This window comes from Cupressus sempervirens, chromosome 5 (assembly GCF_028749045.1).
Source record: "Cupressus sempervirens isolate cs-2001-9-10 chromosome 5, ASM2874904v1, whole genome shotgun sequence".
NCBI lineage: Eukaryota > Viridiplantae > Streptophyta > Pinopsida > Cupressales > Cupressaceae > Cupressus > Cupressus sempervirens.
The window spans coordinates 842,168,258-842,744,973 of NC_143122.1; the positions used below are offsets into that span (position 1 = coordinate 842,168,258).

At 34.4% G+C, this 576,716-nt stretch overlaps 2 protein-coding genes and 1 long non-coding RNA gene across 6 annotated transcripts; 2 read left to right on the forward strand and 1 right to left on the reverse strand.

The window, feature by feature from the left end:
- The first annotated feature begins 16,269 nt into the window (after nt 1-16,269).
- On the forward strand, nt 16,270-20,790 carry LOC149558499 (uncharacterized). The gene is made up of 3 exons (XM_089832731.1): nt 16,270-16,595; nt 19,670-19,733; nt 20,127-20,790. The coding sequence occupies exons 1-3, from the start codon at nt 16,480-16,482 to the stop codon at nt 20,376-20,378; spliced, it is 432 nt and encodes a 143-aa protein (XP_089688857.1). The 5' UTR covers nt 16,270-16,479; the 3' UTR covers nt 20,379-20,790.
- LOC149558500 (uncharacterized) lies at nt 16,602-19,523 on the forward strand. The gene is made up of 2 exons (XR_016365045.1): nt 16,602-17,237; nt 17,412-19,523. It is a non-coding gene; the product is annotated as an uncharacterized LOC149558500 (long non-coding RNA).
- A 353,695-nt stretch (nt 20,791-374,485) lies between the features above and the next one.
- LOC149558501 (cyclin-dependent kinase F-3-like) lies at nt 374,486-396,056 on the reverse strand. Of its 4 annotated transcripts, none has more exons than XM_089832734.1 (18): nt 395,658-396,056; nt 393,903-394,303; nt 393,732-393,810; nt 392,234-392,302; nt 392,021-392,110; nt 377,927-378,065; nt 377,678-377,780; nt 377,519-377,571; nt 377,086-377,152; nt 376,864-376,972; nt 376,677-376,742; nt 376,389-376,457; nt 376,205-376,265; nt 375,660-375,782; nt 375,506-375,540; nt 375,373-375,400; nt 375,202-375,286; nt 374,486-375,097 (listed from the first exon to the last, which is right to left on the reverse strand). In XM_089832734.1, the coding sequence occupies exons 2-18, from the start codon at nt 393,908-393,910 to the stop codon at nt 374,935-374,937; spliced, it is 1,347 nt and encodes a 448-aa protein (XP_089688860.1). In that variant the 5' UTR covers nt 393,911-394,303; nt 395,658-396,056; the 3' UTR covers nt 374,486-374,934. The 4 variants fall into 4 exon arrangements, with proteins under 4 accessions (XP_089688860.1, XP_089688861.1, XP_089688859.1 ...); XM_089832735.1 differs by having other exon boundaries at nt 375,660-375,776; nt 395,658-395,974; XM_089832733.1 differs by having other exon boundaries at nt 375,660-375,776; nt 376,677-376,754; nt 395,658-395,948.
- Nucleotides 396,057-576,716: the final 180,660 nt, after the last annotated feature.

Genomic DNA, 576,716 nt, shown 5'->3' on the forward strand with positions numbered 1-576,716 from the left:
AGTGGTATCAGAGCCATGATCTTGCCAGCCTGAGGGTTTTTAGAAGTTGCAGGTCAGTTTTGACAACTACCCAGATCTTGCATGTCAGTTTTGACAGCTACCCAGATTTTGCATGTCATAATTTATGGTTGCATGTTTCTTCTAATCAGATTCATGTTAAAATTTATGGTTACATTCTACTTCTAATCATTTTCATGTTAGTTCTTGGTGAATTTGGTGGTTGTAGAAGTTTGCATGTCAGTTTTGACAACTACCCAGATCTTGCATGTCATAATTTGGTGGTTGCATGTTGCTTCTAATCAGTTGCATGTCCAAATCTATGGTTGCATGCTACTTCTAATCATTTGCATGTTAGTTCTTGGTGTTTGAAGAAGTTATATCCTATTGGGGTTACACTCTACTTATCCAGAATGGACAGGTATAGTACGGAGTCTCAGAGGACACGATCTTGGACAATTGATATCAAGAGTCAAAATAGTAGAAAGGATGGTTATTTAGACATTCGAGATAAACTTATGAAAATAAGCCATGACATGTCTAAACAGTTGGTTGAGCACCACCGTATAATGAATGACATGTTATCTGACCCAGCTAAGGTGGATAAGTTGACTGGATTTCTATTTGGCATATTTTCTCACAGGACAGATGACACAATTCCCAAGAAGTTGCATGAGGAGTTTGAGAAACTAGCTGATAGCCAGGTAGAGGTCTCAGATTTTACTCTGCCACAGGAGGTGGTGGGAAAGGATATTACACAGATTGATAGTAATGGTCAACTTGATACTCAGATTGAGACAATTGTTTATAGGTCGTCAAAGGGTGATGCCACAGGTATTCAGGATGGTATAGTTACAATAGGCAGTGACTACAGTGTAGTGGGTTCAGATGATGATTATGAGGATGTTGTTGTGCAGGATGGTGAGATACTTGGTAGAGATGAGCAGACATTGAGCATTCATGACTTTGCTGAGAAAGAGTACCAGGCACAGTTAGATGCTTCATCACATGAGGTTGAGGCTGGTAGTACTTCACATGATTTGTCCAGCCAGCTGAAGGTGAACAAAGATAGTATTGTGACTTCATTATCTCATCATGACAAGTATGGGGAGTTAGTTGGTATTGGTCATATTACTCAGGTGAGGAGTTTGCTTGAGTTACCAGTTGATTCTAGTTTACGGATATGGACTCGAGATTGTTATATTGGTGTTTGGGATTCAGTTGACTGGAGATCTTTAACACTTTTTGGTAGCAGTGTTTGTTTGGGTGCTATCATGGATTTGATTAGCAGATTACATGGTGTTGTCTTTTCTTGTGCCAGTATCTTGTCTAATGTTGGTATTAGTTTTTATACACCGATGTTGGGCTTTGTTCATATATCTGGTCGACCATACTTGCTGGAATGTGTTGATGATCTTTCATATTTGGCAGTTTGTACAGATGAGTCCTAGGATCATTTTGGCATTGATGACATACAGGAGGATGCAGTGGGCAGTTTTGAAGACTTAGTTTCCTTGGGTATAGAGGAGTTGGACAGCAATGCTAATGTTTTTGATACTCCATATATGAGCTTTAGATTTGATTCACAAGATATGGATGGTAATACTCTAGAGACTAGTAACTTTGAGGATACTCCTTTAGACAGTGCATCAGAGGAGGTTTGTAGGAGACAGTCAAGACAGTGCCATCATGTGTCTAATCAGTTAGGAGTTAGTGACCAAGACATTGCTATCACTTGCCAGCATTTCGATGCTGCTCGTCAGTTGTTAGCAGTTTATGGATGGGGTTCTCCTACTAGTGATGAGCAGGGAGGCAGTTATCTTTCCTTGACAGAGTTCCACTCTTTATGGGAGGCTATCCAGATTCTGAGACAGGATTATATGCAGTTGGTAGCCAACAGAGATTATCTTATGAAGTGGGGCAGTACAACATATGATGCATTGTTGGCCAAGGAAGATGAGGTGAGTGAGCTTACTGAGTAGCTTGTGTTGACTTCTGAGATTCTTGAGAGTACACAATTGGCTTTCAAGGAGTCACAGTTTCATTTGGCTAAGGTGACCATGGAGTTAGAGCGACTACAGTCTTCACCTGATTCTATACAGTCACAAGCAGTGGTGTTTGGTGATCCGAGGATGTCCATGGCTGAGATTGTCAGAGACAGTGGAGATGGGGATGCATCCATTCTTGATACTAACATTGGAATATCAGGTTCATTCCCACTAGAGTTAGGTTCAATTGAGTTGGGTGCTATAGCAGATTTTTGTGGTGTGCCTGACATGGTGGTGACCTCTAGTACTAATGGCACGAAGACTAGAGATGTTGTATCAAAGACCATGTGTGACATTGGTGAGCTGATAGTTGGCATGGTTCCTACTAGTAATACTACTCCCTTCGCAATGTCTTCAGATGTAGTAGTCAGTTCCAACTTGGTTAATGATCGATTGCAGTTAGTTACATCCGGATTGCAGTCTGAGCCACTGACTGAGATTGGTGCATTCTATCGGCATTACACTGTGAGGTATGCTCATCTATCTACCTTTGATGACCATGTTGATGAGATGATGATACAGAGATGTACTTTGGTTCCTAGTGCTTATCATCAGTTATGGGATAGTTTGATGCCTCGAGATGAGAGTTGTGATGGGCATGACATGGTGATAGGTTCTGCAATTGACAGGTTGATAATACATGACTTAGAGCAGGAGTTTTGGAGTGATGCTTTAGCAGGGTATGTACATCAGTTAGCATTTGATCCTTGTGCTGAGGAGTTGATGGCAAAAAAATTTGGAGTTGTACAGTGTGTGGATTCTCCATACTTGGTACAGTTTCATTCGAGAGGGTTCACCATTGTTGCAGAGTTGGATTGTACATTCCATATAGGCCAGTGGGATGCATTGATGAGGATATTGCAGGAGCCTGTGTTAATTGGTAGTAGTATAGTTCATGACTACATTTGGGATCCAAATGGATTGATTGGTTTATTGTTCAGCCATTGCTTGAGGACAAGCAATGATTGGGAGGGGAGGACTTGTCATGTCCCCTTTTCAAATAATTAAAAAAGAAAATCTTTGCTAAGGCAGGCAGGCCCAAGAAAGTGAAGTTTTGGAAAAAGGGGGTTAATCTTTGGAAATTGTTGGACTAATAAATGAAAATTATTATTAAAATAAGTTTCATTAACCTCTCTTGGACGTGAGTTACAGTTATGCCCTCTTTTAAGGGGTTTGGAGGCATTTTGGGCTGATTGCAGACTTGATTTTCGCTCATTCTTTGTTATTCTTCAGAGGCTGCCAAACCTGTGGAGAAGGAGACCCAAGAACGGGAGTTTGCAGGTTTCCAGGGAGACCCAAGAATGGGAGTTTGTAGGTTTCCAGGAAGGCTAAGGATGGGAGTTTGAAGCCATTCCATGTGCATGCTCATACAAAGTTTGCCTTTGTGCTGAACAGTGTAGATTTGTGAGTTTTTGGGTGTGTTTTTTGCATGAGTTTGGTGTTTTCAGTTGAGCATTTCATATCAGTTTTGGTTGCTGTTGTATTTCAGAATTTAAGCTGTTAAAATAGAGCTGAATATATGTATTGGGACATGATTAAACTTCTAAGATATTTTATTAGTGTTTTTGTGGTGTTTCCGGGCATTTTTGTGTTAATTTCGGGAGCCCGATGAGCATAGTTTTTGTCCTACATTTGTGAGCTGTTTTGTAAAGGCTATATAGATCTGGAAATGACATTTTATAGGCTGTTATGCTGCTCAAATTTCTATAAAAATGTCTACTTTCAGATTTATTAATAACAGGTGAAGCTGTGAAGCTTTTTGGCACTATTTTCGACATACCCGATTTGGGGTTTCTTGAGAAATTTGGTGGATCTTTGTGATATCAGTTGTTTGATCTTAAAGATCTGATTAAAGGTTGGAAATACCATATAAAATCAGAAAAGGGGACATTTCAATTGGTTTCTAGTTTGAGCTGACCTTTGCATTTAATTTTGTGATAGGTATTTAATATTTGTTGTGAGTTGACTTGTTGCTTATAGATATGCATTTAATGTAAGGATTTATTTAGTTAGTAATTTGTAACAGGCTAACTTGTGGCCATGCAAGTATTTAAGGGGGTCTTGGGTAGAGCCTTAGGCATCATTATTCATGATGGAGAAGTCGTTTAGTTGAGGAGTCTTAGCATGGAGTTCAAATTTGACTCTAGAGATTTGTTCTTCTTTGAAGATGTATTCTTCTTTGTAATGGTTGTAACCTAGAATGCCTTACAACTGGGCATGTTGGATGTAAAATTCTTGATTTGAATATATGGAATATTATCTCTCTAGATCTAAATCTTGTTCCTCTTGTTTATTTTTCCACTACGTGTTTGTGTTTTGAAACTAGATCACCTTATTTAGAGGTATATGTGGATTTATCTTTCATCAGATGGTATCAGAGCTTTGTGTTCCTAAGTTTACAAATATATCACTAAAGTATGAGCCAGTTTGTACTAGGACCTTAGATTGAGAAAAGTTTGTTAGAGAAGAGTTTGGTTTTAGAAGTCCTAGTTGGAAAGTTTGGTGTAGGGGGTAGATTTGTAGATTTTTCTTGCACTTGTAGAGGGCTCGCCATTTGATCATTTGTTTGTATGTGTAAAGATGGTTCATGGAAGGATAGATGCTGATCCAAATTTATTTGACTTGTTGAGACAAATTAAAGTCGGAGTAGAAGCTATTGAGTTAGCACAAGACCATGGAAGACATCTTGATGATGTTGAGAGTAATCTGAAGGATGATTGTGATTCCTTTCGGGATGAATTTCATGAGAAGATTGATGATTTGGAAAAGTATAATTTTAGTTGGCATTTGAGGATTAGAAAGAAGGTTGTTTGGCTGATAAAAAAGATTGTGCAGAGAAGGAGACAAGTTGAAGTTCACGATGATGATGTTAATGTTATTATGGATGTTACCAATCTAGGTGATGCTCATGATAATAAGATGAATTTACTTGATGGTAATATGATTGAGGGTTTCAGAGATGTTATTGATGCGGATTTACATGTTTTTGTTGTTGTTGATATGGATATGAACTTATATGTTGCTGTTGAGATGCTAAAGGATACAGATGTTGCTACTAATGTGAATTTTGATGTTCCTAGTCTGGATTCATTTAGTATTATTTTGGTGGAGGATCTACATGCTTTGGATGTTTCTACTATTACAGATTTGAAGTCACATGATGTTTCTGATTAGCTTTGTGATCTAGATATTGTTGCTGATTTGGTTTTCATGTATAAAGATGCTTTTATAGATGATTATGATGATAAGTTGCAAAGATTACTTGTGGAGCATTATGATTTTCAGTTTATTCTTATGAGTATGTTGATTGGTTGGATGAGATTATGACTTTTTAATGGATGAAGCACAAATGGTTGGTTTTCAGACTTGTTCTCTTTTCTTTGATGGAGTGGAAGCCTTGTGCAAAGATAAAGATTAGAGAAGAATTTTCTTTCAAAATCAAAGTGAGGGGAACACTTTTCTCTTTACCTAGGGGTCTAATGCAAGAGCATCTGAGGTCTTTTCTATTTACCCTGGTAGTTTGATGCATGGGAATCCTTGGTTTCTTAACTTTCCTTTTCTTTTCAGACAATGGTTATTGAGTAGTAGTGCTTACCAAGTTACAATACTTATCGAGTGGTTATGTTGGCCGAGTGAAAGTCTTGACCGAGTTCATGTGTTGACCAATTTGATGTAGATGCCAAGTTCTATGTTAACTGAGTTTCTTTGACAACAAGCTCTTTCATATGTCGAGTAGGCTGGCGATTCTTTTGATGGTTGGTCATGTCTTGGTCCTTCTTTGACCAATTTGTATATGCTTGATTTCTATTTTGAGTTTACCTTTGCATTTAATTTTGTGATAGGTATTTAATATTTGTTGTGAGCTAACTTATGGCTTATATATTTGCATTTAATGTAAGGGTTTATTTAGTTAGTAATTTTTAATAGGCTGACTTGTGGCTATGCAAGTATTTAAGGGAGTCTTGGGTAGAGTCTTACGCATAATTATTCATGATGGAGAAGTCATTCAATTGAGGAGTCTTGGCATGGAGTAGCTTGGAGTTGGAGTTCACATTTGAGTTTAGAGATTTGTTCTTAATTGTAATGGCCATACCTAGAAGGCCTTACAACCAAGCATGTTGGATGTAAACTTCTTGATTGGAATATATGTAATATTGTCTCTTTGGATTTAAATCTCATTCCTCTTGTTCATTTTTTTTGTGTGTTTGTTTGTTGGAAACTAGATCACCTCATTTAGGGGTATATGTGGATTTATCTTTCATCAATTATTCATTATGATAATACAAGTACAATTAGCATGTCAAAGAATCTAGTGTTACATTCAATGACTAAGCATATTGTAATAAAGTATGTTGTTTAGTGTGGAGCCTGATTAGTCCCCAAGTGGGAGATTGTTAGATTGTGGTGATTGATCAGGAAAGTACTGTACATACTTCATAAATTCTTTGGGGTAAAAAAATTTTGGGTCATGGGCAGACATGTTGTAACCCTAAAATGGCATAAAATACTTTTATAAAAGGGTTTAGGGTTAGGTATTTTTCATTATGTTGTGATGCGAAATTGCTTCTTGCAACGGTATTGAGTTGTAAGGGATTACAGATTGTAATTAGGTTGTAATAACTGGATTGTAATAATATTGGATTTGGAATTTGGTGGACATAGCCCAAGGATTGTGTGAACCACGTTAAATCTTGGTGCCTTGTGTTCATTTTTGTGTGATCTATTATTTTCTGTTATTGGTTATATTTGCATGTACTTTTTTATTTTTGTTTGTGGTTTTATCCTAACAACTGGTATCAGAGCGAGGTTGTTTTTCAGTTATCCTCTGCAAGAAAGTCTCACGATTAAGTGGGAGTCTCACGATTGAGTGGGAGTGATGGTAGATGAGGGTAAGCTGAGGGTTGATAGGTTTATAGTTATGGAAGATGCAAATGGAAGACTATCTTTATCAGAAGGATTTATGGAAGCTGTTGGAAGGCAAAGCCAAGAATCAGGGATCTATGTCAAATGATGAATGAGATCTTTTGAACAGAAAGGCACTTGGAAGCATTCAATTATGCCTGGCACCATCAGTGGCATTTAATATTACAAAAGCAAAGATGACAAAAGAGTTGATGAAAACCCTAGTGACATTGTATGAAAAGCCCTCTGCTTCAAACAAGGTATTTCTCATGAAGCATTTATTTAATATGAAAATGGAAGAAGGTGAATCTATTGTAGATCATTTAAATGAGTTTAATACCATTACTAGTCAGTTATCTTCTGTGGGTATCAATTTTGATGAAGAAATTAGGGCTCTCTTGATTTTGTGTTCTTTTCCTGAAAGCTAGAATGGCTTGGTAATTGTGGTGAGTAATTATGTTCCTGGATGTAGTACCCTAAAATATGATGATGTGATCGGTGTTGTTTTGAGTGAGGAAACTCGTAGGAAATCCTTAGGTGGATCTACATTAGGAAGTGTTTTGAATGCACAGAGTAGGGGCAGAACAACTGAGAGAGGAAGTAACTCTGGAAATCGTGGGAAATCAAGAGGAAAGTCAAAGGGGAAGAGGTCTCAATCAAGAGGACCGAATGACTGTTGGTACTGTGGGAAACCAAGTCATAAAAAGAAAGATTGCTAGAATTGAAAGAAAAATGAAGGAGATAAATCAGATGGAGACAAGGAGGCAAATGTGGTAAGTAACAAATCTGAAGAGGATGCTTTGCTTTTGTCTTTAGAAAGTGTTGATGCTTCATGGGTTTTAGATTCAAGTGCTTCATTTCATGCTACACCTCATAGAGGTTATTTCATTGATTATGTCCAAGGGGATTTTGGGCTTGTTTATTTGGGGGATAATGAACCCTGTCAGATTGTTGGAAAGGGAAAAATTAAGATTAAGTTGCAGAATGGGAATCATTGGCTACTACATGACGTAAGACATGTTCCAAGGCTGAGTAGGAATTTAATTTCAGCAAGGCAACTTAGTGATGAGGGTTGTGTAGTTACTTTTAATGATAAAAATTGGAAGGTTTCAAAAGGTTCCCTTGTAGTAGCAAAAGGTGTGAAAGTAGGAACCTTATATTTTTGTATAGGTCATATTGTTCCTTCTACTTTGATTGTTTCAGAGAAAAATGAATGTTCAGGAACAATTGCTACAGTTGAGCATGGAGAACAAATAGCTACTATAGATTCTCATACATCATTGTGGCACAATAGACTTGGGCATTGAGTGAGAAAGGTATGAAAGTACTTCATTCAAAGAAAGTTTTACCAGGTCTGAAATGTGTTAATATGGATTTATGTGGAAGTTGTGTGTATGGAAAACAAAAGAGAGTGAGTTTTGTAAAGACTGGGAAGGAAAACAAAAAGGAGAAATTAGAGCTTGTGCATATAGATGTATGGGGACCGGCTTAGGTATCTTCCCTTGGTGGCTCTCATTATTATGTTACATTTATTGATGACACAACTAGAAAAGTATGGGTTTATTTCCTTAGACATAAGTCTGATGTATTTCAAACTTTTAAGAAATGGAAATGCTTGGTTGAAAATGAGACTATTAAGAAATTAAAATGTCTAAGATCTGATAATGGTGGTGAGTATTGCAGTCATGAATTTGAAGATTATTGCTCCACTAATGGTATTCGTAGACAGAAAATTGTTCCAAGGACTCCACAGGAAAATGGAGTCGCTAAACGCATGAACATGACTATAATGGAGCGCGCAAGGAGCATTAGGTTGCATACTGGGTTGCCCTTACACATGTGGGGGGAGGTTGTCAATACTATTGCATATTTGATTAATAGAGGTCCCTCTACTCTTTTGGGCTGTGGTATTCTAGAGGAGGCATGGATTGGTAAGAAGGTGAGTTATTCTTTTCTCAAGACCTTCGGTTGTGAAGCTTTTGCTCATATAGACTCTAAAAATAGAACCAAGCTAGAAGCTAAATCAAAGAAATGTGTCTTTGTTGGATATGGCATTAATGAATTTGGTTATAGGCTTTGGGATTTTGAAAATCATAAAATTGTAAGAAGTCAGGATGCCATATTCAATGAGAAAGTGTTGTACAAAGATCTGTTGTAGCAACATGAGAAGAAATAAGATGATTATGTAGTGCTAGATGATACTCCAAAATTTGATGTTCCAGCCATTCCTCATGATGTGCAACAACCGCAACAACAAATACCACACACATTGATGAATGTTAGATGGTCAACGAGGCAAATTAGACCTCCACAAAGATTTTCTCCCTCATTGATGTTGGGGAACCTTAAAGTTATGATGAAGTTGTGCAAGTGGATACTAAGATTTAGTGGGAGTCTGCAATGAAAAATGAAATGGACTCTTTGCTAAAGAATAAGACATGGGATTTGTGCAAGTTGTTTGCACGTAAAAAGGCTTTACATAATAAGTGGGTTTATAGGTTGAAAGAAGAGGAAGGAGGTAAGAAAAGATTTGAGGCCAGGTTAGTTGTAAAAGGATTTGCATAGAAAAAGGGAATTGATTTTGATGAGATATTTTCTCTTGTTGTTAAAATGACTTCTATCTGTACTATTTTAAGTCTTGTGGCTATTGACAATTTGCATTTAGAGCAGCTAGATGTTAAAATAACCTTCCTTCATGGTGATTTGGATGAAGAAATATATATGGCTCAGCCACGGGGATTTGAGGTCAAAGTTAAGGAGAACTTAGTGTGCAAATTGAAGAAAAGTTTATATGGCTTGAAGCAAGCACCTCGGCAATGGTGTCTAAAATTTGACAGGTTTATGAATGAGCATGGTTATAGCAGGTGTCATTCAGATTATTGTGTTTATTTTAAGAGGTTGGATGATGATAGCTACATTATTTTATGTTTATATGTTGATGATATGCTTGTAGCTGGGTCTAACATGGATCATATTAAGGGGCTTAAAAGCCAGTTAGCACATGCATTTTCTATGAAGGATTTGGGGGCAGGAAAACAAATCCTTGGTATGAAGATTTGCAAAGATAGGAAGTACAGAACATTGATGCTATCTCAAGCTGATTATGTTGAGAAGGTGTTGCAACGTTTCTCTATGGAGAATGCTAAAGCTGTCAACACACCTTTACCTAGTCATTTGACATTGACTAAGGAGATGTGTCCCAAGACACAAGAAGAGGAGGATAAGATGTCCAAGGTACCCTATGCTTCAGCTATAGGAAGCTTGATGTATGCTATGGTATGCACTAGGCCAAATATTGCACATACAGTGGGAGTCATTAGCAGGTATATGAGTCATCCAGGATTTGAGCATTGGAATGTTGTCAAGTGGATTCTCATATATTTGAGAGGAACATCCAATAAGTGTTTATACCGTGGGGGCTCTACTACTGATTTACAGGGATATGTTGACTCAGATTTGGCAGGGGATATTGATACCAGGCGGAGTACTACAGGTTATGTCTTTACTGTTGGTGGGGCAGTTGTGAGTTGGGTTTCTAGGTTACAAAAGATTAATTCTCTATCCACTAGAGAGGCAGAGTATGTTGCTGCTATAGAGGCAACCAAGGAGATGATATGGCTTCAATTCTTCTTGGAAGAATTGGGACATCCTCAGAAGGATAATTATTTGTTCACAGATAGTGAGAGTGCCATTCATCTTGCAAAGAATTCAGCTCTGCATTCTAAGACCAAACACATACAGTTGCGGTACCATTTCATTCGGTCAGTTTTGGAGGATGGACAGTTAAAGCTGGAGAAGATACATACGAATGACAATCTAGCAGATATGTTGACAAAGGTTGTAACAAGGGAGAAGTTGAACTCCTCTTCAGCTTCAATTGGTCTTCTAGATTAAACATGAATAAAATAACAACAGAGTCCAGGGTGGTTTGATCCAGTGGGAACCCCATGTGGTAGTGATATTGCTACAGAATCAGTCTCCAAGTGGGAGATTGTTGTTTAGTGTGGAGCCTGATCAGTCCCCAAGTGGGAGATTGTTAGATTGTGTTGATTGATCAGGAAAGTATTGTACATCATAAATTCTTTGGAAAAATTTTTTTGGGCCGTGGCCGACGTTGTAACCAACATATGGCTGATATATGGCCGACATTTTGTAACCCTAAAATGACATAAAATACTTGTATAAAAGAGTTTAGGGTTAGGTATTTTTCATTATGTTGTGATGCGAAATTGTTTCTTGCGTCAGTATTGAGCTGTAAGGGATTACAGATTGTAATTAGGTTGTAATCACTGGAATGTAATAATATTGGACTTGCAGTTTGGTGGACGTAGCCCAGGGATTGGGTGAACCATGTTAAATCTTGGTGACTTGTGTTCATTTCTATGTGATCTATTATTTTATGTTATTGGTTATATTTGCATGTAGTTTTTTATTTCTGTCCGTGGTTTTATCCTAACAATGTACCACTTTTTGAGAGAGAAGATAACAAGATTGGAGTAGGTTAGCTCAAAGGAATATATAGAAAACATGTTTACTAAACCTTTGGATAAGGATACTTTTGAGTACCTTAGAGGTATGCTTGGGGTTATTCCCCAACCTTCTTCAGAGTAATTGATGTAGGATTGGATCAGTCCAATATATTCAGAGCCTATTCTTACACTTGAGTTGTATATTTGGTGAACCTTTCCTTTGGGGAAGTAGTCACTTTTTGAGTAGAGTTATTAAGAATTCTTTGGTAATATATTGTTTATTAATGTCTTTTGGTACTTGGTGTTTTTACCCTTTTCAGATTATTTTGGAGATGATTGAACTTTGTGAATTAGCATAATGCCACCTTTATCATTGATATCAATGAGAGAGACTAATACATGAAAAACCTCACATTGTTGCATGGGGGAAGTAATTGAGGGAGAGTAATATCTTTGGGGGAGGATTTTTAGTATCTGATTAATGCCAATTTGTTGATATTAATGGAGGGAGTATTTCAGTAACTTCATTACATTATCATTCTAGTAAGGAAGGTTTTGGCATTTATGGGTTTTCATCATATGTTGCCATCAATTTCAAAGGGGGAGATTGTTAGCATGAATGTTGATGGTATTCCTTTGGTGGAGTCTATTAGCATGTTTGGAGAGATGATTGAGTGATGTGTGTTGCATTCATGACTTGGTTTGTCATTGAAGTCAACATATATGCTTTCTGGTTATAAAAGTCAGAGTTGTAGAGACATTTTTGGTAAATGCAATTAAAGGTTGTGGAAATAAGTTCTCTAGGCTTATATTCATGTTGGTGAATATGTCTTTATGATGTATTTGGGTTTGCATAAAGTAATTTGGAGGGTTATGTGAGTTGCAAAAGGTTATGTAGAGATAGGTCACATGGAAGTATGTAGGAAACTGCTAACTGGTAAATCTATTGTATCTATTAAGAAATATGGAATTTGGTTGGAAAACTTAAGAGTATGTTTTAAGATATGTTTGTGTTGATATGTTTGAGGTAGGATATGCTAGTGACGATTCTATGACAGTTGCTAAAGTGTAATGTGTCATATTTTCACTATTAGTTCGACTATGTATTGGATTTTGTTCTGGGATGAGTAATTGTAATGTTGTATCTGAGGTCCTATGTTACTCATTATACATTGAGAAGCCTCCATGCCAACTCAATTAATTTATTAGGACTTGGTATAAAGGAAATACGTTTTCCTTGGATTGTAAGTGTCATGTGGGTATGCTACTTATAATTGAAGTATTTATGCAAATTTGACGAGATTAAAACAAAGGAAGATGTTGAGAATGTATTGAGAACTTCAAAGGAACTATATTGTCAAAGAGGTTGTTGTATCAATTAGTTTACCCTTGGATATGTTATCTTAGAATTATTTTGTGAAGACAGTTTTGAAGCAATTTGGACAGTGGGTTCAGTTAGCTTCCTATCAACTACTAACAAGGTAGAAGCAACTCCTAACATGGTTGGAATCTTCTAGTAGGGAATCGAAGTCTCCTAATAGGGACTACATGCATTGATTATATTTAATTGGCTCATAACAGAGTCTTACCCTTTCACAAGGAACATTTATATTAGTACACAATCTTGTGGGCATCATTCCCACTAGGGTTTCCCTTTTGATCAAGGGTTTCCCTACTTAACAAATCTTGTGTCATTGTGTATATTTGTTATTGTTTTGGTTGTTGCATATATTGGTTATAAGTTTTGGAATTCATAAGATTAATTTAAGTTGTTGAAGCACATAATTTATTCAACTCCCCCACCTCCCCTCTCATCTCAATTGTGTTGGTGGACTTCTCTAACAAATGGTATAGTAAAATCAGGGTGGGGAATAAATTTATAATCATGACAAATAATAATGTGCATTATAAACATTAGACATGTATACATGTGTGTGCATGTGCGTGCATGCGCAATGTAAGGTCAAGTGCACTACATTTTATATAACTAATGATAGGTGAAGGATTATGGAACAAGTCTAACTTTATATTGAATTTTAGAATTTATTGATGTGTAATTATATTAGAGCATTCCTCAAATAGGCCTAAAATACAACTAAAAATAGCATTTAATATGTGATTTTTTCGATTATATTGTGTCCCCACTTTAAGGTGCATATGAATCTTCAAAATGATCATGTATCTCAGAGTAAATTAGTACTAAAAAATATTCATAAGGGAAAACATTCATACACGATGAGGATACAAATTCCATATAAAGTAATCTACCTTAATATATTTATCCTTGTGCATCCATCCTTCAACATGCATTATACATGGGAATCTTAAAAATAGTAAAAATACATGTAATACGTGTCTTATTTTATAAAAGTAAAGATAAGAATTATTACAAATTAACTTTGAATTTTAATTATCATATAAAAATGAGAAAGTAGGAATATAAGAAATTTGATTATACAAATAGTGATATAGTTATGCTCTACCTTGTGGAAAGGCCATACAATGGTATGTCGAGTTGGGCACTACCATGTTGAGCAATCAAGATCTATTTTGAACATGACAATAAACATATCTATATAGACATATGTAATTGATGTCAATCTTAACATAGGAGAATCAATATTTCTTTAGTTTATTTCATTCAAAGGATGAAAGTAATTAGACAAGAGGGAAAATATTACATGAAGGGTTAATGTTGTTAGGAGAATGGTGTCTCAACCTTACAATTATAGAAGAAGTTTACATTCGAGGGTGAAGAAGTAAATCCCTACAAGGTTTCAATGAGTCATCCTCTCGATGAGGGGTTTAAATGCCTGCCCCCCCCCCCCCCCCCCGACAATAACATTATATGTGCACATATGTATAACACAAATACACATGTATAGACATAAGAATACACATATTTGTGCAAAATATATAGACACCTACATGTGCATATATACATGCATTCACATATATGTATATTTGTATGTATATACACATGCATACATGCATACTTATGTAAGTAAAATAAGAACTATTGCAAATCAATTTTGAATTTTAATTATTGTAAAAAATTAAGAAAGTAGGATTAGAAGAACTTCTACTATACAAAAACAACATTGTAATTCTTTGACTTGTGAAAAGACTCTATAAGATGGCATCTAATGTTGGACACCATGTTGTGCAATCGAGATCTATTTTCAACAAGACAATGTGCATGTCTATGGAGACATATGCAACTAATGTCTTAACATAGGAGTATGTTTCTCTAGTTTGTTTCATTCACATTATGAAAGTAACTACAAGAGGAAAATGTTACATGAAATGTTAATATTGTTAGGAAATTGATGTCCCAACCTTGTAATTATATTAGTTTACATTTGAGTGGGAGTAACCCTCCTACAAGATTTGGAGGGATCATCCTCTCAATAAGGGGTTCAAAGGCAATACTATCAAAAATAGCATTACATACATGTGTATGTATGATAGACACACACATGTATGTATGTATATATGTATTTATGCATGTGTGTGTGCACAAACATATATGTATATACACAAATATTTATGTATACACACAAACATACATATTTGTATATATGTAGATGCATATTTATATTTATATGTATATATATTGTGTTATAAATATAAAACATACATACATAATTTATAAATTAGATAGTTTTGTTTTGAAGACAACCTTAGTCCATGAGCAAGTTGTCTAAAATAACTCTTGGGTTAAAAAATTATGTATACATGAGAGAGAGAACAAATATATTTAATTTTTTAAAAAAAATCCATCATTCCTAAAAATAATTTCTATTCAATCACTTTAAAAAATGAATCATTTTGTACATTATATTAAGTTAAATAATATAAATCTCTACTTTACTAAATCAAATTAAATTAAGTAAATGCGTGTATATATATATAATTTGACTTTCTCCAAAATTATCATATTTATATCCCAATAAAATATCCCTCACATCTTTGAAATTTGAATATATTGAAAACAACACGAGTAGATTTATTATTATTTATTTATACTCATTTCCTAGACCATGGATTTCATTCACATTCTCTTAGATTTTTCTCTAAATTTTTATCTTTTATAGTGTACTTAAATTGAAAACGACATGAACGAATTTAATTCCAAACCCCTTTCGTGAGAGAATGGATTTCTTCCATGTTCTCTTTTAAGTTTTCGTTGCAACTTAAATTGAATTTCTTCAAATCTTAATTAAAAAGAACCCAACAAAGTTCTAGCATCTCGACCATCTAGAACATGGGTTTCATTCGTATAATTTTAGATCTTTCCAACTCAACTCGTTGATTTTCAAAAGTTTGCTCAAAAAATACACAAGAACCGAGCACATCAAGTCGGCCATGATGGGACAACCAGTCTTTCCCCCCTCCCCCCCTACAAAGGGCAAAATCAATCAGTAAGCGACACATTTCACCCATACTTTCCTTGAACCCAAGAACACAAAACCTTTGAAAGCCAACCAAATTTGACCCAAAAATCTCCTAAACCCATTTAAAAAGTAAATAATTTTGACCAAATCCATGCCCTAATCCACGAGAGCTTCCAATTCTGTGAGATGATCAGTTCACACTGAATGAAAACCCCTAAAAACCGTAGTCCAGCCCCCAACAAACTCCTCATAGCGCTTGACAGAAGTCCTTCCGCACAGACCAAATCCAAATCCCTTGTAATGGTACCCACTCTGATTATCATATCTATGATTCAAAGCAACCAACCAATCACCGCCATTCCTTTTTGTTGATCCTCTCGCCCTCCAACTGCCGTGAGATATCATGTAAACCATCTACTCCCCTCTATAAAGGCATGGCTCCGATTTTTCTTTGGTAGACCATGTCATAACTATTGGCACGTCTCCAGATTTTTGTCCATCGATTTTCTTTTGGGTGTTCTTGCCCTTCTATTTTTTTCCATTTGGCTTACTACCCAATGCGTAGATTTGGATCTACGTGCATTTTTCCCTCTTGTTGATAGTTGTAGCTTTGGCGATTCAATTAGGAGGTATTTTCTGCAATTTTGTAAAGAGAAAAACAGCAGAATGTATCAACTGACTGAAATCAATCAGAGATTGGAAAAGGGCCAACTGGTCTGCCCCATACCTCATAGGATGGCCATGGGATCTTGGGCTGTCAGAGATGTACAATTAAATCACAGGTATTTGAGTATTTAATTTCTTCTTTTTGCCTTTCCAATATTTTTGAACTTCCTTCTTGCGTGTATTTTAGATCTGAAATAAGGCCACGAGGTGACATATAAGAGATTTTGACCCCATTAAACTACTAGAGGAGAGAAAAAAGAAAACACTAGAGGATCCCGTCTCTTAACGTTCCGTATGTGGGTATTTTATGAGGGCATAATAATGAAAGTAATTTCAAATTTCCCTTCTGGGTATTTTCAGATCAGAAAAGAAACCATAAAGTGACGAGCATTAGAAGATTAAATAACCCCATTAAGGTTTACGCGAAGTCTCAAAGTTATAGGGGTTTGATCATCCTTCCGATTTTTGTCTTTTAAGGATGTGCGTTTAAACCCTTACTTGAGTTCTCCAAGACCAGTAATTAGGTCACAGGGTCCCGAATCACATTTAAGATTGATCTCTTTAGGGAATTTTGGAAAAAGTAACAATTAATGATGGGTTGTATTTCTTTCTGGCTGTTTCGCATGCGCAATATGTGGTATTAAACCGCGTGAGAGGGGTTTGCCGCCTCACTTCGCATGGGAAAAATCAGAATAATGGTGCTGTGAACTTCCTTTTGGTTTTCTTGAATCTGTCTTCTTCATTTAAGGATTTATAGGGTAAGGGTTTCTTTCAAGCATCTTTGTCTAGTATAATAAGGCTATAAATGAGTCTATAACGTATGGAGCCTGGTTAGTGGGAACATTTGTGTGAACAAATCTTACAATAACTTCAGATGTTTTGGGCTCAAAAAATTCGCACTATATATAATTCTGATCTGTCATGGTGTCTAGCTCATCAAAGATCGGCCGAAGCGGAAATCATATGGCTTATCTTTGTTGTCACTCAGTGCATCTTTCCGCCAGATATCTCAGTACCATGAATATATATGCTAGAGGTCAGCTCCAGTTGGTAATTGGGAATTATTCCTTGATCTTTGGTGAGAGGGTTATTGAATTTAAAGTTTATCCGTGATTATCTGTTGCAGATCAAGTTGTCAATCTAGTAACAAGTACTGATGGTTTGGGTATGCTTCGGTACTCACTACATACTAGATCTGAATTTTCCAAACAAGTGCTAAGATGATATTACTTAATCGGCTTTGGACTTTTTAAGTATTTTAAGGTTTGGGTCCCTTTTTTATATATCAATAATTAAACATCTGTTGGTGTTCTGGAGTAATTGGGTTATATTCAATAATTTTATGTTATTCTCATCAACATATAAATTATATATTTGTTTCAAAACTTGAATTATGAGTTCATCTGTGTTTGTCCAAACTAGTGATGAGATGCTTTTACATTTGTTATTAATTGGCTCTCGTTTTTAGTCTTTTACAGTGTTTTTACCTTTTATATCAAGTTCATCTACGTGTGAATCTTGTATACGTTCAAATGTAAATTTGAGTTATGTGATATAGTTTTTAATGACTTTTTGGTTGATATCAGGTTTTATAATCTTGACATTCAAGTATAGGTACTCATTTTTATGTGTGATTGATCATGTCATCATTATAATTTCTTGGTGATACAGTTTTTAATCTTCACAGTTTATGGACCATGGTTGTTAGATTCTCCATTGCTTCTAATGCTTGATAATACAATCCACCCTCCTTTGAACAGTCATAAATGAACATTTCATTGTGATCACCTTCATGTTTTATCTTGCTCCTCGATTTGATTGCAACTATCAATGAATTTTGTTTGAAATTATCTTTTGTCAACTTTAAATAAATCTCAGATGGCTGATATTATAATTTATATGTTACATTTATTTATTGAAAAAAAAGACTTTAGGTCATATTTTATACACACTGTTGACTGGTGTCATCGATATCCCTCTTAGTAAAACTAAGAGGGTTTTGAAATCTTGAAATTTTTTTTTTTGTCTTAGACTTTAGGTGATGCAAAGAGTATAGAGTCTTATACCTTAATTCATTCGGCAAGATCACTTTTGTTTTTTTAAATTTTATTGGGACATGCAAAGAATAATGTCTTATACCACTTTAGTTCTCTCGCGATATAACATTTGCTAACATTTGCTTCTAAAGACTCTTAAGTATTTTATAATAGATGTCTGTTGTAGTGTCTTAGGAGCTGAAAGCTGTCTCTTGATTTCATTATCCTCGCAAAAATGTGAAATTGATTTGATCTAAATTGTCCTCTTGTATCTGATCTTAAGCATTTAATTTTTAATTCTGATTCATTCTCAACTTTAGCATTAAAATTTTTGATCTTTTCAAATATTTCAGATTTCTCTCTAAAAAATACTATCCTCACCATTCTTATAAAGTCATCAATGAAATATGTAGTACATAACTCACTAGATCAATAAATTAGAGATTGTTCATACAGATCTATGTGATCCTACCAGAACTAGAACATTTTATGGTAATACCTCTCAATCATGAAAAGTCCAATTTGCAACCAGCTCAGTGCAAAATATTCATCTCTCTTGAATTGGAATGAACAGCGTGCCTTAATTTTAGCCGCATATATTATGCAATATGATTTTGTTTCTAGTTTGGTCTGGTATTCAATATCCATCCCTGGCCGTCCTTGCTTGTTGTAGAATAATTGACTTTAGAGATTAGAGACTGCTCACAATGTTTTTACCCTGGGTCAAATAGAATATCACATGTATCATTAATTATAAAAATTAAAAGAGAGGCAAACATTAATTTGACACTTCTAAACAACATATTTTAGGCTATTACTTCTTCCTCTCTAAAATAAATGGCCTAGGATCTTTCTAACTTGTTTGGGCGTTCCTAGGAGAACGAGTTATTTCAGATTATGAGCTCACGAGCAATTGTATATATACTGAAAAGTAGTGCATGTTTTTTTAAATTTGAACAACGAATCTAGTGCTCCAGAAATGTATTTACTTCTCAAGATTGTTTTAAATTTTTTTTAAATTTCCAATGGCCTAAATTTTTGTTTGTGTTTGCAAGTGTTTCTTAATTTTTGCATGTAATCCTGTAATTATTTTTTTCATTCTTCATCATCAGTCTTTCATGCTTTTTTCCTGATCATGGAATTATTTTCTGCAGCTACACAACAGCTGGAAATGAAGAAGAGCCAAGTTTCGAAATTTTAGGCATATTTTTGAGCAAGGTAATTGCTCTTCTACTAGAATTTCTCTCCTTCTTTTGCCTGCCATTTTTCCAGTTGTAATATTTATTGTTCTGCATTAGCTTAATCCAGGATCCTGAGGAAGATTAAATTTATTGAATGCAGTGAGTACATTAAAACTATTAGATTTCCACAATCCATAAGAATGCTGTGTAGATTCTGGTTTTGATTGTTTAAGATTTTTTTATATCAATTTGTGATCCATCATGAGAATATGAGAAAATAACAGAGAAGTGTTATCCTAAACATTAATATAAAAAAATCTTACACAATCAAATCAGAAACTACACGGCAGAGAATACATGTTTATTGTCCTTTTGAGTTGGATTTTCATCCTCGGGTCATCTAATGTTCTTATTTCCTTATACAATGCAGGGTCCGTGTGTAAATCAAACAACTGTAAATAACTCCATCCCATATTTTTATGGGTCACCTCCCATTCGGTCAGACAATCCTCTTGTTCATGATGCTGAGTTCATAAGAAAAGGAGAACCATCATCATCGCCTGTCAATATATCACAGAAGACATCTTGTGGAGCCATATATGCAACAAAACCTTCTGTCCGCATAGAAGGGTTTGCTTTAAAAGGGCAAAAGCCTCATTGTAATTTATCAGCCCTCGCATAAGCCTCTACATATTGATCCAAAAATGAGCTGTGAATGATCGTTAGTTTTGTACAATGTTTAGGAGTGTAAGCTCTCTATAATTTGGTCCCTGCAAGGAGCCAATCAGAGTAGTGTTTTCCACAACTCTGGCAAAGGAAATCTTCCCTAGGAGAACCTTTGGTGATCTTGCTGGCATAGTGTATAGTTGTATTACGTATACAAGGCTGTAATTTTCCTAAAAGGATGTGTGTCCAGAGAAAGCTGGTAGCAGTCCCTTATTGAGAGTGTTAATTTTATCCGTTGTTAATATAGTTTAGTGCAGAGAATCATTTGTGTTCTTTAAGTTTCTGAAACACATGAGAAATATTTCTCACGGGCATCCATGTACAGGAGCAAGATTTGTAATATAGTGTATTGATACCATTTACTAAAATGATTTGTCAGTGTGTTCTGTTTCCAAATTTATTTAGATAGTATTTGATCATAGTTAGCAAACTCTCTGAGTACTCTCTGAGTTGTTGAGCCGGGTGAGTACTCTCAAGTTTAACTATCGTTTTTATAGCCAAAAAATCATGGGCAGAAATGTCGATGCAGGTTAAATGATGATTGAAATGTGCTTTTCACATTCTATTTTTGCTATAAAACCATGCATTTTCTCTTCTAAGACATAAATTTTAAAATTAATACTCTTTATAATTGATTTGTATAGAAAAATATGTTTGTTTAAGGATCATATTTGCTGATTATTTGTGGAGTTTTTCGTGGAACTGAAGATTTTTGGACTTGCTGAATACTCTCCCATCCGGAAAACTATGCTTTCCATACCACATAGTCATTCTCATGTTTATTTTGACCAAGAATCTTCTGGCTGATCTCCTTGTCATTTTACTAGCTGCACCCAAGGAGGTTGGTATGGTCATCATTTTACTTACCGTATCTATTTTTCTCACAGAACCTAAAATAGCTGGTCTGGTATTAATTTTGCCAAATGAACCCATGATTGGTCTCGTCATTATAATGTATTATTAAATACAAATTCTGATTGGAAGCAGATAACAGTCTACTTAAGCATTTGACAGAGGGCCCTCTTCAAATTAGTGTGTAGTGGGATTGGCGTGACTGAATTGTTCTATTTCTCATTGTAAAAACACCTCATAAAACGTATTCTTGATAATGAGTGATCTTTCCTCCTCACGAAGGAGAACCTTATAAGCCATATGGATGTGCTGTATGCGCTTGGTCCAAAAGATACAGTTGACTTCATACGATGATACCCCTTATGCTGTCGAATTTAAATTTAGTGGGTCGGGGAGTTGATTATGGTTTAAACAGTCATTCAAAACGGATTATTATTAAAATACGGCTTATTCTTATTTCAGAAGTTGTACAAGCTTGCAGAGAATTGGACATACTAAGCAAAGTTCTGCTTTCCCAACCTGCAATAGAAAATGAATTGGCATATCATTCTATTTTCAGTTCTGCTTCTAATTTGCCATCATTGGCACCTAAATCATAGGTTGGTATTCATTTTACCAAATCAAGTCATGATTAGATGAAATAGAATCCTTAAAGAAAACTAGCATCATCAGTGTTAAGAGATTTCTACGATCCATCAAATAGAGATAATGTTTGTGGATTTGATTGTGTGCAAATATTTTACATTAGAGTTTCATTTTTGATTCTTAAAATTCTTCTCAACTTCATGATGGATTAGAGAGTTTGGCTTGTGATCCAAAATGTCTATGTAAAAAACTTGTACACGAACAAATTTAGGAATGGCGTTATCAACTAGCATCATATCAAATATGGATGTGTGTTTGCTCAAGGTTTACCATGTTGCTATTGTCAACTTCCCCCATCTCAAAATAAGAAGAGTAGAATGAAAACATGTCCATGCACAACAAATGTCTCAATCCAACAAAAATATGTGTATATTGATAAGTAGGAGATATTTTCCACCACAAGCCCACTTAGATCACCACCTCGTTTGCGAAACCTTCAACAAGTGCTGCGCCTTACAATCTTTTCATTATAGAGTCCTTTAAGCTCATCAATTGGTAATTAGGAAATATTGTCTACAAGTCAAATTGTGATATTGCTATTAAGATTAATGTAGGTTTTTTAGTCAAACTTGTTAACACGTGTTTCACGAGTAGTGGCTATGACAATTAATAAAACACTTATTGCATGTAGTTGATGCTCATATAGGTGAAACACCAGTCTTTCTTGAGAGGTCACCTATTCTAGTACGACTCCTCCAAGTAATGCTCACAAGGGTGAAGCATCAAGCATTTCTTGGAAGGTCATCCACTCTAGTATGGCTCTAACTCTAGGTGTTGCTGACTGGGGTGAAGCATCGAGCCTTCTAAGTAGGTCATGCATTCTATTGCAACTCTAGTTCAAGCACACTTAAACATGGAGTTACCTCCACAATTAAGCCCACTTAGCTTTCTATCCCATTTGTAAAAGCTTTAGCAAATGTGATGGGCCATTCATTATAGAGCCACTTCAACTCATCAATTGATTTGTAGGATATATTTGTAGACGTGTAATATTGTTACCATTATTCAACTATGTAGCTTTCCAATCAAATTAAATGACCCATGTTTCATGTGTAGTGGTTCACAAGTACCCATTGCATGTATCGAGATTCCTAATAGGTCACTCATCATAGTATAAATTTGGCTCAAGCTTAACCATGGAGTTTCCTCCAAAGTTAACTCCACTTAACTTGCTATCCCAGTTGCAAACACTTTCGCAAGTGTTGTGCCTTATGAACCATTCATTATAGAGCCCCTTTAGTCAATTGATAAGGAGGAGATATTTTTGACAACCCAATTTGTGATATTGTTATCAAAATTCAATTGTGTAGTTTTTTTATTCAAATTCACCGGCCCATGTTTCATGAGTAGTGGATCACAATAACCTTTCTATCATGAGAACAAATGGTACAATAAGCACCCATTGCATCTAGGTGATGCTCAGAAGGTTGACCATTGGGCCTTGCCAAGAGGTCACCCATCCTAGTATGAGTCCACCTCAAGTAGGCTTAACAACAAAGTTTCCTCCAAGGTTAAGCCAACTTAGCTTGCTATCCTATTTGCAAACCTTTTGAACCACTCATTATAGCACCCCTTTAGGCTATCAATTGATAATGAGGTATTTTCCATGGTAAGTCAAATTGTGATATTGCTATAAGGATTCAATTGTGTAGTTTTTGAGTAACACTCATTAACCCATGTTTCATGAGTTGTAGTTCATAAGAACTCATCTCTCATGAGAATGAATGGAACACTTAATGCTCATCGCATCTAGGTGATGTTACAAGGGTGAATCATTGGGCCTTTTCAATAGGTCACCCATCCTAGTATGACTCCAACTCAAGTGTGTTTAACCATATAGTTTCTTTCAAGACTTAGCCCACTTAGCTTGTTACCCCATTTGCAAAATCTTCAAATGTTGGGCCTTATGAACCATTCATTTTAGAGCCCTTGTATATCATCAATTGATAAGTAAAAGATATATTCCATAGCAAGTCAAATTGTGATATTGCTATTAGGATTCAACTATATCAATCTCATTGACCAATGTTTCACGAGTAATGATAAAAAAAAGAACTCAACTTTCATGAGAATGTATGGAAAACTTGTCACTCATTGCATCTAGGTGATGCTCATAGGGGTGAAGCATCAAAGGTTACTGACAAGTTATCTATCCCAACATGGCTTTAGCTCTAATTGATGCTTAAAAGGGTGAACCATTGTGCCTTCCTAGGAGATCACTCATATAGGATGAGTCCAATTTGAATGCACTTAAGAATGTAGTTTCCTCCAAGGTTAAGCCCACTTATCTTGCTACCCTATTTCAAAAACCTACACCAAGTGTCATGTCTTACAAATCATTCGTTATAATTTTCAAATAAAACTCATTGACCCATGTTTCATGATTAATGGTTCACAAGAACACATCTCTCATTAGAGTGAATGAAACACTTGGCACTTAATGGATTTAGATGATGCTTACACGAGTAGTAGTTCACAAGAACCCATCTCTCATTAGAATGGATGGAACACTTGACACTAATTTCTAAGTGATGCTTACACGGGTAAAGCGATTAGAAATTAAAGTCCACCAATACAACTGAGAGGGGTAGGAGGGGGGAGGGGGGGGGGGGGGGGGGGGGTGGGGTGGGGGTGTGTGAATCAGTTGTGTGCATATCAAACTTATTCAACTTATCAAATCCAAGTTCAATAATCAAAATAATGAAACATAACAAGAAGTAAACCATACACAATGATTTGCTAACTAGAGAAACCTTTGATCAGAGGGAAAACCCAGGTGAGAATGACACCCATAAGATGATGTATTAATATAAATGTTCCTTGTGAAAGGATGTGAACCTATTAGGAGTCAATTACGAAACAATCAATACATTAGTCCCTATTAGGAGACTTTGAACCTTTGTCAGAAGGTTCTAACCATGTTGAAGGCTGATAGGAAGACAAATGAACCCATTGTCCAAATTACTTTAGTCAACAATGAAGAGTAGATCTTCATGATTAAAAATTCAAAAGATGAACTGACCAAAACTGCAATTGAATTGCCAATACAGTTCCTATGATGTTCCCAATCCAACATCAACTCTATCTTTTCTCTACTTTGATCAAATTCGCATTTCTCTCACCATTCATTACATAAATGATACCCTCTACATCCAAGGAAAACATCTTTCCTTTATACCTCATTCTAATAACTCATTAGGTCGACTTGTTAAGGCTTTCCCAATATACAATGCTCACATAGGACCTCATTAATGCCTACATGCCTTCTCAAGCATTATTACAGTTATTACAATAATGTTCCCACACACTACAACATGATTAACATTTTATCCAATAAAGATCAACACGTTTCACTAGCGAAATATATTGCCAGTAAATCACATCGCACTATTGAAAACAATTGAGTAATTGTGTATTGTCTTTGATGTTACACAAAATGTTGTATCATTGCTAGTCAGTGTATGTCGAGCTCACTCAAGCGTTGCAAACAATTTCCTGTGTCTGCCGAGCATTCAAGAGTTTGCCAAGTTCATAAGACACTGTCTACTAAGTTCACTCAGGTGACAAAGAGAAGTTTATATAAGTTGAGTGGTAACCAAGCTCACTTGATTAATGAAGGAAATACTAAATGGAACCAGTGTTAACCAAGCTCACGTGGTTACAAAAGGAACTTCATGAATATGTAGTATTAACTGAGTTCACTTGGTTAACACAGGAAAATCGTTTCTAAGCTAGTGTCTACCAAGTAGGGTCGACTAACGAAGGATTTTCTTGTTTTGGCATATTGAGTTCAATTGAATTATTTGTTGGTTCTAGCTGACCAAGGAGATGAATATTAATTATTCTAGCTTGTATTCAAGCCGAATTGACAATGTGTAACATATTTATGTGTGTGTGTGTGTGGTGAAAACATAATAGAAGATTTGATGATGCTTAGAGGAAACGAATTGGTAGGGTAAGCAAAATATCTTTTTTGAGCTGCAAAGATACATTCAATCAAGAAGGATCAAGTATATAAGCCAGAATTGAGATCTGTAATCAACAATTCAGTTGCGTCATCATCTCATTGTTACTTTCTAACCATTGTAGCAGTGATCTAAATCTCTTAATAGAGTTGGCTTAACAACTATTTGTAAATCCTCTAACAAGGTGGCATTTCTAGATTGAATTTTCTAAAGACCTCTAACAAGGCCACTCCTAATAGGGTGATTAAATCCTCTAACAGGGTCACACCTTACAGTGTGTTTTGTAACCTTTAACAAGGTTGGCTCCTAACAGAGCTCACTTCAGAAGAGTGAAAATCAATAACTAGTTGCAATTGGTGGTTTTTCTCAAATTGGGTTTCCATGTTAAATTTTGGTGTCAATTGTGTTCATGCTATTTCTTTTATATATTTATGCACCTAAGTTAAATAATCATAGATAATATTTTAAAGATTTTCATGTTAAACAGTTACCGAGTTATTTTAGTGTCTACCAAGTTACAACATTTTCTAGTGTAAACCAAGTGCATGTATGTTTACCGAGTTACAACAGAACAAAGTTTAATCAGAGTTTTGATTTGTATTGATATCTAAGGGATTTGAGATTTATTTTAGTGGTAACTAATTTACCCCTCCCCTCTCAGTTACTCCTCTTATATTTCCAATAATTGGTATCAAAGCTTCTTGGTGCTTGTAGAAAAGGTTTCAAGGACCTAAGCTAAAGATCAGGATGTCTTACAGAAGGGAGATCCCAAAGTTGAACAAAGACAACTTTGTAGTATGAAAAGAACTTATGGAGTTGCATCTGGCAACCATTAATGATTCAGGTTTGAAATACTTAAACACTGCTTATAAGGCTCCTACTGGTACAATGTCTGTAGAAGAAATTTCTAAAAAGAAAAATTGTAATATCATGATGATTGACATAGCAGCAACTCTTAACTATGCTAAATTTGATGAAGTCAAAGGATGTGCTACTACTCATGAAATGTGAAGCAAACTAAAGGATATCTATGGAGGTGATGATAATGTAAAAAGAGCCAAGGCAGAAAGCTTGAGAGGGCAGTTTGATTAGATGAAAATGAGAGAGGATGAAAACATTGCAAAATATGTTGAAAGAATCAAAGCTAGTGATAGTGCTATCAAGGCCTCTGGAGGAACAATTGATGATGGAACAGTGGTAACAAAGGTACTTAGAACCCTTCTTCCTATCTATGCAATCAAAGTGTTTGCTATTCAAGAAATGAGATGTGATTCAAATAATAAGATAACTTTGGATGCACTAGTTGGAAGGTTGATAGCATTTGAACTAGACAACTACAAGAATTATATTCATAGTTCTAGCAATCTTGAGTTCGCATTTGAAGCCAAGGTATCACTCAAGAAGAAAGCTAAAAAGTCTAAAAGAAAACAGTCTAAAAGTGAAGAGGAAGATAGTTTTGACAATGATCTTGAAGCCATTGAAGCATTACTTGCAAAAAGGTATCCCAAAGGCAAAGGAAAGTATAAAGGTAAAATTCCTTTAATCTGTTTCTCTTGTAAAGAAGTTGGACACATTGCTGCTAGGTGCCCAAACATTGAAGACAAAGATGAAAAGAAATACAACAAGTTCAAAGGCAAGAAGGATTTCAAAAACTACAAAGACAAAGGTAAGAAATCTTATTTCATAGCTAAAGATTCCGATAGTAGTGAAGATGATGAAATGATAGATATTGCCGTAAAAGATGAATTTGATGATGAAGGAGATAAAATGACACTTATCTAATGTTTATAAAAATAATACATGGATTATTGATAGTGAATGCTCACATCATATGACTGATGATAAATCAAAATTTGAAACACATGGAACATTATGATGGTAGTAGTGTAAGATTTGGAAAAAATGAACCTTGTTGCATAAAAGGGAAATGTTGTATCTCACTAACCAATGAACTTAGGTGTGACAATGCTTACTGGGTTGAAGAACTAAAGCATAATCTACTGAGTCTAGCATAGTTGAATAACATTGGATTCAAGGTGGAATTCATGAATGGGGAAGGCCAAATTGCTGAATGGAAAGGAAATCTGGTTGGGTCTAGAAAACAAAAAAAAGGCAATCTATTCTACCTAGATCTTAGTGAAAGTTCATGTTTTATTGCTCAAGTAGAAGAAAGATGGTTATGGCACAAAAGATTATGTCATGTGAACTTTAATAATCTAGTCAAGATAAGCAAAAACAAAAGAGTAAGAGATATTCCTAGCCCGAGGAAACTTGATATGGGTCTATGCAAAAATTGTCAAATTTGAAAGATGGGAAAGACTAGTTTTAAAAGCAAGAACTATCATTCAGAGGAAGTCTTAAGTTGGTTCATACATACCTATGTGGACCTATTGGAATCAAGAGTTATAGTGGAGATAAGTATTTTATTCTATTTGTTAATAATTATTCTAGAATGATGGTTGCAATGTATCTAAAAGAAAAATCTGAAGCTTTTCAAAAATTTAAGTGGTATCTGACAAGAGTAGAAAAAGAAACTAGAAAGAAACTGAAATGTTTAAGATTAGACATTGGGGTCAATTCATTTCTAATGAGCTCAATAAATTTTTCATTGAAAAAGGAATTAAGAGACAAGTATCAACCCTTGGTACACCTCAGTAGAATGGTATAGTTGAAAGAAGGAATAGATCCATCATGGATTCTACAAAAACCTTAATGATAGAAAAGAGTGTTGCAATCAAATATTAGAAGGAAGCAATCAATAGTGCAGTGGATACCTTGAATAGATTACAGTTGAAAAAAGACTCAAATCAAACTCCTTATGAAATATGGTATGGCTACAAACCCAATGTAAGTTACTTGAAAGTATTTGGTAGAAAATGTTATATCTTGAAGGAATCTAGGAAAGGTAAATTTGATGTTAATGGCGATGAAGGCATATTCCTACGATACTCCTGCAAAAGTAAAGCATACAAGTATTCGAGTCTAACTACTCATAAGATCATAGAAAGTGCACATGTAAGAATTGATGAATTTATAGAAAATAGCGAAGAAGAAAGTAGCAAAGAACCTAGGGATTACAGAAGGTTTGTTTACTACAAACCTGATATATTTCCAAATCTATTTGGAAGTCAGGAGGCCTCACCTCATGAGTCCTCAAAATCTCCAAAAGCTACCGAGTTGCAACTAGTGCAACCCAAGTCACAATCTAAAGGACCTGAGTCACAGTTAGAAGCTACTGAGCTAGTGCTAGAGTAAACCGAGTCTGATGGACCCGAGTCATAGGCAGTGGGACCTGAGCTTGATATAGAGGATCATGAAGAGATTAGTGGAACAAATTCGAAATCCAAAGTACCTGTGTTAGCAAGATATGTCAAAAGGCACCATGCACCTAATTAGATCATTGGAGACAAATCAGATGGAACAATGACAAGAAATAAATTGAAAGGTACATCTTTGCTTGCCTAATTTGAACTTAGAAAAGTTAAAGATGCTTTGGATAATGAATGTTGGATTGAAGCTATGAATGAAGAAATAGAACAAATAGAGAAGAATAATACTTGGACTCTTTTTCTAAGACCCAAGGATAAAAATCTAATTGGCTCAAAGTGGGTATTCAGAAATAAGCTAAATGAAGATGGAAATTTTTCAAGAAACAAAACAAGGTTAGTATGTAAAGGTTATTTTCAAGAAGAAGGTGTTGAATATGGTGAAACTTTTTCTCTTGTTGCAAGATTAGAAGGTGTTAGAACTTTACTAGCATATGCATCACAGAGGATTTAAAGTATATCAAATGGATGTAAAATTTGTATTCTTGAATGGAATTCTTGATGAGGAAGCCTACATAGAACAACCTAAAGGTTTTGTAGATCCTAGCAAAAGAGACATGGTCTATAAATTACAAAAAACATTGCATGGTCTCAAGCAAGCTCCTATAGCTTGGTATAAAAGATTTCATAACTACTTGATAAAGATTGGTTTTCAAAGAATAAATGACAACATCAGTTTGTACATTAAAGGACCAGACAAGAAAATTGTATTGATAGAAATATTTTTGGATGACACTTTATTTATAGGAAATGATGACTTATGCAAGACATTTTCAAAAGAGATGAGTAAAGAATTTGAGACGTCTATGTTTGGAGAGATAAAATTATTTGTTGGATTGCAGATCTAGCAGGAGAAAGATGGTATCTACATTACTCAATCTAGATATATCAAGGAGATACTAAAGAAGTTTGGAATAGAAGATGTTGAAAATTGGCTAATGAGGATATGTAATTATTGTCATTTATGACAACACATGATGTACATGCTTACAAGAATCCTCAAAAATAAAGATACTTAGTTTTTGGTACTCAAAAAATTGTCTAAGTATAAATTTGGTATACAACAGTGTATTGTTTTGTTTGTAACTTGTTGCTGACGTTACATTATGACTAGTGAAGTTAGATGGAGATAGTATACATATTGATGATGATGTGTATAACCTCAAAAGTTAGTACATAATGTATAGAAAAGAGATATTCGTGTTTTAATGAAACATGACAACAAAATTAAGGGAAATGAATTACTTATCTAATTAGGGTTGACATCCTACATATTTACTCTAAATTGGAAAAGTGTATTATGGTCTTAGCTAGCCTAGCAACAATTTGTGTAAAGGCATGGTATTTATGCAAAGGACATCTTGCGATAAGAAGTGTAATTGTGATGTAAGTTGTGTGAGTATTGTGATATGTGAATTTATTGTGAAAGCAATATATGAAAAGTTTGTGAAGCTATTTCGAAATTCGAGATCAAACTAAGAAAGAATCTATATTCTAGAAGTTTGATTACTTATTTGGGCAATAAGCTCTTTTTGTAATTGGAAGTGCATATTTGGACACTGGGCTCATCTTGTATCTATTGTACCACAACTCCTAACAGGGTTGGAATCTCCTAATAGGGACTCTTTATACTGAATTTTCTCATTGAATCCTAATAGGAATTGCATATTTGGATAGTGGGGTCATCTTTTATATATTGTACAACTCCTAACAGGGTTGGAATCTCCTAACATGGACTCAAAGTCTCCTAATAGGGACTCTCTATATTGAATTTTCTCATTGACTCCTAATAGAGTCCATCCTCTAACAAGAAACTTGTATATTAATATTTTATCTAGTAGGTATCATCCTCATTGAGGTTTTCCCTTGGCCAGGGTTTCCCTAGTTAACAAAATATGGTGTTATGAGTTATTTTTGTGTATGGTTACTATTACTATTTAACATTACTTTATTAGTTGGTTACGCATGGTTTAAAGTAAGTAATAATATCTAGTTGACAACTAAAGTTTGTAAATTACTGATTCCCCTTTCTCAGTAATCCCTATTTCTAATAATTGGTATTAGAGCTCAGTTACTCAGAAGATGCTTAGCAACTTGAGTAAGATCCCTATGGATATGGAATAGTTGATGAAGAACCTTGAAGAGGCACTTGAACAAATTGATCTCCTTATTGAAGAAAGAGATAAGTTAAAGGACTAATATGAAGACTCCAAAGTATACATTGGAAAACTAAGGAAAAGATTGAACACCTCAAATCCAAGCCTGAATCTTCTGAATCTGAAACTAGTGATGATGATTATTCAAAGCTGAAGACAAAATACAAGATCTTGAAGCATGAATTGAAGATTATGAATCTTAAGTTGACTTTGAGGAATAATCTTAGCAAAGTTAAAACTGATTTGAAGACTGAGAATGCAGATCTTAGAGCAAGTCTAGCAAAGAAGACATATGAGTTTGAAACATTGAAAGAAGATTATGAAGAATTTCATAACTACAATACTATTGTGAAAGGTGAATTAACTTAGTGCAAGCAACAACTTGAGAAGCTTTATTCTAGTAGAGAAAAGCTTGATGATTTAATGTCAATACAGAGACCTACTTATGATAAGACTATTCTTGGTTATCTATATAACATGTCTGCAAAGAAACCTGAAATTAGATCAGAGCCAAAGGAAAAGGATAAATTTGATAATAAGATTGAATCTAGTCAATCTTCTGATAAATCTAAAGAAGACAAGGAAGTTGAAATATTGTATGAACCAAAGCAAGTGGAATCTCCTAAGGAAACTAGGTATGGATTTAGAAGTAAGTTTTTTTCATGTAGTGAAATAGGTTATACGAAAAGAGATTGTACAAATAAGTTATTTAATGATGTTATAGATTTTTATTGTCATAATTGTCATGGTATGGGTCATAGAGAAAATGATTGTAGGAAACCTAAGTATGACAATGATAGAAGGAATAGTATAATGTCTACGAATACTAACCTTGCAAATAGAATAAGATATAATGAAAGGAAATCAAGAGAACAAAGACCTTATGAGGAAAGAAGATAGATCATGTGTTATATGTGTAACAACTTTAGACACATAGCTCAGAATTGTCATGCACCTAATGATCAACAAAATCCTAGAAGTAGAACTCTAGTATGTCAGTTATGCAACAACTTCATACATACAACAAAGTATTGTAGAATGGATAAAAACTTTGGAGATAGAAGGAACAATGGAAGAAACTTTGGAGACAAAAGGAATGATGGAAAGAACATCAAAAATGATAGAAGGAACCATGAGGGGAACTCTAGAACTAAGAAGGATAATGGGAACAAAGAATTGTAGTCAGTGAACTTCAAGAAGAACTCAATGAGGCATTTGTAAAAGGATTAGACATCTCAAAAGAAAAGCTAGAAGATGATGAGATAGGAAGATCAAAGTCAATTATTGAGTTTGATTCAACTAAGTTGAATTAAGCTTGTTTGCAGCACCAGAATTCGAAACTTCATCTAGAGATCGAGGTATGGGTAGTGAAGTTGGGAAAATGTGTATCAAGATAAGTTTAGACAATATCTAAGCTTGCTTGTAATTTGGATCTTATCTAAACTAGTTGTGAAGGAATTAAGAGTTACTGATATTATTAAAGAAAGTCAATTTTGTAGTAGAAGATGAAAACTATGTTCTTATTGAGAATTTCATAGAGAAATTTTTTTGGGAGCTTTGTTATGATGAAAGGAAGCTATGGAAAACCTCAGGTAGCATCTGAAGATCAGATAGAAGATCTTGAGTAGATATTTAATTATAGAATGTAATTGACAACTTCTTCATGTTTGTAAAGTACATAATTAATGCAAGTTCAAGTTGAAGGAATTAAATGGAGTACAAACTTTATGACTACTTAATTGCAAATACATCAAAAGTAGAGAGCACTCAATAGCAACTTGCTAAGGCGATTCGAAGAAAACCCTATTTTTAGAAAAGGTATTTTATCATTCATCTACAAATTTATTTGGTAAAAGTTCATATTTGATAGAATCATGGATATGTCAGTAGTTCACAATGTTCAGAATGAGGAAAGGCCAAAATTGAGATTTTTTCCATGAAATCCATAGAAGGAAACCCTAACTCAACATTATCCATTACTCTCAACAATATAGTTTATTTGGAAGACATAAGAAGTTATCTTAACATCAGGTTTGAATCTATTGGGAGTGAATATATGAAAAAGGATATGGAATTAGTCTTTAACCATGATATGACTGTAAAACCCATATTTGAACATTTGAAGGAACTAGACCTGTTTAAATATCATTTCTATCGAGAATTATACATAGATGAGTGGACAAAAATAATATTAAGTAGAATACATGATGGGAGATTATGGATGCAAGATAGTGTAGTTGATATTTCAGCCAACCTTATTCATGAGGTAACTAGTCTTAGTAAACAAGGCATTGTACCCATAGGTGAGAAATTGGTTAAGAAGAAAGTTGAGAATTATACCAAAGTAGTGTATAATGGCAGGGCCATGGTGATCAACACCATCAAAGTGATCAACACCATCAAATAAGATGATGTAAGATTCTTGAGTAGAATCATTGCCTACTCCTTATGTGAAAGTTCAAAGATTGATGAATTGTCATCCAGATTCATCTATGCAGCCTACAAGATATGTGTAGAGAAGGAACAAGTTAACCTCAGTGAAATTTTGAGAATGCAACTTCTTGAAAACCTAGAAAAGATTAAGAGGACTAAGAATGGTGTGTTTAGATTTCAGTCACTGATTAATCACAAATTATTTTATGTGCTTAAAAGATTTCCATATTTATCAGTCATAGAGATTATGAGTAGTGATATATGTCCAATGGAAAAGATCACAAAAGTATGTAGAAGACATTCAGTAGATAAGATATTGGATATTGGGAACTTGATAATGAAGACATTTCAAAATGAAATGAGACAGAGATTCAGAATTCCACTGCAATTGTAGAAAAAATTAAGGAAGATATTTGTGTTATGGTTGATACAAATTTTACTTATATTCAAGTAGTAGAACCTCAGGAAATATTTCTTGATCCCTTAGGTTATGAATTAAGTGATGATACAATAGTTGGATATATTGATTTACTGTTGAAATCTAAGGACCAAGCTGAATACAGATTTGGAACCTATGATGAGATTACCCAATCATCTCATTAGGTATTCTTAGAGAAGGCATCTCACAAGAAGATAGAAACTATAATGAAGAAAGCTTTATCAAAGGCCAGTAAGATTGAGAGTGAATCACAAGTAGTCAGGAAAACTATGAAGCAAGGTATACTGAATGTGGAACCTTTGTCAATATCTATTGCAAATATATCTTTGGAACAAAGTATTCCCTATACAATAGTATTAGATGTGCAACAAAGTGAGCCAAATAGAAAATCTGAGAGATTAGTGAAAGTTGTGACCACAAAGACTAAAAGTGTCAAGCAACAAGCCACTATTGTTGAGTCTAGCAAAGAACAAGAAGAATAATAAGAAGTTAAACAAGCAGAGAATGTAACCACTTTTAAGCAATCCGCAGGGAAAGCTCATCAACCTTGGAAGCCGAAGATAGAGAAGATAAACTCAACCATTACTAATGAAGGAAACTTTGTGTAGATGAACACATTTTATGATTTGTATAATAACTTTGAGAAAGATCATATTGATATCTCCACTGTAAGATACATTATATCCAACAATCTGAAACTGAAGGATATTGAAGGCACAGTGAACTAGAAGGTTTATGATAGACTTATTGAGAAGAAGGCACCAACAAGAGAAGAAGATTTAGAACTTTAGAATTCTATGCTAAGGACTATTTGCAAGAATTATGACAAAGAAGAAATCAAGAGATTGTTGAACAATCTAGCATTGTACTTGAGGAACAAGATAAGACCATTTTTGTTTATGGTGGGTGAGAAAGACAAGTTAAGAAGTGAGACTGTGCCCGCTATACGTCAGATGATGACAAAGTCTAAGACAACATCTTCACCATCACCCAAAACCTCGAAAGTGTTAGTGGGCAATGACATAATGTAGATAGATCAGACCAATGTTACCATTAACATTGAGGATACTAACCTGTTTGAGAGTTCAAAACCACCTGAATATGATTTTGAAGATATAGAAGAAAAAATGAGGGAAATTGAAGATGAGAAGAGGAAAGTAGAAGAGGCCAAGAAAAAATTACTTGAAGATGAAAAGAAAAGATTAATTGAAGATGAAATGAAAAGGAAAATAGAGGAAGATAAGAAGAAGAAAAGAGAGAAAAAGAAAGAAAGGAAAAAGAAGAAAGAGATGAAGAAGAGAGAAGAGTCAAAGAGGAAACCAAGAAGCAAAGGGAAGATGACATTAAACCTTCTATTTCATCTACCCCACTTTCAATTGCCATCCTGACAACTGATGATGATGATCAAATTGATTTGATCTCATCCTTATCAAAACTCATTCAAAATAATAGAACAATGAAGAGCATATAGAAAACCTTGATGGAGGTTAGTGACAGACTACATAGTACTCTAGTAGTGCAACACACAAAGGCAGATCTAGAACAAAGGGCATAGGTAGTGCTAAAGTCATTTGATGAGGAATTTATTAATTTTTTGAGTGTTGCAGAGACAAAGGCATAGATCTCATATGATGCTAACTTGTTTAGCACAAGTTTCCAGAATATAAGAATGATTTTATAAGTCTTGATACTTGTATCAAGGAACTTTAGAAGTTTCAACAGGATGTTAAGATACTATACATTAAGCATACTCTATCTCACAAACTAACTAAGGATATTGATAGCTAGATTGAAGGAAAGATGAGTGAGCTAGAAGCTCTATCTAGCCAATTACAATATCCTACTAGTAAAGTTGATGATTTTAAAGGACAAGTGGCTAGTATTTAGAGTGATATTAGGAAATTGAAACTTTGGAAGGAACACATTTTGAAGAGAGCATTGGATTTTAGAGAGTCTATTGCTTTGAAAATGTCTTTTGTTAAGAAACAATTGGAGGAATGTGTCAAGGCCAAGGACACTTATTCTAACTTTTTATACTCCAACCTTAATGCAATTGAGATTGCATAATATGCCTTAACTAAAATTCTCACCTCTGTTGAAGCAACCAAAGATACATGGACTAAAGGTATGGATAGTTTGAAAGAAAATTTTGATGATTGCATGAAGATTCTATCAGCTTAAGGAAGATGTTTATAGAAATTTTGACAGCAGATGGACAATTTTTGACATTCTAACCTTTGTCATTGATGTCAAAGGGGGAGAGAATGCATGAGAAAATTGTAAATTTGGTAAAGAAAAGATAGTATTTTAATGTATGAAATCATATTGTAAGGGGAAGCATATGTAAAATGAACAAGTTGTAATAGATGTACAATGTTACTATATTAATTTTGTTACTTTGCCAATTTTCCCTATTTTGTTTCCATCAATGCCAAAAGTGGAGATTGTTGACAACTGGCTAATGAGGATATGTATTTGTTGTCATTTATGGCAACACATGATGCACATGCTACAAGAAACCTTAGAAATAAAGACTTAGCTTTTGGTACTCAAAAAATTAAGTATGAATTTGGTATACAATAGTGTATTATTTTATTTGTAACTTGTTTCTGACATCACATTATAACTAGAAAAATTAGATGGAGATAGTATACATGGTGATGATAATGTGTATAACCTTGGAATTTAGTACAAAATGTACAAAAAAGAGATATTCATGTTTTAATGAAATATGACAGAGGAATTAAAGGAAAGGAATTATTTTGTTTACAAAATAATTTCTTGTCCAATCAGGGCTGACATCTTAGATGTTTACTCTAAGTTGGAAAAATTTATTATGGTCTTAGCTAACATAGCAACAATTTGTGTAAAGGCATGGTTTTTATGCAAAGGACATCTTGCAATAAGAAGTGTAACTATGATGTAAGCAGTGAGAATATTCTGATATGTGACACTATGAAAGTGATATATGCAAAGTTTGTGAAGCTATTTTGAGATCTGAGATCGAACTAAGAAAGAATATATATTCCAGAAGTCTAATTACTTGTTTGGGTAGTGAGCTTTACTTGTAATTGGAAGTGCATGTTTGGGCAGTGGGCTAATCTTGCATCTACTATACCACAACTCCTAACAGGGTTGGCACAACTCTTACCAGGGTTGCAATCTCCTAACAAGGATTCAAAGTCTCCTAACAGGGACTCTCTATACTGAATTTTCTCATTGACTCCTAACAAGGTCCATCCTCTAACAAGGAAGCTAGTGGGTATCATCCCTACCAGGGTTTTCTGTTGGCCAAGATTTCCCTAGTTAACAAAATATGGTGTTATGAGTTATATTTGTGCATGTTTAATATTATTGTTCAACAATACTTTATTACTTGGTTATGTATGGTTTAAAGTAACTAATAATATCTAGTTGGCTACTAAAGTTTTTAGATTATTGACTCACCCCCCTCTCAGTAATCCCTATTTCTAACAAAAGATTCAAGACTAGTTGGAACACCTATGTCTACTAGACATAAGCTTTCCAAAAATGATGATTTCAAAGATGTAGATTAGACCACATATAGATCAATGATTGGAAAATTGCAATATGTAGTGTAGACGAGGTCTGATATTGCATTAGCAGTTGGTATGGTGGCAAGATTCTCAACAAATCACAAAGAAAATCACATGATGGCAATAAAGAGAATGATGAGGTATCTGAAAGATACTGAAGAATATGGTTTATGGTACAAAAAAGGAGACAATTTGGATTTGAAAGCATTTACAAATGCTGATTAGGTAGGAAGTATTGATGACAGAAAACACATAAGTGGTGGAGCTTTTGTTCTTGGTAAAAGGCTAGCGTCTTGGAGAAGCAAGAAGAAAAACTATATATCTTAGTCCATAGCAGAGTCAGAATATGTGGCAGTAGAATTTAATTATTCAAATGTTGTTTGGTTCAAGCAACTATTGGCAAATATGTAGATAGAGCTCAAGGATCTAGTGGTTATCTTCTATGATAACACCAGTGCAATTAATATACCCAAGAATCCTGTGGTGCATATCAAAACCAAGCACATTGCTATAAAATGTCATTTTTTGAGAGAATTGATACAAGATAAAGAGGTAATATTGGAATATGTGAATACTAAAGAAAAAATTGAAGATATATTCACTAAACCAATACCTAAGGATGAATTTTTTTATCTAAGAGGTAAGTTAGGGGTCATTCCCCTATTTGAAGCTCACTAAAAGAAGTTTAGTGATGCATCAACTAGAGCATGTTGAAGATCAGTCAATTGATGCAGAATTGACAAAGGCATATTACAAATGAACTAGTACATGATGTACATTGATATTCAATGGATATTATCTTTGGCATGAGATTTCAAAGAGGGAGAAGTTTGCTATCATACATATCTCACAGAAATTTTATCACTTCAAGAGATGACAAAGATGGAGATATCAAAGAAGGAAATTTTGCTATCAGAAGAAGATGTTGAAGACAGAGTTTTGCAGAAAGAGGGAGAAACTAAAGGTAGAGGGAGTTCACACTGATAGAGGCAATTCTCATGGGTGAGAATCAGAATGAAACTAAGGATATGTCCCTTACATTATTCAAGCTCTAAAATTTCATTGTATTATGACATGTTGTGTTGCCATCAATGCCAAAGAGGGAGATTGTTGAAAATAATTGAGTAATTGTGTATTGTCTTTGATGTTACATAAAATGTCATATTATTTCCAGATAGTATATGCCAAGCTCACTTGGGCATTGTAGATAGTTTCCTGTGTCTGCTAAGCATTCCAAAGTTTTCCAAGTTCAAAAGACAGTGTCTACCAAGCTCACTCGGGTGACAAAGGGAAGTTTACAGAAGTTGAGTATTAATCAAAATCACTTAGTTAATGAAGGTAATGTTGGATGGAACCAATGTTAACCAAGCTCACTTAGTTACCAAAGGAACTTTGTGAATATGTAGTGTTAATTGAGTTCACTTGTTTAACATAGGAAAATCATTTCTGAGTTGATGTCTACTATGTAGGGTTGGCCAATGAAGGATTTTCTTGTTTTGGCATATTGAGTTCAATTGAATTATTTGTTGATTCTAGCCAACTAAGGAGATGAATATTAATTATTCTAAGTTGTATTCAAGCCAACTTGATAATGTGTAAGATATATATAAAAGGTCAAGTTGAAGATTGAATGTGGTGAAAACATAATAGAAGATTTTATGATGCTTAGAGGAAGTAATTTGGAAGGATAAACATAATTGCCTTGTTGAGCTTTAAAGATACATTCAATTAGGAAAGATCAAGTATACAAGACATAACTAAGATCAGTAATCAACAATTCAATTGCATCAAAAATTAGGTAATCTCATTGTTACTTTCTAACCATTGCAGCAGTGATCTAAATCTCTTAATAGAGTTGGCTTAACAACTATTTGTAAATCCTCTAACAAAGTGGCATTTTTAGATTGAATTGTCTAAAGACCTCTAACAAGGCCACCTCTACTAGGGTCACACCTAACATTGTGTTTTGTAACCTTTAATAAGGTTGGCTCCTAATAGGGCTCACTTCAGAAGAGTGAAAATTAGTAACTAGTTGTAATTCGTGGTTTTTTCCAAATTGGGTTTCTACATTAAATCTTGGAGTCAATTGTGTTCATGCTATTTCTTTTATATGTATACAACTAAGTAAAATTAATCATAGACAATATTTTAAAGATTTTTCATGTTAAGAAGTTATCAAGTTAATTTAGTGTTTACCAAGTTACAACATTTGCTAGTGTAAACTGAGTGCATGTATGTTTATCGAGTTACAACAAAATACAATTTAATCAGAGTTTTGATTTGTATTGATATCTAAGGGATCTAGGATTTATTTTAGTGGTAACTAATTCACCCCTCCCCTCTTAGTTACTCCTCTTATATTTTCAACACACACATTTTTTTTCTACGACATCTTTTGAATAATCTCTAAGATATGCTATCACGAATATGTCTTCAACCATGATCAAAGATCGATAACCTTAATTTCATCTTTGTAATAAGATACAACCAAAATTCCTACAACCAAATGAATTGTAACTCATCCAATACTAAATATGAATGTAAGTGAACATAGATGTATCATCTACACTCATTCATGAACATAACCCTAAGCTCCCATCAATCCAAAAATATAATCTGAACTTTCACAATATTTACAACTTCTCTATCAATCTCTCATCTAAATACAATTTTATAAATATCCTAAACATATTAAACCTATAAGTACTTTGTTACTCACCCTTTGACCTTAATCTTTGATCTTCCCCTTTGTGCACCTTCTCCCTTTAGGATATAATACAAGGTTTTTTATTGCATCTCTCTCCCTTTGACATCAACGACAATGGTGTCAATGTGATAAATGAGGAATATGAAGTGATCTCATTTGTTGGAATGTTCAAATTGGGAAGAGTACTTCTGAGGGGACGAGGGGGGGGTGTGTGAATTAGAAGTATCACACTTTTAACCTTTTCTAATCCTTTAAATCAAATAACTAAAAAGTAAACTGCATGCATGTAAAAATAAAAATGAATATAAAGTAAACACATGCAATAACACATAACACCAGATTTGATAACCCAAAAACCCTCTAGGAATAAGAAGGTAAAACTAGGGTAGGGATGATACGCACAAAAATCACTGCAACAATAAATGTTTGACCACTTATGATGGTCTGCCCTGTGAAAGGCTTGCCTTGTGAAAGGCTTTACATTGTGTCAATAGTGACCTGGTTAGAGGATTTACAAACACTTTACATGAAGTGTCACCCTGTTAAAGGATTTAATCACCTCTTATAAAGATCTACAAAGTAGTTGTTAAGCTAACCTATAAACATAGGATTTTCGCTTATCTAATACAATGACTAGAAAGTATTAGGAATCTTTAACCTGATTGCTTACAATCTTCAATTGTTGATTTTAGGCACTTGATCTGCTCCTTTTGATCTTGATCCCCTAAGATCTAATATTTGATCGTGTCCCTTGTATTGTTCTGATCAACTAGATATGCAATTGTTGTTCTGTTCCTCTAAGTCTTTCTCTCTTCTCATTAAATTTCACTATAGTTTACCCATACATTGCTCTCTTCCACACATGCAATGGGGTTTTCAACCTCCTTTTAAATATTATGAAGACTTAGGGTTAGATATGGATCTACAATCCATATTGAATCTTAAGTTCCTGATCATTCCTTGCATTTTCCTCATTGGTTGCATGCCTTTTCAATTTTTCTAATTGGCTACATGCTGATTGCATAAGAAATGTAAAAGATTCATCCTTATCCTTTTTCTCCTTCGAAATCCTTCTATGTCAGCTCCAAAAATGATTTACATATGAGTTTGTGAGGGCACAAACTCATATGCTAATTTTGTGTTACTTGGCACATACTAGACTACTGGTGCTTGACACATATATTATCCTAGCTTGCTTGGCACCTATTACATTCTATCTTGCTTGGCACATGCAAGATCCTACATTGCTCGGCACATGTATAGTTCTGGATTGCTCGACATTAACTTTGACTCAACACCTATATATTACTTGACACTTATATACTGCTTAGCACCTGAAGTCACTTGGCACCTATTGGAAATCTAACTTGGCACACATACTGTGGCTCAACATAAATAGTGTACTCAGCTTCAATGTAGAAAGTGGTTAAGTGTATTGACACTCAAATGTCAAAACCATCTAAGACCAACAATCTCCCCCTTTGACATGAGTTTCAAAAACACTTAACTAATCATTATCATCTATCCTTACGAGTACCCTATCCAATCTATTCTGTATATGTACAAAAATTTCAAAAATTTGTTTAAAATTTGTTCAAAATATGTTATAACTCCCCCTGAGCTGATTGTGCCTTGTCATTCTTGCAACCAAAATTTTGTGTTGAATATGCCTAATACACTTTTGCCTTTACCTTGTACTTGTGTTCTATATTTGTGTTCTATATCTGTGTTCTGTATCTGATCTATCAAAGCTATGGAATACCTTCATTTTGTATCAGATCTTATATGGAATAGAGCTATCTTCCATCTGATTACCAAAAAATTTGTATTTCCCCCTTTTTTGTCTTATTACCTATCTCCCCCTTTTGGCTATCTACAAATGTTCCTTTTTATTCAAAATGAAAGAATGTAATCAAAATGTATACTCCCCTTATCTTATTATTTCTCCCTTATATCTTCCCCTAACACATATATCTCCCCCTTTTTTGACACTAATGTCAAAGAGTTCTAAGGAGTAATACCATACTTAGCCAAAAAATTACTATTTACCTCCATTATTGTTTTCAAAGCTGCATCCAAATTCTCCAAAGCAATGTCAAGTGACTTGTGTTGGATGGTAGTCTTTGCAACAAGGTGTACAAGTCCATCAAGTGTAGAAAGATTAGGATCTTTCTTTAGAACTGTTTCAACATATACTTGCTCCTTGTGGAGGACTTCCAAATGTGGGGTGATAGAGGATTGAATTTGCATCAATTTAGCCTTAATATTGGCCTTCTCTACTGTAAGTATAACTAACTCCCTTTGAGTGTGAAGTGATTGTGCAAAATGCTTCTCACTTTGAGCAGGATCCTTTGGCCGTTGCATGCTAGAAATTTTTAAAATTCTTTCCAAGCTCATTATTCTCTTATTCATTTCTTGTGTGAAATTGGAAAAATCACACAACTTTTTGTACAATGAGAAAATGTTCTCAAGTACAATTTTGACCTTATCTATTTTCTTGGCCAACTCTACCCGTTCAAGTGCTATTCCACTTGATATCTTCTCATTCACTTTTTCTTGAAATTTTCTCTCTGACCATTCCATGAGTTTAACATTAGTATCCTGGTCTTCATTGGTTAGCTGGTCAACTATATCCGATAGTTGCTCAATTATTGGCTTTGCTTCATTTGGTGACTGCAAGCTGAAGGCATCCATAAAGATGTCCTTAATCTCATGTAGTGCTTGCTTATGTTTGAACTCTTTCCTGAGTATTTCCTACCTCATCCTTCTATCTAATGCAATTTTCATTTCATTGATTTGTGCCACTGTGATGGTCTTGGAATCATAGGAGGGTATTACAATATCTTCATCTAATTCAAGGTCTCCATAGTGAAGTACCCTAGCTACTCTGGTTGAGCTCGAGCCTGGAGTTGAGAATTGCAAAGGAATGGCTTCAGTGCTTGGCTTCTAAAGGGTCTTTGTAGGAGTGTCAGTCTTTGGTAGTTCTACTAATGTTTGAATGGCGGCTTGCTCCTTTTTTTTTGAGGTATCTTCCTTCTCATCTGATTTTCCTTCTTCTATGCTTGGCTTCTGTGTGTTTTCACCTGCTATTGTGGGTGGTGGAAGCATCAAAACTTTAGTATAAGTAGCTGTATAAGTGAAAGGTGGTTCTTGTGGTTTCACCTTTTCTCTTTGTGGTTCTACTACTGCCTTTTGTAGCTCATCTACACCCACCAATATAGGGCTTGTGTATAACTGTGCCTGTAAAGTAGACTGGTGAAGGATCTTGGAGAGATCCTCTGCAGTAAGGGGATTGATAATCTGAGCTAACTGGAACATCCTTAATGATTATTATTTCTATAGGTGTAATGGTTGTATGAGGTGGACTAGGAGGTGGCATTTGTGTGTCTTGCACATTTTGTTCCTCTTGCTGCTCTTGTTGTTCGGCTGTTGCCATGTCTTCTCCCTTAGTTGATTCCTCCTCCTATTTCTTCTCTTCCTCCTCTTTCTTCTTTTCTTCATCAACTTTTTCTATTACTTCCTCTTGCTTCTCTTCCTCTCCTTTCTGCTCTTCTATTTTCTTTTCCTCTATCTTTTCTTTGGCACTAGTTTCTGCCTTATTTGTTTCCTCTACCTTGTTGTCTATTATCTTATAAATTATTTTCCACAATTGTGTGGATTTATTCACTACATCCTCAATTTTATTTTCTAGGATGCTAAGGGCTCTATACTTAGGTGCAAATTTGCCACCATGTTTCTTATTTTCCTTTGTTATTTGACCCTTTTTCATGTCAGGCTTTACTTGAGCCAAGGTAGATTCTCTAATCTCCTTTTCCATTTTTAGATAGTAATGCCATTTATTCCCAATTATCTCATATAGTTCCTTGGGCATAGTATTGTCAAGTTCCAGAGGTGTGCTTTTAAATTCTACCATCATGGCATACACAAATTCCTCTACTTTATTCTGCTCTTCTCTATTGAGCTTATTAAAATCAAGAGTCTTTAAATCATTTAAATCTGCACTTCTAATCTTTTCACAAATTTTGTCTATGGTAAATTTAGGAGGATGACTTAACACTCTAAATTGGATGATATCCTTTGATTCTATTCTTGCTTCATAATTAGTATCTAGCTGAGCCACATACTTTTTTCTCTTCTTTGGCTCTTTATCAGACTAATCAGTGGCTTTCTTTTTCTCTTTTGTTGCCTCTTTAGCCTTTTGACTGGCCACACACTTTTTTCTCTTCTTTGGCTCTTTAGCAGGCTATTCAATGGCTTTCTTTTTCTCTTTTGTTGCCCTTGTCGTGTCCCTTGTTGCTGGAGCTAGCTTAGTTTGAGCTGGCTTAGTGACCTTCTTAGGCTTGGGCTAGGTTGTAGGCTATGTCTTAGCCTTTCTTTTCTTTTTTTTGGCAGGTGTGGGTACTTCCTTGGCTTCTTCTTCCTCAACACCTTCCTCCTTGTCTTCTCCTAAGCCTTGGGTCAACTCTATTGGACCTTGCCCTTGCTCTTCTTCTTCTTCTTCACTTTCTCCTTCTACTTCTTCTTGTTCTTCTTCTTCACTTGCTTCACCTTCAATGCTTGCTCCAAATTGCTTTTTTATCTTCTTTACCAACTTATCTTTCTTCTTGATAACTGTGGCTATCTTCAATTCAATTTCAACTTTGGACTTGACAACATCATATGTGCCAAAGTGAGGAGATGCCTTATCAATTTCTTCTACAAGCAGTGTTATGATTGTTGTTGAGGCTTCATCTATGTCAAGTTCATATCCAAATGGCCTTAACCATCTTACTCTTGGTCTTGTTGCCTAGATGTAGGTGTTGTCAATATCAACCAAGAAGCATATGTCATTTATGTGTTTTTCCACTAGGGAAACTAGTATTCTAACCCTTTGCTTCATGGAATTCTTAAAATCTTCAAAGTAACTTGTCATTTGTGCCTCAAAATTGTCACCCATTTGATCAATGAACTCATTAATCTGTGTAATTGTAGTTTTGTTGGGGTTTCAATTCACCTTTCCTATAGAAGGAAACTCTTCCATAACTTAAAATAATATACACACAAGAATCAAACCAAATTTGCATTGAGCACCTTTTGATATCCTTATTGCTCCTAGGTTTTCATTAATTTGCTGCAACATAAGTTTTGACAGGTCATATGTGCGATCTTTCTTTACTAGTTTATATGCCACATCAACTACTATACATGGCACACTGTTCAATCTGTTGGATTGATAGAATTTGTGGGATATTATTCTCACAGAAAAATCTAGAAGAGGATTAGTGATAGTGTCAATAGTCATACCCCTCTTATTCCATTTGGCACCAGTATTCTTTTCAATGATTTCTTTGGAATCACTGCGCAAGGTCTTAGGTTGATTTAGGGTTGGGAAACCTGTAACCCTATGCACTATCCTTTTAGTGATCTTTACTAGTCTTGTTTCTAGCCATAAAAATCCATTGTGAATTCTACTCAAAACAATTCATATCCATTCAGTCTTAAACACAGTGGGAAAAACTAGGGCATTTGTCAAACCCTTTTTCTCAACTATCTCAAATTCATTTTTTAGAATCTTATTTTCACACAGTTTGTCATAAGCTTGGAAGATTTCAAGATCACTTATGTTGCCAATTTTTCAATTATAGCATTTTCTTACATCTTGCACCATGACAACTTTATGTGGGATAATGGATAATGCGCTAGCTAGGTCATTTCTGTAGGCAACTTTAGGGATTAGCCTAAATTCGGGTTGCTTTACCTCATTGCTAATTAACTAGACCTCATGACTCTCTTTTCCTTTGGGGTTTCTTGAACTAGAGGCCATTTTACCGAACTAGGGTTTAAATGTATTAAAAGTTTAATTTTTGCGTAGCTTGACACTTGATAAATACCTTTGAATCGATGAATTTGTGCTAAATTACTGTTGAAATTCATGTAAATTTCTATTAGGTTGCTGCTTGATTGCTTCTTTTCTCTTCTCATCTTTTCTTTGTGTTTGAATGGTGTGAAAATGAGCAAAATTCAACCTTATACTTGTCAAAACCTAGCATTAAATGCTTAGTGCTTACAACTGTAAACTTGGCACTTGAAGGTTTCACCATGACTTAGCTCCTATTGTATTTCATTTAATTGACTTCCACTAGTTCACCACCTCACTCAGCTTCTATTGTCAACTCGACATTCATTGGAGCTTTACTTGACATCTGAGGACAATTCGACAGTATTTGCAAAAACTTTAAATTTTGACTTGGTATCTTTGCTCATGCAGATTTCTTCCTTGTACTGCTTCTTTTGTTCTTTGGGGCTAATGTATGATATAACTTTGTATATTAGTCCAATACACCTTTCTTTTGCTTAGTTGGATGAAGGGTGATCACTTGACCTCTTGGGTGAAGTGATCTCTCCATTTGATGTGCTGCACGCATCTTTCTTCTTCCAAGTTTTGTTCATTTGCCCTCTGATTTGTTCAACATCAACCTTCTCTTTTCCTTTGTTGAATTTTGTCTTGGGTGCTTTTGATTTTTTTGGGTGATTCCTACTGATATGACCAATTTTCAAGCAACTAAAACACATAGTTTGACTTAGCCATTTGCTGTAATTCCCTCTAAAATGTGTTCTTATGCAATTTTTAGGAATGTCTCCATACTCCTAACAATAATGACAACTATACCTGGTGTTGTAATCCCAGTTGTAGTGATGTGCATGGTTGGTTCCTCTTGTAGGCTGATTAGGTGTCCACATAGGCTTTGATCTACACTCAAATGCTCTATGTCCATATTTTTTGCAGTTGTAGCAATGACCTTCAAATCTTGGTGTCCTCATGGTCTTGGTTCTGCATTCATGTGCTTGATGTCATTGCTTTTTGCACTTGTGACAAAAGCTTGCATTTGTAGGCTTATCATGCTAATGACTATTCTTGCTCCTGCATACATTAGAGGTATGTCCCTTTTTACCCCAAAAATGACAAGTAGGTTTAATGTTCTTACCTTTGTTACTCCTTTCTTCTATAGTCTTGGATGATTCTCCTTGTTTAGTATTGGTGTAACCAAGTCCTAAAGTATCATTACTAGCCCTTGGTGATTTTAGTAGTTGCTCAAAGTACTTAATAGACTCATTGGGTTTGTTAACAATTTTTGCTATCTCCTTTTCTCTGTTCAATTCATTCTACAATTGTTCATTCTACATTTTCAGTGGAAATCTCAATGTCCTTCATGTTTAGCTCATAATGAACATTATTCATCTAACTTAAGGTGTCTAACTGAATGTTTGAGATCCTTTCAAACTCAATTGTCTTCTCCTCCAGTCTATTAGTAAGATTTCTCTTGTCATCTTCTATCATCGCCTTGTCTTCAATGGCTCTCTTCTTTTGTTCATCACTTCACAAATCATTATGGCTTATGATTCTTGTTCAAGCTTGAGTAATCTGATTTCTTCAGCTTGTGCTCTATTTTTCTCCATCAATTCTGCTATTGCTGCATCAAATTTCTTGGAATCTCCATTGGAAAACACTTGTGTGGTATCAATCTCCTTGTAGTGTATGTCATTTTCAGCTATGGCTATATCCTTCCTTCTTTTTAGAGACTTTCTCAATTCTTCTCTGGCTTCTTTCAATTTGTGTAGAGCAAGGTGCACATCAATCACCTGGTTGTCTATAATCTTCCCAAGTTTAAAGATTTCCATCTTCAAACCTTTTCTTTAAGCTATTATGCTTTTTCCTTGTAAGAACTAGCACTCTGATACCAATTGTTGGAATGTTCAAAATGGAAAGAGTACTTTTTTTTTGGGGGGGGGCATGTGAATCAGAAGTATCACACTTTTAACCTTTTCTAATCCTTTAAATCAAATAACTAAAAAGTAAACTGCATGCATGTAAACATATAAATGAACATATAGTAAACACATGCAATAACACATAACACCAAATTTGGTAACCTAGAAACCTTCTAGGAATAAGAAGGCAAAATTGGGGTGGGGATGATACCCACAAAAATCATTGCAACAATAAATGTTTGACCACTTCTGATGGTCTGCCCTATTAAAGGCTTTACATTGTGTCAATAGTGACCTAGTTAGAGGATTTGCAAACAATTTACATGAAGTGTCACCCTGTTAAAGGATTTAATCACCTCTTCAAAGGATATACAAAGTAGCTATTAAGCCAACCTATCAACATATGATTTTCACTTATCTAATACAATGACTAGAAAGTATTAGGAATCTTTGACCTGATTGCTTACAATCTTCAATTTCTGACTTCAGGCACTTGATCTGCTCCTTCTTCTCTTGATCCTCTAAGATATGATATTGATTGTGTCCCTTGTACTATTCTGATCAACTGGATATGTAATTTCTATTCTATTCTTCTAAGTCTTTCTCTCTTCTCACTAAATTTTACTATAGTTTACCCATACACTACTCTCTTCCACACATGCAATGGGGTTTTCAACCTCCTTTTAAAGATTTTGAGGACTTAAGGTTAGATATGGATCTACGATCCATATTGAATCTTAAGTTTCCACTCATTCCTTGCATTTTCCTCATTGGTTGCATGCCTTCTCCATTTTTTTGATTGGTTGCATGCTGATTGCATAGGAAATGTAAAAGATTCATCCTTATCCTTTTTCTCCTTTGAAATCCTTCTATGTTGGTTCCAAAAATGGTTTACATCTGAGTTTGTGAGGGCATAAACTCATATGTTGATTCTGTGTTACTCGACACACATTGGACTATTGGTGCTCGACACATATACTATCCTAGCTTTCTTGGCACATGTAAGATCCTAGATTTCTTGGCACATGGATAGTTTTGGATTGTTTGACATTAACTATGAATTAACACCTATATATTACTCGGAACTTATATACTATTTGATACCTAAAATCACTTGGCACCTATTGGAAATTTGACTTGGCACACACACTGTGGCTTGACATACATAGTGTACTCGGCTTCAATGTAGAAATAGTGTACTCAAATGTCAAAAGCATCTAAGACCAACATCATTATGGGATCAATCCAATTTGTGATACTAAGTGCCAATAGACACTATTATACCAAAAAAAATTCATAAGAGTTCTTTAGTTAACTCTGTTCACTGCGAGCACTCCCCCATAAGAGTAGCACCAATCATCATGTCTAGATGTAAGAATAGTGCCATAATTGAGCTAGACTAATGCAATTCTACATCAATTACTCTGAAATATGTGGGGAAATTACTCAAAGCATTCCTCTAATGTACTCAAAAGTCTCTTTAGCCAATTTTGTAAATATATCTTTTGTTTGTTCCTTTGTACTCACTATTCCAGCACAATCCCCTTTTCTACAACCTTTTCTCTCAGAATATGATAGTCAATAGAAATATGTTTCGTCTTTTAATATAATACTAGATTATTTGACATACTTACAATACTTGTGTTATCACAATATATAGGTATAGGTGCTGAAAATTCAATGTCAATGTCTTTCAACATCTGTTTTCATCCACATAATCTAATTCTAGTTGTTTTCTCCTACAACATATTCTACATCTATTGTGGATTGTGATATACAATTTTATTTCTTACTTAGCCAAGAAACCAATCTACCTCCTAGAAAGAATGCACCATCAATTATCATCAACATAACTTGCCAAATCAATATTAATATATGCACAAAATGTAAAACCATTAGAATTAAATCATACCATAAGCCAAAATCCAATGTTCCCTTCAAATAATATCCTTTTCAATGCCACCAAATGTGTCTCTTTAGGATCTACCTAAAATCTTGCAACTATTCCAACTGCACTAGCTATATCTAGTCTTGTATGAGTCAAGTATTGTAATCCTTCAATAATATATTTGTACTTTGTTTGAATAGTACTAGGGACACATCTTTGTTAGAAACTTTGCATCCAATCACCATAAGTGTTCCAATTGGTTTACAATTTTTGAAACCAAATCTTGCTAACAAATCATTAAGATAATTAGCTAGAGATATAAAAATGTCATCTTTACTTTTTGTTATTTGCAATCCCAAGAAATATTTCATCTCTCTAATCATAGACATCTCAAATTAATTATTCATTTCATTAGAAAATATTTTAATGTCATCAACAAATACAACAATAATTATTAAGCCATATGAATTTTTCCTAAAGTACAAGTTACAATTTGCATTACCTTTTTTGAAGCCCAAACTTAGTAAATGATTGTCCAACCTCACATACCATGCTCTTGGTGCTTTCTTTAATCTATACAATGCTTTCTCTAGTTTTTGCACCATGTCTTTATCTTTAGTAAGTGAGAAACCATCATGCCATTTATTGTTTACCTCTTCTTCAAGTTTTCCATTCAAGAAAGTTGACTTCGCATCCATCTAATATATCTTAACATTCTTGTTAGATACATAAGACAAAAAAATTCTTACTGCATCTAATCTTTGCCATAGGGGAAAAGGTTTCCTCAAAATCTATACCTTCTTCTTGAGATTATCCTTTGCATACTAACCTTGCTTTGTTTCTTACGACTTCTCCTTGTTCATTCATCTTGTTTCCTGAATAGCCATTTTGTACCAATAAGATTCTTATCTTTAGGTCTAGGGACTAGTTCCCAAGTCTTGTTCTATTCTATCTAATCAAGTTCTTCTTTTAGACCATTTATCCAAATTCATCTTTACATGCTTCATCAATAGTCTTAGGTTCAACTTGTTAAAGAAAACAAATCTCTTCCCTTATTTTGTTCCATGTCATTACTACTTTGTTTGTACTACTAATTATTTTTTCTCCAAGACAATTCCTTGCAACATACTTTGGTGTTCTTTTCTCTTCTCTAGGTTCCCATCTAGGTTGTTCTTCAATCTGTATTTGTGGCTCATTATCCAACTCAAAGAATTGATCTTGATATACATTTTGATTAATTATAGGTATTTGACTTGTGCTAGATATATTATCATCTGAATCATAACAACTATCCTTTGTTTCCCCAAAAAAATTTCCATTGACCTTCACATTTACACTTTCAACTATTGTTCCCATTCTCTTTTTATTACATCTATATGCTTTTCTCTTAGTAGAATAACTAAGAAATATGCTTTTATCACTTCTAGGATCAAACTTCCCAATATCATATTCTCTCTTGATATAGAATTTACTTCCAAAAATTCTAAAGCATTGCACAGTAGGTGTTGTAATCACCCAAAAATGGTTATCTAGACCATTAGCCCCCTTCTCAGCAATTTTGGTAAAATTGTTAAATTACTTATTTTGATTAAATCTTCAAAATTAATCTATTTGAGATTATCGTATAATATGACCACTTTATCCTAAGTTCTTGTTTAATTAAAAGGAACATGTGCCCCTTCAATTAAATAAAAGACCCCATTCACCTCTTATCCTAAGTTGCACATATAAAACCATTTTTTCCATTTAAAAAATAAAATAAAAGTCTTTTGTCTAACATGGAGTTACAAAAGTCAACTCTTTGTGATGGGTGGAAATTATTGTGCACATGGATGAATGAAAACTCAACTCCCCACCCTTGATTAGATCCTTTTGTCTCATGATCTCCATCATCCATACTTCTTTAAAAGGGAGAGTTCTCTCCTCATCTAAGGATCCACTCTTTTTGCACTATTATTATGCTGCAAAATTTTTTAGGCACTATTGGAGCTTTAGAAGATCTTGTGGCTTCGTACTCACATATTTTCATATCATAGTAGCTTAATATCATGTTGCATTAGTATAGTTTCCTTTTATGCACTAGAATAAAACATCTAGTTTAATTAGAAGGCTTGTAACACTCATTTTCTTGCTAGTTAGTTTACATTTCTTGCATTTCATGTAGCTTAGTTGCATTTTGCATATAATCTCATATTGGTTCTTAGATACTAGCATCCTTTTTCTTGTCTTAGAATCTCCCATTTCATGGTGTACTTGCAAGGGGTCGCATTCTTATGCTCATTTGAGAGCCATTTTGTTCATGTTTGCACTCTTTGCATGTCATGACTAGGAATCTCTAGGTCAACATTTGATGTTAGATATGTTTAGAATAAATGAGAGGGTAGAGAGGAGGGGTGAATTAGTTACTCAAGGTCATAAGTACCATTTAAACAATTAAACTTAAAACTCTTAGTGTTTTGTTTATGCTGCTATTGCTCAGTCTCTACTGTATTCATAAACCAAAATTACTATTCCAATCATAACATACTTTGCTAAATATAAAATGTAAAACATATAAAGCATTCAAGACAAGTTTGACACTAGGATTTTATGTGAAAACCCAATTTGGGAAAAATTACCTACAACATGTCACCACTTTTTCACTCTTTCAAAGTGAGCTCTGTTGGGAGCCAACCTTGTTAAAGGTTACAATACACACTATTAGATGTAACTTGGTTAGAGGATTTAATCACCCTATTAGGAGTGACCTTGTCAAAGGACTTTGATCATTTCATTTAGAATGTCTCCCTATTAAAATATTTACATAGATTGTTAAGTCCTTCAAATGATAATTAGGTCAACCTTTGTTAAAAGTATTTCAATACAAATTATTTAGAATGATTATAATGAAAAAAATAGGGTTTTGATCTATGTGATTACATCTCACTTTATAAGTTCATATCTATGTTCAATTCATGTGCTGATTCACTGATAAGCTCTCCACTGTCATCTATATTCTTGATTTTCTCAATAACCCTTTAAGTAACTAATATTCCCCCTTCAAAAAAACTTAAGCCTTCTTTCTCAAATTCCACTTATCAATATCAGTAGCATTCGCATAAGAAATATCCTTTAGCTTCACATTAACTCTCACACTTATGTGTCTTTGATCAAACTTCTTCTATACTCACCTCACACACACTTGTATATGCATTGGCACTCACACTCACACTCTTTTCATTCAAGTCTATACCTCTTTATATAGGCAATTCTTACTTTACCATTTTCCACAACTACTATTGATCTTAGGGTTTATGATCATGTTCAACATGATTCATTGTATCTATCCATGTTCTTGATCTTCCTCTAAAAAATTCTCTAGAATCTGTCTATTAGGTCTTTACCTAATCTTTTCCTTGAATTTAGTGATCCCACTCATCAATCTTATCTTCAATACAATTTACATCTCCTAAGAAATCAATTAAGTTAGTTGGGAACCATGATTTCCTCAAATTCATTCTCAACAACATTACTCAATAGTCACTAAGTTCTGACACTTAGTTATCACTTAACACTCAGTTGCTATAAATATTTCTAGCTCAGCATCAACTATCTTGCTTAGTCGATATTGATGCTTGGTCAACACTTGATTTACTTAACACTTACTATGGCTTAGTTGACACTAGCATCACTCAACATTCCTTAACTATTTACTCTATTACTTGACTTAGCTTAACTTTCTTGATATAAATAATCACCTTGTCTCATTAAAGTCTAACTAATCAAATGTCCATTATCCTTTCATAACTCAACCTTTCCTCTAGGTGCTATTGTTATGAGAAATTTCTCAAATCCTCTTCATCAATCAAAGAGATATGACATTGATATTGGGTAGCAATATGTCTTATCAATAGATTTGACATCAATGAAAAAACAACAATTATTTCAATTGTAAGTTTCCAACAATCTCCCTCTTTGGCATTGATGGCAACATCTCTACATCTCAATATTAACAATATCTTAATTTATCAAATGTATCACACTTTGTTAGCATACAATCCAAAAATATTTTCTCCCTCTGAGATAATAGATCTCCCTTTGTGTTCATATTCTCCCTTTTGGGTTTATCGCCCCCTCTTAAACTATTTCTTTGTATATTCTCTCTCTTTAGCATATCTCTCCATCTTTGAAAAAAATGCCAAAGACACTAAGCTTTCTTAGCTTCAATCTCTTCATACATATGAATTATGTATATGTTGCATGTCTAGTTGATTTCTATCATTTTTCTATGATAGATTTGTTATGATGTACTAGACTATCTACCTTAGGTATTTCCCAAAGTAGAGCCATGTTGCACCAATGTGTATGATATTCTGATTAACACATTTGATGCAAAACACCTTACCTCCTTAAGTAGCTTTGTTTAGGGGAATCACCCCTAATTTACCTCTAAGATATTCATGAGCATCTTTATGTAGGGCTTTTGTGAATATGTCAGCAATTTCTTCTTTAGTGTGCACATATTCTAGCTTCACTTCTTTGTCTTGCACTAGTTCCCTCAAGTAGTAATACTTGATAGCAATGTGATTTGTCTTAGTATGCATCACTGGATTCTTTGAAATGTGAATAGCACTTGTGTTATGACAATAAATAACTACTTGATCTATAATTTATTCTTTCATACCTTTCAGTAATTACTTTATCCACATAATGTTTGAATAGTTCATTGGAGCTGCACATACTCAGCTTCAACTATTGATTGGGAAACACAATTCTGTTTACTTGTCCATGACACCAATCTCTTTTCTAGAAAGAATGCACCATCACTAGTTCTTTTTCTGTCATCAATATTTCCTACCCAATCTAAGTTAGTGAATACCTTCAGTTCAAATCTATCACTTCTCTTGTAATACAATCCATAGTCTTCTATACCTTTCAGATATCTCATTATCCTTTTCACTGCCATCATGAATCTCCTTAGGATTTGCTAACAATATAGCAACTATCCCATTTTCTAATGCAATATCAGGTTTACTATGAACAACATATTGCAATTTTCCAATCATGGATATGTATAAGGTTACGTTCACATTAGCATATTCATAATTCTTAGATAGCTTATGTCCTATTGAAATAAGTGTGCTCACTGGTCTTGAATCTTCCATTCTAAAATTCTTTAGTATCTCCTTGATGTATTTGGATTGTGTAATGAAAATACAAACTTCATTTGAAATATTTTAATCCAAAAAAGAATTTGATTTCACCAAACATAAACATTTCAATTCCTTCTTTATTTCATCAACAAATGATTTGCATAATACTTCTCTTCCTCCAAATATGATGTCATCACCAAATATTTTAGATAGTAATAATTCATCATTCTTACCATTTTCAAATATAGATTGCTTGTATCATTTGTTCTTTCAAAACCAATCTTCACCAAATAATTATGCAATCTTTCAAACCATGCTCTTAGGGCTTGTTTCAATCCATAAAGGGCTTTGTTCAATTTACATACCATATTCTTCTTGTCTGGATCTATGAATCCTTCAGGTTGATCAATTTACACTTCTTCCTCAAGTGTACCATTCAAAAATACAAATTGACATCCTTTTGATACACCTTGAAATTCTTGTAGGCTGAATATGCAAGCAGAGTTCTAACTCCTTCAAGTCTTTCCATAGTAGCAAAAGTCTCTCCATAATCAACTCCTTCTTGAGCATATCTTTTGCATACAGTCTTGATTTATTTATAGTTACTTCACCATTCTCATTGATTTTGTTTCTAAAAACCTACTTTGTCCCATTGACATTTTTGTCATTAGGTCTCGGCACTCAAGTCCAAGTATTGTTCTTCTCAATCTGTTCAATTTCCTCATTCATTTCCTGAATCCAATCTTCATTTTCTAGAGCATCTTTCACTTTTTTGGGCTCAAATTCACATAGTAAGCATGTGTCATCCTTGAGTTTCTTTCTTGTCATAACACTTGATTCAACATCACCAATAATTTATTCAGGTTTGTGATGTCTTCTTACAAAATTTGCTAGCACATGTGGTTTCCTTCTTTGTTCTTCTATAGGTTCATCTTGGAAAATAATCTTAGGCTTATTTTCTCTTCCTTGTTCAGGTTTCAGTTCATGTTCTACATGTTCAAATTTTTTTGTCTAATGATTAACATTTCCTATTTGTGGTTCAACATCTTTAGTTTGTTGCTTAACAACCACTTGCCATTGCTTGACAATTTGTTGCACTACATCATTTCCTGTTTGCTGAGAGACTACAATTTAATTTTCTTGTTCATTAGGAGTTCTTAGAGCATCATCATCCATATAGATGAATGCACTATAGTCTTCAAGTTATTCTTTGTAGGTAGTGTCACTTCTTTCTGCAAACTCATCAATTTTCACATTTGTACTTTCCACAACTTTGTTAGTGTTAGAGTTCAAACACTTGTAAGATTTACTCTTGGTGGAATATCCTAGGGATATACCTTCTTCACTCTTTGCATCATTTTTTCCAATCCTATTATCTTTGAGTATATAGAGTCTACTTCCAAATATTTTAATATATTTCACATTAGGAACGTATCCATACCATAGTTCAAAATGGGTAGCATTTGAACCTTTCGTGAGTTGTACTCTATTTAGGGTATAGAAAATAGTTCTAACAACTTCTCTCCAATATTTTTTTGATATAATTTTCTCCATCATTAATGTTCTTGTACAATCCATTATTGATATGTTTCTCCTTTCAGCTATCTCATTCTAAGAAGGGGTCCTTGATACTGACATCTATCTCTTAATTCCTCTGTCATTGAAGAATGTATTAAACTCATTTGAAATGAACTCACCACCTCTATCAAATCTCAAGCACTTTAGAATCTTCCATATTTATTTTGAAACTCTAGCTAAGTACTACTTGAATAATTGAAAAGCATCATATTTAGCTTTAAGAAACATCAGAGTCATCATCCTAGAGTAATCATCAACAAATAGAATGGAATACTTATCTCCATAGTAGCTTTGAACATCAATGGGTCCACATAGGTTAGTATGAACCAGTTCTAAAATATCATTAGAAGCATATGTTTTACTCTTAAAACTAGGCTTGGTCATTTTTTGCAATTGGCATTGTTTACACATAGCATTTTTAGGCTTCTTTAGTTTAGGCAATCCTCTTACTTTTTTCTTTTTACTAATATCCACCAATTGTCAAAGTTTACATGATATAACCTCTTGTGCCATAACCAAATATGTTCTTGTTGTGTAAACAAGCATGTCTCATTACATATATCTAGATAGAACAAGTTGCCTCTTGTCTAATCACCACTTCCAACTAGCTTACAATCAAAATCATTTATCTTGGCCTTCCCATTGTGAAATTCAACTCTGTATAGCTGCAAAACAACAAAAAATTATAGTTAAGTCCTCTAGCCCAGTAAACATTGTCACATTTTACCTTGTCACCTAGTTGAATAGATCCTTTACCTTTTACAACACATGGAATATCATTACCAAATTTAACACATCCACCTTTTTATGGATCAATATCCTCAATTTTATCTTTATCACCAGTCATATGATTTGACATCCACTGGCAATTATCCATCTATCACTTTTGTTTATATATGAGAACAATGTAGTTTTCTTATCTTGATTATAATATTGTTCCATAGCAACATAGACAACTTCATCATCCTTACTTTTAGATTCATTATCAATTTCTTCTTCAGCAATATAACAAGAATTCTTACCTTTTTCATCCTTGTTTTTCTTGAAGTCTTGGTCATCTCTTCTTCCTTTGTACTTTCCTTCCTTCCTCTCATTCTTATCCTCTTTGTCAAGACATCTAGTAGTAATATGATGAAATTTATTGCATGAAAAATAAATAATAGGTAGTTTACCTTTGTATTTAGCTTTTCCTCTTTTAAATTGTTTTGCAATGATGGCTTCAAGTTCATCAATCTCATCATTAGAACTATCACAATCACTCTTCACATATTTTACTTTTCTTTTTCTAAGAACCAATTGTGACTTGAAGGCAGATTCAATAGTAGGAGGTGTGCAATAATCAAAGTTAGACATTTCAAAAGCAACAATTCTAGCAATTACACCTTCCAAGGTCAAAGTGTTACCTGGTGTGCATCTACATTCTTGAATTGTAGACACTCTAATGAAATAAATAAGGAGTAGGTTCCTCAATACCTTTCTTATCACAATATCATCTTTGATTTCTCCATTTTCACCATGAATAACATTAACAACTTCTTTAACTCTTGTATAGTATTGCACTATATTCTCACCTTCTGTCATTCTCATGTCATCAAATTTACCTCTTAGGCTCTTTGATTTGGCTCTCAAGACATTTTCATCACATCCATCTATGGTTTTCAATTTATCCCACATTTTATTTGCACTATCACAATCTTTTAAGTCATCAAACTCCAAATAGCTTAGGGCTGAGGCAATCTCAAACATTTCTTGATTATGTTCTTGCTTTTTCTTTAGTTGTTTAGTTATCAGAGGAGTGGTTGCTACCTTCACATATTCATTGTCCAAAAATTTTATAGCAACATCATTGATACTAGATATATGAAACCTCATCAAGGTTTTCCATGCAGAAAGGTTCTCCTTGTTAAGCTTTGGTACATCTCTCTTCTGAGTCATGATCTTTGGCTTTGATCTTTGGCTTTAAGTACCTTCAAACTTTTCTCTGTAGGAATTGAGCCTTGATACCAATTTTTATAAATGTTTAGAATAATTGAGAGAGGGGGGGGAGTTGAATAAGTTGCTCAAGGTCACAAGTACCATTTGAAAAATTAAACTTAAAACTCTTACTATTCTTCTTCTCTTGCTATTGCTCAGTCTCTACTATATTGATAAACCAAAATTATTGTTCCAATCATAACATACTTTTCTAAATATAAAATGTAAAATATATAAAGTGTTCAACACAAGTTTGACACTAGGATTTTACGTGGAAACCCAATTTCAGAAAAACCACCATTAATATGTTAGCACTTTTTCACTCTTTTGAAGTGAGCTATGTTAGGATCCAATCGTGTTAAAAGTTACAATACACATTGTTAAATATTACCTAGTTAGAGGATTTAATCATCCTATTAGGAGTGGACTTGTTAGAGAACTTTGATCCTTCCATTTAGAATGTCAACCTATTAAAGGATTTATATAGATGGTTAAGTCCTTCAAATGACTGTTAGGTCAACCTATATTAAAAGGATTTCAATACAAACTATTTACAATGATTAGAAAGAAAATAGTAGAGTTTTGATCTATGTGATTACAACTCACTTTGTAAGTTTAGATCTCTATTTGGTTCATGTGTTGATTCACTGATAAGCTCTCCACTATCATCTCTGTTCTTGATTTTCTCGACAACCTTTCAAGTAATTAGTCTTCCCCCTTCAAAAAAACTTATGCCTTTTTTCTCATATTCCACTTATCAATATCAACAACATCTACATAAGAAATCTCCTTTAGCTTTGCATTCACTCTCACACTTGTGTGTCTTTGATCAACCTTCTTATGTACTTGCCTCATACACACTAGCACTCACACTCACACTCTTTTCATTTGGCTCTATATCTCCTTATGTAGAAAATTCTTTCTTTACTGTTTTCCATGATTACAATAGATCTTAGGGTTTACAATCAGGTTCAAAATGGTTCATTGTATCTGTCCATCTTCTTGATCTTCCTCTCAAAACTTCTCTAGAATCTATCTATTATGTATTTACCTAATCCTTTCCCTAAATTTAATGATCCAACTCACTAATCTTATCTTCAACATGGTTTACATGTCCCCAAAATTCAACTGAGTCAAATGGGAATCATGATTGCCTAAAATTCATCCTCAAAAATGTTACTCAACAATCACTAAGTTCTGACACTTAGTCATCACTAAACAATCACCTTTCATTGAGTCTCAAAAGTGAGTGGTATATTCCACTTTTTAGTGGTCTTAATTAATCTTCTTGGCATATTTGCAAGAAGCACTAACAATAGGAGAGTATTCTCTCCACCCTTCGGGTGAATCGTAAATATTGTCCTCTTTGGTGTGGATCCATTTTGTCTATCTCCTAGTGATAAATCTCCTTTAAAGGCTTGCTATTAGTGGAAATATACTAATAAGAATGACCTAAAGTGGGAATGAGCACAACCCAACTAACCCAACCCACTATAATCACAAACCCTTTGACAAAGGCCAAAACCTTTGGGGGCATAACACTTGCCTTCATTTATTGGAAGTACTTGTGGGATTGTGACCATGAGAAAAATACTAAGAAAAAATTCTTAAGGTACTTTTGTGTCCATGAGGTCTATTACTTGTCTCTAACAAGGTGTCTTGTTATCAGGTGCAAGTGGGGTGTTGCAAATGGGACTATTTCTAAACACCTTAGGATTAGAATCTATTTTTATTACCCACTCAAAATCTTGCTGGAAGGATCGATCCTAGTGGACTATTAAGATCACCCCAAGATTTTTACACTCACCATTTGTGTCCCTTTGGTTGTGCTGATGATACCTCCATGGAAAACCCAACATCTATTATGGGAAACCACTTTGTGTGAGGCAAGGGGGCATTAAGCATGGGTGAAGTTGTTGAGTAATGACTATGAATTTTAGGTAGTTCTTCTCAATGTGTTTTTGAATATGATAGACCCATGAAAACATTTTGAATATTCACATGGCATTAGCATTCATAGGGTTTAATTTTTGACATTTCACAAGTGCTTGTATTGACAAGGTTGCTTTGTACCTTGTTCAACTATTTGAAGATATATGCTTGTAACCCTAATTATTTTCAAAAATTTGTATCTAATGTTGTAAATTGAAACATTCCTTTATCATAACTATATTTTTCCCTAAAACACCTGAAAACTAAATTGAAATCTAGATGTTTTAGGCACCAAGTCACATGTTACAGAATCTACTAAAATTTCATTACACAACTATTCAGAGAAATATTGTGCAATACTTCTAGATTGCTAGAAGTATCACATTTCTTAACAATGTTTTTCACCCTCCTATGTTATAGTCTATCGTACGACCTACTAGAAAGTATCACATGTCTAAAAAGTATCGCTTGCCTAGTATGAAAGTTATCATATGATAAACTATGCTAATACACTATTGTTTGGCTTGCTATGAACTATCACCTGATCTCTACTACTTGCATAGTTGAGTTTAGTTTGAATTTTAGCTAAAGTAAGGGTATTTTTACTTGGTCTTACCATGATCTTGTCTAAAACCTCCATGTCTAGTATTGCCTTAATCTAAAAAGATGAGTTTGGTCTCTCGGATATGAACTTAATGCTTCTATTTCTCACTTGTCAAAAACTCAGTTACTCCATTCTCTTGGCTATTTTTTATTAAGCTTCCTACCCAAATCTTGGCTAGAATCACTAGTGCCATAAATTATTTGGCACTTTTGACAAGCTACTTTCTTTGCGTTATCTTTTGACAAGTGAACATTTTAGGTATAAAAGTTTAGATACCAAAATACTAAATTGTGTTGTCTTCTTATGCTAAAGGCTTATTGTTACATGTCGATTGTGACTAGACTCCAAGTTGTTCAAGGAAGCTTTCCTTCTTTTACCTTTGCATAATTTTCTACTCCTACTAGAAATCCTCATAAGCAAGTCTATGAGGAAGAGTCACCTTGATAGGAAAGAAGAGGCTAAATATACTACTTGGAACAAATCAATTTTAACACTTCAATAGTTTCTTTGATACTCCCTTCGACACGCCTAGGGATATATATAATCATTCACTTAGCATGAACCCTGAGGAGAGGAACCACCACCTAGAAGAATTCATTACACTTAGGGAAGAACAAGCTAGGCTAGATAGAGAAATATTAGAAGAAGCTAGACATATGGCTACTAGGTAAAAGTATCAGCTACATGTTGAAACTAGTGCTCACACACATGACTTTGAAAATAGACATGCTCATGCCAACTATAGAAATATTTTTAGAATATATAGTCCACTGATATAACTGAGAGAGGGAGGGGGTGAATTAGTTACACAACTATCATCAAAAACATTAACCTTAAAAAAACTTAACCATGTGAGTAATATAATCTGAAGCCACAACAAGGTACTCATACATAATTAAAACTAGATATGTTAACTAGGGAAACCCTTGATCAAAGGGAAAACCATAATGGGGATGGTACCTACAAGATGATGTACTAATATAAATATTATTTATTAGAGGATAGACCCTATTAGGACTCTATTAAAGAATTCAGTACATATGAGTCCCTGTTAGGAGACTTTGAATCCCTATTAGGAGTTGTTCCAACCCTATTAGGACTTGTGCCAACCCTATTAGGATTTGTGGAAGATAACTAGACCCACTGTCCTGTTAGAAACAATAGTCCACCAATATAACTTATAGGTGGGGGGGGTGTGTGGTCAATCAATTATCAAATAATTATATACCTTAAATAGTCTTAACCATTCAATCAAAGTAAACAAAAACCATACTAAAATTTACATACACAATTACACAAGATTTTTTAACTAGTAAAACCATTGATTAGAGGGAAAACCTGGGTGGGAATGATGCCCACAAGGTGATCTACTAATATAAATATTCCTTGTTAGAGGATGGAGCCTGTTAGGAGTCTATTACAAAATTTAGTACATATGAGTCCCTATTAGGAGACTTTGAATCCTTGTTAGGAGTTGCAGGAGGTAGAAGGACCCACTAACCAAATAGCTTCTAGGGCAAGACCACCAAACTCATTTTACAATTGATCTCTCAGCTATTCCTTGCAGAGTAATTGTCTATACTATTCTTTAACTCCTTTCCTCTATCCTTTCAACCAGACCAATCATTGTCAAACCTTGTAGACTAGGTCATGAACCTTGGATCCAAATATCAAATTTCAAATCACACAATAAAACCTTGAGAATGAATTTTCTTTCACCTTCACTCTACTTTGCTTATCTTTGTATTCTGCTCTTTGTGCTTCTTGCATTTATAAATCTATTCTATACATGATAAAGGGAATTTTCCTTCCTTTATACCAAATCCATAAAATAATTCCCTTGGTTGGCTGTTAAACCTTCTTAATTAACTATTATAGGACCTCATTAAGAACATGTTACACTTAGCTACAACATTAATCTTTCACCTTGTAACTTGAAATTTTTTTTTGTATGTGTAACATTATGATGAGTGAGCTTAGCTACATCATCTCCAGAATATCTTCTTCACATCTTTAACTTTAGTTTCATAGAATAACAAATCTACTAAGAGATATAACAAGTTTACCAAAACATACTTTTGTAAACTCTATCTCAGGACAGTCTTCACCAAAACTTGCATAACTTCTTCTAGAATTAATATCTTATGCTTTTGAGATTAGCTACATACATTAGGTACTTAGTGTTATCTCTCTTTAACCTCACTTAGTGAAAATGCTTAGCTGTCTACTTGTACCAACTTGTTCTTTACCACTGTTCTTTTGTTAGATACCAAAGAAAACTACTATGTTGACAACAAGACAAACAAAATCATGAATGTAACATATCATAATTATAATGATCTAATTTTTTTTCTACAATACTCCCCCATAGAAGTGCCATCAATATTCATGCTTCCAACAATCTCCCCCTTTGGCATTGATGGCAACATTGATGACAAAATCTAGTTCCAAAAATACCAACTGTAAAAGATAGTTAATCTTTATTTTCAAATCCTCTTCATCAATCATTCTCCCTCAAACTATTTTTCATGCTATAATCTCTCCCCCATCAACATCAATGTCAAAGGTTTCGACAACTATCAATCTCTGAAACAACTATCTTGGACTTGCTCAAGTGTCTAAAGACACCATTCAAAACAATATTTATCAAGAGTCCTAGATGACTTTTTCCATCATAGATACTCCCCCATATAGGAAGAATCAAAATTCAATCTAGACAATTAATAGTGCTCTGCTACACTGGACTAATGCACTCTTGCATCATCTACTCTGATGTAGGAAGGGGCATAACTCCTAGCATTCCTCACAAATAGTCAAAAGTCTCTTTGGGAAGAGGCTTGGTAAAAATATCTACAATCTACTCTTTGGTGCTTACATACTCCACTCTAATTTCCTTTTTTGAAAATTTCTCTCTCAACATGTGATATTTGATAGAAATGTGGTTAGTCTTAGAATGAAACACTAGATTCTTAGACATATTCACTATGCTTGTGTTATCACAATGTTTGATAAGAGGTTCACTTAACTCTATCCTTATATCCTTTAGTATATGCTTCATCCAAATGACTCGATTACAATTGTTTGCTACTGCAACATATTCTACTTCTGCTATACTTTGTGAGGTATAATCCTACTTGTTTCCTATCTAGGAAACCAATCTTTCTTCAAGAAAGAAGGCTCTACCACCAGTGCTCTTTCTGTCATCCATATTGCCTACCCAATCAGCATCAATATTAGCATATAAAGTGAAATCATAAGATCTATCATACCATATTCTAAATGCTAGTGTTCCTTTTAGGTATCTAAATATCCTTTTGACTACTACATAATGTGCTTCTCTAGAATCAGCTTGAAATCTTGCAACAATTCCAACTGCATTTTCTATATTTGGCCTTGTGTGAGTCAAATATTGTAATATTCCAATCATAGATCTGTACTTCTTCTACTCAACAGTAGGTGTCTCATACTTTGTAGATAACTTGTGCCCTATTACCATAGGTGTTCCAATGTATTTATATGTTTTCAAACTAAATCTTTTTAGTAAATCTTTCAAATACTTAGTTTGAGAAATAAAGATTCCTTCTTTGTCCTACACTATCTATAATCCTAGGAAATATTTCGTTTCTCCTATCATGCTCATTTCAAATTCCTTCTTCATTTCTTTTGAAAACTTATCACCTTTATCATCATTTCCTCCAAATATGACATCCTCAAAAAATATTACCAAAATCATCAATCCATCATCAATTTTTTTCTAGTATAGATTACTATCTCCCATACCTTTACTAAATCCAAGTTTTGTTAAATGCCTGTCCAACCTTGCATACCAAGTTCTGTGTGCTTACTTTAAGTTGTACAATGCATTCTTAAATCTTCATACTATGTCCTTGTCATCTATTATAGGAAAACCTTTAGGCTATTCTATGTATACCTCTTCTTCAAGGTCTCCATTAAGAAATGTTGACTTGACATCCATCTGATACACTTTGAATTTCTTATATGTTGCATATGTTAAGAATAACCTTATTGGTTCTATTCTTTCCACAAGAGCACAAGTTTCATCATAGTCTATTCCTTCTTGCTATGAGTAACCTTTACATACTAATCTTGCTTTGTTCCTTACAACTTCACCTTGTTCATTCATCTTGTTCATGAATACCCATTTTTTTCCTATCACATTCTTGTCTGCTGGTCTAGAGACCAATTCCAATGTCTCATTCCTCACTATCTAATCCAATTCTTCTTTCACAACTTGCTTCCAATAGTCATCTTTACATGCTTCATCTGTATTCTTTGGTTCAACTTGAGATATCAAACATAGTTCCTCATTGATTCTACTTCTTGTCATCACACCTTTTTCTCTACTTCCAATGATTTGCCCAGGTTGATGATTCTTTGTCATATTCTTACCAGAAGTAGGAGTTGTTAACTCAACTCTTATCTCTGTTGAATATTCAAAGCTTTGTTCCTACCTTAACTTTCCTTCATTTTGAAAATCATTGTTAGTTTCAAATAATAATTCATCATTCCTTGGTTTACTAATAACATTTTCATCATCTAATTTTAGTCAACTATGCTTTCTTCTATCTTGAATCTCTCATCAACTCTTACATTTTTACTTTCAACAATAGTCTTAGTTCTTAGATTATAACATCTATAAGCCTTTATTTTCAATGAATAACCAAGAGATGTACCTTCATCACTTCTAGCATCAAACTTACCAATATCATAATCTCTTTTGATATAACATTTACTACCAAAAAGTTTTGAAACACTTAACTGTAGGTGAGTGACCAAACCATAGTTCATAAGGGGTCTTGTTTGTGTCTTTCCTAGCTTGAACTTTGTTCATAGTGTATACTATTGTATTCACAAATTCTCTCCAAAAAATCTTGGAGACACCATTCTCATCCAACATGGCTCTTGCTACTTTTGTTACTTACCTATTTCTTTTCTCTGCAATGCCATTTTGCTCAGGGGTTCTCGGAGCTGAAAATTGCCTTTTGATTCCATTAGCTTCAAAAAAAATGTTAAACTCATTTGAAGTAAATTATCCTCCTCTATCTAATATTAAATATTTAATATTCATACCTGATTCATTCTCAACTCTATTCTTGAATATCTTGAACTTATCAAATGCCTTAGATTTTTCTTTAAGAAATGTAACCCACATCATTCTAGAAAAGTTATCAACTAAAATCATGAAATACCTTTTACCATAGGATCATTTAGTCTTCATAGGACCAATAAGATCAGTATGTACAATATCCAAATTTTTTGTAGCAGTAAACTTGTTGTTGGTAAATGAAGTTCTATTATGATTTGCCAATACACACTCCTGGCAAATTGTGTTAGTAGGCTTTACAATTTTAGGAAAATCTCTAACTACAAATTTTTGACAATTGGCTAATAGTGATATGTATTTTTTGTCATTAATGGAAACACATGATGTACATGTTGACAAGAAACCTCAAAAATAAAGATACTTAGTATTTGGTAATCAAGAAATTGTCTAAGTATAGAATTTGGTTTACAATAGTGTATTGTTTTGTTTATAACATGTTGTAGATGTCATATTATGACCAATGAAGTTACATGGAGATAGTATACATGTTGATGATGAAATGTATAACCTCAAAAGTTTATATAGAATGTACAGAGTAGAGTTAATCATGTTTTGATGAAGCAGGACAATGAAATTGAAGGAAAGATTTATTTTGGTTGCAAAACAATTACTTGTCCAATTAGGGTCAACATCCTAGATGTTTACTCTAACTTGAAAAAGTAAATTGTGGTCTTAGCCAATCCAATAGAATTTTATGTAAAGGCATGATATTTATGCAAAAGGACTTCTTGTGATAAGAGGTGTGTAATTTCAGTGTATTGTGTAAGCAAAGTACTATCTTGTAAGATTGCAAAATGAGCAAACTTTTGTGAAAGTGATATATGTGAAGTTTTCTCTGGTGAGCCGAGATTGAGTTGAAGATCAAAGATTAGACAAGGAAGGAAAAAAATAGTAAATTACTTATTTGAGTAGTAAGCTCTTCTTGTAGTTGAAATTACATATTCGGGCAATGGGTTCTTCTTACATACATTATGCTACAACTCCTAACAGGGTTGGAATCTCCTAATAGAGATTCAAGGTCTCCTAATAGGGATTTGTTATATTGAATTTTCTCATTGACTCCTAATAGGCTCCATCCTCTAACAAGAAACATATATATCAATATATTATCTAGTGGGTATCATCCCCACCGAGGTTTTCCCTTGGCTAGGGTTTCTCTAGTTAACAAATTATGGTGTTATGAGTTATCTTTGTGCATTGCTACTATTATTGTTCAAAATTACTTTATTTCTTTGTTATGCATGGTTTAAAGTAAGTAATAATATCCAGTTGGCAACTAAAGTTTATAGATTATTGATTCACCCCCCCTTAATAATGCCAATTTCTAACAATTGGTATCAGAGCACAATTACTTTGAAGAGGCTTAATAGCTTAAGTAAGATCCTTATGGATATGGAATGGTTGATGACGAACCTTGAAGAAGGTCTTGAACAAATTGATCTCCTTACCAAAGAAAGAGATAAGCTAAAGGATATATATGAAGACTCCAAAGTATACATTGGTCAATTGAAGGAAAATATTGAACATTTGAAATTAAAGCCTAAATCTACTAAATTTGGAACTATTAATGATGAATATTCAAAGTTGAAGATAGAGTACAAGATCTTGAAGCATGAATTGAAGATTACAAATTGAAGTTGACTTTGAGAAATGATCCTAGCAAAGTTGTATCTAATTTGAAGACTAAAAATGTAGATCTAAGACCAAGTCTAGCAAAGAAAACATATGAGTTTGAAACATTGAAAGAAGATCATCAAGAAATCCATAAGTATAATACTATTGTGAAAGGTGAATTGATACAGTGCAAATAGTAGCTTGAGAAGCTTTATTCTAATAGAGAAAAATTTGATGATTTAATGTCTATACAGAGACCTTCTTGTGACAAGATTGGTCTTGGCTATCTAATTAACATGTCTTCAAAGAAACTTGAGATTAGATCATATTCGAAAGAAAAAGACAAATATGATGATAAGATTGAATCTAGTCAATCTTCTGAGAAACCTAAACAAATTGAGCAAAACAAAGAAGTTGAAATCTTGGATGAACCAAAGCAAGTGGAAACTCCTAAGGAAACTAGGTATGAATTTAGAAGTAAGTGCTCTTTATGTAATGAAATAGGTTGTATGAAATGAGATTCTACTAATAAGCCATTTAATCATGTTAAGAACTTTTACTATTATAATTGTCATGGCATGGCTCATAATGAAATTGATTGTAGGAAACGTAAGTATGATAATGATAGAATAAATAGTAGAATGTTTAGAAATACCAACCTTGCAGATAGAAGAAGATCTAATAAATCGACATCAAGAGAAAGAAGATCTTATGATGATAGAAGATATATCATGTGTTATAAGTATAACAACTTAGGATGCATTGCTCAAAATTGTCATGCACCTGATGATCATTAGAATCCTAGAAGTAGAGGACCCGTATGTTAGTTGTGTAATAACTTTAGACACATAGCAAAGTACTATAGAATGTATAGAAACTTTAGAGACAAAAGAAACAATGGAAGAAACTTCGAGAATAGAAGGAATGATAAAGGAACCATGAAAGGAAATCTGGATCTAACAATGAAGAAAAAAGAAACATTATGAGTGAACTTTGAGAACTTAATGAAGAATTCATGAAAGGAATAGATATCTCAAAAGAAAATTTAAATGATGATGAGATAGAAAGAACAAAGTTAGTTGTTGAGTTTGATTCAACCAAGTTGAATTAAGCTTGTTCATAGCTTCAAAATTTGAGAACTTCAGTCAGAGATCAAATTAGAGGTAGTGAATTTGGGAAAAAGGTGTATCTAGTTATGTTTAGATGGTACCTAAGATTGCTTGTGATTTGGAGCTCATCTAAACAAGTTATGATGAAATTTAGAGTTACTAGTATTGTAGTAAAGGCTAATTCTATAACAGAAGATGAAAATAAGGTTTTATATATAATTTTGTGATGCAAAGTTTTAAGGATGATTGTCATGATGGAAGGATGCCATAGCAAACCTCAGATGACATCTAAAGATTAGATATATGATCTTGTGCAGTTATCCAATTGTAGAATGTAATTGACAACTTTTTCATGTTTGTGAAGTATGCAATAAATGCAAGTTAAAGTTGAGGGACAAATATAGTACAAAATTGATTTTACTTCATTGAAAACACATTCAAAGTGAAGATCATTCTAAAGTGACTTGTAAAAGTGATTTTGTAGAAAACCCTATTTTTGAAAAGAGGCATTTTATCATTTTTTTGCAAATTTTTTTGGTAAAAGATATTGTTTGATAAAGATCATGGATATGTTAGTTGTTCATAGTGTTGAGAATGAGGATAGACCTAATTTTAAGATAGTTTCCAGAAAACCTAATGAAGGAAACCCTAATTCAATGTTGTCTATCACTTTGAACAATGTAGTTTACCTTGAAGAAAATTGTGAATACAAGATGATGTAGTAGACATTTTTGCCAACCTTATACATGAGGTAACTAGTCTTAGCAAACAAGGCAATATACCCATAAGAAAGAAGATGGTTAAGAAGAAAGTAGAAAGTTATACTAAGACAATGTACAATGGGAAAGCTATGGTAATCAACTCCATCAAGCAAGATGATGTGAGATTTCTTAGTAGAATTATTACTTATTCAATTTGTGCAAATTCTAAGATAGATGAAGTTTAAATAGGATTTATTTATGTAGCTTATACAATATGTGTTGAGAAAAATAAATTTAATTTGAGTGAAATACTGAGAATGCAACTCTTTGAAAACCTTGAAAAGTTTAAGAGGATAAAGAATGGTGTATTTAGATTCCAATCATTGATAAATCACATATTCTTTCATGCGTTAAAGAGATTCCCTTACTTATAAGTAACATATATAATAAGTAGTGACATATGTACTATGGAAAAAATTACAAAGGTATATAGAAGGCACCTTGCAGACAAAGTGTTGGATAGTGGAAATCTAATTATGAGGACTTTTTAGAATGAGATGAAATAGAGATTTAAGATTTCACCTATAATTGTGGATAGATTCAAGGAGGATATATGTATTCTAGTTGATATAGATCATACTTACATTCAAATAGTGGAACCTAAAGAAACATTTTTGGATTCCTTAAGCTATGAGTTGAGTGATGATGTTGCAATTGGATAAATTGAGTTGTTGTTAAATTTAGAAAGAGATAGATAAGAATATAGATTTTGCACATTTGATGAGATTATACAACATGTTCATCAAGCAACCTTGGAGAAAGCATCTCAAAAGAAAGTTGAGTCAATCATGAAGGCACTATCTAAGGCTGGAATGAAAGAGAGTGAATTTGAGGCCATGAGATAGACAATGGAACAAGGTGTACTAAACATACAACCTTTGTCAGTTTTAGTTGCTGAAACAACTTCGGAATAAAACATTCCATATGCAGCAGTGTCCAATGTTTAGCCCAGTGAATATAAGAGAAAATCAGAAAGATTAGTTGAAGTAGTGAATACAAAGGAGAAAAGAGTCAAATAGATGCCCACAGGACCTAGCAAGAGGTAGAAAACATTGTTGACAATTGAATCTAGTAATGATGAAGAGATTGAGGAATAGGAAACCAAACAAGTAGTAGGCAAAGCTCGACAACCTTGGAAGCCAACAATTGAGAAGATTAACATAGCTATTACAAATGAGGGAAACTTTGTTCAAATGAACAAATTTTATGAACCATATAATAATTTTGAGAAGGATCAAATTGATATATCTACTATGAGACATATCATTGTAAATGATCTTAGTATGAAGGATATCAAAGTAGTAGTGAACCAAAAATTCTATGAGAGACTCATAAAGAAGAAGACTCCTGCAAGGGAAGAAGACCTTGAACTTTGAAAGTCTATACTAAGGACCATTTGTAAGACTGATGATGAAGATGAAATTAAGAGATTGTTGAATAACCTCACACCATACTTGAGGAATAAGTTGAGACCATTCTTATTTATGGTTGGTGAGAAATATAAGTTGAGAAAGGAGACTACAAAAACTATTAGTAAGATGTTGTCAGAGTCACAGGAAACATCTCCTCCAGCTCCTAAAGTGTTGGAATTATTAGTAAGTGGTGATACCATGAATATTGATCAAACCAATGTTACTCTTAACATTGATGATACCAATCCATTTGGTGGTTTTGAACCAATTGTACCAAACACTGAGGATGTTGAGGAAAATTTGAAACAAATTGAGGAAAAAAAGAGTCTACTAGAAGTTGAAAAGTAGAAGAAAAAGGAAGCCAAGCAACAATTGCGTGAGGAAGAAAGGAAAAGAAAGGAAGATGAAGATAAGAGAAGGATTGCAAAAGAAGAAAAGAAAAATAAAATAGAGGAGGAAGAAAGGAAAATATCAGAAGAGAAGAAAGAAAGAGAGGAAAAGGAAATGAAAGAAGAGGAAGAGAGGAAAACTAAAGAAGCAAAAAATAGAGGGAGGATGAGACTAAACCATCTAGCTCATCTAATCTTCTCTCTCTTGAAAGATTGGCTATTTATGATTGATGAGAATAGATTGAAGAAGCTAATCAAAGAGGGAAATTGTTCATAACATACAAGTATGACTAAAATGATTCAATCATTATTTTGTTATTGATGTCAAACCTACTATTTTCTAGTAAGACAACTACTTATAAGATTTAAGTACTATCACTTGTTTGATCGATGAAGAGGATTTGATCCAAAGATGTAATAATAGCACCTAGAAGAAGGTTGAGTTATGATTATGCAAAGTAGTACAAGAATTAGGTAAGATAATGATAACATGATGTATTGATAATTTACTTAAGGTTACAAAGGCTATTTATACTAAGAAGATTTAGAAGAACAAGTTACACAAAGTTTGTCTGCCAAGCTTGACTGAGTGGATAGTAGGTGCCGAGAAAAGATAGTGCAAGCTAAGCAGAAAATTGGCTGGAGCTAAGTAAATGTTCATTCTAGTGCATGTCAAGTAGAATAGTGGATGTTGAGTAAAGTTAAGTTGATGTTGAGCACCAATAAAATTTAGTTTATGCTAAGTGATTTTTCAAATGATCTCGAGAAACTTAGTATGTGCTAAGCATTATAAGCTAGATAATGATGAGCTGCTACTTTATTTAAAATATCAAGAATTTAATGGATCTAAACTGACAAGTTTTTTTTCTTGGATTTTGCAAACCAGGTGGAAAAAAAAGGTTGATAAGTTGGAGGCACATAATTGAAGGTAAATTATTTTTAGGCAAATTCAAAGAGGATTTTAGGATAAGTTTATAGAAGATATATGGAATATGGGGTAGATTCATTGTATCCTACCTAATCCATCCAAACTCTAAATTGGACGATGGAGAATGAGTGACAAAAGATCTTAATTTCATATTTATAGGAATGGTTGGTCATGAAGCAAGGTTGTTATGTGAAAGAACACAAGGAAGAGAAGGAGTCAAGGGTTTTGCTTCATCAAGTGACCTAAGAGAAGAGTTTGCAATGACATTCTAAGCAAGAAGGCTTAAGGATATGAATGCTTGAAGGGTGAACAAGCTATTAGAGCTACAATATATGATGGCCAAGAAGAATGGAGGACTGAACAATGATTTGTAATCTGTAAATGAATTTTTTAGTTGTTATAAGATAAAAGCCTTATTGTTACTCTCTAACAATTGTATCAGTTTGGGGTAAATCTTTTGGATTAAGGTTGACTTAACAGTCATTTGTAAATCCTTTAACCAGGTGACATTCCAAGTGAATGGTCTAAAGCCCTCTAACAAGGCTCACTCCTAATAGGGTGATTGAAATCCTTTAACATGGTCACATTTACAGTGTGTATTGTAACCTTTAATAGGGTTGGCCTTTCAGAGGACATCGTTTTAGAAGAGTGAAAAAGAGTAGCATGTTACTGGTGGTTTTTCCCAAATTGGGTTTCCACATAAATCATTTTGTCAAGTGTGTTGATGAATCTATTATGTTTCATGTTTACATTTTTGGAAATTGATTTGATGGTAACCTACAAGTTTTAAGTGATTGCGTAATCTTATGGATGCATGCATGATGAATAATGTTTTATGGGTTCACTAATATGTGAAAAGTTTTAGTTATACATCTAGACCTTGGATAACTAATTCACCCTCCCATCAGTTATTCTAAAGTATTCCAAAAATTCATATCAGAGCCATCTACTTAAGAGAACTAGTTTGAAGGCACTAGAAGCACAAAGATCAAGATGTCAAAAAGGGAAGTACTCAAGCTCAATAGAGATAACTTTCCTGCATGGAAGAGTTTGATAAAGCTACACCTTGGAGGACTTTGAGATCATGGACAATCTACCATTACCACTAAGCATGCTAATTCTACTAGTTCCCAAACTACTGAGGATATGAGAAAAAATATAGAACACAACTAGGCAATGCTAGAGATTGCCTCTACCATAAGCTATACTAAATTTGATGATATCAAAGGTCTTAATAGTGCAAAGAAAATGTGGGATGCCCTAATCACTATCTATGGAGGAGATACAAATATTCTAAGAGCCAAAGCTAAAAGTCTCAGAGGTAAGTTTGATTATATGGGAATGGAAGAAGGTGAAAATATTTCTCAATATGTTGCAAGGATAAAATAAGTTGTTAATGAAATAAGAGGAGCTATTGGTAAATTAGATGATGACACTATGCTATTTAAAGTCTTAAGAACACTACTACCTATATATGCTACAAGAGTTTTTGCAATTCAAGAACTCAGATGTATACTAGGGAATGATCTATCACTTAAAGGTTTGGTAGGTAGACTAACTACTTTTGAACTATCTAGCTTTATAAATTTCAAACCTAAAACTATTGTATCTACTTTCAAAGCCAAGGTATCATTAAAGAATCCTAAAGAGAAGAAAAAGAAGTATGTATCTAGTGACAGTGATATAGATGAGGAGGATGTAGAACAACTTGAAGAACTATTGGCAAGAAGATTCCATAAATGTAAAGGTAAGTTCAAAGGTAATTTACCTATCATTTGTATTAATTGCAATGAGATTGGTCATATTGCTACTAGATGTCTAGAAAAGAAGAATTATAGAGGTAGTGACAAATACAAGAGAATGAGAGATGAAGAAAACAAGGAATACAAAGACAAAGGCAAAAAGTCATGCTATATTGCTGAGGAGGAAATAAAGGATAATTCTAATGAACATGATGATGAAGTGGTGTATGTTGTAATAAAGGATGAATCTGATGAAGATGAGGCAATTAAACTTGTGACTTGTGTGAACATGAATGATAGATGGATCATTGACAATGGATGCTCACATCATACGATTGGAAAAAAGGGTAAGTTCATTACCTTGAATTTTTATGATGGAAATAATGTAAGATTTGGTAATGATGCACTATGTTTGATAAAAGGAAAAGGTTCTGTCAAACTCATAGATAAAATTTTGTGACAATTCTTACTATGTTGAAGGACTTAACTATAATATTTTGAGTGTGTCACAACTAAATAATTAAGATGTAAGGTTGAGTTTGAAAACAAGATTGCCAAGATATATGACATTGATGGAAATTGATTGGAAAGGGTGATCAAACTAGGAGTAATCTATTCTATCTTGATATAAAGGATGTTATTTGTCTAGTTGTAATATTTTATGATGCGTGGCTATGGCACAAAAGTTATGTCATGTCAATTTTGATAACCTGGTCAGTATTAGTAAAATGAGAAAAGTTGGAGGTTTGCCTAAGTTGAAGAAGCCTAATAATATAATGTGCAAACAATGTCATTTAAGAAAAATGACAAAGTTAAGTTAGAAGAGTAAAGCTTATACCTCTAAAGTAACACTAGAGATTGTTCATACTAAATTGTGTGGTCTAATTGATGTGTAAAGCTACAAAGGAGATAACTACATTATGCTACTTGTTGATGATTATTCTAGAATGATGATAGTTATATTTCTGAAATAAAAATTTGATGCTTTCCAAATGTTTAAGTGGTACTTAGCAAGAGTTGAGAAGGAAATACCTAAAATTCTGAAGTGGTTGAGATCTGACAGAGGAGGAGAATTCACATCAAATGAGTTTGAAATGTTCTGTAATGATAGAGGAATCAAAAGACAGACATTTTCACCTAAAACACCTCCAAAAAATGGAATAGCTGAAAGAAGGAACATATCTATAATGGTATGTTCTAGGCCACTCATGATGGAGAAGAATGTTGCTTTGAAATACTGGAGAGAAGCTTTAAGTACAATTTTCTATACCTTGAACGTGTACTAGTCAAGAAAGGTACTCATTCAACACCTTTTGAACTATGGTATCGATACTCACCCAATGTGAAATATTTTAAGGTATTTGGAAGCAAGTGTTATATTCTTAAAGACTTTAAGAATGGTAAACTAGATGAAAAAAGTGATGAAGTTAGATTCCTAGAATATTCCACAAGAAGTAAAGCTTATAAGTGTTTGAATACTAACACTAACAAAGTTGTGGAAAGTGCAAATGTGAACTTTGATGAATATATAGAAGTACATGACATTGGACCTATGAAAGAACTAGAAGAATAGAAATCATTTGTATACTTTTATGAAGGCATGCCTACTAAAGAAGATGCTACAAATTAAGCTATAAACCAACAAGTTTCAGTAACTACAGACTCACAGACTATGAATGTCGAGTTGCATTGAAGAACTGAGCGACATTTAGATGCTAAGTTACAAAATGAAGTTGAAGCACATTCTAATTCTGAGATTAGTATACATGAAAGAGATGCTGAATTACCTGATAGAGATGTACAAAGTGACTCTGAAGCTGAGACACAAATTGAAGAAACTAGAACTGAATCAAGATTGTCCAAATATGTGAAGAAGCATCATCTTGCTACACAAATCATTGGAGATAAAGATGCTCGACCAATGACAAGAAACATATTGAGAGATGATACATGTTTGCTAAGTAGGAAGGAACCCAAATTAGTAAGAGATGCATTAAAAGATGTGAAATGGAGTAAAGCCATGGAAGAAGAGATTCAAAAAATAGAGAAAAATAAAACATGGAGTCTAGTTCCTAGACTAGAAGAGAAAAATGTGATTGGCACTAAATGGGTATTCAGAAACAAGCTAGATAAAAATGGTGAAGTCACAAGAAAAAAAGCAAGATTAGTTTATAAAGGATATGCACAAGAGGAAGGAATTGAATATGGAGAGACATCTGCTCCTATTGCTAGCTTGGAATGAGTAAGAACCCTACTTTCTTATTCTGCATACAAAAGGTTTTAAAGTTGATCAGATGGATGTTAAATTTTAATTTCTAAATCATATATTAGAGGAAGAACCTTATGTAGAATAGCTAGAAGGATTTGTTGATGTTAACAACAAGAACATGGTAAGTAGACTACACAAAGCTCTATATGATTTGAAACAAGCACCAAGAGCATGGTATAAGAGACTTCATAACTATCTTGTGAAGATTGGATTTGAAAGGACTGATGATAACAATAACCTATATATGGAGATAGAGAAAGGAAAAGGTATTTTGTTATCTGAAATTTTTGTTGATGATATCATATTTGGAGGTCAAGATGCTTTATGTAAGGATTTTTCAAATCAAATGAAGCAAGAATTTGAAATGTATGTTTGGAGAGATCAATTTTTTTGTGGGTTTGCAAGTATATCACATAAAATATGGTATATACATCACTCAGTCAAAATATGTCAAAGAAATATTGATTTTTTTTGGATTGGAGGATTCTAAACCAGTAAGTACACCTATGGTGATAGGACAAAAGTTGTGAAAGAATGATGATTCAGCTGAGGCGAATCAAACATTTTACTAGTCTATGATTGACAAATTGCAATATGTAGTACATAGAAGACTTGACATTGCATTATCTATAGGGATAGTTGCAAGATTCTCTTCTAATCCCATGGACAATCACTTGATGACTATAGAGAGAATAATGAGATGTCTGAAAGGAATAGAAGAGTTTGGTTTATACTACAAGAAAAATACAAAATTTGAATTAAAAGCCTATACTAATGCTGATTGGGCTTGAAAAATTGATGACAAAAAAAATAGTAGTGGAGGAGCATTTTTCTTAGGCAAAAGGCTGGTTACATGGACTAGCAAAAAATAAAATTGCACTTCATAATCTATTGCTAAAGCTAAATATGTTATTGCTGCTGTAAATTGTACAAACATTGTATGGATCAAATAGCTACTCAAAGGTATGATGGAAGAAATCATAGAACTAGTGACATTTTATTGTGATAATACAAGTGCTATCAATCTATCAAAGAATCTTGTGATGCACACAAAAAGTAAGCACATTGCAATCAAGTATCATTATTTGAGAGAATTAGCTCAAGATAAAGAGGTGAAGATGGAATATGTCAACATAAAAGAGAAAATAGTTGATATCTTCACAAAAGCATTACCTAAGGATGCTCATGAGTATTTAAGAGGTAAGCTAAGGGTGATACCCCTATCAAAGGCTATCTAAGTAACAAGAGGAGTGCCTTGCATCAAGCAAGTTGAATTTTATATGTTACAAATTGGTGTAGTGGATCTTAATTTAGGAGCTGCCTAAAGTAATCAAAGAGCTGAAACTTCAAATCAGTCACAAGAAAGGTGACAGATGTAGAAAACTAAAGAGATTAAAAAAATTATATTTTCATGTTAAGATGACAAGTTTTTGGCATAAGTCTTTGGCATTGTTGTCAAAGAGGGAGATATTTACTGATCAAGAAGAAGGGAGATAATTACTAATCAAGCTAGTATAATTGTTGAGAGATTTACTGATCTTAGAGAGAGAGAATTGCTAAAGGAAATAGTTATTGATCAGGACAAATCCTAGAGGGAGAAATCCTAACATCTATGTAGTAAGAGGGAGTTACAAGAAGAAAATCAAAGGGAGTTATAAGAAATAGTTTTTTAACCTAATCAGAAGATGGAAGTTGTTGATAGAAGGAGAGATTTCAATAGAAGGAATCATTTTCTTTTTAGTATTTTTTTGGTCTTACTATTTTAACCTAGTTAGTTTGGTTGAACAAGATGTTTTCCATTTGGGTGATTTGGTTGATTAGTTTGGTTTGCTATCAATGCCAAAGAGGAAGATTGTTGAGAATAGATTGAAGAAGCTAATCAAAGAGGGAGATTATTGAGAACATACAAGTAAGACTAAAATACTTCAATCATTATTTTGTCACTGATGTCAAACCTGCTATTTTTTCTTAAGACAAATACTTAAAAGATTTAAGTACTATCAATTATTTGATTGATGAAGAGGATTTGATCAAAAGATGTAACAATAGCACCTAGAGGACAGGTTGAGTTATGATTATGTAAAGCAGTACAAGAATCAATTAAGATAGTGATAACATGATGTATTGATAATATACTTAAGGTTACAAAGGTTGGTTACACTAAGAAGATTTAGAAGAACAAGTTACACAAAGTTTTTCTACCAAGCTTGATCGAGTGGATAGTAGGTGCTGAGCAAAGATAGTGCAAGCTTAGCAGAAAATCAATTGGAGCTAAGTAAATATTCATTCTAGTGCATACTAAGCAAAATAGTGGATGCTAAGTAAAGTTTAGTTGATGTTGAGCACCAATAAACTTTAGTTCATGCCATGTGATTTTTCAAAGGATGTCGAGAAACGTAGTATGTGCCGAGCATCAGAAGCTAGATAATGCCAAGCTATTGTATTATTTAAAGGATTGTGAATTCAATGGATCCAAGTTGATAAGTTTGTTTTCTTGGATTTTGAAAACTAAGTGGAAGATTAGGTTGATAAGTTGGAGGCACAATATTCAAGGTAAACTATTTTTAGGTGAATTCATAGAGGATTATAGGAGAAGTTTCTAGAAGAGATATGGAATGTGGGGTAGATTCATTATATCCTAACTAATCCATCCAAACCCTAAATTGGATGATGGAGAATGAGTGGTAAAAGATCTAAATTTCCTCTTTATAGGAATGGCTAGTCATGAAGCAAGGTTGTCATGTGCAAGAACATAAGGAAGATAAGGAGTCAAGGGTTTTAATTCATCAAGTGACCTAACAAAAGAGTCTACAATGGTATGTTAAGCAAGCATGCTTAAGGATATGAATGCTTGAAGGGTAAACAAGCTATCATAGCTATAATGTATGAAGGCCAAGCATAATGGAGGATTGAACAATGATTTGTGATCTACAAATGAAGTTGTAAGTTGTTAACAGATCAAAGCCTTAATATTACTCTCTAGCAAGTGTACCAATCTACGGTAAATCCTTTGGATTAAGTGTAATGTAACAATCATTTGTAAATCCTTTAACTAGGTGAGATTCCAAGTGAATGGTCTAAATTTCTCTAACAAGGCTCACTCCTAATAGAGTGATTGAAATCCTTTAATAAGGCCACATTTAAAAGTGTGAATTGTAACCTTTAGTAGGGTTGACCTTACCTCTAACAAGGCATCACTTCAAAAGAGTGAAAAAGAGTAGCATGTTATTGGTGGTTTTTTCCAAATTGAGTTTCCTTGTAAATCATTGTGTCAAGTGTGTTGATGAATCTATTATATTTCATGTTTACATTTTTGCAAGTTGATTTGATAGTAACCTACAAGTTTTAAGTGATTGCATAATCTTATGGATGCATGCATGATGAATAATGTTTTATGGGTTCACTAATCTATTAAAAGTTTTAGTTATGCATCTAGACCTTGGATAACTGATTCACCCCTCTTAGTTATTCTAAAGTATTTCAACAATGATGATCAAATTGATTTGATCTCATCCTCATGAAAAATTTCATAGAAGAATAAGAACGTTAAGAGTTTGCAAAGACCATTAATGGAAGTGACTGATAGATTGCACAATACTTTGATAGTACAAATCTCAAAAAGAGAGCACAAGTAGTGCTAAAGTCTTTCAATGAAGAGTTTGTTGATATTTTAGTCATGTTTGTTATTAGTGGCATACACTTATTCAGATTGTAAGTATCTACTAAGCATATTGTATAGTTAACAGTGTTAATTAAGTATTTCAGTTGCTATTGAGTCCCTTGGACAAATTTCAACTTGTGCCAAGTAATTACTACAAATTTGTTGATCAGTAGTATAAATCGAGCATCTCAGTGCATGCCAAGTTTATTAGTGCAAATTGAGTTATGCAATTCTTATCAAGTTCACAGTTTTTGTGATGTGAGTCTAGTGTTAATTGAGCTACTCAGTGTTAACCAAGTGACTTAGTTTATACTGAGCTCATAGTAATAGCATTGACTGAGCTATGCATTGTGAATTGAGTGATTTAGTTTATATGTTGAGTTTCACATTATTCACTGAGTCACTAGTGCATATTGAGTTTAAAACTACTTGGAAGTGATCAGTATGGATCAAGATTTTATGCCTACCAATTGCATGATGATGCCAAACATTGATAGTGGATATCGAGTATCAAAACCTCACTGAGTTAGTCTTCAGAACTTGAGTTTCTACACTTTGGATGACTTTGTAATTCTTGTGTAAACTTGTATGATGGCTGACTTTGTAATTTTTAAATTGGATTGTTATATATGTAATATATTGTATCACATCCAAAAGATGATAAATGGAACTAATGTAATAATCAGAGAAGAGAGAAGAGCAAAATTACAAAGGCTACAACAATATAAAGATTTATCTATCACAGCAAGGTGATTTGTACACTCAGAGAATCTCATTTAGAAAATTGAGTTGGAGATCAGAGATTAGCTACTGCATCATCCTAATAGGTGGATTAGTTAAATCCTTTAACAAGGTAGACCTAATAGTCTTGTGTAAGTCTCTTTACTGAGTGCATACTTCATTGTATGCTTGTAAATGCTTTTGCAAGGTGGAAGTAGTAGTCCTTATTGCTCCTAATAGGGAAAATCTTTAGAAGAGATCATTGTAAGCCTTAAGAGGCCAAATTTATACTACAGTACTAAAGCTTGTGGATATCATCCCCACCCTAATTTTACTTTCTATTTGGAAGGTTTCTAGGTCACCAAATTGTGTGTCATAGGTATTATGCTTTAATTTTTTCAGTTTCTTATGCATGCAATTAGATCAAAATTCACATGAAGGATTAATTACTAATTAAGGATCAAATTTTTAAGTTATTGATTCACCCCTTCCCTCTCAATAACTTAGCCTATCATAATATTTCTAGCAATTGGTATCAAAGTAGCCTATCATAATATTTCTAGCAATTGGTATCAAAGCTTTGTGGTTCTCAAAGAAAAGTTTAACAACTTGATCAAAGATCAAAAGCAATGGATGTATTTAGAATTTACAAGGCTATTGACAATGAGAAGCTAGATTTGGAATTGGCTATTGGAAAACTCAAGAAAGAAAAAGAGAAACTCTCTCAATCCCTAAAAAGAAGAAAAGAGCTTGCAATCTAGATGAATGATCAACTCTACATTGAAGAAAGAATTGAAGACATCCATTCAAGAAATTTAGATGAAGCTAATGAACCAATCAAAGAACTATATGAAAAGAATAGTACTCTTTAAGAAGAAGTAAGAAAACTAAGAAGAGAGAAGGAACTTTAGTCAATTAGATTGAATGAATTCATGAAAGAGAAAAATAAGATAAAAGAAGAGATAGAAGGAAAGAACAATGAAATTCAGCACCTATCCCTTCAGCACGAAAACTTCATTGATCAGCTCACCAATGCCAATGAAGAAATCATGAATCTAAGATTAGAGAATGGAAAATTGCAGAATGATCTAAACAATAAAAGGTAAATTAATAGAAGGATGATGAAATCTCAAGTAGACATGAATCAGTTAGATGAAAAAAGCCATTACAAACAAAAGGGAAAAGTAAGAAGAAAGTGAATCATCTAAGCAAGGAGTTCAAAAGAATCAAAGACCTACTTGCAGTCACTATAGTAAGATAGGTCATACATCAAACAAATGTTGGAGCAATGGGAAAGAAAAATTCAATGAAAAATGCTACAATTGTAATTAGCATGGACATAAGGCAAATGAATGAAAAGAGAAACCAAAGTTTGAAGGCAAATGTCACAAATGTAAGAAGTATGGGCACAAATCATTAGAATGCAAAACTAAGATATTGAATCCAATAGAACATATTGTAAAAGCTATAATTGGTTGGGACTATAACACTTGGTGTAGATGTCATTACTATGGAGAATTTGGACACGTTGGAATGAATTGTGAAAAACATTACATAAGGAAAAGAGATACTACTAGAAGATGTTTCATTTGTACAAAATTTGGTCATCTTACCAAAAATTATATGAATACTACGTACAAGAATTGAAGATGAAAAGAAGGCAAAAGTTGATAACATCAAAAAGAAAATGAGACATCAATGGGTTCCAAAGTCTTCTAGGAATGCAAGTCTAAGCAATGATGATCAAATCACTCAAGAATTGGGTGACTCCAACATTTCCACTTGATTTCTCAAAGGAGAACTAGAACTAGGATACTAAAGAAGACATATAATATTAGTTCCAGTTGACAAGATGAAGAATCCATATCAACATTCAAGATACAAAGAATTCACCAAGTAAGAAATGGCAGTCACTATCGATTTACTATCCTTACCGAGTGAGTTCAGGTTGCAGACCTTATTGAGCAAGGTTGGGAGTAACTAAATTTTGTGTGGTTACCGAGTCATGAAGGACTACTGAGTATTAAATACAAGTGAAGTGGATGACAGTCTATCATTTGAGCAAACAATCATGCTAGGCATTTATGGAAAAATTTGATGAAAAAGGGTGAAATTGAAGTCATTTCTCACCACGAATTTTTGAGAGCTATTCATGTAGAGCAATCTTTAGAGTATTCAAGTGATTTGAGCAAATTGTTACTAATTCAAGTTTTCATATTCTATCAAACCCTACCAAGTGAATATAGTATCCACTAGCAAAAAAAAAAAGAGAGGCTCAAACATGTTGGTTCAAGTTGTGGAATGGAAGGCGCCAGATTTCAAGTTGACTCTTGCCATTGTGAAAAGCCTAGATCTGAGTGGAGCTAAGTCACAAATTCCTCCAAAGGTAGTGTTAGTCAATGATATTTGTCACATGTCAGATGTGTTATTCAAGATATTAGAACACTAGAGATGGATGAATCATTGAAGGAGTTATGCATTAATGGTGTGTTGCAACTCGAACATCAACATCTTGAAACAAAGGTTTAACTTACATTCTGCATATGCCACAAGATTTCCAAGTAAAATGGATAAGATTTATCCTTAGTCATGTGCATAATGGTCAGCTATTGTTGGAACAACTAGTTTTGATAACTAAGAAGATGATCCATAGGATTATTGGTCTTCCCATGTTGACAAGGGCAAAAATGACTAAAACCCTAGGTTAGGTTGAACTAGAGAGGAAAAACCTTGCCGAGTGGGATGGAAGGGGAATGGAGATTAGCTATGTCATTGACATGGAATTGAAGTTCAACATACATGTTAGTGCTCACAAAATCTATAGCTTGAGTAGGTTGAATAGCATATCTTGTGAAGTAGTTGAGTTAGCATACAAGGTGGTCAAGAATAACTTGTCACTTGACCTTGCTGAGTTACTGCTGAACTAGTTTAACAAGAACATGGAAAGCATCTAAACTTCCAAGAATAATCCATGTAAGTTCAATTCACTATTGACTTGTTTATTTTTCTATGTTCAAAAGTTCTTCCCATCAAAAGGTACAATAGTTTGGAGGAAAGATATACCCATTCTTTATTAGATTAATGAGTACATTGCTGAAATGGGAGAGAACTATGCAAGTATTATGGATAACTACTTTGATGCATTCAAAGAAAAGATGAATAATAGATTCAAGATTCCAAGGAAGCTAGTTGAGGATTACAAAGATGATTTTTGTTTCATGGTTGATAGTGATAAATTATACATTCAAGTAGTTAGGCCAAGGATAGTATGGGTAAAACCTCTAGGATATGAGGTGAACATAGATGAAACCAAAGACATAATTGAGGCATTGATAAATGAGCTTGTTGATCCTGAAGCTGTCTACTTTGGGAACTATGATGAGGCAAAGGCTAGAGTAGAATTGGAAATCAAACTCCCTCAGGTAGTCAACAAGGGAAAGAAAAGAATTGCTAAACTGAAAGCCAATTCCACTATTCTATTGATTGGAGTCAAAGGAGAGGATGAAGAAGTAGAAGATGAAAAAAAAGTTAGAGGAAGAAGAGCCATTGAAGAAGAAAGGTAAGGTAATTATTACCAAGCCTACGAAGACATATACTACTATGTTCAATATAAGATCATCTAGGAAGAAAGAAGATAAAGAAAGAGGAGATATAATCTTCAAGAGTTCTCCACCCACCTTTGAGGAAAGGATGAAAGAATTAGAATTAGGATCTGGCATAACAAACTTAGAGGCACTAAAATATAAGTCTAGGACTATAGATGAGAAAAAAAAAATAGAAGAAGGGTTAATAACTAAAATGGGTAAGTGGAAATACTCCCTAGACCAACTTTCTCAGCACATTCCTAATGTTTTAATGGAGAAAGTCAATCCAAGATGAGAGCATGCCATGAAAACTACAGAAGATATATATGAGAAAACCTTGAGGAAACTCATGCCAAATTTGGATGAAAAGGAGGTGAAGGAATCTCTAAAGAAAAATAAGGAAAAGATAACTTTGAGATTCAACACTTGTCTTGTATTACTGAAAGACATTGAGCATATTGTGAAGACTACTACAAACAAATGGAAGAATGTTTATCTTCTTCACAAGTGAAGTGATTTTGTAGTTAGTATAAGTGAAAAAGATGATGATGATGCACAAGAGGCAGAAAAAGAGATTGATAATGAAGAAGTCACTCATTTTGATAATGTAGATGATGAAGAAGAATAGGGGTAGGAAGCTACTGAGGAAGATTTACCAAATGTACAAGATATTGAGGAGACCAACCTTGTAAAGATTGCTATAGTGGTCATAGCCTCACTTCCTCATTCTCCACACAAAAAATTGAAAACACCAAGCCCAAAGACAACTTTACTAGGAATTATTGTGACCAGCATTGAAAGCACAAGCACTCAATCAATCTTTGCGCATATCTAGCTTAGTACTTCATTGATAGAAGTGGAAAGAACTTCATCTAATGAGTAGCAAGCTCTTCCCTCTACATCAATTTTGGTTACTCAATGTATTTCTTCTATAGTTATTTCAACAATGAGTGTAGTATCCATGTTTTCAGTGAGTTCTACCATTTCTACAATTGTTTCCATTCCTACCATGCAAGTAATAAGTGCAAGGAAAATTTAGACCAAGCCTCAATTGAGCACAAAATTTTTGGGAAAAGGAAAAGAGAAGGAAGAAGATATAGATCTTGATGAGTAGATTGTCATTCCTAATTGGGACATCTCTAATCTCAATCTTGATTAGATACATGTTTTTGGAGAAATTCTTCAAAAGAAAGCTACATACCAGAGGCCTAGAGAAGAAAGGAATAAATAATTCTAGATAATTAAGGATGCTAAGAATATCCTAGTAGAGGTTCTAGGCATTGAGGTTGATACTTATCAACTAATTTTGAATCAGTTAGCAGAGGTAGTCTAGAGATATAATGAAGATTTTAATGGACAAGATAAATTATTGTAGAGAGCTAAGAAGAAATTTGAGAATAAATTTTTAGAACTTATTGATTAGCAAATTGCTATTCATCAAGTAGAATTATCTACTATTCTGAGCTCACTAGAGATCTCTTGCAACAATGTATCTTTACTTTTTGGTAAACTTTGTGATACATCAATCTTCACTAAGGAAATAAGAGAAAAAATTTCAAATATTGATGAGGATCTAAATGAAAGTGCACAATAGTTGCAACTTGACCTGAGTTCAAGCCCTACCTACTTCAACAAGATCAAATTCCTGATAGATAAGCAAGCCAAATTGATGAGAGAAGAGGAAAGAATAAGAACAACATTGATAGATATTTAGAACATGATTTTTACAAACATGGATGCATTGCAGAAACACATTGCACATGCAAAAATTCTCATCCATGACAACAACTTCTCCATTGTAGACTATATGATCAAATTGTCAGTAGAAGTGCAGATTGCATTGCATACATGCAAGATGTTGAAAGAGAATTAGGACAAGACTTTGGAACTTATCCTGAAGGTACATTCAAATTTATTGTCAGATTTTGGCATTAATATGTAAGTATATATAGCATAAATCTTTGGCATTAATGGCAAAAAGGGGGAGAAGATGTAAGGAGAAAGGGGGAGAAGATTGAAGATTGTAGAGAAAATGTATATTCTATAAAGGAGAAAATGTATATATTAGATGTATAGTATATTGTATATTATGTATGGGGGAGCATTACCATATTATTCATGTATAGAAATACATCTCTTAGAAAATAAATTTTTAAAAAATCTCAAAAATAGTATACTCTACTGAGTTAAAGACATAAGGTGATTGATAAAGGTGTTCTTAAACATTCTTTTTTTGAATTCAATTGTGAATGATAAGTGTTTTTGTCACTAATGCCAAAGATGGAGATTGTTGACATTTTAGTCATGTTTTTTATTAGTGACATACACTTATTCAAATTCTAAGTATCTACCAAGCAATATGTATAGTTAATAGTATTAACCAAGAATTTTAGTTGCTACCGAGTTCTACAGTTGCTACCAAATCCCTTGGATAGATTTCAATTTGCATTGAGTAGTTACTACAAAGTTATTGATTAGTAGTATAAACTGAGCATCTTAGTGTATGTTGAGTTTATCAATACAAACCAAGTTGTGTAGTGTTTACTAAGTTTGCAGTTGATGTGATGTGAGTCTAGTGTTAATTGACCTACTTGGTGTTAACCAAGTGATTCAATTTATACCAAGCTCATAGTGATAGCATTGATCAAGCTATGTACTGTGAATTGGGTGATTCGATTTATATGCCAAGTTTCATAGTATTCACTGAGTCACCAGTATAGACCAAGTTCAAAACTACTTGGAAGTGATTAGTATGGATCAAGCTTCTACGTCTACTGAGTGCATGACAATGTTGAGCATTGACAGTGGATGCCAAGTATCAGAACCTCACCAAGTTAGTCTTTAAAACCAGAGTTTCTACACTTTGGCTAACTTTGAAATTGTTGTGTAAACTTTTATTGTGGCCAACTTTGTAATTTATAAATTGGATTGGTATATATGTAATATATTGTATCACATCCAAAAGATGATATATGGAAGTAATGTAATAATCAGAGAAGAGAGATGAGAAAAATTACAAAGGCTATAATAGTATAAGGAGCAAAAAAGATTTATCTATCACAGCAAGGTGATTTGTACACTTAGAGGAATCTCATTTAGCAAACTAATTAAGTTGTAGATCAAAGATCAGCTATTGCTTCATCCTAACAAGTGGATCAGCCAAATCCTTTAACAAGGTAGACCTAACAGTCTTGTGTAAATCTCTTTATCAAGTGCATCTTCATTGTATGTTTGTAAATCCTTTTGCAAGGTGGACCCAACAGTCCTTATTGCTCCTAATAAGGTAGATCATCAGAAGTGATTATTGTAAGCCTTAATAGGCCAACCTTATACTATAGTACTAAAGCTTATGAGTATCATCCCCACTCGAGTTCTACTTTTTATTTGGAAGGTTTCTAGTTATCAAATTGTGTGTCATAAGTGTTATGCTTTAATGTTTTCAATTTCTTATGCATGTAGTTAGATCAGAATTTACATGAAGGATTAATTGCTAATTAAGGATTAAATTTTATAAGTTAATGATTCACCCCTCCCCTCTCAGTAACTTAGCCTATAATAATATTTCCAACAAAGTCTAGTGAATTTCTAAATGTTGCAGAGGTGAAGGCTCAAATTTCCCATGATGTTAATCTATTTAGCACCATCTACTAGAATATCAAGAATAACTTAGTCAATCTTGATACATACATAAAATAACTTTAAAAATGTCAGTAGGAAGGGAAATATTTGTATGTTAAGTATACCTTATCATACAAATTGACTAAAGATTTGGATAGTTAGATAGAGACAAAGATAAATGAGCTAGAGGCTTTATCCAGCCTAATCTAGCACCCATCTATCAAAGTTGATATTGAGAGTCAAGTTGCCAGTGTTCATAGTAATATCAAGAAACTAGAACTTTAGAAAGAGAAAATACTAAAGAGAACATCTAATTTTAGAGAGTTCACTGCTATAAAATTGTCATTTGTTGAAAAGCAGCTAGAGGAATGTGTCAAGGCCAAGGACACGTATACAAACTTTTTGTATTCAGATATCAATGCAGTTGAGATTGCATCATATACATTATGTGCAATTCTCACATCAATAGAATCTACCAAGGAGACATCAAACAAAGGTATGGACAATATTAAGACCATTTTTGATGATTTTATGAAGATAATTCCAACATAAAGAGAAGACAATAGTTTCAACAGTTTTGACAATTTTGGATTGAATCTTGATATTTTGACCTTTGTCATTGATGTCAAAGGGAGAGAGATTTATATAAAAATTGTATACATCTCAATTGTTGGGAAAGATATAAAGGGGAGAGATACATGTGGAGATTGTAAAAGTGTAAAGTATATTATAAGGGGGAGCATATATGTAAAGTTGAATGAGTTGTAATAGATGTAATGGTTATGTGTTATTTAGTTAAGTTTTTGTCACTTAGCCAATTTTCCCTATTTTGTTGCCATCAATGCCAAAGGGGGAGATTGTTTATAATTGGCTAGCAATGATATTTATTTTTTTTTCATTAATGTCAACACATGATTTACATGTTGACAAGAAACCTTAGAAATAAAGATACTTAGTATTTGGTAATTAGAAAATTGTTTAGGCATAGAATTCAGTTTACAATAGTATATTGTTTTGTTTATAACATGTTGCAGACATCATATTATGATAAGAGAAGTTACATGGAGATAGTATACATGTTGATGATGATGTGTATAACCTTGGAAGTTTGTACAAATTGTATGGAATAGAGTTAATCATGTTTTGATGAAGCATGACAATGGAATTTAAGGAAATAAATATTTTGGTTAAAACACAATTACTTGTCCAATTAGGGCCAACATCCTCAACATTTACTCTCACTTGGAAAAGTGAACTGTGGTCTTAGCCAACCCAACAATATTTTATGTAAAGGCATGGTATTTATGCAAAGGATTTCTTGCAATAAGAGGTGTGGAATCTTGGTGTATTGTGTAAGCAAAGTACTATCTTGTAAGATTGTGAAGTGAGACAACTTTTGTGAAAGTGATATATGAAAAATTTTACTTGGTGATCTGAGATCAAGTTGAAGATCAAAGATTAGAAAAGAAAGGAAAATAATAGTGAGCTACTTGTTTGAGTAGTGAGCTCTTCTTATAGCCTAAATTACATGTTTGGGCAGTGAGCTCTTCTTGCATACATTATACTACAACTCTTAATAGGGTTGGAATCTCGTAATAGAGATTTAAGGTCTCCGAACATGGACTTCTTATATGAAATTTCATCATTGACTCCTAACAAGGTCCATCCTCTAACAAGAAACATATATATCAGTATATTATCTAGTCGGTATCATCCCCACTGGGGTTTTCCTTGGCCAGGGTTTTCCCTTGGCCAGGGTTTCCCTACTTAACAAAATATGGTGTTGTGAGTTGTCTTTGTAAATTGTCACTATTACTATTCAACATTACATTATTACTTTGTTATGCATGTTTTAAAGCAAGTAATAATTATTATTTGGTGACTAATGTTTGTAGATTACTAATTCAACCCCCCTAGTAATCCCTATTTCTAACACAAACATACTACTAGTCTTCATAATATTGTCAAAGTTTATATGAAAAAATCTCTTATGCTATAACCAACTGCTATTTACCTTTGCAACCAAACATGTCATTTCATTGGCATTCAACTAAAATAAATTACCTCTAGATCTAGTTCTTGTTCCAATTACCTTTCCCTCTTTGTCTCTAATCATGCATGTTTTCTTTGTGAACTATAACTGATAAACTTTATCCACTAGTTCAACACTCAAAAGATTATGTTTCAAACCATCAACAAAATATATATCCTCAGTGTTTGTCTTACCATCAAGAGTTATAGATCCAATACCTTTAACATGGCATGCTACATTTTTTTCAACTCTAATAATGGCTCCATCATGACTTTTGAAGTCAACAAATTTGCTCATATCACCAATCATATGATTTGAATAACCACTATCAATTATCCAATCATATTTATTCTCAACTTGTGATACCAAAGCCATTTTCACTAGACTTTCTTCTTTAATAGCTACAAATCCTATTTCATCATCACTAGAACTTACTATTTCTTCATCAGAATCATTTTCTTTATTTGCATACAAACATTCTCTATCTCTTCTAGGTTTGAAACTTCCTCTATAATTTTTCTCTCTTTTAGGACACTTAGATGCATAATGACCAAACTCATTCCAAGTCCAACATTTAATGTTTTTCTTACCTTCCTTTTCTCTTCTTACCAAAAGGAATACTCATTCTTCTATCTTTATGTCCTCATGAGATCTGCTATTGCTAGCAATGTCTCCTCTAGCACTTGTGCTCCTTGATAAACTAGGTCAAATATTTAGGGCACTGAAAGATGTTTTAGTTTTGGTCACTTCTTCAAACTGTCTAAGCTCATTCTCAATTGCTTTAAGTCTCCAAAGTAATGTTTCCTTTGTCAAATCTTTGGTACAAGAGATCAGCAACTGTATCATTTGAACTTCTTGCTTAAATAGTGGTGTTAATCTCTTTAACATCTTCCATATCACCTCATCATCTTTGTTGGTTCCTTCTTGAGATCTGATACCTGTAGTAATTTCTAATATTAGGTGCCTACATATGTTGTTACAGATTCATCTTCCATCATTTTAGCGTCTTGATTTCTTAGAATGTTAGTTTCCTTCAAAACTATTTTCCAAATCTTTCCAAATCACATGAGAATTATTAAGTGATTTTACCTTGTTGTACTCAATTTTAGGAAGTATAGATAATAGTGATTCTCTAGATCTCATGTTGCACATGAAAAGTTCCCTTTCTTCCTTGGTATAAGTTTCCAAAGCACTTTCAACAATAATCATCTTTTCTAATTTTGTAAAGATCCAATATTTGGGACCCATACACAATAGATGTGTTGGACTAACCACCAATGTTCCCCTTCAAGATTTGTGATATGGCTTAACCACCTCCTATGTTCTATTAGTCTAGTGGTTGTATTAGACATTAAAATGTCAATCTTGTAACAAGTGGTATCAGAGCTTGGTGACGGGTTTGAATCTCCTTGGATAAAACTGAGGGGGGATTGTTGGTCTAACCACCAATGTTCACCTTCAAGATTTGTGATATGGCTTAACTGCTTCCTATGTTCTATAAGTCTAGTGGTTGTATTAGGCATTAATAGGTTGATCTTTTGGTGTAATGAAAACTCTATCTTGTAACAAGAAGTGTCTTCATATTTTCCTTCTAGTCTTCATAATTTGTTCCATCAAACTTTAGAATTTTTTTTTGAATATGTTTTCCATGGATCTCCCAAAGTTGTTAAACTTTATCTCCAAGGACCTGATGCTTTGATACCAATTGTTAGAAACAATAGACCACTAGTATAACTGGAGGGGGGAGGGGTGAATCAATTATCCAATAATTATCAACCTTAAATAATCTTAACCATTCAATCAAAGTAAAAAAAACCATACTAAAATGCACATACACAATTACACTAGATTTGTTAACTAGGGAGACCCTTGATCATAGGGAAAACTCTAGTGGGAATGATGCCCACAAGATGATGTACTAATATAAATATTCCTTGTTAGAGGATGGACCTTGTTAGGAGTCTATTACAACATTTAGTATATATGAGTCCTTGTTAGGAGACTTTGAATCCTTGTTTGAAGATTCCAACTGTTAGGAGTTGTGCCAACCTTTTTAGGAGTTGTAGAAGGTAGAAGGACCCACTATCCAAATAGTGTGAGGCCTCACCTCAACTCGTCATAGCATGGATATTTATTTACATTTTGATATTTGAGACCTTGATATTTTGATAGTTATTTGAGATTTAGATGGATAGTGGATTGCTTTATCTATTGATTTTGATACTTCAGTATTGTTTTACATTGTTATATGCACTAAGAACCTATTATTGTGTAAGAAATGTTCGAACACATATGGATGTAGCTTTATGACATGATACTATCAGATTATGATGTAATGTGAAAAGTTAATTTGATTCTAATGATTTTTGATTTATAGATTAATGTTAATTTGAATTATGATGCTTTATGACAAGCAGATGAATGGTTATGACATGTAGATAGATGTTAATTTGATAATGATGACTTATGACATGCAAATTTGATATCCTAACAATTTGAATAGAATAATTGAAAAAGACTAGGAAAGGAACAATAATTTGAATTATATTAATATGGGTATTATTAGTATATGCACTTATGTTGTATATGTTGTACATGTTTATTTGACCCCCTTGGACTATTGATGCTTGAGTTTAATGTGTAGGAAGAGGAACCATGGGAAATCTTGGGAAAAATAAATTCCAAACCTTGTGAACATAGTTTAACTAAGGAAAATCTTTGGAAGATTCAAAAGCCTCATTGTGAAAGTATTTTTCTTCGTAATTGTATGGTTTCTTGCTTGTGAATATGTTTAATCATAATTTAGATGCATTAAAGACATGTCAAGGTGAAGTGTAATGTATTTTTATGTGTCACTTGACACTTGTATTTTTCTATGTGTTGATGACATGTCACCTAGAGTGTTGGTCACAAGGTCACTTAACCTTGGTCCTTTCCTTTTCTTCCAATTAATGTTTAAGTACACCCACTTGGAGAGAGTGTTAGGTGGGTCACCATAATGTTGATTTTAAAATTAAAACTTGTTAAGGACTTTAGGGGGCCTAAATGGGATCCTAAAGTGTCATTTTATTGATAAAAAGCCACCCAAATGGTAGTATAATGTGTTAGGGGCCTAAATTCAACTATTGTAGTGATTTCCTAACTTAGGGAACCCCTTAAACAAAGCCATCTTGAACAAATTCGAAATTTTGAGTTTTCCCATGAGAGTACCCTTACAATCCCACTTGGTCAACTTTCTTATTTTGGAGGAACAAAAATGTAAGAAAGGGGAGGCTTGATGTTCCTACTAAAAAGGGTTAGTGGAGAGTCTTTTTAGGGGAGGGGTGACAAATTAGTGGGTTGTTCACCCACTCTCTAATTGTAGAGATAGTTAGGTTTGGAAGGAGATTAAGGGAGCTCTAATAAAACTATCTCTACCCTAACTTGGACTAAGGTTGGTGTCTCAAAACATGCTTCTTTTTCATTTCTTTCTTTTAGCATAGAGAAGTAGATCTGCAAGTGTGAATGATTATCAATGGAGTATGCATTGCATTGTAAATCTTGTGTTATGGATTTTGGCATTGTGTTGTGGAGGTGTGAATGTGTCATGTGTTCTTGGATATTTTCCTTTGGTTTTGTTCTTTGCTTGATTTATTTTTCTTTTTTCTTGTTGAATGTGCTCATTGGTGTGAAGGCTTCACTCATCCTTGGGAGGGAAGAGAAGCCTTAGGTGAAGGGCATAGTTGGGCTCATCATTGTAGTTGAGAAAGTTAGCTCATGATGAGAATTTGTTTTGTTCATGGAGTATGGGCTCCATTGAAGCCATATATCATTGTTATTTTGGAAGATACAAGGGGTTTTGTGTGAATAAGGAGGAGATGTTTATAATAGCCTTGAGAGGTAGAATGAAATGGAAATATGTTATTTATGTTTGGTTATGGCATCTCCTCTTTTAAGAGCCCACCTTCACCCAATGTGAGATGATTCCAATGGTGAATCATTGTGCAAGCCATGGGAAGGAGTTGATTGTGTTTTGTGTAATATTCATGCAATGGAAAGTGAAGTTTGTGTGTAACCCATTTGGTTCTTGTTTTCCCTACTTGGTGGGTGGCTTCATAGAAGCCTAGGTTGGGAGGTGAGCTTCCATAGTCCCATGTGTGGGTGCGTTATGTGTAGGTCTTGAGAAGATGCAACCTTGAAAAGTATTAGGGCATCCCCCTTGATAAATTGGAAAAGATCCAATTATGGGTAGAAAGATCAATGTTCATGTCATCTTAATTGGGTTGTGATTGTAAATCTCTTTTGTTATTCATTGTTATGTAAGGGATTGTATCATTGTATATTACCTGATAAATTGTTGTAGGAAAGATTAGGAAGTTGTATATATATATTTGTATTTTACTTGTAAGAAAATGGTTATTAGAAAATTGATGTGTTATGGAAAAGTTCATTATGAGTTGTAAAAGAGATTGCATCATTGTTATCATTTGAAATTGTGGAAGGAAGGGTTGAAAGGTTGTATACATATACTATACTTTTAATGAAATCTTCTATGCTAAATTTGATGTGTTGAAGAAAGATTTTATGAGATTTTTCTCCTTGATGTATTTATAGATATGTATTTCTTAAATGATATGTAGGAGAATGTTATGATTAGAGTTGAGAAGATCCAAAATATATAAGTTGCATTGAAAGTGATATGCTGTGCATTTCATAACTTGGAATAAAATTACCATGTCTGATAGTTCACTGAACATGTATAAACTGTATATGAGCAATGTTAGTATGCTAATAGAAACCAAATTTAAATAAAGCTTCTACAAACTAAACAAAATTCATAAACTTCAAGATAGACTAAGATGAGCTCTCAATTGAGAATATGAGCCATTAATGGACTCTCTCAACAAGAAGCTCTCTTGTTGAGTAGCTTTATCTAAATGGATAGGATGTATGCTCAATATGCTTCCAAAGGCTTCAATGGATGATTGTGGATTTTTGGTGTGGATAAATGGCTTTAGTATGGATTTGGCTCTCAAAATAGCATTATAACTTTACTTCATGGATTGTGTTATTTTGCAAAGGGGAAGGATCCAATTTATAGGCAAGAGGCTTGAGGGTTTGAGGGCTAAGATGCAAGGATGGGAAAAAGCTTATGGAGGGCTCAGATTGCATGAGAGGAGAGCACATGGATTGTGCTTCCTTACAACCAATCAAAGAGTGACACATGTCACATGGTGAGAGGATGAAGGAAAGGGCAAGGATGAGTCAACAAAGGAGGCTCAAGAGATAAAATCTTCATAAAGACCCTCATAATGACTTGTAAGAGCCATAAAAGGGTTTGTAAGAGTCATTTATGACTTAGTGGACTTCATAAAGTTTTATGGTTGAGATATTTTGAGGGTGATGAGAGCAAATTCGACTTGGACTTGATTAGGAAAGTTTTAAGCTTGCTTAGGCTTGTGAAAATGATTAGAGGATGAATTAGGATGGTTTAGGATTAGCTTAGGGATAGGCAAGTGGATGGCATTTAATGAGGGTGGGTGAAGGAGGAGATATTTGTTAACTTTGGCTTGGGTTAGTAAGTTTTAACCCATGTTTAGGGAATGTGACAAGGTTAGGAGGGGATTAGGATTAGGTTTAAAGACATCTTCTAGAAGAGTCTAGATTTTGGATGAGGATAAAGACTTTCTAGAAGAGTCTAGAACTTCTTAGGGTGAGGATAAATTAGATTTTTAGGAAATAAATAAAGTTTTATTTATTTCAAGGGTTTGGGTTGAGGAGATATTTATTAAAACTTTTTTAATAAACATGAGGATTAATATTTAATTTTAATTAAATATTTTGAGTTGGGGTTAGGGGTAGGAAATGATGAGATTAGCCTTTAATCGAAATTAAAGAAGGATTAGAAGATTTTGGAAGAGGTTATTGGTCTCAAGAAGATTGGCCAAGTTTTGGGCAAAAAATAATTTTTTTATTTATTTTAGGATTTTTGGTCAATTTATTAATTAAATAATTAATAAATAAGGAAATAATGTTTAAATAAGATTTAAACATTTTTGGGAGGGATTCCTTAATTAAATATTTTTAATTAAGATAAAGGGATTTAATGGGATAAAAATTAATTAATTAATTAAATAATTAATTAATTAATAAATGATGATGTCATCAGGACTTTTTCAGAAAATAAAAATACTTTATTTTCTAAAGGTTTTTAGGTGTCTACATAAACATTTATGTATTTGGCTCTCAAGTTCAATTAAGTTACTAAGAAGATAAAACTACCCTATCAACAAATATATTCACTTACCATTTCATGAATGGGGTAAACAAACACAGAAGAGTTAGTTTAAGAGAAGTAAACACTTAGATCAAATCTTGATAGGCTTGTTGTAGGTGAGCATTTCACCTCTCTAGAAAATGTATGGGAGAAGGAAATAATTCCTCCCCAAAAATACAAAGCAATAAAATAATGAAAAGGAATTTTCTTAGTATCCTATGCACAAAATAATAATAGAAGAAACCTCTTGACTTGAAAAAATGAAACCCATTCTCTAATGAAATATCCAATCCTAAATCATGTAAAGAAGGACTCATTTCTTTTAAAAAAACCTGTGACCCTTGTTTCACTAAACAAGAAAAAGAAGAAAAAATATACAACTAGGTCTATAACTACCCTATAAAAATAGGAAGTAAGAAACACCCCACATAATGATGAAATAAGTTTCAAATAAAAAAATCAACACAAAATTAAAACATAATAGTATGCGCATAATTTCCATCTTTTTCCATCCCCCTCTTGGTGCTTGAAACAAGGTAATGATGGGCTATTTGGGCTGACAAAAGTTAGCAAGGTACCCCCCAGCTTTTAGGCACCATCCCATAGGAAGAAGGGGTATAGTTGTAAAAAGAAAAAAACATTAAAAAAATTTGTTTTAAAGACAATGGTCCCCTCTTCACGCTTGGAAAATATGGCCCTACCTCAGCCTTAATTTGACTAGGCCTTGGCTAGAGGTAGCTTTTGGTAAAAGTCTTGTATTAGTCCTGCTCTATACTAATCCCAAGCACCTAGGGGAATGCATTTATAGCAAATTAACTTCCTTGGAATTTTCTCCACATCATGTGAATCTAGAGGAAGGTGGGTAAGTGTATTGGAGGATGGGAGACTAGGCAATGGGAGGTGAGAATAACTTTTTAAAACATTGCAGATTTCCTCCACATTTTTTTGTTTGAAAATGCAATTATGAACTCCCTTAGGAATTCAGCCATCCCCTCCCCCTATATCACATGGGTAAGGGTGGGCCCTTGTGTTTGTGTAGAGTTATGGCTTAAGGAAAGGTTAAAGGGGGCATATTTTAAAATGCTTAAAATGGACTAAAGGTGTTAGGGGGAAAATGGGTGTTAGGAAAGTAAAGTAAACTTGTTGAATTGTTATGTTTAATTTGTGTCAAGTGTTAGCAGTACATACTTTGGGTTAGAATTTTAATTTAGCTAGTAGCATATTAAAGTAAGAGACTTTGTTTTATGTGTTTTGTTAATATTATGTTATTTGTGGTTCATGTTAGGGAAAATGTGCACATAGTGGTAGTTAGATAACAAATAGTGAGTTATAGTTAATAAATGGTTATACATACATACATACATACATACATACATACATACATACATACATACATACATACATACATACATACATACATACATACATACATACATACATACATACATACATACATACATACATACATACATACATATATATATATATATATATATATATATATATATATATATATATATATATATATATAATGTTTTGTGTTATTCATTGAGAAAATTGTTATTACAAGAGGTTAGTGAAATTGTTGGGAATGATTAAGTTAGTATGGGGAATATTAGAGAAAATATAGTTTAATGGGCTTGTAGTAGATAGATTGGTAGAATTTATTAAAATAAATATAAAGGAATAATATTAATAAGTAAATAAATGAACAAGTAAGAATAAAAGAATAATAAGATAAGTGAATATAGTGAACCAAATAAATAATTAACAGTTGCGATCCAATTAGTAGCACCTAATTTAGCACATCACCAAGGGGTGGGTGAAGTAAAATAAAATAAAGGATGTTAAAAAAAAAATTCATCAAGGGGATATATTTATATATATATATATTTAGGTAATGGAAATGAAAGATGAAAGGGAAGGTTATGTACCATGTTAGGACAAATTGAACTCAAAGCAAATAGGGCTTTTAACAAGAGATCAAACTTGACCTAGGTGTAATAAACTCTCAGGATGTAACCATCCTGTATTCAACATTATGTCAATTAAATTTGTCATATCAATGTATTATTCATTATAGTTTTAAAAAAAAAATTAAAGAAAAAAAAGGTTGTATTTTGTATTGTAAAATTTGGGCATGACAAATAGCTTTTGAGGCAAGACCACTAAACTCATTGTCTAATTGATCTCTCAGCTAGACCTTGTAGACTAGGTCACAAACATTGGATCCAAATATCAAAGTTTGGATCACACAATAAAACCTTGAAAATGAAGTTTCCTTCACGTTCGCTCTGCTCTGCTTATCTTCACATTCTACTCTTTGTGCTTCTTGCAATCATTAATACATTCCATGCATGATAAAGGAAAATATCCTTCCTTTATACTAAATCCATAAAATAATTCCTTGAGTTGGCTATTAAACTTTCTCAATTAATTATTCTAAGACCTCATTAAGAACACATTGCACTTAGTGATAAGATTAATCTTTCACCTTGTAACTTGAATAACTTTCTATATGTGTAACATTATGATGAGTGAGTTTAGATATACCATCTCTAGAATGTCTTCTTCACATCTTTAACTTTGGCTTGTTAGAATAAAAAATATGCTAAGAGATATAACAAGTTTACCAGAACATGCTTCTATAAACTCTATCTCAAAATAGTCTTCATCGAAACTTGCATAACTTCTTCCAAAATTAATATCTTATGCTTCCAAGGGTAGCTACATATACTAAAAACTTAGTATTATCTCCCTTTAACCTCGCTTAGTGAGAATGCTCAACTGTCAGTCTATAGCAACTTATTCTTTACTGCTATTCTTCTTTTTGATACTACAAAAAATTGCTATGTTAACATCAATGAAAAACACATTTATAAATGTAACATATCATCATGATAATGATCTAATCATGTTTCTACAATACTCCTTGATAGAAGTTTCATCAACATTCATGCTTCCAACGTGCCCAAACAACTTCATGTTGGAAATATTCAAGATATAACAGGTTACTGAGAGGGGAGGGGTGAATCAGTAACAATACACCTTTTAATCAATTCAACATAAACTAGTAAAGTATTCATTCACCTAATCTGCAACATGTAAGAGATAAATAAACATCCAAAACATATATACACAAAGATTTTGGTGACCCAGAAACCTTCCAAAATAGAAAGTAAAACTGGGGTGGGGATGAAACCCACAAATCTTCTTTACTGCAGTAGGAAGTTAGCTGGTTAAGGCATACAATGATCACTTCTAGTGATCTGCCCTGTTAAGAGCATGAAGGATTGCTAGATCCACCTTGTTAAATGATTTGAAACACACTTTATAAGTATGCACTCTGTTAGGAGATTTTATACAAAGACTGTTAAGTCTACCTGGTTAGAGGATTTACAAGATGATTCACATGTTAGGATGAACCAATCAGATCTATATATGACTTGATTAGATCTTTTACAATTGATCACCTCTTGTGATTGATGAAGTCTTTGCTGCACCTTGTAGACCTTGCTAATATACTGTTCTGCTGCTATATTCGCATCACACATCCTTTCATTGTTATTATTATTATTGTTGTTCCCTTTTTACAAAATGTAAAGCATTATTTATACCATTCTAGTAATAATAGATGCAAGGTCGGCTGAACACAAGTAAACAAAATACAACTGAGTTGGCCAAATGGTAAAATAAACTCGAGTTCTTAAGATAGACATGATGACCTTCTGATACACGAAAACCACCACGTTACACGACGTCATCATGCACTAGGTAGAGGTAGGGGCGTGGTTCATACTAGTCATACAACGTTGCCTGGAACTCGATAACCATTGGTGACTCGATAGATATAGTGTCACTCGACAGAAACTAACTTCTTTGCTTACCAACTGAGCTCGGTTAATGTTGAGTCCTTCTTTACTCAGTTAATACTGCTTCCGTCTTCACTTGATTAATACTACACTCGGTTAACACTGCTTCTGTCTTCACTCAGTTAATACTACACTCGGTTAACACTGCTTCTGTCTTCACTCAGTTAATACTACACTCGGTTAACACTAAGTGCATTTTCACTCGGTTAACACTAAGTGCAACTTTACTCGGTTAACACTGCTTCCATCTTCACTCGGTTAACACTAAGTTCTTAATTAATCGACTACACTCAGTTAATACTGAGTTCTATGTTAACCGACTGAACTCGGTTAATACTGAGTCCATCTGCTCGGTTTGAACTATTGTCACCGACGCTCGGTTTGAACTGAGTCTTCAACACTTGGTTTGAACTGTGTCTTCGATGCTTGGTTTGGACTGTGAGAAAAGTGTTGTCACTAATGGCAAATAACTTTATGCCAACAATCTCCCCCTTTGGCATTAGTGACAAAAAAAATTATGAATCAAAGTTTATGTATAGAAATTGACATACAGTTCAAAAGTTTTCAAAAATGCAAATCTTATTAGATGTGTCTACATATATGTCTCGCCCATACAATATGCATAGTATTTACAAGTCAATACATATGTCTTTGCACAATTAGCTCTTGAAGTTCTATCTCCCCCTTTTTGACTATAATGCCAAAAAATTTACATAGAGATTCCAAAATGAGAGATAAATCCTGAATGTACCTTGAGAATAAGAGCCAAAGTCTTATCCCAATTTTCTTGCAAAATTTTGCTGGTGGAGAGTGCTATTTGAATTTTTGCAGAAAGTTCAATCATATGATCTGCAATTGAGAAGTTGTTGTCATGGATCAATGTTTTGGAATGGGCAATATGCTTCTACATTGTATCCATGATAGGAAGAATCATATTCTGGATATCAATCAGAGTAGACCTGATTCTTGCTTCCTCTCTCAGCAATTCTGCCTGTTTCTCTGACAAAAATCTTATTTTATGATGATGGGATGAACTTGCACTGTGGTCAGATTGCAGCATTTGGGCATTGACCTTCATGTCCTCATCAATTTTATTCAAATTTTCTTTGATTTCTTTGGTATACTTAGTAACATCACAAAGTTTTCCAAAAAGTGAAGTTACATTATTAAAAGAATTCTCAAAATTACTCAGAATTGTAGACAATTCTACCTGTTTTAATGCAATATGCTGAGCAATGTGCTCAAGCACCTTATTGTCAAATTTCTTCTTTGCCTTTTCAATCAATTTTTCTTGGCTGAAGGTATCCTCATTGAATTTATATACAGCCTCTTCCAACTGAATCAAAATGTGTTGAGTAGAATCTACTTCAACACCTATAGCCTCTGTTATTATATTTTTAGCACTTTCAATAATTCTATATTCCTGGTCTCTTTCATGCCTGAGCTGTTTTTGCCTAGCCTTCTGCTCTAATAGCTAACTGAGCATTCTCATTTCATCAACAGATGCTATATCTAGATCTATTTTAGGAATGACAATGTCCTTATCCAAGTCAATTTCCTCATCCATTGTCTTGCTGGAAAACATGTATTTTTTTGCTTTTCCTACAAAGACTTCACCTTGACCCTTGGAAACTGAGATTATAGTTGATGAGACAGGGCTGGCTAACAAAACTGGAATAGGACTAAGTAGAGGAAGACTGAGAGATGTGCTAATAGTATCAAAAATTGATGTTACTCCAAAAAATTTTGTACAGGATGGAGTGGGAGAACTAACAGTTGCCAAAATTGGAGCAAGAGAGGTCAAAATTGTAGTACTTGTAGGTACACTTACTATACACTCTGTAGTAGAAGTTGATGTGCTTGATGATCTTACTACTATGACTGAGGAAGACTCGGTCAATGAAGGTGGCTGCAGCTCGGTTGATGAAGTGGTTGACACTTGCATAGATGGTACCCGGAGCTGAGAGGAGACAGGTGAAGATTGATCAATTGATGAGGTCAATGAGCTCACAATCTCACCAGTAGAAGCTATAACTATTTTAGGTGGAGAGTGTGGAAGAGATGCAATGACTTCAGCTGCAATTTTTACTAGATCTTCTTCCTCTTTGTCTTGTTCATCTTCTTCTTCCTCCATTTCTTTTTCAGCTTCTTCTTCCTCAATTTCTTTTCTAGCTTCTTCTTCAACTTCTAACATTATTGAATGGAGATCCCCTGGAATATCTTCAATATCATCATCATCATCATCATCACTATTTTCAATGTCCTTGATTTCAACAATATCATCACTGGATTTGTGTAGATGATAGATGTTTTTCCACATGTTTGTTGCACCATTTACCACATGCTCAATATCTTTGACAAGTATCAAACAGGTGTGGAATCTAATCATCATGTTACCTTCGTGGTCTTTCAGTGATGTCTTCACTTCAGCATCAGTGAGACTCGGTAGGAGATTCCTCAGGGTCTGCTCATAGATGTCTTTGACAGTCTTAGTTGCAGCTTCCCATCTTGATTGCAACCTCTCCAATAGTTCTTTGGAGATCTGAGAGGCTATCTGATCCGATGAGTATTTCCATTTACCCATCTTGTTCAGTACCAGTTCCTCAATCTGCATCTTTTTCTGTTCTGTTCTGGTTTCAAACTTCAATGCTTTGAAGTTTGTGAAGCTAGCACCTACTTCTAATTGCTTCAATATTGCCTCAAATGTGAGTTGAGGCTTAACGAGTATAGGTTCCTTCTTCCCCTATCTTGTTCTCCTGGAGAAAACTACAGAAGTTTCCCTTTTAGGTTTGGTGATGATCACCTTACCTTTCTTTCGTTGAGGCTCTTTTTCTTTTTCTGACTTGGTTTCCTCTTCTTCTTCATCATCTTCTCCTTTGCCTTCTGTTATCATAAGAGAACCAACTTCTATTTTTAGTTGGGCTACCCTTCTCTTTCCTTTGCTAATGGCCTGAGGGATTTTAATTTGAAGCTCAATTCTAGCCTTAGCTTGATCATATGTTCCAAAAATTGGTTGCCTTGGGTCTACTGGTTCATTCACCAGTGCTTCTATGATGTCCCTGGTTTCATCAATATTTACCTCATAGGGAAGAGGTTTCACCCATGCTACCCGAGGCTTGACTGCCTATATGTATACCTTGTCGTAGTCTACCATGAAGCATACTTCTTCCTTGTATTCTTCAACAAATCTGGGTGGAATTCAGAACCTATGGTTCATTCTTTCCTTAAAGTCTTCAAAATAGTTATCCAAAACACTGTCAAAATTTTTGCCTAATTCTACAATGAACTCATTTATCTGATAAAGAATTGGAATATCTTTACTCCATACTACTGACCCCTTTGATGGAAAAGACTTTTGAATATAGAAAAATAAACAAATCAAAAGTGAACCAAATTTGCAGGGATTGTTTTTGGAGGTTCTTATGCTTTCCATATTCTTATTGAATTGGGACAAAAGCAATTCTGATAAATCAAATTCTACATTCTTCTTTACTATTTTGTATGCCAAATCCACAACTTCACAGGATACACTGTTTGGACGACTTGAACTATAGATTTTGTGAGCAATGATGTGAATACCAAATCTCAATTCAACGTCAGCTACTGTACTGAGCTTAAGTCCCCTACCATCCCATTCTGCTTGGGTCAGTCTCTGCAATTCTTCCCGACCTAGGGTTTTGGTAGTCTTGGCTTTGCTCAACATAGGGAGTCCAGTAATTTTGCTAATCATTTTCTTTGTGATGGGCACTGGTTGCTCTAACCACAATTGGCCATTATGAACCCGACTGAGTACATACCTAACCCATTTTACATGAAATTTCCTTGGCAAGTGCGAAATGTGGGTTAACCCTTTTGTTTCAAGATGTTTATGTTCGGGTTTCAGGTTTCCATTTATGCTCATTTCACCTAGGGCATTATCAATGTCTAGGTTTCCAAGTTCTTGAATGGAGCATTTGAAATGAGAGCGGATATCATTAATAAGAAGTACCTTTGTAGGGATTTGAGATTGAGCACTGTTAGGGTCCAGTGATTCTGCAATAGCTGGTGCCAATTTGAAGTTTGGCACCTTCCATTCTTCTCCTTCAACTAACATTTCTGAACCTTTCTTGGTCTTGGAGCTGCCACTTTCAGATGCCATTGCTACTCAATAGGTGTAGAAGAATTCTGAACTGATTCTTTCTCCCTTTTGAAAAATTCGCTCAAGAATATTTTAAGATCGCTCTGAAATCGCAGAAGATAACTTAGCTCTTTGTTCGTAGTAAAAATTAAGATCAAATTTTGCCCCTTTTGATAAAAAATTTTCCATAAATATTTTGGTACAATGGTAGATGAAATGACAGGTTGTCATCCACTAGCTCAGTAGATATTATCAACTCGGTGATCGAATGAAAATATTGAAGTACCGACCTAACTTGGTTAGGTCACGAACTGACCTCGCTCAGTTGACACAACTTGGTTAATGAAACTTTGTTGTGTCTGACTAAACTCGGTAAAGTGTTGAACAGACCTGGAATCAAAGTGTATCTAAAATACTGATTTAATCATTCTTCTTCCTTTGGAGCTGCTTAGGATAAATCTTGGAGGATGCAGTTCCAATATTTCTTATATGAATATTAATTGGAAATGGTGGAGTCACCCATTTCTTGAGTGACATTTCTATCTGACTTATCTTGCTTGGTAGATTTTGGAATCCATTGCTGTTTCATTTGCTTTCGAATGTTGTCTTCTTTGATTTTCTTCTCATCTTCAATTCTTTTGATATTCATGCAATTTTTAGCTATATGACCAAGTTCTGTACATGTATAACACCTTACAGTAGTGTCTTTCTTCCTTAGTTGATGTCTAGCACAATTTATGCCAGTATGTCCATATTCTCCACAATAGTGACATCTGCACTAGGTGTTGTAGTCCCATCCGAATATAGCTTTGACAAGTTGTTCAGCTGGATTGAATGATTTGGATTTGCACTGGAATGCCTTATGACCATGCTTTTTGCATTTGTGATAATTGCCCTCAAATTTTGGTTTTTCTTTACACTCATTTGCCTTGTGACCATGTTGATTGCAGTTGAAGCATTTACCATTGAATTTTGTTTTCCCATTGCTCCAGCATTTGTTTGATGTATGACCTAACTTGCCACAGTGATTACAAGTGAGTCTTTTATTCCTTTGTTCACCTTGTTTGGAGGATTCACCAGCTTCCTTGTATCCAAGACCAACTTTGCCTGTTTGTCTGTGAAGATTCTGCTCATTTAATTGATTCACATCTGCCTGAGATTTCATCATCCTTTCATTGACTTGCCTTTCAGAGATTAGGTCATTTTCCAAGCTTTCATTGATTTGTCTCTCAGATCTTAAGTCACTCTGTAGAATTTCATTGATTTTCTTTTCAGTGTTTAAATCATTCCTTATTCTTTCATTTTGTGCTCTAAGAATCCTGATTTATTCATTTGCATTGGCAAGTTGGTCTATAAGATCATCATGCTGATGAGATTGATTGTAGATTTCATGACTTCTATCTTTCAGTTCTTCTTGTGCTTTTCTTCTTTGATCCAAAACTTCACATAGCCTGATTGACTGTATTTCTTGTTCTCTCTTAAGCTTTCTTACCTCTTCTTGCAGAGATCCATTCTTTCCTAGAAGTTCTTTGATTGCTTTGTCAGTTTCTTTTGAATTGCTTGATGGTAACAGATCTTCAATCCTTTCTTCAACATAAAGATGGTCATTCATTTGTTTTGCAAGTTCCTTTCTTCTTTTTAGGGATTGAGAAAGATGTTCCTTTTCTTCTTTGAGTTGAACCATGGCCATTTCTAGATCTAACTTTTCATTTTCTATAACTTTCTCCAGTCTAAATATCTCCATTGACTTTGATCTTTGCTCAAGCTGTCAAGCTTTGTCTTGAGAACCAAAAAAGCTCTGATACCAATTGTTGGAAATATTCAAGATATAATAGGTAACTGAGAGGGGAGGGGTGAATCAGTAACAATACACCTTTTAATCGATTCAACATAAACTAGTAAAGTATTCATTCACCTAATCTGCAGCATGTAAGAGATAAATAAACATCCAAAACATATATACACAAAGATTTTGGTAACCCAGAAACCTTCCAAAATAGAAAGTAAAACTGGGGTGGGGATGAAACCCACAAATCTTCTTTACTGCAGTAGGAAGTTAGCTGGTTAAGGCATACAATGATCACTTTTGGTGATCTGCCCTGTTAAGAGCATGAAGGATTGCTAGATCCACCTTGTTAAAGGATTTGAAACACACTTTATAAGTATGCACTCTGTTAGGAGATTTTATACAAAGACTGTTAAGTTTATCTGGTTAGAGGATTTACAAGATGATTCACCTGTTAGGATGAACCAATCAGATCTATATATGACTTGATTAGATCTTTTACAATTGATCACCTCTTGTGATTGATGAAGTCTTTGCTGCACCTTGTAGACCTTGCTAATATACTGTTCTGCTGCTTTATTCGCATCACACATCCTTTCATTGTTATTATTATTATTGTTGTTCCCTTTTTACAAAATGTAAAGCATTATTTATACCATTCCAGTAATAATAGATGCAAGGTCGACTGAACACAAGTAAACAAAATACAACTGAGTCGGCCAAATGGTAAAATAAACTCAGGTTCTTCAGATAGACATGATGACCTTTTGATACACGACAACCACCATGTTACACGGCATCATCATGCACTAGGTAGAGGTAGGGGCGCGGTTCATACTAGTCATACAACATTGCCTGGAACTTGGTAACCATTGGTGACTCGGTAGATATAGTGTCACTTGGCAGAAACTAACTTCTTTCCTTACCGACTGAGCTCGGTTAACGTTGAGTCCTTCTTTACTCAGTTAATACTACTTCCGTCTTCACTCGGTTAATACTACACTTGGTTAACACTGCTTCTGTCTTCACTCAGTTAATACTACACTCAGTTAACACTGCTTCCGTCTTCACTCGGTTAATACTACACTCAGTTAACACTAAGTGCATTTTCACTCGGTTAACACTAAGTGAAACTTTACTCAGTTAACACTGCTTCCATCTTCAATCGGTTAACACTAAGTTCTTAATTAACTAACTGAACTCGGTTAATACTGAGTCCATCTGCTCGGTTTGAACTGTTGTCACCGATACTCAGTTTGAACTGAGTCTTCAACACTCGGTTTGAACTGTGTCTTCGATGCTCGGTTTGGACTATGAGAAAAGTGTTGTCACTAATGGCAAATAACTTTATGCCAACACTTCAAGGTTAAGATCAAAGAACCCACTATCCAAATGATCTCTATATTATTCCTTGTAGAATAATAGAACTAGAATGTATTTCCTTCCTCTATCTCTGTCCTATCAACCAGACTTATTCTCTTTTGGATCTTGTAACCAGATTACATACTGTGCATCCAATGATCCCTTGGATCACTTATACACATTCAATAAGTAGTCTGCTCCTTCTCGAGCTGCACATTAATACTTTACATTTTTCTTGATTCTCGCAATCCAAGTATTTTTACAAACAATGAAAATAACTTTCCTTTACACCATATCTTCATAATAATTCCTTGAGTTAACCTCGAGGCTTTCAAAATGAATTAAAATAAGATAATTAATTAATTCACAATTACAACAACACTATTGGCTCATAGTCTATACCAAACTTTACACATGTGAAACGACATCTTGTGCACACACTAGCATCACCATACAATCACCCTCTATTACTTTTATTAGTGCATCAACTTCATTACATCTCAAATGAAAGATAACAATAGATTATCATAACTCTATTTTCCAATGCTCTATTTTTGCATTACTTCTTGTAAAACATGTGTAACTTCCACAAAACATTGAATCAAACTTAGTCCTTTGAATCATGTCATTAGGACAATCTAAGGAACATGTCCTCCACTGTGCATAATCTAAAACTTCCTTAGCTCCTTTGCAAACTAAGGTTACTAACTTCTATACTTCTAGTCTTAACATAATTACTCCTATGTAGACATGAATGACAAATACAGTCATGAATACAACATATCAATACTATTTAATGCTTTGGATACTCCCCCAATGTAGTATCATCATCATTCATGCTAACAATCTCCCCCTTTGGAATTGATGACAATATAGATGAAAAACATCTAAGTTCCAAGAATACCAAATTGTACTCTTCTTTTATCTTCTTCTCAAATCCTTTTCATCAATTTGAGATCTTCTAGAATACTATACTATTCTTCTTCTTCTTTTAGGATTGAAAATAGTTGTTCATAGTAGACAACTTTCAATACTCGCTAGCTATATCTACACACTTACGCATCCTTTTGCAAACTTACATGAATCTTTCTAAATCTCCCTAAAGAGATAACTCTCCCCCATTGCAATCTTAATAGATGCTTCTCTTATTATTGCTTATATACATTCTCTCAAAACATTTTTCATGTACATTCTCTCCCCCATTGACATCAATGTCAAAGGTTTCAATGTCAAAGGTGTCAATCACAATACCAATTGCTAATTAGCTGCTTAAACCATCAACCAACTTGAGTTTCCAAAGACATTGTTCAATACCAAATACCTAGAGTCCTTCATGACTCAGTACATATTAATTACTCCCCCATATAGGAAGTATCAACATTCAGTCCAGTCTAACCATAGTGCTTTGTACCACTGGACTAATGCACTCCTTGCATACACTACTCTGAAGTAGGCAAGGGCATAACCCCTAGCATACCTCTTAGTTCCTTAAAAGTATCTTTAGGTGAAGGCTTTGTAAAGATATTTGCAATCTGATCTTTAGTGCATACATACTCCAACTTTATTTCTTTCTCTATTGCCTTTTGTCTCAAAACATGATACTTTATAGATATGTGCTTAGTATTAGAATAAAATAATGGATTCCTAGATATACTTAATGTACTTGTGTTATCAATTTAAATGATAATAGGTTCTATAAACTTAATTCCAATATCCTTCAACATTTGTTTCATCCACATAACTTGATTATAGTTATTTGTTGACATAACATACTCTGCCTCAATTGTACTATGAGCTATACAATTCTACTTCTTGTTCAACCAAGAAACCAATCTCTCTCCAAGAAAGAATGCTCCACCACTGGTACTCTTTCTGTCATCTATACTGCCTACCCAATCTGCATCAGTATATGCACACAAGGAGAAATTACTTGATCTATCATACCATATTCCATAATTAGATGTACCTTTCAAATGTCTGAATATCCTCTTTACTACTACATAATGATACTCTTTTGGATCAGCTTGGAATCTTGTGACAATCCCAATTGTATTTGCTATATCTAGTCTAGTGTGAGTGAAATATTGCAATCCTCCAATCATAGATCTATTCTTCTTTTGCTCAACTATAGGTGTTTTAACTTTATTGGATAACTTGTGACTAGCTATCATGGGTGTATAGGGCCCATTTGCTGTTGCACCAAAAGCCATGACTGTTAGTGAACATGGAACACCACATAATTAACCACCTGTGGGCAGGGGAGCGCGTCGCATCACCCAACAATCTCCCCCTCGACGCGCATACCAGGTGCTTATGCGGGTTGGGAAGGCACCGGAGAGATTTGAACCCATGACCGGGCCAAAACCAGGCTCTGATACCAATTGTAGGGCCCATTTTCCATTGCACCAAAAGCCATGACTGTTAGTGAAGATGGAACACCACATAATTAACCACCTGTGGGCAGGGGAGTGCGTCGCATCACCCAACAGGGTGTACCAATAGGCCAACAATTCTCCAAACCAAATCTTTTAAAAAAATCTTTCAAATGCTTCATTTGTGAAATAAATATCCCATCTTTATTCTACACAATTTTTAATCCTAGGAAAAACTTCATTTTTCCTATCATGGTCATTTTAAATTCATTTTTTATTTCTTTAGCAAACTTGTCACTTTCCTCATTATTTCCTCCAAATATTATTGTTGGAAATATAAGAGGAGTAACTGAGAGGGAGAGGGGCAAATTAGTTACCACTAAAATAAATCCTAGATCCCTTAGATGTCAATACAAATCATAACTCTAAATAAAATGTATTCTATTGTAACTTGGAAAACACATATGCACTCGACTTACACTAGTAAATGTTGTAACTCGATAAACACAAAAATAAATTGGTAACTTATTAACATGAAAATATTTAAGATATTATCTATGATTAACCTTATTTAACTTAGTTGCATACACATAAAATAAATAGCATGACCACAATTGACACCAAGATTTAACGTGGAAACCCAATTTGGGAAAAACCATCAATTGCAACTATTTACTAATTTTCATTCTTCTAAAGTAAACCTTGTTAAAGTTTATTAAAAAAATTGTTAGGTGTGACCCTATTAGAGGATTTAATCACCTTTTTAGGAGTGGCCTTGTTAGAGGTCTTTAAACAATTCAATCTAGAAATGTCACCTTGTTAGAGGATTTACAAATAGTTGTTAAGCCAACTCTATTAAGAGATTTAGATCACTACTACAATGGCTAGAAAGTAACAATGAGATGACATGATTTCTAATGCATCTTAATTTTTGATTACAGATGTCAATTATATCTTGTATACTTGATCCTTCTTGATTGAATGTATCTTTGTAGCTCAACACAGATATTTTTCTTATCTTTCCAATTTTCTCCCTCTAAGCATCATCAAATCTTCTATTCTATTCCACACATTAAATTCTCGAATTGACCTTATATTTATATCTTACACATTGTCAATTCAACCTGAATACAACTTATAATAATTAATATTCATCTTCTCAGTCAGCTAGAACCAAGAAATAATTTAATTGAACTCAATATGCCAAAGCAAGAAAATACTTTGTTAGCCAATCATGCTTGGTAGATAGTAACTTAGAAATAATTTTCCTATGTTAACCAAGTGAACTTAGGTAACACTACATATTCAAAAAGTTCCTTTAGTAACCAAGTGAGCTTGATTAACGCTGGTTTTATCCAACATTTCTTGCATTAACTGAGTGAGCTCGATTAACACTCAACCTCTATAAACTTTCCTTTGAAAATCAAGTGAACTCAGTAGATACTGTCTTTTGAACTTGGTAGACTTTGGAATGCTCAAAATACACAAGAAACTATCTTCAACACCCAAGTGAGCTCAACATACACTAACTAACAATGATGGGATATTTTGTGTAATATCAAAGACAATACACAAGTAATTAATTATTTTCAACAATCTCCCTCTTTGTCATTAATGGCAGCACAACATATCATAATACAATGAAATTGTAGAGCAAGAATAAAGTAAAGAACATATCCTTAGTTTCATTTGAATTGTCATCGATGAGAACTCCCTCTATCAGTGTGGACTCTCACTGCCTTTAATTTATCCCTCTATCAACAAAACTTTGTCTTCAACATCTTCTTCTGATAGAAAAATTTCCTTCTTTGATATCAGACCAAGTTTGCATTTTTTGATATCTCCCTCTTTGTCATTTCTTCAATTAATAAAATTTCTAAGAGATATGATAGAAAAATTCTCCCTCTTTGACATCTCATGCTAAAGATAATATTCAATAAATATTGATGTACCTCATATACTGATTCATTTACAATGTACCTTTGTGAATACTACATCACTTGTTTGATCTTCAATATGCTCTGGTTGATGTATTAGTAAACTATATTTAGTGAGCTTTGGATAGGGGAATGCTGCCTAACTTACCTCTTAGATACAAAAATGCATCCTTAGGTAATGGCTTGGTGAATATATTTGCAATTTTCTCTTTGGTATTAACATATTCCAATCTTACCTCTTTATCTTGTACCAATTCTCTCAAAAAATGATATTTAATAACAATGTTCTTGGTTTTGGTATGCATCACCGGATTCTTTGATATGTTAATTGCACAAGCTTTATCACAGAATATAACCACTGGATCCTTCATCTCTATCTTCATGTATGTCAACAGTTGCTTGGACCAAACAATGTTTGAACAAATAACTATTGTTGCCACATATCCTAGTTTTGTTGTGGACTAAGAAATACAATTTTGCTTCTTGCTTGTCCAAGAAACTAATCTTTTACCAAGAAAGAATGCTCCACCACTTGTGCTCTTGTTGTCATCAACACTTCCTACCCAATCAACATCTGTGAATGCTTTCAAATCCAAATTGCCTCATTTTTTGTACCATAAACCATATTATTTAGTAGCTTTTAGATACATCATGATTCTCTTGATTTACATCATGTAATTTTGTTTGGTATTTGCTAAGAATCTTGCCACCATACTGACTACTAATGCAATATCAGGCCTTGTATGCACTACATACTTCAATTTTCCAATCCTTGATCTATATATGGTCCAATCTACTTTTTTGGAATCATCATTTTTGGAAAGTTAATGTCTAGTAGACATAGGTGTTTCAATAGGTTCTAAATATTCCATTCCAAAATTCTTTAGTATCTCCTTGATATATTTGGATTGAGTAATGTAAATACCATCTTTCTTCTACTGGATTTGCAATCTAGTAAAGAATTTTATCTCTCCAAACATAGACATCTCAAATTATTTTCCCATCTCTTTTGAAAATGCTTTACATTAGTCATCATTTCCTATAAAAAAGTGTCATCCACAAATATTTATGTGGACACAATATTCTTGTCTGGTCCTTCTTTGATATACAGACTACTGTTATCATTTGTTCTTTGAAAATCAATCTTTATCAAGTAGTTATGAAGTCTTTCATACCAAGCTCTAGGAGGTTGCTTGAGACTATAAAATGCTTTGTGTAATTTTTAGACCATATCTCTTTTGCTAGGAGCTAAAAAACTATAGGTTATTCAATGTAGACTTCCTCATTAAGAATTTCATTCAAGAATGCAAATTTTACATCCATTTGATAAAATTTAAATCCTCTATGTACTGCATATGTTAGTAAAGTTCTAACACCTTCTAATCTTGAACCAAGATCAAAAGTTTCACCAAGTTTCACCATAGTCAATACCTTCTTGAGAATAACCTTTACATACTAACCTTGCTTTGTTTCTTGAAACTTCTCCATCTTCATTTAGCTTATTTCTGAATACCCACTTTGTGCCAATTACATTTTTATCTTTGGGTCATGGAACAAGAGTCCAAGTCTTATTCTTCTCTATCTGTTCTTATTTTTTATTCATAACTTCAATCCAAGTTTCATTATCCAAAGCATCTTTAACATTTATAGGTTCAAATTTAGCAAGCAAACATGTACCTTTCAATTTGTTTTTTTTTCATTTTTCCATCTAACTTGTCTCAAACAATCTAGTCAGGTGCATGGTGCTTTTTGACATATCTTGCTAATATAGGTAATTTTGATTTATAAGTCTTTCCACTAACCTCTTCATGATCTTCTATATCAATCTTAGGTCCCACTATCTGTGACTTAGGTCCATTAGACTTAGTTTGTTTTGGCACTAGCTTGGTAGCTTCTGACTATGACTTAGGTCCTTCAGATAATGACTCAGGTTGCATTGGTTGCAACTCAATAGCTTTTGAAAATTTTGGGGACTCATGAGGTGAGGCCTCCTAGCTTCCAAATAGTTCTAGAGTTGTATCAAGTTCATAGTAAATAAATCTTCTGTAATCCGTAGGTTCTCTGAAGTTTTCTCCTTCACTCTTTTCTACAAATTCATCAATTCTCACATGTGCACTGTGTATAATCTTATGAGTAGTTAGATTCAAACACTTGCATGCTTTACTTTTGCATCCTAGGAATATTCTTTCATCACCTTTGACATCAAAATTAAATTTCCTAATTTCCTTCAAGATATACCATTTTCTACCAAATACTTTCAAGTAACTTACATTGGGTTTTTAGCCATACCATAGTTCATAAGGAGTTTGATTTTAGTCTTTATTAAACTATACCCTATTCAAGGTATGCACTAACATACTGATTGCTTCATTCCATTATTTGATTGCAGCACTATTTTCTATCATTAAAGTTCTTGCACAATCCATGATGAATCTGTTCCTTCTTTTAGCTATACCATTTTGTTGAGGTGTACTAGGGGATGATACTTGTCTCTAAATTCCTTTTTCAATGTAAAATTAATTGAACTCATTGGAAATGAATTCGCCACATTTATTTGATCTCAAACATTCAAGTTTCTTTTTCTACTCTTTCCAAATACAACTTAAAATTTTGAAAAGCTTCAGATTTTTATTTTAGTTATATTACAGTCATCATTATAGAATAATCATCAAAAAAAATAATAAAGTACTTATCTCCACTATAACTTTCTATTCCAATAGGTCCACATAGGTTTTTATGAACCAAATCTAGGACTTCTTCTGGATGATAATTCTTGCTTTTGATACTAGTCATTCCCATCGTTTCAATTTGACAATTTTTGCATAGACCCATATCGGATTTCCTCAAGCTGGAATACTTCTCAATCTTCTATTTTTTCTTATCTTCACTAGATTATCAAAGTTCACATTACATAACCTTTTATGCCATAATAAAATTTCTTCTAGTTGAGCAATAAAACATGAACTTTCATTGAGATCTAGGTAGAATAGATTACCTTTTGTTTGTTTTCCAAATCCAACTAGATTTCCTTTTCTATCCAGTAGTTTGGCCTTCCCATTCATGAATTCTACCTTAAATCCAATCTTATTCAACTATGCCACACTCTATAAATTATGTTTTAGTTTTTCAACTTAGTGAGCATTGTCACATCTAAGTTCATTGGTTAGTAAGATACAACCTTTTCCCTTTATGCAACAAGGTTCATTGTTTCCAAATCTCACACTACCACCATCATAATGTTCCATGTTTTCAAATTTTGATTTATCACTAGTCATATGATGTGAATAGCCACTATCAATAATCCATGTATTAGTTTTGCTAACATGAGAGATAAGTGCCATTTTATCTCCTTCATCATCAGATTCATCTTTTATAGCAATATATACCATTTCATCATCTTTACTACTATCTGAATATTTAGCTATGAAATAAGATTTCTTACCTTTGTCATTATAGTATTTTAAGTTTTTGAAATCCTTCTTTCCTTTGAACTTGCTATGTTTCTTTTCATCTTTGTCTTCTCTATTTGGGCACCTAGTAACAATGTGTCCAAGTTCTACTCTAGCAAAACATATTAAGGGAATTTTTCCTTTATACTTTCCTTGTCCTTTGGGATACCTTCTGGCAAGTAATGCTTCAATGGCTTCAAGATCACTGTCAGAACTATCTTCCTCTTCACTTTTAGATTGTTTGTTATTAGAATTTTTGGCTTGCTTTTTGAGTGATACCTTGGCTTCAAATGCAAACTTAAGATTGCTAGAACTAGGAATGTAATTATCATAATTATCTAGTTTAAATGTTGTCAAACTTGCAACTAGTACATCCAATGTTATCTTTTTATTTGGATCACATCTCATTTCTTTAATAACAAAAACTTTGATTGCATAAATAGGAAGAAGGGTTCTAAGTACCTTTCTTACCATTGTTACATCATCAATTGTTCCTCTAGAGGCTTTTATAGCACTGACAATGGCTTTGATTCTATCAACATATTTTGTGATGTTTTCATCCCCTCACATTTTGATTTGGTCAAATTGGCCTCTTAAGCTTTCTACCTTGGCTCTTTTTACATTATTATCACCTCCATAGATATCCTTTAGTTTGGTCCACATTTCTTGACTAGTAGCACATCCTTTTACTTCATCAAATTCAACATAGTTAAGAGCTGATGCTATGTCAATCATCATGATACTATGATTTTTCTTTTCTAAAATTTCTTCTATAGTCATTGTACCAGTAGGAGCCTTATAAGTAGTGTTTAAGTACTTCAAACTAAATCACTGATGGTTGCCAAATGAAACTTCATAAGTTCTTGCCATATTGCAAAGTTTTCTTTGTTCAACTTTGTGATCTCCCTTCTGTAAGACATCCTAATCTTTAGCTTAGATCCTTGAAATCATATTTGCAAGCACCAAGAAGCTCTGGTACCAATTTTTGGATATATAAGAGGATTAATTAATAGGGGAGGGGTGAATTAATTACTACTAACATAAATCATAGACCCCTTAGATGTCAACAAATAGAAACTTTGATTAAACTATGTTCTGCTGTAACTTGGCAAACACATATACACTCATCTTACACTAGTAAATGTTGTAGCTCGATAAACACTAAAATAACTCAGTAAAAACTTAACATGAATATCTTTAAGATATTTTATATGATTAACCTTACTTAACTTAGTTTAATTTACATAAAAGAAATAGCATGAACACAATTGACACCAAGATTTAACGTGGAAACCCAATTTGGGAAAAAACACCAATTGCAACTAGTTAATGGTCTTCACTCTTCTAAAGTGAGCCCTATTAGGAGCCAACCTTGTTAAAGGTTACAAAACACACTATTAGGTGTGACCTTGTTATAGGGCTTAATCATTATGTTAGGAGTGGCCTTGTGAGAGGTCTTTAGACAATTCAATCTAGAAATATCAGCTTCTTAGAGGATTTACAAATAGTTGTTAAGCCAACTGAGTTAAGAGATTAGATCATTGCTATAATGGATAGAAAGTAACAATAAGATGACCTAATTTATGATCCAATCAAATTCTTGATTATAAATCTCAATTCTAGCTTGTGTACTTGATCCATTTTGATCGAATATATCTCTACAACTCAACAAATATATTCTTGTTATCCTTCCAAATCGCTTCCTCTAAGCATCATCCAATATTTTATTCTATTGCACACATTCAATCCTCAACTTGACCTTATATTTATATCTTACACATTGTCAAGTTAGCCTGAATACAACTTATAACAATTAATATTCATCTTCTCATTTGGCTAGAACCAACAAATAATTCAACTGAACTCAATATACCAAAATAAGGAAATCCTTTGTTAGACGACCATGCTTGGTAGACACTAACTTAGAGATAATTTGGTTGTGTTTACCAAGTGAACTCATTTAATAGTACATATTCACAAAGTTCATTTGGTAACCAAGTGAGCTCGGTTACCGCTGGTTCCATCCAACATTTCCTTCATTTGAGCTTGGTTAACTCTCAACTTTTGTAAACTTTCCTTTGACGAATGATTGAACTTGGTAGATACTTTCTTCTAAACTTGGTAGATTCTAGAATGCTTAGCAAATATAGGAAATTATCTTCAATACTTGAGTGAGCTTAACATACACTGATTGATAATGATATGAAATTTTGTGTAACATCAAAGACAATACACAATTAATCAATTGTTTTAAACAATTATGTCATCCAAAAATATTATAATGATAAATAGGCCATCATCTATTTACCTCAAATACAAGTTACCATCTATTTTACCATTGATAAATCCAAGCTTTGATAAATACCTATCCAACCTTGCATACTAGGTTCTAGGTGCTTGCTTTAGACAATATAGTGCTTTCTTTAATTTTCATACAAAATCTTTATCTTCTATCAGAGGGAATCCATCAAGTTTTTTAATGCAGACTTCTTCAAGTTCTCCATTAAGAAAAGCTAACTTGACATCCATCTATGAAACCTTAAAATTCTTGCTTGTTGCATAAGCCAAGAACATCCTTAGTACTTCCATTCTTGTCACAAGTGCATAGGTTTCTTCATAATATATGCCTTCTTGCTATGAGTAACCTTTAAAAACAAGTCTAGGCTTCTTTCTCACAAATTCTCCTTGCTTATTCATCTTATTTTTGACTACCCATTTGGTTCCTATCACATTCTTGTCTTTAGGTCTAGGAACTAATCCCCATGTCTAGTTTTTCACAATTTGAAATAGTTCTTCTTTCATAGCTTGCATCCAGTAATCATCCTTACATTCCTCATCTATGCTCTTAAATTCCACTTGAGAAATTTGACACAATTCCTAATTTACTCTATTCCTTGTCATCACACCTTTATTCTATTGGAAGTAGGAGTTGACATCTCAACTCATATCTCTTCCCTAGGTTCAAATCTTTGTTCTTCTCTATGTTCAATAGATACTTCACTCTACAAATAATTATTAGTATTAAAAAGAACTTCAACATTTTCTCTAAAAAATCTAGAATTATCCTCTTCTTCATTAGAATTATAATCTACCATCTTTTCTTTAGTACCAAACTTTTCATCAATCCTTATATTTGCACACTCAACTATTGTCTTAGTCCTATAATTAAAACATCTATATGGTTTTATTTTCAATGAGTAATTAAGAAACATACCTTCATCACTTCTAGGATCAAAATTACCTATATCATCATCTCTCTTTATGTAACACTTACTTCCAAATATTCTAAAATGCTTGACTAATGGTGAGTGACCAAACCATAACTCATAGGATGTCTTGCTCATATCTTTTCTGATCTGTACTCTGATTAGAGTATATATTGTAGTGTTAACTACTTCTCTCCAAAATTTCTTTGAGACATCATTCTCAAATAGCATCACTCTTGATACTTCTGCTATTGACTTGTTCCTTCTTTCAACAATCCCATTTTGTTTAGGTGTTCTAGGTGAAGATAACTATCTTTTGATTCCATTCTGTTCACAAAACATGTTGAACTCTCTAGAAGTTAACTCTCCTCCTCTATCTAATCTTAACACCAAATTCATTTTCAACTCTATTCTTGAATATCTTAAATTTCTTAAAGGCTTTTGATTTCTCTTTAAGAAATGCTATCCACATCATCCTAATGAAATCATCAACAAAAATCATAAAGTACCTTTCGCCATAGAATCCTCTTGTTCTTGTAGGACCACTCATATCTATGTGAACAATCTCCAATTTTTTTGTAGTAGAGAACTTGCTAGAAAAAGATACTTTCCTCTATTTAGCCAAAATACATTCCTTGCAAACAACATTAGTAGGCTTAATAATCTTAGGCATGTCTCTTACTACAAATGTACTACTATATTTCACAATATTATCAAATTTTATATGATATAACCAATTGTTATCAACCTTTGCAACCAAACATGTTATTTTAGTAGGATTCAACTGAAATACATTACCTCTGGATCTAGTTCTAGTACCAATCAGCTTACCATCTTTGTCTTTGATAATGCAAGTCTTCTATGTGATCTACAATAGATATCCCTTGTCTACCAACTATCCAACACTTAAAAAATTATGTTTCAAACCATCAACAAAATAAACATCATTAGCGTTATTTTTACCATCAAGAGTAATAGATCCAATCCCCATAATATGAGAGGCTACATTGTTACCAACTCTAATAATACCTCCATTTTTCTAAACTTAACAATTTTTTCATATCACCAGTCATGTGATGTGAACATTCACCATCAATTATCCAATATTATTTCTTCTTAACTTGGGTAACTAGAGCTCCCCCTTCTCTATCAAGGTTATCTTCCATAATAGCAACAATTCCTAATTCATCATCACTTTCACGATGATCCTTTTCATCAAATTCTTCATCCTCATTAGCATATAAACAATTTCTATCCTTATATCTTCTAGGCTTAAATATTCCTCTAAAAAATTTCTCTCTTTGAGGACATTTAGATGCAACATGAACGTATTCATCAAAAGTCCAACACTTAAAGATTTTCTTAACATCTTTTTCTCTTCTTACTAGAAGGTTTATTCCTTCTTCAATCGTCTTATCTTCTTCAGATCTTCTATTGCTAGAAAAATCTCCTCTTGAACTTTTACTTCTTGACATATTAGGCAAAATGTGCACAACACTGAAGGTTGTCTCAACTCTAGGTAATTCTCTAGTCTATCTCATTTTTGCTTCTACAAATTCTAATCTTCCAAGAAAAGTTTACTTTGTGAAATATTTGGTGAAGGGCATTACTAGCTGAATCATCTAAGTTTTTTGCTTGAATGGTAGTGATAGATTTTTTAAGATCTTCCATATAACCTCATCATTATGTTTAGTTCCACCAAGAGATTGAATACCTGCAATAATTTCTGATATTCTTCCTACATAATTTATGATGGACTCATCTTCCATCATCTTAGCATCTTGGAATACACAAATCCAACTTTCTAATTTTGTTCTTTTTGCATGATCATCACCTTCAAAATTAACTTCTAATTCTTTCTGAATTTCATGAGAAGTTTGAAAGGTCTTTATCTAATTGTATTCATTCTCTAGAAGAGCTGATAGTATGTCTTCTCTGGCTCTCATGTTACACACAAACAAATCTCTTTCTCCCTCACTGCATTCCTCTAACTTTGATTCTTCAACAATTTCCTTCTTAGCTTTCATCAAAAGCCAATATCTTAGATCCATGCACAAAAAATGATTCTTCATCTTTTCCTTCCAACTATCATAGTTGGCCCCATCAAATCTTGGATTCTGTTTCTTGAACATATTCACCATTGACCTCCCAAAGATGTTAAGCCTTATCTTCAAGGACCTAAGGCTCTAATACCAATTGTTAGAATATATAATCCACTGATATAACTGGGGGGAAGGGGGGTGAATCAGTTATACATCTATCATCACAAACATTAACCTTAAAAAAACTTAACCATGTGAGTAATATAAAGTAAAACCACAACAAGATACTCATGCACAATTAACACCAGATATGTTAACTAGGGAAAGCCTTGATCAGAGGGAAAACCCCTATGGAGATGGTACCCACAAGATGATGTACTAATATAAATATTCCTTCGTAGAGGATATACCTTGTTAGGAGTTTGTTACAACATTTAGTACATATGAGTCGCTATTAGGAGAATTTGAATCCCTATTAGGAGATTTCAACCCTATTAGGAGTTGTGGAAGATAGTTGGACCCATTAACCAAACAACTTCAAGGTTAACATCAAAGAACCCACTATCCAAATGATCTCTATATTATTCCATGTAGAATAATTGACCTGAAATGTATTTCATTCCTCTGTTTCTGTCCTATCAATAGACTTCTTCTCCTTTAGATTTTGTAATAGATCTCATACTACACATCAAATGATCCCTTGGATCACTTAGACACATTTAGTAAGCATTCTTCTCCTTCTCAAGTTGCACACTAATACTTTGCAATTTACTTGATTCTCTTAATCCAAGTCTCTTTACAAAGAAGGAAAACAACTTTTTTTTTATACCATATCTTCATAATAATTGATTGAGTCAGCCTTGAGGCTTTCCCAATTAATTAAAATAAGATAATTAATTAATTCACAATTATAAAAACTCTGTTGACTCATAGTTTATACCAAACTTTACATATGTCAAACCACATCTTGCGCACATGCTAGAATCACCATAAAATTTTCCTCTATCATTGTTATCTATGCATCACCTTCATTACATTTTAGATGAAAGATAGTGATAGATTATCATAACTCTATTTTCCAATGCTCTGTTTCTGCATTACTTCTCATAAAATAGGTGTAACTTTTGTACAACATTGAATCAAACTTATTCCTTTGAATCACATCATCAAGACAATCTTAGGAACATTTCCTCCACTATGCATAATTTGAAACTTCCTCAACTCTTATGCATACTAAGATTGCTGACTACTATACTTCCAATCTTAATAGAATTACTATTGTGTTGATATCAATGACAAATATAGTCCTAAAGACAACATACCAATACTCTTCAATGCTTAGGATACTCCCCTAGTGTAGTGAGAGGTAGAAAATGAGGTTACTAGTGAGGATCTCATAAAATTCCAGCAAGATGAGATTCTCCAAAAACTTATGCTTAAAGCTTTAGAACAAAACTAAGATCAATAATTTCAATACATGATTTCTCAGGGATGGAAACCCCCTCATGATTGTGACATCTAAAGGATAATTTAGAGAAGATAGTTAACCAAAGCTAAGATTCTAAAGAGAGAAATGCAAGAGTTGCAAAGGCAACTTTCCCAAATGTAAACTGCAAGAGAGCCACCAAAAAGCTCCTTTGTAGAAACCATATGTTCTCTCCTATTTGATGTAAGTCTCTACATGGTGCCATTTCCTTAGGATATGGAGGTTTCCAAGTATGAAAAATATGATGGAAATAGTGACCCACATGACCATGTATGAAACTTCTATGCTCTTAGCATGGATTTCATGCAAGAGGACATGAAACTCTTTCCTATAAGTTTAAGGGGACAAGCCATGGAATGGTTTACCAAGTTTTCACCTGCTCTTAAAAAATTGGATGAACTTACACAATAGTTTATCCAACAATATTCATACAATATAAAACAACCTATCACTATGTTGGATCTATGCAACATAAAACAAAGACAAGGAGATCCATTTGCCACATACCTATAATGATGGATATCGATACATTCTAAGTATCCTTGAAATTTTTTTGAGACTAAAAATATTGACATCTTTGTCAACACACTTGTGCAAGAATTATACTTTGATCTTAGAAAACAACTATTTACCTCTTTCAATGACATGGTTGAAAGTGCCTATTGCATCAAGGATGTTGTCAAGAATGCTGACATTATTATCAACAAGGATAAAAATGACAATGGAAATGGGAAAGATAAGGGTAAGCCATGGAACACAAACAAGTATGTTGTCAATAATGGAGTTTTAGATGCTCTTAAGACTAAGGAGGCAACACTTCACTTAACCAAAACTATATATTCTGCTAAGAAATAAGAGACCACAAAGAAACAATCTATTAACAAAGCTAAGAAAACTTCTAGACCTAGATGCACTTACATAAAAAGGGTTAAGTTGTATGAAGAAATCTTGAAAAATTTGATCACAAATAATATTATCACATTGTCTGACAATTCTTGACCTTATGACCCACCCATAAAACTTGATTAGTGGAGGGATAACCAATTTTGCAATTATCATAGAAATAAGGGTCATAATGATGATAATTGCTACAAACTCAAAGATGTTATTCAAGATCTTGTTGATGGAGGAAAAGTTATCATTGATGGATTAGTTAAGAATTCTGATCATAAAGCTTTTAAACAACCATTGCCTAAATACATAAAAGTAGAGACATCTAAGACTAACAAAAATGGTAATGACACCAAGATTAGGTACACGTATTCCAACACAAACAAAATTATTGATGAAGAGTTCTCCCCTTAATACAGCAAACACATAAGAAAAACAAAGAAATAACAACAATTTGTGAGAACAAAATATGGGCTTCTAATTATCAGTGTAAATGCAAAATTACAATATGCTAACACACATGGGTGCCTTCATTACCATTATCTATAAGATGAAGCTATGAACTATCACCTAAAGCTATCTTAGACAATGTGGGCATTTCTTAAATAGGTAATTTTATGCCATCTAGGAGGGTTCTAGGCACTAAAACTTAATACCTGGGGCTAATAGACCCCAACAATACATATAGAGTTGGCTAAATATAGCTTATTTTGGAAGTTTTGGTTGGCCCAACTTTTGAAGGGCATAACTGTTAAATTGTTGCTCTGATTTTCTATTATAACCCTTTTTTAGAATCCTCACCTTTTGAACTATAGGATTAAGTCTATGCAACCACCCATCTGTTGAGGTTTCAAGCCTCATCCAAGTACATATAGGCCTTCAAAATTGAGCCCAAAGTTTTGGTACCAAAAATTTATACAGAAAATCCACAATAACTTCTCTGATACTTAGGATATGGCATTGAGCCTCAACTTGTAGGCTGATATGATAGAGATGAACCTCCACCTCTAACATTAGGACATTTTGACCTTGTATGACTGAAGTAGATGAAGAGAAATCCTCCATAGACATCAACTTTGCATTAAGACAACCCTTATTCAAACAAAAAAAAAATGAAATATTTTTTGGGTGATGCAAGATTGGTCTTACACCCAGGATGCTCCTATGTTAGACAACTAAGATAATTTGAGAAGTGACCTCATCACATCTCAGGTGTTCAGAGGAAAACCAAGATGCTTAACCTACTTTCTTGCTAGCCATGATGAATCTTCTACTAGAATGTTCTTCTGGCCTCCCTTTCTATTTGACTTAGTATTCTTCATAAGTTTTATTCCTTATATTTTTTCCAACATGACTATCTAGTATCTCCTCAATCTCCTTTGTAGCTGAACTAGCTATTAGAATACTCTGTTGTACTTCTACAATTTCATCTCCATCACCACCTTCATGATACATTATCAAATATTAAATGTTAAATACTAGTAAAATATTTAATTCAGAACACAACTCCATTTCACATGCCTCTTCAAAATCATGCCTTTTCACTATCTTGCATGGGGCAAACTGCTTCATTTTAAGCTTATTATATGCACCCACTAGAAAATACTCCTTTCTCAAATGAACCATGACTTCATCTCCAATATGAAATTCCTTATACCTCCTTTTCACATCTTCCTTAGCTTTATAGTGCATATTCATCTTTATAATGTTCTTCTTCACTTCGTCATGAATATTCTTTAAATTTTCAACAAATTCTTTTTCTTTAGCACTACTTACTTATCCTTTATCTAATTACCTCAATTTAGAAGCATTTCTAGGACTATTCCAATACACAATATAGAATGGTGATTTACCAGTGTTCCTATTGATAGAATTATTGTATACAAATTTTTCCTATGGTAAAATTAGATCCCAGCCCTTTGGTTTATCTCCAACCAAGCATCTCAACAAATTAACAAAACTCTGGTTCACAACTTTTGTTTGTCCATTAGTCTATGGATGATGTGATGAATTGAACTTCAAACCTATCTTTAATATCTTGCACAATGTTTGCCAAAAATACCCAACAAACTTGGTATCTCAATTTGAAACTATACTCTTTGGTAGACCAAGTAGTCTCACTAGTTCTCTAAAAAAAACTCTGCCACATGAACAACATAACTAGTCTTCTTACAAGGAATTAAATATGTCATCTTTAAAAATCTATCAACCACCACAAATATCAAATCATACCCTCACCATGTCCTTGGTAAACCAAGAACAAAATCCATGTTGACATCTTCCCATAACTTATTTGGTACATGTAATGCTTGATATAATCCAATATTCTACTTCACTCATTTTTCCATTTGACATACTCTATAACTCTACACAAAATTCTTCATATCTTGTTGCAACTGTGGCTAGCAATAATTGTCAACAACCAAAGTAATGGTCTTATCTCTCCTAAAATGTTTGGCCAATCCTCCACTATGGTTCTCCTTGATGATATTCTCTCTCATAGAACTTGTAGGAATGCACAAATGACTTCCTTTGAACAACATACAATCTTGGATTATGAAATCCATGTTAGAAATAATAGTTCACCAAGATAACTAAGAGGCGGGGGGAGGGTGCTAAATCATTTATCAAATAACTAAAATATTTATCCACCTTAAATAATCTTAACCATTCAACCAATGTAACAACAACCATACAAAGATGCACATTCACAATTAAACGAGATATGTTAACTAGGGAAACCCTTGATTAGAGGGAAAAACCCTAGTGGGAATGATGCCTAGAAGATGATGTACTAAATATTCCTTATTAGAGGATGGACTCTGTTAGGAGTCTATTACAACATTTGGTACATATGAGTCCTTGTTAGGAGGCTTTGAATCCTTGTTAGAAGATTCCAACCTTGTTAGAAGTTGTGCCAACCCTGTTAGGAGTTGTAGAAGGCAGAAGTACCCACTATCCAAATAGGTTATAGGGAAAGATAAATGAACTCACTATCCAACTAATCTCTCAACTATTCCTTACAGAATAATTGTATGTACTAAACTTTAACTTCTTTCCTCTATCCTATCAATCAAACCAATCACTATCTAACTTTGTAGACTCTGCTCTGATTATCTTTGCATTCTACTTTCTACAATCTCTTTAAGTATCATACACACCTCATCATGATAAAGGAAAATTTTACTTTGTTTATACTAAAACCATAAAACAATTCATTGATTTAGCTATTACACCTTTTCAATTAATTATTATAGGACCTCATTAAGAACATGTTACACTTAGCAATAACATTAATATTCCTCCTTGTAACTTGAATTTCCATGTATGTAATATTATGATGAGTGAGATTAGCTATGTCATCTCTAGAATGTATTCTTTACATCTTTAACTTTGGCTTCATAGAATAAAAAATCTGCTAAGAGATATAAAAAGTTTGCTAGAACATGCCTCTGTAAACTCTATCTCAAAATAATCTTCACTAAAACTTGCATAAATTCTTCCATACTCAATATCTTGTGCTTCTAAGGTTTTCTACATATAATAGAAACTTAGTAGTATCTCCCGTTAACCTCACTTAGTGAAAATTCTCAACTGTTTATCCATACCAACTTGATATTTCCACAATTCTTTAGTTAGATACCATAGAAAACTGCTATGTTGACATCAATGACTATCACACTCATGAATGTAACATATCATCATGATAATGATTGAATCATGTTTCTATATTACTCTCCCACATGAACATCATTAGAATTCATGCTTCCAATGATCTCCCCCTTTGGCATTGATGGCAACGTAGATGAAAAACATCTAGTTCCAAAAATACCAACAGAAAAAGATTGTTAACCTTTCTTTTCAAATCCTATGCATCAATCATTCTTCCATGCTATACTTCTCCAAAATTCTTACTTCTCTCAAACTATTTTTATTCTCCAAATTTTTTTTCATGTTGTACTTCTCCCCCATTGACATCAATATCAAAGGTTTCAACAACCAACAATCTCTATATAAACTATCTCTGACATGCTCAAGTGTCGAAAGACACTATTAAAAACAACATCTAACAAGAGTCCTAGATGAATTTGTCCATCACAAATACTCCCCCACATAGGAAGCATCAACATTCAATCTAAACAAAAAATAGTGCTCTATTAAACTAGACTGATGCACTCTTGCATCATCTACTCTGATGTAGGAAGGGGCATAACCCCTAGCATACCTTGCAAATACTCAAAAGTATCTTTGGGAAGAGGCTTAGTGAAAATTTCTTCAATCTACTCTTCAGTGCTTACATTTTCTCTCTCAAAATGTGATACTTGATAGAAATGTGCTTAGTCTTAGAATGCAATACTGGATTCTTAAACATATTCACTATGCTTGTGTTATGAAAATGTATGATAACATGTTTACTGAATTCTATCCTTATATCCTTCAACATCTGCTTCATACAAACAACTTGATTATAATTGTTTACTGGTACAACATATTATTCTTTTGTTTTACTTTGTGAGGTATAGTCTTGCTTCTTACTTAACCAAGAAACCAATCTTCCTCCAAGAAAGAAGGCTCCACAACTAGTGCTCTTTCTACCATCCATACTACTTGCCCAATCAACATCAATATAAGCATATAAAGTGAAATCATTAGATCTATCATACCACAACCCAAACTCTGGTGTTCCTTTGAAGCATCTAAATATCCTTTTGACTTCTACATAATGTGCTTCTTTGGTGTTAACTTGAAATCTTGCAGTAATTCCAATTGCATTTTCTATATCTAGCCTTGTGTGAGTCAGATATTGCAATCCATCAATCATAGATCAATACTTCCTCTACTCAACTATAAGTGTCTCATCCTTTATAGATAACTTGTGTCTAGTTACCATAGGTGTTCCAATGGGTTTACATGTTTCCAAACTAAATGTTTTTAGTAGATCTTTCAAATATTTAGTCTCTAAAATAAAGATTCCTTCCCTGTCCTCCACAATCTATAATCCTAGAAAATATTTCATTTCTCCTATCATGCCCATTTCAAATTCCTTCTTCATTTCTTTTGCAAACTTGTCACTTTTATCATCATGTCTTCCAAATATGATATCATAATTTTTTTTACCAAAGTCATCAATCCATCATCAATTTCTTTTCAATATAGATTACTATCTACCATACCTTTGCTATATCCAAGCTTAGTCAAATGTTTGTCCAACCTTGCATACCAAGTTCTGGGTGCTTGCTTCAAGCTATACAATGCTTTCTTAAATTTTCATATTATGTCCTTGTATCTATTAAAGGAAAACCTCCATGTTGTTCTATGTATACCTCTTTTTCAAGTTCTCCATTCAAAAATGCTAACTTGACATCAATTTGATATACCTTGAATTTCTTATATGTTGCATATGCTAAGAATAAACTTACTACTTCTATTCTTGCCATAGGAACATAGATTTCATTATAGTCTATTCCTTCTTGTTGTGATTAACCTTTACATACCAATATTTCTTTGTTCCTTATAACTTCACCTTATTCATTCATCTTGTTCTTGAATACACATTTTTTTCCTATCACATTCTTGTTTACTAGTTTGGGGACCAATTCCTATGTCTCATCGTTCACTATTTGATCTGATTCCTCTTTCATAGCTTGATTCCAATAGCCATCTTTACATGCTTTATCTACATTGTTTGGTTCAACTTGAGATATCAAACATAGTTCTTCATTGATTTTGGTTCTTGTCATCATGCATTCATCTCTATTTTCAATGAACTACTTAGGTGGATGATTCTTTGTCATATTCTTACCCAAAGTAGGAGTTGTTATCTCAACTCTTAACTCTATTGAAGGTTCTGAGCTTTGTTCCTACTTTAACTCTCCTTCATTATACAAATTACTGGTAGTCTCAAAGAATACTTCATCATTCCTTGATTTCATAACAACATTCTCATCATCTAAATTTTAGTCAAGCATTCTTTCTTGTATCCTGAATTTCTCATCAACTCTTACATTTGCACTTTCCCTAATAGTCTTAGTTCTTAGATTATAACATCAACATGTCTTTCTTTTCAATCAATAACCAAGAAAAATACCTTCACCACTTCTAGAATCAAACTTAAAAATATCATCTCTTTTGATATGACATTTACTACCAAAAATTCTAAAATACTTAACCATAGTGAGTGACCAAACCATAGATCATAAGGGGTCTTGTTTGGTGCTTTCTTGAATTTCACTTAAATCATAGTGTAGACTTCTATATTCATAGCTTCTCTCGAAATAATCTTTGATACATCATTCTTAGCTAATGTAGCTCTTGATAAGTAGGAGATAATTTCCATAGTAAGTCAAATTGTAATATTTCTATTAGGATTTAACTATGCGATTTTGAGTCAAACTCATTGACCCATGTTTCATGAGTATTGATTCAACATGAATTCATCTTTCACGAGAATAAATAGAACACTTAGCACTCATTGGATCTAGGTGCTGATCACAGGGGCACAGCACCAAGACTTCCCAAGAGGTCACCCATCCCAGTATTACTCCATGCTGAGTGTGCTTAACTATGGAGTTTCCTCCATGGTTAAACCAAAAGTTTGCAACCCCATTTGCAAAACCTTCACCAAGTGTTGTACATTATGAATTATTCATTAGAAATAGTGTCACTCAGTAGAAACATCCCATAGATGAGATAATGAGTAGTACATGCCTATACACATTTTAATCATACAAATTGACTAAGGATTTGGACAGTCAGATAGATGCAAAGATGAATGAGCTAGAGGCTTTATCCAATCTAATCTAGCACCCATCTAGCAAAGTTGATATATTGAGAGTCAAGTTGCTAGTGTTCACAACAATATTAGGAAACTAGAACTTTGGAAAGAGTAGATATTGAAGAGAACATTTGATTTTAGAGAATCCATTGCTCTGAAGTTATCATTTGTTGAGAAGCAGTAAGAAGAATGTGTCAAGGCCAAGGACATGCATACAAAACTTTTGTATTCGGATATCAATGTAGTTGAGATTTCATCATATGCACTATGTGCAATTCTCACATCACTAGAGTCTACCAAAGAGACATGGAAAAAAGTTATGAATAGCCTAAAGATTATTTTTGATGATTGTATGAAGATAATATCAACATAAGGAAAGATAATAGTTTCAGCAATCTTTGATAGGTTTGGATTGAATCTTGACATGTTAACCTTTATCATTAATGTCAAAGGGGAAGTGATTCATGTGAAAATTATATACATGCCATTATTGGAAAAGATACAAAGGGGAGAGATACATGTGTACTATGAAGCATATTGTAAGGGGAAGCATATATGCAAAGTTGTAATAGATGCAATATTTATTTTGATAGTTAAGCTTTTGTCACTTAGCCAAATTTCCCTATTTTGTTGCCATCAATGCCAAAGGTGGAGATTGTTGAAAATTGGCTCATAGTGATATGTAATTTTTTTCATTATTGGCAACATATGATGCACATGTTGACAAGAAACCTTGACAATAAAGATACTTAGTATTTGGCTATCAGAAAATTATCTAAGTATAGAATTTGGTTTACAACAGTGTATTGTTTTGTTTATAACATGTTGTAGACATTAGATTATGTCAAGAAAAGTTGCATAGAGATAGTATACATGATGATGATGATGTGTATAACCTTGGAATTTTTTACAAATTGTACAAAATATATTTAATCATGTTTTGATAAAGCAGGACAACAAAATTGAAGGAAAGAATTGTTTTGATTGCAAAACAATTACTTGTCCAATTAGGGCAAACATCCTAGATGTTTACTCTAACTTGGAAAATTGAATTTTGGTCTTAGATGACCTAGAAATATTTTATGTAAAGGCATGGTATTAATGCAAAGCATTTCTTGTGATAAAAAGCATGCAATCTTGGTGTATTAGTGCTATCTTGTAATATTGTGAAGTGAGTGAACTTTTGTGAAAACAATATATGAAAAGTTTTATCTGGTGGTTTGAGATCAAGCTGAAGATTAGATATTAGACAAGGAAGTCATATAATAGTAAATTACTTGTTTGAGCAAATAGGGATTGGTTATACTAATTTTTCCCATTGACTCTTAATAGGGTCCATCCTCTAACAAGGAACATATATATTAGTATATTATCTAGTGGGTATCATCCCCACTGTGGTTTTTCCTTGGCCAAGATTTTTTTGGTTAACAAAATATGATGTCATGAGTTATCTTAGTGTATTGTTACTATTTAGTTCAAATTTACTTTATTGGTTTTTTATTTATGATTTAAAGTAAGTAATATTATCTAGTTGGTGACCAAAGTTTGTAGATTATTGATTCAACCCCCCCTAGGAATCCCTATTTCTAACAGTAATACTATGCAAGATATCAACACCTTGGTCACTATCACAAAGGACTTTCTTAAGAGCCTCTATAGCTTGAATAAAATCTTGACTATGGTTTTCTTGAATAAGAAAATTACCCATTTTATCAAGTTTAATTGAAAGTTTTTGGAATTGTTGAGGAGGAACTCTTAAAGCATCATCCTCGTCATGAGATGAATGAGAAGTGTTTTGCTCCATAATAACATTAAAAATAGGAAGAAGAAAATTCTCATCCAGGATCCTAAGGAAAGGAGAAGAAGACTCATGATCAAAGGTACCCATAAGTCTATGACTATGTCTAACCAAAAGATTAGAAGTAGGACTAGAAATAATAAAGCTCATAAACTAATACAATGCGAATGAAATAAACTAAGAAGACATAAAGCATGAATATTTTTGTATTATGAAAGAAAAAAATAAAATTGTATTTTTGAAATAAGAAATCTAATTAGCATGTAAGATTCAACATATAAGAAAAATCTGACAACAAAAAGATAAGATAAAAGGAAATCTAACACCACAAAACTCAATAGGGCATCTAGTTCCATAAATGAAAAGGGGGTAAGTGTATCAGGTTCACCAAAATGAACAGAGGTAAAAATGTATAGGGGAAATATGATATGAGGGGGAGTATAGGATCTATCCTTAATCAAAATTCCTAAAAGGGATGATCCAAATGTTGGCATTAAGTCAAGTTTGTTATTAGTGACAACACTTATTCAGATTATGTATGGTTACCGAGCTCTTTGATCAGTCTCCAGTGTTTTTCATGTAATTCGGTGGTTACCAAGCTTCATAGTTCCTACTGATCATTCCAGTGGTTACCAAAAAATTCAAGTAGTGTGAAGTCTAGCAGTTCTTACCAAGTAGTTTAATAGTTACCAAGCTTCATAGTGTCTATTGAGTCATCAGTTCTTATGAAGCGAAGTTAGTGTTAACCGAGTGATGAGATTATTAGTGGTTACTAAGTGCAGGCATGGTAAACGTGGAATTTAGTTTCTACCAAGTAACATTGTATCTACCAAGTCACCAATGTATACCGAGTTTGAAACTACATTGAAGTGATCAATATGGACCGAACCTCTACTTCTACTAAGTGCATGACAATGCCAAGTAATGATAGTGGACGCCATGTATTGGAAATTCACCAAGTCAGTTTTCAAAATTGAGTATCTACATCTGAGCTAACTCTATAATATTGGTGTTAACTTGTGTATTGGTTGACCTTGTAATTATGTGAATTGGGTTGGTATATATGTAATGTATTGTATCATACCCAAGTGTAATAATTTGATAAAAGAGAATGTGAATGAAATGAAAAGTATGCAAATGTGAATCAATAGTAGAACAAAGCATATTGAAAAGTCATATCAGGAGTAGCCAAGTTATATCTATCACATAGAGGTGATCAGTACTTCAAGGATCTCAATCAGTAATTCAAATGCAAATTAGATCTACTATTTCATCCTAATAGGTGAATCAACTTCAAATCCTTTAACAGGGTAGACTTAATAGTCTTTTCTTAAATCTCTTTACCAAGTGCATACTTCATTGAATATTTTTAAAACCTCTAATAAGGTGGACCTAGCAGTCCTAATTTCTCCTAACATGATAGATCATCAAAAGTGATCATTGTAAGCCTTAACAGGCCAACTTTATGCTGCAGTATTGAAGTTTTGTGGGTATCATCCCCACCTCAGTTTTACTTTCTATTTGGAAGGTTTCTAGGTCACCAAATATTGTGTTCAAATTGTTTTATACTTTTAGTTTCTCATGCATGTAGTAGATTAGATCTATTAATGGTAATTTGATTATTCTATTAAGTTCTGAATTTGTTAAAAGTTTTGAGGTTACTGATTCACCCCTCCCCTCTTAGTAAACTAGCCAGTCTTAAATATTTCCAACATTTAGTATTAGAGCTTTGTGGTTCTTAGGGTAAAGTTTGATAGCTTGAGAAAAGATCAAGGACAATGGAGATATTCAGACTTGACAAAGCTATTGACAATGAAAAGTTAGATCTAGAGATGGCCATAGCTCAACTCAAGAAAGAAAAAGAGCTTCTGAATCCCTAAAAAGAAAGAAGGAACTTGCAAATCAAATGAATGACCACCAGTATGTTGAAGAGAATATTGAAGATCTTTACCCCTCAAGCAGTTTAGATGAAGTAAATGATGCAATCAAAGAACTCCTATAAAAGAATGGCTCCCTACAAGAAGAAATAAGAAAATTGAAAAGAGAACAAGAAATTCAGTCAATAAGATTGTGTGAAATCTCAGAATAGAGAAATAAGGCAAAAGAAGACTTGGAGGTAAGGAACAATGAAATTCAAAATCAATCCCTTTAGCAAGAAAATCTTATTAGTCAGCTCTCTAATGCAAATGAAGAAATCATGAGTCTAAGATCTGAAAATGAAAGGTTAAAGAATGACTTAAACTTTAAAAGGCAAATCAATGCAAGGATGAAAGTTGATCTAAATTTTGAAAAGCAACTCAATGAAAGAATAATAAAATCATAAGTAGACATAGATCAATTGAATCAACAAATTTAGTAGAATCTTTATAGGCAAAAGGGTAAGGTAGGACTTGGATATAAAGAAGAAGGTGAATCTTCCAAATAAGGTACTCAAAGGAATCAAAGACCTACTTGCAATTATTGTGTTAAGATAGGTCATACATCAAATAAATGTTGGAGTAATGGAAAGGAAAAGTTCAATGGAAAAGGCTACAATTGCAGTTAGCATGATCATAAAGCTAATGAATGCAAGGAGAAACCAAAGTTTTAGGGCAAGTTTCACAAATTCAAGAAACAAGGTCACAAGGCATCTGAATGAAAATCTAACTTATTCAATCTAGCTAAACAATTTGTAAAGGAAATATTTTTTTGGGATTACAACACTTGGTGTAGATGTCATTACTATGGAGAATACAAACACATTGGCATAAATTGTGTTAGACATCACATGAGAAAAAAGTATACTACCATAAGATGATACACATGTACTAAACTTGGTCATATAGCTAAGAATTGCATGAATATAGGTAGAATTGAAGATGAAAAGAAAGAAAAAGCTGATAGCATTAGGAAGCAGATGAGACAGTAGTGGATTCCTAAATTTACTAAGCAAACTAGTTCAAGCGATGATAGTCGTGTCACTAAAGAAGTGGGTGACTCCACCATTTCCAATTAAGTTCTTAAGGAAGAACTAGAACTATGTTTTCAAGGTCACATCTTAAATAGTTCCAATTAAAAGACAGTAAAGATTCATATTGTTATTCAAGATATAAAAGAATCATTGGCAATAGTTATCACCAAATTGACTTCTCTATAGAGCAAGGTTGGGTCATGGACTCTACCAAGAAAAGTTAAGAGTAACATGGTTATGTTTGGTTGTTGAGTTACAAGCTTTTATTGAGCAGTATGTATAGATAATGGATGACAGGCTGTCACACACTATGTCATTATGGCTCTCATCATACCAAGCATTAATGGGAAATTTTTATCAAAAGGTAGGAAATCAACTTCATTTTCACCATGAATTCAGTATATTGTGAACAAAGCAATTTGTAGAGCATCCCAATGATCTTGAGAAAAATTTGTAGCAAAATTTTTTTAAAGAATTTTCTTAGCTTACCGAGTTATCATGGTATCTAGTAGTAACAACAAGATGAAGAAAGGATCTGAAATGTTGGTGCAAGGTGTTGAATGGAAAGCCCCTAACTTCAAACTGGTACTAGTGATCGCTGAAACCCTTGACCCGAATGGAGCTTAGCTGTAGATACCACCTAAGGTACTTCTCATAAATGACATTCAAACTCATTTTAAACATGTATTTTAGTAGATAGGAACTCTTGAAATGGATAATGCCCTAAGTGAACTCTGTGTGGATGGAATTCTCAAACCTAGTAATAAACATTTGGAAAAAAAAGGTTTAACCCATATTCCTCACCTACCTCGAAAATTTCAAATCAAATGGATTAGGTATATCCTAAGTCAAGTTCATAATGGTCAACTATGGTTAGAGTAACCAATTTTAATTAAAAATAAAATGATTCATCGCATTACTAGTTTCTCCATGCTCACCAAAGCTAAAGTCACTAAAACCCTAGGTCAGGATGAGTTACAAAAGAAAATTCTATCCGAGTGGGATGGTAGAGGAATGAAAATTAGTAGTGTATCTAATACAAAACTTAAATTTGGCATTCATGTGATAGCATATAAGATTTATAGCTCAAGTTGACTCAATAGTATGTCATGTGAAGCAGTTGACTTAGCTTATAAGGCTGTAAAGAAGAATTTATCATATGACCTAGCAAATTTGTTGTTGAAGTAGCTGAAAAAATATATGGAAAGCATTAGAACCTCAAAGAATAACCCATGCAATTTTGGTTCATTGTTGACATGTTTTTTTCCTATGTTCAAAAGTTTTTCCCCTCTAAAGGCATAGTCATATAGAGAAAAGATACACTAGCTTTATATTAGATCAATGAGTATATTGCTGAAATGGGTGAAAATTTTGATAGTATCATGGATAATTATTTTTAAACCTTCAAAGAAAAGATGAATAACAAATTCAGGATACCAAATAAGTTGGTTGAAGATTATAAGGATGATGTTTATTTTATGCTAGATAGTGATAGAGTATACATCTAGGCAGTAAGACCTAGAATTGTGTGGGTAAAACCTCTTCCATATGAAGTTAACATTGATGAAGTGAAGGAAATCATTGAAGACTTGGTAAATGAGCCCATAGATCCAAAGGCACCTCTCTTTAGAACCTATGATGAGGCTAAAGCAAGAATTGAACTTGAGATCAAGCTTCCACAAGCAGTGAACAAAGGAAAGAGGAGGATATCAAAGTTGAAAACAACAAGTACCCCTCTTATGATTACCAAAGGAAAAGGAGAAGATGTCAAAAAATCTAAAAATGAAGAGGAATCAGAAAAGGAAGAAGATCTTTCAAGGAAGAAAGGCAAGGTGATTATCACCAAGCCACCCAAGCCATCCACTACAATATTTACAAGAAGATCCAAGAAGAAAGTAGGAAAAGGTGGTAGTGAAGTTGTGTTTAGTAAGCTTCCTCTCACCTTCTAGGAAAGACTAAAACAAATGGAAGAAGGTGCAGGTATAACCAATTTCAAATAATTAAAGTATGAGACCAAGAGAAAGGCTAAGAAGAAGAAGATTGTGGAATTGGTACTAACCAAGATGGGAAAATGGAAGTATTCCCCTGATCAGATAGCACCTCAAATTTATATTGATCTATTAGAAATATTGAAGCCAAGATGGGACTCAACCACGTAGATAACAAAAGATATATATGAATGAACTTTAAGATGGTTGTTATCGAGCATTAAAAATGTTGAGGTAAAAGAATCTATGAAGAAAAATGAAGACAAGATGACTATTAGATTTCATACTTGTTTAATTTTGTTAAAATACATAGAGCATGTAGTCAAGGATGCAACAACTATGTGGAAGAATATTTATCACCTGCATAAACCAAGTGAAAATCCTATTGAAATCAAAGATATGATGATGACAGTGATAAAGATGAAGAAAATGATGAAGATAATACTCCATTTTTCACAATTGATGTTGAAGAATATCAGGAGTTGATGAAGGATGATGGAGAAGAAAAAGAGGAAGAAGCTGAAGAGGAAGCCAGGCAAGAAGAACAAGAGATTGACCCAATTAAGATAGTGGTGCTTGTCATAGCCTCCCTTCCTCACTCTCTAGCAAAAACTACAACATCATCAAGCATAGAGACAACTTCAACAGCTTTGATTGTGACAACCATTGATACATCAAATTTCCAATCACTCTGTGCTACCTCTCAGCTCAGCACATCATAGATAGAAGTTTCTAACACTTCACCACCGAGCTACAAAATCCTTTAGTTACTGAGCTAGTCTTAGAAATGGATATAGAGTGTTCCAAAATTTTAATTTCTTTAGGGGTAAAAGCACAAACCTGTGTCACCTTTTATAAAGAAACATGATATCAGAATGTGACAGGTCAACATTAGTGACAAAAAAAATGGTATTTGCGTTTTAAATATGAAGATGATGTAAATTGATGAAATTTGTAGAATTGGATGAACTTTATAATTTTTTTGAGTAAGAATTTATTCATTTTATTTTATTTTGAAGTCCCTCTTTTAACTGTAAAAAATATAGGGTGTAGTTCCTGTCAAACAAGTATATTCAAATCATCTTTTTTTGCTTCGATTTAAAAATATCTTATAGATGACATGTATAGCTAGTGCACAAAAAAAGAAATATTAATTTTTTATGTATATTTTATTTGTTATAAGTACTCAAGTTCGACCTTATTAGAATCCAACAATTTTTTCCTCCCGTCAAAACTTTCCTATCAAATATATACCTTCTTGAAAAAAAATTACATATTCATGAAGAGGATTCTCTCCTCTAGAGATAAATATAATTTTTTAATTTTTTTGATATGATTTACTATTTTTTTTCCTTTTTTGAGGGAGCATCTTCTGAAATGTTGAAATATCGACTTATAATACTTTGAGATTATAACATATTATAACTAATCAAAATACTCAAAAAATTATATAATGATGATATTGAATCTAACATCTATAAAAGGGTATTTTTAGTTTTTGAAAAAAATTGAGTTTTCATAGAGAAATGAAATTTGACCAAAATAGGTTTTGGTATCACAAATGGTGACACAGATCTGTGCTTTTACCCTTAGCAGTAAGTATAGTTTTGGATTCTTCAGTTTTGACTACTTTAGTTGTACATGCTCTAGTAAGTGCTTTAGTTGTAAATACTTTTGTCTATACTTTACTTGTAAATACCTCAATTTTGGGAAGTTTGGCAAATACATTAGTTTTGGATTTTGTAAGTATTCCAGTAAGTATTCCACTAGTAGGAATTGTACAAGTTTTCATTGCTAACCCTATTGTTTCCACTATTGTTTATAATCCAAATCCTAAAGCATTATCTTCAAAGACAGTTGAGCCAAAGACTCAACCAAGACTTTTGATTAGTGGAAAGGAAATAGATATATATTTGGATGAAGATATTGAAATTCCCAAATTGGATTTTGACAATACCACTATAGATCAAATGAGATTAGTTAGTTAGCTCCTCCAAAAGAAAGCTAGGTAGAAGCAATTAAGAGAAGAGAGAGACAAAGAATTTAGGATTATTGAAAGTGCGAAGAATATTTTGATAGAAGTTATAGGTGTTGAAGTTGATTTTTCTCAAAACATTTTGTTGCAATTAGAACAGGTTGTCAAAAAATTCAATGAAGATTCCAGTGGTCAAGATAAGCTAATGGAGAAAGTAGAAAATAAGTTTGATAATAAAGTGCTTGAGCATATTTCTCAGCAAATTGCTATCTAGTAGGTAGAGCTTTCTTCAATTCTGTCAAATCTTGAAATTGCTTGCACAAATGTGACATCTCTTTTTGTAAAGTTATGTGATGTTACCAAGCATACTAAGGAAATTAAGAGAAAATTGGATAAAATTGATGAAGATTTGATGGCTAGTGAAAATCAGTTGTAACTTGACCCCATTTCAAGCTCTGCACATCATATGAAGATTAGATTCTTATCAGATATGTAGGTAGAATTATTGAGAGAGAAGCAAGGATCTGGTCTACACTCATAGACATTCAGAATATGATTCTTCCCATCATGGATACAATGCAGAAGCACATTGCCTAACCTAAAACATTGATCCATGACAATAATTTTTCAATTGTAGATCATATGATTGAGCTCTCTGCAGAAGTACAAGTTGCTCTTCAAACTTGCAAAGTTTTGCAAGATAACTGGGACAAGACCTTAACTCTTATTCTTAAGGTACATTATAAATTTCTCTCACATTTTGGTGTCTCCATATAAGTAGACTGTGTATAAATCTTTGGCATTATTGTCAAAAAGGGGGAGAGACATGTATATATTTAAGGAGGAGATATATTTTTATATATCATGAGAGAAAGATACCATACTACGAGATACACTTAGTATGCTATTATGCCTTATATGATATGTACATTTAATGGGAGAGATATACACAAAGAAAATGTATATTTAATAGATTTACAAAGACAAATTTTAAAAAATCTCAACAAAAAAAATCAGCATGCCATATCAAGTCAGTATCACACTATGGTGTACATAAGTTTTGGCTAATAAGTGTTTTTGTCACTAATGCCAAAGGGGGAGATTGTTGGCATTAAGTCAATTTTTTTATTAGTGACAACATTTATTTAGATTTTGTATGGTTACCAAGCTCTTTGATTAGTCTCCAATGTTTGCCATGTAATTTAGTGGTTACCAAGCTTCATAGTTCCTATCGAGCATTCTAGTGGTTACCAAGTAAATTTAGGCAGTGTGGAGTCAAGAAGTTCTTACCGAGTAGTTTACTGGTTACTAAGCTTTGTAGTTTCTATTGAGTCATCAATTCTTGTGAAGCAAATTTAGTATTGACTGAATGATGAGATGATTAGTGTTTATCGAGTGTAGGCATGGCAAATGTGGAATTTAGTTTCTACCGAGTGACACTATATCTAAAAAGTCACTAGTGTATAGTGAGTTCAAAACTACATTGAAGTGATCAATATGGACCAAGCCTCTACTTCTATCAAGTGCATGATGATGCTAAGTAATGACAGTGGATGCCATGTATCAGAAATTCACCAAGTCAATTTTTAGAACCTAAGTATCTACATCTGGGTTGACTCTATAATATTGGTATTAACTTGTGTATTAGCTGACCTTGTAATTATGTGAGTTGGGTTGGTATATATGTAATGGATTATATCATACCCAAGTGTAATAATTTGATAAAAGAGAATGTGAATGAAATGAAAAGCATGTGAATGTGAATCAACAATAGAAAAAAGTGTATTGCAAGGTTATATTAGGAGCAACCAAGTTACATCTATCACATAGAGGTGATCAGTACTTCAAGGATCTCAATCAACAATTTAGTTGCAAATAAAATCTACTATTTCATCCTAATAGGTGAATTAGCTTCAAATCCTTTAACATGGTAGACTTAATAGTCTTTTCTTAAATCTCTTTACTGAGTGCATACTTCATTGTATGATTGTAAAACAATCTAAAAAGGTGGACCTAGCAATCCTAATTGCTCCTAATAGGGTAGATCATCAGAAGTGATCATGGTAAGCCTTAACCAGCCAACTTTATGTTGCAGTATTGAAGTTTTGTGGGTGTCATCCCCACCCCAGTTTTACTTTCTATTTGGAAGGTTTCTGGGTCACCAAATATTGTGTTCAAAGTGTTTTATGCTTTTAGTTTCTCATGCATGCAGTAGATTAGATCTATTAATGGTAATTTGATTATGCTATTAAGTTTTGAATTTGTTAAAAGTTTTGAGGTTACTAATTCACCCCTCCCCTCTCAGTAACCTAGCTAGTGTTGAATATTTCCAACACCAAATTCATTAACCACAAGGAAGTGATCAATGCATAAATGAATCAAACAATGGAGAATATTAAGAAAGGAAGAAATCCTATAATCTAATATAGAAAGTGAGTAATTGAAACCTTGAATGAATAGAAGACAAATAATAACCTCAAAGTAGGGAAAATCTGAAAAATGTAGATTTTTGATGTCTATGTGTAGTTTTGGGGAATTTTGCAACCAAATCCAAACTAGAAATGTTGAGATGGAGAAAACCCTAAAAAAATTTGTCCTTCCAAGGGTAGGTCAACCTTGACCTAGATAGCAAGGCACAACTATACTCCAAAAAGTTGACCTTGACCTACATAACTTTGAAAAAAAAATTGTTCATGAATCCTATAATTTCAGTGAAAAGGGTTTCCAGATATGCACTTTAATTTAATGTTTTGTACCTATACCTAGAAGAAAATTGTTTTTTTTTGGATGGGGGGTTTTCCTTGGTCAAACCCTAGTTTGGAATCAACCTTGGAATATAATTGAAATTGCAATATGAATAAATGAAGTAATTGAAACTATTCACCTTGCTTATATTGAAATCCTTGTGGAGGATTCAAATCCTTGGATCCACAAGTATAGATACTCCAAATGAATGTAGGAATGAATATAGGATGTCTCAAATCAATGAAATTAGATCTTCTAAACCAATCTTGAATGGATCTTTGCATAGGAAAAGACTTGGATGAATATGGGTGTGGATGGAGAAATCTCAATAACATGGCTCCATAGAGATTGAATCCTTTAATGACTAAGAATGGATCTCCTTGATGAATTGAATTCTTTAATAGTTGAATTCTTGAATGCTTGAACACTTGATAGATAGTGAATCTTCACTTCATAGAAAAATGTTTGTCCAATATCCCTTATGTGTGTCAAATGAGAGAGGAAGGCTTCCTTGTATAGAGATCTAGGGCACAAACCTATAAAGAAGGTCAACATTGGAGAATTAAATCCCAATTAGAATTAACCCTTATAAATGGACCTAGATTAAATGCAATTTAAGATTTTACCATTCCTAAACCCAAATTAGCCAACCCAAAAGTTAAAAAATGAATCTTTCTAAAGCCTAATATCCAAAAACTTCCAAAAATTAAAAATTGGACCTCAGGTCAGTGACAAGGTCAACCCTACCCTAGGTCAGGGATGAGGTCGACCCTACCCTAGGTCAGGGTCAAGTTTCATGACCTAGGTTAGGGTCAAGGTTAGCCTTGACCCAAAATGTCAAAGTCTTTAGCTTTATAGAGAAAATTATGAAAAAGAGGTTGGAGATAGGGAGAGAGAAGCAAACCAGAGGGACACAAGCAGATCCATGAAAATACTTATTCAAGGTGCTTGACATGACCTTATACCACTTACTCAAAAGTGCTTCCATTTGAATACAATATAGATAGTATTCCAATAGTCCCTCATTCTCTATAACAACAATAATAACAAATATCACAAACCCTATTAGATGTTAGACAATCAACAAGGCTTAGTAGACTTCCAAAAATAGTGTCTCCCTCTGTATACTCTATTTTCTCAATAGATGTTGGTGAACCATAATTATATGATGAAGCTATGTAGGTGGATACAAGATTCAGTTGGAGTCTAGAAGGATAAAATTAATGGTCTCCTTGTTGAGGAATAAAACTTGGACATTATGTAAGTTACCTACAAGTAAAAGGCTTTTGTAGAATAAATGGGTTTACTAGCTAAAAGAAGAGGATGAAGGTAAGAAATGATTTAAAACTAGACTAGTTGTAAAAGGATTTGCATGGAAAAAGGGAACTGATTTTAATGAGATTTTTTCTCTAGTTGTTAAATTGACTTCTATTCATATTGTTTAAAGTATTAAGGTTGTTGAAGATTTGTATTTGGAACAAATTGATGTTAAAACAACTTTTCTTCATAGTGATTTGGAAGAATAAATATATATGATTGAACATTAACTCCACAGATATTTTTATGGGGGAGTATCCTAAGAATTTCTATAATACTTAAGGAGATTGTTAGCATGATTGACATGTTGCATTCATGACTATGTTTGTTGTTGATGTCAACATAGCATTATTTTTATGAAGACTAATAGAATAGTAGATAGTGAACGAAGTCATATGCACTTTGTATTGATGATGAGGTCAAGTGTAGTTAAGGATGTATTCTACATTGTATCCTGATGACATGGATAAATGAGCATATAGAGATTCAAAGACATGTAGAAGAGGTGTTCAATTTTCTGAAGACAGTAAGAAAATAGAGTACCTAATAAGTAGTTTCTAATGATTGATTTGTATCTCTTTACTGTGATAGAATCTTGATAAGCACAATTAGACATTGATAGTACAAAACCTAATAATGACATCAATGAGTGTACATGGTCCAAGGTCACATGTGAGAGAATTTGTAAAGATTGTGAGCTGACAGTGATTTGTAATTATGAAAATATGCATTATTTTGTAATATATTAATGAGGCTCCATTATTATTAATTGGTAAAGCTTCAAGGCTGACTCAAGGAATTTTTTTGAGGATATGGTATAAAGGAAGGTTATTTTCCTATTTATGAAGTATAAACTTGATAAGTGAAGTGATATACAAAGTATTTGGTAAATACAAGTAAGCAATCCAAGGGATTATTAGAAAAAAAAAGTTGGTGATTTGGTATTGAGATCAGAAGAGGAGAAGTTTGGTCAAGGGACTGAGAAGGAGATATATATATATAAATTTTCAAGGGATAATATGAAGACCAATTGGATAGTGTGTTTGGTGGTCTTTCAGCTCAATTTGTTTGGACAGTGGGTTCATCTGCCTTCTACAACTCCTAATAGGATTAGAATCTCCTAAGATAGATTCAAAGTCTCCTAATAGGGGTTGATATGTAGTAAATTTGTTTCATTGGCTCCTAATAGAGTCCATCCTCTAAGAAGGAACTTTTATATTAATACATCATTTTATGGGTATCACCCCCACTGGGATTTTCTCTCTGATTAAGGGTTTCCCTAGTCAACATATCTGGTGTTATTGTGTATGAATATCTTGTTATAGTTGTTGATTATATTGTTCACATTTTAAGGATTAATAACGTTGATAAATGTTTTAATAGTTGGATAACTGATTCACCCCCCCAGCTATCTTGGTGGAATTTACTTTCTAGCAATTGGTGTCAAAGCATTAGGTCCTTGAAAAAAAATCTTAACAGCATTGGGAGATCAATGGAAAATCACTTCAGAAAAGAAAGTCCTAAATGTGATAGAGAAAATTTTGATATTCAAAAGATGGAATTCATTATTGAGGTAATAGAATTATGTATAGAATAGAACATTGAGTTTCTAGATCCATAATCTTTTTGTTACATGGTTGGCCAAATAATAGTATCGAAAACCTACAACAATGGACTGCCTATTTATGTTTGAACACCCCAATTAGTTTCTAAATGAATTATTCAGTCTCATTTAATTATCAACCAGGGACATAAGCTTGGAATAGAATTCATGAAGTATATGCTTTAAGCTCTCTCATTCTAAGATTAATCTATGGAATTCAAATTCTTGAACTTCAAGAAAACTAAACTAGATCTAGTAAATGAAATTACTCTAATAAAGAATGCAATCACAGACAAAAGCTACACTGATTGCCTATGCTATAAGAATAGTTCACTAATTCTGTTATCAATAACTAAAGGAGAAATAGAGTTCTATCTTACCTAGAAAAAACAAGGAAGTGAAATCTATTCTAATAGAATAGTTCACTAACCAAGTGCCCCCCTTTGGATGAGTGAATAGAAAATACAATCAAAATAAGAGATATAAACTTGAACTGTACATTCTATTCATTAATGGTGAAAGATTACACAAATAGTATCACACTTTTCTACTATGAAAATCAACTTATTCTATTTCTTCCTGATTGCCTTGAAAGCTACAGTAGTCATTATTTTAAAGGAAACTATAACTACTTCCTAAATCTAAGATTGCTCCATTAATATGAATCAATTATAGACTCATAAAGTTTGAAATAGAAAAAAACATTAACTATGAATAAATCCTATACGAATATAGAAAGTTGTGGAAGCTACATATATGTGCTGCAACAATAGAAAGAAATCAATGATTTTCCCCTACTTGCAAAGGTCTAGAAATCCACAGTTGGCTTTGACTACCCTAGCATTGAAATGTTGACTTTTGAATACCCATGAAAAATACCTACAAAATAATCAATGTGCACAACCTCCATATATATATATATATATATATTAGAGAAAATGTGTAAAGTTCTAATTACCCCTCTTCCAAATCCTATGGCTATAGGAGGAAAAATACCCAAGACATAGCATAGATTGGGAAACATTTATCAACATGTATAACTACTTCATTATAGCATCTCTATCCATGAACTCAAGCAAATATAACATCTTTAAACTATCCATACTTCTATTTCATGTCCACACACACACACACACATAGCTTGAAACCATAAAGTCATGATTGTTTTGTAAGATAACTATTTGAAAAGAAGATAAAATATCTTAGAAAGATGGCCTTCTAGAGGCCCATCATTCCCCCCAACTAAACTATTACTTGGTCCCTAGCAACCATGAAATTCTTGATTCTAGCTCGAACTCTCCAATCACTAACTATCCTCTCCCTTGGCTCATTCTTAACATAATCAAAGTATCCATAATTCTCCCTAAGCCTTCTCTATCACCAAAATTGTGTAGACATATAATGATCCTCTACATTTTCATTCACTACTAGTAATGGTTGTAGGAGAATGGGATGTTGAAACCTTAATGGAAGCCAGTATTGGTATAGAGTCCTCAAATTTATATATTCTTCATGTCATATGGCGTATATTCTTTATCTTGAAGCAATAATTTTTTTTTCAACATTACAAGATGAATGTTGCTCCCAATCTACAAAGGCTTTCTCTCTTACTAAATATACTTTATTAGCTTCACTAGGGTTTTCTAGAATAGGAATCCAATCCAAAAATGTCTACCATGAATTTTGAACTTCTAGTCTCATGAGCAAAGGATTTTTCATTTCAATGTCCCCATATGGCACATCTTGGTGTTCCCTTCTTATCTCATTCTACATCCCAGACATAATTGCCCTCAACTGTACATTTACATAAAGGAGTCAATTCCACTTTGTATCATTAGGCACTACCAAGTTATGCAGATGTAATTCACATAAAAAATTCTTCAAAGGCATTGGAATAGACTGGAATGCATCATAAAATTCATGAGGAGTTGAAATGAAGGGATTAAGCCCTTCCAAAATTCTTGTCAATTTTAATTTTATAAGCTATTCTTTGAGGAATAATGTATACACCAGTGATGGTGATCTACATGTTAGAATTCTTTAGAATAACTGAGAGGGGGGGTGGGGGGGGGGGGTGTGAATCAGTTATCCAAGGTCCAAATGCCCTAATAATAATTTTTCTCAAATTCTAGTGAATCCATAAACTTTTCATCCATCCAATCTTAAATCGGTCATCTTAGCAAATTATAGTAAATCAATATGTAGGGATAAAGCATGCAAGATCAACACATGACACAACGATTTACGTGGAAGCCCAATTTGGGAAAAACCACCAATAACATGCTACTTGATTTTCACTCTTCTAAAGTGATGCCCTATTAAAGGCTTACAACACACTATTAAATGTGACCTTATTAGAGGATTTCACCATACTGTTAGGAATGGGCCGGATCAAAGGAATTTAGAACATTCACTTGGAATGTCACCCTATTAAAAGATTTTCAAGATGGCTATTAAACCAACCTAAGTCCATTGGATTTAAACTAACTGTTACAATTGCTAGAAAGTAACAATAATGGCTTTTTGATCTGATACAACTTACAACATATCTTATAGATTTCAGATCACACTTCAGCTCAATCCTTTTCTTGGCTTTAATCGCTTCAGCTCTGACAGCTTGTCATCTCAAGCTTCATCTCCTTGAGTCTTCTTACTCATCATACCAATGCAATCATATCTATGGTCATCTGTTGAAGTAGAGTAACTATGCTTTCTTACTCCTTAGCACCTCCTTTAGCACTTTTTACTTTCATGCTTGACCTCTCCTCTCTCTTTGCTTCGTGACCTTGTTATTCCTTAAATAGAAATTTGGATTGCCTTTGTCGCTCAATTCTCCCTATCCAACTTTAGGGTTTCATATAGATTAGGTAGGATACAATGTATCTACCCCATATCTTTCTCTTATCTAGACACTTCATCTAGAGTCTAGTTGTATTCTCCAAAAAATGTTCTACATGGTGTTCTGTGCCACTAGCTCATCACTCTTATCTTCTATTTAATTCATAGAATTCAAGATAACAACCTTGTCGGGTCGAATTTGACAAATCTTTGATCTTTGAAATAATGTAGCAACTCAGCACTATTGGTTTACTGATGCTCAGTACCTATTTCTACTTGGCACTTGTATCTGCTCGGCACTTGTATCTACTCAGCACTTGTTTCTGCTCGGCACTTGCATCTGCTCGGCACTTGTTTTTGCTCGATACTTTTACTCGACACTTGTAGCTGCTCGGCATCTGAAGTTCACTTGGTACTTACTGAAGTTGAACTTGCTCGACTTCAACTAGGAATCTATTTGGTACTTACTAGCTTTCTTGACTCTCTCTCTCTAATGAACTTAGTTCGGCTTTACAAATGACTTAGCTAAAACCTTGCATCTTTGATATGTTTCAATGTGCCCATTTTCTATGTCTTAGAGTATGTCATCAATACAGTTTTTCATCAATGGCTTAGTTGATCCTTGTACTTCATTAAAACATCATAACTTCAACCTTTCTCTAGGTGTTCTGGTTACATCTTATTGATTGTCTCCTCCTTGTCAATCAACCATTTGATAGTGTTTGGATCACTAAAGCAATTGTCATTCCTGCAAGTAGCAAGTTTGACATCAATGAAAAAACAATGATTGAGAACATTCTTTACCAGTTCCATTACTTCCATTAATTTTTATATATGATCATTTCCAACAATCTCCCTCTTTGGCATTGATGGCAAACCAAACTAATCAATTGATCAACTTAGTTACGACAAAGATTGTATGCGTTATCTTGACTGTTGCATCCTTACTACTGATCTCATATATCTCCCTCTTTCATATATATCTCCCTCTTGCTTTGTATTGATCAATTTTCTACATATTTCTCCCTCTTTGACATAAATACCAAAGATGTAGCATCTTTAGCATGCAAAGTGTAAGCTTTGCATCTCATGTTTTCTCCCTCTATCACCATGCTTGTGACTGATTTGGAGTTTCTGCTCTTGCTGCCATCCTCTGCATCATTCTTCTGATATTTCAATGATTTGTTCCTGTTGATGCAGGGCAGCTTCCTTATTGTTTTATACTACTTGAGTTAGGGTCATTACCCCCAACTTGTCTCTAAGATATTCATAAGCATCCTTGGTCAATGGTTTGGTGAAGATATTTGTAGTTTGTTCCTTTGTATGAATGTACTCCAACTTCACTTGTTTTTCTTCTACAAATTCTCTAACATAGTGATACTTGATTGCAATATGCTTGGTTTTTGCATGCATTACTAAATTTTTGGATATCTTTATAGCACTTGTATTATTACAATACAATATCATAGGTTTAATTACTTCTTCTTTCATTCATTTCAATAGATGTGTGAGCCACACAATGTTTGTGCAATTGACTGCTGCTGCCACATATTCTGATTTTGTAGTGGACTGGGATGTGCATGTTTGTTTCTTGCTAGTCCAAGTAACTAGCCTTTTACCTAAAAATAATGCACCTCCACTTGTTCTTTTTCCGTCATCAACGTTGCCTCCCCAATTTGCATCTGTATATGCACTAAATTCAAACTTCTCATTCTTTTTGTAATATAGACCAAAGTTATCAGTTCCTTTGACATACCTCATTATTCTTTTTACTGCTATGAGATTATTTTCTTTGGGATTAGCAAAGAATCTAGCCACTATTCCAACTGCTAATGCTATGTTTGGTCTGCTATGTACAACATATTCTAGTTTTCCAATCATGGATCTATACATTGTTTGATTGACTTCAGCTGATACATCATTTTTGGATAGCTTATTTCTTGTTGCCATTGGTGTGCTGACTAGTTTGGACTTCTCCAATCCAAACATTTTAAGTATCTTTTTGATGTATTTTGATTGTGTCACAAATATACCAAATTTTAGTTGATGTACTTGCAATCCAATAAAGAATTTGATCTCTCCAAACATAGACATCTCAAACTCATATTTCATTTTGTTAGCAAAGCCTCTGCAAAGCACTTCCTTTCCTCCAAAAACTATGTCATCCACAAATATCTTAGGTACAATAATATCCTTACCTTATTCTGATTTGATGTACATGTTGCTATTATCATCAGTTCTTTCAAATCCTATTTGTACTAGATACTTGTGAAGTCTCTCATACCATGCTCTGGTTGCTTGTTTTAGACCATAGAGTGCTTTATGTAATTTATAAACCATATCCCTATTGTTCTCATCAAAAAATCTCTCTGGTTGTTCAATATAGACTTCTTCTTCTAGTATACCATTTTAAAAAGTAGATTTTACATCCATCTGATAGACTTTAAGACCTTTATATGCAGCATATGCAAGTAAAGTTCTTACTCCTTCCATTCTAGCAACAGGAGCAAATTTTTCCCCATAGTCTAATCCTTCTTCTTGAGCATAACCCTTGCATACTAGTCTAGCTTTGTTTCTAGTAATCTCACCATTCTCATCTAGCTTGTTTCTGAATACCCACTTGATGCCAATCACATTCTTGTCAACTGGTCTAGGAACCAAACTCCAGGTTTTGTTCTTCTTTATTTGATTAATCTCTTCTTCCATATATTTATACCAATCATCATCTTGTAATGCACCATATACTGACTTAGGTTCAAGTTTACTGATCAGACATGATTCATGTCTTAGTTTGTTCCTTGTCATTGGTCTTGCATCTTTGTCACCAATTATCTATTCAGCAGGGTGATGTCTTTTTACATATTTGGATAATCTTGATTCTGTCCTTGTTTGCATATTTGGTCTTTCTAATTCAGGGTCACTATGCACTTCATTGTCAGATTGTTCTTCATCTATTTCATGTGTACTAACTTCAGGATCAGATTGTGCATTTTCTTCATTCTGTAACTCAGCTTTTGAATGTAACTTGGCATTCACTGATTGTGACTCGGTTGAAACTAAATTTTTTTGTTGAATTTCAATTTGATTGATAGCATCCTCGTCAACAGGCATTCCTTCATAAGAATACAAAAAGGTTCTATATTCATTCATTCTCTTTGGTTCTTCAGCTTGGACTTCTATATGCTCATCAAAGGTTACATTTGCACTTTCCACAATTTTTTTAGTGTTAGTATTCAAACACTTGTATGCTTTACTTCTAGTGGAGTAACCAAGGAATATACCTTCATCACTTTTTGCATCAAATTTTCAATTTCTAGCATCTTTAAGGATAAAGCATTTGCAACCAAATACTTTGAAATGTTTTACATTGGGTGAGTGACCATACCATAATTCAAAAAGTTTTGCACTAGTACCTTTCTTGACTTGTACTCGGTTCAGTGTATGAACAACTACACTTATAGCTTCTCTCCAGTATTTTAGAGCAATAGTCTTATCCATCATTAATGTTCTGGCATAGTCAATCACAGATCTATTTCTTCTCTTAGCAATTCTATTCTGTGGGGGAGTTCTAGGAGCTGATGTTTGTCTTTTGATTCCTTTGTCATTAAAAATATCTCGAATTCATTTGATGTGAATTCACCACCTTTGTCTAATCTCAAGCATTTCAAACTTTTTCATGTTTCCTTTTCAACTCTAGCCACATACCACTTAAACATTTGAAAAGCATCAAATTTTTGCTTTAAGAACATAACAGTCATCATCCTGAAATAGTCATCAACAAACAACATTATGTATTTATCTCCTTTGTAGCTTTGTACTTCCATTGGACCACATAATTTAGTATGAACTAACTCAAGTACTTCTTTAGATGTATAGTTTTTGCTTTTGAAACTTGACTTTGTCATCTTTCCTAGCTAACATTGTTTGCAAATGATATTGTCAGGTTTTTTCAATTTAGGTAAACCTCTGACTTTCTTCATTTTACTGATATTGACCAAATTGTCAAAGTTGACATGACATAGCCTTCTATGCCATAACCACTCATCATCAAATTTTGCAACAAAACAAGAAACATCATCCATATCAAGGTAAAATAGATTACTTCTTTTTTTATCTCCTTTTCCTATCAATTTGCCATAAATATCATAGATTTTTGCAGTTTTGTTTCCAAATTCTACTTTGCATCCTGCATTGCCTAACTGTGAGATACTCAAAAAATTGTTGTTTAATCTTTCAACATAGTATGCATTATCACATGAAATTTGTTCTATAAGCTTAATGGAGCCTTTTCCTTTTATTTGACATGGAGCATCATTACCAAATCTAACACTATTTCCATCATACTAAGTAAAGTTAACAAAGTTACTTTTGTCTCCTGTCATGTGATGTGAGCATCCACTGTCTATGATCCATCTATCATTTTTGTTCATACATGTTACGAGTGTTGTAGGTTGTTCTTCATCAGACTGATCCTTCATGGCTACATAAACAACTTCATCATCATTATCATCAAAATTCTCTTCAGCAATATAACACTTATTGCCTTTGTCTTTGTAATCTTTCTTATCATCTTCTCTACTATATTTGTATTTGTTTTCTTCCTTGTAATCCTTTTTCTATGTACACCTTGTAGCAATATGTTCTACTTCATTGCAATTGAAACAAATGATAAGCATCTTACCTTTGAATTTTTCTTTGCCTCTGTGAAATCTTCTAGCTAGAAATGCTTCCAATTGTTTCACATCTTCCTCATCAGTGCTACTGTCACTGGATACATATTTTATTTTTCTTCCTTTCTTTGATTTTACTTGTTCAACATCTTTTAGTGATAGCTTGGCCTTGAAAATAGATTCAACATTCTCAGGTCTGTAGTTATCAAAGTTAGATAACTCAAATGTAGTCAGTCTACCCACTATTCCTTCAAAACTTAGATTGTTTCTTGGTACACATCTTAGTTCTTGTATTACTGATACTCTAATAGCATAGATAGGGAGAAAGGTTCTTAAGAACTTACTATTAACAGTATCTTCATCCAATTGACCACTCAAACATCTTATTGCACTTACCACTTCCTTTATTCTTGTGCCATACTGAGCAGCATTCTCACTTTCCTCCATTTTTATATCATCAAACTTTCCTCTAAGTCTTTCTCTTTTTTCTCTTTGGACATTCTGTGTTGGATACAATTGGTTAATTGAGTGTTGTCTTTGATGTTACAAAAATGTCATATCAGTCATCAGACAGAGTCTACCGAGCTCAGAAGGTAAGCATAGTAGTTTACAGAGTCTATCGAGCGTTTCTGTATATTACACTGTAAAGATAGCTTCTACCGAGCTAACTTGGTCAACGAAGGAAGTTCGGTACTTACCGAGCTCACTCGGTGATCGAAGGAAACTGTGATAGAGTATTTATCGAGCTGAGAAGGTAAGCAAAGAAAAGTTAGTATTTATCGAGTTAGGAAGGTAAACGAAGGATTTAGTATTTACCGAGTCAAGAAGGTAAACGAAGGATTTAGTATTTATCAAGTCAGGAAGGTAAACGAAGGATTTAGTGTTTACCGAGTCAGGAAGGTAAATGAAGGTTTCAGTGATTACCAAGAAAATTTCTATCGAGATCACTCGGTCATCTATGGAAACTCAGTACTTACTGAGTTCTCTCAGTGATTGAAGGGTTGTCACAGAGTTCACTGTATTAACCGAGCTCAGTCGGTTAACACAGGAATTATTTTCTGAATAGAATTAATTGAGAAGGGTCGGCCAGTAAAGGGATTTGTTAGTTTTTAATTTTAATTATTTCTAGCTGACTATTGTATATTGTTTGATTATTGGTTAGTGATTTGAGCCGACTAAGATAATCTGGAAGGTATATATGGTCACTCAAGTTGCAAATCAAAAATAGAGAAGTGTGATTATGAAAAAGTTATGAATGCAAATTATAGTATGAAGAAGCGAATGTTGAGAAAAGTTTGATGGAGGATCAGATGTGTTAAAGGAGCTGCAAAGTTGTATTTGATCAGTAAGGATCCAGTCAAGCATAACAGAGATCTGCAATCAGCAAAGATAAGTTGCACACTATATCAGGTCATTTCATTGTTTCTTTCTAACCATTGTAATAGTGGACTCAAAATCTCTTAACAGAGTTGGTTTAATAGCCATTCTATAAATCCTCTAACAAGGTGACAGTTCAGTTGAATTGTTCTAAATACCTCTAGCAAGGCCACTCCTAACAGGGTGATTAAATCCTCTAACAGGGTCACACCTAACAGTGTGTTTTGTAACTTTTAACAAGGTTGGCTCCTAACAGGGCTCACTTGAGAAGAGTGAAAAATAGTAACTAGTTACATTGGTGGTTTTTCCCATATTGGGTTTTCACGTTAAATCTGGTGTCTCTAGTGGTCATGATTGCTAAATTGTTTTGGTTATCAGTTCTTAATAATTATTAGTATTTGCTGCATTATTGAAATGTCCCTTTTCTAATTTTATATGATATTTCCAATATTTAATCAGATCTTTAGGATCAAACAACTAATATCACAAAGATCCTCCAAATTTCTCAAGAAACCCCAAATCGGGTATGCCAGAAATTTTGCCAAAAGCTTCACAGCTTCACCTATTATTAATAAATCTGAAAATGGCCATTTTTATAGATTTTTTAGTAGCATAATAGCCTACAAAATGACATTTCTAGATCTATATAGCCTTTACACAACAGCTCACAAATGCAGGACAGAAACTATGCTCATCGGGCTCCCAAAATTAACACAAAAATGCCCGAAAACACCACAAGAACACTAATAAACTATCTCAGAAGTTTAATCACATCCCAATAAATATATTCAGCTCTATTTTAATAGCTTAAAGTCTGAAATACAACAGCAACCAAAACTGATATGAAATGCTCAACTAAAAACACCAAACTCATGCAAAAAACACATCCAAAAACCCACAAATCTACACTGTTCAGCACAAAGGCAAACTCTGTATGAGCATGCACATGGAATGGCTTCAAAGTCCCATCCTTAGCCTTCCTGGAAACCTGCAAACTCCTGTTCTTGGGTCTCCCTGGAAACCTGCAAACTCCCGTTCTTGGGTCTCATTCTCCACAGGTTTGGCAGCCTCTGAAGAATAACAAAGAATGAGCAAAAATCAAGTTCTCCCCCCTCCCAAAAGGCCTCCAAACCCCTTAAAAGAGGCCATAACCGTAACTCACATCCAAGAGAGGTTAATGAAACATATTTTAATAATAATTTCATTTATTAGTCCAACGGTTTCCAAAGATTAACCCCCCTTTTTCCGAAACTTCACTTTCTTGGGCCTGCCTGTCTTAGCAAAGATTATTATTTTTTTATTATTTGAAAAGGAGACATGACAAGTCCTCCCCTCCCCAAACATTTCTTGTCCTCAAGCAATGGCTGAATAATAAACCAATCAATCCACCTGGATCCCAAATGTAGTCATGAACTATACTACTACCAATTAACACAGGCTCCTGCAATATCCTTTGCAATATGACCAAGAGGAATCCATAATAAAACTGACAATTATAGCTCAACCAAACTCCAAAATCACCACCACCATAGTCAAAAACTCATGAGACACAAACTCTTAGAACATCAGAACCCAAGTAAAGTGGACAAATCAAACTGCCAACACAATCAATGCATCCCACTGGCCTATACGAAATGTACAATCCAACTCTGCAACAATGGTGAATGCTCTCATATGAAACTATACCAAGTATGGAGAATCCACACACTGTACAACTCCTACAATCAACACAACTCTGTAGATCATCAGCCATTGTCTCATAACCATAACTCCCATGCACCCTTGATGGTGAAAAGCCATCACAAGATGAACAACAAGAAATGGAACCCAAACCAAATTTTCCTACCATCAACTCCTCAACACAAGGATCAATTGCTAACTGATGTACATACCCTACTGAAGCATCACTCCAAAACTCCTGCTCTAAGTCATGTATTATAAAGCTATCAACTGCAGGACCTATCACCATGTCATGCCCATCACAACTCTCATCCCGAGGCATCAAACTATTCCATAACTAATGATAAGCACTAGGAACCAAAGTACATCTCTGTATCATAATCTCATTAACATGGTCATCAAAGGTAAATTGATGAGCATACCTCACAGTGTAATGCCGATCGAATGCGCCAATCTCAGTCAGTGGCTCAGACTTTAATCCAGATGAAACTAACTGCAATTGATCATTAACCATGTTGGAATTGACTACTATCTTTGAAGATATCACTAAGGGAGTAGTATTACTAGTAGGAACCATGCCAATTGTCGACTCACCAACATCACACATGCTCTTTGATACATCTCTAGTCTATGTGCCATCAGTACTAGAGGCCACCACCATGTCAGGCATACAACAATCTCCTACAAAACCCAACTCAACTGAACCTGACTCTAGTGGGAATGAACCTGATATGCCAATGTTAGTATCAAGGATGGATGCATCCCCATCTCCACTGTCTCTAAAAATCTCGGCCATGGACAACCTTGGATCACCAAACACCATAGCTTGTGACTATATAGAATCAGGTAAAGATTGTAGCCACTCTAACTCCATGGTCGCCTTAGCCAAATGAAACTGTGACTCCTTGAAAGCCAACTGTTTACTCTCAAGAATCTCAGAAGTCACCTCAAGTTGCTCAGTAAGCTCACTCACCTCATCTTCCTTGGCCAACAATGCATCATATGCTGTACTGCCCCACTCCATAAGATAATCTCTATCAGCTATGAACTGCATATAATTCTGTCTCAAAATTTGAATAGCCTCCCATAAAGAGTGGATCTCTGTCAAGGAAAGATAACTACCTTCCTGCTCATCACTAGTAGGAGAACCCCATCCATAAACTGCTAACAACTGACGAGCAGCATCAAAATGCTGGCAAGTGATAGCAATGTCTCAGTCACTAACTCTTAACTGATTAGGCACATGATGGCACTGGCTTGACTGTCTCCTACAAACCTCCTCTGATGCACTGTCTAAAGGAGTATCCTCAAATTCACTAGTCTCTAGAGTATTACAATCCATACCCTGTGAATTAAATCTAAAGCTCATATCAACATATGGAGTATCAAAAACATTAGCACTGCTGTCCAACTCCTCTGTACCCAAGGAAACTAAGTCTTCAAAACTGCCCACTACATCCTCCTGGATGTCATCAATGCCAATATGATCCTGGGACTCATCTGTACACACTGCCAAATATGAAATATCATCAACACATTCCAGCAAGTATGGTCAACTAGATATATGAACAAAGCCCAACACCGGTGTATAAAAACTAATACAAACATCGGATAAGCTCCTGGCAGAAGAAAAGACAACACCGTGCAATCTGCTAATGAAATCCATGGTAGCACCCAAACAATCACTGCTACCAAAAAGTGTTAATGATTTACAGTCAACTGAACCCCAAATGCCAATATAAGAATCTCGAGTCCATATCTGTAAACTAGAATTAGCTGGTAACTCAAGCAAAATCTTGACTTGAGTAATATGACCAATACCAACTAACTCCACATACCTGTCATGATGAGATAATGTAGTGACAATACTGTCTTCACACACCTTCAGCTGGTGGGATAAATCATGTGAAGTACTACTAGCCTCAACCTCATGTGATGAAGCATCTAACTGTGCCTGGTACTCTCTCTCAGAAAAGTTATGAATGCTCAATGTCTGCTCATCTACACCAGGTATCTCACCATCATGCACAACAACATCCTCATAATCATCATCCTTGAGGTCAAATCTATCTATCACTCTTTGACTAAAATCATCAAATGTAGTTACCTGATCATGACCTTGAGTAGTCATTCCATGATACCACCAATCATAGGCTGCATCTTCCAAGTGTAGACTTGCAATTTGAACAACATCACTCTCCTTCATGGGGTTAAGTGTGAAGAAGGTCTGTAATTTTTGTAGCCATGCTCTAGCTGAAATTTTATTTGTTCCATCAAAAGTAGGTGCTATAAACTTGCTTATTTTATTTTTGAGCTCTCTTTCACTTATGTCATGCTCCCTTCTGTACTCTTTCTTGGGCATCAAAGTGTTCATCATATCCACATATTCTCTAAAAGGAACTGAACTATGAAAGTCATCATCTAAGCCATTATAAGTAGCTCTTAATGTAATCAATTTACCTGTAACCTCTTCCATAGGATTAATGGCTGGATTTGCTACTGGTGGCTCATCTGCAGGCAAGAAAATAGTTTTGGTTGATTTAGATGGTGTGGATTTCAGATTTCTTGGCTCCTCTAAAGTGCTCCCTTTCTCATTAATAGATGCAACTCCTTGTAGTTTTTTTGTCAATATTCGCAAAGCCTCTCTAGTTTCTGCCAAACTATCCACTGTTTGCTTCTGAGTATTTTGGATGTCTTGGAAGAATTTCTTTGCCATCTCATCTGGATCAGCCATACTTTTCCCTTCCTTGGATTTTGTACTTTTACTTTCAACTGGAGGTTTGATCAAAATTTCTTTATTCTTTTCTCGCTGCAAATATCTTTTTTCTCTTTCACTTAGTTGCATGCAACCATAAATTTTGACATGCACTTGATTAGAAGCAACATGCAACCACCAAATTCACCAAGAAATAACATGCAAATGATTAGAAGTAGAATGCAACCATAAATTTTGACATGCAAGATTTGGGTAGTTATCAAAACTGACATGCAAGATCTGGGTAGTTGTCAAAACTGACATGCAAGATCTGGGTAGTTGTCAAAACTGACATGAAAATTTCTACAAACCCTCAGGCTGGCAAGATCATGGCTCTGATACCACTGAAATGTCCCTTTTCTGATTTTATATGATATTTCCAATCTTTAATCAGATCTTTAAGATCAAACAACTAATATCACAAAGATCCTCCAAATTTCTCAAGAAACCCCAAATCGGGTATGCCAGAAATGGTGCCAAAAGCTTCACAGCTTCACCTATTATTAATAAATCTGAAAATGGCCATTTTTACAGATTTTTTTAGCAGCATAACATCCTACAAAATGACATTTCCATATCTATATAGCCTTTACACAATAGCTCACAAATGCAGGACAAAAACTATGCTCATCGGGCTCCCGAAATTAACACAAAAATGCCCGAAAACACCACAAAAACATTAATAAACTATCTTAGAAGTTTAATCATGTCCCAATACATATATTCAGCTCTATTTTAACAGCTTAAATTCTGAAATACAGCAGCAACCAAAACTGATATGAAATTCTCAACTGAAAACACCAAACTCATGCAAAAAACACACCCAAAAACCCACAAATCTACACTGTTCAGCACAAAGGCAAACTCTGTATGAGCATGCACATGGAATGGCTTCAAAATCCCATCTTTAGCCTTCCTAGAAACCTGCAAACTCCCATTCTTGGGTCTCCTTCTCCACAGGTTTGGCAGCCTCTGAAGAATAACAAAGAATGAGCAAAAATCAAGTTCTCCCCCCTCCCAAAATGCCTCCAAACCCCTTAAAAGAGGCCATAACCATAACTCACGTCCAAGAGAGGTTAATGAAACATATTTTAATAATAATTTCATTTATTAGTCCAACGGTTTCCAAAGATTAACCCCCCTTTTTCCGAAACTTCACTTTCTTGGGCCTGCCTGTCTTAGCAAAGATTATTATTTTTTTATTATTTGAAAAGGGGACATGACAATTATCAAGTTTCAGTAATCTGTAACTAAGATCAAGATTTTAGACATCTAAGGGACTATGAAATGTTTTTGTGGTAACTGATTCACCCCCTCCCCCTCTCAATTACTCCATTCTCATTTCCAACAATTGGTATCAGAGCTTTTTGGTGCTTGCACGAAAGGATTTCAAGGTTCTAAGCCAAAGATCAAGATGTCTTACAAAAGAGAAATTCCAAAATTTAACAGAGATAACTTCTCAGCATGGCAAGAATTGATGAAACTTCATCTGGCTACTGTTGGTGATACTGGACAAAAATACCTTGAAGAAAAATATGAAGAACCTTCTGGCACATTGTCAGTTAATGATATTGCTGAAAAGAAGACTCACAAAAATATGCTAATAGACATAGCATCTACTCTCAGCTATGAAGAATTTGATGACATTAAGGACTGTAAAACTGCCTTTGACATGTAGAACAAGCTAAAGGAGATCTATAGAGGGGATGATAATGTGAGAAGAGCAAAAGCAAAAAGTCTAAGAGGACAATTTGATCAAATGAGGATGAGAGAGGATGAAAACATTGCAAAGTATGTTGAAAGAGTTCAAGCATGTGTAAGTGTAATCAGGGCAGCTGGAGGTGACATCAAAGGAGAAACAGTTGTAAGAAAAGTTCTCAAAACCTTGCTTCCCATTTATGCAATCAGAGTCTCTGCAATACAGGAAAGAAGGTGTGAAGCAAATCATAAGATAAATCTTGAGGCCATAGTCAGAAGACTAACTGCATTTGAACTAGATAACTTTGACAGCTATGTTCCAGCCTCCAAAAACATTGAATCAACATTTCAAGCCAAGCTCTCACTCAAAGAGAAAAGCAAAAAGAACATAGAATCACAATCAAAAAGTGAAAATGAATCAAGCCAAAGTTTAGATAGTGATCTCGAAGTGATTGAAGCTCTACTAGCCAAGAAATATTCTAGAGGTAGAGGAAAATACAAAGGTAAAGTTCCTCTAATCTATTTTTCTTGCGATGAAATTGGTCATATTGCAGCAAGGTGCCCAAACAAGCAAAACAATGATGAAAATAAAGATCACAAATGGAATGGCAAGAAAGACTTTAAATCATCCAAGAACAGAGGTAAGAAATCATGTTTCATGGCTGAAAATTCTAAGGATTCTGATAATAGTGAGGATGAAATTGTTTATATTGCTGTTAAAGATGACTCTGATAGTGATGAGGAAGATAAAATGGCTCTTATCTCTCATGTAAGTAAGAATGATACATGGATTATAGACAGCGGTTTCTCACATCATATGACTGGTGATAAAACTAAGTTTGATCAGTTTGAAGACTATGATGGTGGCAGTGTGAGGTTTGGTAATAATGAACCTCATTTCATAAAAAGAAGAAGAAGGATCTGTCTATCCAAAGAACTTATATGTAATAATGCCTACTAGGTTGAAGGTCTCAAACATAATTTGGTAAGTGTTGCACAGTTACTAAATATTGGATTCAAGGTAGAATTCATGCATGGAAAGGTGAGACTGTTGAATGAGCAAGGAAAACTGATAGGATCTAGCACCCAAACTAAAGGTAACTTGTTCTATCTAGAACTTGGTGAATGCTCATGTTTTATTACTCAAATTGAAGAGAGTTGGTTATGGCATAAAAGGTTGTGTCATGTCAATTTTGATAATTTGGTAAAAATAAGCAAATTCAAGAAAGTAAGAGGCATTCCTAACATTAAGAAACCTGAGGTTGGTCTATGCAAGAATTGTCAGATTGGTAAAATGGGAAAAACTAGTTTTAAAGGTAAAAACTACCAGTCTGAAGATATATTAGAAATTTTGCATACTGATTTATGTGGACCCATTGGAATAGAAAGCTATACTGGAGAAAAGTTTTTCATTCTTTTTGTGGATGACTATTCAAGAATGATGACTATCATGTATCTAAGGAATAAATCAGAAGCATTTGAGAAATTCAAATGGTATTTGGCAAGAGTTGAAAAAGAAACAGGGAAAAGGCTGAAATGTTTAAGGTCAAACAGAGGTGGTGAATTCATTTCACATGAATTCAATAACTTCTGCATTGAAAGAGGTATTAAAAGATAGGTTTTAGCACCAGAAACTCCAGAACGAAATGGAATAGCTGAAAGAAGAAACAGATCCATTATGGATTGTGCAAGAACCCTGATGATAGAAAAAAAAACATTGCTATCAAATACTGGAAGGAAGCCATCAACACTGTAGTTCATACCTTAAATCGAGTACAGTTGAAGAAGGACTCATTCAAGACTCCCTATGAATTATGGTATGGCTACAAACCCAATGTAAGTTATCTAAAAGTATTTGGAAGAAAATGTTATATTTTGAAAGAATCTAGAAAAGGAAAATTTGATGTAAAAGGTGATGAAGGAATATTTTTGGGTTATTCTTGCAAAAGCAAAGCATATAGATGTTTAAATATATCCACTCACAAAGTCATAGAAAGTGCACATGTAAAAGTTGATGAGTTTGCAGAAAAATCAGAAGAAGAAAGCAAAAAGATACCTAAAGACTACAAGAGATTTGTTTACATTGAACCTAATACTATACCAAGTATACCATTCACTCAAGAATCCTCAACTCCCGAGTCTTCAGTAACCAAGTTGCAAATAGTTCAAACTGAGCTACAACAACATTCAGACACTACCGAGCAAGTGTCTACCAAGTCTGAAGCAACCAAGCTAGAACAACCTGAATATGAAATTGAAGCACAAGTAGATATCAATGAAACTCATTCAAGAGGTAAAGAACCTGTATTAGCTAAATATGTCAGAAGACATCATACACCAGATCAGATCATTGGAGACAAATATGAAGGAACCCTCACAAGAAGTTGAAAAATACTTGTTTACTTGCTGATTTTGAACCTAGAAGTACTAAAGATGCATTAGCAAATGATAGTTGGATTGAGGCAATGAATGGGAAAATAGAACAGATAGAGAAGAACAAGACATGGACTATTGTACCCAGGCTAAAGATAAGAATATAATAGGAACCAAGTGGGTATTCAGAAACAAGTTGACTAAAGATGGTAAAGTATCCAGAAACAAAGCTAGATTGGTATGCAAAGGATACTCTCAAGAAGAAGGCATAGATTATGGGAAAACTTTTGCTCCTGTTGCAAGATTGGAAGGAGTCTGAACCTTACTTGCATATGCTGCTCACAAAGGATTCAAAGTTTGTCAGATGGATGTCAAGTCAGCATTTCTCAATGGAATACTCGATGAAAAGGTTTACATTGAACAACCTGAAGGTTTTGTTGATCCAAATAAAAGGAACATGGTCTACAAATCACACAAGGCACTGTATGGTTTGAAACAAGCCCCTAGAGCATGGTATGAAAGATTGCATAACTATCTTATTCAGATTGGTTTTCAAAGAACTAATGATAATAGTAGCTTGTATATAAAGGAAGGACCAGATAATAAGATTGTTTTGGCAGAAATATTTGTAGATGATACTTTTTTCACAGGGAATGATGATCTTTGCAAAGAATTTTTAGAACAAATGAATAAAGAATTTGAAATGTCTATGTTTGGTGAAATAAAATTCTTTGTTGGTCTTCAAATTCAACAAAATAAGAATGGCATCTTCATTACTCAATCAAAATACATCAAGGAGATATTGAAAAAGTTTGGTATGGAGGACTGCAAACCTGTTGGAACTCCTATGTGTACTAGATTGAAACTTACCAAAGATGATGAATCCAAAGAAGTAGACCAAACATTGTATAGATCTATGATTGGAAAGTTGCAGTATGTAGTTCATACCAGGCCAGATATTGCTCTTGCAGTTGGTATTGTTGCAAGATTTTCAGCAAAACCAAGAGAAACTCACCTAATGGAAATTAAAATCATAATGAGATATTTGAAAGGAACTAAAGATTATGGACTATGGTACAAATTTGGAGGTAATTTGGATCTGAAAGTTTTTACTGATGTTGATTGGGCAGGGAATCTTGATGATAGAAAAAGCACAAGTGGAGGAGCATTCTTTCTTGGAAAGAGATTGGTTTCTTGGACAAGCAAAAAGCAGAATTGTATATCCCAATCTATAGTAGAGGCAGAGTATATTGTTGTAGCAGTAAACTATTCCAACATTGTTTGGTTTAAGCAGTTATTACAAAGAATGAAGATGGAAATCAAAGAACCAGTTGTTATGTTCTGTGACAATACTAGTGCAATCAATATATCTAAGAATCCAGTGATGCATTCCAAAACCAAGCACATAGCAATAAAATATCATTTTGTCACAGAATTGGTGTAGGAAAGGAGATCAGACTGGAATATGTGCATACAAAGGAACAAATTGCTGACATATTCACAAAGCCACTACCTAAGGATACATTCTTGTATCTCAGAGGTAAGTTAGGGGTCACTCCCCTAATTGAAGTTCACTAAAATAAAGTTTTAAGTGATGCATCAACCTATGACAAGTTGAAAATCTATCAAGTTGATGCAGCAGAGTATTGAAGTCATTGCATATGAATCTGTACATAAGGTACATTGTAATCCAGTTGAGAGTACTTTTGGCATACGAAGAAGAGCTTTTACTGTGTTGTATTGTCTTTGGCATGTGTTGTCAAAGAGGGAGAGTAAAACTGTAATATCTATTCTGAAATTTGTAAGCATTTGTAGAGGGAGAATAAAACTGTCATATCTTTTTGTTATACAATTCCTTCACAGAGGGAGATTACTAAAAGAGGGAGAAGTTTCTATCTAAGAGGGAGAAGTATTATGTTGACATATTGTGCTGCACTATAAGAGAAAGACTTGTTTTCAAATTTCATTCTGCTATGACATGTTGTGTTGCCATCAATGCCAAAGAGGGAGATTGTTGGATACAATTGGTTAATTGAGTGTTGTCTTTGATGTTACACAAATGTCATATCAGTCATCAGACAGAGTCTACCGACCTCAGAAGGTAAGCATAGTAGTTTACAGAGTCTACCGAGCGTTGTTTTCTATTACACTGTAAAGATAGCTTCTACTGAGCTAACTTAGTTAATGAAGGAAGTTCAGTACTTACTAAGCTCACTCAGTGATCAAAGGAAACTGTAATAGAGTATTTACTGAGCTAGGAAGGTAAGTGAAGAAAATTTAGTATTTACCAAGTCAGGAAGGTAAACGAAGGATTTAGTATTTACCGAGTCAAGAAGGTAAATGAAGGATTTAGTATTTATCGAGTCAGGAAGGTAAACAAAGGATTTAGTGTTTACTGAGTCAAGAAGGTAAATGAAAGTTTCAGTGATTACCAAGACAATTTCCACCAAGCTCACTCGGTCATCTATGGAAACTCAGTACTTACCAAGTTCTCTCGGTGATTGAAGGGTTGTCACGGAGTTCACTGTATTAACTGAGCTCAGTCGGTTAACATAGGAATTATTTTCTGAATAGTATTAACCGAGCAGGGTCGGCCAGTAAAGGGATTTGTTAGTTTGTAATTTTAATTATTTCTAGCTGACAATTGTATATTGTTTGATTATTGGTTAGTGATTTGAGCTGACTAAGATAATCTGGAAGGTATATATGGTCACTCAAGTTGCAAATCAAAAATAAAGAAGTGTGATTATGAAAAAGTTATGAATGCGAATTATAGTATGAAGAAGAGAATGTTGAGAAAAGTCTGATGGAGGATTAGATGTGTTAAAGGAGCTGCAAAGTTGTATTTGATCAATAAGGATCCAGTCAAGCATAACAGAGATCTGCAATCAGCAAAGATAAGTTGCACACTATATCAGGTCATTTCATTGTTGCTTTCTAACCATTGTAACAGTGGACTCAAAATCTCTTAATAGAGTTGGTTTAACAGCCATTCTATAAATCCTCTAACAAGGTGACAATTCAGTTGAATTGTTCTAAAGACCTCTAGCAAGGCCACTCCTAACAAGGTGATTAAATCCTCTAACAGGGTCACACTTAACAGTGTGTTTTGTAACCTTTAACAGGGTTGGCTCCTAACAGGGCTCACTTCAGAAGAGTGAAAAATAGTAACTAGTTACATTGGTGGTTTTTCCCATATTGGGTTTCCACGTTAAATCTGGTGTCTCTAGTGTTCATGATTGCTAAATTGTTTTGGTTATCAATTCTTAATAATTATTAGTATATGCTGCATTATCAAGTTTCAGTAATCTGTAACTAAGATCAAGATTTTAGACATCTAAGGGACTGTGAAATTTTTTTGTGGTAACTAATTCACCCCCTCCCCATCTCAGTTACTCCATTCTCATTTCCAACATTCTGATCTCCTCCATAGATGTCTAATAGGGCTTTCCAAATTTTGAATGTAGTGTCACATCCTTTGATATCATCAAATTCAGCATAGTTGAGTGCAAAAGCAATCTCTAGCATTGTCTGATTGTGTTCCTATTTGTTTTTCAAATCTTCTACAGTAAGAGTACTAGTTGGATCAACATGTTCAGTAACAATTGAATTTTGGGCATAATCTCCTATGGATCCAAGATGTAGGTTCATCAAACTTTTCCATGCAAAAAAGTTGTCTTTGTGTAGCTTGGGGACTTCTCTCTTAGGCATTCTGATCTTTTCTGCTTCTAGTCCCTTTAAATTGAATCAGCAGTTTGGCTCTGATACCAATTGTTAGAATTCTTTAGAATAACTGAGAGGGAGGGGGGGGGGGGGGGGGGGTGAATTAGTTATCCAAGGTCCAAATGCCCTAATAATACTTTTTCTCAAATTATAGTGAATCCATAAAATTTTCATCCATCCAAGCTTAAATCAGTCATCTTAGCAAATTATAGTAAATCAATATGCAGGGATAAAACATGCAAGATCAACACATGACACAATGATTTATGTAGAAACCCAATTTGGGAAAAACCACCAGTAACATGCTACTTGATTTTCACTCTTCTAAAGTGATGCCCTATTAAAGGCTTACAACACACTATTAAATGTGACCTTGTTAGAGGATTTCACCATACTGTTAGGAATGGGCATGATCAAAGGACTTTAGAACATTCACTTGGAATGTCACCCTGTTAAAGGATTTACAACATGGCTATTAAACCAACCTAAGTCCATAGGATTTAAATTAACTGTTACAATTGCTAGAAAGTAACAATAATGGCTTTTTGATTTGATACAACTTACAACATATCTTGTAAATTTTAGATCACACTTTAGCTCAATCTGTTGCTTGGCTTTAATCACTTCAGCTCTAACAGCTTGTCATCTCAAGCTTCGTCTCCTTGAGTCTTCTTACTGATCATACCAATGCAATCATATCTGTGGTCATCTGTTGAAGTAGAGTAACTGTACTTTCTTACTCCTTAGCACCTCCTTTAGCACTTTTTACTTTCATGCTTGACCTCTCCTCTCTCTTTGCTTCGTGACCTTGTTATTCCTTAAATAGAAATCTGGATTGCCTTTGCCACTTGATTCTCCCTCTCCAACTTTATGGTTTCATATGGATTAGGTAGGATACAATGTATCTACCCCATATCTTTCTCTTATCTAGAAACTTCATCTAGAGTCCAGTTATATTCTCCAAAAAATGTTCTACATGGTGTTCTGTGCCACTAGCTCATCACTCTTATCTTCTATTAATTCATAGAATTCAAGATAACAACCTTGTCGGCTTAGATCTGATGAATCTTTGATCTTTGAAATAATCCAGCAAATCGGCACTATTGGTTTACTGATGATCGGCATCTCTGTGTTACTCGACACTTGTATTTCTTGGCACTTGTTTCTGCTCAACACTTATATCATCTTGGCACTTGTATTTGCTTGACACTTGTTTTTGCTCGGCACTTGTATCTGCTCAGTACTTGTATCTGCTCGATACTTGTATCTGCTCGACACTTGTAGCTGCTCAGCATCTAAAGTTCATTCAGTACTTACTGAAGTTGAACTTTCTCGGCTTCAACTAAGAATCTGTTCAACACTTACTAGCTTGCTTAGCTCTCTCTCTAATGAACTTAGTTCAGCTTTACAAATGACTTAGCTAAAACCTTGCATCTTTGATATGTTTCAGTGTGCCCATTTTCTGTGTCTTAGATTTTGTCATCAATACACTTTTTCATCAATGGCTTAGTTGATCCTTGTACTTCATTACAACATCATAACTTCAACCTTTTTCTAGGTGTTCTAGTTACATTTTATTGATTGCCTCCTCCTTGTCAATCAACCATTTGATAGTGTTTGGATCACTAAAGCAATTGTCATTCTTTCAAGTAGTAAGTTTGACATCAATGACAAAAAAATGATTGAGAACATTCTTTACCAGTTCCATTACTTCCGTTTATTTTTATATATGATCATTTCCAACAATCTCCCTCATGATCTTTTCAATCATTTCCAACACTACATTCCATAAGTTTGGGAATCAACCCTATGATTTGTTCAATCTGCCCCTTTAAAATTTCATTTAGGCTAAGTTTTTCTTTAATTGATGGCCATGCTCATCAATGACATGTTTCAATTTTTCTCTTTCTAACTTCCATTTTTCTCTTTCCCACAACAATTTTTAATATAAGTTGATCCCTATAGACAAGGGTGTAGAAAGATTAGGTGGTGGCAATGGCTCTTGGATAAGAATATCTACCTAGTCAGGTGTCAAGTGAGGAATATTGTTGGTACTTTGTGACATGGAGGGTTATCCCTTCCATAGAAAAAGCATTTTAACTACATTTTCCTCATTAATAAACATAGCTACTACTTTGACTAGCATATCTAGTCCATCCTAATTGAGCTTTTCTAGCACTTCTTCAATAACTTCTTATCTAAACTCTGGATATTCCTCAGAAGGAAGGTTTTTTAGAATTCTTAAAAGTGTCATGCATAATAAGATTTTCTTCAAAGTCCTTATATGCTTCAAACTCTATAGAATCATTGTCACTATCAACAAGTACATAATTAACATTAAGGTCAACTTCTAGTTGTGGACTCTGGTTGTTAGTATCACTGGCTATATTTTGTTGAAATTTTTCCTTCGAAGAGGACTCCTTCTCAAACTTAGAGGACTCTAGGTTAACTATTAGAAAAGAAGCTTCAGGAACCTTATTACCTTTAGAAAGCCTCACACTTCATCTTGTAGGGGGTATAGACAAGCATGGAAGATTCTTTTGTTTCCTCTTACTTGCAGTCATTTCTATCGTAGCTACTTGAAAAGGTTTTTCTGAAGCTTCCTCCCCGTGTGAGTGTAGGGTTTCATTTATATTACTTTCACTATCACATTATTTTTCTAATTTTTCCTCTTCCAGTTCCATAGCTTTACCCTTGCCTCCCTTAATGGTGGACCTAGTCTTAATAGACAATCGGGTCTTGGAGGCACTAGTAGTTTCCTTATTTTTACTTTTCTTCTTGCTAGAAATGGAGGTGTCAACTTTATAAATTTGTTTCCTAGATGGTCTATAACTGGAGGGAGAGGCTTCAAGAACGTTTTCTATTCTTGGAATAACTTTTCAAAAACCACTAGATGTTCTTTCCCTTCACCAAACACCCTAGCCTCTAGGGTTGACCAATCTAGGTTCTACCTCATTCAATTGCAGAAACCCTTTCCATGTCCTAATTGATTGTTTATCTAATTCCCTTTCTGTAATTAATTTTATCAAATAATGATGGGAGATAGATTGATCTTTTCTTGATTTTACTAAATAAGCTTACATTTTCACAATGTTAAATAGGAAATTGGGAAGATTTTCCTGTCTATTTTCATGCTAAAGATGAGCCAAAATATTCAAATGTAGGGCATGCAAGTACTTGTAACGATATTCACAAGTGAAGTACTAAATAATTAAGGATGTTGGCTAAATAAACTCTAAGGATAAAGATAATTTGGAAGTGCTTTACTTCTTATCTATCTAGTTAAGGGTTAGAATGCAAACTGAACTATGCCCTAGCCAAATGTAAATCAAAATCCTTTACCCAATTTTCTCCTCTTTGGGGTAACCTAGTGACTTCAACCACAACATCTTCTATAAAATAAATTTTTAGTCCTTTAACCATTGCAAAGCCATCCTTCAAGGTGCTTAGGAATTGAATAGTGACCTCTTCATCAAACCCCTTAAGAATGAGGTAGTATTCTAACCATCCTTTTCTCCTAAACATTTCACAACTGACCACATCACCCAACAAAACCATGTGATCCACCGACTCATATCTCTAAAGACCACCCATTTTTATGAACAATTTTTTTTAGCAAAATCATGATGTTCTCATAACTCAGCAATGGTGAATTAACAAAATTTTGTGTTATGGCACCAGATGTTATAGATAGAAAATATGTACAATTATTATGTGCTTCTTGGAATTAAGGATTTTTAATGCATGAAATCTCATGATATCTTTTCTTGCATCAAGTGTTATACTTTTTCACTCATGTATAGGTCTGCCACCTTGAACATGTTGCTAATATATCATTAGAAGTTAAGCTTCAACTTGTAATGTCCTTACTTTCCTTAATGATGCAATTATGAAAAGGTAGGTCATCAAACATGTGATGATAGTCATATCATGAGACACAAACTTCAAAGTTTACATGCAGTTTGAAAATTCAAAAAATGAATATCCCCTCCCCCCAAGTAAAGGCATGGGTCCTACCAAGCCAAGATATGTAAGAGTAGTAAATTTAAAAAACACAAATTCCTAATAAGGAATGAATGAAATAAAATATGTACAAGGTTATGTGGCACAAACCTGGCAAGTGTTGCAGGAAAAGTGTTCTAAAAAAGATTACCTAAGTTGATGGAGTGATGGGATGGGATGGAAACATGGTGAAGAGAGAGGGTGAGGTGGATTGTATGGTAGATAAATAACTTTCAAGAAGAAAGCATTTATTATGGGAATCTTAAATGGAATCAAGAATTAGTAGAAGTCAAGATAGAAGACCCACACTCTTTTGTTGTACGAACAAATAAGTCTTTGCTATGTTGGAACTATTGCAAGAACTCCTCATGAGTGACTGGTTTATTTTAGATTTTGAGGTGATGCCCATTGACAAGTAATTTGAATTGAACAATATCAATAGTAAATAATTGGACCACTCCATTTGGAAATTTATCAACAATTTTATATGATCCTAACCAATGATTTTGAAACTTTCTTGGATTGTGTTGATACTTGGAATCATAAAGAAGTGCACAATATCCTACAACAAGAATTTTATCCTTAATAAATTTATCATGCCATTATTTTCGTTGATGCTAAATGAGTTCTATGTAATTCAATACAAATTTGTGCCATTCATCATGTCCATTTAAATTTAGAATTTGGTCCAGTTGTGCAATAGCAAGTTTCATAACAAGCTGTAGAGAAATCCCCAATGTTTTATATTCAAACTCCACAAGCATTACAAATGACCTACCATAAACAAGCTCAAAAGGAGTAAAACCCATTATAGATTTCCAGGTGGTTCTATAAGCCCAAAGAGCTTCAAGAAGGCATGTAGCCCAATCCTTTCTATGTAGTTCTACTATTTGGGTGAGAATGGTTTCAACTCCCTATTAGTAACTTCTACTTGGTCATTAGCTTGCGGATGGGAAGGTGATGATTTTCCATGCCTAATTGTATATTCCTCCATGAGAGTAGCTATTAGATTAGATGTGAACTAAGTTCCCTAATTAGATATCAACTCCCTAGGGACACCAAACCATGTAAAGATGTATTTGTACAAGAACTTAGCAATGTTGTTATCCTTTGGATGTTTCATGGGTTTGGCCTCTGCTCACTTAGTTACATAATTATTGCAAACTAAAATATAGGATTTACCTTGTGAAGAGGGTTAAAAAGGGCCTACAAAGTCAATCTCCCTTTTATAAAAGGGTGTAATGACTATCTGAGGCTACAAGAACATTTTATCTAACTTAGTGGGTCTCCCAATGCTTTGACACTAATCACATTTCTTTGTGTATCTAGTTGTATCCTTGTGAAAACTTGGCTAATAATATCTGGTAGTCAATATTTTTAAGGGGGTCTGCTTAGCTGCAAAGTGACCCCCATAGGGCTCATTATGGCATGCCCTTAAGATATCATATTTCATCTTCCCTTATACACCTATGTATCACTTGATAGGGACCAGTATAAAACATAAATCCAGAAATTCAAGAATACTTAAAGCTCTTTTCAACTAGTAACTTTCTTTCTTTAGCAGAGAAGTGAACTGGTATCTTTCCTTTGGTGAGGTAATTCATAATATCTACATACCATGGATTTGTGTTGACAATAGGAAAATATGTTCATATAGAAAATTAACATCAATGGTTGCAGGATCATCAAGGACATGCAACCGAGAGAGAAAGTCAGCTACTACATTGGCCTTTTTGGGCTTATCTACTATGGGGATATCAAATTCTTGCATAAGTAACAATTAGTGAGCTAATCATCCTAATATTATAAGCTTATTCATCAAATACTTTATATCAGAGTGGTCAGTGTGAATAAATATTTCATATCTAGTAATGTAGTGCTCGAATTTATTTAGTGCATAGATAATTGCAAGAAGCCCCTTTTCAGTGACTGCATAGTTGAACTCTGCACCCTACAAATTTTTACTGATTAAATAAATAGCATGTTCAACCGAGTCTACCGTCTGGCCTAGCACAACACCTATAGCATAGTCTAATGCATCTGTATGAATGTGGAAAGGTAGTCCCCAATTGGGCCCCCTCAAAACTTGTGCTATGGTGAGAATTTCTTTAAGCTACAAGAAAGATGTAGTACACTCAAAGTCCTAAGAAAATTTAGAAATTTTATTTAACAAGTTATAAAGGGGTGTTGCAAGTTGACTAAAATACTTAATGAATCCTTTATAATACCTAGCATATCTAAGGAAACTTCGCACATCCTTCTACTTTTGTGGCATATGCAAGGTACTAATAACCTCAATCTTTTTTGGATCTACTTGGATGTCTTGTGATGAAATGAAATAACCTAGTACTACTCCTTCTTCCATCATCATAAAAAAAAAATTCACTATTAAGGAAAGGTTATAGTCTTGACATCTCTTGAGTACCTTTTCTAAATTTTCTTTTGCTTCCTCAAAAGTAGTCCCATAAATAGTAAAATCATCCATGTAGATCTCATACAGTTAGCAAATATATCAAAAAAACACTTATGACAACTCATTGGAATTTGGTTGGGTCATTGCACAAGCCAAAAGGTAGGACTAAGTAGGAAAATGTTCTTCATAAGCATATGAGGGTTATATTTTCTTGGTCCTCTAGAGCTATTTGTATTTGACTGTAACCACTAAAATGATCTAGGAAAGAAAAATATTTCTTGCTAGCTAAGCTGTCAATAATTTGATCTATTAATGACAAGGGAAAGAGCTTTTGACTAGTGCACCGATCTTAGTAGTACCTAATCTGGAAGGTGATTTCATAGTGTGTACAGATGCTTCTTTGGAAGGGATTAGAGTGGTTTTGATGTAGAATGGATGGGTGATTGCTTATGAATCATGCAAGCTCAAGGATCACGAGCTAAATTATCCTACACATGATCTTGAGTTAGCAACGATAGTTCATGCTTTAACAAGGTGGAGACATTTCTTGTTGAGGCATAGATTTGAGCTACATAGTGATCATTGTAGTCTTCAGTACATTTTTACTCAGCCTAATTTGAATGCTTGCCAAAGGTGTTGGATGGAATTTCTATGTGAGTATGACTTTGAGGTAAAGTACATCCAAGGGAAAGAGAATGTGGTGGTAGATACTTTGAGTCATAGGAGACATGTGATATCATCTATGACTCTTAGTGTTGATTTGAGGAGTCAGATTCTTCAAGCACTTCCTACAAATTTTTGGTACCAGGAGGTGTGTAGAGAGATAGATTCAGGAAGACCTTTGAAGGGTAAGTTTGTAGGCTACGTCTGAGAGTTAGATGGTCTTTTGAGACTTCCAGGAAGGATTTATGTGCCGTTACTAGATGAGCTTCACACCTTGATTCTAGCAGAGGCCCATTGTACACCCTACTTAGCACATCCTGGTGTCAAGGAGATGCATGTTGATTTACAATGTTTATTCTATTGGTCCAGGATGAAGCAAGATTATTGTTGATTATGTGGCTAGGTGTCTTGAGTTTCAAAGGGTCAAGGTAGAACAATAGCATTCGGTAGGACTTTTTCAACCAAATCTAATTCCTTCATGGAAGTGGGACATCATCTCTATGGACTTCATAGTAGGATTACCTATGACTATTTTTCATCATGATGCTATCATGGTCACTGTTGATCAATTGACTAAGGTGGCACATTTTTCACCAATCAGGTCTTCCTACATGGTAGCTTTTGCAGCTAATGTCTTCATGAGCGACATTGTGAGACTACATGGTATTCCCTAAAAGATCATTTCAGATAGGGATCCTGTATTCACATCTGCATTTTGGACATCACTGCAGCATGAGCTTGGAGCACAATTGAATTTTAGTTCAGCATATCACCCAAAGTAAGATGGTCAGACATAGAAGGTGAATCAAGTTTTGGAAGATATGTTAAGGATGTATGTGATGGATAGGCAGACACATTGGGAGGACTATCTCTACCTAGTGGAGTTTTCCTACAACAACGAGTATCATAGTTCTATTGGCATGGCACCATTTCAGGCTTTATATGGATGTCCTTGTCATACACCCTTGATTTGGGATGGTCTTCAAGATCACATCTTGTTGGGTCTTGAGATGCTTTTTGATATGGAGCAAAAAGTAGTTTGTATCCATGAGCACTTGACTATGGCATAGGATAGATAGAAAAAATATGTTGATGCACATAGGAGAGATAAGCAGTTTGATGTGGGAGATAAGGTTTTCTTGAGAGTGCATCCACAAAAGAATCCGATCTGATACAAAAAGGTTTCAAAGCTAGCACCTCACTTTGTGGGATCATTTGACATTCTTGAGAGGATCAGCCCAGTTGCTTACCGCCTTGCTCTACTGACTAGCCTAGCTTGCATTCATGATTTTTTCCATGTTTTAGTACTTAGGCATTATATTCCTAATGTTTTACATGTTCTTGATTGGAATTCATTGTAGGTAGAGGATGGGCAGCTGGCTTTGGAGCTGGTTCTTATTCTAGAGCAGTAGGAGTTGACCCTTAGGGGTCGATCCATTGAGTAGCTAAGGGTCCAATGGTATCCTACTGATGATTCTTCAACTACATGGGAGGATGTAGCTAGATTATGGAAGTTATATCCCTACTTGTTTGTAGGCTTCTAGGAGTAAGCCTAATCCAAGGGGGGTGGATGTAGTGCCTGCCCTCATTCACATTTTTTTGGACACATTGTTGCTATTATTGTCAGACTATGTTAGACTAGTTTTAGGATGATGGTTAGTAGTATTGTTTTAAGACTATCAGATATTATGTTATGGATTCAATTGATGTATGATGAAATTACTTAGACTCTACATTTCATATATGCATGATGATTATTACATTATTTTTTATTATTGATGATGGTTAGTTAGATGGTTTATTATCACGTGTTTTATTATGGATACTTACCCCATACTTGCATGTGTATGATGTGCGTGTTTGTTCTTATATATGGAATTTTTGATGTGGTTAAGGAAGGGAGTTGTAGTCACCTACTAGTCAGGATCTACACGATGCACCACTTCCTGCCATTTTCTATTTAGCTTAGCATATATATATTGTATGTACATGCATGGTTTTTATGCAAGATTATAGGTACTGAGTATCGACTTCCCTGAATTTCCAGGATGAGCATACCCTATCGCACTGTCTCAATGGTAAGAGAGGGGAGATAAATTCTCAAGTCCAAATCGTAAACCCTTAAACCTTTTGTCCTAGAGAGGTAGGACAAGTATCCAGAATATTTTACCTTATGAATGTGTCGGATGACATAATTCATGATTTTTAACCCTTTAGACTGATTTTGTATGGATTATTCTATGACGGGTTTTCATATTTTATCTTGGATGTCTATGGTGAATTTTCTATTAATTAAGTTTTAAATTAAAAGATTTAATTAATAATTTAATTATTTGGGAAAAATTAATATAATATCATGATCTTTTGATATTTTGATTTTAATTAATTAAATGGGAATTAATTGAGAAAAAAGAAATTAAAATTATTATCAATAATAAAAATAATAATAAATAATAAATAAATAATAATAATAGAAATAATAAAAGAATTAAAATAAAATTTATAAGCTTGCCTAGGAGTAAATGCACCTCTTGAATGCACATATGTCAACAACATAGGAGTTGGCGCACAAATTAAGCACATGGTGTCTACAACCTTGTGACTCATCTAGAAGGTTGGAAAAAACTCATGCTTAGTTGTCAACACCTTCTGGTTGTTTCTAGAGATATTCTAGATGCTTCTTGAGAATTCTTTATATTCAGGCACTCCTAGATGCTAAGGGAGTGTGTTTGGAGGACCCGAGAACGTGCGAGAAGGAAGGAGCTTGCTTTGCAATTTTTGAGGAGAAGCGAATTAGCATCAGTTTCTAGGTAGACACTTGTGATTTTGCCTATGTTATTCCCGCTTCTTGCACTTCATGTCTTCTTTGTGTCTTTTGAATGCTTTCTGAGAATTCTATGTGTGAATGTTCCAGTTGTTTTAATCTTGTCATGGATATTTAAGTCTCTATGTGAGAAAACCCCCACATGCATAGATCTGAGAATTCTATGGGCTAGGGTTTAAAAGTTTACAGTCAAACCTATTAGATGGATTAATTAGGTAAATCTGTAGAATGATCATTGTAGGAGAATTCCTATTTATTATCTATATATTGCATTAAAAAAAATGTTTTATATATATATATATATATATATATATATATATATATATATATATATATATATATATATATATATATATATATATATATATATATATATTAATAGATCTGATTACATTTATTTAAAAACGTTTATATATAAAAGTTGTATATAAAAAAAAATGCTGCATATTATAGAAAATGGGATAGTGGGAAAAAAATGTTTTAAAGAAATTTATATTGTTTAAGCGCATGCTAAAAAAAAATGTTATTGATAAATGTTTTATTATAAAACGCAATTTAAAAAAATTATTATTATATGTATGAGAGCCAGGGAGGGACAAATCCTGTACCTCCACCCCTCTCGCAGTGCTCGAGAGTTGGCAGCTTTCCTGTTGTAGGCACTACGATAGCAGTGATATCCAAAGCCTGCATCAACAGACTGCTATGACACTATTGTTTCGTGCATGGTAGACGGGTCATGGGTAGAGTAAACTGCGACCACAGGTACGGTCTGTAGTTAAGGTAAATGAGCATAGTTTATATGTTAGATTATATATATGCTATTAATATTATGTTTTCTTAAAAACATATATGTTATTATTAATATATAAAATTTTAATAATAGTTTTTAATAATGAATACTATATTATGAACATTATGTTTTATTAAAAACATATATTTGTTATTATTATATAAGTTTTTTTTTAATAATAGTATTAACTATTAATAATTAGTTATATCATAATGAATTTAATTGTCATAAATTCAATTTAATTATATTTTAATTAGGGATAGAGATTATTGATTAAGCAACGAATGTATACCTTTGGACATCTTAGGAAAGTTGATTTTAAAAGTTATGGGGGGGGCGGGGGGGGGGGGTTTAATATTTGACCTAACAAGCAAATACATGGGGAAGATGAATAAGATTTCTCCACTTGATATTCAATCCTTAAACAAAAACTAAAACCCCACACTTTATTCAACTATGTAATTTTAGCAAACCAAAACATGTGCTTGCATTTTGTGTTTTCTCTATGCTTCTTGTTTTCAGTTTTGGGTTGACTAGTTTGTTGACCAGTTATAGGATGTCTACCAGAGGCTTGGGGGTTATGATTGTGATGTCATGATGATGTCTTTTGATCTTGATCTTTTAAACTCAACCATGGTTATGTGATGGCATGCTGATTGATATTGTCTTCAGTCTTCTTGTGTAAGCTGTGATATATGTAACCTTTTTATGAGTTATCAATCAGTTGGATTGGATTACCTTCCAGTTACTTTGATGGGATTGAATTGTTATCTGATCTTGATGATGTCATGTTGTGACATGTTTTTACTCAACCATTTTGGAGTCTTCAATTAGTTTTACATTGAGATACTTTTTGGTTTCTTGTTAAGAACCAATGATTATTATGATTATTAGTGATACCTTCAGTTGCCAATAGAGAATTGTTGTGGTCACGATTATCTATGGATGCTTTTCTTTTGCTCATGGAGATTTGATGCTCTTATTGTGGATTATCTTTTGGTATTTTTCTAGTCACTTGTATAGGATTGTGGTGATTTTTTGATTTATGATTCCAAGAGCTTAGGGTAGGTTATCTACTTGTAGTGTCAGGAAGTGGCTTGCAATGGGGGTTGGGGCCCTAAGAGGCTGCTAGGATAACTCATTGTAAGTTGTTTTAATAAGAAAAAACATTCACACCTAATATTGACTTAATGAACCTAAAAAGATAATTGCTTGCTCTCGCCCATGCCTCGAGTGCTAGTACATACTAGGATGGGAGTAGAGAGAATGCATGGTTGCCACCTTGCATTTCATAGTATGCCTCATCAGTATGAGAAGATACTAGTGGCTGCACAGGGATCACTAGGGGGTCGAGGTCTATTGAGAGACTACCAGGGTAACTCTAGCATGATCCATGCGATGACACTTTCCTACTTGCATAGTAGGTTTCCTACATTTCTTTTTGTGCCTCTGGGATTAGATGTCAGTTTTATGATTGGAACCTTTGATTTAGTATACTTTTAAGATTCTTGGACTTAGAGAGTATTTGTGCTATGTGATTTCAAAGCCTATTTGGGACTTGAGATTATCTCCTTAGTGTGGTGGGAGTGTACCATTTAGGTTTCACACGATCGGGTGGTAGTGATTTTCCACTCTTATCATTTGAGATCCATCTAATACACTGTGGCTGATGCATTCTTTGATTATGATGGTGGACACGTATCCTTATATGGATTATTCCCATCTGTTAGATGATGTTATCTTATGCTTTACTTTGCATGTTAGATTTCTTTTCTGCATATGATGTAGTATGATTTAGGAGTGACATTCCTATTATGTTAATAATCGATGATCTCTTCGATGATTTGGAATGTTATGCATGAAGGGATGGCTAGGGCCCATGATGGTCTAATGATGCTATTTACAGTTGGGAGGAACCGTGCACTTAGTTAATTATGTTTGATGATATATGGTTAACTTTTATGATGAATGTTTATATCTTCTTTGATGATATGTGGTTTCATTTATGTTATTGCATCATGGACTAGAATTATTAGGATGATGTACTTTATTTATACGGATGTATATTCTTTTAAGCCTTTCATACCCTATGGCATGTATAGTGGATGATTGAGCAATCAAAAATGTAATTTAAGAACATTGGAGTTTTCATTATTATTTCATGTGGATGTTGTATTAGATGGAATCATTAGTAGTTGATTTAGATAAAATTCAATGTTAAGGGATCCATGAAAAATGTAACCTATTATGTATGTTTATGTATACTTTTAGTTGATTAATGTTATTGCTTTTGCTACTATGTTATGAATGGTTTTACTTTCATGTTTAAAAAAAAAAAATGCTACCAAACTTAGTGAAACTTTAGGTTAATTCTTTGGATCCCTTGGCATGGTGTTACATTTGGTATTAGAGCCTGAGTTTCTACATTAGGAGCTCTGGGTATTTTCGAACAAAACAAGGACTTTGAACTATTATATGTATCTCTTTCAAACATAAAAACTAGGTGAACTAAAATAGAACTTGAACTGTTACTTGCACATGCAACACTTAGCTTTCAAAACTAAAAATTCTACTTAAACCTAAACATAGGTAAAACTGAAATTGAACTTAGTAAATTTGTGCCTTTTATGCTATACAGTAGCATGCCTTATGGTTGTGATAGTATTTCATATTTTGGATATTGTTGTAGGATGGTATCTGGGACTAGGTCTTTTGTTGGAGGCCATGGTAGAGGCTGTGGTAGAGGCCATGGTCATGGAAGAGCTATCAATGTCCATGAGTCTGTTCATGGAGGGTCTACTCATGAAGAGAGAAGAGGAGAGCATGCTAGTAAGTAGCAAAAAGAGAGTCGTAGAGAGGACCAAGCTAAATCTAAGGAGTTTAACTTGAGACAGATGATGCAAACCATCCTTGATCGCCTACCCCTTGTTCTAGATCAACATAGAGCTCATCAAATAGAGAAAGAGCATAGACCTAGGTCTAGGATCCATTGAAAGGATTGACAGAGATCCATTGTATCTACTCAGATGAAGGACCTTTCGAGATCTAAGGTCAATCCCTTTAATGGGCAAGGTTCTAGATATGTGGCTGAACAGTGGCTTATTTCCCTTGACAAGATTTTTTCCATGTAGGACTTTGATAGTAATGTTAAGGCAAGATTCGCCATTACCAATCTAGAGAATTTTGGGGCCACTTGGTGGACAATTGAGTAAAAGAAGTTGGGTATTGATATGAATATTTTCACTTGGGAGTTGTTCTTAGATAGTTTTCGTGAGCGATTCCTACTAGAGGAATGGAAGAAGCAAAGGGAAAATGAGTTCCATAATCTCAAGCAATATTCTATGACTGCAAAAAAGTATGAGCACAAATTCTACGAGCACATGTCCTTTTCAAGATTCAGTGACAACTCAGCTTAGTTGACACAACACTTTGTTAGGGATTTGAACAATCGTATAATTGGGGGTGTCAAGGTATTTGAGCTAAAAACCCTCAAAGATGCAGTACGATGAGCCATCCTTGTAGAAAAAAATTTCAATCTTGGTCAGGGAGGTTTTGTGGGAGTGCCTGTAGCATCAGGATCTAAAGGAAACTATGACTCAGGTGAAAATAGGAAACCTCCTTTTTCTAAGGGGAGTATCAACAATAGTCTCAGTAGACACAGCACTAGAAGGGATCAAACTCTCAAGCTCAAGGTGGTGGTGAAGGTTCTAACTCCAACAACAACCACAATGCTTAGCACAATAAATAGAATCAACCCAATCAGCCAGCTTAGAGCATTCAGTCTTTTGTTAGCAAGAATAGTCATCAGCAGTGAAATGTACCACCTATGGGGAGAGGATATGGTAGAAATACAAGATTTTTTACATGTGGGAAAGTTGGACATTTTGCAGCTCACTATCCACAAAGAGCACCTTAGTATTCAGGCCCTAGGCCAATAGCCTCAGAGCCTGCAGTAGCAAATACAGGAAGAGCTCATAGAGTGTTTATAGTGGTAGATCACTTTTAGGTAGATCATCAGGGAATAATGGTTGAATCCATAAGAGCTATTCAAGGTACACCTCTTTCAGTGTTGTTTGATTCAAGTGCTACAGATTCATTTATTTCTCCATATTTAGTTGCTAAGTATAAGCTGGATACGGTGAACCTAGATCATGGTTGGCAAGTGGAACTAGCCTCAGGCATTAAGGTCTCCATAGATTCTGTAGTTCATAAGTGTGAGCTTAGCATAGGAGGAATTGATACTACAGTTGACCTTCAGGTTATACCCCTTGGTTCATATGATGTGGTTTTGGGTATGAACTGGCTTGGATCTCATAGAGCTAGTATAGACTGTAGGAAGAAGATTATATCATGTCAAGATGACCAAGGGAATGATGTGAAGATTGTTGGGATACTGAGGCCTATATCTCTATGGATGATTTCTACTATGCAACTGAAGTGGAGTTTTCATAAGGGATGTCAGATATTTGTGGTTATGGTAAATGATCTTGATGAGGTAGATCTTATGAGGAAGACTTTAGATCATGTGATTTTATAGGAGTACGTAGATGTCTTCCCAAGCAAGATTCTAGGCATGCCTCTGAAAAGGGACATCAATTTCAGCATTGACCTAATTCCAGGAGCGGAGCCTATCTCTAAAGCTCCTTATCGTATGACTACATAAGAATTGGGTGAGTTATGTCTTCAACTAGAGGAATTTTTGGCCAAAGGGAGCATTCAACATAGTGTGTCACCATGGGGAGCTCCAATGCTCTTTCTAAAAAAGAAAGATGATTATTTGCGCCTTTTTATTGATTATAGACAGTTGAATAAGGTGAAAATAAAGAACAGGTATCCTCTACCTATGATTGATGACTTATTTGATCAAATCAAGGGAGCTACAGTATTCTCCAAGATTGACCTTAAGTCAGGATACCACCAGCTTCGCATTAAGGAAGCCAACATTCACAAGATCGCCTTTCAAACTCGCTATGGGCATTATGAGTTCACAGTGGTACATTTTGGGCTGACTAATGCTCTATCAATTTTCATGAGCTTGATGAATGTTACGCATAGAGGGATGGCTAGGGCCCACGATGGTCTAATGATGTTATTTATGATTGGGAGGAACCATACACTTAGTTAATTATGTTTGATGATATATGGTTAACTTTTATGATGAATGTTTATATATTCTATGATGATATGTGGTTTCATTTATGTTATTGCATCATGGACTAGAATTAGTAGGATGATGTACTTTATTGACATGGATGTATATTCTTTTAAGCCTTTCATACCCTGTGGCATGTATGATGGATGATTGAGCAATCAGAAATGTAATTTAAAAATGTTGGACTTTTCATTATTATTTCATGTGGATGTTGTATTAGATGGAATCATTAGTAGTTGATTTTGATGTAATTCAACGTTAAGGGATCCATGAAGAATGTAACTTGTTATGTATGTTTATCTATACTTTCAGTTGATTGATGTTATTGGTTTCGCTACTATGTTATGAATGGTTTTACTTTCATGTTTTAAAAAAAAAAATGATACCAAAATTAGTGAAACTTTAGGTTAATTCTTTGGATCCCTTGGTGAGGCATTACAAAAATCAATATTTTAAGAGTTTTTCCATTGATTGTTCCATTATAATTTTGAAGAGGATATAGTGGCATACATTTTCTTTGATCACATGGCCTTCATTGAGCAACATAGAGAACCTCTCTATTTTCATCAAATATTTTAAACTTAGTAGGCATTGGTTGTGACTCCAGGCTTGCAATAGACTTGCATCTACAATTCATTTTCTTATTCCTACAATGTGGATAGTATTCAGCTAAGATGGCATCAACTTTTTCATTCTTCCTTCTTGCCTACATGGTATCCAATTGAGTAGTGACATCGTTAATGATGTCTTATTTGAAATTTGAAATCAAGTTGGATAGTTCCATCTTTGATACTCTTGAACTGCCATTAGACCTATGTGGTAGGTCTCTAAGTCCCCTACCTTTATTCATAGTAGCCCTTGAATAATTTAGACATATATTATGTATATCAATCTAGTTTTTCTGAGTGATATCTTCTCCTACCTTAAGATTTAGGGCCTTAATACTTCCATCATTTACACCTCTCAAAAAAATATGTTTCTTTGATTCCTCATTTAGCTAGTGCTGTGTGTTATGTTGTAGGTTGAACATGAACTATGACACATAACCTTTCAAGGTTTCAACTTCCCTTTGGAAAATTTTGAAAATGTCATCTCCTTTCAAGTCTCAACCCCTGCAATATTCTTTATACTTTTCAAGAAAAAAATTATCACTGTAGGCAAATCTGCTACAATGTTGGCACCCAACCTCATGAACCATCTCAAAGAAAATTCCTTTAGGGTGGATGGAAATAACTTCAACTTGTGGGCATCAGTGGTATAGTCATAACTTTTGCAAAGGATGTCAAATTCAAAGAAAGAGGTTTCAAGGTCTTCAGTAATTAGGTCATAGAACTTGGGAAGTGTAGCAGAAGGTATGTTCTTTAAATTTTGATTACCTTGTTGAGGAGGGATAGGAAAAGGAAATGTAGCATGAGGCTGAGCCACTCTTGGGGAAGGACCTAACTATGATGGTTGATAAATAAAAGTGCAAGTGGATTGTCTTGGTATTCAGGTTCAATAAAAAGATCATTCAAATATAAGAATTCTTCAAAGGATGAGGGTAATCATTCTTGAGTAGCAACAAATAGATTTTCAAAGGGTTCTTCTTATTCATTCTTGATATGTGGTCCTCAAGCTCAGGATTAAAAATGTCTTCTTGATTATTACAAGGAAGAAATCTCCCAAGGAGTTCTCTCCTTCTACACATAAAATGCTTTAAAACTAAGCTCTAGAATATTAAAAACTAGAAATGTAGTTATTAAGATAATTTTAAATTAACACCAACCCTATTAGCGGTGCCAAAAATGGTGCAATAGACTACCTATTTAGGATTGGACACCCTAATTTTTTTATAAATGAATTTTTTCAGTTTGATTTAATTATCGACCAAGGATGTAAACTTGGAATGACATTTGCAAAGTATATAATTTAAACTCTCTTATTCTAAGATTCATATATGGAATTCAAATGCTTGAGCTTTAGCAAAACTAAACTAGAGCTAGTAAATGAAATTACTCTATCAAAGCATACAGTCATAGAAAAAAATTATTTTGACCATCTATGCTACACGAATAGTTCACTAATTTTGTTATCAAAAATTTACAGGAGTAACAAAGTTCTACCTTACTTAGAAACGATGAGGAAATGAAATATATTCAATTGGAATAGTTCACTCACCAAGTGGGATGCCTTGGATGAGTGAACAGAAAATACAATCAAGATAAAAGATATAAACTTGAATTGTGCATTATTTTCATTCATGGTGAAAGATTACACTTGATTAAAAAATAATATCGTACTTTTTTGCTCTAAAAATCAACTTATTATATTTCTTCCTAACTACCTTAAAAGCTATATTAGTTGTTATTTTAAAGGAAACTATAACTACTTCCTAAATCTAAGATCTCTCTACTAATGAGGATCAATTATAAACTCATAAAGTTTGAAACAGAAACAACATTAACCATGAATAAATCCTCCAAGAAGATAGCAAGTTGTGGAAGCTACATTAGTGCACTATAACAATAGAAAGCAATCAATGATTTTCCCCCAATTGTAAATGTCTATCAATCCAAGGTTGGCTTTGAATACTCCAGCAATGAAATGTTGACTTTTGAATACCCACAAAAAATATCTGCAAAATAATCAATGCACACACAACCTCCATATACATACATACATACATATATACATATATTTGATGAATATACCTTTCCATTAATTTATAATATTAAGATACATATTCACAAAAAATGGGGCCAAGGGATACAAGATCACCTCGTGACTTCAAATCGCACAAGGTTGGATTAACACCTATTGATCAAAAAAATATTTTAAAGAAAAGCATAAAGCCTTAGGTAGCAAGAGAAGTGCCAACCAAAGGAGGGTCTTTATCATCAAAACCCCATATTTTCATCATCAATATTAGAGAAAAGGTGTAAAATTCTAATTACTAGTATTGTAAATCCTATGGCTATAGGAGCAAAACTACCAAAACATAACATAGATGGGGAAACATTTATCAACATGTATAACTAATTCATTATACCATTTATATCCATGAATTCAAGAAAATATAGCATCTTTAAACTATCCATACTTCATGTCTTCACACACACACACACACACACACACACACACACACACACACACACATATATTTGAAAAAAAGATAAAAAGAACTTAGAAGGATGGTCTTTTGGAGGCCTATCTGATGCAAGAGCATCCTGGGTTGCACTACTATCCTACATGTTCTCAATTTTACTATTTTTTCCAAGTTGCAATCCTTACATTACTAGGCTTTCAGTAGTTTTTTTAGTGTTGGAGACACACTATGGAACCTTGTCCTATGTGTGCAAAGAGATTGGAGTTATCATGTTAAGGTTTGAGCCATTTTTACCTTGTTGTTGGAGTTGTCTTTTCTTGGTTTCTAGGTTCCTTTTGTAGGTTGTGTTCTATGCAATGAGTTAGAAGCTGAAAATTTTAGGTATTGAAGAGGACTAGAGTAATCCCTTTTTTCAAAGGGGGAGATATGGAAATTCTTTTGGAGTATCACTTTTTGGTAGCTTGTCTGATGAGTTTCTATGTGACTTTCAGGATGGATGCACAAATATCCTTAATGAATCAGCCTTTGTGCCCTTAGGGGGTTTTAGAGGACCTAACTTAATACCTTCAATTTGAAGTGCAAGTTCTAATTCAATTGATGCTAGGAGATATCGTGATTTTTCTTGGGTATTGATTTTCAGACATTTAATTTATGTTGGAGGCTAACTTGTGGCTCTTCAAGTGTTTAATGTTAATTTTATTTAGTTTTTAGCATTCTGGGCCAACTTGTGGTTTAGATTGGTATAATTAGGGGTTGTGGTGAAGTCTTTATAATGATCATTCATCCTTCTTAGAGAATATAGATGATAAGAGGATAGAAAATGAAAAGCATATGCATTTGGAAATCTGAACTTGAAGCTAGATCTTGGGTTTGAATGTATTTTGTATCTAGTCATAACCCATAAGGCCTTATAGCTGAGCATTTATGATGATATTTTCATGAATCAATAAATAATATTATTCTCTCTCTATGTGGTGATGTTCTCTTTTGTGTTTTCTTCCATTGTGTTAACTCTTGCATGGTGGTTTGGGTAGCAGAGTGTGCCAATTGGCCTTAGTTACTCACAACTCCCTGCATCACCATCATTGCATACAAAAGAGTAAAATTACTAATGCAAGAACAATTGAAGATAGATCTAAAGAAGACAAGAAGATCAAAGAAATAATTACTCTTCTTATGAAAAGAGAGTTAGAATTTATTAAATTTTTTGTTTGTTGGACATGTTACAAAGAATTTGGTGATTTTTATCGAGATGTCCTAAGAAAGTAAGGAAAACTATAAATAATTCACTTTTTGATCATGATGAATTTAAAGAAAGTATGGAAATATTCTTGAATGATGGAAACACTGAAGTTGATGAACTTTGATTGTTTGAGGAAAAGAAAATTATAGAAGAGATAGCTTTAGTGATTATTGTTGATCCAAAGACTAACCATGAAAATATTGAAGTTTTCTTTGATACTAACAATGATTTACAAAATGATGTTCAAATTATTGAGGAAAGAGAAGAATAGAGATCATAACTAAAAAAATAAGTAAAATTTTAAATAGTAACTCCCACACCAAATAGAAACTTGACAAAGAACCACCCTGAGAATTAAATTATTGGAAGTAAAGACAAAGGACTTATGACAAGAAATAGAGTACATAAGGAATTATGTTTTATTTATCAAGTTGAACCTAAGAGTGTAGATGAAGCATGAAAGGATTATCATTGGATTCGAGCAATGAAGGAAGAACTACATCAGATTGAGAAGAATGAGACATGGGAATTGGTTCCTAGACCTAAAGACAAAAATGTTATAAGAAGTAAATGGGTATTCAAAAATAAGATGAATGAATAAGGTGAAGTTGTGAGGAATTAGAAAAGATTAGTAGTCAAAGGATATTCATATGAAGAAGGTATAGATTATGAAGAGACATCTACCCTTCCTACCAAAATGGAAGTAGTAAGAATGTTCTTGGCTTATGAAGCAAGTAAGAAGTTTAAAGTGTATCGGATGGATGTAAAGTCAGCATTTCTGAATGGAGAACTTGAAGAAGAAGTCTACATTGAGAAGCCTAAAGAAATTTCTTTGACAAAATAAAAAGACATGGTATGTAGATTGAAGAAAGCATTGTATGGTGTAAAGCAAGCACCTAGAACCTTATATGCGAGGTTGGACAAATATTTCACAAAATTGGGATTTACTCAAGGTAAAATAGATAGTAACTTTATTTGAGAAAAATAGAGAATGGATTGTTTTAGATTAAGGTAAAAATAGGTTTTGAAGGGGCCTCAAAACCCTTTAACAGTAAAGAAAAAGATAAAACATGAAGCACCACTAGGTTTTACAAGGACCTGAAACTTGCAATTTAAACAATAGAAAAATTAGGTTTTATAGGGACCTAAAACCACAAAAAAGATCCATAAATCAAACCTAGGTTTTATAAGGACTTGGAACCTAGTTTTAACAATAGAAAATTACTACATAAAAAACCAAAAGTAGTGACCAATAACCAAGACCAGTAAATGTAACTAGGACTAGTACTAAAACTAGAGACCAAAAACCAAAGACACTAGAGGCTACTATTGCAGCTCTTTTATCATTTTTACCACCTTTTTACCAATATTTGAAGCACTTTGAATGGAATCAATAGTTGAACCACCAATAGCCTCCATTGCCCTTTTCCTAAAGTTCTGCATAGTTCTCTTACTAGGACCCCCTCATTGCAATATTTTTTGATGACATAATATTTGGAAGTAATGATGAAGCAACTGATAAATTTTTTGATGAAATGAAGAGTGAGTTTGAGATAAGCATGATTGGCAAGATAAAAAAAATCTTGGGTCTACAAAATGTACAAAACAATGATGGTATTTTCTTATCACGGGCTAATTATTTGAAAGACTTGTTGAAAATATTCTTCTTAGAAAATTGTATGTCTATTGGTGTACCTATTATTATTGGTCATGAGTTATCTAAAAAAGATGAGATGCCTACAATTGAGCAAAAGAAGTATAGATCTATGATTAGAGGTTTTCAATATCTAACTCATAGTAGACCGGATATAGAAGATGTAGTTGGGATATTATGGATGATAGAAAGAGCATATACTAATGCAAATTGGGAAGGCAATATGGATGATAGAAAGAGCACTAGTGATGGAGCATTTTTCATTGGAGGAAGATTTATTTCTTGGCTAAGAAAGAAATAGGATTGTATTTCATAGAGTATAATAGAAGAAAAGTATATAGTAGCAACAAACAATTGTAATCATATCATATAGATGAAGCAGATGCTAAATGATATTGGGATAAAAAATTTCGAACCTTTTATCATACATTGTGATAGCACAAGTATAGTAAGATTGTCTAAGAATCATGTCTTGTATTATAAGACTAAGTATATATCTATTAAGTATCATTTTTTGAGATAGAAAGTTGCAGAGAAAGAAATTAGATTGGAGTATGTAAGCACAAAAGAGTAGATTGAAAATATCTATACAAAGCCCTTACCTAAAGATACATTTGAGTATTTGTGAGGTATGCGTAGGGTTATGCCCCTACCTAATTATGATTAGATGACTTAGAGAATGAATTAGTTCATCAGTACAAAGAATTATTATTTATCTAAATTTAATTTTCATGTTTCCTATATGGGGGAGCATCTATCATGAGTAGAGTCATCAAGGACTCTTCATAGTTGGTCTAGAATAGTGTCTTTAGACACTTGAGTTGATTGAAGACTTTGAGAAGATGATTGACATAATTAAGCACTTTTCATTGATCTTAATGAGGGAGAAGTATACATGAAAAATCTCTCCTATGAATGGTCAAGAAGTGTCTCCTATGTATGGAGAAGTATTATAATAGATGAAAGTGATTGATGTCAATGGGAGAAATATTGAATAGGAGAGAAGTGTTAAAATTGATGACCATCCATGAAAGAATGAGATTTGTTCTTGAGAGTTAGAGTGTAAAGAAATGATGTCAATCCTAAGAAAGAGGAAGCATAGAAAGGAAAATGTTCAAGTATGAGTCAGATTTAATTGATGAAGAGTTTTTGAAAAGAAGAGAACAACAATAGTAGAGTTTGATTTGGTATTCTTAGAACTTAGATTTATTTTATCTACATTTCAATCAATTGCAAAGAGGGATTTTTTTGTTGCATAAAATTGATTAATTGTGTTTTGTTTTTGATGTTGCACAAATGTCATATCAATTGATAGATAGTGCTTACCAAGCTCACTTGGTTAGTGAAGATGGTTTTCCTTATCTACCAAGAATTCAAATGTTTACTTAAAAAAAATGATAGTGTCTACTAAGCTCACTGGCATCAAAGGAATTGAGGTGGAAAAGAGTGTTAACTGAGCTCACTTGGTTAATAAAGGGAAAGTTGGATAGATTCAGTGTTCACCAATTTCACTTGGTTGCCAAAGGATTTCTACAAGTTTACAGTGTTAACTAAGCCTCTGTTGGTTAACACAGAGAATCATTCTAAAGTTAGTTTCTACTGAGTAGGGTCACTCTTGAAGGATTTTTTTTGTTTTGGCATATGAAGTTTAATTACTTTATGTATTGTTTCTAGTTGACTATGATGTTGAATATTGGTGATTTTAATTTGAATTTGGGCCGATGTGATAATTTAAAAGGTATAAATGAAAGGTCAACTTGAGATTTCTAGTGTGTGTAAGTGTGTTGATTATATTGAGAAGAAAAAATAGGAAGGAAAGTTGAAGGATAAGTAAGTATCCTTGTGGAGTAGAAAAGTAATATTCGATCAGGAAGGATCAAGTTTAAGTAGAAAAAGAGATCTAGATTCAAAAATTCAATTGCATCACAATCATTTCATTTCATTGTTACTCTCTAACCATTGTAGTAGTGATCTAAAACCTCTTAACAAAGTCGATTTAACAACTAGTTGTAAATCCTCTAACAAGGTGGCAATTCTATTGAATTGTTTTAAGACCTCTTGCAAGGCCACTCCTAGTAGAGTGATTAAATCCTCTAACAAGGTCACACCTAAAAATGTGTTTTGTAACCTTCAACAAGGTTAGCTCCTAATAGGGCTCACTTTAGAAGAGTGAAAAATAATAACTAGTTACATTGGTGATTTTTCCCAAATTGGGTTTCCATGTTAAATCCCGGTGTCTTATATGTTCATGTTATTTCTCTTATGCTTGCAATTTAATTACTATTAATATTTTAAGATCTGCTAAAAGTAATTCACACTCTACATTTACCGAGTTACAACATTTTCTGTCTTTACTGAGTAACAATAGCAATCAATTTTCTTAGTCTAAATTTTATTGTTGACATCAAAGGGATCTAGGATTCATTTTAGTGGTAACTAATTTACCCCCCCTCTCAGTTACTCCTTCTATATTTTGAATAATTGGTATCATATCTATTGGTGCTCATAGGAAATATTTTAAGGACTGAAGCTAAAGATAAAGATGTCTTACAATAGAGAGATTCCAAAGCTAAATAGAGATAACTTTTCAGCATGGCAGGGACTCATGATACTTTGTCTAGCCACCATTGGTGATTTAGGCTGCAAATACCTTGATGAAGAATACAAAACACCTACTAGTGCATTATCTATTGGAGATCTTGTTGACAAAAAGAACCAAAACATCATGATGATTGATATTGCATCTGCTCTTAGCTATGATGAATTTTATGAGATCAAAGACCCTAAAACTACTTTTGATACGTGGAACAAGCTAAAGGACATCTATGGTAGTGATGAAAATGTAAGGAGGGCTAAAGAAGAAAGCCTTAGAGGATAGTTTGATTAGACGTGAATGAGAGAAGATGAAAATGTCACCAAATATGTGGAAAGAATCAAAGCTAGTGTCAGTGCAATTAGAGCTTCTAAAGGAGAAATTAAGGAAGAAACTATTGTAAGTAAAGTTCTTAGAGCATAGAGTATCTTCTATTCAAGAAAAGAGATGTGACCCAAATCACAAATTAAGTTTGTATGCCTTAGTAAGAAGATTTTCAAATTTTGAGCTAGACAACTTTGACAATTATTTTCTAGCTTCCAAAAATGTTGAGTTTGCATTTGAAGCTAAACTTTCACTCAAAGAAAAAGGCAAGAAAACAAAGGACATTTAGTTAGAAAGTGAAGCGAAAATAGAGGAAAGTTTTGATAGTGATCTTGAATTTGTTGAAGCTTTAATTGTAAAGAAATATTCTAGAGGAAGAGGGAAGTACAAAGGTAAGGTTCCTTTAATCTACTTTTCATGTGAAGAAATTGGTCATATTGCTATCAGGTGCCCAAACAAAGAAAGAAATGATGAGAAGAAGAGCCACAAGTACAAAGGGAAGAAGGAATCCAAAAGTCATAAATCCTTCAAAGATAAAGGTAAGAAGACTTGTTTTATGGCTAAAGATTCTAATAACAGTAAAGATGATATAGTATACATTGATGTAAAAGATGGATCTGATGAAGAAGAAGATAAGATGGCACTTATCTCACATATCAGTAAAAATGACACATGGATCATAGATAGTGGATGTTCACATCATATGATTGGAGACAATACAAAATTTGAACACTTTGAACACTATGATGGAGGTAGTGTAAGGTTTGGAAATAATGAACTAGGTTACATGAAAGGGAAAGGTCACATATCATTAACTAATGAACTTGTATGTGACAATGCCTACTAGGTTGAAGGACTAAAACATAACCTATTAAGTGTAGCATAACTAATCAACATTGGATTCAAGGTAGAATTCATGCATGGCAAGGCAAGATTGTTGGATGACAAAGGGAATCTAATTGGATCAAGAAAACGAATAAGAGGTAACCTATTTTATCTTGATCTTGGTGATTGTTCATATTTTATTGCTCAAACGGAAGAAAGTTGGTTATAGAAAAGAAGACTATGTCATGTAAAATTTGATAATATGGTTAAGATAAGAAAATTTAGAAAAGTAAGAGGTAGCCCTAGTTTGAAGAAACCAAAGGTTGGATTATGCAAAAAATGTTAGATTGACAAAATGGGAAAGACTTGTTTTAAGAGAAAAAACTATCAATCTGAAGGTGTCTTGGAAATTATGCATACTGACCTATGTGGACCCATTGGAATAGAAAGTTATAGTGGAGAAAAATTCTCTATTATTTTTGTTGATGACTACTCTAGAATGATGAATGTTATGTATCTTGGAGAAAAGTTAGAAGAATTTGAGAAATTCAAATGGTATCTAGCAAGAGTAGAAAAAGAAACAGGAAAAATATTGAAATGCTTAAGATCAGATAGAGGTGGTGAATTCATCTCCAATGAATTCAATAATTTTTGCATTTAAAGAGGAATCAAAAGGAAAGTATTAACCCTTGGTACTCCTGTACAAAATGGATTAGTTCAAAAAGGAAACAAATCCATCATGGATTGTGCAAGGACTATAATGATTGAAAAGAATGTTGCTATCAAATACTAGAAGGAAGCTATCAACAATATAGTTCATAATTTGAATCGAGTTTAGTTGAAGAATGACTCACATTAAACTCCCTATGAATTATGGTATAACTACAAACCCAGTGTAAGTTACTTGAAAGTATTTGGCAATAAATGTTATATCTTGAAAGAGTCTAGAAAAGGAAAGTTTGATGTGAAAGGTGATGAAGGTATATTCTTAGGATATTCCTACAAAAGTAAGGCATATGAATGCTTGAATTTTTCTACTCATAAAATCATAGAAAGTGGACATGTAAGATTTTATGAGTTTGCCAAAAAGACTAAAGAAGAAAGAAAAAGGGAACTAGAAGATTACAAAAGATTTGTTTACTTTGAACCTAATACATTTCCAGGCACATCTAATAATAAGGAGACTTCATCTCCTGAGTCCTCCAAAACTATTGAGTTGCAAGAAGTATAAATTGAGTCACAGGGACCCAAGTCACATTCTAAAGCTACCAAGCTAATGTCTATCCAGTCTAAATGACCTGAACCTAAAGTTGAAATTTAGAATGAAGATAGTGCAATTCATTCAAAAGGAAAAAAAACCTATATTGGCCAAATATGTCAAAAGGCATCATGCACCTAATTAAATTACTAGAGATAAATTAGAAGTTACTATTGAAAATTGAAAGGTACATGTTTACTTGCTAATTTTGAACCTAGAAGTGTTAAGGATGCTATAGAAAATGAAAGTTGGATTGAGGCAATGAACGAAGAAATAGAATAGATAGAAAAAAACAAAACTTGGACTCTTGTTCCTAGGCCTAAAGAGAAAAATGTGATTGGAATAAGATGGGTATTCAAAAATAAGTTGAATGAACATGGACAAGTATCAAGAAAAAAAGCTAGATTAGTATATAAAGGCTATTCTCAAGAAGAAGGAATTGATTATGGTGAGACTTTTGCTCCTGTTACAATATTAGAAGGTGTTAGGACCCTACTTGCATATGCAGCTTACAGAGAATTCAAAGTATATCAAATGGATGTTAAATTTGCATTTCTGAATGGATTCTTGATGAAGAAGTCTACATTGAATAGCCAAGAGGTTTTTTAAATCTTGACAAAAGGGAGATGGTCTGTAAATTACACAAATCACTATATGGTCTCAAACAAGCTCCTAGAGTCTGGTATGAAAGACGACATAACTATTTGATACAAATTAGTTTTCAGAAAAAAATGATAGCAGTAGTATGTACATCAAGGAAGGACCAAATAAAAAAATTGTGTTGGCAGAGATATTTGTGGATGATACTCTATTTATAAGAAATGATGATCTATGCAAAGCATTTTCAAAACAAATGAACAAAGAGTTTGAGATGTCCATATTTGGTGAAATAAAATTCTTTGTTGTATTGCAGATATAGCAAAACAAGAATGGTATCTATATCACCCAATCCAAGGATGTAAAAGAGATACTCAAGAAGTTTGGTATGGAAGATTCTAAACTAGTTGATACCCCGATGTGTACTGGACTCAAGCTTACTAAAGATAATGACTCCAAAGAAGTAGATTAGACCTTATATAGACCAATGATTGGAAAATTATAGTATGTAGTTCACACAAGGTCTAATATTACTTTAGTAGTTGGGATAGTGGCAAGATTCTTAGCTAAACCTAGAGAAAATCATATGATGGCAATCAAAAAAAATTTGAGATATCTAAAAGGTACTAAGGACTATGGCTTATGGTACAAATTTGGAGGAAACCTAGACCTAAAGGTATTTATTGATGTTGATTGGGTAGGAAATCTTGATGACATAAAAAGTACGAGTGATGGAGCTTCCTTTCTTGGTAAAAGGTTGGTATCTTGGACAAATAAGAAGCAAAACTGCACATCCCAATCTACAGCAGAAGCAGAGTATGTAGTAGTAGTAGTAAGTTGTTCTAACATTGTTTGGTTCAAACAATTTTTAGAAGGAATAAAGGTTGAAATCAAAGAGCCAATAGTCATGTATTGTGATAACACCAGTGCAATTAACATATCAAAGAACTTAGTGATGCATTCCAAAAAAAAGCACATTGCTATAAAATATCACTTTGTCAAAGAACTAGTACGGGACAAAGAAATTAGATTGGAATATGTCCATACAAAAGAACAAATTGTACACATATTCACCAAGCCATTACCTAAGGATGCATTCTTGTATCTAAGAGGCAAGCTAGGGGTCATTCCCCTATCTGAAGCTCACTAAATAAAGTTTAGTGATGCATCAACAAGAACCAAGTTAAACATCAATTAGTTGATGTAGCATAATCAAGAAAATATTGCATATAAATTAGTATTCAATATACATTGATACAAATTTGGCATGTGTTTTCAAAGAGGGAGAAGTTTACTATTTATCTTTCAAAAATTTTGTAAAAGAAGAAGTTTGAAAAGAAGTTATGCAAAGGGAGAATACAACATAAAGAAGAAGTTCTTGTCTAAAACCAAAGAGGGAGAAACTTTATGTCAGAGGGACTCTTCTTAAAATTTCATTGTGTTGTGACATGTTGTGTTGCCATCAATGCCAAAGAGGGAGATTGTTGGATACAAGTGATTTATTGTGTGTTGTCTTTGATGTTACACAAATGTCATATCAGGTGATAGACAATGCTTACCAAGCTCACTTGGTCAGTGAAGATAGTTTTCCTTATCTATTGAATGTTTAGAAGTTTACTCTAAATAGATGAAAATGTCTACCAAGCTCACTCAGGAATCAAAGAAATTGAGGCAAAAAAGAGTGTTAACCAAGCTCACTCAGTTAATGAAGGAGGTCAATTTTTACCAAGTTCACTCAGTTGCCAAAGGATTTCTACAAGCAGTGTTAATCAAGCCTCTCTTGGTTAATACAGAGAATCATTCTAAAGTTAGTTTCTATTGAGCAGGGTTAGCTCTTGAAGGAATTTATTTTATTTTAGCATATAAAGCTTAATTGAGATTTCTAGCATCTATAAGTGTGTTGATTGAATTAGGAAGGATCAAGTATCCTTGTGTAGCAAAAAAGTAATATTCAATTAGGAAGGATCAAGTTTAAGTAGAAAAGAGATCTAGATTTAAAAATTCAATTGCATCACAATCAAGTCATTTCATTATTACTCTCTAACCATTGTAGCAGTGATCTAAAATATCTTAATAGAGTTGGTTTAACAGCCAATTGTAAATCCTCTAAGAAGGTGGAAATTCTATTAAATTGTTTTAGACCTCTTGTAAGGCCACTCCTAGAAAGATGATTAAATTCGCTAACAAGGTCACACCTAACAATGTGTTTTGTAATCTTTAATAGGGTTAGATCCTAACAGGGCTCACTTTAGAAGAGTGAAAAATCACTTTAGAAGAGTGAAAAATAGTAACTAGTTACATTGATGGTTTTTCCCAAATTGGGTTTCTACATTAAATCTTGGTGTCTCATATGTTCATGTTATTTCTCTTATGCTTGCAAATTAATTACTATTAATGTTTCAAGATCTACTAAAAGTAATTCACACTCTACATTTACCGAGTTACAACATTTTTTGTGTTTTTACCAAGTAATTACAGCAATCAATTTTCTCAATCTAAAATTTATTATTGACATCTAAGGGATCTAGGATTTATTTTAGTGGTAACTAATTCGCCCCCCCTCTCAGTTGCTCCTTCTATATTTCCAACAATTTTTAGCATGAATTCTAATCATTTTCCTTTGGGGGAGTATCCTAAGAATTTCTAGAACACTTGAGGATATTGTTAGCATAAGTGACATGTTGTATTCATGGTTGTGTGTCATTGATGTCAACATAGCATTGTTTCTATGAAGACTAGAAGAATAGTAGATAGAGAATGAGGTCATACAAACTATATATTGATGATGGGGTCAAGCATAGTTAAGGATGTATTATTCATTAGATTTTGATGATGTGGGTAAGTGCACATATAGAGAATTGAAGACATGCAAAAAATGTTTAAAATATTCACGACTAGCCAGGTTATTAATAGGGGAGGGGTGAATCAATAACCTCTAAAACTTTACCAAATTTAGATCTTGATTGTAATAATCTAATTACCATTTAATTTTTCATATCAAATCTAATTGCATACATGAGAAAATATAAACATAAAAAATTTATAACACTTGAACACAATAATTTGGTGACCCAAAAACCTTCCAAATAAAAAGTAAAACTGGGGTGGGGATGATACCCACAAAACTTCAATACTACAACATAAAGTTGGCTAGTTAAAGCTGACATTGACCACTTCTAATGATCTACCCTATTAGGAGCAATTAGGACTACTAGGTCTACCTTGTTAGAGGATTCACAAACATACAATGATGTATGTACTTGATAAAGAGATTTGAGAAAAGATTGTCAAGTCTACCTTGTTAAAGGATTTGGACTGGTTCACCTATTAGGATGAAGTAGTAGATCTCTAACTTACAACTAAATTGATGATAGAGATTCCTTGAAGTATTGATCACCTTTATGTGATAGATATGACTCTGCTACTCCTTTTCTAATATGGCCTTACAATACACTTTTTATGTTGTTGATTCACATTCACATTCTTCTATTTCACATTATTGTCACACTTGGATATGATACAATACATTACATATATATCAATCTAATTTACATAATTACAAATTTAGCTATCATACAAGTTAACACCTATTTTACAAAGTTGACCCATATGTAGATACTTAGGTTGTAAAGACTAACTTGGTAAAGTTCTAATACTCAGTGTCCACTATCATTACTTGACATCATCATGCACTCGACAGAAGTAGAATCTTAGTCCATACTAATCACTTCAAAGTAGTCTTGAACTTGGTCTACACTGGTGACTTGGTAGATAGTATGTAACTTAGTATAAATTGAATTACTTGTTTATCATGATTGCACTTGATAAACACTAATCATCATATAGCTCGGTTAACACTAACTTCACTTTACATGAACTACTAGCGCAGTAGAAACTAGAAAGATTGGTAACCACTAAAGTGCTCAGGTTGAACTCCTAGACTTTACACTGACTAAATTCACTTGGTAATTACTGAAATTCTTGGTAGGAACTATAGTGCTTGATGGCTACTGAATTACATGGCAAACACTATAGATTATTCAATGAGCTTGGAAGCCATACAGAATCTAAATAAATGTTGTCACTAATAACAAACTTGACTAAATGTCAACAATCTCCCCCTTTGGCATTAGTGACAAAAAAACTTATCAGCCAAAACTTATATACATCACAATGTGATACTAACTCAGTATGGTATACTGTTTTTGAGATTTTTCAAAATTTGTCTTTGTAAGTATATACAGTATACTATATCTAAAAATTCTCTACTATATACACTTTCTCCCTTTGCATGATTCTCCCCCATACAATATACATAGTATAACAAGTATCTCTCACTATATATGGCATATTAAGTGTCTCTCCCCCTTTTTGACAATAATGAAAAAAATTTATTCAAAACTTATTTATATGGAAACACCAATATGAGAAAGAAAATTAGAATGTACTGTGAGTATAAGTGCTAGAGTTTTATTCCAATTCTCTTACAAAACTTTGCAAGTATGTAGAGCAACTTGCACTTGTACAAATAGTTGTATCATGTGGTCTGCAATAGAGAAGTTGTTGTCATGGATCAATTCTTTTGAATAAATAATATGCTTATGCATTATATCCATGATGGGAAGGATCATATTCTGAATATCTATCAATGTAGACTAGATCCTTGCTTCTTCTTCTCTCAACAACTATGCTTGCATGTATGACAAGAATATGATTTTCATATGATGCGCAGAGCTTGAACTTGAGTCAAGTTGCAACTACTTTGCACCAGCCTTCAAATCTTCATCAATCTTTGTTAGTTTTATCTTTATTTCCTTTGTGAGCTTGGTAACATCACACAACTTTCCAAAAAGTGATGTTACATTTGTGCAAGAGGTTTTAAGATTGATCAAAATTGAGGAAAGCTCCACTTTTTGGATAGCTATTTGTTGAGCAATGTGCTCAAGAACTTTATTATCAAATTTATTTTCTACTTTCTCAATTAACCTGTCTTGACCACTAGAGTCCTCATTAAACTTTTGAACTTCCTCTTCTAATTGCAACAAAATGTGTTGAGAAGTATCAACTTTGACATCTATCGCCTCAATCAAAATATTCTTGACATCATCTATGATTTTTTATTCTCTATCTATATCCTCTCTCAATTTGTTCTACTTTGCCTTCTTTTGGAGGATTTGACTAGCTATATGCATTTGATCCACAATGATATTATCAAAGTCCCATTTGGGAATTTCTATCTCCTCATCTAGGTCTATATCCTCTTCTATCTCCTTACCTCTACTCAAAAATCTTGTATTCGATTGAGCCTTAGGTTCAACTATCCTTTTACTTAATGCCTTTGAATATAGTATGGAAACAATAGTAGAGATAGTAGGACTAGAAATGAAAATTAATATAGTTCCAACATATGGAATACTAACTAGTATGCTTATTGAATCCAAAACTGAAGTACTTATAGAAGTATCCAAAACTGTAGTAGCCAAAATTGTAGAATCCAAAATTGTAGTACTCAAAACTAAAGTACTTATTGTTAAAGAGTTCAAAATTATAGAAGCCACTGAACTCATGCCTAATGACTTGGTAACTGAAGAGAAGGGAGGTTGCAGCTCGGTAGATGAAGTGGTAGACACTTTTATCAGTGATATGCTAAGTTGTGAGGGAGTGAAGAGTGATTTGACATTTGATATAGTTGTTGGCTTGCTTAGAGAGTGAAGAAGTGAGGTAATGACTATGGCTACTATCTTCATAGGGTTAGTCTCCTCATCATCTTCTTTGTCTTCTTTAACTTCCTCATTGTCAAAATGTATGGGCTCAGTGTAAGTTTCTTCTTCCTCATCATCATTGTCATCATCCTTAACATCTACTAGGAAGTAACTTTGTTTATGCAAGTGATAAACATTCTTCCACATGCTTTTGGCATTCTTAACCACATGCTCTATATCCTTGATCAAAATTAAACAAGTATTGAATCTAAGAGTCATCTTATCTTCATTTTTCTTTAAGAACTCTTTTATGTCTGCATTTTTCATGCTTGGTAGCAACTAGCTTAGAGTTTGTGCATAGATATCTTTTTTTGTTTGCATAGAAAATTCCCATCTTGGCTTTATTTTCTCTAATAATTCATTAGCAATTTGGGAGGCAATCTGATCTGGAAAACACTTCCATTTTCCCATTTTGGTTAACACTAGTTCTTCAACTTGTTTCTTTTATACCTTTGATTTTGTTTCATACTTCAAGGATTTGAATTTTTTTATTCCTACACCTTTTTCCAATTGTTTCAATTTTTCTTGGAAGGTGGGAGGAGGTTTGCTAAAGACAATTTCACTACCTTTCTTCTTGGACCTCCTTATAAAAACTATAGTGGATGGCTTGGTGATGATCACCTTGCCTTTCTTCTTCACTGGTTCTTCTTCTTTTTTTGATTCCCCTTCATCCTCTGCTTCTTCAACATCTTCTCCTTTGCCCTCAGTTAACATAAGAGCTGTGCATGTTTTCAGTTTGGCTATCCTCCTCCTACCTTTATTAACCACCTGTGGAAGCTTGATTTCAAGCTCCATTATTTCCTTTGCCTCATCATATGTTTCAAAGTGTGGTGCATTTGGATCAATAGGTTCATTGATCAAGGCTTCAATTATGTCCTTTGCTTTATCTATATTTACCTCATAGTGAAGAGGTTTTACCAATACAATTCTGGGTTTTACTGCCTGAATGTAGACTCTGTCATAGTCTACCATGAAACAAACATCACTTTTGTAGTCTTCAACCAATTTCTTGAGTATCTTGAATTTGTTATTCATTTTCTCCTTGAAGACATCAAAATAGTTATCCATTATGCTAACACAATTCTCTCCCATTTTAGAAATATATTCATTAATCTGATATAATATTAGCACATGTTTTCTCCATACTGCTATGCCTTTTAAAGGAAAAAAATTTTGACATAGAAAAATAAACATGTCAATAAAGAACCAAATTTTCAAGGGTTGTTCTTGGAATTTCTAATACTTTTCATGTTTTTGTTGAATTACTTCAACAATAGATCTGCAAGGTCATATGAAAGATTTTTCTTCACAACCTTGCATGCCAAGTCAATAGCTTCACATAATGCACTATTTAGATGGCTAGAACTATGAATCTTGTGAGCTATCACATGTAGGCTGAATTTTAGTTCTGCATCAATTACACTACTAATCTTCATACCTCTGCCATCCCACTCGGCTAGGGTTTTCTTTTCCAACTCCACCTGACCTAGGGTTTTGGTGGTTTTGTCTTTGGTGAGCATGGTGAGGCCAATGATATGATGAATCATTTTCTTGGTAATCAAAACTAGTTGCTCAAGCCATAACTGACCATTGCGAACTTGGCTAAGGATGTATCTTATCCATTTGATATGAAAACTTTAGGGTAGGCGAGGAATGTGGGTTAAACCCTTGTCTTTCAAATATTTATGTTTAGGTTTGAGAATCTCATTTAGATATAGTTCACCTAGGGCATCATCCATTTCTAGGGTTCCAATTTCCTAGATTTCAAACTTGAAATGAGTTTGGATGTTGTTAATGAGTAGTGCCTTAGGAGGGATCTATGATTGCACTCTATTTGGGTTGTGGGTTTCAACAATTGTCAGCACAAGTTTGAAATTAGATGCTTTCCATTCTACTCCTTGAACCAACATCTTTGACCCTTTCCTTAATTTTTAACTACTACTTGATTCCATGGTAACTTGGTAAGCTATGAAAAACTTTGAAGAAATTAGCTGCAAATTTTGCTCAAAGTCACTTGATCACTCTGCAATTTTCTTCTTTACAATAACACTTAGAATTCTCAGTGAAGATGAATTTGATTTCATATTTTTTGTTAAAATTTTGCCATTAATGCTTGGTACAAAGGTAGCTGGGTTTACATCATGCTTGACATTATGCATGACAACCTATCATCCACTATTCAATTGACTACTTAGTGAAGGATTCGCAACTTGGTAACCATGTGTGACTTGTTACTTTCGACCTTGCTTGGTAGAGTCTATAATCCAACCTTACTCGATAGAGAAGGTAACTAAGTGATAACTGATACTGATCTTCCCTAGTGATTGTTTTGTATCTTGAATACTAATTTGGATCTTTACTTCCTTTCAATTGGAACTATTTGGATGTGATCTTGACAATGTAGTTCCAATTCTTCCTTTGGAAACCTAGTTGAAAATGGTGGAATCACCCACTTCTTGAGTGACATGACCATCATTACTTGAACTAGCTTCCTCGATAGATTTAGGAATCTATTGTTGCCTCATCTACTTTTTCTTTCTTTTAATCTTCAACTCTACTTGTAATCATACAATTCTTGGCTAGATGACCAAGTCCAGTACAAGTGAAACATCTTATGGTGGTATATCTCTTCTTTGTGTGATGTTTAACATAGTTCATGCCAATGTATCCATATTCTCCATAGTAATTACATCTACACCAAGTGTTGTAGTTCCAACTAAATATTGCTTTCACAATTTCCTCTATTGGATTGAATGACTTGGTTCTACAATATAATGCCTTGTGACCTTATTTCTTGCATTTGTGACATTTGCCTTCAAATTTTGGTTTTTGCATTCATTAGCCTTGTGGCCATGTTGATTGCAATTGTAGCATATACCATTGAATTTTTCTTTATCATTACTTCAACATTTGTTTGATGTATGACTTATCTTACCATAGTGATTGCAAGTAGGTCTTTGATTCCTTTGAGCACCTTGTTTAGAGGATTCACCTTCTTCTTTGTATCCAATTCCTACTTTACCATTTTGTCTATAGAGATTTTGCTCATTTAGTTGATTTAATTTATTCATGTCTTCTTGGGATTTCATCATTCTTTCATTGATTTTATTTTCACTATTTAGGTTATTTTTTAATCTTTCATTGATTTGATTTTCAGATTTTAGCTCATTTCTTATTCTTTCATTGATTTGTCTTTCCAAATTTAAATCATTTTTTAATCTTTCATCGATCTTTCTTTGGCTCGTGATTTCCTTATTTGCATTGGAGATTTGATCCATAAGATTTTCATGTTGAAGGGATTAGTTCTGGATCTCATTATTTCTTCCATCCATTTCTTCTTTCATCTTGTTCCTTTGTTCCAAGATTTCACATAGCCTTACTGACTAAATTCTTCTCTAGGAGTTCTTTGATTGCATCATTTGCTTCATCTAAATTTATTTAAGGGAAAAAGTCTTCAAATATTTCTTCAATGTATTGATGATCATTCATTTTATTTGCAAGTTCCTTCCTTCTTTTTAGGGATTGGGAAAGTTTCTCCTTAGTTTTCTTGAGTTGTGCAATGGCCATTTCTAGATCCAACTATTCATTGTCAATTGCCTTATCAAGTCTAAATATCTTCATTTTCCTTGATCTTTGCTCAAGCTATCAAGATTTATCCTAAGAACCATAAAGTTTTGATACCAATTGTTGGAAATATTCAAGACTAGCTAGGTTACTGAGAGGGGAGGGGTGAATCAGTAACCTCTAAAACTTTATCAAATTCAGATCTTAATTTCAATAATCCAATTACCATTTAATTCATCATATTAGATCTAACTATATACATGAGAAACTAAAAACATAAAATGTTCATAACACTTGAACACAATAATTTGGTGACCCAAAAACCTTCCAAATAGAAAGTAAAATTGGGGTGGGGATGATACCAAAAAACTTTAATTCTATAGCATAAAGTTAGCTAGTTAAGGCTTACATTGATCACTATTGATGATATACCCTATTAGGAGCAATTAGGACTGCTAGGTCCACCTTGTTAGAGGTTTTACAAACACACAATAAAGTATGCACTCAGAAAAGAGATTTGAGAAAAGATTGTCAAATCTACCTTGTTAAAGGATTTGGATTGGTTCACCTATTAGGATGAAGCAGTAGATCTCTAACTTACAACTGAATTGCTGATACAGATTCCTTGAAGTGTTGATCACCTTTATGTGATAGATATGACTCTACTGCTCCTTTTCTAATATGGCCTTACAATATACTTTTTCTACTACTAATTCACATTCACATTCTTCTATTTTACATTATTTTCACACTTAGATATGGTACAATACATTACATATATATCAATCCAATTTGCATAATTACAAAGTTGACCATCATACAAGTTAACACCAATATTACAAAGTTAGCCCATATGTAGATACTTAGGTTATGAAGACTAACTTGGTGAAGTTTTGATACTCGATGTCCACTGTCATTACTTGGAATTGTCATGCACTTAGTAGGAGTAGAATCTTAGTCCATACTAATCACTTCAATGTAGTCTTCAACTCTATCTACATTGGTGACACAATAGATGCTATATAACATGGTATAAACTAAATTACTCATTTACCATGTCTACACTCAGTAAACACTAATCATCATATAGCTCAATTAGCACTAACTTCACTTTACATAAACTGCTAGCTTAGTAGAAACTACAAAGCTTGGTAACCACTGAAGTGCTCAGTTTGAACTATTGGACTTCACACTGACTGAATTCACTTGGTAACCACTAAAATGCATGGTAGGTACTGTAGTACTCAGTGGCTATTGAATTACATGGCAAACATTGTAGACTATTTAATAAGCTTAGTAGCCATACAAAATTTGAATAAGTTTTGGCACTAATAACAAACTTGACTAAATGTCAATAGAAGATATGCTTGATTTATCGAAGATAGTAAGGAGATAGAGTACCTGATAAGAGGTTTTTGATGATTGATTTGTATCTCTTTACTGAGATAGAATCATGATAAGTGAAATTAGATAGTGATATTAGATATCATGATGATGACATTAGAAAGTACACAAGGGTTGAAATTTCATATGTGAGAAGTTGTAAAGACCATGAGCTGACAATGATTTGTAATTACAAAAGATGTAATGTTTTTTAATGTCTTAGTGAGGTCTTATTATAATTAATTGGGAAAGCCTCAAGGCTGAATCAAGGAATTATTTTAAGGATATCATGGTATAAAGGAAGGTTATTTTCCTTCTGATAAAATATTAATTTGATAAGTGAAGTTTGAATTTGTGTTATTGCATATGAGTATCTTGTTATAGTTGTTGATCATATTATTCACATGTTTAAAGATTAATAAGGTTGATAAATGTTTTAATAGTTAGATAACTAATTCACCTACCACCTCCCCTCTCAGTTATCTTGGTGGACTTTACTTTCTAACAATATGGAATAGTTGCAAGCATTTTAGATCAAAGTTAAGGAGAATTTAGTGTTTAGATTGAATAAAAATTTATATGAATTGAAGCAAGTGTTGGCATTAAGTCGTTTTTGTTATTAGTGACAACACTTATTCAAATTTTGTATGGTTACCAAGTTCATCATTCAGTCTCTAGTGTTTACCAAGTATTCTAATGGTTACCAAGTTTCACAGTTGACACCAAGTATTTTAGAGGTTACCGAGTAAAAATAGGCAGTGTGAAGTCCAACAGTTATCACTGAGAAGTTTAGTTGTTACCGAGCTTCATAGTGTCTACCAAGTCATTAGCTCATATGATGTGAATCTAGTGTTAACCAAGTGATGGGATGAGTAGAATTTACCGAGTGCAAGTAAGATAAACTTGCTATTTAGTTTCTACTAAGTGATACTATATCTACCAAGTCTCCAATGTTCACTGAGTTCAAAGCTATGTTGAGTGATTAGTATGGACCATGCCTCTACTTCTACCAAATGCATGATGATGCCGAGTAATGTAGTGGACATCAAGTATCAAAAGGTCACCAAGCCAGCTTTAAGAACCTGAGTTTGTACATTTGGTTTGACTTAGTAATATTGGTGTTATCTTGTGTTTTGATTGACCTTGTAATTATGAGAATTGGGAGGGTATATATGTAATTTATTGTATCATACCCAAGAATGATGAAGTAGTAATGTTTTGAGAAGGGTGAAAGTGAATGTGATGATCAACATGCGAATATGAATCAGTAACAGAGCAAAGTATTTAGCAAGGTCAAATTAGGAGCAGTCAAGTTAAATCTATCACAAAGAGATGATTAGCATTTCAAGGATCTAAATCAGCAATTCAGTTGTAATTCAGATTTACTATTTCATCCTAACAAGTGAAATAGATTCAAATCATTTAACAAGGTAGACTTAATAGTCTTTTCTTTAAATCTCTTTACCAAGTGCATACTTCATTGTATATTTGTAAAACCTCTAACAAGGTGGACCTAGCAGTCCCAATTGCTCCTAACAAGGAAGATCATTAGAAGTGGTCATTGTAAGCTTTAATAGACCAACTTTATATTATAGTATTGAAGTTTTGTGGGTATCATCCCCACCCTAGTTTTACTTTCTATTTGGAAGGTTTCTAGGTCACCAAATATTGTGTTCAAGTGTTTTGTGCTTTTAGTTTCTCATGCATGCAATAGCTTAGATCAATTAATGGGAATGGATTATGTTGTTAAGAGCTGAATTTGTTTTAAAAATTGAGGTTACTAATTCACCCCTCCCCTCTCAATAACCTAGTTAGTCTTGATTATTTCCAACAATTGGTATTAGAGCTTTGTGGTTCTTAGGATAAAATTTGATAGCTTGAGCAAAGATCAAGGACAATGGAGATATTTAGACTTGAAAAAGCTATTGACAATGAAAAGCTAGATTTGGAGATGACCATAGCTTAACCCAAGGAAGCAAAAGAGCATCTTTCCAAATCCCTAAAAAGAAGGAAGGAACTTGAAAAATAGATGAATGAGCACCAATATGTTGAAGAGAAGATTAAAGATTTTTTCCTTTCAAGTAGTTCAAATGAATCAAATGAGGCAATCAAAGAACTCTTAGAAAAGAATGGCTCCCTGTAAGAAGAGGTAAGAAAATTGAAAAGAGAACAAGAAATCTAGTCAATAAGATTGTGTGAAATTTTGGAATAGAGAAATAAGGCAAATGAAGACTTGGAGACAAGGACCAATGAAACTCAAAATCAATCCTTTTAGCAAGAAAGTCTTATCAATTAGCTCTCCAATGCAAATGAAAAAATCATGAGTCTAAGATCTGAAAATGAAAGGTGAATGAATGATTTAAGAACTAAAAGATAGATCAATAAAAGATTGAAAGTTGATCTAAATTCTGAGAAGCAACTCAATGAAAGAATAATGAAATCCCAAGCAGACATGGATCAATTGAATTAGCAAAATGAGCAGAATCTCTATAGGCAAAAGGAAAAAGTAGGACTTGGATACAAAGAAGAAGGTGAATCCTCCAAACAAGGTACTCAAAGGAATCAAATACCTACTTGTAATCATTGTGGTAAGATAGATCATACATCAAATAAATGTTGGAGTAATGGAAAGACAAAATTTAATGAAAAATGCTACAATTGCAGTCAACATGATCATAAAGCTAATGAATGCAAGGAAAAACCAAAGTTTGAAGGTAAATGTCACAAATGCAAGAAACAAGGTCAGAAGTCATCTAAATGTAGACCTAAACCATTCAATATATTTGAACAATTTGTAAAGGCAATATTTGGTTGGGACTAGAATACTTGGTGTAGATGTCATTACTATGGAGAATATGGACACATTGGCATAGATTGTGCTAGGGACCACTTGAGAAGAAAAGATACTACAATAAGATGTTACACATCCACTGAACTTCATCATATAGCTAAGAATTGCATGAATATAGGTAGAGTTGAAGAAGAAAAGAAAGCTAAAGCTGATAACATCAGGAAGCAGATGAGACAGTAGAGGATTCTCAAATCTACCGAGCAAGCTAGTTCAAGTGATGATGGTCATGTTCCTCAAGAAGTGGGTGACTCCACCATTTCCAATTAAGTTCTTAAGGAAGAATTGGAACTATGTTCTCAAGGTCATATCTCAAATAGTTTTAATTGAATGAAAGGAAAGATCCAAATTAGTATTCCAGATATAGAGCGATCACAAAAGGTTAGCATCAGTATTCACCAAGCAAGGCTAGATCATACCAAGCAAGGTTGGGAGTAACAAAGTTTTTTTTGACTATTGAGTTACAAGGTTCTACCAAGTAATCTACATAGATAGTGGATGACAACCTGTCAAGCACTATGTCATTATGGCTCTCATTGTACCGATCATTAATGGAAGAATTTTTCATCAAAAGGAAAAAATTTTATTTCATTTTCATCGTGAATTTAGTATATCTAGAGCAGAGCAATTTGTAGAGCATTCAAGCAATCTCGAGCAAGGTTTGTAGCAAAGTTTTTTGAGAAATTTTCTCAAGTCTATCGAGCGATCATGACATCCACTAGCAACAACAAAAAGGCAAAGAAAGGATCGCAGATGTTGGTGTGAGGAGTTGAATGGAAAGCTCTAAACTTCAAATTGGTGCCAGCAATTGCAGAATCACTTGACCCCAATGGAACTCAGTCATAAATTCCATAAAAGGTACTCCTTATAAATGATATTTGTACTCATTTCAAATGTGTTGTGCAAGAAATTAGAACCCTAGAAATGGATAGTGCCCTAGGTGAATTGTGTGTGGATGGAACCCTTAAGCCCAAGCATAAACATCCAGATGAGAAAGGCTTGACCCATATTCTGCACCTACCAAGAAACTTTCAGATAAAATGGATTAGGTATATTTTGACCTGAGTGCATAATGGCCAGTTGTGGTTAGAGTAGCTAGTCTTGATAATGAAGAAAATGATTACCCAAATCATGGGTCTCCCTATGCTCAATAAGGTTAAAGTTACCAAAACCCTAGGTCAGGATGAGCTTCAAAAGAAAACCCTAGCCAAGTGGGACAGAAAAGGATTAAATATTACTAATGTATCTAATGTGGAACTCAGGTTTGGCATTCATATCATTGCACTTAAGATATACAGCTCTAGTCAACTAAATAGTGTGTTGTGTGAGTCTGTGGACCTAGCTTACAAGGTTGTCAAGAAGAATTTGGAATATGATTTAGCAGACTTAATCTTGAAGCAATTGTACAAGAACATGGAAAGTAGCCCATGTAAATTTGGTTCTTTGTTGACTTGTTTGTTCTTTAATGTTCAAAATATTTTTCCCTCCAAAGGAATCGTGGTATAGAGAAAGGACACTCCAGTTTTGTACCAAATTAATGAGTTTATTGTAGAAATGGGTGATAATTTTGATAGTGTAATGGACAACTATTTTGAAGCATTTAAGAAAAATATGAATAACAGATTCCAAATTCCACCAAAATTAGTTGAAGATTACACAGATGATGTTTGTTTCATGGTTGACTGTGACAGAGTTTACATTAGGTAGTAAGGACTAGAATAGTATGGGTGAAACCTCTTCCTTATGAGGTTAATATTGATGAAACAAAGGAGATAATTGAAGCCCTGGTGAATGAGCATGTAGATCCAAAGGTACCTATCTTTGGAACATATGATGAAGCTAAAACTAGAATAGAGCTAGAAATTAAGCTTCCATAAGCAGTGAATAAAGGTAAGAGGAGGATATCGAAACTAAAAACAAAAAATGCCCCTCTTATGCTTACCGAGGGAAAAGGTGAAGATGAAGAAGAAGAATCTAAGAAAAAAGAGGAATCAGAAAAAGAAGAAGAGCCTATGAGAAAGAAAGGCAACGTGATTATCACCAAGCCACCCAAGCCCTCCACAACTATATTTACCAAAAGATCCAAGAAGAAAGGAGGCAGTGAATTTGTGTTCAATAAGCCCCCACTCACCTTTGAGGCAAGATTGAAGCAATTAGAAGGTACAGGTATTATAAATTTTGAAGCTTTAAAGTATGAAACCAAAACTGATGCTGAGAAGATGCAAATTGAGGAGTTAGTGTTGAAAAAGATGGGAAAATGAAAATATTCCCCTAATCAAATTGCCCCTCAAATTTCCAATGAGTTATTAGCAAGGTTAAAGCCTAGATGGGAATTAGCTATACAGACATCCAAGGATATATATCAACAATCCTTGTGACAGTTGCTATTGAGTCTTACTGATGCTCAAGTTAAGGAAGCAATGAAGAAAAATGAAGATAAGATGATGATTAGATTTCATACTTGTTTAATTTTGGTGAAATATATTGAGCATGTAGTCAAGGATTCTACATCTATGTGGAAAAATATTTATCATTTTAACAAACCTAGTGAAAATCCAATGGAAATCAGTGATGATGATAGTGACAAGGTTGAAGACAATGAAGAAGACAATATTCCTTGTGTCACTATTGATGCTAAGGATTATTAGGCATTGATGAAGGATGGTGAAGAAGAGAAAGAGGAAGAAGCTGAAGAGGAAGATAGGGAAGAAGATGAAGATGAAGAAAGTGATCCAGTTAGGATAGTTGTAGAAGTTATAGCCTCCCTTCCTCACTCTCTAGTAAAATCAACCACATCATTAGGCATGGAGATAGCTTCAACAAGTGTGATTGTGCCCACAATAGATACATCATCTTCCCAATCACTATTTGCTCCCTCATAGCTCCAGGTATCACTAATGGAAGTGTCTACCACTTCATCCACTGACCTGTAGTCTCCCTCTTCTTCAGCTCCCAAGTCAAGGACATCAGTAGTAAGTGCAACATCTAGTTCTATAGTTTTATCTACTTCAATTTTGCATGCTCCTATAAGTGCTCCAATTGTAAATACCTTTATCAGTATTCTTCCTATAATTACATCAATTTTGGGTAGTACATCAATTTTGGATTCTTTTAGCACTCCAATTGGCATTCCATTAGTAGGCAATATACAAGTTTTTACTACAAACCCTATTGTTCCTACCATTGTTTCTATTTCAAAGTTCAAAGCAGTATTGTCAGAAGTTGAACCAAAGATACCACTTAAACTTTTGATTAGTGGAAAAGAAATTGAAGAAGATATAGATTTGGACAAGGAGATTGAAATGCTTATCTTAGATTTTGATAATGCTACTATTGAACAAATGAGATTAGTTAGCCAACTACTTGAGAAAAAGGCTAAGCAGAAGCAGCTTAGAGAAGAAAGAGACAAGGAATTCAAAATCATTGAGAGTGCCAAGAACATTTTGATAGAGGCTATAGGTGTTGATGTTGATTCATCTCAACATATGTTTTTATAGTTAAAAGAAGAAGTAAATAAATTCAATGAGGACTCTACTGGCCAAGAAAAGTTGATAGAAAAAGTAGAGAAAAAAGTTTGACAATAAAGTTCTTGAGCACATTACTCAATATATTGATATTGATCAGGTAGAGCTCTCCTCAATTTTGGCTAATCTTGAAAATTATTTCATGAATGTAACATCTCTTTTTGCCAAACCATGTGATGTTACCAAGTACACAAAGGAAATAAAAGGAAAATTGAATAAAATTGATAAGGATCTGAAGGCCAGCACTCAAAAGTTGCAGCTTGACCCCAATTCAAGCTCCACATATCACATGAAGGTCAGATTCCTATCAAACATGCAAGCTTAGTTATTGAGAGAGGAAGAAAGGATCCAATCTACACTAATAGACATCCAAAATGTGATCCTTCCAATCATGGATACAATGCAAAAGCACATTGCTTATTCAAAAACATTGATCCATGAAAACAATTTTTCAATTGGAGATCATATGATTGAACTCTCAGTAGAAGTCCAAGTTGCAATTCAAACTTGCAAAATTTTGCAAGAAAACTGGGATAAGACATTAGCTCTTATTCTTAAGGTACACTCTAAGTTTCTCTCACATTTTGGTGTTACTATATAAGTAGATTGTGTATAAATTTTTGGCATTATTGTCAAAAAGGGGGAGAAGACATATTGGAGAAAGAGATATTTGTGAAAAGAGAGAAATGTATATGAGGAGAAATATTTGTATAAATAGTATGATATTATGCCTTATATAATATGTACATTGTAAGGGGGAGATATGTGCAAATGTATATAAAGTAAAATTACAAAGACAAATTTTGAAAAATCAAAAATCAAAATTAGCATGTCACTGTACATAAGTTTTGGCTAATAAGTGTTTTTGTCACTAATGCCAAAGGGGGAGATTGTTGGAATTAAGTCATGTTTGTTATTAGTGACAACACTTATTCAAATTCCATATGGTTACTGAGTTCATCATTTACTCTCCAGTGTTTACCGAGCATTCCAGTGGTTACCAAGTTTTACAGTTCACATTGAGCATTGCAAAGGTTACTAAGTGAAAATAGGTAGTATGAAGTCCAGCAGTTATCACTAAGTAGTTTAATTGTTACCAAGCTTCATAGTGTCTACCGAGTCATCAATTCTTGTGATGTGAATCCAATGTTAACTGAGAAATGGGATGAGTAGAGTTTACCAAGTGCAAGAAAGGTAAACTTGGTATTTAGTTTCTACCGAGTCTCCAATGTTCATTGATTTCAAAGCTACATTGAGTGATTAGTATGGACCGTGCCTCTACTTCTACTAAATGCATGATGATGCTGAGTAATGTAGTGGATGATGAGTATTAGAAGGTCACCAAGCTAGCTTTCAAAACTTGAGTTTGTACAATTGGGCTCACTCAATAATATTGGTGTGTAATGAACCCCTTTTGGGGGTCCATTGTTTATGTGTGACTTCCCTTTTTTCATAATTTTCTTGATTATACCAAATGTTTATTGCAAAGAATAAATGTTGTCACTGATATATTTATTTCTTATCAATCCACTCCCATCATTCATCTGATTTGGTATTGGTAGTGGCAATGATCTGGTTATTGTGAAAACATTAGAAGTATATATTCATGCTTATGTGCTGCTAGATCTTTCTCTTCCATTGGTAAGTCTAATATTGGCAATTCGTCCTCAATACTTAGTGGATTATCTCTATGTGGCAGTGAAGAGATTAGATGGTGAATATAAGATCGATTTATGGTAAACTAAAATGAGATAATGATAAATGCAATAACTATTTCAGAATTCTATTGTTATAATCATGCAATCTATACTTTGTAGGTGTTGATGTCTCCTACTATCAATTATATTCTATATCTTCCTTATATATGAATTGGTTGACATGCTCTATTCTAGTTTACTGCAATGTTCAATGAGTAACTGGTGTGGGTACTCTATGAGTCTATTCTGAAGGATTCCCTCTTGATATCATTGAATCTTGATTCCATATGTCCTTCCCATGTTCCCTTTATTTATTTATATGAGTGCTTCATACTTCTAAAAGACACAACCCTTGTCTCTTAATAAAATCAACCATGATTAATTAAAGTCTTGAATATAATATCATTGTCTATTTATGAAGCAAGAGCATCTAGAGGTATAAGGGCAATCCTATGTCACCCAAAAAAAGAAAAAAAGTACTTAGACTTAGTTTCTGTTTCATCTATTTTCATTTCTAGATACCCATTTGGGTCAAATAAAGGTTCCAACTCTCACAGTTCCACTATTAGTGTTCTGGGTTAGAGTTTTTAATCGCCTTGGGATATGTGTAAATGCCAAAAAAATAGGAGTATGTAATTGAGCCATCATTTTGGTGAACTATAAGATGTAAATTGGATGGATGATTGTCATTATAATGTAGAGCATTCCAGAAAAAGAATCAGGTCAAAAGGCCCCACAATTTGAAAGTTATTGCAGTTTTTCAGTTTTTGGAGAGATCCTAAGAATGCTTCAAAGTTAGGTTAGGGGTATTAAATGACCTCAAATAGGGCTGAAAAATGAGGACAAACGAAGCTGGTCCATAAGGTTATAGAGCGCTTCGAGAGCTTTCTAGAAATGTAAACGATTCGTCAATCGGAGCTACGGTTCAAAAGTTATGCCTCTCAAAAGTTTCGTTACCATTTTTGGATTCTTCTAATTTTGTGTCGACTTCTAATGCAACTTCTAGAGCCTTTTATTTGGTCGGTGGATGCCCACTAGCACTTTCTAGAATGTATTCCTAATCCTTAACCCTCCAGGGTCTATTTAAGAACATTTTTGGCATTGTAAAAGGCAGTTCGGAGTGGAGTTTGAGAGGAGGTACTGAAAGGAGAAATTATTTCCAGATTTATACTATTGTAAGCCCATAGGGCATGTTTTGAAGTCTATTTTCTTTGTACTGAATGGATTAGCTTATTTACAAAGCTAATAAAAATTTTCCTTTCCTATTGTGTCCATTCTGTGCTTGGGTTGTGTCCCCATCAATTTATTATTATAATTTTATTATATTGATAATATATAATTTGTTAATCATTTGATTAATAATTAGATTGATTAGTATGTCATTCCTCTATTCAAATATGAAGATATTGTACTATCATTTTATATTAATGGTTGTACCATATTTATTAATAGATATAATATTATATTGATTAATTAATCAATTCATTACCTTCAACTCAAATGTGATAATAGTTAGATATATTATCACCTTATTATAACAGATTATATATTATATTAATAATAATATTAGTAATATCATTATTTATAATACTATTATGCAGTCTATTTTCTTTATATATAATTTATAATAATATTTAATTCTCAATTATATTATAATATTATCCTTGAATATGTCCATTTCATAATATAACTCTTGTAGGTACATTATAAAATTATTATTGGTATTTGATAATAAAAATATTTATTTTTTATTTAATTTATTTAACTCATTAATAGTATAATTATAATATAATATTTTACATTACAATTATGTTATAAACTTATACATTGTTTTATTTTTATATTGTCAAATATATCACTATTATATAATGGATTATAATATATTTTATTTTAATATTATTACTCTTAATTATTATCATTATATAATATGCTATTTGAATATTCATGTATCCTTTTTTTAATTTGGGCCAACCTTGTAATTATGAGAATTGGGATGGTATATATGTAATGTATTGTATCATACCCAAGAATGATGAGGTCGTAATGTTTTGAGAAGAGTGAAAGCGAATCTGATGATCAACATGCGAATGTGAATCAGTAGCAGAGCAAAGTATTCAGCAAGGTCAAATCGGGAGCAATCAAGTTAAATCTATCACAAAGAGTTGATTAGCATTTCAAGGATCTAAATCAGTAATTCAGTTGTAAGTCAGATCTATTGTTTCATCCTAACAGGTGAATTAGATTCAAATCCTTTAATAGGGTGGACTTAATAGTCTTTTCTTTAAATCTCTTTATCGAGTACATACTTCATTGTATGTTTGTAAAACCTCTAGCAAGGTGGACCTAGCAGTCCCAATTGCTCCTAACAAGGTAGATCATTAGAAGTGATCATTGTAAGCCTTAACAAGCCAACTTTATACTATAGTATTGAAATTTTGTGGGTATCATCCCCACCCCAATTTTACTTTCTATTTGGAAGGTTTCTGGGTCACCAAATATTGTGTTCAAGTGTTTGTTATTTTTTTTTCTCATGTATGTAGTAGATTAGATCAATTAATGGGAATGGATTATGTTGTTAAGAGCTAAATTTGTGTAACGCCCTGCCAAGGGATCCAAAGAATTAACCTAAAGTTTCACTAAGTTTGGTAGCATTTTTATTTTTTTTAACATGAAAGTAAATCCATTCATAACATTCGTGGAAGCAATAGTAACAATACAAGTGAAAGTAAACATAGCATACATAACAGGTTACATTCTTCATGGATCCCTTAATGTTGAGTTACATCTAAACTAACTATTAATCTAACATCACATCCTCATGAATTAATAATGATTCCATCTAATACTACATCCACATAAAATAATAATGAAAAGTCCAATGTTCATAAATTACATTTTCGATTGCTCAATCATCCACTGTCCATGCCATAGGGTATGAAAGGCTTAAAAGAATATACATATGTGAAATAAAATACATCATCATCCTAATTCTAATTCATGATGCAACAAAGTAAAGGTAATCACATGTAATACATGATACATCATCATAAAACATAACCATTTATCACAAACATAATTAACTAAGTACATGGTTCCTCCCAACCATAAATAGCATCATTAGGCTATCATGAGTCCTAGTCATCCCTCTGTGCGTAACATTCCAAATCATTGAAGAGATCATCGATATTGACATAGTAGGAATGTCACTCCTAAATCATACTACATCATATGTAGAAAGTAATCTAACATGCTATAACATATACATAAGAAATCCCATCATATAAAGTAGAGCATAAGATAAGTAAACAACATCATCTATCATATACTAATCATCAATGAAAGGATACATATCCACCATCATAATCCAAGAATGCATCAGCTACAGTGTCTCAAATGTAGGGTAAACTTTAAGAAAGCTGCCTCCAAAAAAAGATATAAAATATTGGCGAATCTTTCATTATTTTGAAAAAAAAAATTATTTCTATTGGCGAATTTCTCAATTTTTTATTCTAAATATGATTAATATTGGCGATTATTTTTGAATCATAATTTTTTTTGTATAAAATATTGATGAATCTCAATAATAATAGGAAGTTCATTAATCACCATGGAATATTACAAATAAAAATTGAACTTTTTTTACCTCGTGGAATATTATGAGAATCATTACATATACTTCAAATCCATAGTGAAAAATAAATATTGGTGATATATACCTAAAGTAACTAATAATTATGATAATTACTGTCAGTTCAATTTAATTTCTTCAATAATATATTATATTTTGGTAACTCAAATCTATTCATGTAATAAATATTGTGGCCAATATTTGAGTTTAAATTTTTTAATAAAATAAATTATTGAGCGATTTTAAATATTCTAGAACTGAATTTTATATAATTATGGCGATTTAGGTTGTATCAAATCTTAAATTATTAGCCAAATTACTAGCCAAAAAATTCTAAAATTAGCCAATTTACAAATATTAGCCACTAAATTATACCCTACTCAAATGGATCTCATATGGTAAGAGTGAAAAAGCACTACCACCTGACTGTGTGGAACCTAAGTGGTCCACTCCCACCGCGCTGAGAAGATAATCTCAAGTCCCAAATAGGCTATCAAAATCACATAGCATAAATGCACTCTAAGTCCAGGAATCCTAAAAGTATACTAACTCAAAGGTTCTAATCACAAACCAACATCTAATCCCAAAGGCACAACAAAGACATGTAGGAAACTTACTATGCAAGCGGGAAAGTGTCATCACATGGATCACGCTAGAGTTACCCTATTAGTCTCCCAATAGACCCCAACCCCGTAGTGATCTCTGTGCAGCCACTAGTATCCTCTCATATAGACGAGGCATACTACGAAATGCAAGGTCGCAACCAAGCATTCTCTCTACTCCCATCCTAGTCTGTACTAGCACTTGAGGCATGGACGAGAACAAAAAAATTATCTTTTTAGGTTCATTAAGTCAATATTAGGTGTGAATGTTTTCACTTATTAAGACAACTTACAATGAGTTACCCTGGCAGCCTCTTAGGGCCTTGGCCCCCATTGCAAGCCACTTCTTGACACTACAATTAGATAATCTAACCTAAGCTCATGGAATCATAAATCAAAAAATACCAAAAGATAATCCACAATATAAACATCAAATCTCCATGAGTCAACTGAAAAGCATCTATAGATAATCATGACCACAACAGTTCTCTATTGGCAACTGAAGGTATCACTGATAATCAAAATATCCATTGGTTCTCAGTAAGCAACCAAAAAAGTATCTCAAAGTAATACTGATCGAAGACCCCAAAATGGTTGAGTCAAAACATTTCACAACATGACATCATCAAGATCAGATAACAATTCAATTCCATCAAATGACTAGAAGTAACCCAAGTATAATTGATCGATGACTCAAAATGGTTAAGTGAAGTGTCTCATACATATGAATCTCAGCTTCACACAAGAAGACTGGAAAGCAATATCAACCAGTGAATACAACATTTCATAGAGCATACCATCACATAACCATGGTTGGGTTTATAAAGATTGGAATCAAAAGACATCATCATGACATCACAATCATAACCCTCGAGCCTCTGGTAGACGTCCTATAACTGGTCAACAACTAGTCAACCTAAAACCCAAAACAAGAAGCATAGAGAAAACACAATGCAAGCACATGTTTTGGTTTGCTAAAATTACATAGTTGAATAAAGTGTGGAGGTCTCATTTTTCATTTTCAAATTTAGATATCAAGTGGAGAAATTTGTACATTTACCTAAACCATGTGCTATTTGATGGATTTAAGCTTTTACCTCTAACTCTCTTAGAATTCAATTTCCTAAATGTTCTAGGAATATACACTATACATTATTTTGATAATGAATTGTTGTTTTCAAATAACTTAATCTCTTCTCTTGAAAATCCCAAAATGATAACTTAAAATTTCACTTATAACATTCCCCTTTAACCTTAATTAGGTAAAATTCCAATTAAATAAATGAATTAATTTAAAACTATATATTATTTATTTATAAATCTTGGATATAAAAATTCATTAATATTATATATATATATATATATATATATATATATATATATATATATATATATATATATATATATATATATATATATATATATATATATATATATATATATATATATATATATATATATATATATATATATATATATATATATATATATATATAAACCCATAACAATCTTTAATATATTAATAATCGCACATGAAATAATATATATTAATATTTAACATCATGCATATGTTTATAAAGCTGAATGTTTCAATTACAACACCCAATGGCGATCTTATTTAAATTGCAATATCGTACGAATGTCACTTATGTGACTTACTGTCGTGAGTACCCTGCAACTTATACATTAAATGTACCCTGCGACCAATGGAGGCAATGGAATGTTGGGGGGGTGGGGGTATAACCCGCCCCTCCATTATATATATATATATATTTTTTTTCTTTTTTCTTTTTTCTTTTTTCTTTTTTTCTTTTTTTTCTTTTTTTAATAACATTTTTAATAAACGTTTAGCAAATGCGCAATTCGGATTTTTAATATAAAGTTTCTCACTGCGATTTAACATTCGATCTTTCAATATATGTGTGTGTGTGTGTGTGTGTGTGTGTGTGTGTGTGTGTGTGTGTATACACGCAGAGTTTTATACTACATCATAAAAATATATATATATATATATATGTATGTATGTATGTATATATAAATGTATATATATATATATGTATATATATATGTGTATATATATATGTATATATATATATATATATACATGTATATTTCTAAAGAACATATACATAATTTTATTTTTTAAAGGGCTTCCAATTTTAAGAATTTTTCTATAAATTATTTGTTCCCTAAATTTACTCGTAATTCTTCTAATAGGTTTGACTATAAATTTTGACCCTAGCTCCATAATTTCATCAGATCTATGCATATGAAAGTTTCATGCAACCAAGATATAGAAATCATCAAAAAGCATTCAGAAGACATGAAGAAGATAGGAAGTGCAAGAAGTGAAAATGACATATGCAAAAATCATGAGTGTCTACCTGGAAACTGATGCTAAATCACTTCTCCTTTGAATTTTGCAAAGCAAGCTCCTTCCTTCTCCCACATTTCCAGGTCCTCCAAACATGCTCTCCCTAAGCTTCTAGGAGTGCCTGAATATAAAGAATTCTTAGGAAGCACCTAGAATGTCTCTAGAAACAACCAGAAGGTGTTGACAACTAAGCATGAGCTTTTTCCAACCTTCTAGATGAGTCATAAGGTTGTAGACACAATGTGCTTAATTTGTGCGCTAACTCTTGTGTTGTTGACATATGTGCAATCAAAAGGTGTGTTTACTCCTAGGCAAGCTTATAAATTTTATTTTAATTCTTTTATTACTTTTATTATTATTATTTATTTATTAATTTATTATTAATTTTAATTTATAATTTCTTTTATTTAATTCTTTTCTCAATTAATTTCTATTTAATTAATTAAAACCATAATATCTAAAGATCATGATTTTATATTAATTTTTCTCAAATAATTAATTTATTAATTAAATCTATTTATTTAAGACTTAATTAATAGAAAATTCACCATAGACCTCCAAGATAAATTATGAAAATCCATCATAGAACAATCCATACAAAATCAGTCTAAAGAGTTAAAAATCACGAATTATGTCATTTGACACATTTAGAAGGTAAAACATCATGGATACTTGTCCTACCTCACTAGGACAAATGGTTTAAGGGTTTAGAATTTGGATTTGAGAATTTATCTCCCCTCTCTTACCATTGAGATAGTGTGATAGGGTATACTCATCCTGGCAATTTAGGGAAGTCGATACCCGGTACCTCCAACTTGCATAAAAACTATGCATGTACATACAATATATATATGATAAGCTAAACAGGCAATGGCAGGAAGTGGTGCATTGTGTAGATCCCGACTAGCAGGTGACTATGACTCCCTTCCTTAACCACATCAGAAATGCCATACATAAAATCAAACATGCACACCATACACATGCAAGTATGGGGTAAGTATCCATAAGAAAACACATGTGACAATAAATCATCTAATTAATCATCATCAATAACTGAAAGCAATGTAATAATCATCATGCATAAATGAAATGTAGAGTCTAAATAATCTCATCATACATCAACTGAATCCATAGCACAATATCTAATAGTCTCGAAACAATGCTACTAACTATCAGCATAAAACTAGTCTAACATAGTCCGATGATAATAGCAACAATGTGTCCAAAAAGATGTGAATGAGGTTAGGCACTACAATTTGTTAAAAAAATTTAGGTTACTGATTCACCCCTCCCCTCTCAGTAACCTAGCTAGTCTTGATTATTTCCAATAGAAAGAATGTCTGCAATGGTATATTAAATTTGATAATTTTATGAATGAGCATGGATACACTCGGTATCATTCAAACCATAACATTTATTCTAAGATATTGGATGATGAAAACTACATTATTTCATGTTTATATATTGATTATATGTTTCTAATTGGTCTAACATGGATTACATTAAGGGATTAAAACAATAGTTAGTACATTTATTTTCTTTGAAGCATTTAAGGGAAGAAAAAAAAACCCTTGGTATGAAAAAGTTTAGAGATAGGAAGAAGAAGAAATTGACATTATCTCAAGCTAATTATATTGAGAAGGTGTTGCAATGTTTTCATATGGAGAATTTCAAAGCTATTATCATACATTTGCCTAGTCATTTGAAATTGACTAAGGAGATCTGTCCAAAGACATAAGAAGAGGAGGATAAAATTTCTAAGTTACCTTATTCTTCATCTATAAGTAGTTTAATGTATTCCACAGTGTGTACTAGATTAGATATTGCACATATTGTGGGATTTTTTATCAAGTATATGAGTCATCTTAGGATCGAGCATTGGAATGAAATCAAATGGATTCTTAAATATTTGAGGGGTGCATCAAATAAGTGTTTACATTTTGGGGGCTCTACTACTACTTTACATAGCTATGTTGACTTAAATTTGGTAGGGGATCTAGATACCAAGTAGGGTACTTCATGATACCTATTACTATTGGTGGGACAACATTAAATTAGATTTCTTGGTTATAAAAGGTGAGTATTTTACTTACTACTAAGTTAGAATATGTTTCTTCTATAGAGGCATCAAGGAGATGATATGACTTCAATTCTTCATGGAAGAGTTGGGAAACCCATAGATGGAAAATTATCTATTTATAGATAACTAGAGAGTCATTTCATCTTGCCAAGAATTTTGCTCTACATTCAAAAGAAAGCACATATGGTTGTGGTGTCATTTCATTCAAGAAAAATTGTATGGTGGATGGTTAAAGTTGAAAAAAATACATACACATGATAATGTAGAATATATGTTTATGTAGGTAGTGACAGGGGAGAAGTTGAACTCCTATTCAACTTTGATCGGTCTTCTAGACTAAAAAAAATATTAAAAGAAATAGAGTCTAGGGTGGTTTACATTATAGACGAAGCTATAGGTTTAGAATTTTTATTCTCAATTTCTAAGTGGAATATTATTTTTGTGGAGTCTAATGAGTCTCCAAGTGGAATATTTTTGTTATGTAGAGCCTAATTACATTTAGTGGTTATTTTTTTCCACTTCTTTTGGTGTGATTTCCCCCCAATTTCTCCTATAGGTGTTGGGGATAGTGCCCCTATGATAGGGTCAATTGGAAAAACCCCTTGTGAGTTTAAGGGAAAGTTCCCCTTATGGGGTCCAAGGCAAGGTCCTAGGGTCACACCCCAAGCACTTTCCCTGATGCAATATAGGATGGGTTCAAGGGGCAACACCCTTGAACCCAAAAATGAATTTACTATTGTAAAAGGCATAGAGAGTTAATTTTGTATTTGACTAAATATTATAAAACTAATTTTGATTATGGATTTTATGTATGATGATTGAGTAGCTTCTTGCAATGGTATTAAGTTGTAAGGGATTACAAATTGTAAACAGGTTGAAATTATTGGTTAAGAATATTGGACTTGTTGTTTGGTGGATGTAGCACAAGGATTGGATGAACCATTATGTCTCCTACTCATTTATGTGTGCTTTTTTTCTTTGTGATACTAAATATATTTTCATGTAATTGTTATTTTTGTCTCTTTATTCCTATCACATAGTAAAGTAATAGAATAATAAACATGTAAATTTTTATGCAACTTAATGGATTTGAAATGATCATAAAAACTAATAGAACTTAATGTAATTGACATGAATGTAACATAATTCACTTAAAATGACTGCAACTTAGTTCAATTAAAATGAATACAACCCAATGTAAAATAATGCAATAATGATATGTAGATTGATGCAATTGACGTTAAAATAAAAACTAATGTCATAACGATATGAAAACTAATTAAATTATAATTATAATGTGAAGAACAATATATCACTGACTAACTATACCCTCTCTATAAGGAATAGAAAAGGATGGGTAGAATTCATTTGCACAACCTTAGCTATGAGGATTAAGGAATTAGAGATTCATTGGAGGATTACAAGGGTAATTTTCCTTTTAGATCAAACCCTTCAGTTTTGGATTCTTGGGGAGATTTTGTGGGACATAATTTTTTTACTTCTTAAGATGTTGGTTTATATATATGGAAGATTTTTGAAAAGGGGTGGTGGGGTGATTGAGCAAACACCAACTTAACCAATAAGTCATAGTCTCAAATATTTCTTTATAGAGTTATGGATTACAACATTAGTTTATCTAAAACATCATTATTATTTACTAAAATATTAAAAATTCATGCATCATAATAAACATAATCATACAAATATAAAACTAATATTTATCTCATGGAAACCCAATGAGGGTGAAAATCATGGTGTGAGATTGATGCCCACAAATGTTGTACTCTTCTAGAATACACTGTGTTAGGAGCTTGTTCATTAAGGGTTAAAAGCTTTATTAAATGCTATGTGATTAAGGGATTTCCCTAGAGACCTGTTAAAGTCTTTACCCTATTAGGAGTAAACTTATTAAATAATGTAGACACTCTACACTAAGAATTACATTATGTTAAAGGGTTTACAATAGACCTATAGGGTCACCCAATTAAATATTTTAGTGTCGTAGTGGCTACAAAGAAACAACTAGCAATAATTTGTAGTCCAGACTAAATTTTCTATATTAGATCCATTGAAGTTCCTTAACACAATAAAATACCATTCTAATCCTCTTTTAAGATTTTTATCCACTTCTGAGATGGAAATTGTCCTTCACAAATTATTTTATATGTTCTACCAATATCCTATCACACTAGGCTTTAGTGTAATATCCTTCTTTATCACAAAATCAAACTTCTTTGTTTTTCCCATATGTAGATACTCTAGATTGTAGAATCTAGATCCAAAGATAATAATCTCATCATTAATGATTCTTATAATTTTATCTTTTCCACAAGCCAATTTGACCATGTAGAAAAGTCTTAAAGGATTCTCCTTTTCTTTCTCTATCTTGAAATTTGTGTCATTGCCATGTTCCTTAAATTTTTTTGAGTTGGCCTGCTTATTATCTACATTTTTTTCATATGATCTTTATTTTCTTTATGCCTGTCTATAATCTTAAACTATTTCCAATAAGTGATCCTTTATTCTAATAATTCTCTTCACCTAGTTCACCAATAAGACATAGTATTTCCAATAAGTATTACCTATTATAATATGTCTATTAACATGTCACTTTACCTTCTTCTTTTAATCATATCTTGATTAGTATTTCCTTGAATAGCATCCATTAGCTAAATCCTTAGTATGTGCCAAATGAAAAATCAACCCATTCAACTATCTACCATTGTTTGTTCTTACTATTACTTGATAAGATCCTTATCAATGTTTTCCTATTTCATTACTTCAACATATTCATATTATAACAAATTTTCCATTTTGAAATATATGATAACAAGTAAAAATAATATGTAAACTAGTTTGACATAAGGGATAAACAATATAATTGATTATCATGTTATTAATCATGTTCTAACCTTTCTTCATCATCAACAACTTGATTTCTTCATCAAATTAATCAACTAGATTAGTTATGTCAATAATCTCCTCATTAGTTATTCTTATGACAACAATTTCCCCCTTTGGCATTTATGTTAAGAATATAATCTAATGATATATATGGTCATACATTATGCATTACTTGTACCTTATTTCAGTCCTGATCTTATCTAGTTTATTGTTTTGTTGCCTCCTCCATTCTTTATTCTCTCTTTTTTGTTCTCTGTATATTATTTCCATTGTTTATTTAATTTTCTCTCCTGAATCTTTATAATCACTAGTTCTTTCCCTTATCACTATATCTCTCCCTTTTATTCACTATATTGTATCTCTCCCTTTCTATTTCTATTTTGTATCTCTCCCCCTTTGGAAACAATGATAAAGGTGATTAGCCTTATTATCTTGTCTTCTAATTGTTTATCTATTATGTGCATCTATCTTCTTATCTAGATTGCTCCACATAGAGTATTCCATCTATATATCAATTTATGTTTAATATTTTCTATTAAGATATATTATTCCCTTTAGTTTATTATTGGTAGGGGTAGGACTCCTAGTCAACCCCTTGGATACTTAAAGGTTTTCTGAGCTAACAATTTAGTAGATATATCAACAATTTGTTCCTTCATAGGTAATGTATTCCAATCTCATTTGTTTTTCCTATAGTTGATCCCTTAGATAATTATATTTTATAGCTATGTTCTTGGTCTTTGAATGCATGCATGTTGGTAAATAGATTGTTCTTTCTAATATTAACTCTTCAATGCCTTAATTTGTGAACAACATCTGATTACAACAATTGAAAAGTCACTTTTGAAAAGACTTACTTTCCTCTAAACTATTAGGTATAGCTCCCTATTGCAAAATTTGCAATAAATTTTGTTTACTTTTATATCTTAATAGGGTATGTTCTTAACTAGAGAATAGGAGAGGTAAACCCAGTCAAACCTATACATGATTTAACTCAGGCAAGAAATGATATTTTGAGGGTTGATTAAGTCTATGGACTCACACATCTTATGAACTCATAGTTAATATATACTAAGGCTAACTGATCTATTTAGAAACTAAAATGCAAAGAGAGAGAGAGAGAGAGAGAGAGAGAGAGAGAGAGAGAGAGAGAGAGAGAGAGAGAGAGAGAGAGAGAGAGAGAGAGAGAGAGAGAGAGAGAGAGAGAAATAGAGACAGAGAGATAGAGACAAACAAAGAGAGAGAGAGAGAGAGAGAGAGAGAGAGAGAGACACACACACACACACAGAGATAGACAGACAGACAGACAGAGACAAAGAGAGAGAGAGAGAGAGAGAGAGAGAGGGAGAGAGAGAGAGAGAGAGAGAGAGAGAGAGATTAAATTGAATGAAAACATATAAAGGATCTCTTTGAAGCCTATAATGACAATACTTATCACATTTAGCTTTTTGTTTTAAAACAAGGGAATGAATCTTTGTTTGTTCCTCATTTCAATCTAGAATAAAGAGAAAACAAGCAATTAATAATTAACCAGAATGGAATAGAAAATAATTGATACAAAAATACCATTCAATTGACTGTACAACACAAGTACTTCACACCAAAAAAATTTCAACCTTTACATATAGGATTCTGATATGACCATTACAATGGAAGTTTGATCAATTCATATCCTCAAAAATGACAAATGACAAGGAGCCAATTCATCTATTACAATGATTACATAACAAAAATGAAAAGGTGAAATATGAATCACTTTACCTTCTTTCCTTTTCAGCATTTTCCCTATAGGCTTTGGTGGCAACAATTATTGGAATCAACTCTTCATGTTTATGGACATGTACATTAGTCTATCTCAAGAACCATTTAGAATACTCCTTGGCCAAATCTTTAATGGTTCCCAACTAGTCTTGTAATTCTTCCATGGTTGTGTACACACATCCACCAAGCCTTTGAAGCTTAGAGATTCTATCTTGATGACTAGAAGTCATTCCTATCAGATCATCTATGAAATTGGAGAACTTTTTCTTCATGATAGTTATTCCAATAATTTCCTTCCCTTGCCCACCAAACTGTGAGTCTATATGCAAACCTCTTAGTAGTTCATAATCTCTATCTTGGTCCTTCTTTAATTTGACTTTAGTTTCTTTAAGTCCCTTTTCTGCCACCGTGATCATTTTAGATTTGAACTACATGCTCTGAAACCATTCAACTAGGGGCTCATCTCCTTTAGGAAAAATATTTTCTTCAATAGCCTCCTTTACCTTCATCTGGATGATCATCTTTAACAAGGAAACACAATCATTGCTCTTGACTTTTTCTGTAGCCAAGTTGGCTCTATTTCATGATATGTTATATTTCTATGTTTCCAATCTTAATATAGCATCACCAATCTACTTTATAATAGAGAGTCCTTCCACCTTGATCTTCTTGCTCCACTCTCTACCAATTCACCCAAAATACATATCTTCCTAGAGCTGGGAGATAAGTACCTAGATGTCTGCAGTGATGGGATCTCTAGTAATGGGCATCCTGGAGATGCTTGCCAAAGGGGTGACTAATTGTCTTTTGAAACTATTCTTCAATCATGTCATTTTTAGACTTCCACAAGGTTACTTTGGTATCATGTCTAGCTTCCCCAAGATCCACTGAATGCATGGTGAAGTCATTTATAGTCATATCCTCACTCCTTCCTTCTTTAGTAGATTTTTCTATATCTATTGTCAAATGCCCTATTTTAGGGTCTTGCCCAAGGATACATAAGGTTTTTTTTTTCTTAACCTTAGTCAATGTAGATCCAAAGCAAATAGTGAGGGATAAGGTATCCTTGTTGGGAGCACCTTCATCCTCCCTCTTTCTCTTCCTATCTAGAGTGTCTTCCAACCATGAATCTATGCCTATTAGCTTTGAAGCCATCCCAAGAGACTCTATGCTAAACATTTTCCTTTTGGCCAAAGTAATTTCTTTCACAATCGAAGAGAAGGGGTTCTTTTGGGCTTGTCAAATGAGCTTTAAGGACTCTTGGCCTTTGTCTATCTCTATAGTCTTCCTTGTTTCTTCATCTGACTTAGTAGACTCACTATCACTACTTCCTCCATCTCATAAGTCCACTACTTGCACATGAGGGTTTCTTGGGAGGAGAAGTGTAGGGCTTGTAGATGGAACTGGACTACTATGAGGTGAGGGAACCAGAGTAGTGACACTATCTTTTAGCTCATCCACCTTCTTCTCAGCATCTTCTTGGGAACAAATCACTAGTGGGGATCCATCCTAATAGATCTTAGCCATGGAGATTTTTTTTCTGGAGATTAATTACCTCCGCCTACTAGTTGAGTTGGTCCTTGAGTTATGGTCAAGGTTACACCTAATGTGCCACCTTGTGAGGAGGAAGTAGGGCATCTACTAAAGAAGCTTGAGTGGGTGTTCTTTTACTTTGAATCCTTCTTATTTTTGTCCACTTAACCCACTTCCTAGTCCTTTTAATAATTTAGGCCATCATGACATCTAGATCTTCTCCAATATCCTAATAATGCTCTAAGCTAATAGGAATATTTCTTAGCTTAGTTAAATAGGTATTACTATACATATTCTACCCATCATCTTCCACTCCCTCCACATTGATATCAACTTTATATATTTTAACTTGATCTACTATGAGTCTAGTGAAAGCACGATCACGAATCTCAATTTCATCCTTGCAATTAGCCCACTAGTCTTCAATGGTGGTGATATGTTTGATAACACTTCCAATCTACAACACCTCCCTTGCATATCCATTTGGATCAAACATAGGCCTCAAAATCTCATAAATCTCCAATTTATATTTCATCTCAAACACCTTTAACATGTTCTTTGCATTAAAATGGGACTCACAACTGAAAGCTGCCACCTTCATAGGAAACTCATAACCTTTCTTCTTTAGACTACCGCTCAGCATGTTCACTTGAATCACTTGCCTCATGATCTTGATCAACACAATAATATTGTTTGGATATCTTGGTGGCTTCAAGGGGAATCCATCAAAATTTGCAAGACACAAATATGAAAATGATGAGAACTAGATAAAATAGCTCCTGAACTTACTAATGGCCACCATAGCTTCCGGACTGAATCTCCTCTTTGAACATCCTTGGAGCTCCCTACAAATTCTCATGGTAAATGCATCATTAACTCTTATATACTCTACATAAATTTTTTCTAATTTCAAAAATAGGTAGAACTCATAAGACTTCACATCATCAAGGAAATTTTCTACCCTTGGGAGACCTAGCCATAATTGTAGAGAAGCTAATATGTAAATCAAAAAAAGAGGACATATAGAAGGTGTTGTAGAATTTTGTAGCACTAAGAGCATTAGATAGAATCTCAATTACCTTATGAGACCAATCAATATATTGGGTGTCAAAGTAAATAACTTGCACCAAAAAGAAATATTGCTCAATGAAGTTTAAAGCTTCTACCTCACCTTTTAATCTGTGCAAGAGAACTAGGATGTCGACAATCTCAAGCTTGAAATTAGTACCAAAAAGAGTCTTAGGAACCTTACTGTTGGTGCTCCATGGTTTTTGAAACCATGATTTCATGATTTTCTTTCTCTAAATCACTTCTTCATAGAAAACTTAGATACAACTCCACCAATTGTCAAATTTGAAAACTCCTCTCGCTTCGAAACTCGAAGGAAATTTACCATAGTTTGTCTATCAGTGGAGATCAATATTGTGTCATCTGGCAATACAATTTATCTAATTTTTGGGTTATAATCATTTATGTGTTCATATATCAACTCCAGAGCTTGGACTACAACTAGAAAACCCATTGCTTCAACTAGCCCACATCCTCAAAGCTTCTTAGTAATGGGATGAATAGGCTTTGATCTCACTCTCCTCTAGAAATCTTGCATGTCATAGAAATGAAGAGAAGTGTCTATGAAATTTTGCAGTGAAGACTTGATCCCATTCAATCCATCAAAACCCACAAACCTAGTTGTCATTCTATTTGAAATTGAATTTTGAATCTAGAAAATGAAAGGAATAGAAAATGTTCCTATATTAGCCTTTTGAAAAAGTGATGCAATTTTAATAGAATAACAGTTGAAGAAAGAATGGTATTTTTGTAACTATTCATATTTCCACCTATATAAGGGCTTCAATTCATGTGTTGATCTTTAGAATTTGTGCCACACATATGAATTGAAGAAGAGATCCATTGGGACAATAAATGCATAGTTTTAATGGGTATTTAGGTGTCTTTTCACTATTCTTTTGGCCCAATGGTAACTTTCTATCTCTCATATTTACTTTCCCATTTTCCATTAAGTTTTGGGAAGTTATGAACAAAGTACTCCATAAGAAAATATTCTCGAATTGAATTCTTCTTAATAGATCTTTCCTACAATGGTTAGATTATTTCCATTATAATCTTGGGATGTTTTGCACATGAAATATGGGTTTAATCTACTCACCAACTTGATTTTATTTAAAATCTAGAAAATTGTCCTCATGGGTTGAAAACCTACCAAGGAGAAGACAATTTTCATTTCTCCACCTAGGCTTCACTTTTAACTTCACCTTTTGATTATATTTTCCCTTGAGTTTGGAAATGTAGAAAAGTAGTGCACAAAATCATTAGGGGCCCACCTTTTGTGGGAAACAAACTTCATGGGTTGAAAACCTACCAAGGAGAAGTTAGTTTCTAGTTTTCAACCTAGAATGATTATAAGAGTTGAAACAAATCCCAAATACTTCTTGAGATGATAATTGTAAGAGGAACATTAATTTGTGATAGGGAACCTTATTATCCTCTTATTTTGACCTGTATGCATCATTTGGTGCTCTTCATAGGAAATCACCTTCATGGGTTAAAAACTCACTGAGAAGAAGATGAAGTGTAGTTTTTTGCAAGCTTTCATTCTCATGGATAAAGTTCTCAATTTATAATTTGATAAAGTTTAAGATCCTGACCATTGTATGTTAGGGGTAGCACCTCACCATCTAGATATGCCAATTTAAATAAGCTATTCTCAAGTGCTTGATAAATAGTGAATGGGCCTTTCCACAAGGTATTGAATTTCTTATGCATAGCTTTTGGTGCTCTTTACTTATCCCATAGTAACACAATATCCCCTATCATGAATTTTCACGATCTCGCCCTTTTATCAAATAGGCTCTTCACATGCATATGGTTTTGTGTGAGATGATCTACAATTTCTTATCTGTCCTCTTCGAGTTTACTCAAGTACAAAATTATCTTTTCTAAAACATCTCTATAGATATCATCTTCAATCACAATCCTCAATTTATTTCTAGCTAATTCCTAGGTTAATGGAAGATTCACTTTAGTTCCATAGACCAATTTGAAATGAGATATGTTGACCACCCTTTTAGGTGTCACTCTATCTGCCCATAATGCTTCATGAATTTTCTTGTGCCAGGTCTTCTAGTTATTTGACACCAATTTCTTGACAATATTTTATTACTGGATTCAGCTTGATCATTTCCCTATGAGAAATTATCAGATGAATGGCTAACTATGATACCATGCTCAAAAAAAAAATTTGTGATCTTAACCAAAGAAAAATATGTTGCATTATCCATCACTAGTTAGATGGGGACACCAAACCTAACTAGGATGTTTTCTTTAATGAATTCACACACCTCTTCAAAAGTAGTCTTTTTAGTTGCTTTGGCTTCTACCAACTTGGTGAAGTAATCAATCATAGTTATATCATACTGGTGACTAGCAATGGACACTAGGTTGATAGGCCCAATGAAGTTGAGACCCCATTGTTGGAAAGGACCTTCAATGATGATAGGTCTAAGAGTTAGAGTGGCTAACTGAGGTCATCCAGTGAACATCTTACATTTCTTGTATTTTGCCACCTAGGAGTAGGCATCCTTAAACATTCCCAGCCAGTAGTAACATTATCTCAATATTTTGAAATTCATGACTAAAGATGAGAAATGTCCACCACATGCTTTATCATGGAAGGTTCTCAACAACTTTTCTCATTGTTTCTTGTTGATGCATCAAAGGAAAGTACCATCTATAGCTTTTTTAAACACTTTGTCATCCCAAATTACATATTTAGCTACTTTCAACTTGAGATCTCTTCTCTATTTTGTTGTCATGCCTTCTAGACATTCTTTGTATGTTACTAAGTATGTAATATTCTCAAACCAAGAATCTTGCATACTAACTACTAGTACCAACTACTTCTCTCTTGGTTCCTCTATTTCTTCAACAATTCTATTTTTTGTAATTGCTTTACACAAGGCATTACCTCTCACTGACTTAGTAAGCTTGATTTTGATGTTGTACTCTTGCATTTTTACTATCCATGTCCCTTTGGCATTACACCCTATATCATGTTGCATCAACACACTTTTTACTACTACATCTGGTATGTAGACCACAAAATGTGAATGCAAGATATAAAACCTAAAATTCTTCAGTGCCTTAACTACTGCAAAGGCATGTTTCTCAATTTGTGAGTATTTCAACTCATGTTTTTTCTAAGTTATACTCATGAAAGCTATAGGGGCTTGTATCCCTTCATTGTTGTCTTGCATTAGGATTGTTGATAAAGTGTGTTCAAAGGCATAATAGTAAATGGTGAAATCCAATTTATAATCTGTATGAAAAATTATTGGAGTGTTAGCAATGGTGGTCTTTATGTTCTAGAAAGCTTGTTTTCTAGCCTCATTCCATTTAAAATTTGAATTTCCTTTCATCATATCTACAATGCATTTAGTAGTTTTTGCAAAATCTATGATGAATCTTATGAGGAAATTTACCTGTCAAAAGAATGACTTAACTCCTTTTTTATTTACTAGTAGGGTTAACCTCTAAATGGCCTCAACCTACTCTAGGTCAATTTTGATACCCTCCTGGGAAACTATATGACCCAAAAGCTTTCCTTTTGTATCAAAGAAAATGGATTTTTTTGTATTTAGGGAGATTTCGTGTTCCCAACACCTTTGCAATACCTTCTTCAAATCTTCTATGTGATTGTTTCTTTTATTTGAAAACAAAGTGAGATCATCCAAGTATATAACAATAATTTATTCTTTTAAATCGGAAACTATTTTGCTCATACATCTTTGAAATGTGGTACTAGCATTAATGAGTCTGAAAGGCATTCTATGGTATGCAAACATACCCCATTGAGTAGTAAAAGCCATTTTGTATTGATCTTTCTCCTCCACTTCTATTTGATTGTACCCCGAGAAACTATCAAGAATGGACATCATTTCAGCCCCATCTATTGTTTGTAATAGGTAATCCATGTTGAGAAAAGAAAAAATTTATTTCAACAACACCTATTTCAAATCTTGGAAGTCAACATAGATCCGTATTTCTCCATTCTTCCTCCTAACTGACACTATATTGACTACCCATGTGGAATGATAAATGGGATAGATAATCCTTGCTTTTAACATCTTTTCCACTTCCCTAAATATAGCATCAGCTACTTTAGGATTATAATTCCTCTATTTCTATTAGAAGGGAACTACATCAAGCTTTAGGGGAATTTGATGTTTTACCTTCCCACCCCTATAAATTTTCAAATCTCATAGCTCTAGGTGAATACATCTAGGTATTCTATGAAAAGTTGTCTAACAATTTCTTTCTCTTCAAGTAAACAACACTTTCCAATGTTAATCATTTTGGGACTATGAGTATCTCCAATATTAACCCCTTCATAATCACCTGTAGTAGGACCATTTTCCATTCTCTTTCACTCGATGTAGGCATAGTATCTATTAAACAATCTTTCTAAAGATACAAAATATGGAGAAATGATATTACCTTGCAATTAGACTTCATTATTTGATCTTCTCTTTGCCTATGTTTGAGGTCTCCATGGTTGTCTTCCTTTGATGAGTGTTTACAAGTAGCTTTGTCATTTTCTAAGAAAAATTGCAAACTCTTGTCATCTTCAAAGACTTGTCAGGATTCTATATTGTCTAGTACAGAGGCTTGATACACAATCTCAACCTAGTATTTCTTATCCTTGAATTCAGGATGAGGTAGCAGCAAGGAAGCAGAAACAGCTAAGGAGTCAAATTTGGTGTTCATCTCCCTTGGTATTGCTTCAATAGTGAAAGCATCAAGGCCTTCTATTTCATCTCAAACTCTATTTCTATAGTTTTTCAACTTGTGGTTCTTCATAGAGTATTGCCCTTTAATTTGTCTCACAATAAGTTCTATATCACCTCGAGCTTTCAGGATCTTTATTCCTTTTTCTTTTGTAATTATTATCCCAAGGAGCAAGGCTTCATACTCCGCATTATTATTAGTGTTTACAAACTCCAATTTAAAAGCTATGGGTTCAAGTTCTCCTTCTAGAGGTATTAACACTACACCTATGCCAAATCCTAACAACGAATAGCTTCCATCAAATTCTAATGTCCATATGGATGAAGGCTCCTTTTTTTTTCCAAGGATTTTTGGTTTTAGATCTTTGATTCCTTCAAAGATCTAATAGCATGTAATTTCCAAACTCTAGTTCTTGATAGGGGACCTATGCTTTAGGGTTGTCTAACTTTAAGATAGAAAATTTCACCTTTTCCTCAGGGTCCAACTTAACTTTCTTGCTTCCTATGGGAATAATTGCTTTAGACCAATAAATTTTTATTTCTCCTCCTAAATCTTGGCAAAAACTCCTACTTAAGATAAGGCCATAACTTACCAAAATATCTACAACTAGGATAGTCAATAATAGTTTCTTTTCTGGATGAGAAGCTAAGGCTACTTGAACATCTTTGATTTTTCCAAGAAAAGGGACTTGTTTAGCATCCATAGAATAACACCTTCCATGAAATTTAGTAAGGGTGAGGACCAAGGCTTTAGCTATGGAATAAGGAATCACATTGTCTAACATACTTGAATCTATTATACATTTACTTAATTTGCATCTGTTGATATATAGTGAAATGTAGAATGGGTCGGGTTTTTGACCAGGATAGATTGCTAGGATAGTGGAATCTTCTTGGTTAAATAGGTTAGATGTCAAGGATTCATCTTCCTCCTCAATGGTCTCATTATGATTCAAATTGAAAGCATTCCCTTTACAACAATCTACCAATCTTTTTAACTCAGAGGGATGAGATTTCAAATAATCTATAGGGGAGATTTGAATTTTTGACTCTTCACAAAATTGGATGAAATCAAACGTGGTCCTATCCTTACCTATTTGAGACATTCATACTCCTTGTTCAATGTGAGTATTATTTGATGAAGACTTGGGGTCATTTCCTGGAGCATGACTAGAGTGTGGTTTTTTGAGTTTTTGACCTTAGGTTAGTATTGTATATGAAGTTCCATCAATGGTCACATAACATTCGCCCTTTGGTTTAGAATTGGATTCATATTCCAAGAATAAGTTTCTAGAGTTTCCATTTGAGTATGAATCTGACTCAAGGCAAGGGGTTATAGTGCTTTAAAACTCATTAGGGGATAACAACTACATCATATGAGTAGTTTTTGGGAAGCTTTCACTATTGTAAGAATTTGCCTTAGGGAAAATTTCACCCAAGAACAAATAACTCAAACACAAGCACAAGTGTAAACCAGAAAGAGTATGATCAGAATATCAATATGTATTTGATTCAATATATCAAAGAGTACATTAGGAGTTCTTGTATATAAAAGTGTCTGAGATACATCTAGAATGCCTTAGAATTAGCATCATGATAAGTCATACAAATACACACATGTCCACCAAATATGGGTTATCCTCCATTAAGCATGGAAGTGAGTGCAATGATGAGAGGATAAGCCTACAATGGTGTAGCACACAAATTTATGTTGTAGAAACCATGTGATAAATTAGGAGTGCAAATAACTATGTTTTCTAGATGACAACTCAATGAATGATGCAAACTCCAGTGTTGTAGATACCATGTGTTGAATTAAAGTTGTGTACTTTTGTGTTGTCAACATGACAATTCATAAAGGTACACAAACTCCTAAGTGTATCATAAAATAAATAATAAAATAATGCAATATAATAAATAATGAATTAACCTAAGTAAACTTAAGTAAGTTTAAATAGTGAATATGTATTTACACCAACACCCCCCTTAAGTGCAACCTAGGGGAATGCCCTTAAGCTTATGAAAACTAGAATGAAATGCATGATGGGTCCTGGCTACTAGGCCATGTTAGTTACCCATGTACATAATGAAATGTAATCTTTCATAAAGTAGAGAAAGAGGGAAAACCTCATGGGAAAAACCCTCCCCCAAAAAGAGAGATGTAAAGACAAGATGCATGGATGGATGAAGTAATCAAGACCCCCCCCCCCCCCTCCCCATTATGACATACATCCAATATATACAATAGTGAAGGATGAGAGAGATAAAATCTCATAAGAGGAAAAATACCCCTTCATAAGAAAGAAGAGGAAGAGAGACAAGGTAGTCCCCCCAATGAAGAATGTTGACTAGTGATTACTGCTCCAAGGAAGAAGTTGGTCCATGGGTGTAGAAAGATGTTCCTCCCCTATGGAATAAACAATGGAAAAGATACAATCCCAAAGATGTATGGTGGCCGTGAAACCTGCTCAAGTGTCCTTGTGTTGATATTGATGGTCACTCCTTCCAACACTACTAAGAAGAATGAATGTAGATCTGGCAAGGATGTTTGTAAAACCTATCCCAATGACCTATTTGTCTCCTCACCTAATAAAGAGACCTCTGACAACTTTTGTTCATAAGTATCCATAATCATGTCAACCTATAAAGATCAATCATGTAGAGAATGGACATGAGGGTCAGAGCAAGCCCTCATAACAACTGTAGAAGGATCATCTTCATCAAAGAGAAGATGCAAATCATCAAGGCTATCTTCCAAATCTGTGTTGTGAGACTCTACGAATAAACCTGCAATGTCTACCATGTAATCATCTTCTATTGTTGGAGCTAGAAGACAAAGTTAACCCTACTATGTTGAACCTTTAACTGTGGCAATGTATGCATGTGGACTAGACTGATGTTGTGACCTCTTGCAACTATTGATAGAACCCTACATGTTTGAATCTGTTGAAACATTATCACTGGTATCACTATCAGTTTCCATAGTGTATGAAGTGTGGAGAGGATTAGAGGATAAGCTAGGTGAACTTTCCTCAAAGTAAACATCCTTCTACATAAAGATCTCATAAGTCTCTAGATTCATAAGTTTGTATGCCTTAGCACCATCTTCATAATCGATGAAAGTATAAGGCCTAGGTGGTGGTGCCTTGCATCCTCTAGAAGATATGTTTGCCCATGTTGGACAACCAAAGACTCTAAAGTGACTCACAACTAGTTTTTTGCCACACCATGCCTCAAAAGGAGTCTTCCCATCTAGGGCATTATGAGGAGACCTATTAAGTATGTGAGTGGCACTTCTTATAGCTTCGACTTCAAGTGTAGGATCAAGAGACTTGGCTTTAATTATGCTACTTGAGATGGACTTAAGAGTTATAATCCTCATAGCTACAACATTTGTCTTGTGCGAACTGAGTGCTAGTGGATTCTAAAGATCAATTCCCTCAAGTTTGCAAAAGTTTTTAGGTCTTCTGTCCACATATCTGCTTTGATTATCCATTCATAGAACCTTGATGGCTTTCCTTTATTTTTGTTCAACATGACTCCTAAAGGCTTGCAATTTATCAACCACTTCATTATTATGATGAAGGAAGTAGACCCATGTGAAGCATGAAAAGTCATCAACAGAAGTAAGGATGTAGTGGCCTTGGCTAACTAATGTCACTACAAAAGGTCTTGCTAATACCATGTGAACCAATTGGAGAACAAATAGTGCTCTAGAAGACTTCCCTTTATCATACTTCTCCTCAAGATGCATATCCACTAAACATGATGAACATTCACCCTTAGAAAAGTTGATGTTAGGTAGACCTTTGACCATGTGTTTTGAGCAAAGATGCTAAAGATAACAGAAGGCAAGATGACCAAACCACTCATGTCATAGTTTGATTTGTGAATTAAATTGAGTTAACAAGGCATGCAAAGGGGACTTAGGCACAAAGTGGGAGAAGGAATAAAGCCTCTTGTCATGATTGACTTTCCCCACTGCAACCAATGAATCATCTTGTAGACTTTGCACCATCACTGAATCTAGAAGGAGCTCAACTTTGTTGCCATCTCCAAGGTAAGTGATTTGATAAATTGAGAGGAGATTTGAACTTAGGTTTGGAACATAGAGAACATCTTTGAATTCTCCATTTTTCATCTCTACATTTCCTTTCCCTTCAACTTGCATTTTAGTATCATCTCCCACAAAGATGTGTAGTACTTGTGACTGCTTCAATGAAGAAAAGTCTCCCTTTGAAGAACCCATATGATAGGAGGCACCTAAGTTAAGAATTCATTCCAATAAAGAACTTAAATTTTCCATAAGTGCTTGCCCTTTTCCCTTTGAAGAGGTTGGATTTGAATCCTTGAAAGTACTTGGCACTTGAATTTCTTTCTTCCTAAGTAGGCTTTCCAACTCATCGATTCACTTAGTCTTACAATGATGCTCATCATGATTCATCTTTTTGAAATATGCACAAACAAATTTTTCCTTTTCATTACTTCCCTTCTTGTTGGAAGAAGAATTTCTTTTCTGTGAGGAGAATTGTTGTGTCTCAAATTATGATTTTTGCTTCCACTGCATCTTCTTCTTGTTGTTAGAACTTTTTCCTCCCTAACTTGATTGATTCTCATCACTAGCCACCAATGCTTTGGTCTTGGATGTCATGAGAAGTCCCAAATCTATCAAGTGGGATTGTTCAACAATCAACATCTCTGCAAATGCATCAAATGTAGGCTTCTAGAAAGCACTTCCCATGGTCAACCTATGAGCATTATAACTTGAAACAAAGGAGGCATACTCTAAAGATAGCCTCTTTAGGATATGATGAATCAACTTTTCATCCTTCATGGGATTTCCACAATCTTTAAGTAGTGCCCTATACTCATTGGCTTTGTTGATGTAATCCTGAATTGTGTCAAAATTCTTTGGATCCAACAGAAGTAGATCATCCTCAATCTAAAAACCCTTTTCCTCATCCACCTTACCATACAATGATTCAATTTTTTCCTGTGTAGGTTTTGATTCCTTGAATCTAGAAATGTGGAAGAAGAGATCTCTATGCACATAGTTCTTAATAATTCCTAAAGCCTATTGGTTTTGTTTATTTCCAATCGATGAGTTCTATAGCATCAGTGGGTTTGGGAATTGAACCATCAACATAAAGATTTAAACCTTTTTCCATTAATCTACTCCATGTAATATCTTTCCATGTAGAATAATTATGTGAAGTTAGAAGTGCACATTTAGGTGAACCCATGATGCAAAAATGAAAAGAGCACAAAAGAGAGACACAAGACACAATACACACCCCCTTCGCTCAATCAAAAGACCCCCTCAAAAAAAATGTTTTTGGCACTTTACATGTAGAATGTGTACAATAGGCCACATGTCAAAATGTACAAAGTGGACTTTTAATTTTTCTTTTGCAACTACCTTTTGAGGCCCAAATTTGTCACTAAGCATTGTAGCTTAGATGTACAACAGTTTTGAAAAGTAATCAAAGCATTAAAATGTAGAAAAGTCTCTAATTCTGAAAGGGCGATTTTTGTCCACGCAACCCTAGTATTTTATTATAGATCTAGAAAGTAGATTAAAAATAACGCACTTTCAAAAAAAATAAACCTAAAAAATTATCCAAATGAGTCTATATGGAGAATTTGAATTTGCAAAATGTAGGATTGAATAAGTATAGTCACCAAAAAATGAAATTTCTAAAAAATCCTTGCATCAAAACCAAAAAGGAACACCACCACTAAAAATTATAGGAAATTTTACCCAAAATCAAAAAAATTTCACCTGATTTACAATCTGTATGACCAAGTTATGGCCTTGCAAAGTCAGGTTGCCAATATCAAAAATGCATTTGAATAGGGGTCTAGGAAAAAAATTGTGTGCTTAAATTTGATGGTCAAATAGCCATCATAGTAGTTAGAAAATACCTAGTTTTGACAATCAGATGACCGTCAAATTTAAATTTTTAAAATGTTGATGTCAACGAAAAATAGATGCCTGGGTGACATGGCAGTATGGATGTTGACTAGATTGTATGGATGTATAGATTTTTGACATGTGGCAGTACAAAAATGTTGAATTAGCTAAGTTGACATGTCTGTAGATTCACCTCATGATGTCACAAGGAGTGTCCACCAGGGTAGTAGTATAAACATTCCGAGTGGAGGCAGTACTATCCTCACTGAGCTAGCCACGAATTTGCATGGACGCAAGTGATTTGACACTACAAAGTAACCATAGGGCATCATGTGGTAGTGTGGGAGAGCACATAGTCCTATTGGAGTCAAATGCTAAAAAAATTTAAATAGTTGTTGATGAAAAATGGTGGGAGCCACAATGAGCTGAAGTTTTGTGTCAAAAAACTTGTGACGACTTCAAGAGTTTAAATGCACATGCCATAAATGCTTATGTAAAATCCCACATTGATGGGAAATGCAAGTAGTGCGTACAAACTGAAAGTGTTAGTCAAAATGTTTTTTGGCCAGTGTGGAGGGTGGGGCCAGTCCCAATCACTGGAGTTTGTAAAGCTCGTCGAATTTGAATGCGTGTGTAGATTTGTGATTGTCATACCAAATGGAATATGTCACTTGGTAGTATTAAGGTAGTCGATTTCCTTAGCTAGAATTGAAAGGGAATATTTCCAAGCCTAATTAAAATAGAATATTTCAAACTTAGAGAAGAATATTCCTTGCAAGTTCAGGGTGTCATTGCCCGGTTCTACAATAAAAATTTCTCTGCAAGGCTGCCTGGCCTTAAAAAAATTCTTAAAATTCCATCTAAAAAAGTAGAGAACAATAAAATAATAGATATGAAAATTAAAATTATAGATCTAAAAGATCATACCTAAACTTACAAATCAAGGCCTTCGGGTGTCGATTTGCAAAAAAAAATTGCCTCACGATCGACTTTGGCCTAGGTAGCCAAATTTAGAGCTGATTTGTACTAAATTGAGGTTCCAAATGCATTGGCAAGGTCTATTCTGGCTCTAGTCACTCCCAATTTTTGCAATACTCCAGATCTAGGTCAAGGTGCTGAAGCAACAAGATGGTCTCAAATGGCTATGTGAAGAGAAATTCTCCAAGCTTTGATACCATGTAATAATTTTCCTTAGAAAAAAATTCACCCAAAAATAAAGAACTCAAACACAAGCACAACTATAGACCAAAAAGAGTATGATCAAAATACCAATATGTATTCAATTTAATAGATCAAAGAGTACACTAGGAGTGCCTATATATAAAGGCCTCTGAGATGCATCTAGAATGCCTAAGAATTAGCATCACGATAATTCATATAACAGGCACATGTCCACTAGATATAGGTTATCCTCCATTAAGCATGGAAGTAAGTGTGATGATGAGAGGATAAGCCTACAATGGTGCATCATGCAAATTTATGTTGTAGACACCATGTGCTAAATTAGGAGTGTAAATAATTGTGTTGTCTATATGACAACTTAGTGAATGATGCAAACTCTAATGTTGTAGATACCATGTGCTAAATTAGAGTTTCATACTTTTGTGTTGTCAACATGACAACTCATAAAGGTACACAAACTCCTAAGTGTCTCATAAAATAAATAATAAAATAATGCAATATGATAAAATAATGCACTATCCTAAGTAAACTTAAGTAAGTGTAAATAGTAAATACATATTTATACCAACAAATATCATGATCTATTATCAAATGAAACATGTACATGTTTCCTTTCCTTAGTGTTGCTTTAATCGCCAATCTTGGTTGTGATCCTATAAGTTGTGAAAATTTTCAATCATTATTTCTTCCCAGTGGGTTTTGATAGTTCCTCTGGTAAGAGTTATTTAACCCAAGTGATTGTCTCTTCACTGCTTCTAGTTCATTTGATAACTTTTGAATCAATTCATTAGATGAGGTGGTATTGATGGAACTTCTCTTGGTTTGGATTTTCCTTTTCCACTTCTTGGCAGAGATCAAGTCATCTTCAAATTTGACCACTTTCTTTTGTGTGTCCACTAAATCTATGGGATGAGACCTTCTTAAATCATAATTGATGTTTAGCAGCATTGCACTTATAAAGAATATTTTCAAATTGCTAGCAGAAGGTCTATTAGCTATTGAGATCCTACTAGTGATCTTATTAAAAGTTGCAACAAAGTTCCTCATACTCATAGTGGGTTGTTTTTTAATGGATGTCAACTGTGTTAACAAGACATGCTCATCTTCTACCATCTTGAACCATGTTTCAAAGGCCATTCTCATTGTATCCCAATTGGTGATCAAGCCATCATCTAGATGACAAAACCGCTCTACTACACTTTTCGTCAACTTCTCTACAAATAGTCTTATAGCAACATCTTCATGAGCAACCCCTAAGATGTGAGTGGCTGTGAAGAAGGCCTTAATATGCTCACCTGTAATAACCTTCCCATCACCTAAAAAATTAGATAAATTCTTCCTTGAACTAGATCAGAGTGGGTGATAAGCTGTCAGTGCTAATGGACTTGTTGTTGCAGCCCAAGGAGCAACTATAATTGTTCTAGCAAGGTATGGTAGAAAATTAACAACTAGGAGAGTAGTAACTCCATGCAAGGCCAATATCTAGTAAGTAGTATGTGAAGATCTTTGATTTCTAATAGGTGAAAGTGGTATAATATAACTTTTTTTTTTACCTTGCCACTTAGGAATATCTAGGATGGGAAAACCAAGTTCTGTAAGCTTATAAAAAATAGGGCCTTATCCACCCTATTCTTTGGTAATTCTAAGGAACCTTGTTTGTTCTAGGGTGCTAGATTAATTTTGTCTCTGAGCTTCACATCCTAACCATCTTTCTGCCCTTCGAATTTCTCTCCTCTAAATAGCTCTTTCTAATGTTGTGGCCCTAGATTCTTCAGCTTCCAATATTTGGCTAACATTCCTATAATGCTTAGTATTCCTCCCATTTCTCCAAACAAATGTATTGAGGGATGAGATTATATCTTCTTGATTTTCTTGAAACCAAAGATCAAGTTGGAGTACTAGAAATATGTTTTTATGGGGTAGTACAATTTTCCCTCATGTTGCAGCCTTTTAATCAAGTGACTATTCATGTCCCCAGCAGAGTCAGCAAAATCTGTTAGTAAACAGATTGTTCTTTCTAATTATAACTCTTCAACACCCTAATTTGTGAACAACATCTTATTACAATAGTTGGAAAGTCACTTCTGAAAAGACTTACTTTCCTCAAAATTATTAGGTACAACTCCTTATTGTGAAATTTGCAATAAATTTTGTTTACTCCTAAATCTAAATAGGGTATGTTCTTAACCAAAGAATAGGAGAGGTAAACCAAATCAAATCTATAAAGGATTTAACTTAGGAAAGAAATGATATTTTGAGGGCTGATTAAATCTATGAACTCACACATGTTATGAACTCATAGTTAATATGTACTAAGGAAAAATGATCTATTTAGAAACTAAAATGCAAAGAGAGAGAGAGAGATTAAATTAAATGAAAATATCTAAAAGATCTCTTTGAAGCCTATAATGATAGTACTTATCACATTCAACTTGTTGTTTCAAAACAAGGGAATGAAGCTTTGTTTGTTCCTCATTCCAATCCAGAATAAAGAGAAAACAAGCAATTAACAATTAACTAGAATGGAATAGATAATAATTGATATAGAAATACCATTCAATTGACTCTGCAACATCAAGTACTTCACACAAAAAATTTGTCAATCTTTTATTAATCTTTTATTATCCTACATATAGGATTCTGAGATGACCATTACAATGGAAATTCAATCATTTCATCTTCTCAAAAATAACAAATAGAACAAAGCCAGTTCATCTCTTACAATTACATAACAAAAATGAAAAGGTGGAATATGAATCACTTTGCCTTCTTTCCTTTTTATGCCTTTTCCCTATAGGCTTTGGTAGCAACAATGATTGGAATTAGCTCTTCATGTTTATGGACATGTACATTGGTGTATCTCAAGAGCCATTTAGAATGCTCTCAAGCCAGATGTTTAACAATGCCCTACTAGTCTTGTAATTCTTCCATTGTCATGTGTACACATCCACCAAGCATCTGAAGCTTAGAGATTCTGTCCTAGTGCCTAGAAGTCATTCTTGTCAGATAATCTATGAAATTGAAGAAATTTTTCTTCATGACAGTTACTCCAATAATTGCCTTCCCTTTCCCACTATATTGTGAGTTTGTATGCAAACTTCTTAGTAGTTCATAATCTCTATCTTGATCCTTCTTTACTTTAACTTTTGTTTCTATAAGTCCCTCCTCTACCACCATTATCATTTTGGATTTGAACTGCATGCTCTAAAACCACTCAACTAGGGGATCATCTCCTTTAGGAGAAATCTTTGTGCAATAGCCTCCTTTACCTTCATGTGGATGATCATCTTTAACAAGGAAACACAATCATCACTCTTGAATTTTTCTGTAGCCAAGGTGGCTCTACTTGATGATATGTTATCTTTCCCTATTTCCAATCTTAATATAACATTACCAATCTACTCTATAATGGAGAGTTCTTCCACCTTAATCTTCTCACTCCACTCTCTACCGATGTGCCCAAAATGTTTATCTTCCTAGAGTTAGGAGATAAATGCCTTGACATCTGCAGTGGTGGGATCTCTAGTAATGGGTATCTCAGAGATGTTTGCCAAAGGGGTGACTAATTGCCTTATGAAACCATTCAATTCCTATATTTCTACTTTCATCAAACCTTTGACAACTTAAGGCTTTCTAACTATCCTCCAATCAAAAGTTACAAGACACAATTATGAAAATCATGAGAACTGGATAAAATAGCTCTTGAACTGAATAATGGCCACCATAGCTTCGGGACTAAATCTCCTCTCTTGGTATCCTTGGAGCTCCCTACAAATTCTCATGGTAAATGCATCATTAACTCTTATATACTCTACATAACTATTTTCCAATTACAAACACGAGTAGAACTCATAAGACTTCATGTTATCAAGGAAATTTTCTACCCTCGAGAGACCTGGCCATAATTATAGAGAAGCTAACATTTAAATCAGAAAGGAGGACATATAGAAGGTTTTGTAGAATTTTGTAGCACTAAGAGCATTGGATACAATCTTTCTTACCTCATGAGCCCAATCAATATATTGGGTGTTAGAGTAGATAACTTGCACCAAAAAGAAATATTGCTCAACGAAGTTTAAAGCTTCTACCTAACCTTTCAATCTATGCAAGAGAACTAGGATGTCAACAATCGTAGGCTTGAGATTAGTACCAAAAAGAGTCTAAGGAACCTTACTCTTGGTGTTCTATGGTTTTTGAAACCATGATTGCATGATTTCCTTTCTCCAAATCATTTTCTTCATAGAAAACTCAAAGATAACTCTACCAATTGTCAAATTTAAAAACTCCTCCCATACTGGAACTCAAAGATAATTTACCATAGTTTTTCTATCAATGGATATCAATATTGTGTCATATGGTAATACAATTTGTCTAGTGTCTGGGTTATAATAATTTATGCATTCATATATGAACTCTAGAGTTGGACTGCTACTAGAAAAGCCACTGCTTCAACTAGCCCACATCCTTAGAGCTTCTTAGTAATGGGATGAATAGGCTTTGATCTCACTCTCCTCTAGAAATCTTGCATGTCATAGAAACAAAGAGAAGTGTTTGTGAAATTTTTTAGTGAAGACTTAATCCCATTATCCATCAAAACTTGCAAACCTAGTTGCCATTATGTTTGAAACTAAATTTTGAATCTAGAAAATGAAAGGAATAGAAAATGTGCATATACTAGCCTTTTGAAAAAGTGACATAATTTTAACAAAATAATAGTTCAAGAAAGAGCAGTAGTTTTGTAACTGTTCATGTTTCCACCTACATAGGGGCTTCAATTCACCCATCAATCTTCAAAATTTTTTCCACATGAATGAATTGAAGGAGAGATCTTTTGGGATAGTAAATGCATATTTTTAATGAGTATTTAGGTATCTTTTCATTGTTCCATTATCTCAATGGTAACTTTCTATCTCTCATATTTACTTTCCCATTTTCCATTAAGTTTCAGGAAGTTATTAACAGAGTACTCCGTAAGAAAATATTCGCTGAATCAAATTTTGCTTAATAGATCTTTCTCACAATGGTTATATTATTTCCATTATCATCTTGGGATGCTTTTCACATGAAATATGGGTTTAATAAACTTTCCAACTTAATTTTTTTTTAAATCTAGAAAATTGTCGTCATGGGCTGAAAACCCGCCAAGGAGAAGATAATTTCCATTTCTTCGCCCAGGCTTCATTTTTAACTTTACCTTTTGATTATGTTTTCCCTTGAATTTAGAAATGTATAAAATTATTGAAAAAAATTATTAGGGTCCCACCTTTTGTTTCTTTTCCCTCAAAATTACCTTTTGCAGGAAATAAACTTCATCGGTTGAAAACCTGCCGAGGAGAAGTCAGTTTCTACTTTTATGCCTGGAATGATTATAAGAGCTGAAATGAATCCTAAATACTTCCTAAGATAGATAGTTGTAAGAGGAACATTAATTTTTTATAGGACACCTTATTATCCTCTTATTTTGTCCCGTATGCATCATTTGGTGCTCTTGATGAGAAATTGCCTTCATGGGTTGAAAACCTACCAAAGAGAAGACGAAGTCCAATTTTCCACAAGCTTCCATTCTCATGGAGAAATGAAGGACCACAAGAAAATATAACTCTTGTGAATAAAATTTACATGTTTTTTTAATCTCCATCAAATTAGGTACTAGGCTACCTACAACATCGCTTGACACAAAGGAAAGAAATCACCAGGCTATGCAATGTGGAGAAGGGGAAAAAGAAAAATATGATGAAGATTTCTTCCACCTAAGGGGACTTAGACTTGAATACACCTAGGACCTTACTAAAGAAAAAATTTCCACTTGACAAATTTGTTAGAGGATGAAAAGTGGGGCAACAATGCATTACCAAGTTCTTTGATATATTGGTAGAAACTATATTATCACAATTTATAATAACCAGTTCATCAACTTTCTCATGTATTCCTTCAAGTATTTTAGTTACCAAGAGTACCTATTGATATTCAAGGGATTTTTCTCTTGACCCTAAAGGAAATATTAGCATTTTATTTTAGTGCATAACACTTATTCAATCACAAGGAATATTTGGTTGGTCAACACTACAACCAAGCCATGATAAAGTCTAAGCTATAAAGTGTAGAAGTGCACAAGTTTAATTTATGTTTAGCAGTGTACAGTCATCAAGTAATTAGTAGTTTCCAATTTATCTAGAAGGAAAAAAATGATATAAGTCAAGAAAATTATAGAATATATTTCAAGTTGATTGAAGTTCATGTCACTAATCAACATAAAGAAACAAGCTTAGCCAAGTGCGAGAAGGTATATGTGCAAAGTTATATAGTTTGAGTATATGAGTTTGGAATGGTAAAAAATCCAATCTAAACCATTTTTTTGGGCATGGATCCTTTTTTTAAGTTTGAGGAGATAATCAAGGAGGTAATTATGCCTTTTATTATGCATCATTAATCCCTATGCAGTATGATGGAAAAATCATAAAAATAGGAAGGGTTAAGTGGAAAAAAGAATGAATGTGGATCATTCACTAAGATCTAGAAACTTCTTAAGATGACTATAAAAGGAGGGGTTTCAAAATAGAAACTAGAGTTATGAGTTGAGGGAATGACTATATGCAAAGTTGAAGGAGAGTTAGCAAGTTGTGAAGCAGTAAGGCAATTGAGCAATGTAGTGAGTAGATATTGCAAATTAGTTACAGTAAGGTGATTATAATTGGAAAGAGAAGATTCGTTATCAACATATTAGTGAAAATTGAAGGATCAAGGTATTGTTACATTCTAACAAGTGTATTAGGTGAATCTCTCAATAGAGTAGTCCTAACAAGCCTATTATAAATCTCTTAATAGGATACTCACTTAATTGTGAAATTAAATCCTTTTGTAAAGGTAGACTTAACAATATTATTATATTTTAGAAGAGAAGACCCCTCACATGGTAGATCATGAGAAGTAATCAAATTGTATCCCTAACAAGCACTTTTTTACTGTATTAGTGAATAGTTTGTGGGTGTTATCCCCACCACAATTTTAACTTCACCCTTAGAGGGTTTATGCATTACCAAATATTATGTCATGTGTTGATTATTTGTTTATGTGTTTTATTCATGCTAGTAGTATTGGAAATTTGTTTAGCACTCCCCTTAGGATTCATGACAAGGAATTAACTATCTCCTATGTACTATAAGTTGAGTGGTTGTATCAAGAATTAATAGATTGGTCTTTTGGTGCAATAGCAACCCCACTCTAACAAGTGGTATCAGAGCTTGGTCAGAGATTCAAATCCTCAGACCCTTGGGTAATGCTTAGGGGGAGATTATTGGAAATTTTTTTAACACTCCCCTCAGGATTGGTGACAAGGGCTTAACTACTTCATGTGTACTATAAGTTAAGTGGTTGTATCAAGAAATTATAGATCAATATTTTGATGCAACGAAAACCCCACACTAACAAGTAGATGTTGAATCTAGTATTACATGATGATGCATGATTAAGGTTAATGATGAGTTGGTGAATTATATTTAATAAGGTTTGTGTTTGAAGTGATAACAATTCTGGAGATCCTAATTCAATCCCCCCCCCCCCACTCCCTAGCATTTCAATTTCTCATTAGATTTAGAACTATTGGTATAAGAGCTCAAATATCTAAGAAAGAAGTCTAATCAATTGAAAGATAAACATCTTGGAGATGGAAGCCTACAAATTGGGAAAGGTGATTGAGAATAAGAATCTAGATTTGAAGATTGCATAGGATTAAGTTAAGGTTAGAAAGGAGGAACTTATAAAATAATTGAAGAGAAGGAAGGAGATGGAATCTAGAAAAATGACACACAATACTAGGAAGATAAAAACATTGAGGACTTATGTGATGAAGGCAGATCCAGTAAATCAGATGCAACAATAGTAGATCTATTAGAGAAGAAAAAAAATTTGAATGAAGAAGTAAGAGCACTGAAGATAAAATATGAAATACACTCAGTAAGACTATGTGAAGGCATGGAACAAAAGAAAAAGGATTAAGAAGATAAGGCAATAGGTGATGAAGATAAGAGGTAAATGGATACAAGACTTGATGAAAGGATCAATGAATTACAAAGGCTAACACACAATAAATTTGACATGGTTGATTAGTTATTATGTTCCAATCATAAAATTTCTAGGAAGGTGAAGAGATTGTAAATCTGATGCAATGGAACCTAGTGGAATAGTCTTTTGGTGAGTAACTAGTCCTTAGATCCCTTTCACTGAAGATATGCCAAACAAAACTGTCCTTTATCCTACCCAAATATGCTTAAGAACCAATAAAAAGTGCTAAAATAGGATTTTATATTATTACAACCAACCCCCCTATACAAGGAAATCCTACTTACAAGGAAGATCCTTCAATCTAGACAACTTATCCCAAATTGGCCAAAAATGCACAAATTGACAACTTTTTGACACAAGATCCCAAAATGAAAAATAAGACCACAGGAGACTCAAGGATGATCTTGTATTATTTTTAGGTCTAACATAAGGTGTAATGATGGTTAAAACTAGAACATACAAAATTTACCATATGGTTTCTTCACAAATCCACCACATTAGGCTTGTAGCCCTTTTTCATGAAATTTTGACTTAACTTCATAAATGCCCACATAAACCTATGCATAAATCAAATTTTCTATCACATTTTGTGTTTTACTAAACATACCCAAACACCAAGACAATGAGTTACAAAATAATTAGGGTTTTCCCAATTTCTTCCCTAGGCAATTAGCCCTATTAAGCATCCAAATACAAAGGATGTATACTTTTAAAAAGACCAAACTTCAAACAAATGATTTAAAAATGAAGGGGAAATCATAAATAGATCATAAACCTGATTTCAAGGCCTAGTGTCACTTATATAGTGAGTTATGGGAGATGTTGATCAGCATTGTAAACATGCACATGGATCTTGCATGCCTAGGGTATGAGATTTCTATTAGCCACCTGCATATACAATTTTGAGACCAAGAACACCTTAAAGTACATAATCCATTCTTTTATTTCACTAGAGGCCATCAAATTCCCATGGTGAAATCCTGAGATATGGTGATTTCTTATTGAAAACCTAGGTATGACAACTTTTCTTAACCACTTCTAGAAAAAGTTAGATATCTTGAGTTAGGAGATTGATGAAGGGTGTTCCTTTTAATCTCATAAACCATAATATAAAATAAAGAAAAAATAGCACATGTGAGAACAAAATATGGACTTCTTATTATCACCACGATTGTAGAATTATAGAATTCTCAATTACAATATGCTAACCCAAATGGGGGCCTTCATTATAGTAATCTACAAGACAATGCTGCAAACTGTCACCCAAAGTTGTTTTAGACAATCTTTGGGCCTTTCTTAAATAGGAAATTTTCTACCAACCAAGAAGGTTATAGATGCTCAAACTAATACCTAGGGCCGATAGACCCTAACAATATATATAGAGTTAGCCAAATACATTTTTGGCATTTATTCTAGGAATTTTGGGTAGCTCAACTTTGAAAGACCATAACCACTTGGCTATTATAACCACTTTTCAAAAATGTCAGCTCCTAATTATAGGTTCAAAATGATGATAGCGCCCTTTCATCAAGTTTTTAGACCTCATCTGAGCACTCTAAGGCCTTCAACAATGAACCTGAAGATTTTTTTCCAAATATTTCCATCAAAAATCTACAATAAATTCTCTGATACTTAAGTTGGAGAAATGAGATTTTTATGGTAGGCTTTTAACTCTAAAATGAACCTTCATATAAAAAATAAAAACATTTCGAGCTTATCTGACAGACTTACTAAAAATAGCAAGTTCCCATAAATAGTAACCACCCTATCTACTAGTCCTTATTAAAATAGAAAATACTGAAAAGAAAATATTTTTGGGTGATGCAAGATTGCTCTTACACCCAGGATGATCTTGCATCAAACCCCTTGGGTAATTTGAGAAGTGACTCTATCAAGTCTCAGGTGTTCAGAGGAAAACCAAGATGGTTAACCTCCTCCCTTTCTAGCCATGATGAATCCTCTATTGGCCTCCCTTCCCATTTGACTAGGTATTCCTCATAAGTTATGTTCTTTATACTTTTTCCAACATGATTGTCTAGTATCTCCACAATCTCCTTTATAACTGAACTAGCTACGGAGGTACTCCATTGCAATTCTACCACTTCTTCTCCATCACCTCCTTCATAATAAATTGTAAAATTTGAAATATCAAATACTGATGAAATATTTAATTCAACAAGAAATTCCACTTCATAAGCATTTGCAGAATAATGCCTTTTCATGATCTTCCATGGTCCAAACTTCTTCATCTTTAGCTTATTATATGTAGCCACTAGAAAATGTTTCTTTCTCAAATAAATGATTACTTCATCTTCAACCTAAAATTCCTTTACCTCCTTTCTACATATTCCTAATCCTTGTATTGTGTATTCATCTTTATGATGTGCTTCCTCACATCCTCGTGGATGTTCTTCAAATGTTTAGCAAATTCTTCTACTTCAGCACTACTTATCTCTCTTCTATCCAAATACCTCAATTTAGAAACATTTCTAGGACTACTTCCATATGCAATCTAGAATAGTGATCTACTAGTACTCCTATTTATAGAATTATTATATGCAAAAAAAAATTTGGGGTAAAACTAGATCCCATCCTTTTGGCTTGTCTCCAACCAAACATCTCAATAAATTTCTCAAAATACAATTCACAACTTTTGTCTATCCATCAGTCTATGAATGATGTGATAAACTTTAACTTTGTCTTCAATTTCTTCCATAATGTATGCCAAAAATAGCCAACAAATTTGGTATCTTAATCTAAAACTATACTCTTTGGCAAACCATGTAGTTGCACCACTTCTCTAAAAAAAAACTCTACTACATGAATAGTATCACTAGTCTTCTTGCAAGGAATAAAATGTGCCATCTTTAAAAATCTATCAACTACCAAAAAAATAGAATCATGCCCTCATTGTGTCCTTGGCAATCCAAGAACAAAATCCATGCTGACATCCTCCCATGGCTTCTTTGGTATAGGTAATGGTTGAGACAACCCTATAATCTACTTCACTCTTTTCACCATTTGACAAACTTTGTAACTCTATAAAAACTTCTTCACATCTGTACCTTGTGTGAAACAAGCTCCTTCTTTGATTAAGTTCATTCTCACCATTTAGCAAGACTCTTCTATTAACTAGGACTTCTCCCCTTTTAGCACCTTCAAATGTGATGATCTGGCATCTTCATCAACATGTGCAACTCTAGCTTGGCCTTTTTTTCTTCGATCTATCCTTCCTTGGCACTGGGAATACTCAAATGCTCTATTTCCTTCTCTATAGTGAAAATGTTTCCCACGAAAACCTCCTCTTCTAGATCCTTGTCCTCTACATCTTCCTCTTATATCTCTATTGTTCTAATCATGGAAATGATTGGAATTATTTTCCCTCAGGTTCTAATTGTTGTAAGGAAACTTAGGTGCGGAAACAGCTTCCTACACTAATCTCATACGGAAAGTATGGTGCAAATCCTTTTAAAATCTTCTACACTTATAGATTCAATATCATGTAAAAAATATTATTGTATCCAACCATGCATACATAAATTAGATAGAGAAAGAACACATAACACAAAGATTTGCCGGTGTAGAAAAACCTTTCGGTAAAACAACCCCACCACTCCAGAACCTGCACAATGTATTATCTTCAACACAAGATTACAATACACTTGCAATGCAAGTTCAACATCAACAATAGAAGACTCTAGCAACACCTCAGTACCTACAAACTTTCATCTATCTCACTATTGCATTACAACATGCAGTACTCATTTTATGAATATCTTAAGACCCAACAAAATGCCCACAAAGGAATTGGGCATTTTTCATGGCTCAACCACCAAGAAACATGCACAATGCCACATGTACATCCCATACCAAGAAAAGGGCATCCATACCTTGAATAGGAAATGATAGCTTGTCATAAAATCCACCAAAAATAGCGGTCACAAGAGAAGTGTAAGGGAATCTGTCATACCAACCTATTTTTGGCATATTCTCTTACACACACCAACCACTCATTCTTGGGTGCCCAAATAGGCCTCATGTCATAAGATGCTCTTACACCTATCATAGCTCATTCCTTAAATATCTCTTATGCATCATAGGAATCTGTCATAACCATTTCAACCATGATCTCCTTCACACACTTCAAGATGCCGACACATGTAAGTGATCAACATGCCAACTAGACATATACACTCACATTTACATATTATTTGCAAAAATAAATTTTAGAAAACAAATGATAATAAGAATAGGAATTATACAAGGTTGAGACACCTTATTCCTAACATTCTCCCACTTGTCGAACACCTTGTAAGAGCAACAGGAACATAACAAGAACTAACCGCTATAGGCCAAAAGGCCCATAGACTCCGAACACCATCTAAACTTCTCAGTGCCCACTGGTTTCATTAATGCATCTGCAACATTCTTCACAGTATCTACCTTCTCCAAATTTACATTTCCATCTTCTACCATATCTCTCACAAAGTGAAACTGCACATCAATGTGCTTTGTTCTAGCATGGAAAGTTGGATTCTTCGCAAGGAAAATAGCACTCTAACTATCACACCAAATAGTAATCTGTTTTGCATCAACACTAACATCAGAACACAATCTCTTAAGCCAAATGTCTTCCTTAAAAGCATGAGTAGCAGCCATGTACTCAGCTTCTGTAGTGGACAAAGCAACCACAGGTTGTCGCTTACTCATCCAACTGGTTGCACCACCAAACATATTGAACACATAACCACTAGTGGATCTCCTGTGATCAATATCACCTGCCCAATCTAAATCCACAAACCCATGAATAAAAACTAAATGTTGAGATCCAGAAGAGCTACCATGATAACATATGGAGTAATCTGATATACCCCTCAAATATCTAAATACTCGCTTAACTGCATCCCAATGTATCCATCCAGGATTAGCCATAAATCGACTCAGGACTCCCACTTCTTAGGCAATGTCTAGTCTAGTACAGACCATAGCATACATAAGACTGCCAAATACACTAGCATAAGGTACTCTACTCATGTCCTCCACCTCACTAGGAGATTTTGGACAATCATCTACAAATAGCTTTGTTCCCACAGAAATAGGAACACATAGTGGTCTACAATCTGCCATGCTGAACCTATCCAACACAAACTTCACATACTTACTCTGACTCAACCAAATTTTTCTGTTAGACCTATCTCTATTGATTTCCATACCCAAGATGTACCTAGCTGCCCCAAGATCTTTCATCTCAAACTGTGCTAACAACTGAGATTTAAAATTAGAAATCATACCCTTACCCTTCCCAAACAACATGTCATCAACATATAATGCAACAATAATAAGGCGATCATTTCCAACTCTGAAATAAACACAATGATCTAATTTTGATCTTACAAATCCAATTGACAACACAAAGGCCTCAAACTTAAGGTACCACATCCTAGGAGATTTCTTCAAGCCATATAGAGATTTCTTCAATCTGCAAACAAAGGATTCTTTACCTTTAACAAGGTAGTGCTCAGGCTATGACATATAAATCTCTTCCTCCAAATCAACATGAAGGAAAGTTGTCTTCACATCCATCTATTCTATCTCTAAATCATATGATGTAGCAAGAGATAAAAAAAATCTAATGGATGTCAACTTTGCAACAGGAGAGAATATTTCACCATAATCTATTCCCTCTACCTGTGAATACCCCTTTGCAACCAATCTAGCTTTGTACTTTTCAACACTGCCATCTGCACAGAATTTCTTCTTGAACACCCATTCACAGCCAATAGATTTTCTCCCTTTAGGCAAAGGTACAAGGTCCCAAGTTCTATTTTTCTCTAATGAAGCCATCTCATCATCCATAGCCTCAATCCAAGAACCTGCATCTTCCATGCCCAAAGCCTCTTTCACAGATCTAGGCTCATCAGTGTTAGTAATCAAAGCAAAAGCACAACTGGAATCTAACATAGAATAACCAAACCTTTCTGGTTGCTTTCCTTCTCTTGTGGATCTCCTCAAGGGTTGAGGTTGAGGTTGTTCTTCCTCTTCTTCTGAATTGTTAGAGCTGCTAGAGCTCTCCTCATCATTAGACCCAACATGGTCTCTCTGTTCAGTCTTCTCAGGGGTAGGAGGCAACTGAACAATATCTTTTTCCTTTTCTTTTTCATCTGGTTGTAGCACAATAGGAGAGGATGTTAGCTCTCTAAAAATAACATTTTTTATATACAACACCTTACTAGTCACAGGATCCCAAAGCTTGTATCATTTCACACCAGCACTATACCCGATGAAAATACATTTAACAGCTTTGTTTTCCAGCTTAGATCTTTTCTCCTTTGGAACATATGCATAAGCTTTACAACCAAAAACATGAATATGTCTAATTGAAGGCTTCTTACCAGACCACACCTCCATGGGTGTCTTACCAACAAGGGCTGATGTAGGAGATCTGTTAACCAAATAGCAAGCAGTGGCCACAGCTTCGGCCCAAAACCTTTGTTCTAAACTAGCTCCACTAAGCATACTCCTAGCCTTCTCCATCAATATCCTATTCATTCTCTCTACAACTCCATTTTGCTCCAGGGTATAAGGAGTTATCTTATGCCTCTCGATACCTTTTTCTTTATAGAACTATTCAAACTCTGCTGAGAAAAACTCACCACCATTGTCAATTCTCACACACTTAATCTTCTTACTAGTCTGATTCTCTACAAGGACTTTAAATTCCTTGAATCGACTAAAGACTTGTGTCTTACTTTTAAGGAAATAAATCCATGTCCTTCTACTGTAATCATCTATGAAAGATACAAAAAATATAGACTTGGAGATTGAAGGAACTTTTACAGGACCAAATACATTAGAATGAATAAGATCCAAAACATCAGAAGATTTGTGAGAACTAGAGTAAAACTGAACATGATTTTGTTTACCATATACACAGTGTTCACAGAAATCAAACTCGAGATTGCAATCATTTAACCCCTCAAAGAGATTTTTGTTTTTCAGGGTTCTGAGACCCTTCTCACCAATGTGGCCAAATCTCATATGCCACAACATTATCTTTTCTGCAGGAAGCTTTCCTTCCAAAGTGTTTGCATTGCCATCGGAACCAATAACCACAGAATTCTTCACTACTCATTCAGATGGTGAGGATGAAGAACTGTTACATAGGGGAATACATGCATCTAGCTGAAACAGAGTACCTCTCCTAGTACCCTTAGCAAGCACCATCGATCCTCTAATCATCTTACATCCTTCTTGCGAAAAAACAACTTGCACACCTACATCGTTTAGCATACTTACAAATAATAGGTTTCTTGCTAGACCTAGAATGTGCATAACTCCATTGATTCCCTTTACTCATCCATTAGGAAATTTGATAGTGACCCTTCTGCGTCCAACTATCTTCAAGTGAGAATCATCACCCAAGTACACCTTTCCACCATCGAACTCTTCATATCTTGAGAACCAGTTTCGATGAGAGGTCATGTGAAAAGATGCACGTGAGTCAACCAACCACACATCATTAGATGCATGGGCTACCAAAGCTACGATGAATGCATCGCCATCTTCTTGAGATTTTTCTAAACCAGAATCTGAGGCTTTCTTCTTCTTCTTAGGCTCTTTACAGTCTTTACAGAAGTGCCCAGTCTTTTCACAGTTCCAACATTTTTCCTTGGACTTATTGGAAGTCTTTGACTTCCCACGAGATTTGGATCTACCCTTATTCTCAGACTTATTGTCATTTTTCTTTCCTCTTTTCGTGGATCTCCCACAAACAGCAAGGGCTTCTTTTTCCAAAATGAAAGCCTTGCTCCACATCTCCTCTAATAGTAGTGAAGACACCACATCATCCATTTTGAAGGTGACTAATGTGCTTCTAAGAGCCATCACAAGATGGTCCCATGAATTTGGTAAAGAACACAAAAGTGTGTAGCAATGATCCTCCTCCTCTAACTTGACACCAACTGATGTCAACTGTGCAGCCAGCAGATTAAATGCATTTAAATGATCCGTTAAGGATCCACCTTCCTCCATTCATAGAGAATACAACTTCTTCCTCAAGATCAACTTGTTCACTAGAGATTTGGCCTGATACACGGCCCCAAGTCTCTCCCACAAACTATATGTGGTTTTCTCATCTAGAACATTCAGAAGGACTGCATCGGTTAAACAGAGTCTTATGAGACCCTTAGCTTTATGATCTTTGATATCCCAATCTGCTTGAGTTATAGTTGCTGGTCTTGTAGCACTTGTAGTCACTTCCAATAGGTCACGATCTTCCAACATGTCTTCCATCTTGAGTTTCCACAACTTGAAATTAGTGCCATTAAATTTCTCCACCTCCATTCTTCCATATGATGAACTCACCATCTCAATCTGCAAATAAGATTTAGGATACTCTGCACAAGACTCCCACTCAACTTGAGATTAGCTCAAAAAACCCTACCCAACAACTAGGATCAAAAGTTGATCAAGCTCTGATACCACTTGTAAGGAAACTTATGTGCGAAAACAGCTTCCTACACTAATCTCATACGAAAAGTATGGTGCAAATCCTTTTAAAATCTTCTACACTTACAGATTCAATATCATATAAACAACATTATTGCAGCCAACCATGCATACAAAAATTAGATAGAGAAAGAACACTTAACACAAAGATTTTTCGATGGGGAAAAACCTTTTGGTAAAACAACCCCACCCCTCTAGAACCTGTACAATGTATTATCTTCAACACAAGATTACAATACACTTGCAATGCAAGTTCAACATAAACAATAGAAGACTCCAGTAGCACCTTAGTACCTACAAACTTTCATCTATCTCACTATTGCATTACAACATGCAATACTCATTTTATGAACATCTTAAGACCCAACGAAATGCCCACAAAGGAATTGGGCATTTTTCATGGCTCAACCACCAAGAAACATGCACAATGCCACATGTACATCCCATACCAAGAAAAGGATGTCCATCCCTTGAATAGGCAATGACAGCTTGTCATAGAATCTGCCAAAAATAGCGATCACAAGAGAAGTGTAAGGGAATCTGTCATACCAACCTATTTTTGGCATATTCTCTTACACACACCAACCACTCATTCTTGGGTGCCCAAATAGGCCTCATGTCATAAGATGCTCTTACACCTGTCATAGCTCATTCCTTAAATAGCTCTTACGCATCATAGGAATCCATCATAACCATTTCAGCCATGATCTCCTTCACACACTTCAAGATGCCGACACATGTAAGTGATCAACATGCCAACTAGACATGTACACTCACATTTACATATTATTTGCAAAAATACATTTTACAAAACAAATGATAATAAGAATAGGAATTATACAAGGTTGAGACACCTTATTCCTAACAATTGCTACTTCCAACCTCATCCTTTTTCTTCTGATCATCATTACAGCCTCCATAAGATCATCTACCAGATCTTCCATCATGACCTCTTCCACTATTCTTGTTATCAAACTTTTTTCTTAGTTTCTCCTCAACCCTTAGGGAAAATGGATATGCCTTCTCAATATTGGTCACTTGAACAAGACTCATATCATCCTAAATGCTTGGTTGTAACCCATTAAGATAGCGGGCAACTTTCTCCTTATCAGCTTCTACACAGTTGGTTCTAATGAGAATTTGATAGAACTCTTTAATATACCCTTGAACATATTTTTCCACTTGCTTCAACCATTGCATTCTCTTCAATAGATCAAGTTCATAATCCATGGGAATGACCATTTGATCCCATCTAGTTATTGTGCCCTTTCCTCTTTTATTTTGATCTAGTTGCTTCATTTTAGCTACCATCTGATCCCATCTAGAGATTTTTTCCTTTCTTCTTTTATTTTGATCCAATTAGATCTCCTACCATGAGATCTTTGCATGACCCTTCAGTTTGGCCTTTGCAAACTTGACCCTATCTAGATCTTCAATATCTTCATATTCAAAGTACTCTTCCAATTCATTGATTCACTCGATCAATTACTCTGGGTTGAGATTTCCAAAAAATGTGGGAACATCAAACTTAGGTCCTTTTCCAAGGCTAGAAATGGCCCTAAAAAGCTTCACCTCCTTTGGGTTAAGAACTTCCTCTACTACATCTAGGTTTGTGTTTCCTTCTTCTTTTCTTTCATCCTCACTTTCATCATCTCCTATAGCAAGATTCATTCCTTTATGAATTTATTTTTGCATTGCTTGCATTTCCCTCTAGAGGGTTCTAAAATCCTTAGGTGTAACACCTTCAACTCTTCCACCACACTCTCTTTATGGAGGCATTTATGTGTTTCCACTAAAACCCTAGTGAAAACTGCCTCACAATCAGTGATTTATTTACACACTTAGCCCAAACCACAATCTTGGTGCAAACTACCTCACAGTTGGCGATATATCCACACACTTAAGAACTCTAGCTCTGATACCACTTAATGAAGGTTTCTCCCCTTAATACCATAAACTCATAATAGGAACAAAGAAATAATAGCAAATGTGAGAACAAAATATGGACTTCTTATTATCGCCACAAATTCAAAATTATAGAATTCACAATTACAATATGCTAACCCAAATGGGTGTCTTTATTATAGTAATCTACAAGACAAAGTTGTAAACTACTACCCAGAATTGTTCTAGACAATGTTTAGGTCTTTCTTAAATAGACAATTTTACGCCACCCAGGAAGGTTCTAAACAATAGAACTTAATACCTAGGCCCCATAGCCCTAACAATACATATAGAGTTGGCCAAATACATCTTTGACAATTATTTTAGATATTTCTTATAGCCCAACTTTGAAAGGTCATAACTCACAACCATTTCTCTGATTGGCTATTATAACCACTTTTTAGAAATGCTAGTTATTGATCTGTAGGCTCAAAACTATGCAAGCAAACACCTATTGAGTTTTGGAGCTCATATGGGCACTCTAAGGTTTCCATTGGTGAGTCTAATGATTTTTCTGCAAATATTTCCATCAAAAATCTGCAATAACTTCTCAGATACTTAAGTTGGGCAATGAGATTTTTATGGTAGGCTTCTAACTCTAAAATGAACTTTCATATATAAAATGAGAATATTTTAAGCTCATATGAAAAACTTACTAAAAATAGAAAGTTCCCATAAATAGTAACCACCCAATCTACTAGTCCTTATTAAAATAGAAAAGACTAAAAATAAAATATTTTTGGGTGATGCAAGATTGATCTTACACCCAGGATGCTCCTACATCAGACTTTCATTTAAGGTTGATTCTAAACAAGGGTTTGATAGATTTAAACTCCTCTATCCAACCTTACTCCTTATTTTTTTGTGTCCAAGTACATGTAGTGCAACTATCAAGATGTTATCTAACAAGCATAGAATGTGCCAAGACATCTACAACTAGATTCAGAGGAAAAAAATGAACAAAATGACTCGAAGTTATTATTCCCAAAAATAAAATGCCCAAGGCATTTTGTACCTAGCATATCACCTTCAAATTTGGTTTATAAGTTACAATAGTTCTCAGGTTTCCATCTCAAATCTCTACATCTTCTTGTTTATTTTTCATCAATGTAAATTTTAATGGAATTGCTTATATTTCTTATTTTTCCTTGTATTTTTCATTATATTATTATCGTGACCTTTCATTCTCAATCTAGTGAAAGATCATTGACTCATTCAGTCTTTTGGTCCTACCTAAGCCTATTGGGTAATTTTCCTTCTGATTGTACAATAGGAAAAGAGAAGCAATTTTTATTCCTTATTTCAATTGTATTGATAATATTTTCTCAACATAGATTTTTGCTACACCCAACGCATGAAATTTCAAATTTTGATTTATTTTTATATTTGCTTTGTATTCTTAGATGTAATACATTGTATATTTAGGTATGATTTGGACAATTTTCATTATGGAATTTACTAAGTTAGATTGGAATTTGATAACTTATGTTGTTACATTTCTCCTTAGTTATCCTTATAAACCCCATGGATTGAATTTAGTATTGCTTGTATTCTTTCCTAGTGTGATTCCATATGGAATTATGATACTTTCAAATATATTTATTCCTATAAATCATATTTTAGGCTTTTTATCAATATTTAATGTGGGTTTCTCAATCAATTTTTATCAAAATACATGCAATATATTGATTAAATAAGGGACTTTGTTGATGAACCTAAAGACTATATTAACATTAATCACCCTAATCCTACTCCTATGGTGTCTATTAGCCATGAGGATAGAGATCAAGTTCCTAATGGTTTCATATTAGTGAGACTTGGATCCTTTCCTCCTCAACCCACCTTATTAGATAGTTTTATGGAAGCTAATTTATGCACTTCTTTAGATAACTTTAAGCATTCATATTTTTATCTATATTATTCATAATCTTGATGTTAAGCATTTTCATGAAAGTTTATCTCCAATAATAACATCAAGTGTATATGAAGATCTTTATAAACCTTTCTCTTTTTCTCCGCTTAAAGAAGATAAGGATAGTGATAGGAATCTGAAATGTCCCTTTACTGGTTTTGTATGATATTTCAACCTCTAATCAAATCTTTAAAACCAAACAACCAATATTACAAAGATCCACCAATTTCTCAAATAAACCCAAATCGGGTATGTCCGAAATAGTGCCAAAAAACTTCACAATTTCAAAAATTATTAATAAATCTGAAAATGGAAATTTTTACAAAAATTTCAGCAGCATAATGGCCTACAAAATGAAATTTCCAGATCTGTATAGCCTTTACACAACAGCTCACAAATGTAGGACAAAAACTATGCTCATCGGGCTCTCGAAATTAACACAAAAATGCTCGAAAACACCACAAAAACACTATTAATCTATCTCAAAAGTTTAATCACATCCCAATACATATATTCAGCTCTATTTTAACATCTTAAAGTCTAAAATAGAGCAGCAGCCAAAACTGATATGAAATACTCAACTGAAAACACCAAACTCATACCAAAAAACACACCCAAAAACTCACAAATCTGCACTGTTCAACACAAAGGCAAAATTTGTATGAGCATGCACATAGAATGGCTTCAAACTCCCATCCTTAGCCTTCCTAGAAACCTACAAACTCCTGTTCTTGGGTTTCCCTAAAAACCTGCAAACTCCCGTTCTTGGGTCTCCTTCTCCACAGGTTTGGCAGCCTCTGAAGAATAACAAAGAAATGAGCAAAAATCAAGTTCTGGAATGAGCCCAAAATGCCTCCAAACTCCTTAAAAGAGGGCATAACCCTAAGTCACATACAAGAGGGGTTAATAAAACATATTTTAATAATAATTTTCATTTATTAGTCCATTCGCTTCCAAAGATTATCCCCCTTTGTTGAAACTTCACCTTTTTGGGCCTGTCTGCCTTAGAAAAGATTATTATTTTTAATTATTTGAAAATGGGACATGACAAGTCCTCCCCTCCCAAATATTGCTTTTCCTCAAGCAATGGTTGAACAATAAACCAATCAATCTACCTGGATCCCAAATGTAGTCATGAACTATACTACTGCCAATTAACACAGGCTCCTGCAATATCCTCTGCAATATGACCAAGAGGAATCCATAATCAAACTAACAATTACAGCTCAACCAAACTCCAAAATCACCATTTCCATAGTCAAAAACCCATGAGACACAAACTCTTAGAACATCAAAACCCAAGTAAAGTGGACTACCAACATAATAAATACCATCAATGCATTCCACTGGCCTATACGGAATGTACAATCTAACTCTGCAACAATGGTGAATGCTCCCAAATGAAATTGTACCAAGTATGGAGAATCCACACACTATACAATTCCTACAGTCAACACAACTTTGTAGATCACCGACCACTGTCTCATAACCATAACTACCATGCACCCCTGATGGTGAAAAGCCATCACAAGATAAACAGCAAGAATTGGAACCCAAACCAAATTTTCCTACCATCAACTCCTCAACACAAGGATCAAATGCTAACTGATGTACATACCTTGCAATGTAATGTTGATAAAAAAAACCAACCTCAATCAATAGCTTACCATGAACAAGTGATACAACCCACTGTGACTGATCACTAGCTAAGTCAGGAGATGTCATAGCCAAAGGAGTAGAATCAATAACAACACCCGCAAAAGTATCACTCTGAAACTCTTGCTCTAAGTCATGTATTATCAAGCTGTCAACTATAGAACCTATCACCATGTCGTTCCCATCACAACTCTCATCCTGAGGTGTTAAACTATCCCATAATTGATGATAAGCACTAGGAACCAAAGTACATCTCTGTATCATCATCTCATCAACATGGTCATCAAAGGTAAATTGATGAGCATACCTCACAATGTAATGCTGATAGAATGCGCCAATCTCAGTCAGTGGTTTAGACTACAATCCAGATATAACTAACTACAATCGATCACTAACCAAGTTGGAACTGACTACTATCTCCAAAGACATCGCTAAGAGAGTAGTATTACTAGCAAGAACCATGCCAACTATCAGCTCACCAACATCACCCATGGTCTTTGATACAGCATCTCTAGTCTTCGTGCCATTAGTGCTAGAGGTCACCACCATGTTAGGCATACCACAAAAATCTTCTATAGCACCCAACTCAATTGAACCTGACTCTAGTTGGGATGAACCTAATATGCCAATGTTAGTATCAAGGATGGATGCATCCCCATCTCCACTATCTTTGACAATCTCGACCATGGACATCCTCAGATCATCAGACACCACAGCTTGTGATTGTACAGAATCTAATAAAGACTATAGTTTCTCTAACTCCATGGTCACCTTAGCCAAATGAAACTATGACTCCTTGAAATCCAATTGTGTACTCTCAAGAATCTCAGAAGTCACCTCAAGCTGCTCAATAAGCTCACTCACCTCATCTTCCTTGGCCAACAATGCATCATATGTTGTACTGCCCCACTCCATAAGATAATCTCTATCAGCTACCAATTGCATATAATCCTATCTCAAAATTTGGATAGCCTCCCATAAAGAGTGGAACTCTATCAAGGAAAGATAATTGCCTCCCTGCTCATCACTAGTAGGAGAACCCCATCCATAAACTGCTAATAATTGATGAGCAACATCAAAATGTTGGCAAGTGATAGCAATGTCTCAATCACTAACTCTCAACTAATTAGACACATGATAGCACTGGCTTGACTGTCTCCTAGAAACCTCCTCTAATGCACTGTCTAAAGGAGTATCCTCAAAGTTACTAGTCTCTAGATTATTACCATCCATATCCTGTGAATCAACTCTAAAACTCATATCAACAAACAGAGTATCAAAAACTATAGCACTACTGTCCAACTCCTCTGTACCCAAGGAAACTAAATCTTCAAAACTTCCCATTGCATCCTCCTGGATCTCATTAATGCCAATATGATCTTGGGACTCATCTGTACACACTGCCAAATATGAAAGATCATCAACACATTCCAGCAAGTATGGTCGACTGGATATATGAAAAAAGCCCAACACCAGTGTATAAAAACTAATACCAACATCAGATAAGCTCCTGGCACAAGAAAAGACAACACCGTGCAATCTGCTAATCAAATCCATGATAGCACCCAAAAAATCCCTGCTACCAAAAAGTGTTAAAGATTTATAGTCAACTGAATCCCAAATGCCAATATAACAATCTCAAGTCCATATCTGTAAACTAGAATCAGCTGGTAACTCAAGCAAAATCTTCACTTGAGTAATATGACCAATACCAACTAACTCTAGATACCTGTCATGATGAGATAATGTAGTCACAATACTATCTTCACTCACCTTCAGCTGGTGGGATAAATCGTGTGAAGTACTACTAGCCTCAACCTCATGTGACGAAGCATCTAACTGTGCCTGGTACTCTCTCTTAGAAAAGACATGAATGCTCAATGTCTGCTCATCTCCACTAGGTATCTCACCATCATGCACAACAACATCCTCATAATCATCATCCTTGAGGTCAAATCTATCTATCACTCTTTGACTAAAATCATCAAATGTAGTTACCTGATCATGACCTTGAGTAGTCATTCCATGATACCACCAATCATAGGCTGCATCTTCCAAGTGTAGACTTGCAATTTGAACATCATCACTCTCCTTCATGGGGTTAAGTGTGAAGAAGGTCTGTAATTTTTGTAGCCATGCTCTAGCTGAAATTTTATTTGTTCCATCAAAAGTAGGTGCTATAAACTTGCTTATTTTATTTTTGAGCTCTCTTCCACTTATGTCATGCTCCCTTCTATACTCTTTCTTTGGCATCAAAGTGTTCATCATATCCACATATTCTCTAAAAAAAACCAAACTACGAAAGTCATCATCTAAGCCATTGTAAGTAGCTCTTAATGTAATCAAGTTACCTGTAACCTCTTCCATAGGATTAATGGCTGGATTTGCTACTGGTGGCTCGTCTGCAGGCAAGAAAATAGTTTTGGTTGATTTAGATGGTGTGGATTTTAGATTTCTTGGCTCCTCTGAAGTGTTCCCTTTCTCATTAATAGATGCAACTCCTTGTAGTTTTTCTGTCAATATTCGCAAAGCCTCTCTAGTTTCTGCCAAACTATCCACTGTTTGCTTATGAGTATTTTGGATGTCTTGGAAGAATTTCTTTGCCATCTCATCTAGATCAGCCATACTTTTCCCTTCATTGGATTTTGTACTTTTACTTTCAACTGGAGGTTTGATCAAAAAAAATTTATTCTTTTCTCGCTGCAAATATCTTTTTTCTCTTTCACTTAGTTGCATGCGACCATAAATTTTGACATGCAACTGATTAGAAGCAATATGCAACCATAAATTATGACATGCAAGATCTGGGTAGTTGTCAAAACTAACATGCAAGATCTGGGTGTATATGAGCAATGTTAGTATGCTAATAGAAACCAAATTTAAATAAAGCTTCTACAAACTAAACAAAATTCATAAACTTCAAGATAGACTAAGATGAGCTCTCAATTGAGAATATGAGCCATTAATGGACTCTCTCAATAAGAAGCTCTCTTGTTGAGTAGCTTTATCTAAATGGATAGAATGTATGCTCAATATGCTTCCAAAGGCTTCAATGGATGATTGTGGATTTTTGGTGTGGATAGATGGCTTTAATATGGATTTGGCTCTCAAAATAGCATTATAACTTTACTTCATGGATTGTGTTAAAATGGCTTGGGAGAGGATTCCTTAAATAGGCAAAGGGCTTGAGGGATCAAGGGCTAGGATGCAAGGATGGGAAAAAGCTCATGGAGGGCTTAGATTGCATGAGAGGAGAGCACATGGATTGTGCTTCCTTACAACCAATCAGGGAGTGACACATGTCACAGGGTGAGAGGATGGAGGAAAGGGCAAGGATGAGTCAACAAAGGAGGCTCAAGAGATAAAATCTTCATAAAGACCCTTCATAAGTGCTTTGTAAGAAAATTTATGACTTTGTGGACTTTATAAAGTTTTGTGGTTGAAGATATTTGTGAGAGATACCATGAAATTCGAATTTGAGGGTTTAGGGGGGTTTTAAGCTTGCTTAGGGTTGTAAAAATGATTAGAGGAAGGGTTAGAGATGGCTTAGGACTAAGCAAGTGGATGGCAAGTGGATTGCAATTAATGAGGGTGGGTGAAGGAGGAGATATTTGTTAACTTTGGCTTGAGTTAGCAAGTCTTAACCCATGTTTAGGGAATGTGACAAGGCTAGGAGGGGATTAGGATTAGGGTTAAAGACATCTTCTAGAAGAGTCTAGGCTTTGGATGAGGATGAAGACTTTCTAGAAGAGTCTAGAACTTCCTAGGATAAGATTTTATGACATAAATAAAGTTTTATTTATTTCAAGGGTTTGGGTTGAGGAGATATTTATTAAAATATTTTTAATAAACATGAGGATTAATATTTAATCTTGATTAAATATCTTGAGTTGGGATTAGGGGTAGAAAATGATGGGATTAGCCTTTAATTGAAATTAAAGAAGGATTAGAAGATTTTGGAAGAGGTTAGTGGTCTTAAGGAAATTGGCCAAGTTCTGGGCAAAAAATAAATTTTTTATTTATTTTGAGATTTTTGATCAATTTATTAATTAAATAATTAATAAATAAGGAAATAAAGTTTAAATAAGATTTAAACATTTTTGGGAGGAATTCCTTAATTAAATATTTTTAATTAAGATAAAGGGATTTAATGGCATAAAAATTAATTAATTAATGATGATGTCATTAGGGATTTTTTTCAGAAAATAAAAATATTATTTTCTAAAGGATTTTTAGGTGTCTACACTGGGTAGCTGTCAAAACTGACATGCAAGATCTAGGTAGTTGTCAATACTGACATGCAAGATCTGGGTAGTTGTCAAAATTGACATGCAAGATCTGGGTAGTGTCAAAACTAACATGCAAGATCTGGGTAGTTATCAAAACTAACATGCAAGATCTGGGTAGTTGTCATAACTGACATGCAAACTTCTACAAACCCTCAGGCTGGCAAGATCATGGCTCTGATACCACTGAAATATCCCTTTACTAGTTTTGTATGATATTTCAACCTCTAATTAGATCTTTAAAACCAAACAACCAATATTACAAAGATCCACCAATTTCTCAAATAAACCCAAATCGGGTATGTTCGAAATAGTGCCAAAAAACATCACAATTTCACAAATTATTAATAAATCTAAAAATGGACATTTTTATAGAAATTTCAGCAGCATAATGGCCTAAAAAATGACATTTCCAGATCTGTATAGCCTTTACACAACAGCTCACAAATGTAAGACAAAAACTATGCTCATCGGGCTCCCGAAATTAACAAAAAAATGCCTGAAAACACCACAAAAACACTATTAATCTATCTCAAAAGTTTAATCACATCCCAATACATATATTCAGCTCTATTTTAACATCTTAAAGTCTTAAATAGAGCAGCAACCCAAACTGATATGAAATACTCAACTGAAAACACCAAACTCATACCAAAAAACACACCCAAAAATCCACAAATCTGCACTGTTCAGCACAAAGGCAAACTTTGTATGAGCATGCACATGGAATGGCTTCAAACTCCCATCCTTAGCCTTCTTGGAAACTTGCAAACTCCCGTTCTTGGGTCTCCTTCTCCACAGGTTTGGCAGCCTCTAAAGAATAACAAAGAAATGAGCAAAAATCAAGTTTTGGAATGAGCCCAAAATGCCTCCAAACTCCTTAAAAGAGGTAATAACCCTAACTAACGTCCAAGAGGGGTTAATAAAACATATTTTAATAATAATTTTCATTTATTAGTCCATTCGCTTCCAAAGATTATCCCCTTTGCTGAAACTTCACCTTTTTGGGCATACCTGCCTTAGAAAAGATTATTATTTTTAATTATTTGAAAAGGGGACATGATAGAATCCTAATATCCCTAAAGAGAATATTTCCCTTCATATTCCTCTTTATACCACACACTTTCATAAACCTTAAGATGAATGTTCTTCCCTATCTACATTGAAACCCAACTACAATGTGGGTTATGACAACACTACTCAACAAGGTTATATTGGACAAGGTATTGGTAATTATTATAATAATGTTTACACTATCATGTGGACCACTTGAGTCCAAAAGTTTCTTAAATTCTTAATTTTTTTATAAACATTTTAAGTTATAGCAAACTTTAAGATATGGAAGATGGATAGCACATGTAACCTTAACACTTTTCACTTGATAGTCAAAATTGAAAAAACATAAGAGATTCCAACATAATCATTTGATCAACAAAGATGAAATATGTAGAACTCAAACCAACTTATTCATAATCATAGGCTCAACAAAAAAACTTACAAAATATATCAAATAACTACCATTTCAACTTCAATGCACATCCTCCATCATAATCAACCATGGAATATTTAAAAATATAATTCAAGGATACTCTCTAAATGTCACATATACCAATATATCATTCATTAATGTGTATGCACACCAAAGCTCATCTCGTACATAAGAGGGTTTCATATTTGATAACATGACCATATGTGCAAATGGTTTTTCTTTCGATTTTGTGCATTGACTATAATGGCACAAAATGGTGAGGAAAGTTAATCATGCAAAAAAGGAATACAATTTACCTAAGTTTGAGGTGTAGAATCTTATTGGAAAAGGAGATGAAACTTGTACAAAATTTAAACCAATAGGGATTTGTGGGTCAAGACAAGATATTGATTATTCCACTAGGAAGATAGAAAAAATCATTCATTGATCCATATGATTGCAATGTCCCTTATAAGGACAATGATTGCAATTTCAAGAATTTTAAAAGGCCATTAAGAATGCACAATTTATCATTAGCATTCTTGTAGAGGTTATTAAAAGTTATTCTTAATAGTGTTGTCCACTAATCAATCATAATATCACATATAAATTGTGATAGAAAATAATATATAGCGACATCTAAGTTTGTCATAAATAAAGAAAAAATAGAACTCTAAAAAAAAAATTATCTAATCAAGTGAAAAAATTTCTAATTAAATAAGTGGATTTACCACTTAGTGTATGGTTAAGTGGTGGTAGTGGTGATGTCGTGTCCACCAAGGTTAAAATTCTCACTGAGTGATTGTGATTGAGATTTTGTGTCTTCATTGATCTAATGTACTCACAAATTTTAGCCTCATCTTTCTTAAATTGGGATGAGATCCTCCATTTGTAATCTCATGGGTTGATAACTCTAAATAAAAAATACTAGCATATATGTTACACCAACATTACCAATTACATTGGAAATTTTACCAAACACTCAAAGAAAATACTTGAAACTTATTAAAAAAAATAAGATAACTATTGTTGGAATTCTTTAGAATAACTAAGGGGTTGAATTAGTTATCCAAGGTCAAGATGTACAATTAAAATTTTTCACATCTTAGTGAACCCATAAAATATTGTCATCATGCATGCATCCATTAGATTATTCAATCACTTGAACTTGTAGGTTACTGTGAAATCAATTTCCAAAAATGTAAACATGAAACATAAAAAATTCAGTAACACATTTGACATAATAATTTAATGTGGAAACCCCATTTGGGAAAAACCACCAATAACATGCTACTCATTCTCACTCTTCTGAAGTGATGCCCTGTGAAAGGTCAACCCTATTAAAGGTTACAATGCACATTGTTAAATGTGATCCAATTAAAGGATTTCAATCATCCTATTAGGAGTGAGCCTTGTTAGAGGACTTTAGATCATTCACTTGGAATGTCACTCGGTTAAAGGATTTACAAATGACTATTAGGTCAACCTTAATACAAAGGATTTACCCTAGATTGATATAATGATTAGAAAATGACAGTAAGACTTTCATCTAATAACAACTTACAAAATAGTTGCAGATTATAGATCTCTATTTTAGTCCTCCATTCCACTTGGCTTTCACACACTCTAGTTCTAATATCTTGTTCACCCTTCAAGCATCCATACCCTTAAGCCTTCTTGATTTTCTTGCCAATGCAATCTCTTCACTTATGTCCTTGAATGAAGCAATACCCTAGAATCCTTGTCTTCCTTAGGTTCTTGCACATGAAAACCTTTTCTTCTGAATAGCCATCTCTATAAATATAGAATTAATATCTTTTGTCATTCATCCTCCATCGTCCATTTTAGGGTTAGGTTGGATTAGATAGGGTTCAATGAATATACCCCTCATTTCATTTCATTCCCTTCTAGAAACTCCTTTAATCCTCTTTTGAATTTGTCTCAAAATGTTTCATCTTAAATTATGTGCCACTAGCTGATCAAATTTATCTTCCACATAGTTCACACAATCTGAGAAATCAAACTTGTCAGCTTAGATTTATTGAATTCATGATCTTTCTCATAATGTTGACACTCGACATTAATTGGTTTCTAATGCTCGGTACATATTATGTTGATTGGTATCCTCTGTCAAAATACTCAGCACAAACTAAATTTTACTAGTGCTCGGCATCAACTAAACTTTTCTTATACTATTCACTCAACTTACAATGAAATTGACTTTACTTGACTCCAACTAATTTTCTATTTGGCTTACACTATCTTTCTCAGCACTTATTGTGCAGAATGTTAAGCTTGGCAGACAAACTTCATTTAACTTGTTCTTCTAAACTTAATTAGTGTAACAATTCTTTGCAACCTTAAATAGATTATCAATGCACTATAATATCATTGTCTTAACTGATCCTTGTACTCTTTTTCGTATCATAACTTGACCTTTCCTCTAGGTGCTATTGTTTCCTCATTTGATGAAATCCTCTTCATCAGTAAAATAAATGATAGTACTTAAATCATATAAGTAATTGTCTTACCAACAAGTAGCAAGTTTGACATCAGTAACAAAACAATAATTAAAACACATATTCATACTTGTGTCAATCTATTTTCAATAATATGCCTCTTTGGCATCTATCGCAAACCAAACTAACCAAACTTAATCAATATGACCAATCAAAATACCAAAAAGAAAAAAATCTTTGTATTGAAAGCTCTCCCTCTATTAGCAACATTCATCTTCTAAATACGACTTTCATTTTCTGAATAGGTTACAAAATTTTGTGTCCTAATCAATAGACAATCAACTCATCTTTATGAATCCCTCTTGATCACTTCTTATATCTCCCTCAACATTATCTCCCTCTTACTAGGTAGATGTAATTAGTAGGTATAGGTACATTTTCTCCCTCAGCTTTCATCTCCCTTTTTGATTTCCTAAACTTTGTACAAATTTCTCCCTCTTTGACAACAATGTCAAAGACATGTCATCTTCATATGTTGATATGAATATTTTTATTTTCTCCCTTGGTGACCTCGCATGTGAACTATTTGTAATTCTAGCACTTTGATTACTTTAGGCAAGCACTTAAAATAAGATCCATTGCATCAATGTGTAACATAGGTTTATCAACTTGGTTGTTGTAGGGCACTCTGCATGTTTCTTAGATAGCCTTTGATGGGGGTATCACCCCTATTTTACCTCTTATATACTCATGAGCATCCTTAGGTAATGCTTTTGTGAAGATATCAGCTATTTTCTCTTTTGTGTTAGCATGTTCCATCTTTACCTCTTTATCTTGAACTAATTCTCTCAAGTAATAATACTTGATTGCAATGTGCTTAGTCTTTGTATGAGTCACAAGATTCTTTGATATATTTATAGCACTTATATAATCATAATAAGGTATCATAGGTTTAGTGATTTCTTCCTTCATTTCCTTTAAGTATTTGTTTGATCCATACAATATTTGTACAATTTACTGTAGCAGCAACATATTTAGCTTCAACTATAGATTGAGAAATGTAGTTTTGTTTCTGTTTAGTCCATGTAACCAGCCTTTTGCCTAAGAAAAATCCTCCTCCACTAGTGCTCTTTCTATCATCAATATTTCTAGCCCAATCAGCATCAATATAGGCCCTCTATTCAAATTTCTCACTTTTCTTGTAGTATAGACCATACTCCTAGGTTCCTTTCAGATATCTCATTGTTCTTTTTATTGTCAGCAAGTGATTCTCCCTAGGATGAGCAGAGAATCTTGAAACTATGCCTATAGATAATGCAATATCAGGTGTATTATGTACTACATATTGTAATTTTCAAATCATAGACTTGTATTACATTTGATTCAAATCATCACTCTTTGACAATTTATGTCTTGTCACCATGGGTGTGCTTACTAGCTTGGAATCTTCTAATTCAAAAGTTTTTAGTATCTCCTTAACATACTTTGACTGAGTGATGTATATACCAGCATCTGATGTACTTGGAAACCCATAAAGAACTTGATCTCTCCAAACATAGACATCTCAAATTCATGCTTAATTTCATTTGCAAAAGCCTTATATAAAGTATCTTCACCTCCAAATATGATATTATCAACAAAAATTTCAAATAACAAAATACCTTTTTCTTTCTTTATCTTCAAGTACAAATTATTGTTATCATCAATCCTTTCAAATCCAATCTTCACAAGATAATTATGAAGCCTCACATACCATGTTCTTGGTGCTTGCTTCAAACCATATAAAGCTTTGTGTAGTCTACATACCATGTTTTTGTTGTTAGCATCAACAAATCCTTCTGGTCATTCTATATAAACCTCTTCCTCCAACATACCATTCAAAAATGCAGACTTAACATCTATTTGATAAACTTTAAAACATTTGTATGTAGAGTAAGAAAGTAGAGTTTGTACTCCTTCCAACCTTGCAACAAGAGTGAATGTCTCTCCATAGTCTATCCCTTCTTCTTGTGCATATCCTTTACAGACTAATATTTCCTTGTTCCTTGTGATTTCACCATTTTCATCTAAATTGTTTCTATATATGCACTTGGTACCAATCACATTTTTGTCTTTTGGTCTAGGAACTAGAGTCCATGTCTTATTTGTCTTTATTTTTTCAATCTCTTCTTCCATGTCTTTACTCAAGTCCACATCTTCTAAGGCGTATTTCACTATTTTAGGTTCATACATGCTTAGAAAACATGTATCATTTCTCAACTTGTTCCTTGTCACTGGTCTAGCATCTTTATCACCAATGATTTGTGTAGCAGGGTGATGTCTCTTGACATACTTAGATAATCTTGGCTCTGCTCTATTTTCTTCATTTAGTCTCTCAACTTCTGAATCACTATGTACATCTCTATCAAGTAGTTCAGCAACTCTTTTGTGTACACTAATCTCAAAATTAGAATGTGCCTCAACTTCATACTATAACTTCACACCTAAATGTAGCTTGGTTCCTAAATGTAGCTCGGCATTCATAGTATGTGACTCAGTAATTGCTAAAACTTTTTGTTGGTTTGCAACTTGATTTATAGCATCTTCTTTAGTAGGCATACCTTCATAAAATTATACAAATGATTTTTATTCCTCTGGTTCATTCATAGGTTCAACCTTATATACTTATGTATATTCATCAAATTTCACATTCACACTTTCCACAACTTTGTTAGTGTCAATATTTAAACACTTATAAGCTTTACTTATTATGCAGTAACCAAGAAATACACCTCCTTCACTTTTTCCATCTAGTTTACCATTCCTAAAATCTTTGAGAATATAATACTTGCTTCCAAATACCTTAAAATATTTTACATTGGTTGAGTAGCCATACCATAGTTCAAAAGGTGTTGAATGAGTACCTTTCTTGACTTATACCTATTTCAACGTATAGATAGTTGTACTTATAGCTTCTCTCTAGTATTTCAAAGCAACATCCATCTCCATCATGAGTGTCCTAGCATAGTCCATTATAAACTTGTTCCTCCTTTCAGAAATTTCATTTTGTGGAGGGGTTTAAGGAGAAGTCATCTGTCTTCTAATTCCTCTATCATTTACAAACATCTCAAACTCATTTGATGTAAATTCTCTTGCTCTGTCAAATCTCAAACATTTCATACTTTTACTTGTTTCCTTCTCAAATCTTGCTAAGTACCACTTAAACAATTTGAAAAGCATTAGATTTTTTTTTTAGAAACATAACTTTCATCATTCTAGAATAATCATCAGCAAACAACATAATGTACTTATCTCCTTTGTAGCTTTGTACTTCAATTGGTTCACACAAGTCAATATGAACAATCTCTAATATTCCTTTAGAGGTACAAGTCTTACTCTTAAAATTTGACTTTGCCATTTTTCCTAATTGACATTATTTGCAAATTATATTATGAGGCTTCTTCAACTTACACAAACCTATGAAACTTCTCATTTTATTGATACTAACCAAATTATCAAAATTAACATGACATAACCTCTTGTGCCATAGCTATGCATCATCAAATTCTACAACAAAATAAGTAGCATCCTCTATATCAAGGTAGAATAGATTACCTCTAGTATGATCACCTTTTCCAATCAATTTTCCATTAGTATCATATATCTTAGCAATTTTTTTCTCAAACTCAACCTTACAAACCAAATTATTTAGTTGTGACACACTCAACAAGTTATAGTAAATTTCTTCAACATAATAAGCATTGTCACATAAAATATTTTATGTAATTTCGATATAACATTTTCCTTTTATCAAACATGGTGCATCATTACCAAACTTTACATTATTTCCATCATAATAACTCAAGGTAATGAACTTACTTTTATCTCTAGTCATGTGATGTAGTGGCATTGCCTCATCCTCATAGATTCATCCTTTATTGCAATGTATACCACTTCATCATCATTATCATTAGATCCATCTTTTGTTTCCTATTCAAAAATGTATCAAGACTTCTTTCCTTTATCTTTGTAGTCTTTTTGTCTTCATTTCTTCTAGTTTTGTACCTTTCACCACCTCTATAATTCTTGTTTTTTGGACATCTAGCAGCAATATGAGAAACCTCATTACAATTGAAATATGTGATAGGTAACTTACATTTAAACTTGTCTTTACCTCTATGAAATCTCCTTGCTAATAGTGCTTCAAGTTGATCTACATGTTCCTCATCTATATCACTATCATTGGACACATATTTTTCCTTTTTATTCTTCTTCTTCTTCTTCTCATCAAGTTCTCTTCATCAATCCAAACCGCCATTGTATAATGGTAAGGGAGGTGGCCTCAAGATAGAAACTTTGTTATTGGACATGGAGCACTACTTCAACATGTACCCATATGGAACCAATTTGAAGGCACATTGTGTTATTATGCAAATGAGGGACTGTGCTTCTATATGCTAGAATATTGAGAGTCAAAATCTATAAATCAATGTTCCATATCTCACCTAAGAGATCTTTGAGGAGAGGTTCTGAGAGAGATTCTTATCACCTCAGTTCAGAGAGGCCCATGTTGATGAGTTCCATGCGATCTGGCAAGGGAACATGATAGTGGATCGGTACAAAATCTAGTTCTTTAAGCTTAAGAAATATTCTTGTTACAACAAAAATGATTTACTCCTAGCTCATCATTTCATCTAAGGCCTTAAGGATGCCCTCATTGGAAAAGTATGTATGCATCAGCCTAGGACTCTTATGCTCACTATTGAGAAGGCTCATTTTGAAAAGGATAATTTGGCTAGAGCTTTTAGTAGTAGATCTAGTTCTAAGAACCAAAGTACAAGAAATTTAGAATAGGATACTCAATTCACTTAGTTTTCTAGGCAGGGCAAAGCCCAATCAGAACCCTCTCAGGGTGGTTACCACTATAAGAATAAGAAGAATTTTTGGGACAAGAGTGGATAGGATTCTAGTACCTTAGGAAAGAAAGGAGATAACTAGAACCAAGGACAAAAATCTTAGTAGAAGCATCCTCCATAGAGTGCTTAGTAGAATTCCAGCAAGAGTAGTGCCCCATATCCTAGTGCTACTTAGGGTGGCTATGGGATGGGTTCTATCTTTACAAGGAACTATTATTCTTGTGGTCATCCTGGTCATAGATCTTTTGAGTGTTCCATCAAACCGTTTGCAAGACCTAGTAAGGATACAATGCAATCTAAGACTACTATAGGAGATGCTGGTAGGAATCAGAGTCTTTGTGAAAATTAACAATCATCAAGCAGATCATCAATGTATAGTAGTCAATGCTACAAGTACATTGCATGGTAATTCAACTCAAGTTTTGTTTGACTCTAGTGCTTTATATTCTTTCATATCACCATCTCTTATTCAGTGATGTGGGCTAGTGGTAGTGCATCAAGTTGATAGGTGGTAGGTTGAGTTAGCCATGGGTTCTGTTGGTGTTTGAAAATGTTATTGGGTTTTCAATCATCCCACTGAGAAACTAACATGTCTAGGGGCAGATGACTCCTATTTTCAACATGCCATTTCTGACAATAGGCCAACTATAAGGCATGACCCTTCTTCTACTTTAGGCTCTACTAAAGACCTCAAATTCAAATGATACCATACCAATGAAAAAACATATCCCTAAATCTATTAAGCAGATGAAAACCCTTATATCTCCTAGTAACTCATGAAATGACACAAATCTATAGCAGCTAAATGTAGATCTATGAATCTCATAAGATGAGTGAGGGTTAAACTATTTTAACTCTTCAACATAAAATTGTAAAGATGATTTGAATTTGATTTGATTTTATGTGGGTGGGAAAAGTGGATGAAAACCATGTATAGAAAACAACTTAATGACCTTGTAGCTAATCAGTGCCTGATCCATTGGGCAAATTCATGAATCTCTCTCATGTATTTTGGATATCTAATACTTATTTATATATTTAGATATATAATCTATCCATTCACCTTGTAAATAGACATCAATGTTTAATCTAAATCTCATTTTTACTCGATATCCCCCTCAATAAAACTACAACCCTGTTAAATCTCTAAAGCATTTACATAATTCCTTGAATTACAAGCAACATACAACCTTAAGGGACTGCACTTATGATCTAGGCTCTTTGTTCAAAGACCATAAAACATCACAGCTCAACTGAGAAAGGAGACAAGATTTAGACTGAACCTAAACACCTGCTGCTCATTGTATTAATTTCCTTGAAATAACACGTGAAAATACATGAAAAGACTCACAAATAACCTAATAAATCAAACTGTAAAATAACATATGTTGTCATACAAGAGAGAAAATGGTGAGAATGAGAAACTGATGGGATGGGAAGGGGGTATCATAGCCAATGCAAAGCTTCATGGTCTAGAACCAGCACATCCCAGGTCTTCCATTCAAAATACATCAATTCTAGGGCCAGTCCTACTAACTATCTTCATATCAGAGAAAATTTCCAAATTTTTCAACCCCTACAATGAAAGAAATAAAGAATGATATAGGATGAATGAATTCTTGGATCTGATCTATGCCTAACATGTGTCCACTTGAAATTCAATCCCTTACAACTGAATTACCTCTCTCTTCTCACTACCATTTTGATCTGCTTTTTTTTCATCATTATCCTGTAACTAATTTGCAAAATATCTCTTACTGAATGATGAAATCCTTTATATCTAATTTGCATCAAGAATGCTGATAAAACTCCATTTAACTGATTTAAAAAATGACCCCACCTACATTTTCCTTATATTTTATGCATATTCAAGTCATTACCTTGCTAGAAATCACAACTGAACTCTGATATCTGAATTTGGTTGCAAGATAGGAACCTGAGACAAATCCTCCTGTAGCTTGAACTAGTGGCATTCTATGCAAAAATTGACCTCAGAATTGGAAAGTTCATCTTCTCACAATTTTGGCGATATATAGCATCGCATATTTTTCCTCTCAGAAACCCATTAAATCTCAATTTGAAAAATGTCCCCCTCTATTAAAAACTCAGGTCTGTACTTTTTTAATTTTAAATTTTCAAAAATTTAAAAATTCCCTAAGTTTGAACTTTAGAATTAATCCCTTTTGAAATTAAAATGACTGAACGTCCATTCCTTTTGAGAAAATAATAAAATATTATTATTCTTTATTACTTTCAATTTTTTCCCTATCCTTCCAATCTGGGGTCAATTGTCCTTTAATTGGGTGCCACATGGCAACCTCTGATTGGTTGGCCTACCACCTCATCACCATGTGGCACTCACTTGCTTACCCACATTTCTTAACGATCTTGCAACTTTTTATTGCAAAATTGCGCTGACGATCAGATCTGCCATGTGGCAGCATCATGTGCATCGCATTTGAACCTATTCCTACAGTGCCATGTGGTAGCCCCTGATTGGCTGCATGGTTGTTCCATCCTCCCCTGCACGTAGGTGTGCCACATCATCATCTATGGAGCTACTAACACGTGGCACATGCTTGCAATTCAGCATTATTTAACCTATGAGCACTTTCTTTTTGCGGGCATGCGCCCACCATCGAATCTACCACATGGCAGTATCCTGTGCATCCATGTTGATATGCTCGCTTGGCACCATCTCATCACGTGCAAGACTTAGTTGCCACATGTCAATTAGCAACATTCTCACATTATTTAACTCATGAGCATCTTAATCTAGCGAGGATGTGTGGATCGTTGATCTAGCCACATGGCAAGATCTCATACAACAACCCCCAAACCTACTACATCATCATTATTGCACTTCCATTTAAAATTATGCACTTAGACACCCTGCCAGCTATCTTCCACTTTTTGTGCACACGGGGCCCACATTTCAACATGCAGCTTCCAAAAGCCTCTCTCCTGAAGTCACTTGCTTATGTGTGTGAGATTGTATTTAAAAAACAAAAGCAACCCTCCCATGGAAAATGTGGGATAATGGGTTTCGCTCAAACCTCCTCTACCTTTGACTACCGCAGAACTAGCTTCCTAAGTTCTTATGTTGTGGGAAATTTGGACCCTTCATTTTTTTTCATGCATGAGTCTCTTTTTAATCACTGTCAATTTCTATTATGGATGGCTCTCTTTGAAAATGTTGCTCTTTTTATTTCCCTGGGCAACCTTCATGTCCAAATAGATTTATCTCTCCTTAATGTGTGAGTCTTGTAATTAGTTGTTGGTACTGCCTGCTAGTCTTTGGCGGATTTCTTCTTTGCCATGTGTGGGTCTACTGCTTGCAAAGTGCGGGCTTCTCCCTTCAATGTGGCATGGAGTGGCTTTGAAAACATGGGAGTTCCTTTTTAATGGCGTGATCTACCAGATCTACCTCTAGTTTGTCTTGGCTAGCATGGCTTCTTCTTATGGCATTGAGTTTTTAGTACATGGGTGGCTCTCTTGCTATTGGACATTCTTCAACTTCCTACCCTGCCTTGCTCTGCTCATGGGCTTCCATTTTACAATGCGTGGCTTGGTCTTTTTGCTCTTTTTTTACTACCCTTATTCCTTCATTTTGGCGTAGATTTCTTCTTTGAAGACACCTCCCTTCCTTCTTAGCATGGAGTGTCCTTCATGCTGCTTGGTCTATTGTGTGGAGCTCCCTTGTTGATGGACACCTCATCTTGCATTGGCGTAGGTTCTGCTTTAACTACGATATTTCTTTATATGGTATCCCTTGTCTCACGTGATCTCCAGCCTCAAAATTGTTGTGTGTTGTTCCTATTTGGTGGCTCCCCAATGTTTGATCATGGGTTCTTCCCTTTATTTTAAAACCTTCAATAGCTTTCATTATTATCCTTATCCCAAAGCTTCCCATATTTGGAGTTTCTAATTACATTTGAGCAAAGGCTTTCTCTTTAAAAATAATGTGGCTTTCTATATACGTGGGGTTTGTCTCTTTATGGGGATGACTTCCTATTAGAAGGCATGGACTAAGTTTTCCCTTGACTGCATCTTAACGTCTTCCATTTCCTGTTCAATGGCATGTGGAGTTTCATCTTTAGAACCAACAAAATGAGTGTCCTTTGATACTACTATCAATATCTTTACTGATTTGAATTAGGCCAAACATCCAATTGAATTGCACGCACTCCTCTCTCAAGTGCTCTGATAATAGGTTCATTGTTGCAATTTTTGTTCAATTGATTCCCAGTTAAATAGGAATATGGCTAGTAGATATGAAATAATGAGATAGTGGTATTGTTATATCATGGTGGATCTTCTTATCAACAGGCGAATTAAGATCACCATTCCACCACAGATGGCAATAAGTTGTTTCTACTTTGGTGCTTCTTTTCTGCTTGAGAAACTCTACTATCATCATTCATATCTTCTTCAAGAGAGGCAACACCATGTACATCCTTTTCATCAGGCTCTACACTCTCAAAATCTGGGATTCCATATCCCCATGTTTCTTTTATACATCTTGTACAATATTAACAATAGAAATTTCATCTTTCGGCTCCAATCCTTCCTTAACACCTCATTTCATGGTTTGACACATCTTTCTTAATGAAGATGCTACAATCATTATTAGACATGCCCTTGCATTAGAATATTTTAATAAAATGAAATCATCATAACCCATTTAGTTACTTTGCAAATTCCAGCATGCCTTATCAATTAGATGGAATTTAGCCGAGCCCAAAAGTGGGTTCGACTAAAAAAACTTCATTCTCGAACAACTAAAACTTCAAACTAGCCCGTTGATTGTCTCGAACTGATTAGAATAAAGTTCAATCACTGAACCAACAATTAAAGCTTATTTTATCACTTTCTGCAAACTGGCAATTTGCCTCAGGAGGTCTGTTGACTAGCCTTAAAAACTGACCCAAACACCTGACAGAGCTTTGAAAACTGGTATTCTGATTCTTTGCTCCACAAACTTGCACCACATTGAATCTCGTCTCATGAAAAATTTAGGGTCAAAAGATATTCTCTGTCAAATTTGACCTCTCAGAACTGCCTGCAAGAAAACATGTCAGAAAACAACAAACTGAGTTCAGATTTGGCTTCAAAAACTAGGCAAATGGACACTTGGAAGAACAAAACTTGGAGTGTTGGTTCTCTATCATGAGGAAAATATGAATCTATGATTTGGGCTCATGATGAATAATTGGACACAAATGGCGAATGGTCAAAGTAGGCTACTTGGATTTTGCAGATTGAAACAATGGTAGAAAAGTGATTTTGGCAAACGAAATTGACCTGGAAATGTGTGCAAATGGATTCGTCGTGACTTATAAACTGACACACTTGGAGTATTTACATAGAAAAACATAGGGGTACAATCCATTTGATCTAGCCAATCATGGATCTCAATATACAATGTCACGAATAGGGGTACCAAACAATCTGCTCCTTTTGACACCAATAAAAAGATAGGAATTGCATTTGGAATTGCATTTGAAAATTGATCAAATGGATTCGTCAAGAGCTGAAAATTGAAACATAACAAGCCTCTAACATCTAAAATGTAATGCAAAAGGAATTTTAGCATTTTACTCACTTGGTCAAAAGTTATAACTCATCAAACAAGGCTTCCCAGAAATGTGTGCAATTTGCAAATGTATGAAAACAGTAAACTACAAACTTTGAGGGATTCAAAACGTAGTCAAATGAACTTGAAATGGCTTGAAATTTGAAACATAGGTTCTCAAATATGGATACTAGACACTCCCAAAGCAGGGAGTCCTAAAACATTTTTGGGTGCAAGTTATTCGATTGCAAACATAGCCTCCTATCGTTGTTTAACACGGTAAAATGCAGATTTGACAAATGCTTAAAACGAGACCTCACGAAATGGCTCAGAATGGTAATTTAACTTCATGGAACAAGTAGACATAGTAAATGGAAGGTGTTAGAAGCATTGAACACCTCTTAGGCCTCAAAAGTACAGCCAGGTACAAACTCATCAAAAAGCGTTTATAGGGCTCAAACACTCAATGGTACTCAAAATTGACCTCGCAATTTTTAGTCCCAATAGGTTCCAAAGTGGTTGTAGACTCTATAGTCAGTGGGTATATTTTGAATTTTGGAACCTTCACCACTACAATGGACCTCGCATTCTACCTCTGGGATCGTATGACATTGCATTGAGCATGGCTTAGTTAGACACCCATCAAGTGAAAATCAATTGTTGTCATAAGATGGTATAGTGTGTTGATGACATAGGTGGGTGGGTGGAATTTTTGGGATCCCAAAACCAGTCTCACTTCAAATGATCTTAGCTAATCAGCTAAAGCAAATTGTGCAGAAGGGTTGTTAATTGTTTCTTGTTTTTGTCAATAATCTTGAGGAAGTCAAGAGCCATACAGTGATGCTTGATGATCACCCACTCCCTTGTGAGTATATAGATGTGTTTCTTGAGGATATTCTAGGTATGCCACCATAGTATGACATTGATTTTTGAATTGATCTTGTACCAGAAGCAAAGCCAATTTTATGAGCTCCTTATCACGTGACTACTCAAGAGTTGAGTAAGCTCATATTGTAGTTAGAGGAATTGTTGGCCAAGGACCATATTCATCCTAGTGTATCCCCATGAGGTGCACAAGTCATCTTCATGAAGAAGAAGAATGGTTCTTTGCATTTGTGCATTGACTACTAGCAGTTGAATAAGGTGATGGTGAAGAACTATTATCCTTTGTTGAGGATAGATGATTTTTTTGATCGAATGAAGGGAGCACGAGTGTTCTCAAAGATTAATCTAAAGTTAGGATACCATCAACTTCATATCCAAGAGGTTGACATTCATTGAACAACTTTTTTTACATGATATAGGCATTATGAGTTCACAGTTGTACCCTTTGGGTTAACAAATACATAATCCGTGTTTATGCATTTGATGAATGGAGTATTTTGCACTTACCTTGATTAGTGTGTCATTGTATTTTTGGATGACATATTGATTTATTTGAAGAATTTGGAGGAGCATGAGGTCCATTTATGTTAGGCATTACAGTTCTTGAGAGACAATCAGTTGTATGGAAACTTGAGAAAATATGGGTTCTTCTAGTTAGAGGTGAAGTATTTGGGACACATCACAACTAGTCTAGCTAGTCTAACTAGCTAATTGCCCTAATCAGCTATTCTCTTAAAAAGTGAATAAGTTTGGAAAGAGGAATTTAATTCCTCACTTTTTCTATTTTGGAATTTAGAAATTTGGAGATCTTTTTTGAAATCCTCTTTTGAAGTTGATTATTGTTTGTTCAAGGAGCTGTGAGCATGAGATTTTCATGAGATTAGTCTTGTTGGATTTGGCTCGAGGAGATCTTTCTTTTCTATCACTTTCAATAGCTTTGAAGGATTATTTATTTCACTAAGCTAGTTTCAATTTCTGCCCTTTTGGCTATGAGGTAGGGCTCACCTATTTTATCATTTCTACTCTATTTTAGCTTCTTTTTTTTGTAGTCATTTGTTAGGAGGCTAAGAACTAGTATTCCCCTCTATTTCTATTTGTTGGTTCTGCCTGATTGGTCAGGTATGAATATTTTCCTTTTTTTGGGATGGGAGTGTGGGGTTTTGCACCATTATGCTAGTCATTTTTTCATACGGTGTTCGAGCTCAAATATTATTAGATTTTTAGGATTTTTGTACCCAAAGGTCAAATGGGATTTAATTTCAAAGTTTTCCAATTTTTGGGATTATTACCCCATTTTGTGTACCACCCTATTTTCTCAAGTTTTCTTGGCATGAGTTTTTTTGTAGACCTAGATTATATGTTTATTGCACTTTTATGTTACATTAGTATGTGTGTTGCATTCATCCTCCTAATTCTATTTTTGGTTGAGTGACTTTCTACATTATATTCTCATCCAGCCCTTGTGTTATGATCTTCATAATGGTAGTGCACCAAACACAAGTACATGCATGTACATTTGTCAAGTGACTTTCAAGTCTTGATCTTTCATGGTATTTTTGGAAGTTATGATCATTGGGTTTGGGTTGGGATTTTGCTTGCCTATGGGCACTCATCATTAGATGAGCATGGGTAGGGTAGGGTAGCATATGGAGGGGGCTTCTATCTCATAGCCATGTGAACATTGTGCCCAAGGGTTGGTGAAGGAAGTTTTAATTAAGTGATAACTAAATAAAATACTAGGTGGTAATGGAACTTAAGACAATAAAAAAGATGTGTGCTAGAGCTTTCCATCGAGGAGTTGAATCTGCACGGTCTAAGCTTGGGATTTTGGATGCCAAGAAATTCTCCATGATGTTAGCCCCTACTTAGTAGCCTATTGATTGTCTAACTAGGACTTGTAGATTATGCATTGTCTTTGTCTTGGTTTTAGTCATTATACTGCCTGGTGTGTGTGTGTTAGCCATGGATGTTTGCTTTGTGTGGGCTTTTGGTTGGATCATTATCACCATTAGCATGGTGGTAGTAGGCCTATGGGTTCCACATGGTTGGGAGGTGTAGCTACCTATACCACTACTAGGGACTGGTGTACAGAGATGGTCTCTTGTTCTAGTGTGACCATTGCTAGATGTTTTCACTTGGCACTTTAGGTTTTGGAGTATGCTTCCTTGTGATTCATGCTTTCATTGGGATGTTTTATATAATGTTTAGATAGAGTTACTTATTAATGTATTTATTTATTATGATGATTAGAATATGATAGATGATGTTACCTATATTTGTAGGATTATCTTATGCTTTAACTTTAGCATGTTATATTTCTGTATGTTATGTTGTAGCATGTTTTAGTAGTGATGTCCCTTTTTATGATAGTACTGATGATCTATTTGATAGCTTGAGATGTTATGCACGGGGGATGGCTAGGGCCCATGATGATCTTATGATGCTATTATGGTTGGGAGGAACTGTGTAATTAGTTTGGTTGTATTGTGTATTGCAATGTTATTTCAATTATTGCGATGTTATTTTCATACATCGTGATGTTTCCTTCTATAATTTCCCTTCATTTCTTGATTAGATGGTTAGATGTTGTTTCTATTTTTTAGTATTGTGTTCAGGTGTTTACCCCTTGAATTGTGGATCTGCTACTCCCCAATGTGTAGGTTCTAAACTCTATTTTACCCTTTTTTGTCCTTAAGAGTTTTTTTTTGTATTTTTGGGTGCCCACGTGTCAACATGAGGTGATACGATAATGTGTCACATGCCCATTAGAGTTCTGTCATGCGATACTAGAAAGTATGGCACCCGTTAGGATTAAATACTATGTGATACTAGAAATTAGTGTACCCTCTTTGAAGAAGTGACGTACAATAATAGTAAAGTATTGCATGCCCTTGAGATAAGTGTCACCTAATCCCTAAAAGTGCCACACACCTTCTTGAGAAAGGTCGCACGATATTAGAAAGTATCACCCAGTGCTGATTTAAAGTATTGCCTAATATTTGCAAAAAAACCTGTCTAGGTGGATAGTGGGCACTTTTTGGTAAGACCTAAACTATTTAGAAATTTTTTAGGTTACCCTCTTAGGTTTTCTTCAATCCTTTGGTGCCACATTTTAAATTTGGAATATTTTGATTTGAATTCAGTCTTGCATCTTCCATTGTTAGTCATTTTGGTCAGTAGTGGCGTTTGGAGATCTATTGGCGTCAGGATGTTTGGTTATTCTTCCATTATGATCTTCATGATCCTTGTATGGCATATATCATGTACATTCATACTTGTTCAAAAAAAAATATCTTGGCTTGTTTTCATCCTTGTTTATAAGGATTTTCGGGCAGGGCATTATACTAGGCTCCTTGTCTTCCTTAGGTTCTCGCACATGACAACCTTTGCTTCTGATCAGCCATCTCTATAAATAGATAATTAAGATTTTTTGTCATTTATCCTCCATTGTCCATTTTAGGATTAGGTGGGATTCAATGAATCTACCCCTCATTTCATTTCATTCCCTTTCTAGAAACTTTTCCTTCAATTCTCTTTTGTATTCACCTCAAAATGTTTCATCTTGAATTATGTGCTACCAGCTCATCAAGCTTATCTTCCACACAATTCACATAATCCAAGAAATCAAACTTGTTGGCTCAGATTCATCAAGTTCATGATCTTTCTCATAATTTTGATGTGCACGAAATATTTGTGTATTCATGAAATCTTACTGTAGAGTGCACACAAAATGACAATAAACTAGACTAAACCCAAAAAATCATTGTTAAAATGTAAACTCTACAAATAGCTCATGTTTCCTTAACTACAACCACTAAGAATGCTCTTAGACCAGCACCTCAATGACAATTTTAGAATGAGAAGTAAGCTTAAAATGTAGATCTACTAGTATGTATGCAAGATCTAAGATAAAAATGTAGATTACATGCGAATAACAACTCTTAGAATATTATCAAAATGAAAATGCAATGAGCTAAGAATGTGTTAAGATGATACTAAATAACATGAACACAAAGCTAAAATGCTATCAAAATGACCTAAACTTGCTAGAATAACAATGCTAATATGCACAATATGACAACCCTAAATATACCTATAATGCAGATGCTTAAAACTTGGGTCTTTTTGCTCTTAAATTCTCCTATTTATAAGATTTTAGAAGGGGATGGGGTAAGAATATGGATTTTACCTTTAACTAGTGGATAGAGGTGAAACTGAAAATGTCTCATAAGGGACAAGAGGAGGATCCCAAAAGTCTTGATTTTGAGGATAAATGTGGATTTTATTTCAACTAAAATGTCTCATAAGAGACAAGAGGAGTCTAAAAGTCTTGGTTTTGAGGATAAATGTGGATTTTAGTTCAACTAAAATGTCTTATAAGAGACAAGAGGAGGAGTCCAAAAGTCTTGATTTTGAGGATAAATTTGAATTTCTTTTCAATTCTTTATATAAAAGGAAGATTTTCATTTTGTGATGATAAATGAATTTATTGATTTAATAAAAGTTCCAGCTATTTTCAAAAAAAAATCTTTTCCCTCTCCCTTTTGAATTTCATTTTATGATTTTGAATTGTTTTTCTCCTCTTTTGAAGTTGATTTAGGTCTTATTAATTTGATAGATGATTTAATCGATTAATGACCTAATCTAATCCTTAATTTGAAAAAATTGTGTTCTCCTCTGATTTCCTCCTTAATATTCATTGATTGATTGAAATTGCATAATTCAGGTCTTTGCCAATTTTGGGTGTCTACAAATGCCCCTCTTTGAGCTAATATACAAAGCATATTATTTCAAACACTGTCTTGATTTTTTGATTTTATGTTCAATGATATTTTGACATTCCATAGTTGTCATGGTGTTTGTTTGTTGATGGCTTGAAATCTAATCGTTCATGATTTGATGTTTTGATTGTCATTGATTTTGTTGATTGGTGTTGTGATATTTTTACATGGATACCCTAGTTTTGGTTGATTTAGTGTTTGAAATTTTCGGCTGGAGAAGAATGCTTAAATGATTTTTCAAAAAAAATTGACACCCTAGTTTGGATGCCCTAGTTTAATATGGATATACCACCCCATCATAAATGAAATTAGAAAAAATGAGTGTGCAAAAAATAAGGAGGGTCCAATTTTATTTTTGAAATATTGGATAATTGATAGATAAAGATGATCAAGTTGATTTGATACAATACCCAATTCATGAAAGTGAGCAAAAAGATGACAATGTTGGGTTAATAGAGTCAAAAAGTGATATAAATGCCTCTAAGGAGGGTTAAATAGGTCAACAAGTTATTTACCCTTGTCATTTTCCCACTCTCATTTGACAGTTGGCATTTTGGAGCTATGAGTAAATGAGGATGGTGGTCCATTTATGAGAGCATTGATTCTAGAGGGGTCATAGATACAAGTGTCCAATGGACTACGGTGCCCCGATAAGTCATCGACATCCTCCATTGTTAAGATTTTTCATGTATATCTAAGTTTTTTTGGAATTTAGGGAAAAAAAATTGTGAGAAATGTGGTAGTTTAAGTCTTTTAGCACATTTATCTTTTCTTTGAGTGCATTTGATTTTTTCTAGCATATTTTCATAATTATCTAGTGCATTAAAGAATGAATTAGCACATACCAAAACCTATGCTTTAGGAAAAATAGTGCATATAGTGAAAATGTAGCACATATAGTGGTTATAGTAGTGTATTTACACACTTTAGCACATTTGAGTTGTCTAATGGTGCATATGTATAATGTCTTAATGCATTTTTTTTTAATAGCACCATTGCATTGTTAAATAGTGCATATGATAATTTTAATAATGCTTAGCCATGTTATAGTGTGTTCGAGGTATGAAATAGTGCTTTCAAAAGTTAAAATAAAGAATATGGATGTCCTAGCACATTTGATGGATCTTATAGAGTATATGTCCTAGGAAAGAGCACATATAAACTTTGAAGGGTAGAAATAGATTGTAAACCTATAATTGAGCATAAGATAATGCAAAAGGCTAGATTCTAGGTCTATTAACAAGGGATGTGTCATAGTGAGTAAACAATAACAATCAGGTAGTCATGAAGTGATGTCTTAGGATCAGTCTGATGATAGATAGAGAAAGAATGATGCCCCAGCTCAGGATACAGAGTAGGGAAAACAAACAAGTCCAACTCAAGATAGAGAAGGACAAGTAATAGGTCCAAGATAGAACCAGTAGCAAATTAGATAGTAGACTGACGCATGATCACTTGAGATGAAAATTGAATTTTTCATGCATTTTTTTGATGCAAATAGGTTCATGGGTGCAAGCTCATGGTGTGAGGATTATATCCATCGCATCTAGATGTAGTAGGCAGATTTTCAGCCAAGTAGTGATAGGTGATTGACAAATACAAGTTTACTTATTTACTACAAATGCCCCAGTTCTGAGTGAACAAGGGGCTTTTGATAGTTGTAGCCGAGTGATGGCACTCAGACCACAACACCTTTCATTTTCCAATGGGTGAGATGATAGTGAATCTAGAGGATGTATATCAGATATTGGGATTAAGTGTACTATAATCATATTGCAAATAGCACTACATTTAGAGATTTTTTTAGAGATGACAACATTGGAGATGACAGTGTATCAAGGTTCCAGTTGTTGCAGTATGATCCATTGCCATTAGTTTTGGTTGGATTGATAGGAGGGTTTTTGTCTCCACATCAATGAGGGAAAGGATGTCTGGTAGGATGGGGTTAGTTGATATAGGATATGATAGATCAATCATGGAGATTTGCATGGGGTAGTTGTATATTGGCCCACTTGTACCATGATTTACATCAGGTTGTATATTCAAGAGCCTCATCACTATCAATAGGAGTGATTTTGTTACATTTATGGACATGGGAGCATTTACCCTTTTCTCATCTAGTATGTGTGTGACAGTGACCTCAGGGTATGCCTTACATGTATACTTACTTTGATGTGATCATGCAGCCCCATTTGGGCAAGAAAGAGTATTGGCAACGTATGTTAGATGATATTGATGAGGTTGTGTGGAGACAATACAAGTTCATAGAGTCGTGGGCTAAGGATAATGATGAGATATTATATTTCTTTGGTTTAATATATTTTCTTGGCTAAGTACCCGCAGTGATAGAGTAATTTTGTTTTCGACGAGTGGTGAATTTTGGGCAATAGCAAGGCATGCTACAGGGATTAGCACATTATGCTCGGGTGCAGTTAGAGAGGGTAGTGTGGCGGATAACCTTGGAGTATGAGGCTTTTTTGGAGGCCTTTTTACAAATAATAGACACACCACAGCTATGGACTTTACCGGATGGAGAGGCAAATGCAAGGATAGAGGGGGACTATGAACAATGGTTTTGAGAGCATCCCTTTCTAAGATACATGGATCTCACAGAGCCTATTATGGGGATTGATAAGTCATCAAGTGAGGGGAGGATAAGGATGATGAGGGTGCTCTAGAGATAGGGAGAGGGAGATGATAGGTCAAAGGGAGAGTGAGAGGTATGGTTAGAGCATGGGGGAGATATGAAGGGCAAGGTCGAGTAGTCATGGTATTATCACAGAGGGTTGTGGCACAAGGTCCAATGCAGAGACTAGTAGATGTAGGGAGGGTTAGAGAGATCTATAGCTATGGAGGTGTGAGGGTACAAGGGGGGATGGTTGGTGGAGTGGGATTTGGTCAGTGGGATAGAGGTGTTGAGTAGGGTAGGGCAGAGAAGGTGAGGACCAAGTTGCCTAATGATATATAGTTTATCCTATGATAGAGGCCATGGGTACAAGCTCTGATCAGATATCCATCATATTTACAACCATAGGGACAACAATAGGTATTACCAAATGCATAGCCACTACTAGAGAGGCTAGGGGGATCCATTGATTTGTAGGCTCAAATGAGTGCCATGGAGGCTCAGATGGGTGAGTTGACGAGTACACTACAAGAAATTATAGTTGCGATGACATTGAAGCCACCACCACCACCAAGGACAAATGGAGTGTCAACTACTCAAATGGTTGTAGTTTGATAGGTTGCATCAATGACAGATTCAACTAAGCAGGTTCCATGAGAGGATATGAGTGCCCTCAGCGAGCAGGGACCTTTGGGTTAGCCACCTACATAGGGATGAGTGTACATTATGTGTTATGACATTACTCATCATTATATATGATTATTCTTTTGATATTAAGTGGATATTCATGATTTTGTACTTGGTGATCTTTGGATGTTCATGTGGATAGACATTGTGATCTATTGAGGTTCATGTTATTTAATCATTTGTCATCTATCTTATATTCATGTTGATTTTATCCTTTTGTTGTATTGTGTGATCTTTTACTTTATGAGATATATGAGCTTGTTGATTTTTAGATGTGTATGCTATTTATATCATGGACTCATGTATGCATGTGATGGTTTGATTTGATAGATATAGTAGTAGTAGATAATGATATGGAAGTGAATGATTAATGTAGCATGAAATGTGAATAATGATTGAAATAATTAAATGGCAATAATAATGTAATGAATGCAAATGTGATGGGATGTTATAAATGTAATGAAATGAAATAAAATGTGGTAAAATGAAATGTGATATAATGTAATGGAATGTAATGGAATGTAATGGAATGTAATGGAATGTAGTGAATTGTGAAATATAATGTATTAAAATGTGATGAAATAAGCACGAATGAAATGTAAATGTGGTAAGATGAAATTTGATGTAATGTGATGTAATGAGGCAAATTGTGATGAATGGACTATGATAAATTGAATGTAATGAAATGAATTTAAAAAATGGAGCAAAAGGAATGATAAGAAAATGTGATAAAATGTAATGACATAAAATAATAATGTAATGAAAATACGATAGAATGTAATGCAATGAAATGAGATGTAATGCAACATAATGGGATGATATGAAAGGTAGTGAAACAATTGAAATGTAATGAAATGAAATTTAGAATGTGATGTAATGAAATGAGACTGGATGTAATGGAATGTAATAAATGAAATGTGATAAATAAAGTGTGATAAATGTAAATGAAATGAGATGCAATGCAACATAATGGAATGATATGAAATGTAATGAAATGTAGTGAAATAAATGAAATGAAATGAAATGAAATTTAGAATGTGATGTAATAAAATGAGATTTGATGTAATGGAATGTAATAAACGAAATGTGATAAATGAAGTGTGATAAATGAAAATGAAATGAGATATGATGTGATGTGATATGATGTGATGTAGTGAAATGAAATGAGAAATAAAATGAATGTGTAAATGAAAGAAATATAAATGAACGGAAGTGTGACAAAGTATCATGGAATGGAATGTGTTAAAATGAGAATGAAATGAAATAAATGTAAAAATGGGATGTAATGGTATGAAATAATCAATGAAAATGTGAGAAAATGTAATATGATGACATGTAATGAGAATGTAATGTAATAAAAACATGTTAAAATGAAATGTGACAAATGGAAGGTGAATGAAAGTGAAAAATGGAAGGAAATGAAATTGTTTGAGATTCAAAAGACATGAGATGGGATGTCAACTTTTGAGATTCAAAAGCCATGAAATGAAGAGATGAAATGCATGAATTAAAAGTAATGTGATGAAGAAAAAGAAATGTAATTCACAAATGTAGTGAAAGAGGGAAAATGTAATAAAATAAAATAAACTATGATATGTACGGAAATGAGATGGGAGGTAATGAAATGTGATGTAGTGAATTGTGATAAATGAAAAGAAAATGAAATGGTATGTGATGAAATGAAATTGAAATGAAGTGATAAAATGGAAAGAAATGAAATGGAATGGAATGGAGTGGAATGAAATGGAATGGGGGTGAAATGAAATGGAAATGGAGTGGAATGAAATGGAAATGAAATATGAAATTTTTAAATGAACGAAAATGTGACAAAAATGGAATAAAATAGGAGAAATGAAATATAACGAAATGAAATGAAATGTGATGAAATGAAATTGTTTGAGATTCAAAAGCTATGTAATGCGGTAGATGATGTGGTTTACTAGGGAAGAAATTTGCTAAAAGGAAGTAGTGACTAGAATTGTTTCAGATTCAAAAGCCACATAATGCAATACGTGGAATAGATGATAGGCGAGAATGAAGTGTGATGCAATTTGGTAGTGTTGTGAATAGATTGATTCTACGATAGTAGAGCGTTAACTATTGCACTAGTACGTTGGGTGGTGACTTGTTGTTGAATAACCTTACTCATTGTTTGTAGCCTTGTTGTTGAACATTGTTGATGAGATCTGTGTGTGTTATCCTAATTTATGTGCCAACTGTGTGTTCACAAGAGACCCAAGATGAAAATGCAAACAAAATGAATGCAACTAACTATCACTTTTAGTGTAAAGAGATGCAAATTAACTATCATCATAGAGTATTTAATAAAAAGTGACCAAGTACAACCACCACTAGCTCAACTATAGTGATATGAATACTGTGTCAAGTTGAGAAGTACCACCAATCATGGATAATGTACATGAAAAGTATGACAATTTATTAAAAAAACAAATGTTATAGCTAGTAAACAATCAAATATTGGATAAATTCCTCACCTAAGATATAATATAAAATTGGTTGAGGTACACATGGCTTTCCAAATGAGAGGAGGCAATTACAAGTGAGCACCAATAATGCATGAAATCAAAATATCACTAAAATTGAATAGTGAAAAATCAAAGGCAAATGAAGTATAATAACTTCATTCTAGTACCTCTAGTCAAGTACATCATCAAGCTACTAGAAGTGCATAACAACAAAAAAACTAGTAAATGTAGAAAAGTTGTGTTGACAATTGTGTACAGTAGTGTAAAATTTATTCAAACCATGGATAAAGTGGTTGTAATGCTTAGGCAACAAATTATGAATGTGCCAGTGGAGATCAGTAGTAGAATGCATGCTGTGTGTGTTGACAGAGAAGGTTGATAGAAATTTTTTGGTGGTAATTATGGTGTGGGAATGGTGGAAGTGTACCTGGTATAGGTGTGGTGGGAAGTGAATGCATGGTAAGGTCATTAAAAAATGAATCCAGGCAAGTGATGGCCATAAATAGGTGGATAGCATGGAAATAGAATGAAGCAAGGTGAAGATTAAAATGTGGTCATTAGATTGATTAAGAAGTCTAAGGCAATGTGTAAGTGAAAGCATGTCAAGCTCACTAGATCAGTTATAGTAGAAGGGTGATGCTAGCTAGGGAAGGTGGATTAGGCAAGGGCAAAGAGCAAAGTGCATTCAATGAACCTTTAAGAAGCTAGTGTATCAGCTCGAATTGTAAGGTGAATCAAGTCAAGTAGAACAGAGGTTGGCACAACTTGAAGATGCAAAGATCAGGAAAAAAAAAGTGCCCTTGTCAGCATTAATGATGTTATCAAAGATTGCAGCACAATAGGCATTGTAGGTGGTATTGGATGATGACAGGCCAATGATGCAGGCAAAGAATAGTCTACTTGAGATGATGAAGAGTATGTCCAGAGTAGAGGAGGAGGCCAGGGAGATAAAATCTCTTGAAAAGTCAATAGAAAAGGTTTTGATGGATATAGGAGACGTTAGTGTGGGTGAGGTGATGAGTGGAGCATGTCGGTTGATTAGCCTCAAAATTCTAGGTCAAGGATCAGTGAAAGGGAAAACAAGCGGTGCAAATATGGAGGAGTAGTGGCTAGAGGTAGGAGGTGGAGATTAATCATCAAGTGACATGGAAGAATTACAAAGAATGTTGGCTATAGAGAGATTCTAAGTAGAGAACCAGGAATAGGAAGTCAAGTTTCTACTGGGATTGATAGAGAAGGCATGAGAAGATGGAACACAAATGAAGGCAAGATTACTCCAAGTTGTGGTGAATATGGAGCGAGCATAGGTGCAATCGCTAGAAGTAGAACTATGTTTAGAGAAATTGTGTTTGGAAGGGAATGACACAAGGATGTGGGCAGAGCAGTTGCAAGCTCAGAGATTGCAAGAATCCCTAAAGATGGTACAAATAGGGCTAGAAAGCACACAAAATGAGTTGGCAATACTGTAGTCATAGTCTAAGTCATTCAAGGAGGTGATTGCAAAATTGAACTCCCTATCATTGAAACTATAGGAGAGGCTAGCATTGAGTGAGTCAAAGGTGAGACAGTTGCAGCAGCAATTGGGAAAGACAAAAGTAGACCTTGAGCACTAGTCATTGAAAACTGATCAAATGTAGCAAGAGTGAGATGTGGTCCAATGAGTGATCATTTTACTAGAAATAAACAAACTAGTGGAGAATGTGTTCATGGATATACAAAAAACAATGAAGTTACATTAGGAAGCTACCTATTATCATCAGGCATTTCCAAATGAGAACTAGTGGGAGACATACTTTGTAGATAGGGAATTTGTACAACTATTAAATGCACAATTGTGTGATGGTAGGTTTATAATTCCCATGGATGCTATGTGGGTATGTAGAGGATTGACCCCAGGGGCTTCTTCTTTAGGAGCTGTGTCGAAATAAATGCCATTGATTGGACACCCTGTCTTGCTACCTCCCCTGAGGAGGCCAGAACAAATGATTCGCAAGAGGATATTTGAATATAATGTTGTTGTTGTTGTCACAATAAATAAAAAAATTGTTTTTGTGGTAAGTAGAAGGCCAACCAATGGAAATGTTGATGTGATGGATGAACATTGTCGTGTTTTGTTTTTTTTTTTTTGGAATGTATTTGGATGTTTTTAGCATTTTTAGGACTTTGTGGATGTTTTTGGAATTTTTGGGAATAATCAAATGTTTTTGGAATTTGTGGGAATATTCAAATGTTTTTGGAATTTGTGGGAATATTCAAATGTTTTTGTAATTTTTAGAAAAAGTGTCAATCTTCAAAAAAGTGGAGACAATACAATCTATAGAGGAAGACAAATCTTCACTTGTATGTGGGGAACTAAATGTCTGTGTGGGCTTCCAATGAAAGATGAGTACAAATTTCTATAATAGTTGAAGATCCATGGCATTTAATGGTGGAAAAAGTAGGAAGTGCTAAACCACAAATTGTGAGGCACAAGACTATACATATTGATAGCCTTTACAGACACACATAAGGCCAAAGTTAGGATTTTTTCTAGGTGTGTGCTGAGACGAATGTTCACAAGGCCTGTTAAAAGGCGTTAGGACCTATGGGAAGCTTTGATGGCTAAAAGAGGCTAAGAAGGGCCTTGAAAAAGGTGCTTGGGTGTCCGCAAAGGATGTGTGGGCTCTAAAAAAGGTATCTAGGGCTTGAAAAGGTGCTTGAGGGCCTAAGAAGTCACTTTGGGGACTTGCAAAGGCCAAAACTAGGCCTTGAAAAAGGCATTTTGTCCTAAAAAGGCATCTTGAGGGCCTGAAAAGGCCAAAATAGGGCCTTGAAAAAGGTGTTTGCACTTTCACAAGAACTTCAGGGGCTTGAGAAAGGTGTTTAGGCCTAAAAAGGTGTCTCGAGGGCCTAAAAAAGCCAAAACATGGCCTTGAAAAAGGTGTTTGGGCCAAAAAAGATAGTTTAGGGGCCTAAAAAAGGTGTTGATGCATAAAAAGGCATCGTGGGTGCCTGAAAAGGCTAAAACAAGTCCTTGAAAAATGTGTTTATGCCTAAAAAGGCACTTTGGGGGCTAAAAAAGGTGCTTAGGCCTAAAAAGGTGTCTCGGGGGCCTCAAAAGGCCACAACAGCGCCTTGAAAAAGACATTTGGGCCTAAAAAGACAAGGAGAGCCCTACAATCTCTCAAACTTATGCTCACTTATTACGTGCCCCCTATTAGGGGATGATGCAAGAATCTGATGGATATTTGGGCCTATCGAGATAGCATTGATATTTTTTTGGAGGGCTCTAGATCAATCATCGCCACTACAACATAAATAAGACTAATTATCCATCAAAAATTGTTGTTCTTGGCTAGAGGAAAGATATGGAGCTCTACCAGATCCTCTTTCACTATTCACATTGTGCTAAATCGTCCAAAGCCTAGCGAGATGGTTCATGACATAACTATGTTGCTTCTTAATGTCATTGAGGCATTTTTTTGTTTTTTTTGTTTATATAGACGTAATGGAGCCATAAAATATTAAAATATTTTTCAACATAGTGGACCTCACTATTGATTTCATATAAAAATCAATCGAGCTATGCATACCTATCCTGAAGGAGTAGCAATTATAGATGGACACCAATTTGACATGAAATCAATGGATCATTGGTTTGAAAAATACATCAATAATTTATGTATAGTTTGATAGCTCATTTGAATTGAAATGAGCCATGTCTGACTAGAATTTTGTGGTGTTGTTAATTTTTTTGGATTTTTTGGCTATTTTTGGCAAATACTACCCCCTTTGGAATGTTCTTAGCAATTTTTGACAATTTTTTAATGTTTTGATAATTTTCAATAATTTTTTTTTTTTTTTTAATAATTTTTGATCATTTATGAATTTTTTTGATAATTTTTTTATGATTATTGATTTTTTTTTAAAATTTTGACAATTTTTGAGTTTTTTTGGACAATTTTTGGATTTTATTGATAATTTTTGATGATTTTTGGATTTTATTGATAATTTTTTATGATTTTTGGATTTTTTTGATAATTTTTGATAATTTTTGGATTTTTTGATAATTTTTGACAATTTTCCAACTAGTGGGGTGAAGCAAAGATGTGAGTGGAATTTATTGGATTGTAGAGATAGCCAGGACCATGTGGAGGCACCTAAAGAGTCAAGGAGACCGAAGTGGGCTAAAAGGGCTAAGAGACAGCTTAGGAAGCTATATTGGAGAAGATGAAGGCCAAAAGAATCTTCAAAACAGCAAAAGGATCAAATAAAAAGCTAAAATGGATATTGGGAATTATTGACCATGGCAGATAGCTAAGAGGTACACTGATTTTTCTATAATTCATGTCTATGGTATCTCAATACATAGTCTAACTCCATTTTTCTCCTAATCTGTTGGGCTTCCCTTTGGTGTTGTTATACTAACTAGCTCTGCTACCATTAGCTAAGTCTGATGCCAAGAAACCACTAAGCTGGAACCCACAAGTGTTTCTCAATTGGGTATTTGTGAAATTGACTCAATTGTGCTAGGTAAGCTAGAAGCAAGAAAAAGTTGTCTTTGTGGAAGTTGCTTGAGTTCTATCTTGAGTGTCTTTTGACATTGAAGGACTTGTGTTTTTTAGGTAAGTCCAAAGGTGCTATCTCTTGCTCCTTTTGAAATTGAAAGTGGCATTTCTCACCAGTTTTTTTTTGGGGGGTATTTTCTGATTTTTTTATTTATTTTTTGGTATTTTTGGTGATGATGTGTTTCCTCAAAGTCTTAGACATAGAATCTTTTGAGATGGATGTTGTTGATGGGTTCTACCAGGTCTACACCATCACAATCTGCACATCTATAAGTACCATTTCCAAAAAGACTTTGTGATAATGCAAGGACCAATCCAATTAGCCTCTCATTTTCCTTTCTTTTCCCTAGCAGCTTGGTTTTTAGGATTTTCTCAGAGCACTAGGTCACCAACCTAAAAGATACAAGGTTTCACCTTTTTTTTGTAATGTCTTGATAATCTATTTAGATACACTTTGAGGTGTCTATGTGTCATACATTGGTGTTCTTCTTAAATAACTCCAGCTACTCTAGAAGGGCCACTCTATAGTCCTCATCTAATAGGATATCATGAAGAATAACTCTCAAGGATGGAATCTCAACCTCTAAGGGAAGATTCAATTCACAACCATAAACCAAAGAGAATAGTGTTGAACCTTTGGGTGTTTGAACACTCATCCTATAGGCCTAGAGGGCAGGATTCAACTGTAAATGCCAATCTCTACCAATATTGTTGACAATTCTCTTGAGAATGTTGATAATGGTCTTGTTGGTGGAATTTGTTTGGTTGTTGCCTTGGGGGTAATAAATTGATGAGAAGTGGTATATAATGTGAAATTTCTCACATAATTTGTCAATTATTTGATTCTTAAAGTACAAGGCATTTTTAGTGAGAATGGCATAAGGTATTCCAAACTGATAGATGATATGGTTTAGGATGAAGGAAGAGATTTGTTTTCCCATAGAGTTAGAAAGTGGTGTCACTTCAACCCACTTGGTGAAGTATTCTATGGTGGTAATAATACATTTATGTCTACCAGAGGAAGACAGGTGGATGGCTCCAATTAAATCAAAACCCCACTAATAAAAGGCTATGGTGTGACCAAAGGGTTGAGTTCTTGGACTGGCACATAAACAAGGTTACCATGGATTTGACATTTTTTTCAAGTCTTAACATAGTTGATAGAATCATTTTCCATGGTTGGCCAAAAATAACCCATCCTAAGAATCTTCTTTGCTAATGTAAAACCACTAGAGTTTGACCCACAAATCCCTAAATGGACTTCTTGCAGAGCAACTCTCAACTCGTCCTTCTTAAGACATCTAAACAAAGTACCATCAAGACCCTTCCTATATAGTGTATCAATTGAATGAAATTATACTTTTGGTTGTGTGAAAGGTTAGAAGGGATGGTGTTATTGCGAAGATAAGTGATGACGGGGTTATACCAAAAGGAATCGAGAGCATCTAAATGACAAATGATAAGGGAATCAGGTTGAGTATACATAGGTTGAACCACCTCTTCTACTAAGAACTCATACCACTCGTGCTACTCCAATAACTAAAGCAAGGAGGCCAAGGTTGGCCATGGCGTCTGTTGCTTTGTTCTTGTCTCTGGGAATTTTTTCAAAAATAATATGAATAAAACATGCCTTAAGTGTGTCAACCATATGTTTGCGAGGAAATAACTTTTTATCCTTGGTCTAATATGTATTAGTGACTTAATTGATGATCAACTAGGAATCTTCATAAACCTTCAGTGTTGTTAGTTTCCATTCTAAACCTAGCTTGAGGCCTAAGACCAAGGCTTCATATTCTATCATTTTGTTGGTGCAAGGAAAAAGTAGTTTGTAGGATTTAGGGATGGTAACACCTAGTGGCATGATGAACAAAATACTAACACTTGAAAGATAGTGTGTGTAGAACCATCAAAATAGAACTTTTGAGTTACTAACTTTGTTTGAAGAATGTGCATATCTAGAAAATTAGGTAAGATAGGATTAGATCTCTCTATAGGTGCATCTTCCAATTGGTTGGTGATGGCCTATCCTTTTATTGATTTCCTATTGGCATACTCAATATCAAATTTGCTTAAGATCATCACCCACTTGGCCAATCTACCTATTAATGTTGTTTTATTGAGAAGATATTTGAGGGGATTAATCATTAAAATGAGCTTGGCCTTATGTGTCAAATGATAATGGCATAGCTTTTGGGAAGTAAAAACTATAGCTAAACATGTCTTTTCAATAAAGGAGTAATTTGGCTCATAGTTGACCAGGCTGCGACTAATGTAATAAATGGCTCTTTCTTTTCCTTGGTCATTTTCTTGTGCTAAGAGGGTTCCAATTGATTTTTTAGTTAGAGAAATATATAGTAGTACTGGTTTGTGTGACACTAGAGGCACTAACACTAGTGAATTCATCAAGTAGGTTTTGAGTAAATCAAAAGCTTTCTGACACTGATCATCACATTTGAAAATTATGTCTTTGTGTAATAAGTAGGTGAAAGGCACACACTTATCTACTAGTTGGGAAATGAAATGATGGATTGATTGAATCATTCCTTGGAGAGAACATAGCTGACTCAAGTTCTTTGATGGTTGTATGGTAATTATGGCCTGTGCCTTTTTAAGATCAACTTCTATCCCTTTGGCTGAGATAATGTATCCTAGAAGCTTGTCAAATTTGATGCCAAAAGAAAATTTTCTTAGATTTAGCCTAACTTTGAATACCTCTAGGTGAGAAAATATCTTGTCTAAGATGGGGAGATGTTCTTCTCTAGTATGGGATTTAGCAAGGATATCATCTACATAGTCTTCCATTAAGATGTGCATCATGTCATGAAAGATAGTGGCCATGGACTACTGATAGGTGGCCCCTGCATTCTTTAGCCCAAAGGGCATCATCTTCCAACAAAATATTCCTATGCACAAGTAAAGGCTATTTTCTCTTGGTCCACTACAGCAATCTTAATCTGATTATATCCTAAAAATCCATCCATAAATGAAAACATGGAATGGCCCGCTATCAAATCTACAATGGTGTCAATTTTGAGAAGGGGGAAATCATCTTTAGGACATGCTTTGTTTACATCCCAAAAATCAATGTAGATGTGCATGTTTCCATCCTTCTTTGATATAGGCACAATGTTTGACATCCATGACACATATGATAGGGGCCGGATGAAGTTGGTACTAATCAATTTCTTCAATTCTTCTTTGACTAGTAGAGCTATGTGGGGATGCATTTTCCTAAGTTTTTATTTGACTTCATTGACCTTTGGAGAAATGATGAGGTGATGGAGGATTAAATTTTGTTCTAATCCTAGCATGTTTGCATAAGACTATGCAAAGTTTATTTTTCTCTCTTAAAAGGAGTGAATGTGGTTCTTTCCTCTATGCTTAAAGATTGTGCCAAATAGATGATCCTTGGTTCCTATTCTGTACTGATGTTGACTTTTTTGGTTGGTTCAATTAAAATGGATGATCTTTCCTCAGAGTGCATAGGTAAGGTATCAATCATCTCATCTATCGGTGCCACAGTTGGGTTTTCACCATTGGATGTGTCACTTCTATTTATTTCAATTTTTTTCTCAAGATCAGCTACAACTTGGTAGTCATCCTTAAGGCTAAACTACTTGGCCTATACTAGTATGACTAAGATGATTGATATCAGACTTGACTATGTGTGTTTTGTTAGTTCTTTGTGGATTAGATGGTTCAACTACATTAAGGTAAATGAAGACATCATGGTCAGTGTCAAAATGGGGAATATGGTGACACTCAATTATATCCTAGCTAATGAGTTTGAGATGGAATAGGGAGAGTGATTCATAAAATGGAAAGGGTTTCATAGGGTTCAAAGACATGATCATGTTAGATGGCTCATATGTTGTATCGATTAGGTCTGTAACATGTGCTTCTTCTAAAGTGTCAGGAAAAGTAGAGCTTGCGAGTGGCTCGTAGTAGTCATCTTCAACTTCTACAGGAAAGAAGTTAGGAAATAGGGTTTGAAAATAGAATCCTTCAATGTGTTTGTCATCCTCATATGATGTGGTGTGACATGTTTGTTTTGTAGTAGCCCCTAAGTTGTTATATTGCCTTCTGACTCTTGGTGAAGTAAGATTTAGATTAGAGGTTGATCCTTGTGTAGTGAAATCATTGGATACAGGAATATGAACAAACTCACATTCTTTTTCATGGATAGACTCTTCACATAATGATTCAAACTCCCACTTAGTGGAGTCATCATCATCTTCATTATTGGAGGTTTCCATGAGCAACTCTCTAGTGTGGTGTGAATCGAGGATAGATAGATTTACATTTATTATATCAATTGCCTTCTTGCTATTACCACCTCTTTCTTTTGGTAAACATACTCAAGTAGAAGAGGCAGAATCACTGTGCTTGGGAAGAGACTCAGGGGTCCTCTATTCTTTTCTTTGTTCACTATAACCTACCCCTATTTTGGATTTTTTGGATAAGAATTGTGCTACAAGAGATTCAACAATGCATTTCCCTTTCCCTAAGGGACCTTCTCCTGTATATCCCATCTTTTTCATTAGATAAAAACCTTTTTTGTGTATATGGGGAGAGATGTCAATATTTGGTTTACTAATTTCTTCTACTATGCTTGGGGGTACTCCACTTGCCTTAATAAAATTTGCATGATACACTATAGTGGTGGATGATGGTTTTCCATGAGATCTTGGAGAGAGTGGGGGATCAAATAAGGAGATTGAGTACTCACCTACCCCTCTATATTATAGTTTACACTTCCTATCAAACTCCTTCATCAACCTACCCATTTCTTCGTAATGTTTCTATTTAGGGTCCTTTGGTGATGACTATGATAGAAAGGAAGAATTTGAACAACCAAATTTCTCTTTACCCTTAGTCAATGTAGATGAGTGGTCATTATTTCAGCTGGTAGAATATGAAGTATCTATCAATGTGGACTAGTTGATGTCATCTGTTAGGGTGCCAATATCTTCCTTATTATGAGGTAAAAGGGAGTTACAATATTGTACAAAGTTTTGGTCCCTAGGTATGGTCACCTCTTGACCCATGTATGGAAATTTAAGATATTGATGTAAGTGGAAAGAACAACTTGCATGTCATGAATCCACAGTCTTCTGAACAGGATGTTATAAGTTAATTGCAAGTCTAAGACTTGATAAATGATTTCTTTCACAACTAGTCCTACCCTAGTGAGTAAAATAACCATGCCTTTTGAGGATCTCTCCTCATCATCATAAGCTTTGATGGTGATTTTCTTCCTTGGATCAATAGCATCTTTCGTATATCCTAGGGCTTTCACTAAATTTAGTGTGCAAATATAGAGACCTACCCAAACCATCAACCAATAGTTTCTAAACTTTGTTTCTATGCATAAATACTTCAATATGAATAGGGAAATTTTGTGGTTAGATGATAGACATGTCATCTTGGGCTAAAAAGGAGACACAATGAGGAGCCACAACATTGTTGACCATGTTTTGAAACCTACTCACATCCAATTCATTTGGCACTAAGGCTTTGGTCAAGATTTCTTTATGCTCTGGCAAGATTTGCAACAACTCAATTATTGAGATATGAGTGGGAGTCTTAAGTAACTATTTGACCAAGTTGTATTTAGGAAAGGAGGAATTCATAGTTGCATGATCAGAATTTGTCATGGGTCCTAGTAAAATGACTTTAGAGGTCTGGCCTTGGGTAATAGCATTTGATGATTGTTTCTTATTTTTATCCTTAATTATGATGACATTTATGGTGTTATCAAATATGAAGATCATGTTGATGGTGTTATAATATTGATGTGCATAATTAACTTTTTTGTGAGGAGGTGCTTTCTGATTATCTCTAGAGGATTTACCCTTTTCATGACTCATGAAAGGGTTCTTGAAGGTTGTATGGTCTTCATTATTACTAATTTTATTTATTTTGATAGTTCTATCATTTATTAATTTGTGTATGGCCTCCTTAAGGGTGAAATAATTATTTTTTAAGTGCCCCTTGTTTCGATGATAGGCACAAATGTGCTTGTCATTCCACCACTTTGGTTTGACTTGGGGTTCATAGGGTTTGGCCTCGAGTAGTACAATGAGTTCATTAGCCAAGAGGGTTTGTAAAGCACTCTCATTAGACACCTCAATGGGTGTATACTCCTTGGTTATATCAGAAGACTAATATCTTCATGGAGGAGGAGCTTGATTATAAGTAATTTGCTAATTAGACATTGAGGGAGTTGATGTATTATGCTGGTAAAATGGATAGGCGTTATCTTGTCAAGGTGTTTTTGGATTCATTTTATTAACAATAGGACCTGGTTGATTTAGAGGAGGTTGAGTTTAAGGTTTGATATGGTTGGCTTCAACCACCCCATCATTAGCAGTGCTTTTTTTATTGTTTCTCCACCACAATTTTTTATCAAAGTTTCTTCTACCTTAGCAGCATTTTCTAAGGTAGTCTTAAAATCTTTAGGCCCTTGGAGTTGTAGCCAATAATTCATGGGTTTTGAGAGACTATTAATGAAGATGTTTGTCTTCTCTTTGTCTAGTATTACTCTATGATACTTAGCAAATGTGTGTCTCCACCATTATAGGAAAACCTTGAATGATTCACCAGGAAGTTGTTTTATGTTACACAAATCAATCATTGTAACTTCCCTTTCAATATTATAGGATTATTGGGCGATAAAAATGGAAGCTAATCGGTCAAAGGTTTTAATGTTGGAGGGTAGCTTGGAGAACCACTCTATGGCTTATCGCCTGAGGCTCCTGGGAGATAGATGCACTAGATAAGTCATGTCATGGACAAACTCCATACTTAGCACAAAGAATTTTCTAAGGTGATCTTTTGGATTTGTTGTACCAAAATATTTATCATATTTTGGAATCTACACATTTTGAGGGAAAGTTGTGAAGGTAATGCTTTTATCGAATGGTAGAGGACACACCTATTTGAGGCTAAACTCTATGAGATGTATTTTTTCTCACGTCATCCTTTGCATTTCCAATTCTAATTCTTTTAATTTTTGAGTGGCAATATCTAAGGGTGACTCTTCTTCATCTTATTTCAGATTGGTCACATCAAAGTTGGATGGAAATTTCGTGCCTTATTGTGCTAATGCTAATATGTAGTATTCTTTGTATTTTTCAAGTATGTTGTCCATCATATTGACAAGTTTGAGATTTTGTTGAAAGTCTTCAATTTTAGTTTCAATGCTCTTTTCATCCCATATGTTAGATAAACCCATTTTGTCAAAGGGTTTTAAACTTTGGTTAAACAGGGGTGAATTGTCAGTAACTAGATTTGGTGAACAATCTATTGGGGTAATAGGTTCAATGAGGTCCAAAAGATTTGTGTGTTTGATGGTTTTGCTGGCTATTCTAGTGCTCACCCATATAGGTGATCATTTTGGCTTCTCGGTATCATTGATTTTGCATAGTGGCATGAGAAGTGAATAAGATTCCTCTAACTCTTATGCATTTTCACAATGTGAGGATTTCTATTGACCATGATTCATTATGAGTAACAAGCTATGATAGACAAGGTGTTTGGAAATATTGATAGGATAAGTTCACTCTGGTGAAGTAAGGTAGGGAATAGATGTGTTTCTCTAGATATTTTTGACTTGATGTGTGAAATAAGGCAATGAAGGCTATTGAATTAATAATATCGTTCATAGCTTTGTTGGTTTCAAAAATGGTTTTGGTCAATTTTAGGATCCCTTAGTCTATAGAATATCAATGGAAAAAAAGGGTATCCAAATCTGTCATTCATTTGCAAATGTTGAGTACACAAATAGCCTACATTTTAGGTTCTTTCTCAAATGCATCATAGGATTAATTAAATGCGTTATTTCATTGATCATATGCACTATTTCACTTATCATATGTGTTATTTAAAAGTTCAAATGTGTTATTTTATCTATCATATGCATTGTTTTGTAGGGAAAATGCACTATTTAAGGATTTAGATGCACTACTTTGTAGTCATATGCATTACAATAGAATTCAAAAGCATCACAGGATTATCTAGATGCATTGTTTGGAGTAGTAGATGCATTGTTTTAGAGTCTTTCACTAATGTTCTAGTTTTGAACTTGGTTTCTCATTATCATTTTATAGTCGCATCTTTTGAAAGGACTGTGATTCAAACTAGAGTTTGTTATTAAATTTTTAAAAACATGTCCAATCACAATAGTAGAGGCCACAATAAAATACAAAACCATATGCACCTAAAAATGGAAAAAAGGGCTTCCTAACAAGGTTTTCTAGAGCTAGTGACTAGTGGGTTTTAGTTTTTAACCATCAATGTTTAGATTTACCTCTCCTATAATAGAGAGCTTCCCAAAAATGCTAAGGAGGTTTGGCACAATCCCTTATAAGACTACTAGAGGAAGGTTATGTTCTGAACACAAGTGGCTTGCATTCAATTGGGAATGCAATATTGGAAGGTGTTACCTCTCACCAACCCTGCTAAGACAACTCGGCGGGTAGTCTTCCTATGGCTAAGTAATCTTACTTATTAGAAAGTAGGAAAATGGAAATCATAAACAAGTTTTAGAATTTGATCGCTCTAAGAGAGTGAGAGCATATCCCTACTATTCTGATCTCCCAAATGCAACAAACAAGTTTTGTTCAATTCAAATCACTTAACCACAGTAGACAAAGGGGCTCCTAGTTAAACTATGTGTTTGTATTTTCCATGTTTGACTATTACTAACCCTCACAAAGGTTTTTCATTCTAATAAACTCTTGTGAGTTGAGAGAATTGCCCTACTTTTTATTAGATTAGTGAGGTCAAATATACTACTTAGAGTAATTTATGGACTTAAAAGAAAATGTCACAATCTAATTCACAAGGGTTTTGATCTACTTACCTGTTTTAGAGCTAGCGAAGGCTAGGCATATTTTTGAGGGTCTTCATTCCTATCATGCATTTATAATAGCTTGAGAATTCTTGTAAGATTAGATGAGGTCTATAAACAATCAAAAATTAGATCTTAATATTATATGTGAAGGTTAATAACTTGGATCATATGTATAACAAGAAAATAGCACATGTATCATAGAAAGTAGTATATACAGTATAAGAATCTTTCAAATGTGCTATAAAAATGAAAAAATGTGTTATAAAAATAAGAAAATGCACTAAAAAAATGCTCTGATGCATTATAAGAATGATCAAATGTGCTATAAGAATAATCAAATGTGCAGTAGAATGATTCAAATGCATTAAAAGACTAGGTGGAAGCATTAAAATAGTGTGTAAAAGTTTTGTTGCATTAGGGGAGTGGAAAATCCAATATTTGTGAGCTTGGAAATGTATTTGAAAGTTTTTTGATCTCATTATGAAGCTTCTCACATGCTATGAAACTTGCAAAAGATGAGACCTGCATTAAAAACTAGACAAAAATCAGATCTAAAAGAAAAATAAAAATAGATCTGAAAGAAAAATAACAGATTAGCAAGAAAACTTGAAGAACAAAGAGGCTTTAATGTGAAGCCCCATGGTGGGTGCCATTTTATGCACGAAATATTCATGTATTCATGAAACATTAGTGCAGAGTGCAAAAAAAATGATGATGAACTAGACTAAACCCAAGAAATCATTGTCAAAATGTAAACTCTACAAACGTCCCATATTTTCTTAACTACAACCGCAAAGAATGCTCTTAGACCAACACCTCAGTGATAGTTCTAGAATGAGAAGTAAGCTTAAAATGCACATCTATCAGTATGTATGTAATATCTAAGATAAAAGTACAGATTATATGTGAATAACAACTCATAGAATATTATCAAAATGAACATGAAATGAGCTAAACATGTGTTAATATGATACCAAATAACATGAAAAAAAAGTTAAAATGCTATCAAAATGACATAAACTTGCTAGAATAACAATGCTAATATGCTCAATATGACAACTATGAATATGCCTATAATGCAGATGCCTAAAACTTGGGTCATTTTGCTCTTGAGTTCTCCTTCTATTTATAGGATTTTAGAAGGGGTTGGGGTAAGAATCTGGGTTTTACCTTTAATTGGTGGATAGAGGTGAAATTGAAAATGTCTCATAAGAGACAAGAGGAGGAGCCCAAAAGTCTTGATTTTGAGGATAAATATGGATTTTATTTCAACTAAAATGTCTCATAAGAGACAAGAGGAGTCTAAAAATCTTGATTTTGAGGATAAATGTGAATTTTATTTCAACTAAAATTTTTCATAAGAGATAAGAGGAGGAGTCCCAAAGTTTTAATTTTGAAGATAAATGTGGATTTCTTTTCAATTCTTTATATAAAATGAGGATTTTCATTTTGTGGGGATAAATGGATTTATTGATTTAATAAAAGTTCCAATTATTTTTAAAAGTTTTTCTTTTCCCTCTCCCTTTTGAATTTCATTTTATAATTTTAAATTGTTTTTCTCCTCTTTTGAAGTTGATTTAGGTCATTTTAAATTTGATAATTGATTTAATCAATTAATGACCTGATGTAATCCTTAATTTGAAAGTTTGTTGTTTTCCTCTAATTTCCTCCTTAATATTTGTTGATTGATCAAAATTGTGTAATTCAAGTCTTTGCCAAATTTTGGTTGTCTATAGTTGACACTCAACATTAACTAGCTTTTGATGCTCAACACATATTGTGTTGCTTGGCATCCTCTATCAAAATACTCAACATGAACTAAAGTTTACTGGTGCTCAACATCAACTAAAATTTTCTTACACTATTTCACTCGACTTATACTAAAATTGACTTTGCTTGACTCCAACTAATTTTTTCTTAGCTTACACTATCTTTTCTTGGCACTTACTATGTCAAATGTTAAGCTTGACATACAAACTTTGTTTACATTGTTCTTCTGAACTTAATCAGTGTAACCATCCTCTGCAACCTTAAGTAGATTATCAATGCACTATAATATCACTGTCTTAACTGATCCTTGTACTCATTTCATATCATAACATTTTCTCTAGGTGTTATTATTACCTTATTTGATTAAATCCTCTTCATCAATCAAACAAATGATAGTACTTAAATCATATAAACAATTGTCTTACCAACAAGTAGCAAGTTTGACATCAATGATAAAACAATAATTAAAACATATATTCATACTTGTGTCAATATTTTTTTAACAACTATCCCATACATATTTTAACCTTTATATTTACTCTAAATATTACAATACCAAATATCTTGTTTTTTCCAAAATAAAGTTGCACAATAAAGAGATGTGGGCATTAACGAAATGTGAAATCTAACATTTTCTAAACATCTCCTTCACATAGTGTGAGCATGATTTATATACTCCAACGACACAAATATTTCCTCTCTCACCACAAATTTGAGGATGTTGTCACCTCGGGCAACATCCATAGCCTAATTTTTTTTTAAAGAAACATTTTTTTATCTAAAACTTTAAATTTAAAATTATTTTTATCTTTTAAAAGAAAGCAATTCAAATTCAAAATTTTGTTCAAAATTTCATTACTTTATTCTTTAATTTTGTTTCAATTGATTGATAATTTGTCTTCTTATTCATCCAAGTAACTTCTCATGCATTCCCCTTCATCTATTCAATAAAACATATTCAATTCACATCAAGTATACATACACTTCTAAAGCAGCCAATAGCCAACATTTTCTAGAGCACTGTCAATGGCTCCTTGCGAAACATGTAATCTACAGGTATTATCTAATGTTAAGAATTAAAGAAGTACAAAAGAATCTTCATATACTGATTAAGAAATATATATCTAATTTTAGTATATTTATTTTGAAAGTAGTATTTTAAATTTTTATAATAGATTTTTTTTAATAATTAAAACATGTTTATGCTAGAGTTGTCAATTATATGAGTGAAAAAATAAACTTAATTCTTGGTCTTTCTTATTTTATTTTATTTCTCATAGGATTTTTTGAACTCTTAATACAAAAGCATGAACCTTAAAAGAGGTCTGAGAACTAAAAACTATACACCATTCATAAATTATCTAAGGCACAATTTAAACCTCGTCCCTTTTGATGTCTATATCATTTATATAGTAATTTTGTTTATTATATACATGCTAAGTGGATTCACGAGCTTAATTCTTGATATTTCTTTTGTTTCTTTTTGTATCATTTTATGTGAAATGAACAAGATCATTATACAAGAGCATGAAGCTTAAACTAGAACATCATAGGTTAAGGATTGATACCTATCCATTCTACCTTAATTTTCAAGAGCTTAAGATCATTTAGCTCCTTGATACAAGAGCACAAGCCTTACCCTAAAAACTCTTTGACTAAGAGAAAAGAACTTAAAGGTATTCATAGTGACTGAATTTTTCATGGCTCTAAACCCCTCATGTTTTATGATATTAGGACCTTACACTCAATAAAACTTGATCCTTGTTAGATATTCAAAACCATTCAACTTGACCAATGGACCAAGTCCCTATTGAAAATCCCTATTTTTTATAGCAAAACATAATCAATAAAACAAATACCTATTTTTTGGAAATGTTTCTAGCATTATTTTTATATTTTTATACAGCCAACTAGAATTACATCTTCAAATCAAAATGTGTCTATGCTACAAACAGAACATTTGTTAGCTAATTCAGCAAACATGACCAATTGTAAATGAGTTGTAACCCCAACAAGTGAAGGAAATAGCCTTGCTATTGGTTTGGAAAAAAAAAAAAAAAAAAACTTTAAATCTCAGTAGCCAATTGGGAGTTTCTACGAACTATTTGAACCAAAGTAATGAAACTCATCATAAGTCATCTAAGTTAGTGAGTCAAGTTACCTCATTCAGGTCAAAATGACCCATGACCCTGGCTTAATGGGTCAACTGGGCTGACTCGCACGACTCACAGGTCATGACCCTCATGACTCGATCACGGCAAGAAAATTTTGAACATGAAAAAAAACAAATTTTTTCTTCTTTTTTTTAATGTTTCTTTTGCTTATAATCCTAAAAGGGATTTCATAACACTCTAGTGTGAAAAAAGGAAAGAAAGTAAGAGGAAGAAAGAGAAATAAAGTGTCATTATTTTGCAACCAGCTAAAAGGAAGAGGAGAAAAGTTTTCATTTGTGATATTGGAGCAACTGTATGCATGCATTTAGATCATAAAAGAGTTTATAGGAGCTCTTCTCAACACTTATCAACTTATTTAAAAGAGGTAAGAGTTGATTTTTAAAATTTAGATAATTTTTTCTCTATACTTATGGATTTTTTTGATGAATTTTTTCTCTATGTTTATAGATTTTTTTTACTTTAAATCTTCATAAAATGCAATGCTTAAATAGTGATTTTTGGTTTAAAATGTCTTATTGCAGCAACCTTGACATTTTGAAAATATTTTTTTCCTTGTTCATAATGGCTTCTCCAGCTAAAAAAACCCAAGCTCTCTAAAATCAATAGAAAATATGAGTGTTGGAAGTACACCATAGATTTTTTGGGTAAAGGTAGAACTATAATAAAATTATAATTTTGTAAGACCATTAATAGTGGGGGGATAAATAGATTTAAATACCATATTGTTGGCATACGTGGTCATGATGTTGAGCCTTGTAAAGTTGCAACTGCTGTGGCTAAATGTTATTTTTATATTTCCTTAGAAAAATATGAACAAGAAAAGGAATTAGGACAAAAACAATTAGCAGAATTAGCTCAGATTAGTTCCACTTCCCATCCACCCTCATCTAGAACTACTTATGTATCTAGTTTTACACCCCTAGGTTCAATAGTATGAGTACAAAAATGTGTCACACTTCTATAAATAATTATACTCAAGAATACCCATGAAAGATGGAATCTCCAAAGAGAGATTATATCTCTCTATCTATGGCATGCAAAGGCTATAAGATGGTGACTCTCAAACTAACCAATCTATGTAACCCTTGCAAGGTGTATTATAGAACGAGGGATTCAAAGATGAGAGGAAGAGTGCTAGCATCCAAGAATCACAATGAAATGAAATGCAAGATGAAGGATGCAAGAACTAAACTATATAAGATGAAAGATAACAAAGGAGTTACAATAACCACCTAGTTAGACTATGTGAGTTATTCTAAAGCATAAAGGAAAAGTAAGTTATGAAGAAAGCATGAAGCTACAATGCAAGTGAACCAAGATGCAAGTGCCAAGAAACTAGTATGAGAATGCAAATACTCTAAGTCTTAAAAGCTCCAAAAGCACCTAAATATTATGTAACATAAAATTAGCATGAAAGACCAAGATTGGAGAATGAGGAAAGAGCCCTCCCTTTTAAATAAAAATGGACGATAGAGATTGACAGGCAAAAGATGCATAATCAAGGGAGAAGAATGCATCTTGAGTGATCCATGTGTACAAGCATCTCAACTAACAAGAAATAATGGTTGGCTTTTTAATAAAGAGAGAAATGTGTGGAGGGGAATCAAAATTATTATAAAAATAAAAGATACATCTCACATAGAAAGTTGTGCATTCATGTGTCGACAAAAATGTCTTTTCCTCTTACTTTAAAAATAGGAATCATGCTTTATGCATGCACGCTTAGGATAAGGCAATTTTGGAGAATATTTATTTAGTTAAAAGGGAAAAATTTCTTTTAATTAAATAAAAGACTTAGGATAAAGTGGTCAAACCATAGGTTATAATTGAATAAATAGATTTTTGATTATTTGATCAAAGATAAGCAATGAATAAAATATGCAAAATTGCTAGAAAGGGGCCTCATAGTCTAGATGACTATTTTTGGGTGATTAAATTTTTCCATATTTAACTAATGTTTGATCAATCTAGGAATATGTTACATCAAAGAATGAAGAAGTCAAGAAAGTAGTAGAAATTGACTCCGAAGAATGAAGTGCAAAGAGATAGCAAATCCTGAATGCACAACCTATTAGCAGTAGCACTGAATATTAGAAGATAAATAAATAGTACCAATACTTGAGATGAGAACTAATATGTCAATCCAAGTAGCCAAAGCAAGTAGATGAATCAAGAGAAAATTGGAAGGTCAAGCATATGCTCTTGATAAAACAATAGCATAAAAAACTAATTTGCAGTGATGATAGAATATTTGTGCCCCCTCAGATTGAAATTGAAATGAGGTAGAGGAGATGTAGAAATGAGCTAAATATTATCAAATCAAGATACAATAACATCCATGATGACAAGTAAGTGATGAAAACAAAAGATTTACCATGGAGAAGTGATAGTATTGTTAGAGAAACATGAATTAGTTTCTACAAATATAATTACACCGTCATGGTTATACGTATGTTCCAAATGCAGATCCCTATCTCTTATAAATATAATAATAGAAGACATGTCTCTTCATTATAAATATAAGAATAGAAGACATGTCTCATGAAGAGACATGTCTCTATGATTTATCAACATTATCTTATAATTAAATCAATCTGACTATAGTTATAATCTTAACACTCCCTCTTAGCTAGGGAAGATTTGTTATGGAACATATTATGCTCTCAAGCACATGGAGATATATCATCTCAATGTGATATTCCTAAACTAACATATTTAATAATATCAACATAAATCCATCAACACACACACACACACACACACACACACACACATATTACACATAGAATTGGCTTCAATTCACTGTAAGGCTAAATTTCCCAACACTCTCTCTTTAGAAAATGAGAGAATTGAAGCAATTATAATACAAGATTTGAACACCACCTTAAGTTTGGTCTATGATAGATTTAATTTATGGTTTTCAAGAAGATCTGGTCCAAAGAACCATAACAAATTAATTTTCATGGTGTCTAAAAAAAAAATTTGGCCTGAAGAACCATGATGAGTTGGTTGTCAAGGTGTTTGGCAAAATCTAGCCCAAAGAACCATGATAACACTTGTTCCTAGAAATCCAACACATTTAGGTACTACAAGTTTATATAGTGTATCTAGGAGATAGGTCAAACTATTGATAATTTCATCACCTTACAATGGTTACTTTCTAGTTGATATTTTTGTTATCATGACTTCGAGCACTTTGGGACAATAACTTAATGAAGTATGTCATGATAATAGGTCCACCATTTATAATATCATCACCTTACAATGGCTACCTTCTATTTATATGTTTCAATGAAAGATCATAACCTTTCATTACATATCATATGTGAAATATTAACCATCATGAACCAATTCAGAGGGTGGTGCAAAGGCTTTCACCTCAATTCTCTCTCACAGAGAGGAATGCATTGCAAGGAATTTCACTTAGAACTTTTCATATAGAATATATAATTTACAAAGTATTGCACCTCAAAATTATCCCTCTAAATAATGATCATGGGAATTCAAGTCCAGCAATTACTCCCTTAGAGGCTCTCTACCACCAAGGATTATTGTGAGACTTGCTCACAATTTGATATCAATCTATTGATTTTCTAGTGATAAGCCAGTACTTTCTCATGATGCACTCAAGAGTAGGCCCATCAAAATCATGTAGTCACACACATGTATTTTTAGATTCCCTCTAAGTATTAATCTTCTAAGCTCTTGTGCTTCCTTTGAATAAGTGTCATACTCCCTCTTAATGTAGAAGGATGCTCATAATCTCAATCATCAAAGATATTTGCTTCAAGAGCCTCAATTTATCCAAATTGATCATCACTACTTTTAAGCTACTTTCATAAATTATCTAATGTGTCATTCTTCTTTCCTACAAGATCAACTTCAAAGACAAAGTAAAAGATCAAGGAAAATAACTCTTATAGTATGCATAGAATTACAAATAAGAGGGAGACTATAATAAGCAAGTAAATATAATAATAAATACTTATCTACACATTAAGGTTCTTGATCCATGTTGTTCCAATGAAGGTCCATATGCATCAAATAAGATGATGTCTCTGAATAAACATTTGTCAACCAATGGGAATAAAACATTGGCTATTATTCCCCCCCACAATAAAAGATTCCCATTCATTCCATCAACATTGTTGGGTGATAGTACCTATTTAGTGATACTCAATTTTCATGAGCAATAATTTTGTTCTTTGTAATTTGTATCTTGAGGAATGTATTGAAATTTTGCTTCCATGAATGATCCATCATTGCTATTATTCCTCATATCATCATCTCTTTGGTGTGAGTATGTAATGTTCCCTCTAAACAGTTACTTTGATCCTATCTAATTTCCCAATTTCAAGAGGGTCCTTGTAGTTTTCTTGTAGAATATTTCTCACCTTTCACTTTGATATGTAGTAGGGTTTGCCTTGGTTTTCAGGAGATCATATATGTTTTACTCTTTAGAATACATGTTTCCTCTACTTTCTCCCTCTTTCAAGGCTATCAAGCTCCCTTTAAATCTCAATCTCCTCGTTTTTCTTGCAAGAACATTCTTGAAGGAAAAGGTCAAGGTATATAGCTCCTAGTTGTATAAATATAAATGTTACTATATTAACTCATGCCCATTACTAACATGATTATAACATATCTCTTTATTTTTCAATAATAGAACTAAGATAGCATAATTTTCAAATTTTATCTTACATGCTCTAGTCATAATGATTCTCTTTATGCTTAACGAATATTATATCAAATTAATCATATATCATTCTTATATGTGAACATAATGTCATTCTTATCAATACCAGTTAATGTATATAAATATAAATTTATATATATTTAACTAATAACCATGGCACCATATTACCAATAACAATTACATTTATAAAATATACCTTTGTAGATTATACATTTTCCTTTCATGGCGATGGGTCCAAATCTTTCCTGTTCCCTTGGTTACTCATACCAACCCTTCATTTCATATTTGAAATACAAAATACTAGTAATTATCATTGGTGTTTCATATTGTGCATCTTCTTGAATAATTGAAAATTCACGACACAACCCAACTGAATGGTCTATGACACATATATTTGGATGTGATATGATACTTGCTTAAGAGTGTCAACCCCTCAAAATAATCTAATATATATGTATTTTTCTTGCATAGCTCTCCCAATAGGTTTGGCTAATAATATACCCCTCACAAATTTCTAGTTGTTTAATAACATCATTGACATCTATGTATGGAGTAGTTATCACTGCATACTCTATGTTGATATCATATTGATCAGATCTATGTGAATTAATGATATAGAGGCTTAATCTAACACTAAGATAAGGTTTTGTGATTTTGAAAAATGTCACTTGATATAAAATGCCACATGTAAGTGATGCTACTCCAATACAGTGAATTCTATCAAGATGCTACTTAAATCACTCAATTTTATATCATGTTATTGTAGGCATACACCATTAGTCAAGAAGATGAAGATGCATGTGTAATCTCTATAAGTTTGTGGTGACCGATCAGATAAGTATTGTACATACTTCATAATTCTTTACAATTTGTGGGGTCACCCAAAAAAAAAAAAATCTCCTATTTTATCGTGTCTTATTTAGATAGGCATATTGCAACCCTAGAGCAAGTGTTAGAGTTTTAGGTGACTCTCCAACACCTCCATAATCAAATGAACGACCAAGATAACTTCAACAAGATATTGGCAAGACAATTGCATGAAGATTCAAGAATGCTATTATTGATAATGGACTTGATTGACATCCAATGGATTGATTTAAAATGTACATAATGGGCCTCCTTATATAGGAGAGGCAATAAAAGAGAATGATAAGGAGAAGATAAGCTATCACCCACATAAGGTGGAATCACATGTCCACCAAAGGTGGATCATCCTCTATTATACAATGAAGTATGTTTAATGATGAGGATGATAATCTGATATGTGCACTAAAGGTGGAATGAGATAACAACTATGACCACCTAGAGTGGAATTCTCCTACACCATGTGTTTAATTGAGGTGAAAACCTCTAAGTATCTCAATCAAAAACTCATATGCAATGTATTATCCTAAGTATGCTTAAATAAGCATAATTAGTGAATATTTAATTACACCAGCACCCCCCCTTAAGTGCAACTTAGGGAATGCACTTAAACTCACAATGCAAGATGGGTCTTGGCTAGGAGGTCATTTTAGGTTCCCATGTACAATATGTAATGCAATGCATGAAATGAAATCTCTCGTAAAGTGGAGAAAGAGAGAAAACCTCATAGTAAAAACCCTCCTCCAAAAAGAGAGATGAAAACAAGATGCATGTAAGGATAGAGTACTCAAGAACCCAAAAAAGTGCATACATCATGTATATAGAAAGAATGATCCCCCCCCATAGGAAGGAAATAAGGAGACATGATATCCCCCCCCTATAATGAAGAAGCTCTAATGTAGATGAAGAGTACCTACAAGAAAAGTATAATCCAATGCCTAAAAGAAACATGTCTCCCCAAGGAAGAGATAAATACATCAAATGATGAAGAAGCCACTCCATGTAAAAAGTGAGAAAGGAGGAACAAGGTCTCCCTGTATACATCTCTGAAGACTAAATAGGTGTCTCAAGGCTTAAAGATTCTATCACACCATCAAGCTAACTTATGAGATGTGAAAAAATAAGAGAACATGAAGAATTGGGAAATCCAATCTCCAAAGAAGGTGAAGAAGTATCTCGAAGAGAAACCTTCTCAGATGTATTAACCAAATCTGCATTATGAGACTCATCTAAAAGAGCATCCAGGAATTCATCCTAGACTACAAGATCTAAAGCACAATGATTATCTTGCTAAATAGTAGAACTCATGTCTAAAGAAGTAAGAGGTGGAGGAGTAGGAAGTTCAACACTTATCTCAAGAACAAAATGATTCAAGTGTCCAATGTTCTCCTTGCATGATTTATTCACCCTTGATAAAGGGTTAGTTACATCATGAATATCATCATCATTATCAACAAAATATGCAAAATAATACAAGTGTGATGTATGATCAACAATTCCCATAGCAATTTCATATCTAGTCTCCATTTCCCTAATATAGAAATAATCAGGAGTGAACTCAACAATTTTACCTTGTGCCCATAAGTAATTTGGTAAATGGAAAGGATATTAGTGGTCAAGGATGGTACACAAAGAACATCATTAAATGTACCCTCTCCCATAGGAATAGAACCTTTCCCACAAAACTTCATGTATGTATAATTACCCATCAATATATGTGGAGAAGTACAAGGCTCAATAGAAGAAAACATATCCATAGAAGATGACATGTGATGTGATGCACCTAAATCAAGAAGCCATTTACCTTGCTCAAGATGTGTAGAAGCAATGAGTGCTTGTCCTTTACTTTTGTATGGTGATGTTGATGTAGAAGCTAACCAATATTTAGAAGGAGAAGACACTAATGAGGGAAACTAGATATTGTTCTTTTGAAGAATGTGAGTAAGCTCATCAATATTCTTATGGAAACACTTATGCTCATCTTGTCCTAGATTTTTGCAATAAGCACATTTATCTCTCTTTCTTCTAGATGTTTCCTCTCTTGAAGAGGACTTGGATACAATATTATGATGTGAAGTAGAGTCATTACCTTTTTCATGTTGCTTAGGATCCTTGTGTTGTTTGTTTCCCTTTCCTTTGGGAGCCTTTGGAGAGGAGTCATTTGCAACCAATGTTTGATACTTGGAAGGCTTCAATTGACCCATGTGTGCTAACTTGTCTTGTTCCCATGTGAGTTGAGCTACAAATTCATCAAGAGAAAGAATTTTATATGCATTACCAAGAGCATCCATAGTAGCATAGAACATGGAAATAAAGATTGAATATTTTGGACCTAGCTTGGAAAGAATAGACAATATCAATTGCTCATCATCTTTAGTAATGCCACAATTAGAAAGCTCTAATCTAATGGAATTGAACTTAGAGAAAAGTCTTGAATATTGTCAAAATCACATGGACTTAAACCTATAATCTCATTCTCCAATTTGAATTTTCTTATTCTATTAGGTTTACCAAAGATTCCTTCCAATGTTGTCCAAGCATCATGAGGATGTGTGCAGGATGAAATATGATATAGAAAATTATTAGAGATAGTAGATCTAAGAGAGCCAAGTGTTTTATCTCTTCTATCAAGTCATTTCCTTCTTTTAGCAACACCTATAGCTGGTTCTAGATCATGTCCAAGAATCATTCTAAGCAATCCAATATTCATCAACTAATTAGAAATTGAGTGTTTTCATTCATGATAGTTATAGGGAGTGAGTAATGGAACTTTTGAAAAATCCATAATGAAATCTAATGATGATTGAAATTAACTAATAATTCCTTCAAATTACTAATTCAATTAAGAAAATTGAAATCTAAGTATTCACCAAGTGAAAATATAGCCAAAAAAGACCTATTTCTCAGAGTGATATGTCCACTCCAAAGAACTAAAATCTGATTACAGATCTAGAAAGTAGAGGGAAAATCATTCAATTTCAAAAAAAATTGCGCTTGAAATTTTTACCAGATGTGCCCAAACAAAGCCTTAAAAGTTGTAAAAAATGGGATTTGCCATTTTCAGAAATTTTTAGAGACAAAGATCCAAAATCACCTGCACCACTATGTAGATTGTGAAATTCTACCCAAAAACAAAAAAAATTGCTTAAAAATACAAGTACGTATGAGGGAGATATCATTGTTTGAAAATCACCTCTGAAATTATTTTTTCTGAATCATTGCCATCACACCTTCAAAAATTAAATGGTTGTAGATTTGGCCTCAAATTTTCAATTTGGATGAAACTAATTTTGATTTAGAGGTTTTTGGATCTCCTTTATATGATCCCAACCTCTTATTTGTACCTGAAAGCTCCAATTTTTTCTTGCAATAGAAGATCACAAAATATGACTCATGAAATCTCCTCCAAATTGCCAAATGCTACAACAACAATGAGTCAAGCCAAGATTGCACTTCTTAAGAAGAGGTCTTCACACCATGAGAGCTCTGATACCATGTCAGAGTTTTAGGTGACTCTACAACATCCCCAAGATCAAATGAAATACCAAGATAACTTCAACAAGAGATTAGCAAGACAATTACATGAAGATGCAAGAATGCTCTTATTGATAGTGGACTTGATTGACATCTAATGGATTGAATTAAAATGTACATAATGCGCCTCCTTATTTAGGAGAGGTGATAAGAGACAATGATAAGGAGAAGATAAGCTATCACCCACATATGGTGGAATCACATGTCCACCAAAGGTGGATCATCCTCCTTTATGCAATGAAGTATGTGCAGTGATGAGGATGATAATGTGATAAGTGCACTAAAGGTGGAATGAGATAACAACTATGACCACCTTGAGTGGAATTCTCCTACACCATGTGTCTCAATCACAAAATACTATGCAATTCATTATCCTAAGTAAGTGTAATTAGTGAATATTTAATTATACCAACAGTGGGAATAAGGATTGTGGTAATATGATGTGTAATAAGATAGGTTTTTCTCGTGACAGTATTGAGCTGTAAGGGTTTGTATTGTAATCATTGGATAATAAGAAAGGTTGGAGGGTTGTGTAGGTGGACGTAGCCCAGGTTTTGGATGAACCACATTAAATTTGTGTGTTATTTGTGTTCTTATAGTTTTCTTCTTTTGTTTCTACATTTAACCTTTTATTTGTATATTGTTCTAGATCTATCAAATCCTAACAATCTCCTCTTTTTGATGCTCAAAAATTATGCTTTTCACCTATAGAATATAATTTATGATATGATAATCTTCAATCTTGAAGTTATTCACTAAAGTCTTCATCCTAATATTTGCTAACCTTGGAACTGGATTACGTAGATTACATTTATTCATGACACAGAGTTGATAAAATAAACCATTGCATAGATAAACATGGCGATGATAGACCCACAAATGGAGATGATTATATTTATGATAATTGATGGAGGGTAGCTAGATAATTATCTTCATGATGATGTGATTCCTTTAGCAATGCCCTCCATTATTATTACATTCTTCTTCATCAAATTATCACCAAAAGAAGGAAAAACATAATAACGAAAATCTTTACATACTTTTTTGAGCCCATCTAAAATAGATTATGTGGATATTTGTAGTTTTCTACGTATATATTGTTTATTACTGAAACATATTTGATGCCTTTCAAAAATATCTAATGAACCATGTATGCAATGCACTAGAAATTCTCTCATGTGAATGACCAAGATATTACTTCTACTTGGCAATAAGACTTCATTTTATTCCCTCATATCTCCAACATTGAATGAGCTCGTAGATGGTTTGGTTTGTGGAGAAGTTGATCAATCTGATGGAAAAAAACCTCTTAAATAACATGGATGACATGAATGATGTTGAATATATCATTTCAATTTCTATGAGTAATTTATTCTTTCTAGTTCAATAATTGTTACTTCTTTACATTTGCAGCCTAGCTCTGATACAATGTTAGAGAAACATGGATCAGTTTCTACAAATATAATTACACTTCCATGGTTATAGGTATGTTCCAAATGCATATCCCAATCTCTTATAAACATAATAATATAATACATGTCTCATAGAGAGACATATCTCTATGATTAATCATTATTAGGTAATATATATTAACAATATAAATCACAATATAACATATGTATTATGTATAATATATTATATATAATATAAATATTATATATATAGTATATTATATATGTATAATATATTATATCTATAATATTATATATATTATATCAACATTTTATCTTACGATTAAATCGATCTGAATGTAGCTATAAGATTAACAAGTATGCCCTTGTTTGACTAGATTTTACCAAAGAAGATAAAACATTAAATTAGGTCAAGGAAAGAAGAAAGATGAAATTCATAAAATGTGATAGATGAAGAGACCATTAAAGAGTAAAAATGATGAATGAATGAGGAAATGATGATGCCCCGACAACATGCAAAGATTAGGCCTCAAAAGGTCAGCCAACTACACAGAAAAAGAATAAATTTGAAATGCAATTTTGACCATCAAGATGAACTTGGATTTCAATTTTGATCATGAAAATGGATCTAGGATGTTTAATTTAGCTAAGGGTGCAATTTTTGTACAAATATGAGGAGTTCAAAAATTAGGTCAAAAAGAGGTCAAAAGAGTATATAGATGTGATAAGCAAAGAGGCAAGTAAAAGCCAAAAGGAGATAACAAGATATGATCAAGAAGAAGTGAGAGAAGATTAACATAGTTAGCCAACATGTCCATAAAAATATGAAGAGGACTGTCTCAACATTCAAATGCAAAGCTAAGCTAAAATTAACCCTAAAATGCAAGCTAGTATACAAAGGTGCAATTGCAAGGGTTATATAGGTAGATCCTAGTTTATATCGTCGATCTATATTAGGGATATTGTAAGATCATACAATCATCACTAGTTTAAATATGAGGATTGAATATGATCTATACCAAATAGGTATGTGGGAACTGAAACTATGCATCAAAGACATAAAGATCAAGATGAAGGTGTGGTTAGATTCCCTAGGTTTAATGTAGCAATATTATGCTTACATCGAGACACAATATGTCAAGATGACTATAAGAATGCACTTGTGGATAAAATAGACAATGATGATACATTGAAGTTTCTAAGTGTCAAGTGGGAGAAGCAAGATGCTCAAGACACTTAAGATCAACAATGTTCAACCACTGGAAGAAAGAAAAAGAAAATATGTCCCATGTTGCTCCCATTCTTCTAGTCCATGAAATCCTCAAGATACTATTAAGGAGGGAACATTCAAAAAATAAACCATTAAAGACAACACACAAAGAAAATAAATTTAACAAGTCTCAGCCAATGTTTAGTGTTTGGGTGTGTGTGTGTGTGTGTGTGTGTGTGTGTGTGAAAGTCACATGATTGTCTCTTGTAGGACTTAAGTCTACCAATAAGAAGTATCGCAACAACATAGACTGTATTGAAAGTATCTAATAAGTGTTGAGAAAAACTTGATGTAAAGGAGAGTGTTGAGAAACATTGTTTAGAGGTTTGTTAAAGAAACATCAATGCACAAAGAGACCCTGATAAGTGAAGTAGTTTATGCTACCTAGACCTAGGCAAGAGTTTATTCCAAGTTAGGCAAGGTAAAGTGAAAACAAATTGAATGAGTGCAAAGCAAGACTAGTCAACATAGGTGTAAGGGTTACAAGTAGCACATGTTTCCAATTTTTTACCACTTGGCAATTTTTTTAGGACTTTTTGTATTTTTTTGTAGTTTTTTGAGATTTTTGATTTTTTTGTGATGCATCAAAGCACCTATTGCTAGGTTTTCACTAAGATGGTTAATTTTTATGGACATTTTTTACTTTTTAGGATTTTTTCAATATCATATGTGATTGTTTTGGATTTTTAGAATGAATTAGAGATTATTCTCTCTCAAGCAAGATCACATGTCCCAATGTCTAGCAAGGTGTAGAATATGATGGAGTAGAAACCAAGTGGATAAGATGAATAAGAAAGAAAGAATGAAGCAAGTGAAAATGATCCTCAAGGAGTGACTCCTCAAGAGTACTTAAGCTAGGGAAAGATAGCCATATGAAGAATTTTTTGGATAAGCAATGGAAGCAATGAAAAAGATAGCATATAGGATAGGCAGTGGTAGCTGATAAGAAATATAACATATAGGATAAGCAGTGGAAGCCAATAAGTGAGATAGCATATGGGATAATCAATGGAAGCCAATATGAAATATAGCATAAAATGATGTATTCCAAAAGGGAGTGCATGTCAAGAGACCTATTAGAACCATATTTTTCTTTGTGTTATCAAGACCAAGTGGTCAATTGAATAGGATAGTAGTACGATGGACAAATAAGAATGAAGCTATATATGAAATCTCTGGGTGAATGAGTAAGCATAATAGGGAAGTCGGTGGATAAGATAGCCAATATGCAAGGATAGCTCAACATTGTCAAGATCAAAGTGAGAAGATGGAAGAAAATGGATGATGGAAGAATTACACATGATGCATTTTTGCCAATTTTTCATCATGGTACTTATCCAAGGCACCATGAGAAGTGATTTTTTCCATAGGATAAATTTATTTCTTTTTATTTTTCTACCAAGGCACCTGTTACCAAGTTTTCACAAGGCACTCTCTTTTTTTTTTTTTTTTTCAATTTTTTGATTTTTTTTGAAAGATTTCAAGTTGTTTAAATTTGGATAGTGCTCCTATAGGAAGGATAATTCATGCTAAGCCAAGACCATAGAAATGTATGCTCAAAGATGTTGATAGGGTGATGGAAGAGAAATGGTAATAGGATAAGTATATGGAGGATACTATTTCATGCCTTGAAAGGATTGTAGGAGCATGGATAGTAGGTGAGTGTAGGATTGAAAATATTATATAAGTGTAGACAAAAAACTAGGAAAGATCAACATTGACACACACCTTGAAGGGTGGTGAAATGATGAAAGAATGATGGATGAAATAACTTGAAGCTTAGATGTATGAGGTGTTAGAGAATTTTTGAGGAAGATGGAGTGGAAGCTTTCAGAAGATTTTAAAGAAGATGTTTGGAAGCAAATGGAGTGGAAGTCTTTGGAAGCTTAAATTATTAGGATTAACCACAAATAGAAATAGAAATTACATGCAAATATAACCAATATGAAAATATAATAAATCTCACAAAAGAGAAATACAAGACACCAAGATTTAATGTGGTTCACCCAATCCATGGGCTATGTCCACTAAATAGCGAGTCCAATATTATTATTATCTAGTGATTACAACCTGATTACAATATATAATCCCTTATAGCTCAATACCACTACAAGAATAAATTATCGTATCAAAACCTTATGAAATCCCTAACCCTAAGCCATTTTATACAAATATTTTTGTCACTTTAGGGTTAAAATTAGTTACAACATGTAAACTCAAAAATGTCGATATGAAGTATGTATAGTACTTCCCTAATCAGTCACCACAAACTAATAATCTCCCATTGGGGAATTGATCAAGCTCCACATGAAACAAAAATTTCCCACTTGGAAACTAATCCTATAGCAATGTCGCTATTCCATGAGGCTCCCACTGGAACATCAAACCACCCTAGACTTTGTTATTCTTTTATTTTGTTTAGTTTAGAAGACCAACCAAAGCTAAAGAAGAGTTTAGCTTTTCCCTTTTCACTACCTTTTTAAACATATATGTTGGATCATCATCTATATGTATCATGTTTAGCTTTAATTTCCCATCATCCAAAATTAACCGAATGAAATGGAACCACAACTATATATGTTTTGTCTTTGAATACAAAGTAGAATTATTTGTAAGATGAATGGCACTCTAACTATCTATAAAAAAATAATTATCCCTCTGAATATGTCCCAATTCTTTGAGGAAGAATTGAAGCCATATCATCTCCTTAGTTTCCTTTGTAGCAACAACATACTCTGCCTCTGTAGTGGATAGAGCATTCACCTTATATAATCAAGAAATCCATCTCACTATTGCCCCACCAACAATAAATACATAACCTATAGTAATTTTTTTGGTATCAATATCCCCTACCAAATATGAGTCAAAATAGCCTTGTAAGTCAATAGTAGAGTCCCCAAAGTGTAAACACTTACTAGATGTTCCTCTCAAATATATGAGAATCTATTTGACCATATTCCAATGCTCAATTCCTGGATGACTCATATACCTGCTAAGGACTCCCACTTCATGTGTAATATCTAGCCTTGTACATGCCCTAACATACGTCAAGCTTCCTATAGTTGAAGCATAAGGTACCTTGGACATCTTATCCTCCTCATCTTGTATCTTTAGACACATCTCCTTAGTCAAATTCAAATGAGTATGTAAAGATGTGTTATTAGCTTTATCATTTTCCATAGAGAAACATTACCACACCTTCACAATATAATCAGCCTAAGATAAAGTCAATTTTTTATTTTTCCTATCTCTGCAAATCTTCATACCAAGGATTTTTTTTTGTTGGCCTCAAATCCTTCATAGAAAATGAATGTGCTAACTATTCTTTTCAACCCCTTAATGCGATACATGTTTGACCTAGCTACAAGCATATCATCATCATATAAACATAAAATAATATAGTTTTCATCATCTAATCTCTTAAAATAAATACAATGATCTAAATGATACTGAGTGTAACCATGTTTATGCATAAAACTATCAAATTTTAGATACCACTATTGAGGTGCTTACTTCAAGCCATATAAATATTTCTTCAATCTACATACTTAGTTCTCCTTACCTTTGACCTCAAATCGCTATGGTTGTGTCATATATATCTCTTCATCCAAATCACCATGAAAAAAGGTTGTTTTGACATCAAGCTATTCCAAATGCAAATCTTCAGTAGCCATAATACTTAAAACAGTGTGACTATAAATCATTTTAACAATAGAAGAGAATATCTCATCAAAATAAATTCCCTTTTTCTATGCAAATCCTTTTACAACTAACTTGACTTTAAATCTTTTGTTACCTCCATCCTCTTCTTTCAACTTGTAAACCCATTTATTCTGTAAAGCACTTTTACCTGCAAGCAACTTACATAAATATGAAGTCTTATGTTTCAGCAAGGAGTCCATTTCTTCTGCCATTGCAAACTCCCACTAAATCTTAGTATCCACCTGCATAGTTTCATAACAACATTCAAGTTCACTAGCATCTGTTCATAAAATAGAATATAAAGAGGGAAAAAAAATTGGAGGTATACTTAGCCTTGTTGACCATGTAACATTCACTTGTATGTGTGGTATTTTTTGTTGTGGTTGTTACAAATCATGAGGATTTTTTAGAACAACATCTTTTGGAGTATCATCCAACACTACATAATCATTTTATTTCTTCTCATATTGTTGCAACAGATCTTTGTACAACACTTTCTCATTGAATATGACATCCCTGCTTCTTACTCTATTATAATTTTTAAAAACTCAAATCCTATAACCAAATCCATTAATATCATATCCAAAAAATATACATTTATTTAACTTAGCTTCCATCTTGTTTCTATTTTAAGAATCTATATGTGCAAATGCTTCATAATTGAAGGTTTTGAGAAAAGAATAACTTACATTCTTACCAGTCCATGCTTCCTCTGGAATACTATTGTCACAAAAGCTTGCACCCTTGTCCAAATTTTTTACCTATTGACAACCGTGTGAAACATGGAAACAACCTACAAGTTGTGAGACCTGAACTATTAGATTGAGTCTATAGAGAAGGTTAGTTTCCTCTACTATTAGGATGCACTTTAAACTATTCTTGAAGAGAAAAGAGAGAAGGAATACATGAAAGTAACTACCTAATATATTCTAAAGAGGTAATGCACTAAAATAGGGTGTTCAGACCAATCTCTACCCATACATGCACAATACCATTATAATGACAATCCAAAGATATATAGATTCATATTTGATTTAATCTATTAGCTACATACATACTAGACAACCACATGAGTGACACAAGGAAAAAATACTTTACTACTTATCGTTCATAGACCAACAAAGATACAAAAATGTAGATTATAGATAGCTATAGTACATCAAAGAGAGGCAAAAAAAAGCTTGCATACTACATTAGTGGCTTAAGGAGATAAGATAGGATGTCATATAATTCAAAGGCAAAGAGGAAAATTACAGTAGCATGCAAAGGCAATACTAGAGAAATAGACCCTAAGAAAGAGTACAACATTTAATTTTATAGTGTAAGCATAACTTAGATAGATTCCACCCTAAGATAAAATTCAACCACTACATTCAAATTATAGAGAATAATTACTACAAAAATTGAAAAGATCTAATCATAGTGCAAATCCAAATGTGAGAAGATCACTTAACCACCAAACAATCTCTAAGAGGATAAGAATAGTGACCATTAACTTCTAACTAAATAGATGGATCACCAAGAGGTGATGGAGTGTCCCCTTACATTTATCAAACCTAAGGAATAATGAAAGTGGTTGCAAGACATTGAAAAGATCAGATCCATCATCAAGGAGCTACTTCCACTATCATAAGTATGCCAAATCAGTTGTGTTATTCAGTCAACTAGAATCAACTATCAAGTCTTGCCACATGGATCAAACATCTCTTACCATTTTTCCACTCTGTTAGCATTCAACCTTATACCTTATGTTTTACCACTCATGATCACAACTTCACCACCACCTTTCTTTAATAATAATTCCTTCTTGCAAAACTGTGACCAATTGGTTATCGTTGCTTCATGGCATGCCCTTAACATCTTTCCCTACCATTGTGACTTTAAAAAGACCATAGATCTTGACCTAATTCACACCATTTTCACCTTGACCCATGGTTCACTTTCTAACCTTGCAACAAGAGAAAAAAAGGAAATTTCTTGATCACAACTCTAATCTTAGCTTCTTCTTAACCCACTACGACCTGGAAAAGACCATAGATCTTGACCTAATTCACACCATTTCCACCTTGACTCATGGTTCAATTTCTAACCTTGCAACCAAGAAAAAAAAAGGAAATCACTTGATCGCAACTCTAATTTTAGCTTCTTCCTAACCCGTTGTGAGCATGCACTAGCCACAGATCTAAAAGATCTAATAGTGTGAAATGTCTCCTTTTAACACTAAAGACTAGCCCTTTTCATATTGTCATGACTTAAACCACAGCATGTCAATATAATCTTGTGATCAATTGAAAATAATATAATTGTTCTTTTACCACTTTGACCTTGGTTAAGCCCACTAACTCTATGACGATGTGAACACAAAGCAGTGTTTCCTTTGCCATCTTGACCTGAGTTAGCACTTAAATCATCGTGACTATGTCAATTGCATGTTTGTGACTTGAAAATGTTCTAAGGCATAACATGAAATAAGGATATAGCCAATGTTAATTTATTTCATAAAAAACCCTAGGTGACCATTGAATGGATTATTATTTAAATTTGATTTTCTAGCAGAAGGGCATTTTGGTTAATATTTTTGGTGACTCAAAGGGGATGCAAGCCCACTTGGCATATGACTAGTGACTATTAAAAGATCCATTGGGCTATAGAGTCTTTGAGACCACAAAAACTAATCAAATTCATCACCTATGTTGTATTCTAAGCCATAAGTTATGCCCTTCTACTTTTGCAACTTTGCAAGATACTAGAACCAAAACTCTACTAGAAAAAATAAAACATGTGCTTGTGCGCTTCTTGGAAAATAGGAAAGAAAGGGAAGCAAAATAACCAACTATATACATGAACATTTATTCTATCAAAAATAGGGCTTGAGATATATTCCATTGACTACAATAGGCAAGATTTTACCATTAGGCCTGCTTAACTGAAAAGCATTGGCTTGCTTGCAACTAATGATTATATAGGGACCACTCCACATGGTATCAAATTTTTAGTGTCTCCCTATTTTTCTCTATTGACATCCTACTTCAACACAAGATCACCCTCTCTAAAATTTTTGACCTTAGCCTTCTTATCAAAGTTCTTCTTCATTTGTTGCTGATGTATTTCTAAGGTCTGTATTACTTGATGTCTCTTCTCTTATAGCTCCATTAGATCTTCCATTCTTGTAGACATAGCATCATTTTCAATTAGTTTCAACTAATGAGCCACCTTAAGAGCTAGAAACTCCAATGAGATAGGAAGCCTTACTTCTCTACCATATACCAGCATGAAAGGAGAGTTCCCAATAGCTCTTTTAGGTGTTATTATTTCAACCCAAGGGCTAGTCCTCAATTTATGGTGTCAACACCTTTGATTATCATCAATGGTCCTCTTGATAATTTTGATCAAATTCTTATTGGTTGACTCAACCAAACAATTACCCTAAGGGTAGTAATTGGAAGATGTGCTTAAGTAAATGTCATGATTGATTGCCCATGCACAAATCTAAGCTCCTACAAATGATTTTGCATTGTCTCATATTATAGTGGAAGGGGCACCAAATCAGGTAATAATTCCATTAAGAAATTCTATAGCTAAAGCTATTGTAGAATCCTTCAAGGCTACTATCTCTATCCACCTTGTGAAGTAATCTATCATAGCCAAAATCCACTTGAGACCAAAACTAGAAGGTAGATTAATAGGACAAATAAAATCTAATCCCCGCTAAGGAAAAGGTTGAGCAAACTAGATGGGGTGGAGTGGAAAGGTTTCAAGTCTTTGTATACCTAAGAAGAAAGCACACTTTTCACACTTCCTTACATGTCGATGGCAGTAATGGAACAAGGATGGCTAGTAGTAACTAGCTCTCATGATCTTCATTGCAATGATTCTTGCTGAAAAGAGGCCACCATCAAGACCATCATGAAGCTCCTTAATCATTCTCTATGCTTGATCTACATCAACAAATCTTAGCAAGGCTCCATTGAAATCCTTCCTAAAAAGGACACCATAAATTATAGCATAGGGGATTGACTGCAACCTAAACTATCTCCTTTTAGCTTTATCTAACCCATATCCATTCCTAGCTAAGAAGGTCTTCATGTCATCTATCCAACTCTTTGTATTATCATTTCTTACCTCCTATTGTTATGTCAATACCAAGACAACTTCCTTGTCAAGTTTTTGAGATAAGATCATCTCGTTACACAACCCCTTCCCTCTTACTAGTTTGGTAATATGGATATCTACATCATACTCCATCACTTTAGTGATCCAACATTCCGTTTTCTCACTGATATTTGTGCTCAACAGAAAATATTTAACACTTGCATGAGGGACCAACAAATGGATTTTGTTATGAGACAAAAGATGTCTGAATTTCTTCAAAGCTCTTATGATTGCAAGGGCCTACTTTTCCACATAGTTGTACTTATTCTCATACTCTTTCAACCCTTCACTAAAGAAAGCAATAGGTTGCTCTTCATTTTTATCATTTGATTGAGTCAAAATAGTAGAGATACTTGACTCATCTCCTAAGATGTAAAGAATGAAATCCTTATCAAAGTTTAAATTAATGAGAGTAAGGGATGAAGCTATGGCCACTTTGATTTCTTCAAAACTTTCTTTCCCTTCCTTGGTCCATGAGAAGACCATATTCTTTTTATGCATTTTTGCAAGAGGTTTCACCATGGTAGCTAGATTAGGAATAAATCTTCTCACAAAATTTATTCTACCAAGAAAACTTTACAGACCTTTATTGTGACTAGGAAGAGAAAGGGCAAGTATTGCCTTTGTTCTTTTTGGATCAATGGTTAGAAAATCCTTAGATACAATATGTCCTAATAATTTCCCTTGATTAGTGGCAAAGACACACTTTTTTGGGTTCAAAGATACTTCATACTCTCTACATCTTATAAACACTTGTCTAAGATGACCAAAATGTTTTGCCACATCTTTTGAGTATATTGTGATATCATCAAGGTAGACCACCACAAACCTTTAAATTATATTTTTTAAGGTCATTTTCATTGCATTTTGAAATGTGGCACCTGTATTTGTTAGTCCAAAAGGCATTTTACAATAGGCATAGGTGTCTCATTTCGTAGTGAAAGCAGTCTTATATTTGTCAGCCTCTTTGACTAACACCTGATTATAACCCAAGAATACATCCAAGAAGGAGAATCTCTTTGAATCACTAACTTTGGACAATATTTGTTCCATGGAAGGAAGGGGATGATGATCTTTAAGGGAGGCTTGGTTAAGATCCCTAAATGTACATAGTCTAATTTCTCCATTCTTTTTTCTAACAAGGACAAGGTTTGCCACCCAAGAGGAGTGCTTAATAGAGAAAATGATATTGGCCTTAATTAATTTAGATAGTTCATTTCTCATTAGTGGCTCAATTTTTTGATTTACTAGTCTCTTCTTTTACCTAATAGGCTTGAAATTATCAACTAGATATATAGTATTTTGAAACATACTACGGTTAAAACACTTTAAATCATCATATCTCCAAGAAAATATATCATAAAATTCTTGACATAGATGAACAAAACTTTCTTTCTTTTTTTCATAACATACCTTCCCCATGTTTAGCATTCTTCCATTAGCAACTGCAACTAGCATATGATCTCCTTTGTTTGCAATAAGATTCATGCCTCTATCCCTTGCGTGGTTATCAAGATTGAAGAAACTCTCTAAGGTAATGAGACCCTTAGGAAACTTATTGGAGCTAAGGTTGATGATTTGATCACCATATTGGTCATGCAATCTCAACTAATTTCTACATGAGAACTCTACTTCATTCTGCAAGAAACTCATAATTTGTGCACCAAATTCAAAGACCTGCTAATTGATATTATTATTAGGGATAGCGAGTCTAATCACCACTTTAATCTTCTACTTCTCATCTTCAAGTATCCTTGGGATATCATAAGATGCAACCACTACTGGAAGTCTATTAGCATATATATTTCCTCTTCTAGGGATGCTTTGAATATTAAATGCCTTGAAACCTTCAAGAAAATCCCATACTCTATAAGACCTGAGAAAACCATTCTTAGTAACATTTTGATTCCTCACCTGATTGACCACCAACTCACTATCTCCATATATGCTTAATGCTTGAATTTCTCTTTTTTGAGAAAATAAGAGACCTTGAATCAATGCCTCATACTCAGCTACATTATTGGTACAACTGAATTGAAGCCTAAATAAGAAGTAGTGCCTTTCTAGTGTCATAAGAGAAACCAACATAGCACTAGCCCCTGGTCCATTTTTATTTCTTGATCCATCAAAATACATACTACATATCCCACTTGTGTCTTCTTTGATTTTGATCAAGTTGGGGAAAAGAGCATCCTTTTCTAATATACAATAAGTGCTCAGGCCTGTCTCTAAGGTTTTTTATATAGGATCAAACTAATATACATTGGCCCATTCATCTAAGAGAAAATTAGGTATCTCAGCTAAAGAAGTGGCAGGCTCATTTATTGTGTCATTTTCATCTATTTCTAGGATGGTGTAATTCATATTGATGAGATTAGGAGCGTAGGGTTCAATACTATGGAGGGTCAATGATTATGCCTAATTGAAGCTTTGGTTCCATATGTAGTTCTAAAAAACATATATGACCAATAAGAAGATATGTAACTGCCTATTTGGGTAGTAAAATCTCTTGAAAGCAAAATGGCAAAGTGTGGTTTAATCTCAGCAATTGATATATCTAGAACTATAGTACAACCTGAGCATGCATGTGAAGTCATTTTAGAATTTCTAAGGATTCCCATAGTCTTGATAGTACTACCATCTAATCAAAATACATCCTTAACAATGGGTTCATATTTCACTTCTAAAATATCAGCAACACATTTGGGCATTATTGAACTACTAGCCCCTGAATCAATCATGTAGTTATGGACTAGTTTATCTCCTATAATTAGAGAAACATAAAATGGAGGAGGTCTAACCTTTTTAGTTGTTTCTACCTCCTTTGATGGTTTTACCAAACTCACAACACTCTCCATGCTAGGTAGTTGATCTCTGAGTTCAATGCTTCCCAACTCCTACTACAGTAGCCTCTTTTGTGATGGTATAGTAGCAACATCATCCCACATAGAAATGTTCACATTGGTCTTCCTCATTTGATCTACCACACTAAAAGATGTATTATATGTCTTGGTAGAAGCCCTAGATGTAGAAGCTTGAGATGGAACAGCCTGAGGGTTATTTGCATCTCCTCAGCTTTCATTTTTCCTTTGCTACTGAGCAACACTAGCAAGTTGATTCACATTTTTTTACTGGGCAACTGCTTGTACATGTAGCACTGCACTTGATGTTGATGCCTAATTAGGAGGAGGAGTGACCTCATCCACAACTCCTCTTTTTCTCTTAGTATTGTAAGCATAAGAATCCTTGTTTACATTACAATGCTCTTCCACCAAATGGTTCATGAAAGAACAACCATCCTGCTAAAAAGTATTAGCTGGTTGATTAGCTTTGTGTTGCTAGGAAACTTCTCACTCTAATATAGTTAAAGATAAGTAAGATTCTACCTTCTCACACATGCAATATCCATAGGAGCACTTACAAGAAGGGCAAAAATCTTGATCTTGGGAAGGATTGTTCTGAGGGACTAAAGCCCTATTTAAGTTGGTGTTTGAAGTCTGGGGTTGGTCGATAGGTCTATTCTAATTGTAGGGGACATGACTCTAGTTTTGGGTTCTACCATGAATGGGACCTTAACTCTAGAGTTGGAGAGGCCTCTCATTTTGAGTTGGCTTTCTCTTCATAGTTACCAACTCATTTCCCTTTTTTTGTACTACTACACTATTGTCCTCCATCTTCTTTTCTTGTTCCAATATCCTCCTATCTACATTCTACATTAGTGTCTACATCATGGCCTCAATCCTATCAACTGCATTAGAGAATGTGGAGGCTATTGGGACCACAACAAGAGGCTAACTTGTAGAGGAAGTATGAATAGGGGCTACAAGAGACTGATGATTGGACATGCTAGGGGAAAAAGGCATTGGGGCCCTTGGGGCTAATTTTCCTCCCTGTTTCAAAATATTTTCACCCTTATGGCAACCTCATAAGAATTTGGTAGAGTGTCTCCTCCCATAGATTGTAGAGTGGTAGCAATATCACTATTGAAGGCTCTAAGATAATACAAGAATGCATTACAAGGAGAGGGCTTCATTGCAGTAGATATCTTGTCTTGTGTCTTCTGAAATCTATAATTGAAATCAATCATACATTCATGGGGTTCCCTCTTGATAGTTATCAGTTGTTCTAAAAGTAATAGATGATCACTTTTGTCCTCAAAATGCTTGCATGGGGCTACCCCTAACCCATCCCAATCAATAATAGAGTTATAAGGAAAACCTCTATACCATTGTAGTGCCTTCCCTTTCAAAGATGAGGCCAATAGCCTAATAGCAACATCATCCTTGGTGATGCTATGAATATTGCAGACATTAGACAGCTCCTGAATATGCTCAATAGGGAAGATGGAGATTTCTCTAGTAAACTCAGGTATACTTTTAAGAGCTGATATAGGTATGTCATGCCTATGGACTAACAGGAGGGGGATTCCACCATTAAATATGGTGAAAGCATGAGCTCTAGCCATGTAAGCAAGTGATTTATTGATATAAGAAAATGGTATTCTAAGTTGAGACCTAACAATAGGAGTGGAGATGGATCTTGCAGGGGTATGTATTACTATTGCACTCCTAACTGGTGATAGAGACACCCTATCCTTTCTTCTTGGATTAGAAAGATAAAGCTCTTGGTAAAGGAAATTACCTCTAGAAGATGCCCTCGTGTGTTTCTTTGGCATGAATCGCAATGACTTTGGTTTGGAACTAGATTGTGCTTGAAGCTTAGATTTGGCAAGTACTTTTGGAACAAACAAGCCTCTTGAAGGCTTTATACTGAAGGCAGTACTATTTCCTCAGCATGAACATGGAATCTTTGTTCGATGCCACTGAACTTTAAATTTTTTAATATGAGGTCTCACTGGGCGTGCCAAAAACTATTCTCACAAAAGCTTCCACCCTTGTCCAAAGTTTTTACCTAAGGACAACCTTTTGAAACATGAAAACAACCTCCAAGCTATGGGACTTGAACTATGAAATTGAGTCTCTAGAGAAGGTCAGCTTTCTCTACTATTAGGATGCATTTTAAACTATTCTTGAAGACAAAAGAGAGAAGGAATACATGAAAGTAACTACCTAATCTATTCTAAAGAGGTGATGCACCAAAATAGGGTGTTTAGACCAATCTTTTCCTATACATGCACAGTACCATTATCATGACAATACAAAGATATATGGATTTAGACTTGCTTTAATCTATTAGCTACATACAAATAAGACAACACATGAATGACACAAGGAAAAAATGCTTCAGTTCTTATCATTCATAGGCCAATAAAGATACAAAAATGTAGATTATAGATATCTATAGTATATCAAAGAGAGGCAAAAAAAGGTTGTATAGTACATTGGTGGCTGAAGGAGATAAGACAGGATGTCATATAATTCAAAGGCAAAGAGGTGATTTATAGTAACATGCCAAGGCAATACTAGAGAAATAGAGAATATCCAACTCTAAGAAAGAGTACAACATCTTCTTTTACAGTTTAAGAATAACTTAGATAATTTCCACACTGAGATAGAATTCAACCACTACATTCAAATTACAAAGAATAATTAATGCAAAAATTGGAAAAGATCTAATCGCAGTGCAAATCTAGATGCAAGAAGACCACTTAACCACCAAATAATCTCTGAGAGGACAAGAAGGGTGGCTATTACCTTCTAACTAAATAGATGGATCAATAGGTGGCAATGGAATGTCCCCTTGCATTTATCAAACCTAGGGAATGATGAAAGTGGTTGTAGGAGATCAAAAAGATTAGATCCATTATCAAGGAGCTACTTTTGCTATCATAAGTATGCAAAATCAGTTTAGCACTCGTGATTGCAACTTCACCACCACCTTTCTTTAATAATGATTGCAACTTCACCACCACTTGTGATTTTAATCATGTTTTCATTACTCTGATCTTGGTTAAACCAACTAACTCTGCAACAATGTGAACACAAAGCAGTTGTACCTTAGCCATCTTGACTTGAGTTAGCACTTAACAAACTACAACTGTGTGAATCACACAATCACAACTTTAAAATTTTCTAAAGCATAAAATTAAATAAAGATATAGCCAATGTTAATTTATTTCATAAAAAATCCTAAGTGACTATTGAATGGATTATTATTTAAATTTGATTTTCTAGCGAGAGGGCATTTTGGTTAATAAATACCATAGCCCAAAGGAGTAGAGGGACCTCTATTAATCAAATATACAATAGTATTGATAGCCTCTGCCCATATTCTTAAGGGAAAACTAGCATGTAACCACATGCTCCTTGCATGCTCTATTATTGTCAAATTCATGCATTCAACCACTCTTTTTTCCTGTGGAGTCCTTGAAATAGTTTTCTATCTATAATACCATTAGTGGAGCAATAATCTTCAAATTGATGACTACAATAGTCACCAACATTATCAGATCTAAGACATTTTAATTTCTTACTAGTCTCATTTTTAACCAAGCATTTCCATTTATTAAAAGTTAGAAATGCATTAGATATTTGTCTAATGAAATAGACCACTTTTCTAGTTGCATCATCAATGAATGTAACATAATAATGAGAGCCACCAAAGGAAGATACCTAAGATAGTCCTCATACATCTGTATGCACAAGCTCTAATTTCTCATTTTTCTTTTCCTTTCCACTCTTCACAAAACTCACTCTCTTTTATTTTCCATATACACAAATTTCACAAAAAATTATATTGACACATTTCAGACCTAGTAAAACTTTCTTTGAAGGAAATAATTTCATACTTTTCTCACTCATGTTCCCAAGTATGTTGTTTCATAGTGTTGTATAAGAATCTATAACAATTGTTTGTTCTCTCTATTTAACTGTAGTAACTATTTCTAAACATTCATTTTTCTCTGAAATAATTAAAGTAGAAGAAACAATATGGCATGTACAAAGATATAAGGTGCCTACTTTCACACATTTTTCTACTACAAGGGAACCTTTTGAAACCTTCCAATTTTTATCATTAAAAGTAACTACACAACTTGCATCACCGAGTTTCTCTAATAAATTAAATTCCTACTCAGCCTTGGACCATGTCTTACCTTAGGTAGTAGCCAATGATTCCCATTCTGCAACTTAATCTTAACTTATCCCTTTCTAAAAATCTGATAGGGTTCATTATCCTCCAAATGAACAAGCCCAAAATTCCCTTGGACATAATCAATAATATAACCTCTATGGGGTGTAGCATGAAATGAAGCCCTAGAATCTAAAATCCAAGAATCATCAACACTTTCTAAAGAAAGAAGAAAATCATCCTCTTCAGATTTGTTACTTACTACATTTTCCTCCTTGTTCCTATATGGTTTATCTCCTTCATTGTTCTTTCAAGTCTAGAAATCTTTCTTCTTATGCCCTAGTTTTCCACAGTACTAGCAATCTCTCATTCCTCTGGATTGAGACCTCTTTCCCTTTGACTTCCCTTTTGATTTCCCACAATTTCCAGGATTACTTCCTCTCATTCATTTTGCCTCTGCTTTGTGCATTCAAAGCACTTCGTGATGTAGATCCAACTAAGGTTTTTCTATTAATTTTTTCACTCAAAATAACATCAATCACATCATCAAATTTTTGGGTATTAGATCTAGAATTATTCACATCTATTACATAGCCATTCTATCTTTTAGGTAAAGAACACAAAATTAAGTTAGGCCTAATTTTTTCATCAAAACTGACATTCGCAGAAGATAACTGACTAGTAATAGTATTAAACTCATTTAAATGATTTGCAATAGATCTACCTTCCTCCATCATCATATTAAATAAACACATCATGAGAAACACCTTATTCAAAGCAGACGGCTTTTCATACAACTTTTCTAGGATCTACATCAACTCTTTTGTCATCTTCACTTTTGTAATGTTAAATGTCACTAGTGGTGCCAGGCATAGTCAAATTCTTCCAAGTATCTTTCTATCCAAAATTTCCAATGGCTTCCATAAATCCTTCTAATAAAGATAGTCCTCCATTTGCATTTTCCATAATTGAAAGTTATGCCCATTAAACTTTTCAACCTTCATCTTACCCTCATCTTCCATCACTCCCACTCAACTATGAGACTTTCTTGTAGAGGATAACTCAAAAAAACCTTGCTCTGATACCACTTGTTAGGATTAACCATAGACAAAAATAAATATTACATGCAAATATAACCAATATCATAAAATAATAAATCGCATAAAAGAGAAATACAAGATACCAAGATTTAAGATGGCTCACCCAATGCTTGGGCTACATCCACCAAATAGTGAGTCCAATATTATTACTATCTAGTGATTACAACCTAATTACAATCTATAATCCCTTACAACTCAATACTACCACAAGAATAAATTATCACATCACACCTTATGAAATCCCTAACCCTAAGCAATTTTATACAAGTATTGTTGCCACTCTAGGGTTAATATTAGTTACAACATGTCAGCCAAAAATAGAAATATGGAGTAGGTACAGTACTTTCTTAATCAATCACCATAAACTAACAATCTCCCACTTGGGGACTAATCAAACTCCACACTAGACAACATAAATGTCAACTTAGATTTATGTTCAATATTCAAGTCTTTTAAGAGAGACTTAAGAATCCATATATCTTTAGATTTTTCTTTGGATCCCACATTTCTTCAATAGTGGACCTTTGTAGTCTCTTGAATAATTGTTCTTTCTTTGTATTCACATGTTGATTAGATAGGATGTAGTGATCTTTATTTGTAAATGGACTCTTGTGTTTGTTCTTTAGTTGATTATCCAAATTGCTTCCAAAAGACTTGAGATTTGTGGATGAATAAGTCTGATACAAATGGTTTATATGGATAGATGGATGAAAATTCATCAAGGAAGAGTGCCTTTGTTGATCTTGAGGTATGATAAGAGAGTTAGGGGATGACATAGGAGTGAAAGTAGGAGATGGAGGAACATATGGTCACAATATGGATGGAAGGTTGGAAGGCTTTAGATTAGATGGATAAGGACCAAGGATAGATTTAGGAGATGCAAAGGGATAATAAATAGAGATATCAAGATCTTTAGAGTTAGCAACATGGCCAAGGTCATTAATAGACTTATGAGTAGCTTAGATATAGGAGCATTTGAATTTTAAGCATAATTTTGAAGTGAGCATGGAGAAGTATAACAAGAGGGGATGCTTTGATCTTGACAAGTAACTTTAGATAGCATAAGTGTAGTGACTTTCTCATGATTTTTAATAAGCTCAATGGAAATAGTGGAAGTGGTGTCTTCATCATACTTAGGAAGTGGATAAGACATAGGATATGGAAGAATGACCTCTTAAAGGAGATGAAAGGGTGCTTGATCTTGATCTTTATTTATAGATTTATCTTTTTGAGAGTCCTCTTGACATGGAGCCACTTCTAAGGACAAGGAAGTATGTGGGGTTTGTAGGGTAGGCTCTTAAGGAGGGGATGCAGGATAATTTAGAGTAGGCATAGTAAGCATAGCAATCACATGAAGGTTGATGATCTTTAGTCTTAGTGGTATGGAAAAGGTTTGCATCCAAGTGGAGATTAGCTTGAGTTTCTTTTAGAGGTAGCCCTTGAGGATAGACATAGTCAGCGTGGAAAGCATTATGTTCTTTATTTGATGGAGCTATGTTGAAAATATTTGAGGTTTTGAGAGGTTCATGGATGTTAGAACAAATAGGGGTGTCAACAAGACCATCACTAGACATTAATTCATAAACATGGTCTTGCTCAAGAGAAGTATCCTCATAATAGGAGTCATTAGAGGTAACAACAATCCCATCATCAATAAGATCTTGGATTTTTCATTTCAGCTCAATGCAATTTGAAGTACTATGCTCATTATGTCGATGATAAGCATAATAGATATCCAAGAATGGGTTTCCATATGAGCTAGAATTAGGCAATGTGATGAATAGCACACATCCATGCCTTCATCATATTGGTCAAAGATAGGTTTATCATGAAATTTTGGCATAGGCTCAAAAGAAATATCATTTTCTTTCTCTATAAAGAGGTATTTAGATCCAATAAATGAAGTCAATTTATATCTTGTAGAGATAGAGTGTGTAGCCTTAGAAGAGGAGAAAGAATATGATCTTGAAGAAGACTCGTGTGCATATTGTGAGCTTAAGCAAATATTGTGTCATAATTCATTCTTTCCTCTAACCTTTTCTCAATTTTAGACTTCATTTCTATCATGTGCCTATTGAGATGAAGGTAAGAAAGATCATTTTTTCCTTCTAGTTCTTTGTATCAAGCATATATATCTTGAAACTCTTTAACGGCATAGAAGAACTCATGATTATCTAGACTTGGTTGAGGTTTGATAATACAAGGTTTGAAGCCCATAGTGGTAGATAGAAATTAAAGCATGAAGGAGACTAGAGGAAGCTAATAAGGTGACACAACATAGCTTGATGTCAATGTTGAAAATATAATATAGACTAGCTGATTGAGAGTGGAGGGATGAATCAAGAACCAATAAAACTTTTAACTTAATTCACCAATTAATCATCACCACATAAACTAATCTAGGTGTATGCATGAAATAATGAAAGCAATAAAGTATTCATAACACTTTGACACAAGATATGGTAACCCAGAAACCTTCCAAAATAGAAAGTAAATTTGGGGTAGGGATGATACCCACAAGCTTTAGTACTGCAATATAAAGTTGGTCAATTAAGGCTTACAATTGGCCACTTCTGGTGATCTTCTCTATTAGGATCAATAAGGACTTTTAGATCCACCTTGTTAAAGGATTTACAAATATACAATGAAGTATACACTCTATTAGGAGATTTAGAAAAAGACTGTTAAATCCACCTTGTTAAAGGATTTGACTGATGCACCTATTAGAATGAACTAGTAAATGATCTTTGATCAAAAACTTTGATTTGTTGAATGAGATTCCTTGAATTGCAATGATCACCTAACTATGATAGATAAGTATCTACTATACCATATACTAATTGAATCCTTCTTCAATTCACACTCATATGCTTCTCACTTCTTTACATACATATTTCTTACTTCTTTTGGATATGATACAATACATTACATATATACCAATTCACTTAATTACTTGTTGGATTTGGCTACAATACCAAATTCATCATAATTAAAAAATGTCAAACCATTGCTATAACTCAGGTTCTAAAGACAACTCGGTAATGTTCTGATACTCGGCAAAAACTATCAACACTAAGTATACTCTGGCACTCAGTTGACATTGAATCTTGGTCCATACTGATCACTTCAAGTAGCACAAACTCAACCAGCACTGTATGACTTAGTGAACACTAAGAAACTATTAGAATTCTTTACAATAACTAAGAGGGGGTGTGAATTAGTTATCCAAGGTCCATATGTACAAATAAATCTTTTCACAACTTAGTGAACCCATATCCATAAAACCTTATTATGCATTCATCCATTAGATCATATAAAACTTAAACTTTATAGGTTATTGTTCTAGGCCATAATAATTTTGCAAAAATGTAAACATGAAACATAATAGATTCAATAACACATTTGACACATGGATTTTATAAAGAAACCCAATTTGGGAAAAACCACTAGTAACATGCTACTAATTCTCACTCTTCTAAAGTGATCCCCTATGAAAGGTCAACCCTATTAAAGGTTAAAATACACACTATTAAATGTGACCTGGTTAGAGGATTTCTATCAACCTATTAGGAGTGAGCCTTGTTAGAGGACTTTAGATCGTTTACATGGAATGTCACCCAATTAAAAGATTTACAAATGATTGTTAGGTCAACCTTAAACTAAAGGATTTGGCCTAGACTGATACAATGATTAGAAAGTAACAGTAAGGTTTGATCTAATAACAAATTATAACTCACTTGCAGATTATAAATCTTTGTTTCAGTCCTCCATTTTGCTTGGCTATCACACACTTCATCTCTTATACCTTGGTCACCCTTCAAGAATTCATACTCTTAAGCCTTATTGCTTTGCATGTCAATTGTAGTCTCTTCTATTTAGCTACTAAATGAAGAAATACCCTAGAATCCTTCTCTTCCTTAGGTTCTCACACATGACAACCTTTTCTTCTGACCAGCTCTCTATAAATAGAGATTTAAGATATGTTATCGTGTAACCACACTTATCCATTTTAGGATTAGGTAGGTTAGATTGAATACAATGAATCTACCCACTTTTCCATTTCGTTCCTCTCGAAGCTTCTTTCTCAATACTCTTTGAATTCACCACAAAATGATTTACCTTGAATTATGTGCCACCATCTCATCATAGCTATGTTCCACACGCTTCACACAATTCAAGAAAAAAAAATAGTCAGCTTAGATTTTTTAAATCTATGATTGAACATGAATACTAACACTCGACATCAATATGTTGTTACTTGGCTTCCATATTGTTCTTCCACTCATCTTCCACTAGTTTACTGGGCAAACACTAAAGTTTATTGATGCTCGGCACCAACTAAACTTTGCTTGGCTTACACTATATTCACTCGACATACATTGAGTCTTCACTTTTCTTGGCTCTGACTAATTTTCTACTTGGCTTGCCCTAATTTTTCTTGGCAACTTCTATCCACTTGGTCAAGCTTGGTAGACTCAATTCTTCTTACTTGTTTTTCTAGACTTAATCAATGTATCCAACTTTTGCATCCTTAGGTAGATAAACAATACACTATATCATCATTGTCTTAACTAATCTTTGTGCTCCTTTTTCATATCATAATTCAACCTTTCCTCTAGGTTCTCTTGTTATCTCATTTGATGAAATATTCTTCATCAATCAAACAAATCATAGTACTCAAATCAACTAAGCAATTGTCTTACTAGCAAGTAGTAGGTTTGACACCAGTGACAAAACAATGATTGTTCCATTACAGATTCTTCAATTCAAAACAATCTCATATCAACAATCTCCCTCTTTGGCATTGATGGAAAACCAATATCAACAATAATACCAAAAAGAAAATAATTCCTTGTATTAAAATCTCTCCCTCTATCAGCAGCTTTTATCTTCTATATAGGCTACAAAATTTTCTTCTGATCAACTGACAATCAACTCTTCCTTATGACTCCCTTCATTTTTCATCTTGCAAGGTTTCTCCTTCTAACTTTCTCTTGATCACTCCCTCTTATTAGGTAGATGTATTTCTTTTAGTCATTTCTCCCTCTTTAGTAACTATCAAGTACACTATCTCCCTCTGAGTAGATATTACAAGTAAATCTCCCTCTTTGACAACAATACTAAAGACTTGTCATCTCAACATGTAGATGTCAACAATTTCAATTTCTTCCTCTATCACCTTACTTGTGATTGATCTTCTATTCTAGCTCTTTGATTACTTTAGGCAGCTCCTAAAGTATGATCCACTACATCAAGTTGTAAGATACAAAATTCATCTCGGTAGATGTAGGGCACTACTCATGCTTCTTAAGTAGCTTTGGATAGGGGTATCACCCCTAGTTTACTTCTTAAATACTCATAAGAATCCTTAGGTAAAGCTTTTATGAAGATATCAACTATCTGCTCCTTTGTATTCACATATTCCATCTTCACTTCTTTGTCTTGAACTAATTTTCTCAAGTAATGATACTTGATTGCAATGTGCTTAGTCTTTGTGTCCATCATAGGGTTCTTTGATATATTTATAGAACTTTTATTATTAAATAAAGTATCATAGGTTCAGTGATTTCTTCCTACATACCTTTCATTAGTTGTTTGATATGTACTATGTTTGTACAATTTACTGCAGTAGCCACATATTCAACTTTAGTAGTAGATTGAAATATGCAATTTTGTTTCTTGTTGGTCTAGGTGACCAACCTCTTTTCTAAGAAAAATTCTCCACTAGTGCTCTTTCTATCATCAATGTTTCCAGCCCAATCAGCATCAATGTACACTCTCAACTCAATTTTTTATTTTTTTGGTAGTATAGACCATAGTCTTTTGTTCCTTTCAGATATCTCATAATTCTCTTGAAAAACATCAAATGATTCTCATTAGGATTAGCAAAGAATCTTGCAACAATACCAATAGATAATGCAATGCTAGGTCTATTATGTAGTACATATTGCAATTTTCTATTCATAGACATGTACAATGTTTGATTCACATCAACTGAATCATCATTCTTTGACAACTTGTATCCTGTCACCATTGGTGTGCTAACTAATTTTGAATCTTCCAATCTAAAAGTTTTTAATATTTCCTTCACATACTTAGACTGAGTGATGTATATACCACAATTCATCTAATATACATGCAAACCAATAAAGAACTTGATCTCTCCAAACACGAACATCTCAAATTATTTCTTCATTTTATTTGCAAATGCATTACATAGTCCATCTTGACCTCCAAATATGATATCATCAACAAAAATCTTAGCTAGTAAAATAATTTTACCTCCTTATGTCTTCAAGTACATATTTTTCTTATCATCAATCTTCTCAAATCCAATCTTCACAAGATAATTTTGAATCCTTTCATACCATGCTCTTGGGGCTTTCTTTAAACCATATAAAGCTTTGTGTAGTCTACATACCATGTTCTTGTTGTTAGCATCAAAAAATCCTTATGGTTTTTCTATATAGACATCTTCTTCTAATATTCCATTTAGAAATATTGACTTCACATTCATTTGATAAACTTTTAAACCTTTGTATGCAAACTAAGCAAGTAGAGTTCTGACTCTTTCCAATCTTGCAACAAGGGAAAACGTTTCTCCATAGCCTAGCCCTTCTTCTTGTGCATACCCCTTGAAAAATAATATTTCCTTATTCCTTGTGACTTCACCATTTTCATCTAACTTGTTTCTATACACCCACTTGGTTCCAATCACATATGTGTCCTCTGTTCTAGGAACTAGAGTCCATGTCTTGTTCTTCTCAATCTGTTCAATCTCTTCTTTCATGGCTTTGCTCAAGTCCACATTTTCTAAAGCATCTTTCACTATCTTAGTCTCATACATGGTAAGAAAACATGTATCACTTCTCAACATGTTCCTTGTCATTTCTCTAGCATCTTTGTCTCGAATAATTTTTTCAGCAAGTTGATGTCTTTTGACATACTTTGACAATCATGGTTCTGCTCTACTTTCTTCAATAGGTCCATCAACTTTTGAATCACTGTGTACTTCTTTATCTAGTAATTCAACATTTCTTTCATGTAAACTAATCTCAGAATTAGAATATGTTTCAGCTTCAGTCTACAACTCAGCACCCGATTGTAGCTCGGTTCTTGAATGCAACTAGGCATTCATTGTATGTGACTCGGTAGTCACAAAAACTTGTTGATTTTCAACTTGATTTATAGCATATTCATCAACAGCATACCTTCATAAATGTATACAAAATATTTGTATTTCTTTGGCTCCTTCATAGATTTAGCCTCATGTACCTCTATATATTCATCAAACTTCACATTTGCACTTTCCACAACTTTGTTAATGTTAGAACTTAAACACTTGTAAGGTTTACTTCTTGTGGAATAGTCAAGGAATATATCTACTTCACTTTTAGAATCTAATTTAGCATCCCTAAAATCTTTAAGAATATAGCACATGCTTCCAAATACCTTAATATATTTTACATTAGGTGAATATCCATACCATAATTCAAAAGGTATTGAATGAGTACCTTTGTTGACTTGCACAAGATGCAAGGTATAGATAGTTGTACTTACAACCTCTCTCCAATATTTTAAAGCAGCATTCTTCTCCATAATGAGTGTCCTAGCACATTCCATTATAGATATGTTCCTCCTTTCATCAATTCCATTTTATGGAGGGGTCCTAGTTACAGATGTATGTCTTTTGATTCCTCTGTCATTACAGAACATCTCAAACTCATTTGATGTAAATTCTCCTCCTCTGTCAGATCTTGACATTTCAAAATCTTATCTATATCATTCTCATCTCTTGCTAAGTACCACTTAGACATTTGAAAAACATCATATTTTTTGTTTTAGAAGCATAACTATCATCATCTTAGAATAATCATCAAGAACTAGGATAATGTACTCATCACCCTTGTAGCTTTGTACATTGATTAGTCCACACAAGTCAGTATGAACAATCTCAAGAATTTCCTTAGAAGTGTGAGTCTTACTCTTAAAAATAGATTTTGTCATCTTGCCTAACTAACATTATTTGCAAATTATATTGTCAAGTTTCTTCAATTTAGGCAAACCTTTGACTCTCCTCATGTTACTAATATTAACTAAGATGTCAAAATTAACATGATATAACCTCTTGTGCCATAACCATACATCATCAAATTCTAGAACAAGACAAGTAGTGTCATTTGTATCAAGATAAAATAGATTACCTCTAGTTTGACCACCTTTCCAAATTAGTTATTTTTCCCATCAGTGTCATAGATCTAATTTATCTTGTTCTCAAACTCAACCTTGCAATTTGAACTATTTAGTTGTGACACACTCAACAAATTATATTTAAGTCCTTCAACATAATAAGCATTGTCACACAAAATCTTTTATGTGAGTTTGATAGATCATTTTTCTTTTATTAGACAGGGTACACCATTACCAAACCTTACACTATTTCCATCATAATAATTCAGAGTAATGAACTTACTTTTATCTCTAGTCATATGATGTGAACACTCACTATCGGTGATCCATCTATCACTCTTGTTCTCATAAGATACTAGTGTAATTGTCTCATCCTCGTCAAATTCATCCTTCATTGAAACATACACTTCATCTTTATGATCATCAAATCCATCTCCCATTTCCTCCTCTACAATATAGCAAGACTTCTTTCCTTTTTCTTTTTAATATTTGTTGTCCTCATCTCTTTTACGTCTATATTTGTCTCAACTTCTATTGTTCTTCTTCTCTAGACATCTAGTAGTAATATGACCAACCTCATTGCAATTCAAACACATGATAGGTAACTTAACTTTAAATTTGTCTTTGCCTCTATGAAATCTTCTTGCTAGCAGTGTTTCAAGTTGTTCTACATCCTCGTCATCTATGTCACTATCACTAGAAAAATATTTGACTTTTTTCTTCTTCTCCTTAGGTTCCTTTAATGACATCTTAGCTTTGAAAGTAGATTTAACATTGTTAGGTTTGAAAATATCAAAATTAGAGAGCTCAAAGGCAGTAAGCCTACCTACAAAACCTTCCTGAGTCAAATTTGAACTCGATATATATTTTACTTCTTGTATGGCTTAAACTCTAATAACATAGATGGGAAGTTGTGTTCTTAATACTTTACTCAAAATAGTATCATCATCAATAATACCATTAGCTCCTCTTATAGCATTAACAATATCTTTTATTCTAGATCAATATTGAGCAAAATTCTCACCTTCTTGCATCATCATATCATTGAACTTACCTCTAAGACTTTTAGATTTGGCTCTTAAGACATTTGTGTCTCCTGCATAAATAGTGCACACAATATCCCACATCTTCTTTGCAAAATCACAATCCTTGATGTCATCGAACTCAACATAACTTAGGGCAGAGGCAATCTCCAACATTGCTTGATTGTGTTCTTTCTTCTTATTTGGATCATTGGCAGTTAGGGCTCTAGTAGGATCAACATACTCAGTGATTACAGTAGATTGTGCATGATCTCCAAGACCTCCTAGTTGTAGCTTCATTAGACTTTTTCATGCAGGAAAGTTCTCTTTGCTAAGCTTGGGTACCTCTCTTTTTGACATCTTGATCTTTTCATTTCTAGCACCTTCAAACTAGTCCTTTTGAGAAGATTGCTCTAATACTAATTGTTGAAATTCTTTAGAATAACTAAGAGGGGGAGTGAATCAATTATCCAAGGTCTAGATATACAAATAAAACTTTTCATAGCTTAGTGAACCCATTTCCATAAAACCTTATTATGCATGCATCCATTAGATCATGCAACACTTAAACTTTGTAGGTCATTGTCCTAGGTCAAAGCAACTTTGCAGAAATGTAAATATGAAACATAATAGATTCAATAAAACATTTGGCACATGGATTTTATGTGGAAACCCAAATTGGGATAAAACACCAGTAACATGCTACTTATTCTCTCTTCTAAAGTGATGCCCTATGAAAGGCCAACCCTCTTAAAGGTTACAATACACACTATTAAATGTGATCTGGTTAGAGGATTTCTATCACCCTATTAGGAGTGAGCCTTGTTAAAGGACTTTAGACTATTCAATTGGAATGTCACGTAATTAAAAGAATTACAAATGACTGTTATGTCAACCTTAATCGAAAGGATTTACCCTAGATTGATACAATGATTAGAGAGTAACAATAAGACTTGCTCTAATAACAAATTACAACTCACTTGCAGATTACAAATCTTTGTTTCAATCTGTTGTTCTACTTGGATTTCACACACTTCAGCTCTCATAGCTTATTCACCCTTCAAGCATTCATACTCATAAGCCTCCTTGCTTTCCATGTTAATTGCAGTCTCTTCTATTTGGTGATTGAATAAAGCAATACCCTAGACTCATTATCTTCCTTAGGTTCTCGCACATGACAACCTTTGCTTCTAATTAGCTCTCTCTATAAATACAGATTAAAGATCTTTTTTTCTTTAACCATAATCTTCCAGTTTAGGGTTGGATAAGATTGGGTAAGATACAATGAATCTACCCACTTTTCCATTTGGTCCTTCTAGAAACTTCTTCCTCAATCCTCTTTGAATTTTCCACAAAATGGTTCACCTTGAATTTTGTGCCACCAGCTCATCAGAGTTATCTTCCACATGCTTCACACTATTCAAGAAAATAAAATAGTCAACTCGTATTCATCAAATCTATGATTTAACATGAATATTGGCACTCAGCATCAATATGTTGTTACTTAGCTTCCATATTGTTCTTCCACTCGTCTTCCACTAGTTTACTTGGCAAACACTAAAGTTTATTGATGCTCAGCACCAACTAAAATTTTCTCAAATTACACTATATTCACTCGACATACACTAAATCTTCACTTTTCTTGGTTCACAATTGATTTTCTACTTGGCTTACACTAACTTTTTTTCGACACCTACTATCCACTTGATCAAGCTTGGTAGACTCAATTCTTCTTACTTGTTCTTCTAGACTTAATCAATGTATCCAACCTTTGCAGCCTTAAGTAAATAAACAATACACTATATCATCATTGCCTTAACTAATCTTTGTGCTCCTTTTTCATACCATAACTCAACCTTTCCTCTAGGTTCTCTTGTTATCGCATTTGATCAAATCCTTTTCATCAAGGAAAAAAATCATAGTACTCAAATCAACTAAGCAGTTATCTTACCAGCAAGTAGCAAGTTTGACATCAATGATAAAATAATGATTGTTCCATTATAGGTTCTTCACTTCAAAACAATCTCATATCAATAGAAACTTGGTAGATATTGAATTACTCGATTGACATTGTGATGCTCTATCAACACTGAATTCATTTTGTTAACAATGCAAGTTTGATAGACACTGTAGAACTTGGTTAACACTAAAAATTTTGGTTAACACTAAGATCTTCATCACTTCTATTGGAAAGCTCAATAGACTCTGCTACACTTGGGTAACACTATGCTTTGCCTTTGAAGCTCGATAGATGTTGTCAAACATAGTAGGAACTATAATCTAACTATTTAGCTCAGTAGCAATTAAAGCCAATTGACCAAGTGTTAAGTCACTAATTGACAAATTGACTTTAATGTCAACAATCTCCCCCTTTGGCATTAATGACAAAAAAAACTTATCATAAAAAAAATCTGAATTCTCAAATTTACAGTCAAAACTCCCTTAGTCAACAATTTGTGTCTTCAACTCGATTTTGACTGATGTTTATTGTAGCTCGGTAACCTCTTACTTTGTTTTTATTTTATTTTTATTTTTCAAAATTGTTTGTGTAAACATATTTCTACTATCTTTACATATGCTTCCATAATACTACTCCCCATACATATATCTCTCCCCCGTACATATATCTGGAGCATGATATATTTCCCTCCTATACAAACAAGAGCTCTTGGCAAGCATAAGTCCCTGCCTTGTGTAGGGTTGAGAAAGTAGGTAATGAAGGTGCAAGGTCTTGATAGAGCTAGATGTTGAGTAAACAAAATTGTAATTTTGTACTATAAATTTTGAAAATTTGTAGGATATAAATGAAAGGAATAGATTGTGATAATTTATTAACATTAATATAAGTAAATTTTACTAATACTTGATTGATAAGAAAATATATTAAGGTGTAACGAACTATAAAAAATTGAGAATTTTTAATTTAAAAATAATTAAATACCAAATATAGAATCTAATGAATATTTATATTTATATTAATTCTATCACTAATTTATAACTATTAACTACAAATATATTTATAAATACTACTATTTTAAAGGATAGTTAAGAATAGATATCATTTATCAAAATAATATATATTTAGATTATACTTGTAAACATATTTTAAAAATAATAATAAATTATTATTAAAAAAAAGAATATTTTAATTTTTTTCACTCCCATGTTAATTCATAATATGAGCGTGTAGAGCTTCCAGCACTACTTTTGTGCATGTTGTAATAAATAAGAAATACAAAGATAGAATGATGTCTCACTTCTAAATGTATAATTATAATTTTAAAAATATCCCCAAGGGTGTCTCAAATTTTCTATCTCTGCCCGTGGTTCTTTCTTTCTGACACATAATTAATGAATGATGTCTCCAACTTGCCTGATGTCAATAAATGCATCCTTATCTTGGTCACTTTCTTCTCTCATTTTTCGTAGATTTTTTGTGTATGAAAATTTATTAAAAGCCCAGGAAATTCTACAATCACCAATCAAAAAAAAGTAATTTGCATCAGATATTTTTTTTTTCAAATATATCCTTTTGGAAACTTTAGCATATATCAATTGATGAGTTGAATAAATTAAATATGGGGAGGGCAAGTGAAAACATTAGTTCCTTGCCTTGTATAAGGCAGGGATTAATAATCTTCTCCCCCTTTTTGACATAAATGTCAAAGGTGCAAAATATTTACAATTTAATACCAAAATGTGACAAGAAATCATTATGTAACTTCAAAATGATTATCATGGCCTTGTCCTAATTCTCTTGCAATACCATATATTTCTTGTAGCCTTGTTCAATTCGCACTAATCTACTTCTCACTTCTTTACATACATATTTCTTACTTCTTTTGGATATGATACAATACATTACATATATACCAATTCACTTAATTGCCTACAATACCAAATTCATCATAGTTCTCAAAGTTGGCTCATTATTGTAACTCAGGTTCTGAAGACAACACAGTGATGTTTTGATACTCAGCAAACACTATCAACACTTGGCATACTCTAGCACTCGGTTGACACTAAAGCTCGATCCATACTAATCACTTTGAGTAGTAAGAACTCAGTCAGCACTATATGACTAGGTGAACACTAAGAAACTCGATAGATACTAAATCACTCAATTGAAAATGTGATGCTTGGTCAACATTGAATTCACTTAGTTAACAATGCGAGCTCAATAGACAATGTAGGACTTGGTTAACGCTACAGAGCTTAGTTAACACTAAGATCTTCATCACTTTTATTCAAAATCTCAATAGACTCTACTACACTCGGGTAACACTATTTTTTGCCTCTAAAGCTTAGTAGACATTGTAGAACTTGATAGGCACTGCAATCTAACTATTTAGCTCAATAGCAATTGAAGCTAACTGATTAAGTGTTAAGTCACTAATAGACAAACTGAACTTAATATCAACAGTCCAAACTAGAGAGGTAGAGTTTTCACTTGGAAAATATTGGTAGCAATGAACGAGTGACTTGTCAAGCCAAGAAGCTTATGACACTAGAGACTCAAGTCAAGAGCTAGACAAGAAGCCCAAATAGAAAAGTAGATAAAGCAAAAGAGATGACAAGTGAACAACTTTCCCAATCAAAGAGTGTAGTCAATAGTGTAGACACCTAAATCTGATTACACCACTTCGGTAATCCTATTTAGCTATCTTTAAAGGCATCATTAATTAAATTCTTATTTAATTAATACTTTTCCATCCCCTAGTTGATTAATTTAATTAATCATCTATAGTCCTAATTGATAAATCTAATAACCCACTATTTATCAATTAATCCTATTCTCCTATCTAATTCCAAAAAAATCCCTATTTATTAAATAAATCTATTTAATAAATCTATCCCTCAAAACTAATAACCCCTAAGCCTATCCCTAATCCATCCATTAGCCTAATCCACCCCATCCACCCATACTAACCTAGCTTAGTCATTAACTCACCCACCCTCATGAATGCCATCCACTTTCCCATCTCTAATCTAATCCTAACCCAAGCCTAATCCATCCCTTAATCATTTGCACATTCCTAAGCAAGCTTAAGAACTTTCTTAAACCAAGCCAAAGTCTCCTCCCAAAAATACCCCCCCCCCCCCCCACCTAGTCATAAAGGAAGCCCACTATCCCTTAAATGCCCTTAAATGCTCTTACAAGCACTTATGAGGGTCATTTAAAGCCTTGAGCCTCCCTTGTTGACTCATCCATGCCATTTCCTCCACCCACTCTCCCTGTGACATGTGTCACTCTTTGATTTGTTGTAAAGAAGCACAATCCATGTGCTCTCCTCTTATTCAATCTGAGTCCTCCTTAACCATTTCCCCATCCTTGCATCTTAGCCCTCCATCCCTTAAGCCTCTTGCCTATAAATTGGATCCTCTCCCAAGCCAAAGGATCACAATCCATAACCTCAAAGTTACCATGCCATTTTGAGAAGCCAAATTCATACCAATTTCACATATCCACACCAAAATCCACATAAATTCCACCATTGAAGCAATTTGAAGCTTGAGCATACATCCCAAATTCACAAATAGACACCATCCATACATCAAGTGATCATCCTCATTGAGAGAGCCTATCCATGGCTCATATTCTCATTTAAGGACCTCACTTTGTCTCTCTTGAAGTTTATATTGATTTTGTTAGTTAATGCTTTGGTTTTTAAATAGATTAGTATTTCTTGCTAACATATTAGTGTATACATTTTGGCATGCCCGGTAGGACCCTGATGTCATTTTAATCTTATTTAATGCTAGTTTCACATGCTTTTTCATGTTTTGGCTAACCATGGAAGACTAACATTTTATGCTTTAACTTTTGTGTCTTTATCTTGTGGTTTTTGATTGAAGGGTACAATTGACTGCCGCAAGAACGCACACACAACCCTATAAGCAATTTTTACATAGTCAACTCTCAAAAAACCTAGTTTTTTGCATCCCCGCAGTCGTAGGAACATGAACCCATGACCCTGGGAATGCGAGTTCATCTACGAGAACATCATCAACATTAGCCAACATATCAACAACGACATGGCAACAATTGTAACTAATGAACCTGTCGAAAAATCCTCCAGCGGGAACACGCCTCAGAGCAACGGGATCATCATTCCCACTTTTGGGGACGCGCACTATTTTTTTTAACTACTATTAAACTTGTAATAAATTATCTTTCCGTAGGACTCTCATTCCCATGTGCAGGAAAGTTGTAAAAATCATAAACCAGCGAGATCGCTCTGTTCAAAACGAGCTCCCTGGTTTTTTATTTTTTATTTTTTTTTACCAGTTTTTCTTAGCATTCTTGCACCATGCTAAACCCACAGGAATGCATCCCCGCGAAGCAAACTCCAGCGGGATCACAAACCTGCTTGCAAGAATGCGTGTACCCTCACGAAAATGTTGGTCTCGCATTTTCTCTACGAGAACGCTGTCTATTTTGTTGGTCTGGTTATAGTCATTGTCACTTGTCTTTGCAAATTGAAAAATAATGAACTTGTATGTCTAAAAACCCTACAAATCAAACACTTCATTTTGGAGCTTAAAAAGAACAACTACAAACTTTCAATTCTGCATGCAATCTAGGCAAACTTCAATTTTTGGGCATCTTCAAAATTTGCTAAGTTAAAACAATCAACAAAAACAAACTTGAGTATTTTATCATTGGACTCACCATTTTTCTAACCACACATCAATTCAAACCCTTTGGTTGCAATCTCAGCACCATACTCGGGGTGATGGGTCCACTTGAAAAAGGTGTTAAGTGTTCCACAATCGAACTCTACTCACTTGGTTTTTGAGGATTTGACTTAAGTTAGAGGATTTCTTGAATGTATAAGAATTGAAATTAGATCAATCAAAAATTTCAAGCTTGGGCTCTAAAATTGACCGAAAATCAATTGACGTGGAGGGCCTCTGAGTGTGCAAGATTTAATTTGCAGACCCTAACTCTTCTTCTTGCTTGCATTCTTCGACCGATGTTACTTTTGTTGATGCATCTCAAAGTTGGAATTGAACATCTATATCTTAATCACTTGTGTTTTCAATAGATCAGACAATCTAAGAATCAGTTGGTGACAGAACTCTGCTTTTTAGCCTAAGGTCATCTGAATCTTCTCTCCCCTTGTCGCCTTTGTGGGCCATCTTGGGTGCATAAGACTAGGATCCAAAACCTTGTTCTTAGTTTTAGGGGGCCTTCTTAGGGATTTGATCACCCCTTGGGATGACCTCAACTCCAGCATTCCGACGGAGTATAAAGATCAGGAGGTGAATCCAAAGACACCTCTCTTGGGATCAAGATTTTGTCACTCGAGCTAAGCCTCAAGGAACTTTATACCCTTGAGAAGTGAAAGAGGAGAAGTGGGTTACCACTCCTCTCGGCTGTGTGACATCTTTTAGGTTTCATCTACGAATTTGGACCTCACGTACCGTGTGTATATCGAGGACTCCCCAAATAAACCAACTTGTCAGCTTTGTAGCCAACCATCTAGGATGTTCATGTGCTTGAAGTGATTGCTAAAAACATTTGTAAAAATATACACTCCTTGGCGCAAGTATCACATTCTGGAAATAAAAACTTCTATATGGTTGTTCCTATCTATTGCTTGATCTTTTACTTGTTGAATTAATGTTTGCCAAACTTGGTCAATCCTAGCTTAGCGCACACTTAGCGTAGTCACTACCTCCAAAAAAACCCACGGTTGTGATTTTAATCCTTGGAAATATCTCATGTCAAGCCATCCCAAGACTAAGTTTAAGAAGGCTAAGCTTCCTCGAATACCAACCTATAAGGAAATCAAAGCAGAGCATAAGAAACATACCCCTAACCCTAGGATTTCCAAATTGGATCAAATTGAGAAAGACGGAGCTGAGGTAGCATTGTAAACTAAATGGGACTATAAAATCCAAAACCTAACCCTTCGACGTGGTGTTAATATGAGCCTTATCAACAACTCTACTGTTACTCATTCTGATTAGGTCCTTCCTTTTTCCACACACACTTACACACTTATAGGTTTAGTCTTTTATCTAGGAATTGCACTATCCCATTCAAATGTTTGAAGTTAGACCATCTCCTCTCATCTTGGGTTGTTGAAGAAGAATCCTCCACCTACATTGTTAAAATCTTAGTGTTATTTCCTCACTCACTTAGAAACATTTTTGCATCACATCTCTCATCATCTTGAGTATCCTTGAAACGCAACACTTTGCTAGGAATAGGTTTTTTTTGGTGTCCCACATCACCTTGAGCCAAAGGTTAGGGTCACACTTTTTTGTATCACCATCACATTTCCCACATTCATATTTTAGGAAAACACAAGTTTCTTGCACTTAGCACCATATCATTTAGACACCCTTAGTATCATCCCTCGCTACATTTGCATCTTTAGAAGAAGCATCCTTTCATGCCACCCACCACACGTTTTGGTAGGCACACACAGAAAAAAAGACATGGATCCTAGTCATGGTGGTAACACATCCCCAGCTCAAGCGTACTCTATAGTATCCCTGACACCATCAAACCCACCACCGCAAATCCTAGAAGAACCAGGATCATCCATTGATATTGAGGCTTTCATGAACCAACCTGGTCATGCTACCATCATAAATGCCATCATAGATCACAACAAGGAAACCATCATGGAAATTTTTTTTAGAGACAATGTTGGTGTCTTTGAGTTTGGACGTCCACCACCTATCAACATAACAAATCCTACTCACGCATTGTTTGGATGGCAACCACCTCAGGTAGAACCAGCAGACCCAAATATCCCCTCGACCCAGGTGTCAGTTCCCATTCCACATAACACTCATCCCATTCTCACTCAACCATTAGTGCATACTACATCTCAACCAACCTCAAGTATACCATTTGCATCTGTTTCCACCACTCATTTTTCCACTCCACCAAATCCTCCATTTGCATCTAGCAGCACTACCTTTTTGCTTCCACCCCATATCACATCTAGTCCATTTGCTACTCAAATACCACCATTAGGGTCCAATACCTCATATTCCATCCCACCAAACATCACTATCAACCTCTTTGTAACTAGCCAAAGCTTTTCAACTGCATTTCCTTTGGGACCTTGGAATAGTACTACGACACAGGCACCTATCACTAGTCTTCCCCCTAGCACTGCAGTCACGTCCGCACCTCCGACACTATCATACATTGCTTCACATAGCTATTCAGTCCCACCCCTCACAAACTATTTCTCCATGCCACCTCTAGGTAATAGCCCAAATCCACCACCACTGCAGTTCTGTACAGCAAACATTTTGCCGCAAATTAACTACCTTGCGCCCATTCCAAATTAGTCCTACTCTCAAGCAGGCACACAACCCACATACATTACCACCATTTCAACTGCAGTCTTCACATCAACAGTATGTCCTAGCATCCACACTGAACTATCTCATAGGGCAGCAACCTCATATTTATCTACCACACCAACCTCAGCAGATGCAACAATATGCACAACCCGCATTCCAGCAAACCATAGCATCCACTCCACTGGTTATGCAAACCATTTTTCCACAGACGCCATATGGTCATCAGAGTTCTCCATATCACACTTCATATTCTGGCACATATCCTACACCGGGAGCACCTGGATCGGGGGCACTCGCTCCTCCACATATAAAGTCTGAATGGGAAGAGATGAAAAATGCTCTCAAAGCCCTCAAGGATGGGATGGACACCAAAACTTTCAAATTTGAAAATGATTGCCCATACCCTTTTGATAGGACTATCACATTGACTCCATTTCCTACACATTTTGAGATCCCCAAGTTTGACAAATTTAGGGGGGAAAGTGATCCAGTCACACATGTTAAGGAATTCTATATGCATTGTCAGGCGGTAGCTTATAATGATGTGTTCCTCATGCAGCTCTTTCCCAAGAGCCTAGTAGGACTAGCCTTGGAATGGATCTGTCATATCCCTCAAGGTACTATTAAACTTTTGCAAAACTTTCTGAGGCCTTTATTGCTCAGTATACCCATCTCGTTGAAACTGAATTATCTGTAGTAGACCTCATCCACACTAAAAAAAAGGGAGGGGAAAGTCTTACAGAGTACTTACAACGTTGGCAGATCCTCACAACAAGGATCTCTTGTACCATCCCTGAGCGCCATCTTGTCAAGATGTTCATAAACAACACACACCCTAGCCTTGCTCATCATATGGTTATGAACTGTTTGCAAACATAAAAGGACATCAAATAAAAAGGAATGGGCCTCGAGCAAGGCCTCATTAAAAATGGTGTCATTAGATTGTACAAAAAAAACACCCAGGACCGCGGTTCGAGCAATGGCAAAACCCAATATTGGAACAAAAACAAGAATACAGTGACAGGTGGTGCCACTGACACTCGATAGGTCCATATTGTTGGGGCAGCTACCAATATTCCCACCACGTTTTGCCAACAAAAAACTTATCAACAATAACCCCCTGTGTATCACTAGTCACCCGTGCAAACTCATCAGCAAATACCAGTTCCTCATAATCAAATTAATGCAATCACATTGTCGGCAGGTAGTAAACCCCGTGTTCAGAGCCAACCACGAACATACACCTTGTTGGGGGAACCTCTTGATACAATCTTCAAAAAATTGGCCAAAGATAACCTTGTTTAGTATCCACAAATGCAACCCTTGGAACCTAATTAGTCTAGAGCATCCTGGTACAAAGATAACGAATATTGCAAATTCCATCGTGTCAAAGGGCACACTACCCTTAAATGCATGCAACTTAAGGATTATGTATAGGACCTCATTAACCGAAAAGATATTACAATGGGGGCACAACCCTCACCTAATGCAAGATTAATGATGTATCAAAATGCTTTCCCTCCTCATAACACGAACCCAAGAAAGGCACCTGCAAACCCTCCTGTCAATAAACCTAACAATGCTCTGAGTAAACAAGGTGACAACCGAGACACGTCTCAGAATTATACCTTACCATACTTAGACTATGGTAGCTTAATTGGTTGCATATCCCAAGTTGAACCATCCGTCAATGTCATCAATATCAAAGGCCTAGACACTCAGTGTGCAGTTGTTACCCATCGGACGTGACTCAATATAGCTGGTCCACCTGTATCCACACAAATTAGACCACCATCAGCACGACCACCTCCATCTTGAGCATCTCCATCAGAATCACCTTCACTAGGGCCATAGTATAACATCTTGGAACACCTTGGAAACACGTCGGCCCAGATCTCCATCCTAGATCTCTTACAAACAAGCCCACTTTATCAAGAGATCCTTGACAGCACTCTACGTGAGTCAAGCATCCCCTCTGACATAAACACCACTAAGTTTCACAACTTGGTTGGCCATCTTTTAGCCTCATGTGCCTTATCTTTTAAAACCACTGATATCCCAACAGTTGAACCCGATCACATCCTCCCACTTCGCATCGCTGTTATGGTTTTTGACTTTGCAGTCAAACGTGTCATGATAGATAATGGATCGGCTCTAAACCTATGTACTCTAAAGTTCATCAAGCAGGCAGGATATACTGAAGCAGATATCATCAATGAGGTGATCACCATCAAGGCATATGAGAATTTGGAGCATATTATTGAAGGAACCATCTTGCTCCCTATCAGAGTCGGCCCAGCCACTCAAGAAACACTTTTTCATGTAGTGGATCTTAATCTTCCATATAACATCCTCCTCAGTTGTCCATGGATTCATGCCATTAAGGCCATTCCATCCACATATCATCAGTGCGTAAAATTTTTGCATAATGGCACTGAGATAACCATCCACACAGATCCTAAACCCTTTTCTTATTGCAATGCGGTTGAAACTTCATACACCAATCACTGTTCAAGGATTGAAATTGGCACCACCACGGCTAGTTCTTCTAGCACCTGCCATGATTCGGACACCATTTTATTCTCCACTCTTTCCACAGTTAAGATCAACTACCAAGGTTGTGGCAAGTATAGTCTCACAGATGCTTTTGTTGTTGGCGCTTTACCACTTTACCCACATACTCAAGGATGCCCAATACATCAAGGGCCTATACTACAAACCACCTCTCAACTTCACCAATTGGGCCCTACCACATTTGTCACCAAAGGTATCCTTGACAGAGCAGAAAACACACCAGACATTAACACATGGCTATACAAAGAGCCACTTCCTAAAAGTGAAGCACTTCTTGATCACTTTAAACAAAAATATCCCTGGTCATATCGCTTGGCCACGGAGCAATGGGATTATCAAGGAGGTGGTTTAGGCTACCAGGAATCAAGTATGAGACAGTCTATAGAAGCACACCAAGGGCAAAAAACCAAAGGCTTGGGATGTGGACTCCCTGCAACTGGGGGCACTACAACGGAAGGCCACGCCTTTATGAACATCCAAAACACTCTCGTCGAGGTTGAAGAGATCCCTGAGGAAGTTGAAAAGAAAGCTTACGATGATATTTTCCTTGACAAAATAATCCTTGGAGCCTCTGTACTCTGCTAGTTATCCTTGAATCTCATAGACCTCCCCCTCGCTCACCCCGAACTCATAGATTGGGACCAACCAAGTGTCGTTCATGTTGACGAGTTCTCTACTGAGCATGCGCTCATTAAATTCATGGGGGCAGAAATGCCACATAAACAGTTGCCTCCACCATCGGCATATGTCTACAAGCTAGATCCTACAGGTTACTTCGGGGAGGAGGAAATCTCTAGTTGCAAAAATGAAATTCTAAAAGAAACAAAAAAGATAAAAGATAAAAGAAAAGCATCCCATGGTGAAAACTGCTCTAGAGCGCCATTGGGTAACTCCAAAAATGAAATAAAAATAAAGGATGTATCCAATGGTGAAAACCTCTCAGAGGCACTTGAGGATGGAGATTTCATCCTCCCCCACAAGAGCATCAACCTCCTATATCTTCAATTTTGACAGAAGAAACTCGGCCTATAAATATCAGTCTAATAGAGATACCACATATCACATACATCACAGCCTCTCTACCACCTAAAAAAGCAGATCTTCTTCTTGAACTTCTCCATGAAAATATAGGTCGCTTTGCATGGTCATATCAGGATATGCTAGGATTGGACCCCAAACTAGTTGTACACTATCTGGCAGTGGATCTAGGGGCCAAGCCTGTAAAGCAAAAACTTCAAAAAATGCACCCCAAGGTGGCTTTATTAGTCAAAGCAGAGCTAGAGAAGTTGTTAGAGGCCAAAATCATTCGACCAATAGATTATTCTGAATGGATTTCTAATATGGTACCTATTACCAAGCACTCTGGTGATATCAAAATTTGCACCAATTTTAGGGATCTTAATAAAGCTTGTCTGAAGGATGACTTTCCATTGCCAAATATCGACATGATTGTGGATCTCACCGTAGGTCATGAACTCTTGTCACTAATGGATGGTTTCTCTGGATATAATCAGATTCATAGAGCAAAAGAAAATTAGCATAAGACCGCATTTCTACACTTTCAGGCACATTCTGCTACAATATGATGTCATTTGGGTTAAAGAATACTGAGGCAACCTATCAGTGCGCGATGAAAGTCATCTTCCATGACCTAATCCATACGATACTTGAGGATTATGTGGATGATATTCTAGTCAAATATCTCAATGCTTTGGATCACTTATCTCACCTCGAGGAAGTGTTCAACTGACTGGCAGAATATCGTCTCATGCTAAATCCAAAGAAGTGTGTCTTCGGTGTTACTTCAGGAAATCTCCTAGGCTTCATTGTGTCACAACGCGGTATTGAGATTGACCCTAAGAAGGTAAAAGCCATCATGGATATGGCTCCTCCTAAGACACTCAGGCACCTTCGTTCTTTACAAGGAAAACTCCAATCAGTCCGACAGTTCATTTCTCAGCTTGCTGATAAGTGTCAACCTTTCACTCACCTGCTTAAGAAAGATCAAAATTTCAAATGGGACTCAGCTTGCCAGTGCAATTTTGAACTCATCAAGAAATACTTAGCTAATCCACCTATTTTGGTTCCTCCAGTTGCAGGGTGCCCCCTCATATTGTACATCACAGCCACTCCCACAGCATTAGGGGCTCTACTAGCACAACTTGACGATGCAAGAAAGGAATGAGCTATTTATTACATCAGTTGAACATTAGTGGGCTATGAGCTCAACTATACACCAATGGAGAAGGCATGCTTAGCAGTGGTGTTTTCCACCCAGAAGCTATGTGACTACATGTTCAGTAATACTATACAATTGATATAAAAGATTGATCCATTGAAATATATGCTCTCTCGTACAGTACTCACTAGATGCCTAGACAAATGAATTATGCTTCTCAGTGAGTTTGACATTCAATATGTTGACAGAAAGGGCCTCAAAGGCCAGGCTATTGCAAATCACTTGGCTGATGCACCCTTAGTTGTAGATCACCCACTCATCATGGAATTTCCAGACGAATACTTCTATTTGATAGAAAAACAATCACTCTGGAAGCTATATTTTGATGGCTCCTATACATCTCATGGCTCTGGTGTGGGCATACTCTTGGTTACACCTCAAGGCGATTATATTTCTAAATCTTTCAAGCTACAATTTCAGTGTACCAATAACATTGCAGAGTATGAGGCCCTTGTTGCGAGACTAAAAATTGCCATTGAATGGAATATCACAGAGCTTCAGGTCTATGGTGATTCTCAGCTTATCATCAAACAAGCTTTGAATGAATATCAAACCAAGGATGACAAGTTACTACCTTACAAAGATCTGGTTGATCAATTAAAGGAGCATTTCACTCAGATCCAGTTCATACAGATACCTAGACTCCAGAATAAGGCAGTTGATGCTATGGCTACTATTGGTTCTCTCTTGGAAATACCACACGGAGCTACGCAATATGAATTCTTGGTTGAGCAGCTGCATGAACTTGCATATGAGAATGATGAATCAACACGGGTCTGTATCTTGGTTGGTCCCCAATCTCCATGGTACCATGAAATTCATGCTTACCTACTAAATGGTATCATATCTCCTCACCTCACACAAACCTAATGCCAAAACCTTATTTGAAAAGCTTCCCATTACACTATCATTGCCCAAACCCTATATCGTCGTGGGTATCATGATACTCTCTCTCGATGTTTAGATCAAAATGAGGTTGTGATGGCTCTCAAAGAGGTATACGCTAGACTTTGTGGTGCTCACACGAGCAAGATGGTGCTAGCAAAGCAGATCCTTCGAGCTGGATATTATTGGCCTACTCTAGAACAGGATGCATGTGAATTTGGAAAATGATGTTTACCTTGTCAACAACATGCTAATTTAATCCAGGCTCCAGCACAGGACTTGCAACCCATTGCACCACCATGGCCTTTTTCTTGCTGGAGATTTGATCTTGTTGGTCTCATTGCGCCACTTTCTTCAGGAGGGCACAAGTGGATAATCACTGCCACTAATTATTTCACTAAGTGGGTCGAAATAGTTCCCCTTGTTACTTCCATGGGAGTTCAGGTGTCCAAGTTTATGTTGTATCATATCATATGTCACTTTGGTATCCCAGCTACCATTTTCACAGACCACGAACGTAATTTTGAAAACCTAAATATGGAGGAATTGTGCACTTCCCTTCACATCCATCACCGCTTTTCTAGCCCGTATTTCCCACAAGGTAACGGTCAGGCAGAGGCAACTAATAAAACCCTACTCAAAATCCTTAAGAAAGTTGTCAATGACTTTGGTCGTGATTGGCATTTGCAAATTAATCTCGCCCTATGGGCATACCTCACTTCATTTTGTACAGCCACTGGCACAACTCCATACTCCTTGGTCTATGGTGTTGAAGCAGTCCTACCTATTGAGGTTAAACTCCCATCACTCTGCATTTCTCTCCGAGGACAGATATCTGATGAAGAATATAGAGTGGCTCGACTTACTCAACTTGATCTACTTGATGAAAAAAGGCAACATTCCTATGACCACCTCATGGTCTATCAAAGTTGCCTCAAGTGCAATTTCAACAGGAAAGTCCATCCACGCAGTTTTTAGGAAGGTGACATGGTCCTTAAAGAGAATATGAAGGTTCAAGCTAACAGAGAAAAGAAAGGCAAGTTCGAGCCCACATGGCTTGGTCCTTATGTGGTCATGGCATCTTTTGGCTCAGGAGCCTATTAGCTATCTATCCTTGAAGGTGAAGTCCTAAATGATCCTACCAACATTATTCACCTCAAGAAATTCTATGCCTAAGGATAGAATTTGAAAATAAAGGCACAAAAAAATAAAATAAAAATAAAGCGTCCAATGGTGAAAACTTGGCAAATCAAGAACCTTGGATAGGTCCCTGGTGAAAACCTAGCAAATAGGCGCTAGGTGTACTACAGCTCTTCCATTATCTATCATCGACACACACCCCTTTATCACCTCTCTATAATATATCACTCATCCCCCCCGCTTTTCCAAGGTGTTCCTTATTTTTATTCGCCATGCTTCGCAACATCATCCTCTAGCACTTTGCACTATGCAACATCCCACCTCATTCCTGTATTATAGCATCCCATGTATCATACTCGATGTATCCTACCATTGTACTCTACTAGATGTACCCTATCAAGTGCTTTTTATCCTTATGCTCTACCATATGTAGCATATATAGCCCATATAACATGTGTCTCATACCCCTGCACTAACCTTTGTCTCCCATGTACCATACCTATGTGAATACAGCAATATCTGGACCCTTGTACATAAATCATGCTTTACATAATCCCACCTAAAAAAACCCATCTATTATAGCAACGCTATCTCCTCATCCTGAGCTTTCCCCCATCATGCATATACCTACTACTGTGTTTCACGAGTTCCCATGTCCTTAACTAGTCATACTTGTACATACTATCCAGATCTTGTTGCAACCCGTCAGTAGCTCATCAGTTGATCTCTTTGGAAAAAGGTTACTTTTTCACTTTGCAGAATCTTTTGTTGTTTCTTTTTTTGGTTGATTGTTTCCACGTATCTTTCGTTGTTTCCTCCTCAAGATCACCATGATCATTTCATATCATGGTGTGTTTTGACTAGGGCAACTAAAGAGGTTGGTTTCAATCACAGTCTTTTATTGCTTGAGAGTCAGTTTGATATTATCCTTGCATATTTTCAACATTTTTTCATCTTTTGATAAAACATGATGCACTTGGGTAATCTCGTTTGCTTGTGGATCATCCAGCATCATTCCAACACTGATCTCTCCGAGACTCATGTGTGATGTTAGGGAAATCCTTGCGTGCATGTTTGAGTCAGTCCTATGAAAAATTGAGAAAAAGGCCTTGACGTTCTTAGTAACCTTGGCAGATCCCTAACAATCTTGTATCAAATAAAGTACTCACACTACATAGTGGTACTTCCTCACGAAGTACCCCATGCTCAAGCTTCCCCTACGCCTCACTTTTATTTTTAGAACCCCTGGTATCCTCCTCCTTGTCATCACCCCTCTCCCTTGAACTATCACTTTTTTCACCCTCAAAATCGTATGATTCCAAACCTTGAACATCAATTCTTATTCATTCTCATCATGATGTGATCCCTATCATAAGTTACTATCCTAGCTCTAAAATCTCTACTATCCTCCTGACTGCGAGTTTGTTGGTCACTCTTTTTCCAACATTATTCTCCTTAGTGTCAGTATCTCTTATGATCACTTTTCATATCATAGAACACTATCATAAGTCAAGCATTGGTTATCCTATTCCACCATCATTGTTTGTCTTGCATCTCCTAGAATCTCGTATGTTGTATTATCATAGCTTGTATCCCTTTATCATATCTTGAAATATCATTGCATTCAATTTTTTATGTTTTTCTTGCATGCTTATCATAAATCTCAAGTGTATCTTTTAGTTTGTGTTCTTTTTAGCATACCATAAATTTATTGTTCTCTCTTTTAGTTTAAGCTTTAGCGTTATAGTCAGTCATCATTAGATTATGATTCATTTTAGCATATTCATTCATCATTAGATTATGGTTCATTTTAGCATATTCATTCATGATTAGATTATGGTTCATTTTAGCATAGTCATTCATGATTAGATTATGATTCATTTTAGCATAGTCATTCATCATTAGATTATGGTTCATTTTAGCATTATAGTCATTCATTATTAGATTAGGTTTCAATTTTAGATTGTAGTAATCATTAAGTTGTACTTTTTTTTGTATTTTCATCTTTAATTTTGTAATTCATTTGTTTTAAATCTTTCATCCATCTTTAGTTTGTGTTAACATATCCTAAGTGTCATGACATTATATTCATTTTCTGTATCATAAATCTATTGTTTATCCTTTAGTTGGTGATTCATTTTACATTTGTCACTTATTTTATAGTTTGCACTTATCATCATACAAATACTCTCCAAAGAAATCAATTCTCCGGGATCACATCACATCCATCATAAGCCACATCACATCATCAAGATTGTATCAAAAACCTATCACACTACATGACATCTATCATACAAAAAATCTCATCATCATCACATCTACAATATCATAAGGAAAATCATGTCATCAAGGATCACATCAAATCACATCACATCTATGATATCATAGATAAAAATCACATCACATCATATCTACACTATCGTAGCCAAATCATATCAAAATCATATTGTATCATATATACAATATCATCAAAACTCACATCCTGCATCAAAAATTGTCATCACAATCATAAAATCATAGCACATATCACATCCTACATCACCAATCGTCAGAAATATCACCAAAACATTACTGTCTATGCAACGCATATCAACCACTATACATAACATCACCAGTCCATAAACACATATCTCGCCTGAATCATCAGATCTATATATCAATGAAAGAATGAAAGAATAACAATCCATCAGTGTAAAAATGTCAATATCATACAAACAGGTCTGAGCCTGCACAAAATCTCCATGTGCCTCACAAAAGCCGATATATACATAGTACTCAGTATCCCAAAAAGTCACCTGCTCGTCGATGGTCAACCCATCATCCCTATATCATCAGTCTCCTCCTCTGCCCCTCTCCTGGCCCTTAGTGTTGGTGGTGGTGGAGGTGGTGGCCTCATCAGTCCTCCCCCTGTCCTGGAGCTCTCTGCCTCCTCCCTCCTCCCCCGCCACTGGCTCGACCCTGCCCTCTGACTATGCCCTATGTGTTGGGACCCACCTGTACTCTTCCCCCCAGTGCTCCATCCACTCTCCCCTCCTCCCTGCATCCTTGTATGGGTACCTGTTGTCCCTAACCACGTAGGTCACCTGTAGTGCTCAATCTGTGATGCTGGCACTACGGCATGGTACCTCCCCCGATAGAATCCAGCCCTCTCCATCAAATCCTCCATCTCTACTCGCAGTCTCTGCAACTCATCCAAACCCCCTCCCACTGCCACCTGTGCCCGTAAGGTTGCCACCTCCACCACCAGCTTATCTCCCTCCTGCGAAAGGGTGTCTAGTCTCGCCTGCACCCCCTGCTGCTCCACATTCATGGCATCCAACCTTCCCTCCACCCGGCCCACCTCCGTCTGTAGCCTCCCCACCTCCACACCTGCCCTATCTTCCTGCCCCTAGGTTGTAACCCACTCCTGTCTAAACTGGTCCTGCTCTACCCAAAGCTGATCTCTCTCCTGTTGTGTATCACAGAGCAGCTAGCTCATCACTGTGTGTGCTTGCTCTAGCGAGGTGCACCAGGCTGCCAATCCGTCATCTCCTCCCACGGCAGACGATCCCCCTACATCTCCACCTACTGCCCTTTGTCGCCCCTGTACCTCCTCTCCCCCTCTCTCTGGCTAGGCTCCCCTCTCCTCTGCTCTCCTCTCTAGCTGAGCTCTCCTCTCCTCCCCCCCCACCCTCCTCCTCTGTCGGGCCAGCTCCTCCTCTTGTGCAACCGCTTCTGCCCGCTGTCCCAACCCCCCCGCTGCTGCAACCCGCCATCATAATCTCCGTTGTAGAGCTCCTAACCAATAATATCTCCTCCTCAATCTAACTACAACTGACCCCTTTTAGCCCCCTCTTCGCCCCTTATAGCCCACCCCGATGCCCTGACTATCCCTCTCGGTCATCCCACCCTTCACAAACATTCCCATCTCACAACAACAAAACAAAACAACTTTGTACACTCGTAACATATCTTGGTCTGTCAGCTCGTACATCCTCTTTCACTTAGTATCATTGTATCTATCCCAGCTTTCCTGTCAGTTCATCCTTGATCAGCATCTTGCACACATCGCACCACTCTTGGTTAGCTATTTTAATGCATCCTTTAGCTAGATCTCCTGTCACCAAAGTGTTATCCGTCTTAGTTCAGCTTGCTAGATGCATCACTCATCCTGATCCATCAACTTAGGTACTCTCCGATCGATCCTTGTAGGATATAGCTTTCCTCCTGTCTGATCTTGGTCCGTTAGTACCTCATCCTACACATCTCATTGGCAAATGGTTCTCTTTTGAATTTTTGCTTTCTTTTGATTTGGAATTTTCCCTTTGGGTCTTGAAGTATCTTTTTCAAGCAATCTTGTTTGTTCCCTCCTCAAGGTTGCCACGATCTTCCATATCATGGTATACTGCGAATGAGGCAATCTGAGCGTAAGGTCTTGATCAAGTCTTTTGTTTGTTTTCCTTTTCTGCTTGTAGGTTACCCAGTGTCAGTTTCACGCTGCTTCCTCTGGGATTCATGTGTGATGCTGGGGAAATCCTTGCGTATTTGTTTTGAGTCAATTCGCCAGTCCTCTGGAAAGTTGGTGAACCGGCCTTGCTATTCTTGGTAACCTTGGTACTTACCCAACATTCCTATATTAAATCTAGTGCTCAACTACGTGGTGGTACTTCTCTTTGAAGTATCCCCCCACTCAAAACGCTTCAATGGATTCCCTTCATCTCCATTATCCCCCCTCCATATCCAACATCCATCTCTCCCACCCTTGAAACCCTGTTTCATCAGCTTTATCTTCCCATCATCCATCCCCTCCCCCTGGTTTCCTTTTATAGCGCTCCACTCCTTCATCCTCCCCCCAATCCTGGAACATCTTAAGCTTGCTTCCTTTTGTGAATCTGACCTCCCTTTATCATTCTCCCCTAGTGAGAGTTTGAGCTAATTCAGCCCCTTCTCTTTGCCAATCTGTGTCTCTGCTCGTCTTGAATTCTTATGATTTTCAAGAGGCTGTCGAGCCTCGTCTTCTCTCTCCGCCGCCTTCTTGAGAGGGCATCTTGTAGTCTAGTCTCTCCTCTTCTTATCCGAGACTGGGGCAACTTTGTTGCTAAAACATCTTCCTCATGTCATTTATATTCAAACTTCTTTGAAATAGTGTTGTCTTAACACTATGTCAAAGAGGGGCAAAATGTAGACACCTAAATTTGATTACACTACTTCGGTAATCCTATTTAGCTACCTCTAAAGGCATCATTAATTAAATTCTTATTTAATTAATCATTTTCCATCCTCTAGCTGATTAATTTAATTAATCATCTATAGTCCTAATTGATAAATCTAATAACCCACTATTTATCAATTAATCCTATTCTCTTATCTAATTCCAAAAAAATCCCCATTTATTGAATAAATCTATTTAATAAATCTATCCCTCAAACCTAATAACCCCTAAGCCTATCCCTAATCCCTCCATTAGCCTAATCCACCCTATCCACCCATACTAGCCTAGCTTAGTCACTAACTCACCCACCCTCATGAATGCCATCCACTTGCCCATCTCTAATCTAATCCTAACCCAAGTCTAATCCATCCTCTAATCATTTGTACATTCCTAAGAAAGCTTAAGAACTTTCCTAAACCAAGCCAAAGTCTTCTCTCAAAAATATCCCACCCACCTAGTCATAAAGGAAGCCCACTATCCCTTAAATGCCCTTAAATGCTCTTACAAGCACTTATGAGGGCCATTTAAAGCCTTGAGCCTCCCTTTTTGACTCATCCATGCTCTTTCCTCCACCCACTCTCCCTGTGACATGTGTCACTCTCTGATTGGCTGTAAAGAAGCACAATCCATGTGCTCTCCTCTCATTCAATCTGAGCCCTCCTTAACCATTTCCCCATCCTTACATATTAGCCCTCCATCCCTTAAGCCTCTTGCCTATAAATTGGATCCTCTCCCAAGCCAAAGGATCACAATCCATAACCTTAAAGTTACCATGCCATTTTGAGAAGCCAAATTCATACCAATTTCACATATCCACACCAAAATCCACATAAATTCCACCATTGAAGCAATTTGAAGCTTGAGCATACATCCCAAATCCACAAATAGACACCATCCATACATCAAGTGATCATCCTCATTGAGAGAGCCTATCCATGGCTCATATTCTCATTTGAGGACCTCACTTTGTCTCTCTTGAAGTTTATATTGATTTTGTTAGTTAATGCTTTGGTTTTTAAATAGATTAGTATTTCTTGCTAACCTATTAGTGTATACAAATAGATCAAGGTAACCTTTAAGAAAAAGAGAGACCGAAAAGGTGGAAAATGCCTAAAGTGTTAAGACTGAAAAGACATTTTAAGAAAGTTCAAGCACTAAAGACATAGAAAAGAAAAGCCAAACAATGAAACTCCCCCTAGAAAGGAACACGAGAAAAATGTCTAGAGTTGATGTTTTGACTTGGAGAAAAAACTTTTGGACTCTCTTTTTTTGAGTTTTTGTGTTTTTTTTGGTTTTGTTGAATAAAAACACACAGTGAAAGCATGCAAGAGGAAAAAATCCTAAGGCTCAATTTGATGGATATGTCCCCTTGTGTTCCAAGTGGGGAAGGTTTTAAAAATTCAAGCACATCAAACACACCAACAACTTATGCAGGTTTTCTACAAGGATGTACAAGATTAACTAGGGGTTGTCCTCGATATACACAAGGTATGTGAGGTTCAAATCAATAGATGAAAGAGATTACTCTCAAATAGTCGAGAGGAAACGATAACCCAATCTCCACCTTCACTTCCCTAAAGTATAAAGTTCTTTGGGACTTATCCAAGATTGACAATATTCTACTTCCAAGAGGTTTTTCTTTAGATTCAAGCCATACTATTGAACATAGGAGTTGAGGTTGTTCCCTAGAAGGATCACTTCTCTAGGCAAGCCCCCTAAAAATAAAAAAGCAAGATCTTTTATTTATGCCCCCTTCAAACTGCTTAACAAGGATGCAAGAAGAAAACATAAATAAGAAAACCTTGGCAATTAAAAGACAAAGGGGTTAATAAGACCAAATTTAAGTGTGAATGATTGATTTTAAACCCTTTTTTTCAATGTTGGGAAGACACACCAAACAAGTTGAGAAAAAGAAAGAAAATTATTTTACACTAAAAAGAAGACAATAATTATATATACAATTCAAATAATAAGGTTTGGAATGTGTGGACTTTGAATTCATTTTTTGCTCCTTTAACCTCCAAGTTGCTTTCACAAGCTTAAATCAAGTGCATGAAACCGTGAAAGAATAAGAAAATTCAAATAAAACACATTGAACTAGTTTACTCCAAATAAAATGACAACTCATTTCATGCATTGAAATTTGAACAAATAAAAAGCAACTAATTACCAAAATGCCTTTTTTTCTTTTTTTTTGACCTAGTCAGCAAGGTTGGTTTTGTATGCAAGGATTTTGACCCCAAAAATGAAAATACAAAGAAGAGAACTATAGTCAAAATCGGTGAGCTTTTCAAAAATGCAAGAATTTTGGATAATCTCTTAATTTGTGCCTTAGGGACCCATTTTCCCAAAACATATCAGTGTTTTCAAATCAAGTTATTGAGCCCTAAGATGACATCCAAATTCAAAACACAAAGAATATACCCCATTTAGAATTATCAAACCTTTCCAAAAATGTAGACTTTACAGAAAAATTCATTGATTTGCATCCAAAAACATTTTTTATGAAAAACAAAGAAAAGTTATAACTAGCTCACATCAACTCAAAACAATCTGAAAATTGGACTGAGACATCTTGGATGCATCCCCAACCTATAAAAATAATTCAAATCTGAACTTCAAGTGGTTTGAAAGATATGATCAAATCTTTCAAAAATTAAGGTTTTGGCCTTCAAATCAATCTACACAAAGGTTAGCTTTAAAACCAAAGTGGAAAACCTACAAAACCACTTGATTAGATCTAATAGGTTGTTGTAAAAAAATAGATATGAGAATGCAACTAAAATGCAAGCAAGAAAATGGAGCTAATAACTTGGTTCTAGCCCCACGGTGGGCACCAAAAATGTGTGTGCAAAAATGTGTCACACTTCTATAAACCATTATACTCAAGAATACCCACGAAAGAGAACATCTTAAGAGGCGGCTTATAGCTCCCTATCTATGACATGCAAAGACTATGAGATGGTGGCTCTCAAATGAACCAAGTTATGCAACCCTTGCAAGGTGCACCATAGAACGAGGGATTCAAAGATGAGAGCAAAAGTGCTAGCATCCAAGAATCACAATGAAATGAAATGCAAGATGAAGGATGCAAGAACTAAACTAAATGAGATGCAAGCTAACAAAAGAGTTACAATAACCACCTAGTTAAACCATGTGAGCTATTCTAAACCATAAAGGAAAACTAAGTTATGAAGAAAGTCATGAAGCTACAATGCAAGTGAACCAAGATGCAATTATGAGGAAACTAGTATGAGAATGCAAATGTTCCAAGCCATCAAAGCTCTAAAAGCACCTAAAAATTCTACAGCATAACATTATCATAAAAGACCAAGATAAGAGAATGAGGAAAGAGTCCTCCCTTTAGAATAAAAATGGATGGTAGAGATTAAGAGGCAAGAGATGCATAATGAATGGAGGAGAATGCATCTTGAGTGATCCATGTGCACAAGCATCTCAACCAATAAGAAACAACGGTTGACTTTTTGAGAGAGGGGAAAATGTGTGGAGAAGAATTAAAATTATTTTAAAAATAAAAGATTCATCTCGCATAGAAAGTTGTGCATTCATGTGTAGACAAAAATGCTTTTTCCTCTTATTTCAATAATGTGAATCATGCTTTATGTGTGCACACTTAGGATAAGGGAAGTTTTGGTAGTTTTTATTTAATTAAAAAAGAGCAAATTTTTTTAATTAAATAAAAGACTTAAAATAAAGTGGTCAAACCATAGGTTATAATCAAATAAAAATATTTTTGATGATTTGATCAAAGATAAGCAATGAATAATTATGCAAAATTGCTAGAAATGGGACTCATAGTCTAGATGATCATTTTTTGGTGATTAAAAATAGGTTGTGTTGGAGAAGATTCTTCCCTTCCTCCCTATCGTCCTAATGTTTCTACTAGTGCTATTGCTTCTACATCTATTCCTAGCACTGCTAGTGGCATTGGCATTACCCCTGATAGTAGTACTAGCATATTACCTTTCGTCATAGAGTTGGAAAATTTAGGTTGGACAATTTTTTTGTACCATGTTGCACTCCTGGTGCACAACTCTCACTTGCGAGCTTCGGTTTGAATACGAAGATCCATGAAGCTAGAAGAAGAGCAATTTTCAAGTTTTGGTTTTCTACAACATTCCATTTATTGTAGTTGAGTAGTTCATTTATATTTGATTGCTCATTTATATTTTATAATTTTAACTTGATGTTGAAATATGTTAATTTTAATATTTTTATAAGTGTGGCAGGACTCCTTATTGGCAGGGCATCATTGATGCACTTTCCATTTGTGGTGCAAGGCTTAAAGCCCCCACTGAAGATGAGTTGAATGGCCCCTCTTACTAGAAAGGGTTGAGGAAATGAAACTTGAATTGGAGGACCATAGAAATATTTGGAGCTAAAAGGGTTGTGTCATTATGATAGATGGATGGACAGATAGGAGTAATAAGACTCTCCTAAATTCTTGTTTCTAGCGGAGGTAATTCTGCATCCTCTACTTCTCAATGTATAAAATTGATGTGTTATTGAATAACTAAAATTTAATTTTATTGATTGGTCAATAATAATTATATTGTTTTATTTTCACTCTCGGGATCTCCCATGTTTTTGAAGTCTATAGATGCTTCCTCACATGTCAAAAATGTGAAATATTTTTGTGAGGCTATTGGAGAGGTCATAAGGGAGGTGGGGGAAGAGAATCTTGCCTAGGTGGTGACTGATAATGCAACTAATTTTGTTGTTGTGGGTAAAATTTTAACTTTTAATTTTATTTTATTTTTATTTTAGTTCTTAAATTTAAAAAATTAAAAGTTTCTTAACACATCTAATTTTTTACTAATTAATTTAAAGTTGTTGCAAGAAAACTTTTGATGGAGAGACACCCAACAATCTTTTGGACTTCATGTGTGGCACATTGCCTCGACCTTATGTTAGAGTATATTGGCAAGATTGATTGGGTGAAATCATGTGTTGATAAAGGCCAAAAATCTCTGCAAGTTCATCTATAATCATGCCTTGGTCCTCTACATCATGAGGGAATATACAGAGGGAAAGGAGTTGGCTCATCTTGGTATCAGAAGACTTGCCTCTAATTTTATCACACTAAAATCCTTGTTGAATTCAAAAATACCTTTGAGGCGCATATTTGTTGGTCCACAATGGACTTCCTCGTCCTTTGCTACCACTCATGCAGAGATAGATGCAACAAAATGCATTTATGATTAAAGTTTTTGGGACCCTTGTAACAAGATTGTGGAGGTAATTTAAATTTTAAAAACTTAAGTCTTAAAATTTATATATTAATTTATCTAATGCATATTTTTATTTTATTTTCAATGTGCAATTTTGCAAAGTTTCATATTTCAATTTTGCATAATCATCATCATTCACTAAATTATTTTTTTGTTTAATTATTTTGTAGATCACTAAGCTCCTTGTAGCCCTCCTACCAATTGTTGACGAGGAGAAGTCTGCTATGGGCTACATATATAAGAGCATGGATAGGGCTAAGGATCATTAGAGCCAAATATGTAGGAGTTGAGGACATGTATGGCCCCATTTGAGACATAATTAATAAGAGATAGCAAAATCAGCTTCATAGACCCATCCATGCAGTAACCTATTAGCTCAATCTGGCATACCGCTTTCGTGATGATTTCATGACAGATGAGGTTCTTAGTAGCCTATACACTGTGATATTGAAGATGGCCACTAATTCCATAGATATATTGCTTGAGATTGATGCCTATAATAATGCAACAAGGCCCATTTTTATAAGCCAAATCTGCAAAGGTCATACAAAATTGCAGCTTAAGCCTTATGAAGTGATGCACATTGCATATTAATTTTATAATTTATTATCTAGTCTCTAACTTTCTAACTTCAAAGGTTGAAATGAGACTAATCTTTTTTTCTTTTTCTTTTTTTAGATAGATGGTGGCAAATGTTTGGCCCTTCAACCAAAAATCTTCAACAAATCACCCTCCACATATTGAGCCAACCATGCAACGCTTTGGAATGTGAGCACAGTTGGAGCATCTTCAAGCATATCCACTCAAAGAGGGATAACAAGTTGTTTGTGGAAAAAATGAAAAAAACTAGTCTTTCTGCATTACAACCTGTGCATTAAAACCAAGACGATTTTGGATAGTGACACCTCTCTGATTACTCTAGAGGAGGTTGTTCTAGAGTCTAAGTTGACCATTGAGGCTATTGATCCTGTCTTTGATGATGAGAACCTAGAGTGGGTTGATGAGGCAGACAAAGAGGTTGAGGTCGTGGCTATGGCAACAGAAGAGCAAAGAGTTATAGTTGATCCTAGTGGCACCTCATAGGCACTAGCAAAGACTCAATTGATCGTAGAGGCACCTCATAGGCAAACGCTATGGCTAATCACTCATCCAAGATCTACCTTAGATGCCTTATTAGGAGGCATATTTTAGAGTATTCTAAGGCTAACACTAAGGACGAGGATGAGGAACCATAACTATGGTCTTGTTTTAACTTTTTGTTTCAACTTATCATAGGATTGGAACATTTGATGGTGCCTATCGATGTGATGGATTTCATGGATTTGATATACATTTTGATGGGTTTCAAGGATTTTATATATCTATGTTTTCTATTCCCTTCAACTACTATTTAGTAATTTACCTTTGTACTTATGTAATCGATGCATGTTTATGTATGTGATCAAATTACCTTCTATTTCATGACATTGTTGTGTCTTTAAGCTTTATTCAATAATGGGTGCATGGAATGTTCCTTAAATCCTTAAAAAATTTCTAAATTTCAAGGGTTTTGTCAATTTGCCGAGTCACTAGTGAGTCTAAGCCAGGTCACGAATTCGAGTTACCCTTGCCGAGTCCGAGCTGGGTCCGAGTTTCGTTACTTTAATTTGAACACTACCTCCATGCTCAATTAATTTTGTTCGTCCATTTGTGAAACTTTTTTTCTTACAAATTTTTTTCTTACAATAATGTGCAATGATTTTGACCGCCAACCATTTCATACAGCACAAAGCACCTAGCTTAACAAATTTTGTGCAAGATTTGGCCAAAGCTCTGCAAATATGGTGTATAACACTTATATGTTCAATCAGCATCTAGATCACTTAAATAATGCTAAATGGTATTGCCTAAACAGCAACAGTCAACAGCATGCACCACAGCATTTCATAGAACAGGAGTTTTTCAAGTAAGAGCATCTGCAATGTAATATCCCATTGAGGTAAAATAAAGTGAAACACAATTTATTCAAAAATTAATTTTGAGATGATTTTCATCTCACATGCAAAATGTAACCCACTTGATTACTGAATTACATTTAAGTTTCACAAAATTCATCAACCCAAAAGTGGTAAAACAAGGTTGATGCCAGAGATCAACTGCTTGTGAGAAATAAATTGTTGTCAAATTAGCAGAACTGTGAATCCAAGCAGCACCAAATTGACTGCCAGTACCTCAAAATCCCGCTCTCTTGGATGGAAATATTTACATATGAATTCAGAATCCAGGGCAGCAATATACTCCGGAATCTAGATGGCTTAATATAAATTCTAGTTCTCTCTATGGACAATTCTGTTATTATACATAGCACACATACAAAATTAAAGCTGTCAGCTTGAGAATGTGGCAAGATTTGATTACTTAGGACCAGTTCAGCAAGCATGTACTAAACATGATTGTCTAGTTGAAAGGGAAAGCTGCTTCGGCCAAACTGTGAAGCCAATCCCATTGATGATCCAAAGAACTTGTAATTTTCAAGTATGCTTGGTTGTAGAGTAGAAATGGTAATTGCTGCAGATGGAGCTGCTATGGTTGGTCGTGCAACATGACTGCACGCACCAAAGGGTTGAAGAAATAAAGAGATAGTAAAAACATAAAATTTAATCATTGTTAGGTTTTAAATTTTTTGTTCCCATATTTTATAAAAGCTTACCTGTTCACTGTGCATGCCGAAGGTAAAGAGGACTTTACTGGAACCGCAGTCCTGCTGGGGCTTGTAGGAAAAAGTGGCAAAATAGCTGCCAAGGATAAAACATATCAAGTTGAGCACACTATACATCAGACATTCACATTGAAGAAGACCTTTGAATATCCTTATGCCTACCTCGAGGTTTGGAAGAAGAGTCCACATCCTGCAATTAACACATTTACAAAATTGGGGAAATAATTCAAGGCATTGTAAAACCAATACACTTCAATATTTAAACTGTAGTAGCCATGATCGTAAGAAACTTTACCTGCTTTATTGTGCCTGAATATTTGGAGCCCTTACCTGCAAAAAGCAATCACTCAAGCAAGATAAATGGTCTAATATAGGCTAGCATGAGGTACCAAAAAGTCATGTCTATTAGAAAATTTACAAGAACAAAATCAACCCTAAATTGAACTCACCGCCAAAATGTCCAACACTTGGCTTGATCCCCAATGTCAACCCAAGGAAGCATTCCACCCCTGAATCTCCTTCACCATACCATGCCTTCCGTGGTCTTTTCGAATGAATTTCTGAATCTGCCTCTGGGCATTTACAACAGAGCATTAGTAGATTGTTACAAAGCTATAAACATCCTCACATCTTGTAAAATTTTAGACACATGGTTCTCTGTCATACGGCAGAAAGTTTTAACCAGTGTAGAGAACATGCAGATGCCAGAACCAAAATTTCGTAAGTAGCAGTCAAAAATCAAAACATTTTATTGAAAGCATTTTTTCCTGAGCACAGTAAAGATTCAGCCAGTGCATCTAACAAGAACTTATGCAAAACAATTATATCTTGTTTTGCATTATCATAAAGAGTGAGTAGGATGCTCATCTTGCATATTGATATTTTTTAAGATGATTATAAATGACTTTAAAAAGTATTGCATATACGATAGAGGATGAATTGTAACCTAATATACCATGCATTAAACAAATTATAACTTATAATCAAGAATTACCGGTTGCATAGTTATTTCCCTTGAAAGGCTCTCCAAGAGAAAGTGGAATAGATATACCAATCTGCATATGACAGATAGTTATGTTAGTTCCACCAACCTGAACAATTTGCATTTAAATTCAACAAAAACAAAATTAGATGAGGACATCAAACATTAAACAGCTGCAAGCAACAGGAATAGTTACAAGGAAGAAAGGATGATTCAGTGTCTGCTCTGCCGTTGGTCTCTTCTGAGGGTCCCAAGAACATAGTCGCTGTTGAAAGATTTTCACATTCAAAACTCATTCTTACTGTAATACTTTACAAACCAAATATCTTCAATTTGAATGATAATAATAATTAGCAGGATAAACATTAAGGCAAATGCCATGTCAGTATGACTTTGAAATTTTTATTTATCAAGTATCCCATTGCCCAAGGACAAAAAGAAAAAAGCAGCAATATTTTCTATATTTTAGTGGTAAATTACTCACTGAGATCAAATCAATTGCCTCTGGGCTAGCACGAGGAATAAGGGTACTAAGGCTGGTTGGTTGAAACTGCATCCCACACTATAATTAGAATCAACTGGAGAACAATATGAATTATACAAGTTTTAGAAGCAGATGTGGAATTCAAAGATACAAGACATGTCACATATGTTTAACCAAATGAGACTACCTGTGGGAAGTTGAAATTCCTTCTAGCTGCAAGCTGTATGCCTTCAGGCCAAGTATCATGGTCTGGAGTGCCAAGCACGCGACATATTTTGTAGATTTCATCCAGTTCACTGCAAATCAATTCACCACAAAGGTTAGAGCATTTAAAGCTAACAAACTAAAAGACCAGTAATTGAGGAGAACGTGGATCTATGCAGAAGTCGAAAATTTTCTCAATATCCACCTTTCTCCTGGAAAGAGTGGCTGTAACGTGAAAAGTTCTGCCATTATCGCCCCGATTGCCCACATATCTACAGAAGCATAATAATAGCCATAATTTCATAAACAGAAATTAAATTCAAGGATATGTCCTTAGCAAGATGAAAATAACATCACATAAAGTCACCGTATCCTTAAGTTAGCAAGCAAACAATTACCCTATGTTGGCTCCAAAAATCCCAACATCTAGATTACACTTTCATTAGAAATATCAGAAAAAGGTCTTGCTCAAAATATAAAATATATTGCAGACTAAATCTGTATACATGCAACCTTTTATTTAGTGTTCTGTATTTCAAACAACATTGAAATTAATTCCAAGGACAAAATTCCGAGAAATAAAGAACTAAAAATAGTGCTAGAAAAATAAACAAAACAAGTTGGGTTCTTGCACATGCCAATTGCAGTAGTGTACGCTGGAGATTGTAGCAAGACTTCTGGGGCTCGATACCTATCATAGAAAAAGACATAAAGTGTCTCTAAGACTTCTACGCAATGCATTTTATAATTACTTGAAGTTATGTTTAACTGAAAAGAAAAATATAAAATAAATTTACCATCTGGTAGAAACATAATCTGTGTAAGGTGGATGAGAAAGAACTTCCCTTGCCAGCCCAAAATCCGCAATTTTTATAATGTCATTTGTTACCAGCAAGTTCTCTGATAAAAAAATAGAAGTCATTCAGCCATTTTTACATTTTTTTATGACAGAGGAAAAGTAACATTACACACTATTTGAGATAACAAAGAGAAACTGCCTCTATTGCAATCAAAAACTGGAGCAAGCACAAATACCAACTCCATACCTGGTTTCAAATCCCGGTGAAAATAGCCATTCCTGTGCATGTAAGCTAACCCTTGAAGCATTTGATAGCAGAAGTTGATTATTTCGGTTTCAGAGAAAGGAGTCTTCCTGTCTTTCATTATTTGGTATAGATTATACTCCTGCAAAGACAAAAGGCAATTGCAGCCATGAAAAATATTTGTAATCTTTAATAGGTGGCTAATAGAAAGGATATCACACAAAACCATAAAAGTTTGTTTAGGCATATTTACATTTCATATTCCCAAAAACACTGGAAATTTTCATCTCAAGAGTACTGAACTAATTGATCACTAACAAGTTTCTATCCAGATTCATATATTTTGGCTCTCAAATGGTTTTTTTAAACTGTGCATATTAGCAATATTCACAGACTTGACTAGCACAAGAAGAAAATTGTGCTAGTTTCCTTCTAATAAAATATCTGGTACTTCAATAAAGTAACAAACATTAATTGATAGTTTTTTGCAGAAATGTGTCTTTATCCAAACATTCAGTAGAATAATTGATAGATGGCATACTCGCTGAGTAAAATACAAAACGAACTTTCCCATATTTACTCTTCAGAAAACTAGCCAAGTTTTTAACAAGTACACACCAAAATTTTTGGTGAACAATCATTAAAAACTCGACAAGTTTGACAAAAAAACTGGCAAGACACATTAAAATGTGAAACATGAAAAAATATGGGAAAAAAAACCACAAATAGATTTGGAAAAAGTAAGTCATAAAAGTCATGAATTTGCCCTATAAATGCATGAATGCCTCTCATGCCTCTTTGCATAACACTTGAGATTCTAAGAAGCGAATATTTTTCATGAATACGTGCTAAGTATCTAATTTCCAAGTAATAAATTTGTGAAACAACATGCGACAATAGTTTTCAGTGGCACCCCCGGACCCCACAAGGAGTGCTGCCCCTTGACCTTTTATTGGTACATTGCCCCTAGACCCCTACAAAGGATGCTGCCCCTCAACCCTAATGCAGGTGTTGCCCCCAAAAGCCCGCAAGGGGTATTGTCCGTCAACCCCATTGGGATGTTCACTCCTAGACCCCCACTAATTATTGGGATTTATTCTCATATAAGAAATTTGATTACAATGAGGAGAATTAAAAGTGGAGATCAGATTTGACAGCTTAGATGATTAGCTTACTATCATAATATCACTGATCAATGATGAAGAATGATACTAAACCAATGATGAAGAATCATACTAGTATCAGAAATTCAAACTCCATTATTTTTATCATAGAATATAATGCAACCTTCAGACTTGCACTAGAAAGGTAAACAACAGATTAGAAGTGTTCATTGATTTTGTCAAATCGGATCCACAAATAAATTAATTAAAGTTGAGTTAGGAGCTACACCAAAGTACAAAGATTAAGCTCCCTAAGTTTTCACTTTTCAGTAGACTAGACAAGAGGAATGGTGTATGTGTTCCAAGGCTTGCTTGCAATGTTACTAAGAGACCTAGCTTGTCTCTTCTAGGACTAGTCTCCCCTAGGTTCTAAACTTCTCTCAAAGAGTTCTCAAACCTTGTGCTTAACCTTGAAAGACTCACACCTTTAGATTGTACAATCCTTCAACTTCACTTAGAAAGCTCTAAGTGCAACTTGCTCACAAACTCCATTCTTCATTGCAGGGGTATCCATTAGCATGAGAACCTCCCATTTGCTTCCATTTGAATCCATTTGGTAAATTCTTCAAGTCATTTTCCTGTTGATTTCAGGATTTGGTCTCTACGAAACCTAATTAGGCCTAATTCCAATTAGCCCTTGAAAGTGACTAATTCCACTTTTTTGACTAAACTTTCCAAACAACCAGGAAAACAAATCCCAGACTCGAGTACCCTTTTGGATTTCTTAAAGGATTCTGTGGGTCTTAGACTCCTCAACTGTCCGTACAGGGGGTTCCTATTATCTAGGTCAAATAGGCTAAAAAAGGCCTATTTCTTAGTAAGTCACTGGTTCCTTGTTCAAAACAGTCACAAATGGTTTGATAATCGTTGGATCCTTATAACATAGCGAGATATGTTCACATCCCACCTGGAACTGTACTGCTTCCGTACTATACTTCTTTACCCTACAAGAAATCTTCACTTTCTCCTATCCTAAGCCTCTAACCAGACATTGTCTGCTCACCTAGGGCTTAGTAGTAAAATAGCTCTCCATACTTCCATGAATCCTGATCCTAAACATATGTACAGTACTGACTCCCCTAGCCTTTCCATCTACCCTTAGGTATTTCCCATGGCTAGATTTCATGGGGAAGCCATAACTATACAGACTGGTCAGCACAAAACCAGTGAGATGTTCAGAACTTAAACAATTTATTCAACCCTCCAAACCTACTCTAATCAACTCCCTAATCAAATGAAAAACTCTTCAAACTAATCTCAGAATACTATGCAGTCAACAAAACAAATTCTTCAATCCATCTTAATACACTGTCAACACTAAAACTCAAGAAATTGCTGGAAATGCTGTTGCAGAGCTATATTGCACACATCAAACTATTAAAATACATACTCTTCACTCTAGCTTTGAATCTTTTTTCCTTTCTAGATGCCATCTCCACCATTCTAGGCCTGTTGGTCGATTTCCCACTTCCTATCCTTAAGGGAATCCAAGGTAACCAAGTTGCGTGCAACATTTGCAATAATTGCAATAATTGCAAATGTTGTCATGACAACTTCTTCACAACATTTGGCATCTTTGCCATCATGCCTCCATACCTCTATATTCTGAGGAAACAACATCATTTATGACCATTAAGCATCTTTCTCACCACTTTTATGTGTTTAGAACACGTTTAAGACTCTAATCCAACACTAAGCTTCTAAGCCTAAGAAATTGAAATGCTACAAACAATGACTATTTGTGTGACCTTAGTCCTAATGACTAACTCACTTAGCCCACATAACAAATGACCTTCTAAGGTCTTAAACCAACCTAAACTAAACTTCTTGACTTGGCTAAAGTCGAAAACAAGCCAAAACTATACGTGGAGAGGTTAGCTTAGGTGTGCTCCTGCACCAAGGAAGATGTCAATTTGTATTCAAATGAATCGAATTTAATAGAAAACAATTTTATATTCATTTATGGACTCATTGGATATATTTTCTCTTTGAATTTTTTAAAGCACTATGCTCTTTAAGTTTAGGCAATTATTTAAGTTATGAAGTTTTTGCCAAGACGAGTCTTTTGAGTCTAGCAAATTTGAAAGGAGTCCAAGTTTACCACCTATGGAATATGTAATAATTAGAAAATTAAATTAAATTCTTGACTTCTTGGCAACAGCTCACAAAAGAAAACTAGAGATTGATCATGAGCTACCATATGGGAAGCGTCTATTTAATCTCATTGTGAAAATCAATTTAAGCAATGTGATTAATTTGAGAAGTGTCAATTGCCAAACAGAACATGAGGTGTATAGATAAACAACTAATTAACAGCCTTAATTACACAAGTGCTCCAGAACCAAATGTGAAAACTATAAATCCCATAGTTCAAAAAGGTTTTACTGTTACCCTTTCTGAACAAGGATAGCAAGAATGGTATCAAATCAAAACATGAGAACAAAATCCAGATACTCTTTCACAAAGAACATAGGGAAAAACCAAACCTTCAAACTGCTCTAAAAATAAATGAAGTGGTGCTCAACCTTATATATAAATAGTAACTTGGCAACTCCATGTCTGCAGGGAACATGTTTCCCGCCCCTGATCTCCCCATCTCCCATAACTAACTTTCAATTAGTTTACTAGTCTCCCCTACTTAAAAAATAAACAAAGGTTGCCATAACCAATGGGTAAAACACTCAGCAGGACAACCAAGAAATGTCCCAAAGTTTTCTGCAGTTTTGGAAACCCTTACCATTTCCTACAATTTTCAGAAACCCCTAACCATTTCCAAAAGATTTTGAAAAACCCAGACTATTTTCTACACTATATGATTTCAGCTTTCATTTGGATGTTCAAAGTTCATTTATAATTTAATTCAATTATGAGTTCAATTTTCAAAAAGCCTCAATGTAAAATGCTTGTGCTCCTCTGCTCTAAACTCAATAGGCTAGAATATGTTTATCAAACAGCTATAGAAGTGTGTGTGTGTGTACGCACCTATACACACAGACACTTTGTTTCTGTTTACTAAATCTGAGGAAAAAGAATCTGTTCCAGAAACCTGTCCTACTGTCCCAAATACGAATAATGTTGCTTTGTATTTAGGTGAATCTTCTCAAACTAATGAATCTTGGCAAGCATTTTTCTCACCAATTCAATGAACCTATATTTCTAGAAGACAAATTTATAGACTGTTTCTTGAATTAATATGCATAGAGAGAGAGAGAGAGAGAGAGAGCTTAACTGTCCCCTTAATTTTGAAGGCTCAAATACAATAACCTTCGGCCCTCAATTAGTTTGAAGTTACATCTAGTCTTGATCTTGCCCCTTGTTGAGGAAGTAGCTTCGTTCAGATTGAAGCTTTGAATATTTATGAGAAAAATGTATGTATGTATAACCTGTGAGAGATTAAATATAAATGTTTATATATTTATATTTTATAAATCCCTGTCTGCTCACGCAAGAATAAACCTCCTCATACTCTCCCATGAGTCGGGTGTTGAACATTCATATTGACGGATTACCATATTGTCTCTTGCAGTGCCTTAGTATTATTGTTATCACTAATAACATGTTAATGAAAGCTAAGAAAGTGATTAATTCCACGTAGGGTTATGACCCTACGTAGCATGAGCCATGTAAGGGTCATACCCCTACGTGAAAGCAACCTTTGAAAAGATATTAATATGCTATTGGTGCCTTCTCTTGAAATGAGATCAATAACTATGGCAATATCAAATCCAAGGCAGGCATTCGATAAGTGTATACAACCAGTCAAGCAATATTATAATCTGCTGCTGCAAATAACTTACTGAGTACAGTCATATATATTACTGATTTAATCAGATTCTCAGATTTATCTAATATCTTCCTTCAGTGATAATAAGATTGAATTCTGAACAGCAGGGACTTTAATATAGTCCTTCAGACATACTTTGAATAATAAAATTATTCTCTCTAGATCAGATCCTTTTCCCTTAACATGGTATTAGAGCTTTACTAAAGGAGAATAAATATAGTAAAATTTTAGACAAAATTATCAGATTTATAAACAGACTTACAAGGGAGCAAAATGGTGAATGGCATCAGAGTAGAGGATAGACTCAAAGGCGCCTCAAATTTTGTTTTATGGAAAATCAGGATTATAGCAATACTTCAAGAACTTGAATTAGATTCATATATAGAAGAAGACATCAAGATGCCTGAAAATGAACCTGATAAAACATCCTCGACAAGACGAAACAACAAGGCTAAGAAAATAATCATTGATGCTGTCAAAGATCACACATTCTTCCATTGATAGCAAAACTGACATCTGCTTATGAAGTGTTTAAAACCATTCAGAATACATTTGAAATCAACAATGCAAGCAGATTACTTACATTAAGGCAGCAGCTCTTAAATATCAAAATGATTAAAGGGGAGACAATTTCATCTTACTTCTTGAGAATCACTGAATTAAGCAATCAAATTTCAACTATCAGAAATAATGTTGATGATTTGGAGCTATATCTCTAATAGCTCTTAGAGGATTACCAATCTCATGGGAATATTTTATTCAATACATTAGTCAACCTTTTCTACCTAAATTCAATCAACTCAAGAACGACTGTACTCAAGAAGAGTCTTGACTAATCTCAAGAGGAATCGGTCAGAATAAAGGGGGAGAAATTCAAGCACTAAATACAAACTCAAGCAACAAAGGGAAGAAAAAGAAATTCAAACAAAAGAGAGGAAATAACTACCAAAATCACAAAAACAGAGATCTCTCTAAGGTCCAATGCTACAAGTTTGGTAAGTTCGGGCATACACACAGGTTCTGCCCAAAAAGAAAGAAAGCTAAAACAACCATAGCTGAAGTTAAAGAAATTGAGAATCCTATATTCTACCTAGCTTTATCAAGTGAATTAAACTCGAATAGAAACACTTGGATAATCGATAGCGGAGCTTCAAGTCACATAACCGGATTTAGTGACCAATTTGACACTTTTGAAAGACATTCAACTGAAGAAGTCACCATTGGAGACAATTCCACCTATCCAGTGAAGGGAATAGGGACTAGTTCAATTCAAATAAGAACCAGAGTTACTTACAATTAAAAGATGTTCTCTTTGTACCAGGCATAAAGAGAAATTTGGTTTCCATTTCAGGTCTAGCTGATAAAGGCTATCGCATCACCTTCCATGAAGATAAAGTATTACTTTGGCCTAAAATTTCTAACATTAAGAATGCTATTCCTATAGGATCTAGAGATGGTAGCATATACAAACTATGTAATAATCAAAAACATGCACTAAGCCATGAAATATCAAATCATAATGAAATTTGGTTTAGAAGATAAGGACATCTTTGGTACAGTGCCCTACCTACTATAGGAAAGATTACTAATGGATTACCTCACCTAAAATTTGAACATATTGGAATTTGTAAAAGTTGTACTCTGGGGAAGAACACTAAAAGGTCTTTTCCTCCAAGTGAACATAAGTCTAAAAATGTACTAGAACTTGTCCACGTTGATATATGTGGTCCAATGTCAACAACATCATTAGGGGGATTTTTGTATTACATAATCTTTGTCGATGATTATTATAAGAAAAAAAATTCAAATGAAGTATTGTTGAATTCAAAGAATTTAAAGCCTTAGTGTAAAATCAATCAAGGAAGAAAATAAAAAATCTAAGATCAAATAATGGGTGTGAATATATATGTGAAAACTTTAAATGGTTCTACATTTCTGTTGGGATTAAGAGGGAGAGTGCAGTACCTTATAATCCTCAACAAAATGGAGTCACGAAAAGGAAAAACATACCATCATTGCAGCTGCAAAAGCCATGATGCATAATCAAAACATTCATTTTTCATTTTGGGTTGAAGCCTCAAAAACCGCTGTGTACATCCAAAACAGATAACACCTAAAGAAGTCTTTATAGGGATTAAGCTAGACTTAAGCCATCTAAGAATCTTTGGTTGCCCCATATACATTCATGTTCCCAAAGAAAAGAGGACTAAGCTAGAACCCTCTGGGAAGAAAGGAATATTTGTTGATTATAGTGAAACCACCAAAGGATACAGACTCTATGTTCCAAAACAAAGATTAGTTGAAATCAGTAGAGATTTTAAATTTGAAGAAGATGTAACCTATAAATTTTCTCTAAACACTGAAGATGATCCAATCACTGAATTAGAAACAATTGAGAATCAGAGGGAGAATATTATAGAAAATTATGAACCTTCTTCATCATCTAATCTTTGAAAATGCTGAAATTTTCAACAAGTAAAGACCATTATGGGCAAGAAAGATGATTGAAGAAAATAATGTGGAACCTAATGAAGTATTTAGAGAAAGTAAGAGAACAAGAAATCAAACATGCTATGTTGCACTTATGACCGAGCTTACTAAAATTAAACCATCAAATGTTGAAGAGGCTTTGACATGTCAAGCTTGGAAAGATGCTATGATCGAGGAATACCAATCCATCCTAAAGAATGGTGTCTAGTCTGTTGTACCCAAACCTAAAGACAAATTAGTTGCATCTTCAAAATGGTTATTCAAAATCAATATGCATTAGACAATAGCATTGAAAAACACAAAGCCAGATTTGTTGCCAGGGGGTTTTCTCAAAAGGCCGAAATTGATTATGAAGAGACCTTTGCTCCAGTAGCCCAATATACTTCTGTAAGAGCCATTATTGCCATTACAGCATCCGAAGGGTGGAAGATACACCAAATGGATGTCAAGACTATTTTTTTTGAATAGTGTCATTGAAGAAGAAGTATATATAGAACAACCTGAAGGATTTGCCACTCATGACACTGAAGAAAGCTCTCTATGGTCTTAAGCAAGCTCCCAGGGCTTGCTATGAAAGGATAGACAGCTACCTCTCCAAACTAGAATATTCCAAAAAAGAAGCTGATCCTTACATATATTTCAGAACATCTAATGGTAACATGTTAATTCTTGTTCATGTTGATGACTTGTTAATAATATGTGAAGATCGTCTTATTGCCAAATGCAAACAAGAACTTGTGGCTGAATTTGATATGAAGGCTCTAGGGATTCTACACAATTATTTGGGTCTAGAAGTATGGAAAAAGGAGAATTACATTTTCCTAAAATCAAGGAAAATACACTTCTAATATATTAACTAGATTTGGTATGATGGATTGTAAACCGTTATCTACTTTGATGGAAACAAGCCTTCATAAGCTTAAAATTGAAGCAGCTGACTCAAAACCTAAAGATCCTACCTACTATAGACAAATTATTGGATCTCTTATGTACTTGGTAAACACTCGCCCAAATATCTATTATGCTACTAATGTGTTGAGTCAATTCATGGGTGAACCTAAGAAGATTCACCTAATGGCTGCCAAGCATATTCTGAGATATTTATGTGGTACTATTGGACTTGGTCTAAAGAATGAGAATGTTGAGATACAACTTCAAGGGTATTCAGATTCAGATTTCGACCAGGCAAGGCAATTTCATTGATCATAAAAGTACTACTAGGTGTTGTTCCAGTCTTGGATCAGCCATGATATCCTGATTTAGTAAAAAACAATCAGCATTTGCTCTAAGTTCTACTGAATCTGAACATATGGTTGCTTCCATGGGAGCTCGTGTAGCAATGTGGCTAAGGAAGTTACTAGTTGGACTATTTGGGAAGCCCCTGAATCCCACTATGATTCACTGTGATAATCAAAGTTGTATCAAATTTTTCGTAAATCCAGTCTTTCATAATTGATCCAAGCATATAGAAATTTTGTACCATTACATAAGAGATATGGTAGACAGAGATGTCATTAAATCGGTCTACATCAATACTGAAGGGCAAAATACAGACATATTTACTAAGCCTCTTGGGAAGTTGTAAGCGGAGTACTTCAAAAGTAAACTTGGTATGATTAAATTGTAATTGAAAATTCTGAGATAGAATCTCAATGTTATGTAATTTATATATTCATGAATATTTAATGTTGCAATATTGCATTTATGGGTTATGTCATGAAAGGTGACGATCTTTCATGGCATGAATGTGTAAGGTTGTTATTGTAAGGTGACGACCTCAACAATAGGTGACCTATTATCATGATAGACTACATTAACTTGCTGCCCTGAACTGTCCCAGAACTCATGATAACTATTGTATCAAGATTGACTACATTAAGTTGTTGTCCCAAAATGTGTCAGATATCTTGATACTATATATAGTGTGTTTATTTGTTATCACCTAGTGTGTCTCCGAATTATGTTGGTGTTTGTGATAACATACTTATCATGATTGACTCCTTAAAGGTTGTGTCCCGGATTGTGTCGGATATCTTGATATTGAGATAAGTTATTTTAAGTTCTTGATATAGTGCCATGACTGACTACAACAACTGTTGTCCCGAAATGTGTCAAATGTCATTTATCAAGATGGATATTTCTAAGGTTGAAATCCTATGATCAAGATTGATATCTGATTGACTTCATTTGATTGTTGTCCCGGAGTGTTGGAAATCAGATAACTCACTTCCTTTGAGATGAAATGTATTCATTTGGAAACACTATTGACATAACTTCATATGTCAAAAATATACATCTTAGTTATAATTCAATCTTCTCTTGCTAAGAGGGAGTGTTGAGGAAGTAGCTTCATTCAGATTGAAGCTTTCAATATTTATGAGAAAAATGTATGTATAACCTGTGAGAGATTACATACACACACACACACACACACACATATATATATTCAATGTAATTATATATACATATTCTATAAATCCCTGTCTGTTCACGGCGGAATAAACCTCACTCATACTCTCCCATGAGTCGGGTGTTGGACATTCATATTGACTGATTACCATATTGTCTCTTGCGGTGCCTTAGTATTATTGTTATCAACTTATCACTAATAACATGTTAACGAAAGCTAAGAAAGTGATTACTTCCACGTAGGGTTATGACCCTACATGGCATGAGCCACGTAAGGGTCATACCCCTACATGAAAGCAACCTTTGAAAAGAGATTAATATGTTGTCGGTGCCTTCTCTTGAAATGAGATCAATAACTACAGCAATATCAAATCCAAGGCAGGCATTCGATAAGTGTATACAAGCAGTCGAGCAATATTATAATCTGCTGCAACAAATAACTTACTGAGTACAGTCACGTACTCTAACATACATATATATCTGTCTCTCTCTCTCTCTCTCTCTCTCTGTGTGTTGGTGTATTACTGATTTAATCAGATTCTCAGATTTATCTGATATCTTCCTTCAGTGATAGTAAGATTGAATTCTGAAACAACAGGGACTGTAATATAGTCCTTCAGACATACTTTGAATAAAAAAATATTCTCTCTAGATCAGATCATTTTCCCTTAACACCGCTCACTTGTGTCCGTTACTATAATTATCATTTGGTATAGCTTTTTCTTTGCACCAATCAAATGGAGCAAATTTTCTCATTTCAACAGAAATTTAAAAGGGCAGGCAGAAAATCTATTAGTGCTCTCAGATTTCCACAATCCATTTTGAGAATTTGCCTGATAATCTTCTGGAATAGATTTTATGTGAATTTTTAACATTTTCAGAACTCTTCATCATGATAATGAATCACAGAAAGATTTGAAACATTGATTCCTACAAAATCTAATCCAGAATATTATCAAGGAAGAGGATTCATTATCTTCGATGATATTTATTACAAATACAACATGCAGATAAATGGTTTTTCAATAGTATTTGGTTCTTCAACAGTATTCCAGTTTCCAATGTCATATTATTTGTCTATAAATGGTTGGATGTTGTCCCATAATTGCAACAATGTTGATGCTTCCTTCTAAGTAAGAAGGCCAGTAGATGACAATTAAAAAACGGAATTAATCGTATTAACAATACACACTCTTAAATAAAGTTTACAGATATTAAAAATAATGTTAACTGATCAAGTAAATTGTCTAAATAAAGACATCTAAAAATAGACCAAACTAAAGAAACTAAAAAACAAGCCTAAAAGACCATTAACTAAGATTAAAGAATAACAAGCTATATATAGCAAGAACCTAAGATACTAAAAATATTCTAGTACCCTCCTTAATGGTCATTCTGTCAACTACCCTACAAAGGACTTTATCAGCTACCCTACAAAAGACTGTATATGTCATGTGGTCATAAAGTCTTCAAAACATTTTGTTGCTACTACCTGGATATGCAAAATGGCAATGACCAAGAGTAGCCTAGAAAAAAAAAACAAGAAGGATAAACATTTTTTTGCTACTAAAGACCCTCCCTAGATATGCAAAATGGCAATGACCAAGAGTAGCCCAGAAAAAAAATAGCAAAGGTTGTCCCTTTCTTTAGAATGGTTTTTCAAAAAGAGACAAGAGCCTACCACTGACTCTGCTATTGAGATAAAGTCTGCCACTAACCCTCCCAAAATTTACAAAACCTCTAACTGAAAAGCATCCACAAAATGTCCAACCTAGTGTTGGATAACAGAAATTTCCTTCCCTGGAGACAAAGACGCACCCTGAGAACAACTGTCATGATTGAGGAAAAATCGACAAACCCTCCAAACTATTGAAACTGACTATAACTTGAAGTTTACAAATCATCTTTTTTCAGAAAAAACAGGAAAAACTCTAAAGCAAAAATCCCTGACATAAAATCCCACACGAACTTCACGTATTACAAAAACTAGAAATGATTTTTGAGGAGAAAAAATGACCAAAACCAAACAAGATTTTGAGGTGAAAACTCAATCAAAACCAAACAAACCTGGATCAAAGAATATGAAACAGATTATTTGAGGAAAAAATTATTGAACCCCACCAAATAATTTTTGAGGAAAAAATTAATAAACCCTCAAGAAAAATTTTCAGGAAATAAATTAGAAACTCATTAAATAAGTTTTGAAAAAGAATTATTAAAACCTCCCCGTAAGGGAATCGTACACTCAGACTGGCTCCCATTCTAATACCATGAAACTTAAATACAAACGGAATTAATTGTATTAACAATACACTCTTAAACAGAGTTTACAAATGAAAGTTATGCAAATGGGGTTGCAAGAAGAGTGGGTTTAACCATGGAGGAAACTTTGTAGTTAAGGGCACTCAACCTGGAGTAGTTTTGGGATGGGTGACTTCCTGGGAAGTCTCAGTGCTTCACATCAGTGAGCATCATCTAGATGGCATTGAGAGCTAAGTGTTCGATTCATTTTCATGAGAGATGGGTTCATGTGAACCACTAATATCCTGATAGCAATATCACAAGCTAAAAATAGAATTAACTAATAAAGCAAGTTGTCTAAATAAAGACAACATCTAAGAATAGACCAAACTGAGAAAACTAAAATATAAGCCTAAATGATCATTAATGAGCCAAATATGGCAAGAAACTAGGATACTAAAAATATTCTAATAGTAAATGGTCTACTGATAAGTCCATCCAAGTGAGATTTTAAGTGCATATTCTATCTTACCTCCAACTCTAATAGATATTTTTTTATCATTTATGTCCCTTTAAAAGGAAAAAGCATGAAAAAGGGTAAGCAGTGTTTCTGAAGAACATGCTAGACAATGCAGACATTGATCAAAGCCCAATAAAAAAGGAACAGTTGTTATCAGGACCAGGACTGTGAGCTCTTGCGGTGGCTGACATAATCTAGTCCTTAACAGAGAATCATGCATCTCAAGAAGAAAGATTCACAAGGCAACAATGAATAATAATACATTTTCTGGATGTGTTCAAGAACTATGTAAGAAAACTTATTGAAAATCCTTCAAAGAAAGTCAACTCAAAGTTTGGAGCAAATACGTCCTGCAAAATCCAACTAAAAGTCTGTTTAAACGCTTGGGAAAATGTGTTCTCAAAATTCTTCAATTCCATCATAGAAAATCCATCTGCAAATCTGCTTGAATGTCGCAACATTTTTTTCTGCTAAAACAATGAGCAAATTTGTCAAGTAATATCTGCAGATTTATCATAGGAATGATCCCTGGTGTCCCCAGAATCCAGTCAGACAAGGAAAATGTCATTGGAAATGCATGGCAAATCTGGACATATCCCAAAAATTACAAAAAAAACAGTAGGTAAGGCACGGAAAGAGCCAATTCAATCCTACATTCCTGAAACAGCACATAGACATCGAGGACAACTTTGAAAAATTCTGGATAAATTATAATCTACTACTACCTCATAGGTTAAAATAGGTTTGATAAGCTACTAATTCCCAAGTTGAAGATGTATACCACAACTCATAAGTTTTCAAAACAACTCTTCTATCTATGATAAAAATTGAAATATGTAGTGACTGAGCAAAGAAGGTACAGATATGAAAAAAACTTTTTGTAGCTTAAAGGTTCTGAAAGCGTAAAAAAGAGGCCTCGCAAGACTAGATAACTTGATAAGGAGTGAAACAATGAGCAAATTTTTTGAGAGCCACTGGCAGTCATAGTGTTGGGATGCCTTGTTTCCCTAATAATGTCGGGATATATGCATCTAATCCTGTCAAGTCTAACACCACAAAGAGCATTCAATCCGTCCAGAATATGAAAGCAATACATATACATTTCATCAGAAAAGTACAAGGTGCTCATATTTCTCCTGTACGTGCAGCAGACTTCAACTTATATAATATGAAGTTTCATACCCTGTCAAATAGAGCAGTCAGCAATGACTTCTATTAACAATTTTCTTTGTAAAAAGAAATGCATGTTTGACCATCCTGAGTAAAGCAAATATAACCAACTTTGACACAAAATCACATTCCCATATAGGCACATAGGAGTTAGGACAAACATTAAAAAGTGTGGAATAGTTAATATTTTAAGATTATAATGAAACAAACTTCTCAACTGATGGGATGTGTCACTTCTCTCTAGAAAAATCTTGTAATTTTTAAGACATTGGCAATCATTCTATGAATAGAAAATGTGTAGAAGGAGAAATATAAATTACCATGTATTCAAATACAAAATAGAGTTCAAAATTTTCCCGAATAACCTCCTTCAGCTTGATAATTTTTGGGTGATACAATTTCATAAGGCACTGCCAAAAGAACCACATGCATATCATAAATACTATTATTGTAACTTTTTAAACAAAGCCACCAAGCATTGATTGGATAACAATATTGAAAATTTTTAAGGTGTCTACAGTTGCATCACATACCTTCACCTCCCGGAGACTTATACACTCTTCCCAGGAAAAAAAATTCCTCTTCATTTTCTTAATAGCAACCTGGCAGAAAACATGTGGTGAAAATCTCCAATTTAATACCTTACATAGGATAAAAGTAATCAACCACAATAAAAAATCGGCTGTTTAAACTTTGAAGGACCCAAATTGCAACCATTGACCATCCACTCTGATGATAAAAATAAAATGCTTAAAATGAGGTGAATTGACATTCTTGAGACAAGTAATTCAACCATGAACAGGTACAATTCCTATAAATGACCCATTGACAATATTTACCCGACTTGAGACCACTTTGTTCATATTGTCTCAATTTACAAAGAAATTCAGTACTCAGACTTAAAGTCTATATTTAAGTTGTGAAATTTTGTGTCTAACTATGGTTTAAGACTTTCCTTAATGATAAAACCAGTGGCGAGACCCAAATAATTGAAATGTGAATAAATGTGCAATCGGATTCAGAAGAATTTTGAAAAAAATAACTACTTCACAAAAGGTCCACATGTTGACTGCTAAGTTGAAAATACAAATTCTGTCTCTAAACAATATCTCAAATTTCCAAAAGTTTAGTTACAATTTCCAAATGTGATAATCAATCTAGAAAAATAAAAAGTATCAATTAAGACATTAATATTACCAGCATATTCTGATGAATGTTTCCCTTCTGCAGAAAGCTTAAAGCGTAGAGAGTAATATATGGAGTAAACGAAAAGTACAAAACAAAAACAATCTCAATGCAGATCAGCTCTTCAACTTAGCAGATAAACAAGGAGAAAATTAACCAGAGTAGTTTTAGTAGAAGGAAAACAAATTCATTTCTTGAAGAATAAATAACAATCATAAAATAAATGCAAATAAAAACAGAGAATCCAGGGAACTTAGCTACTCCTGCTTCCAACTTATAATCATAATCAGCCAAAGTGTTATCAAAAAGGAAGCTTACATGCTAAACAGGTAATACATATTGTCACTGTTCCAGTTTCACAACCTAACATCTAAGAGACAATCTTAATCACAATTCACACTGCCCTAGTTTAATCAAATCTTTGATCATCCATGCAACCTTATCGGAGTCTTGTAAAGACGCACAGGCAGAAGAAACAATGACCACACAAATGATGGAAAGCAGATACTTCAAAGTTTAGAAAAAGGATAACTACAAATTTCAGACGTAAGCTATGATTTGCAATTAGAATTATTGGATGGGAAGTAAAAAGGAGCTCTGTGGTAGTTTAGGAAGAAAATGGTATACATAGAATCAACAAGATGCTCATAACAGATTTTACTCTACATTAACCTGTAGATACCTTAAGAAAGCCAATGCATACATTATCATAATAATAGAAAATTGGTGAACCTAAACATGCAAGTCAGAACTTGCCATGACAGAGACTTTGCATTAATGGCTACACATTAGTTGATATAAACTTGATACATTTAATTTCTTTAAATGAAGGGAAATCATTCATACTATTTCATTAGTCTGCCGATTCAAAGCCTTCCACACATTCCCATAAGTACCATCGCCTAACTCCTTTATCACCAAATAGCTGCCAAACAGTAAAACACATCACTAATTAAACCAATCCAAAAAGCAACATACAGAATAAAACCACAAAGAATAGCTTGGAAAATCCCTGACCGTTCCATGGCTGTGATTGAATTGCCCGCAATTTCAACAAGCAGGTTAAATGCTACTTGAAAATCGATGATGAAAGCTCTGCAGAGAATTCCTTATAGCCTTTACAAGGTACCAAACATAACTGTAAAATTGCACCCTAGTGAAACAAAAATAGCCAAAAGTATGAAGTTCTCGAAGCAATGAATTGATCGACATCATTAACCGCAGCTGTTATGAGCTGCGATGCCCTGACAATCATCCAGTAAATACTAATCTATCTGGCAATCCTTCCACTGCGGTGTCTACTGCAGTGGGGTATGACATGAACTGAGGAGAAGGCTGAATGGTAGCATGATAGCATCCCAACTCCATGGCCTTCACAAAATGATCAATTCTTTAAACAAACAAAAGCTTTGCATAACCTGTAGACACCACGAACAACAAACAATCTCATTTTTCTTTTTTTAGAGACAAAAGGTTCATATGGCTTGCACACTTAATGAACAACCAATAATTTCAACTTACTACAAATTGCTACCCTATTTTGCTGAAATGAAAGCAACACAACAGCAGAGCATACACATCACAGAAGTAACGGAGAATTTTCTGATTCCATAAATGATTGTATACTAGATGACTTTGAAATTTAGAAATTCAAAAATTTAAACATCTTTGAATAACAAAAATTAGAAATACATTCATAAATTTTATATGATGGATGGATTGAAACAAACACATTTACAATACAATATGAACAACTTTAAACTACATTAATTTGCCCACCAAACCAAAAAGGACATTCAGATTATAGACAGCATCTAAGATTAAGACAGTAACCTTTTTGTACTATGGATTTAAGGTTTTCACCAACGGGCCAAAGGGAAAGCAGAAGATTGTTTATAGCTGTAGACAAGATTTAGCAAGATATGCCGTTGCTATGGGGTCAAATGGCAGTGGTGTGACTTTACCATTGCTGCCTAGTTTTGATTCATGCGCCACAAAACAACATCATCCAACGGGTTGGTTCCTCCTTCATCAAATACAGTTCTACCAAAAAAGATAAAAGATAAAGAAGAAACAAGGGAAAGCTGCATTATAAACCCAAATTAGAGATTTATTTGGACTGAAGTGTCAGGATCTAAATAAGCATTAGCTAGCATATAATCCCTTATCATCCTGACCAGTTCAAAATCGGTATAGATAGTGAATTCACGTCCAAACAAAGTTTTATTTAATGATTTAAGATTTCAGCAGTGCACAATTTTTTGAAATGGGACTTCAGGATCATACTTGCCGACCCCGCAATACCACCGATAACCATATTTTCATACTGGAATGTGGATTTAATCAATGAACCAGATCAAAGAACAACCGAGTAGATTCCATCAAATTCCAAAGTGGGTTTTCCAAATTGTCAAGTACCAATAAAAAATATACATTTTCAAAAACAACCCAAAGTGGGTTTTCTAGTTTGTCAATCAACATAAAACAGATAAACATTAAAATCCATTTCCTGAGAAACAGGTTAATCAGTGAATCAAAAACCAAAAAGATGGATCAGTTTTCTAATAGAAGAAGATCAAACCACAATTATTTCATAACAATCTACAAGTGGGTTTTCTCTAAAACTTTTGAGTTTACAAGTAATCGCACATTGAAGCATGGAAAACTCCCGTAGACGAAGAATTGCCTGGACATAAGGAACCGATCTGTATTTGATAAAAAGAGGGAAAAAGGAAATAAAACAGAGTTCTTAAAAAGAGAATAAAGTTGAACCTGAAGCACGATGGATCATAAAGTGGGTGAATCCCTGCCAAATTCTCCATAACAGCAGCTAAAATTCTTCATCTCAAGAACATCAATAGCTTGAACCAAGGAATAAAACAGAGGAAGAGAATGCATGTTTATTACAAATAAATAGATCATGAAAAAATGCAGATAAGCATGCAGCTGAAACCCCCAATCTTCTAAAGCTAAATTTATGTAATTTCCATTAATATTACTCAGCCCCATCTACAATACACAGAAAATGTGTCTTTTAAAAATATTTCCCGACTCTTTGCATGGCAATGTATGCATTAAGGTATATGCTTAAATTTGTTCCGATGGTATAATCCGCTCCCATTTTTCACACATAGGCCCAGTCTAATTGAATTTGTTGGGACCCACTCGATTGTGTCAATCAAGGCTACTCAAACTTCTAGCTTATGCCTTCCACCTTCTCAACCTTGGTTTAGCTCTTGGTTATACCTGCAACTCCATTCAGTTTTTATTCTTTTTTATGTACAAATAAATGAATTTATTCATATTATTAGGCAAGAGTTTCCAATTCAATGGTAAATTGTGAACCTCTTGGCTGGAAGGTCTTGGGTTCGAGTCTACTCAAACTTAACTAATAAAAATATTAATTAATTATAATAAATAATAATAATAATACATGCTCTCGTATTACTGACCTCTACTACAATACCACTAAAGGATTTCACCAAGTAAAATAAGCTCCCAATCCTAAGTCCTTTCCCTATTCACTAAAGTAAAAATCTATTAAAGTCTTAAAAATTTGTAGTCATTATTATTAAAATTATTGTACCAAATTTTTTCATTAAGTTATTATTAAATTACTATTACTATCATTATTATAACTATTAAATTATTGCATTGCATAAATAGACTTCTGATTTTTTATTGTGTGTGTTTTTAGATTCAACATTCGGATCATACTCTATGATCCATCTATTAGAAAGATTCAAGTATACATGAGAGTGGGGGGGTGAATTTGTACTACAAACTTTTACTAATTTGACCTTTAGTCTCCAAACCCTTAAACTAATAATCATAAATATTAACTTGTTGTAATGAAATGATCAGTAACCTATTTGTTGAAATATAAAGTTGTGAAGTAATAAGCATGTAACATCAGCACACATAACTAATAACAACAGATTTTGGTCTCGTGGAAAACCCTTGGTTAGAGGGAAAAATTGTGGTGGGGATGATACCCACAACTCATTACTACAATAATAAGAATGTCTTCTTAAGAGCTAAAATGTTGTCACCTTCTAATTGACTTGCCCTATTAGGAGTGATTGATACCCTATTAAAAGCATATGTGATCGTATTACAGTCTATCATGTTAGAGGATTTTATCCCACTATTACAGTGTTCAACTTGTTAGAGGATTTACAGAGTCTTATACAAAAGACCTTCAGTCATGTTAAGAACTACCTAGTTAAGAGATTTCAAAAACTTGTTGCTAAACTATTACAAATAAAACAAGGATATGATTTATGATTGCTTCCTCCAAAAGCTTGTCAGATCCTTTACACTCCCCCTCTACTCCTTGTAACATTTATAATCTTCTTTATGATCGCTCTACAATTCTATACTCTGTTCTTTTTCTTTTCCAACTCTCCAACAACTTGTAATAACTTTGTTTGATCTATTTTTATTATGTTCTCCCATTCACCTCGCATGCCTTCCTAACCTAATTAGGACTTCCTCTATCTTTCTCTCAAATCTTCCTCAATCTTGAACTTTCCATAATATGTTTTGACTTTGTCGACATTATCTAATATGTTATGTCATTCTTGAGATAAGTAACCTTGTTTTCATTTGCTAAACCTTCATCGAATTCATTAGTTAATTATCTTCACCAATCTATATAAATCATTTTCTCTTTTTCTTTGATCTATGTAATGTGGTTCATCTTTTGTCTAGATTCAATGAATCTCACTCCTTCATGATCGCACATCTGATTTATCAAAACTATTATTCTATTTACATATTCATTACATTTATTGTCTACAAATATTATTAGTTATCCTTTGTACCAATAGTATGTGTTTTCTAGTTTGTCAATAGCATCATACCTATTGTGTTTACCTATTTATTCTTCTTACCAATATTTGCCAATTTACATGTTTGCTCTTGTTCACCAATAAGACTTATATGTTTACTTGTTGTCTTGTCGCATTTACCTATTGGTCTATCTTCTCAATATTGATCTTTAGCTCTCTAATGATTTGCGAGCAATGGTAGACATGGTCCAAAACTTTATCAATGATCGATAAATTATTTTGTCAATCAACACTATCATCTGAATGAAATAGCATACAAGATATGTAAAGTGTAATTTGTAATACCCATCCCTTTGCCATCAATGTAGATCATGTTGTTAAAACCCTATCAAGCCCTTCTTATGACCATGTTAGTTGTTCTATTATATTTGGTGATGTAGTACCTAATATATGGAATATTATTTTATCATGATAGTGGATAGTGATGATTACTTGCTTATGATAATGATATATTGTGTATTCTCAGTTGAATGTTGTAATATTTTCTTGATGATATCATACTATGTATTTTCAATTGATTATTATAGTTATATTAATGATAATAGGATTTATATGTTAGGACATTATGTTTTTTATTAAGGAAAACAAGTTTTAATGGGGCATAGAAATCCTACAATAGTAAAAGAAAGACATAGATAAAGCACTTAAAGTATCATCAACATAAAAGCCACTGACAGAAACAACAACCTCCCATAACAAAACAAGGAAAAATATAAATAAACAGTGAAGCAGAGCAAAAAAACCAAGACAGGCCCAAATAGTCAAGAGAAAGGCTCAAGCAATTTCTCTAAGGATTTCTGCAGTCTGAATCTTTAGTTCAGTCATTCTTCCAACTGCCTCTTTCAAGTCTAAAAGATCTTTCTCAAGTTCCTAGATGTCATTTTTCTTTGAGTTGGATTTGGTTCTCTTTCTCAAACCATCCTCCAGAGTCTTATCCTTCCCACTGTTGGGGGATTGGTCATCCTCCTTACTAGCCTTGTGTTCTTCAAGTTTGTTTATGAGCAACTTTATGTTGTCATTTGATTCTTTTAGAATGTTAAGCTTTGCTCAGCAATTCTCTACGAAGTTCCCTCTGTAGTCTAAACTCTACTCTAAACTTCCTTTACTTTGTTATCCATTTCCTTTTCCTCCTCAGTTTTCCTATTCTGCATGCTACAATTATCCCTTTCTAGTCTATCCACTCTATATTTGAGATCTTGGATTTCATGGAAAGTCCATTCAGTGGTTTGATAACTAGCAATAACATTGTTTTTAGCATTATTAAGCACATCCATCTTAGGGGTTTCCTTTATGATGTCACTCAAAATAACAAGGGCAAGGTCAATCAACTCCTCCATTTGAATTTTTCCCTCCTTATTCTCCTTAACCATAGTTTTGTTCATCTCTCTCTTAAGCCTCATCCTTGCTGAAATATTATCAAAATTTATTCAAACCACTTTCTTGTCTTTCCTAGAAATCATGCATATGTATTAGTTGGACCCAAATTCCTCAAATTTTTGCTCATTATTTTCCCCACTCCCTTGCTTCTCATCTTCCTCATCACTATCCTTCCCCTCCTCTTGCCTGAACTCCTTAGAGTCAATATCGCTCTCTGTCTTTTCAAACCCCTGTTAGGCTTGCCCTCAAAATCCTCATCTTTGTTAGTAGGCATCTTAATAGTGATGTTTCTCTTTCCACCTATCCTCTCCTTACATTCCTCCTCTCTAAGATTATCTTCCTCCCGGTTAGCATTGTCTCCCTTTGAGTCCATGCCCTCCACCCTCTCATTATAGTCTCTATCAGATGAAATCTCAAAGCCCTGTTTAGGTTTGTTATTATCATTTTTCCCTTTTTTCTCCACTTTGATTCTCTTTTTCCCCTTTTTGTGTTGTGGGGTGGCATCCTCCTCTGTATCTGAATGCATGTCTTGGCTATCCTCAGTATCAGATGGGGTATAATCCTCTCCTAACTCATTCGAGTTAGCTTTACCCTCCTTCCTCATATGCTTATTCTTAATTTCTTTCCCTATAGTCCTAGCCTTAAAAAATCCATAAATTAATAGCAAAAGCCCCTCATGGAGGCATGATTACCTATGTGCTTCACCATATAGTCGTTGATATTCTCATTAATAGAAGAATATAGGCAAAAAGGAATAGAAATCTTCGCCCCATACCTGAAGTGGTTAAGAAGCATGAAATGGTGAGTGCAGAGGTGGTTAAATCTCATGTCGAGGGAAATGTACTTGATGATGACCCTCAGCATAAACCTTCATAGTGGCTTGATAGAGCTTGGTAGATAGTAGGTGCTTCTCTTCACTAAAGCTTTTTTTTTTGTTGCATCCTTGGTAAATTCAATCATCCCCTGCCCAAAAATCTATCTATCTCTATAAAATTTATTCCCAATAATGGGTATTCCAGTCACCATATATATAAACTACTTTGGTACTATGAAATCCACTTCATCAATCTTAACACTCAAACCCTTCCAACTCTTGACCATATTGTGTGTAATAGAGGATTTCTACCCATGAAGTCGCTCAATGAAAGTGGTAATGTCACTTTTTTTCAAAATGCTCCACACCTAAGAACATCAGCACCACTTCTTTGCTTCCTCCTCAAGTTCCCTACTATGTCTTTCCCCCACCATGATTTCGTTCTCTCTGTAATCTTTGCTTCTAGTAGTGATATGCTTCAAAGGTTGTTTCTTGTTAATATGATTTGTTTTCACAAAATACCTTTTCACTTTGTGTACTTGATACCCAAAATCAAGCCTCAAAGTGTGATGATGGAAAATAATAATGTGTTTTGTGCTTTGGCTATCATACTTACACATCATATTTTAGCACAATTCCCATAACATGTAACCTTTCATAATTAACCTTTAATGATTCCCAATCAACTCGAGATCCTCTCCCTTTCTATCAACTCACAGATTTCTGGTGGTATATTATGCTTGTTCTTCCACATTTTCAATTCATCATTCTTGACTGCCCAATTGGCTGACTTGTTAGCCACTTGATTGGCTTCCCTATACTCATGAGCCACGTATATATTATCAAAAGACTTAAGGATCTGAATGCACTCTTTAATAATATTCATAATCATCCACATAGGCCCATTCTTCTCATTAAGACAATCTATAATATTCTTGGAGTCTCCTTCAAGCCATAGATTTTTGATTCCCATGTCCTGAGCTGGTTTGAGAGTTTGATGAGCCGCAAACACCTTCACATAATGGTTAGTTTGCATACTTAGAGGAGCTGAGATAGTAGCAATATCTTTTCCATGGGTATTTTTTATGATTTCTCCCCCCCATCCTTGTCAAGGTTGCTTTTTGAAGCTCCATCAAAATTAGCTCTACACAAAGCCTTAGGCAAGAGAGTCCATCTGTAATCATCCCTCTTATTTCTGTCAATTTCCTTTATGCTTAGAAGAGGGTCATGACCTTTATTGGTAGTGTAGTTTTCTAATAAAGCATTGAAGATTTTGTGGAAGACAACTTTAGCACTAGTTTTTTTCTCCCTAAAAAATCTATTGTTCTACTCCTTCCACACTCCCCAACGAACATGAGGTAGAGTCCATTCCCACAAGCCCTTATTCACGACCCCATAAGCCCCAAGGTGCCATTGTTCAAAGAGATCTATAGTGTTATTGGGAAAACACCAGGTCATAGTTTCTAGTTTTACTTTTGTCATAACTACATGTGTATGGTGTGTGTGCATGTCTATTTCTATATTTTTGTTTGACGTGCTTGATGTGGTTGATGAAGGGAGTTGTAGTCACCTGCAAGTCTAGATTTACATGATGTACCACTCCCTACCATTGTCTATTTGGTTAGATATATATTAGTACACAGTTGTCTTTTATGTAGGTTTGCAAGTATTGAGCAACAACTTCCTTGAATGGTCAAGATGAGTGTGCCCTATCACAATATCTAAATGGTAAGAGGGGAGATAATGTCCTGGGTCTAAATACCAATCCAAGCATATTATTGTCCTAAGAATGAGGTTAAGTATCTGAATGGCTACCTATCTAAATTTGTTAAGCTGACATGAATTAGTTAATTGGCCCCTAGAGTATGTTTTGTATATTGTCAATTTTTCTTGTTGGTTGTATGACGTGTCTTTTGTTATAGTATGTGATATTTAATTAGCTAAGAGAGTTAATCAAGATTAATTAAAAGGTGACATTATTATTATTTATTGAAGTAAATAAATATTAAGATTACAATATTATTTAATTAGTGAGAAATTAATTAAATACAATTATTTAGATCAAAGAATTAATTTAATAAGTCTAAAGACAAGAATACGGATTTAGATAAATAATCATTTGAAATGAAAAAATATAATTTATATAAATACATTATTACTATGCTATAAGTATTATTTCTCAATAAAATAATTATATGTTATATGCAATTCAATTGCATTTTAATTAATAAATTGAAATAATATCTTTGTTAAAAGATTAAGTGGAGAATAAATTATTTAATTAAAAAATTATTTACTTTATTATAAAAAGATATCTATTCTTGTAAAAAGGAAATAAATAATAAATAATATATGTTTGTTAAATATTAAAAAAATGTACTTATTTTCTTTTAAAATGGAGTAATTTGATTTTATTTATTTTTAAAAATGATAAAACAAACAAAAAAATATTCTTTTTATTTTAAGTTGAGTTATCTTATTTTTTAAGTTTATTTGTTTTAAAAACTTTAGTTTTATTAGTTTTTTGTTTATTAGTTCCTGCCTTTTGCAAGTAACTTATGGAATCCTTCAATGCACTAAAATTTTAAAAAACTTTTGATTGATCAGTAGAATTTAAAGATTTTTTTGAGCACTTCAAGTTTTACAAAGTGTAAATTTTATATGTATTTATTTAATATGAAAAAAGTTATTTATCTAAAAAAATATTGGTTGTGATGAAAAATGGCAATGAAATTTTTTTTTTTTGGAATCAAAATTGAGGAAAATATGTAGCTAAAGTCTCCAAAATTTTGGAGAACCTAATTTTCTTTTTGTATTTTGGATAAGGCAAAGGGTTGGAAAAAAATTATAGTTTTGTGGATTTGAGGTAGAGTTTGGGTTTGGAAACACAACCAAGGGCATGACCAAGAAATCTGCCACAAAGCTACTTGCCTACCACCGCTAGGGTCATTCTAGAACATTTTTATTTTATTTTCACAAGTGAAAAATAAAAATAAAAATTGTTCGTATGCCTACAGTCAACTATGTGAGATGCTCAACTATGTGGGATGCTCACAAGGCTCTGAAGCAACAATCTTCCCATGATGTTGAACTAAAAGAAAATGTTTTTTTTCCTAAGTCTTTTTCAAGCTTTGTATTAGTGAACTTTTTAAAATATACCTCTTAATGAAGGGTTTTCTAATTGAGCTTGTAAGAATATTGAACCAGAAAAAAATTGCTTTTCGTCTATTAAAATATTACGCATTAAGTACTTGCGATGAAAAATTTAAAATATTATGCATTAAGTACTTGTGACGAATTTTTTTCTAGATTTTGAGTTTTTATAGAGATTTTTGTATCGTACATTTGCAGATGCTATTAGATTGGATTTTGCAGATGCTTATGCTTATACACATTGTGGGGGTTTGTAAAAGAATGAAGGATACTTATTAAAGGCAATAGAGGCATGTTGCACTTCTATATTTTGATTTTGTTTTGGCCAAGGTAGCCTAGATTTTTACAATGATATATGCATATGCTTCTTTTTTTTGGGAGGCACCAAGTGTTTGACAAAATGTTTGATGGAGATGCAGTCTTGCAAACTACCATGATTGGAATATATGCTAAAAATCAATTTGTTGAGGAGTCATAGAAAATGGTATGGTAAAATGTAGATATTAGATATGAAGCAAGATAACATTGTCCTATGGAGACTCTTAGTAGTTTGTGGGAGTTTGGCCACTTTGATACAGGGTAAAATGGTCCACACTCAAGATATTAGTGTAACGCCCCGCTCGGGAACCCAAGAGAATTAAACCTAAGATGTTACAATGTTTACTGAACTATTTTTTTTTTTTTAAAGTTTAAACAACATCAAATAACATTAATGCGGAAGCAATAAGAACATACATATCAAATACACATATGCAATTACAGATACAGTTTCAATTCCTCAAGGATTCCTTTACGTTGAGTCATATTTAATAATTTTAAATTAATTAGTTTAAGTTCCAAGTACAATGTCTCAAGATCATAAAGAAATAACAGATACATAATCGCATAAGCAAATGCATAAGTATAAACAATACAATGAAAGTACATCCAATCAATAACATCCACTGCACATGTCGCAGGGTATGTGAGAAAAGATACAATACATCAGAATACAGGATAACATATATACATCATCTGAAAAGAAGTCTCTGAGATAAGAAATAAGAATGATAAAGGTACATCTTCTGCAACAAACATCCAACAACTGGCAATGTGAAGGGGAACCCAAATGGTAAGAAGGCACTACCTCCAGACCGCGTGGTTACCTAGTCAGGCTTCCACTCCCACCGTGCAGGGAAGATAATGAATGATCCACATACGACTATCAAACATAAAACATTCCTAGGCAAGGTACCCCTAATAGCCAAAACTACCTCAAAGGTAACACATGCTACTCAAGAAGATAAAATAATCCAAAAGTAAGAACACTCAATCCAATACCGACACCACATAACCAAACATCATACACGAACCAAGTATAAACCAAATACCAAGATCATAAGATAAAGTCAACGAAAGATAATCACCTCAAGTCAAAAATCACATATCAAGAGTACATCATCCATGAATCACCAATCATCCTCAATGAAAGTAATAACCACAATAAACACATCCAACAATAAATACACCACCAGAGGTACACAAAAACTACAGAGGAGACTCAGGCTACATACTAGGGAGTGTCATCACATAATTGCTTGAGTTACCCTGGATTGATCTCTTAAGAGACTCTGAACCCTCAAGCGTTGAGTTACCCAGGACTGGTTACTCTGAACCCCGGACCCTCAACATCACACATATGGAAAACTAGAAAGCCCTCTCAAGAAGACGAGGCACTCATCTCATTCCCATCCTTAGTCTATACTAGCACTAAAGGCATGGGTAGATCAAAAATCTCTAACTTATCTTTTTAGTGTGTTTTCCCCCCATAAATTTTAATTACTAGATTATCACTTATTACATAACTTGCATTAGGTTACCCTGGTACTGACCACTTTGGGTCCCGGACCCCTATGCAAGCCGCTCCCAAGTCATGTCCCTAGACAACCTCTCCTAAGCACATAAAAACATAGTTGTGTCCCATACCACAACACCCATAAAGATCAAACTCGGTTCCTCAATAGGCAACCTGATAATAAGATGTTTCTCCCATCCAAGTATAATTTCTCCACAAGATAAACCTCATAAATATAATTTCCAATATGAATCACAAAACACATCACAGCATCTAGTCCCATAAATTTTATACAAAAAATCTCACAAAAGCTCTGGTGTACATCCTAGACTGGTCAACACCTAATCGACTCCAAAATTCAAAGGCATAAATAGTACAAGCAACACCACAGTTTCATAGTTTGGTTTGATTTAAAAATACATAATCGGGTTACAAGTAAAGTTTTAGTTTTTCAATGTTTGTGTTTACGTAACTAGTCTCATAGTTCAATTGATTGATAATATGCTTTTGAGTTAATCTGAGGTTCCATTTCTGGTTGAACGTATGTTCTAATCAGATAAATCACATAGTTTACCCTTGCAAAAATATCTTGTTCCTATATCCAAATGAAACACACAATTACCCGTAATTGATTTCAAGTGAAGTCCCCAAAACAACCCAAGGGTAATAATTAAATTGCTAATAATACTACGATTTTATTAAAAAATAATATTACAATAATTAAGTAAAACTTATAACTTAAACAACTTTCATTATTAATTAATTCTAATTAAATCATATTCAATTAAATTAATTAATATATAAAAGATTCATATCAAATTCTAATTGAACATGGTTTATAAATTACTTTAATAATAATTTAATTAAGACTTAAATTAAATATTCTCAAAATTTAAATCAATTAATTAAATTAATATTAATAGTTTATTTAAACATAATTTATATTATTATTAATAACAACTCATTAATCATTTTATAAATTAAAACTGATTAATATATATTACATATTAAATAGCATTTTATATATATTAATACTAATTAATAAATATATATTACTAAATAATAACTATTATTAAAACCTTACAAATTTAAAATATTGAAAAGAAAAGAAATCAACTCATGCGATTTTTAATCGTTGTTGGGCTTTTTAAAGTAATCGACCTAATTTAAAGAGTTGGGCGGCCCATTCTCCAATGCAAGTACACTACGTACGTGGGCAAAAATCCATGCAAGTGGCGACAGTTATAAGGTAAGTTGGGGGGTGGAACCCACCTCCTCCCAACTATATTTAATTTAATGTTGTTTTTTTTTCTTCTTCTTAGTTTACTTTTAATAATATTTGGTTGTTACAAAACATTATATGCATATATGTATAATTTATTTTATTAATATTATTAATGATTTTAAAAGAATATCATTTCTTTTTCATTTAGTTTTATGTATAAAATTTTATAAATATACAATTTACATAAAACGAATTTCTTTTAGACATATATATTCTTTTTATCAAATTCTCCTCTTTTTTTTTTTTAATAAAACATATTATTGTTATTATTATTATTTTATAAATTTTTTTAAAAAATACATTCTCTAATACATATCTGGTATAAAATTTAGATTAATCAATTAAATTTTTAGACAATAAAATTTTCTTTCTTAACAAACCCAAAACTCGATTTCAACCTCCAATAATTTCTCATACTTATTTGATTTCTTATTCAACCTTATTCGAAATAAAATATAATTCTTTATAATATATTCAGCGAGGTTTTCTAATTGATCTTTCAAACCTTAAATACAGATGGAAATGAATAGTAAAAGATCAAGAACGAAGGATGGCAAGATTCATACAACGAAGTTTGAGAAGACAATTTTCAACAAGCACGAAGAAGACAGAGATCCGAAAATATTTTTACAACGGTTCACAAACCCTACCTTGATCTGATGCTAACAATCTGGTGAAACCTTGCTAATCCAAACCCTTCAAAGCTTCCAAAGATTTCTTTGTTCCCCTTCCAAAAGTGTGTTCCCTGAAACCTGTGTGTGAAAAAAAACTTGTCCCCAATAATGACCCGAAAACCCTCTAATAAAGAATCTAATTACCCTTTAGGGTTTCTGTCTCCACAACTCTAAAATAGAATAATTACTTTATTTAATTAATTCTTTCATGCACAATTAATTCCCTTTTTAAATTAAAATATTCTTTTTATTATACCTTCATGCACTTTAAGTGAATTGTTAAATTACTTTATTTAACTTTCCACTTTACTTCACTCTAAATTAATTTATTAACTTTTTAAATCTCATGCATGCTATAATAAAATATCTTAAATCATGTTTCACATATTTTATCTTTTCAATTAATTTCTTATATTTAAAACTCATTCATGCGAACTTAAATCTTTTATTCATAAATTAATATCTTTTCACTTTTAATATATTTTTGAACATTAAATTTGATAAATATTTATTAACTTAAATAACAATAATATTTTAGCATTTATTTAAAAATGAACTCTAAATATATTATTATTAAATTAAATAAATATTATCACATTCTAAATTTAATCTTAAAACTTTTATCTTCAATTCAATTCTTTATATTTAATTAATTTCTCAATTAATTAAATATTCATAATATCATAATAATCTTCCATTAAATTAAATCATTAATTTAATCTTTTAATTAGACTTAATTAATAGAAAATACATCAAACACTCACAAAACAACATACGCACAAAATACTCACGGGTTTAAAAAGGGTAGACAGTCTGTTACGAGTCCTTCTTGCAGGACACGTATTATAGGCTTATGGCTAGGATTGGACCTGATCATTATCTTCCCATTCTCACCATTTGAGTATTTGTAATAGGGCACGCTCATCCTGGCAATTCAGGGAAGTCGATGCCCGGTACCTGCATCCTACATAAAAGATGAGCATGTACATGTATATAATATATCTAAACTAAACAGACAATGGCGGGGAGTGGCTCATCATGTAGATCCCGACTAGCAGGTGACTACGACTCCCTCCCTTAACCACATCAAACACGTCAGACAAAAAGATAAAATAAACACACGCACCATACACATACAAGTATGGGGTAAGTATAAAATCACAAATCTAAGATCAAATGTGTACATATAATAATGCATCTCTATCAATACAACATAATCATCATTAAAAACATCATGTTAACATTTTTATTAAAGAAACCACATTTACTAATTAGGAATCATTAAGATATCATTAACAACACATGAATGAAATGAAATCAACAAGTATATATGTAATCCAAAACATGAAATAATATCATAATATTGTAAATCCAATATCTCTAAAACTAATCAATGCATAAAATCAACCTAAAGCAAATTGACAATGATAACAGAAATGCGAACTAGGGGCAGGCACTACAATTAGGGCTAGATTTCATACAAATTACATTCTTAGGATTTTCATTGTAGCTATGTTTGTCAAATGTGTAGCTATGAAAGATACTCATTGAATGTTTGACAGAATAATTGAAAGGGGTGTGGTGTCATGGATTGCAATGATTGCAAGATTTATTTAGAATGGTTACTATGAGAAAGCTCTAAAAAATTTCCATATATTGTTCTGGACAAATGTTCAACCCAATAAATTCACTTTTGTAAGTACTGTAAGCATTTGCTCCAACTTACCAATGCTAGAACTAGGAAAGCAGTTGCATGCCCATATCGTTGGAGTTGGATATGAATCATTTTAAGTGTGGAAAGTTCTTTCATCAGTATATGTATCATCAACACAGATGATGCAACTATTGTCTTTGATCAAATAGCTTCTAAAAATTGATCTCATCGAATTCTATGTTTGTTGGTTATGACATTAATGCAAATGACAAACAAGCTCTCCAACTCTTTAAATTGATGATAGATTCATACATCGATCCAAAAAAATCACTTTCTCATATGTTCTCTCCGCATGTAACCATGCAGGACTAGTGAATGAGGGAAGCCTCTATTTGAGTAATGAGAAAGCAATATATTGATTTAGTAAAACTAATCACTATGCTGATATGATCGACCTTCTGGATCGTGTTGGATAAACAAGTGAAGCTAAAAACATTGTCAATAATGTCCATATTGAATTTGATGCTTTGTTGTGGAAAGATTTACTTCATGCCTGAAGAAATCATGGTAATGTGGACCGAGGAGAACATGCAGAGAAACACCTTCTTCATGTCAACCAGAAGAACCTTCAAACTATGTGTTGTTGTCAAATGTATGTGCTACAACAAATAGGTGGACATGTGTAGCAAAGGCAAGAAAAATGATGGACAGGGGACTAAAAACAGAGCGAGGGTGCACTTGGATTCATATAAAAACCATGCTTTTAGAGTTTGTAGTCCATATTGAATAATATAGGTAGAAGTAAATGATTGTGAAGTTTATCTGTATGGTTGTTTTGAAAGTTTTCCATTGACTAGCTTAATATAAATGTGTAAAACTTACATTTGTTAATTACTCAAATTTAATTTTCAAATATTAGTGAAGAAAGTTATTAATCTTACAGGGAATTCAGAGTTATAGGAGATCTTGGTTTTATTGTTGTTTGGTGCCTTGGTTTGGAATTGTAAATAATAATATTTTAGTCCTTTATTATTCAGTGGTTGAAAACTCAGTTCCATTATGATGGAATTAAACTTTATATATATATATATATATATATATATATATATATATATATATATATATATATATATATATATATATATATATATATATATATATATATATATATATATATATATATATATATATATATATATATATATATATATATATATATATGTCTTCTTTGGTTCTTCTTAATAGTCATATATTGTGCACCTTCCTTTCTTAGCACTTTTCATGTAGTTGTTCAATTGTTACAAGAGGAAATCAACTTTTTTTTAGTTATAAATTAAATTGACACCTTTATTAATAATAATTGTGCCCCTCAAATGTATACATTTCTTTAGAAATTGAATTATGCTTAATGGAATAGTCATCCTTAAAGAATTTTGTCCATCCATGTAGTTCACTAAACTCAAAAAAGTATTTCTAATTTGTTTTTGTTTGAAAAAAAATACTTTACTATTAATAAATTTTGCTACTACATATATTGTTTTGGCCAATGCAATATCTTGCAACAATATGTACTTGTAATCATTGCATGTATCTACTAATTTTGCTCACTCCAAAATGTTTCTCTATGCAACAAATCAAATGATTTGTGTTAGGCTAAATTTATTTTAAACAAATATTGTAAGTGACAACAAACACATTCATCATTTCTTTATATATTGTATTCCTTCAGGAATCATTGTTAGATTAATGACACTAGATGTAGACTATGAAACTAGATTTACACAATTTATGTTGGTAGTCTGTTGTATCTAGTGAAAAAAATTGTATCAATATCTCGAATCATATTTTATGATCCAACATAGATGAAATTTTAAATAGACTTCACAAACAGTTTCACCTATGGCTCGAAGAACAAAGCGCAAGCTTTAGATCTAGTTTAAGGGTCTCAGACATTTCTTGAGAAAATATCTAGAGGTTGTAGAAGTTGAAGATGATTTTATGCTTATCACCTTATTCATTGAAGAACCAACACATTTACAATTGGTACTTAAAATCTTCTATGGAGGAACCCTTTCACCTCCCTGAATTTGATTCTTTTGATTTGATCACACTTACATAGCACTAAATGAGCCTACTCAATTGCTCGAAATAATAGGTTTATGAAGTACCCATCTTGATTTTGAGCCTTTACTTGGACAAGTACATGAATAGCTAAGAGGGTTCACAACCATTACTTTCTAATGAGTTTCCAGTAAAGGGTGATTTACTGCAAATAAATGTTGTAATTTTGTTCACACAAATTATTTTGAGAGGTTTTTAGTATTTTTAATGAGCTAATTTTTACATCATTATTTTTTTTGGGTCTGAGTAGTTTACATCATTTTTACAAACCTTAGTTGTTGCTCATCAATATTTGGAGGGTTTGAATCAGATTTGACATTATTTGCAGGTTTCCACAAGGAATTTGTTTTTGTACCATTATTATATTGTTGGTCAAACCACTTTAGCACCACCTTTAGGAGAGCAAGTTCTATCATTTCCAATCTTGTGTTACCCATGTCTGTCACTGATGTTAGTTAGTAAATATTCACAAAGTCTATAAACACCATAGATCCAATTGAAAAGAAAAATATGTTGACATATTCATTTATGTGAAGAAATAAATACCCACTCTTCTTCAATATGAATTTTGTTCCTTTGGCAAGCAATGAAAGCATGATACCTACTAATGTTACCACATATAAAAAACCTCTCAATTTGGGATTTATTTCTTTTTTAAAAATCAATAGATAATAACAATGTTGTGCCTTCAATCTCCTCTTCCTCCTCATAGATGTATGAAGCTCATAAAGCTCTGTCTTCAATGGCCTCCTCATGGCTAAAGCCAATTCCCAACTTGCAAAATCTAATGCCACGACCAGAGGAGATTGATTAAATATAGAATGAGAGAAAGTATTTATCTACAAATCTTTGACAAAACATGAGTAAAGTTTCAACTGCAATTCTAGAAATATATTAAAGTCTTTGTCTAATTGAAGGAGATTGAGTTATCTATAAAGTGGGTGGGAAAAAAATGGTTAAATAGTTTGCTAGGTTGATCTCGTCAGTAGAAAATGACATCAATCCAACTAGACTACAAAACAATAACACTTCTCTACTCAGAGAAAACAAACATTAAAGCTAATAAGTAATTTGGATCCAACATGCCTTCATAAAAAATAACAATTATAACCCACCACAATAAAAGGTAGGAACTTTGGCACTTGCACCGCTTGTTACAAATTGTTCTAATTATTTTGAGAATAAGACATGGCTTTTGAAAATAAAATAATATTTTACAACAAAGATAATAGGAGATTAGTTATAGATTATGCATTTGGATGTTGAAGTAAAAGAAATTTTCAAAGCTTGGGAGTGAAGTTTGAAGTTGGGTTTTCTTCTTCTTCTTCTTAACAAATCAACTTGGCAATTGAAAGTAAGAGTTTTCAAATCTTTTTATATTTTTTGTTGGAAAGATTATTTTCTCAATGCTTGTTCAATTTTGAATTATCTTTGAGTTTTAATGAAGTTCTTTGATTTTCCATGAGTTGTAAAGATTAGTAAGGATTTCTTGTAAGTTGTGTTGAGAAAGTTTGTTTGGAAATCTTAGGAGAGAAAATTTAAAAGAAATCATGGTGTTAGTATTAATAATTGTGGTTTTACTATTTTTCCCAATTTAGTTAAAATATATAGTTATGTTCTTCATTATGAACAAACTTATTTACAATTACTTGCATGTAAGGTTGAGGGTTTGGAACATATGATTTTACTATAACTCTCTTTTAATATATTTTATTAAAAATATAAATACATTTTTAGACACCCATTTGAATTTTATTCAACATTAATAAAAAATTAGATAGGGTTATTTTGTATAGACATGGTCAAATATTGAATGTTATAGTAAAACTAAGCCTGTTTGAGCTTAATTTTACAATTAGAGACTGATTCAATTGCCCATAACTTTTACAAAATACATTATTAGGAAAATCTCTTTGATGATATATTGAATAAGTTTATAATAAATATTGTTCTTGATTTTCGTGATGATCCAACGGTTCAAACAAAAGTTGTGTTCATTTTTATAAACTAGTAGCCTCCAATTTTGAGTAAGGTTGCTAAGAAGATTTACTTTTAGACCATTCAAATGACACTTTCTTTAGTGTTGATAATAAAAAAAATTGTGTGAAATTAAATTATCTTTCAATCAATATAATGTAAAGATCTATATAATTTAATATGTGATTATACCTTTTAAATTACCGTTGGATTTACATAGGAAAAATACATAAAAAATCTATGTTATAAAGTTTAAAATTAGTTTTTCTTTATTATTAAATATCATTAGTTTAAATATTATTCAATTTTAGATTTATTAAATAATTAATGTATTGATCTACTAAAAGTCATATTTATATATTAAATTATAATTAACTAAGATTATAGGGAATTCAGAATAAGAAAACATCTTGCAATCTTAAAATTAAAATCACAATAATGATTAGATGTTTATTTGTGAGTGAACTAAGAAATTTGACCAAGTGAAAAGATATATATATCTGTGTGTGTGTGTGTGTGTGTGCGCGTGCGCGCGTGCATATGCATATACATACATACATACATACATACATATATATATTATATACATATACATATACACACACACATACACACACACACACACACACACACACACACACACACACACACACACACACACACATATACATACACATATACATATACACATGTATATGTATATATGTATATGTATATGTATATGTATACATATACATGTATATATGTATATGTATATGTATATGTATATGTATATGTATACATATACATATACATATATACATATACATATACATATACATATACATATACATGTATATATGTATATGTATATGTATATGTATATATATATGTATACATATACATATACATATATACATATACATATACATATACATATATACATATACATATACATATACATATACATATACATATACATGTATGTATGTATGTATGTATATATACATAAATAGATACACACACACACACACACACACACACACACACACACACACACACACACACACACACACACACATACATATATTGTTATGAGCAATTATTTTTGGAAAACTAATAATCTTATTAATCACTTAAAAATTTATTATGTACGAAGACTTTAGCTATACTTATATACCCTTTACAATCAAATTGGACTTTAAATCTTAACTTGATTTTGATACAAAATTAAAACTTCCATGATTATTGTGATTCCTTGTGTGTGTATATGTTATATCTTTATGATAGTTTTTGAATTAAAAGCAGCCAAAACTAGGGGCTAACCCTTAAACAGTCAAACTAGTGAACTACCAGCAGATTACCAACAACCAAAAGTACCCCCTACCACTTACAATACAAAAACATAGTTCAAAAACTCAACTAAAAGAGTATCAACAGGCATGACATACATACAACTTGTAATAAAACTGAAAAAGTTACGGAAATATAAACACAAAGGCATAAAAGCCTTAAACCTAGCCAAGTTTAACAACCAACAAAAAAACAACATGAAAAACTAGAAGAAGAGAGCCCTTAAGGCTTCTTGGATTCCTTCCTCCTCAAGAGAATATTAACCCAATCTTCTACAAGGAAGTCAAATAACAATTTAGAGTCCTCCTTTTGCAGGTCATCCTATTGATCTTTAAACAGGTGAACCATGGTAGCCAATACATGTGTCACTTTGACAATGAACTTTGTCAAAAGGGATATTCTTTCTTGTAGCGCATGAATTCTTTCCCACACATCATTGCCAGTTGTCTTCTTGATCTCCACATTGACCTCTTGCCTGTTGCTGAGAAAGTTGTCTGCCTACACCATAGAAACATCTTGCACAATTGTGGGGTCAGCAATATCCTTGGAGGAAACCCTAACATAGGAGGAAATTGTTATAGGGGAGGGCACTCTATCTACAGTATTAGGGAATTGGTCCCAAGTTAAGTCCACACACCCCACCCCAATGGTGGTTGAGACATATGTCATCTCCTCCTTCTCCTGAGCCAGATCATGAGGAATCTGAAACCTCCTTTTCCTCCTCCTCCCTTTTCCCCTCCCCAAAATTTGACACCTTCTCTTTCATCCTTTGCTTAGGATGACCCATGTCCTCCAAATCTGACTCCTCTTATGAGGCCCCAACTCTCAATTTCCTTTTAGCATTGGATTTTGTAATCCTCCCTAACCTCCTTCTACCCCCTCTCCCCTCATCCTCTGAGTCCTTTGGTTCCTTCTCTTTCCCTTTATCCAGCGCTTCCCTTTCTTCTCCCGGGGGGGGTGGGCTTTAGCTCAATAGGGGACTTGCTAGGTAATGACTAAGGGGTAGGGGCTTTGGGACTCGTGATTCTAAGGGGGACCAAATGGGGTCGGAGGTTGGGATGGGTAGGAATATCAATCTCAACAATCCTAGGGGGGACCACATCAAGGTGAAATTGATATAGCCAGAACATCAACCCTTGATGCAAAATGGTAAAATTAACACCCTTCTTCATTTTTTTCCTTTACATCAGTAATTGTATCCACTAAATCATGCAATAGAAAGAATTGAAATAAAGTCACAGTGGTGAAAATGGTTTAGAAGGGGAAAGTGGTAGTAATAATAGACACCATACCTCCCTTCCAAAGTTAGGTGCTTCATCAACATCAAACACACCTCATTCCATGGCTCAGAGAGCTTCTCCTACATAAAACCACCTTTATGTCAAACAGGTTCCACCCCATCCAAGAAAAAGCACTGTAAACTTGCTTCATCTACCACCCTTGTCACCTTTTACTATTTCCTACCCTTCATAGCCAATACTGTCACCAGAGAGATGACTTCCTCAGAGATATTAAATAGGATTCCATTAATTGTCACTCTTTAATCCTTCCAAGAATTGACAAACTATAGGGAACAATTTTCATTGTACTCATTTAATGCCTCCATGAATGGAATAAAACCACCTTCCTTCAGCATGTACCAAACTAACAACTTCCTAGCATTCTCCTCTATCATGGAAGGCTCAATTTGTAAAAGGCCGCCACCCATCTCTGCAATTTTTCGTAACACTCCCTTCTCTTTCCAAACCCAAAAACACTTACTAAGAACGAATTCGCATATAGGCAGAAAAATAATAGCCCTTAAGCAAGAATTAATGCCATTATTGTTAATAATAATAGTCGCGTCCCTTATAGAAGTTAAAATCACATGTTGACTGCCTCTATCTCACCCCCAATCTTTTCCATCATTCCCAATACTATCAAACAATTTAAAATTTGAACTTTTACTCTTCCCAGCATACAAGAACATGCATAGGAAAATCATTAAAAAACCTTTCATCTCAAACTTCAAAGCTCTTTCTTTTTTGGGCCATGCAAATTTATTATCACAAGTACTATTTCCATTACTCCTTGCTATCTATCAATCATAACTTTGTCCTTTTCGCCAATTTAGCCATATGTCACAAAAATTTAAAATAAATCTCTAGCTAGGATTCATCTTGCTTGATTTCTTGGTTCACTAAATCCCTTACCGAATTTGGCAAGGCATTAATTCCCTCCAACATCTTAATCCTTTCACATTTAAGCCTGAGGCCGCCATTCCATCTGCCACCCTATTTCCCTTTCGAAAAATATAACTCAAATCAAACCTATTTAAAATGGCTAATAAGTCTCTGATGTCTTCTATCACATGTTTAATAGCCCATCCTTCCTTCATGTTACCATTAACAGTTTCTATAATGATTTTTGAATCACCTTCAATCTCCACATTTATCCATCCCACACTTATCACCAATTTTAAACCCTAATAAAGAGCCATCACTTCTGCAGTGTTATTAGGCACTTTCCCCAGCTCTCCAGAGTATGCCAATAGAATCCTACCCTTGCTATCCCTAACTATACCTCCTCTTGTCGAACCCTCCTTTTTGGCAGCACCATCAAAATTTAGCTTAACCTAATTATTTGGTGGGGGTTTCCATTGTGTCCTTTTCCTAGCCAATAGATTGGAATTGTCAATCTCCAGTATCCCTTCCTCCAACTTCTAGCCCTTGGCCACTCTAACATCCAGCTGACTAGGGGGGAACGCTAATTTTTTCCACTTGTTGCAAGTCATATTTTTGTCCAAAAGTTTGTAGATCTTGTCCACAAAAACCTCCTCACTTCTTTCTTCATCCCTGAAAACCCTATTATTTCTCTCCTTCTAAATACCCCAACAAATATGGGGGGGGGGGATAACCTTCCACATACTAACAAGGAGGGGGTGAACAAAGGGGCCTTGCCTACCCACCACAAATTTCTCCAAACCATTGTTAAACACCCACTTCATCTCCAACATTTGTAAAAACCTCCCCCAAACATTAGAAGCATAACTACAATGAAGGAACAAATGGGTAATATTCTCCTCCTTAGTCTTACACAAATAAAATCTATTAGATAATTAAAACCCCCTTTTCATAAGGTTATCAATAGTGATTATTTTCCCATGAATAATGGTCCATAAGAATATATTAATCTTAGGGATTAAATGATTGAACCATATATTCCCCTGGAGTAATTAGGTTACAAGGGTTTATCAAACATTAATTTGTAGGCAGACTTAATAGAGAACTCCCCTGTCAAAGTGGCCTTCCAAATGAATTCATCATTCTGATCCATACTTGGGATTCTATATACTTCAAGCAGATCATTTAGCTCTTGTAACAACACCCCTCCATCTGGTGTGTTCTATTGCAACTCAACCATTTTCCACTTCCTCCTTGGGCCAATAAAATTAGAAAACTTACTCCCCCCTTGCTCTTGGAGGTGATTCCAAAGGGACCCATACTTCATTCTAGTTAACAGTCTATCAGTAAGCCATGAATCCTCCCAGAAGTTAATCTAATTACCATTACCTACTAGCCACCTTACACCATCTTTCAATAGGGTTCTATTTTTCACAATATTTCCCCAAATCTTAGATCCTATAGGGAGGTCATTTCTCTAGGTGCAGTAAGAGAATTTTAGATTCCCTAGGTACTTGGCTTTCAGAATATTGCACCAATTAGCTTCCTCCTTCATCAGGTTCCACCCCATCTTGGAAAGTGGCACATTATTCAAATTAGATATCTTTCGTACTCCCAAGCCCCCTCTACTCTTAGGTTTACAAATTGTATCCCAATTTACCAAACTTAACCTATTCTTCTCATTTCCTCCCAACCAAAGAAAGTTACATTGTATTTTCTCCATTTTTCTGCCATACACAAAGTAATTTTGAAAAGTGATAGAAAATATATAGGAAAACCCTAAAGGGAAGAAATCAAACGTTGGAGCTTACCCACACTACTCAAAGTTTTACCTTTTCACCCAATCAACTTCTTCTCCATCCTCTCCAATATGGTATTCCAAAAGCTGTTACTTACATCTTTCACCATCAAGGGGAGGCCCAGGTATGTGTCAAGTAACACAATAGTATTACAACCCAAAATATTAATGATCCTTTGCTAGATATTCGGGGGGTGTTGAAGAAGAACACCTTATTTTTATCCAAATTAATTTTTTGCCCCGCATTGATTGCATATACCTCCAGAACAAACTTCCAAGCTCTAGCTTCGCCCATCGAGGATTCTCCACTAAGGAAGGCATCATCCAAAAACTACTGGATCACCTTCAACAAAAGCATAGAAGCAGGTTTAATCCCTTTAATCACCCCCTCTTCCATCTTTCTCAAGAACACCCTCCCCAAAACTTCAGCAACCATGATAAACAAGTGGGGGGGAGATAGGGTCACCCTGTCTTATTCCCCTCTCTCCACCAAAGTTCCCTTAGGGTGAACCATTCACCATCACCGAGTCATTAACATTTTCAGCCATTGACTTGACCATCCCTAAAATCTTATTACTAAAACCAATTTTACCCATAACTTCATACAAGAACTTCCAATTGATCCTATCATAAGCTTTAGAGATATTGAGTTTCAAAGTGATACCTAGACTATCACTCTTCTCCATAGAGTGCAACACCTCATGAGTTGTTATGGTAGAATCAAGGATTTGGTGACCTAGAACAAACTCATTTTGGGTTTTCCCAGTGAATTTATGTAGGTGCAATTTTAACTTGTTCACCACGATTTTAGCAAAAATCTTATAGGTAGTGTTACATGGGCTAACGACCTGAAATCAGAGAGGGCTCTTCTTTAATATTTGGAATCAAGACAATAAACATTTTATTAAGTTGCTTGAGAAGCTTCCCTATTTTGAAAAAGTCACGAGCAACCTTGAGAAGATCCAATTTGACAACATCCCAAAAGTGTTGGAAGAAAGTTGGTGGGAAACCATCAGGCCTTGGGGATTTGTAGGCTTTCATAGAGAGGATAGCCCTGCAGACTTCCTCCTCTATGACCACCTATGCAAGTTCCTCATTCTCTTCAGCCAAGATTACAATGGGCATGGAATTAATTAGCCATCGTCTATCCTCTTTCCCGACATTTCTCTGCTCTTCTAAATAGGAGTTCTTGAAGTAAGTAGTCACCCAGTTTCTTATATCTTCAATTTTAGTGAGCTTCACATTGTTATCATCTTTTACATTATCAAGCATGTTTCTCCTTTTATGAATTGATTCCGATCAATGAAAAGTGATGTATTCCTATTACCCACCTTGAGCCATAACACCTTGGATCTCTGCTTCTAGAAGGTCTCCTCTGTAATCATCATTTTCTTCCAGACCTTTCTACATTTATCCTCCTCTTGAATCATTTCATCTAAGGTAAGACCTTCCCCCATAGCTTTTTGAAGCTCCTCTAACTTCTTTTCCACCTTTACCTTAGTCTTAAAGATATCACCAAAATATTTTTTCTTCTAGGTCTATACATAGCCATTCCTTCCACATATATCCCCCACCACTCCACCACCCTATAACTGAAATCAGGATGGGATTTCCATATAATTTAATATCTAAAAGGTATTGGGCTCCCCTAAGAGTCATCCCTCCAATTAAAAGAGATGGGAGCGTGATCCGAGACCATCCTAAGGAAGCCTATGAGAGAGGAGGAGGTTAGACCCTCCCAGCCTACTAGAACCAAAAGTCTATCTAGTTTGACTTGGATAAGATAAACTCCCTTCCTATTGTTTGACCAGGTGAGCTTCACTCCATGCATCTCCATATCCATTAAGTCATTTTTATTAATGAATTTAGCCAAATCCTTCATACCATCATTGAAATCTACTATTCCTCCCATCTTCTCTAAGGGGTACAAAAGTGAGTTGAAATTTCCCATATAGAAGGTATTCTTATTACAAGAAAGAAAGATGAACAACTCCTCCCAAAGCCCACTTCTTCCTTGCCTAGTATTAGGAGCATACACATTGACAATATTCCATATCTTATCACCCTTCTTAAGTTCAGTAATTAGATAGTTTCTAGAATAATGAATAAAGATTCCTTTTCCAAGGTTTGGGTTCCACAAAGTAGCCACACCTCCTGACGCACTCTCTGCTTCACTATAACAAAAATTAGCCCCTAGCCAAACATTACTAGCAATACTTTTTAAATTAGACATAGTCATTTTAACTTCTGGGATCAAAAGAATATCAACTTTCAAGTTAGACAGCTCTTGTTTGAGAGAAAACTACTTTTGAGGGCTATTCAACACCCTCATATTCCATGATACAAAAATCATTTTCTACCCTTTGTCAGGGATTCCAAGGTAGGTTGCCTTCCACTAGCCACCTCCCTTGCCATCTGCTTCATTCTTCTACTCAGTTTCCCAAACTTCCCTATGTCCATCTTTAACTCTAATACCACCTTAGATTTCTTTGACACTCTTGTCTTCCTTCTTTGGGGTTGTCATTTCCCTTCCACATCTTCCACCAAGGTCAGTGGCTCCACCTTCTTAAGAATTGGGGGCACCTTTTCACTCCAACAAAGAACCCTAGTTACCTCCCCTCCTCTAATTCTTTCATTTTCCCCCTTTCCAATGCATTGCCAATGCCTCCCCTGAAAACCTCCTCAATCACCATGTTTCTCGAAGGGGTATTGAGGAGCTCTTCAATTCCTTGCAAAAAGGGTAATGTCTCTTCTTCATAAAAAATTTCACCTTCCTCTAACTCTCCCACCTTCCCATCTAGCTCAAAGGTCACCTTAGAGGCCTTGGCCATACTTTACTCCCCCACACCTTGGTGGGATGCCTTCTCTTCTATCCCAATACTCTACACCTCTCCTTGGTGGGTAACTTTCTTATCTTCTCACTCCTTCCTATATGAAGAGGTCTTCACCATCTCCTCCAACTCTCCTTCCCCTTTATCTTGTGACACAACTTTCTCTTCCCCCATGTCCAACTGAGCAACCACAACTTCCTTGTCCCTTGTTGCCTTCTCTGCATCCAACTTGTTAGTCTTCTTGCAATCAACAATAAAATGCCCAAATGACAAGCATTTCTAGCAAAATAGCCCCATATTTTCATAAATTATGGGTTGCACTTTTCCCCCCACTTTGAGCTAAGAGTAATGGACTCAGGTAAGGATGTACCCACAACAACATTCACACTAAATCTTGCAAACACCAACCTAGACCTCTGTAGGGTAATTGTGTTTGCAACAACAAAAAGTCCAAAGGAGTTCCCAATAGATTTTAGGATCCTCTCGTCCCAAAACTCCAAGGGAAGTCTTGGAAGCTTTACCCAAACTGGTGCCATCCTATTTAGTTCTTTTGCTAGATCTAATGCTGGGTGCCACTTGGTCACCACGAAACTATGCTTTCCATATGACCAAGGCTCGACCATTACCATTGTCATGTCTTCAACAACCATGAATTTAAAGTATAATAGACCCCCTGACATTTTTGAGACCGTCACACTCCCCTTCAACTTCCATCTCTTGCTAACCCACTTCCTGACCATCTCTATTGATGGGTGAAAGGCTACGAACTTGCCAATCAGGAAAAGTTTTAGGTTGGGAGACACACTGTCAACTAGGCTATTTGAAATGACGATTTCCACTCCCTCATCTCCATTGATCACCTTGGGGGCTTCCAACAGGACATGAGTCATCTTCCCTCCAAGGACCACATCCTTCCATCCAAGAGCCACAATATGACTCGCCTTATCCTCTTAACCCACATTTGAGGCCACCATTGACTCCACTGGCACCCCACCATTAGGATGACCAATGCCAACACTTCCCTTGGTTATCCCAGACGTGGTTAGAACAAGTTGTAGGTCTGGGCAAGATTCTTAGACTAGGCCCAACCCTTGGGGAACATTCCCACACATCTAATTCAAAATGCCAAAAGAGTGAGAAACAAGTAGAACAAGTTGTAGAGCACTTTCTAGGATATGTTAAAGATGAGCTATCTTATGTTTATGATAGTTATTCAAGGGTTAAATGACCCTTAGTATTTAGATCGAGAGGGTTTGGGATTTATTTTCTATGAGAAAAGTTATAACTATTTTTATGTCACGATCAATCCATGTGTTAATTTTGAATGTAATTATGAGTAATGTTACTTGTTCTAGTCATTATGCATTTTAACCAAAAGGGGTGACAACATTAATTCTTTTAAGTCTTGTACTGCCTCTCCCATTTGATTTCTATAAGTCATCTTGATGGATGCAACCTTGATGATCTTACTTCGTAAGTGATCATGATTAGGACCTGTGAGTGGACTAAACCTTTGGGGTGATTTGATTATTGTTTCATTAGCTAATTGATTATGCTTATGCCCAATTTATGAGATCGTGATGATATCTAGTGGTTTTTTGTTCAAATATAACTTTGTTTGTGGATATATGATGGACTTTATTGGATTAAGGTTGATGTATTTGTGCTATGGATATTTATATTGTTCTTGTAGTAATTTTTTATTATTGTGCAAATGAATGATTTAAATAGATTATTTTAATAAAATTAATAAAATGATTATTTACTTGATTTCACACATTGTAGCTTTGCCTATATTATTAGCATGCATCTACACTTGATCATATTGTTTATTGTGTAGGACTTATATCCCTAATAGTGGCACATGGAGTTAGTGATTCAACTATTTATACTGAGCCAATGTCATCCCTATATGGGCAATTTATTTGTGTTAATTAAAATAATAAACTATTTGGTTAATTGGTAAATCCAGATTCATAATTTACTTGTGACTAGACTAGTGAAGTGTTTGTACATTTAGGAGTCCGCAGTGGGAGCTACTATCTCTACACAATGATTTCCCTTTATTCTATTGTTGCCAACACTCAAACAATCTCCCCTACCCTATATTTTAAGGGAAGGGCCCCTAAATAGATTATTGTGGGGCCCCTACAATAATATAGAAGGGGCCCCTATATTTTAAGGGAAGGTAAGGGGTGATGGGTTGCCCTGACTACATAACCTTCCCTCCATCACTATACTAAAAAAAAGTGAGCATTGCACCCCCTTCCTCTAAACTTACGTAAATGCCCTGCTATTCTAACGAGAAGGTAAGGGCCCTTATTATTTATAGGCCTCAACTTAACTCACTTTTTTGGGTGGGAGACCACTACATGACGTACACCCTTTCCCAATGAATCGGTGTTGGGGGCCCCCCACCACGTATAGTTGTCCACTAAAGTTATAATTATTGTGATTTAATAGTATAATGAGAATTTTATATTTGATTTAATTTATTATAATTTACCGACTAATTTGTCATAGATGAATTCCAAGCAATTGGAATTGCCAAATTTATTTGGGTTAATGGAGCTAATTAGATTATTTAATTTAAATAATCTAATTTATATATCACTTTATAAAAGTGCATAGATTGGCTAAAAGTGAATTAACTTCTAACATCTCACATTTTTAATTCAAGAGTTTGGAGCAAATCCTCCAAAACCTTTTATGAGTAATTTATATATTTATTCGTTGAGGGAGCTACTCTTATTGGATTAGTGTGAGGGTAGGCTCGTTGGATTCGAAAGTGGGAAACTCCTCCTTCGTCAAGCATTTCATCATTATTAACGCTTCTATTATTTTGTGGCACTTGTTCCCATTTTAGCCCTTTGGTTATGAGATAGGCCCTTCTTTTTTTAATATTTTTGGCTCAATTTAGTTTCCATTTTTTATTGCTTTATAGTTGGAGGTTGAGAACTAGTGTTTCACTCCATATTTGTATGTTTATTTAACAATTGGAGTTTTCAACTTTAGAATTTAGAAGTTTTGAGTTGTTATGTTGGCCTTTTTTGCATATGATCTTGGAACTTGATTTTTTAAAAAAAAATTTGGGAGTTTGGAAACCATTTGAATAATGGGTTTTAATTTCGTCAATTTTAGACAATATCAAGTTTTGAGTAATTTTTACATTGCCTCATTTTGTGTGTGGCCCAACTTTCTTGAGTATTTCTTGGCACTGATTTTGATCATGGATTCAAAATGAATGATAGGTTTCCAATCTAACTATGTTTTACTTTGTTTACATTGGGATTCATGCCAAATTTGTACTCTTAACAATATGCTCAGTTGAGGGTGTTTTTGTACTTGGTGTTTCTTGTTTTCTCATCCAACCTTTGTTTATCATTGATTTAGTGTGGATGATAATGCACACACATGAGCATGTGGGTGTACATTTGATGGGATCTTGTGAGACCTCAACTCCTGGATATAGGCTAGTTGAGGGATAGTTCACTTGGGGGTTGGGTTGGGAACTTGCATTGCTTATAGGCACTCATTATGTGATGACTGTGGGTATGTAGGGTAGGCAGTGGAGTGGCTTCTCTAGTGTACCTTGACTTGGAAGTGATCAACAAGGTAATGTGAACAGGTTTTAAAAAAGTGATAACCAAATTAATAAATGGGAAATAAAAATTAATGATAAGATAAGAGAATACTTGTATTGTATGTGGCCTCCTAAGGGAGTTGATTTACCATACTATACAAGGGCAAGGGTATGTGGCCTCTAGAAGGACTTGATTTACTACATAAGGGTCCATGGCCTCCTGTTGGAGTTGATGTTACCGCATTGGGTATGTTCACTCTCAAAGGAGTTGATTTACCATACTAGTTTAGCTTGGGCTTTTTGATGCCAAGTGACTTACACTCCACTTGAGTTCCTACATAGTTATCTTATAGTGGGTTTGACCAGTGACATGGCATACTGCATTTTCTTCATGAGCATATAGATGTTAGTATCATACTTGATTGGCATGTGTGTTAACCATTGGTGATTGTCTTATGTGTTTGTAGTCAGGTCATTATCTCCATCAGTATGACAAGAGTGGACCTACAGGTACCATATGGTTGGGAGGCATAGTTATCTATACCACTGCTGGGGATTGGTGTACAAAGACAATCTACTTCTTGTTCGAGATTGGTACTTGACATTCACTTGGTACTTTGGTGTATCCAGAGTATGTTTCTTTGTGATTTATGTTTTATCTTGGATGCATTGATATTATGTTTTAGATGATGCATATTATGTTACTTGATGCATTCCTTTACCGTAATGTTGTATATTATTTCTTAGTTGATGTTTCTTACCACTGCTATGGATTAGCGATACTTTTGGTAGATTAGCATGTTAGATATACTTGCTTCTTGTGACATTAATTGATAATCTATGGGTAAGAAAGATCTCATAGGACAACACCAATGATCTTGTCGGCAAGTTGAGATTTCATGCTCAGGAGTATGGCTAGGGCCCATAAGGTCTCATTATGTCATTGTGGTAGGGAGGAAATGGGTACAATTGATTAGATTTGGTTGCTCATATGCTTGCACTTTCCTTCTTGAGATGTTTCTTATGTACATGTATCTTATGAGAATGTTGATTTACTTCATTGCAACATTATTCATCATGGTTTAGAGTAGCATGTTGTTATGTGACATATATTGATCCTCACTATGCTTATTGATGCTCTTGAGTGTTTGCTCCCCGATTTCGGTGGTTTATGTACTCTCCAGTGTGGAGGTTTTATCTTTCCATATTTTCTTTTATGCATTTTAGGGTGTTTATCCTTCAAATGTCATTTGGGAGACTAATGTATCGCATGATAGTGTCATATCTTACGTGGCAGAATTAATCTATCATTTGGGAAAGCAAAGTCTTGCACAAACCTTTGTTTGTCTCATTTAAGCATGGAAAGGTATCTCATCTAGCTTGTGGGGAATGCTTGCATGGGAACTAGTCCTGACTTGCCCAAGCTTTCAGGTTGTTTCATCGCATGGAAAATAGTGAGTGTGTTCATGCACTTTGAGAGGATATAATTTGTACTTTTGGATTCCCTTTTGGGACTTATTGCTCCCTAGACCTTGAAAGTTTTCTTATTGGGCATTAATGATGTTAATATGATGACATCTCTTTGTTATGGTGTTTTAGCTTGTTAAATGAATTTGTATGGATTGACCACTTGGGAACTTTGGATTTGAGCTTTAAAATGAACCCTAGTTATAATGTTAGATTATATCTTAAGATGAACCTTGTATAATTAATTCATGTAGATGGAATGAATGTATTAGTAAGTGATGAATGCTTGGGGATCTTTGGTTGGCTGGTTAGTTATGTCTTCTATTGAAAACTCTTTTACGTTTGTTGTTGCATCTATCTAGATGCTTTATCTTAAAAAATAAAATATGTTTGTCTTTGTTTGTCCTTGTTATCCAAGGATCTTTGAGCAGGCAATTACATATGGTATTAGAGCCCATGTTTCACATTGGGGTCTCTGTGTATATGTTGTCCATAGGATTGATGTTGTTATTGTGTGAGTGCAAGTGTTTCTTTGTGAGCCCATGTTATCTTATTACTTGGGTATTTGATTGGAATGAACTTTCTTATTCGGGAGATGTGACTCGAGTAACATGAGGAGAAGGAAGTGAATCCTTTGGTTTTGTGTAGGTTTCATGGATGGATGTTACCCCTTGGTGAGAACCTCATCCAAGCATACTAGACCATTTTGTGGGTTGTTTCTTGTGCATTTGAGTGGACGGTGACCCTTGTGTGGTCTATGTTGTGGTCTTGAGTGCCTCTTGTGTTACTCCTTGTGGAGTATAGTGCACTATATTCCTTGTGTCCTCCTGTTGAAAATAAAAGACATGGAATTTAATTTTAATTTATTGTTATTTCATTATAGAAATTAAATGTTTCCTTTCACTAAGAAAAGAGTCTATATTGTGAAATCATTGTAAAAGAGGTAATATGTTGCTTTAGATCATTTGGGTTAATGACTTATGTCCCCAAATCACTTGTTTCTTAAGCTTATGAAAGTTGTAGTGATTTTGTCGCATATCTTAATGTTGTATTGCATGGAAAAGAAAATAAATTATTGTAGTTATGCTTATGCACGAGGTCATTAATTGGATATTGCCTGATGTGTGTGAATGTGTTCTCTAACAATGCTAGGAAGATGTATTCCTTAGCACCGTGTGGGGATTAATCACTCCTGGATGAATTTCTCAATCATCCCATGTAATGTGACTCAGTTGATGCCATTTTTTATTTGGCTTGTGGAACTTTCCACATGTTGTTTGGGCTAGCATTGGTTTTTGATATTTTCCATGCTTGGACTAGTCATCAAAATTTCTCTATTGCTAGCTTCATGACAGTTGTCACATTTGATTAATTTTTGAAATACATATATATTTTTATATTTACTATTGGAATTGGAAATTCCCCTATTTTGGATTTTCTTTTGTTTCATGATGACTATTCTGAATGTCTTTTACTACTACCTAGTTGTGTGTTTTGACTCTATCATGCTCATTTCAAACTATTGATAGTTTGTACAAGGGGCAACATTTTGAAGAACATATTAGTGTGTTTATTATAGATATAAAGTTGTAAAAAAAAATGCTGTTGGGTTTAATGTTGATAAATGTAATGTTGTTATGAAAGAAAAATAAAGTTAATAAAAGTACACATTTAAAAAATGGTTAATTATTCTTATTGCTTGCTTTGAAAACCTTTTAGCTCTAATGTTCTCAACTGCTTGTAAGATGGGTGAATTAATTTTGGTTGTGTTAAATGAGAATATATGGCTTAAGAATGTACTTTTACTTGCTTATCTAGATGTATGACATGTGTTAGCATTCCTCCTCTTGTGTGGTTCTGAAAATTTTGGTGTTGCATTCTTTGCCAACTAGGATTTTGTGTATTTTGTCTTGCCTTATAGTGTTGCATTAGTGGCTAGATGATGGTTTTGTGTATTGTTTTTTGGAATTTGAATTGGAAAACTAAGACAATGAGGGTTCGGGGGGGGGGGGTTGAATCATGATCTATAAAACTTTTAATCTTCAAAACAACTTTACTGCATTCACCATATTGACCATCTCATATCTAGTTTATGCATAAAATAAATCAAATGCTGAAATAAATCTAACTATGCATCGCATCCATGAAATGTAAACACATAACATAAAAGATTTGGTTACCTAGAAACCCTCTAAGGTGAAGGTAAAACTGGGGTGGGGATGACACCGACAAATCTTCATTACTACGGTAAAAAAGTTAACTTGATAGGGTTACAATTTTGATCACTTATGATGATCTACCCCTATGAGGGGTTTGATTTGCTAAAACCATTTAAGATTGTTAGGTCTTACCTTATTAAAGGATTTTACACTTACAATGAAGTAAGGACCTTGTTAGGAGATTTACAAAGGTCTGTTAAAACCACTTTGTTAAGAGATTTGTCTTGATTCAATCTGCTAAAACTAACTCAGTACCTAATTTGCACTTATAATTGCTAATTACAAATATCCTCCTTCCAATCTCTGATCCGATCTCCACTCTTATATAGATTTGTTTAGTCCTTCACTACTTCATTAGGTTGCTAAAATATGTTCTTCACAAATTTCACATGCAACATCCAAAACTTAACTCTTCCACACAATACTTTGCTTCCTTCACACACTTCATAATCTCTTATGTGATAGCTTACTCTACTTATTAAAAATGAGGTTTGGATTTTCCTATTTAAATACATCTATAGAGTCTTTTAGATGCTTCCCTTTTTCCTCTTCATCTGATTGGTTGTCCTTTCCTCATGGGGATCAATGATCCATGTTAGAACACGTAACAACCTTTGTAACAAACTCTATAATCATTAAATATCATGTCCATGTCAGCTTGAAATAGTTTACCTCAAAGTTTGTACCATTCCAAACTTTTATGTTCTCTCTATGTTACTCGATACTCACTATTTTTTATGCTCAATCATAACTTTTCTTTATGTTGTTTCTTAGCCTTAACTGTACTCGACTCCTTTTGTATAACTTGACATCAATGTACTTTGTCTACTCAGAATTCACTAGGCTCAACTTTTATTGAAAATACTTGATGACCAAAGACTTGTTTGACTCTTATAGAGCTCAACATATACACAATTATTTACAAGTCTTTACATGATTTGACCTATATAGAGTAGCTTCATCACAATGATGACCAACACACTTTGCCTTATATATGACTAAGTGTTTGACACTAATAGACAACAAGACTTAGAGATACCAACAATCTCCCCCTTTGACATTAGTGGATTTTTTTTTTGTCATGATTACATATTTATAATAAAAGAATAAGAGTACTCCCCCTAAGGCTATGACTTAGTTCTTATAGAACTTCAAAACTTTTTCTTTACAGTATACGATACTGTACATGACTCAAGTTAGTTTGATTGTAACTTTGGCATACCTTATGTATCTCTGAACTTTGAATCTTCATTCCCCTTTGTATATATCAATCATTCTCCCCTTGATCATTTCACTTTATTTTTCCCCTTTATTCTTTCATCTTTCCTCTTGTTTTTGACACTTACACTTATTGCTTTTGTTGCTAGGGTGTTTGTTGCTAGGGTTGTGAAGGTGGAATCAAACCATATTTATCAATGAATAGTTTATGAATTTGATTGATTATAGAAAGTGCATGATCCCATGTGGTTCTTGTTGATTCCAAAACATGAATCTTCAATTCCAAATTCTCTACTAAGTCAATTAAGCTGTCAGAGAAAGATTATGATCACTTTGCACTATATCCTTTGTTGAAATGAGCTCTCATTTTGTAACCTCCAAAACAAGTATCAACATTGACTAAATAGAGATTAGTTTGGCCCTCATTCTTTTATATATTATTCATAGCTCGACCAACCTCCCTTGTGCAAACAAAATTCTTTTATAGTGCATTGAGCTTGATTCAGTTGACTGAGTGATAGATCCTCCTCATTGCTTCATGTCAACTTGAATCCTTTGAATGTTTGCCTAAAAATCATGTGTGAACCTTGGCACATCATAAAGTATGTTGTACAAATTTTATACTTTCTTTAAAAGTTCTTCTATGTTATGTACAAGTGTCTGCAACTCAACTTTTCTAACTACAATGATAGTAGAAACTTTCTCCAATAATCTCTTCCCAAATTTCTTCTCAAACCAGGCCATTAGTTTTTCATTTTCCTCAATATCTTCAGTATTGACCTTTTCAACAATTTTCACCAATTGAGAGATAATGGGGTCTTGGTCATCAATGGTCTGAATATCAAAAGCATCAACAAATATGTCCTTTATATCATGCAACACTTGTTTCTGTTGCTATTCTCGTCTCATTTCCACTTGTTTTTTCTTCCTTGCTAATGTGTCCTGTAAGATGAAAATTTTCTCAAAAGTGAGATTGGCTAGATCCAATTTTGGCATATCAATTACTTCATCTAGACTAATAGTATTATCTGGAGAATTTTCCTTTATCTTCTTTCTGTTACTTTGCTTGGGAGTGTTGCTGCTCGACACTACTAGAGTAAGAGTAGGTAATGGGGTGTCACCACTTAGTCTTGCTTGAACTTTAGTGCTTGAAACAAAAATGGTAGCACTCGACACTACATTATAAATTTCCTCTTCTTCTTGTCCAGTCTCTTTACCTCCCTCATCCTGAGATCCTGAGACATGTGGTCCTTCTTGACATGCAGTAGAAACTTCTGCATTTGTTTCCTTGATTGGTTCCTCTTGCTCTTGCTTTAGCCCTTTCTTGTTCCTTGTCTTCTGAGATATTCTTTTGTTAATCAATAAGAGTGTTAGGTGTGGTGACATGAATAGGAGATATGTTGCCTTGTGGGCTTAGCACACTTGAACTTTCTTCATCACTTTGATCATCTTCAATGGTTATTATAGCCATTGTTTTCTCATGTTCAACTCTTTTAGTGGTTAATCCAAAAATACTCTTCCATAACAACTCATTTTATTGCACAATAACCTCAATTTTATTCTATAGAATCATAAATGTTGAACTTAGGAATGAATCAGTTCCTATGCTTCTCCAAAAATGGCATCTTCTGCTTATTTGACAATTTAGACGTAATCTTGGCCAATGTGCCTTCTATAATTTGTTTCTCTACTTTGATTACATGTTTCCATTTTCTATCTAGTCTATTATACAAATCAATTGGAATATTATATTCTAATTTAGTAGGAGAAAGGTTTTTTTAAGCCATCATATCTATCATGGCCTCTTCTACCTTAGATTTTTCATCATTACTCAACGTATCATATGTCACATATCTAAAACTTGATAGATCTGCAGAGCTTCTAATGTTGGCACATTCCTCATTTATAGTTCTTGGCTTTGTAGGTATAATGACTTGGTGATGTCCATGTTCATCAAAATTGCTCATCTCTACATCATCCTCTTCAATGTCTTTCATCTTTACTAGCCTTCTTCTCTTTGTTTGGCTCATAGTGGTTGGCATTTTCCTCTTTTTTGCACTAGTGCCACTAGGTTTGGTGAACTCAACTGACAGGGACACAACCCAAGACAAAAATGAACGCAACAGGAAAAGGGGAATATTATTATTAGAAGTGATCTACTACTACATTCAGTAAAATAAAAATGGACTCCACAACATTCCCTATGGGCTTACAATGCTATCAAATTTTGGAGAAAACCCTTCTCATAGTACCTTCTCCTATACTCCACCAAAAACTGCCTTTACAATGCTAGAAATATCCTTAAGTAAACCAAATTAGGTTCAGGGTAAGGAATACATTTTAGAATATTTCATTTGGTATCTACTACCAAAATAGAAGGTTCTAGAAAATATGTCAGAAGTCGGTGTAAAATTAGAAGAATTCAGAAATGGTAGTCCAACTTCTGGGAGCCATAGCTTTTGATCTGGGACTCTGATTAGCGAATCGTTTACATTTCCAAAAAGCTCTCCAAGTGATCTATAGCCTTATGGACTAGATTTTCTTGAATCATGTATGCGTCCATTTAGTGCCTCAAATTTGAATTTGAAGTGCTCTTAGGAGGTCTCCAAGCAACTTAAAACTACAATAACTTTCAAACTGTAAAGCCTTTTGACCTGATTCTTTTTTTGGAGTGCTTTAAATTACAAATATAATCATCCCTCCAAATTAAACCCTCTAACTCATTATAATTATGGCTCAATTACAAAATAACCTATCTTCTACATTGGCATGTATCCCAAGGTGTTCACAATCTCTAACCCAAAAAACTAATAGTGAGCAATGAGAGTTGGAATCTTTATTTGACCTAAATGGGTATATAGAAATGAAAAAACTTTAAATAGAAACTAACACTAAGCATATTTTTAGGAGATACAGTATTGCCCTTACACCACTAGATGCTCTTGCATTAGACACCTAGGGTAGATTGAAAAGTGACCCTATCACTTTATAGCTGATAGAGGAAAACCAAAATGGGCAACCTCCATTGTGGATATCCAAGTTGAGTCTTCTATTGGTCATCCTTTCCAGTTCACCAAGTATTCTTCATACTACCTATTTTTGGTACTCTAACCCACATGACTATCTAGAATTTCTTCAATCTCTTCCTTCACAGAAGTAGGAATTGGACATGGCTCCAGCATCAACTCCTCATTTGCACCATCATCATGATATTCTGTTAAGTCTGAAATATAAAAAATAGGAGAAATGTGAATCCCCTATGGCAACTTCACCTCATATGCATTCCCTAAATCTTGTTTTTTTCAAAATTTTGCAGGGGCCAAATTTCTTCATCTTTATCTTGTTGTAGGTACCTACTGGAAATTGTTCCTTTCTCAAATATACCATAACCTAATCTCCAACTTGGAACTCCTTATGTATCCTCTTTTGATCTACTCTAGCCTTATAATGTAGGTTCATCTTATTAATATGTGCTCACACCCCCTCATGTAGGTTCTTGACATGTTCAAGAAAGTCTTCTGCCTCAGCACTTGTCCTCTCCCTTGCTCCATCTTCCTCAGTTTTGGTGCAGTCCTTGGACAACTCCCATACACAATTTGGAATGGTGATCTACTAGTACTCCTATTTATAGAATTATTGTAAGAAAACTCCACTTGTGGTAGAATCAAATCCCATCCCTTGGGTCTATCTCCTATTAAACACCTCAAAAATTTGCCCATACTTCTATTCACTACTTTTGTTTGTCCATTGGTTTGTGGATGATGTGCAAAGCTGAACTTCAATTCTATCTTCAACTTCTTCTACAAAGTCCTCCAAAAATACCCAACAAATTTAGTATCTATGTCAGAAACAATACTTTTTAGGATATCATGTAGCCTTACCACCTCTTTGAAAAATAAATCTACAATATGCACTACATCATGAGTCTTATGGCATGGAATGAAATGTGCCATCTTGGAGAACCTATCAACCACCAAAAATACTGAGTCATTATCCCTTTGTGTCCTTGGAAATCCAAGAATAGAATCCATACTTATGTCCTCCCAAGGCTTTGATGGAATAGGAAATGGTTGATAGAGTCTAGTATTTTGACCAAATCCTTTGGTTGTTTGACATACTTGACAACTCTACACAAACTTCTTCACATCTTGTGATAATTGAGGCCAAAAATAATGTCTCTAATAATGGCAGTGGTCTTATCTCGATCAAAGTGTCTTTCCATCCCTCCATTGTGCTTCTCCTTGATCAAATTTTCCCTCATGGAACTTCTTGGAATACACAATTGACTTCCCTTGAACAACGTACCATCTTAAATCATGTAATCTAGCCACCTAGTCCTATCTAGAGTAATAGGTTCTTTACAAGCCTTCCAAGCCTCTACAAAGTTAGGATCCTTAGGGTATAGATTCTTGAGTTCATCAAACCCAACCACTTTAAGCTTCATTACTGTCAATAGCAACTATCTCCTACTTAATGCATCAGCAACCCTATTAGACCTTTTTTTTCTATGTTCCAATAAAAATGTAGAGCTTTGCATGAACTCTAACCATTTCAAATGTCTCTGATTCAATTTACCTTGGCTATTTAGATACTGCAATTCCTAGTGATCAATATTTTTGCAATAACTAATGCCTCCATTTCTTTAAGGTCTAAACTATTGCATAGAACTCCTAATCATAAATAGAATACTTCTTCTTTGCATCATACAAATTTTCACTAAAATAGGCAATAGGTTTACCTTCTTGGCTCAATACAACCCCAATAACACTACCACTAGCATCGGAATCCACCTAGAATACTTTGTTGAAATTGGGAAGTGTTGCTCTACCACCTTCTTCTTTAGTAATTCAAAACTCCTGGTAGCTCCTGTAGTCCACTTGAACTCTTTTCTATCTCCCCTCATTGTTTCAGTTAGGGGTACACATATACTACTGAAATTCCTAGCCAAACCATGGAATGACCTCACCTTAGTGGCAGACCTTGGAGTGGGCCATTCCAAGATGACCTTCACCTTCTCTGGGTTCATTTTGAGACCTTCAGTTGATACCACAAACCCCAAATAGACTAACTCCCTTTTGACAAAGCTACACTTCTTCAAATTAATCAACAATTTCTCTTCCCTCAACCTTTCAAGGACACTACAAATGTGCAATAAATGTTCATCCAAAGACTTATTGAAAATCAAAATATCACCCAGATAGACAATAACAAATTTTCCCAAAAAATTCTTTAGTACCTCATTCATAAGCTGCATGAAGGTGTTGGCACCTTGGTCAGTCCAAAGGGCATGACTAACCACTGATATAGACCCTCCTTGGTCTTGAATGTAGTCTTCCACTTATCTCCCTCACGAATCTATATATGGTGATAACCACTCTTGAGATCTATCTTTGTAAAGTACTAAGCTCCACTCAAATAGTCCATGAGATCATCCATTCTTGGCAAAGGAAACTAATAATTGATGGTTATTCTATTTATAGCTCGAGAGTCTGTACAAATTCTCCACTCTTCATCCTTCTTTAGTGCCAGCACTGCAGATACTGAACATGGACTCAGGCTCTCTCAAATCAAAACTTTCCTCAATAGCTCTTGAACTTGTTTGTTTAGCTCCTCAGTCTTAGTAGGAATCATCCTATGAGCAGCCTTGTTAGGCAAACTAGCTCTAGGGACTAAATCTATTTGATGACTAATTTTCCTTATTGGCGGTAACCCTTTTGGAACACTATCAGATATGAAATCTCCATATTGACTTAATAGACCTAAAACTTCAAGTGGAATTTCACTACTACCTTCCTTATCTTTCATAGGAATTAAAGCATAACACATATGCTGATGTTTCATGCCATCTAGAAATTTTCTTCCATCAACAAGACATACCCTAACACTACTGCATGCCTTTTCACCCTCCTGTATCAAGGGCTTCAATTTGTGGCGAACTCCATCCTTTTTCAAAGAGTATGTATTTGCATGACCATCATGTATAGCATGCCTATCAAACTACTACAACCTTCCCAACACTAAATGACAGACATCCATTGGAATGATGTCACAAAGAGCCTTGTCATGGTAACTGCCAATCTTGAACTTTACCAAACATTTCTCACTAACCAAGACCTTATGATCATCCTACACCCAAGAAATTCAATAAGGTTGGGGTGTTTCTCCCTCTTGAGCTTTAGCTTTGAGACCATCTCCTTTGATACCAAGTTGTTAATGCTTCCACCATCAACAATCACATCACAACATTTACCCTTGCACTTGCACCTGATACAAAACAAATTCCTCCTTTGTCCAAGTTTAGTCTCACCGCTCAGTAAGACCCTTTCATTAATTGTAACCTCTACACTTTCTACATCCTTTGAATGTGATGACTATGCATCATCATTCACATGAGCAACCCTTGCTTGACCATCAATTCTCCTATCTCTCCTTCCTTGGTGTTGAGGGCATTCAAAGGCTTCATGACCTTCTTCATTACAATGAAAATAGGTATTATGAAAGCCTCATCTTCCTAAACCTTGTCCACATCCTCTACCTCTTCCTCTCTGATCTCCAAAGTTTTGATCACGGGAGCAGTTAAAACCCTCATTCCTATGATTTCAACTAGTACCCACATCTTCATTTTTTCTTCTAGTTCTCATTTTAGCCTCCAAATGACTTGACACCATCCCTTCCTCCTTGATTGTGCCCCTCAACTCACAAGGCAAATTGGTATACCTTTTCCATGGTATTCATTCTAACCAGACTTAACTCCTCCTGAATGCTAGGTCTTAACCCACTAAGGTAATGGGAAACCTTGTCCTTGTTTACTTTTACATGTCCTACCCTAATAAGGACTTTGGTAAAATTCATCTGTGTATTCTTGGACAAATTTTCCCGCTTGTTTGAACCCTTGCATCTTTTTGAACAAATCAAGCTCATAATCAACAGGAATGAACTGCTTCTTTAGTTTGTTCACCATGCGATCCCATCTTGTGATTTTCTCCTTTCCTCTTCTATTTATTTCCAACTAAATCTCTTGCCACCAAATTTTGGCATGGACTTTTCAAACTTAACCCTATCAAGGTCCCCAATATTATCATACTCAAAATATTCCTCCAGCTCATTGATCTAGTCGATCAACTCATCCAAGTTTAGATTTCCTGAAAACATGTCAACGTCAATTTTAGGTCTTTTTTCAAGCTTGGAAATGGCCCTAAAAAGCCCCCCTCCCTACCTAGTTTAGGATTTCTCTGTCTCCTTCCCCTTCCTACCCAATATTTCCTTCTTCATTTTCTTCCTCACTTTCGTCACCTACAACAACATTCATCCTTTCTACCGATCTCCTCCTGTAATGCCTGGAGTTGTCTCTGGAGGGCTCTAACCTCAGAGGTAATAACTCTAGCCCTTCCAACACACTCCCTTCATGGAGGCACATTCTTGTATCAAAACCCATGACCACAAGGTCCTGGTGCAAACTCCCTCACAATTGGTGCTCTATCTACACACTAAGGAAAATCTTCTTTGATACCACTTGATGGGGACACAACCCAAGACAAAAATGAATGCAATAGAAAAAGGGAAATATTATTATTATAAGTGATCTACTACTAAATTTAGTATAATGAAAATAGACTCCATGACATGCCCTAAGGGCTTACAATGCTATCAAATTCTAGAAAAAACCCTTCTCACAGTACCTTCTTCCAAACTCCACCAAAAACTGCCTTTACAATGCCAAAAGTATCCTTAAGTAAACCAAATTAGGTTTAGGGTTAGGAATAAATTTTAGAATATGCCATTTGGCATCCATCGCCAAAAAAAAAGGTTCTAGAAAACACATAAGAAGTCAATGTAAAATTAGAAGAATCCAGAAATGGTAGTCCAACTTTCAGGAGGCATAACTTTTGCTCTGAGACACTTATTGACAAACCGCTTATATTTCTAGAAAGCTCTCCAAGTGCTCTATAACCCTATGGATTGGATTTTCTTATCCCCCATTTTTTGGGCCCATATGAGGCTGTTTAGTGCCTCAAATTTGCCTTTGAAGTGCTCTTAGGAGGTCTCTAGGCAACTTAAAAAACTACAATAACTTTCAAACCGTAAAGCCTTTTGACCTGATTCTTTTTTCGGAGTGCTTTAAATTACAAGTATAAGCATCCATCCAACTTACATGCTCTAACTCATTATAATTATGGCTTAATTATAAAATAACCTTTTTTTACATTAGCACATATCCCAAGGTGCTCAAAAACTCTAACCCAAAAAACCAATAGTGGAGCTATGAGAGTTGGAATATTTATTTGACCCAAATGGGTATCCAAAAATGAAAACACTTAAAAAAAAAAAAAAACTAACACTAAGAATATTTTTGGGTGATACAAGATTGCCCTTATACCACTAGATGCTCCTACATCATTAACCACTCATTTCTTGACTGGTGGCTCGACACTTATTGTTGCTACTATCTCGATCCTCAGTCTTTGTAGTGTAGAAGGAGAGAGGGGCTTAGATGTTGTATTCTTTGTAACCTTTCTCTTCTTAGGCTTTTTAATATCCACAGTTTTAGGCTTCTTTGCTAGTGGGGTGACCAGTGCTAGGGCTTTACCCTATTTCTCTGCTCTTTCTTCCTCTTCCTCATTACCACTGTCAATTTCTTCATCTTCTCTAAGACCTTGAGTGAGCATCAAAGGTTCTTTGCCTTTTGTTAGTTTGTCTAGGTTTCCTTCTAGGTCTCTAATCATCTTCTTTCTCTTCTTATCTGTAAAAACAATCTTGACATTAACTATGATTCTATCCTTTGCTTCTTCATACTTTCCAAAGGGCTCAATCTCTGCCTCAATTTATTCCTTTTGTAGTGCAACAATGCTTGCACTCACATCATTAACTCCAATTTCATAACCAAAGGACTTAAGCCATGTTTTCCTTGGCTTAATTGCCTATACAAATGTGTTATTTGTATCGACTAGAAAATATATATCAATATAATGCTTCATCACTAATGATGTCGGGATCCTCATTCTCTTTCTCATCTTCAGTTTGAACTCTTAAAAATATCCATCTAGAATATCTTCAACATTTTCTCCCAGCTGTGTTATATACTTACTAATCTACCTTATAACAGGTTTGTCTTGTTCCTATATGATATTTCCAATAATAGAAAAATAATTCTAAGTGTAAAAGAAAATACACATAATCAATGATCTAAACTTACACATTGAATTATTTTCTTTCCTAATTGATTTTAAGTTCTCTGCTAATTGTAACTATTGAAACTTGGCAAGATCATATTCATGATCCTTCATCACGATCTTCCATGCTTGATCAATTTCCATACCCGACACACTATTCAGTCGCTTAAATTGATAAAAAATTACGAGAGATTACTCTCACAACAAATTCAATTAATGAATTAGTGGTGATTGAAATTGACAATTCCTATCCATTCCACTTAGCTTTTGTATTTGCCTCGATCACTTCCTTGGTTTGGCACTGCATTGTCTTCTTTTTGTCAAATGTAGGGTAACCAGTAACAGCATGAATTACCTTCTTTGTAATCTTAACTAGTCCAATCTCTAACCACAATTCCATGTCATGAATTCTGCCTAGAAACACCTTAATCCATTCAATTTTGAAATTCCTCTAAAAATCTAGGGCACAAGTTAACCTTTTCCTCTCAACAATTTTAAACTCATCCTTTAGTATTCCTTTATCACACAATTTCTCATATGCCTCACGAATCTCATAATCACCAACTTCACCAATTTTGCACATGTAACAAATTCTTACATCATAAATCATAATGACTTTAGGTGGTATCGATGATAACACACCCATTGAATCTCCTTTCATAGCAATCTCAAGTATAGCATGAAACTTAGGTGGAGGACAATTTTCACTCTTCACCAATTGAACATTTCATACCTCTTCTCCTTGATTCTTTGTTGTAGATGATGAAGATGTCATTTTATCATGTTCGAGTTTTGAAACTCTTTTCTTTTTGAATTGTTCGACACAACTAAAAATCAATACTTGATTACTCTTTCACTACTAGTTCATTTCCAATCGTCTTTGAAATTGCTTCACTAATTGCTCAAATCACTTTATGCTCTTGAAATCTGAATGCAAGGTATGTAAAATACCTTTAAATTCTTGATACATACCTCCATTCATTCAAGTTGGGATCTCCATTGATGTTGTAATCTTTTGTTAGGTGGAATCCAACTACCTTGATCGATATAGACATTTTTCAACTCGGTCTTCATTATATAGCTCGATTAATTCCATCTAACTTGACCTATACATCAATCTAACATTTGGGGAACTCGATCCATATTACAATGCTTGGTCAATATAGATAATTTTATTGATGTTCAACACCCATCATATAAATGATTCTTTTACACTATTTTTTCCAAGGATATATTCTAATGCATCTTTTCTCATGCAGAAATAAATTTTTGCACATTTTATGTTAAGAACTAATGCAAGATAAATCATTGAGTATGCAGTTCCTTACATAGCTTTCTTGATCAGTTTGAGGTGGTGTTATTACCTTCTCCATTGGATTGGGTGACCTTGACTTTATTTGTTTCACAACCTCCAGTTTCCACCTTTTTCTTACAAGTTTGATTCATCTCTTCCTTTGTTTGTTTAACATCTATTTTGCCGTTACCCTTTATGTGTTCATTATTAGGTGTTGGTGCTCAAATCCTGCAATTCTTGCCCACATGTCTAGTCTTGTGACAATTATAATAGACTTTCTTAGGTGCATTGTTCTTCCTTCTGTTTGTCCAGTTAGTGTTGAAAATAGATTGATACAAGTATGATAAATGTGTTTCAATCATTATTTTGTCACTGATGTCAAACCTGCTACTTTCTAGCAAGACAATTTCTTATATGATTTAAGTACTATCATTTATTTGATTAATGAAGAGGATTTGATCAAATGTGGTAACAATAACACCTAGAGGAAAGATTGAGTTATGATATGAAAAGGAGTACAAGGATCAGTTAAGACAATGATATTATAATGTATTGATAATCTACTTAAGGTTGCAAAGGTTGGTTACACTGATTACGTTTAGAAGAATAAGTTAAATGAAGTTTTTCTGCCAAGCTTAATATTCTGCACAATAGGTGTTGAGCAAAGTCAGTATAAGCTGAGCAAAAAATCAGTTGGAGCTGAGCAAAGTTGATTTCAGTATAAGCTGAGTAAAGTTTAGTTGATGTCAAGCACCGACAAAATTTAATTCATGCCAAGTGTTTTGATAGAGGATGTCGAGCAATGTAGTATGTGCCAAACATCAGAAGCCAGTTAATGTTGAGTGTCAGCATTATGAGAAAGTTCACGAATTCAATGAATCTGAGTTGACAAGTTTGATTTCTTGGATTGTGTGAACTGTGTGGAAGATAAGGTTGATGAGTTGGTGGCACACAATTCATGGTAAACCATTTTGAGGCAAATTCAAAAAGGATTAAATGAGAAGTTTCTAGAAGGGAATAAAATGGAATGAGGGGTAGATTCATTGAATGCTACCTAATTTGACCTAACCCTAAAATGGATGATAGAAGTTGAATGGAAAAATATCCTAATTCTCTATTTATAGAGATGACTGGTCATAAGCAAGGGTTGTCATCTGTGAGAACCTAAGGAAGACAAGGATTCTAGGGTATTTTCTTCATTCAGTGACCTAAGAGAAGAGACTACATTGACAAACAAAGCAAGATGGCTTAAGGGTATGAATGCTTGAAGGGTGAACCAGCTATTAGAGCTGAAGAGTGTGAAAGCAAAGAATAATGGAGGACTAAAATGGAGATCTGTAATCTGCAAATGGAGTTGTAAGTAGTTATCAGATCAAGCCTTACTATTACTCTTTAATCATTGTATCAGTCTAGGGTAAATCCTTTGGATTAAGGTCAACCTAACAATTATTTGTAAATCCTTTAACCAAGTGACATTCCAAGTGAATAATCTAAAGTCCTCTAACAAGGCTCACTCCTAATAGGGTGATTAAAACCTTTTAACTAGGCAATATTTAACAGTGTGCATTGTAACCTTTAACGAGGTTGGCCTTTCACAGGGCATCACTTCAGAAGAGTGATAATGAGTAGCATGTTACTGGTGGGTTTTCCCAAATTGGATTTCCATGTTAAATCATTGTGTCAAATGAGTTACTGTTATGTTTCATGTTTACATTTATGCAAATTTGTTTGATAGTAACCTACAAGTTTAAGTGATTGCATAATCTAATGGATGCATGCATGATGAAAATGTTTTATGGATATGGGTTCACTAAGTTGTGAAAAGTTTTATTTGTACATTTGGACCTTGGATAACTAATTTACCCCCCCTTAGTTATTCTAAAGAATTCCAACAGTCATATTTAGCATGTGGTTTGCATTCATATGCCCTATGTCCAATGTAACACCCCGTCATGTGACCCAAAAGAAGTTAACCTAAAGTTTTACTAAGTTTGACAAACATTTTTTTTAAAGTTAGAGTTAATAACTTAACAACATCAGATACAGTAATAGAAGCAATTAACATACACTCATACATCAACAATCACAAAAAATAGGTTACAACTCTTAAGGGTCCCATGATGATGAATCACATTTAATTTAATTAATGCTAACTCCAATATATAAAACATCCATATTAAAGAATAACTACAAGTACAAATTCCATTTAAACAATATACAATTATATATAATGCCACTTGGCAATAAACAAAATGCACAATCATCCATTGTACAAGACATAGGGTATGAAAGGCTGAAATAATATACATCATGAAATAGATTACATCATCTCGTAAGATTTATGAAATCAAATACAATATAATAGGTATAACCATCCATCATAGAAATACATGAATAGATAGAAATGAACATCTACATAATCACATATAATAGTGGCATTCGATGGTCGAATCTCAATGGTATAAGAAAGAACACTACCACTCAACCCTATGGAACCCAAAAAGGTCCATTCCCATCACCCTAAGGAGTTAAAATCAAGTCCAAAATAGGATAACAAACTCAAAAGTCAAAACCAACATCTAGGTTCAAGGAATCACTAGAAAGCAAACTATCTCAAGGGTACCAAGACACAAGTATCAACTAATCCCAACGGCAACACAAACACGTAGGGAATCTACTATGCATGTGGGCAAGTGTCATTACATGAGCCAACTCTAAGGTTGCCCAACTAGTCTTTTAATTCTCCAGCCCCCTAGTGACTCTATACGGTACTAGTATCCTTTTGTACTAACAAGACATACTAACAAGTCAGCTCTAAGCTTACCCGACAAGTCTTTTAATCCTCTGACCCCCTAGTGACTTTCTATGGTACCACTATCTTGTTAATTCATTTTAAACCTATTTAATAAAATGCTATCACTTATTAAATAACCTACAATGCGTTACCCGTTAGCCTCTTTAGGGCCTCGACCTCCATTGCAAGCCACTTCCCAACACGACATACATATAACCTACCCTAAACTTAGTAAAATCAAAAGATCTCAAATGACCATAAACGACACATTAGTTCTTAAACAAGCAATTGGAAAGCATTGAAATATCATTGATCAAAATCATAGTTTTCACCAATATAATCATCCTAATAGGACTGATCAAAAAATAAGTACACATAAACCAATCCACGTCATAACATGACATCACCAAGAATAAATTCATACAATCATCTTAGTCCTGTACAAGCGATTGGAAAGCAATCCAAAGACAACTGATCAAAGACTCAAAAGTTATACCAAAAAAGGCACACCATTCACTTCTGTTCTACACAAGAGAAATTGGAAAGCAATAACAACCATTTGATCAACTCAGCATAGAGTACACATGACACATCACCATGGTGAGGTATAAAAGATCATAATCAAAACATCATCATGACATCATAGAACAAAACCCCCAAGCCTTTGGTAAATATTATGACTGGTCAAAGCTAAGTCAAACCTAAAACCCAACATCAATAAAATTACATGTCTCATACAAAACATATAATAGTAACTTATCATAATACATTAGGTTTTGGAAAACAAGCATATTTAATTCTCACTTATATGTTTCCAATTTTTTATTTCCAGATATTAAATTTGATAATGTTTTCGATCTCAATCAGGGTTTTAGTTTTCATTTTCTCAAAGTATTATAATTACTAAGATTTTCGAATAATAAAATTTCCCTAGTATTACAAATCATTTTCATATATCTGAACCATATAAACACATCCAAGTTTATAAAAGAAAACATTAATTTCTTTGATTTTTAATTTACTTTAGAATTATATTTAAATAATAAAGTACTAAATCAAATTTTGAAATAATTAAATTTCAAATTTTAACAATATTTATTCAAATTATTAATAATAATAATTATCAATTATTACCATAATAATTTTAAATTTATTAAACATTGGAAAAACTTTCTTGAAAAGAAAACCTACTAAAAATGGAAATTTTTCAAAAATAGAAACTTGCTAAAAATAGAAAATTTCCAAAAATAGAAACTTGCTAAAAATAGAAACTTTCCAAAAATGGAATCCTACATAAAACATAAACTTTCCAAAAATAGAAACCTACTAAAAATAGAAACTTTCAAAAATGGAAACATACTAAAAACATAAACTTTCCAAAAATAGAAACCTGTTAAAAATAAAAACTTTTCAAAAATGGAAACTTACTAAAAATATAAACTTTCCAAAAATATAAACTTTCTAAAAATGAAAACTTACTAAAAATAGAAACTTTCCAAAAATAGAATCTTTCAAAAATGAAAACTTACTAAAAATAGAAACTTCCAAAAAAAGAAACTTGCTAAAATAGAAACTTTCCAAAAATGGAAACCTATTAAAAATACAAACTTTCCAAAAATAGAAACCTATTAAAAATAGAAACTTTCCAAAAATGGAAACTTACTAAAAGTCAAAACTTTCAAAAATAGAAACCTGCAAAAATAGAAACTTTTCAAAAATGGAAACTTAATAAAAATGTAAACTTTCCAAAAACAAAAACTTACTCAAAATAGAAACTTTTCAAAAATGGAACTTACTAAAATTGAAAACTTTCCAAACCCTCATCCCATTTTCTAATCAGCCAGACAAAGATTTCATAGCTATAATCATTCACAAATGTTTTCGAAACAAAGATCAATAAATCCATTACAAGGTTTTAGATTAAATCACAACCAATTCTATAACGAAAATTCAATTTTCTCAAACAAGGGTTTCAATCAAATTACTTCGCTCAAAGACGTATTAAGAACAAGGTAGAGAAGATTTTCAACCACATTAAAAAATTTTAAAATAGATTTATCCAGACACGAAGAAGATAGAAATTCGAAGAACGAAATCCATTGTACAATTAAACCACGAGATCCTACTTAGATCTGATGCTAAAACGACGGACACACAAAACACACAACAATTCCCTATTTCTGAGAATCGTTCTCTCTGAAATTACTCATCCAAAACTTGTGTAATTACAAAATGAGCTCTAGATCTCTGATAAAGAGTTCTCCCCTAATTTGGGACTTTCATTGTGCAATCATGAGAGGGAACTCGCTGATCAATTACTGTTTATTACTTTATTACCTTTTACCTTTTCATGCACAACTCTTTTAGATATTTAATTACAAAATATCTTTATTTAAGTAATTAGCTTTCTCTCTTCAATTAATTTACTATATTTTAATTTCATGCATATGCTTTATGCAATTTAATTAAAATAAACCTTATTAAATAATTGCTTACTCTCTCTTATTAATTTGTGAGACGTTTTTATAATATATTTATTAATTCAACTAATAATATTATTTAGAGTTTATTATTTAAAATAAAACTCCTAAATAAATTATTATTAAATAAAATAAATATAACTATGCCAAAATTAGAACTTTAATAAAATCTTTAAAATTGATTTTTTTATTTAATTAATTCATAGGATGTTTTAAATAATATATTAATTAACTTAATTAATAACATTATTTAGAGTTTATGTATTTTGAGATGCTGAGTGGAAGTAGAGGGGGAAGTGCAGATTTTCAAAATTTGAAACATGTTTTGAGCGAGATTCCTTTGGTTGGCCGAGATCGAAATCATGGTCCAGGTCATAGATCGTAGGGAGGGGATGGAGATTGTCAGGGAAATTTAGAGGTCAGAGAATCAATAGAGAATAGAGATGGGGACCCACGTGCCCCTAGAAAGGCTCCGAACGACCCAAGTTAGGCTTTCCTGGGGCACATACCACAAAATGGTCTTCACTATTTGGAGTTAAACCAACTGGTAAGTCTTGTTTTCCAGCTGTTAAAGTGCTCCTTGGAGCGAAAAAAGACACTTGTCCAATTGCCATTATGGATAAGCTTGTTGACCACAACACTGCTTCTATGGCTTCTACCCTAGTGGGTAAGTTCATTGGGCAAAGGCCAAATATAGACATTGTTAGATCTTTCATGCAGAAGAAATGGAACCTTTAAGGTCAAGTCACAATCACTGCAATGACCAAAGGTTTTCTATCTTTCAAATTTTCTTACAATGAGGACCTTTCAAACATTTTGTGTGAAGGTCTTTGGGTAATAGGATGCTCAACTTTCATCTTCCAGAAGTGGACATCGAAGCTGGACTTGAATGATTCTTTTTTTGTGCAAGCCCTAGTTTGGGTTAGACTTCCAGAGCTTCCGTTGGAGTTCTAGAATGAGGATGTGTTCATGGGAGTGGCTAGTTCTTTTGGTGAGCTTCTCTTTATAGACCTAATAACAACATCTAGAAAAAGGCTAACCTATGCCTGTATCTATATTGAAGTTGGGGAGGGGGTAAATATGTCAGAAGTAGTGAGCTTCCATTCTAAACTAGGAATACATGTTCAGAAGCTGCACTATGAGAGTGTACCTTTTTCCTACTTTTATTGTTTGAAAATAGGCCATAAGGCCAATCAATGCCCTAAGGCTAAAGAGGAAAATAATAGGAAAAAATCTTCTTCCAAATCTAGAAAAGAAAGGAAAAAGGTTTGGAAGCAGAAGATCATCAAGGGTCATGAGACCAGTTGCCTTGAGAATTAGAAGGTGATTGTGGAAATCTCTATAAAAGAAGTGAAGGTCGTTGATCAGGATAGTTCCTAGATCAAAGAGGTGGAAAAAGATGTGAAGGCTTTAGATCTAGTTGATTCTTAGACCAAAGTAGTGGAGGCCCCTGTAAAAGATGTGAAGGTCTCTAATCCAGATATACCTGAATCAAAGTAAAGGAGGGAGGACCGACTAGTGGAAATAAAGGGCTTAATAAGGAGAAAATCAAACCAACCTCTGAAGGGGAGAGGGGTCATTATGAATCTTCCCTCCAAGTAATTTTCCTAACTTCTTCCCTAGGAGGGATAGGGGAGGAGCAATTATCAAGAGATAAAGAGGAGACGGTGCCAAAAACTCAAGTGCCTCAGGGTACCAAGGAGTTTCTCTCATCACCTCTAGGGGATCATTCAACATCCATTAATTTGGGAACTAGGATTCTGGATTTGATCAAATTTTTTCCCCATGGATAGATTTCAAGAATAGAGGAATGGCTTGAGATTTGCTCATATAAAAAAAAGGGGATTTGGATCAAGGTTAAGAAGAAAAGTAGAGATCCTTCGTTGGTGTCACTAGTAGTGACCAAGAGTCAAGGTAAAGCTGATGTGGGGGTCAAACCAAAGACACCAGGTAGAAAGAGTTTAAGCCAAACTATTCAAGAGGAGGCTAGAAGGAATTTGGCTAATGGGAGCCAAAGAACCATCAAGAAGTGCTCTGTTAAAAAGAAACGAACATAATATCTTGGAATATAAGGGGGCTAAATGGAGCCCATAAACAAGAGGTAGTAAGTAACATGAATAGGGATCATAGACCTAATTTTATGTTGATCCAGGAACTAAAATGAAGAAGGATCTGGTGGATAAGATTTCCTTTAGTAATAGCATGGATGGAGAGGCCATAAATTATGAGGGAGCATCTGGAGGATTGCTCACACTCTGCAATGATAAGCATTTCCTAGTAACTACCATTTATAATGAAGGTAATTCTTTGTTATGTAAAGTTCTTCATATTAATAGCAAAGACTCTTGGTTTCTTTTAAATGTGTATGCTCCTAATTCAAAGCAAGAGAGGAAGGATTATTGGACCAAGCTTTGTACTATAATTCAGAATTGCAACCTTAACAAAGGAATAATAATGGGAGATTTTAATACTCCCCTTTTTGATGAGGAAAAATCTGGGGGTTTGGCCTTGGACTTGGATAGCAAGTTGGATCTCTCAAATTTTATAAACAATTTGGCTCTCCTAGATGTTGATCTTTCTTGTGGGGTTTTCACTTGGTCCAACAGGCAAATAGGGAGTGATTGCATCTAGGTCCACCTTGATAGAGCTCTCATATCACTAGATTGGTTGAACTCTTTCTCTTGCAAGCTCTCCCTTCTTCCCAGAGTTGGGTCTGATCATTCCCCTATTTCCCTTTTGATAGCCCCTCTTGCGACTAGGCGAAATTTTCCTTTTCATTTTGAAAAGATGTGGATATCCCACCCAGACTTATTATCTAGGATCTCCTCTTGGTGGAACATTAAGGTGGAAGGGACTATAATGTTCAGGGTTGCCAAGAAACTAAGAAATGTAAAATGTAATATCAAAGTTTGGAACAAGAAAGACTTTGATCATATTTTCGAAGTTGAGGAGAAGTCTGATCAGCTTCGTACTATTTAGTATTTAATACAATAGGAAGGATATAATGATCATAATAGGAACATAGAAATATCTATTGTCTCTAATCTCCATAACATTATTAGTAGAGAAGAGAACTTTTGGAAACAAAGATCCAAAATTAACTGGCTTAAAGAGGGGGATCAGCATACTAGGTTTTTCCACCTTTCCACTCTTAAGCATAGAGAAAACAATAGGATTACAGGTGTCAAGAAGGGCTAGTCTCTTTTGTCTAATAATAGTGATATTTTTGCTAAGGCTGTTAATTTTTTATCTTCGCTTCTTTCCTGGGATCCTATGTTATCTATGGAGGACCATAAGGAAATTGTTTCATCTCTTCCCTTATTGATTCAACCTCACCATAATTCTATGTTGAGGGTGATACCAAATTATTAGGAAGTAAAAAAAACTCTGTTTTCTTTCCTAGTTGATAAAGCCCCAGGGTCAGATGGTTTTCCTACTTTCTTATTCCAGGTTTATTGGGAGGTGGTTAAGGTGGATGTTGTCAAGGTAGTGTAGGAATTTTTTGGAGCCAGGAATCTTCTGAAAGAGCTCAACTCTACCCTTCTAGTCTTTATTCCTAAAATCCCTGGGGTGGATACTATGGACCAATTTAGGCCCATTAGTCTCTGCAATTCTTTTTACAAGATCATTTCAAAAGTTCTGACAACCAAAATCCTTAAAGTTCTTCCTTTGGTCATTTCCCCGCAGAAAACTAGCTTTGTCCCTAGTAGACTGATCCTAGATTCTATTAGGATTGTTCATGAAGTCATTCATTTGTTGGAGGCTAGGAAGAGGGAGGGCCTTCTTCTCAAACTAGATCTCTCCAAAGCTTATGACTGGGTAGATTGGATATTCCTTGGTTCAGTTCTCTAAGCTTTTGGCTTTGATCATCAGGTATGTAAACTCATCTCCCAACTTGTTTCTACCTCCTTACTTGCTATCATGATTAATGGGTCTCCATCAGATTTCTTCAAACCATTAAGAGGCTTAAGGCAGGTAGATCCCCTGTCTCCCATCCTTTTCATTATCATGGTTGAGTGTATAGGGAGATTGATTTAGAGAAAAAGATAGGAAGGGATCTTGAAAGGAATAAAGCCCTCTTCAAGGCAAGTTTCTTTCACTCACCAATAGTTTGTGGATGATATTATTATGGGAGGAGAAGCTTCGATTTAGGAGGCCAAATCAATGAAGAGATTACTGGATTTGTATACCAGGGGATCTAGCTAGCTAATTAATTAGGCAAAAATCTTGGTTTTCTTTATCAACACCCCTGTTGATAGATAAAGGAAGATTACTGGTATTCTTGGGTGTGGGGTGGGAAACTTGCCTTCGAGCTATCTTGGACTTCCATTGGGGACAAAGCCACCAAGCTCTTTTTGGAATGAGATTATTGATAGGTTTAGTAAGAAGTTGGCAGTTTGGAAGGGTACCACTTCCAACCAAGTTGGAAAATGTCTTCTGGTGAAGTCTACTCTTCAGAATCTTCCAATGTATGCCTTGAGTCTCTTTGTGATTCTGATAAAACATGCTGACAAAATGGAAAACATCTAAGGAGATTTTCTGTGGTCTAGCCTGGAGGAACATAAAAGATACCATCTAGTGGCCTAGGACAATGTATGTCTCCCCAGGTGCTATGGAGGGCTGGGAATTAGAAAACTTAGGCATCTCAATAATGCACTTCTAGCTAAGCAAGAATGGTGAATATTTAACAGTACTAGAGAATGGAGGGACTTTTTGGTGGAGAAGTAATATTAGGAGGCCATCTCTAAGGTTTTTGCTTAATAACCTTGACATCCCAAATGGTTTGGTTATTTGGAATGGGATCTTAAAGGCAAGATCTTTAACTAACTTTAAGGCCAAATGGAAAGTGGGAAATGGAGAAAACATGCTCTTCTGGCATGATAATTGGCTAATTTAGGGTCCTCTCATTAATAACCCTACATATGATAATTGGGCCAATACTTGTATAAGGTTGTTCAGAATGAAAGTAAGAGACTATAGAATGGACCAAGGATGGAGAGACTTGTCTTTGATTTTGAATGATCTTAAGCTGATAATGGTGATGCTGAATTCTTTATTTTTGAATAATAATAAGGATGAATTGATATGGGAGGGTAATCCTAGTGGATCATACTTGGTGGCCTTGAGGTACAACTCCCTTTGGAGCTTGAAGGCTAAACCTCTTTGGTCTAAGGCCTGGTTGCCTAGCCTTACCCCTAAAATTAACATTTTCTTCTAGCTGAAGCTTCAAGATAAAATTCTCACTCTAGATAATTTGGAAAAAAGAGACTAGAATATCCCTAATAGATGTATTCTTTGCAAGCACCACTTGGAGATGGTTAATCACATTTTCATCCATTGCCCTTATTCAATGAAGGTCTAGGAATATCTCACCAAGAACTATGGGGTAAGCTGGTGCAAGCCAAATAATGTTTTGGACTTCTTTTGTCAGTAGGATAGCATGTACAAAGGCACAAAATCACACAGTATTAGCTTATGGACTTTGCCTCACTTCTACTAGGGAGTTTGGAAGGAGAGAAATAATCAAAATTTTAAAGATAGGGAGGCTCCTGCTTATGTGCTTGTGGATTAAATCAACAACATTATGAGAGAAAATTTTGTTTTAAGGAAGGGTGGAGATATTGATGAAGGAGGTAAGAGTAAGAAAATGGAAAAGGATAGGAGATTGAAAAGACAAGAGGTGAAGTGGAAAATCCCCCTTGAAGGATGGCATAAAGCCACTTTTGATGGAGTGGCTAAAGGTAAGATGTGGGGGCATCATTAGAAATAGCCATGGTGTGGGTGTTGCTACTCTATCCTATCCCTTGGGAATTCAGAAAAACCACTATGTGGAAGCTAGTGCTACTTTCCACACTGTTAAACTAGCTCTAGAGGTGGGAGTCAAAAAACTATGGCTGGAGGGGGGCTCATACAATATCATCAAATGCATTAAAGGAGTTCTCCAACCTACCTGGACCATTGTAAGCATAGTGGAAGAAATCTGTATAACACTTGGAAAATTTGACAGTGTCCATGTCAGCCACAAGTATAGGGAGTCTAACTTGTTGGCTAATTGGTTTGCCAATGAGGCAGTCAAGAAAGAAATGGTGATGATATCGAACACTCGAAGGAATATTCTATCAGTTGCAAAAGGCCTAATTGATCAAGAGAGGATCTAGGGAGGTATGGGTGAAATCCCTAGTTAATTATGGGAACTAATGTAAATATGTGCAAAAGCCAAAGCATTTATGGAAAATACTGGAGGAGTTGGTGGATGTCACATTTCATGTCAAATCACCACACTTTATGGGTTTCTTATTTTCTTTACCATTTCACTGGAATTGAAAGAAAAAGTGGGTTTTGATTGAATAAACAAAGGATAGAGGAAGGAGAGGAGAGGACTATGTTTTTGAAAAAGGGTATCAATTAGTTTATCGAGAGGGTGGGAGAATAGAGTAGAAGAGAACCAATGGGAGAGGTGGACAAATGGAAACAAAGAAACAAGTTCTAGGAGAAACTTAGAAAGGGTGGCATTGCAAACTACATTGCCAAGCTTCATTGAGTTAGCAATTACCAATCCAATGGTAGAATCTTGGAAGGATGGTAGGGTTAAGATTGATGGGGTGTTGCATCATGTAAATGTGGAGGTCATTGCCCATGTCATAGAAATACCTGATGAGGGTTTAAAGTTTTACAAAGACAAAAAAAATTCTGCGAATGTGGTGAAGGATTTTGCCAAGAACATGGATGAGAAGAAGGAGCTGGTGAATAGTGAGACTTAGTATGAGATGGACTCAATCAAGAAGCTCTGGAGGTACGTGCTAAGGGCTATTATCGAGTTTATTTCTTTGGACACGAGGTTTGATAGGGTTAGAACCCATAATTTTGTTTTGCTCAATCATTTCCATTATGGGGCAAATATTTCTTTTCCTTTTTACCTATATTCTTCCATGAACAAGAATATTTTGTGGTATAAGAAAAAACCTAGTGCTAACCCTGCCTTACATGAGGGTTTACTTCTTTTGCTCTATGAATATTTCAAAGCTCAAACTAGTAGCAAATCTTTGGTTCAAGCTGTGGTTGCTTTGGAGGAGACAGGAAGCTCCAATTTCTCCTCAAATATAGAGGAAATCTAGAGCTTAAGCTTAGAGGAGGAGGAAGAATATCATTTTTTAGGGAAGAAAACTAGGGGAAGAGATAAGGATACTTCTACTATAAGTAAAGTTACCTACGTGAAAAGCCCTAGGGGTCATCTGTCCAAAATAGTTGGTCAAGGGGAAGAAGAGTACAATGAGGAAGGAGAAGATATGGACACATAGGATGAGAAATAGAGGGAGGATGTAGAGATTACAGAGGAGCTAGTTGCTAACCCCAAAGAAGAAAAAGAGAAATAGAGAGGAGGACATGCCTCTGGTGGGGAAAAATGATATGGCTCCAGAGATCTCTGTACCCCCTCCCCTTCCCACTCCTCCATAGGAATAGGAAAAGGAGAATATGGAGGAGGAAAGTGGTGAGGTTGTGATATAATATAGGCATATGGCTTGGAGAAATTTCAATAGCAGAACCTCAAAAATTGGGATTGTGAGAGAAATTATGAATCCTCAAATCCTTGAAGAAAAAGAGGGAAAGATCCAATTTGAGGAACTAATAGAACTGGCACTAGTGGCCATCATAGACAATGTGAGGGAAGTGGGCATGGATTTGCTTAATAATGCAAAAAATAACATGATCGATAACTTTCGATCTATTAAATGGCTTTTTCATGAGTTGGAGGAGGTAAAAGAAAGAATGGGACAAATGGAAAGCTAGGGGAAAAGGAATCAGCAAGGGATCCTGATAGACTAGGGGGACTGAATAAGGTTGGTTGAAAAAAGGATGCAAAATCTAGAGAAATACAACCATAACATGACTAATTAGATGCTTACTATTCTAAATTCTCTCAATAAAAATATTCTTAGTCTTGGTGGTAAGTTGAAAGCCAGGGGTTTCGTTGTGGAGAAGGATGAGAAGGACAACATTGAAGACATGATGGAAGAGGACACCATAATAGACATAACCCAAAGCCACTTGGATTGGACTTGTAAAAAAAGCCAGGAGCTCATGGTAGAGAACCAGAGAGCCTATGAAGCAGTAGAGACTATCAAGGACCTCTAAAGGAAGGCGAGGGAGTGAGTGAAGAATTTTCAAGTTCTGTCTTTGGTTTCTATAGTTTTTGTAGGTCTTTTTCATTTTGGCTTTTCACCTGCTTTTTGTTCTGGCCTTTCTGTTGGTTGTTGTTCTATTGCTGACCTTATTTTGTTAATTTGCAATCCTTTGTTATGTAAGAACTTTTGGGTTTCAAGATCCCTGTAAAACCTATTTTTCTTAATCAAAAACATTATTTAGAGTTTATTATTAAAATAAAACTACTAAATAATTATCATTAAATTAAATAAATATAAATATGTCCAAAATAAAACCTTAATAAAATCTTTTAAATATAATTCTTTTATTTAATTAATTGTCAATTAATTAAATATAATAAATATCAAATTTCTTTATAAATTTTCTATTAAATTAAATCATTAAATTATCTTTTAATTTGATTTAATTATAACAAAAAATCATCACTGACCCACAAAACCAAATATGACAATCCATCATATAGAACATAAAACTAAATCAAACTCAAGTGTTATAATCACAAATTCATGTCACTTGATGAATTTGAAAGGGTGAAACTAACTAAGATACTTGTCTTATTTTCTAGGACAATTGGCTTAAGTTAGGATTTGGACTCAAGAGTTATCTCCCTACTTATACCATTGAAATGCTACAATAGGGTATGCTTATCTTGGCAATTTAGGGAAGTTGATACCTTGTACCAGCAATCTACATAAAATCCACGCATGTACAAACACATATATTCTAACCTAAACAAGCAATGGTGGGAAGTGGTGGATCATGTAGATCCCAACTAGCAAGCAACTATGACTCCCTTCCTCAACCACATTAGAAATGTCAAACATAAAGAAAACATACACGTACACTATACACATGCAAGTATGGGGTAAGTATCTAGCATAAAAATCATTCATCTAACTAACATCATTAATTAACTAAAAGTCACTACATGAACATATATATCATCATCGAAATAGTCATGAACATATGAAATAACTAGACAACTCAAGTAGCTCATCACATAATTCATCTGAGTATGAAATAACATTTAATCAAATCTGGTAACCAAAAGCACCGATAATCATAAAACAAAATTAAAAAACTAACCTAAAAGAATTCGATACTACAATAGAAAAGTCAAGTAGGGGTAGGCATTACACTCAAACTTTTGACAATTTTAACACTAACCCTCAAATCTAGGTGCAATAGATATATAGTTCAATCTTGATTTACACTCATGTATTTGATGACCTTGCTTCTTGTAGTAAAAATAATAACCAATACACTTAGGTTTAGGGTTTTGCATACCATTCTTTCTTTTGCAAATGTTTGCATTGTGTCCAAGTTTACCAAAGTGATAGCATGTAGGTTTTCCTTTTGATTTTGCATTCCTTCGCTCTCCACTCTCTGATGACTCTCCTTCTTAAGTAGATGAATGTTGCTTTGTATGTCCTAGCCCAAAAGTTCTACTAGATGACCTAGGTGATTTCATCAATTCTTCAAAGTATCTTAATGCTTCACTATGCTTGTTCGCCCTTTCCACAAGTTCTTTCTCATATCTTAACTCATTCCTTGGTAGGTCACTATGTGATCTCAAATTTTCTATCACCATTTATTTCCTGTTCAATTCCTGATTTACAAGCATCGATTGATTCATCATGTTTAGTTGAGTGTTTGTAAGCTTTTGCACATCATATGACCTTTCTTCAAGTCTGATAGACATTTGTATTTTGTCTTCCATAGCTACAACTTTGTCTTCTTTAGCTTCCTTCTTTTGTTTGGTTACTTCACATAACCTTACTGATTGGATTTCATGTTCTCTCTTAAATTCTTTGACTTCTTCATTTAGGATATTGATCTTCTATAGTAGATCTGCAATGGCTGCATCACTCTCATTATAATTTCTAGTGTCAAATAATCCTTGTGTATCAACTTCTTTATAAAGTGTATCATTTTAATTAATGGCCATATTCTTTCTCTTTCTAAAGGATTTCCTTAGTTCCTCTCTTGCTACTTCAAGTTACTCAATATGAGCTTGATGTTAGTCACTTGATTGTCAATTACCTTTCTTAATTTGTAAGCCTCTATCTCCAAGATGTGAACTCACAAGTTTTTAGACTTCTTCAAGAGAACCAATGATTTGATACCAATTTTTGGAAATTTAATTGGAAAACTAAGATACTGAGAGGGGGGTGGGGGGGTGGGTGGGGTGGGTGAATTAGGATCTTAAAAATAACTTTACTGCATTCACCATATTGACCATCTCATATTTATTTATGCATAACATAAATCAAATACTAGAATAAATCTAACTATGCATCATATCCATGAAATGTAAACATATAACAAAATATTTGGTTGCCCAAAAACCTTGTAAGGTGAAGGTAAAATTGGGGTGGGGCTGATACCCACAAATATTCACTAGTACAGTAACAAATTTAATCTGTTAGGGTTATAATTTTGATCACTTCTAATGATCTAACCTATGCCTACTCTGCTAAAAACATTTAAGACTATTTCGTCTTACCTTGATTAAAGGATTTTACACTTATAATGAGGTAAGAACTCTGTTCGAAGATTTATAAAGGTCTATTAAAACCACTCTGTTAAGAGATTTTCCCTAATTCAATATATTAAAACTAACTCAAAAACCTGATCCTTTAGTCTATACTTATAATTGTTGATTACATATCTCCTCCTTCCAATCTCTAATTTGATCTCCAATTTGATATAGCTTTGCTCAATCCTTCACTACTTCATTAGGTCAGTAAAATTTGTTCTTCATAACTTTCACATGCAGCATCCAAAACTTAACTCTTCCACACAATACTTCACTTCTTTCACACACTTTGCAATCTCTTCTATGATAGCTTACTCCACTTATTGAAAATAAGGTTTGGATCTACCTATTTAAAGGCATCTGAAGAGTCTTCTAGATGCTTCCCTTTTTGCCTCTTCATCTAATTGGTTGTCCTTTCCTCATAGGGATCAATGATCCATGTTAGAATGCATAACAACCTCTATAACAAACTCTACAATCATTAGATGCCATGTCCATGTCAACTTGAAATGGTTTACCTCAAAGTTTGTACCATTCCAGACTTTTATGCTCTCTCTATCTTACTTGGCACTCAATGTTTTTGATGCTCGGTCATAATTTTTCTTTCTATTGTTGCTCAGCCTTAATTGTACTTTGTTCCTTCTATATAACTCAACATCAATGTGTTATATTTGCCTCTCCCATTTAATTTCTATAAGTCATCCTTATGGATGGAACCTTGATGACCTTGCTTCGTTAGTGATCATGATTGGGACCCACGAGTGGTCTACACCTTTGGGATGATTTGATTATTGTTCCATTAGCTGGTTGATTATGCTTATGCCTAATTTATGAGATTATGATGATATATGGTGGTTCTGTATTCAAATATAAACTTTTCTTTTGGATTATGGTTGATGTATTTGTGTTATGGATATTTATATTGTTCTTGCAATAAACTTTTATTATGTTGCCAATGAATGATTTAAATAAATTATTTTAATAAAATTAATTTAATCATTAAATACACAATTTCATATACTATTTCTTTGACTATATTATTATCTTGCATCTACACTTAGTCGAGTTGTTTATTATGCAAGACTTATATCCTTGATAGTGGAATGTGGAGTTAGTGATTCAACTATTCATACTAAAGCAATATCGTCCCTGTATGGGTGACATATTTGTGTTAATTAGAATAATAAACCCTCTAGTTAATTGGTGAATTCAGATTCGTTATGCATTTGTGACTAGACCAGTGAAGTGTTTGTGCATTTAGGAGTCTGCAGTGGTCACAAAAGTTATTATTTATTGTGATTTAATAGTGTAATGAGAATTTTTATATTTGATTTAATTTATTTTAATTTACTGGCTAATTTATCATAGATGAATCCTAGCAATTGGAATTGTCAAATATATTCGGGTTAATCATCTAATTAGATTGTTAAATTTAACTAATATAATTTATATGACACTTTGTAAAAGCGCATATATTGGCTAAAAGTGAATTAATTTCTCACTTCTAACATTTTTAATTTAGGATTTTGGAGCAAATCCTCCAAAACCCTTTCTGAGCATCTTAGAGATTTGTTTGTTGGGTTAGCTATGCTTGCGGGATCAGTGTGAGAGTAGGCTTGTTCGATTTGGAGCAAAATTCTCCTTTGCCAATCCTTTTATCACTATTAGTGTCTCTGTTATTTTTTTCATTTTAGCCCATTTGGCTAAGAAGTAGGGCCTCTCATTTTAATAGTTGTGGCTCATTTTATTTTATTTTTTCAATTACTTTATAGTTAGAGGTTGAGAATTAGTGTTCCCCTTCATATTCATATGTTTATTTGGCCTAGTTTGGTGTGTGTAAGCTGATTGGGGTTTTCAACTTTGGAATTTAGAAGTTTTGAACCATTATGTTGTTCATTTTTGCATACAATCTTAGAAATTGATTTTTATTTTATTTTTGGGATTTTTCCAACCATTTGGATAATGGGTTTTAATTTTGTTAATTTTTTACAATGTCAATTTTTGAGCGATTTTTACATCGCCTCATTTTGCATATCACCTAGCTTTCTTGGGTATTTCTTGGCATTGGTTTTTGTCATGGATTTAGAATGAATTTTAATTTTCCAATCTAACCATGGTTTTACTTTATTTTCATTGATATTCATGTCAAATTTGTACTCTAGAAAATATACTCCATTGAGGGTGTTTTTGCACTTGGTGTTTGTCGTTTTCTCATCCAACCCTTGTTTATCATTGATTTAGTGTGGATGGTTGTTCCCACACATGATCACATGCACACACATTTGAGAAGATCTTGTGAGGCCTGAACTCTCAGATATAGGCTAGTTGAGGGATTGTTCATTTGAGGGTTAGGTTGGGAACCTTCATTGCCTACAGGCACTCATCATGTGATGACCATGAGTTTGTAGAGTAGGTGGTGGAGTGGCTTCTCTCATGTACCTCAACCCAAAAGTGGGTGACAAGGTAATGTGAAGAGGATTTAAACAAGTGATAACCAAATCAATAAATGGGAAATAACACTTAATGATAAGATAAGAGAATACTTGCATTGTATGTGGCCTCTCGAGGGAGTTGACTTATCATACTATAAAAGGGAAAGGGTGTGTGGCCTCTCAAAGGAGTTGATTTACTGCACAAGGGTGTGTGGCTTCCTATTGGAGTTGATGCTACTACGTTGAGTATGTGGCCTCTCGAGGGAGTTCATTTACCATACTACCTTAGCTTAAGCTTATCGATGTCAAGCAACTTATACTGCACTTGAATCCCTACATAGTTATCCTATAGTGGGTCCTACCAGTGACTTGACATACTCCATTATCTTCATGAGCATATAGATGTTAGTATCATACTTGATTGGCATGTGTGTTAGCTATTGGTGATTGTCTTATGTGTTTGTGGTTCTGGCATTATCTCCATTAGTATGATAGGAGTAGACCTACAAGTACCACATGGTTGGGAGACGTAGCTACCTATACCATTGTCGAGGACTAGTGTATAGAGACAATCTACTTCTTGTTTGAGGCTGGTGCTTGATGTTCACTTGGTACTTCACTGTATTCAGAGTATGTTTCCTTGTGATTTATGTTTTATCTTGGATGCATCGATATCATATTTTACATGATGCATAGTATGTTACTTGATGCATTCCTTTATCATGATGTTGTATCTTATTGCTGATTTTATGTTTCTTACCACTACTATAGATTAATGATGCATTTGGTAGATTAGCATTTTAGATATACTTGCTTCTTGTGATATTAATTGATGAACTATGGATAAGAAGATCTCATAAGATAACACCACTAATCGTGTTGGAAACTTGAGATTTCATGCTTGGGGGTATGGTTAGGGCTCTTGAGGTCTTATTATGCCATTATGGTAGGGAGGAAATGAGCAAGGTTGATTGGATTTGGTTGCATCATATGCTTGCACTTTCCTTCTTGAGATGTTGCTTATGTACATGTATGTTGTGAGGATGTTGATTCACTTTATTACAATGTTATTAATCATGGTTTAGAGTAGAATGTTGTAATGTGAGGTATCTTGATCCTCCCTATGTTTATTGATGATCTTGAGTGTTTTCTCCTTGAGTTTGGTGTTTCTAGTACTCACTAGTGTGGAGGTTTTATATTTCCATGTTTTATTTTATATATTTTAGGGTGGTTGTCCTTTAGATGTTGCTTGGGAGACTAATGTCTTGTGCAGATTTTTTATATCTTATACAACAGAAGCAATCTATTGCTTGGAAAAAAAAGTCTAGCATGAACCTTTGTTGTCTCATGAGATCTTGGAAAGGTATTTCGTTTGACTCGTGGGGAATGCTCACATGGGAGCTAGTCCTGACTTGTGCAAGCTTTTAGGCTAGTTTTTCTTATGGAAAATATTTTGTTAGTATTTTAACATACTTTGAGAGGATACAATTTTTACTTTTAGCTACCCTTTTGGGATTTCTTGCTCCCTAGACCTTGCCAATTTTTCTTATTGGACATTTAGGATGTTAATATGATGACATCTCTTCATTAAGGTATTTTAGCTTGGTAAATGAACTTTTATGGATTAATTACTTAGGAAATTTGGATTTGGGATTTAAAATAAACCCCGATTATAATGTTTGATTACATCTTGAGATGAACATTGTATGATTAACTCATGTAGATGGAATGAATGTGTTGATAAGTGATAAAAGTTTGGGGATCTTTGGTTGGTTGGTGAGTTAAGCCTTTTGTTGTAATCTCTTTTATGTTTTTTATTGCATGTATCTATGCTTTATCTTTAAAAAAATTCTTATTCTTTGTTTATCCTTGTTTGCCAAGGATCTTTAGGCGAGGCATTACAAGTTTGATTTATTTGGTCACCTTGTGTTATCATTTATGTTGTTCTCTATATTTTAGATTATTGTATTAATGGATTATGTTACATTATGTTCTAACTATGATTTTGATGGTTTTCTTTATGAGTGATGTACTTCATGATAAAGATGGATGATATTGGTGTTGGTTTATTATTGTTATCATATTATGAGATTATGTGGATTGTTATTATGATTGTGAGATATCCATTATGGGATGGATGACCTTTGAATATCTTATATTGAGATGGACAGTGGATTCTTGTATGGTGTAATATTCTTCCTATGCTCCATTAATTTACTTTGGTAAATTTCATGATTATTGATTTTATGAGAATCTTTTGTAGAATTGTTTTATCCTTCTGTTCCAATTTTCTTTAATTGGAGCATTGGGGTAGGTTATCTAGCTATATATGGGGGAAGTGTTTTACAATGGGGGTTGGGGGCCTAAGTGACTACCAAGGTAACTCATTATAAGTAACTTAATTAAGTGATAATACTACACATTAAATGGGGGATTTAAAAATAAATTAATAAGATAATTGTATTCCTCACCCATGTCTTGAGTACTAGTACATGCTAGGATGGGAGTGGGAGAAGATGCTTGATCATTGTCTTTCATAGTTAGTAAGCCTTGTCTGTATGAAAGGTTACTATTTCCACATAGAGTCATAGGGGGGTTAGGGTCTAGAGAGCCTACTGTGTTATCCTTAGAGTTGATTCGTGTAACAAAAATTCTCCATATGCATCTCAAGATTCCTATATAATTATATTTTTGTACTTGTATTTCTTGACTCTGGAATCATATTTACTATATGTTTAGCACCACTTGAGATAGAGATCTTTCAAGATCTCTTGCCTAGGATTTGTGTTGTTGATTTTGTGGTTTTGATTATCTATGTGTGGACCAAACATTATCTCCCTAGAATGAAAGGAGTGGGTCTAATTAGGTTACCATGAGATTGGGAAGTATTGACTCTTTTACCATTGGGGTCCCACAAATTTGCACTAATGTTGGATGTTTCATTGTTGTAGTTGTACCATTCTTATTCTTATCTCTTGGAGACATTCTTTACATTCAATGGGTGTATCCATGTATTCATGTATTATGTATTGGTATTTTGAGGTTCTTATGGGATGATGTATTGTATTATGTTTATCCTTACATATCCTGTGACATGTGCATTGGATGTCATGTATTTGGATGTATTTTGTGGTATGATGGTACTTTATGTATTCTTTTATGGGATCATGTGGCAAACATATCATTATGGATGTGGATATGGTATTTTGAGGTTCTTATGGGATGATGTATTGTATTTGGTTTATCCTTATATACCTTGTGACATGTGCATTAGATGTCATGTGTTTGGATGTATTTTGTGGTATCATGTGTACTTTATGTATTATTTTATGGGATCATGTAGCAAACATATCATTATAGATGTTGACATTATTTTTAAAATTAAATCTAATTAATAAAACTTTCATAAATGTGATTGAACATTAAGGAACCCTTGAGAAATGGAAACAATATATTTATTTTATTTTATGTAAATGTGATGTGAAATATTTTATTGCTCCCATATTGTTATGTTGATGTTGCATTAAATTTTAAGAAAAATAATTATTGGGTAAATTTAGTAGTATATTTAGGTTAATTTCTCTTGGGTTCCCTAGTAGGGTGTTACATATTTTTTATTAAAAAAAAAATCATGTGCAATATTTATGTGTAATTTTGGCACTTTGACTAAGGTACACAAAACAAATTAAATTTTGTGTGGGATTGTAGCTTCTTCATGTAGAATCAACTCCTCATGTAATAATTAATTTTATTTTCCTTGAGCTCTTGTTGAACAAGATATGATTCCTTTGGTATCATCTAAACTATGTGCTAATACTAGGTCCATGAATTTGTTGGCTATGGAATTCTTCTCATCCAACATGTGTGATCAAGGTGTATCCATATAAAACTATGGAGTGGGACATTCAAGGTGTACTCATGAGGATATCAAATAAAATAATCATGACAAGTTTGTTCCATCAAACTTGTTAGTAAATAGATTGTCCTCCAAAGAAATACATACAGATTAACCCGAAAAAGCCTAGATAGGAAGACTGAATATGCACTAATAGTTGGGTCACTTCACTATTGAAATGAATAAGAGCCCTTTGAATTTATTTGGGTATAGCTTCCCATATATGACTTACAACAGATCTACTGTACTATGATTGATAATGCTTTTAACTTGAAAGCAAGAAAGGTTTACAAACATCTATCCATAAACACGATATAGATGCATAAAAAACTAAGTAACTATAAGGAAATAAATGACAAAAAGTCCACTTATCCAAATTTTATATAACAAAGATAATGAAAAAAAGGAATGAACTTTCCATCCTCTTGAGAAAGTGAAGAATCAAAGCTTCAAAAATCTTGAAATCAAACGTATTCAAAAAATAATGATACTAAGATGCATCTAGAGAAAACTAAAAATTATACAAAGATCATAATCAGTGGAAATATAATTGCCTGTACTCCAAGTTATGATGTGGAATTATCTCTAAAATTTCCCTTCTCTAAAATGCAAAATATTACACAGATCTTATTACATATTTGCATCAGAGTCACTACCTAGAAGAAACATAAATTCCCTCCCTTACATTACACTTAAAATCAAGACTTCCCCCTTTCCCTTAGCACAAAGTCCAGAAAAAGAACAAAAGATCTACTCTTCCACAATGCATAGTCTGCTTTCTTTCCCCCCTCCGAAGAACTCCAACCCTTCTACTTGCTTTTGCTGGCTTATTTATCTCTTTATTTTCCCGTAGCTTTTTAGTTATCATAACTGATCCATTTTCCTCTTTCCTTGTGTATTCAAGCATCTTCATTTTAAGTTATCATAATTCTAAGTCATTATTAAGCTTGATGAGCTATTGGAAAGCCTTTGGAAAAACTTGGAATATCTTGTTTTTTAACTTTCCACTTGATGGTTCTTTCAAGTTTTCAATATAAAAAATTCTATAACTTCCATCCTCTTCATTGAGCTTCATATGTATATTTTGGGACACATGGTGAATTGAATAAATTGGCATGTTGTTAAGTTGTTTTCGTTGACACATGTCAAATCACTTAACCTTCAAACTTCATTTGGTTTATTCTCAATGCTAATTCTAAATATGAACATTAAGTTGCATATGTCTCTATTTCTTTTAACACAAGGGAGCTATAGTCTATGTTGTATTTCCTTTGAGACCAATCACACAAGCTTTTGAAATTAGATACACAAAGACTCTTCTTACTATTTGAGTGGGATAAATATTCTATCAAACAAACATCCCTTCTAGACATCCAAGTCATTAGTAAATAATTTGTGTAAAAGATGGTCATTTTGACATGGAATCATTTGTCATTATGCCTAGGAGAATACTGATGTGGTGACATGCTGACATTATTAGAACTAGTTTTTAGGGAGTCCATTCTCTAAATGTAATTGTCCATTCCCCTTTATTGTGCACAAATGACTACTTGAATAACTAGATTGCACAACTTGATGGTGTAATGACGAGCTTGCCACATCTTTTAGTCTTCACAAAGGTGGTGAGCATATTGTCAAACACTTGGTGGATGCTATCTTAATTTGATGCATGATGACCATCATTTTGCCACGTAGATTCTCATTATGTTATCATAGAATCTCATAATTTCACAATCAAAATATTTGGTGAAATTCATAGACCCACTACTATTGGCATTTTCAAAAACATAATTGATGTCACCAAGATATCTTTGGACTTTGGACTACATGTGTTAGGAATACATGGCATCAAAATGTGAAGCCTTTCCATTCTTGAGACTTTAAGTTGGATATGATAGTACTACCACGTGTTGGTTCACAAATTTCACTATTTTGATTGACTGTCTGAATATCTCTCACAAGCTGAAATTTCCAAGAATGATTGTCTTTGAACTAGCTCCATCCATTATTCTCATTATAGACTTGAGGGGATGATTTTGAATATGCTCTATGATTGATTTATTTACCACTAATGAAGAGTAGGATTTCAATGGTGACATGAGCATATTGTCAAATAAGTCAAACCAACCTCTTGTTGGGTGTGCCGTAGTCACCTCCTTGTGATAATTTGACCAACAATCATGACACATCTCTCCCTTATTTGTGATGCATGCTCTCACTAGAAATGGGGCTCACCATCTATCTCTATTGAGTATTACATAACATGTATTTGATTGGTCGTGTGGCTCCATTCATCGCTATGTTCCAATGACTTAGCATGTTCAAGTGATTCAACTCTGACACAAATCTTTTTAGTTCTATGAGTTTGATAAGGGAATGATCTTATCGTCAACACTCTATTTGAGCATTTGGGAGATGTCCTTTGTGGCTCCATGATGAACATAAATGTTGATAAGGTTCCTTTCTTCATGTTAATATGCAACAGTCAATGTATGCCTTTCTCAGGTCCTTCCCTCTATGTTGGACTGCACATATGCCTCTTTCCATGTATTAACAAATACCAATGGTCAATCATTTACCTAAAGGGGGTCAGGTGTGAATTGTTCAAAATGGAGACAATGTATGCCTTGAATCATCTTGTTAGACCATTAACATGCTCCTTCATAACTCTCACACCTTAAGATGTGTTTATATATTTCCATGTTCAACATTTCCTCTTCAAACTGAGATTAAGAAGTTACCATTACTCGCATCTTCTCAGGTATTGTAAAGTGACGAACTTCATATCTTCAAAACATCATGATCTAAAACTCTAGAAGTAAACCTAAATCTTTGAACTAAACTTCCATCGTAGCAATTTGAACCATAAATCTTGAACTCAAACTTCGACCTTGAATATAAACCTTGAACCATGGAACTTGAACTTAGATTAGAAACTAGAAGCTAAATTTCAATATTGACAACTAATGAACTTGCTAGATGAATCATTTCAAAACAAAGAAACACTAAACCTATTCCAATCAAATCAAACCACTTCAAACTTATTTGAACCATTGTTCAAAGGAGTTTAAGAACATAAATTGAAAATTTTAAATACTAGGTCCATATGGGTACTGACAAAACTTTAGACTATTTGATGAAGGTTGATCCCCTTAATAGCACAAAAAATTAACAAAAATGCAAAAGCAATAGGAATTTGTGAGAACAAAATAAGGATTTCTTATTAACTCCAAATATATGGAGTTACAAATTTTAGAAATTACGTGGGAACTTTCCTTACAATATTTTGTAAGATAGATCTACAAACCACTACCCATAATTGCCCTAGACAACACTATAAGCCTTCCTTATATAGGAAAATTTCACCACCCAGGAAGGTTCTAGACATGTAATCCTAACCCTTGAGGTCAAACAACCCCTAAATAATTATTATTTTCATATTTATTACATAAAGTCAACTCAAAGCAATTACAAATTATAATTTTAGTTATGCCAACTTCCAAAGGCCATAACTTTTTCCAATCAACTTTGATTGGCAACTACAAGTACTTTTCAGAATTGATGACTCCTGATCTATAATGCTTGACTAGTGCAATATCTGATAAGCCAAGGTTTGACCTTGTTTTGGAGCTATTTAGGCCTTTAAAATTGAGTTCAAGTATTTTGTACCAAAAAACCTCAATAACTTTTGTAATACATATGGTATGATAGTGAAGCTACATTGGCAGGCTGATCTAACTAAGATGAACCTCCATCTAGGAAATTAGAATATTCCAAGCTCATATGACTAACTTAATAAAAATAGAAAGTTTCCACCAATAGTACTACACTGAAATAACCCTTATTGAAAAGACAAAAATAAAACTATTTTTGGGTGATGCAAGATTGCCCTTACACCCAAGTGCTCCTGCCTTAAAACACTCGGGTTAATTTGAGAAGTGACCATGTCACGTCTCAAGTGTGTAGAGGAAAACCAAGATGATTAACCTCCTCCCTTGTTATCCATGATGAATATTCTACTGGTCACCCTTTCCATTTGACTAGTTATTATTTATATGTTTTTTATTATGCTTCTGCCAATATAACCATCTAGTATTTCCTCAATCTCTTTTATAGTTGAAGTAATTATCAGAATACTCCACTATGCTTTTGTGATCTCATCTTCAACACCTCCTTCATGATACTCTGTCAAATCTGAAATGTTAAATATTGGTGATATATTTAGTTTAGTGGGTAAATCAACTTTATAGGCATTCCCTGAATCATGTTTCTTTAGTATCTTGCATGGTCCAAACTTCTTCATTTTTAACTTATTATATGTACCTAATAGAAATCATTCCTTCCTCAAATAAACCATGACTTCATCCCCAACTTAAATTTCCTTATACCTCCTTTTCTTATTTGTCTTTGCCTTATATTGTATATTCATCTTTGTAATGTGCTTCCTCACCTCCTCATGAATGTTCTTCAAATGTTCTCATGTAAAATTCTCAACTTCGACACTACTTATCTCTCTTTTATCCAACTTCCTCAATTTAGAACTATTTCTAGGACTATTTCCATATACAATATGGAATGGTGATTTATTAGTACTCCTATTGATAGAATTATTGTATGTAAATTCTCTTTGCAGTAAAATCACATCCCATCTTATTGGCTTATCTCCCTCAACAAATTCCACAAACTCCTACTCAACACATATGCTTTTCCATTAGTCTATGGAAGATGTGATGTGTTTAACTTCAAATCTGTCTACTTTTTTGACAATGTGTGCCAAAAATATCCAACAAACTTGGTATCTCAAATTGAAACTGTGCTCTTTGGTAGACCATGTAGTCTCACCACTTCTTTGAATAACAACTCTGCCACATGAATAACATCAATAGTTTTCTTGTAGGGAATGAAATGTACCATTTTTGAAAACTTGTCTACCACCATAAAATTTAAATCATGTCCTCACTAATTCCTTGGTAAACCAATAACAAAATACATGTTGACATCCTCCCATGACTTCTCTTGTATAGGTAATGGTTGATATGACCCTATATTTTTCTTTGCTCCTTTTTCCATCTAACATACTCTATAACTCTCTACAATTTTTTTGATATGTTGTTGTAATTGTGGCCAATAATACTTCTCGATAACCAAGGCAATTATTTTATCTCTACTAAAATATCTAGCCAACCCTCCACTATGCTTCTACTTGATGAGTTTTTCTCTCATAGAACTCCTTGCAATATATAATTGACTTTGTCTAAATAAAATTCCATCCTAGATGATGAAATCCAACCACTCTATCTTTTCAAATGTAATAGATTATGTACCAGATTTCTAAGCTTAACCAAAATTAGGGTCCTCTAGTTACCGACTATTGAGTTCCTTAAACCCAACCACCTCAATCTACATCTCTGTCAGTAAAAGTTGTCTCTTGTTAAGAGATTTGTAACCTTATTAGGCTTCTCTCTATTGTGTTTCAAAAAATAAATTTAACTCTATATAAATTCAACCCAATTCAAATGCCTCAGATTCAACTTTCCTTGACTATTCAAATATTGCAAAGGTTAATGATCAATATGCAAAATAGAGTCCTTAGGAAGATGATAATATCTTTACTTCTTCAATGCTTGAACTATAGCATAAAACTTATGATCATAAACATAATACTTTCTTCTGGTATCATTCAACTTCTCACTAAAAAAATAGTTCTACCTTCTTGGCTCAAAACAACTCCTATTGCAGTATCACTGTCATCACAGTCTACTTGAAACACCTTATTAAAATTTGGAAGTGCTAACATAGACTGTTATGTAACTTTCTATTTTAACAAATTAAAACTCTTATCTTCTCTTATAGTCCACTTAAAACTCTTTCCCATCCCCTCATTATTTCAATCAAGGGTCCACAAATACTGCTAAAACTTCTAATAAATTTTCTGTAAAAGCTAGCCAATTCATAAAAATATCTTACCTCAATAGCATTCCTTGGATTAGGTCATTCAAAGATAACCTTCACTTTCTTAGGGTCCATTTTTAGACCTTCTGTTGAAATTACAAATCCCAGATATACTAATTCCTTTACAAAAATACTCTTCTTCAAATTAATCAATAATATTTCTTCCCTCAACTTCTCAAATGCCCTATTTATATACATTATATGATCCTCCATGTCTTACTAAAGATCAAAATATCATCTAGGTAAATAATGACAACCTTACCCACAAATTCTTTCAGTACATCATTCATGAGCCGCACAAAAGTGTTCGATGTATTGGTTAACCCAAAAGGCATAACTAACCACTCATATAATCCTTTATTTTTCTTGAAGGAAATTTTCCATTCATCTCCTCCTTTGATTCGAATATGATGAGATCCACTCTTTGGATCTATCTATGTGAAATACTCAACTCTGCTTAAACATGCCATAATATCATCCATCCTCAGTAGTAGAAACTTGTATTTGATTGTGATCTTTTTGATAGCTCAATAATTTATACACTTCCTCAATCGTCCATTCTTCTTTGGTTCTAATACTACTAATACAATGCATAAACATAGGCTCTCTTGAATCAACCTCTTCTATAATAGTTCATATACTTGTTTGTTCAACTCTTTAGTTTCTACTAGTGTTGTTTTGTGTATCATCTTATTTGGTAAACTAACCCCTATAATCAAGTTCATTTGTGTTGGAAGTATTATTAGGAAATAAGATAATGAGAGGATGTGAGGGGCAGTGGGGGGTGAATCAAGATCTTTAAAACTTTAGCTCCTTAAAAAAAAAAAACAAATTAACTACATTCACTCCTAGTCCATCTAACATCTTAGATTAGATATCATATACTCATAAACTATAAAACTAAAATAAAAACTATTATACATAACATTCATCAACATGAAAATGTAAACTCAAAACACAAATATTTTGGTAACCCAGAAACCTTCCGAGGTGAAGATAAAACTAGGGTGGGGATGACACCCACAAATCTGTACTGCTACACCAATAAAGTTCACATGTTAGAGCTACAATTTGATCACTTTTGATGATCTATCCTATGAGGGGTCTTCTTTGTTAAAATAACTACAAGACTATTAAGTATACCTTGATTAGAGGATTTAAACTTACAATGAAGTAAGCACTTTATTAGGAGATTTAACAAGGTCTATCAAAACCACATTGTTAAGAGATTTGCCCTGATAAACTGGTTAGAATGTCTCAGTACTTGATCCTTCAATTTTCTCTATGAAGCTTATTATAGATCCCCTCTCTTCAAAGTCTAAATCTGATCTCCTTATCTAGTTTTCTCTATTCTACCCTTCTTTACTAGGTTGCTCTGTAAGATCTCTCTATCAAACTTAGCCTTCCTCACTCTAATCCTTAGTCTCTTTTGCACATTCATTAACTTCCTTCATATCCATTCACACTCTTTCTTGCATCAATGATTTAGGGTTTGATTCCTTCTTAAATAGACAATAATAGAAGGTTCTAGATCATAATCAATGATACAAAATACATTCTTTTGTCATTTAACCCTTCTAATTTTTTACTTGGTTAATCTTGTTGGAAATAATCAAGACTAGCTAGGTTACTGAGAGGGGAGGGGTGAATCAGTAACCTCAAAAAATTTAAATCAATTCAATACTTGATCCATACATCATTCATTCATCTAATCTACTACATGCATGAGAAAGATAAACGTTTACAACACATGAACATGGAATTTTGGTGACCCAGAAACCTTCCAAATAGAAAGTAAAACTGGGGTGGGGATGATACCCACAAAACTTCATTACTATAGTATAAAGTTAGCCTGTTAGGGCTTACATTGATCACTTTTGATGATCTGCCTTGTTAAGAGCAATTTGGACTGCTAGATCCACCTTGTTAGAGGATTTACAAACATACAATGAAGTATGCACTTTGTTAGGAGATTTATACGTAAAGACTGTTGAGTCTACCTTGTTAAAAGATTTACAAAATTGATTCACATGTTAGGATGAAATAGTGGATCTACTTACAACTGGATTGTTGATTAGATCCTTGAAGTACAGATCACCTCTTGTGGCTGATGAATCTTTACTACTCCTTGTAGACCTTGCTGAATACTCTGCTCTACTGCTGATTCACTTTTATTACATGTCCATTCCTTAAAACATCTTCATATCTTGCAAATGATATAATACATTACATATATACCATTCCAATAATTACAATTACAAGGTCGGCCAAAACACAAGTGAACAAAATATTACTGAGTCGGCCAAATAGTAGAAAACTTGGGTTCTGCAAGTTGACTTGGTAACCTTCTTATACTTGGCATCCACTGCATTACTCAGCATTGTCATGCACTCAGTAGAAGTAGAAGATTAGTCCATAATAATCACACAACGTAGCTTGGAACTCGGTAACCATTGGAGACTCGGTAGATATAGTATCACTCGGTAAAAAATGAATCCTTCATTTACCTTGCTTTCACTCGGTAAACACTACACTTCCATCACTCAGTAAACATTGGCTTCCATCACACTAATTGATGACTCAGTAGACACTGTGAAGCTCAGTGAACACTGTATGCTTGGTAGATATTGTGGGGCTGCACACTCACTCAGTAGCTTTAGGAATGCTCGGTATGAATTGCTTAAGTGATAAATCTACAAGGTAACCACTGAATGCTCGGTATACACTGTAGACTGAGTGATGAACTCGATAATCATTCATAATCGAATAAGTGTTGTCACTAATGAAAAATACAATGTAATGCCAACAATCTCCCCTTTTGGCATTAGTGACAAAAAAAACTTATGAGCCAAACATTGTGTACACTGACATACTGGATTTGATTTTTCAAAATTGATCTTTGTAAACTTGTTGTATATACATTTCTTACATGTCTTTACATATCTCCCCCATACATATGGCATGGTATATACATAGCTTATCACTGTACATATATCAATATATTCTCTCTTATTTTCTCCATTGTCTCTTACTCCCTCTTTGACTTTTACTATCTCTTACTCACAATAATCTCCCCCTTTTTGACAATAATGCCAAAGGTAATCATACTTATACAGAGACACCAAAATGTGAGAAAAATTTAGAATGTACCTTAAGAATGAGAGCTAATGTCTTATCCTATTTCTCTTGCAAAATTTTGCAAGTGGAGAGATCCACTTGAACTTCTGCAGAAAGTTCAATCATATGATCTGCTATAGAAAAATTGTTATCATGGATCAATGTTTTTGAATAAGCAATGTGCTTCTGCATTGTGTACATGATAGGAAGGATCATGTTTTGGATGTCTAATAGTGTAGACCGGATCCTTGCTTCCTATCTCAATAGTTTTGCCTGCATATTTGACAGGAATTTGATCTTTATGTGATGTGCGGAGCTTGAACTGGGGTCAAGCTACAACTTTTGAGCACTCACCTTCAGATCTTCATCAATTTTACTCAATTTTACCTTTATTTCTTTTGTGTACTCAGTAACATCACATAACTTGGCAAAAAGAGATGTTACATTTGTAAAAGAATTTTTAAGATTGCTCAAAATTGAAGATAGTTCAACCTGCTTTATTGCAATGTGCTAAGCAATGTGCTCAAGCACTTTATTATCAAATTTCTTCTTTGTGTTTTCTATAAGCTTCTCTTGACCAGAAGTGTCCTCATTGAACTTTTGTATGACCTCTTCTAATTGTAACAAAATGTGTTGAGATGAATCCACATCAACACCTATTGCCTCAGTAATTATATTTTTAGCACTTACAATTATAGTGAATTCTTTATCTCTCTAATCTCTAAGTTGTTTCTACCTTGCTCTTTGCTCTAAACGTTGACTGACCAGTCTCATTTCATCAACTATGGCAATATCCAGATCTATCTTAGGTATAATAATTTCCTTGTCCAATTCTATATCCTCATCAATTGCCTTACCAGTAAGTAGAAGTTTAAGTGGAGTCTTTGGTTTTACTTCAGTGCTTACAATAGTTGATGAAGTTGGACTAGCAGAAAAAAACTTGAATTGAGCTAACTGGAGGAAAACTAAGAGAGGTGCTAACTGTATCCAAAATTGATGTGCTTCTCAAAAATGAAGTATCAATAGGTAATGCACCAACTAGAATATTTACAACTAAATTACTCACTAGAACAAAAATTGATGCAGTTGAAGCTATGGATGAAAAAACTGTAGAACAAACTGGAAAACTTACTGTACAAGGTACAATAGATGACTTAGGAGCTGATAAAGAGGGCTACAGCTTGATAGATGAAGTGCTTGATACTTCCATTGAAGATACTTGCAGCTGGGAGATGATAGGTGATGATTGAGCTATTGATGTGGCAATTGTTCTCACAGTCTCACTTGCAGAAGCTATCTCCATAGTAGATGTAACAGTCTTTGGTGGAGAGTGAGGAAGGGATGCAATAACTTCTACTACAATTTTTACTAGATCTTCTTCATCCTTGTCTTCCTCTTCAGCTTCATCATCATCCTTTAGTGCTTGATAGCCCTCAACATCAAAAGTGGCACATGGAGCATTATCTCCTTCATCACTGTCACTGTCATCATTATCATCTTTGATTTCTACAAGATCATTATTGGGATTTTGCAGATGATAGATGTTCTTCCACATGTTTTTTGCATCTCTTACAACATGCTCAATGTCCTTAATTAAAATCAAACATGTGTGAAATCTAATCATCATTTTACCTTTGTTGTCCTTCATTGCTGCCTTTATTTCTGCTTCAGTAAGACTTGGTAGAAGATTCTTCAGGGATTGCTCATATATGTCTTGGGACTATTTCCATTTTCCCATTTTGTTAAGTACCAGTTCCTCAATCTGCATTTACGTTGCATTAGTCCTTGTTTCAAATTTCAATGCCTTGAAATTTGTGATGCTGGCTCCCTCTTCCATTTGTTTCAATCTTTCTTGGAAGGTCAGTTGGGGCTTACTGAATACTACTTCACCTTTTTTCTTACCTTTTTCTCGCCTTGTGAAAACAACTGTGGAGGCTTTAGGTGGCTTGGTAATGATTATCTTTCCCTTCTTTTTGACTGGCTCTGCCTCCTTCTCTGATTCTTCCTCTATATCTTCTAGTTCCTGCTCCTCTTCTTCATCCTCACCTTTTCCTTTAGTAATCATTAGGGGCTCAGTAGCAGTGTTTAACTTGGCAACCTTTCTCTTGCCTTTATTAATTGCTTGAGGAAGTTTGATTTCAAGCTCAATTTTGGCTTTTGCCTCATCATATGTTCCAAAAATTGGTTGCTTTGGATCTATTGGCTCATTCACCATTGCTTCAATAATATCCTTGGTTTCATCAATATTCACCTCATAAGGAAGAGGTTTCACCCATGCAACTTGGGGCCTGACTGCCTAAATGTATACTTTATCACAATCAAGCATAAAGCATACATCATCTTTGTAGTCTTCAACCAATTTTGGTGGAATTTGAAACCTATTATTCATCCTTTCCTTGAAATCTTCAAAATAATTATCCATGATGCTATCAAAGTTTACACCCATTTTTGATACAACCTCATTTATTTGATATAGAATGGGGATATCTTTTCTCCACACAACAGTTCCATTGGATGGAAAGAATTTTTGCACATAGAAGAAAATACATGTCAACAAAGAACCAAATTTGCAAGGGTTGTTCTTTGAAGTCCTAATGCTGTCCATATTCTTGTTTAGTTGTATTAACAATAATTCTGAAAGATCAAATTCTAGATTTTTCTTGACAACCTTGAATGCCAAATCTATGGCCTCATAGGGCACACTGTTCAAATGACTTGAGCTCTAAATCATGTGAGCAATGATGTGAATGACAAACCTTAATTCAACATTAGAAATAGTTCTAACCTTCAAACCTCTACCATCCCATTAAACTAGGGTTTTCTTCTAAAGTTTGTCTCGACCTAGGGTTTTGGTAGTTTTTGCTTTACTTAGCATGGGGAGACCAGTAATCCTATGAATCATCTTCTTGGTGATTAATACCCGCTGCTCTAACCATAGTTGACCATTGTGCATATGACTAAGGATGTACCTAATCCACTTAATCTAGAAACTTCTTGGCATATGCGAGATATGGGTTAATCCTTTGGTCTCTAGATGCTTATGCTCAAGTTTCAAAGAGCCATCAACACTCATTTCTCCTAGGGCATTGTCCATTTCTAGGTTTCCAATCTCTTGAACAGAACATCTAAAATGACTATGAATATTGTTGATAAGAATTACCTTTGGTGGAGTTTGTGATTGAGCTCCATTGGGGTCGAGTGATTCTGCAATTGCTAGAACTAGCTTGAAATTTGGCGCCTTCCACTCCACACCTTTAACTAGCATTTATGAACCTCTTTTTGCCTTGGTGCTGTTGCTACTCCCAGATGCCATTCATGCTTAGTAAAAGATAGAATTTTTTTTGAACAAATCCTTTGCTAGAAAATTGCCTAAAATTGCTTGGAATTTGCTTGAGTGCACTTGAAAATCTCTTAGCTCTGAAATCGTAGTGAAGAATGAAATCAAATTTTGCCTTTTTGACAAAATTTTTGTCATTAATGCTCTGTATGAAAGTAGCTGAGATGACATAGTGCTTGACAGGCTATCATTCATTCACTTTCTCAGTAGAAGCTTAAAACTCAATGATCAAACAAAACTTTTGTTACTCCCGACCTAGGTCGGTTGAGTCTGTGACTGACCTTGCTCGATATTACCTGATTTCTTGTGACCCTTTGTATCTGAAATACTGATTGGATCTTTTTCTTTCTTTCATTTGGAATTGCTCCAGATATAGCTTGATGATTTTTTTCCAGATCCTCCTTTATGAATCTAATTGGAAATGGTGGAGTCACCCATTTCTTGAGTGACGTGGCCATCATTTGAACTATTCTGCTTGATAGATTTAGGAATCCACTGTTGTCTCATCTATTTTCGAATGTTATCAACTTTAGCTTTCTTTTCATCTTCAATTCTTCCTATATTCATGCAATTCTTGGCTATATGACTGAGTTCAGTGCATGTATAACATCTTACTATTGTATCTCTTTTTATCAAGTGATGCCTTGAGCAGTCTTTGCCAATGTGTCCATATTCTCCACAATAATGACATCTGCACCAGGTATTGTAATCCATTCCAAAGATTGCCTTAACAAGTTGTTCAGCTAGATTGAATGATTTTGATCTGCATTGGAATGCCTTGTGACCATGCTTCTTGCATTTGTGACATTTGCCTTCAAATTTTGGTTTTTCCTTGCATTCATTAGCTTTGTGACCATATTGATTGCAGTTGTAGCATTTTCCATTGAATTTTTCTTTTCCATTACTCCAACATTTTTTTGATATATGACCTAACTTACCATAGTGATTGCATGTAGGTATTTGATTCCTTTGAGCACCTTGTTTGGAAGATTCACCTTCTTCATTATATCCAAGTCTTGCTTTACCCTTTTGTCTATAAAGATTCTGCTCATTTTGTTGGTTTAATTGATTCATATCTTCTTGAGACTTCATTATTCTCTCAATGATTTGCTTTTCAGTATTTAGGTCATTTTCCAATCTTTCACTGATTTATCTTTCAGTGATCAAATCAATCCTTAGGCTTTCATTTTCAGATCTTAGATTCATGATTTCTTCACTTGCATTGGATAGTTGATTGATAAGACTTTGATTTGCATTGATCCTTTCATTTGTCTCATTTTTAGATTTGTTTCTTTGTTCCAAGATTTCACATATCCTGATTGATTGGATTTCTTGTTCTCTTTTAAGTTTTCTTACTTCTTCCTATAGAGAGCCATTGTTTGCTAGGAGTTCCTTGATTGCCTCATTTGCTTCATTTGAGCTACCTGATGGTAAAAGGTCTTTAATATTTTCTTCAACATACTGATGGTCATTCATTTATCTTGCAAGTTCCTTCCTTCTCTTTAGGGATTGAGAAAGATGCTCCTTTGCTTCTCAGAGTTGAGCCATGGCCATTTCCAGATCTAGCTTTTCATTTTCAATTGCTATGTCAAGTCTGAATATCTCCATTTGTCCTTTAGATCTTTGCTCAAGCTGTCAAACTTTTTCCTAAGAACCACAATTCTCTGATACCAATTGTTGGAAATAATCAAGACTAGCTAGGTTACTGAGAGGGGAGGGGTGAATCAGTAACCTCAAAAACTTTATATCAATTCAATACTTGATCCATACATCATTCATTCATCTAATCTACTGTATGCATGAGAAAGATAAACATTTACAACACATGAACATAGAATTTTGGTGACCCAAAAACCTTCCAAATAGAAAGAAAAATTGGGGTGGGGATGATACCCACAAAAATTCATTATTGCAGTATGAAGTTAGCTTGTTAGGGCTTACATTGATCACTTCTAATGACCTGCCTTGTTAAGAGCCATTTGGACTGCTAGATCCACCTTGTTAGAGGATTTACAAACACACAATGAAGTATACACTCTATTAGGAGATTTATACAAAGATTGTTATGTCTACCTTGTTAAAGGATTTACAAAACTAATTCACCTATTAGGATGAAACAATGGATCTACTTACAACTTGATTGCTGATTAGATCCTTGAAGTACAGATCACCTCTTGTGATTGATGAATCTTTACTGCTCCTTGTAGACCTTGTTAAATACTCTACTCTGCTACTGATTCACTTTTATTACATGTCCATTCCTTAAAACATCTTCATATTTTGCAAATGATATAATACATTACATATATACCATTCCAATAATTACAATTACAAGGTTGGCCAAAACACAAGTGAACAAAATATTATCAAGTCAACCAAATAGTAGAAAACTCGGGTTCTTCAAGCTGACTTGGTAACCTTCTGATACTTGGCATCCACTGCATTACTCGACATCGTCATGCACTCGATAGAAGTAGAAGCTCGGTCCATACTAATCACACAATGTAGCTTGGAACTAGGTAACAACTGGAGACTCGGTAGATATAGTATCAATCGGTAAAAATTGAATCCTTCATTTACCTTGCTTTCACTTGGTAAACACTCTACTTCCATCACTCGGTAAACACTGGCTTCCATCACACTAATTGATGACTCGGTAAACATTGTGAAGCTCGGTGAACATTATATGCTCAGTAGATACTATTGGGCTGCACACTCACTCAGTAGCTTTAGGAATGCTCAGTATGAACTGCTTAAGTGATAAATCTACAAGGTAACCATTGAATGCTCGGTATACACTGTAGACTGAGTGATGAAGTCGATAATCATTCAGAATTGAATAAGTGTTGTCACTAATGAAAAATACAATATAATGCCAACAAATATGCCTTTCTTGGGATTAATTCCTTTTGAAAAAATGTGCAATTTTCTCCTTAGATGTCTCTACAATCCATAAATGTCCATTAGAAGTCAGACAAAAGGATTTACATAGGTGTTTATGCCATTACAAATACATATACCAAAGCAAGTTTACTTAGTACTTGAATATTTCGATGCTTGGTCATAACTAACATTCATGTTGTCTCTTAGCTTCTATAGGCTTGACATATAATGACTCACTCAACATAAGTTAACTTTACGTCACTTCCATATGTTTCACTTGGCATGTATATTAGCTCAGTCTCTATTGGGGTACTCGACAACCTTTGAGTTGCTTGATATATAGTGGAATATATACAAATCCATGTAGCTCAGCCTTCTTTGGGTGGCTTGATCACAATGATGAATGACCAACACTACCTAGGAAATGACTAAGTGTTGGACACTAATAGACAACAAGGCTTAGAGATCAACAGTCTCTCCCTTTGACATTAGTGGCAAAAACACTTTGTCATGACTTAGCAATTCAATATAATTTCAAAATATCAAAAAATAACACTCCTCCTAAGACTTTAGATTGGTCTTCAAAAATTTGACTTTAATATACATAATATATGCATGTCTATGAACTTTGATGTTGACTCATTTGATTTCCTTTCTATGATTATGACCATTCTGATCTAATTTCCCCTATGAACGATTGATGTCATGAATGATTTCCCCCTTGTTTTTGTCACTCTATGGCATGGGGTTTGCAGGGGTCAACTTATACTTTCCAAAAATGTTTTGTGATTGATAAAATCACCTCTAATCCTTGATTCTAGGACCTAAATCTGGATTTCTAGCTGGGTAGCTAAAGCAATTAAACTATCCGCTATTGAGAGATGCAGATCTCTCTTAACTAGATTTTGTGCAACTGATAGGTCTTTTTGAATTATTTCCAAATGGGGTAGCATCATGAGTTGGACTAAAATCAATTTATTTCTAATGCTACTATCTTTAGCCATTAACTTAACTAATCTTCCTTGATCAAATATCAATTTATTATATGAACGTGAGCTTGAACTTGCATTCTTTCTCAATGAAATAGTACATGCCTTCAAATCTACTTGTATTTGATCAATGGAGTGTTGATTCTCCATAGTGAAGAAATCAACATCACAAAGTTTCATATACAAACAATGAATAATTATCAAAATTCCTTCCAAACTAGTGGTAAGGGTAGAAAACTCAACCTACTTTATTGCAAGTTCTATTGAGACTTTCTCCAAAACTTTGTGCTCAAACCTCTTCTCAAACCATCTCATCATCTTATCAAAGGTCTCTATTGTTAGCATGAATACTGATGGTATTTCTTTTGGGGAGTATCCTAAGCATTGCTGGAACATTTGGGGAGATTGTTAGCATGATTGACATCTTGCATTCATGACTGTGTTTGTCATTTATGTCAACAAAGTAGTAAGTATATGAAGATTGACATAGTACCAAACATAGATCTTAGTTGTATGAAGAAAGTTTGATTGTTTGGTGATGCACATTCATGGACATGTTCTATATGGTATCCTGATGTTAAGGCTTAATGTGCAATATCTGAGTCAAAGATGTACAAAAGATATGCCTAAATTATAGAGAGTATTATAGATATAGAGTACCTAAGAAGCAATTTCTGATGTTTGTATTATAACTTATAATAAAGATATATTTTGGAGATGCGCGGTTAGCTAGTGACATAAGATTGTTTGATAAGGATTCAATGAATGTGCAAGACCTAGTGTTGCACATGTGAGAAGTTGTATAAATTGTGAGCCAACAATGCTATTATAATTATAAATTAATTGATTATCTTATTCTAATCAATTGGGAAAGCCTCAAGGTCAACTCAAGAAATTATTTTGAAGATACGATATAAAGGAAAGATGTTTTCCTTGTTTATAATGTAGAAGTAATCATTGTATTGAATACAAAGTGAAAAAAGGAGCAGATTGTTAGGTGAATGCAAATAAGTGATCCAACGGATTATTGGATGTGAGATTTGTGATCTAGTTACAAGATTAGAAGGAGAAAAAGTCTGGTTGATAGGATAGAGAGAAAGGAAGGAGAAGTAATATTCATTTCTAGTATTCTGCAATGAATAATATAGAGATCATTTGGACAATGGGTTCATTGGTCTTACCCCTGAAGCTATTTGGAGAGTGGGTTCATCTATCTTTTACAACTCCTAACAACAATTCAAAGTCTCCTAATAGGGATTGATATGTATTGAATGTTGTTATAGACTCCTAATAGGGTCCATCCTCTAAAAAGGAATATTTATATTAGTACATGATCTTGTGGGTACCATCCCTACTGGGGTTTTCCCTCTGATCAAGGGTTCCCCTAGTTAACATATATGATGTTATTGTGCATGAGTATCTTGTTGTGCTTTTTTATTATATTTCTCACATGGTCAAGTTTGATTAAGATTGATAATTGTAATAAGAGTTTGATAATAGATTCACCCCCCACCTCTCAGTTATATTTGTGGACTATATATTCTAACATCTATATCTTCATTATGTAAATTTTTCAACTATATACACTAATTGATCCAAAATTGGATGCTGCTCATTTACATCATGAATATCAAAAGTATCTCCACAAATGACCTTATTGTCACGGAGTACCTACTTTTGCTTGAACTCCTACCTTTGTTTATCTTGTGACTCAATAAAGCTTATAAATATTTTATTTGCTCCAAGGTCATGTTGTCAAGGTCATATTTTGGTAATGTGATGACCTCATCTAGACTAATTATTGTCTATGGTGTATCAACTTTGTGTGCCAATAACTGTGACCAAGGGATGCTATCACTAAGTAGTGATATCTACAATTGTTTCCCTAGCTTTGTATTTGGTCTAGGTGTCTATTGTTTAGTATGCTCCTATTGAGTTGATATAACCCATTGAATAGGTGTAATAGTTAGTGCATTAGTAGAAATGAAACTCAATAACTGAATAAGAGCTTGGATAACCTCTTGCTCTTTTGGCTTCTCAGTCTTTGTTGGCTCTATCTTCTTTTCTCCCTCTATGGTGTCTTGTACAAATTTATCAGCTTCACCTTTCTCATCCATTTGCTCACCAATAACATATTTAGATTGTGGGAACACAATAATGGCCTTACCCTATTACTCGACACTCATGTTAGGAATACATTTAATTGATGTAACTTGAAAACCATCAGTTGTTGCACTATCAAACCAAGGATAGTCTTGTATCTGATTCAATATTTTTCAAGTCTTCCTCAGTTAATATATTTTGATTCAGTGGTCATGAATTAAGAATATCCTCTATAGTGACAACGTCATTTTGTTCACTCTCTTCTAACTTCCTCACTTCTTCGTAAATTCTCTCAAGTTCATCTTCATCTTGACTTTTCAATTCTACAACATCTCTACCCTCATCCTCTTTTTCTTCTTCTGTTGATGGAACTAGAAATCCAACTGCTTTCTTCCATATCACAATGCTTTCCTTCTCAATTTCATTAGCTTTACTCTTCAATATTTTATATGCCCTTTCTTTTGGCATGAATTTCTTTGCAAAATATTTTAGGGCAATATAAGTATGTGTCTTCCCTAAATGAGGCATTGTTTGGGCTAATGTTGTCTCCCTTACTTGTTTTCCAGTGGATGATGCCCACTTCCATTTTACATCTAATTTGTTATACAAATCCTCAGGAATACCTTCACCTAATTCTACAGGTGTATATCTAATTTTTTCATCATATCCATTATTGTTTTTTCAATCTTTTGTTGATCATATTTATTTAAAGAATCATACTTAATCTGCTTAAGGCTTCCTATGTGAGCTAAATTTCTAATATTTCAATATACTTGATTAATTGTCACGGGACATAGTTTAGGTACAATTTGAAGCTTTCTAAAATCATTAGATTTAGTTTCCTCTTAATTTTCCTCCTCCTCATCAGGTGTAACAACCAATTTTCTTCTTGTCCTCTTTGATAGGCTTGTTAAGGTCATGGATCTTTGAAAATGTTTACATTCCTATATATAATTCTATTTGGGAAGATTGCTAGAAGAGCAGACTTATAGATTTCAGTGTATCTTATAATCTGCAATTTAGCCCTCCCTTATACCTAACTCAAGGGGCATGTTCATTGAATGGACATGCCCATTGAATGGACATGTCCCTCTCTAGGTTGGCCTATTTAGCAACATAATTGTTTCCTCAAGATTGGTGCCCATTCCAAGAGTTACTAATGGTTAGTAACTAACTAACCACATTAGTAAATAAGAAGGCTTATAAAAGCCACAAGGAAGATTCCAATCTATCTGGAGTGGACAATATGTTCTAGTGACCAATACTTAAGGGAACTCAAGCATCTAGATCAGACTAATTTGAAAATCAAAACACTTATCTTGTCAAAGTTACAAGGAATTAACAAGGTTGTGGTTGGTTCCTTTAGTCTGTTTCCTCTTTACTGGGCTTCTTTTTGTCTTTGCAGTTGGGGACTGAGCTACCTCGGATCTAGTTATTATCCTTCTCTTTGGCTCAGGTTCAAGAGGAGTTACCACCTTCTCCAAATTTCTCTTTAGATCCTCCTCCCCCTTAGGATCAACAATCACAATTTTTTTTTGTTTAGTTTCCTTGGGCTTGGCAACAACTAACTCTTTACATTTTGATTCTTTTTCTTCTTTTTCTTCATCATATTCTAAATCCTTTCCTTTTGCCTCAGTTATCTAGAGTTATCCCATGCCAAGCTTTCCCTCAAAATTTGATATCATCTTCTTTATTTTGTATCCATTTTGGGCACTTTGGTTTGCATTAGCATTCTAATCTTGGCTAACTCATAATTGTTGAAGGGCTCAACATTCTTGTTAATTTTTTTAGATAACATTGCAATGACTTCATCTACATTGACTTCACTTGTATTGGACCTAACCATGCAACCCTTGGTAATACTACCTAGGCATAGGTAAAATCCATGTCTACCATGAAATATATATCACCAAAATAGCGATCTACCACCGATTTTGGAATCCTCATCATGTTCTTCATCTTGTTCTTAAACTCATTGAAATAGTTATCCATACTAGCCTCGATTTTTTCTGCCAATTGTTCAATGAGAACATTGATTTTTTTAGTAACAAGTCCTGTTCTATCGCATACATTTGTGCTGATAGTAGGGAATGAATTCTATACAAAGAAAAATATACAAACTAATAATGATCCAAAATTACATGATGTATTCTTTGCCTTCTAAATTGCTCCAAGATTTTCTGATAGTTGTTGTAGCTACAACTCAACTAGGTCATATATTTCTTTATAATATTATAACCTAGGTCAATAGTAATGCAAGGAACACTATTTAGGGGCTTCTTGCTTTGGGTCATGTGCGGTAACTAGTTAAACAATAGTGAATCGTTGATCAAATTTGGATCTATGGATATCATTATATCACTATAGAAAAATGTATGATCAAAAGTCACAACGACATAGTGACAACGTGTCATGTATCCTAGGTGGGCCTTTCTTACTTACAGTTGGTGGAGTTGTTAGACAAGTTACAATTGGAAAAGTTTTATTTGTGCTTTGTAGAAGTGGGCTAGTTTCTTGGTGTTTTCTTGTCTACTATTAATTTGGAGATGATCAATGATTGTTGCTATGGAAAATTGTACATTTATTTTCATAGTGAGATAGTGACAATGTGACACATGGATGTATGGGACCTATTTCTGCTATGGGTTGCAAGTGAGGAGGTGTCAGAATGAGTTGGCATAGGGTAATGTTTTGATTTGTCAAGGTACTAACAGGGATCAATGCATCTTTAGGACCATTAGATTAAAAGTAAATTGAGTGTCATCATTATGTCGCTAACCAAAGATGCAAGGTCATTATTCATAATGACATAGAGATAGGTTGACATGTGTCCTCATGGGCCTAGGTTGAAAAGTTAGCAAAGAATAATAGGTAAGCTAGAAGAAAAAGATGGCAAACTCATGTTGTCTAAATAGTCAATAGGTCAACATAAAGTTAGAAAGGTAGACATGGTAGTAGAATATTCAGACAACTTTGGGCCACATGGCAGAATTAGGTGGTCAAATCTAGTTGACTTGCTAATTTATCTAGTTTGGCATGTCAATAACATAAATAAAAAAATCTTAAATGGAAAATTTGATCTCCTTGTTCATTCACAACCACTCTTTGATATTCCCCATGCCTAATAAATGTAAATGGACACTCCATCACCACCTGGTTATCCATCTACCTAGTCAAAACAATAATTGCCACCATTTCTATATTCTCAAGGTTCTATTTAGTGAATAATATGATTTTCCTACATTTGGACGTGTACCATGATCAGATCTTTGCTAGATTTGTAGTGATTATTCTCTGCAACCTTAAATGCAATTGTTGAGTTTTTCCTTAGGGTAGAAGCTATTTGAGTTATGTTTGAACTTTAAAAAGAAAAGTTTGTAACCCTTCTTAGGGTCAGTCATGATTCTATAGTAGCAATATTCCATACTTTGTTACTATAATTTCCTTTTGTCTATGAGTGAATGTAACCCTCTGCTTTACCTTATTCTCCCATCAATATTATCGCAAAATCTTCTTACTTTAGTTGATATTTTGTTTTAATTCTTCCATTTGCATAATAGTATTTACTCTTACCTTTCAATGTTATAGAGTGAAGTTCCTTCCTTGCAACATCTCATTTGGTTTTTGATCTATATGTAACTCTTGGATTAAGACAAAGGTTGAATAAATGTATTTTGAAGTTATATTAATGAATAGTGCATTGTTAGGCAGAGAAATGACCAAACAAGCTATTTTGGTGTATCACCCCCTTTAGAGATTAGATTAGTTAGTTTTTCTTTCATGCATTCATTCTCCCTTTTCCTCTCAAAGAGTAGTTAGGTGCACCCTAATAGTAAGGAAGCTGACCTTCTCTAGAGACCCAATCTCACAGTTCAAATCCCATAGCTTGGACATTATTTCCATGTTTCACAAGGTTGCCTTTAAGTAAAAATGTTAGGCAAGGGTACAAGCTTTTGTGATAGTAATTTTTGGCATGCCTAGTGGGACTAACATTTGAAGTATTATAAGTTCACTGGTGTCAAAAAAAACTTCAAATACATGCTAAGAAGATAGTATTGTTCTCAGTATTCTAGGCCTTCAAGAGGCTCATTTTCAAGGACTTGGTGACTCTATTCTACAATGCATCTAGTTTCTAGACCAAGTTGCTATGATTCATACCCAAGACTCATACAAGAGCATCTTCTAGAGGTAATTTTCAATACACTAAGCTCTCATTTTCATACCCAAGAAGAAAGAGAAATAGGTTATTTCTATCACCAGTTAGGAGTGTAGTAGTAACACATACAACATCAAGATCTCTTTCCACTCCTCCCATTGATAGATCAAAACATAGGTTGTAATCTTTTTATCTAAATAGATCATTATTCCATATGGCACAACCTAGAGCACATGCATCTTCCACCTTTAATTGTGGAAGTCCTCTCCTATTGGTTCAAAGACATGATATTCCAATATCAGCTCTCAAAAGTATATCTGATTTTACTAGCGAGACTTCCATATCCCCTATAGAACATATTCAAGAAATTTCAAATATTTGCAACATACATGGTATTATAGAAGATGATGTTGATGTTAGGTTTCTAGCTTCATCCTTAAAATGTAAAGTATTACAATGGTATAGAGGTTTTCATCATAACTCTATTACTAATTGGATGGGTTAGGAGTAGGACTTTGCAAGCATTTCAAAGACAAAAGTGATCACCTATCACTTTTGGAGCAGCTGAAAACTATCAAGAGAGCACCCCATGAATATATTATTGATTTTAATTATAGGTTTCAAAAGACATGGGATAGAATACCTACTGTAGTAAAGCTTTCCATTGGTAATTCTTTTTTACATTACCTCAAGGCCTTAAATAGTGACATAGCTACCATAAAGAAAACTATGGGAGGGGATAACTTACCTGATGCTTATGAAATTTATATTAGAGTAGAAAATATCTTGATACAAGGAGGGAAGCTAGCTCCAAGGACTCCAATGCCTTTCCTTCTTGATATGTCTAATCATCGGCCTACTATAGCCCCTATCCCTACTACATCTATAAGTCAACCCCTTGCTATTACCCCTTCAGCCTCCACATCTTCAAATGGAATAGATGAAATTAAAGAGATGATGTAGTCCATGATGCAATATATAGACAAGAAATTGTAGGGTTAGGAGAAGAAGCTAGAGGATAGTTTCTCAGTGATACAAAATATGAGTAACAAGGTGGTGACCCTAGAAAGGCAACAAGCTCAAAATAATAAGCCTCCCCCACTTTAGTATCAAGGTCCCATTCATAATAGGCCTCCAAATCAAAATTAGAGTCATATTCCATATAATTAGAATAGACCTATTAGCAATACCCTTGCTAAAAATACAAACCTAAATAGGGCCTTAGTCCCTCAAAATAATCTTTCTTAAGATCAGGACTTTTGCCCTTCTTGTAACTATTCCTATGGATAATGTATGTGTGAGAAGGTAGAATCATACTTAGAATTGACTACACAAGAGCAAGCAATGAGACAACAATATAATATTAGCCAACCTACTGACGGTTCTCATATACAACAACAAGGTGATTGTTCTTTTGTGAACCATCATTTAGAGGAATATTTTCATGCTAATCATAATGCCATAGCTCACAGTACTAGAAGTAAAAGAAGAGATATTGAAGATACCACATATCCCTCATCTAATCAAGCTTCAAATTTAGATGCTGCTCCTCATGTGCTAGTGATGAATGCACAATCCAATATTGCTCCTTAGTAGAAACAAGATGTGATAAATAAGAAGTCTACTAAATCCCAGACTTCTTAAATTTAGCCACATATCCATATAGTTCCCAAGGCCTTAGTCAAGGTAGATAATACTCCTTTCAATGTACTAGATCAAATGAAAAATAATAATGTCAATATCTCTATATGGGATGTTGTTGCTACTATACCACATAGAAGAGGCTATTGCAACAAGAGTTAGGGAGTATAGAGGTGAAAGATGAACCACTTAGAGAAGAAGATGCAACAAGCTTGGTGCAACCAATAAAAGGGGGGGAAAAAGTAAGAAAGCTAGGCCTCCTCCCTTTTATGTTTCCTTGATCATAGGAGATAAAGTAGTCCATAATTATATGATAGATTCAAGGGCTAGTAGTTCAGTAATGCCTAGAAGTGTAGTTATATCCTTGGCATCAAATATGAGCTCGTAGTTAGGGATGTGCTCCAATTAGATCGTAGCTCTATCAAGACTATAGGAGTCTTAAAAAATGTAGAAATGACATTGCATGCTTGACCTGGTTGTACTGTTACACAAGATATATTTGTAGCCAAAGTCAAGCCTCATTTTGGAATATGTCTTTCCAAATATTTTTCTACATAAGTAGGTGGCTATATTTCATCTGATTGGTCTTACATGTTTTTTAGAACAAGGTATGGAACAAAAGCTTCCATAAGAGAAGAGCCTCTAGCCCTCAATCATATAGAGACCTATACTCCAAGTCTCATAAACATGAATTGCACTATTTTTGAAGAAGATGATGAAGACATAACACATGGGCCTACTACTTCCTTAGCAGAAGTGCCTAATTATCTTTTGGATGAGTGGGCCATTGCTTATGAAATGTCCCTTTTCTGATTTTACATGATATTTTCAACCTTTAATCAGATCTTTAAGATCAAACAACTAATATCACAAAGATCCTCCAAATTTCTCAAGAAACCCCAAATCGGGTATGCCAGAAATTGTGCCAAAAGCTTCACAGCTTCACCAATTATTAATAAATCTGAAAGTGAACATTTTTAAAGAAATTTCAGCAGCATAACAAGCTACAAAATGACATTTCTAGATCCGTATAACCTTTACACAACAGTTCTCAAATGTAGGACAAAAACTATGCTCATCGGGCTCCCGAAATTAACACAAAAATGCCCGAAAACACCACACAACACTAATAAACTATCTCAGAAGTTTACTCACATCAAAATAAATATATTCAACTCTATTTTAACAGCTTAAAGTCTGAAATACAGCAGCAACCAAAATTGATAGGAAATGCTCAATTGAAAACACCAAACTCATGCAAAAAACACACCCAAAAACCCATAAATCTACACTGTTCAGCACAAAGGAAAACTCTGTATGAGCATGCACATGGAATGGCTTCAAACTCCCATCCTTAGCCTTCCTGGAAACCTACAAACTCCCATTCTTGGGTCTCCCTGGAAACCTGCAAACTCCCGTTCTTGGGTCTCCTTCTCCACAGGTTTGGCAACCTCTGAAGAATAACAAAGAATGAGCAAAAATTCAGTTCTCCCCTCCGCCCAAAATGCCTCCAAACCCCTTAAAAGAGGGCATAACTGTAACTCACATCCAAAAGAGGTTAATGAAACATATTTTAATAATAATTTTCATTTATTAGTGCAACGGTTTCCAAAGATTAACCCCCTTTTTCCGAAACTTCACTTTCTTGGGCCTGCTTGCCTTAGCAAAGATTATTATTTTTTAATTATTTGAAAAGGGGACATGACAAGTCCTCCCCGCCCAAACATTGCTTGTCCTCAAGCAATGGTTGAACAATAAACCAATCAATCCACCTGGATCCCAAATGTAGTCATGAACTATACTACTACCAATTAACACAAGCTCCTGCAATATCCTTTGCAATATGACCAAGAGGAATCCATAATCAAACTAACAATTATAGCTCAACCAAACTCCGAAATCACCACTACCAATCAAAAAACCATGAGGCACAAACTCTTAGAACATCAAAACCCAAGCAAAGTGGACAAATTAAACTACCAACACAGTAAATACCATCAACGCATCCCACTGGCCTATACGGAATGCACAATCCAACTCTGCAACAATGGTGAATGCTCTCGAATGAAACTGTACCAAGTATGGAGAATCCACACACTGTACAATTCCTGCAGTCAACACAACTTTGCAAATCACCGGCCACTATCTCATAACCATAACTACCATGCACCCCTGATGGTGAAAAGCCATCACAAGATAAATAGCAAGAATTGGAACCCAAACCAAATCTTCCTGCCATCAACTCCTCAACACAAGGATCAAATGCTAACTGATGTACATACCTTGCAATATAATGTTGATAAAAAAAACCAACCTTAGTCAACAACTCACCATGAAAAAGTGATACAACCCACTGTGACTGAACACCAGCTAAGTCAGGAGATGTCATAGCCAAAGGAGTAGAATCAATAACAACACCCGCTGAAGCATCACTCTGAAACTCCTACTCTAAGTCATGTATTATCAAGTTGTCAACTGTAGAACCTATCGCCATGTCATGCCCATCAAAACTCTCATCTTGAGGCATCAAATTGTCCCATAACTGATGATAAGCACTAGGAACCAAAGTACATCTCTGTATCATTATCTCATCAACATGGTCATCAAAGGTAAATTGATGAGCATACCTCACAGTGTAATGCCGATAGAATGCACCAATCTTAGTCAGTGGCTCAGACTGTAATCCAGATGAAACTAACTACAATTGATCATTAACCATGTTGGAACTAACTACTACCTCTGAAGATATCACCAAGGGAGTAGTGTTACTAGTAGGAACCATGCCAAATGCCGACTCACCAACATCACACATGATCTTTGATAAATCTCTAGTCTCTATGCCATCAATACTAGAGGCCACCACCATGTCAGGCATACAACAATCTGCTACAACACCCAACTCAACTGAACCTAACTCTAGTGGGAATGAACCTGATATTCCAATGTTAGTATCAAGAATGGATGCATCCCCATCTCCACTGTCTCTGACAATCTCGGCCATGGACATCCTCGGATCACCAAACACCACTGCTTGTGACTGTATAGAATCAGGTGAAGACTGTAGTCACTCTAACTCCATGGTCACCTTAGCCAAATGAAATGGTGACTCCTTGAAAGCCAACTGTGTACTCTCATGAATCTCAGAAGTCACCACAAGCTGCTCAGTAAGCTCACTCACCTCATCTTCCTTGGCCAACAATGCATCATATGCTGTACTGCCTCACTTCATAAGATAATCTCTATCGGCTACCAACTGCATATAATCCTATCTCAGAATCTGGATAGCCTCCCATAAAGAGTGGAACTCTGTCAAGGAAAGATAACTGCCTCCCTGCTCATCACTAGTAGGAGAACCCCATCCATAAACTGCTAACAACTGACGAGCAACATCAAAATGCTGGCAAGTGATAGCAATGTCTTGGTGACTAACTCTCAACTGATTAGACACATGATGGCACTGGCTTGAATGTCTCCTACAAACCTCCTCTGATGCACTGTCTAAAGGAGTATCCTCAAAGTTACTAGTCTCTAGAGTATTACCATCCATATCCTGTGAATCAAATCTAAAACTCATATCAACATACGGAGTATCAAAAACATTAGCATTGTTGTCCAACTCCTCTATACCCAAGGAAACTAAGTCTTCAAAATTACCCATTGCATCCTCCTGGATATCATCAATGCCAATATGATCCTGGGACTCATCTATACACACTGCCAAATATGAAATATCATCAACACATTCTAGCAAGTATGGTCTACTGGATATATAAACAAAGCCTAACATCGGTGTATAAAAACTAATACCAACATTGGACAAGCTGCTAGCACAAGAAAAGACAACACCATGCAATTTGCTAATCAAATCCATGATAGCACCCAAACAAACACTGCTACCAAAAAGTGTTAAAGATCTCCTGTCAACTGAATCCCAAATGCCAATATAACAATCTTGAGTCCATATCTGTAAACTAGAATCAGCTGGTAACTCAAGCAAAATCCTCACTTGAGCAATATGACCAATACCAACTAACTCCACATACCTATCATGATGAGATAATGAAGTAAAAATACTATCTTCACTCACCTTCAGCTGGCAGGATAAATCATGTGAAGTACTACCTGCCTCAACCTCATGTGATGAAGCATCTAACTGTGCCTGGTACTCTTTCTCAGCAAAGTCATGAATGCTCAATGTTTGCTCATCTCTACTAGGTATCTCACCATCCTGCACAACAACATCCTCATAATCATCATCTGAACCCACTACACTGTAGTCACTGCCTGTTGTAACTATACCATCCTGAATACCTGTGGCATCATCCTTTGACAACCTGTAAACAATTGTCTCAATTTGAGTATCAAGTTGACCGTTACTATCAATCTGTGTAATATCCTTTCCCACCACCTCCTGTGGCAGAGTAGAATCTGAGACCTCTACCTGGCTATTAGCTAGTTTCTCAAACTCCTCATGCAAGTTCTTGGGAATTGTGTCATCTGTCCTGTGAGAAAATCTACCAAATAGAAATCCAGTCAACTTATCCACCTTAGCTGGGTCAGATAACATGTCATTCATTATACGGTGGTGCTCAACCAACTGTTTAGACATGTCATGGCTTATTTTCATAAGTTTATCTCGAATGTCTAAATAATCATCCTTTCTACTATTTTGACTCTGGCTATCAATTGTCCAAGATCGTTCCCTTTGAGACTCTGTACTATACCTGTCCATTCTGGATAAAGTAGAGTGTAACCCCAATAGGATATAATTTCTTCAAACACCAAGAACTAACATGCAAATGATTAGAAGTAGCATGCAACCATAGATTTGGACATGCAACTGATTAGAAGCAACATGCAACCACCAAATTATGACATGCAAGATCTGGGTAGTTGTCAAAACTGACATGGAAGATCTGGGTAGTTGTCAAAGCTGACATGCAAACTTCTACAACCACCAAATTCACCAAGAACTAACATGAAAATGATTAGAAGTAGCATAAAACCATATATTTGGACATGCAACTGATTAGAAGCAACATGCAACCACCAAATTATGACATGCAAGATCTGGGTAGTTGTCAAAACTGACATGCAAGATCTGGGTACTTATCAAAACTGAAATGCAAACTTCTACAACCACCAAATTCACCAAGAACTAACATGAAAATTATTAGAAGTAGCATGCAACCATAAATTTTGACATGCAGCTGATTAGAAGCAACATGCAATCATAAATTATGACATGCAAGATTTGGGTAGTTCTCAAAACTGAAATGCAAGATCTGGGTAGTTGTCAAAACTGACCTGCAAACTTCTACAAACCCTCAGGCTGGCAAGATCATGGCTCTGATACCACTGAAATGTCCCTTTTCTGATTTTACATGATATTTTCAACCTTTAATCAGATCTTTAAGATCAAACAACTAATATCACAAAGATCCTCCAAATTTCTCAAGAAACCCCAAATCGGGTATGCCAGAAATTGTGCCAAAAGCTTCACAGCTTCATCAATTATTAATAAATCTGAAAGTGGACATTTTTACAGAAATTTCAGCAGCATAAAAAGCTACAAAATGAAATTTCTAGATCTGTATAACCTTTACACAATAGTTCTCAAATGTAGGACAAAAACTATGCTCATCGGGCTCCCGAAATTAACACAAAAATGCCCAGAAACACCACACAACACTAATAAACTATATAAAAAGTTTAATCATGTCACAATACATATATTTAACTCTATTTTAACATCTTAAAGTCTGAAATACAGCAGCAACCAAAATTGATAGGAAATGCTCAACTGAAAACACCAAACTCATGCAAAAAACACACCCAAAAACTCACAAATCTACAATGTTCAGCACAAAGGCAAACTCTGTATGAGCATGCACATGGAATGGCTTCAAACTCCCGTCCTTAGCCTTCCTAGAAACCTGCAAACTCCCATTCTTGGGTCTCCCTGGAAACCTGCAAACTCCCGTTCTTGGGTCTCCTTCTCCACAGGTTTGGCAACCTCTGAAGAATAACAAAGAATGAGCAAAAATCCAGTTCTCCCCTCCGCCCAAAATGCCTCCAAACCCCTTAAAAGAGGGCATAACTATAACTCACATCCAAGAGAGGTTAATGAAACATATTTTAATAATAATTTTCATTTATTAGTCCAACGGTTTCCAAAGATTAACCCCCTTTTTCCGAAACTTCACTTTCTTGGGCCTGCCTGCCTTAGCAAAGATTATTATTTTTTAATTATTTGAAAAGGGGACATGACAACTTATCAGTTTGATCTAGTACAAGAAGTCCTAGAGATAGGCCTTGGCACATATTATATATCAGAAAAGAATGCTCCTATTCCTAACCTCATAAAGAGGAAATAAGATATTGATGGATTGTGGAGCATGTTCTTTGATGGATCAAGGAATAAGAATGGCTTAGGGGTTGGTGTCATGCTCATTTCTTTAGAATTGGAGAAGTACTATTTCTCTTATAGGATCCAACTTAGCTGCACTAATAATGTAGCAGAATATCCAAGGTCTCCAACTTGCACAAAAAGAGAGGGATCTAGGGTCTAAGGGTCTTTGGGGACAATGAGTTGGGTTGTTAATCAAGTAAGGAACCTAAATACTAGAAAGAATAATCTTTTCAAACCATAAAAACACAGGGTATGGGATCTACTTGAAGGTTTCCAAGCACTCAACATCCAAAGTGTTTCTAGGAGAGAAACAAACATGCTGATAGACTTGTAGCCATTGGCCCTCACTATGATGTACTAGAGCATGTTAAGGATAATAAGGAGCAACACATCAGAGTGGTTGTAAGGCCTATAATCCTAGACAAAAATACCAATTTGTAGGTGTTTGATTGTGACGTACAAATTGTCAATTTTTTGCAAAATGAGGTAGAATTCTCAGAGAGGAACCAGTCCAAATTGCAAGACTAGTATGGTGATAAAATTATGAACCTTGATTCAAACAAGTTACCCAAAGGCCTAATCACTTTGGAGAATATCTTCAATCTTGATGATCAAGCAAGGAGTAAAGGCTCAAACTTGGCTGTAAACAAAGATGATCACATACCAATGATAATTGCTGATGGAAAGACTCTTAGCTTGCGAAAGGTATGCTCTAAAGTTGAACAAGAAAATTTTGTTCATTTATGTTAAGAATTCAATGATGTATTTGCATGGACATATGATAATTTAAAGGGTTTTGACCTAAGCTTATTTTACCATACCATAGATTTGAGTAATAATGCCCAACCTGTTAGAAAAAAGAAAATACTAGTCAACCCTAAGATTAAACCTACGATGAGAAAGGAGTTATCGAAGCTAATAGAGGCTAATATTATCTTTCCTATTAAGCATTCTTCTTGCATAGCCAACCTTGTTCCTGTTTGGAAGAAGAATGGGGAAATTATATCATGTGTATACTTTAGGGACCTTAATAGGGCTTCTCTTAAAGATCACCATCCTCTCCCTTCCATGGAAAAAATTCTATCCAAGGTTAGTGGTTCAGAGAGATTTTCTTTCTTAGATGGTTTTTTAGGATACGATCAAGTATTAGTCCAAGAATCTAATAGATACAAGACTGCTTTCACTACCAAGTGGGGCACTTATGCCTATAGCAAGATGCCTTTTGGACTAGATAATGTAGGTGCTAATTTTCAAAAGGAAATGGAGATGACTTTCAAGACTATGATTGAGAAATTTTTTTGGTTTACCTTGATGATATCACAATCTACTCCAAGAATGTTGTAGATCATTTGGTCATCTGAGGTAGGTGTTCATCAAATGTAGGGAATATGGTGTGTCACTGAATCTAATCAAGTGTGTGTTTTCCACTAATCAAGGGAAGTTACTTGGACATATTGTGTCTAAAGAGGGCTTGACTATTGATCCTAAAATGGTAGAGGTAATTCTTGCTCTCCCACTTCCTACTCATAAGAAGGGGCTACAAAGCTTCCTTGGTAGAATTACCCTTGTAAGAAGATTTATTCCTAATCTTGCCACCATGGTCAAGCCTCTTATAGCTATGTTAAGAAAGAATATGGTCTTCACTTGGAAAAAGGAAGGGAGAGCCAGTTTTGAAGAGATTAAGGAAACAATAGCATCAACTCCTACCCTTATCGATCCCAATTTTGATAAGGATTTCATTCTCTATACCCTAGGGGGTGAGTCAATCATCTTAGCTATCTTGACAAATCTGAATGATGCAAATAAAGAATAACCTATAACCTTTTTCAGTGAAGGGCTAAAGGACTATGAAGATAAATACAATTATGTTGAAAAACAAGTCCTCTCTGTCATAAGAGCCTTAAAGAAGTTCACACATCTTTTGTCACATAACAAGGTCCAAATCCTAGTTCCTCATGCAAGTGTGAAGGACTTTTTTTAAAATAAGGATGTCAATGAGAAGAGGGTTGGATGGATCACTAAGGTCATGGAATATGACATAGACATCAAGATTACCAAGCTTGTAAGAGGTAAAGGACTATGTGAATAGATGATTTTATCCCACGAGCTAACTGAGGAGGTTTCCCTAGTTATAGAAAATACAAAATCAATAGGGGATGAAAACTTAAACAATTGGATACCTAACATGACAACCTTCTTGTTAGGAGGAGGATATCCACAAGGACTAGATAGAGCTAAGACAAGGCAATTTAGATTGCAGTCTATCCCTTTTGTCCTAGTGGATGAGATTCTTTTCAATTTTTTTTTCAATGGAGTCTTACTAATATGTATCAACATTGATTAGATAGATAGGATGGTAAAGGAGTTTCATGATGGTCCTAATGATGGTCATTTCTTAGCTAGAACAATAACTCTAAAGGTCATGAGGGTTGTGTTGACATATCAGTCAAGTTTTTTATTGGTGACATACACTTATTTAGATTGTAAATTGCTACCAAGCTTATTGTACACTTAATAGTGTTTTCCAAGTATTTCAGTTACCACCAAGTTCTATAGTTGCTACCAAGTCCTTTGGAAAAATTCTAGTATTTATCAAATAGTTATAGTTACAATGAAGATCAATAGTGTAAACTGTGCATCTTAGTGTATGCTATTTTTACCAGTGCAAACTGAGCTATTCAGTGCTTATCGAGTTTGCAATTTATGTGATGCGAGTCCAGTGCTAATCAAGCTACTCAGTGTTAACCAAGTGACTCAATTTATACAAAGCTTGAGGAGATAGTTTTTACCAAGTCATACAATGTAAACCAAGAGACTCAGTTTATATGATGAGTTTCACAATATCTACCGAGTCACCAGTGTAGACCAAGTTGAAGACTACTTGGAAGTGATCAGTATGGATTCAGGTTCTACGTCTACCAAGTGCATGATGATGCCAAGCATTAACAATGGACGTCGAGTATTAGAACTTCACTGAGTTAGTCTTCAGAGCCCAAGTGTCTACAGTTGAACCAACTTTGTAATATTTGTGTAAACTTGTATTGTGGCCAACTTTTTAATTTGTGTAATTGGATTGATATATGTAGTGAATTATATCATATCCAAGTGTGCAAGTGTGTGGAAGTATGTGAATGTGTATGCAATGTAATCGAATATAATTAGAGAAGAGTAGAAAGAGAAAATTAAAAAGGCTACAATAGTATAACGAGAAACAAAGAGATATCTATCACAACAAGGTGATTAGTAATTAAAGGAATCTCATTCAAAAAACCAAGTTGTAGATCTGAGATTAGCTACAGGTCAAAAAGAGCTTTGACAAGAGGGCCAAATCTAGGGTTTTTAGAGAGGGAGACCTTGTGCTCAAGTGGGATGTAGAGAGATCCAAACTAGGTAGGCACACCAAATTTGATGCCATCTGGAGTGGACCTTATGTGATCACTAGTTGCAAATAGGCCAATGCTTTCCAACTATCCAATCCCAATGGTGATGTCCAACCAATTCCAGTCAATGGAATATACCTCAAACCTTTCTTCTAGAGAGGGTTAGGTTTTTTTGTAAATACTAGAATAATTTCTAGTTTTTTGAGAAGTGCTAAGCATAGGTTATCTCTCTATAAGATAGCCAAGTTTTGAAATTTGAGGTTACAAAAGATGCAGAGTTTTAGAATTCTTGCAGTTGCAGTTCTTTAGTATTTTGGTTTTCTCTATAGAGAAGATCTCATTTTTTGTGACTCCGTAGCCCAATGGATATTTAAGGTTAGTGGTCATATACTTAGTAGGCTAGTATCCCCTTTGAGTAGCTAGAATTGTTAGCCATATTTGCCCTCTTGCTAAAATTTGAGTTTTGTCTGTCAAACATGTCCAACGGTCATCTTTTCAAATATTCAAATGGTCCAATGTTATAAAGATATATTTAAAACCTTGGGTTATGTTTTATACCCTAATTCTTCAAATGGCCATGTATTATAAAGATCTCAGTGAGCTTGCATCTTCTCATCCATCCAATCTTCCAAGATCTATGGCCATCATGTTGTCGTTATCAAAATTTGCATGACTATTTTCTATAACAACATAGAGACAATGTGACACATGTCTGAGTGGGGCCTCTTGCTTTGGGTCATGTGCAATAATCAATTAAACAATGGTGGACTGTTGATCATATATGGATCTATGACTATCATTATATTGCTATAGAAAAATGTATGATCAAACATCATAGCGACATAGTGACAACATGCCACATATCATGTGGGACTTTCTTCCTTATGGCTGGTGGAGTTGTGAGACAAGTTACAATTGGCAAAGTTTTACTCATGCTTTGCAAAAGTGGGCTAGTTTCTTGGCATCCTCTTGTCCATCATTGATTTGGAGATGATCAAAGATTGTCTCTATTTTTCTATGGAAAATTGTACATTCATTTTCCATAGCGAGATAGTGATGATGTGACATGTGGACATGTGGGACCGATTTTTGCTGTGGGCCGCAAGCAAGGAGGTGTCAAAATGAGTTGACATAGGGTAGTGTTTTGATTGGTCAAGGTATCAACAAGGATCAATGAATCTTTAGGACCGTCAAATTAAATCAAGTGTCATCATTATGTTGCTAACCAAAGATGCAAGGTCATTATTCATAATGACATAGCAATAGGTTGACATATGTCCTCACAGGCCCAAGTTGAAAAGTTAGCAAAGAATAATAGGTGAGCTTAAAGAAAAAGGTGGAAAAATCATGCCATGTAAATAGTAAATAGGTTAACATAAAGTTAGAAAGCCAGATAGGGTGGCAGAATATTCAAATGACATTAGGCCACATGGTAGGATTAGGTGGTCAAATCTAGTTGACTTGCTGATTTATCTAATTCAACATGTTGATAACATAAAGAAACAACTCTTAAATGAAAAATTTGATCTCCTTGATTTTTCACAACCACTCTTTGACATTCCCCATACTTGATAAATGAAAAGGGACACTCCATCACCACCTGGTGATCCATCTACCCAGTCAGAATGATAATGGCCACTATTTCTATCTTCTCAAGGTTTTGTTTGGTGAATAATATGATTTTCCTATATCTAGATGTGCACCATGATCAAATCTTTCCTAGATCTGTAGTGATTGTTCTCTTCAACCTTAAATGTAGTTGTTGAGTTTTTCCTTAGGGTAGAAGCTATTTGAGTTATGTTTGTACTATAAAAAGCAAAGTTTGTTACCCTTTTTAGGGTCATTCATTTTTTCCTTGATTCTATAGTGGCAGTATTCCATACTCTATTACAATAATTTCCTTTTGTCTATGAGTGAATGTAACCCTCTTCTTTACCTTATTCTCCCATCAATATTAGTGCAAAATCTTCTTTCATCTGTTGATGTTTTGTTTTCATTCTTTAATCTGCATAACAATATCTACTCTTACCTTTGAATTTTATAGACTGAAGTTCCTTCCTTGTGGCATATCATTTGGTTTCTGATCTATATGTAACTATTAGATTAAGACAAAGGTTGAATCAATGTATTTTGAGGTTATATTAATGAATAATGCATTGTTAGGTAGAGAAATGACTGAATAAACTATTTTGGTTTATCACCCCCTTTAGATTAGATTAGGTAGTTTTGCTTTCATGCATTCCTTCTCCCTTTTCCTCTCAAAGAGTAGTTAGGTGCACCTTGATAGTAAGGAAGCCGATCTTCTTCGGAGACTCAATCTCTTAGTTCAAGTCCCATAGCTTGGAGATTGTTTCCATGTTTGACAAGATTTCCTTTAGGTAAAAAATTTAGGCAAGGGTACAAGCTTTTTTTGACAAAAAATACCTTTAGAAATGCTAGGGCACAAGTAATCTCTTTCTTAGTAACAATCTTATACTCATCTTTCATAACTCCATTATCATACAACTTGTCATAAGCTTCTCACAATTCATAATTTTTGATATCCGCAATCATTCACATATAACACGATCAAATATCGTGAACCATCAGTATTCTAGGTGGAATTTATGATAGAGTGCTAGATGAATCTCTAGTTATTTCAATATTAGGGTATGCTATGAATTTGGGTGGACACTGATCATTCCTCACAATTTGTGTATTGGTCTCTTTCAATATTTCCTTCCTAGATACAAATGCATTGGATGCCATTTTTGAATCTAGGGTTTAATCATCTTCACTTCAACAATCAACTAAACTTGACACTATAAACCTTACTTAATTCTCCAAATTTTATCGATGGCACATTGTGATTCACTTATCTTTCATTAAAATTTGCTTTGATTGGCTTTGAATCACCTGGGTTCACTGAAATCACTTGGTAAATAAAAATGAACATCAAAATTTGATATATACCTTCAATCTGTCAATTTAGGTCTATAATAAATGTAGTGCACTAAAGTAGGTGTATAACAACTATCTTCAGCCTTCTCCTAACAAATGTGTTCTCATTTATTTCCCTTCAAATACTTAGTTTCTATTGATTAGCTTGGGAAATACCATTTAGTTTGGCCAACACATTGACTTAGTCATTTTAAAATCTTGGTCCATATTACTTGGTCAATACTTAAAATATTATTGATGCTTGACCTTTGATAGTGTAATTGATTTCATTACCAATTCTTCTCCTACATCTATACTAGTACATCTTGGTTCATGATGATATGGATTTTTAATCACATCTCTTGTTAGGAATTGGGTGTGTAATATACATTTCAATCACTCAATCCATTGGATTGGGTGATCTTAGCTTCACTAGATTTACTACTTTCACCTTCTACTTTCTTTTTCCAAGTCTACCTTGCCATTTCCTTTGTTGCATTCATTGTTTGGTGCTGGTGCTTGAGTCTTATAGTTCTTATTGACATGTCACACCTTGAGGCAACTAAAAAAAACTAAGCTTCCATTTAACCATTTTTTTATAATTTCCTCTAAAATGTGTTCTAATATAATTTTCTAGAATGTGATCATATTCTCCACAATAATGACAATTATACCATGTTTTGTAATCCCAATTGTAAGAGTTACCTTGCTTAGGTGCATGTACTTTCCTTTTAGATGTCCAGTTGGATTTTTATTTGGTTTTGAATTTTTGATCTCTGTGTCCTTATTTTTGATAGATGTAGTAATTTCCTTCAAATCTAGGTGTATCACTTTTCTTTGACCCGCATTCATGTTTTTTGTATCCTTGTTTCTTGCAATTAGAACAATTCCTAGTGAACTTAGGTTTAGGATGTTGCTTACCATTCTTAGTTTTGTAAATATTTGATGTGTGTCCTACTTCACCACAATGATGACATGTAGGTTTACCTTTAGGTTTTTCATTTCTTTGCTCTCCACTCTTGGATGATTCTCCTTCCTCAATAGATAAAGAGTGCTTGATATGTCCTAGACCAGAAGTATCACTCGATGACCTTGGTGATATCATTAGTTCTTCAAAATATCTTATAGCTTCACTTGGTTTATTCATTCTTCCTAGAAGTTATTTCTTAGATCTTAACTCATTCTTGAGTAGGTCCCTTTGAGATCTCATATTTGTAGTCTCCATGTCCTTTCTATTAAAAACCAGATTTGTAAGTAACAACTGATTCATCATGTCTAGCTGAGTGTTTGTGAGCTTTTGCAAATCATATGAACTTTCTTCAAGTTTAGTAGCCATTTATCTTTTTTCTTTATCAAACATGATATTGTTTTCTTCAACTTTCTTCTTTTGTTTAGTCACTTCACATAGTCTTACTAATTATATTTCATGTTCTCTCTTCAATCCTCTAACTTCTTCACTCTGAATTCTATTGTTTTCCAATAGGTCTACTATTGCTGCATCATTTTCACTAGAGTTTCCACTGTTAAGTAATCCTTTGGTATCTACTTCCTTATATAGAGTATCATTCTATTGAATGGCCATATCTTTACTTTTCTTTAAGGATTTCTTTAACTCTTCTTTCGCTACTTCAAATTGTTACAGTATGATCTAGATATCAATCATTTGGTTCTCAATAATCTTTCCCAATTTGTAAGCCTCCATCTCCAAGATCTAAACTCTCAAGTTGTTAGACTTCTTTCAAGAGAACTAGGCTTTGATACCAATTTTTGAAAGTCTTATTGGGAAACAAGATACTAAGAGGGAAGGGTGAATCAAGATCTTTAAAACTATAGCTCCTTAAACAAAATAATATATTAATTGCATTCAATCCTAGTCCATCTCATATCTTAGATCATATATCATATACTCATAAACTGTAAAACTAAAATAAAAACTAACTATGCATAACCTTCATCAACATGAAAATATAAACTCATAACACAAAGATTTTGGTAACCTAGAAACCCTCCAAGGTGAAGTTAAAACTAGGGCGAGGATGACACCCAAAAATATTTACTGTTGCAACAAAAAGGTTCACCTCTTAGGGCTACAATTTGATCACTTCTGATGATCTACCCTATGAGGGGTTTTCTTGGTTAAAAGCAATAAAAGACTATTAAGTCTTCCTTGATTAAAGGATTTAAACTTACAATGAAGTAAGCACTCAACTAGGAGATTTAACAAGGTCTATTAAAACCACCCTATTAAGAGATTTGCCTTGATACATTGGTTAGAATGTCTTAGTATCAAATCCTTCAATTTTCTTTATGAAGCTTATTATAGATATCCTCTTATTAATGTCCAAATCTGATCTCCTTATCTAATTTTCTATGTTTTTCCCTTCACTACTAGGTTGCTCTGTCTGATTTCTCTATCAAACTTAGCCTTCATCAATCTGATCCTTAGTCTAATCCACACATTCAAAAACTTCCTTCATATACCTTCACACTCTTTCTCACATCAATGATTTGTTAGAGTAAAGTGTTAATTTAATTTAATGTATTAAATTACTTTTACTCCCTTCTTAATATTTTAGTTTATGCACTTTGTATTTCCATTTAATAATTAATTAGTAATTATTAAATGTTATTTACCTCTTAGGGTTTCCCTTTTAGGTTTTTGATCTCCTTCTATAAAGATTGATCTTTTGTAATTATCTCTCATTCTTTTCATTTCTGAGAATACAATTTGCATATTTTTAGAGCAAAACCCTTGCCTCTTCTTGTCTTTTTTTTCTTTGTGATAGTTTCTTGTATGCAGGTATTCTTTGAGCTTTATGGATTTGTATTTCTCAAATCCTTCATGGTATCAGAGCCAAATCTGCTATAGCTTGTTTAGTATTTGACGAAAAAGAAAAATGAGGGTTTTACAGAATAAATATGGTGTTTTTTTGGGTATTTTTTGTGAAAATAGGGTGTCTTTGATTTTTGGAGCACTTTGAGGCCAAACAGACGTCTCAGTTGGATTCAAAAGGTGTCAAAACCCCCATTTTCATACAATGTTTATTGCTTTTGGACAACGTTGGCCTGGGAGACAATTTTTTTCATACTAGGGTCGTACGACCTCTAGCAAGCAAAAAAAGATGAAAAAAAAAATCACAAAAAATATATTTAAAAATAGTGTTTTTTAATGTTGGTAGTTTAGGTTTTTAATGTAGCGATTCACTAAGCAGTTTCGGCAACCACCAACGGTCACCACCTGTAGTTACCTCGACTATAACAACTCTCCATTGGTGGCCACCAACCCTCCTCCACGCGATCGCTCAATCATCTGTAGTGCCTGCCCCTAGTTTACATTTTCGAGCTACATTTATGATATGATTGCCAAACTCTTTTAGGCCAATTTATGTTTGATGAGTAGTATTATTATTTTAGAGATTATCAGATGATGTTTACACTCAGTTTATTATATGATGAGATTACTTGGTACTCTATATTTCATGCATGTATGATGATTATTCAATGGTTTCAGTTATCGATGATGATTAGTTAGATGGCTTAATATTCCATGTGCTTCTTATGGATACTTACCCCATACTGCATGTGTATGGTGTGCGTGCTATTTTATTTATGTATGGTGTTTCTGATATGGTTAAGGAAGGGAGTCGTAGTCACCTGCTAGTCGGGATCTACACGATGCACCACTTCCTGCCATTGTCTGTTTAGCTTAGAATATTGTGTTTGTACATGTGTGGATTTTATGCAGGTTGCAGGTACCGGGTATCGACTTCCCTGAATTGTCAGGATGAGCGTACCCTATCGCACTGTCTCAATTGTAAGGGAGGGGAGATAAACTCTTAAGTCCAAATCCTAAACCCTTTAGCCAATTGTCCTAATTGATAATTAGGACAAGTATCTGAGTTAAGTACCCTTCGAATGCATCAAATGATGTAATTTCGTGATTATAACCCTTTTGTTTGATTTGGTATGTATTTTTCTATGATGGATTTTCGTATATTGCTTTATGAGTCCTTGGTGTATTTTTCTATTAATTAAGTCTAATTAAAAAGATTAATTAATGATTTAATTTAATAAAGAATTATTATGATATCTTTATAGTTAATTAATTAATTAATTTAATAAAAGAATTAAAGTTGGAGATTAAAGTTCAAAGATATATTTAGAACAGGATAATATTAATTTAATTTAATAATAATATATTTGGAGTTCATTTTTAAATAAATGCTAAAATTATTGTTATTTAAATTAATTAAATATGTTATCAATTAAGTTCTAAAATAAATTAAAAAGTTGAAAGATATTAATTTATTAAGAATTCTAGATCGCATGATCTAAACATGAGTTAAATATAAGAATTAAATTAAAAGATTAAATTATAAAAATTAATAATGTTATTTTAATTTCTTAAAAGTGCACATAAGATTTAAAGTAATAAACTAATTAAGAATTGAAGTCAAGTGAAATTTTAAATAAAGTTATTTAATAATTCAACTTAATGTGCATGAAAGTTGAATGCAAAAGAATAAGAAAAGATAATAAAAGTTAAATTGGAGTTAACTAAGTTATGCAAAGGGTCTTCTCGGGTAAACGCACAATTAGTGCCCCGAATTGAGGAGAAATTGCTTATCACAACTTTGGGGGTTCATTTTTGAGGGAGACGAATTTGGACGGGAATTTTTGGGAGACAATTTTTGGAAGCAAATTTCAGAAGGCTGATACGAAGAAAGTCTTCGAGGGGAAGGTTATTGAGAGGAGCGAATTCGCACATAGTTCCTGGAGATTGCACAATAGCATCAGGATCAGGTAGGGTCTTGTGTTTTGACTATCCATTAAATATGCAATTATCCCTTCCTGTCTTCTTCGTGTCTGGGGTTTGTAGATCTAAATTCTTTGTGATGAAAGTTTTAAGAGTTCAATATTGTGAATTTATTAATTGCTCTTCAATAATTTCTGTATCCATGGAGACTGGATGAATTTTTAGAACCCTTGTTTTCTTGATTTAGAATTAACATTTAATTTAGTAGGGGTTTTGATTTTTTTTTAAAATTGAAAAGTTCTAGATAGATTAATAAAAAATATATATATATATATATATATATATATATATAAATATATATATATATATATATATATATATATATATATATATAAATATATATATATTTATATATTACATATTTATCCTTTGGAAGAAATTGTTTTATTTATTAAAAATTAAACAAAATTAATTTTTAAAATAAAACTTATTTTATTTATATTAAAATAAAATAAAACAAAATATATAAAAAAAATATAATAATATATATAGTGGGGGGGGAGGGAATCACCCCGTACCCGCCCCCCACTGTCGGAGGCCGACAGTACCTACGTCGTAGGTACTGCGACGACAGGTACAGAGTACCTGCCGCCGCAGGCCCTGCGACCGCAGGCCTACGGCCAAGCCGATGGGCTATAAACGTTTTTGAATATATAAAAAAAAAATATAAAATTTCGCTTTCGATTTCGATTTCATTTTTTATTTATATAATTTTTAATTTATTAAAACAAATTTTATTTATTTAAAATTTTTAAAATAATAAAATTATAATATATGTAATTTTATAATAGTTTAAACTTTATTAATATTTAATTTTATAATAGTTTAAACTTTATTAATATTTAATAAATAAATATTAAATACATAGACATAGTTTGTAAATTTTAATTTATTAATAATTTTGCTTAAATATTAATAAATTAACAATTAATGGTTAGATTAAAATAAGTAATTAGATCAAATGATTATTGATTAATTTAATTAAAAATTAGTTTAATTAAGTTAATTACTAATGAATTTTATTTGACTAAATTATAAATTTGGATATTGACTTAATGGAAGTTATTATAGAAAAGAGTTAATCGTAAAGGGGGTAAATATGAAAACTTTGTTACTTGAATTCGACATTAAACCGAAACAAAAACCTTACCTTAACTCAAATAATATACTTTCAGATCCAATCTCTGAGACTTTGATGTTGTCTTTGTACTTTGAATGTTTTGGGGTTGGTTTAGCATTGACCAGTTCAGGTTGTTACCAGAGGCTCGGGGTGGTGAATGTGATGTCATGATGATTTGGTCTCGATCTTTCTTAACCTGACCATGGTAATGTGATGAAGTGCTCTATGACATGTTTGTGTTACTGTTTGTTGTTGCTTTCCAGTTTCCTTGTGTGAAGCTGAGGTGTATGTATTTGAGAATACCTAACTTAACCATTTCTGAGTCTCGATCAGTTATAATTGTATTACTTTCTGGTTGCTCATTAGAGAACCATTGGATTTTGTGACTTGTCATTGATGCCTTCAGTTGCTAATAGAGAACTGTCGTGATTACATGATTACTATTTGATGTTATCTGTTGCTCATGAAGAACTGATATAATTTTGTGGATTATCTTTTTTATGATGTTTTTCAGTTGCTTGTATAGGACTGAGATGGTTTTATTATGATTCTTTGATTTACGAGTTCATGAGTTAGGGTAGGTTATCTATGTGTGGGGTCGGGAAGTGGCTTGCAATGGGGGTCGGAGCCCTAAGAGGCTGCCTTGAGAAACCCATTGTAAGTCATTTTTAATAAGTGAAAACATTTACACTAAATGAGAGAAAATGAACCTAACAAGATAATTGTATGTTCTCTCCCATGCCATGAGTGCTAGTACAAACTAGGATGGGGTAGAGAGAACGCTTGGTTACGACCTTGCATTCCATAGTATGCCTCGTCAGTATGAGAGGATACTAGTGGCTTCAGGATCAGTAGGGACCTGGGATTCCTAAGGGATTGCTCGAGTAACTTCTACGTGACTTTTGCGATGACACTTTCCCGCTTGCATATTAGGTTTCCTACGTGTCTTGTGGTACCTCTGGGATTTAGATGTCGATCTTTTTAGGAACCCTTGAGTTAGCATACTTATAGGATTTCCTGGACTTAGAGAGTATTTATGATTATAGGTTTTGTTATCCTATTTGGGACTTGAGACTATCTCCTCAGCGTGGTGGGAGTGGACCATTTAGGTTCCACGCGGTCGGGTGGTAGTGCTTTTACTCTTACCATTGAGATCCGTTCCGTGGTCACTGTGGCTAGAGTTTTCGTGATTGGCATTTACCTTCACTATGTTCTTGGATTATTATGATGGATGGTTAGATTTTATGATAGATGTTTTATCATTATGGATGTATGGATGTATCATGTATGGTGAATAGTTTCATATATTTTTACTATACTTTGTATCATGGATTTAAGGATGTTGTACCTTGATCTTTACATATGTATATTCTTTTAAGCCTTTCATACCCTGTGACTTGTACAGTGGATGATTGAGCATTCCGAATTAATTTGCCGAGAGGCATTCGAAATAAATGTATAATATGGACATGGGACCTCTGATTATTCTTTCATATTTATGTGGTATTTGTTAGACTTAGAATTAATTAAATTTAAACATGACTCAACGTCTTGGGATCTTTAAGAAATGTAACTTGCAATGTATGTTTGTCGATGATTACATGTTATTGCTTCCGCTACTATGTGTTTGATGTGTATGTCATACTTTCTTACTTTAAAAAAAAAAAAAATGTTTAGCAAACTTAGAGAAACTTTAGGTTAATTCTTTTGGATCCCTTGGCGGGGCGTTACATCATCACCACTGCTTGTCTTCTACCATTATCACGAACCTCCATAGGTGCCACCCTTTGGCAACCAGTGTGCTGCCAGGGCGCCACCATCACACCACCACATGGTGAATTTTTTTGTTAATTTTTTTTCTTGTTGTCATTCTACAGGCCTTTTTGAGTTTTTGGCGATATCTTGAGCATACGAAGGTCTTTTTTCAATCCAAAAGAATCACCAAAAAGCTAGTTTAGAGATGGAGACAATGGTGTAGGTATTTTTTGGATTTTTTTTCTAGTTTGGTACCTATTTTTGAACTTGAAGTTTGTTAATGTCTTCCATCTTTTGGGGGTGTAACTTGTTTTTTATAGCTTTTTTTTTTGATCTAGAAAAAGTGCTAGAAAGCTCTTCTTAAGAACTTTTCAGATTCTCTACCATTTCACTAGTATTTTGTACTAGGTATTTTTGACTAAAATATGAAGCATTTTTTCTCTTTTCTTGTATACACTTTCCTTTTGTAAGCTAGGGTTCAATTTTTTTGCATTGTCGGGGGGGTGGGGGGGGGGGGGGTTTATATTAATTTTTGATATAATATCAACATATTAGAACACTTCAAAACCCCTTCTAGAATAATGGATGGGACCTCTTTTTGTCTAGTTCTTCTAATCCCACACAACTATTATACATGGAAATCCCATATGCAACAACTTCTCCATTCAAAGGGTTTGTGGTCTTGTCTAGATATAGTGCAACTAGTTTTTTAGAGTCAATACTAGACTTTGTAGCCTAGGAATAAGATGGATGAAGCCATGGTTCTAATTTCTTTGAGTGTTTTAGAAAACTTATTGTTTCATCTTGATGAGTGTTCCACTCCTCAAGAAATGTGGGACAAGTTTAATGACTTATTTGGCACCATCAATGAGTTCAGAGCACTTCAGATTGAGGTAGAGCTTACTTCTCTTATACCCAATGCTTTTCCCTCTATTTAGGACTTTCTTATAAGGTTCAAATAATAGAGGAATTTGTTATAGGATGTGGAAAAGAGAAGACAAATAAGGAGTGCATCTACCTGATTCTCTCTAAGCTTCGAAGAAACTTTCACATTTTCTCTTCAAACTTCCATTTCACTATGGATGCTGTGGGTCCCATATTTACCATGCCCACTTTTGAGATTTTTTGTTATCGATTGACTAGAGAGTAGTCCAATCTTACATAGTTGGATACTATAACTGATTCAAAGACATAGGCATTGGTTTCTTAGACATCTATAAGGAAGTAGGAGTACAAGCCAAAGACCAAGATAGATTCAATAGGTAGTGAGAGTTCCTCCAAACCTACTCCTAAATTAGATGCTCAAAAACCCTCTCAAAAGTAAATCTTCTAAGTCTAGTGAGTCTTCCTCCAATACTAAGAAGTACATATATGATCCTTGTAGTTTTTGTAGCAAGGAAGGACATCTAAATTCCAAGTGTTGGAAATGTCTTGAGACTTTAGAGGAGGCCATGCAATAACATAGTATTCTCTGAAGCCACCACATCCTCCTTCAAGGAAAGGACATGGTCTTTCTGCATGAGCATTTTCTTCTAAAATTACTTAGATCCTTTATTTCAAAGCTTTACACCATATGACACACTCACCTAATTTGGTTACCTCACTTGCTCATAGTGTTACTTCACAAATTGTATTTAATGATTCTACATAGCTTTTAGTCATAGGTTCAGGAACTATCTCTTTAGAAGGTGGTTCATTACAAGATGTTCTCTTGGTTCCTACCATTTCTATGAACCTCCTTTCTATCTTTTAGATTTTTCATTCTAGTTCTAAAAAAGTAGTTGAGTTCTCACCACATGATGTGGTTATTTGAGACCTCTATAATATTGACTTGGTTATTGCTATAGGGAGTGTTGATCTTCAGTCTCACTTATATTAGTTTGATGGCTTTGAGAGCTCTAATTCTACTTGTGTTTCTCTCATTTCTCATGCAAAGACAGTGAGCAAACTTTGCCATGAATATTTTTGGCCATGTCAATTACAAATATCTACAAAAAATGAGTACATAGGAGCTAGTGTTTTGGCTACCTTAGATCTCTTGTACTGATGATGTGTGTCAAGGTTGTGCACTTGGCAAACATCATAGAGATCCATTTTTGGTAGGTAGATCCACATGTGCTAAGGAAACATTGGAGTTGGTACAAAATGATCTTATGTCATTTCCCACTCCATTTTTTTTAGGTGCTTGATATGTGCTTACCTTCATAGATGACTTCTCTTGATGCACATGGGTATACTTTTTGAAGTACAAGTCTGATGTCTTTGATTCATTTCAATCTTTAAGACATTTATGGAGAAGTAGTCAGGTCTTTTTGTCAAGTGTATACACATTGATAATGGGGGGGATATGTGAATCCATCTTTCTAAGATTTTTGCAATGAGCATGGTTTACAACATTAGTTCATAGTTCCCCACACCTTTAGTAGAATGGGGTTATAGAGAGAAATATCAAGACATTACGGGAGATGGAAAATTGTATAATTTTAGTATCAAGCTATAAATTCTTCATTTTGGGCTAAAGCTATCAATTATACCAAATATATTCAGAATCAGATGCCTTACAAGGCATTGTAACACTTGACTCCTAAGGATGCTTGGACTTATGCAAAGCCTGATGTTTATACTTTCCACATTTTTGGTAGTGAGGCTTGGGCATTTATTCCAGATGCTCAATAGAAAGCCATGGAGAAGAAGAGTTGACCACTCACCTTGTTGGCTACTATGAGGATGTGAAGGTGAATAGGTTGTTTGATCCTAATTCTAGAGATGTCTTATTTCATGAAGATGTTCAATTTGATGAGAGTTATCCTCAAATGGACCCACCATCACTAGCTTCTTCCTCACTACCCAATACTTCCTCTACCCTCCACATGATTATGCATCCTCTGAGGAAGAGTTTGATTTTGATTCCCCTTCACCACCTCCACCAATTTTTCAACAAGTGCCCATGTAGGTTTGTGATACTTTTGATGTAGCCAAACCTTTATTAGGTGATCTTATTGATGCTCATCACACTTGTGCTTAGACTTTAAGCATTAGCCTCTTAAGTTGTGCCATTTTAGATGATCCACACATTTTTTCACATGTGAAAAGACACTTAGAGTGGGATAGGGCTATGGATGAGGAGTACTCTTCTTTGATGAAGAACCACACATGGGATCTTTGTCCTCTTCTAAAAGGAAGAAAGTTGGTTTGGTGTCGATGGGTGTACTGTACCAAATATGCTACAAATGGTTCTATTGATAGGTACATGGAACATATTGTTACAAAGGGTTTTTATATGTTGAGGGTATTGATTACTCTAAGACCTTTTCACCTATTACCAAGATGAATTCTGTTTGCCTTGTACTCTCTCTTGCAGCTTCATAGGGATGGACAATTTTTTAGATGGACGAGAAGAGTTCCTTTTTGCATGGAGACCTTCATGAGGAGATCTATATGGAGCAACCTCATAGTTTTGTGAAGGACTCTTCATTAGTACACAAGCTTTGGAGATCTTTATATGGTCTTAAGTGAGCCCCTCAAGCTTGGTACAAGAAGATGTATTCCTTCTTGCTTGCTTCATAGTTCACTCAGTGTCATTATGATCCTATAATTTACATTCAACATCATGGGTCTAACTTATTGATAATGATCTCATCATTATAGGTAGCTCATCCTCCATGATACAAAGTGTTCAACGAGCATTGAGAGAGTATTTTGAGATGACAAACCTTGGACTTCTACACTATTTTTTGGGCCTACAGGTTGTTTAGTATTTAGATGGGATAGCTGTACTCCAATAGAAGTATGCTCTTGATATGCTTCAATGATTCAACATGCTTGATTGCAAGTCCACTCCCACACCTTTTTAATTAGATGTTGTTTTATCTACAACATGCACTACTCCTATAATGGATTCCACTTTATATAGACAACTTGTGGGTAGTTTTTTGTACCTGACACATATTTCCTGATATTTCCTTTGCGGTTGGTCTTATCTCTTGATTCTCCTATGATCCACATGAGTTATTGGCAAGCTTCCAAACATATCTTGAGGTATATTCGGGATACAACATGTAATGGCATTCAGTATACATTAGGGGATCCTCACATTGATGGTTACACAGACTTGGATTGGGTTAGTGATATTGATGATCACAAGTCTACTTTTGGATTTATCTTCTATCTTGGTTCTGGTCCTATCACATGGTCTTGCAAGAAGCATGCTCACACATTATCATCTATAGAGGTAGAGTATAGGGCAGCTATGCTAGCTAGTTAGGAGATTTTATGGCTTTGACAGTTGATGAAAGAGCTTGGATTCCTCCTAATAGTCCCAGCTTTCCATGGTGTGACAATCAAATTGTTATACACATTTCCTATAATTTGGTTGAGCATCAATGAACCAAGCACATAGAGCTTACATGCACTCCATCAAGCATCTGATTCAAGATGACACTTTGAGCTTGAAGTAAATTCCTACTACTAAGTAGGTTGTAGACATCTTGAATAAACCTTTTTCATCCCCACAGTATCTTTAGTTGTGTTCTATGCTTGGGGTGAAAGAAGTTGTCCTTGTGTAGTCTTAGTGATGAGTCCTTCCTTCCTTCTTTTCTTGCTATCTCTTTTTTGAGTAGAGTTTTTCCCACTAGGTTTTCTCTATTTCTCCATTTCATAGAGATTTGGTTGTGATTGGGTACCTCATCAGGCCTTGTTTCTAGGACCCAATTTTTCTTTTAGCATTTCATTGTAGTTTCCTTTCTCTTTTTACATTGTTTGTAGCTACATTGTTGCTTATCTTAAGTGGGGGTATTAGAGTAAAGTGTTAGTTTAATTTAATTTATTAAATTACCTATACTCCCTTATTAAGATTTCACTTTATGTACTTTGCATTTCATTTAATAATTAATTAGTAATTATTAAATGTCATTTACCTTTTAGGGTTTCCCTTTTTAGGTTTTTGATCTCCTTCTATACAGATTGATCTTTTGTAATTATCTTTCATTCTTTTCATTTCTAAGAATATAATTTGCATATTTTCAGAGCAAAACCCTTGCCTCTTCTTGTTTTTTTCTTCTTTATGATAGGTTCTTGTAGTTAATCTTCAGGCTTTGTGGTTTTGTATTGCTCAAATTCTTCATGATTTAGGGTTTGATCCCTTCTTAAATAGATAATCGTGGAAGGTTCTAGATCATAATAAATGATCCATAATATTTTTTTTTATCATTTAACCCTTCTAATTTTTTGATTGGTTAATCTACCTTTTTGGGATTAATGCCTTCTAAAAAATGCATAATTTTTTCCTTAGCCATCTCTGCAATCTATAAATGTCACATAGAAGTGAGCCAAAATGATTTACATAAGTTCTTGTGCCATTAGAAACACATATGCCAAAATTGGTTTACTCAGGAATTGATTGTTTTGATGCTTAGTCATAACTAACATTCATGTTGTCTCTCAGCTTCTATAGGCTTGACATATACTGACTCATTTGACATAAGTTAAATTTACATTACTCGGGTTTCACTCGCCATGTATAGTAGCTCAGTCTCTACTGGGGTACTCGACAACCTTTGATTGCTCAACATATAGTGGAATATATACAAATCCATGTAGCTCAACATTCTGTGGATGACTCGATCATGGTGATGACCAACCAATCCTACCTAGGAAATGACTAAGTTTTGGACACTAATAGGCAACAAGGCTTAGAGATCAACACATTTGATGATTGTTCTTCATTACTAATGGTAATCCATATGAAACATTATCAGATACAATATCCTAATATTCATTCAAAAAATTTGTAACTTATGCAAGTACATCTTCTACTTCTTCTTTACCCTCTTTAGGAATTATAGAAAAATACATATGCTCATGTCTCTAGGAACTTTCTTCCATCAACAAAACTAATTCTGGTAGTACATTCCTTGTCTTCTAGGTCATCTAATGGCTTAATCTTATGTCACACTCCACCCTTTATCAAGGAATAGGTATTTTCATGGCCATCATACACAACACGCCTATCAAACTACCACAATCTGCCCAACAACATGCGACATGCATACATATGTATGATATCACATAACAACTCATCATGGTAATCCCTAATCTTGAATTTTACTAGGCATTGTTCATTGACCATGACCTTCTAGTCATCTTGTTTTAAGAAATGCAGTATGGATGTGGGTGTTTCTACCTCTTGAGCTTTAACTTCATGATAACCTCTTCTAACACTAAATTGTCAATGCTTCCTCCATCAATAATCACATCACAACATTTATCTTCATGCTTGCACTTAGTGTGAAATAAGCTCCTCCTTTGATCTAGTTCATTCTCACCACTTAGCAAGACTCTTATGTTAACTAGGACCTCTCCTCTTTAATCATCTTTAGAATACAATGATTTGACATCTTCACCCATATGTACAACTCTATCTTAGTGTTTAGTTCTTCTATTTTTCTTGTTAAGATAATGGGTGTTGTACACATTGCATAATATTGTTATATTGTATTATTTTATTTTATTATGTAATGTTGCACCTAGATGGACATGCAACATGCAAAGATTCACATGGGGTATACTTGATGATTTGTATTGTAACATTGTGATAATATTTCATGTAATTATTTAATATTGAGGAAAAGAATTAAATTTTCAATATTAAATGTGGGGTCAATGGGTTAGGTAGCACATGGTTTTAGTACATAATTTATGTAATACCACTTAGTGGTTTTGTGGGACTTGCTACTATATAAGTAGCGACAAGGGTAGTTGTTGGTGTGAGAAGATAGAAGACAAAAAGATAAGAGTCGAGCTAGACAAGGCTTGACAGGTTAGCCAAGGGAGCATTTGTGAAGGTTGGAAGCATGACATGGGATGTGTGGATTCATGCTTATTCAGATGGATTAATTGGTCCTAGCTATGGTTTTGAAGGCTTCCATGGTTTTATTGCAATGATATTTTTTCCTTAATTATACACGATGATGGATGCTTTTGGAGGCTAGGTTTTTCCCTCAGTGAAGGTTTCCTAGGGCATATCTTGTGTCACATTTTTGTGGGTATGTTGTTATTCTCTTGCATGTGGATTTTAATTGCATATTTATTTTAGATCTATTATGGGTTATGTGGAAATGATTATTTTCTTTGTTGCAAGTTTCCTTACAAGTGGTATCAAAGCTATTGTTTTATTATTGTAACCCTAGATTGAATCCATGGGAATTCATTCAAGAGGATAAAAGAAAGGAAAAGATATATAGTTTTATTATTACAAATTTGGTGGTTTTTGGTTTGCTATTATGATGGGATGTTGGAATATTTTGGGCATGTGAAATGTTTGGACAATTTTTTTTGTTGGATGTTTCATTTAAATGAGGGTTTTAGGAGGTAGCTTGTAGAAATGACCTCTTGAGTCAAAATAAACCTCACCATTGGATCTGGGTTGATGTTTCCATAAATTTTGATATATAATATGCTCTAGTTTGGCCATGTTCAGAGGAAGTGAAAGAGTTTTTTAGTTTCAAGTCGTGATGGCCGTCAAATATAATCCCATAAGAATTTTTCATTGCAAAAATACTCATAGTGAATATGGTAAAAAGACTATCTTAGTAAAACAACCATAACTTTCTCTCAGGATATCAGATTTTAGACTTCTTATAGGTGTTGAAAAGCTAATTTATAGCACTACTTGGTGTAGGTTTGATTCTGTACTTTTAAAATTTTGTTAGGTTTTAAGAGCCCAAAAGTTAGATGTTATTTATTTCAAGCATAAATTAGGGCATAACTTGGGCATACTGAGTTAGATTTTGGACTTCAAGTAGTCAAATGAAAGCTCTTGGAGAGCTCTACACATTGGTTTAGATTTGATATAGGTTTGGCATGGTTTATTTAGTGATACATTAGTCTAAATAGTTTATGGTACATGTTTGGAGACTTAAGATTTAATGTCATTGTATACTTAGTTCATATTTAAGATCATTCTCATGATGATATGGTTATCAATGTTTGTTTTGGATATGTATGATGACTTGTTGGGTCTACAAGTTGTACAGTGTTGTAAGCAGTCTATACTTACAGGTTGCATTTATGGCTTGGATATGGGTTATCTTTGCCCATCGATCTTTCATTATTGATGCATATTCAGATTGGTGGCTTGGATTTGGGTTGTCTATGCCCTAAGTCACATGATTTGTTGATTTTTCTTCATGAAGAAGGGATGAGATGTTGTAACCAAGTACAGTCATGGCGGAGGATTATGGTTGACTATTTTATGTTGACAAGTTGGACACTTTGAGAGTTATTTGTTTAGTTCATGGATGTGATCACGGTGCCATGGATTTCAGCATGACATGATTGGATATATAGGTACATCCTTGATGTTCATTGGTTTGGATTATTGATTTGGTTATGGTGGTATATCTTTTTGGTTGAGGATCATGGTTATTTGGTTTCTTTTGAGGAGCTTATGATGTGCACTTTGAGTTCTTTGATGGTTTGATGCCTTGGTTGATTCTCATGGTTAGCGGATGGTTTTTTTCATCATTTTGTCATGGATAGCTTGGATACATGGTTTAGTGGGAGCTTGTGATGGTGATGAGGTGATAGTGCAGGATTAGTTCCTGGTTCGGTTTATATCTTCTTGGTTTGGAGATCTTGGTTTCACTTGGTATTGACACTTTGGTTGTGTGAGTGTAGACCTAGAGGATCTTCATGTAGGAGATGGGTTTTATGATACCTTGGAACCATGGTTGAGTGGGAATTTTTTGGCATTAATATATTTATTGAGTGTTTTTAGATGTTGGAGGTTTTTCTTAGATCCTATTGCTATAGAAGCATCTTTGACATTTGCATGGTGCACTTGGTTATCTTCATGGTTTGTGAAGATGGCTAGATCTTGAGGACTCATGTGGTTCTTGGTTATCTTCATGGTGTGTGGAGATGGTTCTTCATGGTATGTGGAGATGGTTTTCTTTATGGTGTCTAGAGATGGTTGCATGTTGAGGACTAATAGGGTTCTTGGTAAAGGTGTGGTTTATGCTTTTATTTGACATGTTACCCTTGGTGTTAGGATGATTTCATTTTTATTTCATGGTATAATCTTGATACACATTTAGATTTTTGACATGTTATAGTATGTTCATATGGAGCATGTTATCTCTTTGGTTGAGATAGTCTAGATCATGTTGTCATATTTATGTTCTTGAGGCCATGGTTGGAACTTTGACAATGATCTTGGTTTAGTTTCCTGGTATTGAGTACATTGGTCATAACCTAGATACTTCATGTTATTGCTATGTTGCATTTGAAGTTGGCATGGATTTATTGGTCATAGGTGCTCATGGATACTTAGAGACAGTGGTGATGCTGATTTCTCTTGAATTAGAGAATTATTTGTCGGGACAATTAATGGTTTAAATAAGAAGTTTGAGTGGCATTCACCTGATATCACTTGAGAGGAGATTTTTCTTAGATGATTTTTGATTGGAGACTTGGATATCTTGATGAGCATTCTAATTCCCCACTTGGTGGTTTGTTACTTGAGAGGTATAGCCTATTGTTTCTCTTAGGTGCATTATGTTTATGCTTCTTTTTCATGGATATGGATCTTGCGCTATGGTAGATGAATTAGTTATGGAGGGTTAATTTTGTTGGAAATATGACCAATTAGTCAAATAAGATGAGATATGTGGTTGTCACTTATGGCAACATATGGTTTATAGTATAGCTATGATTGTTTTTAATGGAAAATTGTCTAAGTATTGGACAATGTTATAGCAACATGATGAGATTTATTGATAGTGGAATATTCCTTAAGCATATTCTCTTGCATAGTTGACTATAGATGCATGATGTCATCCTCATGATGTATACAAGTGCGCATATCTATACATTCAACCAAGCTCAAGTTATGAAGGAAATATTGATGTAGATACTTCACTGAATAGAATAGAGCAAGTCAACAAATTGAGTTGTATGACTTGAAGAATTATCTTGATTATTAATTCTTGATGAGACAACTCTAAGGATGATATATGAATTCACTAAGGAAGGATTTATTAATATGATTGATATAAGTAAAGAACTTCATTTGAAGTTAGGTTATAATGTGAATGAGAAGTTATGCTATGTGATATGATAATGCGAGATATGATGCAAGTTGACATATGAAAAGTTACTCCTCGTTTATGAAATTGAGGGAATAGAAGGGAAGATTGTCTACAGTTTATCAAAGGCTTGTATGAAGAACTGATAATCAGAAGAATTGAAAAGTACAACAAGTGATCTAGTATTCTATCTATATCTATTTTTTTGAAGAAATTAATTTTATAGTTTCATGTTAGGGCAGTGGGCTCTTCTTGCACACATTTGTATAATATCCACCAACTCCTAATAGGGTTGAAGCCTAGTCTCCTAACAGGGACTTGAGACACTATACATTCTCCATAGACTCCTAATAGGGTTAATATCCTTAACTAGAGTCTTTATATAGTGATTCACCTTGTGGGTTTCATCCCCACCAAGGTTTTCCCTTAGCTAGGGTTTCTCTAATTAACAAAATATGGTGTTATGAGTTCTCTTACATATGGTTGTTTACACTATTCAACATTATTGGTTTACTTTCTTATGCATGTGGCAAAGTAATTAATAATATCTAGTTGTGGGAAAAAAGATTGATAATACTGATTCAACCCCCTCTTAGTATTATCTATTTTTAATAATTGGTATCAGAGCCTAGTTATTCAGAAGAGGCTTAATAGATTGAATAAAATCCCTATGGATATGGAACTGTTGAAGAAGGATCTTGAAGAAGCTCTAGAGAAAATTGATCACCTTACTGATGAATGAGATGGCCTAAAGGATAGATATGAAGATGTAAAAGTTTATATTGGTAAACTACAACACAAGATAGATAACTTGAAGCAAAAAGGACCTAGTGAGCAAGCTAGTGATGATGATATTAAAGATCTAAAGAAAGAAAATGAGATCTTGAAACATGAGTTAAAAATAGTAGAACTCAAGCTAAGTCTTCAGAAAAATGGAGGAAAGAATGATTCTAAAAATGCAGATCTAAGATCCTTGTTAAGAAAAATAACATCTGAAATAGAATCTATCAAGTTGGAACATGCAGAATTAGAGAAATACAATACTATTGTGAAAGGTGAATTAGTGAAAACTAAACAACAACTTGATAAATTGTATACTAGTAGTGAAAAGATTGAAGAACAAATATCTGTACAAAGACCTAGTTATGATAAGACTAGACTTGGATTCTTTCTTGGATAATCCACCAAGAAATCTATTAAGAGAAAAGAACTTGATACTCCTGAAGTCAAGAAAGATCTAAACATGAGCAAATCTTAAAATACATCCAAAGTCAAAGAGAATGTTATTTACTTTGAGAAATCTAAGGAATCTAATCAAGATGAGGGAAATAGAAGAAAGAAATCTCATGTTAGATATGATGAACCTAAACATACTGGAGATGATTGCAAAGGTAAGTCTTTTAAACCTATCTCAAATTTTTATTATCATAATTGTCATGGATATGGACATTATGTAATAGATTGTAAGAAACCTAAATATGATAATGATAATGCAAATAGTTAAATGTTTAGGAACACTAACCATGTAGGTAAAAAATGACAGTCTGAAGGAAGAAATAAAGGAGCTGACAGATGAATTCAAGGAAATATTTGTAAAAGAAAAAGAACCTAGAAGTTCTCATACAGTTCCAAAAGAAGTACATCTTAATGCACTTGATAAGACAATAAAATCACTTATTGTTAGTGACTCATCCTACCTAAATTGACCATTCTCAATGGGACATCATGTCAATCAAGTGAAAGCTGATGTTAGAAAGAATACTAGAAGTTGCACAATTAGCAGTATATATTAGACAGTGAGAGAAGTATATAGTAAGGTGTGCATTGCATGATATGATTAGTATAAGGTTATGCAAAAAAAAATCTCTCTGTTACATACAGACACTATTTTTGTGATAGATACACATTTAATGCAAAGTAAATATTGTAAAAGATTTAAAGGACACAAATTGATTTATGAGCATCATTTACTTATGTGAAATCTTAAGAGCAATATTGAAGAGTGATTTGATAGATATTTGAAGTACTGAAGAAGCTTGTAAATACATGTAATATTTGAAAGCCCTAAAATGTGAAATTGATGTATTTTTAAAATTTATTGAGCATATTTTTAGTAATGGAAACACAATAAGTGTTTGATATCACTGATAAACCTAGATATAACTTAAAAAACACCCATTTATATCTCTTCTTGATGACCCCATTGGACCATTTTGCAAGTATCAAAAAATGTTCTTCATGTCAAGGACATAAGAAGTTATATTCACTATAAGCTAGAAAGCATAGGAGATGCTGAGAAATAAAGAATTGGAAAGAATGTGGAATAATGATTTATCATTGAAACTAGAGTATGCATACCTAGGACAACTTAACCTAGTGAAGTATATGTTCTATATGGACTTTAAAAACCAAGAATGGACAAGAATCATTTTAAGAAGAGTTCATGATGACCTTCTATGGTTGGAAGATTCACTTATATGTATTGACAATGACCTAATTCACAAGTGATTGGTTTGAGCAATGAAGGATGCAATCCTATGAACATAAATATTGTGCATAGAATAGTTGAAATAAATCTCAATGCAAGTTTTTATGGAAGAAACATGAAGATTAGCACCATTCAAGATAATGGAGTAAGACTCCTAAGTAAAATTTTGGGTTATAAGTTCAACCATGGATCTAGGATAGATTTAGTCCTAGCCAGATTTCTTCACGCAACTTATGTGATGGTAGTAAAGGGTGAAAAGATTAATCTATGTGATATTATCCAAACTTAGTTGTTGGATAACATATCAAGGATCAAGAAGTCTAAGAGTGAAATCTTTAGGTTTTAATCCCTATTAACTCATATATTCTTCTATGTAGCAAAGAAGTTTCCTAGTATTTCAAATTGGGATGGAAGTGAGTGCACAATGCAAACTATCACTTGAGTTTATAGATCTAAATCAAAATAAGTCAGGGACAATGATATTGATAGAATGATGAAATCATTTCAAGCCAAAATGAAGCAGAGGTATAAGATACCACCTGCACTAATAGAGAAATACAACGATGAACTATGTTTCATGGTAGACATAGATTTCACATGCATGGAGGCAGTAGTTCCTTGAGTAAAGTTCATTGAACCTGTGGGTTATGAAATGAGCACTGAACTAATTGAAGGATATGTGCAAATAATTCTACACTCTGAAGTAGATTTTAGATGCATTAGATGGGTTACATATATTGAAAAGATGAAAGAGGTCTAAATGAATCTAATGGACAAGGACATCAAGAAGAAAGTAGACAAAGTAATTGATTCAATCTTAAAAGAATTAGGGACGTCAAGAAAAGAATTTGAAGAGGTGAAAGGGATAGCCTTGGAGATGAAGGCTAGTGGTCAAACTAAACTATTAACTCCTATACCTATTACAATGGCTGGACCTACTATAGAGGTCATAGTTGCACAATCAAGTGTGCAAGCACTTGCAGTGCCATATGCAACAATTGCATAGTAACAACCCTTGAGGAACCAAAAGAAAACAAAGGAAGCATCAATGCCAAGAAAGTCTACAAGGTTTGAGAAAAAAAAACCTGTGTAGATCCCTCTCATGAAAAGAGAATTAAGCAAACAAAAAGTGGACCAAGTAAGAGGAGGAAAACCTTGCAGATCACTTCCTTGGAATTTGAAGAAGAGACTAGTAATAGACCAGTAGAGCCTGTAGACTAGGAAGTAAAGACTTTAGTAGGATGGAAACCATAGAAGCCAAAGGTAGAAAATTTTAATATGCAAATCATTAATGATAATAATTTGGTGCAATTGAATAAGTATTATGACTTGTACAATAATATGGATAGGATACAGCTAGAGAATGCTATAGTTAGAAACATGATTCTAAAAGATAAAAGGGTTGATAGCATAAAAGGTCAAATCCCTAAAGATTTGTATAATAGACTGAGAAACAAAAAGAGTAGAGTAATTAAGGAAGATGAACAAAAAAGGATGAATATGGTGAAAAAGCTATGTATGGTAAACAATAAGGAAGAGTTAAAGGAAAATTTGAAAGGTATAGCACCCTTGCTAAGGAATAAGAAGAGATCTATTCTTCTTATGGAAGGAAATTATGAAGATATAAATATGGAAACTCAAAAGGCAATAGTCACATACATGTCTACTATACCTAAGGAGACTAAGAAGAGTGCACAATTAGAGGAGACAAGAACTAATGTGGTAGAAGTTAGTCCACCTCATAGTTCTGAGAAACTGGCTAAAGCTTCAATTCCAAGTGATTCAACACACTTTACCATTGATAGTGAATCCATGCAAGTAGATAACACTAATGTAATAGTGGATAGAATTGAAAATCCATTCAAATATTTTGGTTCTGTCATTGTTGGTACTATTGTTGATTACAGTAGCTCTTCTGATGAAGAAGAAGAGTAGGAAAAAAAGAAAGAAGATGTATCTTCTGAGAAGAAATTTGAAAGTATGTCAATTAGCACTAAGGAAACTACTACAAGTGCATCCATAGCCACAGTAATAGTAAAACCCTCTACACCACCTACATAAGTGGAAGTGGTCACCACGATAGAATAATCAGATGATGAAGATGAAGCACAAAACCTTATATCTTCTTTGAATAAGTTCCTTGAAAAGAAGAAATTATTTAAGTCAATTGAGAAGACTTTAACAATAGTTTTTGACAGATTAGAGAAGACAATAAGTTCTATTGATACATCTGCAGACATTCAACAGAGAGTAGCAATTGTGTGTAAAACTTTTAACAATGAGTAAATAACACTTACCAATGTTGCTACAATGTAAGCACAAACTAAGCATGATGCTGATCTTCTTAATACTATGTGTATAAATGTAAGGAATAATATAGAAAAATTAAATATATGCATTAAAATATTGAGGCAGAGTATGGAGGAAGGGAAGTAGATATATGCTAAGTGCAACTTGGCATACCTTCACCTTCATAGTTTTGATGAATAGATCAAAGAAAAGATAACTGAGCTATAGACGCTTGCTAATAACTTTCTAAAACAAGATCAAAAGTTAGAAAACTTTGAACATTCAATAGAAGCAATTCATGATAGCATCTAGGATATTCAAGCAGAAAAAGAGAATGCCCTAAAAATATTTACTCTTTTGAGAGATCATTTAACCCCACACATAACATTATTATAGAATTAGTTGGAGGAATGCTTGGCAACTAAAACTTCATATGACAAGTTTGTGGTTATAGACTTGAATGCAGTAGAGTTAGCCACATATGCCCTATGTGTGCTAATAGATACACTGAAAGATAGTTGGAAGAAAGACCTTACATAGTTGAAGACTGACTTTAGTGATTTTTTTCTCCAAATTTTGGTGTAGCTTTTAGATTTTGACAGGATTTTTGTTGTTGTTAACGCCTTTTCATTGATGTCAAAGGGGGAGAAATAAGGAAAATTCTAATTGTACATTATATAGTTGTATTTTGAAGTATAGGGTGAGCTTTGCTTCAAGAAATCTTTGTAATAAGAGTTATAAGGGATGTAATCTTTTTCTCAAAACATGAATATAATGTTTTTTACTATTTTATGTATGTTTATTTGCTTTGATTGGTATGACAATATTTTTTGGGAAGAGAAATAAGGAAAATTGTAATTGTAAGTTATATAGTTATATTTTGAAGTATAGTAGCAAGCTTTGCTTCAAGCAAGCTTTGTAATCAGAGTTATAAGGGATGTAATCTTTTTCTCAAAACATGAATATAATTTTTTTTATTGTGTTATGTGTGTTTATTTACCTTGATTGGTATGATAAAATTTATTGGGACTTAGCCAATTTTCCCAAAATGTTGCCATCAATGCCAAAGGGGTAGATTGTTGGAAATATGACCAATCAGTCAAATAAGATGAGACATGTGGTTTTCATTTATGACCATATATGTTTTACATTATAGCTATGATTTTTTGTGATGGAAAATTGTCTAAGTATTGGACAATGTTATAGCAACATGATGAGATTTATTTATAGTGGAATATTCCTTAAGAATATTCTCTTGTGCAATTGACTACAGATGCATGATGTCATCCTGATGATGTCTACTAGTTTGCATATCCATACAGTCAATTAATTTCAAGTTATGAAGGAAATATCGATGCAGATACTTCAGTAAATAGAATAGATCAAGTCAAAAAATTGAGTTGTATGACTTGAAGAATTATCTTGATTATTAATTCTTAATGAGCTAACTCTAAGGATGATATGTAAGCTGACTAAGGAAGGATTTATCAATATGATTGATATAAGTAAAGAACTTCATTTGAAGTTAGGTAACAATGTGAATGTGAAGTTATGCTATGTGATGATAATGCAAGATATGATGCAAGTTGAGATATGCACAGTTGCTTCTTGTTTATGACATTGAGTGAATAGAAGGGAAGATTGTCTAGAGTCTATCAAAGGCTTGTATGAAGAACTAACAATAAAAAGAATTGCGAAGTACAAAAAGTGATCTAGTATTGTATGTATATCTATTCTCTTGAAGAACTTAATTGTATAGTTGCATGTTAGGGTAGTGGGCTCTTCTTGCACACATTTATATATGATCCACCAACTCCTAACAGGGTCGAAGCAACTCCTAATAGGGTTGAGGCTTCTAACAAGGCCTAGTCTCCTAATAGGGACTTGAGACACTATACATTCTTCATAGACTCCTAATAGGGTCAATATCCTTAACAAAATTCTTTATATAGTGAATCACCTTGTAGGTTTCATCCCCACCGGGGTTTTCCCTTGGCTAGGGTTTCCCTAGTAAAAAAAAATGGGGTTATGAGTTCTTTTTATGAAATATTGCTTATATTGTTTAGTATTATTGGTTTACTTTCTTATGCATGTGGCAAAGTAATTAATAATATCTAGTTGTGGGAAAAAAGATCGATAATATTAATTCACCCCCCTCTTAGTATTATCCATTTCTAACACATTTGAGAGATGGTTTAGCATTGGTCATCTCCATTTGCATATGTTGTTATGTTGGTTGATTTTGGGAGATGGTTTTATATTGGGCATATTCCTTGGATTAGGAATGGTCTATGAGTTTGATCTTCTTGTGAGAGGCTTACACCTATGATTAGTTATATGGTATGATTTAGGTGTTTTTATGGCTTCTTGTTGGGGGTTTATTGAGGAGATCATACTTGCATAGTTTATATCTAGAGGTGTGTAGAAGGACATGATACAAGTTATGATTTGCATGGTTTCTCTTTAGTCTTCGCTATCTTCCTAGATGTTCAATTTTGCTTACATTGGATTTGAGATTTCTTAGAGATTTTGATCATTGGTTTGTGCTCATATATGTCATGTGAGAGATGACATGGTTATTCCTTTATCTCTTTACTCTATTGGTTGTGGAGAACTTGAGAGAGTGTTGGAGACTTGTTATGAGAGTTTTTCTTGTAGGTTATTAGTTTATTTATTGTGGATGTCCTTGAGATGAATTCACTTCTTTGAGATGTTGTGAGTGGATTGGTTATAGATTTGAAATTATCTTTTGCAGTGGGAACTTCTTGGTATATATGTGGTAGGTACTACTCTTGAGGCTTGTGATTTTAGGTTACATATTGGATATGTCAGTGATGTGAGATTCACTTGTTATACCTTTGGAGGTATGGATAGTTGGATGGGTTTGGCACTTGCTATGGGTGCTATTTCAGCTATGGATATTTTGACAACTACAGACATATGTGATTAACTTTGGATCAGGTTTTTTTTTGTGCTTGACATTTCAGTTGGTATAGGATTTTATGATCTTATAATGAAACAAGTTGGGTGGCTTTCTCTTTGGATGGATTCTATGTATGTTCAGTGGTAGTGGCATAACAAGAGGTAAGATCATTCATGTTTGAGATGTTCGATAGTTTGATTTTTTTGCTAGTATTAGGATGGAGCACTTTGTGTACATCGATCCATGATGGTGGATGTTTTGGGAGGAAAATTTCCCTTGTTCATTTATGTGGCTACAATTTGACCCTATGCAATGTATACAACAAGTGGGAGATTGTTGAGATAATGGGTGTTGCACACATTGCATAATATTGTTATATTGTTATATTTTATTTTATTATGTAATGTTTCACCTAGATGGACATGCAATATGTAAATATTCCATGGGATATACTTGATGAGTTATATTATAACATTGTGATAATATTTCATGTAATTATTTAATATTTGGGAAAAAGAATAAAAATTTCAATATTAAATGTGTGGTCAATGATGGTTAGGTAGCACATGGATTTAGCACATGGTTTATGTAACACCACTTGGTGGTTTTATGAGACTTGCTACTAATAAGAAACTACAAGGGTAGTTTTTGGTGTGAGAAGATAAAAGGCAAGAGTCGAGTGGGTCAAGGCTTGACAGGTTAGCCAAGGGAGCATTTGTGAAGGTTGGAAGCATGACATGGAATGTGTGGATTCATGCTTATTCACATGGATTTCTTGATTGTGGCTATGGTTTTGAAGGCTTCCATGGTTGTATTGCAATGGTATTTTTTGCTAAATAATACATGGTGATGGATGCTTTTGGAGGCTTGGTTTTTTCCCACAATGAGGGTTCCCTTGGATATAACTCGTGTCACATTTTTGTGGGTATGTTGTCTATTCTCTTGCATGTGGATTTTAATTACATTTTTTTTTCAGATCTATTATGGGTTATGTGGAAACAATCATTTTCTTTGTTGCAAGTTTCCTTACATTTCCTTACTTGGGAATTGAGGAAATTAAAATGTTCTATGACTTTCTTATGTACAATGAAAACATATTCCACATAAGCCTCCTCTTCCTGATCCTTGTCCTCTTTCGATTCCTCTCCAATATGTACTATTCTGATTAGGGAAATGATTGAAATTTTTTCCCCTCTAGTTTTTATTTCTATTGTTAGCCTCATCCTTCTTCTTTTGATCTTCATTTCAGCCTCCATAAGACCTTCCAATAGATCTTAAACTATGACCTCTTCCACTTTTACTACTCTCAAAATTCTTATTCAACTTTTTCTCTACTCTTAGGGAAAACTAGTATTCGTCTTCAATGCTTTTCTTTCAAACTAGATCAAATTCCTCTTGAATGCTTGGCCTCAACCCATTAAGGTAATAGGAAACTTTCTCCTTGTTAGCTTCTGCATGACATGTTCTAATGAGGACTTGGTAGAACTCTTCTCTATATTTCTTAATAGATCTTCTTGCTTTCTTCAACCTTTGCATTTTCTTCAGTAGATCAAGCTCATAATAAAAAAGAATGAATTTTCACTTCAATTTAGCTATCATTTGATCCCATCTTGTGATTTTATCCTTTCCTCTTCTAACCCTCTCTAATTGAGTCCCCTACCACTAGATCTTTGTATACCCCTTCATTCTAGACTTTGAAAATTTGACCCTAATAGGATCCTTAATATCTTTCTACTCAAAATATTCCTCAAATTTATTAATCCAATTAATCAACTCCTCTTAGTTAAGATTTCACAAAAAATTGAGAACCTCAATCTTAGGTATTTTTCCAATCTTAGAAATGACCTTGAAATGCTTTTCTTCCTCTAGGTTCATAGCTTCATCTTCTCCTTCCTAACCAAAATTTCCTTCTCCCCTTTCATCCTCAATCTCATCTCTTATGAAAATATTCAAGATTCATTTGTCTACAATTCTTTTCTTCAAATGCTCACATTTGTTTATGGAGGATTCTATTCTTAGGTGCCATAGCTCTAGCCCTCTAGCCACATTCCCTTCATGAAGGCATTTTTGCACTTATCACTGAAACCCAATGCAAACTATCTCATAATTGACAATACGTCTATATAATTAGCTCAAAATATAGGGTGCAAAATGCTTCACAGTCAGTGGTTTGTCTACACACTTAAGAACTCCTTCTCTAATACCACTTGATGAAGGGTGCTCCCCTTAATACCACAAAAATTTAATAGAAATATAGAAACAAATTGAATTTGTGACAAAAAAATATGGGCTTCTTATTATATAAAAAAGTATAAAATTATAGATTTCATAAATACAATACGAGAACCCACATGGGTGCCTTCCTTAAAATATTCTATAAGATAGAGTTGTAAACCACCACCTAGAATTTCCTTAGACAACATTATGGGCCTTCTCTATATAAATAATTTTCCACCACCCAAGAATGTTCTAGACATTTAAACCTAACCCTTGAGGCTAAACAACCCCCAAATAATTATTATTTTCATATTTGTTACATAAAGTTGGTTCAAAACAATTACAAATTATAATTTTTGGTGCCCTAACTTCTAAAGGCAATAAATTTTGTATATAAAATCCAATTGACCACTATAAGTACTTTAAAAAAATGATAGCTCCCGATCTCTAGTTCTTGACTAGCACAATCTCTAGTCAACTAAAGTTCACCTTATTATGGAGTCAATTAGGCCTTCAAAATTGACCTAAAAAAAATTATACCCAAAAACCTCAATAAATTTTGCAATACATAGGTATAATAATGAAACTCCACTAGCAGGATGATATAACCAAGATGAACCTCCACCTATGAAATCAGAGCATTCCAGGCTAGTATGATCAACTTATTAGAAATGGTAAGTTTCCACATATACTAACTCTACATTAAAATAGCCCTTATTGAAAAGACAAAAACATAAATATTTTTGGGTGATACAAGATTTTCCCTTAACACCTTGTATGGGTGGAAATGTGAATCAAGGAAAGTAGACCTAAGTTCATCATGTATTGCATAAAAATGTAATAATGGAATAAACAATAAGCAACTAAAGCCTATTCCTACATATTCATACAAAACTCAAATATGAAAGACAACATGTAAATAGTGATGACATGAAATCAAAAGAGCTTAAACCATTCAAAATAACACTAATGCAAACCTCATAAATTCACTAAGTGGTTGATGATTTTATTGTTTTGGGATGTGTTTGCTCACAAATCTTGCAGCATAACAATGGGCTAGATAGTGCTTGTGGAAATGAGGAGAGAGCTCTCCTTTTATGGAAAATGAGATGAAATGGACGGTTGAGATTCAATGCAAGATGAAGGGCTAGGATCTCTTAGAGGTGTCCATGAGGTGAAGGCCAAGTAGACTCCATGTGGATTAGGGTTTTTGACCATTGAAAAGGGGAAATATTCTCACACATGTGTGAGCAACCTTTGATGTGATAAGTCAATGACAAGGGTAAGAGCTATGAGAAGCATGGTCTCTCACACATGTGTGAGACACCTTGATTCTCATGTGAAGGGGGATACATATGCAAGAGGTGTGGAAGGCATGAGGGGTGTGGGAAGTGTGAGTGTTCTTCACACATGTGTGAGTACACACTTAGGCTTAAAAGGGGATTAGCAAGATGATTAGGAAAAGTAAGTGGGATTAGGTAGTGGGTAGGCTTAGAAGGATGATTTAGGTTAGGAAAGTGAGGTTGGGTGAGGGTTAAAGTTAGGAGCCATGCACTCAAATAGGATTAAATTTAATATTTAATTCCTAGTGGGGTTGGAAGGAGTTAATTAAGTAAACAAAGTACTTTACTTAATTAAAGTGAATGGGTTAGAATGCAAGTGGGATGTCGGGAAAAGCTAGGATTTAAATAAACCTAAGTTTATTTAAATCAAGGAAAGATGAATATAATTAAATAAATGTAAATTTATTTAATTAGAGGTAAGGTAATTACATAAATAATAAATATCTATTTAATTGGTCATGAAACAGGTATTTGGACAATTTTAGGTGTCTACATTTTGCCCCTCTTTGATATAGCATTAGTAATGTTAAATCAAAGAAGAATAAAATATAGTGGATGGAAGGATAAGACTAGTAGCATGATGCCCTAGTCATGGAAGGATGAGGAAGGATGATGGGGGTGGAAAGGTATGCTCCCTCCAGAGGACATGCGAGTTAGGAGAACACAGATGTTCTCTCAAAATGGATGGGAGGATGGAAGGGAGTGGAAAATGATAAGATTGATAAAGTTATGCTGTAATGATGTGAAAAACCTAAGTTTGATATTGTATTCAACACTATGCACCAAGGTATGAGGAACCAAGATGACAATGTGTCAAGTACATGATAAAAAGGGGTCCAATACAACCGTATGCCTTATGAAACCATGATATGAAATACCATGATTCCTTGGGACAATAGGATGCAAAGACCATGATAAATGAAAAAAATACTAATACATACAAGTAACAAGAAATCATGCACAATAAACCAAAAGAAAACCAAAATTTTGCCCCTAGTCAAGCTGAAAACCAATTAATGGATGGATTGATGATGATTGATTGAGGATGACAAAGTTAACAATAAGTACAATGCACATCCAAGGATTGGGAAGGAAACATCCCATGATGATGTTTGAATATGGTTAATGGATTAACGACTGATTGGGTCAAATTGATGAATTGATTAAGGATTGATGTACAAGATTGCAAGATTAGATTGATTGGATTAGTATTGATTGCACAATGATTGAGATTTTTTGTTTTGTTTTTGATTTTATGGAGATTTGGATGAATAGATGGAATTGAAATGCAATTAGAAGAATGAACTTGGATGAGATTGGAAGAATGATGTTGATAGGATAAGGAATTATGAGAGTAGAATTGATTTGATGTAAAAGGATTAGAAGAAGTGAAAATTGATTGAACTAGAGAATAAATGAATTTTATTGAAGTGGTGGAAGAAGTAGATTGAATGTGATATGAATGAATGTGGGATAGAATGGATTGGGACCAATGACAACGAAGACCCAAGGCATGGTAAATGGAGGAAAAGCAACATGAGTCAGTGGATGAAAGGAATGGTGAAAGGATATGAGGGGCCAAATGATATGGTACTGAAAAATGTGGAGCCAAGGACCATGTTTCGAAGGAGTCCATATGCCCCATACCAAGGATAGGAAAATGGAAGAAAATATGGTGGGAAAGGATGCATGAAAATGGAAAAATGGTATGAAGGCTAGCGTATGGAGGAAGAGAAGGCATGTGCTCTTCCAAAGCATGTATGAACATTTTGATATTGTGCCTCTAATAGTGATTATGAGCATGGGTATGAAAGTGGAATGAAGAAGGGATATGGGAGGGAGGGTATGAAAAAGGGGTAATGATATGAAGGGTATGGATGAAATGTGCAATATGAAGTGAAGGGGATGGAAAAGGGATAATGATATGAAGTGTATGGATGAAATGTGCGATGTGAAGTGGAGGGGATCGATGGGATAACCAAGATCAAGGACATATGAAAGGGGGATGGAAGTATGTAGGTGTATGGATAGAGGATGAACATGAAAAGGACTATGGGAGGCAAGATATGGGTAGAATGTTAGGATCAAATATATGAAAGGATTATGGGATTATATAGGATAATGTATGGATAATGCACAGAGGATATGTCAAGTGAGTATATGGATGGATGGAAGATAAATGATAGTCAAGATCAAAGATGGAAAAGAGTGATGAACAGTAGATGGAAGTATGGAATATATGTATGTAAGTTTGGTATGGATGGAGCTTGTTCCTAGTGTAGAGTACAAGTGGAAGAAGGAAAAGTGAATGGATGGATAAGTGGAATTGGAAGATAATGGATACATGATAGGAAAATGAAGGGAGGAGTCAAGCATCAAGATATATGGAGGGGATCCCTTGATATCTATTTCTCTTTCTTTGCTATTTTCAAGGAATAGTTTCCCATAGATGTTGGTAGGATAGTGAATGGAGGACAATGACCTATGAAAAAGTTTAGATTAAGGGGGTGGAGTGTTTGGGAGGAAGACATGGTTGATGGATGCTAGGTTGGAAGACTCGTTAATGAGTGGATGAAGGAGGCAGCAAGATCATCATGGGCACATACTTGAAGGGTGATGGAAAGGAGGAAATTGTGGAGAATATGTGGGAGAAAGTTTGGATTTTGGGATATAGGGACCCAAAATGGGTGAAGGAGATGATGGATTTAGGATGGTAGATTTGGGTATATAAGGAACCAAAATGGATTTGGAAAATGGAAGCTTGGATGATTTATGAATGAGGGAAGCCTTTGGATTAGCAAAATTGGATGTCATTTTGAATCTTTCATTGAGATTCATTGCTACATTAAGTAGCTTTGGGTTCCGCAAATTTTTTGCATTTTTGATTTTCAGCCTTTGTGGCCTTCTAATTTTTCTTTTGATAATATTTTTCTTTTCTTGAACATGTCTTTTAGAGGGGACATGTTGACCCTTGGATTTTTTCAGATTTGTGGCTTGATTCACTTTATCTTTGGCATCCAATTTTCTTCCATTGGTCATGGTAGGGGTGTATGAGGATAAATGGGGTGGAGAGTGTATGGATGGTGAACATTGTAAGGAATTAAAGGATGTGTGCCTTTGTTGATCTTTCTTAGGAGCATGAGGGGATGAAGTGGAAAACATGGATATGGTAGGTGGATGTATGTAAGGACCCAAAATGGATGGAAGGGATGATGGGTTTGGCTGTGGAACATAGGGACCTAAAATGGATGGAAGTGAGGAAGGAATGGAAATATGGATATAAGGGCCCAAAATGGACTTGGAATATGAATGAGGGGAAGATGTGGTTTTGGATGGAGGAATTTTGGATGTAGAAGGACTAGAAGGTGTACCAACATCTTGAGACATTATTTCTTCAATGGGATACTTATTATTTTCAACATAAGATGTGAGTCCATGTGTATGGGGTTCATGAGTGGATTGGATAGGTGTGATAGGATCATGTGGAGGATTATGATTGCAAGAGGGATTATGAGGGATAATAGGATCTTGGGATGAAGTGGGATCATGAAAGGCAAATAAAGGGTTACTTTGATCTTGACTTAAAAGAGGATCATGTGGTGGAATGAGTGGATCATGAGGGAGTGATTTGATCTTGACATGGAGGAGTATTAGTGGATGGAGTGGAAGGAACTTCTACATGAAGAGGAGGATCGACAGATGCTAAGTCTAGAGATGGAGTGGAATTGATAATATATGCGGTACATGGAATGTCTTGATCTTGATGAGGAAGAGGATCATGAGATGGACTAGGAGGGATAAATGGATCTTGAGGGATAAGGGAATGATGGTATGGAGAAATGCTAGGCTCTAGAGGAGAAGAGGAATCTATAATGTCATGCTTTGGAGGAAGATCTTGAGATGGAATTGGGGGTATGACTTTGGGTGACTGGATTACTTTATTTTGAACTTTGTACTTAGACAAAAAATTAGGTGAGAAAAACCTATTATGAGGTGGGGATGATGTTTTTGGAGGATTAGGATTGTGTGAAGGTGGAGGTATGGGTAGGGGATTATAATGATGGTTTTTGACATTAAGCTCAAAGTAGGGGGAATCACATGGAGGATTGGGGTTGGATGGGACATGAGGACTATGGTCTTTGAAACATGGGGGAGGAGGACATATGCCATGGAAGGTGGAATTTGTCTGTTGATTTTCTAGGCTCAAGATATAATTCTTTAGTTCCTCAATTTCTTTGGTCATGGCATTTCTACTTGAGGCATTGTGTGGGCTATGAATGGAATCATATGTGGTTGAAGGAAAATGAGGTGGATTTCCCTTGTCAACGGTAGAAGAACAATGAACATGAGATGGATTAGAATTGGATAGGAAGTTTTGAGGATGAATTTGATATGTAGATGGGTTAGAGTTGGATATGAAGTGTTGAGGATATTATCTTTGAAGATCATCAACCATTTGATTAAGAAAATTCAGATTCATGGATGTTAGACGAAGAGTGATGAAAGATTCGATGATGGATGAATATGAACTTGGGGCCATCAGTAATTTTGGACTTTGTGTCAATTTGATTTGAATTGGATTGGACTTGATATTGATTTGATTGAATTTGATATGATTTGATATTGATATTGATAGGATTTGATGAGGGTTTGATGTGATTTGATAAAAACTCTATGATATTGCAAACAAGTGAATGCGGGATTTGAATTAAAGTCCAATGTTTATGAAAATGCTCCTATGTTCAAAGTAGAAGATTTGGTAAAAAATTGAATTAGAAGAAGACTTGAATGGATGAAATTAGAAAGATTGATTATGGATGAAGATGTAAATGGATTGAATTAAGAATTGATTAGAAATGACTGAATTTGACAATGAATTGGATTAGAAGAATGATGATTTGAAGGATTGAATTAAGGATTAACTATGATATTGGCTAAGGAAATTAGATCTTGATTTGGATTATGCATCATGACTAGGATGAAGATTATGGATTAGATTGAATGACGAGGAAACGATTTGGATGAATAGAGATGATTAAGATGTCAATGAATGGTTTGGATGATGAAGACAAGAGATTTATGAAAGAAGAAGTGAGGTGGAATTGATGTGGACAACTTGAATAAGAGGACTGAAATCAAGACTTGTTTTTGTTGTTTTTGAATTTTTTATGATTTTTTTTAATTTTTGAACTTTTATGATTTTGTTTTGGATTTTTATGTTTTATGATGTTTTAGGGTTTTTTTTCAAATTTGAGATGCAAAATGAAACAAGAAAATATAGACAAGGCAAGTGTAAACAGTGTGTCCCCTTCAACTGGGGAGGGTTTCAAACACTCAAAAACATCAAACACACCAACAATCCTATAAGGTTGCAACTAGGATGTACAAGGATCAACTAGCGGGTGTCCTCAATATATGCAAGGTACATGAAGCCCAAATTTATAGATGAAAAAAAATAATGCCACACAGCTAGGGGGAGATGGTAACCCAAATCTCCTCCTTCACTTCCTAAAGGTATAAAGTTCTTTGGGGCTTAGCCAAGAGTGACAAGATTTTACTTCCAAGAGAGGTGTCTTTCGATTCACCTCCTGATTTTTATACTCTGCTAGAACACTGGAGTTGAGGTTGTCCTAAGGGGTGATGAAATCCCCAAGCAAGCCTCATAAAAAAAATAAAAATAAGACCACTTATTTCTTGTGCACCCAAGATCACCTGAAGGCGTGAGGGGAGAGAATACATAAGTGGCCTCGAGGTTTAAAAGACATGCATTCTTTCCCAATGAAACTTTAGGTTTTGTAATCTACTTTGAAGACACATGTGTTTATAGCATACAATGTTCTTTCCAACTTGACTTTGTCGTCAACATAAAAATCAAAATTTCACCAATGCAAATAAATTGAGTGTCATCAACATAAGAAAATTCGATAAGAAAAGAATCAATTCCTTTTATGCATTCAAGATTGAGTGATTGTTCATTTTAAGAACCAAATTGAAATGTGCATTGCAATGTTCTTTGATACTTAGATATTCAAGATTGTGTTATCATCCATTCCACTAAAATGTTCAATTTTCTTATGGCATTCAAGATTGAATTCGATGTTTTAACTTTAACCATACATTCAAAGACAAGTATTTAAGCATACAAGTTCATTCCAAAACAAATTTAAGGCAAAACTTGCAAGCAATATGGTTAGTGATTTCTAGAATTCTCCAACCTTTAATGCACAAGTGAGAAAATATCCCTACAAAACCACAAGTTAGGGCATTGAAAATGTATGACAAATGTGAAACAACCCTACAATGAAAATTTTAACACAAAGTTTGGTCTTTGATAAAAAAATAGGGATGTAAACAACATCAAAATCTAATGAAACTAACACCATCATGATAGGCTCAGAATCATCTTTCTAGAAATATTTCATTTTTTGAAAACGGAGTCCGTATGCCCAAGTTATGAACAAAAAATTGAAGGCTACTCCTTATGGTCTAGAGGGGCATGTGAAATGTTGGTGCAATGATAATGTCAATGACCTGTGGGCTTAAATTTGATGGTTAGATGCATGTTAGGGTTTTTTTTGGTAATTTTTACTAAAAAAAAGGTCAGATGAGATAATTTATTAATAAGAGAAGTTTTATTTTGAAAAATAAAATTGAAAGGAAAATCAATATCTATACGTTTGAGCTAAATATCAAAAATTAAAAAAAATGTGGGCTGTGGCGGAGGAAGGGCAGAGGGAGTTGCAGGCCATAGGAGGAGGGTGAACGGGTGTGAAGGGGTGTTAGTAGAGGAGCTAGGGGTCATGGCCGCGAGAGTGTAGGGTTTGGTGGAGGCAGTGGGAGGAAACGGTGGGTGGGAGAATATGGTTAGGAAGCCTCGACCGAGTGGTGCACAGGGGAGTAGAAGAGATGGCAGTGTGGGTTTTCAGTAGGTGGTTGAGGCAGTGGTGTAGGATTTAGCAGATGCAGTGGAGGGTTTGGATGACCAAGGGTTGCAGGAAGGGGAGGAGAGGTAGTGGAAGGTTTAGCAAGGGAGTGGTGGTTGCAGAGCTATGGAAGTAGAGGCTATAGATGGGGGATGTAGTGACAGTGGGCCGTGGTTGAGCAATGACGGTGGGAGATGGTTGCAAGAAGTGGTAGCTATGAGGGGGTGCAAGGTCAAAGGGTGATTGGATAAAGGGAAGGAAAGGTGGATGGTCAAAAAAGGAGGCACAAGAGATAAGGGCTCCATAAATGCCTTGTAAGAGTCATTAAGGGAGGTGTAAGAGGTGTAAGAGTCATAAATGTTGGAGGGTGAGAGTGAGGATGAGATTGTTGACTTTGGCTTGGATTAGCAAGTCTTAACCCTTACTTAAAGTTGTCACATGTTTAGGAGGGAGATTAGGATTAACTTAGAAGGGGGGTTAGGGGTTAAGTGGCTTAGATTTGATGGGATGGGTTAGTTAGGTGGCTAAGTGAGGTTAGTATGTGTGAATGGGTTGGATTAGGGGTTAGGATAGGGTTTAGGAAGGCTCTTAGGATTTTAGATATTTTATTAAATGATTTATTTAATAAAATGGGGAGTATGGAATTAAATTAAATAGATTTGATGAATTATCCAATTTAATAGAGGCAATAGGGATTTAATTGATAAATTGATTTTGAGTTATCATTTGATTTTATCAATTGGACTATAGTTAATTAAATAAATAAATAAACTAGGGTATGATGATTAATTAATTAAATAGTAAATATTTAATCAATAATGTCTTAGGAGATGATAAAATATGATTACCTAGTGATGTAATCAAATTTAGGTGTCTACATTTTGCCCCTCTTTGACATAGTGTTGAAACAAAACTATTTCAAAGAAGTTCAAACATAACCGACACGAAGAGGACTTTTTAAAGCAACATAGTTGCTCGAGTTTTGAGTAGAAGAGGAGAGAATGGACTGCATGATGCCCCCTTAAGAAGGTAGTGGGGAAAGGAAAAGTGACAAAATGACGTCTTGACAAAAAAGTAGGAAGCTGGCAAGGGTTCGAAAGGTGTTGAAGAGAGAAAAATAGAGAAAAGAAGAGAAAATAAAGTAAAAAAAGCAAAGGGGCAGGGAAAAATGGAGTGCTGGATGACCGAGAGGGGTAGCTAGGGCACCTGGGTGGGCTATAAGTGGCTAAGAGGGGGCCAGAAGGGGTTAGTTGTAGTCAGATTGAGGAGGATATATTATTGGTTAGGAGCTTTGCAGTGGAGATTACGATGGTGGGTATTGGGTGACTAGATCACTGAGTGGACATAGTGCGACGAGTGCGAGCATGAGGGATGCTTGATTGATCGGTAGGGTCTAAAACCTCTTTGTGATTTTTGTGTATGGTTTTTTTACTGCATTCTCATGTAAGCAAAAACATGATCCCATTGGCATGGGGTCGGCAGGAATGTGAGCGGGATCAATGGGATCGCAATCTCGTGAAATCGGTGTCACATGGGAGGTTTGCGGGGATCTAAACAATGTTTTGCGGGAAAGCATTTTCAAAGAGGTACTTTATGTGGGAACAAGGCTAGATAGGTGGGATCACGTCTCTAATAAGAGGAACGTGAGTCATGTCGTAAGAACGTGAGCCCACGGTTGAAGGGCTTGTAGAGCAAAAAAGTGGGAATATGGGCATAGTGTGGGAACATGATCCCACGGGACACTAAGGATCAACGAGATCACTAGGTGTATCTACCATGGGAATGCACTAGCGAGATCAGGGGAAAAAGGTCAAGGAGAATACCAAATTCAACACTGCAATCCTGTTGGAATATAGTTTCGCGGGAATGTGAGTGGGTAGGCATCTCAAAAATGCAATTTTGTGGGAACGATGTTGTGCGGAAGAAAGGAAAAAAAATTTTGGGTTTAAGGAAAGGGAGGGTGGGAGGATAAAAAATAAGATAGAAAACTAATGTTTGGATTTGTTTTGGTGGTGTGTAGTGGTCCTTAGATGTGCTAGTGTCATGGGAGCAACAAGCAGCAGTGTTGCACGCTAGAGAGATGCTGACACCTATCGACTGGGCACAAATTGAGGTGATCAAACTAGGCTACCTAGTGAGGTTTCCCCATACTAAGATGTACATGGCGATGGTCACAATGCTTTGCGAGAGATGGCACAATGAGACAGTGACGTTCCACTTACTAATGGGGGAGATGACGATGATGCTAGAGGATGTGCATCGAATATTCAGACTGCTAGTATAGGTGACACCAGTTATGGCGACTAGAGAGATGAGAGCAGAGGTAGGCATATAGAGACTGGTGGGGCTAGGAGTCAAGTATAGGATCTAGCAGGGATAGGTTGTGCTAGACGAGCATATGGATTGTGTGGCGGTGGAGTAGCAGATCTATTTCTATGTGCTAGGGCTAGTTTTGGGGTACATTGCCCTAGATACAGGTGGTACAAGGGTTATGCTAGCATTGATTCTAGTGGTGATGCAAATTGTGGATGCAAGATGCACAGTGGCATCGGGTTCTCTGATGTTGGCCGAGCTATACCGAGACCTACATTAAGTAGTGTACCAGGGTGGTGGTCGACAAGGGAGGAGTATTGGGTTTCTGACACTTTTATCGGTATGAGCGTGGGAGCATATTGCAGTGCTCAGGCCACTGGAGCACAAAGAGAGATAGGCAAAGGAGCTAGTGGCATACAGCTGGGCCGAACCATTGACATACCACCACACAGATTTAATGGACTAATGGAGAGTGTGCATCAATGATATAGTGACAGTAGTGTGGAGCTCATACATGGGCCTAGGACCTTGGGTAGAGGAGGGAGAGCAACTCCCATACATGATTTCTCTATGCTTTATGTTTAGGAGGTGGGAGTATGTGGTAGAGCAGTACAGGCCAGATAAGGTGCTATGATAGTTTGGATGGCAATAGACGATGCTAGGGGAGCCAAATTGGTATCAACAGGTGACACATGAGCCAGTATCAATGTACGAGCCAGCTCTTCAGAGGGATGGTTGATTGAGGGCAAGACTGGAGCTAGAGCCATAGTAGTGGGATTAGTTCGATGGGGTGGTAGATGTGGGCTCTACACAGGAGTACCGAGATACTTTTATGTTGCTGAGACCAGTGGGGAGAGCACAGGGCACAAGGTTAGTGGTGGTGGCAGGTGAGCTAGCTTGAGCAACCCAATAGGGGAGATATGTGGCAAGAGGGTTATGGAGTGGGCAGCAGCGGTTGCATAGGAGGAGGAGCCAACCCGACAGAGGAGGTGGGTGGGGGGGGGGAGGAGAGGAGAGCTCAGCTAGAGAGGAGAGAAGAGGAGAGGGGAGCCTAGCCAGAGAGAGGAGGAGAGGAGGCACAAGGGTGACAAAGGGTAGCAGGGGGAGATGCAGGGGGATCGTCTGCCGAGGGAGGAGATGACAGATTGGTAGCCTGGTAGACCTTGCTAGAGAAAGCACACACAATGATGAGCCAACTACTCTGTGATACACATCAAGAGAGAGATCAGCTCTTGGTAGAGTGGGACCAGTTTAGACAGGAGCAACATATAACCCAGGGGCAGGCAGATAGGGTAGGGGTGGAGGTGGGGAGGCTACAAATGGAGGTGGGCCAAGTGGAGGGGAGGTTGGATGCCGTGAATTTGGAGTGGCAGGTGGTGCAAGCAAGACTAGATGCCCTTCAGTAGGAGCAAGATAGGCTAGTGGTGGAGGTGGTGACCTTACAGGCGCAGGTGGCAGTGGGGGAGTTTGGATGAGCTGTGGAGACTTCGAGTAATGATGGAGGATTTGAGGGAGAGGGCTAGATTCTATCGGGGGAGGTACCATGCTGCAGTGCTAGCATCGTAGATTGAGCACTACAGGTGATTGACTCGGTTAGGGACAATAGGTACCCACACAAGGATGGAGGGAGGAGGGGAGAGTGGATGGAGCACTGAGGGGGAGAGTATAGGTGGGTCCCAGTGCATAGGGCATAGTCAGAGGGCAGGGTCGAGCTAGTAGCAGGGGAGGAGGGAGCAGGCAAAGAGCTCTGGGATAGGGGGAGGACTAATGAGGCCACCACCTCCACCACTACCAGCACTAGGGGTCGAGAGAGGGGCAGAGGAGGAGACAGATGATGCAGGGACAATGGGTTGACCATCAATGAGCAGGTTATTTTTGGGATATTGAGTATTCTGTATATATCAACTTTTTTGAAATACATGGAGATTTTGTGCTTGCTCAGACCCATTTGTATGATATGGACATTGTACACTGATGGACTATTATTATTTTATTCTTTCATTGATATATAGATTTGATGATTCTGGTGAGATATGTATTATGGACTAGTGATGTTATGTATACTGTTTGATATGCATTGGATAGGCAATGATGTTTTGATGATATTGCTGACGATTGGTGATGTAGGATGGATTATGTGTTGATATTTTATGATTGTGTTGACAGTTTGTGATGTAGGATGTGATATGTGCTATGATTTGGATATGTGATGTGAGATGTTTTTGATGTGAATTTGTTAGGATTATGAGGATATGATGTGATTGATTCTAGCTAGGAGTTGGTAGATGTGTCATGCTATATATGGGGATAGGATTTGATTTATGTTGGTTTAGATGTGATGTGAGATTTTTTTTATTTTTTTAATTTTTATTTTAATAATGATGTGATCCTGAATGATGTACTTTATGATATATGTTTGATGTGTTTTACTTTATGAGATATGATGTGATGTGTTGTTTTATGATGATAAAAACAAACAAAACAAGAAAAGATAAAGGACTTACCAATAAATGTTGGAAACAAAAAGAGTTATGATTTTTGAAAATGAAAAATGAACCTAAAATGTGAAGCTTTTTAATGAAATGATGAACGAACATGCTAATTAATGAAAATCTAATGGTACGCTATAATGTATAAAATGAATCCTATTTAAAAATGATGAATGTCAAATGTAATGAAAGGGTGTCCTTAGGATGAAAACCAATTTTAAATGTGGTACATGAAATGCTAATGAAAGGATGCCTTGATAATGAAATTTAATTTAAATGGTGAATGCAAAATGCTAATGATAGGATGGACTAAGGATGAAATGACAATAACAATGATGAACATTAATCTAATGATGAATTGAGGATGTTCTTAAAATTTAGACAAACAAAAAGAGAGGTTGGTAGATGTATGATATGCTAAAAATAGCCACAAGCTAGAATAAGCAAATGCTATGATACTTGATGAGATGATAATAGGATAAGAAATAAGATAGTATAACATACTGGAGCCTAGGGGATACAAGATAAACTATGATGGTAAAAATAGGATAACTAATACTTAGACTTATTGATAGGGAGCTTATGATATGTAAAAAGTGATTTAAAGAGATGTTGACACTAAGGAGAATAATGTTAGAAAATGAATGACCAACAAACTCATAGTCAAGATGATAGTGATGATTAGGGCTAGGATAGTGATTTATGATAGGGATCACATCATGGATGAGGATGAACATGCATTGATGGTCAGTGATTTGAATCAAATGATTCTAAGGGTGAAAAAAGTGAGAGTTTAAGGGAGAGAGGTGATCAAAAGGAGAAGGATACCAGGGTGTCGAAAAATAAATGTGAGGCATAGGGGAAGCTTGAGCATGGGGTACTTTGTGAGGAAGTACCACTATGTAGTGTGAGCACTTTATTTGATATAGGATTGTTAGGGATCTACCAAGGTTATTAAGAACATCAAGGCCTTTTCCCCAAAATTCCATAGGACTGACTCCAAAAGGCATGTAAGGATTGCCCCAACATCACACATGGGTCTCAGAGAGATTAGTGTTGGAATGATGTTGGGTGATCCACAAACAAACGAGATTACCCAAGTGCATCATGTTTTATTAAAAGATGAAAACATGCTTGAAATATGCAAGGATAATATCAGACTGACTCTTAAGCAATAGAAGACTGTGATCAAAACCAACCTCCTAAGTTGCCTCAGTCAAAAGACACCATGATATGAAATGATCATGGCAATCTTGAGGAGGAAACAATGAAAGATATGTGGAAAGGATCAACCAAAATATACAACAAAAGATTTTGAAAAATGTGAAAAAGTAACCTTTTGTGAAAGTGACCAATTGATGAGCTACTAACAGGCTTAGGGACACAAGAGGGCTCCACAAGACCTACATAGTATATATAAGTATGACTATTCAAGGACATGGAAACTTGAGACTCGATAACAAAACATAGTAGTAGGTATATGCATGATGAGGGAAAGCTCAGGATGAGGAGATAACATTGCTATGATACATGGGTTTGTTTAGATGGGATTATGTAAAGCATGATTTATGTACAAGGGTCTGAATATTGCTGCATTCACATAGGTATGGTACATTGGAGACAAGGGTTAGTGCAGGGGTATGAGACACATGTTATATGAGCTGTATATGCTACATATGGTAAAGTACAAGGATAAAAAGCACTTGAGAGGGTACATCTAGTAGAGTACAATGGTAGGATACATCGAGTATGATACATGAGATGCTATAATACAGGAATGAGGTGGGATGTTGCATAGTGCAAAGTGCTAGAGAATGATGCTGCGAAGCATGGTGAATAGTAAAACAATAAGAAACACCTTGGAAAAGCGAGGGGGATGAGTGAAATAATATGGAGGGGTGATAGAGGGGTGCGTGTCTGTGATAGATAATGGAAGAGCTGTAGTACACCTAACGCCTATTTGCTAGGTTTTCACCAGGGACTTATCCAAGGCACTTGAATTGGCAAGTTTTCACCATTGGATGCTTTATTTTTCTATGCCTTTTTTCTTTGATTTGAAAATTCTTCTCTTAGGTGTAGAATTTCTTGAGGTGAATAATGTTGGTAGGATCATTTAGGACTTCTCCTTCAAGGGTAGATAGCTGATAGGCTCCTGAGCCAGAAGATGCTGTGACCACATAAGGACCAAGCCATGTGGGCTCGAACTTGCCTTTCTTTTCTCTGTCAGCTTGAACCTTCATATTCTCTTTAAGGACCATATCACCTTCTTGAAAACTGCACGGATGGACTTTCCTATTGAAATTGCACTTGAGGTGACTTTGATAGACCATGAGGTGGTCATAGGCCTATTGCATTTTTTCATCAAGTAGAACAAGTTGAGTAAGTCAAGCCACTCTATATTCTTCATCAGATATCTATCCTTGTAGAGAAATGCAGAGTGATGGGAGTTCAACCTCAATAGGTAGGACTACTTCAGCACCATAGACAAAGGAGTATGGAGTTGTGCCAGTGGCTGTATGGAATGAAGTGTAGCATGTCCATTGGGTAGGATTAATTTGCAAATTCCAATCACGATCAGAGTCATTGACAACTTTCTTGAGGATTCTGAGTAGGGTTTTATTAGTTGCCTTTGCTTGACCGTTACCTTGTGGAAAATATAGGTTAGAAAAGTGGTGATGGATGTGAAGGGAAGTGCATAATTCCTCCATATTTAGGTTTTCAAAATTACCTCTATGGTCTATGAAAATGGTAGTTGGGATGCCAAAGCGACATATGATATGATACAATATAAACTTGGACACCTGAACTCTTGTGGCAGTAGCAAGAGGAATTGCTTCGACCCACTTAGTGAAATAATCGATGGCGGTGATTATCCACTTGTGCCCTTCTAAAGAAAGTGGCACAATAAGACCAACAAGATCAAATCCCCAGTAGGCAAAAGGCCATGGTGGTGCAATGGGTTGCAAGTCCTATGCTAGAGCCCAGATTAAATTAGCATGCTGTTGACAAGGTAAACATCATTTCACAAATTCACATGCATCATGTTCTAGAGTAGGCCAATAATATCCAGCCTGAAGGATCTGCTTTGCTAGCACCATCCTCCTCGTGTGAGCACCAAAAAGTCTAGCATGTACCTCTTTGAGAGCCATCACAACCTTATTTTGATCTAAACATTGAGAGAGAGTATCATGATAACCACGATGATATAGGATTTGGGTGATGATAGTGTAATGGAAGGCTTTGTGAATAAGGTTTTGGCATTGGGTTCATGTGAGGTGAGGAGATATGATACCATTTAGTAGGTAAGAGTGAATTTCATGGTACCATGGAGATTGGGGACCAACTAAGATACATACCCGTGTTGATTCATCATTCTCATATGCAGGTTCATGCAGCTACTCAACCAAGAATTCATATTGTGTAGCTTCGTGTAGTATTTCCAAGAGAGAACCAATAGTAGCCATAGCATTAGCTGCCTTATTTTGGAGTCTAGCTACCTGTATGAACTAGATCTGAGTAAAATGCTCCTTTAATTGATCAACTAGATCTTTGTAAGGTAGTAGCTTGTCATCCTTGGTCTGATATTCATTCAATGCTTGTTTGATGATAAGCTGAGAATCACCATAGACCTGAAACTCTGTGATATTCCATTCAATGGCAATTTTGAGTCCCGCAACAAGGGCCTCATACCCTACAATGTTATTGGTACACCAAAATTGTAGCTTGAAAGATTTAGGAATATAATCGCCTTGAGGTTTAACGAAGAGTATGCCCACACTAGAATCATGAGATGTATAGGAGCCATCAAAATATAGCTTCTAGAGTGATTATTTTTCTATCAAATACAAGTATTCATCTGGAAATTCCATGATGAGTGGGTGATCTGCAACTAAGGGTGCATCAGCCAAGTGATCTGCAATAGCTTGGCCTTTGATGGCCTTTCTGTCAACATATTGAATGTTAAACTCACTGAGAAGCATAACCCATTTTTCCAAGTGTTTGGTGAGTACTGTGCAAGAGAGCATATATTTCAATGGATCAATCTTTGATATCAATTGTATAGTATGACTCAACATGTAATGACATAGCTTCTAGGTGGAAAACACCACTACTAAGCATGCCTTCTCCATTGGTGTGTAGTTGAGCTCATAGCCCACTAATGTTTGATTGATGTAATAAATAGCTCGTTCCTTTCCTACATCGTCAAGTTGTTGTAGAAGAGCACCTAATGCTGTGGGAGTAGCTATGATGTACAATATGAGTGGGCACCCTGCAACTAGAGGAACCAAAATGGGTGGATTAGCTAAGTATTGCTTGATAAGCTCAAAATTGTGCTGCAAAGCTGAGTGCCATTTGAAATTTTGATCTTTCTTAAGCAGGTGAGTGAAAGGTTGACACTTATCAGCAAGCTAAGAAATGAACCGCTGGACTGATTGGAATTTTCCTTGCAAAGAACTAAGGTACTTGAGTGTCTTAGGAGGAGCCATATCCATGATGGCTTTGACCTTCTTAGGGTTAATCTTAATACCATGCTGTGACACAATGAAGCCTAGGAGCTTGCCTGAGGTGACACCGAAGACACATTTCTTTGGATTCAGCATGAGACAATATTTTGCCAATCGATTAAACACTTCTTTGATGTGAAATAAGTGATCAAGAGCATTGAGAGACTTTACTAAAATATCATCCACATAATCCTCAAGTATCTTATGGATTAGGTCATGGAAGATGACCGTCATCGTGTGTTGATAGGTTGCCCCGATGTTGTTTAACACAAATGGCATCATGGTGTAGCAGAATGTGCCCCAAGGTATAGTGAATGCAATTTTATGCTGATCTTCTTCAAAAATATGAATCTAATTATACCTAGAGAAACCATCCATTAGTGATAAGAGTTCATGACTTGTGGTGAGATCCACAATCATGTCGATATTTGGTAGTGGAAAGTCATCCTTTAAATTAAGATCCTTGAAATTGGTGCAAATCCTAATATCACCAGAGGGCTTGGTAGCAGGTACCATATTAGAAATCCATTTAGAATAATCTATTGGTCGAATAATTTTGGCCTCTAACAACTTCTCTAGCTCTACTTTGGCTAATAAAGCCACCTTTGGGTGCATTTTTCAAAGTTTTTGCTTGATGGGCTTGGACCCTGGATCCACTGTCAGATGGTGTATGACTAGTTTGGGGTCCAACCTTGACATGTCCTAATATGAGCATGCAAAGTAGCCCACATTTTCGTAGACAACCTCAATAAGAAGATCTATTTGTTCAAGTGGTAGAGAAGCTGCATATGTGGTATCTCTATCAAGCTGATATTTACAGGCCAAGTTTCTTCTATCAAAACTAAAGATATAGGAGGTCGATGCTCTTGTGGGGGGAGGATGAAATCTCCATCTTCAGGTGCCTCTAAGAGGTTTTCACCGTTGGATATGTCCTTTATTTTTGTTTCATTTTTTGAGTCACCCAATGGCGCTCCAAAGGAGTTTTCACCATGGGATGTTTTTCTTTTATCTTTTTGCTTATTTGTTTCTTTTCGAATTTCATTTTTGTGACTAGAGATTTCCTCCTGCCCGAAGTAACCTGCGAGATCCAACTTGTAGACATATGCCGATGGTGGTGGTGACTGTTTATGTGGCATTTCTAACCCCATGAATTTAAGGAGCTCATGCTCGGTAGAGAACTCATCAACATGAATGACACTTGGTTGGTCCCAATCTATGAGTTTGGGGTGAGCAAGGGGGAGGTCTATGAGATTCAAGGATAATTGGCAGAGCACAGAGGCTCCAAGGATTATTTCATCAAGGAAAATATTGTCGTAAGATTTCTTTTCAACTTCCTTATGGATGTCTTCAATCTCAATGAGAGTGTTTTGGATGTTCATAAAGGCATGGCCTTCTGTTGTAGTGCCCCTAGTTGTGAGGAGTCCATAGCCCAAGCCTTTGGTTTTTTGCCCTTGGTGTGCTTCTATAGGCTATCTCATACCTAATTCTTGGTAGCCTAAACCACCTCCTTGATAATCCCATTGCTCCATGGCCAAGCGATGTGACCAGGGATATTTCTGTTTAAATTGACCAAGAAGTGCTTCACTTTTAGGAGGTGGCTCTTTGTATAGCCATGTGTTAATGTATGGTGTGTTTTCTGCTCCATCAAGGATACCTTTGGTGACAAATGTGGTAGGGCCCAACTAGTGAAGTCGAGAGGTGGTTTCTAGTATGGACCCTTGACGTGTCAGGCATCCTTGAGTATGTGGATCAAGTGGTAGAGCACCGACAAAAAAAGCATCTGTAAGACTATACTCACCACAACCTTGGTAGTTGATCTTAACTATGGAAAGAGTGGAGGCTAAAATGGTATCTAGATCATGGTAGGTGCCAGAGGAACTAGCCGTGGTGGTGCCAATTTCGATCTTAGGATAGTGATTGGTGTATGAAGCTTCAACCACATTACAATAAGCAAAGGGTTCAGGATCTATGTGGATGGTTATCTCAATGCCATTATGCAAAAATTTGATGCATTGATGATATGTGGATAGAATGGCTTTCATGGCATGAATCCATGGATGATCGAGGAGGATGTTATATGGAAGATTAAGATCAACTACGTGACAGAGTGTTTCTTGAGTGGCTAGGTTGACTCTGATAGGGAGCAAGATGGTTCCTTCAGTAGTATGCTCCAAATTATCATATGCCTTGATGGTGATCACCTCATTGATGATATTTGCTTTAGTATATCTTGCTTTTTTGATGAAATTTAGAGTACATAGGTTTAGAGCTGATCCATTATCCATCATGACATGTTTAACTGCAAAGTTAGAAACCATGACAGTGATGTGAAGTGGGAGGATGTGATCGGGTTCAACTGCTAGGATATCGGTGGTTTTAAAGGATAAGGCACATGAGGCTGAAAGATGGCCAACGAAGTTGTGAAACTTAGTGGCATTTATGTCAAAGGGGACATGTGACTCACATAGAGTACTATCAAGGATCTCTTGATACAATGGGCTTGTCTGTAAGAGATCCAGCATGGAGATCTAGGCCAGCGTGTTTCCAAGATGTTCCAAGATGTTATACTATGGCCCTAATGAAGGTGATTCTAATGGAGATGCTCAAGATGGAGGTGGTCATGCTGATGGTGGTCTGATTTGTGTGGATATAGGTGGACCAACTATATTGAGTTGTGTTTGATGGGTAGCAACTGCACACTGAGTGTCTGGGCCTTTGATATTGATGACATTGACGGATGGTTCAACTTGTGATATGCAACCATTTAAGCTACCAAAGTTTGTGTATGCTGAGTTATAATTCTGAGACGTGTCTCAGTTATCACCTTGTTTACTCAGAGCATTGTTAGTTTTGTTGACAAGAGGGTTTGCAGGTGCCTTTCCCAAATTCATGTTGTGAGGAGGGAAAGCATTTTGATACCTCATTAATCTTGTATTAGGTGAGGGTTGTGCCCCCACTATGATCTCTTTCTGGTCAATGAGGTCCTATACATAATCCTTAAGTTGCATGCATTTAAGGGTAGTGTGCCCTTTGACAAGATGGAATTTGCAATATTCATTATCTTTGTACCAGGATGCTCTAGACTAATTGGGTTCCAAGGGTTGCATTTGTGGATAATGATCAAGGTTATCTTTGGCCAATTTTTAGAAGATTGTATCAAGAGGTTCCCCCAATGGGGTGTATGTTCGTGGTTGCCTCTGAAGATGGGGTTTACTACTTGCTGATAGTGTGATAGCATTAGTTTGATTATGAGGAATAGGTATTTGCTGATGAGTTTGCACGGGTGGCTAGTGATATAGAGGGGGTTGTTGTTGATAAGTTTGTTGTTGGCAAAATGTGGTGGGAACATTGGTAGCCACCCCAACAATATGGACCTGTCGAGTGTTAGTGGCACCATCTGTCATTGTATTCTTGTTTTTGTTCCAATATTGAGTTTTGTCATTGCTTAGACCTCAGTCTTGGATGTTTTCTTTGTACAATTTGATGACACCATCCTTAATGAGGCCTTGCTCGAGGCCCATTCCTTTTTATTTGATGTCCTTGTATATTTGCAAACAGTTTATAACCATATGATGAGCAAGGCTAGGGTGTGCATTGTTTATGAACATCTTGACAAGATGATGCTTAGGAATGGTACAAGAGATCCTTGTTGTGAGGATTTTCTAGCATTGTAAGTACTCTGCAAGGCTTTCTCCTCCCTTTTGTTTAGTGTGGACGAGGTCTACTACATATAATTTAGTTTCAACAAGATGGGTATACTGAGCAACAAAGGCCTCAAAAAGTTTGGCAAATGTTTTAATAGTACCTTAAGGGATACGAAAGAACCATTCCAAGGATGTTCCTACTAGGCTCTTGGGAAAGAGCCGCATGAGGAACACATCATTATAAGCTACCTCCTGATAATGCATATAGAATTTCTTAACATGTGTGACTGGAACTCTTCCCCCTAAATTTTTCAAACTTGGGGATCTCAAAATTGTTAGGAAATGGAGTCAAAGTGATAGTCCTATCAAAAGGGTATGGGAAATCATTTTCAAATTTGAAAGTTTTGGTGTCCATCCCATTCTTGAGGGCTTTGAGGGCATTTTTAATCTCTTCCCATTCAAAATTTACAGGTGGGGGAGTGGGTGCCCCCAATCCAGGTGCCCCCGGTGTAGGATATGTGCCAAAATTTGAAGTGTGATGTGGAGAATTCTGATGACCATATGGTGTCTATGGAAAAATAGGTTGCATAACTAGTGGAGCAGATGCTATGGTTTGCTAGAATGTGGGTTGTGCATACTATTGCATTTGTTGAGGTTGGTGTGGTGGATAAGTATGAGGTTGCTTCCCTATGAGATATTTCTGTGTGGGTGCTTGGGCATACTGCTGGTGTGAAGAATGCGGCTGAAATGGTAGTAATGTGGATAATGCTTGTATTATGCTCTGGGAATATATACCATGCCCAATATATGTGGGTTGTGCACCTACTTGAGAGTAGGACCGATTTGGAATATGTGCAAGGTATTTGATTTGTTGCAAAGTGTTTACTGTAGGGAACTGTAGTGAGGGTAGATTTTGGCTATTTCCTAAAGGTGGCATGGAGAAATAATTAGTGAGGGGTGGGAGTGAATAGCTATGTGAAGTAGTGGATGATAGTGTCAGAGGTGCAGATGTGACTGCAGTGCTAGGGGGAAGACTAGTGATAGGTGCCTGTGTTGCAGTAGTATTCCAAGGTCCGAAAGGTAATGCTGCTGAAGAGCTTTGGCTAGTTACAAAGGGGTTGATAGTGATGTTTGGTGGGATCAAAGATGAGGTATTGGACCCTAATGGTAGTATTTGAGTAGCAAATGGACTAGATGTGATATGGGGTGGAAGCAAAAAGGTAGTGCTGCTAGATGCAAATGGAGGATTTGGTGGAGTAGAAAAATGAGTGGTGGAAACAGATGCAGATGGTATACTTGAGGTTGGTTGAGATGTAGTATGCACTAATGGTTGAGTGAGAATGGGATGAGTGTTTTGTGGAATGGGAACTGGTACCTGGGTTGAGGGTATATTTGGGTCTACTAGTTCTACCTGAGGTGGTTGCCATCCAAACAATGGGTGAGTAGGATCTGTTATGTCAATAGGTGGTTGACATCCAAACTCAAAGACACCAACATTATCTTATAAGAAATTTTCCATGGTGGTTTCATTGTTGTGATCTATGATGGAATTTATGATGGTAGCGTGACCAGGTTGGTTCATGAAAGCCTCAATATCTATGGATGATCCTGGTTCTTCTGGGATTTGCGATGGTGGGTCTGATGGTGTCATGGATACTATAGAGTATGGTTGAGCTCAAGATGTGTTACCACTATGACTAGGATCCATATCTTTGTTTTTCTGTGTGTTCCTTCCAAAACGTGTGGTGGGTGGCATGAAAGGATGCTTTTCCTAAAGATGCAAATGCTGCAAGGGATGATACTAAGGATGTATGATACTAAGGAAGTCTAAATGATATGGTGCTAAGTGCAAAAGACTTGTGTTTTCCTAAAATATGAATTTGGAAATGTGATGGTGATGTGAAACGTGTGACCCTAACCTTTGGCTCAAGGTGATGTGGGACACCAATAACAACCTATTCCTAGCAAAGTGTTATGTTTCAAGGATACTCAAGATGATGAGTGATGTTATGCAAAAATGTTTCTTAGTGAGTGAGGAAATAATGCTAATATTTTAACAATGCATGTGGAGGATTCTTCTTCAACAACCTAAGATGAGAGGAGATGGTCTAACTTCAAATGCTTGTATGGGATAGTGCAATTCCTAGATGAGAGACTAAACCTGTAAGTGTGTAAGTGTGTGTGGAAAAAGGAAGGACCTAATCAAAATGAGTAACAATAGAGTTGTTGATAAGGCTCATGTTAACACCACACATCAAAGGGTTAGGTTTTGGATTTTGTAGTCCCATTCAGTTTGCAATGCTACCTCAGCTCCATCTTTGTCAATTTGATCCAATTTGGCAATCCTAGGGTTAGGGGTATGTTTTTTACGCTCTGCTTCAATTTCCTTATAGGCTGGTATTTGACAAAGCTTAGCCTTCTTAAACTTAGTCTTGGGATGGCTTGACATGAGATATTTCCAAGGATTTATATCACACCCATGGGGTTTTTGGAGGTAGTGACTATGCTAAGTATACCTTCTAGACCTTGGGTTGGAACATAAATCAATTGAGAAATAACAACTTTTGGATTTTTTCAGGATGAATTTGGCTAACTATCTTCTAGGCAAGAAAAAATGTGTCATTTTTGGTCAAGTAGATTGGTAGAAAAAGGTATATTGAAAAGAGCAACTATTGGATCCTTTTAGAGAAAAAGGGGTTCATTGGTAACTAGACTCTTGTGGGGTATTTTCTAGGTAATAAGTGTAGCAAAAAGGTAAACTTAAAAGTACGATGTTGCGAGTGGGCTTGCTAACAACTGTTTCTTACATATGAAGGTGAGGTCTCTCAAAGATAAAATTTGTGATATTTTCGGTCAAGTAGGGTAAATGGTAAAGTATTTTTGAAAAAGATCAAGACTTTGGGCCAACAAAAGGATTTATAACTTAGGTTCTCCTTAGTGATTTTTGAGGGAATAAGTAGATCACTTTGAAACAAATGGACAAATTGGACCTGTGAGACAAGCAGTTGTTGCGAGTGGACTTGCTAACAATCGTTGTTTTGAAATGACAAAGGTGAAACTTTCTTTCTTCTGATACAGGGATAAATGAGCAAACAATTCCTCAAAGGACAACGGAACTTTGAGAAATACAAACAGTTGATCTCTTTAGCAAAATGAAGTTTTTTTTTTGGTAGTAACCACTGAATTGTGTATGTTCAAAAAATGTTTTCACAGGTCTTGAGCATAATTTAAAATAGTTCAAACACACACTTTATCCCTACAATTCAGAATTTGATTGTCATATGTTATTCAATGGCCCACAACTTGATGTCTCCTAATGCTAGTGCAATATTTCCCTCTAATTGAAGAGGTGAGTCGATACAAGAGTCGATCGACAAAGGATACACATTAGAGAACCTTCAAGGCATGACAAATAGAAGTTCCCCTTTTGCGGGAACAATGACCCTTGGAGATGAAACCCAAGTGGCCCTATGCCTCTACTAGGGGAGCACAATGGTGAGTAATCTTGAGGGATGCTATTTCCCTTGCACTATGAATAACATACCATGAAAGAAAGTGAGATACTTTAGACTAAGAGGGTTGTAAATGGGTCTGTGGAGTTTCTACAATAGTTGTTACTGGCTGTGATCCACTTAAGGGTCTATTTCAGACATGCTAAAATCATGGGAAAGTTTTTCCACCTCAGACTACCCCTAGAAACATGCTGCCCAAACTGAAGAGATGGATGAAAAGGTTTACCCTTCCCCTCATTTATATATCGGCCAGACTATTTACCAGTTTGAGCTTCTCACCAAAGGGGATACACTTCCTAGAGGTGGATGAACTCACTATAAGCACTCCTAGGTTGTTGCAGATGATGTTGCTAACAACTTTTGGTACATGCGTCATGTACTTTAATGGTCTTACTTTCCATGAAAAGTGAGAAGTCTAAGATGCACGAAAATGCACAATCTCAAAACACACAAGACATGGGGTTCATTGCTATTTGGACACTTTAATGCTCTACTCTATAACTTTTAAAAACACACGTGTTTAACATATAAGATTTATTCCAACTTCACGTCAGCAAAAAAATTAAATCGAGTCAACAAAGGGGAAATCACGTGCCAAAGCTTCAAAGATGAGGGAATAAGAGAATCTTAAATCTTTAAGGCATTTAAGATTTGATGAAGTTTATTTTAAGCCCCAAATTTGAAGTATTTCACATAATGTTCTTTAATGCCTTAAAATGAGGTGTTCATCACAATGGTTAATTACTAATCATTCATTCCATGAAAAAACAAGATTGGTTCAATTTTAAGCCATTCAACAGATGATTGATGATGAAAAAATCTGCACAGAACATGTCAGCATAAAATCTGCAAATGAAAAATTGTTAGAAATTTGAGCAAAAAAAATCTCATTGCAAACCTGTGGGTTAAGAAAGCATTCCAGCAGGCACGAGAATGTGAAAATTGTCAGTGATAATGCGAAAAAGGTGAAGCTGAGTTTTGGACAGAAAGGTAGCGCAATCCCATGGGTTAATGTAGTGATCTCATAGTCACAGGAATGAGGAAACAATCAACGAGAATGCGGGACAGAAAATTGGTGACAGTAAAAATTGAGGCCGTGGGTTTAAAAATGCAGATTGATCCTACAAACAAGCAATCCCACAGGTATATTTTAGTGCATTCCTGTAGGAAACTATTTCGGCAAGTTTGAGAGGTCAACAATTTGCAAGAATTAGCTAATTTTTTGGGCACAAATGCATTCTCGCAGGGAAATAACAGCGATCTCGTAGGAGTTTAACATGTTCCCATAGAATTAAAGACCATCGAGAATGTAGAGAGTTTTTTTGCTAGTGTGACTAATGCTTGTAGGATGAACTATGAACTCACAGTCCCAAGTTCGTGTTCCCGCTGAGAAATAGTAGCATTCTTGCAGTCACCGAATCGCGTTCCTGGGGTAGCGAGATAGTGAAAACAAGGTGTTTTGAAGTGTTTAAAATTGAAAAATGTTTAGATAGCCAGGAGAATGTTTCCCAAAGATTGACTTGTGTACCTGTAGCAATGTTAGCAAAACACCTACAAAAACCCACAAGAAAACAACGTTACTTTGGTTAGTTCACAAAAAAAAAACTAAAAACTGACTCGATTGACCCAAATGCAGGGCCCCATCGGGCGTGCCAAAATGTATCACCTAGTTTAGTAGTGTAAATTGAATACTAGCTATTAAGGAAAGCATTAACCATACTAAACAAAACTAACACTTAAGATAGGACCAAAGAAGACAAACTTGAGGAAAGTAGACCAAAGATGGTAAACTCCTCAAGTGCTTCTAATGATGATGAAGCTATGTCCCTAATGAGAGGGGATGTATGCTCACATTGTGCTCAATATCCCAAGCTCCAAGTAGATGGGTGATAATCAAATATGGGTGTGGATGAGGGTTTCAACAATGGAGGTATGGAAGGGTTTCAACATTATGATGATATTTTGGTAGTTTTTGAGCTCTCAAAATAGCATTATAACTTTGCATGAAAAGTGGATGATTTTGTGAAGGGAGGAGGCTCAATTTATAGGCCAAGGGTTGGAGAAATGGAGGGCCAAGATGTCAAGATGATGAAATGATGAGGGATGGTTAGGATGCACTCAAAAGGGAGCACATGGATTGTGCTTGTTTAGCACCAATGTGGAGGTGACACTTGTCAAAGGGTGATTGGATAAAGGGAGGGCAAGGTGGATGGTCAACAAAGGAGGCTCAAGAGATAAGGGCTCCATAAATGCCTTGTAAGAGTCATTAAGGGAGGTGTAAGAGGTGTAAGAGTCATAAATGTTGGAGGGTGAGGGTGAGGATGAGATTGTTGACTATGGCTTGGGTTAGCAAGTCTTAACCCTTACTTAAAGTTGTGACATGTTTAGGAGGGAGATTAGGATTAACTTAGAAGGGGGGTTGGGGGGTAAGTGGCTTAGATTTGATGAGATGGGTTAGTTAGGTGGCTAAGTGAGGTTAATATGTGTGAATGGGTTGGATTAGGGGTTAGGATAGGGTTTAGGAAGGCTCTTAGAATTTTAGATATTTTATTAAATGATTTATTTAATAAAATGGGGAGTACGGAATTAAATAAAATAAATTTGATGAATTATCCAATTTAATAGAGGCAATAGCGATTTAATTGATAAATTAATTTTGGGTTATCATTTGATTTTATCAATTAGACTATAGTTAATTAAATAAATAAATAAACTAGGGGATGACGATTAATTAATTAAATAGTAAATATTCAATCAATAATGTCCTAAGAGATGACTAAGTATAATTACCTATTGATGTAATCAGATTTAGATGTCTACAAATGCAAGCTAGAATCTAGAGGTTGTAGAGTAAGGGAAAACATGCAAAAGTCTTTGAAATCCTAGTGTAATAAGAGTTAGGAAATGGAATTAAGACGTTAGATGTAATAAGCATTTATGTTGAAATAAAGAGGGAAATTAGAAGAATCACCTTACTAGTAAGGAATTTATTTTTTTGCTTGATGTGCTGCTCAAAATTAACAAATACCACAATATTTGGACCTGAAACTACAAAATCTGCAAAACCCAAAAATTGTTTGGCAATTTGGTAAAGGTGACTCTTGTGTAAGGGTGACAACTTTCTCCTAAAGCCTAAGAAACTATGTCTGAACATGATTTTGATTTTGTAGTTACACAGATTGATGAGAAGGTTATCCAAATCCACCACCTATTCACCTTTTTGAGATAAAAAACCTGCAATAAAAAAGGATTTTGTTTATTGATGGGAGGTTTGCTTTAGTAAAACCCCATTTTAGGAATTAACCTTGAATTAAAATAATTTAATTGTAGAAATGTAAAGTAAATATGCGAATTCACCTTACAATAGTAGGATCTCTTAAATCAAATGCAATGAGCTCTCTTTACCAATTGAATCAGATCAAGAATGTGGATTAACAAATGTAGAAGATGCAAAAAAGGACCTTAAATGGATTGAGGGAGATATTGAAGATAAACTCCTTCATTTTCTTGAGTTCTTGTATCCTTGATCTTCAATGGAGGAATTTTCTTGATTGCCTTAAATGCTTGAGAAATTTAATGCTTGAGAACTTGACTTCTTGTGTGCATGAATGCTTGATAATGGTATGAAATGAGATACAAAATGGAAAAAATAGATGGGTTTATAAAGGTCTTAAAACTAAATTTCTCCCATGGGTTGATAGTATTGTGCATTAACTCTAGGAATTAATTTAAACACAAGACTTGAGTGATGATCCCAAAATAGGGCCTATGTAGGGACACACTACACCCTTGATTGGCCCAACATAGACATACTACATCCTTGATTGGACAAGGATATACTAAATCCCTACCAACTAGAGCCCAAAACCCTCAAGATTCCTTTAGGATGTCAGAATAGGTCCCAAATCCCAAAAAATAGGTACAAATTTTGAGACATGACCATTATTACATGGAAAAGAGATTCCAAGTGATTAGATGAGGGAAAGAGAGGACCTAGGTGGTTAGATCCCAACTTGATCTTTACACCAAGAAAGTAGGAGCATTAAAGAAGATCTATTATATCCTACCCTTATTCTGCTTAGTAGAAATGAGAAGAAAGAGGAGGATAGGAGGAGAGATGCAAGGAGATTATGATGTCACATTCAATAAGTGATAAACCATCATTAAATTGAAGTGCTTGCAATTTAAGATGGTATATTTATCTATCACTTTAGTGAGAGTGTGGACTCAATCCAAACTCTTGGTAAAGTAGAGCACAAGACATGAGACAATCCCATCAAAATGAAGGAGACAAAAAGTCCATCAAGTCCCCTAGGGATTGAGTCTTTTCTAACTCCAAAATCATAACAAGAGAGAAGGGGTGTGATTAATTTTCCAATGATAAATATACATCCCACTATGAATCATAAAAAAAAAATGAAAAAAAATGTGTTACCTATGTATGGGGCTTATCATGTTGTTCTTGAATGTGTTACCTATATATGAGATTTAGTGAGCTTGTGCATGTTACCCATATTTATGATTTGAAATATATATATATATATATATATATATATATATATATATATATATATATATATATATATATATATATATATATATATATATATATATATATATATATATATATATATCTGGATGCATTACCCATATATGAGATTTAGCATATGTGTGTGTATAGAGGAGAGAGACCCAATGTCAAGGCTTACTTCCTAAATGGAAGGTGCACATAGAGAATTCATTCTTTAGGATTGTGTATAATCCATAAAGGGGATTCACAAGATGTATGCAAAAAGAAGGGATGATGAAGATGAAGTAGTAATACATAGATTTGAGGATAACCTAGGAATATTACCAAGCACCCAAAGATAAAGTACCCTAATCCATACTTAGAGTCCATATTTACTACTCCATTATAGAAAGACGAATGAGCATAAAATATGCCCCCATGTTAAATTCATTGCTAGCACTATAATGGGAGAAATGGATTTATCAGAGGATGGATACATCCACTAAGAGATGTTTCCACTATGAGATTCTCCCAAGAGAAGACAAACAAAGGAAAGTAAACACATAAGATATATAGAGCACATAGGGATCTACTGATTTTGGGGTTAGTATGATCATATGATATTATGTAGATATTATATCAAGTATGAAATATCATCATTCCCTAAAGGAAGTAGAACTACAAAACAATGGAATAAAGACACATAAGAGTTATTAAGAAGAGTCTTTTTGGACTAGCATCATGGACACCAAAAAAAATAGTGCTACTATATCTCAAATCCAAGTAGACCACACAAGGGTACAATTATGAATACTGACACATGTATAACATAACATATATAAACATTTAGAACAAGTGAGATAAAAATATAAGAATGAAATGATATTTTTATTCCCTTATCACCTTGTGCCAATAGAGTAATAAGGGCCATTTAAAGAAATCTAAACAAACATATTGCAAAAATAATATAGTGGAAGCACATCACAATAGGAAAACACATAAAAAGGTATTCCTACTATGCTAGAGTACTCACTCAAGTGCATTTACCTTCTCCCCTATCTTGGTCAGCGGTATGTAAAGAAGGTGAAAAACTTTCTAGAGGATAACTTTCTAACACAATAGGAATAATAGATATATATGAAGAGGGACCCCCTTGAGAGTCGCTATTCTCAAGACTAGATGTAAGTAAAAATTGCATAGAAAGCATGTTACACAAATCAAAATCAAGATGAATATTATCATTCTCATCATCATCTAATATATATTTTTCATCAATATTAATAGAAATAGGATCCAAAATACAAATGCCACTTTTATCTATCTCATTAGTATAATTAACTTCCTCTACAGACATGGCTTGCTGAGAAGCATGCATACATGCTTTAGCATGAGCTTTACAATTATTTTAATATTCACAAGCATGTTGGTTATGCTTAATCTTTCTGGAAATTTGTTGCAAATAAGAAGGATCAACAACCATAGGTTCCTTGCCATCTTTACGTGGCTTAATAAGTGGAATAACATCAAGCTGAGAACAAGGAGGCACCACACTACAAGGAGGAATTGCATGGGAATGATCATTAGATGTAGGAGGTGGATGACTATTAGAAATGGAAGAATTAGAATAAATAGGTGTATAAGGTGTAGTAAAAAGACCAAAAGTAATATCCCTAGGCATACTCAACTCAATAATCATTCACATTTATGAGCTTGATAGGACTAAAAAAGATAATCGAGATGAGTAGGAGGTGTATTAGGAATAGAAAGCCAAAATAAATCAAGGGTAGCATAATGTATAGGCCTAGAATGATGATAAATACTATGATTGATCATATTAATCTCACCATCATAAGGAAATTTAATGAACTAATGAATATGATAAGTAATGGATTGCATGGAAGTCAACCAAGGTAAAACCTAGCTTCACTTGGAATTGATCAGAAGTAGGAATGAAAACAAAGGTACTATTCACCACTTTACCACATAGTTCAATAGATAAGAAATGGAACCATGAGGGGGATATGGTAAACCATTACAGGTTTGAGTCCAAGTATAATTTGAAACATAGAAGTCATGATGTAATTTCTTAGCAAACAAATGTTCCTCAATGATAATATTAACCATGGAAGTAGGATCAACAAGACAACCATAAGAAGGATACTTAGTAATCTGAGTAGAAATTCAAAGAGGACCATCAAGAGCTTTAAAAATACCAAAATCATCAAGAGCTTTAAAAATACCAAAATCATCAAATGATATGGTAAGGCATCTAGCACACTTAAGAGTAGGTTTAGGTTGATCATGAGATTTAGATGACACTTTATTCTTAGGTAGAGATGGAGGTTGAGGTACATGTTCCACAATATTAAAAATATAATCATTCTCTTCTTGTAAGGTATCAAAAGTAATATTCAAATGAGGGGAAGAAGAAGAAGGTTAAGAAATCATATTAGTAGTGTGTCAAGATAAATGATTGGTATAGATTTGAAGGTTTTGATTAGGATGCACCACATATTTGTTTCCATTATTATGACTATCAATAGATAAAGCATTAAAATCAATCAAGTCTTGAATCTTATGTTTAAAAGTATAACACATTTCAGTATTATGGCCAAGTTAATGATGATATTGACAAAAGGCTTTAGAATCAAAGTGTATACTTGAAGAAGTGGTCTAATAGGATGAAGTATAATAATATTAACAATGACTTACCTTCTCATAACAAAATGAAAATAATAATAAAGAGTGGTAAACTTACAATTCATCCAAACAATATAGGAAGAAGTTGGGACACTTTTAGATGCAATAACTAATTGTTCATCCACTATATTTGTGTCTTTATTGATCTTGATATATTTGTTAAGTTTTTAAATTTTTTTGTGACTAGGCACATAATAAATCTTATCAATGGGTATAGGAGCCATTGGAGTGGTGCTCTCAAACTAAATCATTTGTAATTTATAGTGATGAAGCACCACACAAAGTTGTGAAAAGGAAGTAAAATTAGTAAGCAAAATATTATTTGTAATGTCTTTTTATAAATTTGCAACAAAGATATGATGAATATCAATATTAGACATATGATAGGAAATTTGAGCATGCAAATGATTAATACACTAATAAAACTAGTCACTTTTTCCTTAGAACCTTATTTACAATGTATCCAATTAGTCAAAGACCCTTGATTACCAATTCTATTCTAAAATTGTTGGATGAAACATTAGCAAGTTTATGAAAGGAATCAATAGAGTAAGGCATAAAAGAGAAATACCATTGCAAATATTTGTCATGAAAAGTGAAAGAAAATAACTTATCTAAAATCCTATGATTGTAAGCATAATCACTACATAAAACTTGAACGATTTTAGGCTGAGTCACAAGGTCAACCTTACCATTATAAGTATCAAGATGAGGCATATTAACTTGTGAAGGAGTAGTGGCATGAATAATTTCAAAGGACAAAGGACTACATATATCACATATAGAAACATTAAACTTGGATTGAGTAAGGGAAGTAGGTTGTTGTTGCTACAAAGAAATAATTTGAGCAAGGCTATGTTGGAAATCTGATTGAAAAGCTCATTGTTGTTTAAGATCAAAGAGGAAGATTTTTGTAAAGGAATGGTTTCAATCATTGTTTTGTCATTGATGTCAAACCTGCTATTTTTAGGAATGATATTTGATTATAAGATACAAGTACTATCACTTAGTTGATTGATGAAGAGGATTTGATCAACAAGATGCAACAAGAGCACCTAAAGGAAAAGGTTGAGTTATGATGTTGTAATGAAGTACAAGGATTAGTTAAGACAATGGTTAAATAATATATTGATGACATACTCAAGGATATAGAGGATGGTCACACTTAGAAACATTGGACAAAGAAGTTGTAACAAGGGTGACTACAAAGCTTAAACTAAGATCATTAGTGGGTGCCAAGCAAGTTAGTTGAAGCTGAGAATTTTTTTAGTAAAAGTTGAGTAATAGAAAATTCTAGTGTGTGTCAAGTGATCTTCATGTGCTGAGTAAAGATCAGGTGCTAAGCATTAGAAAATTTTCAATTGGTGCTGAGCATCAAGAAATATATAGTTGATGTCGAGTAACACAGTATGTGCTGAGTACCAGTATTTCAATAGTGCCAAGCTGCTACATTATATCAAATAATGAAGATTCACCAAATCTAAGCCAACATAGTGGTTACATTGAATTTTTTGAATGAGTTGGAAGATAAGGATTATGAGTTGTTGGCACAGAATCCTATGTAAACCATTTTTGGGTGAATTCTAAATGGATTATTCAAGAAGTTTCTAGAGGAAATTGAATATGGGTTAGATGCAATGAATCCTACCCAATCCATGTGAATTGAAATTGAAAAATGGAAGGATTGAACAAGAAAAGGTACTCCAAGACTTCTATTTAAGAAGCCATAGATTAAGAAGCAAAGAGCTGCTGATACTATTGCTATTGAAGAGCCAAATCTATGAAGTAGTTAGAAGGGTGTCAAGGAGGAGACATCTAGGAGAAGGAAGAGCACATAGGTTCTACTTCTATGAGTGGTCATGAAGAGATGATTGCACTAGTACATTGAGTGTGGAGAATCAAGGAGATAAAGCTTGAAAGAAGGGAAAGCTATTAGAGGTGCAAAGATTGAAGGCCAAGAAAGGGTATGAGCCGAGAAGTGATCTGAGATCTGCAAGATAAGTTGTATTTTGTAGTCAGGTCAAGATTTTTTAATACTCTCTAGCAATTATATTAGATCTAAAAATCCTATGGACTTAGGTTGACCTAATAGCCATTTGTAAATCCTTTAACAGGGTGACATTCCAAGTGAATGTTCTAAAGTCCTCTAACTAGGCCCACTTCTAATAGGGTGGTTAAATCCTCTACTAAGGTCACATTTAACAGTGTCTTGTAAGCCTTTAACAGGGCAAGCCTTTCATAGGGCATCACTTCAGAAGAGTGAGAATTAAGTAGCATGTTATTGGTGGTTTTTTCCAAATTGAGTTTCCATGTAAATAATTATGTCATGTGTTGATTTCTTATGTGATATGCTTGCATGTTGATTTATAGTAACTTGTTGATTAGATAAGTTAAAGCTTAGATGAATGAATGGTTGAATGGGTTCACTACACTTAGTAAAAATTTTGAATAGGACATATGGACCTTGAATAACTAATTCACCCCCCCTCTTAGTTATTCTAAAACATTTCTAACAATTTGTATCAGAGCCATTTTCTGATTTAGTTTCAAGGTACTAGAAGTAGAAAGATCAAGATGTCCAAGAGAGAAGTTCCCAAGCTCAAAAAAGACAACTTTTCTGCATGGCAAAGTTTGATGGAATTGCACCTTGGATCAATAGGTGACTATGCACAAACCTCAATTAGAACAAAACATGTAACTCCAACAAGACCTCTTATTGCAGATGATTTGAATAAAAGGAAGGAGCATAACCAAGCAATGTTGGAGATTGCCTTTGCACTCAGCTATGCAAAATATGATGACATGAAAGACTATAACATTGCATTCAAAATATGGAAAACCATATAAAAAATCTATGGAGGAGATCAGAATTTCTAGAGATCAAAGAGAGAAAGCCTAAGAGGAAAGTTTGATGACATGAAGATGGAGGAAGGTGAAAATACTGCTCAGTACACTACAAGGATGAAAGACGTGGTGAGTGCAATAAGAAGTCTAGGTGGACAATTGGAAGAAGAAATAGCTATTAGGAAATACTTAAGAAATCTGCTTCCTATCTATGCTATAAGAGTTTCAGCCATCCAAGAGCTGAGGTGTGTACAAGGGAACACACTAACCTTTGAAGGAATAGTTGGAAGACTTACTGCATTTGAGCTATTCAAATTTGACAACTACAGACCTAAGAACCTTGAATCTACTTTCAAGGCCAAGATGACAATAAAAGATACTAAGGATGACACATCAAGCAAGAAAAGAAGAAAAGTAAAACATGCATCCAGTGATAGCATCACAAATGAGGAAGATGTGGAATAGTTAGAAGCACTACAGGATAGGAGATTCCATAGAGGTAAAGGAAAATTCATAGGTAAGCTCCCTATCATATGTTTCAATTGCAATGAAGTAGGTCATATAGCTACAAGATATCCATAGAAGAATAAGTATAAAGAAGGAAAACAATACAGGAACGAAAGAGAAGATGAAACCAAAGATTACAAGGAGAAAGGCAAGAGATGCTACATTATTGAAGAAGATTTTGATGAGAATGATGATGAAGTAGTCTATGTATCCATGAAGGATGAATCAGAAAAAGATGAAGATGAAGCAACAACATTGGTTACCTATGTGAACAAGAATGAAAAGTGGATCATAGATAGTGGATGCTCATATCACATGATAGGAGATAAAAGTAAGTTCATTGCCTTTACTCAATATGATGGAAATAGTCTTAGATTTGGTAATGATTCCCCATGTCAAATCAAAGGAAAAGGCTCTATAAAAATTATAGAAAAAATTTCATGTGATAATGCATACTATGTTGAAGGATTAAACTACAACTTGTTGAGTGTATCACAGTTAGGCAATGTAGGTTACAAAGTTGAATTTGGAAACAAAACTACCAAGATCTATGACACTGATGGAAATCTAATAGGAAAGGGTGAACAAACTAGGAGTAATCTATTTTACCTAGATATGGAAGATGCAACATGTCTTGTCGTTAGATTTGATGATGTGTGGTTGTGGCATAAAAGGCTATGTCATGTTAACTTTGATATTTTGATTAGCATTAGCAAGAAAAAGAAAGTCAGAGGGTTGCCCAAGTTGAAGAAACCTGAAAACACAATGTGCAAACAATGTCAACTAGGAAAGATGACTAAGTCTAGTTTCAAAAGCAAAACATATACTTCCAAAGAAGTACTAGAGTTAGTCCATATAGATTTATGTGGCCCAATAGAAGTCCAAAGCTACCTAGGAGACATATACATAATGCTATTTGTAGATGATTATTCTAGGATGATGACTGCTATGTTCTTAAAGAAAAAAATTGATGCATTCCAAATGTTTAAGTGGTATTTGGCTAGAGTTGAGAAGGAAATAACAAAGAACCTGAAATGCCTAAGGTTAGACAGAGGAGGTGAGTTCACATCAAGAGAGTTTGAAACATTCTATAATGACAAAGGTATCAAAAGGAAAACTTCAACACCAAGAACTCCACCAAAGAATGGTATTGCTGAAAGGAGAAATAGGTCAGTGATTGACTGTGCTAGAACCTTGACGATGGAGAAAAATGTTGCACTAAAGTACTGGAGAGAAGTTGTAAGTATTGTAGTCTACACATTGAATAGAGTTCAAGTCAAGAAAGGTACAAATGCAACACCTTTTGAATTATGGTAAGATCATTCACCTAATGTTAAACATTTCAAAGTATTTGGATGCAAATACTATATTCTAAAAGATACAAGAAATAGCAAGTTTGATGCAAAAAGTGATGAAGGCATATTCCTTGGATACTCCACTAGAAGTAAGGCATATAAGTGTTTGAATGTTAACACTAACAGAGTTGTGGAGAGTGTAAATGTAAATTTTGATGAGCATGCAAAAGTTTAGGTTGATGAGTCAAAGAAAACAAAGGATTACAGATCCTTTGTATACTTCTATGAAGGAATGATAGTTGAAGAAAATGCTATAAATTAAGTTAGGAATCAACAAAAAACTTCAGTATCTGCTGAGTCTTAGCTTGTGAATGCCGAGCTGCATTCAGAAGCCAAGCTGCAGAATGCAAAAAATGTACATTCTAATTCTAAAAATAGTATGCAAGAAAGGAATGATGAAATGCCAGATAAAGAAGAATGAAATGACTCTAAAGCTAAAGGACCAAACATGGAAAGAAGGACTGCACCAAGATTAGCCAAGTATGTAAGAAAACATCACCCTGTAGATCAAATCACTGGTGATAAGGATGCCAGACCAATGACAAAGAATAGACTTAGGAGTGAATCATGTCTACTAAGCAAGGTTGAACCTAAAATAGTAAAAGATGCACTGCAAGATGATGAATGGTATAAAGCCATGGAAAAAGAGATAGAACAGATTGAGAAAAACAAAACATGGTCTCTAGTTCCTAGACCAGCTAATAAGAATGTGATTGGTACAAAATGGGTGTTTAGAAGCAAACTTGATGAGAATGATGAGATAACAAGAAAAAAAGCCAGACTAGTTTGCAAAGGCTATGCACAAGAAGAAGGACTGGATTATGGAGAGACTTTTTCCCTTGTTGCAAGAATGGAAGGAGTAAGAACATTACTTGCATATGCTGCATATAAAGGTTTCAAAGTGTACCAGATAGATGTGAAGTCTACTTTTCTAAATGGTATAATGGAAGAGAAAGTTTTCATAGAACAACCAGAGGGATTTGTTGATGAGAAGAACAAGGACATGGTCTACAAGCTACAAAAAGCACTTTATGGATTGAAGCAAGCACCTAGAGCATGGTATGAGAGGTTGCACAAATATCTTGTGAAAATAGGTTTTGAGAGAACAGATGACAACATCAACTTGTACATCAAAGCTAAAGAAGGTAAACACATTTTAATATCAGAAATCTTTGTTAATGATATAATATTTGGAGGAAAAGATGTTTATGCAAAGATTTTGCTGATCAAATGAAGCATGAATTTGAGATGTCAATGTTTGGAGAAATCACATTCTTTGTTGGATTACAAGTAAATCAGTTGAAGCATGTCATATTTGTGACCCAATCCAAATACATCAAGGAAGTACTCAAAACATTTGGGCTAGAAGACTCAAAACCAGTCAACACACCAATGGCAACATGCCATAAACTATCCAAGAATGATGAATTTACTGCAGTAAATCAGACATTGTATAGGTCAATGATTAGAAAGTTTTAATATGTTGTACATAGTAGAGTAGACATTGCATTAGCTATTGGAATAGTAGCAAGATTTTCTACAAATCCAAGAAAAAATCACTTAATGGAAGTAAAGAGAATATTGAGATACCTGAAAGGAACTGATGATTTTGGTTTATACTACAAGAGAAATGAGAAGTTTGAATTGAAAGCCTACATTGATGCAGATTGGGGAGGCAAAATTGATGATTAAAAAAAAACTAGTGGAGGAGTACTTTTCTTAGGAAAGAGGTTGATTACTTGGACCAGCAAAAAGCAAAGTTACATCTCATAGTCTATTGCTGAAGCTAAATATGTGGCAGCTGCTATAAATTGCACCAATATTGTATTGATCAAACATTTGTTGCAAGGTATGAAGGAAGAAGTAAATGAGCCTATGACACTTTATTGTGATAATACAAGTGCTATCAATATATCAAAGAATCCAGTAATGCATGCTAAAACTAAGCATATTGCAATCAAGTATCACTATGTAAGAGAGCTGGTGGAAGACAAACAAGTGAAGATGAAATATGTTATCTCAAAAGAATAGACTACTGATATCTTCACAAAAGCACTATCTAAAGATTCTTTTGAGTATCTTAGAGGTAACTTAGGGGTGATACCCCTAGCTAAGGCTACTTGAACCAAAAAGCAAGTATGCTCTGCATCAAATAAGTTGAATGTTGAAGATTTTATACATTGATGCAAAGGATGTTTACTTTGGGATCCATGCCTAAAGTAGTAAAAGTGCTAAAGTTCCAAATTAGTCACAAGCAAGGTGATAGAGGGAGACATTGAATGAAACTGTAAAAGCTATACTTGCATATTAAGATGCTAATATGTCTTTGGCATTGTTGCCAAAGAGGGAGAAGTAGACAACTGATCAACAACTGTTGAAGATAAAGAATCAGAAAAGAGGGAGAAGCTGAAATAAAAAGGGAGAAGATGTTTTAAACTAATAAAAAAGATAGAAGGAAAATTTGTGAGATGTTGATCAGAATAGCAGAAGTTGAGCAATATTGAGGGAGAAAGACAAAGAACAAGGATACAATAACAAAGAGGGAGAAGTTGAAATGAAGCAATCAAAATAGTAGAAGGAGATGCAATGCTACAATTTACTTTTTGGCATTTGACTCACTATTCTAACCTAGCTAGCATTTGGTTGAATAGTTTAGTCTAATGGTTGATTAGTTTGGTTTTCCATCAATGCCAAAGAGGGAGATTGTTGGAAATCTGATTGAAAAGCTCATTGTTGTTGAAAATCAAAGAGGGAGATTGTTGTAAAAGAATTTTTTCAATCATTTCTTTGTCATTGATATCAAACCTACTATTTTTAGGAATGATATTTTCTTATAAGATCTAAGTACTATCACTTAGTTGATTGATGAAGAGGATTTGATCAACAAGATGTAACAAGAGCACCTAAAGGAAAAGGTTGAGTTATGATGTTGTAATGAAGTACAAGGATCAATTAAGCCAATGGTTAAATAATTTATTAATGACATACTTAAGGATACAGAGGATTATCACACTTAGAAGCATTAGAGGAAGAAGTTGTAATAAGGTTGACCGCAAAGCTTAAACTAAGATCATTAGTGGGTGCTGAGTAAGTTAGTTGAAGCTGAGCAAATTTTTAGTAGAAGCTGAGTCATAAAAAATTCTAATGTGTGTCAAGTGAACTTCATGTGTTGAGTGAAGATTAGTCGTTTAGCATCAGAAAATTTTTAGTTGGTGCCGAGTGATCTTCATGTGCCGAGCATCAAGAAAAATATAGTTGATGCCTAGTAACATAGTATATGCTGAGCACCAATATTTCAATAGTGTGAAGCTACTACACTATTTCAAATAATGAAGATTTGCCAAATCTAAGCTAACATAATGGTTACATTGAGTTTTGAATGAGTTGGAAGATAAGGATGATGAGTTGTTGGCACAAAATCCTATGAAAACTATTTTTGGTGAATTCTAAAAGGATTATTCAAGAAGTTTCTAAAGGGAATAGAATATGGGTTAGATGCAATGAATCATACCTAATCCATGCAAATTGAAATTGAAAAATGGAAGAATTAAGTGGGAAAAAGTAATCCAAGACTTCTATAAACTAAGAAGCAAAGAGCTACTGATACTATAGGAGACTCAAGGAGACAAAGCTGGAAAGAAGGGCAAGCTGTTAGAGTTGTAGAGATTGAAGGCCAGGCAAGGGTATTAGCTAAGAAGTGATCTAAGATCTACAAGATAAGTTGTATGTTGTAGTCAGGTCAATATCTTCTAATACTCTCTAGAAATTGTATTAGATCTAAAAATCCTATGGACTTAGGTTGACCTAATAGCCATTTGTAAATCCTTTAATAGGGTGACATTCCAAGTGAATGTTCTAAAGTCCTCTAACCAAGCCCACTTCTAACAGGGTGGTTAAATCCTCTAACAAGGTCACATTTAACAGTGTCTTGTAAGAATTTAATAGGGTAGGCCTTTTATAGGGCATCACTTCAGAAGAGTGAGAATTGAGTAGCATGTTATTGGTGGTTTTTCAAAAATTGGGTTTCCACGTAAATCATTGTGTCATGTGTTGATTTCTTATGTGATATGCTTGCATGTTTATTTATAGTAACTTGTTGATTAGATAAGTTAAAGCTTGGATGAATGAATGGTTGAATGGGTTCACTACACTTAGTGAAAAGTTTGAATAGGACATCTAGACCTTGAATAACTGATTCACCCCCCCTCTTAGTTATTCTAAAGCATTTCTAACATGCTAATGATAATAAAATAATTAGAGGAAATAGGTGGCAATGAAACATTCAACACACTAGGAAGAGTCTATAATTATTTGGAATAGAAGGTGCTACAGGTGTGACACTAGGAACAACCATAGGAGGATTAGGATAAGTGTAAGGAACACTATTGAATGAAGGTTGTGAGATAGGAAATGAAGTAGGTGGGACACTCATTGTTAAAGAAGGAATATGAAGACTACTAATAGGAGGATTAGATGGTTGAATAGTAGTAGTCACAATAAGAGAAACATAGGTAGGAATGCTAGTGATGGGTGTAGAAATAAGGGAAGGCATGTTCAATAGTAGTGACAGGTGGATCTATTCCTATTTCAGATGTCACTTGAGCCAAAGACTTAACATGATAATGTACAAGGCAAGTAAGACCACAATAAACATTAACACCATGTTCATCATTACAAATCACTTTGTGAAGAGCATCAAAAGAAGCAATAGTATCATTATCATGATTCTCTTGAAGAAGCCAGTCATGTATTTTATGAATCTTGGTAGCAAGCTTATGAGCTTGCTCAAGGGGAATCATTAAAGCATCATCCTCATAATGAGATGAATGGGGGAATTCATGCTTCATGGAAGGATTAGGATCATGAGAGACCATAGAATCACTAAGGTTCCTAAAGAGCCATGAGTCTACAAATTCTCTTAATGGGAACACAATAAGTAATTCTTAAGGTGATAAATATCATACATCAAACAAGGAAATAAGATATAAAAGGAATCTAAACTTATGATATGAACTAAATTACAAAGAAGACAATATATTATTATGAGAATAAATTTATAAAGCATGCAAAGATAGGCCATAAGAGATAACACACAATGACATGCAAAGATAAATCTAACACCACAAAAGAAAGAGCTGACAAGTTAGGTTCACTAAAGAGAAGGTAAACACCTAAAACAATCAAATGCCAAAAAGAAAGGGGACACAATTCAGATTCAGCAAAGATGTATGGGTAGAAATGTGAATCAAGGAAAGTAAACCTAAGTTCATCACGTAAAATTTTTGATCTCTAAGCCTATATTGCCAATTAGTGTCCAAACACTTAGTCATTTGAAAATCATTTAATAGGAAAGATTACAAGGTCAAAACTTGATCGAGTTATTTAGTATAGGTCGAGCATACAACACTTATACTGAATAGAAAAATGATTGCCAAGCATTTAGTAGATACAGAGTAGAGATATGAGCTGAGCAATATTGTATGAGCTAATAAATACAATGAAGACTGAGCATACTGATAAGTTATATAGAAGTTGATTAATAAAAAATGGATTATGCATGACCGAGTGTTAAAGCTTTCAAGTGCTGAGTAGTTCAGTTTTGATATGAGAATCCATAATGTTAAAAACTCATATGTATACCATTTTGGCTGAATTTTCTATGATATTTAATATTTGAAAAGTCAGCTAGGATGTTTATTATGTGTCATTGTAGAAGGTAATGATCCTTAGGTGAGTGATTCAACCAATAAAAAAAAGGGATGTAAATAAAAAAAATAGTGAAGTGTAAACCATCGATCAAGATCTAGAACCTTCACAGAATGTCTATTTAAAGATGATTCTAACCCTAAGGTTATAAGAAGTATGAGAGAGAGATTGTGAGGGTATGAAGAACGCAAAGTCTAAGAGCATAATAGATAGAGAGCAATAAGAGTAGTGAAGGATTGAACAAAGCTATCAGATTAGGAGAATCAGATCAGTGATACATCAAGGAGGAGACCCAATATCAGCTTGTAGAGCATACCGAGGTTCAGATACTAAATCTACTATTTTTAATTGAGATAAGGTAAATCTCTCAACAAAGTGGTTGTAATAGGCCTATGTAAATATCCTAATAGATTCCTTCATTGTTAGTGAAAAACCTTTTAACAAGGTGAGATCTAATAGTCTCTTAAGCTTTTAATAGTGTAGACCCCTCATAGGGTAGATCATATTTTATGATCAAACATTATAACCCTAGTAGGTTAAATTTATTGTTGCAATAGTAAAGATTTATGGGTTTCATCTCCACCCTAGTTTTACCTTCATCTTTAAGTGTTTCTAGGTTACCAAATCATTGTCTTATTTGTTTAATTATTTATGGGTGTGATGTATTTCATTTATGTTGCAACATTTCAACTTTAATGGTAGATTTGTGAGATGAATTAGGTATGAATTTATATTATTGATTTTGAAGCTAAAAGTTTAAGATTTTGATTCACACCCCCCCCCCCCCTCAACATCTTGTTTCCCATATACTTATTCCAACAATTGGTATTAGAGCCCAGTTCTATTGTCAAGAAGCCTAACAGCTTGAGAGGAAAAGATCATGGAGATGGAAGTGTACAAGATGGAAAAGATCTTTGAGAATCAGACGATTGAAATCCAAATTGTGTTGCAGCAATTAGAGACAAAAAAAGAAGAGTTAAGGAAAACCTTAAAGAGAAGAAGAGAGATAGCTATTCAAATAATTAATACTCAATACACAGAAGTCGACACTAAAGGACTATTAGTTAGTGGAAAGACTACTAATAATAGTGAAGCAATGACATAATTGCTAGAGAAGAATAGTGTCCTAGTGAAAGAAGTAAAAGATCTCAAGATAGAACAAGAAATTCAATCAGTTACACTCTGTGTAGAAATTGAACAAAAGAAGAGAGAAATGGAAGACAAGCTCATGGCTGAAGAAGACAAAAGGAAGATGACTAGTAGACTTGAAGAAAGATCATTTGAAGTACAAAAGATTAGAAAAAACTAGCTAGACATGATAAATCAATTAGTAGTTGTAAATCAAGAAGCAAACATAAAAGATGTGGAGATCACAAATCTGAAGCTACAAAATGAACAATTGAAAAGTGAGTTAAGGAATGAAAAGGATCTTTGGAAAGAATGAAAAAACCAAATGAACAATCAAGCACTTTGAAGACATGATGAAGTCACCTAGAACAAATGACACTTTTAGATGTGGATACAACAAGCAATCTTCATCTACTAAAGAAGGAGAATCATCCAAGAGTAGAGAACAAAGGAATGAAAAGTCAAAAGGAAAACCTACATGTCATTACCATGGGCAAATTGGTCATATAACCAACATTTGTAGAAGCAAAAGTGGTAAACAAATTCCTAAGCCTAAACCAAGTGGAAATTATTTTAATTGAAAGAAAGCAAGACATCAAGCACATGAATGTAGATCAAAGAACTATGACTCAACCAGAAAAACATCTACATTCCAAGGCCACTACTACAATTTTCAAAAGTATGGATATAAAGCTCATGAATGCATAACTAATAAAAATTGAAATTAGACACCTAAAAAACAAACTTAGACAACAAAGAAAGGAAATTTGTACAATTGGGATTACAATACATGGTACAGTTGTCACTATTATGGAGAATATGGACACATTCCAGATAATTGATTCAAAATTTTTTTTAGAGGAAATTTTTTTTTAGAGGAAATTACAAGAAATGGTTAAATGGAAAAATAGTATGTTTTAGTTGTCTCAAAGTTGGACACATTAGCAAGAACTACAAAACCAGAACACCAACACCAACACCAAGCAATGTAAATGATAAACCTAAAGGAAAGAAAACATAGATAAATATGGTAAGAGTTGGAAAAAGTAAAGTAGAAGAGAAAATGATCACCCAATCTAATAGATTAGGTGATCACACCACATCTCACTAAAGAAAAGAAGGTATGTAGGAACTATATACTCAATGCTATATTTCTACATCAGTTCCTAGCACAAAAGTGATGAAAAGTCATAGCTTCATAAATGAAGATGTATTAAGAATTGTTAGAAATTGAAAGTTATAAAGTATGGAGCACCAATGGTACAATCTATATTGACAAGGCCTTGCAATATAGACTGAGTTGTCATGGAAGGTAACATACTGATTGAATAAATAACCTTGATCGAGCCAAAGTACAGACTGAGGTAGCTATCATACACCAATCAAGTATAGAGACATTAATTTCAAAACTAAAATTGAAAGATCAAAGGTATTTATCAATTTTGTTGATTCATTTGCACCCACAAAAGTGATCAAATATCTCAAGCAAAGATTTTAAGGCAACAATAGCAATTGTAGTGAACAAAGAAGAATTTCAGTAGATTATCACCAAATTTGTGAAACGAAGTAAGTATAATTCTCAGTACCAAGTTACAATATTAAGTGAAGATATTTGTAAAATTTTTGTTTAAAACTCTAGTTAGAGATGGTATCTAGAAGTGAAATGGTGAAGAATAGTAGTGCACAAATCATTAGGAGTGATTAAAGTCCCCGACCAAACTTCAGAAATTTAGTGAACATTGATAACATTGTTGATGATATGGGAGTGTTATCATAAATTCCACCCAGAGTCTTGACTATGAAAGACCTAAGATTGTGCTATCAATGCAAAGTTAGAGAAATTAGAGATTTTGAAATAAGAGTAGCTTATGAGTGTAGACACCTAAAAACCTTTAGAAAATAAAGTATTTTTATTTTCTGAAAAAGTCCTGATGACATCATCATTTATTAATTAATTATTTATTTAATTAATTAATTAATTTTTATGCCATTAAATCCCTTTATCTTAATATTTAATTAAGGAATCCCTCCCAAAAATGTTTAAATCTTATTTAAACATTATTTCCTTATTTATTAATTATTTAATTAATAAATTGACCAAAAATCCTAAAATAAATAAAAAAATTATTTTATGCCCAAAAATTGGCCAATTTCCTTATGATCAATAACCTCTTCCAAAATCTTCTAATCCTTCTTTAATTTCGATTAAAGGCTAATCTCATCATTTCCTACCCCTAACCCCAACTCAAAATATTTAATTAAAATTAAATATTAATCCTCATGTTTATTAAAAAAGTTTTAATAAATATCTCCTCAACCCAAACCCTTGAAATAAATAAAACTTTATTTATTTCCTAAAAATCTAATTTATCCTCACCCTAAGAAATTCTAGACTCTTCTAGAAAGTCTTCATCCTCATCCTAAGAAATTCTAGACTATTCTAGAAAGTCTTTATCCTCATCCAAAATCTAGACTCTTCTAGAAGATGTCTTTAAACCTAATCCTAATCCCCTCCTAACCTTGTCACATTCCCTAAACATGGGTTAAAACTTACTAACCCAAGCCAAAGTTAACAAATATCTCTTCCTTCACCCACCCTCATTAAATGCCATCCACTTGCCTATCCTTAAGCTAATCTTAAACCATCCTAATCCATCCTCTAATCATTTGCACAAGCCTAAACAAGCTTAAAACATTTCTAATCAAGTCCAAGTCGAATTTGCTCTCATCACCCTCAAAATATCTCAACTATAAAACTTTATGAAGTCCACTAGGTCATAAATGACTCTTACAAGTCCTTTTATTGCTCTTACAAGTCATTATGAGGGTCTTTATGAAGATTTTATCTCTTGAGCCTCCTTTGTTGACTCATCCTTGCCCTTTCCTCCATCCTCTCACCATGTGACATGTGTCACTCCTTGATTGGCTATAAGGAAGCACAATCCATGTGCTCTCCTCTCATGCAATCTGAGCCTTCCATAAGCTTTTTCCCATCCTTGCATCTTAGCCCTCAATCCCTCAAGCCTCTTGCCTATAAATTGGATCCTTCCCCTTTGCAAAATAACACAATCCATGAAGTAAAGTTATAATGCTATTTTGAGAGCCAAATCCATACTAAAGCCATCTATCCACACCAAAAATCCACAATCATCCATTGAAGCCCTTTTTGAAGCATAAAGCTTGAGCATACATCCTATCTATTTAGACAAAGCTACTCAACAAGAGAGCTTCTTATTGAGAGAGCCCATTAATGTCTCATATTCTCAATTAAGAGCTCATCTTAGTCTATCTTGAAGTTTATGAATTTTGTTTAGTTTGTAGAAGCTTTATTTAAATTTGGTTTCTATTAGCATACTAACATTTTCTCATATACAATGAGAAGCTATATATTCATGGAAACCTAAAGGATGAATACAAGATCATTGTAGAGAAATGGCTTACTTGTGCTCTAGGATTTTCTAAAGTTTTCAAGGTCAATTGGATCAAGATCATGCTCAGTTTATTTCATGGCATGAAAGTTTTGTTGGAAGGAGGATCGATAAATATTAAAAAAGCAATCATTTATAGGGTAGCTAGGTACTCTACTTTGGATCGACTGAAGAGCATGAAGGAAATAATGAAAAATGACATTGAAAATTTGACCAAGGCAAAATGGAATCCTCTTGGTATGTTAATTGATGGCATTGAGGACTCATTAATTGAATTTTTTTTTTGTGTGATTACACACAAGTTTTATCAATTGAGAAGATTGAACAATGTTCCCTGTGTTGTAATTGATTTGGGATACAAAATTGTGAAGAAGGATCATTCATATGATCTTGTAGAGCTACAACTACACCAACTTATAGAGAACCTAGAGACAATAAGAAAAGAAAACAACACCTCCTGTAAGCTTGGTGTCCTACTAGTTTGCATTATTTTCTATGTATAAAATTATTTTCCTACCATTGGAACAATTAGATGGGATAAGAATAAGATATCTATGGATCAATTGGATGACCTAATAAATAGATTGGGAGATAATTTTGAGGTATTAATGCATAACTACTTTGAAGAGTTCAAAGTTAAAATGAAAAATAGATTGAGAATTCCAAAGTCTATTGTAAACAAGTATTATGATGAAATATGTTTTATTGAAAACACAAATTTTGTGCATACATAGAAAATGTTACCAAAGGTAGCATGGCTAAGGCAAATGCCCTATGAGGTAAATGTGGATGATGTAATGGAAATAGTTATTGCACTCTTAGTGGAAGAAGTTGATGCTAGTGCCAAGCAGTTTGGCACATACGAGACTATTATTGCCAAGATGACTGTAGATTCTAGTACACCTAAGGAAGGTAAAAAAGGAAAAGTGATGAAGGTTGCTCCCCTTAAACCATAAACTCATAATAGAAACAAAGAAACAACAAAAAATGCGAGAACAAAATATGAACTTCTTATTTGCACCACAAATGCATAATTATAGAATTCACAAATACAAAATTCTAACCCACATGGGTACCTTCATTACAATAATTTGCAAGACTAAGCTGCTAACTATTACCCAGAGCTATCCTAGAGAATATTTAGGACTTTCTTAAATAGGAAATTTTATGCCACCCATGAAGGTTCTATATGCTTAATTTTAATACTTATGGCCGACAAACCCTGACAATAAATATAGAGTCAGCTAAATAAATCTTTGACAATTTTTTTTAGAAATTTTAGTAGCCCAACTTTCAAAGGCCATAACTATGAAACCATTGCTCGGATTGGATATTTTAACCACTTTTTAGAAATGTTAGCTCTTGATCTACATGCTCAAAATTGTGCAAGCAACCTTTCATTGAGTTTTCAGACCTCATCCAGGAACTCTAATGCCTCCAACGGTGAGCTTGAAGATTTTTATGCAAATGTTTTCACCAAAAATCTATAATAACTTCTTTGATACTTAAGATGGAGCAATGAGATTTTTATGGTAGGCTTATAACTCTAAAATGAACCTTCCTATAGAAAATGAGAAAATTCTGAGCTCATATGAAAAACTTACTAACAATAGAAAGTTTCCATAAATAATAATCACCCTGTCTACTAGTCCTTATTAAATATAAAAGACTAAAAATAAAATATTTTTGGGTGATGCAAGATTTCTCTTACACCCAGGATGCTCCTGCATCAAAAAAGAAAATTGTTGAAGCTAATATGAAAGAAGAAGGAGAAGGGATTGGACAACCCTCAGAGGTCAAGGAAGGTAAAGGAAAATAGTTTATAGTTGTCAAGCCTAGGGTGACCAAAAAAATGAAGGTTGTTATAATTAAACCAAAGGTGTAGGAAGAATTGAAGAAGGAGATACAAGAAACAATATCATCATAGAGGTAAAAGGGAAAGGTGATCATCACCAGAAAAAAGTCAGCACAACCTCATGTCAAGCTACTAACAAGAAGTTCATCAAAGAGGAGGAAAACGGTTGAAGTTCAAGCAAAGCCAAAGAAAATGATGATCGTTGCATAAGAGGAGGAAGATGAAGAAAGGATTGAGTTTGATGAGACTAAAAAACTTTAAGTAGTGAATAGAGTCCCTCCAATGACTATGGATTAGGTATGTGCAAAATTGATAGAATCAGAAAGCATAATGGGATTCAAAGACATTCAATATGATTCTTTGAACAATGATGATCAAGTTAAGCTTGAATACACAATGATTGATATGATGATCATTTTTAGGTGCACACCCTTGGAATTGGGAATTGAATTTCTAGTGAGATTGTACAAAAGAGTGGATGCTAAGTAGAAATGGGCATTCTCCACTAAAAAATAAATAAGAGAAACAACATTGGCACAAGTTATGCCAGATTTAGGGAAGACACACATGTCTATAGCCCTTAAAAGATTTTGTTAAGAAGTTTATGCTGAGTGATAGGGCATAAAAGTTTTAAAGTATAAAGCTCATGAAGTTTTACAAAGATAATATAGAGTATAGAAAAAAGCATTTGGAGTGCTTACTCTAATAGTGGAGTTGAGGGAAGACAAAGATGCTATTAAATTTGAAGATAAATATAAGTAGAAAATGGCCTAGCTAACATAAGAAATTCAACAACTTGTTAGTAGATATGAATAGAAAGACATAGTAACAATTGAAGATGATATTGACACCCCTCTACCTAATCCTAATATACTAACTGAAGAGGATATTTAAAGTTTAAATATGCACTCAAGCAAACTTTGTACAAACCCAATTTTTCTACAGATAGTTGAATATTGAGAGCTTGAAGTCAAGAAGATTGATCATGTTATAGTCACACCAATTGTAGAGGCTACAAGTGCTGAGGAACTTGGTAAGGTATTAATTATATATACACCACCAACTTATATGCCAATTTTGCAAAAGGTTACAAATTTTGATAAATATTTATGCACTCAATCAGTAGAGGATGAAATACAATAGAAAGAACAAGAGGCTACTCAATCTCTTGTTCAACTACTGAGTGCAAAGGCTATAGAACCAAAAAATATGACACCTATGCAATAGGTGATGCCTACACCAGTGCAATAGCCAAAGGTGAGATCAAGTGACAAGGGGAATAAATTACAACTATCACTGCCAAGTGATACACTCTCCATATCTCAGGATGTGACTCATGTAGATGAGGAAGATGATGAGTTAGTGAAC

What these genes read in the sequence shown, in the direction of transcription:
- LOC149558499 (XM_089832731.1), top strand. Translation starts at nt 16,480, where the DNA reads ATGTATCAACTGACTGAAATCAATCAGAGATTGGAAAAGGGCCAACTG. An exon ending in GATGTACAATTAAATCACAG is followed by an intron (nt 16,596 to 19,669) that starts GTATTTGAGTAT and finishes TATTTTCTGCAG; the next exon opens with CTACACAACAGCTGGAAATG. An exon ending in TAGGCATATTTTTGAGCAAG is followed by an intron (nt 19,734 to 20,126) that starts GTAATTGCTCTT and finishes TATACAATGCAG; the next exon opens with GGTCCGTGTGTAAATCAAAC.
- LOC149558501 (XM_089832732.1), bottom strand. An exon ending in AGGCAATTGATTTGATCTCA is followed by an intron (nt 376,458 to 376,676) that starts GTGAGTAATTTA and finishes ATCTTTCAACAG; the next exon opens with CGACTATGTTCTTGGGACCC. An exon ending in CTCTTCTTCCAAACCTCGAG is followed by an intron (nt 375,287 to 375,372) that starts GTAGGCATAAGG and finishes TATCCTTGGCAG; the next exon opens with CTATTTTGCCACTTTTTCCT.